Source organism: Xiphophorus hellerii, chromosome 9 (genome assembly GCF_003331165.1).
Source record: "Xiphophorus hellerii strain 12219 chromosome 9, Xiphophorus_hellerii-4.1, whole genome shotgun sequence".
NCBI classification, from domain to species: Eukaryota; Metazoa; Chordata; class Actinopteri; order Cyprinodontiformes; family Poeciliidae; genus Xiphophorus; species Xiphophorus hellerii.
This window is the reverse complement of record NC_045680.1, coordinates 21,183,101-21,625,910: the sequence shown is the minus strand read 5'-3', so window position 1 is coordinate 21,625,910 and position 442,810 is coordinate 21,183,101. Positions and strand designations below refer to the sequence as shown.

The window sequence follows — 442,810 nt, the reverse complement described above, 5'->3', positions numbered from 1 at the left end:
AGACAAAATAGACATAGATTTCTGCCCCTATAAAAACAAAACTGAAAAATTAAAAGAGCATCCTAATTGTTTTTAATTGACTGCACACAAAACTGTCTAAGCCGAATCACAAACTTCCATCTGCATGTTGATCCCATCCGCTTCCCCACAAACCCAGGCTGACACCCCCCCCCCCCCCACACACACACACACCCACACACACACACACACACACCCACCCACCCACGCACACACACACACAGGGACATGAAGCTGGCCGTTGAGGCATCAGGATATGGCCTCTCCAGGTTCCAAAGCCCCGCTTTGTTTTTCTTGGCATTGGATGACGCAACACAGCAAAGTTCTGCTGGGGGAATACGCTGCAGCTGAGTGGCTAAACAGAACCGATCCATATTTGTGTCTAAAACGTGGGCACTGTACATTATGTGCAGGCTGAATATGGAGAGGAAGGACGGTGTGCAGTGACAGCACAAGGCCACTCAGGCCGTCTGGCCTGGATGCCCCTGTCAGTTCGCAGTGGTGAATTCCTGTCCGGAGTCCAGCTGGGTCTGGTATGTGACTGCTTGATGGTAGGAAACATATGGGCAGTTGACAATAGACAACTGCAAAATACAGAAAAACACACACACACACACACAAAAAAAAACTCAGTTTCAAAAAGAATCCCAACATTCCTCCCATTTTACATTTTATATCCCTCTCACATTCCTCTTATTGCCAGTCTCTTGTCACATCTTTGCCAATTTTTCTATGTTGTTGCTTTAAAGCTAGGAAATATACTTCATGGTTTCCTTATTTGATCAGCACACAGAACCGTGCAGTCCCAGACAATGCTTAGGGGGTATTTTCTGTACTTATGCATTATCTTGTGGAAGCATTGAAAGCCATTTAACCCTTCCTACTTCAGAACCCAGACTCAACATCACTCCTAAAGCATCACCCTTGAAACACGGTGGTGGTTGATGGACGGTACTAAATATCTGAATACTATTGGTTAATGAGCTGATATTGGTCCGCAACATCAATGCATCCATACATTCAAATCTTGCATAAGGTGATTTCCACATTTTACGTTAGTGGGAAATCCAAATTGACATCCATTTTATAGCATCCGCCATGAGTATTCCTTCACTTATTTTGTTTCCATGTAATGTCTGTTTCAATCAGAAGATATCATCACTTCATAGAACAAGGTTTAAATCACAGACATAATTGAAAACTGTGTTTCTGTCTATCCACACTGAACATTGACTCAGACATGTCCATCCTGAGGAAGACTTTGAAGTAGGAACTGGAGAAGAGCATAATCCAACAGAGAACAAAACAAATGTGGGATTTATCCTCCACGGGTGCTGATGTCATTTCTTCACAATGCTTTGTCCTTGAGAGAGCAAACTTCTGTTGAACAGATATGATTTTTTATCTAAGCCATGCCATTCTAGTTTTGGCTGCATGCAATGCGGTCATTGCGCAGCCTGAAAGCTAGCGCTAGCTCCCTCTGTAAAAAGATTGCCACTTCAAGTCTTTTGTTTGTAGGCCTGAAGGTTTAGTTTTGGTCCCGTCTGACCAGGACACCTTCTTTAACAATAACTTCATGCTAATCAGTCTTGAACAAAAGTGGAATTTCCGGACTATACTTAATATACAGTATATCATGTTAGCATGAGCAGCTCCCCATTGCTATGTTTCATTTATTTAGTTTCTTTTTACCATGAACTGTTCCAAATTCAAACGTATGCATTTTCTTTTTTCATGTGACTCACATAATGTGAATAATTTTGCAGACCACATGTGAGTTTTACGACTTTCGCATTCGATTTTCAAATGTGAAATCGTTGTATTTTTCTGTAATGGTACAACGTGTAGAGGGGTGAAAAACGAGTCATAAGTAAATGAAAACATAAAAATAGGCACCACAACCATATTTATTGTTTTTCTATCCGTGCTTGCTGTAATAACTTCTTTTCAGCTGCACTCTGTTCAGTGACTGTGACATTTGGCTGCATGAGATATTTTAGGGGTATTGAAATACAAATTTGTGTCATTCTTTTCAGATTCTTGTTGCAAGAAAATTTGGAAAACTCTTACAACTCTTCGACATATGATTTATCACACAAAATCCTTGTAAAATACACTGAAGTTTGTGGTTGCAAAATGACAAAATGCCCCTTTATATTCACACCCCTATAAACGTTATAGGGGTACGAATACATTTTCAAGGTACTTTTGTGGCGTTAAAGTAGTCTAAATTAAAGTAAACAGCTTTTTCTCTTCATGTTTTTAAATGAGTGGATATACGCTGAGGTGTAGTGCTGATTTTAATAACCTACAGGCCTGTGCAACTCGTGGCCAGTATGAAAAAAATGTTTATTTTGATGGATAAGCCAAGAGCGAGCAGCTGGTTTGAGTTGGGAAACAATACTTGAGATTTAGCCAGCATCTGGTTTTGATTTGGCTTACTCTCTTCCTCCGAATCTCAGTCCCTTTTCTCCTTCTCCATCATCTGCCTTTACTATCCCCACAGTTCGCTTTCAGCTGTTCTCATTTCCTGGGGATCCTGCTGTCCCCCTCTTACCTCTCACCTTGCGATGACCATCTTACTTCTTTTAATTATCAAACCCCAGAGAGCTTCAGCTGATAAAATAGCATAGATTCTTTGGAGAACTTTTTTCTGTTTTATTGTTTCAGGTTACTGGAAAAGAAAAAGACGGGTAATTCCAGAGTTATTGGTCCCCTTGCTGGTTGGTGGACTCTGAGGGAGAGCAGTTATAATCATTGGCCCCAGGAGCTTCGAAGACCTCCGTACCTTTATGGGAGCTAATAAGAAGAAGAAAAGTACATGCAACAGTAACGATTTTGCATTTTATTTAGCGTAGCAGAAAAAGCTGCCTCAGCACAGGCCGCGCAAATAAAATGTCAAATGTCATCCAGGCGGGGTAAGTATGTAAACCTTTTTAGGTAAAAACAAAAAATAAATAAAGAGTGCTTCAACAACAACAACAACAACAAAAAACACCAAGCACATTAAACAAAAGCAGATTTAAAAATATACATTTATTGCTGGCGTTTAAAGGAAGCCACCATGCCGGCTGATCTCAGTGTAAGAGGAAAGGAGTTTAAGAGTCCTGGAGTTACAGAAGAAAATAATCTGCTTTAGTTTTGTATTGGAGCATTTTGTGCAGACTGCAACCAGTCTAGGGAAGTTCTGGTTGGATACATGTATCCAACCAGAACTTCACCGGCAAAAAAAACTTATTCCATTCGCAGAATATTTAACTTATAACAAGACAATTTTCCAAAGTTATAAGTGAAATAATCTGCCAATGGAACAAGCACTTTGTCATGAATATTACGCAATTATCAACTTAAAACTAGCTCACGTATCTTATTGAAACGTTACTTCTGAGTTCGTTTTGCCTCATTTCAAATGTACTAAGATATTTGCACTAGAAACAAAAGTAAAAGTACTTAAGATTTTGTGTTTTTGCAGTGTATCTGCATTACCCTTCATCACAAATATTTGACATTTGAAACTCAAGCAATAGATGTTTCAGTGAAATTTCCTAACCCCTGTCTGAAAGTGGTCCAGAATACTGTATTAATTAAGAGCAGTTCACTGCTTGACCCAAACATTCTCTAAAATCTTGGCCAGAATATTGAGGTTTGAAATGTAACTGCGGAAGGATCCAAGTAAACATTTTCTAAATGCAGGCAGATCACTGCAATCTTGAAATTAACCGGTACTTGACCAGAAGCTAGTGAAGCATTAGCTCTGGTAAGTACAGTATGATCAATACACCGAAAAATGCTCTTAAACAGTCACTTACTGGTGAAATGTCTGGAGAAAAGGAAAATGCCTTCACTGCTGCAGTGTCTTTGCATGTACACACTGACAATACGAGTATGCATAAGCCACATTATTATTGTTCTCTTCTGGTCTTTTCCCACGATGGCTTCTGAATGCATGAGCAGCTGAAGTTATTGAATAACTCCCTGCACTCTGTGGTCAAACTCCTCTAACACGACTCGCTTAGGATTTGCTAATGTTTTATTTTTCCTCCATTTTCTGTTCTCAGCTCCACATACACACACTGCCAAAGAGAAGACAGACAGGCATGCACATCACAGATGTGAGGTGAGGAAATTTGGTTCTGGTGCAAAACACATTCTGGTTGCAAAAGAGCTCATTAGTCAATGTATTTATGTAGAGCAAATGTCACTGGAGTCAGGAGTTCTCATTGGTTGGTGGTTGGGATTTTCAGTTTGATCATTTTCATATCTGGAGTCATGCAGTTATTTAAGGATTTGGTGTAAGGCTGCAGACCGTAAGAATCCAAATAACTAGAAATCCTGACATCTCTATTAGACTGTGAGGAGGACGGTTACATCTGTTGGTAGTTGATTTGTTGCAACAGAAAACTGGCAGCTGACTCTGACAACTTCAGATTAAAGTAACTTAAATCCTCATCTAGGCCGACATTTGGTTGCAATGTATCTTTCAGTACATGAATCAATAAATCTATTCTCCCACAGCTGTGCAAACCTTTGTTTGGGAAATAAAAAAAAAGAAGAAGCTATTGCATGTGAACACTCTGAGCTGGATTGGTGAAATTAATCAATGTCACACAACCAGGGTTCCCCACTCCATGTTGGCAAGCTGAAAAGAAACATGAACACAGCACACAGTAGTTAGGATGTGATATAAGTCTAGTCATAAACTTTAGTGATGAACTTTTCTACTGTATCAACGCCAGTTTACACAAACACTGCTGTGGGTATTGCTAAGATTTTCACAAACAGATTCATGCAAATTTGGAACAGACACTCTTGCTCCAGTGAATTATATATGTTTCTGTCCTACGTAATGTAGCTGGGTACGTTTGGGGTGTTTGAGATCAGAGTAATCTTCAATGATCTATCCACCTTTTTCCTAGGTCCCATGAGGCTTCGCGTGAATTATGGGTGCAACTTTCACCGTGAAACAGAACGGCCATTTGTTTACATGTTAGTAACTCCCTAACCGGCTTTCGTCAGAGGTTTTAGGCTGTAAAATATGTAGGAACACCAGCTATCACAGCTTAAATGGGGCAAGGGGATGATAACTTGAAGCGGTCCAAAATAACCTGCACTAGCATATTTAGCTACTTCACTGGCTCAGTTGCTTTGAATAACGGGTTTTCTTCCGTCGGCCTTTTTGTCCACACAATGAAACGAGCACACATAAAGCATTTTTGGGTTCTCTCTCCAAGTTTAGATTTTCTTAGGAGAATTCTTTTTGTTTCCTCATCTGTCGGAAGGTGATGAAAACTACCGACAGAGTGTCAACACAGGAACACGCCCTTTTTGTTTTTGGAGCCCTTTCAAAACACACTTTTTGCAGCCAGAAAATTAGTTTGGTCGGATTATTAGAGTACAGCCACGAACCGCGCAACACTTACCGGAGCTCCGCAAGGGCATCTTTTCTACTGGCAAGTCGCTCTCCAACAGGTTAATGTGCGGTTCGGTTTTTTGAGCGTCTCCATATTACGGTCTGGAGACTCAGCAACGGACAACCTTGAGGTTCTGATGGACTCAAATAAACCCAGTTATTCCATGCAAAGCAACAGTTGAGGCACAACTTAAGCCACCCAATTTAATCTATCAATAGTTTTTAAGGTAACTCTACAAGCTATGTTCAACGCAAATGAAAGAATGTAAAAAATAATAATGGTAAAATTAAAAAGAAAAAGACACTGATGAAATAAAAGGGGCTTAGAAAGACCGTGGTGGTTGATATGCTAAACTGGAAAGGCCTCATTCAACCTCAGACCAGGTCTGATTGAACGTCAACAACTTAATCAACTAACACGCATACTGTGTCTTTCTTGAATCTAAAATTGTTATATAAATTATTCACCATTGTATCATTGAATTACATCAAGATGAGTCTGACATTTTAAGAAGTGTGTGTACGTTTTCCAGGACCACAGTGTACTTGTCATTGTGCAACAATTAGAAATTAAAGCCGCAAGCTACCTCATTCATAACATGAATGTGTCCACAGTGCTGTTTGCAGTAGCTTTAATCAGACCTAACTTGTATTTTACTTTCTTTCCAAAGAACCAGAGTTTCACGCAGAGCGAGACTGCAAATGCAATAAAAAGAACCAGAACACAGGCCAAGGTTGCTTTTCACCCCTTCAGTCCTTGAACCAGAGTTGTGCAATAGTGCTTGACATCAAAGATTGTGCTGCTCATTGATTTATTGTGACAGATTAATGCTGAACATGAACATCGCTGTCAACTCTGGACTACAGTTCACTCCTCACATACGTGCCGCACGTGTTTGTGTTTGTCTGTTCGAAAGCGGCTTAAGGTGCGCCTCAACCGTAGCATCACCTTAGGGAGTGGAGAGTTAGTTTTAATTGGACCCATATTTGTGTCCCGAAATGATTGCTTGATTGTTTTGAATCGAATTAGGTTTTGGGTCAAAGTCTTGATAAAGTCAAATCGGTGAAACAGCCGCTGGGTCCTCATCCTGCACGCGCACACAGTGAAAATACAGGGTAAGAAAACAAGAGCCTGTCATGTTGCTCAATCTGTGTTGAATTACCAAACATTATTCACCAAATCCAGCGTCCAACTGAGGGAGGGACTCTGAAGGGGGCTGTGAGGGAGAAAGAAGAGAGATGTGTGTGTGTGTGTGTGGTGAGTGCACCTCTGGTCTGTTTCGTGAGAACTCAATATTTGATAGCAAAACCCAATTTCAGCCTCTCCAATATTTATTTATGTTCTTGGCAACGTCTTCGCTGAGTCAACATGAGAAACCTGCTTCAAAAAGATGATGGCCCCCTTACACATGAATTACACACATGTTCATGCAAATCGTTCTGTTTTCCTCTGGCATGTGTTTCTTTCTATTAATAAGTGGCCAGATGGAGGTTTAATTTTGCCGTGCAAGCAAACGGTAATTTGATTCTAATTAAATCCAGATCCCACAAGGGTTTCATTTCTTTGACAAATTTGTTTCAATTATGTTTTGCAATCTGTGGCTTTTACAGCTATTCTGCGCAAGATATCAAAGTGCAGTCAAGTACATGTATAGGTTTCTGCATGAGCTCATGTGCTGCTCTGATGTAGGGAGTGACACAGCAGAATACGCCTATTTTCTCTAGCAATATGTTAATTTAACCCTGAGTGCGTTAATGCGGTCATGCCATTAATTTCAATATTCCGTCATTTATTTTTCCATTCAGTCCAGGAAGTGGCTTGAGACAACTGCACAATGAAATATTTGTCAGTAATGTTGATGTTTTTAAGGTGAGCCACGTTGAGCCATTTCACCTGTAAACTTATTATACATAATGATGTCTCTCATTTTGACATTTCAGTCAAGACACAAAGTTACCAGTTCTTTTATTCTTTTGTTCCTTAATTTGAGGATTTTGTTAATATTTTTGTATTGTTCATAATTTGGCATATGCTTTGTAGCGTTTTGCTAAGCAACTCACGAATATTGCAACTTTTTCCCAGCTTTGACACATTGAAAACTACAAACTTGTAGATATTTAATTGGTAGTTTTCACAAAGCAGCACAAAATGATGAAGAGGAAGGAGAAAGATGCACATATATTTTTAGATTCTTACAAAATCAAAGTCAAAAGATAAAGAGATTTTAGTTCCACTCCCTTTACTCTGATGCCTTTAAATAAAACCTAATGCAAGTGAAGATTGGTGGAATGAAACTCAGGAAAATTTTGGAAGAAAGCTTGAGAAGTGTTTTATTTTTGTTGTATCCAGTTTATTGTACAGTAACAAAATAACTTTATATGAGGGACTAATCAAGTAATTGCCTAACTATAATACTTTTATTTAGTGAAGCTATATTGCAAAAAAGAAATAGGCAAAAATCTAAGACTTCCTGATATAAATTCAGCAAAATGTGATTCTAAAAAGTATCTTTTTGAAAAATGTAATTATAATTGCATAATCCTTCCCTTTTCACTTCACAGTTACAGAGTGTTGCTCTGCATCAGATAAAGTCCCAGTAAAACACACGTATGTTTGTGAAAAGTTGAATATGTTTGTAAGTCGCTGAATAAGTCCAGAGAACTTTGATATTCACATTCTTTGATATTTATGAAAATCTTCTCTGGGTTTTGCCTTAGAATAAGGTCAAAGGGGTTTGTGGAAAATACTGTCGAGTCCCATTTCACTCATGTCTTGTGGTTTTCCTGGAAACCACCGTTAAGTAATAAGACTCTCGCAGTGAAAGAATGTGTGCAGGTGAGCTTGGTTCTGACCCGATCAACAGATTCACTTGTTTTGAAACGATGGACGTTCCGTCTATTATAATCTCAATAAAGGCAAAATAAGAAATGCTTCAACAATGAAGTCAGCAGGGAATAATAAATAAAGACCTTATTTTGCCCCTAAAGTAAGAAACTCGAGAACAGGGTATGAACTCATAATCTGCTGAGTTTAGTAAATATTTAGGATAAATCAAGTTCAGTGAATTTGCTGGGTTCTGGGAGAAGGAGTGGTTGTTTTATGTTATGAGAAAGCGTAATTTGGAGTGCTTTCTTTTCGCATGGAAGCTCAAAACAGAAACATATTGCAGTTAGCATTTGTTTGGGAAAGATCTTCTTTTCTTTTGTCACGTCAGATCATTCTGATCAGAGGTCAAGAATGGAAACAAAATGGTTTTGGATACGAAGTCTACCAAAAAACACAACAGACATTATAATAGAATAACAGACCAGAGGCACTATCCACTCAAGCATCGTCTACAGGGCAGGCTACTTCCCAGCACCGGAGAAACGCCATCAAGCACTGCTAACGTGAGTCACCCCGTATCAGGTTTTTGTTAGCACTTTTACATTTTGTTCTTGTTGTCGTTCTTCTCCAGCATGCATTACGTCAAGAGTTTGTGAAGCTCCGAGCTGGGTGGTTGTGCTTTGATCAAAAGCCTCTCCTCAGCAGTCAAGCTGGAAACAATCCCGCATTTAGTCTCCCATGAATGATAAAAACTGTTTTTAGGGAAGAATGATCACTTGTGTAAATATCCGAACACAAATGATGGAAAGAAAGGGGGACATTTTAAACCTTACTAAGAGTGTTCCCTTATGGTAGATTTTAAACTTTCTTTTGTTGGTTCGGAAAGAAAGAATGCGTCCACACACTTGGACGCATTCACAACTTATTTGTCCAAATACCTCCAAAACCTGCCATCATTTTGTAAAACGACACATTCGGTCACCGATGGAAACGTGCCTCACGTGCATTGGGCGCTCTCGAGATTCTTACTTCCCAGCTGTGGGATCCACGTTTCACCTCTTTGGCCTGGTGAAATTAGATCAAGCTCCGAACAGGAAAAGGGCTCCACGCAGAATTGCTTTTATCACCCTTCTGTTTTCGATTTGACTAAACCACTCGCGCTTCTCAAGTGACGTGTTCTCAAACCCTTTTAAAAATAATGACCTTTAAAAGTCACTGATGCAGGAGTTTTAAAGAGCAGCACATTACATCGAGTAGAGCATGCTTTTACTAACAATGGCTCCATGAGTAATAAAATAATGCACAGTTTTGAAGATAAAAAGGTGCAAAATTATCGATGTGATGGGAAATTCAAATGTCTAACTCTCTGTGGAGGGCGGAGGATGTTTTTCTCAGTAGGGACGAGGAAGTTAGTCAGCTGATGGGAACATTGGCGAAATAAATAAATGCAGAACAGGAATGAAAACCTGTTAGAGGCTGCCAAAGACTTAAAACTTGGGTGGAAGTTCTCCTTGCTGCAGAAACCTAATGACCCAGTTCATACAGCCAGAACTACAAATGAATGTTTTGGACCAAAGCATATTGATTTGTCCACTTAAAACTCCAAACCTAAATCTGAGAATCTGTGGCGAGACTTGAAAATTGGTCAAATTGGTCACATATGCTCTACAACTAATGCGACCGAGTTGAGGTATTCTGCAAAGAAAATGGGCAAAATAAATAAATAAATAAATTCAATCTCCCGATCTGGAATGCAGCACAAATCCAACAGACTTACAGCTGTAGCTGCAGCAAAAAGCTGGATCTCTCCAAAGCCTTGACTCAAGGCTGCCAAGTACACTTTTCTGAGATTTATTGGTGAAGGCCAGGTGGAAACTTTAATGTTTATTACACTGAAGTTTGTTCCACGGACTGGGCATGGATTTTTTTTTTTTTACAAGGCATTGTATCTGTTACAGACACAGATACAGGGCCTCATACAATAAAGGGCCTCCTTTTAGTTCAGCTAACAGCAACAGATTGTGCCGTACTTCATACTATTTGTAGTAAGAACGAGTTGCATTCACATATTACCGTTTTTAGAAGCAGTACAAATATGTGCAAAATGTGAATTTTGCATAATGCTAGGCTTGAGCCCTAAATTCACTTGCTTGTCTTTGGCCTGCTGTAATCAACCACAGTTGTGATACTAAGCTGACAGCAACATAAAACTTTCCCAGGTAACTGTTTTGCTTTGCGAACTGAATCCCTCACACAAGAAACAGATTCACCTCAGGCTCAATTAAGCCGTCAGATCCCTGTTGGTCTGCGGCAGCTGTGGGAGCCGGGGAGCGAAGCATGTGCTGATCCATGTCTCTGTGTGTGTGTATCTCTGTGCGTTTCAGTTTGTGTTACAACGAGACAGAGGGACGGGGAACGAGAGAGACAGGGGGTGAGTTATGGTTAAGGTGGCTGACAAACACAAATTTTCCGCCCCGATAGCCAGGGCAGTGGGAACTTCCTGCTGGAAGCACACTCATGGAGCAGCTAAAGCCCTCGGAGCACCAGGAGTCACAAAAGGGCACGCGGCTATTTCATGCCAGTGAAGCCACAACAGTTGGCTCTTCCATTACCAACTTGTGCTCACGTGACTTGTACTTTCCACTGGAACATTAAAAGTTGTAAAATCAAGTCAATAAGAAGTGGCTCTAAATATGCAGCCCACCACAACATGACCACTTCAGTAGCACTTAAGTGTTCAGATGAACTGGAAGGAACTGCTCAATGTCTTTGCACTGCAAAAAATCTTGAGCGCTTCTCTAAGTTGCATATTTTTCCCCCCACTTTTGTTTCCGTGCCAAACTTCAGATCTATTAATATTGAAGCGACTGGCGTGCTGTGGTGGCGTAGGTGATAGTTTGACCCACATTTGGAGGCCTTGAGTCCTCGATGCGGCCGTCGCGGGTTCGATTCCAGGACCCGGCGACATTTGCCGCATGTCTTCCCTCCTCTCCTTCCCCCTTTCCTGTCAGCCTACTTTCATATAAGGGACACTAGAGCCCACAAAAAGACCCCTGGAGGGGAGAAAATAAATTAATAAATATTGAAGCGACCATGGATGTCTGTGCGAACCCATACTATCTGCATGGTGGACGTAAACATGTTTTCACAATTGAAGGAAAACTGTTATTGATGAGAAATATGGCATCATTTTGAGACACATCATTAAATAATACATCCAAGTTGTTCAGACTTTAGCCTTAAAAATGGGCTTAGCTACATTAGAGTTCTTCAGCTACTTTGGTTTATGATAAACAGCCTTATCCTGTCTGTACCCATCCAGCTGCTGACCACAATCGGGTTCACAGGAGGCATTTCAAAACGAGCTGCAGTTTTAGGGATAGGAGGATCCTGTCAGCCAGGTTTATCGACATGACATAAAGTACAGTTAAACAGAGCAGTATTACAGCAGGTCTGCAGCAGGAGCTTTTCTCCTAATGTAAATAAAACTGTTGAAATTCCCCTAACCAACAGTTTGGCAAGGTAGCTGCTTTATCTCAAAGGCTGGATCTTCGTGCCTCACTAGAAAGCTGTGACCTCCTTTTTGCATTGTTTTTGCTAGTGTAATAACAGTTTCAGGATGTTCTTCCTAACAATTGATGTCTGTTTGATGGGTTGTAATGTGAATAACCAAACGAGAAACATCAGAAATGACTCTGCCTCACCCTTCCCCCAACATTCTTCTGCATTCAGCGTGAGTTACGCATAATACGAACAGATGAGAGTTTGATCTGGGGTACAGAACACAGCTATTTGTTGGGTTTGTGTTGTTAGAAGGCGGAATACCATTTATTACATTTCCAAAACCCAAACGGAGTCTGGAATAATGCAGGAAATGGATCAAGGCCTGCAGCCGACCTCATGTCCAGTTGAATGAAACTGCAATCGAAGGCGACTACCACATGTTCGTTGGCAGTAAACATCCCATTTTTGGTCAAAACGACACTCGTTGATAGTCAAATCAGAGATCAATTAGTGAAGGTAGTTATGCCTGATTTAATGTGAGTTAATTCCAGTGGCAGCTCTATGGCAGCATGAAAACGTGCTGCAGTAACTGCGGTACTTACATTTAAGCACATTTTAATGCTAATGTGTATCTTAAAGCATTTTTCTGAAGGCAGATTTTCACAAGCTGGTATTGTTTAAGTCATTATTCACCCATGTTGTACGTGCAAAATGCGTCCGACACAACTTTCACACTCACATTGTTCCTCTCATTCTTCCTCTGGCTGCGAAAGACTTGGACTTGATTTCTCCATTGCTTCCTGCAAATATCCTTACAGACCTGATGAAGGGCTGGTAAGAAAATTTTCTTGCCTGTTGTCTTAGCCTCAGTGTTCGCTTATGAGGCAAAATTACTCAAAAAATGTCTTGGGTACTGCAATTAATTCCACTACATCTGCCATTAAAACAGTGTTTGTTGGAGGTTTGACATGACATTTCATGTGAATTTAACACTGTTTGTCATGCAAATATAAAATTAGCTTAGATCCATACAAACGCACTTTTTGGTGCATCAACATTTGTTCAAATATCATTTTCTCTAAGCATATGCCGTGGGTTTGGTGGGAGATCCACATCAGCATTAGTACATGAGACTTTGGTTTTTGTTGATGTCTTGCTTCACTTTGTACATACATTTGAGGCTTTCTTACATACATTTACAGATTTTTGTTGTATTCGTGTTGGTAAGTCTTTTGAGTTTTCAAACAAAAGTTTTTGAAAAATTCTGTCTGGGAGGTGAAAATGCAGACAAAAACATGTGGTGAATGTTTTTTTTTTTTAAAACTTTAACTTCTTTTTTTTTTCTTTTCTCAAGGACATTGAGAGTTTCCTAGGTTCAAAAAGAATGGCTATGGAAATACTGAATCACCCAAGTCTAACATCAGCTATTCATCAGCAATTTTGGATTAAACTCTTAATACAAGCCAACTGAGAGGGAGCATTGTTACCAAATCACATGCAGTTTTCTTTATGCCCAACTATCTGATTCACTGTGGGCAGCTTTTAGTTAGCTTGGTTCAAAATGTATATGTCACCCTCACTCATCAGTGAGTAAAAAGTCAGATGTACATTTGCTTAATTTTGTAGACCCTTCAGCTACAGCTGGAAGTCTTTTCTGTACCACCTTTACGGCATTGCGAAATAGCTGAAACTCAGATTGGATGGAAAGCATCAAGTTGTTGGAGTTTTGGCAAAAAGTCTCAATTGAATGTGGAATTTTGTTACAAAATCTGAAAATAGAATAAAACTGGAGTTTCGTTTTGTTAACAAGTACAATATTTTCTTCAGTAGTTTTTTGTGGCTCGAGGCAAGTTTTATTTTGGAAAAAGTTGCTGACCCCTGCTCTATGTGATGTAATGTAAAAGCACTTGTTGCTGAAGTATGCTACGCATATCAACTAGCCCTGCCTTATGTGACATCAAGCAAAACACAGGTATGTATTATGGTCCTTAATAACGGCCCAACTATTCCTGACTCCAAACTTTACATCACTGGCTCGCTCCTCCAAAAGTCTCCACTCCTCCAGACCCTCAGTTGTCTCAGGGGAAACTCAGAGCCTCATATTTTATACCTGCCTATAAAGCACTGCGCCGGGAGTCATGTTCCCTGCCAAAATGCACTCAGATGCTCTTCTGTCAAACTCGGTTCTGGGCTGCTTATTTTGCACCGTTGGGACAAAAGTCTGTGTGTTTATTCATGTCTGTATGTAGCTGTTGAGTTTCATTGTCATTTAGGTCATATTCTTTCAACCATCTTATGTGCACAGTCACAGATCCACACACGGCTGTGTGTGGATCTGCACGCACGCAGACACTCCCCCTTTCTTCATGCAGAGACCCATAAAGCAAGAAAAACGTATGAGATGAAAAATGAGGGAGAAACTCAAGGGGACATGGTAAATCTATCACGGGTGTTTTAAAAACATCCACGTATGTGCGTTTCTCGATGTGACCTGCTGTCTTCAGTCCAAACACACACGCATTTAGTTTCAAGCTGAAAGCCCAAAATGGGAAATTACTTTTTGCTGTGGAAAGAGTTCCAAGTATTTTCCTCTCCGGCTCCGTCTGCTGGATGGCCTCACAGAAAACACTGTGACCTACAAAGAAATAACTCCTGGCAGCAGGTCACCACTTTGTCTACGCAATGCGACTACATGGAGTTTCAGATGACTTACGAAGGGACTCAGAAACTTTTTTTTACGTTTTATCCAATTACAAACACAAACTTTGATACGTTTAACTGGGATTTTCGTGATATACCAACACAAAGCAGCACATGCTGGTGCACTATGAATAAAAACGATTCATGGTTAAAAAAGAAAACAAAAGAAAAAAACTGAAATGTGTGTTCAGCATTTGTATTTGACCCCATGAACTCTGAGAGCCGTCCTCATCATTCTGAAAACACCTTCCCCACCGTGACGCACGGTGTTGGCAGCATCATTCTGTGGGGAGCTGCTTCCTTTAGGAAGGAGCAGGGATGTTGGTGAGAGTTGAAGGGGAAAGGACCAAACCCTGAAACAACAACATACTGAAACATGAACATAAAGACGAACATTTCCTATCAAACATGTGTGAAAATCAGATATGAATGCACTTTTTTATCCATGACAAAAAAATACCACTTTAGACATGACCGAGGTACATATACCTCAAAATTTATATAAATATATATAAGAGAGAGTACCAGTTTATATATTAACTTTGTCATTTAGGTTAAAATCTCTCTCTCTCTATATATATGTATGTATATATGTATATATATATATATATATATATATATATATGTATATATACATACATATACATATGTATGTATATATGTATATATATACATACATATATATATAGATAGATAGATAGATAGATTTTGTCTGTTTTAGATGCAAACATATGAAGAATCATTTAACTACCAAAGCATCAAATTGCTGCTTTGCTGTTTTCCCTTTCATGGGAAATGATACCCAAACTTTTATTGCCTAAAGTTGACTTTTTTACAACTTAAAAGGTTGAGTTGTGATTTTTAGTTCAGTTTCATGTTACTTTATCTGCAGGTTCTAACATCTCCTGTAAATTCTGTTTGTTTTTTTTTGTTTCTTTTTCTTTTCTGGAGCGGTAACCTCATTTTTAACTAACAATGGGTTTCACAACAACCAGCCCCACTGAAGACCAGTGTATCGCTGTGTTCTGGTCTGGATTGCTTCACTTATTTGGCCACATTTATTCCCTTCTCCTCATTTTACACTGGCTAGCTTTTTTTTGGGTCACAAATTTCATTAAAAAAAACAAAAAAACAAAATAGACCTCCCTCCTACCTTGCTGTTTCTCAATGCCTCTCTCTGGACTCCCTCAGATTTGCCCACACCGATCACTGGCCTCCTCGCTGGTGAGCCCTGAGGATATTTTGCTCTCTCAGTCTGTGGATTGAATGAAAACATGGCATCTTCTCTTCCTTTTACCAGTTTGTGTCCTCAATTGCTTTCCTGTTCTCCAGGCTGAAGCGTGAACATATTTGGAAGCACTGTCAGGACAAATGTAAACAGTGCTATTGGCCTAGATTTATGCTCTCTGCATGTCTGAGGTCTGAGCCACGGCCATCCTCTGACCACTACATACTGGAGCTGTGTTAATTCGCCAAGTTCATTGCCTTAATATCCCACAGTACATGTTTAATTAGACCAATGAGACTCGGGATTAAGTCTGTAATAAGTCAACGCAACGTACGCATTAACGCCATCAAAGATAACTTGGGAAATTGGGAGAGAATTACCCGACTAGTCGTTCTGCTGTCACTCCAGGCAGTTTAAATAAGAATATCTGTTCTGTTATATGAGCAACTTAGTAAATGCCCTGTGGTGGGGAAGAGAAAACTCTGTAAAATCATAACTCGTGACCACCTCGGTCACAGAGTCACAGTGGAGCAGTTATATCCCCTCGTAGACATACCTCAGGAAATGTGATTTAGGGTTATTAGTTAATGCGTATCATGGGACAAAGTTCACCGCAAATGTGCTAGGCAGTGTGTCAAACGTGGGCTATAAGAAGAAAAATCACACGAAGGAAGGCGTCATGTTTTCTTTTAAAAAGGGATTCAAGGCCGACTCATCCTTTAGTCTCGTATTTCTGTAAGGCGGCGAGAGTCTGTCAACGCCTGGACTCCAGGCGGTGGACACGTTGGGCTAGCTGGCCGACGAGTGACCGAAACTATGCTAGCAACAGAGAAGACATTTCTGAATGATAAATGATAAATTATAGTCACCAGCCGATCAGAGTTATTGTAATGAGATAAGTGATTCTAATCGATTCACAGATTATGTGCATCCTTTAGTGGGATATCGACATAAATGAAAGAGAACAAAAGCAGTTACTCAGACCAGAAACTCTTTACATGTTTTATATTTACATTTTTCGCACAGGATTTGTCTCAGTTTTTCTTGTATCTATCATCTTCTCTAAGTAAATAACCAGCCATAATTTAAAGGTCCATAAAACAGTAGCTGCTTTTCCGTTACAAATCCAGGCAAAACTTAGCTGCTATTCCGCTAGTGTCGAAAAACACAACTTTGCAATTAAATCAGAAACGCAATTAAAATCATATGTGAATAAGTTTGTTTACGTTCTAAGTTATTGCAACACATGCCACTTCCTGTCGTCTTCTTTGTCTTTTCCACCAGTAGTAAAAGACACTGGTGGTTGAGCACGTGACTCGTGTGATGCAGAAAAAGAGTTGAGTTTGCATTGCAGTTTTGCGAAATAAACTCATTTCAACCCAGCCGATAAACCATCTCATCGTCTATCAAACACTTTTTTTTTATTATCTACAAATGATAGTTTTTACGAAATTGCTGCATTTCCATTAAGCAAATTTCTTTTCATAATTCCAGTTTGCACAATTTTATGCTTAATGGAAACACAGTTAGTGGTTTCATAAACTGGTCTCTTTCCTCTTGTCCAGTGGGTCTTGGCCCTCCCTGGACTGGTCCGTTGCTTCATTTAAAGGAAATATTTCTGGGGTTTTCACTTCTCAGACACTTACTCCCTTTCTGAAGAATTACAAGAAAGTTAGAGAGAAAAAAAAAAGGAGCGTGTTTTTCCCTTATTCCAGTCATAGTGTCAGAGATTTGGTTGGTCAGCTGAGTGTTTGAGTGTGTGTGAGAGAGTGAAAGTGAAAGAATTAATGGGGTCATGCTCCTCCAGAGTTTATGGGAAACCACTTAAACTATTGTCTTCAAAGCTTCAGTCCCACAATCTTATCTGGTCCTTCCCTTCTGACTCATTAGGCACAGTCAAATGTGAACTTGTTAGTCTGCTCATATCAAACACATGCGCACGCACCCCCGCACGCACGCACACACACACACACACACACATGGATTTCAGGTCCTAATGGGAAAGACAATCTCCATATCCAAAAGAGTAGGAAAACAGACTCTTCTTTCTGGTGTCGAGTTGCACGACAGGACTCAAAAACTTGAAATCTGTGGGACGTCCAGTCCTCTCCAGAAAATTAATTTTACAAGATGTTATAAAATCATCTTTTCAAAAATAACGTGACGTTTAGAGTCTATTTCCTCTTGTGCTCTGCCGTTCTGTCCTCAGTCCCCTCACAAAGCCCTTTGTTGCATCTCCCTTTTTAGGGATTTGTTTCAGCATCGCTGTTGGTTCGAGTCCCGTCTCGCCCCTCCACACAGCCACAACAATACTCACATTATTGAGCCATTAAACCACTGACCTTTGGCTTCATGGACAGCCCAGAACCTCTGATATGCCGCAGGAGAGCTTACAGGGTGAGAGTGGGAAGATAGCACAGTAGACGCTTTGTGAGATAAAACAAAAGCTGCGTTCAGTTTAAGAATTTTCTCTGGTGTCTCTCTCCATGGCCCACTTGAGGTTTGACAGACTGGTGTCATCCTGGGCTAACAGGAAACAGTCTGGTAGGTTTTCAGGGGTAGTTTTTTTTTCTCTCTTTGACTAAATCTAAAACACAATAATCATGCATTTCTTTTAAAATTATTATTTAAGCAACCTTGGTGAGTCACGCACACTGATGATTGATGTGAATTTTATAGTCCATGCTACTGAAATGTCCTTTGTTTTGATTACGGCAGACTTTCTGAAGCTCCGATAGGTGAAAGAGCATCCAGGTCAGAGGTGAAAGGTGGAGAGGTCACAGCCTATGCTTTGGGAACCACTTCTATGTTACTATGGGAACTTCAGAAACCCAGAGGCAGAAGGATACTTCCTGTTTGCTCGTAGGCTGAGAAAACAAGATGGATATTAATATCTTTATTTCTTATTTTGAAATCGTCTCCTTTTCCTCTGTCAAATCTTCATCCTTTATCAGCAGTGGTGCGTTTTAACAAAGGCCATAAATATTTCCAAACGTGAATTAAAATTTCTCTTACGTTCTCCACAACTGAATTAGAAAATGGCCAAATTTCTGCTAAGTCCTTCGCCGTGAATAGAGTTCTGATTCTGCTGAACTCCTTGAACTTTTCCAGTTGGAGTTTTTGCAACTTTTTTTCCCCCCCGAGTTCATAAGATGCTCGTTAGCATTTGTCTTCTGTGAACTGCAGTCATCTGAATCAGGTGTGCTAAAGAATGCAAACATCTAAGACGTGCAGGGCAGGGTTGGGGAAACATTAACGTAGACCACAGCTAGCTGTTAGGCCTGGGGCCATGCTAACGATAGACACAATAACAACTTGTCATCACTTACAAACTGAACATACAGTAAAGCAAGCGTTTGAGCTCCAGTGCTTTGGTTTGATTACTACAGTCTGTGTTTTCCTGTTAGGACACTTAAGAGGGGATATTTGTTTTTTTCTAGAGTGAGTCACTTGGAAAACTGGTAACCAGACGCGAAACCTCAGAGCGGAAGTGTTATAAAGCGAAGGAGACATTCCAGCGTAGCCTATTTAATTGAATATTCTCAAATTGCCTCACTGGTGTTTCCAAACGTTCTGAGATCTTGGATTTTGCAACAGCAGTAATGGATTTTCCTCGAGAAGCAGCTGGCGTTGCTTGGATAACTTTTATCGACAGTGTTTAGAGAAGGGAGTCATTGCGAAGCCGGGAGAGATGCCTGTCACAGTTTTGCCACTCAACGCTCAACACAAACATTTGGTGGGAAAAGACTGAGCCGAGAGCTGAGGAAACCTTATGAGAAGATCCCGTCTTAATGTTCATGCCGGCCCACTGGTTCTTTCTAATACAAATTTGCACATTTCTGCTAGCAGTTTTAGACTGACAGAACAACACTGATGCAAAGCTACATTCAGTAGTTGGACTGACTGTTGAAAGTACGAGACTGAAGAGGAATAATGTGTTTACATAATCATTTATTGCTTTTGATGTTTCACGTGACGTTCTCCGCAGTCCCTTGTTTTATTTTATTAATTCCAGCCCAATTCGTTTCTGTTTAAGCCTATGATGTCTGTAGGTAGAGCTGCAACTAGCGATTATTTTAGTTATCGATTATTCTGAAGATTAATCAATTTATCAGATAAAAAATTGGCACTCTGCAGATTTTTTACTTGAGCCTTTTATATGCAATGTTAGAAATACATTAAGAGGCACAAATAAATAATTTCTTCTTTTTTTGTGGAATAAGAAAACGAACATTTTATTGCCTAAAATGCAACAACATAGCATTCCTTTTATGAGCGACTAACATCTACATGTGAACAGCTCAGTCTCTTCTGCATTGACTTAGCATCAATACATTGTAGGTGCAATCTGTTGACTAATTGATTAATAATTGGATAGCAAAAAGTACTTACTACGAGATGTTTTTTTTTTTTTTTTCAGAATTCAAATTAGGTGAAATGAAAACTAGGTCACATATTTCTGTTTGGTCTGCTCTTAGTTATTTTTGTTAGATTGTGTTTATTATCTAATTATTGTGATTAGTTTATGTCTCTAGATATGATTTTTCCAGTTCCCCTATTTTTTTTACTCCTCTTCACTCCCGGGCGGTGTTCTCTCTCTCTCTCTTTTTCTCACTTTTTCTCACTTCTCCGTTCATCTTATATCTTCTGCTCTTCCCTTTCACACCTGCAGCCTGTTAACTAATCAGCCCCAGTCTATTGTTCTAGCGTTCCCTCTCCCAGTATTTAAACGCCCCTCCTCCCCTCCACTGACTTCTTCCATCGTACCCCATTAGACTTTGTTTGCTTCATGTTAAGCCATCTCTGTTGTTTCCTGGCTCTCTGTGTGTTCCTCCCAGTTTTCGTTACCATCATTACTTCTGGATCCCACTAGCGTTTTTTTCCAATTGCTTCCAAACCCGACATGGCGGTCAGTGCAGTCATTTCCTGCACCGACTGTTGCTGCTCACAGAAAAGGGTTTGAGGTCATGGGTGGGAGGTCATGGTTTGCACACACTTCTAAGGTCGACCTAGGAACACCAATTGCCTAATATTGATGTTTTTGGACTGTGCGAGGAAACTGGAGACGCCAGAAAAACATTCATCAATGAGGACAACGACTCGGCTTCACACGGGATTGAGAAAGGAAAGCAGAGATACAGATTTTAGATTTCTCCTCCAAACTCTGGATGTACATAAGGAAGGCCAGTCTTTCTCTTTATGTAGCCCAAAAAAGTACAATAAACACCAGACTGTTTAGCTCATTCATCTCATCCAAAATTAGCCTCAACAACCACACTGAAAGTTCAGCGTGGGCCAACTCATTTAATCAGCCCCAACCAGCTTCAACCACATGCCGACATCAACACTTAAAGGGGTGGTCTTATGTAAAATTGACTTTTCTGAGCTTTACATCAGGTTATAATGTTATTATGTTACATCCTTAATGAATCATTAATGAATGATTCTTTCATTAATGTTTAAGGAATCCTTTATTCCCCCATGCAGATCCCCCACTCGGGTCCTTCAGACTAGCAATTAGCAAAAAACGCGGAGGAACTGCGTAAATACTGAGCTCATATGAGCCGCTTCTCAGCACAACACTGGATAAAACGTTGACTGTTGAACAGTTAATAGAGAAACGATGTGATGACTTCTTGAAGGTGGACTGTTGGAAAGACTTTCTTAAAGAGACAGAAGCCCAATTTCAATTACAAAGTGAATATATACAGCATTTTTATAACAACTGAATGTAAGTAACATAGTTACTGGACTGCACTGTAAAATGGCATTATGTGGCTGGAAAACATAATACTGCCCCTCTAATATTGTCACTTCTCAATGGTAGACAGACAATTGGTCCAGCAGATACATGGATAGATGACAGACAGATGGGTGGATTGATTCATGGTTCCATCTTTTAGATAATAACATAGGACAAGTCTTGGAATTCAAATAAATGACTTATATTTTTCACTCTCCTACTCCAGACTTGGGAAATGCTAAAGTCAAACTCCATAGTCTTCCAGACTGCATAGAGACCCTGAATTGTTACTTTTTTTCCTCCTAAATTACCAATTCAGTCTTTCAGTAATAACAGCTCCTTGCATAGCGGCGACTGGACAACGTTCCCTAAGCTAGTTTCAGTCTGACCACTAGATGTTGCTGCTACAGGCAAGCAAGCGAAACACAATTTGTGCATGTCAAGTGACCCATTGGACTCGCATTCATCAGAAGCCGCTTTCACTCTCTCACCAGCAAGCTCTTCCCTTTGGGTCTTCTGTGGTCACTGACGAGTTCAAACACATGCGCGCTCTCGTGCTGCGTCCAACCAGGCGAGCTAAGCTCGGCTGTTGCACGCAGCAGTGGCATGTTAGTCAGCACCAAAGTCTGCATGCGAAGAGATTCAAGAAGAATAACTCATTAATAACCACTATTCCTCCATCACTTCGAAGAATCTAGGGACCTTGCGTGCGTAATAAAGAGCGTGAGACACACCCTCGTCTGCTTCCCGTGTGTGTCATGGTAATGGCAACAATTTGTGGCAATGGAAGACTTCCAGAAGAGCAAACGCACGTTTGACCCCTCTCCCCAAAGGTTACAGAATTTTACTTGCATAACCAAACCTTGCTGAGGATATTGCAAGCATCTGCTCCAAAACAACATAAAAACAGTCTTTTCTTTATTTCACAGATTACAAAACCAATGTAGCGAATGTAGCGTCCACTGACTTTCACCCAGAGAGCAGTAAGCAGCGAGAGCGCGGTCCAGTGATGGGGCCCGGATTTATGTGCGGCAGGAATGCACACCGTCTCCTCTTACTGCAGGGCCACGGTCCAGCAATGCAGGCAATGCTTTGATGCACAAACACCGTGGCTATAAATGACGGTGAGAACGACTCCTCCAAATTCTGCCAGGGACAAAAAGCAGATACTACACCGTATCGCCGCAGACGCTCAATGAGTGAAAAAGGATGCACGCTGTGGTGTCGCTAACCACTGACGCACCAAAGTTGGTGGGGTTTATTTTTACAGAGGGAGAGGCTGGAAATATGGAGAAGGAAACTTGATCAGTGATACTGGCAATCGATGTAATACTGCTAACGTACAGCAGAGATGCTTTCAGCCATCTGTCAGTAGCAGAAACACAACATCTGATGGAATTGGGACCAGCTGTGGCAAAGTATCTCCTTGGTATCCAGAAAAAAGTAATTTTATTAATAATATATCTGAATCAAAGTCAAGACTTGAAAGATGTTACTGGTATCGAAGCATATGGCATAAGTTGCAGCAGAGGTGTTTACGCGACTACGTCAAATTTAAAGCCTGCAAGCCGAAGTCCTCGTCAAGTCTTAAGTATCTAATGATTAAAATTTAAATGTCTTAATCAAATAAAAGCCATAAAATATATCAAACAGCATGGGCTGGGAATTTAAACCCCTCATTTAACATGAAAATTCAATAGCTATCTTTAACCCTTATCAAGAATTATGTTTTAATTTATTTTTTTTCTCCGAAGAGTTTTTGCGGCGCTAGTGGCTCGTATTTTTTCCACAGTAGGCAGACAGGAAGGAGGGTGAGGAGAGGGGGGAAGACATGCGGCAAAGGTTATCGGGACCGGGAGTCGAACCCGTGACGTCCGCGTCGAGGACTAAGGCCTCCAAACGTGGGGCGTGCTAACCCCCTGCGCCACCACAGCACGCCCCATGTTTTAATTTTTTAACGTTTAATACAGCGTGCAAAAACCAGATTGAGATGCTTCAAGTTATTCTAAAATTGCATATTGAGAAATGACAAATATGCATTTTCTTTATATGGAAGCAACTGATAAAGTGACGCCTACTGATGCTGAATTTCTTAATAAATCAAAGTGTTTATTCTTGCTGTGTATAAAAATTACATCATCCATGTTTATATATTGCCCACCTCTTCTCCATATGCTGCACTACATAAGGTTTGGATGCTCGTCTCATTTTCTCCATGAGTTTTAGGATTATTATTATTATTATTATTGGGAAACCATGTTCTACATCTACATATAACAGTTTGTCAAGTCTAAACACTAAAAATAGTTCACTGTATAGTATGAACTTCTAATGAGTGAGGTACAGTACACAGGATGAGAAGTCATAAAAGAACAGGAAGTGCTTTTATTTTGAAGAACTGAAGCGTATGCAAGTCACTGCCCGTTTTTTGTATTAATGTGGCTAGCGTAACAGGCAGATGTAAGCTAGGTTTAATTTGTTTGGAGTCATTTGTTACAGCATGTAACAGTAACATCCTCATACAGTAAGTATGAGGATGGATTCACATAAGTCATCGTCTCCATGTTATGCATCTGCTCGAAGACCATCGGTCCATTTATCCATCTGCTAAGTAAACATTGCCCTGATCATATTTGGGTTGATTTGGGAGACCTGGAACCAATCCCAGACGGGTTAAACATGTTCTGCATAAAGTTATGTCTGACACAGGATGAATGAATGGAAACCCTCTATGTACATCACTGCTCTGTTCCTTTATGTGTGGACTTGGCATGTCCTCCACCTCGGCGCTCCGCTTTCCCTCTCCTTGTGGATTTCAGGAACAAGAAGATCATCTTGAACTCGTCCTTTTGTGCTTGAATCCCACCCAGTGAATGTTAGACAAACCAGGTCAAGATATTTTCTGGGAATTAATGAATGAATTAAATAAAAAAAAAAAGCATTGGTGGCAAACGTTTTTCACCCACGCAGCCTTGGTCCGTGAATGACTGCGATTCCGGTAAGTATTTCGAAACCACCTGCTGCTGCCAGATATCTTACTTCCAACAACAGCTGCCTGAAAGTGTGTGCACATCTCTGCGCATTTGTGTCTGTGGGTGTGCAAGTGTCGCTGTGCATGTGAGCCTCTCACACATTCCTCTCAGATGGAGTAAGTTCACTGGAGGAGACCCTGCTGACTGGCCCATTGAGTGAGTCAGGATCAGGAGGGGAAACAAGAGAGGGGAAAGTGATCGAGGCTGGCTTTCAGTGCCGCAGTTGGTAAAACGCCACAACACACACAAACAACTCTTTTGCACTCAATAAGTTAACCTTCCTGGATCCACAGGGCAGCTCTCTCGTTGGGTTCACTCAGAAATCCCTTTATAAACTGAGAGACAGCTGTTGTTTGCCTCTGCCTCCTGTGCACAGGGTCACCCCCACCGAAGACCCCCAACACAGAACCCCGGAGGACGAATCTTGGAAGCTCCTGTTGGTCTTCCTCCCATCCAGCGCATCTCTGTGTGGGAGCTCTGATTACACAAGGGCTCAGAGGTGCATTAAGAGGCTGGATCCCAGCTAATGCTCAGCGTTCATGCTGCAGGCCACGAAGCAGTGGCCTAAATTTCCCAAGGATTGAAGCGTTTTCAATGTATGCATTTGCTGTCATTAGTTTAAAAATGACAAATTATATTCATGCAGGGTGATGTATTGTAGGTTTGTAAGAGTCAATGGAAAATTTAAAGGGATAGCTCAGGAGGGTTGGTGTGACGGACGATGGTGGCAATCGTAGTAGGAGTGGTAGTCTCGCTACCTGTTGCCGGTTTGATCCTCGCTCTGTCTGTCGCTGTCATGGTGTCCTTGGGCAAGACACTTCACCCACTTTTTCTGGAAGTCGTGGCTACTATCCGGTAGCTTACCACCATCAGCCTGTGAATGTGTGCGTGAATGGGTGAATGACTGAATGTAGTGTGAATCGCTTTGGAGTCCTCTGGACTTTATAAAATGTTATACAAGTAGAGTCCATTTACTATTTACCATTTCTTAGAAGTATAAAAGCAGATACTACCTTACCTGAAGAAGTTGACTCTATTAGTTCTCAAGGAAAGTTGGTCTTCAACGGTGAAGCCAACAACTACTCTGAGACGTACCAAGACCAAAAGGCAGCTTCTGCCAACAGCTCCAATCTTTAAAACATTTGAGCTTTATTAACATTTACTCTCATGGGTCGTGGGTCAGTTGGTTGTAGTTTGTCTGAATGTTTCAGTTTAAATGTCACAATATGTGGGGAAAAAAGTTTTGAAATGAATCTTTTTCTACATCAGAAAGACGTTTGAACAGCTCTGTCTCTCATGCACATGCACACACACACACATAAGCGCATACACCGGTTTCCTACCTGGCGGTTGGCTTTCCAACATCAAACCGAACAGCCAAACCTCGGAGCAGCTGCAGATCCGCCTCACAGGGTCGTTGGGCTTTGATCTGCAGGTTGTCGCCAATCTCAGGGAACAGACGGAATCCAGAACAGATTTTGCAGCCCTGCGAGAGACACGACGCTTTCAACGCGCCTTCACATCTTTGCCTTTTCATAAGTTACTCTTTTTTTTAAAAATTTTATTCATGAAATCAAAATGAATACGTCTCAAAAAAAGTGTTTTACAGTCTTATTGTACAGTGTCTCGTAAAATTATTCACATCCCATAAACTTGATCACTTTTTTGTTTGTGCTGCAGCCACAAACAATCTTCGTCTTGCATTAAAAACAAAGCACAAACATGTCAGTCTCCAGACGAATAAAGCAAAGACATGCTACAGTAGCTGCTGAATACAAATGCATCTGACACTTTTTGAAAACTAGCAGTTTTTCTTACATAAAATCATTGACAGCTTTATGTTTCCTCGTCTAAAATATACTCTCCCACATAAATACATACACAGTATGTTCTCATAAAAACACGTTCTTTTATTTCGGTTTCATTGCATAACGTGGAAACACAAATTTTCATTTATTATTCATGTATGTTATACATGCCTTCTACCTTGCAGAGCAGAGGAGCTGTATGACCTTTGTCCATAAAGCAGAGCTAAATGAAGGGAAATGACTGGCCTCACATGACATATTCTGAATAGTTTAAGTGCAGCCTAATGGCTGAGGGCTAAAAAGTCTGATGCTGTGCATCACATCACCTAATTAACTTGGCCTGCGCTGTGTGGTTGCTGGTGTGACAGCTTCATAGCTGTTTTCGTGCGAGCCGTCCAAGCTACGGTGGGTGTGCCGGGTATACGGGCTCCAGCTACAGCCCCTCGCTGCTATTTCATGTACTGTCATAAAACCCTGTTACAGTGGTAATGTAGTTATTCGAATTGCGGGACTGCCCAAGTGCGGACTGCACCGAACGACGTGAAATAAAACGTCGAAGCGCCCTAAACCCAGTAAGGGGGAGAGATCGTGACATTCACGGTTTGCAGTCGATGATTTATGCTGCAAAGAGCTCATCATAAGGTTACAGTTGAATTGAAAATAACTTCTACATGGATGGAAACCAGACTCCTGCTTCTTGGAAATCAATTATCCTGCACTCTCTTATTCACATTTGCCCTTATGTGTACCCATAACATGCTCTTTACGCCATCAACCAGCCTTTTTCCTTCTTTCTTTTTTTTTCAGATCTGCACTCCGTACTCCCTGATGTCTCAACAATCCCATGTTTAGTGAAGATTGCCACCATATGTTTCAGTGATGGATCCTGCAACATGCTTAGATCCAGAGCCTCTGGCTGTGATGCATGAAGGGCCTCTTTGGGCTCTGCAGTTGATGGGGGGGCTTTTCGCCTCAACGTGGCAGTGGGCCCACATTGCCTGGAGATCTCGGTTTTCCTTCTCCTGACCTCACCCGTCCACTTCACTCTGTTCCTCTCCACTGGTAAACCTGCGCTGATCCAACACTTCCGTTCTAGTCAATCGTTCCCACTACTCAAAAATAGCAAATGCAACCTTTTGCAGGTGTTGATCTGCCATCAGATTTATAGTAAATTCATGTTTGATGGAGCAAAATTTAAATTTTATTTCAACAAAGCTCTAACTTTCATAAAAAAAAATTACATATTAAAATTGTCAATTTGTTATGACAGTATAGTATGAGGCAGATAATCTGAAGAAAAAATAAATAAATTAGCTCCTTTGTTTTCTCCTGGTTCTCCCAAACACATTACTCAGTCAGGAACCACCAATCAGAGCCAGGAGAAGGGTCTTACCGCTGTCAATCAGGCTTGTGTACGCGCTGCTCTGACCCACTACAGCTTCTTCCTCATAACAGAGCATGCCATGAATGCCCAGGATAGGCAGGATGTCCAACAATAATGGCGGATAAACAGTTTCCTGTAAGTTTTTTCTCCGCCATTGGCGCATTGAGTATCACCTACACAAGCATGATTAACAAAAAGCAGTGGATTTCTGTTTCTGCAGATGACAATTATAGCACTGGAAGGAGGTGAAGGTGTTTAATTTTCTTTCACAGATTATGTCTCATATTACACTGTCACAAAAACTCTGTCAAGTCCCATGTCCGTTAAAATGACTAGATGCACATAAAGAATATTTACCAAATAACCATAAGATTCATCAGTGGCCAAAAGAACAAGTAACTAAAAAAAATCTTTAACAGAAAAACAACATTTATGATAATGGTTGATTTTATAAGTTTGTTTCACACCTGGCGGCGAAAAATATGACTTCTTTTGAGTCAAGTAGTCATTCTGAATTCATAGAGATAATGTTTGTGTCAAGTTGCATAAAAACAAATGTTCAGCGTTTTCCATCTTGTTAGCGGATTGATTTCTCCATCTGTTGATGTCCGTTTCTGCTTGTGTTCACTCTTTAGTGAGTTAGTAATAGAAGGCTTTACTCTCTCCAGACGGCTGCCCGAAGGGGAAAAAAAAAACCCCTCTTCACTGGTGGTTGTGGCGTTTCTTGCTCTCACTCGTCATCGTTCACCTCAACACACTATGTCAGATTTGTAGGATCAGCACTTTCTCGATATTCCATGATCTCAGTTTGAGGATTACTTTTTAACAAATCAGGTTGGGCAGCTGCTCCTGTACAAGTCTATCTGGTTTAAGACCACATTTGTCTCAAATGGATGATTTCATATTTTTTTCACAACTAGCTTTTTATTTTTGCTTACTTGTAGTCTAACTGGCATTTCAGGTGATTCCGCATGTTAGGCTTCTCTGGCCAAACTTACACAATGACACCAGTGGTAACGACTGAAGTACAAACTCCGATATACATGCCGTATTCACAACAGGAGTGTTTTCATTACAAATGTTAGTCTATATTCTGCTAATGTCAGAAAATCGCAATTTCACGTTTGTGGTGTTTCCATTAAATAAGTAATGAAGTTAAAATCAAACGCGTGATAAATCATTAAAAATCACAGCAGCAACAGATGTAAGCAGTTACATGATATCATATTCATAATTCAGTCGTGACTGTAGCTCTCGTCGTCATCAACCATTGAAGGAGACGTTGACGTCTTTTTCAGGCGTTGGCGCGACGAACGCCTTTGTACTTGAGCGGCCGCATATGCGGCGTTTTGGGGAGATTGCGGTTGCTGATTTTACAGAAGAGTTATGGATTCAACAAGTTTGAGTGACACACAACTTTTTATGAACTGTGTGATGCTGTGAGACCCGGCCGCACACAAAAAAAACGTCTTTTTTTCTTCTACCACTTCCTGTCGTCTTCTTCGTGGCTTGCGGCAGCGGCAACATCTGACTGTTGATCACGTGACTCTTGTGATGAGAAAAAAAGTCTGTCCATTAAATTACATCCATTTTGATACAGCTGAATAACAACCTCTCCTTACCACAAAAACGTTTTATTGAAAAACGTGGGGTTTCATTCAAAATTGGTGTTTCCATTAAGCAAATTCATGTTTGTAATTTCAATTTGTGCAATTTCATTGGTTAATGTAAACAGTGCTAGTGACACGTTTTAGATGAACTTGATTGAAGTTGATATTACACAAAATCCCATTTATTTATCCCCACTTGCGTCTCATTTTTCTGTGTAGTTTAGCCCACGTGGCACGATAGTAAAGAGTGTGACGGCAGCTCAAGGATAATAACAAAAACTGTAAAAGGTAATGTTCGGTATCAAAAACATATTCTGCTTTTTACAATTTGTTTTCAATCACAGGATCTGAATTTTCACCTCTACCTTAAGAATTTGATTGAATCGTTGCAAAAGGGCCCTTTTGTTTGTATCAATCCGTCATCAATCATGTCTTCTGCATCGTCCAGAAGACGTTTCACAAGACAGGACGCCAAGGAGACATTTCACACTCACTTCAAGGACTTCCTAGAAGCTGCTAATAGTCTTATTTGATTGTGTCACTCCATCAAATAGTATCTACCAGCAGGATGTGGCTAATCACTTTTGGTTTTATCGGGTGTCAGGATCTCTGTCACAAGGCTACAAAGAGTCATGCTCAATGAAAAAAATGGTTGTTAGAAAAATCTTACTAAATACTTTAAGATGTCTCAAATTTGGCCATAACACATAACAAATACAGATACGCCGTTTGTAAAGAACATAGGTAAAAGCGAAACAGGAATTTTCTTTACGGATGGATTTTGGAAGTAAGAGGGGATGAATTGGTAATCTGGGTGAAAAATCAGGACATGGCTTTGTCCAGGGGCAGATTGATGCTACGTTGTAGCATTTTGATGTAGCAGATCTTTCTGGCGCGAATGCTCCCTCATGCATTAAACATCAACAGGCAGCAGCTATGTAAAAAATGAGCTGTAAACCCCTCATGATGACTCAGCGGAGCAATTAAGAGACTTTGGGCTGCTCACCACTTTATGAGTCGCGCACTAACTTGGCTAGATGATGCGTCGAGAAGCTATCTACAAGATCCCATGCAAGTTAGTCTTCCAGGCTCCTGTGAGCATAAAGCTTCTGGTTTGAATTAATGACTTCCTGACACATCTGAAGCAACGTACGGCTCCGAGGCAAAAGGCTGCAGCACATTCCTGCTCTTGATTTCTGCAAAAACACAAACAAGCATGCACTCACGGACACGGCGCGCTGGTTTTATTCTCGACAGATGATTGTAGTTACCTTGTTGTTCTCATGCCCAAAAAGAACAAAGAGAGCAAATGAACCAGAGGATCTTTTCCCCTTCGACATGTCGTGTACGATGAAGCTGATCTTTTCCTTTTTCGCATTTCACTTTTACAGTGACTCTAGTGGAGAGTGAAATGCTACTTTTTGTAGAAATGATGATACAACTTCATAAAAGAGCCATAGACATAGATTTTTAGCCCCACCTGGAGTCGTAGTTCCAGACTACCTTTTGTTTTAATGCCATTCTGCTTTGTTTCAAAGGAGAAGACATGTAGCATAAATACCTGACTTCCTGTGAGTATCCAGGAACTAAACTAAACAAAACTAATGACGTCAGCAGATGGTCTGTGAAACCCTTGCTTAGATGGCTGAAGGGGTGAAACGTAGTGACAGTACAATCATGCTCTTCAGCTAAGCTGTAAATAAACAATAACATTTTGCTACCTAGCATTAGCATTACCTTTAGCTCTCTCTTTGTGATGATTTGGTCTGCCATGTGCGTTAAACACCCCCATGCTTATTGTGTTGGAAAGAAAAAAGATGTTAAATTACATGACTTGCTGTCTTCCTCACTGAAGTCAAAACGCCGTTAAGACAATCAGTTTGTGAAAGAGGAAAGTGCTAGCTTAAAATTGACTGGTCAGATTAACATCTGAAACCTTCACAGTACAGCTGAATACATACTCGGATCAAATAACTAATTAGTTGACTTCTGAAGATGCACCACACTGCTAGGATTTTTATTTGTAAAAACAAAAACTTTACCCTCTACTCCATATCTACGCACCGCTCAAACTCAAGTGAAACATGTTGAAGTTTGTGGCTGCAATGTGCCAAAACACATGGAAAAGTTCAGTGCTACTTTTGCAAAGGACTTTAGTAGTGTTTTTTTTTTTTTGCTGTTGTTTTTGACAACAGATTCAAAACGGCTGTAACAAATAATTGGTCTAAAACTATGCAGAATTGTTGTTGACTTCTCACTTGTCCCCGTTCTTTTACTAACCGTCATTCGTATGATGGCTTTAGTTCTCAGAAAACATCACAAACCACAAAAACACCAGACAAAAAAAAAAAAAAAACTTCAGAAGCTATGGCCAGAACAGCTCTACCAAAAAAAAAAAACAACAAAAAAACCCCCCACACACAATCCTTTCTGCATACTATATAAAAAAAATTTAAAATAATTTAAAAAAAAAATACACAATCTAAGCCTCTTATTTATTTTAATCCTTGGCAGATATGTAATTATCTGAACAAAATAGTAACACAGGCAGGAAGCAGAGGAGTTTGATTATTATTTTTTTCTCAGATTATCTGTCTCATGTTATGCTTTCAGGACACGGGGACAGTTTGAATAAATATGTTTAAAAATGACATACTGCAGCTTTAAGGCGATTCTGAAAGCAAAAACACGGGCCGAGCTGAAACCCTGCAAGGTGAAGCTGAAAAGGAACCGATTAGTGTAACGTTAAACAGAGAGAACTAAATGTACAATGCTGTAAGTCACCGTTTTACTTGCGAGGCTTTGGCTGATTCTCATGGCTCTTTCATCCATAAAAAAATCAATTCTCAAGGCTGCTGAGTCACAGCAACGTTACATAAGGAACCGTTGGTGCGGCTTTTATTCATCGCTCCAGATGCATGTTACACAAGAGGGTTTTAATTCACCTCACATATGGAAAACTGTTCAATGAAGGCGAACGTATCCAGAACAAAAAAAAAAAAAGCATGCAAAGAGTTTCAAGGTGTGAACAAATGATTGAACTACCACACTTGTGAATAATCGTCAAGGTTTACAGGGCGGACTCGAGAAGACGTCGGTAGAGTTGCTGTCTGTAACGGATTCATCTGTCTGTGTTTGTTGCTGTGGGAAACATCTCCAAACTCTTCTGAGATGGAGTCCTGCTTAGAGAAAGCGTGCTTATCAGCTGCCATTATGTCAAACCATAAATCAGCAACATCTACTGTATTCTCTACATTCAGTTTTTTTTATTTAACACCCCTTCACACACAAACTCCTTCGCTCCATTCCCAACCGTCCCATTCGCACGCCTGCCATCGGGTCTGAACAATCCATTTGTTCTCTGCGTTATCCTTTTCCAGAATGTTACCCCTCCGAAAACGTGAGAGATTAGACTGGTGGTTATGACAGCCAGCTGTCATCACTTGTGTTTATGTTTTTTATCTCCATCCTCCGCTCAGAGGGCCTCTGTGTCCCTCGGTCGCCTCCCTTCTTCTCTCCCAGGGCTTCATCTTTGACTCCTTTAGGTGAGGTCTGCTCTTTGGCAAGGACTTTGCTGATCCCTGCAAAGAAGATGCACAAATAAGAATAAGAAAAAACTAACGGGGATGAACAAAAACACTCACAGATAACCAACAGACATATGCCGGAGCATGGAGTGACTTCCAAATGTTTCAGGATGTTTTGGCTGACCAAATGAGAGTTTGTTTATGCTTTGGGACGACGGTCAGCAGCTTTGAGAGAGTTGAGCCGGGCAAAAACAGATAAACAGGAACGAAACCGAAGTAGGCTCTGATTATTTTGCACGTTTTCACAATTTGATCTATCCTCGTTAGCAATCGCTTACAAAAGCCGTGCTCTCGTTGGAGATTCTGATTTGGTTGTAACAGATACCGCCTTCTCAGGTGCCCCTCCGAACGGTCGAGGCTCCCCGAACACTGGGGGCCTCCCCGATCCAGATGAGTGGCGAAAACAACCAGCCAGCATCTGCACTGGGAATGTCCCACAGCACTGACAGTAAAGGACGAACCGCAGAGATTTACAACAAGCAGCGAGAGAGACGGGTGAGGGCAAGCAATTTGTGGCAGCAGAGGAACCATCCGGAACAATAGCAAAGTCAACAACGTGAAGCTAAGTACATAATGCACTTCCGTAGGATATGCAGACACACCCACACACAGGCATTTGCATGAATATTGTATGTCGACGTGCAGGCGCAGTGCTATAAATGAGCTGTATGTCAGCTGGCGTGCGCTCTGAACTTTGCGAGTCTGCACAGCTGGAGCCAAAGAGGCTCTGAGGTTTATTCCCAGCAGGGTTAAGTTCCTGGTAGTGAATGAGGGGACATACCGCACACCCACAAAGTGACCACCCAGCTCAGTGTCCGACAACGGGATTCTGCATGTTTGCAAGCTTTTGATAAGATATGTCTTACATATTTCCCGGCACTCGCTGGACTCAACACCGTTGCCCGATGCCACAAAATAATATGAGTACAACATGTGACAAGGCTGCCATCCCGGTGGCTCACTTCTCTGCCGGGAGGCCGTTCGTTCTGTCTGCCTGACGGAAACCGACACCGATCAGTCTCTGGACACCGGCAGACACCTGATTCTGTGATGACAGTTTCTCTTTTCTTTTTTCAAGCATCTATTTTTAGCATCAATATCATATTTTTACGGCCTTTGGAGTCGCGGCCGCCATTTTGACATCGTTTAATTATGATGTTGGGAAAATAAAAATGATTATGCTAGTGGGTTCCCGTTACAAATGTGCACAAAACTTTGTCGATATTCTGATAATGTCGAGCAAACACAATTTAGCAATTGATGTCTCCGTAACATGAGAAGCAGGTTACAGATTACATGTGAATAAGTGTGTTCACAGGATATTATTATTAAAAAACACGCCACTCCATCATCCCCCATATCACTTCCTGTTGTTTTCTTCGTTTTTTCTGCCAGTAGTAACATCCAGTCGTTGATCACTTGACTGTGTGATGAGTGAAAATTGTTTTCAGTGTCTTCAATACACCAATTTCAGTAAAGCCGAAAAAACGCTTAATCCTAGCACCAAAATGTTTTATCAAAAAACATGAGTTTTCCTTTTCTCTTCAACATTGGTGCATTTCCATTGTGTAAATTCATTTTCATCGTTGCAATTTATGAATTTATATGGCCAATAGAAACACAGCTAGGGTTATACTTAATGTTTTGACCTTAAAAAAGTCAGTGTTAGTTGTAGTAACAAACAGTGATCTCAACAAGGTGAAATAGCTGCACAAAACATTGCAAACTTATCATTATTGAAATGTCCCCGTTCGCCATGTTACGAAGAACCGTCTACTATAATAAAGGCTAGTTAATTTTTATAGGTATCATGCATTCATGCTCTCTGTGGCCGTTTACATATAGATAATAGCATTAAAAGTTTTGAAAAACAACTTCCACTTCCTAATTCGCTCCAAAAGGTCAAAGTGTTGTCCCGTTCAAAAAGATGTCCCAGATGATGACTGTGGTTATTTTTGGTTTTTGTGCTGCAGCTTTGAGTTTCATAGAGTACTATGAACAGCTTTATATTTTTACAATTCTATTTAAGGTGAGGCAATATTTTTATTGCATTACAACCACAAATAAACATCCTCAAATAAGGGATTTTCAGAATTTATTACAAGCAAAAATGAGGAAATCTCCCTTATTATTTATTATTCTGAAGCCCCTAAATCAGGGGTGTCCAAAATTGTGACACTGGAAATACTCACAACAGTTTAATTTGTAAATATAAACTGAAAAACCTATTTCATTGTGATTTTTTTCCAGCAATAATTAACCATGGAATAGATAAGGAATTCAATATTTAAGCACAGAAGTAAAGCAGTCTAGTTTTTGTAGAAAAAAAACAAACTAATGCACGCTAAATCCAAATAGAGACGATTAAACCAGGTTCTGGCTACGAAACACTATCTCAAGTCAATACAGGGAAATCCTGGAGGAAACTAGTGAAATCCTGCAAAAGATTTTCCCCTTTAGAGAAGGTACACCCTCCAACATGACAACAACACGATACATATAGTAGAATGGCTTAGATTAAAGCATATTCATGCATTAGAATGACCTAGTCAAAGTCCAGAATCCGTAGAAAATCTTGAAAACTACAGGTTAAACAGTTGCATTTTCAAGCTTGAGCTATTTTGCTGTTTTAAAATCTAAGCTTTATATATATATATATGTATTCTGACCATGACTACATCTTTAAATCGGGAAGCTTGGAAAATTCTCACACACAGCTGTGGACATGCAGTAGGACAAAAGCCATATCCCAGAAACAATGCGATTTATGTGGTAGCCACAGATGTAGGAAAAAGGACTATTCGAGCGTGACTCAGAGAACTGCTTGTCCGGAAAAACTTTAGGAGACACAAGGAGGAAGCTGTCGGCGATCAAGGAAACAAGAGGAGAAAGAGGATGTACCCCCGCCAGTCATCTGGCACGGCCATCAGACCACAGTACTAGGAACTATGTGCAACGGTCATTTTAGGACCTCTATAAATATCCCTCCCCTCTATGAGTCCATTGTTCCTGGAAGATTCCTCACATGAACACCTCCCGAACGGCATCGACATTACAGGGGAAGATTACACTTTCCCCTCATTGAGTAGTCGTATAGGAATGTCCGAGTAAACCTCTTAATGAGGAGGATTTAGGCGGCTGGAGGACAGGATGCTTCCAGCGGGGTCAGGTGGATGATATTACAGCGCGCTGTTTACAGCTCAAATGAATCCCATCATGGCATCGCACTCCAACCGGAACCTCTGCAGACTCTTACACAAACACTCCTCTTCCCTAGTTCCCCAGCGCTCCCTCTCTCCTCTTTTGCAACTCTCATATCTTTATAAGCTGTGTGCTGTTCTCCAACTGAGAATGCTGAGTTTGCAGCCTTTTTGTTTTCCCCATTAGTCCTAATGACGGCCTTGGATGTTCTAGACCCCCTAGAACATTGTAATGGCTGTCCGCTTAACGTTATCGAACACTCCACTTTCCACGTGAACTAACTGGCTTCCTCTCCATGCCAGAGGCCCTCTTTGAGTTTTTATCCAATTGCAATTAAATCAACGCCCACTAGGTGGGGTGTTGTGGCCTTGTCAGGTTACATGAATCGGCGTTTCAGTGGTAGACTTGACGACTAATTAAGTCAAGCACAAGCAGGAGACGTCAGCAGATGATGACATGACAGCAGACATGAGAAATCTGTCCCTTTCTGACTCTCCCAGCACAGACACTGGCAGTCTTTGGGTGCTGTTGAAAAAAAAAGTAATTCTCTCTGAAGCTGGAAATGTTTTTGTGGCGCTTTTGACAACATTATGAGGAATCTGAATTACTACCACATCCATCATAATCTCCTTATCCCACCCCTCCCCTCAGTGCCTCGCTGTCTCCATGTGAACCTCAGAGAACTGCAGCTGAACCCTGTCCTGTTTGAGCCAACTCCGGTTTCCTCAGATCCGCTGGTGTTGTTGTTTGTGTTCTGTAAGCGGACGGGAGGGCTGGTCACACCAGACGCAGCCTTCTCAGAGGTTCTTCAGCGCCGTTCGGAGCTCCAGCCTGTCTCCTGTGGACTGCGGTATGCAGATGGAGGCGAGGATGAGGCTGCTTGTGGGAAGAAGAGCCCTGCCAACATCTATAAGATCCTCCATTGTTGAGGAATGCAGTGTTTGTGTTTGGCCAGGTTCTCCACGCGTACACACACACATATGTGTGGTAGCATGTCCGATGCCTGCGAATATACATGTGGGTCACATTGTGGTAAGAGGATGTAATTTTAAGTCTTCGACGTTTGCGCTCACGGTTTAAAGCTATTTCTTGGTTCTGGGACTTTTGGTTCATATCATTAAGTTCTCTTTTTCCAAATCAATTAGCGGTTTTCTCCCTGACGGTGCGAACACAAGCCTATTAATCAATCTAATTGATAACCATAACTTTAGTACTCTGGACTGAACTACTTTTCTCTATATCCAGGCCACAAAAAGCTTTGCTCCCCTCTAACAAGGGGACCTCAGTTTGGGATCATAAACCATAAATTGAAGTCAAACAAAGTAGCTCAAGTGACACATATGATGTTCTTTAAATAATATGCCGGACATGGGGAAAAATTAGCTGTTTTGTGTCTTTCAGACAAGTTTGGATGTGGGTTATCTACCAGCCATTTCTTTGCAGGACCCTTAGAAATGAACACCATTAGCAAACAATCCCAACAGCTTAAGTAAAAGGTTTCACCTCTCATCCAAAAGACTTCTGCAAATTATTGGAAGTAGCAGGCTTATGGGATGTAGTGAGAACAATATACCTCACCTTTACATCAAGAACCGCTTTCACACTTAGGAGTGCTGTTGTTAGCTAAATCTGGCACTCGGTGCAAATGTTCACTGACCAGTTTACAGATTTGGATTTTTACGTTTCTGCCTGGTCGGTCAGCAGACTGGGCATCATGGTACGTCGGTGCAACAATACCAATTATTTTACTGCTGTTTGCTGCTAATGAATGGGGCTCAGTTACTGTCACTGGCGCTTTGCATTAAAGCCTTTTCAAAAGCTTTCCTGGTAAAACTGTTAAAAACTGACAGCTGGATTGACGTGATCTGGTTTCCTGCAAATAGGTTTAATATTAGCGGCATCTCTGGAGGAAAAAACAACATACTGATACCAGTAACAGTTTCAAATTACCGCAAACAGAACAGCTTGCTTTCAGAATATATTTAGCCGCTGGCTAGCATTGTGGCTTCACAGCTAGGAGGTTGAGTGTAAAATGTTAGCCAGTGCCTTTGTGTGTGAAGCTAACTTTTCTATGTATGTGGGGGAAACCTGAAAAAGGTACTGAATAGTAATGCACCGAAAAACCAACTGGTGCCTGGAATGAGCTGACCCATGACGAGTCGGTCAGAATCTCAAAAATCCAGTCTTTACCTAATCTCTGCAAGAACTTCAACAGGTGCTGGTCATTTCATACTTTAGTAGTTTTAGTAGAAAAGGAGCATTATAGCAGCAGAAGCACGCCTTGAGGATGCTACCTATGCTAGTAATGCTAACCACTATACAAGGTCCAATGTCATGCTAAATCACCGGCACAAACCTCTGGTACAGACACTGTTCTCTCTCAAACTCAGTGTGACTTTTAATGCAAATATTTCATTCTAATATTTAATATACCAATATTTATTTCTAAGAGGAAAAACTAGGACGAAACGTTGGGAATGCTCCCAATTCTACTTTTTAAAGAGAAAGCGGGAAAGGCTGAAATCTCTTTTCGGACAATCTGACATCGGAATCGACTTCCAAACCTCTGATTGGTTCATCTTCAATGTAAAGGTGGCACTTTTACATTTGCAGTGAGACGTGTCGATGCAGACTTGTTTCCAAACCAAAACACTCGGCAATGGAAATTCCAGACTTGCTTGGCAACAAGTTGCTAAAGGTTTCCTGTATTTATGCCTGCATACAGAATCAGCAAGTGAAATTCAAGACTGGACAGAGAGACTACGTGAGAGTTTAGCATTTGTAAATATTACAATTGCATGGCACAATTCAGAGTCAATGGGAAGCAATGAGGGCTGCAGTGTGTGGTCGAAATGACTGTATGAGAGGCATTTATTCATGGATGAATTGTGTCTGTGGGGCTATTAGACTGGAGCTGGATCAGCAAAATCCTGGGCTGCATTTAGAAAAAAGAAATATAAACCATATTCACTCTGTTGCGCTAATAGACTTTCATTGATGGATATATATATACGTATATATAAATATATAAGAAACGTGTGCTCAATTTCCTCGAACACACACTGTAAAAAAAGTCAGTAAATTTACGGTAAAAAACTGTAAAAAACCAACAGTTTTTGACCGTCGTATCCAAAAACATTGCATTACCGTAGAAATTACATGGAACTACCGTAAGTCGAAACTGCAAAGAAAGTCAGTAAATTTACGGTAAAAAACTGTAAAAAACCAACAGTTTTTGACCGTCGTATCCAAAAACATTGCATTACCGTAGAAATTACATGGAACTACCGTAAGTCGAAACTGCAAAGAAAGTCAGTAAATTTACGGTAAAAAATTGTAAAATGCCAGCAGTTACTGACCAGAATATTCACAGCATTATACTGCCGTAGAAAATACATGGCATTATCATAACTGAATAAACATATATCCTAAATAATTGTGACAGTCACGAATGTAGAAAATACAGAAATATAGTGTAAAAATATAAGTAATTGTAAAGTTCTTAAAAAATTGTAATATTGCCAGCAGTTAATTACCCTAAACTTAACAGTAGCAATCAGCCAAAATTACAAATTTTGCTGATGTTTAGATCTACAATGTAAAAGCGTAAACAAGACTGCAAAATAATTTTTTACAAAGAACAGAATGCTGGTGTGATATTTTGGTTTCTTTTTTAATAATGCCTTTAATACACCAAACTGAAATCTCAGCAGTAGACCAGGCATCGATCTGGCGATCCACCGATTGCAAAGCAAACTCCTACAGCCAACGCCACCATCATTTATGAGAGCATTTGATCATTAACATTAAGAGAACTGTATGTTAGCCCCTCTTGCTTGAATGAAGCTGAAGTTGGTTTCCAATTGCTGCTTCCAATTTGGGAAATGGCTAAAGGGCAATTCCACCTAATTTTTCACTGCAATCAGCATCTTTAATTTACTCTAGCTAAAAAACTACAACACCTAGACTCTTCAAATCTGGACTAGATTATTCTCAACTCATATCAGAATATTTAGAACCAAGTGTGGGATTTGTAAAACCTTTATCTGATTTGTGAAACTTCAATAAAGAACAATTCTAGTGTTATCCAAAATCATACAAGTTGTAAAGTCACCCATCATTGAAGTTTCACAAATCCCACACTTGGTTTTAAATATTGTGCTATTAGTAGAGAATAGTCTAGAGCAGGGGTCCCCAAACTTTTTCCTGCGAGGGCCACATAGCTGTTCCTTTCTCTGCTCGGGGGCCGGTCTTAGTTTTTGGAGAAAGATACCTTAGAAACTTATTGTCGGCGGGGGGGGGGGGGGGGGCTGTTCTGTCTTTGAAACTGTCGACGGGGGGGGGGGGGGGGGGGGGGGGGGTTGCTGACTACGACACATTCGCGGTCGCTTTTAGATAGATTTTTACCCAGAATGGAAATGGAAAAAACCGTGAGTGAAACGGTGACTGGGACTGACTAGTATATATTTGAGGGAAAGTTAGTTTAACATCTGCTCAAGAGCCCCCTGGTGGTTGAAGAGAAATCCACAAACCAGAAAATACAATATATGAAAAAATACACTGAATGCTCTCTGGTATGAGGAGGCGGGCCAGATCCGGCATTGCCAGACCAAATGACGCAGGCCGTAGTTTGGGGACCCCTGGTCTAGAGAGTTTTTCATTTTGTTATTGTGATAAATAGTAGGGTTTACAGTAAATGGAGACTGTTATTTGTCATGTAAACAAATAATTATCTAGTTTGCATTGCTGCTTGATCCTTCAGCATCAGCAGCAAGATTCTTTTAACTCTGTTCCTGTAGTGGTGTCCTGAACTCAACACAGTAAAGTCACTGTGCTAACTAAGGTTGCTAACTAGGGTGCTGAGAGCCCAGTAGGCCTGGTCCTTGTCAAGATGCTGCTACTGTCTTTGAAATCAAATTTCTGCTATTTTTGCACGTTCAGGAGGAGAAGGGCAACACATCACAGGTGAGTCCCTTTCACGGTTTCAACTGAAGTTAGCTAACTTTAACCAACTGACAAAGAAATGTGTAGTTTCTGAGCCATGCTGTTTATGTACATGCACTGCAGCTAGATATTTTTACTATATGGAACATTTAATCTTCACAGATGCAACACTTCCATTAATGTTTCTGTAGGAACGGCTGCATAGATTATATTTCTGGTCTACTTCAGACTACATGTGCTTAAAGTTATTGTTAATGGCAGAAGCAACTTTTTCCAAGTTTGGTTCAATAATTAATTTGAATTACTTTGAGTGTGAAATGTTCATGCATGCAAGTTAAATCTCTGAAGAACATGTTAGCTTTTGTTTCAATATTTTGGTAATACTTAGAAGTATAAAGCTTGGCATCAGAGATATTATTTAATATTTTCCTTTGACCTCTTGACTCTCACACCCAAAATACTTGCACTAAAGTCACTGGGTCCATGACAGTTGAAGGATTTGAAGATAAGAGAATTTAAATATTAATATTTTACAGCTTTTCTCAGTTTGGGTGCATCTCTCAGAACAGAATTGAAATTCTTAAAACTACCTGTTCAATCTTCAAATTACTGTGTCACTTCTGCACATCAAAACAATTAGTTTTGCAAGTTTTGCTTTTGTACATCATGTAGCTGGTTATGTACACTTCTATGCTTTTATAATTGTAATTTGCTTTTATCGTCTTGATCAAAATATGTTAACCCTCCTGTTGTCCTCGGGTCAAAATGACCCGCCACTGTGTTAAACCCCCCCCCCCCCCAAAAAATCCCCTAAATGTAATTTTTTTAACTTGAGATTTTAAGACTTTTCCTAGATTGGCCCAGACAATAGAAAAAGTTCAGTGTTGCTTTTATTCTCATTTCCATGTAAGCTGTACAAAAAAAGGTACAAAGATGGTCTTCAGGTCAAAATGACCCGTGAGGCAAATGGAGTTGAAATCAAGGTCACAGAGTTATTTACAAACCATAAAATGTTACAAAGTTTTAGTTGTGTCTCAGATCAATCAGTAGCAGAAGTGAGCAGAGAGTGGAAGGCCAATTTTCCGAGCCACAATGCCAGTCAAACTCTTTCACACCTACTCAAGACTGATGCGATTTGATGACCGTGAATCAAGACCAGCAAGACGTATGACAGACAAACTTGCAGCCATAAGAGAGGTATGGGACAAGTGGGTGGAGCGGTTGCCCTACCTCTACAATCCAGAGCCTGATGTAACAGTGGATGAGCAACTGGTTCCATTTAGAGGTAATCTGTTTTCATATTTGTAATAAAAGTGATTTTCACTATTGATTTCTTTGACTGTTTTCTGTGACACTGATACTAATCACTGATGCTAATGTCTTTTGTCCAAAGGTTGTTGTCCTTTCCGGCAGTATATGCCCAGCAAGCCAGCAAAATATGGGATCAAGTCATGGGTGGCTTCTGAATCAAGCTATGCTTGGAAAATGCAAGTCTATACTGGGAAGTCAACCAGTGGATGCCCAGAGAAGAACCAGGGGTTGCGAGTTGTGCTTGATGTGACAGAGGGACTGAGGGGTCACAATGTGACATGTGACAATTTCTTCAACTCTTATGAACTCGGACAGCAGCTCCTGAAGAGGAAGATCACCATGGTTGGTACAGTTCAAAAGAACAAGCCTGAGCTCCCACCTGCACTGCTTGGGTCAAAGGAGAGAGAGGTCTTCTCCTCAAAGTTTGCCTTCACACCCACCACCACTCTAGTTTCCTACCTCCCAAAGAAAAACAAGAATGTAGTTCTTCTGAGCACACTGCACAAAGACGGCGACATTAGTGACCGTGAGGACAGGAAGCCAATCATCATCCTGGAATAAAACCGAAACAAAGGAGGTGTGGACAACCTAGATAAGGTGATTGGAGCATATAGCTGCAGAAGAATGACTGCCCGCTGGCCCCTGGTCATCTTCCACAACATCATTGATGTGTCCTCCTACAATGCCTTTGTGATTTGGATAGAGATCAACCCAACCTGGATGTCTCATAAGCACAACAAGAAGAGGGTGTTCCTGGAGCAGCTAGGAAAGGCACTTGTAACTCCACTCATTGAAAGAAGGAAGCATGTCCCCCACACAGAAGCCTCAGCAGCAGTTGTGAAAGCTATTCAGAGTGCAGCAGCTCCTGATCAACCTGAGGATCCATCTACCACAGCCACTTCCTCAGCTAAGCCAAGTAAGAGGAAGAGATGTCAGTTCTGCCCTCAGACTGTAAAACACATACTGTGTGCTGCAGGTGTAAGAAATATATCTGCAAAGGCTGTGCACTTGCATACTGCCCTACATGTGCCAATTAGTTGAATGGGTTATGTTATTTTTCATATTTTTGTATTGTACATCCTCTTGTTCACTGGAGAAAAGTAAAAGAAAATTAGTCACTGTGATGAATAAAAATGCATTCGAAACTCATTTTGCACATTTTTTTTCTTAAGCTATAGAAATTCAAGTGGAGAGGGAAAAGTCAAGTATTCACACATTTTGTGGTGAGTGACAATATACAAGATAGAATTTGGTGTTTAAAATTCAATTAAGCTGCTTATATTGGGGGTTTATTGAAGACGGGTCATTTTGACCCGGAGGATAAAGGGTGTATACAGAAAATGAGGACAACAGGACAACAACGTGTCTGTGTTGAATTCTCAACTTCCAAAATAGCATCAGTTCATTGTGTAAGTCTTAACATGCATAAGTCTTAAAGTTGTCATAATGTGAATCATATATTAATTAATTTATATTCTATTATTTTCTAAATCTGTCCTGAATTGGTAAATTGCTCCCAAGTGAGTCCTGAGTTTCTCTAACAGGTCAGTGTATGAACCATTAGCTCAACCAACGATCAACCAGTTTTCTGAAACAGATTGGAGGTGCATCTTGTGAACCATCAGTTGGCAACATTATGCTCTATATAGTCAGAACACAACACAATGTTACATGTCTGAGAACTGATGAACAAGTATCTGGGCAGAGTGAACAGCCAGAGAGAAGAAGAGGAGTGAGGCTGAGGAGGAAATAGTTGGGAGGAAAGCAGAAGAAGAGTCAGAAGAGGCTGAGGACATCTGCCAGTTTCCATCAGTCCAACATCAGGACATGGCTGAGACCCACAACATGATGCTGATGGAGGTCCTCCCACCCTACTGTTCATTCCTTAACCCCACTGAGGAAAAAAGATTCCTCAGTGGAGTTAAGGAACAAAGTGACTATGGAAATTAAAATGTAATGTAATTTCTACAGCACTGTACAGTTTTCCTTGAGGAGATTGTCCTGTGGCTCCTTTTCTACTTTTTTTGTTCTCTGCATTTCTGTCTTTTTCTTTCTGAATCACCATGGCATGGTCCATGAATAAATTATAGCAAAAGCGTAAATCAGTGTTTCTCAATCCTGGTCTTCAGCGTCACCCTGTCCTGCAGGTTTAGGTATTTCCCTTCTGCCACACACCTGAATTGTATCTCTGGATGATTAACAAGCTTCTGCAGTACTTGATTGTCATCCAATCATTTGAATCAGCTGTTCTGGAGTAGAGGCACATCTAAAACATGCAGAGCAGGGGGGCGTTGAGGACCAGGGTTGAGAAACACTGGCGTAAATGATCCTTTTGTAGTCTCTTCTCATGACTAATCGATTTGACTGTCTTATCTGTACATAGAGAGACTATAACTTATTATTTTGAGTCACTGATATGTTAACAGACAGGATTTTAAGAGCTGAACTAAGGATTTTGAAAGCAAACAAATGCTATTTTTCCTGTTTCTACAAATTGTTTTGAGAAATGCGCTTACTGTTTTGTAAATGCCAACAATGACTCGAGAAATGCACCAAAAGTGACTGAGAAAAACTAACCTAGCATAAATTGTCTCAGCTGTATCAATTTGTTTGCCTGTATGAAAAGTGTTCACATTTACAGCTTTGTTTCTGCTAGCTTGCAGGAAATGTAACTTACATAAATGGTTGAAGACAACCTATTGGCCTTCATGAGACTCAGATAAATGGTGAGTATCTATTTCATAAATTGCCTAAAACAGTTATATTTGTTTTTAGTTTGTGTATTTTGTCTGGTTGCAGACCAGAGGATCACACCTGTTGACAACAAACAAAGGTTTAACTACTGAATTTTCAGTCAGAAATGATCACACCACCTGGTTGAAGTACCTGTGTCCATATGCAAGTCAACAAAGGTGAAACAAACATTTAAGCGAATAAGATGTTCATGTAGTGCATCTTTCTAACTTTTTCTTTTTGTTTTCCAGCAGAGAGGAAACACCCGATTGACAACATGCGAGTCTCAATTTCAACCTGTGACTGGGAAGACTACAACCATCCTGAGCAACGTCTGATCTCAGCGACTTGTGACTCTCAACCCAGAACAAGAATCCTTTTATCACCATTTTGTCTTCTACAATATGTTATCTCTTATGTGGACACATACTGTTTGTTTTGTTTTTGTTTTCCAGATCTCAGTAATACCGTGAGGAAACTGGACATAAAATAGAATCAGTTCTTTTTTTAACTTGACTTTTTAAATAGAAATTGTTTCTTTAAGTGGATTACTCGTAATCTGTATTTTTGTTTAATTAGAAATTATTTTCTTTATAACTTTCTGTATAGAAATGCTTGACAAGTTACACTTCCTTGGTTGTTGTACTATAATTTGTATGGTAAAATTCTGGTAGGAACAGAGACCAGTAATTTACCATAAGTTTTTTTTGGGGGGGAGGGTTTACAATAAAATGTCAATATATCATACAGTCTGGATGTGTTTTTCACTCATGTAGATATTATGCCTCAGTCAGCATGACCGTATTTACTACGGCAAAACCACATTTTATTTTTTTTAAAATATTTTAGGAAGTACGGTATTTTACCGTATTTTAAAAATACGGTAGAATCCTGCATTTACAACATACGGTAAAAAACTGGCAGCTGTGGTTGCCAGAATTTTACCGTATATTAAAAATACGGTAAAATCCTGCATTTACAACATACGGTGAAAAACTGGCAGCTGTGGTTGCCAGAATTTTACCGTATTTCAAAAATACGGTGAAATCCTGCATTTAGCAAATACGGTAAAAAACTGGCAGCTGTGGTTGCCAGAATTTTACCGTATTTTAGAAATACGGTAAAAAACTGGCAGCTTTGGTTGCCAGAATTTTACCGTATTTTAGAAATACGGTAAAAAAATGGCAGTTTTGGTTGCCAGACTTTTACCGTATAAAGACGGTAAACTTCTGGCAACTCAGCTGCCAGTTTTTTACCGTAAAATGAGGCCGTTTTTTTTTACAGTGCAGGAAACAGGAAGTTCCAGGCCGGAAGAGAGCACGGCGGCCTGAATTTGGCTTTTAGCACCAGAGCCAAAGAAATCTGAAGTGTTTACATGTTGGGAACAGACAGGGTTTATTTACAGGTTTCATTCCCCCCTTCCCCCGTTTCAAAACCTGTTCCAGTCTACCAGTTCCCTAATCCAGTTATTCAGTAAAATGTCTTTTCTTTTCTTTTTTTTTTCAGGGATTGGATTTTTAAACCGATTGAGGGGAAACAGGAAATGTACATGCACTTCTCTTCCCCTCAAAACGGGATTATCACTGGTTTGCTACAGTTGATTAACAAACACGCACGCACGCGATGCTGAACTCCTCGGGAGTGTTTCCGTGGTCTCTTCCATGTGTTGGTATGTATGAAAGTCTTACGCAGCACCTAGCAAACTAATTCATCAAGCTTGAACTTTCCCATTGTGACATTCTGACAAGAAACATGTTTTTTTGGATTCCATGTGTAGGCAGAGATAAGGTTTTGCATAATCCTGGAATGGAAGGTGAAATTATGTGATTCAGATTTATTTTTTTAAAATTATAAATAAAAGTGTGACCACAATATCTTGTTAAGCAATGCAGAAAATTCCAGTTGTAGGAAATTATTATTATTATTATTATTATTATTACTTTTAATGAGCTTTGGAAAAATTCTGCCCATTCATAATTGCAAAATTAGCTACAGTTCAGTCAGATTATATGGACAACTTGTTTCTACATACCAACACAAACAGGAAAGAGTGCTATGAACACGTTTTTCAAAGGGACTGGGAAACAAAATGTAATGAAATAATCATTTTTTGGCTCTTTCTCCGTGTCTCGCCCGTCGTGACATAACCTAACGCTCCTGAACTGTAGAGTTTTATACGTTTTGTTGATGCAGGGGACTCACCCCGCCTCCCTCTCCCTCTCTTCCTGTGGAAATGGGATCATTTAGTAAGGGGCTAGATAAGCTGAGTGGACGAGGTGAGTGAAGGCTTTTTTCTGTACGCTCTGACGCACGCGGCGCTCCTTTTCCTGACGGCGCCCCTGCGTTCACAGAGCCTTACAGGGGAGGAGGGAGGTGTCAAAGGTCGGAGGGGAGCTCTTGCTCGTTTTTGCCCGTATCTTTGTGTTTTTGCCTCGACTCCGACAGACAGTATCTGCGATATGACAGGTTTTAGCGGCAGCTGGCAGACAGATAGCAGACTTGCTAACACTCCCTGTAATGCCCTCTTGATCTCTGCTGCTCTGTGTCCAGGGAGGATGGTGTTACCACAACATATTTATCTGCCCTCTTCACTTTCTTAGGCTTATCTCTTGGGTAAAGCCTCCCCATCATTCATGTCACACTCCTCTACTTTTGTTTGGGGTTTTTTCATCGTGACTCTTTATTTTCTGGAAACCCTCCCCCTCGTTTCCCCCAGGTCACTATGGCCATTCTGAGCAAAGAGTAGTTTGTTCATAAGTATGAAAGACTGGTTGGGAATTTTCCATTTTACAACTTATGATAAAAACAAGGCAAAGAGGCTGAACTTTGACGTCCTTGCACACTGAATAATTGCTAGATAATTAAAACCAAACATAATTCTGGAGAGTGCTGACAGCTTAATTGGATTTCATAAATTTGGGAAATTTTGAGAGGTTATAGCGGCTTGACACCAGTATCGGTATTTCAGTGTGGGTTTTTTCTTTTTCTTTTTTTTATTTATTTTTTTTTAGTAAATTTGCCAGAAACAGTGACACAAAAAGATTTGAGTCACTAAGAGCTCTTTTTCCTGCAATAGTGTATGTGCTAATCCTACCCACTCCAACTTCCAAAGTGTCTGGTTACTTCCTTTAAATAAATAAATAAATAAGAGTATACATTTTGACAAAGAGGGGCCAATATATGTGAAGCTTTGCTTTTAAGTACATTTCTTTGCAGTCTCGCAAATTACCTTGGAAAACGTTTTGACAATTTCTCCGCTCAAAGCAACATCAGTATGGCTGCAGTGCACAACAGGAAGTTGTGGGGGCAGCGTCGAGCAAGCTAAATGCTAACTCCGCAACGCTTTTCTCCACTGGCACACCCGGCACTAGATAAACTACAACGACGATGCTTTCTTGTGTTTCGATGCTCTTTTCCCAAATGAAGCATTTCCAATGCGAGCAAAAATATTTGTCACTTATTTATCCTGAGAACTTCCTTTTAAAGGGTTTTTGCGTGCAAAGTTTTGGCATATTAGCAATTCTTAAAAATTTTTATATCATAAATCAATTTATTATCAATTCAACAGGATCATGCTATTAAACCATTTGCTTGGATCATTTGCAGGGAGAAATCTAAAACATGCAGGACACCAGTTCTTTGGGACTGGGCTAAGGTGGCGCTGTTGTAGAACTTTTTGAATCAAGAGTGTCACCCTGCAGTGTACCAAAGAACTTCATGCAGCATGGATGAGTCCCAAACAAATACAGCTTTGCTTTAAGCATGGCTGTATTTGCACATGTATTTGCGTTTGCACATAAACGCACGCAGAACATTTATGTGCAAATTGCCACATTTTGCTGAATAGCCTGGAAACGCACCATCAGAACAAGGACTCATTAAAGTTTGCTATTTGGGAACATGAGATTTTCTCAAGAAAGATGGACTGAGCCGATGTCATATCAGCAATTTCCAACAGCGACAGAGTACGTACCTGGCTCTACGTTGAACTTCATTGCTCACCTGTAGCTACGTCAATCTAAATGTTAACATCTTCGGTTTGGTGGGAAAAATATCAGCTAAACTCCAAATCCAAATTACATATTCCATTGTGATTTAAATATCTTTACATCAAATATCGGCATATTGGGCCAATATGAAAAGATAAAAACAGCTCAGTTTTTGTTTTTTTTTTGCTTTAGTGCTATATCAAAATGTTGATTATTTTGACAATTCTCTTTGCTCTTTTTTTTTTTTTTTTTAAGACAATTATCTCCCGCAACCTCTGAAGTCGTTTACGCCACATGTACGGCCATAATGACGTTGCAGAGTTGACGTCCCGTTACGCAGCTAAATGTTTCACCTAAACCAAATGTCAAGTCCCCCCGGGGCGTAGGGGCAGGTAGGGCAAACATGAGTCAGGCTGGAATGAAACATAAGTCCAGATACATTGTAGAGGCCACAAGTTGACGATAACTGTGGCAGAGCGTTATTGCTTGGCTCTAGTTTTCCTTAAAACTCAAAGCCCAAGGCTGACACTTTTTTTTTTTCTCTGCATTTAAATAGTTAGGCTGTATTTATTTATTCTTTAGGGTATCAATGAAGAAAAGGTTGAGAAGCTTTCGCACCATTATGTATCAGTGATGTCATTCATGAAGGGGAGGGAAACGTCCAGTTCCTAAACCTCATTTCCCTAAAGAGGTGGGCCCCCGGGGGAACCGAGCCAACCTAAATATACATGCCCACACAGAGTTCACAAACTATACTGGAGGAACACCCACAGCAGTGCATGTCCAGCTCTAAATAAGGACTGAACATTGCACTTACATGCAGCATCGGACTGATGAATCATCTCTTCTGTTTATCGGTGTCATCTTGAGCTTAATTGGTTTCTTTCGGTTGCGTTTTGCGCTGCGTGCCAGCCTCTTTCTTCCCTTTTTGTTTTCTCTCTTTCTTTCTTTTCCACGGTTGATGCCCACCCATGTGTGTCGAATCTCTCTCTCTCCCCTCGTCTTCATCTTTGCTTCTTTTTTCCGTACTCCCTCCCTCCCTTCATCCACACAGGAATGCGTGATATGCGGCCGAGCAGACGGCCTGTGTGTTACTCCTGCTGAGCGCTGGAGAAAAGGGCAGACGAGGTGGTGAAAAACAACCCTGCTGCCACCTCCACTCACGCATCCTTCATCACCTCTCGCTCTCGCTTTTCTCTCCCATCTAGTGATCGTCCCACGCCTAGCCCTACTTTTGTGACCTTTTGCCTTAGCATCAATCATTGTGTCGTACAAATGTACAGTGTATTTAGAAAAAAAAAAAAAGGGTCACCCCGTCTTAAATTGTGTTTATCTCTCCTGACAGGGATCTTGTAGCGTCTCAATCTGGTTAATAAAGTTAATTACAGTTTCTCCAACACATATTTTTGGCCATAGAACGCTGCAACAACACAATTTAACTTGGTTCACAAAGTTGCCAGAACATTAATTCGATACATTCTTAGCTTTATTGTTTTTGTTTTCCAAAGACAAGACACCGAGCTATAGTCTTTAATAAACTCACGTCTTGTTCTCGCTGATTTTGTTTCCTTGTGAAGCAGTTTGACGAAGTGCCGGCACGTTTACTCTTTATTTTGATACCACTTGTTGATAAATCGGCTAATGGCATATCTCAGTGCAGTTGTATTTAGTTGTGTGTCAACAAAACATACAAAAAAATTGTTGTTTGAGGAGCTTGGTGTTGTTGAAATTTGTTAAAATGTAAAAATGCTTGTAAGTATTGTAAAAAAAAAAAAAAGTTCTTACTCTGATAACTAAGTACTTTGCTTTGAACGTTGTGAAATTTAACGACTGATGTTTCAGCAGCTCTCTCTCCTCTGAGAGCTATTAGCCACTGAGGGCACAGCAGGTCACATGATAGATCGCTACAGCAGCCAATAGGGTCCCTGTTTTTCACTGTGAATGTCAAGAATGAAAAATAACAACACAATTTCGCAGTCAGAAATACCTTGTAAAAATTGCTGCCTGGCTGAGCGGAGTTGCAACCGACATAATCACAAACAGTCGACTTAAAGCTTTGATTTGAAATTTGTCAGGATTTAAGATGCAATTATTGTGCCTCCAAAGCGATCCTCGGGGTTGAGACAAATTCAACTTAAACTCTACATTTCTAGAGTTTATGTTAGATTCCTAGAGGTTGCGCTATCTTTTGGGAATGCACCCTACCCAGACGTTTCCCCAAATTTCTCATAAGGCAAAAGAGGACGTGTTTTGGTGTAGTTGAAGACAGCTCTGGACAGAAAGCAAGATTTCCACATGGAGGAGTAAAAAGCCAAGTAGGAGCACATGAGAATTGGATTGTCGTCCACTAATCAGGAAAGACCAGTTTCTAACTTTTTTAAAAAGAACTTGCACATTTTCACAGTCTAGCAAGTGCGATCTTTTCCCATGCAGACCTCGATGTCCCAAACTAAGAGTGGAGGATTCCCCCTGACTCTGGCAGCAGTGTAAACGAAGATGCAAGAGGGCAGAGAGCAGTGAAAGAATATATGAGGCACAAGAGCAGGGGACGGAGCGTGCAAAGCTCGCCATGTGTTTCTCATATATTACCACTCACCTCCAAAACACACCTCGCATATTTTAGCCGTACATGGACAGGAGTTGGGAGGGGGGGGGGACGCTGTTTTGACTGCGAGCGTGTTTGCGTGTTCGCAAACAAGCAACGGCAGTTGTAGGTTGACTTCAGGCTCGTGTCTTTGTGTTACCGCTCTCGCGTCCACACCATATCCGTCTTGTAAATGCCGACTGATTGCCGCGATCCGAACGCGCACGAGACAGAAAGGAGGCTGAATTCTTATTTAATTTGTGTTTAGAGATCTAACTGGACCTTTTGACTCACAGCAGTTGAAAGGTCACGCAGATGTATGGGGTAACCATCAGACAGGGCAGCTCCGCCTAATAGATGGCCAACCTAACAAAACAAACCCTGGCAGTCGGTCAGTTATGGTGTCTCAGAGGAACAGCTCCCCTTCGCTTATCTTCAGTCATAAACAACCAAAATGACTCAGACGTAATAACTCATCTGTATCGATTGCTGCGCTGAGATTTATGCTCTATTTATAACCGTACTCACTCTACAAGAAACAACAGAACAGGATTAAAACCTGTAAATTTAGAATTTCTGATTGAATCAAACTTTTTTTTTTTTTGGTCTTCATAGTAGCAAAGTAAAACCTGTTCACCCCCCCGTCTTTAATATTCCACTAAATAAGGCTCGAAGAGCCTCCTTTTCTAAACCAACACCAACAAGATGTTAAAATTGAAGTCGTAAATTACAACAAAAGAAATCACACAAATTGCAGCAAGTGAATAAATGACTAAAGCTTCTGAGTGGACAGAACAGGAAGTGCTTTGATTTTGTTGTTTTCAGTCAGAACTGTGCTTCTAACGTTGAAGCTAGCTTAAAAGTGAGAGAACGACATTAATTTTGATTCCTAAATGATCCAAAGTTATTTCATATAATAAGTTTTTTAGAGACATCCATGTGGTTCATTTTAACCCCTTAACCTGCAACGGAACGCCCATTTTCTGTTTTTCCATTGTATTTTCTGGGGGTGACGGTTAAGGGGTTTTAATAAAGCTCCAGGTAACATGAACAAATATGAACCATAATCCTCTGATGTTGCTGGCAGAAAATCAAGTGCATTCTTTCACAGAAAAAGGAAAAAGCACAGTGGTTATGGTGTGCGCCTCTCTATTGGCTTCCTTTCGCTTTTAAATTCCCAAGATAAAAACTAAGACTTGAGTCTCAGTCCAGGAGTGCAAGTCAAGTCTCAAGTCTTTAAAGAACAAATAAACAAATCTAAATCAATTCTGAAGTCTTTTATTTTTGCATTCGAAGTGCAACAAGTCCCAAACTCGAGTCTCCATCTCTTGTTTTACAGACATTCAGATTAGCATCTGGTGTTTACAACCAGATTCACCAATAATTTACCTTTACAACCAAATCCATTTTTTAATCTAGGTCTCTGCTTGTAAAGGTCAGGGGTCAGTGTCGTGTTTTTTTTTCAGATTTTTTTCAGATTTGGTCTCTGAGTTGGGAGTTGTTTAGCTGCTTCTCCTTATTGTACCAGGTGCAGGTTTAGTGTTTTGAGGAGTGAACAGTTGTAAGACCAGAGCCTTGCCGCCAAACATATATTTTCCACACACCGCAACTGTAATCACCCGATGAAGCTGTAATGTTGCCAGTGGTAGACCTAAGTACAACATTCCAGATGAATATGCCAAAAGTGTTCAACAATGAAAATACCAAACTGCGTGTCTGCGTCCATTCTGGCATCCGGTTTGGAAGATCCGATGACAGAGAGGCTTGTTTTCAATCAAGCCATTTTGGTATCGAGTAATCTGCCAACACAAAGTTCTCTTACAATTTGGAGAAAAGAGTCTTTGGTAATCCGAAGCAAACCTGCGGGACACTCGGTGTCTGCAAAACATGCATCCCAAAGTTACGCAATGATGAAGTCCTCTGTCGGCTGCTCTCCTCCTGGTGTCTGCTCAACATCCCAGGAAATGCTGAGAACCTCTGCTGCAGGATGGAGGGACATTTACCTCAGCATGATGGTGCTTCCAGGCAAACTGACTCACTGTGTTACAACCAGCATGTTAAAAATGATGAAGCGTGTGTATGAATCTCTTCAGATCGAAAAGGTTTCTCAACGCCAAATAGGTGTGGCAACTTGTTGAGGTAAGAGCTTTTTGTGAGACTTGATTTCTGTTAGGACAGGGAGGAACAGAAACTGCGCAAAGATTTAGTGTCATGGAATCTCATCTCTGTTGTTTGGGCTTCCGAGACACAGTGCAGGAGTCTTCTAAAAGAAAAAAAACAGAAAGAGATTGAATCCTGAGTTAGAAACGGATCACAGAGCTTGTTGCTAAGGACACATGCCAGAGGAAGTGTGTATTTTAATTTGGACGTTAAACTGGAGTCAGTATGTAGAGACACAACCATCTCTGAATGCTTTAATTGTTAACTATTCAACTTGTTGCGTCATTAAGTTCGATTTCTTGTACTGCTAAACAAATATATTTATTTTACTATTTTGTGAACCTCACGTTGCTAAAATTTCAAGTTTATCTTCCAGTTTGCAGTTGCTTGTCTTGGCCCCATGAGATCCTGGTATTTTGTACTTTTGGTCATTTTTGTGCCCATTTCTTGACGTCTAAGAAAGTTTTGTTTGTCACAGAAGTTTTTATGCGTTAGCTTACAGCCACAGAATTGGTTCCACATTTGAGAACCAAATCTGAACTGTGATTCTATAACTCCAGAGAAACACTTCAATCAGCAAGAGGTCACTCTGACTTATTGTGACCTGTGGGGTCACAGGTCACAATCTCTCATATTTCCTGACTCAGATATCAGAATCACTATCAGTGGAAATGTGGATTAATGTAAAATCTTCAGAAACTAACATGAAATTACATTAAAGTATGAATGAGACAAATAAAATTATATGTGCGGTGTAAAAGAATGGTTTATATGGTTTCATCATTTTATGCCTCTGTAAGCATAATTGCCCCCCACTTTTTCAGCTAGAAAATGGAGCATTCTGCTGCTGGATGTTTGAAGTATGTGTGTCCATATGCTTTGTACCCACTTTGACAACCATGGAAATAGTAATAATAATCTGCTCATAGTTAACTGAAAGAAAATGCGGATTTGTGACTCCAATCAATAAGATATTCCTGATTGAAATCTTAAGACCAGGGAAGAACTAAAGTATTTGGATTTCCTGCTGGTGACTCATAACTACGGTCTAAATAAAGCTTCAACATGCAAAAAGGAGAAACAAAACATTTTATGGTTTTAGGTTTTAGGTTAAGTACTGACAGGCCCATCATGGCAGAGGCAAAGATGGCTTCCTGTCAAGCAGGATCATTCAGTTGGACAAGCGAGGTCTCTCATATGCAACATTGACCCGGAGAGGATTAGCAGCAGCAGAGCTAAAACACCTTCAATACCAACGGATGTCCATGAAAACAAAGGCGGATCTTTGAGCCAAATCAAGGCCCTTGGTAACGCTAACTGCAGCCCAATAACCACAAGACAACCAATCTTTTACCCGGCATAATCCCAATCGAGACGTATGCAACAGCATCGCGCAAACTGCAGACGCTGTAGCAGAAATCCCCCCACACTGACAGAAAGACTTCTTCCAGGAGAGAATGATGTCTTTCTTTTGGGCCGTTCTGCATGTTCCCCCGATTTAAACCGCACTGAAAGCTTTTTGTGGTAGATGGCAAAGGAGGTTGACAAAGACAGACTTAGATTCCCGACCACAGATGCCTCCTTAATAAGCCGTATCTTCACCGCATGGAGCAATTTTCCCACCAGCCATTACGGGGTGTCTATTTTTAAACGTTTCTTAACAATATAATAGTAATTAACCTCCAGATTTTAGAGAGTTATTTTGTTCCAAACGTGTCATCTTTCATGAGTCGAACAAAAGCAGGTTGTAAATGTGAAATATTTAGGTAAAAATATGCATTACAATGAAGTTTAAATGTACAGTTGTAGCCGGATATTTACATACACCAACTGAAAAGACCCGTGCACATTTTTGTTTTCTCTCCGTCTGAAGTTAAATCGGATCAAACTTCTCCTGTTTTAGGTTACGTAGAAATATTTAAATCAGTCATTTGTACAATTAAAAATATACAGTGACCCCTGATACTGAAAAACGTCTGAATTTTGAAGAAAGTCACAAAAAAAAAGTCTCTAAATACAAATGTTCTCGCTAATCTTTCTGGCGTTTAGCAAATAGAAATAATTGTGATAATTCTAACTAATCTAAAAAAGGAGAAGTTTGATCTTATTTAACTTCAGACAGTGAGAAACAAAAGTGGATGTCTTTAATTCATGCATGTACACTTCTGGTTTCAACTAGACACTGAGCTCCATAAATAATCAAAAACATCCAAGAAATATACGGTTATAAGACGTTTAGGCTCACAGTTATGAAAGGGTTGGTGTACAGATGTGAAGTCAGTGTATGTTTTGACACTCTTGAAAACTTGATCCAGACCCTGAAACTTTGGTTTTCCGTTGTATTTCTGTCGACGTTTAAACAACGAGGACTGGCTGGCATCTGCATGGCTTCATGTTTGCATATGTTGGATCGTGACCAAAAACTCCAGCCTGCCTCGACAGCCTCAGACCCCCACCAGCTCTCAGAGGAGCCCATCTTCTCTTCTTTAATAATACAAACAGGCACGTCTCCAAAACCAGAGAGCTTCATTTTATTCTGTTTTTTTTTTTTCTTCTTCCTCCTTCTACCATCTCATGTATTCTTTCTCCACTTCACTTTAAGTGTGGTAGATGGTCCCTGCGTTCGGTTTCGGGGTTGGAAAAGCATGTCCATGCCAGTGCTAATTTCACACTAAATGAGCCTGGTTCTTCTTTTTTTTCTTTTTTTTTTAAGAAAGGACTTGGCGTGGAAAGATTTAGAACATTTCTCATAACTCTAAAAGACATCCAGCCTGCAAAGCCAGCGAACATGAGTGTGGTTTCCCCATGCTGCAAGTCTTAGGAGGAACAGTGCTCTGGTCTCCATCATGCACACAGGCATGCACACAGTCTGCAGAAACACACGTGCACAGATTTGATCTGTCAAACTCTAAAATTCCTCTCTTGGTACATTACGCTCTGCAGAAGGTTATAGTGCAGAAAGTCTCCCTGGATGGACTAAGTTTGGTCCAATGAAGCATACGTCTAACTCAGGTGCTGTTTGTCTTGTAAAACCCGGTCGTCCTGAGTAAAAGACTCGTGTTTCAGTGGAAGCCGTCCAACATCTCTTAACCCATCCATTTGCAAGAGCGAGCTGTTGTCGCATGTGGAAAGTTACCAATGATTTCAGCGCACGGCCAAAAGAAGGACTCAGACATTTTATAAAGAACGCGCTCTGACAGCCATAATAAGACCGTAAACAGAGGGATTGCCAGAGCCAATTAAGACCAAACCGCAATCTCTGTGTCCGCACATTCTCCGGCTGCTCTGCGGCAACCTGTGATTCACATGGGAAACATTTAATGCGCAAACACATTTGGCCAAGTGGTTTCTCCTGTCGCTGATGTTGAACACAAATGAGAAGTTTGTGTTCAACACTCCATCTCAGACGGGAAAATGGAAATTAATGTGCATTCTACTGTACTGCTCAGCCACCCTAAACAACTGACTGCCTGCCTATGTTTTGCTTCTAATGTTGCAGGAGATTTTTGTACAGTTGCAAAGCCATGCATGTTTAAGAAATCCACGGATTCCTTAAGCTGTGTTTATGACGTCCATACAGTTAACAAGCGATCCGAGGTAGATGTTAGCCAAAGCGCTTGGCGTACCTCAGCAAAGTGAGCAGGTGATTTATATGTGATTTTATCAAACTTCTTTAAGAGGACTGAATAAGGGAAGATAGAGTTGCATAGCACTCTATGGCAGAACAAAAGTAAAATAACATAATTTAAAAAGGACCAGAGCAACATTTCTGTAATAGCCAATAATGGGCAGTAGCCCAGGGTCCCAATTTGTTTTGGAGGGGCGAAGAGGGTTGGTACAGCCTTTTTTTGTTCTTTTTTTTTTTTAATGAATGTATGTTTTGCAAACATTATGCTTTGTATAAGAGTCACAAGTTCATATCAGGTGAGTTGTAATAATAGTTTGGGATTTTTTATATATATAAACAATACTCTGATGAATTTACAGTGTCTGTCTGTCTACCTATCTATAGCAAACAGTTTGCTTTGTTCAGTTCTTGACCCAGTTCAATCATTATGTGGAGGGTCAGTGATGTAAAGCACATTAGCAAGACCCCCCAAAAAATACAAAAACCAATCGAGATGATGTGACATGACCTTAAGCAGGTTCTTTACACTCTGGTCATTTTGTTTGCTAGTTAAAACTAACTTCTTACCTGGATTTCAAATTTCTGCTCGTTTACCTTTACAGCTCAGACGACATTCTTGACTTCCTGAACAGAGCGCCCATTTTCCCGTGGAGTTTGCCTCCTCCTGCGATGCGGGGGGATGCATTTGGATGAGGACAGGAACAGGGTGGCATGTATCCCCCCCCCCGGCTCCGAGGTTTTATCCTCACAGCTCAGAGTGTGTGTCAGGTTAGGGCTCCTGTCCAGCTGGGAAGTGTCCTGTTTCTGTTCCCTGTTTGCAGCAGCAGCTGTGGTCGCCGAGCCAAAATCCTTCGCTCACACACAGACACATTTCTATATTAGTTTTTTTCCCCCTGTGCGGCACAGGTAGAGACAGAGGCCTCAGACCGGACGCTGATACCCTGAACGCAGGCAGAGCGTTCTCCCGCTGTGGACGCAGCTTGTGTTTGAACGTTTTTACACTTTTGACGTTCACAGAGGCTCCTTTTAGACAGCAGGGCTGCAGATGTGAAATATATGAATGAGATCTACAGTAAGCCTGCTGAGTTTAGTGGTTTACAGTGATTTATACCCGTCTCAGTGTTGCTGCTGTTCTGTTTTTTACCATTTTTAAAATTTTATTTTACAGCTGCTGTAAAGGTTCACAACAGGTAGTCGGAGTAAAACTGGACAAGAATCGCTGAAGTTGTGCAACTGCGTGACTTGTTCTTTTAATTTATCTGTGATTGTGTTTACGTAGCTGTCTTGTGTACGGGGCCACATCAGGGCAAAGAATGTCGTTACCTCATTGTTGCTTCATTTTGATGCAAACATGGAATCCAACGAATCCAATATGTTGTCCTTCCTTTATTTTCCCAACAAACATAAAATTATTTAAGTTTTTTTTTGTTGTTGTTGTTTTTAGTGATTACACAACCAAATAAAATCTACATATACAGTATACATACTGTATATGGAATTCATTCATTTAAAATGCAGTATACGTTTTTCTTTTTTTAAACAAACAACAACAAAAAAAACCTAATAATTTAAGTGTTGCACTGATACTTAATGGATTTGACACCCCAGGCCTGACTTTGATTAAGTGGTAACACTTTATTTTAAGGGGTGTGAATAAGACTGACATGACACGGCCATAAACGTGAAGGAGTCTTTATGAATGTTTACAACTGTTGTCATGAAGTGGCATTCGGTAAAAAGTCCATTAGAAAGGTCAAATTTGCATTATTAGGTCGACAATGACCCTTTTAATGCAAAGTTCTATAAAAATTTGCAAAGAAATTCCATTAAAAGTTCAAGTGCCAGTTTTGCATTAAAAGTGTCATTATTTACCCAATGACACTTCATGACAACAGTCACAAACACTTCTTCATGTTCATAACAGGTGTTATTATGTCCTGTTTATGTCAGTATTATATCAGTCTTATGCACATCCCCTCAAATAAAGATTTACCGATTAAGTTTGGTTGAGGCAAATGAAACTGAACTCAGCATTCCAGTTGAGGGTTCATTTTGTTTGTTCAGAGATAGGTTGGATTGGATGACCTTTTTTATTTTCTATAATGAAATAAGTAATTGTGTTGAAACTGCATTTTTAATTCATCCTGGTTGTCTTTTTCATGACTTGAAAATGTTTAATGATCGAAGATATTTAGCTATCAGGATAGTCAAGATTTAACAGCGTATTTGTGACAGGCAGTGAATTATTCATTGGGGTGACTCCTCGGTCTGCGCATGCAAGCACTGCAACGTTCTGGGTTTCGTTGCTGCTGTTGCAATTCCTTGGAAAAGTCCATCATGACTGCAGTCAAAGTTTAAGCATTCCTGAGAGGGGAATGAAGAAAAAGCACTTTCTTCGGAACAAGCAGTCGTCTTCGGGAACGATCTGAGCGGCTCGTCTAACATCTGGTGAGTCAGAGCATTCCAAGACAAACACAGCTAACAATGGAAGATCAGCTTCCGACATGAAACATCTGCTTCGACTCATTTTGAAAATGCTTTTTTAAAATTAGTATTATTTAAATCCTTTCTATGTTACAGATGTTTTTTTTGTTGTTGTTTTTTTTTTAGCATAAAGCCGTAAACATAGAGGATCAATCTGTCTGTCCCATAAAACACATGAGATTCAGACGATCTGAATCGGTTTGGATCATGTTTACACATTGTTGGCGTCCATTTGTATCCGTTTGTAACAGCTTATTCCACAAGATTTACGACTACAAGTCTTTTGGAGTGCGTTTTCTTTCCGCTTCTGCATCTAGAGACAAAAAACTGTTTCCATTCTCTCTGTTCTCATGGAGAGCTCCAGTGAGGATCAGTTTTCAATTCATGCCAAAGATTCACATTTAGATTTAGATCCGTATTTGTTATTGTAGCACATTTTTTTCTTGGTTTGTCCTGTATTTATCTCTCTACAAAACAAAATCACAGCTGCATGATACTGCCACTACCTGGTTTAATCATTCTGTGCTTCACACACACTCGTTGAGAGGCCTCAGCGTCTGTTCAGTGTGTTTTTCCTTCCTAAAACCAAAAAAGTGAAAATTTTTATTTTAGTAAGATCCACTGCCAGCTGGATTCAACCAGACTGAAACACTGAGTGGTGAACAGAAACTGGTTTTATTGTGAAATAACTCTGGAGTTTGGGAATTTGAAGTGTTTCTTTCCATTAAATGCAAGTTTAATGGTACTGATAAAAACACACACATTTAATTTAATAAAATAATAAATCACTTTAATAAAAATTGTTTACATAAAACAATTAGAATGTATTGACTTCTGTGTTTTTGTATCGCATGTCTATCTATTATTTTATGTAGTTGCTAGGTTTTTAAAAATAATTCAAATTCAAAAGCACTTTATTGATCCCAAAGGGAAAATAAATGTTGAAAGCGTCGCGGTTTTTTTATTTTATTTTGCACCACCACTCTGCATTGGCCTAGCGCTGGTGCATTAGCCAATAATTAGCCGTAAAATGGTGAAAAAAGTGTTAATCTCAACTCTCCTGGGTTGCCGGTTTAGGAACCCGATCACGTCCTGCTGAGTTTGCAGTCATGCAAATCCACTTTCCATGTCCAGATGACTGAATGAACAAAAGCTCTGTGAAATATTCAAATGCTGCGACATTGTTTTGGAACTCAGCGCTGCTTTCGAAACTTACCAACGTCTTCCTCCTCGACCTCTTCGCTGTGTTTCTTCATTTCCAAGATGGCGTTCGATTTCCTCTAACCAACCACCGAATCCTCAAGAGGACAGCCGGACTTATCCTGGGATTCGAAGGAAACTTTGCTCTGAAATTAACATACAAACATCAGAGTAAAGGAAACTAAACGCAAATGCACGCCACACATTTCAGACTCCATGTCAGTTTTCCTTCACCTCACGGTTATGGTCATGGAGATTGTGTGGGAGATCGTGAGAAGTCAATCTGAACTATTCTTTACTTCTTTTTTTTTTTCTCCTGAGGTACTAGAAGCGCAGAAAAGTTTGAGATCCAGACAGCCGCCGAGTCGGACAGCAGATGATAGACAGACACTCGGCATACAGATGGACCTGCCTGTGCCCTCTGCAGCAGCAGTAGCCATAAAACAAACCGCTTTACCTTTCATCCCCATTTCTCTGCGCTACCTGTTAACCTGTGACCCCGGCAACCACAATCTCCTGCATCCTGACCTTTGGCCTTTCTCTCCCCGTCCTCCCACCTCCCGCACAATCCTGTAATTCATCAAACAAACTCTGTTACTTCGGCGTTTTCTTTAAGTGAAACAGTGAGCATTTCCCAACAACAGGCTGGCTACACCACCGAAGCGAGAGCTGCGGACCGCCGGGAAGCGATCAACAAATCGTGACGAGAAGACGGGGCCGAGCGGGACGGCCGATGTGCTGCTTGCCTGTGTTCGTAATCTCGGCAGAGATTGAAACCAGATGTCACGATGAGGAGAGCCGGGAGGCCGAAGGAGGAGGACTCAGAGGAGAGATGGTAGATGAAGGGCAGGGGAGAAGAATAACAGCGTGTAACCCCTGACTGGCTCGGGTTTAAATCCCAAAATGCCAGCCGCGGAATGGCAGAAAGAAAACGAGAACCAGTGAGAGCGCTCTGCCAGACTTCATAAATCTGCTGATTTTCCTGGTTTTCATAAACTTGACAGGACTTGGCGTAAAGTTTTGAAGGGTTGTCACCAGACCTTCCTTCCTTTATGTTACTAAAGGAATATTTCCTTTTTCATTTTACGTCTTTTCCTCTATATCAGCGATACACAAATGGCGACAATATGACTCCCAAAAAGCCAATTTGCTTAATCTGCGACTTGTGATGACTTCAGTTTGGGAGTTTTTTTGACCTGCTTTGTTAAAGGAGCAAAAAACATAAAAATCTCAGTTTTCAAGATGAGTTCACTGACCAGAAAGTGAACAACCCCACAGTACTTTGTAATCAGTTGCAGCAATGTTCGCCCCCTGCTACAGAAAAACAGCAAGGTCGCAGTAAATGTCACAAAGTGGTGAAAGAGTGTGTTATTTGAATATGACAATAAAAGAAGAGAAAAAAAATAAAAACGCTGGTTTTAAAAAACAAGAAGACAAGTAATCAGTTGGACAGAAAAGTTGCTTACCACTACTTTTCTGTTTGAAAAGGAGGAGGAAGAAGTTAACACTTATGTAATCCCACTCCTTATCTCGGTTTAATAAAATATATTACCTACCAACCCACTAATTATCGACAATTTGTAATTAAAATCATGTTATAATATCCATGTGCCTGTTCAATATACCGGGCCAGCAAATAAATTATATTACATAGACAAACTAACTCATAACAGACAAGAAAGTCTGCGGATTGTGATAATAGAAATAATGACAACTGTAGATATGAACAGCATCAGAATAATTACCAACTCCTTGCCAATGAATCCTTCTTAATCTGTGTTATATAACAATAAATACAATTTAGAGGAACAGAGAGAAAAAAAAAAGTGATAGGAAGATAACACTGAAACCAATAATGGTAACAGTAACACAGAATAAAGGAAGGGGAAAAAAATCATAAAACTGGCTGATGCTTGGACATTGTTTTAGTTCCATATTCAGTTTGTTCTGTTGTTTGACCCCAGATATGGTGAAACAAAATCAAAAAATTGGAATTAAATGTGGCTTTACTTGACCGGCTGCTGATCTTGCTGTGAGAGTTTTAAGACATTTCTTCCTGCTCTGATTGGTCGCTTGTGACCGGCGGGAGCAGTGTATGTTTTGCAAGAAGCAGAAAAGCTCCATGGTTTCTTACAAACCATTGAGCTTTTCATAGTGACAGTTTTAGCAAATATGTAAAAACAACAACAACAAAAAAAACTTAAAGAAAAGTAACCTACTGCAACGTCAAGGAATCCCTGACGTATAAAACTGAAGCAGACGCTCGTTTAATTTCGTACTCACAGAAAAACAGATGTTTAATGAAGCAAAGCGTCTCGCTGTGTTCTTGAGCTAAACCATGAAGAGGAGGAAGGAGAAACATAACATCAACACCACTTCACCAGTAGTTTATCTTCTGCTGTTTTTTTTTTTATTTTTCACACAGCCATAACTTTCCTCAGCAGAACCTTTCTTTGTCTGCTTCTGGCATTTCCTGCATTTGAACCGCACGCACATATTCTGATGGTCTGGTTGTTTACAGAAATCATTCGCATCAGTCAACTTGAAAGCCACGATGCCACCGCAAGCAGCATTAGTGATGCGCCAAACAATCTGACAAACATTTTTTTAAAAAGGAATAGGTCTGGAAAAACAGCTTCCTGTCAGGAGGACAATCTTTCTCATTTGAGCATCAACGATAAAGACACCCGACCTATTGTCTCTCTGAGAAACCATAAAACATCCGCCGACACCTATTGTTTGGACTCCCAGAGGAGTCGTTACCATGTTCAAGTGCAGGCCTTAAAAAAAGACAACAACCAATCATCTGTTGAATTCCTCTTTACAACTCTGTGACTCGTCAGATTTTTCGAAACCGTGTCTCCCGCACTGGGAGTGGATTACAAGCGAAAGTAGCCTCTTGTTATTCCCTTTTCACCATGTGTTGCAAATGTTTACACCAAGGGAGGCTATTGAGGAGCAAGAGATTAAAAATGTGGTTGAGTTACTTCCCCTTTTTCTCATATGTGTGGCTTGTGGTGAGTAATTTTGTCAATGACGGTTAACGTAAAAAAAAAAAAAAAAAAGAGCAATCTCAAGAGTGGGATCAGTCTGTCTCTCAATTCATAAGTGAATATGAGTTTTACTTTGTGTTTTTTTTTGTCACATGACTGTATTGATGCTAAAGTTGTGTCCTGGCTCATTGAAAATCTTTGATACCCTGATGAAGACTTGATGATGTTCAATGAGATGCAAGTGACTGAAGAATCCAATCCAGTAGCAGGAAATCGGTTCCCAATCAAAGATCAATGAGCTCTCTGGCGTTCTAATCTAATCTAATGCTGCTCATCAATAGTTTTTTCCAGACAATTGTGTCAATCACAAGGGCGGAAACACTCAAGAAATGAACAAACTTTCAATACTGTTCAATCTGAAATGATTCAACGTGGTTCAATAAAGTTTTTCAGATTCTCCTGAGGTACATATCGGGTTTTTTAAAGCCACAAAATAGAACTTCTGGCACTGATTTGTTTCTTTCCAACAATGACTAAAGGAGAATATCAGTTTATAATCACAAAGTGGAGGATAATGTATATCCTATTCCCAATGTATGATGTCAGGAAAGCCACAACAACATGTACTTATACTGTAAATCCTTGCTTAAAAAACTAAACATCTGTAGTGCTTTCCTTTAACCTCATGAGCATTTAAAAACATTAAAAATAAATGTAAAAAAAACTGTTTATTAACCTCTGTTGTTGGGTTTGTGGTGTTTCGCTTGACTTGGTTTCTTAGTCATGCTGACTATTCAAAGCATGTCACGCTAGAGCCACATTCACCCACTAGAACCCACACATTTAGGTTTAGACGAATGCCTCCCCACAGGGACACATTCGCATGAAGCCTGCGAGGAAGCTGGAATCAAACCCGCAAGAACACAAAACCTTACAAAGTATTTTTGGTCTAGTTTCTAGAGCGAATATCTCAGCACATTTGAAATAAGACACGCGACTTTTCAGTGCGATGTAGGAGCTAGTGTTGTCTTGTTGCAAGTGCACTAAGATATTTTCACTAGAAACTAGACCAAAACTGCTTGGTAAGATTTAGTGTTTTTGTGTGGGTAATATTCTGCCAAAATAATGTGCAGGACTTTTAACTGCATGCTTAAAATAAGATGGGTGGAACAGATGCCATTATTGGCAAAAGTTTGTCCTAATTTGTAAAGAATCGTCTTTAATTAAGCACTGAATTGAGTAATTTGAGTAAAGATGAAACAATGGAGCTTAATTAAACGCATAAAAATGGCTCAAAATCTTGAGTAGCTTAGAAGATTCAACGTTTCATCCCACCACCAGTTTGGTTTTGTTTTTTCCCCTCCAGGCAAAATCTACTGATACATCAATTGAATCACAAGCTTTACCGTCCCTCGCTTCTTCGCAGTAAATTGTCAAATTACAGTCTTCAAGCCAGAAAAGCACGCATTGTCCAGTAAATTCCTGGAAGCTAGCATCACGGCTTTACGAGCACGATAGACGTGCCGAGGATCTGGACGCGGTGCTCGGCTCGTTGTCAGCGAGAAAGACGGACGGTCCCCGTGAGCTGACCTCACGACTTGGCACCCTGCAGAATGACTCAACAGATATGAAAATGTTGCACAGACACAAGGATGGCTACTAAATCATCCACATCTGGATAAGAGCTAGAGGAAAGGAGCTGAGTTCTGACTCGCTATAACTCATAACCCGGCAGAGTATCAGGTTCGGCTCTGAGCAGGTGACGGGTTGACGTGATTTTGGCGGGACGAGTGAGTCCTCTGGCAAAGCTGGGAGAAAAGTGGGCACAGAAACAAGAAGGATTCTCGCTTAACCCCATATTTTAAGATGTAAGGGATCACAGAGGCCTGTGCTCCAGTCTTCTAAATCAATTTTCTTTGAAACTCTCGGTGTTTGTCTTCCTTTCCTTCTCTACGTCCTTCCGTCTCGTCTAAAGACACATTGTGCTAGTCCTTAGCAATAAACTGCTAACTGATGCTAATTCCTGCTCCAGATAAGCGTCACCTGTCTGCATCACATGACTTTTTGTTGCGGTCAAGATATAAATAATAGCTTCTCAGTCTAAAGTTTATGCACTAACAAGCTGTTTTCTGCAGCGATGAGATGTACCACAGAATGAAAAAATATAACTCTTAATAAAACTTAGCGTCTGTCAGAAACTTTGTCTTGTAAAAAAAAGAACAAAAGTTTAGAGCAACTAAAAATCCTGCTTCTCCATTTCCGACCCGTCCAAGTTCTCCAGATAGGCCTAAAGTGGACTGATGTTCTTTTCCTGGAAACAGTTTAAGGGAGGTAAAATAATAGGATTTAGCCTTGCCCACCAGGAATGAGGTTTGGTGAAGAAAAGTGGGGAAAGTGAATTTTAGGAGACACGTTGGATAAATCTTTTAACGAGAAACAACCTGGGCGAGAGAGATGAGGTGGACACTGAGAGCATTTATGTGAAGATGACATAATCACCTGCTGGCCCCCATGTAGAGCCAACATCTGCAAAGTTTATTACCTTCCTATCCTGCTGTCTCTTCACACACTATTTCCATCCATCTGCGCAGACACTAGGTCACGCAAAGGCTGTGCTGTTAAGTGTGGAGTGGGTAATTGTGTTTCGTAATCATGTACAATTTACATTCATGTTTTGCCCTCTTCTCTGTAGGTTCGTACAGCCGTACGACAGAGGAGTTCACACAGTGGCCAGGCGTCGGCGCTCTGCTCACGTCCCTCTAGAGGGAGAGTGAGAGTCGGCATCCTTACACTCAAATATGTACAACTTACAAAAATTTAAAAAGTGAAATGTATGGTGTAGCAGGGATAACAAATACTAGCTAAAAATGCTAGCTAAATGCGAGCATTTTTAGCTACTGCTAGCTAAAAATGCAGCAGCATCAATCCAATCCCAGCCCTGTAGTTGTGTGGGTTTTGGGTAAGATACTCAAAAAAGTTTGTTATTCAGGAGAGATTTTAGTTGTTCTTCTTTATTTTTTTATTAAGAGTAATGAAACATGATCAAAAACACATATTGTCACCCTCCTAAAATGATGGCCTGTTTTTTCGCCAAAAGTGATTTTTGACAAAAAACAACAACAATAAAAACACAACATTATTTTAGGAAGGTGGAAATATATTTTTTTTATTTAGTTTGAGATTATATTTGTTAACTATGAAATATTATTTTCAGATGCATTTTGAGACAATATGTGCTATTTGAATTTTGTTTCTCTTTTGAAGCTTTTACAAGATAATGTTAATCAATAGGTGTTTGCATGTCATGTGACGCGAGGAAAAGATGGTATTTAAAGCTGAAAAGTCTTTGTTTTTGCATGATGTTAACCTTAAAAACAGCTGTGTGACTAGAAACTCACTTTTAATAAATTCTATCTATTTGATGTGCAGATCTGTCTTTTTGCAATATTATTATTTTTATATGAGATTTTTTTTCACCCTGAGTCTGAATTTCACTTCTACATTGAACTGTTTCTTTTTCTCTTTCTTTTTTTTTAGCAGATAAGGTTCTGAGTTCCTCCAATCGAATTTGGAAATGAAATATTTTTTAGGAATGGCCTCATTTGCTGGAGTGGGAAGTGATAGTTCAGTGGTAGTTTTATAGTCAAAAGGCTCTTTTTAAATTCTACAACGCTTTAATAAATGCTCTAAATTTGATTTAGAGCATTATATTGAACATTTTTGATCTTCTGCCTCTAGTGTTAAAGGTGATAATGGGCAAAGCTTACTTGCTTTGAGAAAGACCCTGGAAAATATTAATGCAAAATCAAACGGCATAAACTGTAATCAATGTTTTCCCCTGCATTTTAAAACGACAGAATAGTTTTCCTTCACAGCAACTACTGATATTCTCCTGGTGGAAAAACAAAATCTTTCAAGTGGAGCAGAGGAAATAGGTTAATCTTTTCCTTCCCTTTCAGTCACAATAATCAGACTATCATGTCTGACAGCATTTTACACCGGATTGAGGCTTCATTCAAGTATCGAAGCGTGTCGCAACATCCGAGACAAAGAGTAGGTGTTAATCTCACGCAGTAATCCTCGCGCTGTTTAGGGATGTGCTTATATTAAGCATCATCCCGTCATTCCACTAGCCTTCTTATAATCACAGATAGCCATGAAACAATGTGGATTTAAGAAAACTGGGTCAGTGCTTAGACAAATGAATCCTCTTGCTGTTTATATATATATATATATCATGTTTAGTTTGCTATTGTACACTTTTGCATGTGGAAGTGTCCAAGTTATAGGAAACTTGACAATAAAAGGAGCCCCAGTACCAGAACACATTTTTTATTTTTTATTTTTTGCGAATCTCAAGAGTTACTCTAAACTTTATAAGATCCAGGGTGTGGGTTTTTTTTTTTTCAACCCAGAAAACAAGATGTAATACACCCAACATGCCAAAAATGTTACCAGCATCATGACTATGTATTTCTCACGCAAACAGGAAGTCTGACTTGATGTTTTAGGAAACACAGAACGCTAGCATGGAGATGGCAGTGAGGGATGAGTAATAGAAATGGAGGGAGTGGATTGTACGGCATGTCATGGCCCCGGGCCGCACACCCATAACTGCAGGAGAGGAGCACAGCAGTATGTAATACCTTGGCTCTGTCTGTGGCGGCCCTCTGCCAGCTTCGCTCTGCTCTCTTGCAGCCAAACAAGACCACAACATGGGCCTCTCCGCCTCGGCAGCAGCTCGTCTACTATTACAGCCACGCATGGCTGACCCCAGACCTGCCAGCTGTTCGCCGGCACCATAAATCTATGCTAAGGCTGACCTCAGATCAGCTGGTCCAAATGACCAAAAGCTCAGGGGAAGTTTAATTATTAGTTCATGTCTTAAATAGATTCTTTGGCACTTATCTTTCTTTAGATTTGTCTGTTTTTGTGTACATTAGATGGACTTTTTGCCACCTATTCTTCTGAAAAGCAGTTTTTGGTTTGGACATAAGATTAAAGTTCTGTTTTAAAACCTTTTGCACTAAACAGCCGCATAAAAATTCTGTGCATATTTTTGTTCTCTGGCGTCTTGTTACCATCAGATTGTTAAAAAATAAATTATCTAACAGAAGAGGCTTAAATGTTCAGCAGACAGTTTTTTAAATTGATGGCACTGCTATTTTTCATAAGAAAAAGAAAGAAAAGTTATTCTCTCTTGGTTGAAACTAACCCTTTAATTCAACCAACATGTCTTTTCTGACGTGTGATATTAATGCTATTGAGGGGCCCAGCCAAAGTCCTGGATTAAATTAGATCTTTGGAGGAAGCTGAAGATTAGGGTGATGGCACAGCGGTCCTCCTACCTCAAAGGCTTGGAGCTCATCGGCCAAAATTAACCCTTTAGATACCAGTGGGAACACGCAGTTACACCAAGGACATCAAGTCAAGCAAAACACCTTTACTGCCTGAAGCCAAAATATGTGTGCATAATGAGCTTTTTATTTAAAAGCACATATATCGGAGCTAAATACATTTAGCAGAAAAAACAAAAACAGCATAACTACATTTTGTTTGTACAATAAAAAAAACGAGACGATACAAAAATACTAATATCGAGTTTCAATACAATCGAGGGTGTATTTTGTTTTAATGCACATTACAAATGTAACTATTACAATCTACAATAGTTTATCTAAATACAAAAGAATCTTGTCAATCGATGCTTTTTAAGCAGCATTTTGTAAAGAACACAGGTCTGTAATTATAGTGGATATATCTAAAATATGTTAAACAATATTTTACAGAGTTCATATTAGTGATCTATACATTATTTATATATTTATAATTAAAAAAAACAAAAGAGTGAGAACGGCTTGGTGAAATTGATAGGACGGACTATACAGTGGAAGAAAAAAAAAGAAAAGATGTGCAACATAGTGGTGTGTTGTTGGATGAGGAAGTCTGGGTGGGCTGTAAATAATAATAAAAAAAGCACCTCTGTGTCCGGTAAGTGTTAGTGATTACACAGGGCTACCTCTACACATGCAAGGCTAAAGATGCTCCTCAGATAAAATATTAGATCCACAGTTTTTAGAACATTCATCTCGCTCCGCGACACTCAGTGGCACACGCCAACGCACACTCAGCACAGCCGACGGCGTGCTTGTGTGTGTTTTCAACTGTCACACACACCACAGTTTTATCAAGACGGAGTTCCTTTTCACAGGGCACAGCGCTGCTACACACACATGACGTAACATACAACAACAAACACACACACACACGCACACACACGCAAACACGCGCACTGAGAGACGAGCATCCATTGCCGATGACGGATTGGGTGGGTGAAAGCTCCTCCCTGCCAGCAGAAGGAGCCTAAATCATCCCTAAAACGATGTGCCAGCTTTAGTTGGAGCTCATTATGCATTCTCCATGGCAACGGGCCCCTCTCGCTTCCTCCACCTGTCTGGAATCCCAGGCAGGTGGCCCCAGAGCCCGGCAGAGGCACGGCACAGCCACGCCTGCCACACGGCTGTCGGGAAGCTGCTGGGAGGAAAACCTGCCTTCTTCCACAGACAATGCTCCGACCTCTTTCCCCCTGTTACTACGTCTACCTTCGAGAACTGCAACATCCCGGGTTTGGGCTGCACTGAGAGTCGACCGCAAAAAACCAAACAAAAAAACCTTGACTGGCTAATGCTGAGACAGAGACAATGTAAGGCTGTTCGGGCTTCACTTTCCAAAAAGAGCTCTGCGAAAGGCCTCTGAGTTTTGCGTAGATCAAGACGTAACCCGGTCTCAGGGCTCAACGCTGTCGAGTTTTTTTTTGTTTTTTTCTTTATCGGCCAAACAACTCAGGCAGCAAGTGGTGATAATGGACAATGAAGTTCAAACAGTGCTTTCAGTTACATATTTCTATCTCACTTATATTCTCTGCTGCTAACTATTGAAGTTAAGATCCTTCCCTCGGTTGAGGAAGTTGTTGTCCAAGGCCTCACAGGGTTGGGAGAGGACGCGTCCTCTCTCCGCTGCTCAGGGGTTTTACAGTCCACCGGTTTCATTCGTGTGGCTACGCTTCAGTCAAACCTCTGCAACTGCAGCTCCTGCCGTCAGCTCATCAGTTTCCATCGTTTTAAGTTTTTCCTTTCCTCGTTCATCTCTCAGGTACTTCTTTGCTTGTGCTCCGACAGACAAAAAGATGGGCTCAAATGTTGATTAGTAGTTACCAGTATATTAGGGAGACAACAAGTCTGGGTAGTGAGAGTGGACTCTGCTGTGCAAATCTGACACCCTAGTCCACAAAGAGCGCCCCACTGGGCACTGGGAGGATGGGAAGGAGGAAGCAGCTACAGTCTCTTGTCGCTACATTCTACTGTCCGATGAGGGGCTGGGGGTGGGAGTGGGGGTAGAGTGAGGGGAGTGATGAGCAGCGCTGTGATCGGCTCCTCGGTCAGGGCGAAGGAAGTGGGGCCTCCCTCACACCATGTTGTGGTGATTGTTCCTGTCGATGTCGGACGAAGGGAGCAGCTCCTTCTTGATCGGGGAGGGCGGGGGCGTGGCCAGCTTCAGGCCGGGCTTGAACAGGTTGGACACGTAGAATACCTGGAGGAAACGGATGGAGGCAAAAGTTAGGAGGTGTGAAGGAAAGGAAGAATGGAGGGATTTTCTTCATTAGGTTTCAGTGGATTGTGATTCTGCAATCATAGCTGAATGAAATATGATAAATAACACAAATCATCACGACTGAGAAAACTACCACCTAGTCAAGTTTTCTAATTTATTGCAAAGCGAAATATAAATAAATAGAGATGTGCCAAGAAATTGACAGATGAATGACATTGTACATTGAGTTTTTGACCATCCCGTAGAAAACTCAAAGATCCTATCGTTTTCCACTCACTAAACTCACCACAACTTAGCACTAACTGGCTTTGCTAGCATCAACACTCTTCAACATGGATGCTGCTACTGTGTGCTAGCCTAGTTTTTCAAAGGAAGCTATATCTGGTACAACCAAGATGTTCATTCAAACTAGCAGATGTTGAGATCGCAGACAACAGGAAGGCTGAACATCTTGCGGCAAAGTTAATCTGTTTTATGTTTTCGAGGTTTTAGCCTAAGTCTGATGTGGAATATGCTGGATTTGAAAATGTTGGCGGCTTCTTCTGCTCTGAATAGTGCATCTCTATTTGGATCAAGGGTGTGGAATTCATTGTTGTACCGTTTCAAGACACATCACCTCTTCCATGACATCAACATCTCTTTTTATTTATTTAATAATTTGTCATGTTGACTGAGGCTCTAATAGTGTCCCCCCAGTAGTCTGTTAAACACAAGCAGAATTAATCAGAAAGCAGGTCAAGCTGTCAGTTTCACTTTCAGTTTCAAGCATCTTGCACGCCCAATGAGTGAGTACCACAACACAGTGAAATACTATGTCCAGTCTTTCAAAACACAGAGTAATGAGGATATGTTTAAAATACATTTTTTAAGAAACTTGTAGGATATGAATAATTCAGAGCAATCCAAAAGAGGTGCACACTAAATACACAACTCCTCTTTCTTTTTTCATGATGCATTATTATTATTATGATATGATTAAAAGGAACACCCCATCCTGCTGGTTTCCTCAATTTTTCCATCCCATTTTGTGCAGTTCGAGTCTGAGTAATACGACAGTGAGTCAAGTGTGACTCACTCTAAAATATCAGATTTTGGCAATCATGACATGTCACTAAAGGTAACTTTTACATCAGCGCATGAGTTCAAGTCTCCTTGGCATTGATGAACAAACAAAGAGAAATATGGGAGGGCTAAAATCCAAAATGAAATCTCTTTCTGGAATCTCAGTGACGTCATATGTCAAATACGAACACAGCGAGGCATGGATAGGAAGCGTGAAAGCATTTTCACAGTGAACTCCTACATCCACGCCCTCTACCCCGGGGTCACCCATGACAAACGGCGGTTTGGCCAGGCACAAAGAACTGGCCGGCGGAGCTGCTTTTCCTTCAAACAAGCTGAAGAAGTTGAGGGTAGAGCCTGGCATTTACCCTCACACTCTGCCAGGACAGCCAGCTTTGTGATGCCAGCGGATAAATCCAACAGGGATTTTACATGCCGTTCCTACATTGGGGAATACCCCGAGGAACCAATTTGACTTCCATCATTGTTTTCTGGAAAACTGCTCAACATGTGGTCACTGATGTATTTATACACTCTGACTACAAGCATCTCATTTTGAAGGCTATGATCAGCACAAAGGGCGCCTTTTCTGCGAGAGCTTGACATTTCCTGACCACGCAGTGACCATCGCTGGAGAACAGTAAGCGATAGATAAGCTGTAGATACACACAGCTGCTGTCACACTTCCCTAAACGGGCTCTTTCACTATGCGGCTGTTGGTGTGTGTGTGTGTGTGTGTGTCCCATGTAGAATATTATGATATGATTAGGAGAGCGGAAAGGATGTGAGTTCATATCTCCCAGAGTCACGCGAGCCTGCATGGGAAACCCTCCGCGCTCGTTTCCCATCGGCGTCCAATGGCAGCCGGGCGCAGTTGCTGCGTCACCAAAACACCAACCTATCGCCCCCCAGCTGCCAGGCTGGAGGGGGGTTATCGTGACCACACCACATCCTGCCACTGACACAGGCATGCACAGCCCTGTTGCCCCATTGTTGTCTGGCAAAGCAACTCAGCTCTTTCTTGCCTCACACCTGGAGCACAAGAGATGAATCTCTAAAGGCATGAGTGAGAAAGGCTCTGCTTAGGTGTTTAAAAATGACCCCAAACACATGAAGAGGCTTGAGTCACAAAGGATGTGACTGCACTAACTTTAGGGACTGTACAATAATAACAATGATAAAAAAAAAAAACTAAATAACTAATCAGGTCATTCGTGTGTCTGAGAATAAAACTGTGAACTTGTTTTCACATAACCCACATAAAACCTGGCCCAGTTGTTGCTCTCAGTCGGCTACCGCACTGTTTCCTCGCCTGACAGACAAATATAAATGACAAAAACACAGCTGGTGTGGGAACTATACAAGTCTATGTATCGAGTCTATGTATCAAACTAAAATAACAAGATTATGTAAAAGCGATATTGTTATGGGTAACGTATTAAGTTATTTGATCAGAAGACAGAATAATTGCTGCTTTTCAAATAAAAAAAAGAATAAAACCATCTGGGTTTCTTATTCGTCATGTGTCGTGTTTTCAGTCAAGGTTATCATTCAATGAGAATCCAAGGTCTAAATCTAAAGTGCATGCCAGCTGTGTCTCACTGTTGATCCTTAAATGTGGCGAAAATACAAAAACATATTACCAAATTATTTATTCCTCATCTGGAAACATGAAACTAATAGTTTCTGCATTAGAAGTGCCATGTGGGAGACATAAGGAGCCTCTAATGTTATACCTCACAACACTGCAATGAACTTCCTCTCTCAAACCAAGCTGTTATTTGTTTGTAAAAGTATTGCTCAAAAAGCTAGAGGATTGAACTTGCTCAATAATCTTTGACACAACATTTTAGGTTTCAAAAGTGACAAAGTATCTATTTCAGTTGTAAAGTTATTTTTATGGGATGTCCAAGAAGCAGTTTTAGTGGCTTGATTTTTCACATCATGGAAGGACTGTGTTTGCTGCACGCTGCCAATCAGATGGCTAAAAAAAGGCTTGTACACTTCCCCTTTTGCTTACAAGGAAGGCAACATTTGAAACTAACACATATTTCCAGTTGTTACAAACTACCACCGCCATGGGAGGAAAACTGAACATATCCCAGCTGTTACTCTTACTGAGTCAATATAATATTAAAAAAACTACAGTTGACATGACTGTATCCATCAGCTTGTTATACTTGTGTTCTTATGAAAAGAGTAATATAAAAATTGTGCTTTAATCTGAACGAAAGGCACTTAAAAACCATCAAATCCAGTGGCAACAGGTCCTTGCCACCCAGACAATTGCACGCCCGGGGTGGAGGGTGGGATCGTGACGCATCCAGTTGAAGAAAGCAACTCAGCACTTTCTTGCCTCACACCTGAAGCACAAACAATGAGTCTTTACCTATAGACCTCTAACCATCAGTAAAATGAACCCAGTCACTGAGAAAGCTTGAGTCACAAAGGACGTGACTGCACTACATTTAGGGACTGTGAAGCCCAACAGTGACATGCATGTAAATACCTATGAGTGTATTTCTTCTCTACCACAAACTCGGCAAGAAATACCTTCACACTGGTCTAAGGCTTGGTTACCTTAGACCAGTGTGTATAGAAGAATACCAAGGTTTAAAAAATTTCCCATCATATGGTTCCAGTGAAAGTTTTTTTTGATATGGAGCAACTTCACAACTTCTCTTTCTGCTTGCTGATTGGACAGGCGGAACGCTAACAGAAGAAATTGAGCTCAATGGGAGAAATCCCAGATGGAGCACTGAAAGAGGATGAGAATCGAGTGGAAATGTGAAGGAAAGCAGCTTAAAACTGTGCTAATCCTGGTACCGACATTCAACTGGGAAAATCCCAGGGAAACCACAAAGTGAGCAAATCAAGCTGTTCTAACAATGTAACGTTTATATGTAACCGTCAAAGCTGCTGTTTTTAAAAATTTGTGATAGTGACAATTTGCATAATGAGATGTTTTGTTTTTTTATCCAGGTCACAACTGCATCTAAAAAAAAATCTCCCCCCAAAATGTATTACTTTTACAGAACATCTTACACTAAATGCACATGAAGTTAGTAAAAGAGAAGACGTTAAGAGAAAAAAAAAAATCAGTTTCTGGGTTCTGCAGCATCTCGAGGTGTGAACTCACGCTTTAGTTCTTCATTTCTCACTTTAACAGACTCGGGGTGAAACATGTGAAACACCTGAAGATCTAAAGATGTTCACACCTTGATTTAGGACTTCAGGGCGGGAGCTTCTAAGCGGCCGAGCGCTTGCACCTCCTCTGTCAGGCCTCCACTCATCTCCTGTCAGGCCCTTTCTGCTCCGCTGCTCGCCAAGAGGCTAACGCAGCCGCGCTAAAGTGCTCACAGATGTGTGTTTCTCCAAAGACCGGGGCCAATCTGAGAGAGGGGGGGACGGCGGGGGTGTCAGGGATTGTAAAGCTAACCTCTCCGCCTTGATCAACCTCAGCTTTCACAGCGTGCCTGTACATGTGTGCGGATGTGAATAATGCAGTGAGACAGCATTAAGCTGTCTCACTGCGAGGCGGGGAGGCCTGTGGATTCAGAAGAAACCCACACACTCATCCCGAGCCAAGATGAAGACAAGGCTCCTCTCTCCTGTCACCTCCCTCCCTTCAGTCCTCCTGCCAGGCCTGCCTCTTCGGAGGTCGGGCTCACACACACTCAGCGCCCTCTCTCCGAAAAACGTCATTTTCTCACTCGTCAAGGCCGACGCCGTTAACCCGAGCTGCGCCCAGCTGGCCGATCGCCGGCTTTTTTTTCCCCGGAGTTTGAGCCTTTTTTTTTTTTTTTGCGCTCAGGTTTCTGATCACAAATCCTTTAACGCCCCCGCCCCTGGCATCACCGGAACGCCGTCGCACCGCGTGCAATCCCAACATCTGCCCAGGCGCCACTGCTGAGCTCTCCCTCGATTTTACGAAATCTAATTCTTTCCACATTCTCCATCCCTTGTCCGGGCGCAAAGGTGAGAGCGGCCGGGGCTGCGTTCGTGCGCCTTCCCGTCTTTTGCCAGAGGCAGCGTAGTTGTAGCCAGAGCCTGCTATGTTGATACAACCAGAGCCACCAAATTTTTAAAAAATGCCCCCCCCCCCTTCCCCCCAAAAATAATTACCAGCCTCGTTCTGGTTTCTAAACCTAATCCTTTCTTTCTTACTCACCCTCTCTCTCTTTTAACACCCTGCTCGTCATTCTCTTGACCCATTTTCAAATTTTCCTTGGCTCTGTGTGAGCTTAGAGTAATGATGAGGGTTAGAAACATCATCTGGAAACCACTTCGATGATATGTAGCTTTAGCAGGGAGGAAGGTTGGAGTGTCTGCGTCCCTGAGCAAAGACCAATGTGTTAGTCATTACGGGCCTCTCTTCTCTTCACTACCTGCTAAAGTATATATGTATATAAGTAAAATTTTTCACATTTTGTTACAACCACATACTTAGTGCAGAATTGTGTAGATAAAGGAAAAGATGCATTGTTTTAGAACTGGACGATACGGCTGAAAATGCACCAGTATATCAGTGTTTCACATCATTCGATAACGATAATTATTGATTTGTATTTTCTTTTTTGTTTTAAATATCTGAAATACTGCCAAGTAGCAGCGTGACCTTTCCTGTGTTATCCGCAGTTTTCACTGCACTGCGTCGCTTTTTATTTTTAAGAAGTTAGAAGTCATGGTGGCGAAACTTGAAACGGCTGAAAGTCAACTTGTTAACAGATTGTTGCTAGGTAACCAAAGAGCGAGTGATTTAGTCGGTGCCACCAACCTCGATTTGCTAGCTGTGAGGGGCCGAGCGGCTAAAACCTTTCCTCTGCTTACATCCCCCAGAATGCTGTGCGGTTCTGGATAGGAGTTCAGTAAAATTATTGAACGCTATTGGACATAATGTCTATTGATATCGATCACTTGTTTATTGCGATACATATTGTTGTTGATTTATTATCCAGCTCTATGTTGTTTTCAAAAATCTGAACAAAAAAAAAAAAGTGAAAATTATGTTTTTGGGACCTTTAAAAAGGTTTTCTTCCGGGTTTGTCCTGAGTCTAGTTCCATCCACAAACCTTTCTGCCTCTGCTGAAAAAAGACATTTCTCTCAACAATGACTTCCTCGCTCTATTTCGTGTCTCATAAAATCCCAACTTTCTTTTAAGTTTGCCTTACATTCCTATTCAGCAGAAGGTTTTTTTTTAGCGTGCATTGTGTCGGGTGTAGACTCACTATGCAGTAGGCCACCAGGGCTCCCTGCACAAATCCCGCCAGCACATCAGTCGGGTGGTGCTTGTGGTCAGAGATGCGTGACAATCCGGTGTAGAAGGCCATCATCACCAAGGTGAACTGGAGCAACGGGCGGAGGAGGCGAGCGCCGCGCCAAGTGAACCTGGACTGGATGTAGAACTGGAGACAGAGAGAGGAAGAAAATCAGTGTCATTTTATTCAAGTCCTTCTTCATCCATGCACCTGCAGCAGGCGTGTGTGTGCGTGTGTGTGTGTTATTACAGTCTGAGAGGTCTAGACTGAATCAAAGTGGGCAGGGGAGACACATCCACAACACAAGCTCATGCCTGACTGGTTGAGGTCCGGACATGACTGATTAATGGTTACACATCGCAGCTGTAAAAACAGCACAACCACAGGGAACCAGTGGATTACACACACTCACACACCCCCACACACACATTGATGTAAATCTAAAAGAGGATGTTTCAGCAGCGCTTTTACTTGTGATGAACTCTCTGCCTTTTTTTTTTTTTTTTTGGGTGTGAACTGCATATGAAATGGAAGCGTCCCCCTCCGTCTGACCCCGCTCCCAGCCACAGACTCCTCTCTGGGTCAAAATAAAAGCTGAAGGGAACCAAAACAGGAACAAGTCAATTCAAGGCCACTTTCAGTCACTTGCTTGAGTGCAAAACATACACATTCCTTGCTCCTTTTTTTTTGTTGTTCTTCATTCACTTAAAATGTAGAGGTTTGAGGTCGACCCAGGTTCTGTGGACATCCTGTGTTTCTGCACACAGACATGCCCTCAGCTTCCTGTCTCTCACACCTAATAGACAGAGTTCCTGCGAAAGTCGGCCTAAGCCAATTTCAAGTACTCAACCCACTCCTCATTACTTCAGTCATGTAATCCACTTAGCTTACAATACGTGCAGGGAAATACTTCAGGGTTTTCTGGCAGACGTCTTGATTCCAGACCCAAACCATCACACTACCACCTCCCTGTACAGGTGTGATTCTTTTCTAAAAAGCCGTTTTAGTTTCATATCAATAGGTATATTTAAGTGATTTCTTGATCCCAAGGGTTTGACAGTAATCAGGCCGTGGTGTGGGTAGTGACACAGAGCTCAGCTTTCAAAAATAGATGTGGTCAAACACAATTAATTCTCAAAGTGGTTGGTTTAGTTAGATTTCTTTTTATTTTATAAAATAAAATTCAAACATTTGAAAACTCCATTTTAGGGCTGCAACTAATTATTTTAACATTCAATTACTCGAGCGACTATTCTTGTAATTAATTGATTAATTGCATGAAAAATAACAGCAAATTCTGCTGATTTTTCATTTAAGCCATCCTGTACAATGTTAGAAACACATTAAAAGATGCAAATAAACAAATGACTTGATTCACATTTTAATGAGAAAATAAATATTTTAATGACTGAAACTCTTTCTTTAATCTGCACACTTGATCTTTTTTATGAACTGATTAACTAATTGGATAGAAAAAGGTGCTAAATAGCTTTGTTTTGTTTTTTTCAACAGAATGTATTTTATCTTAAATGCTTAATTACTGCCCTGAATATGTTGTTCCTTCAACAAATGGTCATTCTTTAAAATCTGGATAGTCCAGATAACAATTAATCGTTTACTAAATTCGTCGGCGATGATTTCAATAACCGATTAATCGCGGTTAATCCGATTAATCATTTCAACCCTACTCCATTCTTCAGGGTTTTGTTGTCTGATCTTCAAATGTGTTTTGGTGACATGAAACCTTAAGTTGTAAAGGAAACAAAGAAGAACTCTGTCAGGGGGGCAAATACTTTTCTCAGCACTGAAGGTGTGGCCGTAAATCTTACACATATTTCCGCTCCGGTACAAAATTATTGTTCTGCTCCCAGACACGGAGGAAGCGATCCCTCCCATGCCTTCTTGTCTCAGTCTCCTCCTCCCTGGGATGTTTAGATTGCAGGCTTCCTTTACTGCGGTTGTCAGGTAGAGGGGCCTGGGCTGTCGATAAGGACTTGAGTCACAGAGCTTCCCGCCACCCGCAGCTAATGAAGTCAAGAAAGCTTCGTCGGAGATTAAAGGTGAAAGAAATAATGCCTTTGTCAGAACAAAGACTTGCACTGACCTGCCAGACAACATCACCTTATCTAAAGTGAGTAGACCCAGACAGCCTAGCTAAAAGCCTGATTCAGCAGAAGCTGAAAGAAAGTCCCGATGAGCCACCGAGAGAGTCGACGACCGTCTGAACCAAAACGTTTCCCTTTTAAAACTCTAAATCTTCCTCCTATAATTTGTCTCCAATAATAAGATCCGAGGAACGCGACAGTAAAACGCAACAAAAGGAGCCCCGGCAGATTCCCATGACACCGGGGACCCGGGAGCGGCAAAGAGTCTAGCGGTTTCCGAAAGAATCCAGCTCGGCCTCCGCCGAGACCCGCTCCCAGAGGGGCCTCTCCCGCTCGGACTCAAAGTCAAAGTGTTAGGCGCGCTGAGAAGCACAAACAAACACAACAAAGCGAGAAGGAATGAGGACGCGGACTCGTTTCACATGCCCCTCTCTTCGCTTTGAGACGAAAGGAACATAACAGAGCCGCTCGCATGTCAAACGCAAATATTGTTTCCTGTTTGACAAACGATGGGCCCCGTTTGCTACCGGATGGCATGCACTTATGCTAATGTTGCGTGCAGATGAGAGAAAACGCAAGCCAGCCGAATACACGCACATGCCTGCTAGCTGCGGCTGTGGTGTTGCTGCGCGCCGTGCCGTGCGGTCTGTGCCAGTTATCTGTGTGTCATTTCAGAATGAGCCGAGCAGGGCCCGGCTCCGACCATGGCGGCCTGACAGGAAGCGAAAAGCTTCAGAATCACAGACAGGCGCTGTGGAAATGACTGATGCTTTCTGAGCAAAAACAGGGGAAGAACCCATTTTTTCTTTTTTTTTGTGCTGGTAGGAAGAGGGGAGTTTTTGTTGAGCACAAAACAAAACTGATTGTGTGCTTTGCCAGAGCCAATTCACAGAAGGGACACTTCATCATAATGAAAATAGCATAAATGCAAGTGGGTATAAAGATGTTTTATTTGCCAATAAGTAGTCGGCAAGGAGAAATATTGCAACTAGTGACTCTGGCTTGTAAAAAAAAATGCAGAAAAAGAGCAGGTTCATGGCATATTCCAAAACATTTAATATGTAATGACTTGAACACGGTTTCTTGGTTAAACCTCTGCTTGTTGGTAACTACTCTTATTCCTTTCTTTCTCTTTTTACCAAAAACTGAACGATAAAAGTCGTCAGTCTGGTGCTTTGGTCTCACCTTGTCCCTTTTTTTTTTGAAAGATAATTTTGTTTACAGGGACTTCATAATTAATTTTATTTGTTGTTTCTGTCGTTTTCCTTATTTATCTTGGATATTTCAAATGTCTTCCAGTTCCAGAGTTTAAATGTTTATTAGAATTTAAACATGTTCTTGCCGTTATTACCATTACATTACTTGGTCTCAAAACAACAATATTATCGTTTATCACAATAAGCTCTGGGACAATTTATCGTCTAGCAAAATTTGTTATGGCGACAGGCCTAACTACTTTAAGCAGCATGTTGCTTATAAAATTGTCAGTTGTCACTTTTCTACTTGAATTGTCACAAATTGAACAAACTTCAATACAGTTATATATTTTCTAGCTGTAGGGGAGACTTAAAAAGACAAGCTTAATTAGGGAATAAAGTGGATGTTGTAGTTATTGATCATGTCAAATATTTAAAATAATTAAAAAGATCAAATAGATAGTGCTCAAAATATAACGGTACAGTACGTGATCCAACAGCGTGTAGAGCTGTCTTTAGCAGCAATAAACCAAAGTAATCATTTTCTGTACAACTTTCTCAGCTCTTCACATTGTTGTGATCTGTTCTGTTCTTTCAGATGCATTTTTGGAAACTAAACCCTGCTGCCTTATTGAAGAATTGGGGTTTTCTTGTTCAACTCTTTAAGTGTGCTCTAATCCTCTTTAATATTTCACATGCAAACTGAGGACCATAGAGTCTGAATTGTGGCTCTTGGGTCTTTATTTATCATTTCTTTGAACTCTGCAGGATCTGAAATTGGGACGAACTTGCTGGCACATCCACTCCTGGGAAGATTAGCTGCTGTGGTGAATGTTTTGTTGTTGGGAATACTTTTTTCTATTATGTACTTTAGCTTGTTTGGAAGTAAACTCCATCCGAGACAGACACTGTTTACTATTTTCCCTCTTAAATCCTTTGGAAACCGTCAGGGTGGGCTTTGTTTTTACATATGACTGCATATTGAATTAAAGCTGCACTATGAAAACCCAAAGAAAGCTGTTCTAAGCTGACTTCACGAGAGAGGGTGCCGGGTCTAAAGTCACATGACTGGTTTTCAGCTGGCACAAACAAAAAAGAATCCAGCCAGTTCCTGTTTGCACAAAGGATGCCTTCGCTCTTGGCTCTTTTTTTTTTTCTGGTTGGGTTATGTACACTGAAATGTTCTCTAGAAACTGTCAGGCTCTCCTTTGCACCCATCAGCTGCTCTCCATCCCCTTGTTTAGACCAACCTCCTCTGACCAGAGTCCTGGGGTTTGCCACATCTGGAGCATCGGTCTGACTAGTGTGTTAAGCTGCGGCCTGGATGCAGCACATCTCCAATCCCTCCCTGCTCTTTTTTTCCCCACTCCTGACATTTTATTTAGCTCTACTCCTCTCTCTGCCCAGAGTGTGGTTGTAGGTTCACCCAGAGGCCGGGAAATGCCCACAACAAGCCGCCTCTCCATGGCGATACGCGACAATAAACCAAAACTCCAAATGTCAATCCAGTGTGAGAACCGGGGGCTGGCCTGTCACCATGGCACGCCAAGCTGTAACATTTTGTCATGTATGCATTGGCTGCACCAATTACTGCAAAAAAAAAAGAAAAAAAAAAGGCATCCCTGTTGATCAGCTCCGTTCCCATTTTGGTGCTTTCCGCAAACCAGTCAAGACTTTGCTGGCGTTGCATAATCAGCCGAATGACAACGGTATCAAGTGGCACACACTTGCCTTTTTTGCTTTGGAGTTTAATCAGCAAGCAACTGAATTTCATCCCCCAAATTCTCTGTTTCTGTAGTTTCACCGATGTGCAATAAAGGCGATCCAGCTAAAATTTCACTGCGTATTGGCAAAATGACCGCTTCCTTGACTTTATGTCTTTACTTCGTAGGCACATAAAGCGAGTTTAAAACAATCGCTGTATAAACGTAGGAACAAAAGAGACGGGAGGCATCAAGCTCTTGTTTTAGTGTGAGCAGTCCCTGCAGCAAAAAATGCTCAAGCCTCTCTTGCCACAGATCGTAAATTGAATTTAAGTCTGAACGTTCACTGGGCTAGTTAAAGTTCAGACTTTGATCTAACTGTAGCCCAGACTGTATGTTTAAGGTTGTCCCAACCCTGGAAAAAGTTTTGCAGTTTTCAGGTGACAAGAGAAGAAAAAATAAATAAATAAATCAAGCTGCATAACTTTTTCGGCAAAGGACTGTAATTAAAACCATTAGAGGCATGATTCACCCCGAAGCTCTAAGTCTCACCTGACACCCACAAGGTTAAAGGGACAGAAGAGGAAATGAACATGCAGCTGCCCCAAAGAAAACAGGTGGAGAACACTCATTCGTCTCCTCGGGGTTCAAAGGGAGCATAAAAAAAGAGGGAGGAGACGAAGTGATGAAAGAATCAAAACAATATTCCCCCACACCCCGTTTTTAAAAGGAGGAATCCCCTAATCAGAGCCCAGCCTTCTTTCTTCCCATGACTGCTTTTAACAATGCAACGCTTTGTTGCTGTTATTGTCTGCCAATGAGGCCGCAAGCGCGTGAGAGAAAATAATGATTACTTACAGCCAAGTAGAGCATACTAAACAGGGAAAAGGAGGCATGTCCTGAGAAGAAGGATTTCCTGCAGAGGGAGAAAGAGATTATTTTAGGCCCATTGTTTTCTGTTTGGCTGTTCGAGAAGTGCCTTCATGTGAACGCACGGCCGCATCTTTACACACCTGGCTTCCTGCACTTCACTCTCGTCCCCGGTGCAAGTGTAGTTGGTGATGTATCCGAGGGAACAGTTGATGGTGGAGAAGTCCGGTTTGCAGACATCCAGGAAGTGGGGTCTCATCCGACCCACCGACACCTTGGCGATGTCCGTGAATGACTGGCTGATGGCACAGCCGAACAGAAACACGCCTATCTGCAAGATGACGCGCCGTGAGGGTCAGATACATGCGGAACGCACCATGGTAGAGCAAAACACAAAAATTAAAACACAGTAGAAGCACTGAGAAGCATAAGACGGGGGAATCAATTCAAATTTTTTAATCGAGTCAATTGCAAGGTCTGTACTTATTTGCATTTTAGTTGGAACATTGCAACATTTTCAATTCACAAAATTATTGCTAAATTATTTAATAGATAGACCCACGAAATCAACAACAAACATATTTTTTGTTTTAAATCTGTTATTTGGGTTTTTCAGCAATCGGATTCGGTGTAAAGTGCAGTTACACCCACTCAGTTTTCAAGCGATTCATGAATCCTGGATCGTTCATGCAGCTTCTTTCAAGAATCACTTCCGTAGAAATGTGGAATATGCCCGCGTTGGTGACGTCTGTGATTGTTGCTGTTTGTTTGTTGCTGATGTTTTCATTAAGATGGTATTTTAGGCTTGGTTAGCCTCCGTGAGAGGCTAACAACTATGTGCACACAACAATAGCATTATCCAGCGTCCCATCAGATCATTTCAGGAAGCAAGAATTAACTTCCAGTTGCTTAAGAGAAGCGTTTTTGTCGCCCATTGATGTATGGCCGTACCTGATGACACGTGTAGACAAAGGTTTCACTCTGAACTTGCGTATGTAAAAAAAGCAACTAATTGTGTTAACATTTTTAGCACGTTAAATTCTATGCAACTAAATAACCCAAATTAATTTGTTAAAAGTCCTGGCCCTCCTAAGAAACCAATTTAAAAGAGAGAGTTTATAAATTCTTAGCGTGTTGAAGGCAGAAGCAGGTTTCTCATTTCCAGTATCTAGACTTTCTGCTGGCAGGGGATTAATGTGCTGCTAGGAACTTTATCACTTTATCGATAAATGGTTCATTGCCGTCCTCAGGCAACCTATTTGTTTACATGCAAATGTTTCTTAGAGTCTTTTGAAAATACCCAAAATAACAAGGTTAAGATTTTAATCAAAGCAGCAATCACGCTGACAAACGTGAAAATGCATTGTTCTTGTAATTTCACTTCCTCTGGCACCGCCACCGCTGCAGCTTGCTCTGACTCAGTGGCACAATTACCATCCGACCTCTGATCTGCAGCTGAGAAGATGCCGTGTGTGACGGGAGTTCAGTGAATGGCATTTGAGCAAAACCCGAGCTGACCTGTTTGTAGAGCGCCGCCACGTAAGAATTCCCAACAAACGACTTGGTTCCCACGTGCAGCTGGTGAATCCTGAAGCATTCTCCGATCACAATCTAAAAGAAACAATTTGGTCATGACGGTAAGACGAGTGCTTGTGAAGCCCACAGTTAGAGAATGGATTTACATGCAAGGCGCTATGAGACACTACAACATGTTAATGTTTTAGTACGATTCATGCAAAAATAAAAAATTCAAACTCATTTCCAGGATGGGGAGTGAGATTTAGCAGACGGTATGTAAAGAACAAACAGCAGGAGATGCACACAGAAAAAAACACATATATTAAGCATGGCCTGCCTTTCCATTAGGCAGTTTGGGTAGATGGAGAATGAAAGGGCTTTGCATAATGATAAACACAATAACAAAAGCTCAGATGTGGAAGGGGGAAAAAATGATCAAAGTTCAACAAATCACTATGACTGGGAGGGTATATGAATCAGTCTGACTAGTCTTTGATATAAAAAGGGTTTACGATATGTCATCTGCTACATAGTTCAAGTCCAGCAGGCCATACCGTGATTTCTGTGGTATTCTAGCCAGGTGGTTTTAAGTAGCGTTGGGCCTCATGGAAAGAACCTTAGCTGCTCTAAGGGGACTCAAGACGAGCCAAAGCTCAAAGCACAGAGACATCAATCAAATCCTTACCAACCAGAGGAACCTACGGACTGGCTACTCTTTCCTTCCAAACAGGTCTTCATCTTATGAAAATGTTTACCTGCCCACCTGTATCCCAACAGACAGCTGCTGCTCTGGCACTTTGACTCTCCCTTCGCAGCCAATCGCACTATGAGCAGTTTGTATCGTAGTGTTTTCGTGAGTCATCACCCACTGAAAATGTCACAGACGATTATGCGTTCACAAATACCGTTTGTTTAAACCATCGTGTTTTTGAGATTAGAAGTGTTTAAAACAGAAGGTGTGGGTTTCGTCTTGGCAATTGGCCATTAGATTCAGCCTCTCTTTGGAGCAAATCTGGATTTGTACAACATGAAGATACAATAAGAGTTACTTACAGGAGGTAAAATGTCATGACCCTTGTAAACGCCCCTGAACTAAACTGCCCCTTTAAGTGCCCAGTTTCTCTTTTCTGTGTCCTTCTGATCCACAAACTAAATGATAATTCTCGCTAGTTAGACATCAAAAGGTGTCCATTGTCATCTGTTCTCTCTTCCATGACTTTAGAGAGTTTATACAATTGTGTTCCTATGAAATTCTTTTTAAGTTGAATATGAGACAAGCTAGGTTAATGGAATATGAACCCTGCTGTTGAGTGTTATGTTGTTAAGTTTTTAGTGTCGATGTCCCAGCCTTTCCTCAGCGTCGTGTGGGCAGATAAGTGACTCAGAACCAGCAGACACAAACAGGAAGGTGGACTTTGTGTGCCGCTGAATTGCTCTGATCAGAGTGGAAGATTAGAAGAGTGCACACTAGTTTATTTGGATTCTCAGCATTTACATTCAGAGCTCTCCTCTTCTTCTAGTCCCACTACTCCTGGTTTATCCCCTCGGTTTCTGGCTGTGTAGGAGCAGACACATCCTACGGTTCCAGCCGAAGTGGAATCTGCTCTTCTAAACCAAGTGCATTGGTGTACATGCGCGCATCTACATGTGCGCACAAGCTTGTTAGCAGGAACAGTGCTGGCATGGCAGTAGACGCCTCTAATGGAAGACAGCTGTGTGAGACACGCCAGCTTTGCCCACATGTGAACATGTGAGGGGGGCTAACTAGCCCACACTTATGCTCCTGCTTTCAATAAGCAGAAGAGCTGAGCTGGTACTGTGGTACAGTGTATATAAATGTGTGTGTGCCCACTAAGGAGATCACAACGAGACGCCGGTGAGGCGACGGCTGAGCCTGGGAACCCCTAAGTCTGGGGACTGTAAACTTCACCTACACTAACCATGTGGCACTAATTGATTAGAGTATATTTCCATTACGCCTGGCCCCATCATAATTTGCTCACACGGCACTGGAGTTATTCCGCTTTACTCAAGTATGAACGCAGCAACACCAGCAAGAGCTTCATGCTGTGAGACACTCCGGGCTATCATTAGCTGTGTTTCCATTAGAAATGCGGCAAAACTTTGTCAATATTCCGCTAACGCTGAACCCCCTCCACAATTTGGCAATTGCTGTGTTTCCACAAAATAAAAAACGCAATTAAAATCACATGTGAGTAAGTTTGTTCATGTGATAAGTCATTAATAAAAATCCTCCAAATACTTCTTGTCGTCTACTTTGTGGTTTGCACCAGTATTAACAGCCAGTCGTTGATCACATGACTCATGTGATGCAAAAAAAAGGGTTTCCACTGTCAAATAAACTCGTTTCTATATGACCAAAAATCCATCTCATCCCAGCTCCAAAATGTTTTATAAAAAAACAAGACTTTTTTTTTTTTCCGAAATTGGAGTGTTTACACTAAGTGAATTTCTATTCGAAATGTCAAATGGTTAATGGAAACACAACTAGTGAGGCTCCGACGTCATGGGAGAGAACAACATCGCATTTAACCAAAGTACAGCAGGGAGCACCAAGGGAACCAGCAACATCTCTTTGGTCCGTGTCATCTAAGTTACTTTCTACATACCCAAACACCCAACTCTTTAATCTCACTACCTCGGACTTACTTAACCAGTCATGATACTAAGGTAGTATTGAAAAAAACAACAACAACAAAAAAAATGACTCAAAGCAGCAGTTGAAGAATAAAGGGTGAAAAAACAAACTAGAGATGGAGGTGGGATACATGTATGACCCATTTACAGTGTCCTGTAGAGGTTTGTCACATTTATGTGTTTTATTGGGATTTTATGTGACAGAGCAAAACACAAAGTAGTGCATAAATCAGAAGAGAATTAAAATCATAATAGAGTGGCATACATTTTTATGGCACTCTAAGTCCTAGTCTGACTTTGACTAGGAAATTCATTTCGTTGTAGTTCTGGCTGTTAAGGATTGTTGTCCAGCTGGATGCTGAACTTCCACAGTCTCACTTTTTTTGTACAAGTATTAGGGCCATAATAATAATAATAATAAAATAGAATCAAATTAAATTATGAGAATAAAGTAATACAATTACAAAGGGTTAAATAACACAAGAATAGAGTTGTGATAATATCAGAATAAAATCAACATTTTGAGAATAAAGTCATATTACTACATGAATAAGTCATAGTAATATGACTTTATTCCCAGGTTTGTTTGTTTTTTAGTTTTGCACCTTCTGACTTGTTTTCTTTCAAGTTCGCCATTTGTGGCTTTATTTCTTTGCTCTGAATTTTATTCTGGATTTTATTTGGAGTATCAGTGTAAAGAGGGTCTGAATGAAAACACATATCCCAATTTTCTGACTTTCAAAAAAGTTTTGAAAACCGTCTAATACTTTGTTTCCTCTCCACAATTATGAGCTACTTTGTGTTAGTCCACAACATATAATCCCAAATATGTTGAAATTTGTAGACTTAAAAAAATATTAGGGGTAATCTGCAAGGCACTGCATGGGGGTGTTTTTCTTTTTAATTTTATATAACAAATAGCTAAGACGCTTGATGACATGTCCATGAGAGGAATCTAGGAGTCTGAGAAGAAGGAAGCAGCAATCAAAGGGAGATGTTATAGGGTCGACTTACAGAGACGGTGCCAATAAGAATGCCAACGCCACAAAGCACGGCATCACTAATGGTCTCTCCCTCTTTTCGGGGGAAGCGGATGGACTCGTCCGAACAGTAAAACCCGCGCTGGTATGGCTTTATGGTGCTAGTCTCAATGATCAGGAAAGGCAGGCTAGCTACAAAAAAGACACAAAGAAAGAGAGAGAGAGGGCAAGAAGGAGAGAGAGAGAGAGAGAGAAGGACAGGAAGAGAGGGAGAGAAGAAAGAAAGGCATAAACGCCCCAGGTCAGTGACACAGACATAAACAGGACAGAACAGGAGCAGCACAGGGAGCATGCTGGCACCAGGGGGATCATGGGTCGTCAGAAAAAGGGTGGGGCTTGAGGAGGCCATGGGTTGACACCTCGGCTTAAAGAAGTGACAGTTTTCCAAGTATGCGGAAATAACACAAGATCTGACTCCAGTGTCAGATCTGGAGTTTATGACGAGCATCTGATAAAACTTTTGCACCGTCACTCCTCCGCAGCTACATCATGAGCCTCGAGCCCTCCCTGTTTCTGTTTCGATTGCTCTCCACGGCCGGTCGGTCTTTGTGGCATCAGGCAGAAAAAAAAGCCCACAGGTCGGTGCCGTGTCGGGGCGGGGCACAAGTGGGGGGACTTACGGACACCATGGGCAGTGTCAGACCAACAGAAACCAGCACTGAAGAGGGCACGGTGCTCCTCTTGTAGGGGTATTTCAGGCTGGAGTCACTGCAGTAGAACCCCCTCTGGTATGGACGAACAGATGAACGATGCAGAACCAGGCTCGGCAGCATAGCTACACACACACGCACACACACACACATATGGATAGAGGTATGAACTCACACATACACACACGCTTTTGTGCAAGTCTGGCACTGGACACACCTAAAAGGGAATTTATTCAGTGTCAAATCCACTTACCTGTAAGCTGTTGGGAAAAGGATACTGTTAAAACACACATTAACACATAAAACCTTCACACGTGTGTTTGAGCTTCACTTTAAAAAGCTGTTGACTCAGCAGACTTTCCGCTGCTGCAATTGTTGACAAGCCATTTAAGTGCTGAAGTTGATCCTGTAGGATCACTCCCCTCTGACTGAACAAACAGACCCACGGGCCCACCTATTAGGACAACAGAAGCTCGTCGACGCGCGAGTTGAGCCACGACTTAATGGTTTAATTCGATGGAGGTGATCTGAAGCGAGCGCTGCAGTTCACTAGGACTTTTAGAGAGAAATCAAGGTATCTCTGGTGAGGATGTGCAAAACGCCTTCAGATGTCTTTTGTCTGTTTCAAAAACATTGTGATACTCTGGTTAATAACCCACAACTTTCTGTTTCCCTTAAGTATAAATGAGACGTGACACAGTGTCATTTCTTCTGGCCGCTGCCCACTAAGCCTGGATGAGAACCCACATTTATCCAGCCATCACGTACAGTGGTCAGATAAGACTAAGACTGAGCTTTTTGACAACAAACACTCCAGGTGGAGTTGATGTGAAACAAAGGATGGCTATTTGGAAAAGCACCTTGTGTCCACTGTGAACACTGTGTTTTGTTCTATTCCAAAGGCCCTGGGGACCCTGTAGGGCACAGAGTGTCACGATTAGTTTGAATTACCAGGAAATTTTAAATACAAAGCTGCTAGCCTTTGGCAGAACAATAAAAACAGATAATCACTGGGCTTTTCAACTTGAAAGCAATCCAAACATGTGGCGCAATCAACAGAAATGGTTCACCAGACACAAAAATCAACTTTCTCTGATGCCGGTTAAATAAATTTTATTTTTCTGCGAAAAGACCCGAGGAGAAAAGATAGGATTCTGGATATGCTATAGTCTAAAGAAATGAGACATTATTCTCTTAAACTTTGTGCAGTGCTACAGAAGAATCAGTCCTATTGGCCAAAAGGGGTTGTAAAAAGAATATAATGATAATGGTGCCACTTCTGATTAAAAACAGATATTTCTTTTATTATCCAATGAAATAATGTACAATGATTAAAGGCTGTAGTTTTAAAAAAATCCCAAGGGGAAATACAGACTTGAGAGGAATTTATTTTCAAACTTTTTAAGTATTTACTAAGAATGCTAACAAATCTGTCCGCTGGTTTGGTATTGGTTTTTCTCCAACCAATAGCTCAGAGACTAATTTGGAGAGTTATCTTGTCTTATTTTCATCTAAAACCTCTTTCAAACAAATTTCAAGAAAGAAAAGGTATGCACCAACACCAACACCACGCGCACAAATGGACGCACTAAGCCAAAATCCCATCCAATTGGCAGAAAATAAAAAAACATGTCTCCAATAAAAGCAAAAAGCGTACAGTCGAACAAACTTTGGCCTGGACCTCAGAAGATTTCCATGAGGGATTTAAAAAGTGTGAAACCTAAGAAAAACAAAAGCAAGCCCACCCGAGTCTGGAACATTTTTTGCATGAGAACATGTTTTGGCGTGGATGCGTGTGACCGTAGTTACTCATAAAAACAGAGGGAGCAGAAGACACGAAGGCATCCTGACGAGCCACACGCAGACACACCAGTATATACATTCGATGTCTGCCCAGAGAGTGTCTGCCCGCAGCTATGGGGTTAGTTCAAATCACACACAGGGGCTTTCGAAACATTAGAATTAAAGTCAGAGATCTGATCATGAAAGTACCTAATTTGGCCAAGAACCGCATGTGTCGTCTACACCAGCGATCGGACTGGAAGATTATGTTACTGGTTTGTTCTGTAAAAACACAACACGTACCAGAAACCACTCAGATGAACTTCACATTGCTTAAGCATGCCGGTGAGTTGTGCACTCTCAGCTCCCAGACTCACATCTTGCTACCGACGGAGAGAAGGGGAGATGTTGTCTCAGGTGTGTACCACATCAATGAGCGGACCCTTAGACTCTGTCAATAGTATTGTGGCTAAAGCCCAAAGGAAAATAAAGCGAAACCTGATGTTATGGGCAAATCTAATCCAGTGATAATGAGTTCTCGGGTGTGGATGTGGAACGGGAGATGGAACGGACCACTGACCACAAAGGGGTAAAACACAGAGAAACACAACCATGCACCCAACTCATAATTCTAGGCCGATTTTGGCTTACATAATACTGGGTACTCTCTCTGGGAGTACCCAGAAAGAACCAACTCATGCACAGGATTCAACATACAGACTCTTAGCTACGAGGCAAATTTGCATATGTTGATGTCAAGGAGATCTAAAGTGGTAGTTTTTGGGTAACTTCTTTAAAAAGGATAAACTACTTGGTATATTTCCTAAAGTAAATGAATCTTTCCCTTCATCTCTGAATCTAAATGTTTCCAAAGACAAGGTCTCGTAATAGAACAAAATATTTCTATAAGAAGAAAGAAAGAAAGAAATTCAGCCAGTCGACAAACACACCTAACAATGATTTCGGGAATGCCAGGATGCTTTGACTTCCCTTGACACTAAGCTAGACATTCATCTTCTTCTCCCTGATGACTTTGTAAAAAAGGAGCAGAAATACCTGGACGTCTAAGTGTAAGTTAAAATATCTCTGTCCGTAATGTTTCTCTCTGCGGTGGTTACCAAAGGGCAAATGGACGGGATGGCCACTCAGCCAGACACCTGCATAAACAGTATGCAGCAGAGGGTTTCAGTAAGCTTGCTGGTGGGCCCACACAGGGCTGGGCCAGGCTTTGGTCGTGTCTGAGAACCAAGCTGTCCACACACCATGCAGGGTTAGCTTTCGGTGAGCACAGAACTGTGGAAGTTCAGGCAGACCAAAGCAGGGCAGGACGGTCAACAGAACTTAAGACCGGCTGATTGTACAGCAGATATGGGTTGTATCTTCATGTGTGTCTTGTGGCTCAGGGTCACGTAGCCACAAATAATACCGTAAACAAAGCATCTACTATGCATATGCAGGTATTTTGATTAAAAGAAGTTTAGAAATGGGACTGCGCTTTCTCACATGGGAATCTCGAAGGACTTTCTTCCTCTTTCTTCCTCTCGCCATCTTTTCTGTCCCTCGGCTACTTCTGGAGGGGGGATTCAAATGCAAATAAGCAGAAGTGAAGAAAAGGTCACAAACACGCGAGCACATACACGGCAACCAAGTAAAGGCTTCGCCGATTGGAGAACACCATGGGAACCTTTGACGAGCTGAACAACTGAAAGAGTGAAGTGAGATCGAGCGGCCGACCATCACGGCACTCGCTATTGATAATTAGTGAAAGGCTCTCTGTCTGCACGCTACCCAGCCCCGAGATGCCAGGCTGTTTTATTCCCCCCACCCTGAGAATAAAACAGCCTGCTATGTGGACATTCTCCTCATTCCACAGTCCATCCATGAAGCTCTTCCTGCTGAATATTGTTGACTCTGTCACATCTGACAGGGGAACATGCGTGTTTCTGACGCAAGGATCTGTTAACAGGCTACACACAGGTAAAGCCTGCAATATTTAACGCTCTTGACGTTTCCATGTAGTTTAGGTCCAGATTAGTTGGTCCGAAACTATGAAGCGAATAGTTAACGTGACCAAACTGGACCTAAACTATAGTGAAACAACTACAGTCTCAAAATCGTCAAAGCAGTTTCTGCTAATTTTTTATTTTTATTCACCTTTAAGCTGCTGTAAAATGGGAATATCATGGTTATTTCCAAAGAAGATTGTTATTTACACACAAATTGGAGATAGGTGGCGGCGCACCACTGATGGTCTTCCTGCTAGAAACATGTACTAACAAAAAAGTAAAGCAGTATAAAAATAAATAAAACAGTTTTGACCAGAAATCCTTCACATATTCTCTTCTAGGTATACGTTTTCCACAGGAAGAACCTCCTACATTCATTTTCTGTGTGAATAATTATGCAATTCTCTTCAAATAATCATCCAATTGAAAATGAGATGATCATTTAAAGGTAGGATAGTTTGGCGGTTGGTCTTGATTCCACTCAAATCACCTATTGGCTTCACCCCTCCTGGGGAGCCAACTAATCTGAATTTATACTACATCAAGACACCAAAAGTGTTACCTACAACAAGTAAGACAGCTTATAATGCTTAAACAGAACCTCACAGATCCTGAATCATCTGTTCAAGTTTGTAGTGGTGTGATGAAATATGACCCCTTTTTCGGCAGAAGAATAAAGGACAAGTGACCTTCAGAGGGTCCTGAAAGATCGAGAGATGGGGAAGTGTCGGAGGAAAAGAGAAAGAAACAAGAGAAAGAAGTGGGCAGGCCTGTTGGCAAAGGCTTGTGGTCCATCACTAAATTAAGAAGGCATTCACTTTACTACCCCCGTCACGTAATCAGGGACATTTAGGAATGATTCACATTTTTGGAATCCCCAAAGAAAGGGTGAAGTCCAGTTTTGGTTCCACTGCGCCCAAAGAGGAAACCGTTTTCTCAACCCATTTACTTGTGTTGTTCTGTTTCACTTTGTCGGGAGATCTTGTACATGAGGTGCTTGTTGGGGCAAATGAGCCTTACAAGTTATCAAGCCACTGAGGTGCTTTCAAACGCCAAAAACAGGCGCCTGAGAATAATTCGAGCCTACAAAAATCTGCAGAGGTCCTAGAGGTAGAAAGGGGAGAAGGCCAGAAAGTGACTATCCAAAGTGGGTGGCTTGTTGGGTTTGGGAAAAGTTCTATTTGTCTTATCAGATTCCGATATGCATTTCTCTCTTTCATCCCATGAGGAGAACCACTGCAGACCGCTAAACACTACATACCGCAGGTCAGAGGGAGGCTTTTCTCTTTGGCTGCTTGAATTAGTGTTTTTATTGCCGAGGTCACGGCAGGGCCTTCATGCGTGCACAAGGGTGGGCGTGTGTGTGTGAGTGTGAAACCGCCGCATTTATTTTCCATCTGCAAATCCGCTCACATGTTCATACTAGGCTTTCTATAGTATTGCGTGTGCATGTGTATGCACACTGTGGGCATGTGTATGCTACTAGCGGTGCTTGTGTGTGTGTGTGTGTGCATGCATATGTTTATGCGACAGGATTACCCAGCAGGGCCTCCTTTTTGATTGGCTTTTGGGGTTAAATTTAGTAGAGTAGGTTAGAGGTTCTATTGCTGGAACCAGCAGAGAGTAAGAGCATGTGCCTAACTCGATGCTTTTGATTTAAAAACATCTTCATTACTTTTTATGCCCTTTTTTGTGTGAAGAAAGATCAGGAGGTCTCTATTATTTAGAGATTTATTATATAAGAGGAAACAATAGCCATTCTAATGCCAACTACCCCTCTGTGCCCCTTTCAAAGGTTAATTCTTCCTGACACAGAACTAATGCCCCAGTAGAAACAACACCTGACTGTCCACACTGCTGACCTCTCTCGACTCGCGCATCACTCTCTATTGACATTTTAATGTGCTTCCATGGCTTCTGAGGGCTGAAGTGGAATGATATTGTGATTATGGCGTCCGAGCCCTATAGTCATCAGTGAGTGAGAGGTGAATGGGAGGCGGGGCAGGTCGGAGGAAGAGGTATTGTAGACCAGGCTAATGGAGGATTTCCTCAGCCTGTCTCTCCAGCACACCCATGTGACCTTTCCTGTCAAGGAGTGGGGGAATGTGGAGGAAGGTTACAGAGGGCGGAGGCCACAGTGGACTTGACTTCATAGATTTACTCAATAAATCAGTGAAACTTTGCCGTGCTTTCTCTTTTTGTTTCTTTCGCTGCTTGTCTAGCTGATTGAAATGAAGCTGGGCTGTCAGTGGTCGAGCTTTGAGCACCTCAAATTGTTCTAGTGAAGAATGGCAACCTCCTCAGAGCTGCTAGTGCTTGGATATAGACATTTTCCTGACATGAATTAGCTGGATTTATGATAAATGATCCAATGCCATCCAAATCAGACTCTTAAAAGCAATTACCCTCCTTAGCCACAGATGTTTCCCCTTTATTCTTGTTATTGCTGTTTTGTGTGTTTTGTTTGACACGACCGCAGGTCATTTAGCCCATTTGCCAAATCATAACCCAATTTTATACCTTCATGTTGCCTAATGTCCTTGAAATGGTGAGGGTGAAACGACTAAATCTAAAACTGAATAAAATTGCGACGGTCCCCGCATGTCACCACTCCACCACCTCAGTGCCCTTATGACCCTTGTGACCTGCCCACTCTGTTGCTCAAATCTGATTAAGTTTAATAAAGTCAACTAAAGGACGGAAATCTCCTTTCTCCCCTCTAAGTGACCTGAAAACAGGCTAATTAAACAATGTCATTTTGCACCTTTTGCCATTTTGCACGTTTACAGTTTCATTGTTTCATACCCAAATTTATACATTGTACTTCTTTTTACATCATCTACCACCAGAGTTCATAAAAAAACCCAATGAAATTAAACTTGCACGCCATCTACAAAAGGGTTAGTTTATGGGAGCAGAATGGAAGTAGGAAGTGATGAAATGATGATGTGAATGTAATGTGAAGTGAAGAGGGGTGGAACTACCACGGACCGCAACCAAATTCAATATGTTGTTGCTTTGACTGTACAAGTAGTACCCCAAATACTACCAGACATATGACTTTGACCGTTGCTCACTTTGGCTAGGCAAGTCAAGACCTTAATACACCCCTGATATATAGATCTGCTACATTCTCTTATTTATCTTTGTTCCAAGTCTCTTGCAGAAAACTACTGTCATAGTTTTAACACTCAGTCGTGGATCGACTTGTGCACTCTGTAACCTAATCTGCACTGGATATTAAAGTGTACTGTATTGCTAAGCAGCAGAATGGGTGGAGATTATTCTGTAGCTATAAGATATGTTGGTGACAGAGACACGAGAGGGAAAAAAAACTGTAAGGTTCTCTTGGGCTTGAATGCCTCTACAAGTTGCAAATCAGGGTGCAGCTGCAATGTGGATGCCAACTCAAGCATGTTTGTTTTGGTGTGATAAGCACTGTGTGCAAACAGTGGGAGTGAGAGTTTCTGATGAGAATTAGATAACTAGCGGTGAGCTGCCAAGTGCATCTGTTGGTGGATGTTGCTAAAGTGAAGGCAGGTGAGCAGGGAGGGAGCCCAGCAGCATCAATACCTGGGCATCAAGGTGCCAAATGCCCACATAGCTTTTATCTTCAGGTCAGTCACAGGTTTGAGAATAAAAGCCGTTTAGGAATGGAGTGCTTAGTTTAATTGAGGCTCATGACAAACCACTCACAAAAACTAGAGCTACAGGTCAGCAGAGAGGGCTGCAGAGTTGCTGTGACACCATACTGTAGCATGCGAGGGCCAGAAATGCCACAGTAACACTGCCTATTATCTGTGGGAGTGTGTCGCTGGGTGTGTGGCTGTTAAAGTGAATTACTGTGGTTCCACCGGGGCAACATTACCAAAGCCTCTCTCTCTCTCTTTCTGTCTCTCTCAGTTTTAACTTGTCGACCACAAAGGACTTTAACAACGTCCTTGCAATCCAAATAAACAATCTGGGCTCCATAAAAACCACCCAAGCTCCATGCATTTACATAATCACTGTTTAGGAAAAGCTACTCTCATAAACATGAGCTCGAGCATGCGCGATGAAACGCCGATACAGATGTTTGGCTCAGGATGCCGCTTTATTGTTCCCACTGGCTGCTGATGTGTATCAGCCATGCACACACACACACGCACGCAAGCGTGCACACATACGGCGACACACAGGAGTGGCTGAGGTCAGCAGAGTTGTCCACACACTGAATCCCCCTGTCAGAGTGAATGCCATGGCAAAAGGGAGGCCACCGGCTGAAACATGTGCTTACTCAGAAAGATTTTATTCATAGGAATAAATGCCTTTAACACACAGGCATGTGTTGGGACACTCTCGAGGGGGACTCCTACCAGCAGGCACCTGTTCAGGCAGCCTCTGCTGAATGCTGCTTCCAGGCCCGTCTGTCGCTGTTAGTTTGGGGGCTTGTATGAGGAGCTGCTCCGCTGTTTCTGGGGGGGGGAACCTTCTCTCGTCCATATTTCCCTGAATGTGTGGGAAGAGGATATTAACGCATTTAAGGAAGCTCGGTTACAGCTCCGACTGTTTAAAGTGCAGCACGAACGCGCAGCTGCTCCAGTGAGGCGAAACCCGAGCAGGGCCCAGGGGCCTAGAGGGGCCGATGGGCGGGCAGGGAGATCCTCCGGTGTTGCCATAATGCTATTATTACCTCCTCACACAAAAGCCTGGCTGTGGAGAAGACGGATCTGAACCCCTTGAAATCGGACTCCTTTTATCTAAAACGCACAGATGGAAAATTTAGAGTGTGACAGTTTTAGAAATATGCAGAGTGAAAGTGTTCATACAGCTGGGATGCTTTGATTCACAACCACAAATTTCAGCATAATTGTATTGGGATTTATTTCAAGTGCTAGAGCAACTGAAATTAGTGTGTAATTGGAAAGTGGAAGGGAAATGAGACGTGGCTTGCAAATATTTTTACAACTAAAAGTCAAAAAGTGTCATGCACTTATGCTCACTCTCTTTAGTAACTCTGATACCCCTAAATAAAATTCAGGAGGCGCCTGTGTCTGTGTGTAATTGAATCTCACTATAGATCCAGCTGCTCTGTGAAGGCCTCACAGGTTTGCAAGAAAACATTAGTAGACGAAGTGAATCCTGGAGCAAAACGAAACGCAGCGGAGAATAAAACTGTGGAGAAGTTTAAAGCAAGGTTAGTTTAAAAACAATATTCTCACTTCCCACTTAGCACTTTTTAATCTTATTGTATCATAATGGAAGAAAGGCACAACTTCAAAACCCCTGTAGACATTTTCTTAGGAGAAGTGAGTCCTGCATGACCCTTTGGAAGATATAGACATTTTTTACTGATTTTATAGCTGGTGGCCCTCATTCACTAGTAGAGTGACATACGAGAATAAAGTATTAATTTTACTACTTCATTCTCATAATATTCTGATTTTATTCTCGTACTTTTATGACTTTATTCTTGTCATTTTCTTTAATTTCTTATCTTAGTATAGTCACTCCTGTTAAATTTTAGACCTGCTGTGAAGAAAAACTATTACTGCAGTGACACATGGTGGTGGCAGCATCATGCAGTGAGGATTTCTTGAACATGGCCATGGTAGGTTTGAGTGGAAAATGGATGATACTGAATACATGGCAACCTGGAAACCTGATAGAGAGTGCCACACACTCCACCACATTCCAGCAAGACAGCAACCCTAAACATACAGCCACACTGACAACGCAAAAATCTACACAACCCTTTTAAATCCATGTGTCATATTCCTTCCCCGTCACAATTATGTTGAACTTTGTGTTGTGCAGAATCCCAATAAAAATCCCTTCCGGTTTTTTGGCTGTAGAATAATCAAATGTGGTGAATAGGTCTTTATCTGAAAGAGAATGAGTGTAAAAATCTCCGCCAGCGTGTGAAAGCATCTCAGAGTTCCTCTAAGGTGGCGGCGGTTCTCGTCACTGTATGCAAACAGGATAAGGCTCACTGGTTGCAGCTCAGATAAGGTCAGCGCCAATAAAGATGCTGACCTGATTCACGCGAGATAAGCGGCACTGCTCGACAATACGGCAGGCCTAAGCTGCCGCCACGTAGAGCGGCCTGGCCTGGAGTTCTCAGTGAGAAGATCCTTATGCTCTCTCATCCTTATCCCATTCACCATCACCCGTGCCCCACTCCTCTCCCTCCATTTCATCCTCCGTCTGTCTGCCACCGGCCAACTGGTCCTTGTTAATGAAACAAAGGGCGCTGAGATGCATCAAAAGGGGCATTGTTCCCTGTGAAACAGTGAAATCTCCCTGCCCCCCTTCACTCACAACCCCTTCCTTCAATCTCTGGATGAACGCAGTATGAAAAAACAAAATACAGAGGATTGTAATGCTATAAGAGAAAGTGACAGACAGGGGGGCCTGTGTAGCAGCAGGGAGGCCCCCGAGGAAGAACACAGAGAGAAGCAATGAAACCTACAGCTTCACATCGTCCACTGCCTAAAGCTCTGACGGACGATGAATGCTTCGGGAGCTCGGTTCATGAAGCCAACAAGCCGAAGGATGCAGAGGAGAAGAAGCAAGAAAGCAAACAGAAACCCTGATGGCACTTTTTTTTTTGTATTTTTGCAGTTGCGAACCTCGTGATTTACCTCAACGCCCACACAGAAAATCTTCGTCAAACACACATTTAGAATACTTTATGGAAACTTCAACGCGAGTTCAAACACATGCACGGACCAGTGCTGACAGAGGTTTACATCAGGGTCCTGCCCAGTAATCCAAAACGCTCTAAATAAGCGGTCTGAAGGTGTTTATACAGGAGGGACATAATCACAGACAACCTCGTGGACGGAGGGTTTACTGCCCCGTTGTCGGAAAAGTGCAAACGACAAGCCATTGTCTTAGTTTTATTGTGGAAACGGATTGTTTGGCAGTTAAAGGAGATGAATGTGTCTGATCCGTGCAAAGAATCGAGGAGCATCAGTCAGCCTGTCGCCTCCGGCTTGCTAACGGGAATCCCAAGGAACGCGGGATAAACGTGAGACACACGTGATTCTCATATTCAGACGCGTCGGCTTGGAGGCCTCCGCTGTCTGTTTAATGACAGCTCTTAGCCTCTAAATCTACATCATGAAACCCCCAAAATACACACACTCACACCCACATGCCTCTAATCACAGCCCTGTGCAGAGTCAGACTCTTCCCCCAGGGGTCTGTCTTTAAAACTCGTGCATGGACCGGCCACATGTCCCCAGCGACGGGCCGAATATGTTAAAGAAACATTATTACCCCGTCTGCTCTCCGTCACACCGCGCACAAACACACACATTCAGGCACAGTATGCACACTCTGCATGCCAGCCATTCTTGGGGAGGCAGTAGCCACTGTTGCCACAAACATCTGCTGATCTTTATCTTGTTACATAATGCGAGGATTCTCTCCTGACAGAGGACGCTTGTCACCTTCTTAACTTGTCCTTACCTCTCCTTGGCCTGCAGCCATGGGGCAGACGCTAAATCCTTTAATAGTACACACTGCTATGTAATCACACCAGGAGGAGTAACTCTTGAACTTTTTCCACATGCAGTCATCTTACCATTAGATGAGATGGCAGATCCGATCCGATATCAATGTCTGTACCGATCCCAATGTTGAGAAAAATTCAAGACGGTGACAATATGTCGGGTCTATTCAGCCTAATTCTATGTTGTGTGCTCTGAGCGACATCAGGCTTTACTTTTTGGTTAGCATTATCGTTAGAAATCCTAATTGCTCTTTATGAACCATTTAAAGGAAGGTTTGTTGTTTTTCTTTTAAGTCTGACCAAGATAGTCATCATTGTTTGTCAGTTTCTTTATTATTTAAATAGCATTGATTGTTTTACTCCTAACTGCACTGAATGAACAAATTCAAGTTGTGTTGTTTTTACATGTTTGACCAAGCTTGTGAAGCTATTGGTGCATATAAGTGTGCTGTTCTGGTGCAGAGTTATCAAATAAACATCTAATTCAGTACATTGATGTCTGTGTTTTAAAGAAAAAAAAACCAAAACGTTTTAGGTCAGTTCAGCACTTTTTCTGTAGCAGGTCGACCAATGCTAAACCTTAGATATCGGTATTGGTATCAGAAGTGGAAAAAGTGAATTGGTGCATCCCTACTTACTACCCCAAATTTTAATAGACTTTGTTGGGATTTCATGTATAAAGCCAACACACAGCAGAGCAGACTTGTGAAGCAGAGGAAAAGAAATCTTTTGTTATCAAATGGTTTTCTAAATACAAATCGGAAAAGTATGGAATGCACTTGTAGTTAGTCCCATTTTTTCTAATTCAACAATTTTAAAACCAGCCTAATTCATTAGTGTATAAATTCAGCTGTTCTGTGAAGGCCTCTGGGATTTTTTTTGGAACAAACTGCATGAAGATCAAGGAACAAACAAATCAGAGGGATGGTTTCGGAGAAGTTTAAAACCGCGACGTGTTGTGAAGAATTTCTGAAGCTTAGAAATGCCACACAGCTCTTGAATTCGTCATTCTCAAATGCACAGAAATTGGTATTAGCATTAACAAAAAATCACAGGAGACACGATAAATGCTGAAAAAGGCGCTCCGAGTTAAGACGAGTATAACCGTCAGGCCTAAAATGGGACGAAATAGGACAACAATGAACTGAGAACTTTCCAGAATTTGATTTGTAAGCATCAAATACATAAGGTTGCGTTATTTTTGTGTACTTCACTCTTTTGCACTTCTCTGTGTTTGTCAATCACATAAAATCACAATAAAATACTGTTTTATGAAGTTTTTGGCTGGAATGATAAGAGTGGGTGTACCAAAACCATTTATCTCGTCTAAATCAATCTTCTGTGTTACCTTTGAGCTTGGCAGAGAGCGACACAGAAGACATGAGAGAGTTCAGTGGCCTCTCCATAGTATGAATAAATAAGTAGCTATTTGTCAAAAATGATCAGTTCTGACGACTATCGTCCCTTTTCTGGGCCAAAACGGTTTCTGTGAATTGACTATATAAGCAAGAAAACTTCTTTTTGGTCCCTGCAGGCTCATGCAGCTCTAAACATATTTGCCCTTAGATTAAGGTCAGCAGTTTTGGATAGGAGCCTATATTTGGGTTTGTGTGCACGGACCTCCCACTTTCTGTTTGATTACAGTTTGCTTGTAGACACTTGGCAAATAGTAGTTATCTCCTGCTCTCTGAAAGCTGGGTTTCTAGGAAGTGCCACACAATCCTCTAATTCAAATGTGACTTATTTTCTAGAGCTTGTGAAATAAAAATGGAAAGCATAAACATGCATTTACCTAAATTGTTCTTCTGCTTGTGCTCCCCCCCACTCCCTCCCTTTCTTATTTATGACTTAAGGCTCTCTCTTGGCAATTAAGATGAGGATGGAGTGCCAGAGGGAAGGGAGGTGAGGCTGGAAACAGATTGTGAGAGGAGAAAAAAAAAAAGACAGGATCTCATTTCACAACCACACCTTCCTTCGACCTACACTACCTTTCCGTTTCCCACCCTTTCCTGAGCTCCAAGACACACACACACACATCCTGTGCCCCCTGGTTCACTCACTCCCCCAGATACCTCAGCAAGAGTCTCTGGGCAAAAGAGGAATTTGGGAAATTCGGGAAAACATTTGCCCAGAATTTCTCAATAAAGTGGAAATAGGCCTGCTGTGGGGGGGGGGTTTACAGGTTAAATCTCCAGCTTTAATGACGGGACTCGGTGACTAACTGCTGTTAAAAGTAGAGATATAAGGTTAGTGCTTCAGGGGCCAGTGTTGAAATGGATTCCCCTTAATGCTTTATAGATCACAGAACTTTGGATAATGGATTCGAAATGCTTGTGGCATTTTTAAGACACAGAAAGAGCCTTAAATGCGAGCCACAAGACCGAGCAGCAATCCGAAATGGTCGTACATGACCTGGAACTCGGAACCACGTCTGCACACATGCGAACGCGCAGCCACACAATGCTGTATTTCCCTTTGCATTGTGTAAAACTTAATCAGAGTTTAAGTGCAGCCTACACTTAGAGAGCACGGTTTCCTGAGGGCTCGGGTGGCCGCCGCTTTCGCCGAGCGTTTTCACAATAAACATGTTGCGAAACTGCCCGCCGGAGGCTCCAGCGGACAGCGCGTCGCCAAACGCGAGAGAGCAAAACTCGACAGTCTGCGTATTTATAGTGCAAGCGCGTGGTGCTTGCTCTGTAAGGGGCTGGAAGTGGAGCAAGGGTGAAATCAGCACATACAGCTCAGGCTCAGCTGCCAGGGATCATAAGCGGTGACTCTGGTTTTCAGCAGCTGGGTGTTGAGGAGAATTTGGCTTCATGTTTTCCCACTCCATACGTAATCTCAGCCTCTATTACAGTGCTTGGAAGAAGTATTGTCTCCCTAACAGATTCTCTCTGTTTTTAAAAAAAAATTTTGTCAAAGTTATATGTTTAATATCCATCCATATATCCATTGTTGATAAAAAGCAACAAAACTAACAATAGACCTTACCAGAGGGGGCGCTTTTCATTGGCTGATGCCCATTCTACGTGGTCACGTGCGTGGCCGTCTCACAAACACACCGTTAGCTTCCCGTTAGCTAAGTACAGCATAATGGCAGAACTGATACAACTTCTACACCTTGAAGCCTGTCTGCTACACAGTCTTACGTTAGCTAAACACATCAATATGCACTGTGTCTGTATCTGACATACACTAAAGATTTTATTTTAGCAGAAAAGGCTTTGGACTAAACTGTTACTCGTGTTAGCCACGCTAGCACCAAGTACAGCTAGTCAATCAACCGTCGCTGTGTTCAGGGAAGCTCTGATTAATAATCGAGAAATAAATATCAAGCCTGGAAACTTGATATCGTAACGGACTGAATGTTATGTTTTTAAGGTAATCTTTGCTCGTCTTGCAGGCGGTTGCCACGGTAACAGGTGTGATTAAACTACAAAGAGAGAGAGAGTAAAAAGGTAGGAGTGGTTTTGAGTTGATCACCTGTTCGGGTTATTTTACCTTTGTTTACCTTTGCTGTGGCGCGTTACAGCCGCTGTAGTTTCTAAACGTTGGACTAATTACCTCGTTCGTTTGTGAGTTTACGTCATTCACAACAAACATCAAATAGAACAAATATATTTCATAAAATTTTAACAAACAAATGGCTTCTACCGCGGTAATTATGTAAAATTAAATGAATTATATCCCAACTTCAGAAGATTTGCCTTTACCTTTACAGAGCTCTTTGGTTCCTCCTATCAGTCTGTAGCTTCTCATATTGACGTCATCAAACCAAATTTCAGATCTACCATAACTGACTGACACCTGCTGGCCTCAGGTTTGCAACCAGTTTGTGACTGAGAAACCAGTAACCTCCTCCCAGATGATGACATGAACTTGTTAGTTCCTCTGTCCATTGTAGAAGCTGATATATTGTGAAAATCCGGTAGAAATGATGCACTAATCAGTCATGTTTACTAGAAACAACGAGCTGCGAGGCTTTGCTTGTGAGACTTGCGGTCAGGTGGGTCGGTTGTGGGCGGAGCTTGGTACGGTCCATTGCGTCATTGTGAATGCACTTTTTTTTCTTGTAATAAGACAAAGATAAGCTGAGTAAATATAAAATGCAACTTTCAAATGATTAATCACGAGAAAAAGCCACCTAAACCAGTAAATGCCAACTGTACTGGATAGATGGTTGTGTCATCATGCATTTATTATAAATGGCAAAGAGTTTTTCTACACAACTGTGGGGACTCTTTCACCGAATTGTTTAAATTCAGCCACACTGGGAGGTTTTCCAACACCTCCCATCTGTTTAAGGCCAGTCCATGTTAATTCGATCAAGTGTAAGCTTTGGCTTTGACTTGGCTAGTCCAGGTTTTTGGCAGAGAGCACGATCCGTTGTTGCTTTAATTACATACAGTCGTCTAGGGTTGAAGTAGCATCGCAGTCCCAGACCATCACACCACCACCACTACGTTTTATTGTCAATGTACTGTTCTTTTTCTGAAAACGCCATGCTAGTTTATGATAAGATGCAACAAAATCCAAAACGTTAAAAAGTTTCGGTGACCTCTGGCATCAGTCGCCAGAGCTGTGTTGAGCAGTTTTGGTACGACGGTCACTTCAAGGATGGTTCTTCACCGGTCGACGTCTTCTGCGGTTGTGGATAAGGAGTCTCGCTGTGGTTCTCTGGAGCCCAAAAGCCCTAAAAAAAACTCTAACATTTTCCTAGACTAATAAATGTCAGTGGATTTGCTTCCCATCTGTCGTACATGCTTTTAGATTGGGGCGCCTTAGCCTCCTTAATGTTGTCAGGCAGGTTCTGTTTAAACGACTACTTTATGCAGGCCTGGCGGTGATTAAGGCTGGGATGTGGCAACCAAAGCTGACCTCAGCTGGAAAAAAAAAAAGTTAATCTCCCCTAATTAACAATTTAACAAGGGCGACAAGGTGGTTTGATGTGGATAGCCTCTGCCCATCAGAATTGAAAGTCGTTATTGCATTTACTCACATTATCTTAGTTTGATATTAAAAGTTGTTTGATGGTCTGAATTAAGTGTAACCAAAAAGTAAAAAAAAAAACAAAAACACAGCAATAGAAACCTGTGGTATTTTTTTTCACAGCACCGTAAGTGAAGTTGTCTTGATCAAAATTTCCCTTGTGTATTACGGACGACCAGACTTATTATATATGCGAAACAGACGCATTAGCGGAGCCTGAGGTTATGTGATGGTCGGGTTGGCTGAAAGATGACACTACCCACACTTTGAATGTGTGGACCGCAGCTGGCTTGGTATTGACTAATTAAAGCTAATGGTACAATAATGCACATGAGAAGAACGCAACCTTTTTCTGATACGCAGCGGACAAAAGCTGCTCAACAACACCAGGCCTGCATCTGAGCCCCCTGCACACCCGCATTCCTCACTCCTCATTCAGAGCGCCTGATAACCCCCACCCTCCCTTCTGTTCTCTTTTACCCCCTCCCCTCCGGCCCCTACACCCACCCACCTACCCCCTAAACCGCTAAAGTGGGCCAACCAATAATCACCCGAGAGCCAGACTTGTGTTTAGCATGACAAAGGAGAATTTGTGCGCCCACTTGCAATTGTGTGTTTACATGAGCGTGTGTTTACAGGCATACATTTGTATGAGGGCGTGCCTGCGGGCGTGCGTGTGTGTGTGTGTGTTTGACTTTAGATGGACCAGTAAAGGAAGTTGGTTTGTGCAGGAAATTCGCTCCACATGTGCTCGAAGCTCTTCCACATTTATACGAGCGCAGATGAAACGCCGTATCTCTGTCTGGGGGTTCTTTAACAGGCAAGCCGATGTACATGGAAAACTCTGCATCTGTTTGGCAGATTTGTTGTCACTCTGGAGCGTTTTAGAGGGGAACATGGAGTTAATATGCACCATTTGTTGCAGCCCGGGTAGTAAAAAATAACATAAAAATTTGCTTCTGTGCATCAAAGTCAAATTTTCAGATCTGGTGGCGCGGTCGTCGGGACTCCCACCTGCTTCCTCTGAAGCCCAATCAGTTGTACAGCAGGTCGGAGAGGCATTCCTCAGCCCCAGCACCTGCTCAAGAAATTATTCCCCTGGACAGAGAGGGAGAAGGAAAGTGATTCAGGGGGGCAGCTGGCCAGAGATTTGCAAGGTTTCTGGGAGAGAATGTGGAGAAGTTAAGCTCAACTCCCATAATCCCCTCCAAAAGAAAAAAAAGGGGAGAAAAGAAACGAGGGGAGACGAAGGGGACTGAAAACTGAATGGACCGGGCAACAGTGACAGCAGCCAAAAACAAAGCAGCTATCAAAGAAAGACACACACATACACACACACACACACCAAGCGAGTCCAGAATCTGGACGGGACACCCACTGAATACCAAGTGCACAAACTGGACGTCACACAAACAAGCTCACATCACCGGCCTCGCCTCTCATTTTGGGACAGTTCGTCAGCTGTAAATCGATACCGATAGCGGTCAGACTTTTTCCATCGACATCCCTCATTTCTGAGTTAGGACGTCTCTAGCTGGGAGGCACCCCTGTGGGTTAAAGTTCACACGAACAGGGTAACTGGGGCAAGCCGTGGAAGATGGACTGGGATGGGTGGAAACAGGGGCAGTGGGGTGGACTGGCTATTTTTGAGGGCAGTAAATGAGGGCAGGTTAGAAGAGACTGCAAAACATTTGTATTGGAGTTTCACCGATCCGGCTTTTCCTGACCGGTACTGATTCCTGTTTGTTTGTTTTTTTAACTTTACTGGATTTGACCGAATGTGTTTTAAGTCTAAGGGCTGCAACACCTAAAAGAGAAACAAATGGGCCTTGGTTCAAAGTTATCGAACGACAAGTGAATAACAAGATTATCCTCAATTTTGCATCAAAGCAAGTCATCTTCACTGAACTCAATACCAAGTTTGGAAGCAGATTTTACACTATTCGACCAATCAGAACCGATCAGGGGGCAAATGGCTGGTGCATCTCTGATCTTTGCCCCCCACTGCAGTCCCCGGGGCATGCTGGCAGGCTTCTGAGGGAGTACAGCCCGAATGCTTTGAAATGATCACTATATTAGGCGATGACAGGGCATTTCATCTGCAGCTGTGTTAGCTGAGAACCTCTCCCCCCCCCCAAAAAAACTCTCCACCTGCCAGTAACACAAAGTGACAGTTTTTTTTCCCTTTCAGACTGGATGAGCTCAATGTTTTCAACATGCGTTACTGCAGTTTTCTGGATATATATATAAAAAATAATGTGTGTTTGTCCTTTAGAGAGAAAAAAGGTGTCCGTGGACTGTTTAGTGATCGCTTGCCATGCCATGTTGGAGCTGGATGATAAGGGGATGCTGGCGATTAATAACTTGTCTAGCGCTCGCAGATGGCTGGCATCAAAAACAACAACTTTGGAAACGATAACGCCTTCAGAAAGCGCGGGGTTGTGCTTTGCTTATCCACTTTTGGAGGTGTTTCATCTTTTTTTTTTTTTTTTTTGCATGAGAGCCGCTGTCAATGCAAACTCTTACCAGAGATAGGGAAAGTTCATGTGAACTTACCAAGCAGGAGGCAGAAGATGTCGAGCGCTATGAGCAGCTTCTTCTTGCTGTTGTCCACGCCGTTGTTGTTGTTTAACGTAGAGCTTCCGCCGTTCCTCGTCTCTTGGGCCATTGCTTTCTCATACACGTACTGTTGCATTGAAGAACTCGCAGTTTTCGGCTCGGAATCCCGCAGCGCGCTGCAGGTCTTGGAGGAGGAAGAGGAGGAGGAGGAGGAGGGAAAAAAGTGTCAGGATCTGGAAGCGTCCTTTTAAATTCTAAACTTTCTCACTCGGAGATACCGCGGAGTCTCTTGGTTAAGACGGCTTGTCGTGGATTATAGAAGTAACAGAATAAGAAGGAAAACGTAAAAGACAACAAAAAAAAACAGGAAAAAAAAGTAGGTGAGCGTAAATAAAAGTTGAACGGATCCGCGCAAGAAAAAGTTGTCTGCAGCGGCCGAAATGAATGGAAAGCCCGCTCCCCGTCTATCGGTCTCAACTCAAACTCTTGGAGTGAGAGAAAATTGCGCTGCCCATCGAAAGCCGCTCTGGTTATATCAATCCTTCCTCTCCTCCTCCTCCTCCTCCTCCTCCTGCTCTCTTCAAGTTCCCCCGGCAGCTTCAAGGCTCGGCCCTCCTCCTCTTCCCTTCACTAGCGGTGGGCCGTCATCCCCTGCATGGATATCTTTCTGAGTGAGCTCTGATCGGAGAAGGGAAGCAGCGGCCCCCGTGGCCCCTGTCCAGGCGCACCGCGCTCAGGATCAGCTCGGCCCAGAGTGTGGATAAATAGCGACTCTACAGGTGATGGAGTTGCTAAAACAATAAAATAAGTTACTTCTATAAACTTTATCTTTCACAATACATAAGAAAATGCGGGATTTAAGTTTAAATAGCACATACAGTATATACATATGTACAAGATACGGGCTGATGCACAGCCCTTATATATATATATATATATATATATATATATATATATATATATATATATATATATATGTGTGTGTGTGGGGGGGATGCGTGTGTGTGTGTGTGTGTGTATAGCGCAATAGATGTTATATACTGTATATAACCCTCCTGTCCCAATCCTGGTTTAAGCTCCCCCAGCAGCAGGTTGATACATTGATCAAACACTGACATCTAGTGGTAAAATTCAAGTAGTTCACATTCACTGGTGAATTGTTTTTACAGTTTTTTTTATTTTTATTAAATGTCAGAATCAGTTTTACTGGCCAACTTTGTGGGCCCAAATAACAATTATGATCACGGTACGACGTTGCCTTCAGTGTACAAACATTTAAATATATATATGTTTGTAAGAAATATGTGAATGTACAGTACGGTTAGCTTATATATACTAAAATAAAATATCACCTACAATTTATGAAACCCCACACTTAATTGGCAAAACAACAGACTCCTCAGTACAAATGACGTAGGAAAATCTAAAATTAAAATAGGCTACTATTAATAAAAACATTACAAACATAATCATGCATGCACACATTTCTTTGATTAAATGTATCACCTAACTAAGGACTTCAGCACCTGTGATGGACACATTTAGTGATCCAGACCCACAGTTAGGAATTTTTGTAGTCTTACCTTTAGGGCCTCATAGTATTTATTATTTTTTATGTAGATTGCATGCTGAAAAAAGTAAAGAAAATGCAAATGACATTTGCCATTACATAAAAAACCACTTAGACCCAATGGAGTCTGGACCTTTAATCACTGGACTGCAGGAGAGCCATCGAGTTAATAGCCTCTTAACAAATTTACATTTTTACAAAGAAAAAAAAACTACATTACTGGTCCAGCTGCCAAAAACAGACGACAAAGCAATCTTTCCGAAAGAGTTTTATACTTTTTAGACTTTGTGCTGTAATACATTCAGTCAGTATAAAGTCTAAGAGAGACAACTAAAAACATATTTTCTTATAACTTTATCAAGTTGACGAGTCATTTAGTCCAGACTTTGAAAATAAGACTTTGTCAGCACGTGTGCTCTGACTAAATTGGTTCCTCCTCTTTTGATTGTTGCAGTTTTTTTGCATTCCCACCAACTATGAACATCTTCCATGTCCCTGTTGAACAAAAACATCCCCATAGCATAGCATAATGCTGCCGCCACCATGTTCCAATAAGGACGTGTTCGCTTTGATTCTAAAGTTTTCACGGAACAGCTGTACTGAGACGGTTTCTATCTGATAATGAGACGACCTTCTGGAGGGAATGGATTGCACTATTTTTGCTTGGGGATGGATGCTTGTTTCTAGCATTTCCATTCATCTCAGCAGCAGCGGGTTCAAGTCGTCGGTGATTCCTCGAGGTGAGAGGAGTCAGAATTGTCCCCGCCCCTCCGTGCTGCCCCACAGACAGCAGACAAGAAGCACACCCACCGCAGCGCAGCGCATCGCGCGAGCCCAGCTGTCGGTAACGGAGAAGATGGCAGAGCGGCAGCAACAGAAACACGAAGGCAGGGTAAAGATCGGCCATTACATCCTCGGCGACACGCTCGGAGTGGGGACGTTCGGGAAAGTAAAGAGTTAAGTCATGTTTTCGTGTCACGTCAAACATAAATGTGTGCATTTGCGGCTGTCAGTCGGAGTAGTTAATGTCAGTGGCCCTGCCTCCTGTCGTAGCGTACCGCGTTGAACTTGACAGTACGCAGTCAGCGTAACTCTACGTCTTTAGAGGCGGACTGCGACTGGATTTTTGCGTAGAGGTCGCCTGCGAATTCGACCGCTTCAAAGTCAAATTCTTTCACCGAAGAACCTCTCTGTAGGTCCAGTTATCAGCGGTGGCAGGTGTAATAACGCGAAGGGGAGCAGAGATTCAAAACCCAAATGTTCACACCTTTACATTGTTGTGTTTTAAAAAAAAGAGGAGCCTTTGTGTTGCGGTGGGGATTTTTAATCAGGACTATGAAAGACGCATGAACCGTGAAGTTTGGTCGTAAGCCTAAAAATGTAGTTAACGGATTTTAAGGTAGCCGTGCACCGGGTTGTAGTTCAGTATGTTTACACCGGGTTAGCTTTTATTGTCAAGGCAAGAAAGCCATTCACTGAGTTGTGCTTCAAAAGCACATTGCTGGGTATTTATCTTCTCTTGGCTAGTTTTGGTGCTCTCACAATGACCTTGTGAGCTCTTTCACCCTGCCTGTTTGCTGAGAGTGTAGCTTAAGTTATGTTTTAAGCTAACTCACCTTCAGCTGCTATTTATACCTTTTATATAACAGCAAGCAAATCATAAAAAAGGATTTGTAAATAGATATTTTAATGCCGAATTAGAACAATTGTTCAAAAAAAATAAGTTAATTGCATTTAATGTTTTATAAATGTATTATCTGTTTCATCTCTATAGGTAAGCGTCGACAGCTAAAAATAAATAAATACAACATAAAAATAAAAGGTTGACAGTTGCAATAATATGATCAATTCACCGTTTCTGACAGAAAAGTCCGACACCCCTCAACAAAGGCAGGAAAAATAAGAGCCAAAACGTATTAAAAAAAAAATCACTGAAGCCTTCCTGTAGTCATTGCATTGATTCAAATTTTAATTTACTTTTAGTTGTCTGAATAAAACATAGTATGGTTTTATTCACAATTTAATTGTCTTGTAATTTTAGTTTTAGTCTGCTAAATGTATATTATCTTTACTCAACTGAATTATGAAGTCATAGAAGAATGGATTTCTTGAGCTTTCTACATCTTGGGAAAAACAAAAACATTTGCCTCAACTTAGGTGAATTATTTACCCTTTTATTTGAAACAACTTTAAGTCCCATTGGCTATTTAAAAAAATAAATAAAACTGCCTTTCCACGCAGGTAAAATGAGGTCTGATTGGATTTAATCTGTCGCTGATATCTCCATAATCTTTTTTTTCTCCAGTCAGCATTCAGGTCTTTATTATCTTCAATTATTCAAAAGCAGGTTAAACTAGTTTTTTGTATACTGATATTTAATCTTGTATAAGTATTCATTATGCAAAAAAGGAGAAAAAAGTACATTCTGTTTTAAAGAAATAGAATGCAGGTTTCAACCCATTTCATATCTTTTTGTTTGTGCCACTCCTGACTTGATGCCGCCCTGGGTGGTGAGCCTATTTCCCACATCAACAGTGCCATTGAGCTCAAAAGGTTTACACAGTTGCAGTTTCAAAAATGATCTCATGTTGTGAAGCCCACAACACTCTGTGCTTAATTCTCCACATATTTATGAAACCGACGCCCTGCTTGTGTTTTTTGCTGTTGCAGTCGGACAACATCAATTAACGGGCCACAAAGTCGCCGTGAAGATCCTCAACAGACAGAAGATCCGCAGTCTCGATGTGGTGGGGAAAATCAAGCGGGAGATCCAGAACCTCAAACTGTTCAGACACCCGCACATCATCAAGCTGTAAGTTTAGAGTGACAACACACTCCTCTGGTGAGTGTGAGAGCCTCTCTGCTGACAAGCAGCTGGCTTCAAACTTATCGGCACTCTATAACCGGCTGCGCTTAATGCGGGTATTGTGCTATGTTGTGTTGCCTGTTTATGGTGGCAGGGCTCTCTTGTTCCTGCGTGTTTACTATCGCGGTTCTGTATGGGTCATGCCTACAGGGTTCCCACGAGTCAGAACACACAATGATAATAACATTACCTCTTTCTTAAACACACACAAGCCCCCATGCGTGGGCCTATGTGAAGTAATCTACTCCCCTTTTCCACTTCAAATCTCTGCTTAAGGTGGTAGAGGTTTCTTGAAATCCTCACTTACAAACCATTCGGGTTTTTTCTTCCATCACCCAACAATTTCTGTGTTATTTTAAGGTGAGAGTCGGGTTTAGTCCACACTTCCACGCTGTTTGGTGGTGACAGATATGTGAGTGCTCAGGTCTTTTCCGGGAAAGCTGTGTGACTTAGACAGAGGCGTATATTTCCAGCATCTTCTACACAACAACAAGCAGACCAAAGCAAGGTGGACGACCCAACACATTCCAGATGTTGGGATCACAGTGATTTTATTAACGTGACTTCATTAAAGCTTTGCATGTTTACATAGAGGGGAAAGGAATGAGATTTAGTTTGGATTTCTTCCCCCCACGGTACTGGGTCTGTAGCGCTCCACTAACAGGAGTGAAGTAGATTGTGATGAAGTGCAGAATCTCCCCACAGCAGCAATTTATGAGATTGATCTTGCGGTGTAATAAACCCGACCTTTATGAAAGGATTACCTGCACCAGTCGGGCTTTGCTGTTATCTTGTGTTCTCAGTCAAGTTGGGCACAAATTCTCTACTTATAAACAGAGTTGAGAGGCAAAGATGTGATTCAAATTGGAGTGAGCTCATTTTAACACACCGTGTTCTTGTTCCAGCTACCAGGTAATAAGTACACCAACAGATTTCTTCATGGTCATGGAGTATGTGTCTGGAGGCGAGCTGTTTGACTACATCTGCAAAAACGGAAGGGTAAAACATTATTTTCTGTCAACTGCTCTAACGTATAGATTAATATTCATAATTACTAGGTTAAATTACGCAGGAGATTTCTGAAGTGGGTTAAATAGTTTACTTTACAACAGTTCTGTTAAATTGATCTAAAAATACATATGAAGAATAAGTCAGTGACTCAGGCAAAACCAGATTTTCGTGAACTGGACTCCAGTTTTTGTAATAAGTCTGCATCTTCAAACTCAGCTCATATAGATGCAACATAATTCCTGTCATATATTTATAAATTTCAGGAAACTATGTTCTATCTAATTATATTCCATTAGCATTTTATCTAGCTCTTTGTTACTCTTACCTGATTTCTTTTTTTTTTTTACTTTTTAAAACTGGACAAATATTTTACCATAGAAATCCAAAAATGTATTCTTTGAAAATATTGACTATATGGAGAGAGGAGCTGATTAGCCTTTTCTATCGGTTTATGTTGCACAGTTGCTTTTAATACCTCTTCTGTGACTCATATCTGACAAAAACAACAACTTAAATGCAACAGTTATAATTGCTACAGAGCAATTAGGTCCAGGATAAACTACTACTCTTCAGATTGATATCCATTCTAAAATATGGTTTTTGTATGTACTTGTAAACTGAAGTGTGTTTTGACTGTGTTTCACTTCACTACATAATTCTGTTAGGAATTTTCCTAAAAGTAGATTGTTGAGTATTTGAGCGTAACTAGAGTTGATGAGGGGAAAACAGACTGATTTTGATCAATGGCCAATTTTCTTGTTGATTTCTAACAAAAAGGCAATTTTTCACATTTCTCAGAATAGTAAGGTGATGTCATGTTGATGTTTATCACATCTAATGCACTGCCCCCCACCCCCAGGGCCAGCAAGCAACTAATGCAGCTTTAACTATTTGCATGGCAACACTTTCAGTCTGTTTACGAATAAGTCTTGGAATACAGCCACAAGATCAGACAAGAATTTGTGGAGTTATTCTCTCAGTTCTCACGTCTAACACGAAACCTTAGATGAAAAGAAAAACAGAAAATCAAGCCGAATTGCCTCACGTCGTCTGATGCATTTTAATTCCCGCCGTGTCCCTTAGGTGGAGGATTCAGAAGCTTGCCGTCTTTTCCAGCAGATCATCTCAGCTGTGGACTACTGTCACAGGCACATGGTGGTCCACAGAGACCTCAAACCCGAGAACGTCCTGCTCGACGCCAACAAAAACGCCAAGATTGCCGACTTTGGTAAGATCCCATAGAAATACATCATAAAGCAGGGGCATCCAAAGTTCGCCCTGGTGTTTGATGTACGTAGAAATGTTCTATTTTTAGTTAGGGCAAAGTTGTCACAGACAAAGTAAAAAGTTTACGATAGAAAAAGTTAGCGAGAGCACCAATTATTTGTCTTTAAATAACCACATTTTTTGCATTTGCTTGTAAGAACCAAATCTTATCTACCGACTTTTACTCAAAACTTGACTTTGCTGCCCTCAAATGTTCTTTTAATTAATTTATTAAACTTTGCTAAAGCAAGCATTCACAAAGAGTGACCTAAATCTTGATGTTACAGCTCAGAAAGGACTACATTTTGTTCTAGTTTTTTAATACTCTAAATCTAGAAAATGTGCAAATTTCTTTTAATAAGATATATTATTACCCTGCATACCAATGAAAAAAATCATAACTTATTTATAATAATTTACACTTCTCTTTCCAACAACAAATCTGACTATTTTGTTTGTGTAATTAAAGTGTTGCATAGTTAGTTTATTGTTGAGTAGATACATTTTTTTGACCATCAAAAAAATTAACCTAAGTAACCAAAAGTATGGACACCCCTCTTCCATAATGGTTTAGGAAGAATATATGTCGGAGATACTAAGTAAAAGTTTAATTAAGCTTGAATTACATTACTGTAGTTTTGCACTGAGTCATTCAAATAAGAATAAGGACGTCGTCAGAGTCCTGTCGGAGAATTCATTTTTCCGGTTGAAGACACAATGGCTGATGCAATATGACCAAGAAAGAAGGCAAATATTTTCTGAAACAGGCGAGGGTCCTCATGCGCAGCCAGACGTCCCTTAGCAACGGTCAGGTCTCATATCAAGTCTGGCAGGAAGCCTTGAGGCCCAGTGTCATCTGATAGGGAAGGAATCGGCGGGGGGTTTGAGGGTTACAGCGGGAGAAGTGTTTTGGCTTCGAGCTAAGAGACTCTGGTGAGCAGAGAGAGAGGGAGTGCTCAGGGACAGATAAAGTGAAGGTCAGCAAATCGCACCGTGTCTGATGTTTGGTGTTTGGCACAGGCTGTGTTAGTCAGAGAGAGGCTCATCCAATTAGAAGAGCTTTGTGTTTAGAGCTTAGGCTCTTGGTGGGTGAAGGAGGATAAAGATCTCACAGTGTCCACAGTGTGTAACTCTGCCCTCGCTGCATGGCAATATTCAATTTAGCCTGTCCGTATCGAAGGATTAAAGGCAATAATTTGATCACGGGGGGCTCTTTGGGTCTTGCCTGTTACTGTCAGAGCGACAAAAGACGGTTGTTAATGTGTGCTTGCCTTCTGATTGGCTTACAGGACTTTCAAACATGATGTCAGACGGAGAGTTCTTACGAACGAGCTGTGGGTCGCCCAACTATGCAGCTCCAGAGGTCATCTCAGGAAGGTGTGTGCTTAGATTTGTAATCACATGAATAATTCAGATGGATGTTATTAGGTATTAGGCTTTCAGGAAACACCTTAGTCACCCATCCTGTCTTTATACACTGCCTGAGAAATAGACGTAATGAAATAAGCAGAAGCAGTGATTTATATAAATCTACAAACCTCTACTATTCTTGCCTGCTAAAGGAGAAGCCAATAGTTTTGCTTTTGGTGTTGGCTGTCTTTTGTCCCATTCTGGATCACAATAAAAATAATGATCTTTTATCTAGGTTCATTTTGGATTTTTAGTCAAGTTATTCTTATACTGAATTGTCAGAGAGTATTTGATCATTGTCAAGCCTAATATTAGGCCCTTACCAATAAAAAAAGTCAATTTCCTACTTTTATTCTTATCACAAGGTGCCTTGTTGTCCAAGGAAAAAGTGTTGGATTGTTTTGAAGAACCAGAAATGGGAAAAAAAATAGCTCTCATTGTTGTGAGAAAAATACAAATTGAAAAATATTTCAACGCTGTTAAGATTTGGTTCTTTGAGACCTCTTTGAAACAATGTCATGTTTTTGTCAAACTGAAAGATAAACAAATGAGGAGTGGCCCAGTACTTTCCCAGACTGTCGTAAAGAGACCAGTGAATAATGGGGCTGTCCAACCTTACAGAGTGACTTGTTTCATAGCAAGATATTAAGTTTTTATATCTAATCTCAAGCCATTTTTAGCTTAATTTCGCAGTTTACATCCATATTGTCACATTATAGGCTAAGTTTAGTTTACTGGGATTTTATCTGACTGTCAAATTCAAAGTCATCCATCGTTGTGAAGAGGAAGGAAATTGCTATTGTTATTTTATTTTTATATTTTCACAGCAAAAAATCTGGAGAAGTGTGGTGTGCATTTGCTCTCCCCTGTTAATGGAGTTCCCCTCTCTGTAATTTAATATCAGCGTAAATAATTTTTCCACATTCGATGTTGGGAACACAGACACACATTAAAGAAGATTCTCTAGTTGGATGAGACTAAAACCGAAATCTGTCAGTCTGCTAGAAGCTTCGGACAACAACACAACTTTGTGTTTATGTGGACGTGTCAACGTGTGCATACAGTTAGGGCCAGAAATATTTGGACAGTGACACAAGTTTTGTTATTTTAGCTGTTTACAAAAACATGTTCAGAAATACAATTATATATATAATATGGGCTGAAAGTGCACACTCCCAGCTGCAATATGAGAGTTTCCACATCCAAATCGGAGAAAGGGTTTAGGAATCATAGCTCTGTAATGCATAGCCTCCTCTTTTTCAAGGGACCAAAAGTAATTGGACAATGGACTCTAAGGGCTGCAATTAACTCAGAAGGCGTCTCCCTCGTTAACCTGTAATCAATTAAGTAGTTAAAAGGTCTGGGGTTGATTCCAGGTGTGTGGTTTTGCATTTGGAAGCTGTTGCTGTGACCAGACAACATGCGGTCAAAGGAACTCTCAATTGAGGTGAAGCAGAACATCCTGAGGCTGAAAAAAAAGAAAAAATCCATCAGAGAGATAGCAGACATGCTTGGAGTAGCAAAATCAACAGTCGGGTACATTCTGAGAAAAAAGGAATTCACTGGTGAGCTTGGGAACTCAAAAAGGCCTGGGCGTCCACGGAAGACAACGGTGGTGGATGATCGCCGCATACTTTCTTTGGTGAAGAAGATTCCGTTCACAACATCAACTGAAGTCCAGAACACTCTCAGGGAAGTAGGTGTATCTGTCTCTAAGTCAACAGTAAAGAGAAGACTCCATGAAAGTAAATACAAAGGGTTCACATCTAGATGCAAACCATTCATCAATTCCAAAAATAGACAGGCCAGAGTTACATTTGCCGAAAAACACCTCAAGAAGCCAGCCCAGTTCTGGAAAAGTATTCTATGGACAGATGAGACAAAGATCAACCTGTACCAGAATGATGGGAAGAAAAAAGTTTGGAGAAGAAAGGGAACGGCACATGATCCAAAGCACACCACATCCTCTGTAAAACATGGTGGAGGCAACGTGATGGCATGGGCATGCATGGCTTTCAATGGCACTGGGTCACTTGTGTTTATTGATGACATAACAGCAGACAAGAGTAGCCGGATGAATTCTGAAGTGTACCAGGATATACTTTCAGCCCAGATTCAGCCAAATGCTGCAAAGTTGATCGGACGGCGCTTCACAGTACAGATGGACAATGACCCCAAGCATACAGCCAAAGCTACCCAGGAGTTCATGAGTGCAAAAAAGTGGAACATTCTGCAATGGCCAAGTCAATCACCAGATCTTAACCCAATTGAGCATGCATTTCACTTGCTCAAATCCAGACTTCGGACGGAAAGACCCACAAACAAGCAAGACCTGAAGGCTGCGGCTGTAAAGGCCTGGCAAAGCATTAAGGAGGAGGAAACCCAGCGTTTGGTGATGTCCATGGGTTCCAAACTTAAGGCAGTGATTGCCTCCAAAGGATTCGCAACAAAATATTGAAAAAAAACTATTTTGTTTGGGTTATGTTTATTTGTCCAATTACTTTTGAGCTCCTAAAATGTGGAGTGTTTGTAAAGAAATGTGTACAATTCCTACATTTTCTATCAGATATTTTTGTTCAACCCTTTAAATTAAACGTTACAATCTGCACTTGAATTCTGTTGTAGAGGTTTCATTTCAAATTCAATGCGGTGGCATGCAGAGCCCAACTCGCGAAAATTGTGTTACTGTCCAAATATTTCTGGCCCTAACTGTATGTTGTGTTTCAGCAGAACATCTATATGTTTTTGTTAGAAGTGAGAAATGTGGCAGATGATCGCAGCTTTTACTAAACGTCTTGCAGACGAACACAGTGAAAAGCGTTTTCATTCATGTTCCTATCTCTTTCAGGCTGTACGCAGGCCCAGAGGTGGACATCTGGAGCTGCGGAGTGATCCTGTACGCCCTGCTGTGTGGCACTCTGCCCTTTGACGACGAGCACGTCCCCACGCTGTTCAAGAAGATCAGAGGAGGCGTCTTCTACATCCCCGAGCACCTGAACCGCTCCGTGGCGTCGCTGCTCATGCTCATGCTGCAGGTGGATCCACTTAAGAGAGCCACCATCAAAGACATCAGGTAACGAGTCGCGCTGTGTTCCGAGTCCAATTTAATCAGCTGTTTAGCCGCTTTGAGTCCCAAGGATTTGCTGCAAAGCCTGTGTGGTCCCAGTAGGGAACCAAACAGGCTCGGTGTACGTTGAAAACAACACGTCAACCTCTTTAAACCTGTCGCGCATAATGTTGCCCCTCCCCTTGTGGTGGCAAAACTGAATACCCAAACAAAAAACACTTTTGACACATTGTAATGACATGCCTTTAGGTAAACTTATGCAAACACTATAGAAATACACACCTCTCTAAGAGAGGCAATCAAGCATTCACGTCTGCCTGGTACTTTCTCCTTTGGGGATAAAAACTCTTACCACCTTTAATCACTTTGTCTGGAGATTTTAATCTTTCCTCTCTTCTCATCTTTTCTTTCTAATCTGAAGAAACCAAAACTTTTTTTTGGCACAGATTAGGTTTTCTGCTGTAGATTAATCTGGCCTCTGTGTTACACATGCTCTCTTTTTAGCGCTGGTAAAATAGTCTTTGGTAGTTAAATGCGCTATTATTAGTGTGTCCTCTCTTTTGCACGCTGCTCTTCAGTTTATCCCACAGGTTTACCAAAAGCTGTAGGTCGGAAGATATTTTAGCTCATGCCTCTCTTCGATCTCTAAAAACATCTCCAAATGACTGTTGAGAATCTTGTCACCTGAAAATTCCTTCACCAAACACATTTTTTTTGCAGCTCTTGTACATTAATTATTACTTTTGCACGTGGCCTTTCTTTGTTCCGTCAGGGAACACGAGTGGTTTAAGAAGGACCTGCCGGGCTACCTGTTCCCAGAGGACCCATCGTACGATGCCACCGTGCTGGACGAAGAGGCGGTCAGGGAAGTGTGCGAGAAGTTTGAATGCACCGAGTCTGAAGTGGTCTCCAGTCTCTACAGCGGCGATCCACAGGTACCCAGAACCATGTCAGAAAATACGCAACAACTTCTTCTTCATGGGTCGAAACAGCAAATCATCTGACCATCATTTAGTCCTATCCTCTGCATCCTCTTCCCTCACACCAGAAAATATTTAACGTGTGCAATATATTATTTAGAAACTTTCAGGATTCTATAAATTGAAATGATTTTGACTGATTTTTTGATTTGAACTGATTTTCAAAAAAAGCTAAACATTTCATTTCCAATTCTACCTCTGTGTTTGTAGGATCAGTTAGCAGTAGCTTATCACCTCATCATAGACAACCGACGCATCATGACCCAGGCCAGCGAGTTCTACCTGGCCTCCAGTCCTCCGCAGGGCTCCTTCATAGAAGAAGGCATGCTGCTGCCCCCCGGCGTCAAACCCCACCCAGAGAGGATGCCCCCGCTTCTGGCCGACAGCCCCAAATCCCGTTGTCCTCTGGATGCCCTGAACACAACCCGGCCCAAACCGCTCGCTGTGAAGAAAGCCAAATGGCACCTGGGGATCAGGAGTCAGAGCAGACCGTATGACATCATGGCTGAGGTGTACAGAGCCATGAAACAACTCAACTTTGACTGGAAGGTAACAGTGTTTTGTTTTTTTTTTCTTTTTTTGTAAGGTAAAGAATCGTAACTTAAAAGTGCAGGTCTACATTTGGTTACTGGTTGGCAGGTGGTGAACCCGTATCATCTTCGTGTCCGCCGGAAGAATCCAGTAACGGGAAATCTGGTGAAAATGAGCCTGCAGCTCTACCAAGTTGACAACAGATCCTACCTCCTCGACTTCAAGAGCATCGATGGTAAGTGGTGAACATATTTCTGCTCAAAATGCAAAATTTACAGACAGCATCAATTTTTAAAAAACTTTTGAACAACTGATTGTCAAATAGATAGCATCTATAGTTGTTACTGAGACTTGATGACCCAAATATATTGCTCTGTGTTGGAGTTCTCTAACTGAGCTTGGGGAATTTTTCGTTTTGCCCCTCTTACCACTCTGCTCTGGGTGTGGAAGTTAGATAAAAAAATGGATCACATTCAGTTTTATTTGCAGCTGGTTTTTTTTTTGGTTCATCACAAGAGAGTATCATGCTTTGACTTGTCCTTATTAAACCAACTATCAGGTTTTTTGTAATATTTTATCAGAAGAGGCAGTTTATACATAAATGAGCCCTTTTTTAAAAAAACATCTGTACTGTATATATTAGATGAAGTGTAGTCAGAAATACCCATTCAAGGTGCTTTCTCTTTTAGCTCACACACTTTGAGGCTTGTTTCATAGAAATTCAATGATCTGTTACCTAATGCTACTGCATTGTCGATCTGCCGTGACGTCACCCACAGACGACATCATGGAGGCGGTCGGCTTTAAATCTGGGTCGTCCACCCCTCAGCGGTCGGGCTCCACCGCCGGCCTCCACAGACCCCGACTGAGCATCGACTCGGCCAGCCCCGCCATCGACCTGCCCCAGCTCAGCTCCTCCCTGCCGGGCTCGCTGTCCGGCAGCTCCCCACTGCTCGCCGCGCGTCAGGGCTCTCACACCATGGACTTCTTCGAAATGTGCGCCAGTCTCATCACCACGCTGGCTCGCTGAGAACCTGCTAAATCCCAAACTGCCTTGTTAACCCGGAAGTCGGTGGGGGTGTTTTAGAGCTAATAGCTGCAAAGTCCGAGATGTATCAAAGAACTTATGGAAGCCAGAGAAAAAAAATCTAAATAAGGGAGAGGTCAGAATCACATCAGAGTCGGCAAAGGTCTAGTTTACCGTCACAAATCCCCTCAGTCCTTTATCAGCTGCGTCAACATGTAACGACCGGACATCCTGCTGAGTTGGCCTCAGACGCTGATCCGAGGTCAGTTCTGCCGCTTGTCTTACCGATCGCTATTACAGCTGTGTCTGGAGGAACATTACTTCATAGATTTCAAGTTTTATAATGCAAGAAGCGTTTTGTTATTAATGTATATTTATATTTTATTGTAGATCGAAGTATATACCAAAAAGAATATTATTTAGATATCAAATTCATATTTATTTTTAGATTTTCTTTTTTTAAACACTAGTTTTATTCGAAACATCTCCACTGAACGAATTGTTGAATAATTTAACAAAGCACGGCAGACAGTTGGATGCTACATTGATTTTTCTGCTTGAAACTGCCCCGCGCCGCACATACTCGTACACACACACGCCCACGCCATCTGACCGCGTCACACACCCGTGTCATTTCACCCGACGCTCGGCACACTCAAAGGCTCTGATAAAGCAAGCTGCCGCTCTGCTTGTCGGCGGCGCTTGAACAGAATTTCATTTTAGAAAAACACGGAGGCCTGCGACACCAGGAAGTTGGCGCTGAGCTGAATAACAACAGATGTGGCTCTGGAACGGTTCAGGGTTACAAACATCTTTGCGCTAACTTTTCAAGCCGTGACTAAAACACTTGAATCGGAGTGAGGCGGTCAATCTGGAGATCAGCAACTCTGTGTGTGTGTGTGTGTGTGTGTGTGTGTGTGTGTCATGTGAGATGGTGTCTTACTGCCGCAGGAGAACAGAAGCCACAGAAAACTGCCCACAGATGCCTTAAAAGAATGCAACGCAATGTTTATGTGAAAGTCTGATGTGTGCCGAAGGCCAGAGGGAGAGTTCGTCATGTGTTTTACATTTAAAGCCTGGAAGGTCAGAGATGCTGGAGTCAAAACAATTCAACCTTGATGTTGTTGTGTACTGTTGCCATCTGAGCTGCTGTCTGCCCCGTTTGGTTCATCTTTGCTGTCCCGTCTGCACTTTCACTCTTGTCACTGGGCTCAGCAGTTCACTGCTCCACTCTCCAGGAGCGCTCACAGATGTTACTGAATGGATTCTTTCAGATTTGCGATTCTCAGTACCGTCGGAGTGGTGGAGCTGTAATTAGTTTGAAAGGTGCTTCTTTAAATGAAGCTTTAACCACCTTTTTAATCACCTGAGGCTGTTTTAAATTTCAGTGCGATGATCTCAGACTTCAAAACATTGTGCATCCCAGGAGAAACACTACACCTTAAAAAGAAAATATTGGCACACAACGGTGAATCTTTACAGTCTAATGTAACTAAGCAGAATTATTTGATCAGTCTACAGTAAGCCTATTTTAACCTTTTAACTGGAAAAACATCCAAACCAGTAAGGGTTTCCCCTATCTCAATCATAAGCTATGAGATTCCAACTCCATCATCATTAGCTACATGCACAAACGCTGGAGAAAAATCATCCAGGCTGCAACTCATTGGCCATTTTTTCCCCCTTTCTTGTGCGTCCACACCACACTCCTAGCCTGCCACCCTGGGTGGCGAGCAACGTCCCCTGTCGCTAAATCTACCAGTGCTGGAACAACTGTGACATGTTACCTCAAAACACTCGTCTACATGATGTTGAAGGGTTTGAGTCTGGACCGCAGGACTGGGTCTAAAGTCCGTCCAGTTTGAAAGGGAACGAAGACTTTCTGCAGCATTTTCTTTGAAACAGTGCGAGCTGTACTTTTTAATCCACTCCTGAAACCCTTTATTACTTGCACACCTGCTACATACATGCAGCTGTATAACCCAGACTCTCCTCATAACACAGATTCTGTCTATAAATATGCATTGGCCCGCGGCACTGCTGCCCGAAAAAAAAAACATGGTGCACAAAATCTATGGAAGACGCTGAGGGTTCTACAGAAGAGATAGGTCGGATGTATACAAACTGTTCTCATATAACCAGTATTTACCAACAGGTGTAGCTCTCTACCTTTTACAGCTGCAGTGGCATGTTACCCATGAATCCTCAGCAGCGTGCCAGCAGGCCTCATGAAATACAGATTTTACCAAAGGGAGAGTTTTCCACTGCAAAGCTATTCTCTCTGTTTAGCTGTAGTTAAATGGTGACCTTAAACAACCCCGTCTATGTTGTGAGTGTTTGATGTGTGTGTGTGTGGGTACACATTACTTACTGTTATCTTGTACAAAGGTGTTTTCCTCTGTCTGTCGGCGTGTGTGTGTGTGTGTGTGTGCTTGTCTTTCTCCATCTTTGTGTCTAAGATTGGGGTTCGGACCTTGTTATGCACTGCATGATATTACTGTTATGACTTGCACTTTAAGGAGTATTTATTAAAATAAACATGCAAAAACAGCAATGTCGTCATCGAGTGTCTTTCCACTGCCGAGCTTTTACACACACATTTACGTTTTTACATCGGCTTGTGAGGACGCATCATGGACACCTGCAGAGCCGTTAAATTATAGAAAAGAAAGCTGGATGTTGACGTTTTTAATCCAAAAGTTTGACCTGTAGAAACGCTAACGCCATTCTGAAGTTACACATTTAACATCGCAGTCCTTAGATCTTATGTAATGCAAGGCAGTAAACCTAGCAGTCTGGAATTTTTGAAGTGAGGTTTCTGTGACGTTATCAGCAATTTCTCCTTCGCCTTTGTTGGAAAGATGCCATTTTGCAGTGAGTTGTAGAAAAGTGAATAAGTCCATAGAAATGTGGACGCTAGTAGCTAGCCCAGGTTTAGCAAATTTTTGCAATCTAAAACGGGCAACCTTCAAGCGCTACATTCATCTTTCTACTACGGGTGTTACTGATAACGTCATTGAATCTCTCTTCAAAAAACCATCCTTTTCAGTGATCATTTAAATATCACAACAACAATAGATACATACTCTTAAACAAGCTAAAGTGGTTATCTGAAATTTTAAATTTGAATTTTTAAGAAAAAGATCCATGTAAAGTTAAAAAAAAACAAACAGTGATTCAAACACTTGGAAATTAAACTGACCAGTTCCGGATAATTCTGTGGAAACTGTTAAATTGTTGGAGGAAACAAAAGGTGGTTATTTATGTCTTAGCTCATTTCAAATATTCAGTCCCTTGCAGCAAACCCTGAGACTTTTGTAGATAATAATGATCCTACTCTTCTTGACGCTTCATGCAGACAAGAACAAAGATTCAGGCTCTTGGGTTATTTGAGCTGTGATCCAACTTTGGATCGACGGTTAATCTGAAGAAAAGTTGATTGCAAGACTTCCCTTAGTTTGCATAGGAAAGTAGAAAAACTGCAGTTTAATTAATCCTTTACTTCCACCACAAGTTGTACTTTTCTGGTATTGCCCAGTCTGTGTCGGTCCGTAAAGTTGTTATTGTTGCTTTTATGCTCTCTCTTGAGAAAAGAAGACTTCATCTAGGTCCAACGTAAAGAATCCTCCTACCAACATCTTCAAGGAACAGCAGTAACATATCCATTTGCCTAGACGCTGGTTCACTCCTCAGTGTATTGATCCATGGTTGCGGTTCTCAGATAAATATTGAAGTCGGGAAGATGTCGTTTCTTGGCAAAGGATCACATGGCTGCGGCTTGCCACGGCAGGAAGATCCTGGTCAACGTGGGAGATTTTTGACTGGCTGGTAGAAGCAGAAAGAAACATTGTTTCAACATATCAGGAAGGCAGGCAGACGTTGGGAGAGTCTGTATGATTTATCCTCACCTCGCTGTACAGCGATGAATCCAGCATGGAGTCTGCGTACATGTCAGGAGGAGGTAAAATGACGGCTGAAGGGTCAAACTCTGTCTCTGGAGTTGAACTTTCCTGTGGCCTGTTTAAAAAAATTATATATTTATCACGACTGAATACATATTGCACTTACCCATGTATAACCATCCCATCACAATTAGGTATAGGCCAGTAGAAATACTACAGTACCATGTTCTTCATGCAAATATTGAAATCGAAGACGTATAACATCATTTAATTGTTCCCATTACAGAAAATCAGCAATTATTCCTACTGATACTAAAGTTACTGTATACTTATTTATAATTATAAATCTGAGCAAACAAAGATTACATGTAGAGTTCCTCAGGGCTTTATTGTTAGACTGATTTTATTCAAAATATACATGGTCCCAATTTGCTGAGATTTTAGAGTGCTGATGACATATATGTTAACGTTTCTCTTTAACATATATGTCACCATAGCCTCCCACAGTCACTGTGTCCAAAGTGTCCATCAGTGGATCTGTCAGAATACACACTTCTCTCTATTAGGTTTTGGTAAAACCGATCAAAAATGAATTAGGGCGGCTGCAGCTCTTCTAAAATTCTTGAGTCTTGATCAACACCACAAAATGAAACAACAGTCCTGAAATGACTGCACTGACTCTCTTTGTCTTGGATTGAGCTTAAAACTTTTTGCTGGTCTGTAAGCCACTGAATGACCTTTAATCTCTGCAGCACATTTCAGAGTTTCTGATCAGGTATGAACCATGTAGGCCCCCTCAAGTCACCTGACACGTTCACTTACTGTTCTGAGAACTTGACCTAAGCAGAAGAAAGCAGCATTTAATTGCTCTGATCCTTAGCTCTGGACACAGCTGCCTGAAAACCTGAGATGTGCAGAAACTGTTCTTTATACCAGGACTGAAAACGTGTCTGTTTATGACCACTCATCCGTAAAGTCCAAAGACTGGTTTATCATTTCATTAGTCTAAATTTGCATTACAATGTTTGTTTTCATACGATGTGTTTTTCATTTATATTCCATGTTTTTCATGTATGTCTTATTTCTATTCCTTGTAGCCTGGAATTACCCTGTGAAGGAATTGGGCTATAAAAAATAAACCTGCCTCGCCTATCATCAGCTTTATAATAGTGATGGGTGTTGCTCCATTTGAACCTGAGTAATACTGTTATTTTGCTGTGTATACTTACAAACCAAAAAACACTTCTAACTTGGGTCTTAATAGGAGGAAATGAGCTGCAGCCTGTGGATTATCAAATCCTGTCTTACCATCTATGAAATATGTGTATTACTCACTACACACAACCCTGTTTTATGTAGTGTGTGTCTATTAAGAGGTTAAAATGTGACGTTCTGCCACATCAGGGTGGGGTATGTTGCTTTTACGCTGACATCACCGGCTTGTTTTCTTCAGTTTTTCATCTGTAGTCCACTTATTGAAAGTCCAATGCCCTAGACGCAGTCCATGAGCGACGCCGTGTGTGCAAATAATTATTACCTGAATGAATCACTGCTAATTTCTGAATTAATCCAAATTAAAAACCAAGGCCGTATGATGGAAAATTTCGAACCTAACCTGAAGCCAAAAGCTTTTCTTAAAAAGGCGGACCTTAAACCGTGTAACTAGGCCATGCCTAGTCACAGTGTTTTGATCACAATGTGTCTGCATATGAACAGGACCCGGCTTGTTTGGAGGATCGGACTGATTTTCCAGTCCACCTGATTTTCTCTTAGACACCTAAACTAACACGTTCACATCTTTTCCTGCTTAGCAGCTCATTCTGAACAAAAAAAAGAAGGGAACCTGTCTGTCTACTGGTTGAGCAACATGTCTGGGATTTTTTTGGGCGAGTGTGTGTGTGGGTGTGTGTGTGTGTGTTAGTTTTGGGCTACTTACGCACTAGCAGCTTCTTCCTGCACAGGTGTAGGACCTACAGAGAAACCAGGATGAAGATTAAGAAATTATTAAGAAGAAAAAAAAAACAAAAGTAATAAAGCTAACAATTTGAAAATAAGATGGATTGGGCTGAGCTTACTCCTCCTTTCTTGTTCGGGCTCACTTGGAAAAACAAAACAAAACAAAAACGAAAAATGAGTAATCAGCAAAGTTTAAAATGTGCACAGAATCAGGATGTTTATAAAACACCTACTTTGGAGTCGGATGCGCAGATTTCGGTGTGCTGAAGAATGTCACCAACTTGTAAAGTGCTTCTTGCCTCGCTCTGGTACAAAGATAGGCACACACCATACAGTATTTTCAAATTTTTTTTTTTTGGCTCAAAATGTTCAGAAGACGAACTCACTGGATCTGAGGGTTTTCGCTCATGTCACTGTGACTGTGCTGGTGGTTTATGTCGAGGTCCTGGTTTCCTTTAAGGAGAAAATGAAACAGAACCATTTATTGTTAACAAGTCGCGATAAAACAAAAACAAATCTTCTTTCAGACGACAAAGTCATTAACAGTTTCCGGTTACACAACCGACATGTTTGTCCTTCAAGTCACAAAGCAGTGATTCAGTTCGAGAGGCATGCAGAGCGACAGGATTTTAAAATCCAAAAACTTTGTGACTCTAGGGGTCACAAAGGAAAACAAATACTTGCCAACCTGTAATAAGTTGTGTGTGCTAAAAATAAACTGGTTTTAAGACTACCTTTTACCTCAATTAAGCTATTATTATATGTTCACTAGTGCAGCTGAATACTACTGAATTCATCTGTTGACAAAGATGCTTGGATTCGTTGCTGTTGCTACACATCAACACACCTGTTACATCACTTGAATGCCATTTCTTGGAAAATCACACAAATTTTGTTTTCACAGGAAATGTTTACTTCTTTTCTTTTAAAGCAACAGCACCGTGGTGCTGCAAGATTTGTCACTTTTTGTTGGATCTGTGACTACAGACTCATCTCAAACGCACTGATGCGTTTAATTTTCCAGACAGAGGACTGAGGGGTCACTCTCAGTCATTTCCATAACATTCAAGACGTTTAAAGTTTCCCACATTTGGTCGTCTTACGACAGACCTCGTAGTATTTCATTGAGAGTTTATGCGAAAAACCAACACAAAGTGAGAGTGTGTTTGAAAGATCCAGTCAAAGTCCAAACCGAAATCTAAAGATATGAGATATTTCATAAATGTAATTCTGTACAGTACTGACTGAGGGAGGCTGAACTCAACCTTTCTGGTATTTATTTCTATTTTTTTTTTTTTTTAAACGTAATTTCTCCTCCACTAAACAGTTTTGTTCTACTTTGTATTGTTTTTTGTTTTTTTTACAGGAATTTCCAAAAAAACACACTCTACAAGTTTTGTACTTGTCACATGACACGGAGTAGAAAAGTTCAAGGGGTATAAATACTTTTGGAAGGTTCTGTAAACTATTTTATTTGTGAGCTAATTATAAAAGTAGGTCAAGTATACAATTGTCAGATGACACTAAAAATGTAGCTGTGTGGTTTACTAATTAAAAGGTGTGTAAAACTCATAAAGCAATTCGACCTCAGTGTTCTGCATATTAAAGGACATTTATAGCCTCAGCTTGAAAAATCTCTGCACCTTTACCTTGAAAACAAAAATTCAAAATGCTGCTTAAGTAATTACCGCCCTTTAGAAATGAAAGTCCATTTTAAGATACAAAATATATTAATAAAAAGTTTCAAAATGATCTTCTTTTATTCTAGAAACTACGATTTGTGTCGCGTTACCTAACGAGGTGCAGTTCACGATTTACCACCAATTGACTCTGATGTACAAAATATTATCAGAATGATTGTAGAGCTTCAGGAAATGAGCTGTGAGACATTTTCATTGCCTTGATCAGTATTAACATCTGCCTTCGAGGTAGTGTTTCAAGTGAGCCTGTCTAGAAAGCAACAAATATGGAGCATAATCTATGATGTCTATCTTACCCATCTCTGGCATGGAGATAGTCCGTGTGTGAACCCTGAGGCAGGAAGAGAAGGTAAAAAAAAAAAAAAAAAAAAAGAAACGTGATTAAGAACTAATCAATCAATCAATCACTGTGTCAAAAACAATTTGGTAATCAGGCTGCACTGCAAAAACAAAATCTTGCTAAGTATTTGTCTCGTTTCGTCTTGTTGGTACACTTGAAACAAGACAAAACTCACTAAAAGTTACTTTTCAGCACGATATGTACGCTTGATTTAAGAAAAATAATTATTGAATATAGATTAAAAGTAGTACAAGTCCTACATCCAGATACTTTCATTTATAGGAAGATATTTTTCCAGTTATATGTATTTACTTAAAATATGCCTATATATCTTGCTGAAAAGTTACTTTTAAGTTAGTTTTGTCTTATTTCAAGTGCATAGGATGTTTGCTCTATAAACGAGATGAAAATACTTGGTAGGATTTTGTGTTTTTACAGTGAGGATGTCAGGTTACCCCGGCAACTGGTCAGAAGCTTCAGGGTTGGGTGAGAGCGTCTCGTCGTCACCGGTCCACTCCTCACTGTCGTCCGAGACTGAACACATCAAGGACAGCATGAAGAAGCGGTCTGCGTCAAACAGCTGCTGACCGATTTAACGCGCGCTCCAATCAGGAGCGCCACTCGCAAACACTTACAGCTTCCCGGCGAACGACTGAAGTGATTCAGCACCCTGCGAAAGAAACAGAAAGCAGACGCTCGTCATCAGGACAGCGTCGGCTTCTCCTCTACCTGCTGACGGACTCGGTGTTGAGGTGGGGACACGTACATGCCGTCCGTGGCGGCTTCGGCCTCGATGATGGCGCTGTTGCGGGGAGTCTTCTTTCCCAGCTCCAAAATCTCCTTGAAGTCCATCTCCACGTGATCCACGGAAATGTACCCATCTAGAGTGAACAAACACAGATTTTTGTAGGCGAGTCGCTTCGTCGCCTTCTCTTTCCCAGACACGAACACTCTGCTGTCGGCTCACAGGTGTTGCTGCTGTCCCTGGCCAGCCACTTCCCCTTGGGGCACTCGGTGGTTCGGATGATGCTGATGACGTCGCCGCTCTTGACGGGCAGATCGTGCTTACGGCCCTTTGCGGTGACCTTTACCTTTGCCTGGTACATGGCTTCCTCCTGCCCTGTGACCTGAAACACACAAACGGAGATGTTACACAGTGGCCCTGCTTTAACCCGGCCAAGTAGTCACGCTAATCGAATCTAACCTAGTGGGATCATTTAACACTAATTCAAGGAAAAAGAAAGTGAGTACACAACTCACCATTGTGCTCACTGAGGAATACTGCAATAACAAGGACTTGATGGTATGGAACTACTATAAAGACCCTAAATGACCCTAAATGCACAGAAAGTGACTGAGTTGAAATAGGGGGTTGGGGGGGTGAAGGGTCAATGTCTGAGCTAACAACAAGTGAGATGGGTCGTGGATGAAGCGTCTCAGATTGACGCTTTGTTTCAGACACTTAGGCAAAAACATATTTTGAAGCAGAGAAAATGTTTTCAGATGTTTCTTAACGTTAATTTGTCATTTAGCTTCATACAGACTATGAAACATTTTGCAGCCACCCCTCCCACATCAGGACCAGCCATCATCTTACAGCTGCAGTAAAGTGATGAGTCATGGAAAAAAAAAAAAAAAAAAACTCATCAGAAACCCATTTGATGGGATTCAGGGGAGTGAAGCCCAAACCAGTTTGACGTGGAACCATCGACTTTTTAAAAAACTTTGCTCATTTTTTTTTTCCATCTATTGTTTTGTCCATTTCTGTCTTAACACATTAAGAAAAGTTTTTGTCTCTGTTTCAGGGCTGTTCCTCGGAACGACTTGAAACCTGTGCTTTCCCACTGGGAGCTACAAAGAAACAAGCGACGCCACAAATATGACGGTAAAGCATATTTATGCTTACAATGTTGAGGAAATAAAAAAAAGAACGGTAATTCGATAAAGGAAAACAAAACACACACGTCCGTGAGCCACTGAGGAAAAAAGAAACGAGAACACGGCACTTGAAACCAGTTTGCAAAAAAATGATTCATTTCTTTGTGTCTGGCCCGTCGTCTGAGGCAATGCTATTCAGGACCGGTGATTAAACACTTGATTAAAATACTGAAAGGTCTTTTATCATCTGGTCTCCGTAGAAACTAAAGTCTTGTTCCAACATTTCTGCTACATAAACAGAGGTCTGAGTTAAAATCTCTAATGTGAGGAAGGTGTTGCCAGCGGTGAAACGTGTGTTTAGTCATGTTGCTCAGCTCTTCCACAGCGAGGAATGAATCCTGACAGGTTTGAGAGGCCAGACGTTTACTCCACCCTCCTCCTCTGCCACTCAGTCACCTTCCTCCACCTCCTCCTCCTCTTTCTGTTCTCTGTCAAAAATAACAGGACTCACATTGAATTTTTTCTTCATCTCATTCTCCTTCTTTTCCCTCTCCTTCTGCTCCTTCTTCTCCCGCTCCTGTTTCTCCTTCAGCTCCTTCTTCTCCTTCTCCAGCCGCTGCTTCTCCTTCTTTTTCAGCTCCTTCTCATCCGGCTTTTCTGAGGCGTGCTTCTTCTCGCTCCTGCGGGGAAGAGGAGACGCACACGTCATTGTCCTTTACGAAAGTTGGTTTTGCCTCGCGGCATGTCTGAACAGCAGGGGGGAGGTTGCAAGGGAGGGAAACACGACTCTCCTCAGAAACTCTCGGGAGAGCAGGAGGAATGAAAACTGGAGAAGTGGGTCCAAAAAAAAACCCCAACAACAAGGTCCTACCTGCCGAACCTGCTCGTCTTGGTTTTCTCCCGAAACTGCAAATATTCACAGAGATAAGAATTAATTTGCTTTAGATGAAAACAAAAAGACACTACGCCTCTGATTTTGAAGGCGAACGCCCTTTGAGAGCATCAAAAACGCCTTAAACATTTTCACGTTTTGCCACATTACAGCCACAGGATACATACATTCAGAATATACATTTTCTGAATTTGCCAGAAAATTTAGAAAATGTGGAGGTGGAGTTTAGAGAACAAACTCCACCTGCGACCGGGAAAGATGAAACGGAGTCCGGTGTGGGACGCAGATTTGAAATATAAACACTCGACAAGCTCCTTAAGTTTCACTTGAATAGATCTGAGAAGCATAACAGAGAAGCGTCAGCTCCTTAATTAAACGTTACTGAGGATGTGGTGACACAGAAAGTGGAGGGGATAGCACAGAAAAATTGTAACATGGTAGAAAAAAATACGATGCAAGGTTGCTTTCGAGGAACATCGTGATTTAATGCACTTCATGGAGCGAAGTACAAGAGCTAAGAGTTAAGTGTCGCGCATGTTTTATTCTTTTCATCTTTTTACTGTTCAGCAACCTAAAAATATGTTTAATGGTGTGAGAAAACCACAATTTTCTATTTATTCAGTCAGTATTTAATCCAGCTGACACAAATAATGTTAAAATTTCAGAATGTTTTTTTTTTTTTTTTATTATTCGATATTTTATGGAAAAATCCGCATGTTACGGAAAAACGGTCGACCCTCTTAATACAAGAGAAAACGCGTTTTTAAGAAAATGTCCTCTTAAAAATGAATCGCCGGTCGATCGATAAGATTAATCAACTCTAGATTAACTCATTAATCTATAACTTGCGCCTGTAAATCCATCTTTTATGGTCAGAATGTCAAGAGGAAATTAAATGTTTAAAAGAAATCCACAAGACGTTTTGGATGCAGTTTGCCACAGCCTGTGAATCAGAGACAACAAAGAAGCAAAACGAATGTGTGGCGGAAAACTAACAGTGATCACCACTGTAATGATGCAGCCAGAGCAACAACAGAATGACTTAGATCATATTCACGGGAGTGAAATGGCTCAGTCAAAGTCAGGACCAAAATCCAAATGAAAATCTGAGGGAAATCTTTAAAAAAATGATTAGGTGATCACTCTCCATTCAATCTGACTGCGGTATTTAGAAAAGTACAAGAAAAAATATCTGTTTCTATATATGTGACTCTAGTCGAGATATAACCCAAAATCTGGAGCTGCAGTTGCAACATGGCAAAAGTGAAAATACAAAAGCTCTAACGAAACGTTCAACTCCTCGGTGCCTACCGTTTCCTGTCCCGTCTCGACATATGGATCTGTGAGTTAAAGCAAACAACAGGTCACGTTAGAGCGTGCAGAAATCTGAAACAGCATCTTCTTCAAAAACATTGATTAATCAACTAACGTTTGAAAAGCAACACGTGGAACGTTCAAATTCAGAAAATCGGGTTATTTTGTTTGGAAAATAGTAGTTAATGCTTGTTAAAAAGCAAAATGTGAACATGTATGGGTGAAGGAGCCTCAGCACAGCTATTCTGCCGAACAATCTCTAGAAGCCGAAGCTTTCTACTTGTGCTTGTAAAATGCAAAAAGACAACAACAAAAAAAACAACAACTTGGGTTTATGTCCAGTATATTTTTTTTTCTCCATAATGCAACTTTTCCAATCAATTCTCCAAAATTTTATATCGATTTCTAGCATAAGAATGTATTAAATAAGAAGAATGTGTGAGACTCACTTTGTGGGGCCCCTTTGCGTTTCTTGCCATTGCTGCTCTTCGCCTTCTTTTTGCTGGAGCTGACGTTGATGAATTCGTACACGTCGTCGTTGCTTTCGTACATAATGTTTTGGAGTAGTGCTTGAGGGCTACAAAGAACAAAATATTGATTAACACAGTTTCTTGGGATACAACTCGCCACTTTAAACTGAATAGATATACAGCTGAACTTCCTGATCTTACTCCTCAGTGGGTTTTAGGGATTGTTCCTGCAGAGGACTGTCCAGCTTAATTTCTCCATATGCTGTCTTAGTTTGGACCTCTGTTTCTGGATGAGTTATCCCGTTGCCATAAAACTCTGACTGGGTTGGTTTGTCTGGAACGTCGGTACCCGTGTGCTCCTCAGTCCCACATCGGGACACCGGCAGCTCTGGGCTGTAAGCATCCTCCAAATCGTTAAATCCTGGTACGTCTGTGGCTTCGGCCTCTAAACTCTCAAGTGGAACCGGAATCTCTGCGTGACAGAAATGGAGAAATCCATCTCCGAGTGAATGGAAAGGATTTCCAAGTGCAATGTTGGTGGATGTGAAACTACCTTCAAGTATAATAGGAGGAGGGGGGATGAATTGGCTCAAGTTGACAGACTGAGGTCTTTTAGGTTTCTCTGGCGCCGGAGCCAAAGTCTCTTGGTCTGGTAGGACCCCTCTGGGTGGAGGAGCCGCAACCGCAACCGCAACTAGGGGAGGGTTGGACCCCTCCTCTGTGAGGCTTTGCAATGCCGGAGAAGCTGCCCCTGTGAGGAATCACATCACAATAGTTTACATTTGCTCAGCTGATTTACACCTTAAAGTCTCACATTAAAGGGATAGCTTGAATTTGCTGAAGTGAGGTTTTGTAATTGTTGTCTTACCTCTAAGATGTCACATCACCATGACTATGTGGAAAAGTGAAGAAATCTTCATAGCAGAGGAAGGCTAACAGCTGGTCACAAAGACTGATACTTCATCCAGCGTTTTCTCAGCCTAGATAAATGTGTTTCTACACAAGGTCATACTATACACTTCTCAGAAAGTTTGCTCCACTCTTGGCTAGCTTAGTAGCTAATAACATTCTCTTTTGAAAATGTAAACAATACCTCCTTCGTAGTTACTTTACATGCTAGCATGTATGCTAACAGTCAGACAGGGACCCCCGCTTAAGCTGATATTTGGAAATTTAACTCAAACTGAAGAGGTCAGTCATTCCACCAGGAATGTGAAAACAACTTCAACGCCTTGAAATCCATGTTTATATGTAAAAAAATATGCCAATATGATGAATTATATTATCTGTACAGTTAGCATGTAGTTGGCTTGGTTTTACTCAGAGCCACTGACTACAGCCAGCAGGCTAAATTAAGAAATCTACAAAGAAAAAGTTAACGCTTTTGTTAAAGTGCTGATTGTTAATACAGTGTTTTATTTAAACTGATAGGCCTACTACGAACATTTTCTAATCGAGTTGCTTTAAATTTCTAAAATCAGTTGATCAGCTGTCAGCTTTCCTCTGCTTTGATGATTTCTTCATTTTTTTTCTCCAAACTCACACACAGTGATATGAAATCTTCTAGATAACAAAACCATAAATTTAATTAATAAAAATGCTGGAACCTGAGTTCTTATAAAACCCATATAGTCAGAGCTGATTGTCCTATGTATAATGTTACCTGGAACATAAATAATTGTAGTTTGTAGTCTAGTTTTCCTTGATTTAGAATTACTATGAACTCCTTTTTTTATTTTCATAATGTAAAGCTCTTTGAATTATCTTGTTTGCTGAAATGTTCTAATAAATTAAATTGCCATGGCCTTGCTTATTTTCATAGGACCTCACTTTATGCCAGTCTAACACATCCCTTTAAAACTCTACAGCCTGCAGTATGAAACAAGGAAGAGAGGAAGAAAAAACAAGTGCAACAGAAAATTGATTTCACATGGAAACCCAACTTGTCAAACAATGTTGAAGTTGCTGTCTTTAGTCATACATTTGTCAACAAACAGAGTCTTCCTTGTATTTTTGTCTGGTCTACTTTCAAGTTTTCTAACTTAGTTTCCTGCTCTAGAAAAGTTAAAAGTATAGAAAAGGTATAAAATACAAAGTAAATCCGCAACTCTAAGATGTAAGCACTCTCTCAAACAGTTTTTTATGTTTCATTTAGAAGAATGTGATTTCGAAAAAAAAAAGTTAAAAATTAGTTCATGACCTGGATATAAAATCTCCACGAGAGTCTAGGTTAAATTTGAGTCCTGCTTGTCAGACTTTAGAGAAACTTAGCAGCTCTATCATAGCTGACATACCTTCACAGCTCAGCTCAGTTGTTCCTGGCACTGGAGAAGAATGTTAGGTCTATTGTTTGTGTGGGAAGCTACACAGATTTATTCTAACACCACCACGCTTTTGGTTCAATTTAAACCTTCAAATTCTGCAGCATTCCAGCACATACCTGAGGTCCTGATAACTGGGAAGTTTGTTCTGCTCGTCATGTTGAGGTGAAATCAATTCAGACTAAATTCCAAGACAGTGGGAAAAGACACAAAGCTGAGCTGAAACTCACTGTGGTCAGGGAAGTTAGCTTCTGCTTTAATCGACGGGAGTTTCTTTCCCTCATCCTCGAAGGGCGGAAACTCTGCATCGCTGAGGGCGGGATCCAGGTGAGAAGGAAAGACTTTGGGTGGAGGAGTGGGGCTAGACATGGGGCTGGAAGCAGATAAAGCATACTTGTAAGTGATCATTTGCATACTAAACTTGGCTAAATGAACCAAGCTCCTGGAAGGGAGTTCTACCTGGCGGCCTTCTTGCGCGCCTTCTCCAGAGCGCTTAAGATCCTCGGGTCACTCGGAGGGGTTCTCTTCCCAGTACTCATGTCCTCCGCCCTCCCCAGGGCGGACAGGGCAGAGATGGGACGTTCTAGTTTGGAAGGAGTAGAGTCCATCGCTTCTACAGCAGCTGGAAGAGCCACCTCCACGTCAGAACCAGCTACTGCCTGAAGCTCGGTGGAGGGAGCAGAGAACTCGGGAAAAGGATCGGAGTTGGCAAAACTCGGTGGAGGAGAGAAAATAGCTCTGGGTGAGGCATCTGTAGCGCTGGGTGGAGGGGAAGGAGGAGCAGTGGATGGAGGAGAAGGATCCACGGTATCTGAAGGGGAGGGAGTCACAACGGTTGGAGGGGAAGGAGTTGCAACGGTAAGAGAGAGCGCATTAGCAAGTGGAGGAGAGGGAGCAGGAATGATTGGGTGAGGAGGAGCATCAGTGGAAGGAATGGGAACAATTTTGTTTTGGCTGGGCAGGTCAGAAACTGACAAAGCAGGACTTTCAATCTGAGGTAGGGTTTCACTCTGTGGGGGTGGGATTTTGAAAGCTGGGGTAGCTGGGATCATGGCAGGTGGAGGAGAGAAGTCGGGAGGGTTGGGAATTGGAGAGAGGGTTGTCAGGTCCACCGCAGCGTTGGATTCAGGGATGGTGATCTTTCGTGGGATCTGCCTAGGTACCAAGTATATAGACTCCTCCTCGTCAGCATCAGAAGCCAATGGGATCAGCGGTGTGGGTCCAGGAAGGTTCACGTTCGTAGAGTCTAGGATTGAGTCAGCTGAGGTCGCTGCTGGATCCTTCTTGGAAGATTTTATGAAACCAAGAATATTCTTCTTCCTCTGTGTTTTGGACTTCGGAGGAGGCAAGGCTGGCACCAGCTCGGCTGTGCTCTCCTTCTGTGTCCCAAAGAACGGAAGCTTCTTTCCGTTCTTCTCCTTGTGATCCGATGAGTTTTCATTCAGCTTCTCCTTGCTCTCCTTCGTCTTGCCATCAGATTTGTCTTTGGGTTTTGAGTTACCATGGATAAAAATCTTCTTGTTGTCCTTGTTCTCATCCTTGAATATCACTCTGGGGGAATTAACCGACTTTGATTCCAAGGCCTGGTTGATGGAGGAGAGCAGGGAGGGGCGTGCTCCTGGCGGAAGGTGCTGAGTGGGGCTAAGGGGAGGAGGGATGACCTTTGGTTTCTCAGCAACAACAGGTTTGGGCTTTGGTGGCCCCAGCAGGAATTCTTTGTCCTGGAACTTGGCCCTCAGCGCCTGGAAGTCTAACGGACCCTCTTGCTAAAAGTGTCAGACAAAAAGTGAAACAGCTATTTGTTCTGGTTTACAAAGTCTACGCACAACATTTACTGAGCCAACATATTTGCTTTTATTTCTGACACTACGTCATAGAAACATGCAGACATAAATTTTTGCCCTTAGGAAGAATTGTGCAGAATGTGGGTGGGGTAACCACCTCCCCCCCCACACACACCCTGATTTTTATTTTGTTTCATAAACACATTTTTGTACATTTGACATTTATCCCAATCTGGGTTTTAACGTGATTCTGCTCCTTTCTCATATTAAAGGTGTTGGAAATATTTTTGCAGTAGATGCCGCCGAATGGTATATTGTTTGAATGGTTCGAAAAAAAAATTCCCACTAATTTTTGGTTTATAAATGCCTCAGCCAACAACATGCACCTTAGTGCACGTGTATTTCTGTTACACAAAAATAAGAAAGGCTAGTGGCATGAGCCTCCATGCAATATTTGGCATAGTCTTATAATTCTTTCGTTTCCTATTGGATTAAACTCTATTACTTCTATCGCCTGTAAAGGTTTGTTTTGAAGACTGACTGTAAATTGAAAACATATATATATATATATATATATATATATATATATATATATATATATATATATATGAACAACTGATAGGCCTGATTAAAAATGACCTGTTTGAGCGAGATTTAGGACCAATACGTGTCCAAGTTGTTTACATATCAATGCAGCTCTGTTGAAATATTTAAACAGGTGGCATTAACATACACGTGTTTCACTACCTAAACAATATTTATTGTAAGACGTAACGTGGCTAATTTAAGCCAACTTACCTCGTCCATCGCGAGGTTTTAAATCCTCCCCCCACCCCAAAAAAAAAGCGAAAGAGAGAGAAAAAATCTCCAGAATGAACCAAATAATTGTCTTCTTCAGCCTCGCATTCTGGCGGCGATTGTAGTAAAAGTTTATTATTTAAAAAAAAGAAAATCGAGATGTTAGGCTACTTTCTGTATTCAGGCCCACAATGCGTCCCTTTGTGCGTCCAGGACGCGCGCAGAATATGGTTTCTGGGTTGGAACAAGGTTGGAGTTGAAAAACTCACTCGTCATGTGGAAGAAAACAGTCTAGCTCGACAAACGGGTCTGGCTCAGATTAACGTAACTCGGTGACTCTCGGATAGTTTTTCTTCTTCTTCTGCAAGACTGAACACAGGTGGAATGCCGCCAGGCTGGAGCTGCATGCCCGCAGTGACTCACCAACATGAGTCTTCTTTATGGACTAGTTTCCCTTCACCTCGTCTGTCATAGACATTTAGACAACTAAATAAAAATTAAAAAAAAACTCAACAGTATAACATCTTTATTTTTTAGTGCAAGTCAAATCTGTGCGCAAAGTGCGAATCTTCCAGATTAAAGGAGGGCTGCGAAAAATGAGGCAATAGAGGTCAGGCAACATTCCAGCTCTGTTGCAGAATGCAGAAGTACTTAAAGAAGTATTTCTAATATGCATAAGTAAATACACCACCTGCCACAGATACGTCTGTATTGCAGCTTTGAAAGCTATGGAGACATTCTAACAAATTGAGCTGAAAGTGACAGGTGTCAGGGAGCATCTGAGGCCTCCAACCCTGAACCACTGAAGTCCAGTTCTATTTATTCAGCCAACAGATCCACTTGTCTGATATCTGAAATGTTTAAATCCACCCGATTCCCTGTTTTTGCTTGGATATTTCCCAAATGTTACTGCATTCCTCAAAGAAATATACCGACGACAAACATGTCGTATCGTGCCACTTCTGGATTTGCATTAACTGACTGAATTAAATAAATCTCCTCCTTAACAACAACTTGATTATCCATTCGTCACAAAACTGCTTCTGGGTGGTGGATACAGATGACTGTGTTGAAACAAAAAGGGCTTGGCTAATCTGAAACCACCAGGTGCCACAATGGCTGTGAAGTGAGACTATTTCTATAAACTGTCACAGGAAATGGAAAAGGGCGTGCCAAAGCCGCTATGATGTCAGTGACAAACCATCTTGCCGACACATTCATACCACCTCACCAAGGGTTGGTATGTTAGTAGGATTCTGAAACTTGAGACATCCAAGCTTATATGTTTTGGATATTTAATGTCAATCCTATAAATGTCAAGAGTTTTTAATTTTCTACAAAATGTAATAAAATTACATTTTCTGCTGAGCAAATTAGGAGTTACCCCAAATTTAATATCACCTTACATGACCCTTGTCCTCTGAAGGCGGTTGGCTCTGTTTAAATCTCTTGACATTTGGTTCGGCTTGCGCCTGACCTTTGAAGTGAGGGTGAACACCATGGAACGACTGAACGGTCCTGACGGTTGGACTGCACTGAAAAGAGACAAAAGACAATCTACAGAAGTCTGGCTGTCCAAGACGTTTTAAGGAAGTCTCTACAAAATCCAAAAGTTAAGTTAACCTAACTTAACTTTTACGGGAGGTAAGCAAGCATCAGACCTATCTTTTCTAAGAAAAATTCAAAGAGTTGCATTTGACACGGAGCGTAGACAAAGACCAGAATAATATTCTTTGGCGCGATGAACTTAAAGACTGAAATGTTTGGACAGAAGAACAGACGGACATGCTTGGCAAAAAAAAAACCCAAACAACATTCCAAGAAAATGACCTCACACCAACTGGGAAGCATGGAGGTGGAAGTTTGGGGATGCTTTCCTGAACCAGCTAACCATCATAAAATCTACCATATGTGTGTTTTTAGAAAAATGTGAAACAATCTTTATTTTTTTTAAAAGAGGCCCTAGCAAGTGTGTCAAACTCCAGTCCTCAAGGACCGGTGTCCTGCAGTTTTTAGATGTGCCACAGGTACAAAACACTCCTTCTTGTGTCGATCAGTTCTCCAGAGCCTTGCTAATGACTTAATTATTCTATTCAGGTGTGGTGCAGCAGAGGCACATCTAAAAGTTGCTGGGCAGGACTGGAGTTTGATACCTGTGCCCTACAGCATAACAATACTAAAAAGCGTATTAGGACTGGTCGAGAGTAAAGAAAATCAAAGTCCTGAGCAGAATCAATGCCTAGATGTTTTCTCTGTTAAGTTGTAGGAGTGAATTGAACCAGCCTGAATAAAAATTTTAAAAAAATTCAGCATGAAAGTTTGCAGTGCATCCTAAGCCAGACGGAAAGGGGAAGTTTGCTCAGGTCCTTGCATGGTAATAAAACTCATGACAGCTTGGATCAGGGGTTGCCTGTGCAGCAGCTTGTGACAGGTCATTAAAACAGTGTTAAATTACAACATGAATGCTGTGGCACTCGCTTAATAGTAACTAAAGACATGCTGGGGGGGGGGCACCCCTGGCAGCTACACCCCATTAGGTTCACTCTCTCTTACTCAAACACACCAAAAGTCAGAGGCAATAAAAAGACGCGTGAATCATTTGGGGAGTGTTTATTTGTAACAGGTAATAATACAGGGTGGAATACGTAAATCAAGATAGAACCCCCAGAAAAAAAGAAAAAAAATAATAATCTAAAAACCCACTGTAGAATGTCATATTCAGTAAAGATAAAAATAATGCTTCAATTTACATTAAGAAAGTGTTAGCTGAGGTAAAGTTAAAATAGGTCTAGAAATGTTATGTACTCAAACAGCAACGGTTCCCTTTGTTTTTAATTCAGCTTCTTTCCTCACCTTCTAGTAGTGTCAGAGTTTGTCTAGTTTGTTATCCCAAGTCCAAAAAGAGCTTTCGAGTGGTGTGGGGACACTGGCCATAAAATAGGGATATATTGGCATCACAGTTAACGAAGCTGTAGCGGGAGGGGAGGGGGGGATGCGGCACCTGACCAAAAGGGGGCAATGGACGATGGAGGCCCGCAGACATGGCTGCAGTCAGTCGGTGCTGCCTGCAACACAATAATGAATGTTTTGTGGTTGAAAAAGCGCAGGCCTGTGCCACGGAGAGGAGGGTGTTGGGCGCAAACACAAACTGTAGAAGCTAATAAGCTTTGGACATAAACGTAATCTGCAGTGACGGGACCTCAGAAGACAAAGCGGGGCGGTGACGCGCGACTGCAGAGCTGGAAATCACCGAGTGACTCTCATTTAAAACCCTGCACAAAAAAAAACGACGCAGCGCGGAGCTGAAGCTGCAAAACAAAACAAAGCAAACTGGGAGAGAAAGAAAGAAAAAAAACAAAAAAAACATGCAGTGCTTTGCAAAAATATTCACAACACAGGATGTTTTGACATTTTGTCACATTGCAACCTCAAACCTCAAAACATATTGGGGAAGAGGGGAGCAGAGGAGGGGATATGTTTTGCGATACGTCAACACGGAATAATGCATGAATGTGGAAGGAAAAGGTAAACGTGGTTTTCAGCTTTTGTGCTTGCTATTAAAAACCTAATCTGCTCAGCGTGGAATAACAACGCTGAACCATTTTACTAATTAGGTGACATCTAAGGGATGAACAGCATTGGGAGCTGAACACAAATACTTTCAATTAAACGGACTAGATTTTATTCAGGCAAATGAGTGAAGGGGACTGAATACTTTGTGGCACCGCCTCTGCCAGGACTCTATTCCCTAATCAGGTGACTTCTAAAGGCAAACAGTCTTAATTTGGGTTGTGAGAGTAAGAGCTGAGTGCAAATTCAGTAGAAACCACCTTTTACATGAATTTGTTTTCATTTGAGTGAACTTTTGAAAGCAACTGGTAGCGCTAGATTTTATACTGGGGGAACCCGGTAGATGGGAGGTAAGACACAAACGCACAACCTTTCAGGTTTAAATTGGTGGCGAAACTTAAAAATAATGTCATCTTTTCCTTCTACTTCACAAATATGCATTACTTCGTGTTGTTCTGTCTCATAGAATCGCAACAAGATACGATAAAGTTTGCGGTTGTGAGGAGACAAAGTGTTAAAAAGAAAAAAAAAACCAAACAAAAGTCAGGTGTATGAATACCTCTGCAAGGCACTGTGTGTTGGTATTGCTTGGATTAACATCAAGAGTCTTGCATAACCGAAGCCTTCCCATTTTATGGCACAGATGTCCAGCGGACAGGATGGTCGTCCTTCTCATTATTTACAAAAATGAGTTTTGGCAAATCAACGCTCAGATGCCTTAAAGCCATGTTGACTCTATATTACCCGGTAGAGCTGACACCAGCGGCTTGATTGACTTTATAAAATAAAAATTCAATTTTCCCAGGTTGATCTCTCTTTTTTACTTTTTAAATCATTATTGTACAAAAGCTATAGAGAATGAAGAGTTCAATCACAGAATCCGTTTCAACTTGTCCCTCCCGGGGTCCATTCCTCCACCAGCGGTCTGGTTCACCAGTCTGGCTGTGCGTCGCAGAGACGTTTGGCAAATTACTGCGCGTACGCATGTTACACAAGGTGTGGCATGGCTCTGTGTGTGTGCATGTGTGTGTGGGTGTGTGTGTCTTTGCATGTAGGCTCACTGCTGTGTGCAAAGGATGTGTGTTGGTGTGTGAGTAGCTCCCAGAGAGTCTGATTCTGCATAGTGATCCAGCAGACACTCACAAGCAAGGGGCAGAAGATACCCAAAAATCAATCAACCAACCAATCAGAAGCAGTGATCCCCCCCTCCCCCCCTGGTAACGGGCCATCCCTAAGAGTCTGGGCACCTCCCCGAGGGATCGCCTCGCTAGACGGATGCAGGTTCTGTCCGTTACACACGACGAGTGCGGGGTGTGTGCGCGTGCGTGCGTGTCACAAACAGGGAGGCACTGCTCGACTCAGTCTCTTCCAGGCAGCAGAGTCTCTGGTCAGACGCGATAGGCAGAGGAAAGGGTGTGAAAGTGACGGAGGGAAGGAAAGAAAGAAGGGAGAGGAGTGGCTCATGTCCGTAAGGCTGGGTGTGAGTCGCCGAAGGGGAGAGGAGAGAGGAGCGGAGAAGACAGCGCGGCGGAGGGAGAGCTGGACCTGTCTGGGTGATGGATGTGCCTCCTGCCTGTGGAGAATGACTGAGAGGGCTCGCTCCTCTGAGGAGGAGGAGCAACTGCAGAGAGGAGGAGGAGGAGGAGGCGTGTGGGAGTGTTGAAGCTCCTCCTGGGAGGTTGTTAGCAGGAAAAGAAGATGAAGGGCCTGGTCAGGCCGGGATGTGCCAGACATGCACGCACACGCAAACACACACACGCGCACGCACGCTCAGAGGTAAAGGGTTCTCCTCCTGTTCACTCAGTGCTGGTCAGGTCTGTCCTTCCTGGGTATTTCTTTATTTCTTCCCCTTGTTGATCTGGGCGTAGAGAGGGTCCTTCCCCTTCTGCTGATGAGATAGAGAGAAAACAGAAAATCAGACGCGTTTTGCTTTGCATAGCCGCAAACATCATAAACCCACAAGCCGTGACAGGTGCAACCCAGAGCTGCGTCGGTCGCATCTCACTCCTCCACCAGGTGTCAGTAGCGCACTGCCCTAAAGCCCAGACTTCAGTCAGTTCTTCCTTCGCCCACTTTTTAAAAAAAATATACATTCGTTATTGTTTCTCTGTGTCGCCGTGCGCTGACATGTGTGTTTGCTCCCACCTCGGGCTCACCTCCAGGACCAGCATGAATCAGACGTATAAGCCAGAGACTTTGAAAGACCGGCTATAAGTCGTCCCGTCTTAGTCTCCCTACGACTGAGCCAGAAGACGACGGTGCAGGGTGGCAGACCCCGCAGCCGGAGCACCGAGCCCCGCTGCATAACGCTCACATCTGGGCGGTTATTACAGACCGCCATAATTCAGTCCGCCACACTGGCAGCTTGGTCTGGAGCCGGCCTACTATATCGAATCTCTTCCTCTCATAGAGAAGCAAAAGATTTAGAGGTTGAAGTCGAGCCTCTGAGGAGGCAGTAGCTGCTCATACTGAATGGTAGCAACTATTTTCTGCTTGGTCATGTTAGAAATTCAACATTAGTGTACTGTTTCAGATAAAACTCTCAAAACAAACTGTGAGGTAGAAGGAACTGATACAAATTGGGATACTTATGTTCAACACCCAGGGTTGTGCAACCTTTACCTTCCAAGTAGACATATTTGCTCTCAGTCCAGCTGAATAAAACACTTTTAGAGCCACAAAAGTTACTTGATCTTTTCATGAAAAAAACCCTGCTGTGAAATATATCATTTCTAATACACATGTACTGCAGAACAATTGGCTATTTTTAAACCACCACCATTTCATTTCCTATATGTAGGTTATAAAACAGTTTGCAGATAATAGATGGATGGATGTTCTTCTGTAGCAAGTTTGTCAAACCCACTTTTATTTTGGGTCACATTCAGATCATGAATGTCTTCAAAGGGCTGGTTGTGGCAGAGACTGTACTAATAAATCTACTAATTAAAGTATTTTAGCTGTTTCTGCATTCAATGACTCCTTCTTAAAATACTATTTCAAATCTTTTCAAATTGATGTAATTTGGCAGTACGCACATAAAAACTGAGTTGACTTAACTGTAATCTAGAAGGTTATATTTCTTTGGTCCTCTGAGGCTTAGAGGGCCACAGAAATAACTGCGGTGGACCGGATTTGGCCTGCAGACCCCGAGTTTGACAAGTTTTCTATGCTTGTCGATGTTTATGGAAATATTATGTTTAAAAAAAAAAATCATTTCAACCAAATGACCATTAAGACAGGCACTTTTAGTCTCATTCTGTGAACATGCAAGACAATAATTCTATGAAAAACACTTCTTAAACCCACATTTCTATAATTGATAACACGAGTTGGTTCTCTATCATTTTTAGCCAAAGTTATGAAGAGCCATTGCGTAAGGTCCAAAGGGCCACTTGCGGCTCCAGAGCCACGGGTTGCAGAACCGATACGTTCTAGAATCACCTTTCTCTGCATTTTAATGTGCCACAGATTCTCAACGATCTGGACTTTAAAGGTATCACGTATGAATGCATATTGATAATAGAAAATTGCACATCAAAAGTATGAGGATGAAAGTTTAGAAAACTGTAAGAAAACCCTAAAAAAAACGTCTCATGACTCTCTCACAGCAGCTGGGTCTGAGGCTGGGCCAGCAACCTCGGCTGTGGGCTGTAAATGTGGCAGTGGGTAAGGCCAAGCAGTCAGCAGAAAGTAGCTGCCTGCAGGCCTGAGAGAAGTGACAGAGGGGCTGAGATGAGCAGTGACAGCAAGCACACACTTCACGATCAGCCAACGCAGCACCGCCACCGCCCTGCAGCATCGCCTCGCGTCCGCCCGGCGCTGCCAGGCGGGGCCACTTCATCCCGGGCCAAGACGGAGCGGGGATGAAAGGAGGGGAGGGATGATGGAGGCTCGGCAGAGGTATGAGTGATGTGCTGACGTGGCCCGACCTGGAGGCCCAGGAGTTTGATCTACCTTTGTGTGTGTGTGTATGTGTGATTTTATCAGCGAACCATGGAAACTGGTCATTTCACGGTAGACACCAGAGAGCGTTCGCTGGACATGATGAGATGACCCGAGAAAAAAACCCAAAAAAAAAAAAAACCCACTTAACTCCCCCACCAGCCTGGGAGGGGCTCGGCTTTTGGCTCCGATTCGAGCGCAGGTGGCGAAAGCATCGATCACAGGTGTGTTCGTCCGGGGAACGGGCCGAGGCTATTGGACAGGCTATTGGACAGGTGTGTTTGGGAAGATGTCTGAAGTCGACGTGATTGAGCAAGTAAACACCAGATGGGAGCGGCGGCGCTGGACCGGAGCGGGTCCGCCTCCCGCAGAAGGAGGAGGCTTCAAGTTTCAGCCAGATTCAAAGCTCAGGACCCCACATCCACCTGCTGCCCTGCAGAACCAGGGTCCAAAAGGAAAAAGAAAAAAAAAGAGAAAGAAAACGAAAAGGGAAGGAGGAGACTTGCTGCTCAGCCAGCCATCCACCTCCTCCTCTTCTGGAATCAGAAGGCACTTCAGGGCTTCTTCTGCTTTAATTAATGCCAATTATATGGGGCTAGTCATTAATCTTGGCACCCAAGTATTAGCTGATGAAAACAAAACCATTCGATTTTTTTTTTCCCAGTGTGAGTGCCAGCAGCTATCATTAAGGAGCCGCTGTTGAGAACCGTGTGGGTGAGGACGCCGGGCGGGGAGGCAGGGGATCAAAATGGCTCTCCTCTTTGGAGTGTGTGTGGGTCTCTCTCTCTGTGGCTTATTAAATAAGCATACTGCACCTCCACATGTTCCTGGCTGAAATTTCCGGCCGATGGAGGATTATTTTAGCTTGTCTATACGAGTTTCGTCACTTTTAGCGGCGGAGAGCGTATGACCTGTTAGATTACATATATAATTCATAGCATGTCAGCATAGATCACGGTTTCACTGAGCAAAGAATCCAAGATTAACATATTGTGCTGAAATCCCAGCAGATGAGATGCTCATCCAAGTGCACAGTTTCTGATTAGCTGTCACGCCGTCTGTCCCTCGGAGATGTGTGCTATTTACGGATCCGGGTGTGAATGCAGGACACAGTCGGAGCACAATGGCAAAAGTGTTGACGCACAAAAGGTCTTTGCAGTTTGCGTCAAATGTCACATATGGAGCGCCTCTGAGCATCTATTAACCTCGAACTTCATCACGTTTGATCTCAGTACAACCAGTTCAATGTATTTTATGCAACAGACCAACACAAAGTGCAACAATGTTTTGTCGTAGAATGAAAATGATAATTATTTACACTGACTGCTGCGGGGACCACAGATGCCGCAAATAGCTACCATTTGCGAATATTTGAAACCTCTTCTAAAAATGCCTTTTGTAGTAGTTCAACCACCAAATATACTTTAATATTCATTAGTATTCGGAGTGGAAATCATCTTGTTGTACTGCCACACGTAGTGTTGGATAAGGCTGTTTTATTGGAGTAACAAAGCTCAGCGATACACTGCAACGCCACAAAATCTAGTTTTATGGTGAGATGGTCTAGTTTTTAGTGCAAATATCTTAGCACACTTGAAAAAAACTAACTAAGTTTTCGGCAAAATGTTCAAGCTTAGTTTAAGTAAATTATTTCTTTAAAAAAGTACTAGTTCCACTGGACGATTATTTTACTGATAACATGGGGAAAAATGTCTTGTCATAAATTACTAGGACTTTTAAAAAAATAAATATTAAGGAATTGTTGAAAACAAGCTACTATATCTTGCTGAAAAGCTACTTGTAAGTTAGTTCAAATGTGCTAAGATATGTGCACTAGAAACTAAACAAAAACACTTGCTAAGATTTTGTGTTTTTGCAGTGTTTTACCCTCCAGCCAAATGGTGGCGCTGCAGATTGGGATTGTCTTTGATTCCACAGAAGACCAGGCTAATTTCTTTCACGTTAGAAGGTCTACAAAAAGTGACTCTTCCATGTGACATGTTCAATTTTCCAAGATTTGCTGTAATTCCTATAAATAAATGAGAAATTTTCCCACTGTACAGGCGCTCTGATGATTTCTTCCACAAAGCTGCTAACGTGAGATTAGCAGTCTGGTTTTGGGACCACAGATTATGGACTCCGTATGGTCTAGGAGCAGCTTCTTTGCTATTTTTAATGTTGCGCCACACAAGTTAATATCCACAGTCTCCCTTATCTTATCTTATCTTATCAACTTTAGGGGAATAGCCAATCGGCACCAAGGAAAACGAATGCTTCTCCTGGATTGGCTGCTTTGCAAGCGTCAGTAGGATTAGGATTGTGTCTTGGTATTCCAGCTTTCCAGACTTAAATTATTTTCAAATGTTTTAGAAAACCTCTGTGAAAGAGTCTGTGAATGTGCTGGACTTTATTTAGGTGTATTAGAGTAAAGGAGATGAACACAAATGTAGATAAAAAAATTTCTTTGCATCCTTTTCCTTCAGAATCCTCCACTATTCTAGGTTGGTCACAAAGGAAAAAAACACAATTATACTTTGCAGATATGCCAAAATGTAAAATAGTTCAATGAGTATGAAAGACACTGCAAAACCCACACTGAATTAGGATGTGTCATAAAAAGAACAATCGCACAACAACTGAGGCAACAAAGTAAAAGAAAAAAAAGACCAAGAAATACAACACAGGAGTAAAAAGATGACAGGCAAAAAGAAGAACAGATACGTGCAGAGAAATGACGGGGGAGGAGTGAAAGCGAAGGCTGAAGAGGGGGGAGTCATACCTACCCTGCCCTGCTGCCATCTAGCTCCCAGCCTCTGGACTGGCCTGTTCTGGGCTGGGCTCTGCTGTCTCACTGGGGCAGGGTGACCCAGAACCACACGCCTAAAGACGGGAGAAAAGGGGAGGAAGGAGGGAAAGGGAGGTGAAATTGACAGAGGGGGGAAAAAAAAGAGAGAAGGAAAGAGAAGATCGAGAAGAATAAATCTGAGAGACTGAAGGATCGGTAAAGACTAACAGAGCAGAAAGCAAGCAAAGATAAAGGTTTTAGCAACCTGAAGGAGAGGGGGGAAAAAAAAACCCCATCCAGTTTGTCCCTTTTCTCAGAAACATCATTTCAAGCGCGCACAAACACAACACTCGTGCACGCGCTCGTTTACAGTGGTCAATTATAAAAGCCTCCGTGGAGTTAGCTCCATCGATCCGGCGCTAAAACACTTCTGCTTTTTACACCTCTCCCCGCAGAGAGCGGGACGCCGTTTCTCTGCGTTCACGCCATCCTTCCTGTCCTCTTCTCTCCCTCCGTAACCTTTACACTGCACTCACTCGGTGCCGCCACCAGTTCTGCAATTTTTTTTCTCCCCCTTCCCTTCCCTTTTTTTTTTTTTTTAAGGGGTCAGGGTTGTGAAAAGGCATATGCGTGTTATTTAGGCCTACTGACATTTTCAACAGCGTGAAAGTCCTCTTTTTTTTTCCAATAATAGCTGGACTGGAGGCATAAAAGTAGTGTTTCACGCCGGGGGAGTGGAGAGCAGGAAAGAGAGAGAGAGAGGGAGGAAAGATGCAAAGAAATAGAAAAGAGAGGAAAAATCAAAGAGTAAAGCCTTGTTTCTTAGAAGGTCAGACATTCTACTACTCTTCTTCTTTAGCTTTTCTCCCACTGCTTATTGTCGGTTAGGGTGGGAAAAAAAAACAACTATTAATTGCCCCAGGAAGAGGAAGCGGGGCACTCTGCCTCCTCCAGCCGTCCCGGCAGAGATGAACCTGTCTGTTTAGAAGTGGTGATGTATGGACGCTACCTGGCTGATATTAATAACAGCTTAATGATGTCTCTGACAATTCCACCAGCTAATTTAACGCTGTGTTGACCATGCACACACGCACGCACACCCACACACACTCCACCGCGCGCTGCTATTCATGCAGTAAACCACGTCTGATGTGCATTTTTACGTGTGTCGGCACGAATGCGCGTTCATCAAGCGACACTGGCAACGTCGGCCCGCTAATCAGCCAGAGTGATTACCTGGCCCGCCAACACGGCAGCAAAGGCTATTTATCAGCGCACATTAACGCACCGTGTAGGTTACAGAGGCATCACGAAAAAGGGAGGTTTTAAAGGCATACACACACTTACAGCGTCCTCCTCCCCACTACGACTGGGGCTGCCCTCCGCTTCCCCGAACGAGTCGTCCGTGGGCGGGTCTGTGGCGTCCGTGGGCGGGTCGCTGACGTGAGAAGCCGAGGACTTGGATGGGGAGCCCTTCCTGGGGACCGGCGTAGGAGCTGCAGAGGAGAACAGACGGGTTTGGGTTTTTTTCACGGTGACGGGCACTGTGATGCACGAGGTGCTGGAAGGTCGTCGGCGTCGGCGGCGCGCTCACGGGAGTTGGTGGACGGCGTCGTGGAAGTGACCGGCGTCAGGTTCATTTGGGAAATGTCGAAGTCGTCACAGTCGTCCGTGTCCTGGGCGGTGCCCACGCGGCTGAAGTAAGAGCTGAACGCCTCTGAGGTTCCCGTTAGACTGGGCTGTTCGCCCTTCTTGGACGGCATGGCTGGAGGCTTCGCCAGCTGGAAATCCTGAGAGCACAAGGTGACGTCTGGTCAGAGAAGCGCACATTAGAGTAACTTTAGAGGTTTCTTTTTTTAATATAATGAACAAACTGTTCAGATGTAGCTCAGCTGATTGCAGCTTTAATACAGTTAATAGTGGATTATGTGTGACCTGAGCTTTCAGGTTTGAGTCTACAAACTAGATTGGGTTTAGCACGGGTCAAAGACTCTTCTATTAAAGCCAATCAAAAACTTTGTGCGGTGAATCTGCTTGAACTTTGGTTGATATGATGTGTTAAGTCAAAGTTTATTATTTTCCACTTTTCATTCCACTTTGGATTTAAACCCATAAAAAAAATATATTAAAAACAATCTCAAAGTGAGGGAAAAAGGAGAAGAGAACCAGATGTGGTAAATTCTTCAAAACAGTTTCTATGCTTCTCTAGGAGCTCTGACTCCTGTTTGCAGCTTTGCATGCGACTAAAACCCAATTATGTGACGCAGCGCAACACAAACAAGACGACCAAACAAAAAGACAGTCGAACTAAATACATTTCTGATCCGAAGTTTAAATACGACTCATCCTGGACATTAACGTTCAATTCATTTTGGGGCTTTAATTATACCTTTGGGCCTTTCTATTTGAGGTTTTAACAATTTGATGAAGCTAAAGGGGAAATGGACACACACGCAGGACCAGTTTGCTTTCATCTGATGGCAATTTGAGTCAGATGATTGACACTTAGGTCAGACAAGGTGTTTCAACAGGTTTAGAATACAAAACATAAGCTGGCATTAAGCATCTGAACAGCCTGGACCTCAAACCCGTCACACGTCGTATCAAAGCTGAACAAATAAATATAGAACATGGCTGAAGTCCAACTTGCCAATGGGACGTTCATCCAGTATTAGAGCAGGTGTGTGAGCATGTATGCACAATTCTGATCCCATGTAGCTTAGACAAAATAAAAAAAATATTTTGCACCTTATTTATGTTATTAAATATGTTCATATCTCAAAACATCTTCTCAGAACAGCTTTAGATGTATAATTAATGTTATGTTTTATGTTTATCGTGTCTTTTGATGCCCACTGCTGTGATTTCAGTAGGTTTTTTCTTTTATCCTTTTCTTTGATGCACTCAAGTGTTCTGCTTGTAATTTCGGATCCCCGTAAAGTGCCTGAGTTTTAAAAAAAAAAAGCTAAATACATTTTTATGAAAACTATATGCTGTATAATCATTACACCTTCAAATTTGCATTTGGTTCAACTCAAGCCCTGAACCGAAGCCGCTGCTCTCCCACCTTGAACATCTCCTTGCCCATCTTCTTCGGCCCCTCTCCGTGCTGCGGACTCGACGAAGCCGACGGGGACGGAGCGGAGGCGCCGGCCCCGGCGCCCGACTGGCTCTCGCTGGCCGGAGTCACGGTGGTGACCGGGGCGAGCGTCTGGAACATCGCAGCCGGCAGAGCCCCCACGGGTTGGGCTGGGAGGTAGGCTGTCGGGGAGAAGGCTCCAGCCGTCATGGCGGCCCACTGCTGCTGGGTTGCGGGGAAGATGTTGGCCTGGCCCCAGATCAGAGGCTGCCCACCCGGTATCACCTGGGCTACGGGGCCCAGAGGAGACTGGACCCCAAAGGCTAGCGGCGTCTGGGCAGCAAACGCCTGCTGGGACCAATGGCCAGAAGGTACTGCTCCCATCGTCACATAACCTGGAAGCACAGATTGGGCAACATTAGAAAGAGTCATTCCATTTCCCCCTCATTCGTTTCATAAAGTCTAAGAGAGGACACTCTTATGATTAGAAAACCCACATTTGGTGCTTCTCCTCTGTGCACAAACCCACAAAGATAATAAGACATGCATCACCAGAGAGCGCTGCCCTACTTCTGCCTGCAGCTAATGCGGAGCCGCTTAATGGTCATGGTGAACTATAATAATTACCTCCAGAATGAGGCAGGATCATTATGGGAAGGCAGAGCACAACGCAGTCTCATTAAAATCACTCAAACTCATCAGCAAAAGGTACTTCTTATTACACAGTCTCTAGTTCGCAGCTTCTGCTCTCTGGTAGTTAACTACAGGAGAGGAGGTTGACATTTACCCTCAGCCGCTCTGACACAGACACACAGAGCGACGACCAAAGGCCAGGAGGGGAGCAAATAAATTCATCCTGAAAAGGTAGGAAGTGAAACAGCTTGCCAAAGAATTCGTAACCCCTTTCACTTTTCCATTGTTTCTCACATAAAAAGTGTTTCATTTTGGCTTTTAATCTAATGGGCACAAATAACTCAGAGTGGAGAGTAACTGTGAAGTGGAAGCAAAATTATGCATGGCTTTCGTTTTTTTTTTTTTTTCCAGGGTTTCTGTTTCACCAACTCAAATTTAAGGACATTTGTAACACCATAATGAATGGAAATTTAAGACAAAAATGCACAAAAGAAAATTGCACATTTTATATTGTAGAAGTTCAGTTTTTTTCACAGAATGCCCATAATATCATTCGGATTAGCAACAGAAGTCAGACGGTCATCCAGATAGTGAAAGATTTACACTTACCCATGACAGATGCAAAAAAGCTAGCTAGCAACTCTATTAGCAGCTAGTTAGCGGTAGCCTCAACCACCTCAAATCACAGAACGAAACGAAGATGTCTGTGTGTGACTCGAACAGAAAAGTCCCGCAAGAAAAATAAACTACATAGAATATTGAAGATTAAATAGTCCTTCCACAACAAAATTTAACACCTGCAACTAATGCACTTAGGAACAACTTACTTCTTTATTTGAATCAATTTAAGACATTTTAAGGCTTTAATGTTAGATAAATGATTCAAGACTTTTTAAGGATGTGCGGACACCCTGCTTTCACAAATACAAATGAAAACATAGCAGCGCATTTGTATTTAACCTCCACGAATCGACTCTTATTAGAAACACCATTCTCTGCAGTTAAAGCTTCAAGTCTTTTGAGACGTGTCTCTACCAGCCTGTCACAACACCACACTGGCAGATTTCATCGATTATTCTTCTCAGATAGCGCAATCAGAATGGATGGAGAGTACCTGTGTGCATACGTTTTCAAGTCGCAGTTGGATACAGGTCTGGACTTTGACTGGGCCATTTTAACACAAAAAGTGACCCAGTCTCTCTTTCAGATTTGTCTTGTGTTTAGCATCCTCCCAGCATGATACTGTCACTACCCTGTGGAGAATCATCAGTTCTCCATGCTGAGGTTTTGATGTATGATGCTGAAGAAGAGTCGGTGATTTGAGTTCATGAATTCCATTTATTTATAACCACATTCCAGCAGGTCCGTTCTGACATGCTACCTTTAAGGGCTAACATGCAACAATTGATAACTTCTTTTATTAACCTCTGTCTAAGCTACGCCCCAAAGAGGGCGTTCCCTAGTGTGTCATTTCTTCTAAGCAGAGCTCTACTTTGAATGTCATTTCCTGTAGGTTTAGCTTAGCAACTAGCTAAAAGGGATAGAAGGAAAGCACATAATTCATCTATTCTCAACACCTGCTTCACAGTGAGGACGGTCTGTTAAGGATGATGCTTCATGACACTTGACTTTATTTAAGAATGTGAAAGTAAAGAGGCTTCATTGCTTTGTGTGCAACATTGGCTCGTTGGCACAAGAAGCCGGAGCTCGTAGTTCCACAGTGACCAACATGAACTTCAGTCTTCTCATCTTTTGCCACTGCTTTTCCTTCGACTGCCACTGCCGCCTCAGCTTCATGTAAGTCAGCAGTAGCATCCGAGGCGGCAAGCTAATAAAGCGTTTCATATTCAGCACACAACCGACTCCACCTTTCCTCCAGTCTCCAGTCATCTGCATTTCAATTCTGCTCTGTCTCTGTTTATTCCAACAGAACCTCCCCTCCCTTCTCCCTCTGTCCTCTGCATCCTAATCCTTTGACTTCACAGCTTCTCCTTATCGCCCAACGCGTTTGTTTGCCCGGTGCCTGTAGCGGCGGAGGCGACGGCGAATAAGCGAGGCCTCACCTGAGGGCACGGACGCAGGATTGAAGGGAGCGAACAGTTCCGTAGGCGGCTGCAGGCCCTGCGAGGGGTCGAGGGTGTTGGCGGGGGACGCCGGGGTCTGTGGGAATCGAATGTCAGGTGAGCAAGCAACAATACAAATAATTTAAAAAAAAAATGCAGTTTGATTAAAAGGGAAACACATTATGTCAGCATAGCTGCTACTCACGGACGGGGAGGTTATGTCAGGCGGCGTGGACATGTCTCCGAAAATCTCTAACTGGCTGATGTTCTGAGAAATAGAGAGGGGAGGGGGAAAAAAAAGAAAAAGGAAACAAACACAGTCGGTCAGGGAGCGATGGCTGCTATGCTCGTCTGGGAGACGAATCGTGAAGTGGTCAGCATTCCGGTGCAACATGCATCGCACACCGCATGCAACGCGGGAGCAGCTACATGTGGGTAAAACGCCACCTACCTGAACGCCGCTGCAGCAACACAGAGGAGGGGGAACAAGAGAGGTGAGCAGAGATGGGAGAATGAGATGAAATGATCAGGATGACAATACCCACCATGACTTATTACACTTGTCATCTGCCTCTGATAGCCACGCTCTCTGCTAGCTGAGGAATACACCGCCTCACATCTTTACTGTACCAGAGTCTCCTTCTGAGCCTGAGTCGTTATTGTTTTCCTCTCGTGGAGGACGTGTGTTGTGTCTCAGAGGGAATAACTACAGATCTTTTTGATCTGAACTTGTTCTGTATCATTTCCTTCCCATGGTTCTCTTTAATAACTCTCTCCTTTTTTCTTTTTTGTTGCGCATTACTAATATCTTTTGGCCAGTGGCAACCGAGGGAAACTATTTTTAGTCGATAAAAAGAATTTAAGCCTTGAATATATGGTCAGAGATTTGCATAAATCATGGATGCGGATAATTTCTTGCAGAGATAATGAATGTTCCTAGAATATCTCCTCTCCTCCTCCATTCACTCATGGGTCATGCGGACCGGAAAGTTCTTTTGTGCATCTATCAGAAAATGGATCTGTGATCACGACGTTGAGTCATGAAGAGTTTACTTTCACAAAGCCTGGGAGAAGATCTGAGGCCGTGGCATGTATATTTCATTGCAGCAGAAGCTGCTCTTGTAGAGAGATTAAGTAGTTAAGATACAGATGCGACAAGAATCAATGACAAAATTTCAATGGGATTAATTTTTACACATAAGTGCCAAAATTAGCAGTTTTTTTCAAGAAATGTTCAGGGGAAGAAAAAACACATTTAGCTCAGGGAGACATTTTTAAACTTCCTGTTCAGAGCTGCATCACTGACTTGGAATTTTTGGAGTATGAAGAAATTCTTTATTTGCTTTTAAAAAGAATTACAATTAGTGATGCACATAAAAACAGAGATTTTCAGCTCAAATAAACTACATAGATGAAAGGCCAGTAATAAATTCAAATAGCCAATCTTTAATGATCAGTGGATGCACTTTGAAGCAATATAATAATGACAACTCTCTTGAGTGTAGATGTCGTTACGGAGTAAATAAGGCTTAAAACGAGTCATTTTAAGACTAGCAAGAACATAAATATCAAAATCGCCTGAATTCTTAATTCAACCAGGGTACTGGCTGATGCAGATTCCACAAACATCAAGGACCAGTAAAGCTTTTTACTACTGTTGTGAATTTACAGTATTATTTAAAATACTGATGATGGACCAAAAAGGGTTGTACAGAAACTTAATTTGAAACCAATTTCAAAGTTCTCTTTACCAAAACAGGCTTAACTAACTGCAAATGAGTTCTGGGAATAAGAGATTGAAGTTAATTAATCAATCATGCAAAAATGATTTAAAAGGCAATCATATGTCTGATGGCATGTTGAGACATGTTCGCCATTCATTTAGGCAACAAAGCTAGAGAGAGCAACACTTTAATTTAAAATGAAAGCTAAAAGTTGCTTCATTTTCTCCACTTGATTTTTTTTACTATATTGCCTTGAAGTCTTCCTTTGTCTACCTGTGTGTTTTATTACCTTCCCAATGTATTTGCATTGGCTCCAGATTTTGGACCCAGCAGACAGGGAGCAACCGGCAACTTTTGTTACAACCCGTGTTGGTTTACCTTCTGGAAAGACGCTTCGAATGCTTTTCATTGTTGGCGCTGACAGCTGTCTTGTTGGGGCTGTGTAACCTGTCTATCAGCAGCAACTGATTAAGATACGAGAGTCTCTTAACTGGATGCTCAACTGCATGATTAGAGTGGTGAAAACATTTGTTTTAGATATGCAAATTAGATGGATGCCTGTTCGTTGTTTTTTTAACACTGAAAGATCTCGTTATTTGTTTTTTTGTTGTTGAAAGATTAGCAACCAGTTCTTAAAATGTCATCCGTTTAAAAAAGTTAAGGAAACTGAATCATAGAAAAGAATTTCTGGGATTTAATTCTTTTCTCTACAAACAGTTTAAAAAAAATAACTGACTGAATTCACTCCCAGAGAAGTGATCCCGTGTTTTGCTCGAGTTTGAACTTTGTCTGCGAGATATTTTCTCTCCTGAAAGACCTCCCGGCGGCGCTAATGGACGGGGGGCTTCGTCTCTGCTGCTCCTATTTTTCAGTTTTAGACAAACACACAGGTGTGAACGTGGGAGCGCAGCAGCGCAGCATCCTAATGTCCTCCTGGCCAAACTTGGCTGCTATGGCAACAGGAAAGGCGCATGTTTTATTCAGTAATGACAGAGGTCTGCGGTTGGGGTCACTTCAGACGAAAGAAGAACAAGAGGTGCAGAACCGATCAGGATGTGGCGACAAAAGCTCATCTGAGGAAGTGACTAGCGAAGCAGCTAACGAGGGCTGAGAGCTAACCTTTACGGCTCCCCGCTTCAAAACAGAGGAAGGCGTCCTAGTATGTATGTACAGCGCCTTACCTGAGTCACCATGTCCAGGTTTAAGTCTATTAGATCTGCAACTTCCTGCTGCTTCGGCTGCTGTTGAACTTCGACAGGTTTCTCGCGCTTATGTTGATGTTGATGATGATGATGATGATGATGGCGGGATTTTTTTTTATGTCCGTTCTGTAATCCAAACCCCAGTGTTAGATGACAGGTGGGATGAAAATGTTCTCACACACAAACATGTTAGTTATTTTCAATTCACACAAACACACAAACAGAAGAAGTGAAGTTTGATCTCTTGAATACGCCGTGTTAGCTCGTCTGCTAATCATGACACAAATGCAGGGCTTTGCAAGAGCCTGAACTTGTCCATATTTTGACACCTAAATCTATTTTACCGGGATTTTTATGTGCCAAAAACACAAAGTTGCTCACAATTATTCTGTGGAATGAAAAATGATACATGATTTCCCCGGACAAGGAGCAGAGATCCGTAGCTGGGGCGGGAGAATCTGTTGACAGGACGGCTAATAAGTGGAGCATTTCACAAATTTGGTGGAACGTCAGAAAATGCTCACTAAGAAGTCTTGTTTGAAAGTTTGTCAAGAGGTAAGAAGAAAGTGGGAGACAGTGCTCTCTTCTGGTTAAAAACTGAACTACCTGGTAATATTGATAATATTGATTTCTGGATAATCATCATGCTGTGGGAATTCTTTTCTTGTGGGAGCAGGTAAGACGGGAAAATGGATGGATGGAAACTTCAATGTCCTTAAAATACATGTAGAGCTACTAATGAATGGTTTAAATCAAAGCTTATTCAAGTGTTCAACTTCAACGTTTAATTGTCATGTGCACAGTACAAACACATTTCCCTATGTAATAAAAAACTTACTTTGCTGTCTGCAAGAACGCCACTTAAAAAAAAGGTTGGAAAAAGTACAAAATGTGAAATAACCTTCTAAATGTAGCAAAATATTACCTACAAGTACCAATAACAGGATAAAAGTAATCTCTCGATACACAAACTTTATACTATATAAATTAAATACAAGGAAATGTGAATATAGCATAGGAGAAGATTATTGGCAGCAGTGCAAATGTCAATAGACTGATCAAAGTTTAGATCTACTGTAAATTCAACTGAGAATCTGCAGCAAAACTTGAAAATTGATGTTGAAAATGTTCCATCTCTACATGCGGTGAACTGGTTTGGCACATCAGTTTGAGATTTTATTAGTGAAATATTTTTTGAAAACCACGTATCAACTCTTTCTACATTACAGCTTTTCACTGCTCTTTGTTGGTCCATCACGCGAAATACCAATAAAGTACAATAAAGTTTGTGTTTCACAAAAATGTGAAAGGCTCAGAGTGTCAGAATAATTTCACAAGGTATTGTATGTCTATTGCAAAATCTTTCCACTAAATACCACCCTCCTCTGTCTGCAGAAAAAACAGTGTGACGAAGGCCTCCTCCGTTCCCGTTTCCAGCTCTGGCCCAAACATGAGGTTCAGACTGGTCTAACTAAGCCAAGCCAGTACCGTATTTGTTGCATGACAATATTATTGAGTGTGCTGCTTTCATTGGATGAAAGCATGAGATATGGCCATCATTAGCTGATGTTGAAAAACAGTAACACATTGCCCAGTCGTAATCAGGTGTAAAAGCACAGCTCATTTTTCTACTGAGCTTTTTTTCCCTCAAAAAATCTGAACTCATAATCGCTCATTTCAATCTAGCTGATGAAACACATTTGTCTGAATTTGTGGCGTGGGTGTGTGTTGGTGTGTATCATCTATTGAATCATACAGTATCTGCCATCTTTGCTGAAAGTTGCAGTCTGCTGCTGGCTTTCCCTCAGTTTGTCCTTCTGTCCTCACTCTCTCGCTTCCTGTCCTGCCAATTATCCCTTTGTGCCCATTAGACTCTCTCTCCATCCGTTCGCCCAGCCCGTATAGTCCTCATCATCGCAGCCGCAAACCTATCAATTAGCCATCTCCAGGGAAACAGTAATTACCTGTGCACATGTGTTCGGCATACAATTAATGCATCCCCTTTAATTAACACCACCTTGTTGATTCCCTGCCGAGTGACTGATTGCGCTGGCAAGCGGCGCAAGCACCGCTGACCTTGTGCAAACAATGCACACAAGTCAGAAAAATAAAATCATACATGCTATGAATGAATCTTCTTTCATTTACCATCTGAAACTCAGTGCATCTCCTAAACCTCGGAGGATCCATGAATAGTTACAGTGCCTTAAAAAAGTATCCATATTTCCTAAAAAAATTTTCAGATTTTGTCATATCCCAACCTCAAACTTTACCTTAGGTTTTTATGTAACCATCCAACAAAAATATAATACAATTCTGAATTGGAAGGAAAGTCATCACATATCTTCAAAGTTTCCTACAAATAGAGATCTTAGACATGTGGGATGCCTTCATATTCAGCAACCCAGAGTAAGTACTTTGCTACGATTTTCATCGACTTTCTAACTTCAGAAAGCAAATGATTTCCTAATGTGTTCAGATTATATAATCTGATATCCTAGCATCCCCAAAGCGTGTTTTATTTGGCACCAATGGGAAAGCTGGTTGGAGCTAATGACATGATTAATGGAGTGGAATGGTCCAGTCAAAGTCCAGACCTAAATCCATTTGAGAATTTAAAGAGAGTCATGACAAATGATTAAAAAAAACAAAAGCCGGTAGAGAGAAAACTCAAAAGACGTACTGTTTTTTTTTTTAACTAGAGGTAGTTCTACAAAGTATTGTATCAGAGGAGCTGCATACAAATGCATGTCACACTTTTCAGTAGTTATTTGAAAAAAGTTGTTGAAAACCATGCTTTGTTTTCTTTTTCGTTTCACAATTTGCACTGATCTGCGTTGGTCTATCACATGAAACGGATGATCCGGAGCTGCAGAAACACAAACAGGATGGCTGACTCTACTCTTCACGTTTTAGGCGTGTGTGTCTGCGTGGCATAACCTTTGTATAAACTCCAAAGCTAAAACAACCCAGAGTGTAATTCACAGTCGTGATCCTATCATACCACGTTATCGGTAATCCAGTGTTTGAGTGGAGCTGTTGCGTCTGTCCGCTGGAAATGTGATATGCTGACCTCTACATGCGGACTCTGAGGCTTGTGTTGATTCAACGCACTATTACAGGTCTGACCAGATCAAGAGCTCTGTAGATTGGGATGGCTTTTTGGGTGTGTGTGTGTGTGTGTCTGTGTGTGTTTTATTGATTTGCCATCGTTTAAGAAGGTGACAGAGTAAACACCAGAAGGGACCGCCGCAGACAGGAGGTCACGTCTGTACTGATGGGATCATTTTGTCTGAGGTATGGTGTGCACACATGCGCACACGTCACGTCCAGCATCCGCCCGGCTGAGAGCGCTGCGGATTTATATCAGCAGTGAAAGCCGTGGCAGGGCCGGCCATAGGTTACATTTGGGCTCTGAGCAGAATTTACATTTGGGAGCCACCTTGCTTAACAGTTTTCAAAATGTGCTTTTTAGTTTGTATCTTACAGGTATATAAATGCATTTAAAAAAAAATTGACAATAGGAGAATTGCATCAATCAGTTTGCAATATTTAATCAATAACCATCAGCTAGACTAAAGTGTTTCAAATCTTAAAAGCTTTTAGTTATGGCAATTGTGTTATTTTACTGACTTAAATTTAAATTTGTAATTAGATTTGATTAGAAGCACATACAAAAAACTGCCAATTAACTGCCTGTGGACCAGCGGGTAGAGAAGTCTTCCTGCAATCAGAAAGTTACGGGTTTGATTCCAGCTTCTTCCTGACAGGTCAGTGTGTTTCTGGGCAATACACCCTACTCCAAATTGTAACATCTAAAAGTTGCCTCATACTTCACCTTGAATACAAACAAACAAAACAAAAAAAACAAGTTATGTGAGAAGTTAAAGACTACGAGCCTGTGGTTGCTTCTGGTCAGACTGGACCAAGAGAAAAATACATCCTGCTGACTTTATTCAAGAGATATTTCCACTTTCCAACAGTTTACATGCTGCCGTGCCAAAGCTTTGTCAGCGTGTACCCATCATGCTCTCTGAATGATGTCTCTGACTTCCGGAGCATCGGGAATGGGTTCCTGTTGGAAAACACAATATGCTCCTCGCGTAGTGGCTTTAGAGAATGCTGCGTCTCACGCTCAGAAGATTGAAGAGCATTAGAGCGGCAGCGTGCCAACCTCTGAAGCTGGATTTATCTTCAAATCAAATTAAAGTGTCTTCAGAGTGCTGCAACGTCCAATTTGTTCCACGACAACAGAAACGTGTTGGATTCGGTCCCATCCAGACACCTACTGGCACAAAGGCAATCCAAAAAGCAGCATGTGCTGTAAGCCGGTGCGGGGAGAACAAAAAAAGTACTACATTGCCTGTAAGCTTCTTACCAAATGTGGAGATAATAAGCATCCAGAAAACTGTGAGACTGATGCTACCTAAATTTATGGTATTAGGAATGTGACTGCCAGCAGAGTACAAGGATAGCAATTTAAAGGGGGGTTGAGAGGGTAGAGAAAAAAAAAAGACCTACTGCTGAGGGATGCAGACAAACATGGTGGGATCTGCATTGTAATGAGGGCGCATGTGAATGTGGAATACAATAAGCTCGACGGGAGGAGGTGTCACATATAACCAGACATCCACTCCCACATATCCACAGGACAGCAGCCTGATTATTGCGAGTGTTTGGATTATAGAAGATTGAATCGGGCGGCAATAAAACGATCATCTTTATAGTCAGATAGAGAGCAGATGAGATATAAGGCGGCCTGACACAAGTGAAGGTCATCTTTCATTATTGGCACAGTAACAAGCATTTACAGATATACAGACATGAACACATGATGGATTTTTTTTTCTCTCGACGCAGTAGCATAATCTAGCTCTAATAAATAGAAATATCCAACTATTAATGTGAATACATTTGGGAAGAAAATGCTTTTTAGAAACAACATTTTCAACAAATTAATCGGAATTCCGATACGCCAATCAATTGGCCAGACGTTGGAATCAGTAATAAAAAAAAAAAAAAAAAGGAACAGATCTACAGACCTTTAATTAAACCCCAAGTTCGCTATCAGCCACTACAAGTCCATTCAGTGCAATAGTGTACAGTTATTGGCACCCCTGGATCCCTCTCCCTTTCACCAATAGGACAATACTTAGTCTTCCTATATACCAGGTTGTGAGACCCAAGGGTGGTTGATTTTGTGTCAGATGTACTATTTCTGTAGGAATTTGGTTATACATTTATGATCATTTTCCTGCTAAAACTGCACCGCATTCTAACCAGGTTTCTATGGACAGAGTAACAGACCCAAAAACATCACAAATCCCTCAAAACCCACTACAGTGAGTAAGAGCTCCTGTTCCACATATTCCTTTGTTTTATGTCAAACCGACCTGGAGTGTTTGCTGCTGAAAAGTTCAACCTTAAGCTGCTGTCACTCTGTTTCTTGTCTTGCCACGTAGACTCACAGTTTGAAAAACTCGACTGTGTGGAACTCATTGTGTTCTGATTGGGTGCATTGCTTTACTACAGCAACAACTAATGTTTTTCCCATTATGAAAAGGATAAATTGACGTGAAATAGAAACACTCAAAGAGTTTAGTTAATAAAGAGCTAAATTACCTAGACATTGAGTGGTCAAAGTTTTGATTTCAAGCATCCAGCATCCCGAGGCGAGATAGTATATGTCACAGTGTTGTGTCAGATCAAGCAGAGTTCTTGTTACATTTGAATTGTTATTGATGCATTAAAGGGGAAGTGTTATGTATTTTCTAGGCACATAATACCATTTTATAGCACAATTGAGTAACTTTGTTTCCTTCAGTTGTTATAAAATGCTCTGTCAAATATGGCTTAAAAGAAATTTGGCCCTGTAATTTAACACCTTGAAATTGGACCTCTGTCTCTTTAAAAACTCCTGCTCTTTCTGACACTCTGCCTTCAGAAAGTCATCATGACATTCTCCTCTATTAACCTTTAATCAACTGAGAAGTAGCTCCTGTAATGAGCTCAGCAGATACGCAGTTCCACCAGGTGATTGCTAATTGCTACTGGCTAGTCTGAAGGAGCCGAGTTTGGGAATTGCTCTGTGAAGTGGAACCTTGGAGACTGAAGCTCTGAGGAGGAGCTGCGCCTCGAAGACTGAATAGTTGCCACGGGAGATTAAACATGCATGAAAGGATCAAGGCAATACTCCAGGTATGTTTTGGTAAGGGGATAAGGTTGTAATATAAAATAGAGCTAAAAAAAATAATTTTACATAATACTGTGTCATTAATAAATATATATCTCATATGAGACTTGCAGTTCTAATGTGGTTGAGCTTTTCAACATGTCCAAAAACCTCCTGGCAGGCTGGGACAGCTGGTGATTAAATAGTGTATGCTACAGTGCCAAATGCGTTGGAAGATGAAAACAGTGTTATTTTCATATGGTGTAATGTTTTCCAGTACCACTGAAGTGAAAGCAAACAAAAAGGAAGGGAGATGAAGTTTTAAGTCAAATGTGACCAAATCACATGGCTCATGTGGAATTCATCAAACTCCATGCTTACGCTGGTGATGGCAGAACAGAAAAGACTGTTTTCTGGGATGCTGATCAAGCCACTGGTTGGCATGTTGTAGTGTTTAATGGGTGTAATGAACACATGGTCTCCCTAAGATGCTACTCTTTGCTACAGATATCTAAAAGTGAGCATTGGCTATGTTTTTTCAGCTCTCAATCTGCTTACTCATGGCTAATTTAACACCAGGGCTTGATCAGAATATTACCAGTGGGTAAAATAAACGGGCCTATGTGTTATGTGCACTTGATATAATAGGTTAGTTTCTTAGAAATTCATCAAAAAAGGAATTTATTTTACAATTTTTACAAATCTTTAAAAGCGGTGCCATTAAATTTCACCACATCTGTAATCCACACATTCACTTGTATGCATGAACAAGATAAAGATATGCTCCACCACTCCAAATACAAAATACATTTTCAAAGTAATGCCATGCACAATAGGACTCAAAAGATAACACAGACACAGCATGAGTTCAATGCAATCTGACACAGGGCCATGCAGGTTTTCACAGGACTCAACTGTCTAACCATCGCCAGGCATGCTTCGCCGAGCGGACTCACATGCCATACACACATTCCCAGAAAACCATCGGAAGCAGGCACCGTGGAGCAACAAGGGGCAGGACACGAGCCACCACTGGTCACGGCACAAGCAGTAACACCGGAACAGCACACCGCACAGGGCACTGAATCCCAGCAAACCTCTCAGGGCAAGTGATCAGATAATCCTGATCAGTGTGAGGGACGGCTGTTAATCTGAAGGAGAATCAAAGGTTAAAGCTGTAATCTAGGAGGTGTTTTCATTCCAATTGAGTGATGGTGAATCAGCTGAGAGGTTTGTCTGGGAATGGGGAGGCAGGCTGAGGTAGATAACCAGGAACACGGGCGACAACACTCGGTCACTCACGGGGTGTCGCTTTGGGACGTCATAGACCCCTTCCTTCTGCTGACTGGTGGGCACCTACACAATTGACCAATGGATTCAGAGAACAGCCAAGAGAGCCCGTTACCTCCGGATCAATAGGCAATCTGACATTACACGTCACTGTTCCAAGCACAGCGACATACAGGTAGCCAACAAGAATCCCTGCGACTGGCTTCTTTGTGAATCACATCAGTCACCAGTGACTGATGTGACTTGTGTGGTGCTGGGAAATCATCGGGATTAAAATCGGTGGATTGAAAGCTCATCGACTAGGTTAATAAAGGCCTTATCCAGGCTGCCGATCACACCTTCAGACATGTAATAACTCACATTGTCACACATGGGAGACATGTAATATCTCAGTGTCAGACCGACTGCTTTGTATGAGCGTGATCTCAAAATGTGATAGTAGAATGCACGTATGAATCAAGTCGCTTCTTTTGTTTGCTTTCTCCGTCGATTGCACAGAGTTTAGAAATGCACACGTGCAGCTACAGCGTCTTGCGAAAGTATTCACACCCTCTGAACTTTTCACATTTTCCAACCATGGCCATTAGTGTATGTTGTTAGGATTTCAGATGACAAACCAACATAAATCAGGGTTGGGATACATGGTTGGTTTTTAAAGATTTTTTTTTACGTAGAAATTGTGCAACGAGTTATTCTATTCAGTTTCTACCAATATTTTGTAGAATCAGCTTTTGCGCAAGTCTTTTGGGGGATATTTCTACCCGTTTTGAACATCAAAGGACTGCTATTCTTTGCATAATAACTCAAAATCAGTCAGACTTGAAGGAGCTCTGTTAGGTCATGCCACTGATTTTGGGCATTCAAAGATATAAATATGCTTTGATATACTCTATTCTCATACTGATTAAGTTTAGGATTCCAGATTAAACTCCAATAAGTCTTTTGCATGTTTTCACCCCAGAATTGCCCTTTATCTCAGCTCTGACCAGCTTTCCTTGTGTCTGTTTAGAAGCAAGTATTTGCACAGCATAATACTGCCACCACCTTGTCCGCCACCTGTTTGTTGTGTCCCTTGCATGGGTTGTGGTAAACTTTAAATGGAACTTCTTAACACTCAATTTCAGCTAGATCTGTATATAGAGATTACATTATTTCACTAATTAGGGGACATTCGAAGGCAGCTGTTTGCACTCTAGAGTAAAGGTAGCTGAATTTAACTATCAAATACAAATACGTTTAGGGTTTTGTACCTGTAAAAGAATTAAAAAGCCATGCACCGCATTCTTGTGACATAATATCCCAAATAAATACGTTGACGTTTGCGGTTCAGAGGATATTAATACTTTTGAAGGGCACTGTTGCTGTGTTCTAATTAGATTGAGTTGTGAATGAAAAACAATACTGCTAAAATAATAAATAAATAATCTGGACGTAAATCTGGCACAGCTTCCTTCATCCCGTCGCCTCCTTTCAGCGCCTTGTTTACGTCTTACACAGGCCTATTTCCGGAAGCGGCCATCTTCATTCATCCAGCAGCTGCAGGCTGGCTCAGCCTGCTGGTTTCCTACGCCTGATGTATGCGCAGGGATTTGCTAGCATGTGTGTTTGTTTTTGTACGATTGTGCATGTGCCAGCACAATCCATACACCCCCCTGCCCACCACCCCAACCCTTTCAATCCATTTTATTTAAAGATCAAACGAGGGGCTGGTGATTAATCTTTCTTCCCCCCCTTCCACTTTCTTTCATCTGCTTGGAAAAGAGGGGAACGGAGGTGTGGTACACAGGGACGGTGGGTCTGCCTTCCACGGTGACGCCTGAAATAACCACAGCGTCTCGTCTCTCTGCATCCCCCCCACCCCACTTCATCATCCCTCAGAGGTCTGCCCCCGTCTCTAAGGAGCAGAGAAAACGACTCATCTCCCTAGACTTACGGGCTTTTACATGACAGGTCCTCCGAGAAACTCTTTGGCTGCTACATTTCCGCCCATATTTACAGCCTTTTACTTCCCCAACAGCACATTCTGTGCTTTAAAAACAGGAGCAATTAATTTTATCCCATTAAAGAGCAATGCAGCCCATAAAGATCGTCCGGTAAATGGAGGAGATCAAATCTGTGGAACTTTACACGCTTTCAGCGTCTCGTCAACAGTTTACTCACAGCTTAAAAGCTAAGCAAGACACAAGCGGAGGACGTGAGCTTGCGAGTACCTGATAAATGCTTTCCTCTGATTGGTCACGGATGGGTTCGTGTCCGGCCTCAAACACAATGTACTACAACGTCAGCAGCAGCGGAGGGTTGGGGGGGGAAAGGAGATGGAGGGGGGGAAATAAAAAAGAAGGAAAAATTGGGTGATTTTGAGAAATTGAGAGAAAAGTGGGGAAACTGCAGAGGTGATTAGTAAAGAGCATCGTCATTAAAAAGCAGTTGAAGAACAGATCTCAGACATATATGGAGACTTTAAGCAGCAAGAAAGAAAAAAACCCAGAAACAACTCATTAGCACACACTTCAGCTCCACATGCACTCATTTTCTTGGCTGCACCAACGCGCACACACACACGCCCACACACACAATGATGTCTCTAATATATGATTCTGGAAACCTTCCACCTTTTATTTATCCAGCTACTCCCATACTGTCCCCCATACCGGAGCTGTCTCCCCACAGTGCACACAGAGAGGAACAAGCTAGAAAGTGCAGTGAGGCGATGTGATTGGTCAGGGAGTTACCTGGTAGACCGGGTCTTCCAGGTCCTCCTCCAGTATCGTCTGAAGCGGGCGCGCCAGCGGGAGCGAGGGAAGGAGAGAGAAATAAAACAGAAGAGAAGAAGAGCAAAGGACAGAAGAGAGGTGGAGAGTTAAGCCAGTGGAGCGGAAGCGGTAGGCGGAAAGCGCAGAGAGACTTCCCAGCATTCAGACAATCATCAAAGAGAAAATTACAGCAAGATAAAAAGAAATTAAGCAGGAAATGCGAAGAGGGGGAGGAATAAGCACAATGTGCAGATGGTGCCATTAACGGAACCGAAAAGTGTCTACCCGGCATTCTTTTTGTCTATATTCAGAACTCGCCTGTCAAAAGGCTCTCGTTTTAAGGCAGGGAATGCTTGACAGGTGTATTACACAAGACAAAAATAAAATAAATAAATAAAAATGCTTCACAAGTACCTGGTAGACGGCCTGCTCACACTGCTTGTCTTTCTGGGCCTTCTTCTCCATCTCCTCTCTCTGCTTTATGTCATAAATGAGCTGGAACAAGTCCCGCAGGTCCAGAATCACAGGCTCGGCCTAGAACCACGAGAGAACGTGTTAACCAGCGGCGTTAATCTAAAACTCACATTCTGTCGCTCTGAAAGACTGTTTTAATAATGATTGACTAACCTGAGGTGACTGAAACCTGATTGTCCTTCACCTGGAGGCTGATTACATTCTGTTCAGGCACAGTCCAATGACATTCGCATTTTGCCGCGATATAAAACACCAAATTCAATGTGTTTTATAGGGATTTTATGCGATAGATCTACAAATAAAGTGCGTGCTTGTGAATTACACACAGCCTGGGCGTGTGTATTTAATCTCAGTGTGAATCCAGATGTTTTGTAGAAAACATCTGGAGCACAAACAGCTTATGGAAATTTAGAAATAAGCCAATTAACCATCCATTTAGCAAAATTCTACCTTGTGCTGTCTACGAAAAATCTTCCCTTGAAACCTCTTAGTTTGTTTCTTCAAGTTCTGACTAGAGAGGATTACCAGCCTTAAAAATAAATAAATAAACAAATAAAAATCAAGCAATCTGATTTCCAAACGGAACAGGAACAAGATGGATCATTTCCATCTGAAAACAAACACAGCACTTTGCGCGAGTCGACCGAATGCATTAGCATCAGGGAAAAACAAACAATGCAATCAGCGAGTTTAAAATCTTTCATTACAGGTAACGCAGCTCTTGAACTGATTGCTTTCAGAGGAAAATGGGACTTCCCGATTGAGTTTAATACATTCTTGCTGTTGGGACACCCGAATTGAAAACCGGGTTAAAGCCCCCCCCATCTTACCTCGTGCAGCCTCTGGAAACAAACCCAAGCGTGCGACCATCGCGGCGGCACGACCGCAAGAAAATCTAATAGTGCAGCCGTGTTTGAGACCTAATCAATTATTGACTGAAGATAAGAGATCAGAGTGCACTGAGAGTTCATAGACTGAACAGTGCTTTGCATAAAGTGGTTCTCCTTTAATGTTGTCTCTCTGCGAGATATTCTCAGCCATCCCACTTCTGGTGACAAGACAGACACGCTGCGGTAATCTTTCTACACCCCCCCTCCCCTCCAACTGAGCCAACGGTGAAAGATACTGTCACTCTTTCAAATTCAAATCCGCTTTACATTTCACAATGCACGCCACGTCAGTAGCAGAAGAATAAAAATGCAGACCTGCCAACCCTGACGAAGTACCAGCTTAGGCAGACAGCATTTTAGATCCATGAGCAGATGAAACCGACGCAGTCTTTTCTGGACCTCAGGAGGAGGTTTTTTTTTTTTTTTTTCTTTACCCCTCCAGGGGGTGTTTTTTGTGGGCTCTAGTGTCCCTTATACGACAGCAGGCTGACAGGAAACTGGGAAGGAGAGGGGGGAAGACATGCGGCAAATATCGTCGGGTCTGGGAGTCGAACCCGCGACGGCCGCGTCGAGGACTCAAGGCCTCCAAATATGGATCGCGCTAACCACTATGCCACCACGGCACGCCCAGGAGGAAGTTTTGATAGCGTTCGCGTTCATTTATTTTGGCAGGAGTCCTAACTCACACTCCCCAAAACATAAATAAAATTAATAAACGGATCCATTTTGGGAGTTTATGACAAACCCGTTTATTTGCTAAAGTTGTGTCTTATTTATTACTACTTTAACGGCAACACGATTTATGGAGACTTAACTGAGTGCTTAGAAGACACACGCACACACAAAAAAAAATCCCTTTGTGCTTGTGTGACAAATTAGCCTAGTTAATGACAGCTGCTTCTATAGGACAGTTCAATCTGTAGAGATTTCAAGATGGAGCTGGAAGGTGTGAGACATGCTCCTCCTAAATTAATCTGAGGTTCAGTAAAAAGATTCACGGCAGCCCACAGTTTGATTTGCATAATGTCTAAACGCTAGAAGCGGGAGTAAAAGCTTTTGTTTGAGTATTTTCTATAGTGACTTGAACTTTCCTGAACAAATAGAGTCCATAGCGGAACTGTGTGTTACGGATTTCCCTGTCATTTACTCACAGAGATGCCACTGAGGTGTTTTTTGTGTTTGTTTTTTGAATGAATGAATGAATGAATGTTCACAGCACTGAAATTATACTTTTTGCTCTAAGGAAAAAAAGCATGAAATGTTTACTTGTTTTAATAAATACGATTATTAAAAGTCCGACAGGACGCAACAACAGTTTAAAATGAAATAAACATTCAAATCTTATCAGCTTTCACTCTTTTTAAGAAGTATTACGATTCTACAAAAAATTCAGAGTCTAACAGAAAGTAAAGTAACAACAGAGCAGATGATGCAGCAGAAGAGAAGCAGTAATGACAGAAAACTACAATAAAGAACGCTGGAAAAACAAGAAGCAAAGTTTGGAGGGTCCTAAAAAAAATTTGAGCTCGTAATTCACACTAACGCGAGGATACAATGTTTGTATCTCAGAATTTGCTTGTGTGAATATGAGAGTCAGATATTTCCATAAGTTGTCGCCTTTCTCAGGTTGAGCTGAGGAATCTCCTGAATTTCTCCACAGTGGAACAATGAAAGATATTTCTATTTCATTTGCCACACCCAGATCTGATTACTGCCATAACCCGTAGAATCATTTTTGATGATTACATGCGACAAAATGTAATGTTCATTGCTTCATAATTGGTTACTGTATTATATTTTTATGGTGTAAAGCACTTTGAAAAAGAGTAAACACATCACAACCTGAAATACAAGAACAGGTAAAAAAAAAAAAAAAAAAATCAAAGGCATTGACATCAATCAGTCTTGGAAGGGTTAGAAAGCTTTTTTCCAAGGCTTTGGGACTCTGGTAAACCACAGCTAACATTATGTCCAAAAAAAGATAACTTAATAAGCACTGCAGGTCTTACTTGCTTCAGCTATGGTCATGATTGATGATTCAACAATAAGAAAGAGACAGGGCAAAAAAAATGGCTTCCTTGGGAGAGTTTCGAGATGGGAAACACAAGGGCCCGCCTCATCTTTGCTCAAAAAAACATCCAAAGGAATCTGGGGGAAAATATTCTGTAGACTGCAAAGCAAAAAGTGGAACTTTTTGGTGGTGGTCATCAAAGCATTTCAGAAAAATATTATTATACCTTCTGAAATATGTGACAAAAAAAGAGCAAAAACAGAAGAAATATTCACAGCACCGTCCTTTTGTTTTTTTTCTTTGGTTTGTATTTTCTATGGTGGGACTATTTTTTTTCACACATTTAAACAATGACGAGAATTTTGACGTGTAGTTCTCCCATAACCCTGAAAAGCTGATTTTTATTCATAATATTAACTCTGGTAAGTTTTGCATAAAGTTACAACAAAGACTGAACTCTGAGGCAATCCTTTCTGACACAATTAGGGCTCCTCCATCTGCACAACGAGCTGACCAAATAAGACACGTCTTTCTTGTTCTGGGACTTTGAGCAGTAAGCCAATTACTTTTGAATGTAACCCTAAATTGGCCTTTTCTGAACAACTTTAAGTCTTAGACTTCATGACGACAGAGACACTTTGTTAATTCACATCAAAGTGGTTACTTTCCAATTACAGCCACAGCAATAAGCTCTGTGCTTTCATCCCTCTCATTGTTTCCACCACGACTAACAGCCCGAGCGCCGGCGATGGCGGGTTCAAGTCCGAGAGAGAGAGAGAGAGAGTAAAATATAATTATGACCTTTCCTCAGGCACACACCAGGTAAATGGCAGCTTAGCTGAGTGAGGAAAACACCACTCTGTGATACACTGCTAGGCAGGGCAACATTGGAAAAGCAACCGCTTTTCAATCACAGGGTGCACTGGTGAATACAGATGGAAGGCGTGTGTTGGCGTGTGTGTGTGTGCGTGTGGGAATCAGTCTAAGTCAGAGAGCCACGGTTCATGGCCCTGGGAGGATGGATATGCCATTAGAGCTGGTGACACACACTCAAACCCTCATTGACTCACTATGGGAAATCAATATGGCTACAGAGCAAGGCAGCTGGATCCAGATAAAACAAGCCAGGCACACAGATGCAACAGCAGCAACAACAATCATATCAGAGCCCAGAGAGGTACTCAATATCATGTAGAGTGTGCCGCTGGTGCTGCTGCAGGACTGACCTGGACCTTCTGCCTTATGCTGTGCCCTCATGCACAGTAAACGGTGTGTCTGATGCACAACACACACCTGCATGAGCGAAATGTCAAGAGGTTTGCACCAGCGAGAAATGAGCTGAATGAATCACTTTAACCTGCACACATGTATCACGTAGCAGTTCTTACAGTAACATTGTGAACATTACATACATTCATCGTCTACAGTATGTCGTGTTAATTTGGACCTTCAACAATGTTTGTCTCCAGAAGACATTTGCCTGAGCTTGAGGATGTGCTGGCATGTTTCAGGTTATGATGAGCTTTTACTATGAAGGTATTTCTGGGTTGTGCTCGAACATCCAAGAGTGACGATCCGGTTCAGAGGGTTGGGAACTGGTTGGGTTTTATCAGCATATCTAATGTGTGGGATATACTCAGAAGCCAGATTCGCACCAGGGAAAACTGTTTATGTAAATGAGTGCTACCACTTTTTGAGAAGAGTAGGCAAATATCAAGTAATTTTTATGCCAAAAGCTTGTCGGTAAAAAAAAAGAAAAGAAGGTGACGTGTTGTTTCTCTGCCACCTCTGAAGGTATATATATAAATGAGGGAATATGTAAATATTTGAATGTATGTTGAGAAAATCTACAAATTCAAACTTCCGCATCAAATTCTTGCTTTTGACATTCATTGTTGTTGCTTTATTATAAAACCATTTTTACAATATCTCCATTTCCTGTTTGAAAACAAATAGTGCAAATATATTGCTGAAGGCCTAAGGTGAGTCAAAAAGATCTCACCTTCCAGGATGAGTGTGTGCAAACGCTTCACCAACATTAAAAATTGACGCGCAAAGTCAAACACTGACCGACTGTGCAGTTTTGATGGCCACAAATCTGTGATTTCCCTCCTTCCCGCAGACATAACCGAAGGCTCTGTGGTCCGTGATGTCCTTGGCAATGTAGGAGATTTCATGGACTGCATGGTGGTGTTGGAGGATCTGTGAAAGAAAACAATGAAGTATGAGCTTTTGCTGTGCAGACAAAAGTCAAATAGTTCTGTGTCTTCACGCTCCACAAAAGCATGATGTCAGCAAAATACATAAAGTTGTACCGAATTTCACTGCAATTGCAGCTACAAGTCTCTTGGGGTATCTCTTTATCCGGTTTGGATATCTAGAAATGAAAGTCTTTGTCTGTTCTTTGAAAAAAAATAGCATAAGCTCCTTCTCATCAAACAAGGAGAATCTACAGAGGACATTACTTCTCAAAAAGTAATGTCCTACAGATTTTTATTTGGATTTAGATTTAGACTTTGACTGAGCCATTCCAGCACATGAATACGCTTTAAACTAAATTATTTGTTTGGCAAGTTGCCTTTTGGAAATGTGAACCTTTTAAGTTTTCTTCCAGTATTACTGGAAATTTATATCCACACACATTCTCATGAACTCTGCCTGATTATATCTATATGCAGCAAATTATCAAACTAAGTCTGTAGAAAAACTCATTACAGAAAATAAACAATCATAATCACAATATTTAGCAGATGAAAAACATCAATATATATATTTTTTTAATTTAAAGATTGAAAACTGTTTTAACTCCGCACAATAATTGTCCCACACTAGTCCTGGACAATCACTCAATAACAATATATATCACGATTGACACGTGATCAGTATCAATAGATATCAATAGATAATACAGCCAGTAGAATATTCAATAATTCCACGAAACTCTGATCCAGAACCGCACAGCATTCTGGGCAATGTAGGCAGAGGAAAAGGTTCTTGCTGCTCAACCTCTCACGGTGGCATCAACTAACTCGTTCTTTGGTTGCCTAGCAACAACCTGTTGAGTAACTGGCGCAGCAGCAGTTTCAGGTTTCTGTGCCTCATGACCGCATAAAAAAAAAAGTCATGCCACCAATCTGGCAGGACTTCAGCAATTTAAAACCAAAAACTAATCAATAATCATCGATATCGACTGATATGAAATGTGGAAATGCTCACCGTGTATGGATATTTTTACAAGGTGCTGTAAGTTCACACCCGACACAAACTTTTGCAACCCTCCCTGAGAGTACACTCTGAACACTCGGTTAGAGACCTTGTATCCTTCACTGAATTATTTGCAGCTCTTCTGCCCTCTACGGTTTAGTTTGGGTTGGATCTGCCAAGCTGGCATTGCCTGTGGCAGATGGCACTGTTTGTCCTGAGGACAGAGGGGGGGGGGGATCAGTGACAATCACAGCTCGGCAAGCTGTCGGACTTGATCACTTCATCTGCGCCCTCGCTCCCCGCACACACTCACGCACACGCATGCACAGAATTCACAGCTTAATCTGCAAAGGCCCTCTGTTAAGTCACACTAAATGTCTGCTTTGTTATTGTTGTCTGTGCCAGCTGCCCGCTGCGAGGAGAGGCGCGCAGTCAACATAATGATCCTGCGGCCCTTCAGTTCATCAGAGGGGCCGGGGCCCTGTACAATCACACAACAAACACACACATCTGCTCCCTCTGTAGTGAATCCAGAGGTGAGACGTGGCGGGGAGGAGTGACAGCAGTTTAAACACGGGGGGCCGCGAACAATCACACACACTGTAAACCCCAGCAGAGGCACATAATCGCTGTATGAGTCATGTCTTCTAAATTTAATAATTGCAGTAATGATTATTATTATCACCTTTGATTGACCTGAAAATGACAGCTAAGGCAGTGTGTGAAAAACACACAACGCACACGCACACACACAGCTCATTTACAGAGGTTATTGAATTATCTCTGGGTGGGCGGCGAGGTGACAAAGAGAGACTCTGATTCAAAAAGAGCGCACAATGAAATGACTGGATAAATTCAAAACGCTCCTCTTCATCTTGGCAGCAAGTAAAGCTTCAACAGCAGAAGCACTTCGTATGCACAGTCACCAGGTTGGATCACCAGCGTTTAAAAATGAAGCTGGGATTGTTTTACTTGGACTTTGACATCTTTTGAGCCAGTTTCTCAGCACAAAGGTCGCGTTATTAAAACATCAATCCTGCAACATTCTCCGGCAGGCAGAAAGTTGCTGGTTTTACAAGGTAGATCTGTTCCATGGCGGATTATCATTAAGCAACAGATGTTGACCATACATCTCATAAAAAGAGGAATACAGTCTGGGATGAAGACCAGTGCATGATGCATAACACACTAATTAAGAAAAACTAACCCAAAATGGCACATTTAGCACATTTAACTCCACTGTTACTGTTCCCAAAGATATTTTCAAGACGCAACGGTTCATTGCTGAAAAAAACTCTAAAAATAATTATTACGAGCACCTCGAAAAGTTTCTGGCTGTTTGTATTAAATACCGGGTCAGAAAGACATCAGCAATCACCCTCAAATGTTTCGAAGATGCTGACCTGATTCTGATCATACTACACTCTCAGCATACCTGTACATTAACTGCTGCAAAAACAACAAATGCTCACAAAGCAGGCGCTTATGGCTATCCAAATAAAAGCTGAAAATGAAAGAAGTTTGTGTGGGCCGATTTAGATCATGCATGCGTAGGTTTCGGACAATTTTTGCTTCAGTCATAATAACCTAGAGGGAAAAAAAATGGTAGGAAAAGGATAGAAATAAAAATAAATCAGACAATTTCGTGGAGCTCCTCAGCAGCCCCCACAAATATTCTTATTTTTATAAATTGGTGAAAACTGGTTGTATCCTGCCACATTTTATCCACCGACAGGCTCTGCTGCTAACATTCTATGTACTGGCTCAACGTTTTGAGCTTTGCATCATGTTACAGTGTTGTCTTGATTCTTTCATGCATGTTTAAGGAATAATTGAATCTCCTACTCAGCTCCTACAGACTAGCGCTAGCAGCTATTAGAAAACATCAGGCGGAACTGCGCATCTGCTGAGCCCATCATGGGAACCACTTCTCAGTGAAACGCTGCTAAAAACGATTTTAAAGGCTTAACGGAGAAACGTTATGATGACGTGCTGAAGGGGGAGTGACGGTTTCTGACTCCCTAAAAAGACAGAAATTTCAAGGCGTTAAATTGCAAATCAAATTTCTTTTAAATCATGTTTGATATATCCAGCAGTTTTATAACAATTGAAGGTAAGATAGTTACTTGATTATGCTACAAAATGGCATTCCAGGGTAGTTGATTGCTTGCAAAGGCATGTAAAAATTCAATAATGACTTTATGCTCTCTCTCTGTCCGTCCAGATATGCTGATATGGACAACAGTCCCACACGGCATCGGTGTCTCTCAGGGGATTGTGGGCAGCGTGTCCTTGAAGAGCTGCTGGCCACTGACCCAAGATTTTCTGCTCTGATGCCGGGATTGAGGAGGGAGGAAAGGAAGCAGCGGGATACTGTCGGTCTAACCTCCCCTAACCTTCACATCCCTCTCCTGGAAAGCAGCCCACTGAGGCTGCCCAGTCTCCAACCAGCAGGCCCGGACCGTCAAAGCACTTAGCTTTGAGGTGTAATTAGTCGCTTGAATGAAAAAATCTCTGTGGAGCTTGGCTAAAATGAAGGCAAAAGAATAAAACGCACAAGACTCTGTGTAGTCAGATAACAGAAGCTGAACATTAAGATTGTCTTGACATGCTGGGAGTGATAAACTGATCACATATAACCTTGTTACAGTAAGGTTGTATTACTGTAACAAGGTTTTCTAATGACATATTTGAACCGTTCTTTACAAGCGGGAGTTTTTGCAAAACAAGAATAGGAAGCACAAGTTCAAAATTATACATACAGACTCAAATGTAAACACACAGCTCATTAATATTTCATCAAATGCCCTTTAGTAAGTTGTACACTGTACCAGCTGTCAAGCATGGTTTCATTCTCAGTAGTAATGTTGCATCAGTATCGCTGGGTACACCAGCGGTGAAATACTGAAGATGTAGCACTGACTACAAATTCTTTAACTTCACCTTAAATCAGAAGCTAGTCGGGTGAAACAGAGATGTTCCAAACATGCACTGAAACTGGCTTTGGGATGGATAAAGCAGGCTAACATTAGGGAACTATGCAGAATCTGTTTCTGCATAGTTCTATGCAGAAACAGAACTATGCAGTTCTGTCTAAAAACGGCCAGAAAACCAAAACCAACTTTTTCTGAAAAGACGAGACGTCACTTATCCAGATAAATGATGCTAGCAGCTTGTTGATAGCTAGACATTCTTCACAACATCACAAGGGATATTTTAACCAAATATTAGTGGATGTGTGTGCATGCTTTTGAGATCGTATGAATGAATTTGACCTTGTGTTGAAAAAAGAGAATCCACAATAAATTCAAACTTGGACACCCAATTTTTTTATTTGTCTTTATTCTTTTGGATAAGCAGAACTGCCAATATTAACTTACTACACATACGATTAGTCTATAAAGTTTAATGCATAGATGTCACATAATACAGATTAATCGGATTACCTAAGTCTCTCTCCTGCGTAATGCAACCTGGTTCAGAGCAGTGTGACACACGGGGGAACGACAATCGACAGCGAAAGGCAAATGTTTTCCTTGACTCAGGGTGAACCCAACACACGGAACGCAACGACGGAAGCATAAAAGCTGCAAGAAGCTTTTTAAAAATGAAAAAGTTTCTATACAGCATGTCTGTGGTTAATTCTGGCCAAGAAAGAGATGAAGACTTTTAGAAGTTGCTCTGTTTAATGCTTTGTACCTCTTAGCCTCTGCCCATCATGGAACTTGGTGGATTTGGAACCATAAAGGTAAGGACTGACATTCTCTAAGGAACGACTCTTAGTTGCTTTAAAGTACAATGCTAAAGACTGTTTAAAATATCAACTCAGCAATGACTTTGGATTTATTTTGAAATAATAGAAATGGTCTGACTACTACTGTCACATATCCATCCGTCCATCATTTATACCCACTCGTCCTTGCAGGGTCCAAAGGGAGGGGCTGGGTCTTATAGCCAGAGGTCATTGAGGGAGAGGTGGGGTACACCCTGGACAGGTCGCCAGTCCATCACAACACTCTCACACAGCACCAGATAAAAATAACTAACGACCGCTCACTGCCGAAAGGCAGGAAAGAATTACCTGAAGAGCCATCCTGGTCTTTTTAAAGAGCTATTGGAACGAGCTAAATCAGAATCTGCACATCAAAGTTGTTTTTCTTAAGATCAGAAATCAACCTCACAAATGATGGGTACTTCTTTAGTATCTGCATTTTTGTTTTTAAATGATGTGATTGAAATCATTGCATTTTGTGGAATGAACCGGATGTATCTCATCGTTGTGACTCACAAGGTTCAACCCTCGACTCCTGACATAAAGGTTTCTGCGCTTGGCGCCAGACGCTGATGAGGCCAGCGCCTGTACGTGCGTCGGGGTGCGTGGGCGTGTGTGTGTGAGTGTGTTTATCGAGATAGAGGCTGACCCGAAAGAGAGACGTGCCGACCTGCTCTCTCTGAGATTAATGTCTCCACCTCTTCTTCTTCTGCATCTCGAACAACACTCCCCTCCATCCTGCATGTGACCTTCTCTCCTTCGATGGCGGGGGGGCCATTCATCTATTCCTTCACCTGTACATCCATCCGTCCTCCCATCTGGGTGACGGATGGATGCTGAGGGTGTGGCGGGGGGTTTGAGATCGTCGAGATCCATGAACCTAAGCAGAGTCATTCTCTCCGTCTTGCTCTCTTCCCTTGGCATAAGGAGCGGTTGAAGGACTGATAGTGACGACTGCATATCTTTATAGTTAATATTAATGCGAGGAGACAGAGGACAAGGTCTCCCTGAAGAGAGCTTTACTCTGACATATGCTCCCTGATTCCCTACCTATCTCTCTAACTCTGTTTCAGTCCATCTCTGTCCCTCCATCACAGCCCCACCCTCCTCTATCAATCTTTTCTACATCCTCGTTTCCTCTTATCGTTTCACTCAACCCTTTCCCCGCTTCTTTTACTCTCTCCCCCTCTTCACTCCCTCGGCTTTTTACCTGTTTTTTTTTTTTTTAGTATCTATTGTTTTATTTTCTTTATCACTCTGTCTTTCATCATAGAAATGTTTACGCGTCAAGGAGGGGTGAGGGACACGACTTTATGAGGGCTGTAAAACGAGGTTTGAAGGTGAACGACGGGCAAACACACACACATACACACGCACGCGCACGACGTGCAGAGTGAACGACATCCGACTCACGCTGGGGTGTAAATCTCGCAGCTGAACACCAGGTGTTGAGCTGCGGGCTTCATTCACGGCTCAGACCGACCAGACAGCACGCCACGCACATTTATACGACACAGATGTTGAATTATGGTATAGAAATAAGGTTGTTTTCCTCCAGCTGCCACAAAACCCCCCAAAAAACAAACAAAAAACCCCCCATAAAAACAAGCAAACACTGAAAATCTTAACAGGCTTCCAGAGTAAACCGTGCCAAGCATCTTAAAATTAATTTCTCTCTCATGTACCTGGCTCTTAATGCAGGAATGACTCTCAATCACCAGCACTAAAAGAAAGAAAACTGGCTTGTTTAGTGACAGGAAAGCTGTTAAGCTTGGGGATCGGGGGGTGGGGGGAGGCGCATTATATTTCTTGCTCAAGGATACATTACCAGGTATAGCCGGGTAGGGTATTGAGCCTCAATAAAAGCTGTCAGCAGATCCTTGGGTAGGAAAATTTAAAAAGAAATCACCCGGCACTTCTGCCCACTTTCCTCGAAGCTACAAGCACACTCAATCTGCAACAGCATTTAATAACTGACTTCTGAGCTCTCTCCACGGACTGCCCTCTATTTATGACTGCCACTGTTGGTGTAAATCTCCAAGTTGTCAAGATGTCTGACAGAAGCCAAGAAAATCTCCCTTTTATTGTGGTTTTGCTGGGTTTTAAGGTATTTTTAGCCTTCATTAGGCAGAGGGAAAACGGTGACTGACGGCAAACTGTGAGGTAAATAAGATAACTTTGTAAATGGAAGGCGATGGCAGAGTGGGGGGAATACAAATGGTTTCAAAAAGTTGCATCCATTCATTCTTCCATTGTCCCCTCATTTACCTGAGTCTTACGGGTGTAACAGATTCAAGAGGGGACTAAGAAGTGATATATCAGCAGGATACCAGTGGCACATGCCTGGAAAGCCTTTAAAGGGAGTCATCCAGGAAGCCATCTTGGCAGAGACCAATTCCCCTTTAACTGACTTGTTACCCTATCTCTACGGTTTGAGTCCAGCCAAATATGGAGAATGAGTATTTCAATGACTTGTACATTCGTTGCAACATTTTTTGTCTTAGCTCTTTGTTCGGAATGACAGAGCAGAGCAGAACCACCGTTGCTGCAGAATACAACCCAATCTGTCAATCTTTTTCCCGCTCCACCCTACAATCACTCATCAGCAAGACATCAAGATACTTGCAGTCCTCAGCTAGAGGCGGAGCCTGAGCCCTGACCTGAAGTGGGGTTGCAAAAAAGTAAAACCGCAACAGTTTTTCTACTTTGTGAAGCATAGAGTAACTCTCACTGCCAGTCCGTTGATTGAAATTCAGCTCCTACGACAGGAAGTTTCCCTTATTAACATGACAGATAAAATGTGGATGTTTGGAAATAATGGAATAGATTCCCAAATTGTTCTTTATAACTGTGAAGAAGTGTTCCCCAATTCGTCTCGCCTAACAATGTTTCACACTAAAGTTCACAAGCTATGAGCAGCATGTCTGTTAGTTTGCAAACAGACCAACTAAATAACCAGCTAACAGCTCATTGAACTTCAAGTGTTACTTTATAAAGAGCAGGATGGCAAAAACACATAATATTCTCTAAAATAAGCCCTTTAGAAATAGACACAGTGGGTGATCATCCTCCCCCTCCGTTCTAACACCATTCAGCAAAAACCATACCAAAAACCGGCACTGGGCTCCATGCCTCATTATTGGAAGAGCTGAAATAAAACATATGATGAAGTCAGGACAGATCCCATTGGTCAGCCAGGAAAACAGCCAAGTAAGATGGAATACGCATAATCCTGGAGCACAATATGAAACCAGTGTTGTCGCTGTTTGCAAAAAGGCATACAATGGGATAGCCATGTTCTCTCATCTACTACAGCCTTGTTCTCAGGGTTTCAATTAGGGCCTCCTGATTTCCCCAGGGGCCACTCCCTTTCATGGAGAGGCCTCATTAACAGAAGAAACAGAAATACATGCACACACAGCAGGGCTGCGCGCGGTGGTGCTCACGCATATAAACAGACCCACGTCTCCTTCAGAGCTTACCCCCGTCTTCTCATCAAAGATCTTGATCCCTCCAAAGGAAACGGTTAGAAACACCTTCTGCTTGTGTTCTCCTTTAGACCGCGCTGCAGCCGCTATACCCTGCGGATGAGACACACACACACACACGATGCAAAACAATCGCATTAGGAACAGAAATGAAATACATGAAGAGTGGAAAGGGAATGCACATTAAGCAGAGTCTCTGAGTAAAAGATTGTTCTCTTGGTGGATTACCCCTCAGTATTGGTAACAAGCCACACACTGTGGTATCAGTTTAGGATGAGACCATTTACAGCCACAAACAGACATTTTACCAACACGTTTAGCAGAAGATTATGCTGCTAAACATCAAGTCCTGTCACATCTATTTGGTATAGATGTGACAGGTATTGGGTTGTATAATTTATTCTGTTTGAATAAATTAGAATGTTATAGAATATATTTTTTAGTTAACCATTATTTTATCATAAAGCCCCTTGAGATAAAGTCTCTTTTCGAGGGAGACTTGGCCAAGAAGCACAACAGTGTACAGAATGTACAGTTTGCTACTGTGCTGAACCAAATAAGTTACTTTTGCCATGATGTCATATTCCCCATGTCTCTTTTCTTAATGATGATCTAGAGAAGAAAGATTATATAAGTTTATATATAGTCTACAACTGCCCCCAAGTGGTGAAATAATAATGAACAAAATGAATCAGAAAGTAATAGCTGGCCTTCCCTGCTGGTGGATGTATTTCAAACATTTGGCAAGGTGAGGTGAGTGATTCAGAGTGTAGTCTTGTCTGACCTAAGATAAGTTTTTCGGTCAGTACTGCAACTTTTGAGCAGCAGTAGCGCATCTTTGGTGCCTCCAAGTGATCATCCAAAGAAAATTTTTTGAAATGTCCCAAAACGTCTGCTATGTATACTCACTCTCTATTTGAAGATATTACAAATACACTTGTCATAAAAAATGTTTTAAACATAGTTTTAAGCAAAGCTTAAAATGGTTTCTTGCGTGTTTGATTTATTCAGCAAAGAAAAACAAATATTCCTCATTTGTATCATCTTGGAATTGTTTAATTCAAACGCCACCCACCCCCCTTCACTGAATGCAACATCTAATTTTAAGTCATGCACACATGTTGAATTACTGAGGAAAATATGCGTATATTTCTATAACCTGCTAAGGACGTCTTGCGTTGTCTTGTTTAGGTCCGCTGACATATTCCTAAGCTTGAATGCGAACAATAACTTAGCACAAATTTAAATGTGTCAGTATTAGCGGTGTGACGGTACAGGTCTTTCAGTTCAGCACACATCTGTACTAAATGTATAGAGCCATATTAAATATACAAGTATGCACAACGTCTGTGCATGAGCTCTTCGTTCCACTAAGCAGTTTTAAAAGTGGCACCAAAACAAAGTAGAGAAGTCACAATTTTCACAATGCACCTTAATATGAACTCGAACTGTTGTTTTCTACATGACCTTTGTGATTTTATTTAATATTTGAATAATTCTCTCCTGACATAGAAAATAGATTTTTCTAATGAGATTTATCCTGTTTAAATAAAGGCCAAGTAAAAAAAATAAAAATTGAAAAAGAAAGGCAGACCAAACCAAAGTTAGCATTTCACAACAGCAATAAGACAAATGATACTTAATTACTCACTTAAAATAATGTTAAACCAAAAGTAAAACACTGGTGCACAGAGAAATAGGCTGAAGTCCAAATCGATTCAACCAGCCCTAAATACCATGGAGGTTTCTACAGAGGGATTTTCTCCAACAGCTACGCTTCTAAGGTGCATTCAGTTACAACTCCTACAATGGATCGCCTCTAGATAAACACTTTCAAATAAGTCGATTTTATTGATTAATCAAATGTTTGATTTGTTATTTCTTCATTTTTCATTTAAATTTTGCAATGCCCGCCCTGGGTGTCTATATTTCAGAGTGATGTCAATGATATCGAAAGCCCACTATGTTGTTCGTCGAGCATCTTATGACGTCCTTTAGGTGAAGTTGCATCTTTATTCTGCTGATTATTTGTTTGTTTGGTGCTAACATTTCCCAGTTGCCGTATTGAAGGTCAACTCTGGATGCAGCATTTTTTGCAGACCTACTATTTTTGTACATTGAAGGTCTGATTTCCTGAGAGTCTTGGTCCAGAACAGTTTGTGACATCTGACTACATAGATTAATGAGTGGTTTGCGCCCTATGAACCTCTGGACTGGATATGATTCACTGGTGTCTATGTAGATGCCAGAAATTAAGTCAAAACAACTCTTCTGGAAGACTTTCAGTTGTTTATGTCAAAAATAATACTTACTGTTCATACATATGGTTGATATGTATGTTAAAAATCCTACAGTCTTTCTCGTTTTAGTTTAACAAGGTTTTGAAGAGTTCAACAGCCTTTATCGTTCTTCGGATTTCAATTACCAAAGTGGCTCAAAAGATTATTTTTTTAAATACTGGAAGCCTTATTGTGCACATGATACACATCTTTTAGAGCAGTCAAACAATATCAAGATGGAAAACGTTCTATCACGACGCAAGTTCTGAAAAACGGAAGAAAGTCAGGGCCCAGTATTAGAACGGGCACCACTTTCATGTTGATTTGCATTGTTTAATCACAAAAAGTGGAGAAGAAAAGGGTGGAACAAGAACAGAGAACCAGAGCAGTTGAACGAGGCACAGGAGGAGCCACGTGAAATAAGAGGTGGAGAGACGAGAGTAAAAGAGTTGATGGATTTCCTGTCGGAATAAATGAGAAGGAGGGATCCCGTTTGATCAATGAGCTGTCTGTCCGCTTCTCACCCTTATAGGTCTCCACTGGGTGGAGTTTTCACTCCACACAAAACAAAACACAAATGTAATTTTCTCTATTTAATTTCCACTGGCAGCATGACTTAGGGATAATTAATAATGAACGAGCTGCTCCTCGCCTTATATCTTTGACAAAAATCCGCAGGAAGTAAAAAAAAAAGCAAGGATTTGGTGAAAAAATGTGGCTGTTTTTAACACGAGTTTCTTCATGTTGCAAAAGTCAATCAATTATTTTTTTTTTTATAAACGGCGCTCCTTTTTTTCCATGAATGATAATAAAATGGCCAATCTGCTGTCATCTTCACTCACCTGTCTCCTACCCATCATCTAAATGATCCCTCTTCCTGTATGACTTCTCTTCTTTGTTAACTGCCCCATCTGTCTAACTCCCCCTCTAATTGTTCCTGTCCTGCCAAATGAGACATTCACCGCAATCCCCTTCTCATCCATATGGCTAACCTCCTCACTTCCTCCTGCACCCATCATCATCATGCCTATAAATTAAAGCATGCACATTTTTTTCCCTCCTATCTTTGTACTTGAACTTTTCTACCCTGGAAATTTGCATATGGGGGGGGGGGGGGGGGCAGACAAACCCTGCATGCATGGCTATATAGGAAAGCGCACTTACGCTGTGATGTATTAAACATGCATATTTAAATGTTCAACACTAGAATATGCATGAAGATGAACTCTTTATAGACCAAAAAAAATGAACAGCCACTGATGTTTGTAGGTTTTGAGAGAGCAGGAACTTCATCCGGCCTGAGGCGATGCATGCCGCGTTGTTTCTCCACGTTCTTCTTTTTTTTTTTGCTGTTATTTTAAATTATCATGCAAATTTAAAGTTTCCAGATTGTGTCCACGTAAATCTCTGTTTGTTTGCAACAGCAAAAAAATAAAAGGAGAGGGGAGGGTGTTCTTACCTTGAGTTTCATCATTGAGTCCTGGCAGAGCTTGTCTCCGCGGGCGGCGGTGACCTCGTCCAGGCCGATGAGTTTGGCCTTGTAGCGGACGCCATCGCCCTTAAAACGCCTGATGAGAGCTGCCTCGCTGCGATCCTGCCCTGCAGACACAAACCACACACACACCTCAGTCAACAGTGTGGCTTCCAGTCAAGGACCTCAATCTACCTCGGACCAGCACTATTACCTCAGGGACATCAATCAAGTGGCCAACAAAAAGGCTTGAAACTGTAATTCTTTGGGATAGAAAACCCCCCCAAACAAAACAAAAACAAAAGTAAAAGTCAAAGCTAAAGATTTAACAACATCTTGTTTCAGGACTAACTCAGAAGTGATGGCGTTGAAATTGGTCAAAATACTAAGCGGATATGCCTGTATCATTCAGAAGGAATAATGTTGAAACTCAAAATAATGGTGACATTTTGCTCTTATCTCCCTCGTCTGCTGCAGTCCTTCCTCTCTCCTCTTCTTCTATTGTGCTCCCGATTGCCGACACGGTGCGAATGCATTAGTGCGTGTCAGCCGTGGCGTGAATGTGTTGACCTTGCTCTTGTACAGGAAGTCTCTGTGTTATCTCCTGTGTTCCCTCTCGCACACACAATACAAGACGCGGGCAGAGCAGCTTCTCATAAGGCTAAACTCTCGCTCCCTTTGTGTCACGGTGTCACCATTCTTCTTCAGACCGTTTTTCAGCCTCCAAGATGCCGCGGGTGAGCAGTTCATCAATGCTTTTCCCATCCGGAGGAGCACCAGCGAGTCTCCCGGTCGACTCCTCGTCGCGTGTCGTGTGCATGCGGCGCGGGGAAAAGGAGTGTGAGGGCAAGAGCGAGAGGTGTAATGATAATGCAGCAAATTCAGATAATATATAGAGGCATTAGTTCTGTACTCTGTATCAGCGTGACTCTTTGGAAGGTCAGACTCGGAGTGATGGAGAGGTTCCACTCCTCCTTTTCTCACTCTTTTACACTCCCTCCACTCACACAAAGTCCCCGAAAACCCGCAGTGTAAGAAGAATGAAGCTTTGACCCGGGGTGAGGGGGAGGGACAGGGATGTCACGTTTCACAGCGCTACTTAATCATAGTTGCCCACCGCTAATCTACTTTATGTCTGCGTTTAGGCCTGTCACGATAGCAAATTTTGCTGAGCGATTAATTGTCTCAAAAATTATTGCGATAAACGATAATATTGTTTGAAGACCTTTTTACACTGATTTAATGGAAATGACATAATAATCCATGCGATTTCTTGCAAAAGATAGGTACACTTTATTTTCAAAAGAACAGTTAACACTGGAACTGATAAACAAAATAAACAAAACAACCAAAAACAAAAATAAAATGGTCTCCATTAACAAAAAACGCACTTGAAAAAAAAAACTAAACAACATAAAGTAAAAGTGGAAATAAATACTGCATTCAACCAAAAGAGTGCAGATTATGAAGTCTGTATATTATGTTGCCCTTCAGTAATAATTAGATTTAAATAGAGAAGATGGGCACATCGACTACATGATGCAATAATTCACACTACATGATTTTTTGCTCCTATTTTCCACCTTACAACAATCTTAAAACGTTGGTCTTTCTAAGATTGTGTGGTGTGTTACGGTAGATCGTCGTTGCCGCTCCGATCTAAATCAGGGGTTTTCACCGACTGGGAGCTTAGCGCAGCTTGTTGAATGTGACAGGTAGCCAATCAGAAAGCGTGGATTCTCCTCAGCACTTTCTGAGGGGAAATTACGTCGGGGAATCCCAAACAGCTGATACAGCGCAACCCGAAGTCCAGCGGACATTGGAGATGATATGTGGAAACAACATTAATGTTTATTCAACATGCAAAGAATATAGAAATGACAAGAGGAGGAGTAGGAGCGAAATCGCTACCGCAGTTGATAAACCCGGTAACTTTTCAGCTGTTCTTCGTTAACGTGACGTAAATAGGTTATAATGATTTTCATTCAGTCAGGACTTTATGCTGACACTAGTTACATGCATTGCAGGTAGATTGTAGTAAAGCATTGATTAATGCCTGGTTTTAAAATTAGTTAACTGAACTTGTAGCCATTATTTTGTGCCCATTGTTGGACACCACACGGCAGGAATGAACCCGATCGAACCGTTATAACTAGGATTTCTGTCGGCTAATGTGTGGTCGGTCAGGTTTTGAAAATGGGCCTACAATCGGCCGACAGCTCTAAGATCGTGTAGTGTGCGCTGGGCTTTACACTAAGGCACATGTGTCAAACTCAAGGCCCGCGGACCACATGTGGCCCGCTACGTCATTTTATGTGGCCCTCTCCCCCCCACCACCGTTTTACATCCCCATTGATTGACTTCAAATAAGTTTTGAGCACGAATAGACTACAAACTACATCTCCCATAATGCCTTCCGATTCTTACCAGCCAACATTACGGCTTCTCGCCACTAGAGTGCAGCAGAGTCACCTCAAGCTGATTATTAATTTTCCCAGCGAATAAAACTGAAACGTCGACAAGCTAACAAGCTAAAGAGCGAAGTTCCGTGATGTTTCAATCCAGGACTTTTACCGTCTACTGCCCCCTGATTTGATGCCACAGCTGTTTTGTCCATGTTTGGAAGCACCTATCTGTGCGAACAGATGTTTTCAAAAATGAATTTAAACAAGACCAAGACCAGATCGCGCATTACTGATGAAAACCTACACGCCGTTTTGCGGATTTCCTCAGCACAAGAACTAAAACCAGACATCGACGAACTGACCAGGGGAAAACATTGGTAAGCACGAACAAACTAAATTTAAATAGAATGAATGTAAAACCAAAACTCAGTATACTGGAATATGCATATAGTTTATTGATTTTGCTTGTTTTGTGTTTATTTACAGAACACAACACAATGAGGATGTGTGTGAGTTGGTGACGGGGTGAAGAGGGATCAGCTTTGTGTTCAATTACAGGCAACATCACCTCATTGTTTTGTTCTCATGTGAAATACATGTTCGTTGTGTAAGAAATAGCGAAAAAGTTTTGTGAATGAAGTTGAGAGTTAATATCAAAACTTGTTTTTATTCTTTGTCTGCTTATCTTTAAAGCAGACAAAGATTAATTTTCCCAGCGAATAAAACTGAAACATCGACAAGCTAACAAGCTAAAGAGCGAAGTTTAGCTGAGCAGTTTAAAAATACTGAGCATATTTTTAAACTGCTCAGTTTAAAAATATTGTAATTTTTAAACTGAGCAGTAATTTTACATCCATGCAAACTCAAATGTAATATTTAAAACTTGAATACATAAAATCAGTTATTTAACAATATGAGGTGTTTAATTTATTTTTAACATTGTATTTTCATACATTTATGCTAGTGTTGCCCAAGTCTAGTTTTCCAGACCTATCACTCTGCAAATTTAGATGCGTTCCTTCTCTAACACGCCTGGATCATTGACTCATTCATAGGCCTCTACAGAACTGAGTTGCTGCTAATGAGGGAAGTCAACTTTTTGTCTGGGGTATGTTTTAGCAGGGACGCATCTAAAAGTTGCAGTCTGGAGGACTGCACTTGGGCATTCCTGATTTATACCGTCAATGTGGCCCGTTGAGGGTGGCCAATATGCTGAAGTGGCCCTCGGTGAAATTGAGTTTGACACCCCTGCACTAAGGAAATGAGGAAGGGAGGAGTCAGTGGAGAGCACCGGAGTTGAGCCTTTTTTTCATTCAGTGTCATTAACAGAAAGAGAAAAAGGCCGGAAGAGACGATAATGCCGATAATTAAAATGACGTTGATAGTTTTAATTTATCGTACGATTAATCGATTTATCGTTTATCGCGACAGGCCTACCTGCGTTACTTGCTTACTTATGCAACTTTAAATCTGCATCATCATCACATGATGTGAATCATATTTACAGCAATTTGTGTGTGTGAACAATGGGTGGGCATTTATCTCATCGTTTGTCATTTATCGTGATAAATTTCATATCAGGATAAGAATTTTGACTCATTGTTATCACGATAAATTCCAATTAACGATGTTAACCACCCAAATCTCTCCACATTGGATTACTAGTTTCACTATTTTCTCCACTGTTTACTCAATAAAAGCATCAATAAATATCAATAAATTTAGAAAATATTCAGCTTAGTGATACAAATCACACTTCTTAAAGAAGAGTTTTAGTGTTTGTGTTTGTGGGGATTATGACTGTGTCATGCAGTCAAAGCCATACAGTTATCTGTAAAGTATTTTTTAAAATCGTTTTTTAAGTCCGTATTGCCCAAATCCACTGTGATCCAATATTCAGAAATCCAGTCTTTACACCGCTACCAAGAAGAAGAACCAACAATTCACACTACCAAAAACACTCTTCAGTGTGGGAGTTGTTCCTGAACAAAAATGACTCAAAAATAGCTATTTTTGTTTGCTGGTGAACTGTCTAAATAGAAGTGATTTAAGTCAGAATCTGTTTAAAAGGAAACTGTATTTTATACTGAATAATGTCAGCTCTTAACTGGGGATGGTTCATTGGCCTAAATCCAACTATACTAGATACAATGAAGACTGAATTCACTACAGCAAATTTGTTTGTGTTTTATCCTTCTGAGCTTTTAACCTCCTTATCTTAATTGAACATGTTGGTGCATTTTGAAATATTTGCATTGTTTAGGAAATCTCAAAAGCAAGGATAAACGCTCTGCAAATGCTTCTGCTTTAGTCATGCTAACTGTGCTAATCACTAAAATGAAATCAACTTTTACTGTGACATTTTTCGAGTTATGTGGTTTCGGGAACTGACGGTCTGACGGGACAACTTTCAACCCCTTTTCCCCAACTGCCCGAATGCACTAAGACCTCTGAAGGGGTTAAAGAGAAATCTGAATCGCCCAAGGTCAATCCTCTCTAAAAGATTAGAGACTGGAAGTTAAATACAAAATTCTGATCGGTGCATCTCTATTTAAAATCTTTTGTCTCATATAATACTTGTAAAGGAAACAGTTTTCCCCATTGATAAAAAAGAAAATCCTACACACAGACACTGTGTATGAACTCGCAGTGCTGACTCACTAAAGAGACAGACTCAGCCACAGCCATACTTTGAGTAATTCATCACTGCCTCAAAACCCTAAGAGACAAAACAGCTAAAGAATTTCTGCCCTTGTTTTGTAGAGAACGACTCGTTCAGATGTGTCGCCTCAGTGGGGATTCAGATGAATGGAGGCATTTTAATCACGAGGCTGGTCTGCTTTCATTTCATTAAAAAATGCCCCGCAAACTGACAAGTTTGGGAAATGTACTCAACAACCCTGTTGAATGTTAACACAACGATGCTACGACAGCTCCTCCGAACTCGTCCTTTCTTCTCGTGGACTCAACAACATGAAATGTGTTCCTGCTACAAAAGTCTTAAGATGCCAATTCATAATTCTTTTACATTAAAACGTGACACATTTCTGAGTAACTGGGTGCTCTTAATCCATGTGCTTGAAAACTGATTTGGAAAGATTTATCAAACATATGTGGAAATGTAATGCTTCATGTTGAATATTAAGGTTTCATTACCTCCAAAACAGCAAATACGACACATTTTTTAAAACAGATTTTGCTTATATTGCATTACCACAACTGTGTTTTGTTGAGGTTATAGTGAGTTTTAACTTATGTTGCCACTAAAACACTGTACTCCAGGAAAACTTTCATAAAAACATCAAAGACATCTGTCAAGGCAACATCATCAGCATTAATAATTAGCGTTGCAGTGTGTTGGTATATCACAACACACTGCGAAATCTAGTTTTGTATTTCAGTTGTTTTTGAGCATTACATAAAACAAATTTCTCCCTATGTCATGGTTACAATATGTTCACAAAATTGAAACGTCTCAAGTAAGACACAGACCTGCTTCTGAAATTATGCTATTGAGCAAATAATGTCTTTCTGTGGATTGCTAAACCTCAAATGAAGTATTTTGCTTATATTGAGGAAGAAAATCTACTTAAATTATTGAGCTTTGTAGATCTAAATTGTACAAAATTGCATTGTATTACTATAAATTTGCAAAAAAGTACCATCTGCTGAAAACTGATGGAGGAAATGGAAAAAGGTGACTGGCTGGACCTCTGACTTGCAAATAATGTTGAAAAAAATGATGGTTAGAGTACCAGCGATATGTTATGGGGTTGGGTTGAGGAAGTAGCAAGTGTACAGCAAACAGAACACCAAACACCACAACACAGATCAAAGATCTACACTGAGTGAAAATATCCAGACGTATTAAAGCTCAACTGAGCAGCAGAAGAAAACCAAACTGAAAAATAGGGGGAAAGTAACGGATGCACAGATCTATTGCAACAGCTGCAATAAATGGAGAAAATGGTTTTGCTTTGTAAATCCCCCCCTGGGTCTTTAATTTAAATGACTAAATTTATTGTTTTACAAAGTAAGCATAAAAACCGCATCCATTAATATTTACAGTTAAATTTGAACAAAAGACACATTTCTCCCTGTTTCTAGAATCCCACCGTGTGCAGGGAGCAGAGTTTATCTGTCACTTCAGGGGCATGGATCTGTGTGAGTGTTAAATAACACTAGATGTGTCCAGCTGCTTTTGTCTCAATGGAGCAGCAGTTTTCATTTGAGTCTGACATTTAAGACCTGCTTGCTCCATCTGCATCCATCACCATTACCGTAGCTATACTTAGAGTCAAAGCGAGGCAGCGAGGTTGGAAAAGGCCAAGAGAGGAAGGGGAGAAAGGCGGGGAGAGTTCGGGGTTATTTCTCCTGCTGAGTGGTTTATATTATTACCTTTTGGAAGCATCTTCCATGAAAGACCTCCCCATGTGTCTGTGTGTGTCTGCGTCAGCGGGTGTGTGAATGTGTGTTTCAGGCAGGGGGAGCCATTCGGTCTGCTGTAATTAAATGTCTGGTATTGCTGTGACCCCACTGAGCTTCAAACACAACTAATGAAAGAATCTTTCGTTTCATCTGTCATGCTGTTCCACACACACCCACACGCAGAGGAACACGAGCAGCATAGTGTCACTTACTACCATGCTCACCCAGACATGTGTGGCAGCATGTTTGCAGCGATCATAACTAGTTTGCCATAGAGATGAAAGAATCTTGTGCAGCATCAATCTCAGTAACTTCACAGGTGAACACACATGCTAATACACAGAGAGACTACTAACATCAGAGTCGGAGTAAAGCATGGGCCGCTATGAGATTCTCCCAATATGGTAAGCTTGAGTAAAATTTACATGGAAATCAAATAAAATGTAAAATGAGCTACTTGGTTAATTTAACACAGAGTAGCAACAAATAATCCTACTGCTGCAAAAATAATAAATCATACTGCAAAGTGGAGGTCAAACACTTCAAAACAGTGTTATCTTCATATTTCAGTGGTGTACTTTGATGGCTATGGGCTTACCCCAATGACAAACATCCAAAATTCAGATTTTCTGATGATTTTAAAATTACATGAACCAACTGAATGTGATTTTAACACATAAATCTTATCTTACAACCTAATCAAGCAGAGGGAAGATTCATGACTTGAGGTTTTTGCAACAGATAGTCAGGCATCTATTAAGTCTAAAAGTCAGTCCAGAGATATGCCAAGACATTCATGATTCCCTCCATGAAGAGATTTGGTACGTGCACACACTGCCAAAAGAACCACTACCTGTTTTAATGACTGTATCGCTATGCTTGGGTGGCCAGCACACATGCCTGACCTAAACACCAAAGATAAAAGGAGGATTGCTAAGAAGATGATGAACCAGGTTGATATTTCTGTATTAGAAATCCTTTTTTTGTTACTTTGTTGTTAAAACACTTGAAATATATCATTCTGTGAGGATCTATAAGGCAATTGAGTTTTAACACTATAATCTGAAATACTGAAATACATTTTTGATATGCTGAGATGCACTCAAGCTTCCAAATAACTCTATTGGTGTTTCTTGTAAGCAAAGGAAAAGTGTGGCCTGTTGTTTCCCTGGTGCAGCAACAGGTGAAAAGTGTTGGCACTATATTAATCCATGCGTCATCCAACATGGAGAAAACAGATGTAAGAACATTTAAACTTTTTTTTTTAATTGCTCTGCTTTGATACCAGTGGGTAGAATAAGTGGCATGTAGCTATTTAAGCTAAATTCCCTCATCAGTGTGTGCAGGGCCGTGCAGAGACCTTTGGAGGGGCAGGAGCTCAAAGTTGAAAAAGGGCACATAGAGCAAGATCTTAAAACACCAAACAACAACATAGCAACAACCCATATTAATTATCACTTTGATTGGATCCTAATTGTAACACAGACCATAAATCTAAACCTGTAGCATTCATTTATAGAGAATGACAATGTTATTAAATTTTACTTAATGCATTCAGCTGAGACAAATAAAGTACATTTAGGATTTAATAAGGAAGTTTGCTTTGTAAAAGTTTCAAGAATCATCTTGATAGTTTGATTGTTGTGTTACCATGGCTACAATATGGTGTAATCTTTGTGTTTGAGTTGGGCTTGTTCACAAATACATCACAGCAAATAACCAATAATCAGTGATTGATTTTAAACTCGGCCAATAAACCTGGTCTCCCTCTCACAGATTCACCTTATCGATATTTAAACATGTTAGCGATGCTGAGGTTCTTAGTAGGAAAAGTTTCGGGGGCCGGGTGGTTCTGTCTAAGGCCCCATATTACCTTGGTCTGGCCCTACATGAAGAGCTGCTAAGATGTGCATCTCTGGAATCTACCTGGAATCTACCTGGAATCCCCCGGTGGCCCCTATGTCAGTCCCCCGATGCTTTGGAGACATTTTGGTTCATTTCATTGTGGCATGTTTGGCTTTTTGCTGCGGTTCTAATTATTGCTACAGTTTTTTCTCTGATGTTTATTTTGTGACTCTAAATGGGCCGAATCTTCCTTTAACACTTGAGGTTCTGCAATAACTTCTATCCCAGCCGCGAACCTCCAGCCCAGATCCCGTCAGCAGCGGCTTTAACCCGCCTGGTAGAAACGTTAAGGAGAATCAGAGCAAACAGTCAGCAGGTGGTACCGGGTGGTACCGGGTGGTACCAGGTGGTACCGGGGCTTTGAGCTGTGTCGCGATTCGCGGTGACAATCGCAGTACCGTGTCTTATATCAGGATGTCTGATATAAAGACAGATATTCTTTATATCTGTTGGTGGACCGACTCAAGCTGCCTGTAGCGAACCGGGCCTTTAGCAGAATGATCAAGTTAAAGTCAGAAGTTTCTCTGCAGCCGAAGCATTTCTGAGTTTAGGGGCGAGGCAGGTTTTGTCTCGCTATTGCAAGGACAATTATAAAAATATAAATAGAAACAGTTTTTCTAACGTCAACATCAGACCTACGTTTTTATTCACAAATCGTTGTCAAAAAATATATTATTGCTCATAATTTGAGAGTTAGAGGACACAGATCTGCTCCCCTCCTCCTCACCATGGAACCGGTGTGTTCCATGGTGAGATAGCACTTGGTATGCAGAGTTATTTCATAACTGTCTGTCTGTTGCAACAAGCAGAGAGGGAGGGACGGACATAAAGCCTAGAGCAAGGATGGAGAAGGGGGGATAGAACGTGATGGATGGATGAATGAGCCAAGCCCCCATTGGATAAATGTCAGTCAGGATTAAAGCGTTATGACAGGCAGAACTCGACCAGCTCGCTTTAGCGTGCGCACGCAAACACACAGGTGATAGATGGCAGGTGACTGCTGGTACCGCGCACCGAGCCCTTAAGGAAAGCCCCCAGCATCGCCCCTGGCAACTGTAGCCTTCTGCCTCCTGCGTGCCCCTCCATCACTCTCTCCCAACTGATTCTCCTTTTTCACCGCCATCTACTACACTAAAAAAGGGTTACATTTCAATTACGCATTCTGGGTATTTACATCTCTCTATCAGCAGGTTTTGCAGACCATATCTACCATTTCTTTTCATTATTGCAGTTTGGGAAGGGCGAGATAAGAGCAGTCAGAGAGCTGGATCTAAAGAAGAGAAAAAACTTCTTATGATCTCTTGTAACACAATCTAAAGCATTTTGTAAAGTTTTTGTGTGATTTATTCAAAGGTATTTTTAGTAAAGCTGATTTCAAAAGTAAAGAAAATTCTACCATTTAACTTATTCAAGCGCCAAAAAACACAGTAAGAGAGAAGTTTTCTTCATGTCAGAAAGTTTGAAGGTTTTAAAGAAGCGTTTATTCCATAAATTACTTTATATATATCTGATGCTAAACTCGTGTGCACAATGTTGACTTTCCAGTTTGTGTCAGGGAAGTTGCTGGGAAGATGTTTGCTTTCCCTCAGAAATAACGTCAGATATTTTGCACGTACCACCGACGGTGCATCTCGGTTTGTTTCCAACAGGCCTAACTTGTTTGTGGTGGCTGTTTGTTTCACTGCGTTCCAGATGAAAAAGCTCCCAGAGGCTCCTTAACTACAGCTGGGAAGGTTCCCAACAAACACTCAACAGCACATGAGGGAACCCGGCAGTTACTCTCCAATTAATCCTGCCTCTAAACCCTACTGCTGTGTGTGGGTGCGTATCTTTCTTTACCTATCAGAAGCTTGTTCAAAGGAAGCACACTCTGGTACTATCCCTCACACAGACACATTTGTACCCACAAAACAGCATGTGTTAAGAAAACATGTTGCTGCTTCTTCTTGATTCTCTCTGCAGTGACTGGATGCATGCGCTGCAGAAGCATAACCACAGTTGTCAAAGTGAAACATGGCTTGTCTTTGCATCAAAGTAAAGCTAACCTTACTAGAGTTTTTTTTTTTTTTACTACTTATTTTATTTTTCCAATGACCAATTTATTACTTAAATTGGTCATTTAAGTAACCAATTACTTAAATTGGTTACTTAAATATTAAGTAACCAATTACTTAATTGGTTAAGTAATTAAGTAATTACTTAACCAATTAAGTTAAGACATAAATATTCAATTAACCCTAAAACTATTACAATTAGAATGATGGTTTTGAATTTTTACATCCATGTTTTAATGTATATCCAATATATAACCAACTAACATTCTAGAGAGAAGCCCAGTTCTCTCTATTATAATAAATATATATTTTATAGCTTCAAGTTGCTGAAGCTGCATATGCAAAGTAGGGAGAATTGCTAGTAAGGGATATCCAAAGCATTTTTAAATCATCAATATCCCTCACTTTTTTAATTATTATTTTTATTATTATTTTTGCTGGAAGTTTAAAAAAAAAATCATACATTTTCATGTGCACAGTTTGCAAATCTGTATTATAAATTATTTTGTCAATCTGGCTGTTGCATAACAATCTTAATGTTTTTCACCTTTTGCAATAAAGCTAATGTTGACATAAAAACCATATTGACAGCTGCACTGTTTTTCCACAGTTGTTTTGCTCGTTGTGCTTACACATCCCCACTGTCAAGAAGAGAGCAGCTGAAACGTCATTTGATAAATTTTACGACATTCAAAGCAAAGCGCTGAGTTACAAAAGTAAAAGAATGACATTTTCCACAACCGAAACTCCACTGACGATCAAATCATCAATGACTCAGATCAAAACACAGGAATCATGCTAATGTTAACTCAGCACTTCATCAACATCAGACATATGTGAGGAAATAAATGATAAAGCTATGCTCCTTTCAGCTGTAGTGGCCTTCCCAGTCTCACTAAATACACATTTTGAATATTGAAATGTTAAATGCAGATCCATACAATTCTTAAAGAACAAAAAAATGATAATATATGAAGAATGCCAGCTTTGTTATTCTCAATACTTCTTGTGTACATTTATTAAAAGGTTTGCCATACACTGTTCATCGACTAATAAAGCTTTAAAGGTACACAGTGGAGAGTCAGGAAACAGGAAACTCTATGCACGTGTTAAAATATATATGCATAATTTTTACATTAATAAGCCAAAAATCTTCAAATATTTGTATGATAATTGCAAATAATCTGCCTGTCGTCTGCAAAGAAAGGAACAGTAATGTTTCTTTTTAGATGCTTCTTTTACTAAAACGTTTTGATTAACACATGCTTTGGTTTCATTTGTTTTGTATGTCTTCATTTTTACAAACCTGGACGGAAATGTTTACAGCTCAATACCATTAATATTAATGGTCTCACCAAAACTAAGGCAGGCAGAAAGCACAGATGTTTCCACAGAGTGCATCTTAGTTCAGTTTAAGTCTTTGTCTCTCACTCTACTGACCTGCCCTGGAGCAGCTGAGCTTCCAGGTAGGAAGTGAAATATCTGTGTGCAGAGCAGGAGGAATTAAACCACTTTGCAGAGCCACAAATCTGCACTCCAAGCTCCAAGTGGAATAAAATTATAGCACTATGGCTAATCTGAATAAATAATGGCTTTGCCTTTGTGTCTTTTAAAACATAAATACATAAGCACTGTTTTCTAAATTGCAAAAACACCAGAATCCACATTTAATTCAGACGCTAAAAGCGGATCTACAGGATGTATTAATGTGTCTGAAGGCGTGTGGGGGTGTAGGGGTGTGTGTGCCTATTGTGCTTTAACGTGACCTTAAATTATGAAAAGCATATGAAAACGTTTAATAATCTTCCTTTTACATCAAAGATTTGTCTTCGTCTCACACATTTACCTCCTCGCTTGCAGTTTTGACTGGGATAAAGAGGCCAGAGAAGTGAACCTGAGTTACATTACAGTCAATCTGTGTTATGAGGCCATTTTCTCTTTCTGAACACACAGGACAAATTTGAGCTGGAAAAAAAATAAAATAAAATAAAGATCAGACGTACAGCGCTGCACATTGCCATCCCACCCACTCTGAAACACCCACACTCTGAGTGAAGGTCACTTTAAAAAGCAGACAGAGAAAAACCCTCGACTTGATTGTACAGTCAGAGTTGGGAACACAGACAAGCCACTTCTGAGCCGCTTACTTGTACAGCAGATGAAACTTTTCATCTTTCATCTTATTTCAAAGACTTTCCAGTTATGGCAATTCTAAGACTTTACGGTGAACTGCTTTTATGTAACAAAAAAAAAATCTGTTTTGTGTTTGGAGATCATTAGTGATATTCCTCTGTGGAGCTTGATGTATGTCTCTTATCTGTCTTCTAGTTTCTTCTTTAATTCCTCTTTGCTTAATTATATGATATTTTTTGAGTTTGGAAGTTCCAAGAAAGTTTTGTTATTTTTTATAATTTTTTTTAAATGTCACCCACATATTGTTATTTTTTCCATAACTTGTTAATCATTCACAATGCATCCATCCTTACATACATCCATCTGTACATCCATCCATATCCAGCCCAGGCTTGTGGGAGGTTCTGAGCAGATTTTAAATCAACTTAAATGAGACTGAAAATTAAACATTTCAATAATAATGACAAGCCTGTCATTATTATTAAAGATTTAAGAAAACAAGTGTGGAGGTGCAAAATTGTTGTTGCTGTTTTTTTCAAGAAATTGCAGGACAAAAGCCTGTTACACTTCCTATACAGTCTCATAACAATTGATGTGTGTGAGATGTAACGTCGACCCAGACGCATGAAACAGAAAGTAGAAAGTTAGCATTATAACAGGGTTGATTGAATATAACTTTTGAATTATGAAGGTATTAATATAACTGGTGTGTCCAGAAACATGGCATTGACAGTGTCTTGGTTAGGACACTGTCATATTCACATCTAATGCCCTCAACCCTTTTTTCTACATCACACCAAAATTATATCAGACACATCTCGATTCTACCATCAGTCGTACTTAAGAAAAAGTGGAAGCGCTTAATAGGACTGAACATTAATACCAGCTTTTCTAAATTCAGACATCTCACAGCTATCTCATAACTCTGAGCTGTTACAGATTCAGGAAACACTTTGCACCACAGGCACAGGCGAGCGTCAACGAACTGATTTCTTTCTAATCGCAAGCCTTGAGATTTTGATGCGATTTCTGCCAGTACTTCTGGCAGAAATCTTTACGGAAAGCCAGTGATGCTGAAATTTCCTAATGCTGTGTTGGATTCTGAGCCCAATGCACAAATCCCTAGGATACAGAATGCAAAGTAATTAGTCTATTATGTTGAAAATGAAAGTGATTTCCAGTGGTAAGCATGTCTTGGAAGAGTTTGGTTGGGAGCGTGGTGGGGGATTGGAACGAGTTGTTTTACTTTCCATTATCTTCAGTAGGGAAACATGTCTCCAAATGCACATTTTCAAGATACAAACAGGCTGGTTTCACTCCAAACCTTTTCAGCTGAGATCAGAGGTCCATACTCACCTAAAGGAGGTTTACCTTTTTTCCAGTTAACAACTGTGGTTTCATGCTCAGAGGAGCGAACTCTCGCCCTGATCGCTTCATATCTATGAATTAATTCTCATCTAGTGAGCAAGGAAGCAGGATCTGATCAACACATAAAGCTTTAAACGTCTGATGCGGAAACACCTCTCCTGGCTGCGAGAATACCGACTGTATTGTCATCAAACCAGATCTGAGAGGAAGAGGTTTCCTCTCAGATCTGCATAATGCGAATAAAAACACTAAGAATATGTTGAGGGAAAAAAAATGAAACGATGCGTTACAAGTTCACATCCTGATTAGGAGTAAAGTCTAAATGAAGCGAAAAGCAGGAGGCATCCAAGTGCTGCTCTTATCTGGAGAAATGCAAGTCATTCAACACACACATATTTTCTATAGGGAGACAAGGTGATTTAATCATCTCTTCTCCCTTTCATCTCATTTGAGCCTTTTCTATCTCCTCTTCATTTTAATATGAAACCAACAAAAGCTACGTTAGCCTCAACCCTCTTGACTCTTTTTCATATCTTTTAGCCACTATCGCAGCGTCCCTCTGTCTTCCAAGGGCTCTTGGAGGTAAATCTCCCGTCTCACTGTTGCATTAGGTAATTGGACTCAGTAATGAAGGCGAACGTGCTGAGAAGATGTTTAGGTATTTGAAGAAAACCACGCCTTTTGATTCTGTGAACAGAAAAATGGCGACTGTGGTGTGTCTATGTGAGGATATGAAAACATTTATAGAAAAAGATGAAGGATATTTTTTTTAAAAAGTGCATATGCACCTGGTTTAACACACCTGGTGTGCACATTCAATCACCCAATTAATTGAGTACATTTTGATAGATTACTAAAATATTCAATATCTAAAGCCGTACTCAGCTGAGTCTAAAAGGTTAAGTTTTTTCCAGATTAAGTCTGACTATGCCCATCTTGCAAATTCGTATTTAAATATTCAGATGAAAAGATGAAGCGGCACCCATAGGGACCGCAACAGTGTATGCCGCACACACACACCTAATCCCAGGGCTTTCTTTGTCTAGCTGTTCATTTACAGCAGCAAAAGAGGAACCTGTAGCTCTCCAAAGGCCCAACCATCATCAAAAGAAGAAGAAAAAGCCTCTCCTGCTCCGTCCCTCTCATCTTTCCCTTAATCTCCCAGCCCTGAGCAAAAAAACACATTTTTTAGTCTAAAAGATATGTCTAACTAAAAACCTAAAGTGTCAGGCCTATTTGCTTCTTTAATCCACCTGTCTGGGTGAATGTGTGTGTTTGTGTGTCTGACTGTCAAACACTGCGACTTTCAAAGCATCAGCAAACACAGCTAACTCCTCAGCAGTCCTGCTTTCATGCCAGGCTGAGTACGTCAGAACAAAGTATTCTCTCATGTCTATCATCCCAGCCAAAACACAGAACTGGAAGTAACCGGAAGTAACTGGAAGTTGTCGTCTTTCCCTTCTCGGTCTCTTTGCGTTTCATCTTGAGTAATGCTCCTTCTCCCTTCATCTACTCAACAAGGTTCCTGGGAGAGTGATGGAGCAAAGGAGGGACTGCTGAACATCATACAGCACAAAAACAAAGACAAAGCTCTGCCATCTGCCACAGGGTCTAACTCTTAGTCTTTTAGCAGGTACACCCCGACACACACACGCCCACACACACTACTTTCTTAAACTTATCTAAAATTGCTCCACTTTATGTTTAAGACAGCTTTGGCTTAGCATTTAGTGTTCCTACTTATGTTTGAAAACATGACATGAAAACATGAAGAAAACAGATACATTTATTTTTTCATCTTTTTTGCATTGCATCTTTTCTGAGCTTTAGCTAAAGAAAGAGGAAGAATAAAGTCAAGCATGAACAACAGCTAACTAAACAGAAAGGAAAACAAACTCAAATGGTGCCTTCAGGAACACGTAACACGTAACACTGAACTCTTTCAAACAGATGACTGCAGAGATTGATTACAAATGCAGAAAAACAAAACACTCACAGCCATTTGTTCAAAAAATATGTAACAATGGTTGCAAGAAAACAACAAAAAAGGACACAGATAGCAAAACTTTTTAATAATCAGGCATAAAATCATGACAACCTGCCTAGTAGTGTCTTGGTTTTACCTGTTCTGCCTTTGAGTCATGGACCCCAGCAGAAACCTGAAGTCATAGTGTGTTATCTGGCACCAATATAATGTTATTATTAGTCTTATAAGTCGTGAGGTGGCGTCTCTACACCATAGACCTGCTTCTGATCTGAGAAATTTCGAGGCAAATCCATAGAGAGCAAACTTTTCTACTCACGCTCTTCACTCGAATTACTCATTCACACACTGATACGCAAATCAGCAGGCAACCTGCACAGCAACACATCAATATGGTGGACGAAGCTGAAATCAAACTCACAACCCTTCCACCAATAACTTCTTCAGTAATCTGAGCTGTAGTAGCTTGTCTGCTGGATCCTACAACACAAGCCAAGACTTCAATCCCCACAATTATTGACGAGCTGGTTCTTTCCACAGAGACACCGACCAAAACAGAACAGGAACACAAGAGCTGCAGTTTAGGAGATTCTCTGACCAAGACGTCTGGCCGTCACAACTTGGCTCTTGTTCTTAACCTTTCCGCAACAATTTATAGGACAAAACTTCACTTTCTGCCTTATAAAGGCAATCCATTGCATTTTTTTGTTCCTTTGCCACATGTAAACTATATTTTTTAGCATTGTTGAGCTAAATTATGTTGTGAATTATTTGCTAGGGACATACAGTTATTGCCTTTTCCCTATTAGCTGAAGCTGTTCATTCACACATTTGTCAGAACAAGACAGTCAATGTATTATAATCTATAGAAAACCTTGATCCGCTATGAACGCTGTAGTATAGCTACTGAATAGTGTATTAAAGTTGTCCTCTACCTGATCTTTTTTTAACATAACTATATTATAGCAGAACTATCGGCTGTAGAGCAGTGGGCGTAACGTAAAAAAAACTGCTGTAGTGGATTTGAGAAAATCCACATTCACAGCTGCAGTCAACTAAATCGACCAGACATCCTTTCTTATTCCACCTCCACCTCACAATATGTTTCTAATGTCTTAGAAAAGCAATTCATGTTTTTATATTGCAGGAGAACTGAGGTAAAAACCAGAAACATGCCTGCCTCAAACAAATAATAAATGCCCTTTCAGTACGCAGTCCTTCATCCAGCACAGCAGGGTCAAAGCCCCGGCCTCTAATAGAGGGGGTGTGTATGTGTGACATTGGGACATTTTCCTTTTGTGTAAATTATGAGCACGGAGGAAAAGTGTTGCTATGGAGACTGTAGTTAGTGATGCGGTGGGCAAAGCCACATCAACTAGTGTGCAGGGAGGACGGAGCTGAACATATTCTGTTTGACAGAGTACAGCCACACACACGGACCAAGATTGTAGCAAAGGAGCTGAAAAAGCATTTGCTGATATGTATTCCTGTGATCGGTTGCTTTATTACCAGCTTTCCGGATTTCGAAATGAAACATAGTCAGTCTGTTAATCTAAATACAATCATTTGTTGGCCACTTTCAAGTTACCAGAGAGCATCTCAGAAATGTTGGGATCGCAAAGTTTATCTTGTTACTGAAAGTTTAGGAGTGGCCTCGCCTAATTCCTGAACTAAATGTCAGGAAGGGTCAGCTGAAGAGGGCTCTTCTCACAATTTGACTGATTAGGAGAAGTTTTGCAAGGTACAGGCATAAATGTCATAGAGTGGATTGCTGATGGACTCCTAAGAAAGAAGACTGAATGTCAATAATGAAGCAAAAACTGTGTTTTTAGTTTATGTAGGGTCACATATTTCGATTTTTGAAAATTATTGAAAATTTTTATTACTACAGTCATAAAAAAAACACAAACAAAAAACCTTCTTCTGTCGTCCCACCACAAAAAAAACAGTGATGTAAAAAAAGAAAACTTTGATTGGGCTGGTAAATAACAAGACAGCAGATTGGATATATGGATAAGTAGATGAGAAAGACAGAGGAGAAAACATTCGGCAGAAGGAGCAGTAATCTCTAAAAATAGATTTTGAACTTGGAGATACACCTCTGGAAAGCAAGTGTCGCAATCTGCTTGAGAGTTTATGGTTCGTCTTCTGTCGCCGACTATCCACTGCTGGCCTCCACAACAATAGTAACAACACACAACCAATTCAATTCAATCTCTGTCTGATTGGAGGGAGCGGATTTGATTGCCTCTCATGGCAAGCACACATCACACGCACACAAGCACCCCCCCCCCCCCCAACACACACACACGCACGCACGCACACGAGCTCACACTCACAAAATGCAGTTGTTTGCGATCTAAGATTCCCTGGGGAAAGATATGGGAGTAAATGACTGCAGTGATTGTGCCAGATAGACTAGTTGTGTGCATAATATCCACACAAAGCAGATAATGTGTTTGCTAATCGCACACCAGAGACAAGCAAAGAGATGCTCGCACACAAACACAAAGGCTAACAGCTGCACAGCTATAACCTTTAACCACTCTTTTCACGCCGCTGACTGCCAGCTACTCTCCGGATCCACCCTCCCACACACACGCACACGCACGCCAACACACGCACCCTTGGCTCGATCCCACTGTGGGAGAGTGGCGATGTTTTTTCCCAGAGTTGTGATGACAGTCGGCTGCATGTGCTGACAGCAGTGGAAGTTATTAGAACTTGTAATCACATTCGTTGTCACATCATGGAAGACAGACAGGCATCACTGAATGTTATATTTACACATTTACCGCTATTATAAATACACAGCGAGGTGAAAATTTCTCAGCTGATGAACATTTTTCTGTGATAAATCCCAAACGCTTGCGCGGCATTCAAATGATTCAAATTAAATGTTGATTAGCTGCCAGAGTCGCTGCTTTGGATAGACTTGTCTAGCAATTAAAATTACACATTTTCCAACACTTGGTTCATGCGAATTGCAATGTTGGGCAGTGATTAAGTTACTGGGTGTGTTCTAAAAGTAGTGCTGATATTTTTCTGAACGCCACCTTTTATAGCAGCATAATTCATTCCAGCGGTGCCTGATTGTGTTAAAACTAATATTTGTTTTTTGCGTGAAAAGGTTACCTTCAGTACAACTTTTCCTTTGCTGGTACTCCTGCTGTTTAGTGTTTCATTTTATCAATTGGCCCAATTAGGTGTACTTGACTGCTTTGGAGCATAACCAGGATTAAACTGAAATTTAAGGGGCAGAATTTGAATGTGTCTACATGAATGGAAAGGTTTGATTGTATATTTCTGCACATGAATGAACCTGCCTTTTAAAGCATTGTGAGATTAACTTTTTTGTGAATTGGGGCTCTATAGACGAACTTCAATAGAGTTCAACTGTTTAATTTTCTTAGAGACATGCTCACTGTTCATGATGGAACTAAAGAGTAATATACACTGCTCAAAAAAATAAAGGGAACACTCAAATAACACATCCTAGATCTGAATGAAAGAAATATTCTCATTGAATACTTTGTTCTGTACAAAGTTGAATGTGCTGACAACAAAATCACACAAAAATCATCAATGGAAATCAAATTTATTAACCAATGGAGGCCTGGATTTGGAGCCACACACAAAATTAAAGTGAAATAACACTACACGCTGATCCAACTTTAATGTAATGTCCTTAAAACAAGTCAAAATGAGGCTCAGTATTGTGTGTGGCCTCCACGTGCCTGTATGACCTCCCTACAACGCCTGGGCATGCTCCTGATGAGGTGGCGGATGGTCTCCTGAGGGATCTCCTCCCAGACCTGGACTAAAGCATCCGCCAACTCCTGGACAGTCTGTGGTGCAACGTGACGTTGGTGGGTGGAGTGAGACATGATGTCCCAGATGTGCTCAATCGGATTCAGGTCTGGGGAACGGGCTGGCCAGTCCATAGCTTCAATGCCTTCATCTTGCAGGAACTGCTGACACACTCCAGCCACATGAGGTCTAGCATTGTCCTGCATTAGGAGGAACCCAGGGCCAACCGCACCAGCATATGGTCTCACAAGGGGTCTGAGGATCTCATCTCGGTACCTAATGGCAGTCGGGCTACCTCTGGTGAGCACATGGAGGGCTGTGCGGCCCTCCAAAGAAATGCCACCCCACACCATTACTGACCCACTGCCAAACCGGTCATGCTGAAGGATGTTGCAGGCAGCAGACCACTCTCCACGGCGTCTCCAGACTCTGTCACGTCTGTCACATGTGCTCAGTGTGAACCTGCTTTCATCTGTAAAGAGCACAAGGTGCCAGTGGCGAATTTGCCAATCCTGGTGTTCTCTGGCAAATGCCAAGCGTCCTGCACGGTGTTGGGCTGTGAGCACAAACCCCATCTGTGGACGTCGGGCCCTCATACCATCCTCATGGAGTCGGTTTCTAACCGTTTGTGCAGACACATGCACATTTGTGGCCTGCTGGAGGTCATTTTGCAGGGCTCTGGCAGTGCTCCTCCTGTTCCTTCTTGCACAAAGGCGGAGGTAGTGGTCCTGCTGCTGGGTTGTTGCCCTCCTACGGCCTCCTCCACGTCTCCTGGTGTACTGGCCTGTCTCCTGGTAGCGCCTCCAGCCTCTGGACACTACGCTGACAGACACAGCAAACCTTCTTGCCACAGCTCGCATTGATGTGCCATCCTGGATGAGCTGCACTACCTGAGCCACTTGTGTGGGTTGTGGAGTCCGTCTCATGCTACCACGAGTGTGAAAGCACCACCAACATTCAAAACTGACCAAAACATCAGCCAGACAGCATAGGTACTGAGAAGTGGTCTGTGGTCCCAACTGCAGAACCACTCCTTTATTTAGTGTGTCTTGCTAATTGCCAATAATTTCCACCTGTTGTCTATTCCATTTGCACAACAGCAGGTGAAATTGATTGTCAATCAGTGTTGCTTCCTAAATGGACAGTTTGATTTCACAGAAGTTTGATTTACTTGGAGTTATATTGTGTTGTTTAAGTGTTCCCTTTATTTTTTTGAGCAGTGTATTTCAAAGTGTAAACTATGAGGGGCCGTTTAGGACAAAATTTACGTTTTGTCTCTCACACACTACCAAAAAGTCTCGCATACTCCAAAAAAATAGCCTCGCACACTCCAAAAAATTACGTTTTGTCTCTCACACACTACCAAAAACTCTCGCATACTCCAAAAAAATAGCCTCGCACACTCCAAAAAATTACGTTTTGTCCCTCACACACTACCAAAAACTCACGCATGCTCCAAAAAAATAGCCTCGCATACTCAAAAAAATTACGTTTTGTCTCTCACACACTACCAAAAACTCTCGCATACTCCAAAAAAATAGCCTCGCACACTCCAAAAAATTACGTTTTGTCCCTCACACACTACCAAAAACTCACGCATGCTCCAAAAAAATAGCCTCGCATACTCAAAAAAATTACGTTTTGTCCCTCACACACTACCAAAAACTCACGCATGCTCCAAAAAAATAGCCTCGCATACTCAAAAAAATTACGTTTTGTCCCTCACACACTACCAAAAACTCTCGCATACTCAAAAAAATAGCCTCGCACACTCCAAAATTACTCACGCACATTCAAAAAATACTCAAATTGCGTATACACACACTACTAAAATGTCACACACACACACACAAACGTTAACTTTCTCGCTCACATACACTACTATCAGCTCGCTCACATACACTGTACTAACAGCTCGCACATTCACAAACGTTAACTTTCTCGCTCACATACACTGCTAACAGCTCGCGCACATACACACAAACGTTAACTTTCTCGCTCACATACACTACTACCAGCTCGCGCACATACACACAAACGTTAACTTTCTCGCTCACATACATATTTCTCTAATAGCAAAATAATTGCTGTAGTACAATCTGTCCACTGGGTGCCAGTATTACAGGAATTATTAACCGGCGCCAACTAGTGCCGAAGAAGAAAGAGTTTGCTATACCGAACATGGCTAACTCTAATTCGAAACGAGAGAGAATTGGTCAGGCAGCTGCCATTTTAAACACCATTCTATCTTCTCCGGAGGCAACCAGCACTTTGACAGGCGCATTAAACGATTCAACGACTGCCCGCAGTGCTACAATCTGGCACCCAGTGGACAGATTGTACTACAGCAATTTTGCTATTTTTAATCAATCAATCAGATTCATTTATTTCTATAGCACATTTAATCTACAAGAAAGTTAAACGTTCTATATATATTTAAAAGCACAAATATACTAAGTAATAGAACATACAGTGAGTCAACAATCAAAACTTATAGTTTAGGATCTACGCATGCGCAGTTTGATCCAAAAATTATGCCCCGCCTCTTCCGTGACAACTCTCACACATTCAAAAAGAGTGTCGCTCTCACACATTCAAAAAGAGTGTCGCTCTCACACATTCAAAAAGAGTCTCGCTCTCACACATTCATAAAAAGTCTCGCTCTCACACATACATAAAACGAGTCTTAGTACTGTGTGTGTGTTCAACTTTAGTCTTGTGTATGTGAGAGATAAACGTCTGTGTGTGTGCGAGCTGTTAGCAGTGTATGTGAGCGAGAAAGTTAACGTTTGTGAATGTGCGAGCTGTTAGTACAGTGTATGTGAGCGAGCTGATAGTAGTGTATGTGAGCGAGAAAGTTAACGTTTGTGTGTGTGTGTGTGACATTTTAGTAGTGTGTGTATACGCAATTTGAGTATTTTTTGAATGTGCGTGAGTAATTTTTGAGTGTGCGTGGCTATTTTTTTGAGTATGCGTGAGTTTTTGGTAGTGTGTGAGAGACAAAATGTAATTTTTTTGAGTATGCGAGAGTTTTTGGTAGTGTGTGAGGGACAAAACGTAATTTTTTTGAGTATGCGAGGCTATTTTTTTGGAGTATGCGAGAGTTTTTGGTAGTGTGTGAGAGACAAAACGTAATTTTTTGGAGTGTGCGTGGCTACTTTTTTGGAGTATGCGAGACTTTTTGGTAGTGTGTGAGAGACAAAACGTAAATTTTGTCCTAAACGGCCCCTCATAGTAAACAGCAACTGTGTGATGTTGATGGATTACTGTAGACATGTTGAAAACTTCCATGTAATGACTGTCTCGACCTAAAGGTGCCATGTCTAAAGCACATATGTCACTGCTGAATAATTATTTCATGCTTCAAAATAAGTATGGACGCAGTTATTAACACGTCTTAATCGCATACTACATTATGCAGACATACTGTCTGCATTTGTGAAGATTGACTTCTCAGCATCCTGAAAATTTCAGGAGTTTCCAATCATCTGTCAAATTTTAGGATTATAGAGCAAATCGTTTTTTTTAAACCACTTAGATCGATTGTGTACCAAGTATTAAACATTTATTCACAGATCAAGTCTTAACGGTTGCTAAGAAAATAAAGTAACTTGCTTCCTGACATGGTAGTTTTACACCCTAAATCCTGATAAATTAACACTATACACATCAGGGGTGCATTAAAGGCCACAAAAATACTTCAATGACGTGGCAGAACTTGATATTTCTCAAAATGCACTTTATTTCTTCATATATGAATCAATGTAAAACATCTTTTAACTACACCAACATAAAAAAAAAATGTTAAAGCAGAATATCCTTTTTCAATAACCTGTTAATGATTAACACTACCTTAAGGTAAAGAGTTTGCTACTGTTTCTCTAAGTCTTGATACCTGTCCATTCAAGAGTGAAGAGAACAAAGCAGAGAAAAAATAGAAACCTTGAAAAGACTCTGAAATAAGCGGTGAAGGTAGCTGAACACACAACGGGAAAACAAGCAGAAGCAGAGCTGACCGGATGTTGTGGGAGCTAAAATATGCCATCTCCTACTTTTGGCAAACCTTTGAAACAGCTGTAACGTTTGAAACTTAAATTGAGACTTAAGAATATGAAAAAAGAGAAAATTTCAAAGCCTTGCCATGTCTCCACATTAATAAGAGCCTATTGCCAAAGGAAAAAATCAACTCTTTTCAGTGGCAGTCGGGAGCTCTAACCTGCATCAACTCTAAATAAATAGTGTTGACATTTATTCTTCAGCTGTTACAGAACTGCACTGAATTAGAACAGTGTGGATAAACGCTGCTGACTCCCTGCCAGCTTGTTAGCAAACCAATCTCACCGCCCTGTTTTGACAGTCAACTTCAGCTCCTCTGGAAGGAGAAGAGGAGAAGAAATAAGTTCATCGACCGTCTAGTAACGGTTTGTGTGAATTATGCAACTCCACTAATTAAACCATATTTGACAGAGTGGAGCATTGCTGAAATACTGCACTGTAATGTCAGGACAATTTTCGCGCATGGTGAAAAGGGGATATATGACTGAAAGAAGCCTCTACGGTTCATCATAATTCATCAACAAGGTGGGCGCAGCGATGTAAAGGTTCTGAGCACGGAGAAAAAAGCTGTGCAGCCTGCAGCTGCTGGGCTCTTCATAAATGTCAGACTTGTTTTCTTGTTCTAGTTTGACATTCACATAAAAGTGTCTGCTCTGGCAGGCTATCAACTCCTTGTTTTATTAATAATAAACAACCTAAAATGTGCTGCTTTTTAAGAAACTAACAGCTGCATTAATTAAGCAGCATCGTCTCACTGAAGCTGTGTCATCCTTTAACTTTTAGGTCGCATCGCAAGAGAGGGAAGGAAACAGAGGAGGTCCAGGGGGGGCAGGAGAGGTGCAGCGCCTTGGAAAAGTATTTGTCAGGGTTTTATATAGCAGACAGAAACATAATAGCAGATATTTACTTGCATTAAAAACACAAAACCTTTTCCTCCTTCTCTGACAAAGACTCATAAATTTCCAAAACATTATCTCTCTTACTATTCTGGTAGCTAGTAAATAAACGTATTTTTTGGAAACTTGAAATAAATCAGAGATTTTTTTTTTGTCTGAATACAAATTAAAATCTTAATGTAAACTTTTGGCTTCAACTGTAAAATAGCCCTTCTGTGTCATTTTTAAGGATTTTGCTGTCTTTATCTTCCCATCAACTCTGCCCAGCTTCCTTATCCCTGCTGAAGAAGTATCCCCACAGCATGATGCTGCCACCGCTGTGTCTCACATTGGGTGTGGGGATCAGGATAACGTGCAACGTTAGCTTTGTTTAAACACATAGACGTGGATGTATGCCAAAACTACCCCTTTGGTCTCATCTGACCAGACTGCCTACTTTGTTGGGATTGGAGTAAACGGCAAGCAGAACTACTTAAAGCTTTCTGTCAATAGCTGCTTCCTTCATGACATTCTTCCAGATTTGTAGATTGTTAATGTTTTCTCGCACTTGAGCTGTTTTTAGCTGTTTAGCTATTTTTTCTTCTATGATTAGTGCTCTCTTTTTCCAGCTTGTCAATTTAGGTCAACCAGCCAGATCTTGGTAGGTTTACAGTAGCACCATGTATGTTTCACTTTTAGATTATGAGTGGACAGAGCTCTGTGAGATATTCAGACCTTGTGATTTTGTTTTATCACCTCAGCCTGCTTTAAACATTACCAACTCTCGCCCTGATCTGTCTGGTGTGTTCCTTGCTCTTTGTGATGCTAATTGTTTACTAATGTTCTCTCAAAAACCTCTGAGGCCTTCACAGAACGATGATAATGTTGCAACCAGGTGGACACCGTTGTGACTTGTGACTCATTCGTAAATTGAATATGAAAACCAAAAATAATTTTCTATTCTCTTTCACTTTATGTTTCTTTATCATAATATATCTTGGAAAAAAAACGTTTGTGGTTGTAATGTGATTTTTTTTTTTTAAAGTTCAAGTGACGTATGATTTTGCAGGGAACTGAAATAGAGACTGAAGTAGAGATAAGCAATGCCTCGGGCTTAGCAGACTGTAAAAATACAAAATATTACCAAGTCATGTTGGTCTAGTTCCTAGTGCAAATATCTTAGTACACTTGAAATAAGACAAAACTACCTCAAAAGTATCTTTTCAATAAGATATAAGAGCCATGTCAATCATTTCTCAATATTGATAAAAAAGTACTTGTTCCATTGGTAGATTATTTCACTTATTGCAAGACATTTTTCCCATATTACAAGGAAAATATTCTGCCAATGGAACTAGAACTAAACTAAGAAATTGACTTAAAACAAGCTTCTATATCTCGCTGAAAAGTTACTTATAAGTTAGTTTTACCTTATTTTAAGTCTACCAAGACATTTGCACTAGAAACCAGACCAAAATAGGCTTTGTGTTTTTGCAGTGCATGAACATGGTTAAAGGTTAAATATGAAAATCTGACCAGCGTGGCAGACTGATTTTGTAGCAACTGAAGCTGAGGTTCTTCAGGTGACGGTTGAGTAAATGGCAGAGTTCAAAGATTACAACTTTCTGCTGGCTGTTCAACCTCCCTAGATAGCAGTTCTCATACAACCCATAAGTTTGCCCTCAGTTGAGTCATAATTACATGTAAAATCAACACACAGGCACGCAAGAAGAGCGATGCATCGGCCAAGCGCACGGCGTCGCTGTGATTAATGTGTGACACGTAGCAGTCCGATAGTTTTTTCCCATCACATTCGTCTCCACAGGGCTGTGAAACAAAGGGCTGAGATTAAAAAGCTCTCATTCAGACCGACTCATTAGTCTTTTCTCACTCTCTCCCTTTCTTCATGATCCTTCTCTGCTCCGAGTTTCACACATCCAGGACAAGGTCATGTCGGAGTCTGAGGAGTGGGAGGAGAGGGGAGAGGGAGGATGTCTGAAGACCGACGGGCGGGGGGACGAGGGGAGTGTCCTGCAGGGATTTTCACATCAGTAAAGCAAGCGTTTATATCCTAATGAAGATCAGCGATTCAGCAGGGCTATTTTCCTTTAAATTCAGCTTCTCTGGCGAGACAGAAACTAGACAGCTGGCTAGAAACGAGTGCGAGCACAGCAAGAAGAAGAAGAAAGGAAGAAAAAAAAATAGGCTACAGGTCCCACAAGCAACGCACGCCAACGAAGTTCCTCATTCCCACAGACAAGCACGTTCGAAGTGCGTGTGTGGTACGTGATTGCGTTTGGCTTTCATCACCCATCTCCAAGTGATTGCATGTACTTGAGTGCATCTTCTGGGAAGACTGACCCAGATCAGAGGAAAGATGAATACATCCTGTGTGAGCAAAGCTTTGTAGCTGAGCAAATCCTTCATTCCACTTGTACAAAAAAGAGATACAAATAAAGACAAGGTGATTTGTGTGTGAAAAGGGGTGTGCAGGGGTGTGTGTGTGTGCGTGTGTGTGCAGATGAAAAGAGAAAGACAGCGAGAACAAACCCTCAAGTCTCAAAGCGGAAAGCAAACCATTCATCTTCCCTCTCATATGCTCTTCTGGGCTTCTATCCCAGCAACGATGTGTGTGTGTGTGTGTGTGTCTTCCAAATACGGAGAGCAGACTGAATGATGAACATGATCTCCATTGCAGTAGAACAATGCTTGTTCTAAGTAGGACATGAGAGGCATTCAGCCTTCCCTCACTCTCTGTGCTTGGGACGACCAGCGCTTGTCTGCGGGAGCTGAAGCACGCCGGGCTCAATGAGGCGTCTGTTCCAGGTGATAGTGAGTGTGTGGGACCCCGCGCGCTCGCGCGAATCCATTAAGTGTCATCCCCGACAGCGTCCGGAGTTTTTGCAACATCAATCAGAGGCTTATTTGGAGGAGGCCCCGGCGTCGCTCTAACAGACGGGCAGGTGGCGCCATGCAGCAAGACGCCGTCACCTCTGCCCTGAGGCCAGCCAGGCCCGCTGCTTTACACCTGCTAGCTGCTCGCCTCTGGAGGTTTTCACATCTGGAATCTTCACTGAACACAGCAACCCCACACCTGACTGTTCTTCCATCGGCCTCTCAGCCTATTTTACCAGCCAGTAAGAAAGAAGCTAACAAAACAAACGCAGCTTAAGAAAGTGCATGGTGGCATATGACAGAGTCTATTTACAACCCTTGAACTTTTCAGATTTGTCACATAATAGCTAAAAATTTCTGCATGTCATTTTCAAGTTGTTTTTTTTTTTATTAACCAGCATTCCAGAACAGCATTCCTGAGTGTTACAAAGGAATATAAAGTCCTGCTGAGTCAACACTTTTGCTGCAGCTAGCACACTTTAAACTCAGACAAACTGAGCGAAGAACATCTACGAAGAACAGTTTTCAAGTCTTGCCACTTAATCTCAGTAAGAATAAGTCTGGACTTTGACTGGGCCATAAAACTTTGATCTAAACTATTCTAGCACAGCCCATGGTGTAAAGTTTAGGATCAGTGAACCTGACCTTCAGTCTCAAGTCTTTTTCAGCCTCTAAGTTTCCTTCAGAATTGCTCTGTTTTCTAAAAGGTCCACCTTCCTTTAAAAATCCAGACCAGCTGCCTTGTTCCTGCTGAACAAGCATTCCCACAGCATAATGCTGCCACCATGTTCTACTCAGGTGAATGTGTTCTCATAGTAATGTTAGTTTTCAACCACTCAGCACTTACATGCCAGCCAAAATGTTCAGTTTTGGTCTGATCTGACCAGAGCACCTCCTTTGATATATTTCATGTCTTTTATATGACTTGTTACAAACTTTAAATGTGGATTCCTTTCAACAATCATTTTTGAAAATGCTACTTTAAGCTTATCAACTTTATCCCTGACCTAATATTAATTTTTCACTAATGTTCTCCAACAAACATCTGAGGCCTTCACAGACCAGAAGGCCTCAGATGTGACCTTACTACAAAGGTCACATCTGGAACCAACTGGTTGCACAGATTTTTATTTAGGTGTATCAGAGTAAAAGGGATTGAATACAAAGGGGATTGCTACATTTTACTTTGAATAACTTTTAAAAACTAAAAAAAAAAATCCTTCCACATTACAATAATGCAATTTGTTTTGTTGATCTATCAAATAAAATCCCAACAAAGTTTATGAATGTAATTTAACCAAATATAAAAAAAAGGGGGTATGAATTGTTCTGCAAGTCAATCTAAGAACAGAAGAATTTGATAAAACATTGAATTCTGGTAGGTTACTAAAAACAAGTAAAAAATAAAATCAGAATTTATTACAGTCAAGATCCTAATAAAAAAAATAGATTACTGTGTTTGGAATAATTCGTATCTTGAGCAAACGTCGGCCATTTGCTTACCTTTCCTCCTGGAGTCCCGTCTAACGCTGCTGGGCCTGACCGCTGGCTGTAGCTCTGTCTCTGTTGACATCCTCAGGCTCCAAGTGGGCTAGACTCGGCTCCGCTTGGCTCGGCTGGGCTCCGCCGGGCTCCGAGGGTCCAGTTCACAGCGTCGGTGCCGGCTGTGGGTGCGTGGGCGCCGAGTGCGTGCGTCGAGGCGCCGTGTGTGTGTGTGTGGGCACACAGGCTCATGGGAGAGGGATGGGTTTCAGCCCTGACACAACATCCCACACACACCCACGGAGATCTGGAGCGAGAGAGACAGACAGGAACAAACAGGTTTGCTTTTGTTAGGTCATGCTTACCCAGAGCGGGAGAAACCAAGCAAGGGTTATCAGCAGGCATGAGAATGAGCTCGTTTCTGATCTGCCCTGAGTAGAAGTTGCCCATGGTAACAGAGTAGAGAGACCTGCTCTCCACTTTGTGCTTTCTGTCAATAACGCGGCTCAGCAAGGACATTTACTGAAGAACAATCCACCTCTCCAGCACACACTTCATTCTTTAATTACAAAGCTAATTTTTAAGAGTCTGGAAGTGCGACTAATTAACATTTAGACAGAAGTTTTATGCCTGGTGCCAAGTGAGATTTTATTAACCAACACCTCTAAATCAATTAGTCTACTTAGTCCCTCCACATCGCACCATGTTCTGCAGGGCGCTGCTGATGACTTGGTAAGTTGGCTGAAGCAGGAATAAGTCAAGAACAGGCAAATCACCAGCAGTGTTTTGGGTAAGGGAGTGGGGGCAACAAATTATTTACATTACAGCCTTTAGCATCGTAATAAAATCTAATTAGGATCTGGCTAAAAATTCCCCATACCTAATGATGGCGTGTTAGCTGCTACAGCTCTGTATGTCTTTTAGCTCAGCTCGGTTCTTAAAAAGCAGCTGAAACACTCTACAAAAATTTCTTATCAAACAGCTTTTTCTGTAAGGTTTGTTCCCATAATTACTTTGAATCACGTCAAAGACAATCTGTATGTGGTCGGTTGAACAAAATGTTTGAAAAAAAATATCAAACTGCGCCTGTTTTGTACATTATAGATTTTTTTTAACCTAGTTAATCTCATGTTGGAGCATCATACCAAGGTCCATCTGTAGAAACTTTGCTTGGGACACAAAATATGCTGCTGTTAAGGGTAAATTGTGAGTATGGGTGAGTAATATTGGGATGGGTTAGTCCCTGCCAGAGCCAAATTCCAGCACTTTGCTTTTGCTCACACACATCAGTTTTATTTCCTGTTTTCTTCATAAATTAACCTTGTTTTGTAGGTTTTGACTGGTTGCCATGCTAGTAACATATGTTTGTCAAGGATTATGTTTGTTTACACACCAGGATGACAGCAAAATATAATCAAAAATATGAAGTCAAATATCAAATATCACCATTTCTAAAAAGGAAAAAAATCCACAAGTTCTAATCTCAATAAATACAGTATATTAAAAATGAAAACAGAAATATTTAATGGTGAAGGAAGATTACAAAAATACTCATTTTTACCTTGCTCATTTCTTAAAACTCTGGCCGCACATTGTAATTGCCCATATAATCTTTGCTAAAGACCCTGAGCAGAAATCATGCCAGAAGGCAGAATTACGCGCCTCTTTCTTCAACACCGACACCGGTTGAACTCTCTGAGCCTGGTGAGCCCTGGAGCCCCATCACTCTGCCCCTTTGGGAGCCCATCTGCCTCTACTCTAATCTGAAGTGTTGACTGGCAGTGACTGCATAACCCGGCAGCCAAAAGCACTCAAACTCACAGTTTGTTCTCCTTTTCACAAACATGCACGTTTACGAGCACACTTGAAGAAAAGCTCCTTTCTTTGGCGAGAGATACCGAGGAACAAAAACAGCAAGGCACAGCTGCAAGGTGACAAGCCACATAATGAAGTTGACTACTCTCCGAGATGTTCGTCCCCACTTCTTAAGACTACCGGTCTCGACCTCTCTCTCTCTCCTTCTCTCTCATTCTCCGGCAAACGGCGACCGAGTGCAGAGCAGAACAAAACCAAATGGCTGGTGTTTCTTGGGGAAGAGGGAAATCTCTCTCATACTGTGCCGCCCCCTCTCCACGGCGTTTCAGCCTGAATAGGAGGCCCCTGTAAGCCTCGGGCGAGAACAGATGAATTGAGAGGCTTTTAATTTGCTGCAGACAGAACAGAACAGAGTCCATTTAATTCTGCCAGCAGAGGCCATGTCGGCAAAATGCTGACAATATTCTTTATCTGGTCCAAACACACTGGAAAAGTGTGAGTCACTCCAATTACAGGCATTATCAGCAGCACTGTTCCACCAAATGGATGGCGAGAGAGCGAGTATGAAGAGAGAGGGGTTAGTGGGAAGAGAAATGAACAGAGTGGAAAGAAAATGAGGAGTGAGGGAACATAGAGTGGGTGAGTAAGATAATGAGCAAAAGGGGTAAAAGGGGAGAGAGAGAGAAAAAAAAGCAAGAAGAAGTAAATTCAGAATAGACAGGATGGAGTTTGAGGAGCCTCAGCTTTCATCATGAGCAAGTCCCCATCTGATCTTGCCTTTCCAGACTCTGCCTTACTGGGGTTTTTTTATCTTCTAGGTGTCAAGTCTTTAAGACACCATGCGGAGTTAAAGAAAAGCAGCTCGTTAGTCCAAAATCCAGACATCTCAACCTCATCGGAAGAGCAAAAACTAAGCAGTTTATTAGAATTAAAAAAGAACCGGAGTAATTTACCAGTCAACTGGCTTTGTTGTTTACCTCTGTTGTTAATTCACTGGATCAGTTCTGACCTGGGAATAGTTGATGAAGTACTGAGCAATCTGAATTTGATATATTTTATTAATTCTTCCTAACATAAAATGCAAACTCCCCTGGATGCTGTTTTATGCACATTGTTTCCAATGTTGCAAAAATGAAAGAATCAGATGTTTTGATGCATAAAATGAAATATCTTGTAATCTGTTATTTGAAAACATCTAGGAAGCAGACTGGAGCACATATTTTCTTTTACAGTCAATGTTTGCAACATTTTATCGTCAAAATAAAGCAAAGTTTAACAGGTTTTTGGATTTGTTTTTGGACGCGTTTCAGGTGCTGAACATTTAGAATATGAAAATTTCATGATATCGATGACATTATAAATTCTTCAAATGAAACAATTTTAACAAATTGGATCCAATTGATTTTGAAAATAAAATAAAAAACTCTTCTGCTTCAATCAGAAATTCAGAATTGACAGGAATTTATCGCATTTTATTATTTTTCTAACCCAAAAGCACATTAAGGCTGCACAATAAATCCCGGTCATATTTGTGTGCTAAATCTAGCAATCTCAAAGGACTATTTGGACACAATAGAACATTATCTCTTACTAATAGTTTTAGTGTCGGACATTGTTTTCTAATATATATTTATAATTTATTAGTCCAGTCGGACAGACTTTTAACTAACCTTAATGCCTAAACATGATCCATAGTTTTGGTGTGATGCTAAAGGTCACAGGTTTGAATTCCTAACCTAAAGCTGAACAGTCTTATCTAATGGCATCAATATGATAAAAAGGTTTCAGTCATGACCAACTCCAGACCTGACTTCAATTTAAGACAGAAAACCTGAGACTAAACTTGAGGGGGAAGAAGAAGTGAAAACCTCTGAAAACTCGTGCCAAAACACACGTTAGTTACTATGAACAGCGTGGTGGTGGTTTGACCTGGAATCGGCTCATGAGCTAAATGTGGCAGCGGAGCAGGAAGTGAACACGGCTTAGCGGGTCTGGATTTAGACGGCAATCTGATGCCGAACCAGCGGAGCCGCAGAGGGGAGAAGAGGAGGGGCGAGCGCTAAATTGGACGGCCGTAACTGCCAGCAGGCGCCGGGCGGGAGGGTGATGTGAAGATCTGCATATGCGCGTGTGTGAACCACCCCCCATCCCTTGTGCGCTACTGTATGTGTGTGTGTGTGTGTGTGACTCCACAAATTAAATGCTGCCAACAGGAGCTTAGAGCCCAGAAATCATCTGTAGCTATAGGAAAGCCTGCCAGACAAGTCAAAAGAAAAAAGAAAGAGGGGCACTGGCTCTGTACGCTGTTCCCCTTTCTTCCACCTTCTACTCTCAGAGTAATTGCATTCTGTCCATCAGACTCAGTTAAATTAGTGGCTCCACTCATTCAGCTCTCCTGCCATCTCAATAATGAATTATCAAATCATAGAGACCACCTATATGCCAGTTTTCTCTGTACATGTGCGCCGTCTGTCTCTTCGAAGCCATCGAACCTTTGTACCCTGACACCACCGCATCAAGTCCTTATCTCATTCCACCTTTGAGCTCAGCTCGCTGATGAGCAACCATGATAGCCATTTTTAAAGGTTAGCATGTGTTCTGTTCTGAAACACATCAGATGCTTAACTATTTAACAGTAATGCAGTCTTAATCAAAACTCAAGTGGTTAAAAGCCCAGTTAAATATCAACAAGCCGACCACACACACACACCCATGCACACAACTCAAGAAGAGGAATAATGTCAATTAATGTTTGCTTTACCCAAAAACAGGACAAGAAACCAGGGATATAAAACCTACCCGCTTATGGGCAGCAGAAGATAAAATACGTCCAGCTCAGGAGACACACAGAAGAGGGGAATGAAACAGACCGTAAAAGAAGAAAAGTGAGGAATAGGGGCAAAAGATCAACTAATGGAGGTTGGAAGACATGACGTGTTATGGGTGGGTGAGATGTAAAAATCACCAGGACAAATGGAGATATATATATATAAAGACACGTGCAGAGTGGATCAAAGTTCAGTGTCACACCCAGAGACATCTGTGGCTTATCACCGTACTTTGTCTCTTTCCATGTCCTTCATCCAAACCAAACATCTATCTGACGATGGGAGCAGAAATTACGTCTTTGAGGACTTGATAGCTAAAGTCTGCCATCTTCTTTCGAACAATTTAAGCCTTAACATATTAAAAAACTTAACCAATGTTTTTGGTCTTCATTAGCTCACTAAGGCAAAGGTCATTTGTAATTCACAAGCTGACTGTGTGAACTGCAGCCTCAGTTTCCTGTTCCTGTTCTTAGATAGCAGAGGTCGTCTGCTGCTGTAGATGGGATTCTTTGGTTACAACAGATGATTTATTGAACTACTCATTCCTTTCTATTATCTCAAACCAGCCTGTCCAGAATCCTTTTACGTCAGCACAGAATCTTCTTCCAGACAGCTGCTGTTAACTCAGTATAGTTTCTGAGACACGGTTTTGCATATAAACCATAGAACTGATCAGATCAGTCCCGTCTGGCATCAAAAAAACATGCCACACTGAAAGTCAAGCTCTTTTTTTATTATTATTTAAATGTCTTTTAATAAACTAAATTTGTTTCATGATGTTAGAAAATCCTGTAATAGAGATATTATTTACAATATCTGGTGTGATAAATCCACATTTTTGTCCCTCTTCTCCCAGCCATCTATGGTCCCAACTCTTTGTAATCTTCAATATAACAGTAATGCAGACTTAATCAAAACTCAAGTGGTTAAAAGCCCAGTTAAATATCAACAAACACACAGACCACACGCACACAAATGCAGCGCAATCTGTGTCAGCTGTGGGCATTTACTGCAGGGTGACACTAAAAGTGTGAACTCATGACCCTTGTAATATATTAGCCAGAAGCTAAAGCGTTCCAAACAGGCCTTTGCAACATTAACTGATGACAATATTTTGCCAATATATTGTTCAGTCCTGTTGCCCATTGATCATTTTACACTATGCTGTTTTGGAACAACTGTTTGCAACAGAGAGAGAATTAGCAAGTATGCTAACAGTCTACATAATAATGAGCCACCAGAGCAGCTAATGAGGTTAACTTAGATCGCTGACATAAACTCTATTTGGAAAAATTAGGACACTAGTTTCAAAGAGAAACATTCAACCTTTTGCAAATGAGGATTTCCAAAGCTATTTTCAACAAGGCTGTGGATAATAATAACTTCACAGAATCTCACTCGCAAAAATTTAAACTATTCTTTTACAGCCAGCGTCAGACATGCCACCTGACACTGATTTTACAGTAGTGTAAGTAAATACAACCCCTAAGACTAAAGCTATAATAATTATGGCATATTGATAGACTAAGAAACATTTTCTTTCCCTCCACTGCAATAGTAGTTACAAAAAGAAGTAATAAATCTACTCAAACTGTTACATTTTTGCCCAAGGTTTGCAGATCTAGTTGTCTTAAAGTTAAAAAACTTCACTCTGATGACATGTTAGCACGTACAGTATCTTGTTGTGACGTTTAAGTCTGTGTCACTGCACGCATGACCCGAAGCGTCCAGCAGCTCATGCGGGTGAAATCTGACCAGCACAGAGTGCGATAGATTCAGGGCTGGCCGGCCGTCACCTGTCATGGCCGATGGAGCTGAAAACCTGACGAACCTGGTCGGGGGGCTCAGCGACTCGTGCAGCTCTTGCCTAAGAAAGAGGTTGTTAACCTCTGGATGCTGAGCAAAGACGCAGCAACGTGGGTCAGTGCAGCCGTCACCAGCTGAGAGGCAGCTGTCCAAATGCAGACATTCAAAGTTCTACAAACCGAAGTCCAACTAGCTCCATGTACTGGCGCTGCAGAATTTTTGACACGTATATAAATAGTCGAATTCACTACTACATCACATTAGCATATCTGGATTTGAAATGATTCCTCTATAGGAGGAGGCAACATTTATAAATGTGCCTCATACCAATAACGCCCTAAAGCACCACAGAGGAAGTCATATACGGTACCTTGAAAAAGTAGCCCTAATTCCCAAAACTTTTACACTTGTGTTCGCATTCCAGCCACACACTCCAATACATTTTATGTGGATTTCATGGGACTCAAATTAGTGCATTTGTATTGAGTCTATACTTTGCAGAGAAACCATTTGCTGTAATTCCTGCCTTGTACATGTTGAGAGTGAAAATGTTCCCCTCTTTGCATAAAAGAGGGGAATTCTGTAAACAGAATTATCCTTCAAAAAAAGGACTAGTTGTGACCAAAGCACTAGACTAAAAACCTTTGTCATCCAGCTTTTGGCAGATAGAGAGCAAAAAGAGAAAAACGATAAATCATGCAAATGTAAATCATTGAGCTCGTTTTAATTTACTATGCAATTAATCGAGTAATTGCTTATTGCGACGGGCCAAGGTATGAATACTTTGTGCATGTATGAATCCTGCACTCAACCGTTTTTGAGTGCATGGTTGTGGTCTTATGTGTCTCTGGGTTGCCCTTTAAAGGTCTGACATAGACACTAGTCACAACAAACACTTCTTTTCAATGCACTTTTTGCTGCTTTCCGCTGGATAAATACACCAACGCCACGATCACGAGTGTTCAGCATGCAATTAAAACTGGTCACCAGTCGGGACAACAGCAAGCTGCAACGGAAACGTAGAAACATGAGGCGCTGAGCCGCTACGAGAGCCCTACATGACTCCCTGCCTGCATGAATGACAAGAGGGAGCAGTCAGCAGAGGCCTCAGAAGGAAAAGGTAAACATACGTTCACGCTCACATGTACTGTACTTCCCCACCCACAATGACATGCCAGGAATAGGATGACAGACACATGTGCCGAACCCAATCTAACAAAATACACACACACACACACACCATCATCATCTTCACCTAACCTATTTACAGACACCAAGCTGTAGATATCAAAGAGCTGCACTGTCTATGGGGAATTCCTCCTTTTTCATGTTTTCAGGGGAAATAGATGAAAACGAATCTCGTTTTCCCTGCACCTCCCCAGTGTACGAGAGGGGGTGCGTGTGTGTGTCTCCTCTGCCTTGTTAATGTGCTAAAATGTAAATCCATTCCTATTCAGAAGTCTGTGAAGCAGTCTCTTTTATGCAAAGAGGAAGCAGCAGTTTTGCTGACAGATTGTGGTTATGCCTTTATTAATAAACCCACACTCTGATTCCACCTCTCTGACTGCACCTCTACGTTTCGTCCTTCAGATCTACGCCACTCACCCCAGTGATTAACGCAAGCAAAACACACTTGCTGGGGTTTAAGACTCAATTCGGGGTCTAACTGGTAACATAAGCAGTGAGGTTTTATTCAGATGGGGTCTTTTCTTTCTTCTCGTTTCTTAAAGTTATCAATTCAGATGTCCCTTCATTCTGCCACAGACGCCTGCGTGTTACTCATCTTCCTCGACATAAAGCATCTTGTGGAGCCAGAGGTTTGCCTCCACCCCCACTGGGAATTATTCAGTGATTTGTGGCTGCTTGTAGTAAGCAGAAACGGGCCACGTAAGCAATATGGAAATTGATTTTCATGACCGCCAGAGCACATTATAAACACATACCAGGAGCTGCACCCATGACCAACACTTCCTCATGCCTTCAGATACACATTAGTACAATTTTATATATTTTGATGGGGGTTCTAAAGGGTTTAATTTTATGGTTGAGCAGAGGATGAACGCATGAATGATAGCGGCTGAGTAATGTGGAGTTAAAATGCCATCACTGCCATTCTGTGGTATTTATTATAATGTTTGAAGTGACAATAAAACAGAAGAAAAATAATTTTCTTTGGCTACAAATCTATCACTCCATAGAGTGATAGTCAGTGCCTCAAACATAAAGACTGCTCTATAAATCTAACCTACCATCATCATAAAAGCTGCATCACAAGTCAGTAGTGCAAACTCACCATTAACCAACGCACAATAATTGCTATTCATCATATTTTTAAATGCAGAAAAGTGAACAAATCTGCTCACCATTAGGCACATCTGTTCAACTGCTTGTTAACACCAATAGCTCACCAACCAATCACATGGCAGCAACTCTTGGTGACAACGACTTGCTGAAGTTCAAATCTCGCATCCCAGTTGGGAAGAAAGAGGATTTAAGGGACTTTGATCATGGCATGCTTGTTGCTACCAGACATGACGGTTTTAGTAGTTCAGAAACTGCTGATCCACTGAGATTTTCATGAACAAATGCCTCCCAGATACACACAGAATGGTCTGTAAAGAAAAAAAAATACCCAAAGAGCAGCAGATCTGTGAGCAAAAATGACTTGTTGATGTCAGAGAAGAATGGGTAATCTGATATGAGATGTTGTAAAGGCGAATGTAATTCAAATAACTCCTTATTACAATCAAGGTATGCAGAACACAATCGCTGATGCTACAATTTGCACAGGTTTAATAAGACTGGATAGGAGAAGATCAGAAAAAAGTTTCCTAATCTTGATTTCAACATTCAGTTTAATTTATTAAATAAACACTCCACAGATGGGTGGACCCAGTGGTTATGAGTGTGCATCTTCATGAACTGATTTTCAACAACCTCAGATGGAAACTCGAGCTCAGCTTCAACAATGCCAAAACTGAGCTGGCTCACTTCAGCATTTCCATCTCAGGGGGAAATCATTCCTCTAGTGGCTTAAGGGACTTGATTTAAAAAGAATATATATAAATCTCAAAGCAAAAACTTGATGCTTAATTTTTTCACCCAAAACTGCATACTAGCTAGAGGATCATGCATTTCATGTGTGCATGTATTGCAACAGACAACATGCTTCAGTTTGAAAAGAGATGGAAAAAGAACAACAATCCCAGGAAAACAACTGCAATTCTGATTGTAGGAATGGGCATTTTTTGTTTAGTGAAAATGTTCCAATTGTGATAAGAAATTAGATTTATCATGACAACAATAACTTTTAAGTAATGTTTGAAAATCCCCAATAACTGACTGCATAGTCAGAATTACTTATACTATTTTCCCCACCGTTGGCGCCATGACAGGATCAATACATTTGAAAATATGATTAAATACATTTTGTGTGTGTAATTTTGTAATAAAAAAAATCCCGATACTTTTACCTGCTATCTGCAACTGGGGACCTGATGAAAGCCATTATAAAAATGATTATGCTTTTTGTAAAATCAACATTTGTGCACATGGATTTTTGACCGCAGTGACATGCAGTTAAAGTCATAAAGCTTCCAATAAAGGAAAACTGCAAAGGCATTGTAAGCGTCTTTTATCATCACTGTCATTGTTATAACACCAAATATTGAGATAAAACTTTACTGGTGGGCAATATTGACCTATTTCAAAGTGATTCACCTGGAGACCTTTAAAATCTTTTCTATTACAGCAACAACAAGGCATTATCCTGAACCGTAGAGAAAAAAAAAGTGTCGAAAGAGGAGTGAAAATAATTTTAATGATGAAGCAGGCCATATTTCTAAGCTCTTATTTTATGCACATATTTTCACAAACGTCCAAATAAAAAATTGGGTTCACGCTTTAATTATCCAGACAACATCCCGATACAAGAAAAAAAATTATGAATTGGTGGACTTTTTCATCTTATAACAGCTACAAGGAGCTGCCATGGCTTCAGATTAACTGAAGACAAAGAAATACTGTCAAAACACAAACATGTTCTGTATTATAAACGGGCCCACTAGTGTAATCAAAGGTATTCAGTCGACTTTTTACATAAACATCTTTTTTTTTTTCATTCTGAGATGAAAACACTGCATTGACTATAGATGGTTGGCAGGAATGTGTGTGTGTGTGTGTGTGTGCGTGCACATTTGTCATGGAGGAAAGAAGGAGGCACAGCTGTTGCTGTTGACTTGAGAAGGAGGCCTCAAAAAAGAAAATCCTGAGAACGTGTGGTGAGTTGCAAGTCTTTCCGATTACTCAATAATCAAGTTATTATTCGATAAAATACGTGTTTGCTGAAATATTCAGCAGCTTTTGCTCTAACAGAGACGGACTGAAAGCTTCCCAGGAAATGACAAAAGGAAAAACAAACAGACTTTTCTGAGGTTACCTGCTGCATTCATCCTGAGCCGTCAGTAAAAGCGTTCTGCTCGTCAGGAGAAGCAGTCGTTCCAAATTTTGCGCACTGTGATAGTTGCCAGGTAAAAATATCCACTCAACATGATTTAGATCCCTCACGGCCCCTCTAAAGCCCCCTCACTGAGCCCTAAATGAGTGATGAATTCGCCCCATCTGTGGAGAGGAGGAGAAAATACGAGGACTCTGATGCATAAAAACAGAGCCAGAGTCTACCCGAGCACAAGACTGAGACTTAATGAGGGATGCAATCATCAATTATTCAAAACACTTAATCATGACCGCTGCACAGCATTGTTGCACGAAAACACACATGCACACACAAAACAAACACACACCACGTCTTATAAAAGCATGTAGAAAGCAAAGATCATGGATTTTGAGCTATAATTGGAAAAAAAAAACTTTCTTTACCTCTTAAACACTGATTTTGTCGCCCAATTCAAATAAACACAACCAGACTTTTAAAAACACAAACATAATGCTCCTCTGTCACTTCAGTTTGTATACATGTTATTAATCAAAGGTAAAACACATCAATCAGGCATAAAATGATGACCACTTGACTTTCAGAGATGGTGTTTTGTTTTTCTTTTTTTTACTCGTTTGCTGTCACAATAGGCCGAACCCATTGAGATATTGAGTCCACTAGACTACTGGAGGTCTGCTTTGGCATCTGCAACCACCGGCTTCACCTTCTGCTCTATGTGCTCACCAGGTAACAGCCACATGATGCAAACAAAAACATGATTCATCAGAACAGAGCACCATCTCCCATTGCTCCAAGGCAGGCCAGCTCACAGCTTGGCCTGGGCAAAGAAAACGTTAAACTTACATTATACGGCGCACAGCTTTCTGTAACTAGTAGAAAATTAATGAATATTTACAATTCAAAGACATGATTAATCTTCTCCCTTGCTCTTCTCTTCCAATACTCCCCACCCCTCTGATCTGCTCCATACTTTGGTTTTTAAATGTTCTGCCACAGATCGGGTACTAAATTACCTCTTCCTGCCATTGACACTTAACTGTGATTTATGTGACAATTTGAATACAATTGGAAAAAAAAAAATCTAACATTATTTTTAGTCTATTTCAAAATTCCTCATTTATTATTCGATATGTTATTAAATTGGCGAATCTCATTAAAATCTGAATCATGCATAAAAATGTCATTATTACAATTACTTGTTGGTTTCTATGCTAAAGCATTTAATAAAATAACTTAAAATGCAGCTATGTCTCACTGAAGAAAAACCCAGGTAATACTGTAGATCGATTGATCGATCGATCGATCTACAGTATTCCAGAACAGTCAGAGCTATGCTCTGATACAGCATGATACTATGATCTGATACTACTGCTTCAATACCTGCTAACTAACATGTTGTAATAACAGAATAAAGGTAATCCCATACAGTAATAAGAGCAGATATAATCCCACACTACCCACACCATGAAATTTCATGAGCAGCAGGATTCTGTCAGACACCTGGTTTCAACATAAATACATGTTAACGGTGTCAGAACATGACTGATTGATAAAGTTCAAGCGGCAGCACCTGCAGACATCTGTTCAAGCTAAACAGATGTTTTCAGCAGCTGGCTTTACATCAGCTACAGTAGAAGACAGCGAGTACTCAACCCTCAACATAAAGTAATGCACTCAATGAGAGAAATAAACACAGAGAGAAGAAATATATGAGATTTAATAAATTACAGATAAAAACTCTTACTCATGTGACAAAGAAAAATGTAAACTAGTCTGATGTGTCCACAAATGAAATGTGATCTAATCCGTCTCCTTTTATAATGCAACAACTTAAAGTGTTGTACTCTATACATTTGATTGGACTGCCAACACGGTTACTATGTCAAACTGACATAATCCTACAAACTCAGTAAGCTCCATAGCTCAGCTTATAAACTCGGCTTCAGTTTTCTCAAAATCCAAATCAGCAGGTTGTTAGAAATCACATTTGTAGCATACTATTATCAGAAATCAGGGTTTTCCTCAGTGTATTATAAGCCTGGCGGGCCACCAGGCTTTACCTGTGCCCCCACCAGGCCTAGTGCTGTTGATTTATTAGGTTATTATTTATTAGGTTTCTTTTAATGACTGTCTTTTTTAAGACTTTATAGTTGGCCTGGGCAAAGGTATTAATATTACAGTCTTTGGAAAAATGCATAACTATCAGATGATATTTTAAAATTTCCTGTCAACTTTAAACATTTTTTAACTCAAAAACATGGCGGCCGGCTGGATGACTGCTGTGGGGCCCTGAGCACCGGACTTAACAAGTTTTCTGGGGGAGACCCTGGAAATGATAAATTAAAAACTGCTTCATAAAGTAAAGTCAACAAATGAAGCCTTTCCATATGGACCTTACCAGAGGGGCCGCTTTTCATTGGCTGATGCCCATTCTACGTGGTCACGTGCGTGGCCGTCTCACAAACACACTTAGCTTCCCGTTAGCTAAGTACAGCATAATGGCAGAACTGATACAACTTCTACACCTTGAAGCCTGTCTGCTACACAGTCTTACGTTAGCTAAACACATCAATATGCAATGTGTCTGTATCTGACATACACTAAACATTTTTATTTTAGCAGAAAAGGCTTTGGACTAAACTGTTACTCATGTTAGCCACGTTAGCACCAAGTACAGCTAGTCAATCAACCGTCGCTGTGTTCAGGGAAGCGCTGATTAATAATCGAGAAATAAATATCAAGCCTGGAAACTTGATATCGTAACGGACTGAATGTTATGTTTTTAAGGTAATCTTTGCTCGTCTTGCAGGCGGTTGCCACGGTAACAGGTGTGCTTAAGCTACAAAGAGAGAGAGAGAGTAAAAAGGTAGGAGTGGTTTTGAGTTGATCACCTGTTCAGGTTATTTTACTTTTGTTTCCCTTTGCTGTGGCGCATTACAGCCGCTGTAGTTTCTAAACGTTGGACTAATTACCTCGTTCGTTTGAGTTTACGTCATTCACAATAAACATCAATTAGAACAAATATATTTCATAAAATTTTAACAAACAAATGGCTTCTACCGCGGTAATTATGTAAAATTAAATGAATTATATCCCAACTTCAGAAGATTTGCCTTTACCTTTACAGAGCTCTTTGGTTCCTCCTATCAGTCTGTAGCTTCTGTCATCAAACCAAAGTTCAGATCTACCATAACTGACTGACACCTGCTGGCCTCAGGTTTGCAACCAGTTTGTGACTGAGAAACCAGTAACCTCCTCCCAGATGATGACATGAACTTGTTAGTTCCTCTGTCCATTGTAGTAGCTGATATATTGTGAAAATCCGGTAGAAATGATGCGCTAATCGAGTCATGTTTACTAGAAACAACGCGCTGCGAGGCTTTGTGAGACTTGTGGTCACGTGGGTCGGTTGTGGGCGGAGCTTGGTACGGTCCATTGTTGGAAGTTGTGAAAAAAAAAAAATCAAACCCGATGTTAACATCCTGTTTGAAGAACCCCATGACATTTTCCCAAAACCTGACAGATTCAGTTTTTTTGTGGCTTACTAAGACTACAGTAGATATTTGAATACTAATTCAGTGGCCATACAACCATCTCGTTACCATTCTGCCTGTCCTCTTCACTACCCTGCCAACGATTTATTATTTCTCACTCATATTTCTCTAATCTGAAGAATCCTTCACTCTATAGTTCCTGTTTTTTGTGAGGTTTATTTTTTCCTATATTGTTCTCCCTTCAAATGATTCACCACTCACACAGCTACGCATTGACGAAAAAATGGGGAGAGATTTCCAACTCCTTCATTTCCTTTGGCACATTTTATGTTACATTGTAAGTGTTTACATTTAACTGCTGAATTAAGACAAGGTTTACAAAAATGTGTTTGTATGTGTTGTTAAAAAACATGGAAAATTCAACACAAAAATTTCAACCCCTAAGAAAAACAAAACATCTTGTTTTGTTCAACAGATCATTCTAGATTTTCTTCTGCTTGAGATTGTTGAGCGACTTAAGGTTTCTTTTGGCTCAAATTGACTATTAGAAAAACCCTTAAGCTTTTCTAATAGTATGTATCACAGGATGCGCTACTAAATAACAGCTTTTAAAATCTTGTAGCTTTTCTGCCTCTGGGTGTTAGAGCTGTTTCAATCAAACTGCTTATTCACCCAAATGAAAGGATTCAGGAATTGTATGCAGTGCCTATTTGAAAGATGTTACTTCTCAAAACATTGTAGGACAGATTGTTTTGTTGTTGTTTCTGCACAGGCTTTTAGTGGCAAATAGTAAGGCAGTTATCAAGAAGGGGAAGGATTTGATGGCAGCAGAGACGAGACTGAAGTGACTAAGAGAAGCTAAAGTTGCTTTAGGGCTAAATCTTGCACAGGGACAGACTAAAACCTCTTGGCTTGCAAGCCGCCAGCGATCCCCAACTGCACACCCCACTGACAGCAAGTCGAACTGAGACACAATAAGGTAGAAACTCTGTCCAACTGCGCTGCAGGGGAAGGGGCTACGTTCAAACCAGCACCTGGGGGAGACTCCCACAGGGGGTACAAGAGCATCATCTACCCAGCTTTTCCCCTTAATGTCTTCTGCCACAAGTACCCATCAGTCAGTCACAGCTCCTGCTCCTTGCCAGTGTGCCTAACCACCCACACACGCCGTCACACAGTCGCTCGCTGTTCCAGTTAAAACGCAGACAGCCAAACAAAATCAATCTTTACTCAGTCTCTAGCTTTAATAAAGCCTGTTGTTTCTTATTGACTCTGACATGATCAGCTGCCACACAATTTCACATAGAGCTAACCCCGGCTTCAGGTCCATCTCTGTGCCTATCGCTAACACACACCCCGACAGCATCGGTAAGCAGCGAGCGCAAACGTCTGACTGAATCATCATGGGACTGTCAGACACACAATTTGCATGCCTTAAATTTTTTTTATTTTTCATTTGAAGCTCTTTGAACTTTCCACACACACATGCAGTACACACAACATGGTAATGTGCAGAAATCTTGTGCCGCATGAAGAGTCTGAAAAACTTCCCGGAGGTGAGACTTTCTGCCAGTTCTTGAAATAAACCCTTTTAACACCCCGCGGTCTGTTGGGCTGCTGGTCTGTCAGAACTCTCACACAGAGTGGCGGGGCTCTTGGCATTCACTTCCCTGTGGGGATCTGAGTCAATACAAACCTCTTAAAACTCCAAATGCTGTGTGTGTTTCTTCGTATGAGCCCGCTTGTGTGTGTTCCAGATGGAAAAAATAAGGGGAGGGTGGCTGCCGCAATTCAATAGCAATTTTATCCATCTCTGGGTAGTTATCTACATGATATTGTGTTATTCTGAGAAGCATTAGTTAGAAATCCGTACACAGGTAGGAGCATAGCATTAGAGTGAAACAGCCTCACAGGTGCATGCAGGTGGGCGTGTGTGTGTGTGTGTGTGTGTGTGTGCTGAAGGTAATCATGGTGTGCTTAGGCAGAGTCCCACCCCATCAGGGCCCAGCCTCTCAGCGCCATCCATCATACTGTGGCTGCTAATGATACCAATACATACAGCAGCACACAGTGACTGGAAACCAGGGGAGAGGTGTGTGGAAAGGGAAGAAAAAATGAGGAGCACAGAGGATGAGGGGGAGAAAAAAAAGAGTTTAGAGAAAGGTACAGCAGATAACTGAAAACAGGAGCTGAGAAAAATAAACTCCAGTATGTAAGGTTTAACATGTTTAAATTTTTAGAACGATTACTTGCCATGTAATACAACTAGAAATGCACCAAAAAAAACCAAAAAAAAATCGGCTGGTAACCCAAATCAATTATTTTAAGCGTGACCAGCCTTTGTCTGTAATTGGCTAGTCAGAACTATGAAATGGGTGAACGCACCATGACAAGCACTTTCAGGTTTTGCTGAAACTCTCTTCTGTGTTGAAGTGCTTACTGAATGAGGAAGACTTAGGAAGCCATCCCCAGTTTCAGGGCTTTAAAGTCAGACAAAGAATTACATGCGTCCATCGTGTTCTGAAAAAATGTTTGGAGGGATTCAATTTGAGATATCAGGAAGCTAACGTTAGTTAGCCAGTTTCATCTCTTTTTCAATTCGGTCTGTCATGGAGCATGCTGAATTAGGAAATGTGAGGCATTTGGAAATAACAGAGTTAAGGTAAGGGTCTTCTTAATTCATAGGGAAGAGATATTTAGAACTGCTAACCATGTCATACAAGCTTATGCTAAGAAATAAGCCACCAAAGAACTTAAAATGTCAACTCCTGCTTGTTTTGAAACACTAGTCAGATCCTGTTAGGTGCAGAGCTGTGTAACACTGACTGCTCACTCTCTCTTTTGCTGTTAAGAAAAAAATAATGAACATTTATAACAGTTTAAGACTTTTGATGTCACAATAAAATCGCAAAATCAATCAATCGGTATCAGCAACAAAATTTCTGATCACTGCATCTCTAACGCCAACATCAATTTGCATTTGGAGAGAAAGAGAGAGAGAGGGGAGGAACCCTGGGAGAGGTGTGCAAGGGCTGAAAGACCGAACGCAACCAGCATGAAGAGGGAAGGAAATGTACCGTCACAAGCTGAGTGGAAATGTGACGCTGTGACTGGAGTGGGCAATCTGATTTCCTGGTTCTTTACTCCAAGCACACAGCGAATCGCAAGCTCACAAAAACGCACATTGCAAACTAATGAATAAATGCACTAAAAACTAAGAGTACTCTGAGGGAACTATTTTTGCAGTCCTGGAGCAAAGAGCCTGCTGCCACGACCGGTGACTTTAAACACAATTTCCACACATCAAAAATGATGAGGCACAATTGTGCAACATTTGAACATTGAAGTCCCTTTCTTTTCATGACTGCCACACTAATTCTGAAAGTCTTCAGTCAGCAAGCTGAAGAGAGAATAACATTAAGCAAGAACAGTAGAGAGAGGAGTTAATATTTGTAAAACAGCAGCTCTAAAACAAACTTTTTATCTGCTTGAATGTGGTTAAAAATAAAACATGCCTAATTCATATTCAACTCTTGCAAGAGCAGTTACAGGACAGGAAATAAATGTGTCAGTATGGGAGTAACTTACAGAAAGAAATATCTGGGCTGAGGAATTACTTTGAATGTGTTTTTTTTTTTTTTAAAAAAAAAGCATCTGAAACATGAAATATTAACACTCTTAAATAGGGATTTTGTTACATCATGTTTTAATAATACAACACATGGAATGTAGTAGCATATTTTTCAATGATAAAATCCACCCTGACAGAAACATGTTGATCTGAGATAGCAGGCAACTTTACTGTCAGTGCAAAGCCTTTCAACGCGCCAGAGCAAATTATTTAAATTAGTTACATTTTCAAACTGTGGATAAAACAGTTTGGAAGTATTTCAAATATTTAAAACAAAAGAAAAATCAATAATTACCGTTTCTCAGCCATGTTGTTCAGTCCTAGTCTGCAACAAGCAATCGTTTCTCAATAAGTTGAGAATCTACTCTCAATAGTTCTCAATGCCTTTGTAAGAGGCAAAGCATACAGAACAAGAGGCAAACTAGCCTTAAAAAGTCATAAAAATCTGTCAAAATCTTGTTTTAGCTGCACTGTGTAGGCTGCAGCATCAGATGAACGCTGAAGCGCAACACTATCTTGCACCCTCTTTATTACACACTGTTTACTGCTGGTAAGCCAATGACTACAATCACATGTGCAAAAAAGAGAAGTATTATTTTTTTAGTCTCATTAAGAAAACATCTTGATCAACCCAGACCTCCAGCATGAGAGGAAAAACCTGGAGAGGATCTTCACATTATACGCCACAATTTTATATTCGAATTCCTCGAGCAAGATGAGGGCCAGTTGAGTGCTTAAATTAGCCTATCAGATGCCTCCAACAGCCAAGGGAAAATTCTGAATTATATGCTAATAGACATCAGATTATGATTTATAGCTTGGGGCACCTAACCAGCTTCACTCACTCCCACACACTGAAGCCTTTTATTCAATGATTACAGAGGACAAAATGATGATGGTAGATCTCAAGAGCAGAGAGGGCTTTGGAGAACCTCACCATGTCTTGATGAGACAAGCATTGGGGGGAAATTACTTCTTATGTGTAAAGCTGAATTTGACAGTGAGATTAAATAAAAATGATGTGGATATGTCTGAAGTTGTACAATGAGGGAGTAGTATCTTCTCAAGGGAGAAGGTTGCGGGCGAGGAAGTCCTCTTTTTTCCTCTGCCCTACTTCTTTCTCAGCAGCTCTGCCATCGTCGCGGAATAACGCAAACAGGTGCAGCACCTCTGACCTCAAACTCCCCACCTCAATCTCTTCCTTCGCGATCTCCTCGAACGTCTCCATGAAAAATGACATTCCGCCCGCTTCCTTTGTCTCCCTTCCCCTCCCCACTTCTGTGTTGCTTCCTCTGATTGCTCATCTTTCTTCATTGCTCTGCCTTGCCTCTCTCCCAGGGCTTCCCATCTGTACCGTAACAGGTGTGCTATGTGTATGACTGATGTGTTTGTTACCTGTAGCGCTGCCTGCAGCCACAGTCTGCATTGAGTGTAGCTACTTCTGCCTATCTGGCTCCCGACTTACTCGCTACTGCTCCAGTCTCCTTGTCTTCCTTCCCTGTTGACTGTTTCAGATGCCAACAAGAGAGAAGAAGAGTAGCGGTGGAGTGTTTTAGGGAAGCAGCAAGCAAGCTGTTATGCATTTGCACTGCGTCTGAATGAGCCTTTACCAGCCGTGCTGGGGCGGTGTTTTCAGTTTGGCTAATTAGTTCCACCAGCCTACGAGTGTGCATACACACATTAGGCCATATGGGTGCGTGTATGCGTGTGTGTGGCCCGATGGCCCATCTTATTAGTCTCACAGGTGAGTGATTAAATGCTCTGCAACACCTGGAAGTGTTCCTCCTTCCATTTCTGAGGATTGTAAATATTCACAGCTATACACACCTCAGTACTTTTCCGGATCAATCCCCACATGCAAACACCGAGGCTGCATGTCGGGAAACTTTTTGATAGGAAATTACTACTGGCTCCACTACTGTGTATATGTCATTATCAGGGAGAATATGTTTCAGAAAGTTAAGACCCAAAACGTGACAGAATAATCACAGCACCGTTTCCCCACATCATGATGACCCCTCTGCTCACAAACAATGAGGGGGGGAAAGTGACCGGCGTGAGATATAGCAGGTCATTTTACCCCTTTGCCATGTCAGTCTTTTGCAGTTCCCAAGCAGATGAATCCTGTTTATATCTGCATTTTTGTCCATACCATGGGATGCTGGACGCCAACCATGAGTTAATTTATACCCAGCAGTGACATACTTAATTTCTTCTCTCACAGACAATTAAATGAAGTAAATTTTTATAATCTACTAAAAATCTACAGTCTGCAATCTTTACAAACCAAAAAAAAAAAAAACAGTTTTCCCTTCAGCCCACCTCAATAAAACTAATTTAGAATCACAAATATTACATGACTTTTGGAGAAGAAACCACTATTTTATTTCTATTTTTAGGTTTTCAAAAAAAAAGAAGAATACATTTTCTTTAAATGTTGATGTTTTTGGAAAATAATTAAGTATTATTTAATTATTTTAAATAACACTTAAATATTATTTAATATATTAGATAATATATTAAATAATGGTGACAGATCTAAATGTCAGGATCTGTGTTTTTCTGTGTTTATTTAGAGTTTTCTGTGTCTTTGAGTCTCCGTGTTTTCCTGTCTCCCCCTTGATTGTTCCCAGGTGTGTCTCGTTCTGTGATTACCCTCTGTGTATTTAATGCCACCTGTGTGTCTGCGTCTTTGTCGGGTCCTTGTCTAATGTGCGCTCAGTCTTTCGTGTTCCAGTCTTGTTAACGGTTGCTACCGGCGTCGAGCCCTGGCTTCCGCTCAGCCGTGCTGCCCGTTGCTTGCACTGTGTGTTGCACTATTAAAATCACTATTCATCTTACCTGGGTCTACAGCGTCTGCCTCACCACCCCTCAACACCCGCAAACCGTGACACTAAATATTACTGGTACATTTAGTGTCATTCTGTTGGGAAATTTCAACACAGTTATTCCATGGGGGGAAAAACAGCAAAAACCAGCATTTGTTATTGTATTTGTATTAAAAAATATTATATGGTACTTTATCATATCAAGATTAGCTGGCAAAGTGGGAAGTAATCTGTGGCCCTGTGTCAGCCTTATATTAAGGCAGAGCATTAACTAGGGATGCACAGATCAGTCTGCCCCAATTTCCTTAATTTTGGGTGATCGTGATTGGCCGACGCTTAATGTGAAACCAGCCTTATCCACTGATCTCATCAGTCACTGTCCCTTTTTGCTCTGCTGTGAGGGAGAGCAAACCAACAGAAAACAAGTCTGTATTGTTCTATGTTTTTTAGTAAAATAAGAGTGGCACAATGAAAGTGTATTGTGACATTATAATTCATGACAGTGTCAGTTACATATATATATATATATATATATTTATAAAAGATTGGTGTCAGGGTTTTTAAAGTTCAGTGATCAACCAGAAAACTGCAATCGGTGCACCCCTAGCCTCTACATCAGATATCGTATATCCATCCAATGCTTCATCCTTTAGATAAACAAGCAGGTAAGAAAACAGAAAAACACTACAGAGCATTCCACTGCAGTCGGTGAATGATTTAGCAATGCTGTTGAAAACATAAGCAGTGGTGCAGCACCACCTGCACTCATTCTGTACATTTTCAGTGCAGACATTTCAGAGAAAATATGGAGTCTTTGCAAGAAAAGGAATGCTGATGTGCAGAGCTAAAACGTAAAACTAAGTGTAAATTTGAAAAAGCAGCAAATGAAAACCAAACGGTACGGATAGCGCAAAGTAACTCAGCTGCCAGTAGCACCAAAGAGCCTCCGACTAACAATTCAGGCCAGGTCAAAGCCACAAAAATGTCTTTAGAAAGACAGTAGTTGCTATAACTTTTCTCATTATCAGGTCAAAAGGTCATTTTCATAAAAAACAACAAAACAAAACAAAAAAACAAAAAATAATGACAAGATACACAAAATACTTAAAGATATGTGAACCCAAAAGTGACACAAAACTTGTTGGGATTGTTACTTCTGCAGTTTTAACATTTTTCATTTACTCTTGGTTCCATAACTGCATCAATAAATGTAAACACATATAAAATTTGGATAAAATGCAGCTGCTGTGTTCTGTTTAGTGCTACAACTGCTCTACATATAGAACTGATGGGCTAATGGAGAAACTTTGTCTTTAGAGAAATATTTGTGCTTGTGAAAGACCCAGGTCCAGTTTCTTCTCATCAGCATTTTAACCAGCAAACATCACCACAAAACAATGAGCAAGTACAACTACAATTCTCCATTCACTTGGTCTACATGAAGATATTACAACTCGACAAGACAGAGGATGTTTGAAATATAAATTCTTGGTTTCATAAGTTATTACTGACTCTAATAGTGCCAATAAATATAATGTGGGTGTGTCAGCTGCGGCTTGGAAAAATGGCTAACAAGCAAACACTTTAACCGTTAACCTCAGTTGTGCATAGATGTCAGAGTCCTTGCACTAAACAGTGACTTCTGGCTACTCCCATTAGTCAAAATAGCATGTTAGCACATTTTTATCTCTCTCTATGTGTGTGTGTGTGTTTGTGTGTTAGGAAGATAAATGAGGGCCAGATGGTTTGTTTAATGTAAAGTCTATAATGACTGTGAGGAAAGTTTCGAGACATAACGATAAAGTAATAATCTCAGGCGACCAAGAATAAGTGGTGGCACCTGCAGCTTCAGAAACACACCTGGGAGTGTTTTCATTTTCCTAACTCAATGCTCATTCATGTACCTCAGACTCAGTTTGCAATAGAAGCTTTAATTAATACTCGCTGTGCACAACTAGGTATGCTCGCTAGTTCTCACGAGACGGTTCTCTAATAAATGTTCTCATCAGTACTCGTCATTTCATAATTTATTAGCTTCCTGTTTTAAATGGTGCTAAGCAGACTCTGATCTCATTTGCTCACAAGTTGAATATAAATGGCTTGGGCTGTCTGCGCAGGAAGCAAGCCGCATGGAAGAAGATTTTCAAAATAAATTTAAAGAAATAAGTGCGGTTTTCATAGGATTATTTTATAATTTTGAAAACACAAAATGCAAAGAATCTCTTTAAAACTCAATAAAGCAACCAACCAGCAATTGTACAAAGTACAAAAGTTATAAGATATGACAAAAGGGTTTAAAACAAAGACAAAATGATTACAGATTTCACGTCTCTATGGTTTTCCCATTTTGTCTTAGCATCTTATCACAGCGATTAGCATGATTAGCACGTGATAGGATTAGCATCTGATGGGATGCAAAATGGCACTACATTTGGAAGATTGGGAAACTTACTGCAACATTAAATACAAGGATTTATTTTAATGGGGAAAACGTGTGACTGTGAGAAAAGGAAAGAGAAAGTCCTTTGGGAGACTGCTGGGGTTATAGGGTTGGAGGAATGGCATTATTGCCCGTGTTACTCTCAAACATAAAGCTAGAGGTACCCAAGCATGTAATCAATTTAACACCTAAAGTCACAGTATGAGACTGCATGTTGTGCAGAAAACCCATGGAGGAAAAACAGGATCACCTTCTCTCTTATTTAATAAACCATGTAGGCAGCAGCAGGGCAGTCGTATGGTCAGGAGCATGTTTCTGCAGGGATTTTTTTTACAGCGTTTGTGTTCCCGAGGGCTGACGTTTGATGAAAATCACCAGCGTTGGTAATAAATTGCAGAGGTCGATCAACTCTCACGAGGAAGTTTGGAAGCAGGGTTGCTCACCTGACAGATAACATGAGCTTCAAATTCTCTTTTTAGTCTAAATTCCCATTCATCCCTCAGACCTCTGTTTATCAGAGAGGTGATTCCTAAATTGTTCTCCCATGAGAGCTGTGGTTCAAGGCGGCGTGAATGAGCTGCAGTAAGAAGTCACTCGAGGCGGCAATTCGCAGCAAATGCCAAAGTACGAGCCTGTTTTCTCTGGGCGACCGGAGGCTCTCTAGAGACAGCAGCCGGAGAAAGGTGAGACAAAAGTCTCATCAGCGGCTAAAGAACCAATTCAGCGCTCGCACAAACAGCGCACAAAGGAGGCTGCAGGTGAAGACTGGGCTGGGTGAGCAGAGCAGATCACATGAGCTAATAACACAGCCGGACTGAGTGAGGCTCACCAGGCAATCACAATCATTTCTCACCTCACCTCTCTCCATCTCTCACTTCCTGCTGCTCCTTCATTTCTCCCTCTAAACTACATTGAGATAGAACATTTTTTTTATTTTCATGTGACATCTCGCTCTTTTATTGGTGCTTTTACGTTCTACCCACGGGTCACTTGCATTCATAAGAGATGTTTTATGAAATGAAACAACAGTTTAAAGAAGCTAAGCTTGAAAAAGGCTTGAGGGATGAAATGACTATTCAGTACAGGAATAATATGGCGTGTGTGACCCTTCATTGAGTGTTTGGATCTCTCGCTGTGCTGTATGTTTTTTTATATAAAACTAGAGAAACTAGAAACTGTATTTTTTTTTATAGAAATATAAATGTTTAATATTCCATATTTATTGATCGCCTGATATCTTGTTGCAATTAGACAAAAAAAAGTGAATTAGGCGTGTTTCCATCTTCTGGTTTGAAGGGAACCAACCAGGCTTCTCAAAGCATAATTTTGTCAGATGTTGATGATGAGCATGGCTGTAATAATCAGGAAGTAGAGTTTCCAAACTAGAATGGAACACACATCTCAGAGAATCAAAGGTTTTCAGGAATTTGTTGCTACTTATCAGGCAAGTTGTAATTGTTTTGTGATCTCAACTAGTATTAGCATTGTTACATGCTGTCTGGAGCCATAGAGAGAGGACAAGAAAGAAATACATGATCAGTCATGTGAGGTAAATGTTCTATACGTCAGAACTTATTTTACCAAATGAGTTTCCACCTTTCCTTTAGCACATCAACACTTTTTCAGATAATTTTCTTCAATGTTCAATAGGTGGCAGACTTCTACATTGAATCTCTGGTGAATCTCATCCTCATAATCTTCAATTTAAAAAAAAAAAAAAAGGAAAAGAATAACAAACACTGGGTAAATTAATGAAGAATATTCATTTTCTACAACTGATAAAAAAGCACAACCATTTATGGAGAATGAACTGTTCGACTCAAACACTGACTTTTAATGGCTGATGCCAACCCAGAAAGAGTAAATGTTCCTCTGTAATTCCTCAGATTTTCAGATATTAACTAAAAAAAAACGGTGGCAGAGACTTCCTGAGGTTTATAAACATGGCCCGGAGACTTCGTTTTAAAATAACATTGCTTTGATGTTGAAACCAGAAAAATTATCAATGAAATTATCATTTTAAAAACAAACTTAATTCAACTTCTGAATTAGATGTGTTTGCAAAATTGGGATTCTGACTCATTGCTAAAAATAACTTAAAAAAAAAAATCAGTACTCAAGTTAATAGCAAACTTGAGTGTTTATTGAGAGAAACTGGTGGCTATAATCATTAGACATAAAGTTTAGTAAATGGTTAGAGATGGACCAAGAAACGGACTAGTGAGGGAAATCTGGTCGATTTTTAAATTTTAGCTCAACTGATCCTGACAAGTGCCTGTTGAACTTTTAAAAAACAAAAACAAAAAACAACCACAAATATTTTAGTAAATACTCGAGTCCTGGACCCCACAACTTTTTCGGATGTCAACATTCTTCGGTGAGGAAGATGCTACTGCATGAAGAAAGTACGCCAGAAGAAGCAGAAAGACGTAAGCAGCTATTTTAAAGAAGTAGTCGTCAGCCATAAAACCCTGATAGATGCATCTCTTCTCATCATTGGGTGTTTTGGCTCTGGTAGTTTTTGCACTTGGTTCACCAAGACTTCAGTCAAAGACAGCTTTACTCAATTCTGTCCAAATTCTTACTTAGAACCACTAAAATAAACATACCAGGCACCTCCAACTTTGCTACACAAGAGAATCTCCTCTACTTCATTTGCTGCAACAGCCAAATTAAGTTCAACTTTTTTAAATTTGCTGGCTTACAAAAACAGTCAGTCCTGAGGCCAAAAGGCCTTTGCACCAAACATCCTCTCTCATTCCCATTTGTAGTCAGAATAACTTAATGTAGTTTTAAGCTGCTTTTGCTTTACATGAATAAATAGCTGAGGCAAATTTTCATTTCCTGTAAATGCCGCTCAACTAAATACATACTTAAAGTTTAAATCTCTAAAGCCAAATCTAGCACACAAAGCCACATTAAGTGGCTCTGGGATGATCTGAGCTGGAAATTCGGAGCAGTTCAGAGAGGACTTCTCCATTTGATCTCTATTTCTAATGTGTATTTATGCATCTGCTGGCCAAATCCTCTTACACGCCTGCCTGTAAACAACATTAACAAGTGGAAGGAAGACTCTGGGGAGGTGCTGTAGAAGAACATCATTGTATATTACAGCATTAACAAGCTTTCGTTATAAAATCCTTTTTATTGTCCTAAGCAGAGCTTTAGACAAGGTGTGTGAAAGCTTCAGGGCATTATTTGACAGCGGAGACATCTCTCCAGGCCAAAACCCTGGCAATAAATTAACTTTTAACATTTAATTCAAGACTGTAAAGCTGGTAGAAAATGATCGTCTACTGCAAAAGAAGAAATGGAGTCTTTGATAGTGTGGTGGTAAGAATCTGCATCTGGGCTCTTACTTTATTTAAATTTGCTTGAGGCCAGAGATTAAAGCAGAACTGTATTCTAAATAAGGTTTCTTTTTTTTGGTACGTTATAGTGAAAGTCTGCACCTTCAACTGCATCATCTTTACCCTCTCCACCGGGCCGTGTGCCCCTGGCTGTGCTCTCCACATCTCTCTGTGACACATGCATTTTCTACGGTTGCAACGCTAACTGCATGGGGTGTGTTGGCGTGTGTGTGGGCGTGAGCACGTCTGTGTGTGCTAGCTCCTGTTGTAGCTGCTCTGCTGTCTATGACTGTTGTCCCAAAGCCGTCATATTCCTGAGTGACGGTCACACGTCTGTCATGAGGCGCTGCAGGCAGTAGTTGGGGACATCTAGAGCACTTTGGATCAAACTGCAGCAGCAGTCAAAGCCCAAACTATATCTTTACCCAACCTGAGCTTCAAGACAACCCGAGCAGACAATTCAAACGGGACTGGATCAAGATGATGACTGTTTATCTGATGCAAGGGAATGCTCAACAACTTTGAGAAAAAAAAAAAAAAAAGACAGAGCACTTTGAATTTACACTGAAACTGTTTAAAGATTTTTTTTTGAGAAGCACATAATATGTACGTATAATGAGCAAAGCACAGTCTGGGGGGTGACAAGAGACATATCTCACCAAAATATTACAATCTTCTTAATTATGAGCCTCTGCTTTCAGACTGCAATAAGAGCGCAATCTGTTCATTACACGCCCAGTGAAGTTTGAGCCTCTTTCCAATTTAAATATGTTGTAACCAGTCAACACACCGAGAAAAAAACTGTAGGGAAATTAAATATGGCAATCGATTTAAGGACTTAAGACAGACATTTCTACTTTCTGAATTATTTTGAGGATCGAGTCCATCACCTGACATTTTGAGTTGTTAAATATAATATAAATTAAGCATTTGTCATAAAGTGTTTCAGGTTGAACTTGTTTTAAAGGCCATTAGTTAAATTAAAACTCAAACAATGGTAAATCCAATTTGAAAAATACTTTATTAACCCGAAAGTGAGAATTAGTAGAAAATTTGTCTGAAATTTGTCTGCGGCCAATTATCAGTCTGATAAAGTTTTAAAGCTAGAGTCGGCAAACTAAAAGCAGCATGTGTGTAAAGTAGCAAACTACAGGCTGGATAACGGAGCAGATGGCAGGAAGCTGCTGTCAGGTTGCTATGGTATTGATATTTTTGAGAGAGACATGGCAAGAAGGTGGAAGATTTTTCACACCACCTGAAAACTGGTGCTATGTTTAGCGTCTATGTATGAAACTTAAAAATCACAAAAAAGTTTCAAACATGTTAGAACTAAACTAGTCAATATATTACAAGGTTTCCCCCAGATAACTTGCTAAGTCCAGTGGTTGGGCTCCCAGCAGTCATTCATCCAGCGGCCCGCTGTGTTTTGGAGTTAAAAAATATTTTAAATTGACGGGAAATTTGAAAATATGACTTGAATTTGAATATCACAATGTGTTATTGGAAGATTAATATCTGAACACTAACTATAAAGTCTTAAAAAATGCTAACATTTAATAAAAACTTAAATAAATAAGCATTGCTAAGCCTGGTGGGGGCACAAATAAAGCCTGGTGGCCCACCAGGCTTACAATACCTTGGGGGGAACCCTGAATTACATAATAACTTCCTTTCTGCTCTACAATGAAGCAATGAGATAATGTTATACATTCCTGAAATTTTCGCATACACTATGACCCCTGCCAATTCACATCATAAAGATAAATAATGACAAGCTATGTATGGAAAGTGACAGCTTTCCATACATAGCAGGTCTTTATTTAGTCCCACCTCTTTTTAAATGAATTCCAGCAGCTCGTTGATTATCTTAAGCCCACCTGAAACCACATACACACACACACACACACACACAGGAACACCTCCACCCTCTCTCTCTCTTTGCCTCTGGTGGCTGCTGCAGCCAAAGCTATTCAGTTCTGCACAGCAGGTCCAGGAAATGGCTTCAGAGACGCTGACTGAAAATATGAAGGCCTGCTTTCAAATCTGCTCCTGTGACCTCTCTGGATGCGTGGTGATGTGTGCGTGGCCTTATGCATGAACCAACCAGGGCATAATGTGAAAAGAAATCCAGCGTCCATTTTTTCCCCACCCCGACTCACAGGTGTTCATGTATGTGTGCGAGCGTGTTCTTAAACGTGACGAGTCAGCATGGAGGACAAACGACTCGGGCTGAGCAGCGAAATGGCCACTCAGAGCTCTGCCACCCTGAGAGGCTTCAGTTATTACTCACCTCAGCTGAGCTGCATCTTCTTTGCATGAAAATAAAATAATTTAAAAAAAGATTCCTGCTTTTATCATTGTTATGTTTCCACCTTAATTGAACTTCAACTTGCTTTAGGGGCCGAGCGGATTTCATGACCCGTGAAACCGCGTAACCTTCTTTCTGTGATCTCGAAAGTGGTTTCTGCGACACCGAGGCACCGTGGCGCTCTGAGCACAAACGTTTGAGAATGCGTAGGAGCATCTCTGCGGAGACGCACAGCATGTGTCTCATGGGTGAAGTGCGTGTTTGAGGGTCTGACCTTTCCAGACCGCTTTTGAACATCCAGCCGCTCCTGTGAGCTAGATAAGAAAAACTCTAAATAAAAAAAATAAAACAAAAGTCATGGGTCAGGTGCTCAAAAGAAGGCAGCGTTTGTCACGGTTCAACTCAAGCATTCGTGTCCTCAGTCCTGGACAAACACGCAACCCCTTCAAGGTCACCAAACCCAGTTAGATGGACTTGCAAGAGAACTTTCATCAATTTTAAACATTTATTTTACAGCAATTTTATGACAAACCAACACAAGCTCACACGTATGACTCCACTTTTTTTTTTTCCACAAATAAAAACATGAGATGTGTGCCACGACAATTTTTTTTTCATATCCCTAACAATTTCCCGACCAAATCTGACCCCAAAGCATGATGCTGCCACCCCTGTGCGTGGGTATGCTTAGGGAGATGAGCCCCTTTGATTCCTTTCCTAAACTCTCAGGCTTGACTTTGGTGCGTTCGGTTGCTCATACTGAAAGTAACAAAGAGAGACGGATGGAAAAAAGGAAAGAATCGTAGAACGTTAAGAAGACATTAGAAAGCAACAAAGAAGCACAGGCTGAGAAAATTCCTGAGGGAGAATAAGTTTGGGAAAAATAAAAGACGACAAAATCCTCTGAGGAAAACATCTATCCGTTCCCGTCTTCATCCGTTTCTTTCTCTTACTTTGTTGGCGTCTCACAGTGAGGGTGGAAATCAGGCGAGCTGCTCCACAGGGAGGAGCGGCTTACAACCACCAAAAGAAGAAGAAGACAAAAAATATTTAAAAAAGACTCGGCCCAATCCCATTCTGCCTCCGACTTATATACATATCCAATATCTATTGTGTTTGACAAAAGAATACTGTGTGAAAGGAGACAGCTCTGCTTCTTTGATCATCACCACGCAAAAGACAAAGAAAACATATTAAAATGTCATTTGTAAAGCTTTGTTTGTCATTCTCTCTAAGGCATCGAAAATGTCACAAGGAGCGTGTAATACTGCTGAGATGTGCTGAAGAACGACACAGGACGCTGAGCAGTGTGGGGGTGTATGGGTGTGTGTGTGTGTGTGTGTGTGTGTGGCTCGAAGGAGGAGGGTGGTCTGACTTCTTGACTTCTGGGGAAATTAGAATGTGAATCGCTGAATTAATTGAAGTGTTAATGTGCTGCGATTGCTTCTGCATGTGCATACATCTCTACCTCCTGAAAATGCCTCGACTAGAGTGCTTTTGTTTACTGTGAAAGCTCATTAACGGTGTGAAGACCTCGGTGATTTCGCCCCAAAGTGGCACTCGCTGGAAGACGCACGGGTTGCTGGGTAGGTGGATGCTGGGATTATATGGGATTACGTGTGATTATGGCGATGTGGCGTAATGTAAACCTGGAGATGTAACAGCGACCATGGTGGAGGGTAGAGGGAAGAGGGTGGAGAATCAAAACTTGCAGCTGCATAGCCAACATGCGGAGAGAGTTGAAGGGTTGGTGGGTGATTAAAGTAAGTTCAGTCCAATCAAGAAGACAAAAAAATGGGAATAAATTTATAATAAAACACAGAAATCATGAAGATGATGTACAGGAAAGCAAGGGGCTCTAAAAAAATGAGAATATGAATCCAATTCTGGAACATAATAATGTATCTTGCCAGATGATCTAACATTTAAGATCTGTATCCTTTTGCATGTTCTACACCTGGCTCTACATGCACCATTATAATTTTAGTAAGCATATTAATGTTTCCGCACTGGAGAGCCAAATATCTGCTAAACTGTTTGATGTTTAGGTCTTTTTGAGTGGAATTTGAAGAAACGGTAAAAGGTTTTCAAAAATGTTTTACCAATGGAAATGTGAGAAGTGTGTCAGTAATGTGAATTCATTTCTCTTAAGCTAACGCTCTGAAGAACCAGCTGCACTTATGGCCACATCAGGTCAGGTGGACTTAAACAAAAATGCATGCCACACTTTTGGATGGTAGAAAGTCTGAAAACTATGCACAGTTTTGATTCTTGGTTTATCACTTAAATTACAAAGGACATAAACAGATTTTATTTTGTTTTTACGAGTTTTGGTTTTATGCAAAAACTCAAAGTTTTTGTACATAGATTTTTTTTTGTTTTAAGTTTGCAAACGTTCAGTCAAACGTGCCTTTGCACACCATTAATGTCAACAGATCCTAATCCGAGTCTGAACAGATTAGGTTTTCTAAAAAAGATGCACACTCTAAAGAGATATTAGCTCCTTTATGAATGTTCAACAGACATTCCAGGTAATCATCAACAGGTAATCATGACTGCTACCTTCAAAGGGCAAATACATCATAGCTAAAGGTTTAAAAAATGCATCCATGTTTAGTCAAGTAATTATTTATTTCAAGAGACGCTTAATTTCCTTCACAGTAAATAATAAGGTATTCGATATACACCGACATAGTCCCAACAGTCTGTGAAGATATTCCTGATGCCAATTATATCTACATTTTCCTGTATCTAGGAAAATGTCAGCCATAAGCACAGACACACAAACTTGCAGAGGAAGTGGATCAATGGAAAGGGCAGCCAGCCAAGAGCCACTCAATTCTTCTATTTCCCTCTGTGTTTAACAGAGGAATTTCTGAAAAATACCGATACTTTTCTTGTTACAGCAAGTCTAGAATACAGCAAACAGCAAAGCAAAAGTGCACCATGTTGTTCTGCTGTCTGCTAGTGTCTCATAAGTGTAAAAATTAAACATTTCAGCAAAGATGCACATTGAAGGAGAACATGAAACTGGTTGTATGAAATTGTCTTCCATACAGAGGTGAATTCAGCGCTGCTCAGTCGAGGGTCAGAGCATCACTGGGACACCTGCTATGCACTGGACCGAACTCTGAGGCCACGAATGGACAGGCAGGCATTTTCACACATGTACTTCTGCAAATACGGAGGATAGTTTTGCACAAAAGTGAAGCAGAGAAAGTCAAAGATGAATTTACAGCTACTTTAAACCTAAAAATACTCACTTTTAGATTCAGAATGTTTCTTGAACTGGGGCCAAAACAACTTTACATACAGTAAAGACCAAAAGTTTGGACACACCTTCTAATTCAATGGGTTTTCTTTATTTTCATGACTATTTATAAGGCAATAAATCCCACTTATTAACCTGACAGGGCACACCTATGAAGTGAAAACCATTTCAGGTGACTACCTGTTGAAGCTCATCAAGAAAATGCAGAGTGTGTGCAAAGCAGTAATCACAGCAAAAGGTTGCTACTTTGAAGAAACTAGAATATAAGGGGTATTTTCAGTTGTTTTACACTTTTTTGTTTAGTGCATATTTCCACACGTGTTATTCATAGTTTTGATGCCTTCAGTGTGAATCTACAATGTCAATAGTCATGAAAATAAAGGAAACTCATTGAATTAAAAGGTGTGTCCAAACTTTTGGTCTGTACTGTATATATGCTTTAACTTAATTTGACGTCACTGACAGAATAAAAGAAAAATTACAACTTTGTTTCTCCACCTCCAGATCACAACATTTGTAATCGTTAGCTTAACTTCCAAATTTTAATTTGACTGCAGCTGCCTGCTCATTGTTTTCACCACAGTGTTTTTGAAGAACGCCGCTGAGACACAGCCGCCGTCTCATTGAGCAGGTGACTTGAATAGGCTGTCAATTTATTTTAGTGTTGAATTGTATCCATAGCAACAAGTGTCACTAGGGTGCCAGAGCCAAAAAAAAAAAAACGGCAGCCGGGCTACAATTATGAGACTGCAGTCAAACTTGTGTTTTGTTATGAGAAGAATTGCACCACTCTGCTCTTTATCATCTTCCGTTTGTGCTACAACAAAATAAAATCAGTGGGTGTTGTCTAGTTAAAAATTCATTCAACGTGTATTGTCCTGCATATTTCCTTGGTCTGTTTTCTACAAACTAAAGAATCAGAGCCAATTAAACTGAACTAGAAAGAAAGCAGCCATGCACGCCCACAGGATGGTCAGGATTTAAGTGAATGAAGCTCGTTAAAAGGCCTGAACACTCAAAGACGGTCAGAGAAGTTTCTGTGCGGTCTGTGATAGCAAAGGTGCACAATATAAAATAAAATTTCAAGATAAATATGTTTCAGCAATTAAATTGCCCAACATTATAGTCAAGCACAGTGATGCCGATATGTTTATGGGGCTTGTACTACAAATCAATGAGTCAACTTACTCGTAGCTTACACTTTAATTAGCTTAGCAACAGTGCTAGCTTGAATATTTGACATCTGATATCCAATAATGTTATATTTACAAAGTGAAAATGTGATACTGAAATAATATAGCAGATATTTACTCCAGTTCAAGTAGTTCTTGATAAAGATTTGGCAGACTGATACTGTGATGGTGTCACACTTTCTGTGGATCTAACTCTAGTGGTGACTGCCTGGGAAAAGATTTACATGCCAGGTTGATAAAGATGAGTTTAATAATTAGCTGAAATGTAACTTATTTAGTAAACTAACCTTTGGTTGTCAAACTTACATAATTTCTACTCTGAAATAGCAAATAAAATGTGTACAATTTGCTACACAAAACGCCGATGGCTAAATTGCAACAGTTTGTTTTGTAAGAGTAGGCCGATCTGAAAACTTCAACTGGCCTGAAAATGAAAAAGGACCGGCCGTGAATGGAGCAAAACCAAGAGGAGAACTGAAGGAGGAAGAGAAAGAGGGCCTGCACCAGTGTTTTCTTTTTGAGTTTCCTCACAATACTCTGTGGGTTTCTATGACAACTTGGTGTCGCCAGCTGGGCCCATACAGGCAGAAGTAAGAGGTTTGTTTGGAAGAACTGGAATAAGTAATCTGCTCTTCTCCTTCATTCCACAGTGGCACCACTGCAATAGAAAAATACTTAAAAATCTTTCCAGGTTTTAATTAGCTAGTGTAGAATGCAACAATTATATACATAGCAGACTTACTAAAATGTTTCTGAGCAACAGATTGACTTTTTTCACATTTTCTACTAAAAAAACCCATCCCTGAAAGTGTATTTCACAGTAAAACATTAATGAGGTATTCACAATTACCTTGATTAGCCATATGTTAGGATTATATTCAGCTGAGTGTGTACATTGTAAGGAACACTAAAGGGGGTGCTGTGAAATTCTGTTTGCTTTGAATCAGTTTTTACTGCCATGGAGAAGCTGACAAAATGTTTCTCATGAACTCAGTTGATAGTTACCACTGGCACTGGACTGGGGTTGTCACACACGAACGGTAGAGTGTAACACACATTTATGTAATGTGGACTCTGGTCTGGTGGCTTAAACAAAAGCTTCTATATAAAATGCTCCGAATGTCTTAATTTTACTTCACCATAGTTGTATCCATTTCTAAACTCTGATGACTATTGGAAAAAATAAGGAGAATAAATGGCTTTTTTTTTTTTTTACTGAAAATTTGCTGAAACAATAGGGCAACAAACCCTGATATGTAGCTGGTAATAAAAAACGTCAGCGCACTGACGGCAGTAAATGAAATCATTTTTATTGCAAAAATGAAAACAATACCAATTATTAGTCTACTCTAATTAGGTTTTGATTTATGAGGGAATGGTCACTGAAGGCTATCTCATAAAAGAACAATTCCTGCAAGTAAGTGATTCAACCATGGCTACCCTAACTATGATCAATAGTGTATAATCAGAGATGGGGATTTGAGTCTTCATGTCACAATGAGGTCACAAAACCAATTTTAGCTTGAAAGACTTTAGTGTCATAAAGAAAGTTGGTTTTTATGTTATCTAGTTAATATAGAACCGCTGAGTAAACGATTCATGTCCCCTGATTTATCACAGTGTACACAAATAACTGGTTGTCATGGAAACGGTACACACAACGAGAGTCGCACTGCAAAAACACAAAATCTTACCAAGTAATTTTGGTCTAGTTTCTAGTGCAAATACCTTATTGCACTTGAAATATGACAAATTAACTTAAAAATAACTTTTCAGTAAAATAGAGGCTTGTTTTAAGTAAATAATTCCTTAATATTGATGAAAAAGTACTAGTTCTATTGGCAGACAAATTAACTTATAATGTGGGAAAAATGTCTTGTTATAAGTTAAAAAATCTGCCAATGAAACTAGTACTTATTCATCAATATTAAGGAATTATTTACTTAAAATATGCTTCTCTATCTTGCTAAAAAATTACATATAAGTTAGTTTAGTCTTAATAACCACAGGACGTCTCTCAAACTGAGCTCTGTATTATCACTTCATGTCATTTCAGAACTAAATACACCTAACTTCACTCCAATTGTTTTTATTCACATACAATGTTAAGCTAACGTCATTACAAACACTTCCGGTCTTTCAAAGTAAAAGCTCTTCCTTTATTTTAGTTAGACACTTCACACAATTTGATCCTAAATAACCTTTTTGAACACAAATGTAGACACTAAGGCCTATCAACAGCATTAATTGAATGTTTTCGCAAACAGAAAATTATGATAAACGTTCACGTGTTTTAAACTACATGCGTCCAATTATTGAGTTGATTTGGATGAATCTAAAATTGATCATTGGTAGGGGCAGCAGCAGTAGCAACAATTTAACGTTCTGAAAAATAAAACTATTTCAACACACACACACAAAAGAAAGTGGTTCTCTAAGAGGAATTCACAATAAAGACTTTAAAAGGGGATTCTGTGTTCAGCCGTGTGCAGACAGCAGGTACATGCTGCATCTGCAGCTGATGCGGGTCGTGTGCCTTGCAGGCAGAAGCAGAGAGGAGAGTGAGGGTCTGCAGAGCGCCACAGCCTCATGATTAATGCGGCTTTTAGCTGCAGCGGAGCCTGCATGGGCCCCCCTTAAAGCAAACTGGTCGGGGCTGCGCTCATTCATCCCCGACCTTTCTTTACTCCATCAACCAAGACCCGGTGGCTGAGAGGCAGCTGCGGCCCACAGCCCATTGACTACATTTCTGCACTAAAACTTCATCAACGTAACCTCCGCGTTTCGGTCAATTTCACCTTGCTCCCATTGTGCGCCGGGCAGGAACCGAACCAGTGGGCGCCTAAAGGAAGTTTTTCCCACTTCAAGTTGTAGGCGCATTATGGCCACATAATGCAACAACCAGGATTAAGGGTGAACCCGTGTAGAAAATATAATAAAGAAAGGCCACGAGGTTTAATAGGTTACTGTAAAGTCGCACACATCCTGCCCTGGCCCCCGAAGACTCCCCCCCCACCACCTCCCGTCCCCTACTGGAGACAGTGGCAGCATCCAGTGAAGCACATTGAAGAGCCTGGTAATCAGTAACGCTGAGTCTCTGAGAGAGGGGGGGGTTACAAAGTTAAGATTATCTCGCCTGATTATAAATTATTACGCAGGAAGTGCGGCTGGATCTGCAGGAGAAGGGGAGGGGGCGTCCCGTAACCACACACGCCAAAATGCAGCTTTTCTCCCGCCGAAAGACACAAACGACTCTGACCACTGTGCCAGTGGGAGGGAGTAGGGGGGGTCACTCTTCTTTAACCGCCAAACACACACTCTGACCCCCCCCCCCACACACACACGAGCGCAGTAGAATCCCGATGCACCAGCAGCAGTAGTAGTGGATAATTCATTGCAGATAGAGAGGAGCCCCGCACACTGAATCCACAGGCGTCTAAAGTGCGCACACTTTCTGCACAGCAGTCTTTAGGCGGCTCCGCTTCACTCCCGGCCGTTTGCGCACTTACCTTTGCACTACAGCGAAACTGGGCACAGTTAGTTCCCATTTCGAGAAAAAGGCTGCAAGAATCCAGTCATCCCCGCGTTATCTCCTGCTGCGTTCCTCAGACATCCACAGTGTGTTTCAGCAGGGCCAGTAATCCCGTCTTCCATCCCGGTGAGAGCGCTCCCAAGCTCCCTTACATCTTTTTCCACATTTTCTTACAAAACTATGTCAGGCTTCTTTCAGCGCTTCTTTTTTTTTTTTCCTCTCTTGCTCTAACTCCCCGGTCCTCTGCCCCCTCTTCTCTCCTCTCCCTCTCTGAGGTTGCCTGGTTACCTCTCTCTGTAGGCTGGATCAGACCGCCGGCCGGCAGCCAATCACAAAGCTGGGTTCATCTTAACCCCTCCGCTGCTGAACTGTCCTGATTTCCATCTTTCAAGGGTGGAAGAGGGAAGTGAGGAGGAGGAGGGAACCAAGGGTTTAGAAAACATATGAGACATATAATGAGGAAGAATTAAGAAGGAGGTGCAGATGAAGAGATGAGAACTATCAGATCTTTGAGTCTGGACTGTACTTTATTAGATGAGTGTGCTGTCCAGACTTCACCGTCATCACACGCCCACTCCTTCACTACACATTCATAGTACTGCACGCTGACAGAGACACCAAATAACCAGTCGTGATGCAGCCTTCATCCACTCATTCAGCTAACACTATTGATTGGATCACCACCCACAGTGCAATCATGCAGTCTCCATCAGAGGTGAGTCATGCGTTTGAGAAAAATCACTTCTGACCTTTGTACCAGCACAAAGATCCTAAACTACGAAAAAGTCAGAGCAACAAAGGGGAAACACAAAGACTAATGCTTTCACAATGTAATTTATTCATAGTTTGAGAGTGGCGGGTGGGGAGAGATCCCACATTATCCATTCCCTTGAACCTCATACAGCTGCAAATGTCAATGGATTTTTCTGGAACTTTTAACACAAAGTGGCAAGTAATCGTAAAGTGAAAGTAATACATTTTGTTCCTACAAATAAAATTAAACATTTGCTGTACATCTTAAGTAGAACAATCTTTTACTGCAATTACAGCATATTTTTTTCTTTATCTGTTTATTTTAAATATAACTGCTTTGCATATCTAGAAACTGAAATATATGAAATGATAGGTGAACTGCAATGTACAACTTTATTACTGGTTCTCAACCTGATTCAGGTCTGGACTGACTGGGTCACTGAACAACATGAATATGCTTTGATCTAAAACCATTCCTCTGTTCCTCTGACTGAATGTTTCAGGTAATTGTCTGATTGAAAAATTCACTTCCACCTAAGTCTCAAGTCTTTTCCAGCTTCTAAGTTTTCTTACAGGACCGTCCCGTAGTCAGCTGCATCCATGTTTCCACCAACTTTTCTTCCAGCTTTCCTCATTTCCCTGTTTAAGAAAAACCTAACCTGCACGATCCTGCTTACACCATGTATCACCATGGTGATGGGGTGGCCGCAGCGATGTGTTGTGTTTCTCTTTTGCCACACGGTTCCGGTTTCAGTCTGGTCTCATTTGTCCAGAGCACATTTTTCTAGAATGTTTACCCTTTCGCTTTTACAGCTTGTGACAAACTGCACAGAACGTCTTATGGAAGTTTTTTTTAAAAGGTTTGGATTCTTGAAACTCTTTCATGAAGACCAGATTTGTGGAGACGAATTGCAAGACTAATTGCCGTCTGATCCACTGATCAACGCACGTAAGCTGTGGATCTTTGCAGCTCAACATGGGCCTCTTGGCATCTTCTCTTAATAATGCTCTGCTTTCCCCGACAGCCAAGTGGATTGCCATGTCTTGGTATTTGCAGTTGTGCAATGCACCTAAAATTGTGGTTGTATGGTGACAGATTGGGAAAATGTTAGCGGGGCTCTGTGTTGCCACTAAAATATATATCCATTTGTGCTTGGTCTGACTACATGGTACCTCTAGATCAGTCTTTCTACCCCAAGGTACTGCATGTAAAAAACCACTTATTTGCCGTGATGTGAGCTCAAAGTGCGATGCTACAGTTAGCTTACCAAAATATTGTGTTTAAAAATAATAATGGATAAGCGGCTTAAAACGCGGTCACTAAAGAATAAACCAAAAACCTGAAGATACCTGTGGAACGTTTCTTAGGGTGAGTTGCAGGAACGTTTGTCTTTGAACACTATTACGATGCAGAGAATGCAGATCCAGGTCTGTGGCTAGACCTAGATCTGTCACAAGACGGTGACAGAGCTGCGCCCCACGCTGACTAACTGCATCTTAACACCCAAAATAAAATTATTTATGCTGGGCTATCTACAGGCTGAAAGGAAATGTTTGTTTTTGCCAATGCAACTCAAGTATATTTTTCTTTTATTATACTTCTAAATTATAAATAGCTCTCATAAATAGTACACACAACAACCGTAGTAAATAACGTTTTTGATTTCAATGTATTTTTTGTCATTGGAAAGCTTAGAATCCATGCTGTAAATAACTCAAAACACCCCGAGTAGACTCGTTTGTGGTCTTATTGTGGTCACAATCACAAAGCCACCCTTCATATTAGGAGGTACAAAGACAACGAGTACAGAGGATAATATTTTCATATCTAATATATGTAGTACATAGTAAGATGTGATATTGCGTGGCAATTTCAAGTTAGGTGGTCCGTGAGTGTTTGTTTGGGGTAAGTGGTCCTCGGCCTGAAAAAGCTTGAGAAACACTGCTCTAGATGGATTTTGCAGGTAGATGTAAGAATTACTACTTGAACAATGCAACCAGCCTCACTGAAAATATTTTCAGTGCTCTTGTGACTGTTAGTAAATGGCAAGAAGCCAGGAGATTTTTTTTTTTTTTTACATTACCTGGGGCATTTATACATATTTACCCTTTGGCTGTGTTGCAGGCACAAAACAGCCAAAGGGTTTTGTTGCTGCATTTAAGGCATAGTGCAATTCAGGATAATTGCGGTAGCTTTAAGGAAATCCAAAAAAACACAGAGCTTTTTCTTACTCTGAGCCAGAGACCGCAATGTGCATAGTCACACCGTTCTTCCAGTCTGACAAGGTTAGATAACGGTCTTCTTTGTGTTATGGCTCATTATCCGGCCACAGTGGGAATTTTCCTCCACAAAGTGTGTCGGATGAATGGAAAGCTACTTCTTCCGAATTGAGGAGACTGCTTACAGCAAACCTTGCTCAGACCTGAGTAGTTGCAGTCTGTCAGTGCAAAAACTATCAGTAGAGAGAACTTATTCCCTGATCTCCAATGTGAAATTACAAAATGCCACTTACGAAAGACAAGTTATTTTTATCAGAACATTTGCTTCTTGAGGTCAGTAGATTTGTTTTTGTCTCTTGTTGACATCAGTATGACTTTTCACTTTTAGGTAGCGTAAACATGCTGTCGTACATATATCAGTGTGAAATATGTAGAAATGAGTAGGTCATATAACCTATTTTAATAATGGGTTATTATTATTATTTTAAGGCTTTCTTTCATCTTACCAGGGGAGCAAATAATTAAATTTTTCCAACATTATATTTGAAGGCATGCGGCAGCTTTACATCCTTCCTGCACAGATCTACTACTACAATTGCAAAACCTATTTAAAACATTTATTATTAACCCACCCACTGTTCCTCTGATTTGTTCAAAACCTTCATTTTTGAAATCAGACAACCTCATGCAGTTTTCCAGCTTTCTCTGTCCTTAAGTCATCTTGTCCCTCACAGCTCTGGCTGTAGTTTACCTTCTCTATCTGTGTAAAGCCCTCCTCTCTGGCTCCCTCCCACACTCCAGTATCTTTGCCTTTTCTGCCGTATCTCCCTCCGTGCATATCTGCCTCCCTCGCTTACCTTCTTCTGCTCTCAGTCTCTGTCGCTCTGTCTCAGCTTGGCTGAGCAGATAAAGCCGATATGTTCATGAAGGCAAGCCAGCAGCTTGCTTTCTCCATTTTCTCTCTTTCCTGTCATACGAACACGCCCACACACACACACACACACACACCTGGGATGATGCAATCACATATGCAAAGACACACTAACACAAATGCACACAGAAATCTGCCAGCGAATGTCCAGATGGGTAAAGACTCTGCGTTGTACAGGATGAAAGTTCGTCTAAGTTCCACACATTTGCAAAAGTCATGGAAAAAGTGAGAAGGAGGAAGAGAAAGACAGGAGCAGAGAGAAGGATATAAAATGAGAGGGGAAGGAAATGTATGCATCTAATCAGCAAAACGGGTCAAACTCGTTGAAACCAACAAAGGAAGAACTCTAATTGCCTGAACGTAGCTCGGCAAAACGTTGCAGTGCAGTGGAACCTCGGGTTTACACCAGTTAGATTATCTGAGTCTGAAATAAATCTTAAACTGTTTAACATGTTGACCGGAAGTCATGCAGAATGCACAGCCATCAGATTTAATGTAAAACGTGTTTAAATATAGATGAGGACATCAAAGCGGCGAAATCAGACATCAAACAAGTGGTTCAACAAATTAATGATGAGAAGATCTGTACAGCATGTTGCAGTGAAAAGCACTGGCAGCATTTCTAATAAGTTTAGCAGCCCAAGATATTAGATAGAAAATTCATTTGACCAGTGCCATAACCAAACAGTCATTCAGCTTAAATTAAGTTTAAGTCATGTTGTAATGTAAATCTAAATCTATTCCAGTTTAACTTCCCGAGGAAGTCTTCAGTGTAAATGTAAGTACATTCTGCCCTATGCAAAATAAATAATCAAATATAGCATTTTAGGTCCTAGAGTAGAAAAGACCTGATGACAATTAATCATTTAAACACTGTTTAATTTATTTTCTTTTTAGTTTAAACATGCCTATTTTAAAACATTGAAAAATAAGTTGATTTTAATGGAAATTCAAAGTGGTGGATGTAATATATATATACAGTACATATATATATATATATTTTTTTTTTCTTATTTCACATTGATAGGGGTGTAATTGTTGTTTACAAAAAACAAAACTAAAATATTGATGGATTATTCCTGAACTGGTGATGTCAAAGTTAGACAAATTATCATCCGGCTGGACTAAAGCAACAGCCACAGGACAACACCCATAGGACACTGTATGGGACATTAGCTGCTACACCTTATTAAAGCTCTAATCGAGGCTCCAGTTCTTAGCCAGCCTTGTTATATTCAGAAACGGCCTGCAGCGGCTAGATGACATTGCAATCAAACAACTGCAATCAGTTGATGGCTGTGAACGAGACAGTCACCTCTTCAAAGATGTCAATACGTCTGGAGGTGAATTTGGGAAACATTGTTGACAAGATTAAGATTCACTTTGACCCAACAACACAACGACCTATCTATTGTCTTTACAATGAAATTAAACTTGCAAAAGTATTCTTACCCCAAGACGTTCTTCACATTTTGTCACATTACAATAACACATTTTATGAAGATTTTATGTAATAGACCAACACAAAGTTGTGCAGTGAAGTGGAAGAATAAAACAACGTGTTCTGTGTTCTAAGCATGTTAAAGCATGTTTTTAATCCTTTATCCATAAATGTAAACAACTAATAATCTACTAAGATATGGCCGAACACCTGATGGGCAGGAGCATGCATCAGAAATGAAGCTGAGAGATCCATGAAAGAGGCTAAAAATACACTTTTGGTTTTGCACTTTGCAAATCTAGAGTTTATCAAACAGTAGTGAGAAGAAAGTCATGAAAAGACCTGAGTGCCTCATAGCAGACGTGGAAACAGGATGAGTAGTTTAAGTGTTTCTGGCGATAGTCATCTTTATTTACTGTAATCCGACAGGAAACAAGCAGAGAGAGAAGAGTGGATGACATGTTGGAAGAGTCTCAAGGTTGGGAATTGGACCCCAGATGGCCGTTTACAGCACTAATAGCCTGTGTATACGGGGGCGCTGCTCTACAGCTATGCCACATGGCACCTCTAAAATTAAGCTTTTTAGCCTACATGTAAAACACTATGTGTGGTGGAAAACCAACACTGCAAGTCACCCTTAACACACCATGTACGATTTGGAACACAGTCGCAGCAGCATCATGCCCGGGGGGAATCCTTATTTGAGAAAGCACAAGAAAGCTGATCAGAGTTGATGGGAAGACAAAAAGAGCTAAGAGCCAAGTCAAGGAAAACTTGCTAAAAAGGAGGACATTTCCAAAAGTTGTTTACACTTCACAAATACATGCTACTTTTTGCTAGTCTATGATCCTGACAAAAAATTTTGAAATTTGTGGTTCTAAAGAAGAAAATGTTCAAATTGTATGAATATTTTTTGCAAAGCACTACATAGACCATTTATTTACGGTGAGGGCTTGGAGGTGTGTGTCGGTGTGTGTGTGTGTGTGCGTGTGTGGGCGTCCGGGGGTGTGTATGTGTCACACTTGAAGAATATAGGAGGAAAAAAGGTAGCGCAAGAAGCAGACGGAACAGAAGACAAGACATCAGAGCACACCCACAGCTATCAAAGCATGACACTACTGATGTGTGCGAGAGCAACTCAGATACATCGGCATATCAAGAGGGTGACACATGTGAAGAGAAAAAAGAAGCATGTGAAGTAGAGGAGAGAAGGTTCACGAGAGGGAAGCGTGGCAGATTGAAAAACGATGGATGTGCACGCATGTAGAGCAGCTTCAGACATCATGACAGGTTGTTCAAGCTGAACTCTTTATATGTAAATACAGTTAGAAATGGAAAACAGTAGCAGGGAAGTAGCTAGGAACAAATAAAAAAAATCAGAGGTGACAGGTTGACTTGTGTGATGCTGATCAACGTACAGGAGAGGGAGTTGGTGTGCATGCGTGAGCCTGAACTCGCAGAGGGCAAGATATGAAGATGTGCTCTGCTGAAAGTTCTCAAATGTTTATGATTTTATCAGCGTGTGTATCTTTGAGGGCTTCTGCCTTTTGGGAGAATCCATCACTCCTAATCATGTTTCATTAATGGGGATGTCTTGTGAAAAAGAAATCCCTTTATTATTACTATTTTTTTGCTTCATATCATTCGGTATCTGCAGTCAATAACAACTCATGATACCAACAGGAAAAAAAAGATCAGTGCTATGACTTTGTTCAGGTCTGCCTTGGTTCGAAAGTGTGCCGTTCAGTGAGAGCATGTGAAAAATAAGAGTCTTTACAAAGTCAGAGCTGAATTATTCTGCCTGCACGTCTTCGTCTCCACCCGCTGCTCGAGGTCGACCCTTTGAGGTCCGCCCTGAATATTCTCTTTCATTCTATGTAATAGAACAACCAAGCATGCTTCACTTGGGGAAATGTTCTGTTGTTGGTTGTATTTATTAGCATGAATTCTTACATCAACCCACAGCTTCCCAAGATATGAGCCCTAAGGATTGACTTTTTTTTAACAGGAAGTGTGAAAAAGGCAATTTTTTTCCCAGTGTTTCAAAGTTTAGTGTTGGATTTACGGAAAAATTTAAATTTGAGGAACATACCGCCTGGTATTATTCTAATTACTTCTGACTTCTTTGCTGCCTTGTGTCGATATCACTACGGGCTGATGTGATGAAGTTTATGCAGACAGGCTTCTTGTTCCCGACTCCGGTTACTATTAATTTATGGCCGTCTATCTGCCAGGCTCCATACTCAATAGACATCATGATAGAGTGAACCCACTACTCCTTGCTTCGGCTCAAATATGCACCAATATCTTCTTCATACACTGCCACCTTAAACTCAGAACCACTATGAAGTCTTCTAGCACTATGAACTAACTGAGCCAGAGTTGTGAACTTGATTCATGTGCCTCAAATTTAATGACTAGATGAAATCATAAAAAACTTTGTTGGTTTTAACAAGTTTAATCCATTATACTGATTAGATGCATACATTTTCTTTCTCCTCTCCTCTCCCTTTGTATCCTTCTCTGTGCTCCTTTGGGCTCAAACTTTCACAACTTTTGTGATTTCCCTTCAACTCAATTCCTTTAACAGCTAAGGGCAGACTTGATATCGTACACAAAAGTATGATAAAAAGAAAAAGTGCTAGGCGTACAACAATGGAACCACGCCAGCTGGGCGCTCCAGCCCACTTCACGCACCCTGCCATTTTACAATTTCTCTTCTCTTGTTGCTACAACAAGCACGCTGCATCTATTGTAATGTTCACCTGCTGTTCTCAAGTATCCTACAATGACAGCAAAGAAGTCCTTTCATCAGCACACATGTGCAAAGTTGGCAAAAGAAAAAATAGCTTCACATAGCATTATTAAAACAACAGGTAGGCTATTATGCACCATAATGTTCAGCTCCTTTCAATAAGATATTAGATCCAGAAAAAAAGCAAGTTTTTCAGGCTGATTCTTAATTGCCACAACCTGGAGATAGTGATGTTTCAACATTAGTATGGGATGCCAAAGCTGCCACAGCTCTTTGGGCATTGTGTTGGCAACGCAAAAGTCTTGCTTCATCAAAATATGATGAAGCAACTGTGAAGCAACTTAAATTTGTAGAGGTGATTTTTCTTGAAGAAACAACAACAAAAAACTGTTTCTACAAGCCCACCAACACTTTTCTCCAAAATCCACATAAGAAAAGTGAGTGACATTTGTTAAAAGTAGATGAACAATAAAAGTCACATTTCTCATCCTAAACTAAAAATGGTCTTCCTGTTCAAAAAAATGTTTGCCTCAGAATTATGACAATTTACTTCTTGACTTAGCTGAGAGCGCAGGATAGTTTAGACCGTGGCAATGTAAGATGTGGCTGGCATAATCAGCAACCAGTGGGATTCTTTGTGACAATGAGGTTCCTCGGGTGAAAGAAATGTTGTTTTAGCGTTTTTACTGTTTATGTGTCCTCTGTCAGGAACATACTAAATAATCAATAACCCGTCTGTCCAAACTGTCCTCGTGAATGTTTGCTGATGATAATTATCTGCAGACAAAGACTCATTTTTATGCATTGTCTGAGCCAAATTGCTGATAGATTGTACAGCTGCATTTTATCAGCCATTCCCATCACTACGCATTTAGCATAACACTGAGGTGACTTTATCGGGGCAAACGACATGTTATTGTGGGAAAACTGTGGATAGATTATTCAGTTTGAGTAATGTGATTGAAGATGTCCTTGGAATAATATTTGTTACATTACTGAAGTGCTGTAAAACCTTTACATGTAGACTTTCTGCTGCTTCCATTCAATGCAAATGTGTTTTACGCAGTTAGTGCAGGAACCCCTAGTATAAAATATTGCGATGATGCGGTATTGCCTTTAAAGGATTGTAGTTTATTTACAATTTCTGTTGTAAGTGGTCATTCATTAATGTGGCGAATCACAAGCAGATCAGCTTACCAGAAAGAGCTTTTAAAACTCTGAGCAGGGTGCCAGTTTTGTAAGATTTCAAGGTACTGCTCTCACTCTGAACAAGCTGCAAAACAATTATTGTTGGATATTTTGTCATCACTTAAATATTTGGTGGCTATTTTGTTACACCTTGATGTCTCAGTTGGTGTCTTTTTTTCTTTTACAAAGTTTATTATGCTAATATTTCAATTTTGAACACTTGTGAGCACTTTGAATGTTTGGGGGTTTTTTAAGTTAAAAAATGCACTTTTATACATTTGTCATTTGAAAATCAATACAGGTTCTTTGAGCCACAAGCCTGAATCCAATTGAAAAAGAAAATTTAAACTATTATTTTACATAGTGCTGTCGCATGTTTGTCATTTTCTCAAAAACCATATTTAACATCTACATAACTTTAGTCGTTATGGTCTAGAATCCAGACCTCGGTGGGTTGTGAATGTCTTAGACAAAAGAGGATTGTGAACATATTTTTTTTATTCCAATAGGCATAAAAAACAATAATGATGTACCAAAGTAATGAATGTACACATGCAATAAAACAGAAGCATAATTAAGGCCTGAGAAGTAATTAGAAAAGGTTAGTGGCAGAGAAAGATAGCGGGCTTCACACAAAGTTGAATGAAGCAACGTTTTCACCTCAGCAGCCGATGTGTGTATTTTGAGTAAATGCTGATTTTGTTGTCCAAGAAATAAAGCCGTTAATGAGGCTTTGTTTTTCAAAGCTTTCGTTTTTTCCTGGGAAACGTTTTCACTTTACAACTGTAGACACTACATAATGCAAAAAAAATAATTAATGGTTTTGTTTTAGTTGCGTAACTATTAGAAAAACTAATAGATTTGCTACGTTTTGGACTGTTTGATCAGCAGACATGCTGCAAATCAATGCAATTGGGAACAATATAATTAGCACTGACCATTGTTTTAATAGACCCCACCAACAAAGGCAACGTCCAAATTTTTTTGAAAGGTGCATTATTCAAGACCAAAGAATGAGCCAGATGTTTTCTTTTTTAATTTGTTAATGAGCACAAAACAGGTCCTCAGATGAAGCATAATCTGGCCAACAGCAAAGTTAATGAATCATTTTAACTTTCAAGTCTTTCACATCAATTCAGAGTCAAGACTCAAGTCTCCCACAACTTGAATTAAACATGATAAACAAATCCAAAACATCCAGCACACCTCTAACCCTGCATTAAGTTAACACCTGCTTATCCCCGTCTTCGTATTGACCACTCCTTTGTCATACACTGACAAAGGAGTGGTCAATACACTAAATAAGGTCTGGAGGACTTTCTTCTGAAGCTGGAGAATTTTTGATAGTATTGGGAAAGCATTTTCTAAATCCACATTTAAACCCCACTGTCAATATTTTCAGCTAGAGGTGTCTGTAATGTGGCAGCTAGTTTAACAGAGAGACAATGTAGGAAATAAGTTTTGTTTTCTTAGGATGGACATATACACATTGTGATTTTTGTTCCATTTTCAGACAAGTTTCCAGTCATCCAACAATTTCTGCGATTGTGTGTTGTGCATTATGTAGTAATACAGGGCCTGGCGAGAAATGAGTAACACCTCACAACAGTGGCTGTTTCTGATATGGGCGACATGGGCACTCCCCAGAGAGACCATAGCTTCTTGGTTAATTTATTGAATAATTACTCACCCCATTTAACTATGAGGGAAGCCATGTCAGGGTTACACTTGTACACTACGGTTTCCTATTTTTGGATAATGGATTTAACAGAGGTCAATTAGATGTCCAAAGCTTGGGAAATTGTTTTATCAATTCCTCCACAGCTGTCTGCTGCATTCCTGATGCTGCTTGTTCACTAATGTTCTATATGAACCAGAACAGCTGGATTTAAACTCATATCAATTTAGACAGGTGGATTTTATGCAGGGGGATTAAAGCAAGATGGATTGAAGTCGTATATATGCCACAATTTTCTAATTTCATTTGTTTTTAGTAGAAATAACTTTCACGAGGCACTGTAGCAAATTAATGCCTGTCCAAATTTATAGAGAACCTGCTGTTACTGAACATCATGCAGAGAAAATACATATTGTCAAGGGAATTAAATAACGTGTGTACATGTATGTGTGTGTTGCTTGGAGGAAAGAGGCTTCAAGAAGAGGGAAGGAGTCGAGTGGAGGTGGAAGAAGTCAAAGAGACGCAGTTTTCTTGTATTCCCAACATTTTAAATAATGCAGAATGAGCTATGTCCCAGGGACGTTGTCGTCATTCATTTTTAACAGGTTCACTTACACAGCAGTAGTCCAGATTTCTTTCTGTCCCTCTGCGTTGGAAATGTGTGTTTGAGCTTATGGGCCGATGTCGATGTGTGTATTTTACGTGACAAAACACACCTTTTAGTTGAGGTCACAAAGAACAGGCAGGTTAATGGCTTGCTGCTAATTGCTTTTTGATTGCTGGAGTTAATTAAAGTTTTAAGACCGACACTAAAAAGAAGGAATTCAAAACGAGAAATCCTTTGGTTAACAAATATAAACATTTACACCATTTGTTTTGACAGAAGCTTAGTGCAAGAAAAAAAGTCACTCATGAAGCCATCACAGTTTTTAATCAATGGTGCTGGAGGATGAGTCCCAGGAAGAATCTTCACTAACTAAACTTAAGAGTTTCCAACAAGGTTTAGTAGTTGGTCCATCATTATAACCACATCACCACTGCATTTGCCCACAACAATCAGTTTCATTTACACTGGCTCCACGTAGCTCCGACAAATATGCACTAAAATACTTCTGTTAGTTTATAAACCACTGAAAGGCTTAGCACTAAAATAGACCTGCTGTCATATCAACCCTCCAAACCTCTCAGGTCTTTTGGTTCTAGGCTACTCTGCACCCCCAGAACCAGAACCCAACATGGAGAAGCAGCATTTGTTTTTTCTGCTCCACTAATCTGGAACAAACTTTCAGAAAACTGCAAAACTGAAAAATTCAAAGCTAATAACCCACCTGTTTATATTAGACAATAAATTAATAATAAGTGACATAAACTAATAATAAACATAAACTAATTTTAGTTTTGATTGACACTTTTCAGTATTTCTCGTTAGTTTCCCACTGCTACATAATGCTTTTTGTTTGTCTCTTATGTTTCTTTTTAATCATGCCTTGTTGGTGAAATGTGCTACACAAATAAACTTGACAAACTTAATTTCTTTCTTTCAAGCTTTACCAGCCGCTGCGTAAACCAGCTTAGTGCCTGACTCTACAGCAGTTTTCTTATTTTAAATACTAACAAGACAGAGATCCCGAGCACAGCTGCTGCCGAACTACGCTCTAAAAGTCAAGTAGGTTGTTGTTTCTGTTTAATCAGCCGATATGTTCAGTGTGCAAAACCTAAAAGCGAGATTTGATTCAGCTTTAGGCTTTGACCGACAGAATTCCACTTCTTGTTCTTGTTTCTTTTACTTAAGAAATATCTCTAAACTATGTGATCTGGTTTGCCCTTTAGAACAACATGAATTTGTGGCATCATGCTTAAATTACTGTAACAGCAAATTTATCGGTCTGGATAGATCAATGCTCTCACAGCTCCAAGCCACTCAGAATGCACCAATGGATCTCCTTACTAAATCTAGTAAAAAAAATAAAGAAAAAAGAAAAAACTCACATTGCACTAATCATGTACTCTTTACACTGGTTCCCAGCAAAATTTAGAAATAGTTTTAAATTATTTGCACTCACCTTCAGAGCTCTAAATGGTCAAGATCCCGATTATTCATGTCAGCTTTTATCAAACACACTGCTGCTCGTTGCCCTCCACCACAGACTGAATCTGTTAGCTGTTCTTCATACAAGGCTACAAACTAAAGTAAGGCCAGGCATTTAAGTATGCACCTCATTAGATGTGGATCAGAAATCGCTGACTCTGTAGATGCCTTAAAAGAAACAGCTGAAAACCTTGTTTTACAATGATTTTATGTGATCCTTTTTTTCTGACAAACTTTAAGTCACTTGCACAAAAAGGTTTGTGATTTTTGTTTAATCTGTGTTATACAGTGCTTTGAGATTCTGTGGATATTAAAAACAAACTTCTTGCTTAACTTTATAACATTTTCCTGTTTACAAAGCCGCCCATGTCTGCCAAATGATGAAACAAAGTGCTCTTAAATTTTCACAATTGCTTTCCCCTTTGACGCCGTGCAGCACGAGGCTGCAAGCAAGGACACAGCAGGAACTCCAGTCCTCAGTGTGCTTTCTGGTGCTTCACGCAGCTGCTAACTGCATTAAGTAAGAACACACGGTCAGACACCCAGTTGATGAAACCCTCTAACCTCCACCTCAGCCTGAACTCGCCACATATGTATACTTGTGCTGCAGGGAGAAAGTGTGTTTCTGTGCCAGCATGAGCCTGTGTGCACTTAGGTGGGTGAGTGAGGGGAGCCTGAGGCTCATTGTTCATCTCAGTGGGTATAAATAGAAAAATAGAAAGCCAGGAATGTACAGGCATCATCATGTCTGAGAGAAAGAGAGAAAGCTAAAAAACCATCAGATCTGAGAGCAGGTGGATTCAAGGCTATGAAAATGCTTTCATGTTATGTTTTTTAATGCAGCGTCTGTCAAGGTGCTCTAGACTCAGCATGACAGGCTGCAGCGATTCTGAAGGAAGCAACATGCAACTCTAGTTCTTTAGTGGTATTTTGGTCACTTAGACAAAAAGGTTGCCTTTATGGCTACAATATCTGCCTAATACACTTTTTAAGTTTTAAGTAAACTCTTGTAAAATAGATTTTTATCTGATATTTGACACATTTATTGTAACGCTGGTGATTTGAGCACTCAGATAGAATGGAGGCACTGAAAAACGTCTCACTAGTTATACTTAACGAAAGCTACGTGTTATAAAAAACAAAACATGAATCAGAAGTCAGAAGTAAAAACCAAAAACTCAAACAACATTAGGAGAGGATCTGACAGCAAACATGGAGAAACCAGGAGTATTTGATGGGCGCGTACGGAAACAGAATGAATGGAAAATATGGCAATTACTTATAATTAAGAGGGATGGGCAGCTGTAAATTGCAACAATTGGAAGAAACTGGTGGAAGTCAAATACAAAATGCAAAATAACTACTCAACAAAATTAAACTAATCAGTGGCGGTATATTTGCAAAATCTACTTTTTAAAAATCTTTATATCATGTTATAATTTTATTCCCTCTTCAAAAACATACAGAGTGTTGCTTTGGGGTTTTTTTACTGCATGTTTAAGAAAATATGGTACATCCTAATGCAACTCTAATTACAGTGTTTGGCCATGTCAGTGTTAATTTTTAGCTGTTTTCAGTGTAACGTTTTGCAATAATCATTCCCTCTGTGCCCTGCACAGACAGTGTTTGTCTTTATGCTTCACCTGAGAGACACTGTTCATGAGGACAGAAACAACAGGTATACACCATGTATGAGAGCTACATGAGTCTGTGTGCTTCAAGACAGATGCTGGGCACTATACCCATTATTGATCTGCAGGAAAAAAAACACTACAACACAGCAATTTCTTATTAAATGTTTGACCTCTAGATAAATGGATGAATTATTTACAGCTGCAAGTTTACAAGCAGAATGTGCACCGACAAATACATTCATCAACCAAGACATGCTGGCAGTGTTGGCGTTTAAAATATTTCTGCTCAGATGACAAAGCAGTAGATCTGCTGCAGAACCTTAGTAGTGATCCTGTGGTGAAAACCTGAGCCAAACCTGAGCTTTGATCAGTGAAAATGCTACCTCTGGTACTGAACTGGGCTGGTAGATAGGCATTGCTGACTGAGGAGTCGCAATGAGTCGCAATGCTGCATCATCAGGAAATGTGACAGTTGCTGCCCCACTTCTAAAAACTGATCTCCTAATAACTAAAGTAAGACATTACTTAATGATTCAACAAACAGGTCACCAATTTGTTTCACTTTGCAAACATTAAAAGACAACTAAATTACTAAGTTTAATATTTGGGGTAACCGTACTTTAAATAGACAAAAGCCTAACATTACCCATTAAGATATTAAATCCATTCTAGGGATTTTGTTTCATAAATAGTTGAGAAAACCAGATGCTTGTGTGAGGCTGATAGAACTATTCTGCTCTGAACATAGGGCAGCAAAACAACATCTTACAGTGTGGGAGGAATAAAAACATGGATTTGGTGGGAGAACAGTCTGTCTCAATTTGTGTAATGCTGAAAACGAAAAGAGACATGACATTGACCTATCAGAAGCGAATGCCTACCTGGTCTTCACCACACCTGGTGTCCATGTTGTTGTTCCTCAAAGAAGGACAAAGCCCCTAAAACAGAGAAACAGAGAGAGAGTGGGGTAGGGAGGGAGAGAGGGAGGTATAACATTAAGAAAAAGCACTTGTCAGGTCGCCCATTAGAGGACCATTACAATACCAATCTCTGTTCCCCATCTTTCCTTTTCACAGTGTGCGTGTAATTCTCTTGGTGTGCCTCTAGTCACCAGCGGGGAGATGAGATCATTACCTGCGACTGCGAGGCTAATGTCAAGCGCGGCCTAAAAACACACTTGCACACATACACACATAAGCGTACGCGCAGGCGGACTAAAGAGAATAACGTGGCTCTGCCTCAGTAACAAAACTATGGTGACCGCAGGGCTCGTCTCCATTTGGGTAAGGCGGCCTGTTTTACAACCCGCTTCCAACAGCATCAGATGAGAGAAACAGGAGGATACAGAGAGGAGGAATATGACAGACGGATGAGTAGAAGAGTATCTAATTGGAGACATGGTGGGAACAAATAGACAGGGTGCAGGGGGGGGGGAGTCCTCATCCAGTACACAAGGAAAAAGTCCTGCAAAGAGGATGTTGCTCAGAATGTGGCTATTAGCAGTCATAGGAGCTGGTATGAAAGAGGAGTGGGTATGCAAAGGCAGGAAAGGTGGAAGTGGGTCAGGAGGTGACTGACCTGGGCTCTAATTAACTTCACCATCAGCCCCACAGCTCTCATTTCATCTTGCATGCTGAAGCCTAGCAGATGTTACTGCTACATCAAAGTGCAAAACAGAAAGGCACATCAAGGCTTCCCTTTATACACTGATCTCACATTCATACAAGGTGGATCTTTTTTCTAAATAGATTTAACTTGAGATTTAAAATATTTCAGCTGTAGTTTTTTTTTGCGTCTTGGTAAATACAAATCCATCTATTACCTGCTCTGTGTCTGCCCTCTGCTTCAGTGTTGTAGGTGCATACACCACCATATGACTATATTATATTGAAAATTTAACATGAATTTTAAATTTCATTTATATTAAATGTACAAAATAAAAATAGATTTTAAATTATATTTAACATAACTGATACATTTATTATTCTAATAATTAAATATAATTAAAATGATCAATTATAATAATGGAGCAAATGTGTCACTGCTGCAACATTTTCTCAACTGATAATCAGATATTATAAAAACAACCAAATAATACATACATATGGACAATAATACATGTGTATTATTATATGGATTTGTTGTGTGTGTGGGTGTGCGTGCGTGTGTGTGTGTGTGTGTTAGTATGTCAGTACTGATGATGAGTCTCTCACCTCGGCATGTAGGACGTTTGAAATTGAGAGTGAAGTTGATGGCTTAACCTACTTTTTTATTTTGGCTAATAAATATGTATTTGTTTTGGACAAATCACAGAAGACTGAAATTTAATTCCCACACTGTGATGATGACGACATCACTGCAAAGTATCACAGAGGTCCTGATATCCAATATTCGTGAACACTGAATGCCACGCTCTTGATCCCAATACGGTTGTACTGTTCGTTAATAGAGTACATGACAAGACATGATGTTAAAGATGCTCCCATCATTATCTCATATTTATATTAGCAGCAGTAGCTACTCCATACTGCCATTCTACTTTAATCATGCGGTTTATTTGCTCTATAGGGGATTGTTTACTGCATTGAATCTCACACACACTGATATACAAGCTGTTTCAGTGGAAATGTTGCCAATTTATCAGAAGTACAAAATGCACTTCTCTTAAGTGAGGCAACATTTAGCATGCTTATTTATTGTTTTTCTGCTTGTTCTGTGCTTTTTGGCCCAGTTGTGTCCATTTCAGCCATATTTTCTAATTTTGTCTCGTTTTTCTTCTATAGTAACTTGGTGGAAGTTATGACCAACCAATTTAATTCATGTTATGCCCATAGTGTAGTGGACTATAATTAAGTGGTGACGCAGAAATATAAAGTTGAATGTCGTCATCACAAATATAGAACATGCTGTAGTTCTTCCTAACACAAGCTTGAGGATCATATAGGTTGAATAAAAGCAGCCCTAGAATGAAGCTCTTTGTTGGTCTAGATTTATAATTATAAAATGACACAATGAACTCAGAATCTGAGAAACAAGATGGCAACCAAGGTTAGCCCAGTCTCAGACAGACCTGTCCACTGTTCCAACACACCTCTCAGAACAAGACAAGAAAAAAAATCATATTTGCAAACAGATTCAACACAAACATGAGTGAAGCTTGTCCTGTAATGTGCAACGACGTAAAATATGCGATGTTTGCCGCAGTTCAGCACTTCATCAGCTTGTGGCTGTTGTACATGGATTCAGAAACGTTTAATTGTACAAATGTTCACAGAAAAGCAGAATGGCATTTATAGTAGTCGTTTGAGAAGAAATATAAGAAATGACCATTGACTCTTATTGCTCTTGCTAATCCTGTATTATGTAAAAGTATTGTGTTTAGGATATCCGTCATTATTTCTACTTTCTTCTGTTCAACTTTATTTCATGCTAAAAGTCATAAACATAATGCAGCATATTTATTACTGCACCTGTAAAGTAACTAAATAAATAACTGTTCATTACACATCATGAAATAAACAGAGGTTCATTCTGTTTATTCATGTGCTGTTATACTGCTATACTTTTCTGCTATATGCAGAAAACTGTCAGGAATACTTTCATTCCCCACATTAATCTGCATGTAGGATGCACTAACGGTACAGCCCTCTTCTATCCCAGTCATCAGTAGGTTAGTCGTTGTCTCATTCTATTTCTTGATCTTCATTCCCATTTCTTAAACACCACATTAAAGTTAATTGTAAGTGCAAAAAAGAAAAATCTGGCAATTTAGAAAATACAGAACTTCCAAGACGTGTCCAAACGTGCACAATCACAACACGTTTCTCACATAATTATCTTAGAGTTGTGTAAAAAAAAACAAAAAAAAAGCACAAAAATATTAAATATTAATCCCACATGTATTATGGAGAAAGCAGAATATGAAATGAATTAATCATGGCATACTTGGCTGTCCAGATTTTTATCCTTCCTTCTTTATCTGCCTTTGTGTGATGTGAGGATGCTTGGCAGGAAATTAACAGTGGTCTATGAAAGACCATTACAGTTATATGTGACTGCGTGTGTGTGTGTGTGTGCAAGTATATCTTTGTGTAATGATCATCCCATTTAAGGTCTATATGTCTGCTGCTTATCTTATGTGTCGTCTATGTGCAGTTAAGACCAACCATGTTTTATCCATTAGTCCATTCTGGTCGGGGAGCTGATCTCATGCAAACAGTTGTCTGATGTGGCTTGTGCGATGAAAACAAGCTATGAATGAAAATACTACTTTGATGATGCTACAACGAACTTAGAATAGATTGGGGCTGGAGGCACAAACAGCACTGAACTATGGATAACCCAAGTGACGGTTCTCATGATTTTACAGCGGTGACGCATGGGGCGGAGCGTCCGACTCATGAACGGAGGCCTCAGTCCTCGTCACAGCCGTCACGAGTTCGAGTCCCAGCTTGTTGACCTTTGCCGTACGTCTTCCCAAGCTCTTGCAACCCACTTTCCTGTCAATCTACTGTGAAATAAAGGCCACTAGTACCAAAATAGTCCTTTAAAAAAAAAAAAGATATTGCATGCATTCTTCTTTAATTTCAAACTTTTTTGCACACAGATGCATGAAGACAGCATCATTTGACCTGGTTCTATAAACGAATTTAATCCATGCTCCTGTTGACAATTTGGTGATATTATCAAAGTGCGGTGAAAGATTAGGAGAATAATGGTACATATGATAATAATGGCCAGAAACGTGCATTTTAATGCAAAGTGGCCTAAAAAATAAAACTGAACTGTTGAAAGTGTGCATAGGCAGAAAGATGCTTTCTCGAAATCAGAGATGAGGTTTAGATTGTTCCAAGAAAAATGTCAATTGTGCAGCAAACGTTGTCAAATACTAGCAGACTACTGACAAAATGTTGCCAAGGCAGAGGAGGAGTACAGGTTGTAAAAAACAAAGTAAAAATAAAAACCATGGGTCATGAGTTTGAGACTGGCTCCAGTCACTGTTTTGTGGCATGATATTCAGTCTCTTCTAAAACAAGTCCACATTAAGACTTAATAAATGTGTGAGTCTGGATGTCTAAAAAAATCAAAGGCTCTGCTATAGGAAGGACTTCAGGACCAGCAATTGCTTACTTGAGGAACTATCCTCTCTCTCTCTCTCTCTCTCTCTCTCTCTTTCCCATACTTGATGGCCCCCCTGCATGTTCCTAATAACCTGTGATGAGTCCTCCACACTTGAGCACCCTCCCATCTGATGACTGCTGAGACCCAAACACACAAGCACACACCCACACACACCTCCTGTGTTGGACATAGAACAGTGTGGATGATGACAGCCATCAGCAGGGCAATTAATGGGCCTGTCCCCTGGTTACAATACAAACTGAGAGGAAGCAGAAAAACAACATTAGCCAATACAGCTGAATCCTAATGGCATAATTAGACCTCCACTTGCACCAAAGAGGCCCAGCCAGCAGTGAGGCTGGAACAAAGTCGAGAGATCTGTTCATTTGTAATGGAGAAAAAAATGAAATTTGCATTATTCCAAGCTAGAACAATGAATAAATAAATAGAGAAATATGATCATCCTCTTTGTCGTATAGCAAGAAGTTCCAAACTGACTCTGTTTCACACTATTGAAGGAAGCAATCAAGGACAGAAGGAGTAGCAGAGCCAAGTGAGCATGGAGGAAGCGATCGAGGCAAGACAGCGAACTGAAGGGGAGGCACAAAGAAGAGATGGTCCAAAGGAGGGAGAGGAGAGCGGTGCAGACACAGGACTGTGCCTGTAGCATACTGATGCAGCTATAAAGCATGCATGCAATCTGAGTGGCCTTGGCTAGACAGCCCCACGCGTGCTGCACAGGGTTGGGCTGCCTCCCGGTACAGTAACTGCACCTTCATCGTTTGGTACATGGTGAGCACAAAACAGGGAGGAGGACATTAGAGGAGGCATGTTGCATATTAATGCGTCAGGTTTGATTGTTATATGGTCATACAGGTGCGTGTAAACAGTGGTGTGCTCCAGCGATGGGGGGTTGTTCATTATGCTGCATGTGTCTCTTCCTACAAAGCCTCTGTTATCACAACAAGGAGCCCATGCAGCTCCTGTGCAGCTTTCTTTCTATAGCGTAGTCTCAGGGGAACTCCCATTACATATTCAGCCCTCCAAGACGAGCACACAGGATCACCTACAGATCACCAATCTGATGAACAAAAACACAGCTTTTTTTTTTCCTGAGTGTTGCATTAGATTCATTTATACAATGTATATGAGATATTTAAAAAACAAGAAATGACTAAATATGATATACATTGGTGACGATATTGGTAAAAGATTTTCTGACTCCTCCCTTTGTCATTATGATGCCTTCTATGCTCTCTTTAACCTTTTGCATATAGTCATAGACATAATCTATGACTATCTACTGCAGGGAGACTCTATCCAACAGGCTGACCATGTGTATTACTGGTATGAAAAGAGGGAACTATGGGCATTTGGATTTGAACAGCACACATTCATTGCATTTCAACTTTTCCAGCTTATTTATTGTTCGCACCAAAAAAAGTTTCTGATCCAAACTATAAAAGCTAATTAAAAACATGTTTTTTATTTCATTGCAAACTGTGAGTCTCTTTGAAACAGCCGTATATATTTTCTCCTCTGTTTCATTCAGCTTTTCAATATAGTGCAAAGCAGTTATTCTGTTTTGGACCTAAAGCTAAAAAAGAAAAGGTAGAATGGCAGCAATGCAGTGTAAGAAATGTGGTTGAATCCAGTTCAGAAAAGTAATTTCAACAGATTATGATCATAATTTGGTACTAAAGTAGAATTAGCTCAGGCCTTTGAGGAGAAAATAATGGGCAAACAATTTCCAGTTTGAAAACAAAAGCATGAGAAAATTATTGGACTCAAGAGAAACAGTCTGTCCTAAAGACTAGAGGAGCTTCAGAGATCCACAGTTCACTTGGGAAAATGGGTGGATTGTATTCATAAAATTTAATATATATATTTTATGAAAAAGTGTCAAGAAAAACAAACAAAGGAGTCATTGTTGAAAGAAAGCTATAATAAGACCTATTTTCTGTTTGTCACAAGCCATGAAGGGCAAAGGAGATGCTCTGGTCAGATGATTTTCACCTTTCCTGACATAAGCATCTCTCAAAGCATTCAGTTTAATAAAGATGCAGGATCATGGTTATGACGACCATGTAGATATTTATTGTTAGAAGCCTCTGTCCTGATTTGGATCTCACCTGTTGGTTCATTTGCCTTTCTTAGATGAGGTTTATCTTCCAAGTTTGTGTGGACACGATGGTGGAGATCATAAATAACCAATGACTATGTCTTACTGGAAAGCCTGGCACGAGTTGTAATTTCCTGTGTCATGCATCAGACATGGACATTGCTGAAACTGATTGAAACAGCTTTCAATGCAGCATGGAAGCATGTAAAGGTGAGTGTGATGAGTAAATGTTGAAAAGATTAAGACAAGATCTGGAAAACAAAGGTCAGTTTTCTAAATAGGTAGGATCTTAGATCATTTGAAAATTTTAAGGATTCAAAAAAAACCTGAAAAATAGGAACCGTGATGTACCATTCACTGATACAAATCTCCGTACATTTTCATATTAAAATGCATACTACTGAAGGTAGATGATAGAAAGACTTGTTCCTTTCATGACAATAGCAAAAAAAACAACATAAATAAATAAACCTGTCCCCATGAGGGAGTTTGTAAATGTGACAACACTCTTTAAAATCTGCAGCCTCGGTTTCAAATAATAATATGGTTACATGCGTTGTGCCTGTAAAAAACCATATACTGCTGCACATCTGTTTGCAAGCAGAAAAAGTAGAGTAAATCACTCAACAATGAGAAAGTGGTAATAACTGTCAGAACAGCACAGGGCTTCTTTGAGGAGCTTGTAGTTCCCACTAAGACATGGATAGCAATTTGCTGTCTAAAACCCCCAAAATATGCCTAAATGTTGCCATTTGAAAATCGTGGAGCCCGATTTTTCTATAAAACCAGTCAGGCTAACAGAATTTATAGCGTACCTATAATCCACAATGAAGTTTTGTTTTGCTGTCAAGCCAGTTCCACTGTTCCACACACATTAAAGCATGAAAATGTAAATTTGAGGGGATAAAACAGTTTAAAGTACATAAGTAATTTAAGCTTGAAAACAAGAAATGAATATAAAATCTTCCCTCATCAATGCTTCTCTGTTAAACAAAGGAAAACAAAGGTCAGTTTTTTAAATAGGTAGGATCTTAGATCATTTGAAAATGATCAGGGTTATTTTGCATTTGTATTTTACCTGTTATTTTTCCTCTTTAACGAGTTTTAATCAAATCTCGTTTAATCAAATTCCTGTACATAGTTGAAGCAAAACAATAAAGAGCCACATGTGAGATCACTGAATAGATTTCAGAAAAATCTGACAGCAAAAAACACAGAGAAGAGGTTTATGAAGCAGACCAAGGCAGATTGGAATAGCCAGATTTCATTATCTCAGATCTTCGGTGATCTTGTCAGGCGGTGTTATAAAAAAACACACGGTCTGGTCAGTGTGCTCCTCGGAAATGATTTTCAGGTCTCATTGATGTTTTCTCCAGAACTGCTGCCTCAGCCTGTCCTTCCAGTGAAAATTATCACCAGGCAGACTGATATCGAGCCCTGCACTAGCAGTAAGCATCACCATGCATGTGCTTTCAGTACAGCGTAGACCACCGTCATCAATCCAGTCAACACCAGAGGAAAGTAGCAAGAAAAAACATAATTTCACCAAGCTTAAGTAGAATGAGTTCAGACTGCTAGAGATGCATCTGTATTGGGAAGTTGTATCTTGTAAAAGGGATACAAGAAGAATAATAAAACATAAAAAGCTTGTGATCATTGTTTTTGTTACAGAATGACAGAATCCATCATGGCTTCAGAGTCAAACTCAAAAGATTGAGCATGTAGCAATTGAAATGCTTCAGAATCTGTAATAATCTAATTAAAGTAACTTGTGTCATGTTATTTACTAATAGCTCAATTTGTCATCAATCTAAATAAAACAAGAATTTTTTGGTTTCTTTCCAATTCAATATTTAATAAATGTTTATGTTTAGGGTTGTGAAAGAAGACAAAGATATGAGGAGATGGAAGTAAAGTGTTTGTGACACCCATTACAAAATTTGAACAATTCTTTTGAAATTGTCAGTAAAACAATGGGAACAGTTAGATATTACAGGGACTGCCTCAATTTTAAATTATTAGCCATCAGGTCTTTTTCAATTGCCAGTATTCGACTCTGTTCAGTAGACAGCAGGAGGTTCGCTGTTTCTTTGTTTCGCCCTCGATCCCTCATCTCTACTGGTCTCATAGAGGGATCCAAAAAAACGGATTTGATTCATTAGCAGAGATGAGAGCAGAATGCAGGGGGTAAAAAGCGGTGCCATTTTTCAATTTTACTCAAAGTGTGCTATATTGAGAAAAAAACTAACTAGAAATGCTAAAAAAAAAGAAAAAAAAAGAAAGCTTTCTTTCTGTCTTTAATGACAGATCAGAGCTGTTTCTGTCCGTCTCCAACCGCTTCACCACAAACCTAATCAAGTTGTGGTGAAGCGGTGGGAGACTCTGATGATGATGGCACCACTTCCTGACCACTAATTGAAATAATTTTCTGTGTAATCACTTTAAAAGACTGGCAGGAGACAAGCAAGCAATGAGAAGTAGTTAAGAAAGGCAACAGCATTTTAATTGAATCTTCCGAGATGCGACTGATTCCATCAAACAAGTGCAAAGGCACCAGGAGACAGACAGAGACGAGGCAGCAGAGCTGTTCAATTGAGAGATGAATTGTGGAGTAATAGGTTTAGAGGCTGTGAAAGGGAGCAGGGTTTAGCTGGATGTGCTTCAGCCATTCTTTCGTACTTGCGCTCTTTATCCCACATAATCTGTTAGAAATCTGTGCTGTAGCGCTGGGTACGAAGGTTGACTTGATCCTTTATGTGGCTTTTCTTATGAATGGCCCAAATGTGGTTTTCACTTCATTATTGCTAATTGTCTCAGAGCCATGTCAGGGCCTTAAGCAACGGAAGCTGTCGGCTTTGTTGCTCTCACCTTAAGAGTTTTGTTTGGATGTAATCTTAAAGGGGCAGTATTGTGTATTTCCCAGCCACATCAAGTAACCGTGTTACATTCAGTTGTTTTAGAAATTCTATTTATATCAAATATGACCTAAAAGAAATCTGACTTTCTTATTTAACGTCTTGAAATTGTGCCTCTGTCTTTTTAAGAAAGTCCTTCTCTTTTTGAAACTCCACCTTCAGGAAGTCGTCACAACATCACTCCTCCATAAACCCTTTAACATTTTTATCAGCTCCTACAATGAGCTCAGCAGATATGCAGCTCCACTAGATGTTTGCTAATTACTGCTGGCTAGTCTGAAGGAGCTGATTGGGGGAAGGCTGCTCTGTGAGGCGGAAGCTTGTAAACTGCAGCTCTGAGGAGGAGCTTCGTCTTCAAAAGGCGGAGCTAGGTCCACCCAGACGTTTTGCACAGCTGAATGGTTTCCACGGGAGATTAAAAGATTTATCAAACATTCATGTATCATTCAAGAATCAATGTAACACTCCCCGTATGTTTTTGATTAGGGAATAACACTATAACATGATGCAAAGCCCAAAAAGGTCAACTTTGCACGATACCGCCCCTTTAGGATGTTAAGATTTGCATACTGCCTTTACGGTTCTGCAGGGCTGTGAAACCATGGGGCAACTCTGTGCATTGCTCAAGTCCCACAAGACACAGGGACCCAGGCTGGGGATAGCCTGTCCACAGCCATTTCCCCACTCTTTAATCTCAGCGGCCGACTGGAGAGAGCAGCGCTGCACATTCCATTAATGTAAAGTGGGGCTTGAAGGCCTGTAATTTATTGGCTCTGCAGACTCGCCTCCCCTCATCTCACTCATACTGGCTACCAGCCACCAAATACTCCCCCTGACACCAGCCGACATGCAGCACCCTGCACACAGCAGTTTATGCTGTGCTGCTTCCTGTCGCCCTTTACCGCCGCCTTTCTATAGTCATTTTTTTTCTCTTTACATAATTATTCCTACTCTCCTCTTCTTATACATCTTTTCTCTATTGCAGCTCTGCCTTTACCTGTCGCCTGCCTACAGTGCAGATTCCATCTGCAGAGGCTGTCCTGAGACAGATTTATTACATTTCATGCTACAGACGCTTCTGCTGTAAAATGGAGCCAGGGATAAAACAGGAGCCTGGGTCCTTTATCTGCTTCACTTGTTTAACCAGTTCGTTTAATTACCAAACAAACTCAGGAGAACCACAGGAGAAAGAAGAACCACCTGCTGTGGTAGACTAAATGTAAGGGAAATAAACATGAGTATGAAAACAATAAATGGATAAAATATTCAGATTAATTCTGATTTGTCTCTCTGTCCTTTCCTTTGGGAGTCTTGATGAACTGTTGAACCTTGCACCTTTATTCTCCCTTTTTGCTGCACATACAAGAATATATACAGTATTTTCCAATTTTAATAAGGTTAACTGGATTTTGATGCTGTTCCATCATAAGCTCAAGTAATTTGAGGTAAAAATTAACAATACATCCAGCTTATGAGGCAATAAAAAAGGGAAAATGGTAACAATAATATTGTAGGGAAAACTACAAATCCCCAAGTTTTCTTTTAACAGACTGAAAGTTTCACAAATCACAAACTGATTGTAAAAACAACTGCAGCACGTGTAGAAAACAAATTCACCCCAGGCTGAAAAACCAATATTATGAATGTGAATTATGAACAAAATGCGATAATACGGCAATAAAATATGATCGATGGCATATTATGATATTCTATCAGAATCATCATTAATTTCTTCACCTTTTGACATACAGTAACTCCTCCACTGGATTGGCTCGCACGAACTGATCCTCCTGTACCAATGAGCCCTGTTGTCTTTTTCTCTTCTTGAACCACTTTTGACAGATCCTGGCTGCAGACTCGGTTCAGTCCACAAAAACTGCAGTTTTAAATATGCCGAGATCCAAACATTTAGCCATCACAATCTGGCCCAAATTAGATTAGTCAAATCCTTACTCCTGTCTCTCTGTCCTGCTTCCCTCAGATCCATTCAGGACAAAATCTCCACTTGCCACCTATTACAACCCACCTATTCACAAGTGCCACGATGAAGAGAGGGTGGTATATTCACATGTCAGTGTTACGCCTTATGATGTGATTATTACGCTTGCCTGAAGCTAAGGTGGTCTAGATGTCAGAACAACATTGCAAATGCTCCTTTTTTTGTGTTTTCACAAAGATTTCATGACTCAAATGGTTCTTTGAAGAATCCATGTTCTATATATTGTTGCTAGAGACAATCAAATGCAGTTAAAACAACTTTATAGCACTGAAAAAGAACTACAGCCCAGTCTGTAGATCTAGGGCACCAAACCCAAATCTTGCCTGTGGCACCAAATTATACAGAGCTATTGTGGCACTGGTTGCCTCAAGCTGTTGACTTAAAAGGTAATATTTTTCTTTTCTTTTTATCATTTATTGATTTGTTTGTGGGGTTTTTCCACTTTTGAAGTATTTGGCAACTTACCTGCAATACACAAAAGTTTTAGAGAACTCACTTTGGAGAAACTGAGAAATTCACATTGATTTGACTGGGAGCACATGCAGAGGCTTTCAGTGTAAAATTGCAAGAGCTGATGCTACTACAGGTTGGAACAGCTTGTTTTCACAGCTCAAACTTAGTTTGCCATTGCCTCTTTTTACATCAGAGAAGGTACTGACAGCTATGTCACAGTTTCCATCAACCCACCCAAATGGAGAGCTTCACCACAACAAACCAGTACATCCCTCACATTAAAACGCCGCTCCAATCCGCCTATCAATCTCCACAATTAAACTCCTTCACTTACGGAGACCATGGTCTCATGTCTGGAGGTGCTGACTGTTATCCTGGACATTTTATACTCGGCTGTGAACTGTGCAGTGAAAGTTAGAGATAAAAGATCACAGAGTCCATCTTGAAAAGTCAGCGCTCAACTCCAGACCTGAAGAGCTGTGGTCTTTGATCAGGAATCTTTCAGTTTATTAGGCCATGTTTAAGCTCTGACTATTTCGTAGTTTAGCCTTACTTGGATCAGCAGGAACAACTCTGCTGGTACCAGTTTGCTGCACAATTGTTCACTGGGTAGTCAGCGTCTAGTAAGATGCTATGTAGCCAAATGAACCGATACAAGCCTCATGACTGTTTGTGAGAGGCTGAGCTTTATCCAGCACTTCAAAAATGTGAGTGTTAAATACTCATATTTACCAAGCATGGTCTCCTTTTAATAATTTAACAGAGAAACATAACACAATAGATGCAGACTGTTTTTAATTGTTGTCATTAAACATAATTTGTCATACAGTCAATTTCTACTTCACAGTAATTCCTCTTTTTTAATCTTTCTTCATTCATATAAGTTATATATTCTGTGAACATTTTAAATAAAAGTGCAGATTAATTCCAGTCCCAAATAATTCTGGATGTACAAATCAGGGTCCATACACCCCTTACACCTCTCACCTGCCAAGATGTGTACAATTTTGTAGCTTAGTTGAACTGCAGTTACACTAGATATACAGTTCTCACTACGGCCTCTCGGGGTGCAATAATAATATGCTGGTTTACCAACTGTGCTCAGAAAAGAATTAAAAAAAAAAAAAAAGGTTCACAGAGATTTTATCACCAGAATATCAGAGCTGATCTGTATCACTGTTGTCCTTGAGGGATAAATGATTTACTCTTGGAAAATGCAGATATTTCTCCACTGTACGTCTTTGCAACAAGCTTTATTGTTGTTTTTCTATTATATGCTTGGCGCCTCTCTCTGATTCGGACTATTATTGTCTCTGTCAGGAAGTACAGCCAACATGGTCACTAAAATCTGGGCTACAACGTAAACGCAACAGAAACCTTGTGACCCAAGAGGCCTGAGGTGAGAAAATTTACAAGCCTTATGATTTGACTGTTTGACTAAATAATCAAAACGAGTCTAGAGAGGCATACTTCAGCTTATTGCTATTTGATTACAACAACAGCGATATAAGCACGTGTTTACTCCAGTTAATAATGATAAAAAGGCTTGAGGAAAAAATATCCCATGCCTCTGATCATCACAATTTGTAGACCCAGTAAGTGGTAGTTAATGACAACAAAATGAATACAGAATTAGTGAGACTATGGAGCAGGCAACTAATGCAACATTTATGAGTTGATTAAACTGTGTACGTAGTCTAAGAGGAGCTATGAGAGGGATGCAATTGGCCAATGGGCCGACATTTATTTATTCATGCCCGAGGCCATACATCTCTCTCAGTAAATAATTTAGACCTTTTCATTGTGTGACTGTGCATGTCTGAGAGTGTGGTGTGAGTGTATTACTGAGGTTATGTGTACAGAGCCAAGGCAAAGATGGTTTTAGAGGGGTCACTGGCCACAGAACAACATTATGATATTGCCACTTTGTGCTCAATGTTTGTGTGTGGGGGTGTGTGTGTGTGTGCGTATAAATCCATCAGCGTAGAGTTTTCCATTTAGTAAAAAGGGTCCTTAGGGGATTTTGTGGACAAAAAGGCTAAACTGACCCAGAGACGGAAAAAAAATCTGATGTCGAGATTGAAGGAGGAAGCAAATGAAAAAAAAGAAAAAAATTACACTTAAGAACACAACAAAGTAGGGAACATATTGTTTATTTTCTTCCATTTATTATTAGCACTCACATCCCCTCCTTCCTCTGTGAGGTAAGAGTGTCTGGTGGAAATGCATGTCATTTCATTAGGTGTGTTTTGTAAAGTCTCACTGTGTGAGTCCCGAGAGGTTAACATGTGAAACAGCCATGCTAATCGCTATGTTAAATTGTGTTTCTGAACACAGGTTGGCCATTTCCCAGAACAAAGCCTTGGCCCGCGAGCTGCTAAAGCCCCGGGCCTCTGAAAGACGAGCTTAGAAGGCAGTTTAGAAAGTGAAGAAGTGAAACATGATAGGATGAGGGAGAGGATGGTAAGAAGGGATGGATAAAAGGCATGACAGCATTCTTCATATTAACTCCCATCTGTCTGGCCACATTCAATCCCCGGACAGTGTTTATCTGACATGAAAAAGACAGCTCTAACTCAAAATACACACACTGCATGGTGCACACCTTGAATCATTTTGTCAGCTGTCAGCCGGAGAACCTCTTTCTCCTCTATAATAGATTTTTATGTTATTGTTCTTGTGGCAGTGAAACATGATGATCAGTTTTAATAGAGTTTGTGAACAAAGCTAACTTCCCCGCTAATAATTTTCTTTAACCTCACAGCGATATTGAGTCAAAACACAGCCTTCGCCATTTGTTTCAGTGAGTCTTGGGATTTTGTGAGGAAAAGCAATTAAAAAGCTCCTAACAGGAAAAAAAGAAATAATCAAAAATAAAAGCTTTACTAAAACTTAAAAAAAAAGGAATGTTATTAGAATGATGTGGGGATTTTTTGCGGGGAAGTATTTTAAGATCAAAGTTGTGGTACAGCAAAGTGGGACAGATTTTAATGCTCTGGTATGACTGTAAAAGTTTAGTGATGTGCTAAAAAAGCAAAACAAAAAAGTTGCAAGACAGCAGTGGACTGGAGTTAAAGACCTCTTCTCTAGATTTTCTTGGGAATAGACACAGTAACTTACATTTACATGCACTAACCATGCTAATTGCAAATATAATGGCAATTGAACAACATTGCTATAGACAGGTTAAGCTTTAGAAAAACCAAAGATCAGAAGTAGACCACATATCTCTAATCAGTGGGTCTCTAAGAACTAGAAGCAATATTTTTTGATTCTAGGGATTTATGCGAGGGTCTAATCTACACATTTTACTTCTTATGGCTGATTAAAATGAATAAAGAAAGAACTGTTGAAGGAAATGCAACACAAACTTAATTCAACCACCTTTCAACAGACAATCATCTCCTCTCTTTATATATGACAATATTTATGAATAGTACCTGCACCTCTTGCTTGTCAGGTCTATTTTACACATCTGCTCTTGGATTTGAAACACTCCCCACACCAGAAAAAAGGCCCCATCTCAACGAGGAACATGCATGGAGACCCCTGAAAGAATATCTTCCACCCTCTTCACCCTCTCCTGCTTTCCTTATCCAATATTTCATTTTTCTCCCTTCACCTTCCCTGACATCTGTGCCTGGATCAGCAACCTTCCTTGTGCTCTCCCTGTTTTTTCTTATTTCCTGTTTCCTCTCTGCATTCTGGAGATAGGCTGATATGAAAGATTGCACACACGGTGCAACACCTGACAGAACCATAGCTCTGCCTATATGTGCTGCCATCATGTTGATAGAGCAGTCTGAAGTTCTTCCTTGCACAAACCAGATTCCTCCAGAGTTGAAAAAGGGCTTAAAATATTACAAAAAAAAAAAAGGAAACGATTTGCCTCACTGAGTTAGAGCTGATATTTATTTATGCCGAAGCACTGCCAAAGGGATTCAGGGAAAGCTGTGTCACTGCACTTACAAAGTGATAACAAACACACAAATGTTAATGAAAAGGGGCAAAGTGGCTTCTTTTGGCTACTGTTTAGCCTAGCATTTAGCCCAGTGCAGAGGTAAAAGCTGCTGCTGTGGGAATGCTAATGAAGGTAAAGAAAACAAAGCCTGGTTAATGAGAGTCTTGAGATAAGAGAGCAGAGGCCAGGACGCCCATGTACACACATACACGAACAGCTCATACTCCTCTCCGTCGACACTAATTAGACAGGGAGGACTTTATGTGGAGGAAGAGCCAGCAAACCGTCCACATCAATACCGCAGTGTGCAGCCCCGTCTCGGCCACTGGCCTTGAAAACACAAAGGCAGCGCGGGATTGAGAGGGCAGGGAAAGAAAAGCAAATTAGAGCTAGGTTAAGACAAAGAGGGCAGACAGGAATAAATCTGCAGAAATGGAAATTAATTTAAGCTAATTGTGATGCAATCCTTACTATAGCAATGTGAGCCCTGACCCTATTGACCCAAGGGTCAGCTTGCACATATCTGATCTCCAGCACCTACACATGATGGAGGTACACATGTGACTCGTGCTGGGCATCTATTTCATATTTCTGATATGAAAATGACTAGCCAAAAAAAGATTAGGGTGATGGGAAGGAGACTTTCCAACCTCAAAAGACTCATCACCACAACTAAATAGTCAAACATTAGCTGAAGCATACAAAAAGCTGGTCAGCAATTATAGGAAGGGTTTGATTAGGGACCAACAAAGACTTTTCCTCTGATTAATAAGTATTCATTCTATATATCACATGTTTAATAAGATGTAAAAAAAAAAAAAAAAGAAAGATTCTCTTCAAAGCTGATCCTTTTATATTGTTTTGTTAACTTAAGAGATGCGTGTCTCAATTTATATCTGAAACAAACTAATAAAAACTACAATTTTTTTTCAATCTAACTTTGGATTTATCGGAAACTAACAACAATTGCTTTAATATTACAGAACTGATGATGAAGAATCAAAATGTTTGTTGCTTTACTTGGACCATAATATGCACTCAAAAGATCTACCAGTTTAAATGAGTCAGTCTTATTTTGCAACACAAACACATCCCTTCAGCATACTTTACACATCAGCCATCAGCCATCAGAGCTGCAATATGTAGCTCACATGTAGGCTGCATACATGTGGACTACATGTTTGTAAAAAACTCAATATCAATTTTGAGCTGATGTAATCAGCTCAAAATTGTTCGTGAAACTCGAGACTGAGACGATAAGTCTTTGGACACACTCCAGGAACACAAATAGGTATAAAAGAAACAAATTAACTTTGCTTTTCCATTACTTGCATTTTTTTTATTTTAGGTGAGTCATTCCATGTCTCTCAGACATATCCTCTGTGCTGCCACCAGCCCCACTTCTCTTCCAGCTCCCTCAGGTCCGTCTGCTTTTGACAGTCTCCCCACCAGACTCACCTCCTCCCTGGGTCTGAACTGATATTGCTGCCACTCCTCTTCTACGAGCCTGAGGCGATGCCTGAACTTAAGCTCTGTTGCAATGGAAAGGGAAAAGTGTCCACCAACATCAGCCTCTGCGTGTAGAGCAGTGTAAACCTAATAAGCATCAAGGAATAGATTTAAGAAGTGACTACATCTCCATCTTACTCTTCCACACTTGGTATCCATCTATCAAAAGCTCCATCTCTGATTTTCTCTCTCTCTTCCAGTTCCTCCCCTTCCTTTCCAATTGACGTTGTGGTGTTTTTTTTTTTTTTTTTTGTCCTTTCATTCCTCTCTTTATATTTCTCAGAATTGTGCACTCTTACTCATTCTCCATTTTTCATCCTCTCTTGTACAATCAATCAGTTCTGAATTACTCATTTATTCCTTCTTTCAGTGCTGTATTTTCTCTGCCACCGAGGACTCTGGTAATTTTCTCTCCTCCCTCACACTCCCTCTCACTATACACTGCCTGATAGGATCAGATGCTATTTGTCTATCAGGGGCCACAGGGATATTTAATAAAGGGACTGTAATACCTCTGTGTGTGAGGGTGTGTGTGTGTGTGTGTGTGTGCATCCATGCGTGTGTCAGGGTGCACCCTTTTGACCAGGCAGAGGAATATCCCCCCATTTTCCACCTTGATGAGGAAATTAATAGGTCCGATATGGAGGCTGATGAAAAGTCATCTCGACAACGACATTTAATGTTGCAGTTAATTTTCTATTTAGCGACAGTAACCCTAACCAACTCTAATTGATTAGGTGATCAAAAGTAATTGGAATTAGGCCGCAGCTATGGATTCATTTGTCTTTTATGAATACTAATTGACCCGCGATTGCCCCTATACCGATGCCTTCCCCGCTCTCCTCTGAAACTCTCACCGGACATTTGAGGCATCGAGCATTCTTCACATACACGCTCAATCTTCTGAATGTATGTGGGTGGCTGTGCATTGTGTCTGTGCCTTTGCCTGTGCTCGGGTGCGAGTGATTAAGTATTCACGTCTCAGCTGCCATGCGCCCCAGGTCTTGGTGAGGAAGCCAAACAATTCTTCTTGACATCCATTATGTGCGACTTTCTATGAGCAAACATGTACGGGGTGTGCATGCTGAGCAGTGGGAGCGCGCACATTTGTGAATCGAACTGCAGAGAAGAGCAGAAGTACTAACGGAATAAATATGGGACAGATTTGAATAATCTAAACACTCATTTCCTCAATTTATGGGTGCCATTTATAGCACTGAGTAAAACACAGAATTAAAGGAAAATCTTCCTTTCTGATCCTCCTACTGTGTCTTCAAGACCCGACCGTATAAAGTTCAATGTCTTTCAAGCACACGCAAATGTAGGAGCAAAAGCAAAACACAAATGGTCCCACACAGATGAAAAATTGGATGCGAACAAGAAACGTCTACTTTTGGCAAGGAAATGCATAAATAAAAGAGGGGCAACGCCTCTGTGTTGCTTACTCACTTGTTACCGTTTTTGCTCCAAGTCACAGCATTGGAGGACCAGCAGGATTCTAAACTGGTACCAGGTTGTCCATTTTGGTTGTGTTAATCCATCCTTCCTACTTTGTGAATTCCTAGTATTAAACTGTTTCCCACTCTTCGTTTCTTTGCGTCCTACAAATCCGAATCTGGAACATAAAGGGAATTAGCATTGGGAATGCCTGCAATTTTTTTTTTTTTTATCAGAGCTCAAATATTCCTTTTTTAACGAAGCATATAATAAAAAAAATAATGTGACAAAGAGATAATGGTGGCCATTCTTTTATTTATTTATTTATTTTTTAGCATTTTTTTCTTTTACAAAACTAAGCCTGACATGTATAATTTAAATTGATACGCCTGCAAAATTCTCCAAAGAATATTTTCTGCCACAGCCCAAATAGAAACAGGCTCTACAGGATTAAAAGAAAACAACCACCACCATTTGACCTCATTACCCAATTCCTTTCTCTGGCAATGTGTTCATAGCAGAAACATAAAAGTACCTAAAGCAAACAAGCACTCTAGGAGCTAAGGATGTCATGGCAACAACACTGCAAAAAGGTGTGATTGGGTCAAGAAAATGGCATGCATGAAGATGTTTGCAGAGAAGATGTGTAAATATGTAGCACACAGTGTGAACCTGCAGCTGACAAGAGCACTGTAGGGCCACACACACACACACACACCCACCCACACCCACATGCACACCCCCACACACACCCACACACCCACACACACCCACACACACCGGTGCGCAAGCGCACCCCCACACGCACACACCCACACACACACACAGAGAGTTTAAGGTCTCAAAATCTTTGCATCATAAATGACAAGTAGACAAACATATACCGACAGAGCAAAGCAAACATTAATTAGTTACTGCTGTAATGACAAGCAGGTTTAGATGGTTGTGAAAAATGCACAGATATTTAATTAAAAATATGCAAATATGTAGACAGTTTGGAGGTTATCAAACTCAGCTTAACATTACAAAAATCATTTCCGACTATATTTCAATCCTTGCATTTTTTTTTTCCTGCTAGCTTCACTGAGTCAGAGGAGAGAGGGGTCTGAAATTAGACATCCAGTATCCAGTTGGTCTTTGACTAAATTGCTGTAGCTTAATTCACACAAAACACCCTCAGCCTAATGAGAAAATGATCATTTGGATAAATGCTCAACGTAAAGGCATTTGTGTCCCGCAGGTTATTTCAAATAAATGAAACCAATCTGCAGTAAATAACCTTGGGTGTATGGGCGCAGAGAGAATGCACTGGATGGCTTGAGGCCAGAGTGACATGACAATCTGATCATATCGCAGGCCTTTCTGTCTCTGCAGTTCCCCAGAGTCCAATTAGAGAAGAAAGAAAATCAAAGTGGTCAGTGCGGGGAGAAATATTGATCAAAATGACCCTGTGTGTGTAACATATATATGTAACATGTCAGGTTATGTGCCAGGCCAACACATTAAGTAACACATTTGTTGACCCAGAAATCGCTGACAATCCCACAGTGACTTGAACGTTGAAGCTGTAAGCTGGTTTGCTGGATGGGGGGGGAGGCGAACCGTCAATGACACAAGCACAAACCAGAATATTTTAGATTGATTAATTTGTCTGTTTTCATTTTTTTGGGGAGGGGAATTTACTCAGAAAGGACACATATGGTTTCCATAGCTCAAGAGTAATGAGGTTAAAATCCATGCAAATTAGTTTCAGTTATTATAAATTCAGATGAAAGAAATTTTGTGTTTCAAATGCCCCAGTATAACCCTAATTAATCATTTATGATTCACATCTGCATATTCAAATTAGCTGAGATCCACAGGAAATATGGAAGGAGATGGAAGATCTAAAGGGGTGGAGGGGGGAAGCTGCAAGAAGGAAAACAGAGGAATCAGAGTAAAAAAAGAAAAATGGAGACAAGGCAGCTATTAGCGTAATTTCTAAAAACAATGTTTTCTTTCCTTTGTGTTGTCCTGATCCCCTCACTGCATGCAAACAGTATTGCTGCTAGCAGTTAGCCTGTGACCGCACAGTGCCAACTGCATTAGCACTTTGGTCTCATGGTTACTTGGGGAAGAAAAAAAAAAAAAAAGGCTTTGTGTTGTCAGAGCCGAAGCACCAAAGTCTTTATGGGCACAACTGACAGATTCCAACCTCTGCCCTATTAGTGAACAGGGAAGCTCTGGGCTTTCTTCTCTCTGTCTCTGTGTGTGCCTCATGTGAGCGCCTTGATTAGGACTTCAGGGAACCAGAAGACAGTGAGCGTGGCAACAGGCGGAGACAAAATAAAAATGCCAGGGGAGAAAAGAAAGGAGATAGGGACAAGAAAGAGGAAATACCAGAAGGAGGAAGACAGAGACAATAAACTAAGCAAATGTTAAAAGTTTAAGTTTTATATTTTAATATGACGTTTTAATTTATGGCATCAACAGACTGATTCAAAGAAGAGGCATAGATAGTGAACGATCAGACCATAAGCAGGAGTGCAGACGTTACAAAGACAGAAACGTGTCACTGAAACAAACTCATTTTATTAATCTTCATTTATTTGAAGGACATTAAATATTGTTTAATCAAAATCAGTGATTTACACCTCATGTTGATTCTCTTCCACTTTAGAGTCCACATACATGAAAGTGTGTGGACTTCAGACTAAAGCCGTCTACACAGATTCTTTTCAGCACAATTATGAAGTGTGAATAGCTACAGCAATAGATATCTTTATAATCATCATAAAGTTAGTAGAAAAAAATCAAGGGAAAATTATACACAGTGTTCAAAATGCTTTTCAGATAAAGGTGGGTTTATGTGTGGATTTATCTGCCATTTATGTGTGTTCAGCCCCCCTTATTATGATGCCCCCAATTAAATTCAGAATAACTAAAATAGAATCCAGCACAAAACCAGCTGTTCTCTGAAGGCTTCAGGCCTTGGTGGATAAAGCTGATTCTGATTTTACCAAGAAATGCATCAAAGCCGGTATAGACATGCTCCAAAAGACTTTCAGCTTTAATACTGCTGATCACAAATGTCACACTGTTAAGAAAAAAATAAGGAGACCCATGTATTCCTTCCACTTCTCCATTACATACTACTTGGTTTTCATACAAAAAACACAATATTTTTAAAAAGTACAAAAGGCATAGATACTTTTCTTATTTTTTATTTTTTACATTGCACACAAATTAACCCTAAAAAAGGACATGTTAAAGCTCAGAAAAGATTGTATAGAAACAAGCAAAAGGATGAAAAGCAGAAGTTATCTGAACCAGCAGTGGTGATAGGAGCGTAAGGACGAGCTGGGTCGGCCGGCTGATGAACAGAAAAGGCTGGGTGTCAGTGCGAGCCTGTTATTGAGGGTGAGTGCGAGCTTTCCCCATGGACTCCCCATGTTCTCTGACAGCTATAATACAGCACAGGCTGTACACGCAGACCTACAGTATGCGGTCCTGGACATCTGACCATGAGCTGGTTTACAGGGTGTGTTGAATTTGAGCCGAAAACGATTGGACCAAAGGAACAAAGAAATGATGTATAATTCAGGACTGATCTAATACATGACGAGAAGCACATCTACACTAATTATGTTATTATAGGATATTTCAAATCTGTATTTCCTTAGAGTGAAATATACAAAAAAAATCATCCACTATTTATTTTGATCCATAGCAGAGTTGTGTGTGGGTAACACGTGGCTTCCCTGGGAGTCTGGGCCTGTGATCCTGCAGTGTTGCTGGATAAAAAGGGGCTCACATCTGCTGGTGCATCAAATCAACCACAACCACATCAATAAAGCAAACCTAAGAGAATTTAGGTTTAACGTTTTTGCAGTACATAAGATATCAAATGCCCCAACTTCTATCTTCCTTTCGATCATGTTTACATGACTTACAAAAACTGAAGGGACGAAATCTCAATTTTTTTGCTTTTTTGTCCCTCATGTTTTGACTACTATAGAAATTAAGGTATGAGATTTATGTTTGGTGTATTTTATTTAGTGTAAGTAGGTAAATAACAGATTTTTTGGCTGATAAGGATAAAATAACCAACATGTACATTTGCACAAACACAACGCTACTAAACAGTTTACAGTACATACACTCACAAAGGACATGGAGGTTGTTAGTTTTGTGCCTTAGTGGATCCATTTGAGCTGTTCATTTTTCAGGATGGAGTGATTGTGAAACAATTTGTAAAAGTCAAAACACCAGAGAAATGGGTGCACATGTTTGCATTTTTGTGAATTTCTTGGGCCAATTTAAAGGCCGAGATACAACTAGGCAAAATCTACAAATTTTCCACAGAGGTTTTAGGAAAGACCATTGGTTGAAGCCTAATTTGTCCATAGCCTATAAGTTTTGATGTGTTTTAAGATTCATTTGTCCTGTTTACGCTCTTAACTGAATCCAAGTCTCAACTATCTGAGCCAAATATGAAAAGAGGAAAAGAAATTGGCTAGGATGTCTAAGACCCACCTAGGGTAAAGTTTACCACAACCTGAAAGGAACACTAATGTCACTCTCCACAGTAAGACTTGGTTTGGACTTAGAAAGCGCTGACCAATGAAAAAGACACCCAAAACCGATACCTTCACTTTCAATTTAAGTTTGCAAGTGCCGCATTGTCAAGCTAAATGTCTTCTGATGAGAAGCTTCATAGTCAGAGAAGCTTACAAGTTACAAGAAAAATGTCTGGAGGGGCCAAAATGATGCTTTCATACTCAAAACAGCTAGAAAATGCATGTTGATGTCAGCTTCATGGTGTGGTGCTGTGGAAAAGTGGTTGGTGCAAATAAGAAGGAAGCCTTACTTCAAATTCTTCAACGTCAAATCAAACGTTGAAGAATTGACGCATGCACACAACTAAGTGTCCCAACAGTTGCTTCATCTGTTCAGAAACACAAATCAAACCCGGTTTTGAAATGAATGGAGCAGATTAACATTGGGTTTAACTCAATTAAAATATTCAAGAACTATGTTTAAAAAGTTGGGTAAGGGCCAATAAACACTCAGTTTTAAATTAATTTTACTTATGTTGTTGAACAGCCTGGCCATATTCTCGATCATAATTACGCCTGAACCATGCTGATGTGGTGTCTGATGTGATTTTTCTTCAACTGGCTGACAAACGTGAGTATTATTTTGAGTCAGTCAGGAATGAAGAACCAAAATTTACATTTCCACAAACTACTCTTATTTTAGAAATTAATTGAAGACTAATTGTTTCACCCTGGAAAAGACAGTTCAAGAAGATATTTCTAACAAACATAAAAATTAATAAGATGGCATCACTGCATGTACAACCTTTCGATGACACGATAGCCGAATTGGCCATTGATGTTATTCACTGGGAGAGCTCAGAGCAAATCCTCTGCAGGGTAGATCACACAAGCCTCAAAGACCTCTCACAATTGACACAGTTGCCCACAAATGTGACCTGCCAGTAATTCACTGTACTGCTGCCAAGGAGGCTTTCAGTGGGAGGAGCAGAGAGGTCAGCTGTGGACATAACCAGAGACGTGCTCCACTGGTCCAAATAGATGAGCTGCTGTCGCTCTAATTGGTAGCAGAGCAGGAATGAAAGCTCAATACGCCGTACTCATATTATCTCCAGCTTTAAGGACAATAGGAGCTGGAGGACCACAGCAGAAAAGCAGACAAGAATTAATGATGGCCATTATGGCTGCCAGAAATCACAAACTGTTAATTTTTGCACCAGGTTTTTACAAGAAGGGCAATTATGGGCCAATTTCACCAAGCTGCATCTTCTGGCATGTAGTATTTCTGCTCTCAGTGTAACATCTGACACCAAATTTCAATTTTAGATGTAAGCCCCCACCTCTAATCTGCTTTGACTCTAGCTTTAGGCTATTTGGCAAAAGCATTTAGCCTCGTTTGGTTTAGCGCCTTAAATTAGCTCACATCGTGCCGCTCTCAGCCTGACCTGCTTAATGTATCTTGACACAAGCAATTCTCTAACAAGAGTCGGAGTGTGTGCAGACATGGGCTGTTTGATTCCTCTGCGCTTCCCTACTCCAACAGGAGAGTTCAAAGACTTATATTTTGTTGAGGTTGTAGAAAGGAGTGGGAGAACCCAGATAAGGAAGATAGAAAAAAGAACAAAGTGACTTCTTTATGCTGAGGGTGAAGGCATTTAAAGTATATTCGGTAAAGAGGTGATGTTAATTGCCACCGATTCCTCGTCCTCTCCCTCACTCAGAGATTTTTTTTCTTGCTGTACGGCGTCTGGCAAACCAATTTGCACAGACAGCATGATCAAATTTCCGTATGCAATCACATAATATGCAGCAGAGCAGGAAAGACTGAGCTCTGAGGGAAGATAGCAGCTAGGAATAAGCAAAATCTCATCACATGCTTTCTTCTCTTCACCTGGAAGCAAATCCGATTCAAGAGCTACGAGATGAGCAATGAAGAAATCCGTATCTATTCACATATGTGGACATATTTTTAGATAATATGTAAAAGAACAGCGCATAGGGAGAGGTTCCTTATCCTCATGGTAGAAAGGACAATGATTTTTCACAAGTGCACGCACGATATTCACCCACTCTGACAGCCTAGTTGGTGAGAATGACGTTTCAGAGAAGAGGAATGAATAAACTCCATCTGACATGGTGATAAGGCCTGACCTTTCAGTATGAGAGGAGGAAAATGTAGATGCGGGACTCGCTGTTGTAGGAGTGGCTGGGTGACACATGCACAGGGAAAATACGGATGACCTTATATGCATCCATTTCTGTCCGTGTGTTATTGTGTTTTTAAGCACAATTGTGTTTGTCCCCATGCACTGAGGTATGATGCATCTGTGCTTGTCAAATAAGGCCTACAGTATGAGACGTATGCAACGTATGGTGTGGAATAATGGGACCAAGACAGAGACTGACGGGTTTGGCTGCCACGGCCAGACAATGTCTACTGCTGTTCCTGGTACTTCCAAACAGTAAATGGTGAGATGTGTAGCATGAAACATCAAAAGCAGGGAAGTGTTGTGCAAAAACACATTTAAATGACTACACTGATACATTGCATTAGGAAATGCAATTATAGTGTTGTTTTCTTATGTGAAAAGATGATCAAGATAAGAATTTTGACTCTGATTCATGTCGTCATATTGGCTAATGTTAAGGTCAGCTTGGTGGTGTGGACTCCTGTCGGTCAGCAGGTGAATGAGAAAGCTCATTATTTGGCTATTTAGGGTCTGGGGTGGGGAGAGGTTTAGTTCTCCTCTTTTCCTGTGTATTTTCTCTTTATTTGCTAATTTTACCTCATTTTAACTGTATAATTGCTTTGTTTTTTTATATTATAACATGCAACATGTGCGATTGGAGTTGCTGTAGAAGGTGATGGCTGGCCACCCACTGTAATACCACAGTAGTCAGTATCACAGTGGAAACCTCGGATTGAAAACAGGCCTAAGTGGAAGATAAAACATTTGAGGTGTGACAGAAAAGCTGCGGGTCAACGGTGGATCTGTTTTTGACTGTGGGGAGTAAAAGGACGGTGAGAATCCGGTTCCAAAATGAACCTATTGAAAAACGTGATGGGCTCACTGGCTAGTCTTCCCTTTTATCTGAGCCTCCTCCTGCTCTCTGACCACACATCTTCAGCTGGAATGCTCTTCTTTTTTACTATTATTTGTATAGTTTTCAAAATAAATTCCACACAAAAAAAATGCAGAAATTTTAAGTCTCTATGACCCATCCTTGGGTTGCATTAATGTATTTGGCTGGCCGTGACAAAACCGGGAACAAGTCTCCCTGGGGGCGTCTTGAGTTATTTAAAGATTCAGAAAGTGTGGATTCTCAGCATTCTTAGAAACAACTGGAGTGAGTTATGCCTGCCATTGCAGTGCAGGGCACAGCATGAGAAAATACTGTAAGTAACTAATGCTGCAGCATCACCACTTTACATACTCTAGCATAAACAATTTGATCTCCATTTAAGGGCTGAGTTATAATCACACTTCTGGAAGGTTCCATTCAGTGCGTGCAGGTCCAATTTGAGTGAAAGGTGGCGTGTGCGATCTGTGCCAAATTACAAAACTTCAGACTTGAATGTGCAGGGAAGGGGACAGCGCTGTTCGCATGTGCGCCCTAGCGCCAGGTTCAGTGCTTCAACTATAAACCTAGCTTCAGGCAAATTGCCTCTGATTCCTTAAAGATGTATTAAAAAAAAATCTGTGGTATGATCATCACAATTTAGTGATGCTGCCTAGACAGCACATGTGGGCTTGGGCAATGAAACTGAAGAATTCAAGCTATGCATTTCGGATGTCACAGCAATGATCTGGAAATAATCCATCCTAAATCAAATCAGGATTATGATAAAGCAGAGCTTCAACCTGGCAGTGTGTTAAAATTCATCCATGTTAATAAGGTAAATGTGTGAGCATAAAGAATGAGAAAGAATGTAGATGTATAACAGCCAGCAAGACCAAGCCTGCAAGTATAACCTGTTAGTTTGAGTTTGATGAAATCTACCGATATTTAATAGCCCATTTCTAGAGCATGAAGTACTTCATACTGGAAACGTGTTTGTAGTTCAAAATGAGTAAAGGCTGTGGTAAAAGTATAAAAAGTAGTGATAAAAACCACCAGAACCACGTCAGTTTGAATCTATATGAACTTAACCTTGCACACTACTAAAGCGTGACTTTCCAAAACATTGATTTTGAGTATTACTGAACGGAGAAAAGAGCAGATACTTACACAACTATTGAAACCCAATATTTACCAAAAAGTAGCATTTCCAGCCTGTTCAGCCCTTCTCTCCTTCCTTCTCCATTTCTCACCCTGTCATTTCCCTTCTTCTCCTCTCTCTGCTCATCGGTCCCTCCGGCTGGAAGAGACGTAACAACTAGTGACAGAAGTTAAGTGATTCCCAAAACCGCCATTCGCACAAAAACCCATCAGCGAAATGCTGTCTCACATATGGATGCTCATATCCACACACACATGGACACACAAATCAGGATTAGGAGACTCCCAGGCACTTTATAATGTTCGATCTACCAGCGCACATGGTGCTTCTGCCTGTAGAAGTATGAATATATTCATACTGTTTGAACATCTCTCAGTTACACTTTGAGACAATTTCTTCAGAAAATGATACAGTGAATATTCAGTGTTTTGTTTCGCGTCACCTTTCTAACTCTGATGGGGTTTCCCTGCCTGCTGCTCCAAAGTACCTGTCCCACTTGGGAGGGAACGTCTCTACGGCTCAACTCTGGCCCATAATTATCATGGATGCCAAATCAATGTGGGGATCTTGATGATGAAAGTGTTTTGTCAGGGTTCGGTATAATTCGACTAATGAATTTTAATAACTCGTACTTTTACCTTTTTGTCATCTCTAACCAATCTGCCCCGTTTTCTCTCACTTCTGACATCAATAAGGTTTTTGCATTTACACAGTTCATGCGCACTAAGGTTTTAATACATTTATTTATTTTATCACCCCACAAGGGGTCTTTTTGTGGGCTCTAGTGTCCCTTTTTTTTCAAAGTAGGCTGACAGGAAAGGGGGGAAGAGAGGGGGAATGGGGGAAGACGTCGGTAAACGTCGTCGGGTCTGGGAGTCGAACCCGCGACAGCCGCGTCGAGGCCACATTGCCTCTGAATGTGGGTCGCGCTAACCCCTCCGCCTTACATTTATTTTTTGAAATATCATCAAGAAGTTCTCAATCTGTCTGCATAAATTTGTGATGTATAATTACTGCATGAATTTTCGGGCATTTTAGGGCTTTCTAATAGATTTTTTAAGTTTATATTTTATATTTAAAATATAAGAAGCAATTGTCATGGAACAAAGTGACAGTTTGTTCCATGACAAATCTCAGTCATGGAACAAATCTCAGTGCTTTGTCTGTTGGGTGCTCAAAAACAAAGCACCCAATGCTACGAGTTACTGTACCACCACATCACTTATAAAGGCATTTTTGATACCAAGATATTTTGCTTCTTCTTATTTATCCTGCTCCTGCCACTGTATTAATGTTTTTATTGCTGCCTCAGTTGGTTGTTTAGCTTCTGCTTCTTCCCAATTCTTCCCTCATAATCACAGCTAAATTTCAATAGCTTTAAATGCAAGAAAGGGCGTCATAATTTTTATAAAATCTCTCAAAAAAAAAACTAAAAAGACAATAAAAAAGCTAACCACATCCTCATATTGGAGCAAACTGTTGGGTTATGGCAGACATATAGGCCTGTTATGAACATATGGTATCTCAATGTACTATAATATCTACTGACCACCAACCATACACACACACACACAATTTTACATGCATAAAAAATATTAATTTTTATCAAACTGTTGAAATGCCATTTTCTGAGAAACAGATACCTTTTTGTCCGTGCACTGCTAACCTGCCAGGAAACACAACATAGAGCTGTTCTCTCTGCAGTTCAACCCCAGTAACTAAAGTTAACAGCAACTTGAAGGTTTGTCCATTAATTATTTAACCTTACCTAGGAGAAATCTATGTGCAAGGACTGTGCAACACATGTAACTCATGCATAACAAGAACACACCCAACATGATTCTTCTTCTACAGAGACCCCAGGAGGTATTGATCAACAGCACAACAAAGAGATTCAGGGGGAAAAAAGAGAAACTTCTGCTCATTTTTTTCAGTTTCCCAGTGAAAAGTCATAAGATGGAAGTAAGTTCCAGAGCTGCAAATATTAATGGAAGATGCAGGATTTCTCTTGAGTAATCAAACTACTGTAAGATATTACCTCACATGGTACTTCCTTGACTTTATGAAGAGATGCAATCAAGAGTTGTCAATAAGCCGTCAGACACACCAAAAAAAGTCTACAGATAGAAGTAGTAATATTAAACCCCTTTTAGATCATCTTTTTTGTTCAATAATCTATACATTTTTGTGCTTAACACTTCACGATCAATTCAAAAGCAAAAATGATGCCCCTAACTCAGGGACAATATTACTGACAAACAGGCCTTCTGTCTGTGCCCTCTTCAACATCTACACACGTTAGTTTGTGAAGGGGACGTTTAGCCGTTGAAGGCCTTTTTCGCTCTTTAAAACCTTCCTTCACAGACGCCATCTTTTGGTCACCGTTAGTAAGGTCTTCAATTTAGGTCAAGGATCTGTCCGTGTCTTCATTGACACCCCACTGAATCTTCCAACTCAGGGCAGGCGACTTTTTCACAGAGTCTAGTACTTAACTTTTTAGTCCCACGTGTCTCAAGGTCCTTTAAGAAATGATTGTTAGACTACTTCAAACCTCAGCAAGTGATGACACATTGCACAAGGCCTTTCTTGTTCTGTTTGACTTTATCTGTCAGAACAGCAGAAAAAGGGCAGATTTACGTTAACAATGATTATCCGCTGCAAGATCTCAATTTTTGTTCCTATGCTGCACACCCTCTGTGCTCACAAGGAACAAGTGGGAGAGCTGGGAGCTATTAATCAGACATAAGGCTAATCCAAGCATGCAAAGGTTATTCATCAATTAAAAGGGCATACTGAGTAATTGCAGTTTAAGAGCTTTGGTAAATTTTTTTTTTCTTTGCAAAACCCCTGACCTTCTTGAACCAACAAAACTTGATGTAAGAATTCTTCCTAAGAAAAAAAAAACTTGAAATTCTGAACTCCTTTGGCAAGCCAGTGATATTTAATGGTGATGTTGAGCAGCATTTTTAGAAAGTCATTTAGAAATTTAAATTTGACGTATTGGACTAAATCTAAAAGTACTCTTATGCTATGCAATTTTAAAGCATGTAACCGAAAAACCCCAAGCCTCAAAGTACGCCGTTTTATGAATCTGTTTATATCTAAGCAGGAGAAACACATAAAGAATATTGAGATGAGAAGAAAACATGCTCCCCATTAGAGGTTTATTTCACTAAAGGCTTTAAAGTTTTTGTGAAAGGTTGCAGAATTTTAAGTGAGTCTCAACTGAGATGGAAGTACTGAGCTAGTTGTGTGAATAGAGGAATAAATGTGGAGCTACAAAATTACAAAATAATGCCAAAAAAGGTGAGTAAATATGGATAAAACGTAACACGTGACAGTTTTTTAGCCCAGTGTGCATCGGCAGTAAACTGTTCTCCATCTATCTGCATTTTTTCTATCCGATGCGTCAGACTGCAGACACACAGTCGTGCTAGTGTGTGTCAATCTCATGTCAGACCCCTGCTGTGATCTCTGTGTCTGACTGACAGCTTTCTCTCTTAAATGAGGTGCACACATCCCAACACACTTACATAGACATTTATACACACATGCACTAACCTGTGGTGTTTACTTCAGGGTTGAAAACCGAGCAGACTTAGTTCACTTCAAAATATAGCTTCAAGAATGTGCAACACTTTTTTTTTTTTCTCGCTCTCTTTCAGAGATTTTCGGCATTAATGTGTCTAATTTGCACTCCAGCACTGGAAGCCGTGTTAAATATAATATCACATAAAGAGAAGAATACAATGAGAGTTGCTGCAAAACACAACAAAATTCATTCATGCTTTTAACGTATTGTTTTGCGGCTTTCTAAAAAAAAAAAAAAAAACATTATAAGGAAGAAACTTAAACTATGGAGGTTGAATACTACTCCATGGGAAAGCGTCTACTTTAAAGTGGGTCATAGAATTTAATAAAATTGAATGAACTTTTTGATGGTTGTTATGCTTCACTTCTGAGACTTCAACTCAGCAAGATAAGACAGACAAAAATACAAACGCAAAGATGTTAGCAATTACAGAGAGGCATATCTGTCACTGGATAAGAGTGAGAACAAGATTGAAAAGTGGAGGAAACACATTGGACCCTGAGCTCAATTACTTGCACAAGAACCTGTGTGTGTATTTACATCACACTCTTCATTAAAATTTTCTAACATTAACAACATTTATACATTTCTATTTTACAAAAACAATTAATTTCACAAACATTTTAAGTTGGGTTTCAACAAGCAAGATACTCTGCAAGAGTAAACCAGCGTTGAAACTTTAAAAAAAAAAAAAGGCTGATGTATGCATTTTCTAGGCAAAGACATGAACTAATGTATGCTTTTCTCCCACTATGTTTTTTTTTTTTTTTTACAAATTTTACTGAACCCATTAACATATAATCTCACACAGAGAAAGAAATAACAGTTGCATATATGGCAAGCAGCAAACATTTGGCCTCTCGAATTCATGAATGGCGGTAATTGTGTATCGAAGCTAAGAGACTGATGAGGGTTTGAGTGGGAGAAACGAGCGCGGTGGAAAGGTCGTTTAGCTCGTTATGACGAGCAGGTTAACGCCACTTTGGATGTGGCTGCCATGATTGGACCATTGAGCTGGAGGCTTCTTGATTCCCCTATTGTTTCTGATGTAAAGCTGCAGTAAGCTGAGGGGTTTTGACTCTTTTGTACAACACATCAAATGAGGGCGTGCGTGCAGGGGTGCGTGTGTGTGGGTGTGTGTGGGTGCACTTTGACAAGTGCCGGATGTTGTGAGTCAGTGTTTCAGAAGACTCATTCCTGTTTGACGCCTACATCTCCGGCCAAACAGGTTTGCTTCTCAAATGTCAGACGATGGTGGGAGAGCGAGGTAGCCCACTGACGAGAGTGTGATTGTTTTTCTAGAAAAATGGAATGAAAGGAGAGAAAGGGAGCGTGTAAGGAAAGATGAAGACTGCTTTCCATTATTAAACTGGCTCATTCTCCTGACAGAGGAAATAGTGAGGCTCCCTCACGATGCTGATCGATTCCTCTTCTCTGGGAAGACGGCCAGCACAATAAGCTCTCTGTCTCTCCATCCATCTCCTCCTTTCTCTCTGTCTTCTGCTCTTTTTTTTTTATCTGTCTGTTTGTCATTTGATTTCTACCACCGAACGTATTCTTAGATAATTGATTTTCACTGCACAAGTCCTGTGCAATGAACAAATTATCATGAAAGTTCTTATATTTACAATCCTAGCCAAATTGAATCCAGAGTTCTGTTCAAAGCGAGTGATAAAAGGAAAATACGATGTGGAGTTTTGTCATTTGAATGGGGTGTGTCTGTGTGTGTGTGTGTTTGGGTAACTCTGGGTCATTTTTATGGCAGTGGCTGCCCAGAGCCCAAAGGGAGAGGCTGAATATACATCCGCTAAGGTCACAGCAATAAAACCAGAGAAAGCACTTGTAAAATATGATTTGAGTCAAACATGTTTATTACTCTCCTCGCAGTAACTTACTGTGAGCTCTGCGGTTTAATTGAAATTGCTAAGCATGTCTGTTTCAACAACATTACACCTCCCTCTGTTTAATGTGCTTCAGCACAAAAGATGTGCCGATGAATAAAACTAGATTATATTGTAAATTAGAAGCAATCCATTATTCCTCACTGATAAATAAAAAAAAAAAAATGTTCTGCTGACGTTAAGCTACGCAAATCATTAGAAAGCCCTTTTGTGTTTTTTGTTCCATTTTATCATTACTGAAGCTCTTCACAGTAATTAGCTACATGTTTGCCAGCAGACAAAAAAGAGGCTATTGACAAAAGGCACCTCAAAGGAGACAACTAATACACTGCTTAAGTGACAGGCCGGCAGCAGATCATAATGTGTCACAGAAAACACGAGGTGAGGTAAGAAAGCAAAGCTGTTCTTTATTAAGCAGTGATCAAAATCCTTTTGATCACTTAAAAATTGAATTGAACACCTTTTCCCACAGAACAGTGAGGCATGTTGGGAAGATCAGCGTTCCCTTAAAAACAGCCCAAGTCATTCTAGAGATCATAGGAGGGAATAAAAAAAAAAAAACATTCAGGATTTATGCTTGACAGATACAAGCATAAATCATGTAACCTGGTCACAGATTTTGACTTTCTGTCTAAGATGAACTTTGTGTAGAGAAAACTTGGTGGTGTTTTTATACAAATCTCAAACTTGGCTTCCCGAGTGCTTAAGAACATCTCCATGCAAGTATCTTGATGCTGCGGCGAAGTTTGTTCAGTGACAATGGCTTTCAAAGAGACTGCTGAGCTCATCAAGTTATTGATCTTATTGACATGCTGGTTCTCTCATGCAGTAGAGCCTGAGGGCTTGAAGGTCACATGCATCTACTATAGGTTCCAGACCTTTGTATTTTTTTTTTACACATGAAGATTTCCCCAGAGTCAATGAATTTATTTCTTCAATTTATGCTGAACCGTCTCTGCTGATTAATGACTTTTGAATAGAGTTTAATATAAATGGAGAACCCTCATCAATCATCTGTCTAAAATTTAGATACTTCCTTTACACCCAATCATTGGCAGCCTCACCTCTTTCACTTTTACCTTTTAATTAATACTTTTTAAGACAAGTTATAATCAAAAATATTAAGTTTATTCATTATGATGTATTTAATCCCCTCCTTCTCTAAGAAGGTGCACCAAAATGTACAAATATACAGATTAGAGTTGCATGATATTTGGAAAAGACGACTTTACATTATTACTTTTCAACAAATAAGCCACATTTTCCCTACATTTCTCTCTTTTCCATCATCAAAATGTTTCCACCATTGTCTTTGAACTTCCTTATGTTAGTTGTGAAGATCTACTGTATGTCGGTTGTGGGCATGAAGACCAAAGAAAGTCAATTCATGTCGCCAAAGTAAATTAAAATTGGCTACAATCCATGACTGCAAATCAAAGCTGTAAAAAAAAAAAAAAATCGGTGACCAGAATTAAGCAACAACATTTTTGAGCAGTGCAGCTCTTTGTTATGAATAAATAAATCCAAAGGCATGTAATCATACAAACTCAGTAACAAAGCTGAATGTTTCCTACAAGGATGTTCTAAAAAGAGTCTTGCGGTATGAATAGAGGAGAGAGTGTGTAAGACGAGTATACTTTCAGTTAGATGAAAAAAGAAAGAACAGAGAGTTGGTTACAATCCTTTGATTTGATCAGTGGAGATGCGCAGTGTGACATAAACTTACTGATCATGTGCTGCTGTGTTTGTATCTAATAGGCCATTCTGTCTGCTGTAAAGAATTCATGAGACAAAGCTCAGAGCAGACGGGCCATCGCTCAATGTCAGACATTCAGACACTGTGTGTGTCAACACTCGAACACGCAGAGCTTCTCCAAACTCCACACTGCAGGCTGACAAAGCCAAATCGCAGTCACGCAGCAAGTGGAAACAGCATCAAGGCCCAGGAGACTCCTCAGTATAAAACAAATACCGTCTTAGGCATACAAGTGGCTTTCCGTAAGAACTGGTGTGCGAGGCCAGCCTTCCCAAGTGGTCAGCGCAAAAAAGAAAAGCAGTACTCTCGCCAACTGAGCTCCCTGTGATATGGAGGTGTTGACAGGTAGCGCTCCGGTGGGACACGTGCAAACCACAGCGCACGCGTGTGGTTTGCACATACGCACGCTCTCGGAGATGTACAGGACATGACGTGACAGACTACGAATCCTGGCGACAATGTGGGATCCTGAGCACATCAATAATGCAGCACCTCTGACAACCAGAGGAATAAAACTCCCAACATTGTCTTACTCCATCATACTTTTCTCACATTTTGTTCACCACATGTTGCAAGCCTTTAGCTCAATAACCTGCCCTCCCATCCATCTCAACTCACTTTGTTCTCTCAGATGTAACAGTATATATTGTGTGGATCTAAGAGTGGGCAAAAAAGAAAGCATAGAACATGATGTTACAACATGAGCCCTCTTTATAGGGACACAAAGATTCATGTGTGACCATACGTTTTCTGAAACTGCTGGTTTGGAGTCATTCAGTTAGAATGGAAAACAAACAGCCACACACAGGCACACACACTGAGAAATGTCATAACCAAAGAGCAACGGCTCATGGTGGCACAGCCGTTATCTGTTTGGTTGACAGATGAGAGCAGCTGGAGACACTGGAGTCTGTACATGCAGGCGCAGAGCACAGAGCCGGAGGCTTTCTAGGTTTGGATGTCAGCGCAGTGGCTGTCACCAAGTGCCACACCATTATACTGACACACACATCTGTATTGTCTAATTAACTCTGTGTGTGTTTCTATGCTTTTCTGCTGCTTTGAATGTTCCACTGTCCCTTTGTGGTGCGGTTCTGTTTGTATGAATTAAAGTAAAAAAAATCTTGTTTAATAATACACCAGCTCTGGGTTGAACTCTGATATAGACTTTTTTGTTTCTTGCTAAAATGAAGCACAGAGTGGGGCTACATTGTTCATTCCATATAGGTTTATATGAAGGTTGGTTTGACAGAAAACATTGGAAAGACGAAACATGAGGGTTTGGTGAACAAACACTCAGAATTAAGACTTTAATAAAATCTGACATACATTCAGAGGTAAGTATTTCAGTTTCAGCTGATCAATCACCAATATAAACAATGTTTTAACTCACTCTAAACTAAACAGCAGCCACGGGACTTCAATATGATTTTTAGGCTTTGTGTAAGAAAGAGGTGCCTTTGTGACAACATGGAGGTGACTGAGTGGACTCAAGAAAAGTGTAAAAAGCTGAGCAAATTTAAAAAACTAGCTGTCAATGTTAAGCGTGGATAGATCAGAAAGCAGGTGGTTATTTCGTGACAAAGAAAAAAAAAGAAAAACCTGTTACCTTTACAAAGAACAGGACAGGAATTTCAGAAAAGGTAATTTGAAGTAGAAGCATAAGAATATTCAGGCATCATTTCCCAACATATATCAAAGAAATTATTTTAATTTATAAAGTGAAATTTTATAAGCAATTTTTTGAGTTTAGTATAATGTTAAGTAATAATAGAATAGATTTTTGTTGCTATACCTAGAAGTTAAGCTCTTATTCGTATCTCTCAGTCAGTAAAATACAAAATAAAAACACATACAGATGCACAAATAAGCACTACATAAACTGAATGAAATAAAAGCAAGACTATTGAGCATATTTATAAGATGGTGTGAAGCAGATTAATTTTCCAGTATCTGAGTGGGTTGTGAAGTGAAATATTTTCCCTCTTTAAGGTCCTGTGCCACTAGCCTAACAGTGGCTGGGAACAAAACTGTTCTAGAAATGAATCCTGCGAGTGCTAATGCTCACAGGTCTGTGGAGTCTCAGGTTGTAGCCTGTGTTCACACACTGGATGGTGGATATTTACCGTATGCAGATGACCCTCTCAGCAGCTGTGATGAGCCGCTGCAGCCAGGGCGGTGTTATCAAATCACGCTGTAATGCTGCTGGTAAAGGGTGTTTTGTAAGCTCAGGTGATCTTCTACTATGATATATTTAAGTTTCTATCAAATGCATCATTCCAAGTTCTTTAGTTTATTAAATGTTTGTTTCCCTCTTTTTCGACAATTCTGAATTTGCTGTGCTAGCACCTCAAGACAACTACAACCAGATGGAGAAAAAAATAGTTGCAAGTTGTTAACCTCTGCTAAACTTGATGTTGGTTTTTACATCATCTCTGCATTCAGGATTAACCGAAAACTGCTGATATACCTACACATGCAGGGCTAGATCAAGCGTATACAAAGCCTTAAGCAAAATTTGATTTAAGGCCTCTTTTCTTGTTTAAAACATTGCCACCACTAACTGCAATACACATCTGGTAGAATTTGGGATAGGGCGCCAAGTTTAATTGGCTGAGCTTAAAAGTAATCATGAGGGTTATTATTTACTGAGATGTATTTGTGAACAAATCAAGCCTAAACACAAAGAAAAGATTAAACTCAGCATCAGACTGTAGCTATGTCAACACACCAATCAAACAATGAAGATTATTCTTTGCACTTTTACAAAAGTAAGCTTTCCAGTTCCTCTAAATCTTTAGTGTAAAAGATTATACATGCAATACTAAATCTGATAGCATTCTCATTGTCAATGGAGAAAAATGACAAAAATGGTGTGGGTAAGGAGTGCGTCACAAACAACAGCTTATTAAAAATTGTGGCGGCAGCAAAGATAACGACAACAGGTAGGTTTAAATTTGCACGACTAACCTTATACACTTGAGCGATGGACATGCTGTGAAAGTGGAGGTCCGGTAGCGCTCCGGCTTCACCTGCTTCAGGTTCAGATACGTCTTGAGTGACGAGCTGCAAAAGCAAAATGCAGGAGATTCCAACTTCTTTGCAGGCTTTACTCATTCAGAGACAGTTAACAGATATCATTGCCTTGTAAACTGTAAAGATATCGAGCATTACTATCTTACTTAGGGATATTTTATAAGTGGTTCTGGTGTTAATTTATAACAGCATTAAATGTTTAATGACAGAAGATGTTTTATTGTTCACAATATAGAAAAAGCACTTTGCTTCTCAGTTACTGAATCAGTGTTAATCACATTTGTAGCCTTGAAGGGTTTTTTTTTCTCCAATGGTGCACTTAGATTTTATTTAAGTGCATCATATATGGACAGCATCTGCTTGTGAGAGGTAGCTGCTTTATTAATTAATTAATTGAGTTTACTTTATGGCAAAAGTATGTTATCTTTTTTGCCTCACGTTGTTACATTGAATTACATAGCATTGCACTTTAAAAAACATAAATGAGCTCTTTTGCAATGTAATGTATAATATGACCACAGATAACTATCAAAAATAGATTAAGTTCACTGAAAAGTACGCTCATATAACCAAATCAAAGCAACACATTAATACGAACCAATTATGTATTTGGATATTTCATTACAAAAAAATGGATTTTAATTTGGCTTTGCTGATGAGGCAAAACCTAATGTGAATGAGCGCCACCATTTACAGATAAATCACTGTTGCTTCACTTTCCAGCAGTAGATTTTGATGAATTAACCAGGGCAAAACCTGAACACTTGCCATTTTAAGGCCATTTGTTGTAGGCTGGAGGGTTTTTTTTTTTACTTCCCATTGCTGGGTATTAAAAAAATAATAAATATGCAAGTGTTCAAATGGGAGAACATCACCTGCAGTAAGCAGCCAACTGGCAGGCTTATCCCAGCAGTCGGCATCCGATTAGTCAGACAGTGATAACAGCACAAACAACAACAATCACGGTATCTGGATTAGCAAGAAAGGCTGAGGGCATAATGTGTAACAGAGGCCAAAAAATGCTAATAATTTGATCTAGATAAGTAAATAAATGAAAAATTCTACTTTTTTCAGGTTTTGAGAGATGTGCCCAGGAAACCAGACAAAGCCTGTCACAGTTACTTCCACAGAATGGCTCACCTGCAGACTCTAGCTGGTGGATCTCATAAATACAACAATGCTAGCTTGACTGCAAATGAATATTTTGTGCCACAGCCTCCAAGTCCACATTAAGTTGCGCTTCTGGCTTCATTGTTAGAAATCCACAGCATATAAATTTAGCAGACACTCCGAATGTGCACAATACTCCATTTCCTGACATACCGAACTGCAAAAATAAGTGCTAAGTGCAATACTCTGGAATGTTACTTTAATGTGAAGGTTAACCATGAGACTGCGTAACTGCCACAAAGGCAAATTTTGTGCATGCGTTAGATTTGGCGACACTTTCACAAAGGATAACACAAAGGGACTGTTATATTTCACAGTCCCTTTGGAACGGCTCAGAAACATCAACCATGTGACTGGTCACAAACTGTAATGATGCATGTCTAACGAAATACTGTCCCCCTTTCTCCGAACAGTTCATTCCAACCACTATACCTGCTATCTAAATGGATCTGACAAGCGTGCACAGACACACACATCTACCCTCCTCCAACACACACACACACACGCACACCCCAGACATCAACTCATCCATATAATGCTGACAGCCAGTATTGCTCTGCAGAAAGATATTACTTAGCTGTATTGCACTGCTTGCATTTGCAGCAAAGGAAAGCATATTACTCACAAATGCCATTTAGGTGTGAGACTGTGGCTGGCTGTTGCTTGCATGCAGTATGGAAATAGTTTTCCTCTCAGCCATATTCCCGTGACTGACTGCCTCAGTGCACCACATGGAGCTCATACAGCTTGACGCAGCACCGTTTCGGCACTTCAATCACGGTGTGACAAACTCTTTTTCAAGGTTTCATTTTGTAAAATCACTGTTTTGGAGCTGGGGAACCCTAATTGGTGCTACTAAAAAAAAAAGTACACAGGCTTAAGCAGCTGGAATCTCAGTCTTGCTTTGAGGGTTATGGCATATGCTTCTCTTAAAAATCTAAGGTGGGTTGTTGGTTAGAAGGCCTTTACATTTAAAAACATGCACATAATCCCTGCCATTTGGGGGGGGGGAAGCATCACGCATGGCGCTGCATCATCCTTATAAAATGGAAAACTAGAAAAGATGATTGAGGCATAAATTCAGAAAGAATACACCCAATCAGCCCCACACACAGTAAAGTATGACTCCCCTCAATATTGGCGGATTCAATCTGTCGTTCATCTTCCAGTCCTTCATCCTGTCTATGAAGCCCTGATGTCGCAATTTATTTTTCCACGTTTTTATTTTTCTCTTCTCAATTTTCTCTTGTTGGTGCTCTGTTAGCCTTCCATTAGCGAGTCCAATGCCAGGCCTTTCTGGCTGCCTCTTGCATGGCTCCCTGCTCTGCACTTTCCTGGCACTATGACAATATTTTCCTCAAGCCCTATTAGCGGCTCCTCACACCACTAACAGCCATGCAGCACACAGACGCATGAGAGGGGGAGGAAAGGAAGAAGAGGAGGATTACAGGGGAGGCTGGGCTGGGCGGAGGTGCCGGATGGGACAGGGTCTGGGCAGAGACATTGGCCAGGAGAGGAAAAAGGTTGGAAAAGGATTAATGGAGACTGAAGAGCAGACACTGAAGCCTTGGTGATATGCTGGCGAGAGAAAGAGGATGCAGAGAGTTTGGGCTGGGAAGCGAGTTAAGAGGTGGGTGGGATGTGAGGGGGCTGGGAATTACGGACGCTTCCAATGTGGCTGTTTAGCAAACACAATTTGCATAGCACCAATGCGGATGAAGTTCTGTGACACAGTTATTTGCATACATTTGCATAAAATTAATCCCCCTCGCAATATCTGCAGCGATTGTTTCTGATGCAGAAAATAAGTCAACAAAATAAACCGACGCTTCCAAACAGAGCAAACATATTGACACAGACGCAGCGTGGAGGAGTGTGCGGGAGCAGTTTACAGATGGGTGTGTGAGAATATTTGTGGCGAAGCATCTTGCGTGAAGCCATCACTTAAAGGTCGTTTAGAGAATCTTAAACAAAACTGTTCTCCTCCTCATTTCTCCAGCTTACTCAAACCACCCACTTAAATTTGCATGCATGGTTTTTCCAGATCTGTCTTTTGTGATGGATATGCATATGGATTCAGTTTTGCATATAAACATCCTTCACAATTTTATTATAGAGTCTTGGGGCATTTTTCAAAGAGAACCTCTAGTAGACAGAACAAATCTTAAGCAGCTGATGCTTACACATTGCAATCAAATCCTTTCACATTGTGACAGGCTTTTGCCAAAGTTTTGTTTTTTATCATTAATGCTGTGCTTTCCAATATCCAGACTAAAAAGGTATTTTCAGATTTCGTCAACACGCCATAATGTGTATGTGTAAAATAGACTGCATCAGGGATATGCATGACCCAACCCGATCCCTGAAATTGCATTTTAGAATTGTTGGGAACTTTGACCATTTTCCAATTTCTCCATAAAGACCATGCACACTATGTTGATTACCTTCATATCTTTTTTTCCCCCTCAACAAGGTGTTTCCCCCACACCTCTCAGAGTCGGACACAAAGGCAGCTGAAACTCAACCCATTAAAATTTGACGTTCAGACCAAATGGCAAAGTTAATGAATTTTTTTTTTTTTCTCTCCGTGTTGTCTGCACACAATTAACCAGAACCGCTCTGGTATACTTTAGGTGTCTGATTATGAAGTCATATCTGAACAGAAAAGAAAATAAGCAAAGTGTTCAAATAGCATTTAAGCAAACTGTTCTATACTGCGAGTAGGAGCAAGGCATTTTATTGACTATGCATGTTAAGAAAATCTATTTTAGACCTGCAGAAACCCCTGTGGGACAAAATGTGACTGTCAAAAAAAACTTCAGCACCCAGAACATCATTTGTATGTGGGTTAAGTGCAACACAATCATAAAACCAAGCAAATACTTCAAATGCACAAGAACAGTAGCGAAAAATGTGAGTAAAAACAGTGAAGATGTAACAAAATGCAAAGTGAAGACCGTAAAAATATCAATTAACAGGAAATGTACAAATAAAATGTTACACATGCATCGACATCAAGTACAAATTGTGCTTAGATATATTTAAGGCAAACAAAAAAAAGTATGTTCACAAATATAACGATCTGTGCAAAGGATACTGACACAAATGCAAACAGATTTTTATCTGGTGTATAGTGCATTAGCTGAAATAAATATATTTATAATTACATTCAAAGTAGAGTCAAAATCTCTGAAGCATTTCCCTTGAACAATCTTAGCTTGTCAGACCAGATGGTTCTACCATTTTGTGTTCCCAAAAAAAAGACTGCGGACATTTCTAGCCGATGGTGTGAACACAGATAATGAAAAGATTGTGCGAAATTGAACAGAAAATAGAAGATACAGGACTGAGATCAAAAGAACAACCAACAGAATCTATACAGTGATAGAATGAAGCACAGTTGTGTATTGTCAAAAGTGCAAAATAGAGTATTTCTGACAACAAATAACAGTCTTGCTTGATAGGACGTTAAGCAGTGAGGACACCGTTCAAATTGCTTCTATATCCAATACTTTACATACACAATGTGGGGAAAAAAGGACCAACCTATTTGGTCTAAAAAATTATTTTATTGATTCTCTTCCAAAGTCATTTTTCTGCCATGTATGGTTTATGTCAGAAACTCAACAGGGTTAGGCTGAGAATGAAGTGGAGCATTTAGCAGTAAAAGAACCAGACATTTCCCCGTGGAGTTGATTGACAACGAAGCTTAAACAGAGCAAATACAAGGCTTACTCTCACCAGGTGGCTTAAACAAGACTCTAAATGACTCTAAATGGCTTCAAATGTTGCAGCAACACACAGGACGAGTTTAGAGATTCATGGTTTATGTAACCCAGAAACGGCTTTTAGCAACATTCCTTTGCTCCCCTCGCAGAGTAAGAATACCGCTAAGATTACTGCTTCCAAATGTAAAAAAAAAATCATAGGGATTTTGTGTGATTAGTCAACACAATCCAGTGCATAATTTGTATACTAATAAAAATCGAATATGTGTGACATGCATTTGTATTCCTTCTCATTTCCACAAATGCTTTTAAATTAAAACCAGTGTAAGTATTTCCTTCTATAATCACCTAATTAGTAAACACAGTCCATTTGTGTGTGACTTTGTATCAGTATAAAAACAGCTGTTCTGTGAAGACCTCAGGAAGCACCTCACAGCAGGAAGAACCAAAGCACACTCTACATCAAAGCCTATTAAAAGGCCAGAAAGCTCCTGTCAGTCCAGACTTAAATCCAATTGTGAAGCTGTGGTAAGACTAGAAAATTGCTGCTCAGACACTGTGGTGAGCAGCAAACAAGATAAGGCAAAAATTCACTCTCTAGATGTATACAGCTGGTTTAACAAAGCCCTAACTCTGGGTCTTCTGGATATTAAAATAAATCCATCTTTTTGAATTTCACACACATATTTCACAATTTACATATTTACCATTTACACAAACATATTTCACAGTTTACGTTTTCTTTGTGTTGGTCTATAAGTTAAAAATGTTATTGTTGTAAGACTTATCAAAGACTCTTGACTTTTCTGTCATTATTCTAAACACGCCAGTACAGAAAACATAACCTCTTTGTAAAATCTTTTTTTTTTTTTGCTCTATTTTTCCAAATGTAATCAATGAGTCTGGTTAATATGTACTGGGTTGCATATTTAAAGATCAAAACTCGTCTCGCAGATACTCGCATGCAAGGACCAGAGCGTCTCCTCGCTAATGAATTCAAGCAGGTTCGATACGAGGAAAAAGGAAAATAACGACATGAAAGATTCCTTCACTAATCATTTTATTCTGTGATCAATTTAAGCTACAGAGCATGAAATAATGCAGATCCCGCTTTCAGGCTGACTGAGCTTCGATCCAACACATTTGGATTGTTTTTCAAGGGGAGTTTCGCACATGTTCGCGTACGTGACAGAAGAATAAAGAAAGAAAAAGGCTGAAGTAGGTTTGGGGTTATGTCTTATGTGTTCACCAATCAGAGGCACCAGTGCTGGTTTTCAGGGGAGGAGAGGCACCAATTGATCAGAAAAGGCTGCGATTGGAATGTAAATAGGACCTGCAGCATTGATCCTGTCTCAGTTCTCAGCCTCTAGCTTCTGTAAATGTGAGTTTGCTGAAGGCCAGTCAGTCCACAATTACTAACCCTCCTTTATTTTTTGCAGAAAGCTTTCTGCATCAATAATCACTGAAGTTTAACTTTCACATTTAAACTGTAAGTTACTTGGATGATTGACTAAACACAATGTGATTTTTATAATCTGCTGCCTGCGAGTTCCCTTTTCACTGCACCACCCACTCAATGCAATGTAGTGATTTTACAAAATACCAGAGAATGGTAGCAAATGGAAAATGTTCTGAAGACAAACAATAGAACAAATCAAGGCGGCAAAAAGAAAGGGGGAGGAAAAAAAGCACTGCAGTCACAGGAGCCTAGTTTACAGGTGGAAGAATGGCTGCTTAAGAGCAAACACACTCACACAATCTCCACCAGCGAGATAAGGGCTAAATTATGGAATCAACAAGTCCCCTGGTGGGAGCAGCGTTATGTAGGCAGAATGCAGCAAGTAACAAACAGTCTGTTATAGTGAGGTGTTGTGAAAGCTGCACTGGGAGTATTTCCCCATATTTACATATGTGCATCATGTGCAGACAATAACAGATTGAGAGAGTGACCTGTGAAAAAAAAAAGGCGCATGGGTGTAAAGATGCTGCTGCTTGGTTCCCATGTGAAGGGATTTCCATATGGTGTGCTAATCCATCTGACAGAAGTCTCTCTCACTGCAGTCACATCAAAATATTCAACTCTTCTGCTAAGGGAAAGACTCTTGATTTAGAGAAATGTATTCACATACAGCATGAATGGTTTTATTAGGACAATTTTATATTGAGATTTTGGCAGAATGCACATGGCAGAACAATTTGCGCCATAATTTACACGTTTTGTGCTTTATTTCTGCACTGGTGTACACAAGCTACTAGAACTAAATGCATCCATATACATAAAGTCCACACTATGTGAGTATCTGCACCTGTTTTTAAATCACGTCAGTGTAGAAAATTAAGCAACAAACACAAGATAAAAATTTAGCATTAAAGTTTTGAGTCTTTTTGTTCGTTTCTTTTTCTACCCAGAAAGTGCTCATTCTAACAAGATTGAGGCACTACTCACCTTTTAATGATCACATTTTGATATTTGCACTAAATAAATTCAAAAGTGAGCTATAGTTTCAATCAGAGCGGATACAGTGTGCTTCCTCAGTAATGTATGTAGCAACCACCACAGCTCCTCTTGCTTTGTACTTTGTACATCCATCCATCTATTGATGAACAAACGGGCAGCAGAAGAAACTTTGATGGTTTCCATCTACAGACTGAAAGATAGATAGATACAGACATACCCCACAGTGGATTAATTAAAGAATGGCTCCTGCTTTTTTCATATAAATTTATACATTTGGGGAAACCTTTTCAGGGAAGATATGAAAAATGTAAGACCTCTCCCAAACAGCAGGGATTTCAAAAGGACAACTGACTAATATGTGCAGTATCAAACATAATTAAAAGAAGAACAAACAGAAAAGAAGGACTAACAAGTGCAGGCCTCAGCATACGTATGTGTGCGAGTGCCTATCTCACAGCCTCAGCAGGAGAACTGCTTAAGCCTTAATGAGGCTGTTAATTAGTGTGTTTTAGAATATACATCAAGTGAGTGTGCATTTTACCGCAGAGAGCCTTGTGTGCAAACACAAATACAGTCACCAAACGACAAAAAAAAAGGCAGATGGACAGCAGGGTAGGGACACATCTGATGGACATCCCTGCGGAGAGGAAAAAGTATGCGAATAGTAAAGGGATGTTTGTGTGCAGCGTACTGTACTGTATATATCTGTTGCATCCAACCGAGTTGAAGAACACAGACCAGCAGGAAAGATGTTGCTGGAGGCATTTCTCAGTGTGATGCAAGCTGAGATTCATGTACATAAAGAGAGACGAGCAGGAAGTGAAGACAGTTCTGAGCCCCGTGCCATCTCTGCTCTCCACCATCTGTTGGCACACACTAATCACACCTGCTGCTGTCAGACTCTTGTCAGGCTGAAATGTGTGTTTTTGTAAAGTGCTGAGTAACATCCAGCTGGATTTCTCGACTGATATCTGGGCCCTTTGAAACTGCACAACAGGTCTGTAATGGGTCCCTGTGGGTCTTCTGGTCAGGAAAAAAAAAAAAAAACACAGCAAAGCACAATTCAATTCCAGTCAGAAACAATAAAACATCAGCACTGAAGTTTTTGTCTGACTTCAGCCCCATGCAGCGATGCTACATCTGCTGTGGTCTTGTAGAAAGAGCCAAGTCCATCAGCCTTCCACAGACGGTGCTGCATCAGCTCACGTTGGATTTCTACCAAACACACCAGCTTGGATCCATAACACCATCTTTAGGTGTTCATACATGACGACTACCAAACCGTCCAATAGTCATGTCTGAAGTCGATGTGAAGCAGTTGTCAAACAAAACAATCGACTGCAACTTGATGTCATAAAACAGAGATGCTACAACCAAACAACAAAAGGAATAAGTTTGTCAGTAAAAACAAAGTAAAATTTATTAAACTGCCTTGAAAAGCCACTGAAAGCCACGTAAACTGTTACAGCCATTTTTGCCCCGAGCCCGGCTAAATGAAAAGTAATTTCGACAAACAAATGTTACATGATAGATAACTTATGTTTGATAAATGTCAATGAAAAACTGCTAAAACCCATGTTTGCCATTTTACCTTTATTTAAAAATAATGGTTGGCTCTTTATTATTTTAGCAAAACTTATAAAGAGCCATTTTGGAAGTTGTTGTTTCAATAAAACAAATGTACTCTATCAAACCTCTGACCTCTCTGATAACAGCTATATACATGTTGGGCTTAAATCACACTTACATGAACTTCCAACCATCCATCTATTGTCTATACCAACTTGTCATTGCAGCACAAAGTGGGTTTGGTGCCCAAACACCCTGGACTGATCACTAGTCCATTATAGTGCAACACAGAGACACACAAGAGAAACAACCACACACACATACCTTCATATCTAAGGGCTTTTTAAAGTAACCATTTAACCTGGCAGTCATGTTTTTTAGCTGGTTTGAAGCAGGAGTAACTGCAGACTGTGCACATGCAATAACAATAATTTGGCATCAATAAAAGCCTATGAAGGTGGCATGTCAAAATAAAATGGTGACATAAATGTATTAACCTGCAAGAACAGCTCCAAGAGGTTCTGATGCAAGTTATACATACAGCTGCAGCTTTACATAAATTGTAAAAAATCTGAAATCAAATTTTTGTTTTACAATTTTTTGTGATGGTTTACAATGTGAAAAGGTGTAAACCATCACATTAAAACCCAGAATGTAAATGTTTATCATGATATTGAAAAGCAGCAACATTCAGCCAATGAATCAAATGCTGGCTCATTTATTATTTAGGAATCATCATCCTGTTAAATGCGTAAATGCAAGCAAGTCAAGCAATAAAGCTTATACAAGCAAATTAGTGAGGTCACTCTTGTCTGATAAAAGAGTCTCCAAAAAGTGGATGACTGCCAGAACTGCAACAGAGGTGCATTATTCTCTGCATCACCATCTAAATCACACACACACTGTTTTGTTTTTTTGTGTGTTTTTTTTACATTTATGCACACACACTCACACTGGAGGTCTGCTGCACTCTTCCACTTTGCTGAAACTGAAGTAAAGTGGTGTGCCCTCTGTATGGCACACTGCCAGCCACTCAGCGCATTACCAGTGTGCGACCCCTACCCACAGAAAAAAAGGAAGCATTTAACCTCCTGGCCTGTCCCACTGATGCTCCCTCATGCATTCTCATTCCATTTTGAATATGGACTGCAGGATTCTGTTGGTGTGGTGAATGGGGAAAGGACTGGTGCAGCGTGTCACTGAAAAGAAATCACTCGGTTTCAGACTTTTTTTTTTTTACCCTATATGCATCGTCTTCATCTTTTTTTTTTCCCCACATGTGGCTTTTTGGGAGCTGCAGTGGGATTCATTCCTGCTGTGATGTTGAATCAGAGAGAACATCAATCTACAGGCCTGACATTTAATCAGAAGTCTGTGGAGAAAAAGAGATGGACACAAATGGACATGGTTTGAAAACACTCCTCCTCCTCCTTCCATCACTTCCACAGCCACATTGGAAATTCATATCCCAAAAAACATTTCCACATTTTGTCACAGCCACAAACCTCAAAGATTGTTCTTGTATAGATTGACACAAAGTTGTCGAATAGGATTATCACAAACAAAAATGTGAAAAGTTGGGTATGCATTTGTATACAGCCTCCATTACTCGTTTACCCCTAAAATAACATCCATAAGGGTAGTTTAATATTGGTATGGATACAGCTTTTATGTAAGGGGAGTTATAGGTGTGTTAGATAAAATCAGTGAACATTTCAATGAGCAGAAAAAAATCTACAACTCAAGTGGAAAAATATGCCACTATTAGTCATGAATCCCATTCATTTCTCCATAAATTACAAAAATATTATTGTGCATTATCTTAAGTACACCATCCCCACCAAAACATGATGGAGGGAGCATCATGATCTGTGGATCTATTGTCCTTAATACAGAAAGGGAAGCTGGAGAGAGATGAATGGAAGGCCGGCTGAGATAAATGTGAGAATAAATCCTGTTAATCTGCACAAAAGCTGATGCTAGCTGTCGAGGTTCAATTACAACTGAATTAGAATGGCCCAGTCAAAGTCCAGACTTAAATTTGATTGGAAATCTGTGAGAACACTTGAACATTTTTAGTAACTGTTTCTCCTCAACCAATCTGACTGAGCTTGAGCTTTTGTGCAAGAATTAATAAAACTTCCAGTCCTTAAATGTGCATTGCTGGTGGAGACAAACCTAACAATATTAGCAGGAATAATTACCGTTAAAATGATCTTCAGGGCTTGAATACAAATGCACACTGCACAGTTCAGATTTCTTTATCCTAAAAAATCACATTTTACATTGAGGTTGTAAAGTGACACAATGCGGTGTAGAGGAATGTAATTATATTAGTGGAAAATAATTATATAGTGGAAAAATATTTTAACAATACGTAAACTCACATAGAGCTGCAAACGGCCCAGTATCTGCCTCTGAACTCTGTGTGGACACTGCAGGCTGAGGACTACGGAGTGTGTGACATCTGAGAGACAAAGAAAAATAATGCCATAAAAATAACCAAGGGAATGGCTTCGAGGGAAAATGTTTACCACCATCTTCTCTGACAGGGTGTTTGAGAGATACAGGTGGTCAAGAAGAACGAGGTGTTGATGTATTGATGCCTTTGTTCTCTTCTCTATTGCTGAGAACCCACTAGACATTTTACAGCTTTGGCTTAGCAGTCACACCCACCTCTACTGTGTGCTCAGATCATTTTCACCTTTTCTCTCATTACTTTCTGTTTTTTTTAGCCCCACATCCATTTTTCATCTCCTCCATCTTGGTATCTAATGCTCATTCCGAAAGTCTTTGCAGTGTCCTCATTAACAGCAGTGTCATTTTCTGCAAAAGTACTTAGCTTTTCCCTCTAACGATGATGACTTCGTCTAATAAGGTCATGCTGGGAAGTCCTAGCGTCTGTGTGTATCTGTGATTACATGTGTGCTTTTGCAGGGTTTGTATGAGAATAAGAGCACACTAAATTGTAACAAATGGCAATAGTCTTGCAACCATTAGCAGATACTTCAACATCTTGTCACAAAAGAGAAAAATAGGAGTAAGGATGAGAGTGTGGAAAAAGCTGTTAAAAAAAACTGAATAAAAAAATCAAGTGCACAGAGACAGTAGAGCTATTACTGAAGGGCACAAAACCAGCAATCCTCTGAAATCAATTTTAATTAGTAGTGTAAGTCACCTGGAGTCATATTTTAAAAAGAGCCGGCACAGGGTCTGTCAGAGAGCAAGGCCTTTGTTGTTGTGCGTTGGCAACCTTCTGACTACATCAGTCACAGAGGTACATTGATGGCACTCCAGTCCCCGTCCTTATGCAGTCTTGGAGATGTGGAGGTCAAATTCATTAAAAGATGCTAACGCTGGTCCTGCCAGGAAGATTTTATATTGACAAGTGTTGCAACAAGATGCTGTTTGGATCCACCTTTTTACCTGAGTTGTTCTTAGTGGACTGCTGGAGCGTGGCCTACATCTACAACAATGCATCAGTGATGCAACTTTAATACATATTTAACACCAAACTTGGTTTTATGGTGATTGCATCGGTGATTGCAATGTGGATCGGTAGACAGAAACTCATCTGTCTGATCATGTTTTGATCTTTTAATTATTTCAATTCAATTAAATGTAGTTTGCAAAGCACCAATTCACATCAAATCAAGCCCTACTGAGTTGTGCTCTTCAGAAAGGAAGATGACTTAAATGAAGATGTTTCAGCGTCCCTTTTTGAAAAGCATCTACAGGGTGGGCCATGAGTTTCCATACATAGGAGAATGTGAAATGCATATTCCTTTTATATTTCAGATCTTCATGAAAGAGTAAAGAATTGAAATTGTACTGATGGCTGGATCGGGTAGCAGTCGCATGGTTGCACAAAACTTTAACAGAAAACATGGAACGAGCATCACACACGACACTGTGGCAAAACTTATTTACAAGTTTCAGAAAACTGGAAATGTTGCAGATCAACCACGAAGTGGTCCAAGACGTGCAGCAATTACAGAGAGTCCCACAAAAATAATAACGGTTGTCCAATATAAAAATAAAAAAAATTCTATGTATGGAAACTTATGTCCCACCCTGTAGAGTAGAAAGTGTATTTTTTATTAAGATATGTTGCCTGTTAAGTTCAGTTTGTAGATTTTAGGTTTGTCATTCTGCTGCAATATACAGTAAAAGACCATTGCTTTGTTGTGATTTACGCTTTCCCATATTAATGATTACCCGACTGTGTGATGATGGAAGTTAAGTGCTTCATACAGATTCTGTGTGCCTTCAAATGGTCTTATCCACATGATGAACTGAGTTGAACTTCACCAGCGTAGACAGAACAACTGCATAATTTAGAAACAATTTTAAGTAAAATAATAATTCTGTTTTTGCTGCCACACTAAAGTTTCATTTGACGGAACTCATACTACAGACTTTGACATTTACAAAATAATATATAACAGCCACGCTTTGCTGGACATCAAACTGAGTATGATGCTGCGTCAGAAGCACACAGGCTATGCTGAAATTCAATTAACTTCAAGCCTCAAATCATCATATGCTCTTGAAATGCCAGCCTGATACACAATAGCATGCTGGAAGAATGAAAATTACATTCTTGGTCTTAAATGTGAATATATTAATAACCGCTTCATATGGTTGAAATGATAATCCTGAAGAAATTCCTTTCCGGGTCACTCAGAATGCAGATTCATTGAAAAATGTCAGAAAATTAAATGAACGTCAATCTCAGATCTAGTTTGCATTGACTGACATTAATAATATAAACTAAAAATGGCCAGATAGTCTGACGACGGACCAATGGGCAGCTTTGCATCAGGCTTCAGCTCATCTCCTTATCTTTGTATGTTGCGACAGGAGTACAAGGTTTTTGTTTTGTAAACCCTTCAACTCTTGAAATATGAATCCTTCAGCCAAGTATAGACTCCCAGACATGAATGTTTAAACCTGTGTTGTGTCCACAGAAAATATATTGAACTGGATCTTTTGTCTCCAGTAGCTCTTCTTGGTATTACTTAAATACATTACTAGAAAAACATACTTAACATTTCTACTAAAGCGGAGACAGAATAGGAACTTTTAACCAAAACATAAAATATAACGGCATATTGTAAGAAATTTGAAAAATGAAGTAAATGTAAGCATATGTATGTAAGTGAAGCAGTTATTTTTCAGATTTTCAACTCAAGACCAGATGTCACTCATTTAAAAAACGACTGCTAGTAACAAAATTCATAGAAGTACAAGCACGCCTTTACTTAAATGCACAAGTTCAGATAGGTTTAATGCTTGAGTGATTTATGTCAGTAATAAGAGGCTTAGCAGACAAAAAAAATCATTCTTGCAAAATGTTTAGTTGCAGATTTGAGTGAAAAATGACAAGGCAATGGATGTTGAAAGGGAAACCATGAGATTCTAAAGTGACGATGAAACAAGCAACATCACAGGGTTCTAGTAATATAATAAATGCACACTTCCATTGCAGTATGCTAAACCTCTACCCAAACACAGAGGTGTGATGTCTTGATGATAAGAGTGACAGCAAGCAGAGTGTGGATTTTGTCTCGCTCTGCAGAGTGACACATTACATAATTAGACAGCAGCTACCACAGGTACACACACCAACTCATGCACACATTGGAACAGAGACAGAGGGAAGATTCTGGATTAATTCTCCAGCTGAGCTACAATATATAAAGTAATAAAAGGAAGCCTGCTTGCAGCTGCACTCAAACACCACCAACTCCCCCTAAACACACACAATATTAAGTCATTATTAATAAAGACTCAAAACCCGAGACACACAAACCTAGCACAAAACTCCATAACAGCTAACATTTCATTAAAGGGCATGTGTGTGGGTCAGTGTATGTATGTGTGTGAGAGAGAAAGAGAAAGATTTTAGCCCTCAGGCTTTTCCTCTGATTAACAGTTGCATAAAACATTTTTATCCACCTGAACACATAACAATGGAAGAAATCTTTAGAAACACATTTGCAGAGGCAATACACACTCAACACTTACCCAGTTAGGAATGGTTCAAACACACAGGGAGAAACTCAAATTTAAAGCTTGATGATATGTCAGGTCTAAAGACCACTCTGGTGGGAATGATCATGCAAAACAGACAGTAATAGTATTTATGAGAGAAAACAATAGTCACAACATAATCTGAAACATACTCACGTAGTGCCAATGACAAAACTATCACAGAGGAGACCTTGATAGTATTCATGAATCACCTCTTTAGTAGCCATGTTTATGTATGAAGGGGTGGCAGTGAGACTTTGGGACGGGGAGCCACTGAGGGGGACATTAAGTGTCTTTATAGAGACTGTCACAGAGGCCCAATCCTCCACATTACTGACAAAATTGTATTTTTTATTGTATGTGATTCATTTCACATATCTATAGATGGAGCTCAACCTTACATGAATCAATGTCATCTTTAATCTTTGCTGCATCTTTAGGGTGAAAAATAGACCGCAGGAGCACTTTTGTCTATAAAAATTCAACACATTCTCTCTTAATGATGCCCTCTCTCTCTTGTTTTCTCACATTTTTTTGATAATGAGTGTCGCACAAGGCTCCTTTCCCTAAGGGTTGCTGAGCGCTCGCCCTGTGCTGTTCACACATTTCTAAAGACGGGGTGCAAATTGAAGTGGCGTCGCCATTTCCTCTGAAAGTCTGGCACTTTTCCGTGTAGAAAAACAGCAACAAAACAGCCGACACATTAGTAATTATTAGTCTGTGTGAGAGACAAAACACAGTTGGCCATGGAGTCAGCACAATAGGAACAACAACCTGAAAGAATTTCACCAAGCCAACTGGTGCAGGAGTTGTTTAGCATTTTATTAAATAGTAGATTTTATTCAAATATATATATATATATTTAAAAACACCTGGTAAAAGATGGTAAGTGTACGTAATTTCCTGTTAATTTAAATATATAGTTAACTAAATTAAAATAAATATTAACATTACTTCTACTTCATGCTATTAAGATGAAACAAATCAAATTATTTAAGCTTTTATGAATATGTATTTTAATTTAGAATTTTAGAAAGGTCTAACTTGAATTAATGGTAACTAATGAGGAGAACACAATTTAAAAGAATAATTGAAATAATCATTTAAAAGAATAATTGAAAAACAACAAAGTAATGTGGAAAATTGCAATGTCTAAAGTAAAAGCTTTTCAAAAAGACATTTTTGAGCTTAGAGATGTCTCTTTCAGTCTAAGGAATTCAGCTTTAGTGAAAGTAATCGGATCCATTTCCAGTATCGGCTGTTCAGTGTGGCACAGATCTCAAATTTAAGAGTATATCCTTTCATATCCAACCCACTTTTGATATGCAGTGTGGAAGTACTGCGATATCAAAAAACCTGACCCGTCTCAGTCGGACCTTCCAGGCAAAGCAGCAGCTGTTTGTGCCTGGATTTCCCCGTCATCCAGGTTGATAGACAGATTTGTGGGTGCAGAGCTAAAAGCCGACAGATCAAAAATGGTGCCAAGACTTTCAATTCATCAGGCCTTTTTATTTTTCTTTGCCACCTCAATGCTTGAATCGAGATTAGGACATAACTAATTTCCTTTGGTTCCTGAAAAACCAATAAAATCTTGGTAAAGGTCAGGTCTTTAACCAATTTAATTAAAATCTTGAACAATCACCTTCTAGTCCTCAAGCTTACCCCTTATAGTGCTTAATAAAGTAGAATAGATGTGCCATTGTTTATTAGATGGTTGCTTGCTTGTGTGTGTTTTTAAACTTAGTTTATCATTAGGAAACTAAAATGAATTCTTAGTTTTATTGATTAGCGTTTAATTCTTTGCAGAGTCTTTCTTGAGTTGTAATTATTTTGACCCTGAGAAATACACAGTTATTTCGTCATGCTTTTTTATATGATGGAGGTCATTTAATGGAAAGTAACAGAATTGATTTGGACAAATGTATTTTTGATTGTTACACTAATTGGTTTACAAACCTCAGCGATATTTAAGAAAATTTTATGCATGATACACTCGATAAAGTTGGACAGACTCAAATCCTTGCTACAACACAGAAATATTTGAGCCAAAAGTCTCACGAGAGCTTTTAACTAATATTATGCTCACATATTTAAACTAATATACAGCTAATATAAACATAGTAGACCAAAAATGTTGTTGTAAGCTGTTTTAGTTTCTTATATTTTGAATTTAATCAAAACTGAGCATTTACAAACTAAAATGCTTGATTAAAATTTCGATCATTTTAATAAATATTATTTAATAGGATCTGATCTCCAATTTTCAAGTATAACATTCAATTCGCTCTCTCACAGGAAACAGTAGAAAAGAAGTTGGAGTCAGAACATGACAAGGAAAAATGCACACAGCAGATGGCTCCAAGTAAATTAACACAGAGTCAAGGAAGAGTGTCTGCAGAGTTTCCTCCTTCAGGCACAAACACACGAGGCATTTCCATACCCCCAGTCCTCTGGGCTTCTGTTTTATTATGCATCTCTGGAACCGTTCTTTTATTCCAAAGTGGTCCATGCCGCAATACAATTAGGCCATCAGCTTTTAAAACAACTGAGCACTGCTGATCACTTTGTGTGTCTAGTTTAATTTTAATACACTTGATATTAAATTATTCTCTTTACTTCCATTTCCACTATTCGGTTTGACCTTCAGATGTATCTGCACAGATCAGAGCGCCCAAAGCCAGACAACATTAATACATAGTTTTTAAAGCAATTTGCAGGGAAATTACATGCACTGCAATATTAGAGAGAGAAAATTAGTTATATAATGAATCAGCAGGCCAAAGTAGAACAAATTTGCCCTGGCTTAGTCTTTAATTTCAGTCCTCTCAATTTGCTGCTACAATGGGAAACAAATTGGACTTGAAGTTATTTTGGCACCAAAACACAGATCCTTTGTCCTAATTTATTTAGCGAGTTCTGTTAGTAATCAACCATATAAAAAAAAATGTCCTCACAATGTTTTAGAGGTTCAAGTGTCCTCCTCTAAAGTTAGTTTGTAAAACTGAAATGTAGATGTGATATAAAGGCCTTGTAGGTCACACATTTCAGGCCACTATTCATGCTTCCCCCAGCCTTCAATCTCCAGTTCACAACCAATTACTCAACCTTTACCCCTTCAGTCGACCTCAATAAATCCCTGCTTTGTCTGATCTTGAACCAGTTCTTCCTAAAAACAAGTCAACCTCATACCAGAACCACAATCAGTAAGCTGACCCGTAACACAGCGTTTAGATGAGAAATTTCTGGGGGAGGTCTGGGAAGTTGCTGGAGTCGATGCAGAAAAAACCACCTACCCCCCACCTCACCCCTGTACTGAAAATCTATTGGCAATGCACTATAAATACTGAAATTGAAGAAATGTTTATAGAAGAAAATATATTGGCACAGTCTGCATCCTTAAGATTTGTTGTTTTTTTTTTTAACAGTCACATGGCACTGAAACACTCTTACATATGCTACATATTAATAGAAATGAGGGTTCAGCATCGTTTCCACAGAGCTGGTTTTCAGTGAAACCAAAACATTTTGTTGTGATCCTGATGCTTTTTGACATGTTTCCAGTGATCAGAGTTTATGACACCGGCACTTTTGGAAACATGGCCCACAGAGGTATGACGTATACTTCACAGGTGTGAAAGCAACAGATAACTGCAAGGTTTGTTCAGTGCAAGCACAGGCAGATATGAAAAACAGAGAGCATTGTGCAGCATTGTGATACTTTGCCTGATCAGTTTGACACAACGTCTGATGAGGAATATAAATGTGTCATAGGAAACCTTGGTCCATTGGAGATGAGTTACTGGTATCCAAATGAAGTGGAAGTTAGAGAGGTGGAAGTAGAGGGTCAGAAGTGCATGTGCATTTCAACAACATGTTAAAATTACAGCGCCATATAGTGGCTTGGCATGACAACTACAGCAGATTTAAGGTGTCTTGGACTTCCATCAAACTGTGGAACATTAAACATCCAAAAACACCAGCAGTTTCCAGACAGCGGTATTGTGTAATCATAGCCTTACCTGAAACCTCCCCATTCACTTATGCATTGATCATCATTCTAAAATGATCCGTTTTGAAGTTCCTGACTAAACCCAGCGGTTGATTCCTGTTTTTAGCACTTAGTTGAACTTAGTCACACTTCGTACTGTTATTTTAATTTTTCAATCGTCTTTTTGTGGCTATGGCTGAAAAACTGTCCCATTAAGTAGGTACTGCAAGGTATTTTGCTGATTTGAGTCTGGGTTATCCCAAGCAATCTAACTTTTTTTTTTACCCTATAAAATGGCATTTCTAGTGAAAGTGGGGCAGTTGGATGTCTCCTGCTGTTGCTTTATACATTTTGGGAATAGCTAAGCTGAAACAAGAGGCATTCAATTTTCTGATGCTTTTGAAAACAATTTTTAATACAAGTTAGCCCTGTGTGGAGCTGGATTTTAAGGCTGCAGATCATTTCTTTGAAAGAAAATATCTGAGGCTGTCATAAATTGCCAACAGAACAACTTAGAGAACTATAACCAAGAAGATCAACAAGAAAGGTTACTAAAGATATCTAGAGTGCTGCTTTAAGACGCAAGACAAGTTGCAAACATAATAAATTAAAATCCAAGTTATTTTTATAGATGAAATAACCCAGAGCACAATAAAGAATCATGTTTTTGTTGTATGCAATAATGAGCATTGTTCAAAGACTTTGCAAGTGGATCTGAAAAACACACACACTTTTCTGTGAAAATATTTTCTTGGCTTTTGTAGTCTAAAGGGATTTCTTTGTTTGTTTCTGTCTTAAGTTCATTAATGAACAGAGTTTTACCACAGACAGAAAAAAACAACATTTATGGGATTTCATATAAACAATGTTCAACCTTGTAAAGAAATGTTAGAATAAGTAAACTTTTGGTAGAAGAGTGTTTGCATTTAGTTATAGTAGATTTCACTTTTCTTATGTACCGTTGTACACTTAAATGTATTTAATCGGCATTTTATGTGGAAGACCAACATAAAGTAAAAGCCAAACTTTGAAAGTGGAAACAAATACATAACTTCACAATTTTATAAAATGAAAGTCTGAAAAGATTGTCACTGTAATTACAGGTGAAAAAAAATACGGAACAGCTCAGAGAGCATAAATATTTCTGCAAGGCGATGAGCTTATCTGGATGATCTTGAATATAAAATAAAGTTAAAAAACTGACACTTTTATCTGACATAAACCTCTGTTTTAGCTTGGGGAATATCTTCATCAAAATTATTACATCACCAGCAACTTCCTCGTTCTCAGACACACCCCCCGAGGCACTAAGACATAGACTGCAGCGATTGATGACTTGGTTCAGGAGAAGCGAAACTGGCCAGGAGAGGATAATCCTGATGCTTCACGTTTTCCCATGGGAATCACACAGCATAATGTAACCCCACAGAGCGCTCATATGTTGAGCTATTAAACACACAAACACACAGACAAAGATGCACTTAAGTGCCGAAAGTAAGATGTAGTGTGGTTTATTCCCAAGAGGGGGCATAAAGTACTGAATCAATACATTCTGAGATTTGTCTGTCTGATCCTCTTCAAATAGGCTTTAAATTCAACACAACATACAGGCACACGTAAATAAACACTAATACAAGCACAACACACACCCAGTCTGTCTGTTTCACCAGCCTTCTCTTTCTCCAAGGACATGCAACTCAATCCACCCACTCTGAGGTTTGGGTGTTATAAAACAAGCTGTAGCCTTGAAGCTCAGCTCGGCATTCTTGGAAGCAGCTAATCCAATCGCATCAGGCAACAAACAGAACAGGTTTCAGCTCAAAGCTTCAGACTCTCAGTCGTTTTTAATACCTGGGAAAAGAGGCTAAATTCCTCTGCAATGTCAAATATATTCTTCTTTCTCACACGGTAACTGATAATGAGTACATTCTGACATGGATAATCATCAACGTTCAGGCTTAGAAGAGTTAAGAACTGGATCATTCGACCCAAAAATGGTTGAGGCAGTTACCAGTTGCTTGGATCTGCGTAAGCTAGCATTATGTTTTCATCTGTATCACTGCAGTGCTACATAAGGTAATGCTTTTCAAGTAATGAAACAATGTTTGTGAGCAAAGACTCCCCCATTCTTCCCCCAAAAAACAAAACAGACACAGATATGGAAAAAAGAACAACAAAAAAAGTTTCTTGTGACCTCCTCCCTGCTCATTCTACCCTCTCTTGATTTTCCCATCTCCCATCATTGACAGAAATCCTGGACTGAACTACTCTATCGACCGGTAGGTTGATGAGGCACTACTGGCTGCAGTCAGTGTCTTTGAAAGACACCCTACAAAATACCACCCATTGTTCCGAGGAACCGGGTCTGATAAGCTTTTTGGGGGGGTGGATGAAAGGGTTGCAAAAACGCGCAAGAAAGCTCCACAGTCATCCATTAGGATGTAAGGGCAATTAAATACCTGTCAGTGCCACTGGTAACTCTCTAAAAGCACAATGCATGGCGTAAGTGATGAGATAAGATCAGTCTATAAACTGAGCAGGGTAAAAAGAGAGGGGCTAATGTACGAGAATACAAAAACTACACTTGATATGTATAAAAGGGTGTTGGAGAAAGAAAAAGAAACTCTCTCCTTCTCCATCAATCCGAAAGGTACATTTGTGTCCTACACATAGCCTTCACATTCCCACTCAAAAGACACTATTGACCTTTGGGGTTTCTATAGCAACACAAAACACAGGGCACCCGTGTGATTTAAAGCACCACACAAAAAAAATGCTTTCAAAAAACAGATGTGAGTAAACAGCATTGTCCCCTCACTAATTAAGGCTTAGCTCGTTCTGATTTTGGTATAGCAGTCTGTTCAGCTGACCTGTTGGGCTGATGCCCTGAAATCAAATCCGTATCTGCTGAGGTCCAGATGTGCGGAAGTAAAGGCGCGTTCACTAACAGCTGGGATTTGTCAGGTGGGACAAAAGCGAGGCTTGGTTTGAGTGACACTGATAGAAAAAAAACCTGGTCTTTGTAGAGACTCTCACATGTGAAACAAACTACAAGTAGAGATGAGTGACAGTCTGATTGATAACCAGTGATAGAGTGTGAATAAACTATTGATCGTTGCTACTCTGAATGTGATATGTGAATTTGGAGATAATCAAGTGTACATCAAGTGTACATTCGAGAACTAAAGCACTGCAGGATACCGGCCCTCGTGGGCTGACTTTGAACACATCTGCATGCATCATTGGGTCTGACTTAAGTCAAGGTAATTCCAAGGATTGTTATATCTGGCTAATATCATTTTGGCTTGTCTTTAGCAATGAATCAAGTTTAAACCAGCTGTTTATTAGTCAGTATTGGCATCAAGTTAATATGATGCTTTTTAAACAGCTGGGCTGGAGTTGTTTCCCTTACATTAATGAGGTGCAATAAAGAAAAGCAGAGCATGATACTCACTATCAACTGAAGATGAGAAAAAAACTCCACTACAATTGATTCATTAGAATTGGCTGATAATGACTGATGCCGGTTTTACATGACCGGCATGTGGTGTGTTGCATGTGTAACAGATTATGATTGTTTTTCACAAAGGATGGTGTTTTATATGAAAATAAACCCTTGTGAAGGATAATCTTGATGGAACTTCACCTTGAGCTTAATCTTTTACTGCGTTTATAGTGAATAGAAAATGTTACAAGAAAATATATTGATCTGTTTTTACATTGAATGTATTTTTTGCACATTTTAAGTTTAGGTTGGTTATTTTATATTAAAATCATAACCAAACAGTAACCAAACGGCAGTTTATTGCCATGCACACAGCCGCCAGCAAGCCACTGTGTAAACACAGTGCAAACACGCTGCACTGTCAAGTAATAATGAAAAAAGCTCAGCATTAACTTGACTTCGCACATTCTGACATTATGTACTGTACATCTGCCAGCTCTTAACCTGCAATTATCTGTGATCCTTTTGAGATTAAAAGCAGTAAGAGTCTTTGCAGGATCTGGAATGAATATGCATTTGATTTTCTTTAAAAATGCGAGAAAATTACAAGACATTTCAAAAGACAGTCCCTGCTGCAAGGCAAGGTTTCATTTGTATCAAAGTGGAGAAAAGAAAAGATGTTCAGCTGTTCCCTCTCAAACACGCTGTAGGGAATATTGTCAACATCCTCCTGTGAATTAATTCAATTTGAAAGACAGCGTTAACATTGATGAAACTGGGTTAGCATCGACGTTAGCATTCAGCGGAGAACAAATGTCATGATTACCAAAGCACATGCTGCAATCGCTAACCCTACTTAGACATACAGCGGTAGTGCTAACCCTATCGAGAACCATTATGGCAGATAATCCTTTTTAAAGTGAAGCTTGCATCTCTTCAAAACCCCTCTGCATCTTTGCAGAGTTACTTTTTGCACTTTTGCAGTGGCTTGTTGTAACAAAACCTTTTTATTTAGACTTGATTCTAAGCGAGAGGTATTTTTGCATTTGAAAAAAAAAGCTACAAAACAGTTTCCTGCATCTGTGACTCAGAATAACAACTGAAATCAATCATTTAATAATTTGGTCACATTACTTAGATCATTTCCAACTTCTTCACTTTTCCTTATTTTGATTTTCTCATTTCTGCACCAGATTCCAGATATTAGTCCCAGAATTTTTACATTGAACTTGATATGCTATCCTACCAAAATGACAGCTTGACTGATTTAAGTCGACCACCCTCTCTGCTTGTTTTAATGAGAGTCTCCAAACATATTCTTATTACAGCACATTAATATCAACTGTTTTATAAAAGCTGTGAATAAACAACAATGAAGCTCTTACAAAACTATAGCCACAATTTATACTTTTGAATCCAGGCAAGAATTTATTTTTTTTTTTAAGAAAGGAAATAAAATAATATATCCTAATATAATCTAAGATGAGTCTTGGATTACCATCATTGCTTCTCTTGTAAGGCTTTTTACTCATACTTAGCAAAGTTATTTCTAAGTAAAGTTCACAGTTCAGTTTTCCCACCTTGAAATAAGAAGGATTACATGGCTGACGTTCTTGTTCAAACTACGAAAGTTATGGTTATGCATTTGCTCAACATACGCTTACATTTAATCAAAACAAACTAATGAAAAACTGCATTTTGTATACCCGACTAGTCCTTTGTAGTTCATAAATGAATTACACTGAAAGACGGCATTAAAACTTCAGCATGACTAATTTGCCGAGAAAATAAAATGGTACATTTGAATAGTCGTACAGCTGAACTGTGACAGTGCACATAAGACACCATCGTTCTGCAAAGTGAACATTGAGATGCAAGAAATGTAAAGGTGTGAATTAGATAAGTACCAAGAAATTGGTCAAATCGGTCAGATCAAGCCCTTTAGTCAGGGTTTCACCAGCCCTGACTAAAGGCCAGTTGTTCAAAACTAAAACATTTGACCATATATGTATATATATACAGTAAATTACCAATGATGCATTCAAAAATAAAAATTAAGGAAATGCAGAGACTAAAGACCCTAAATTTTTTGTACAGCAGTTAAACAGGCTGTGAGAGAGCAGCATGTGTTACAGAAAGTGTTCACTTGCTAAATTTAGACAACACAATGTCAAAAGCAGCTTTTAAATCAAGAGCATAGTTACTTGGTTATGGGGAGTGCATTGTTTTCATAGTGTAGTACATGACCTTACAGTTTCATATGTACAATTCATAATGTATATATTATTGTCTTAACTCCAAAATTTACATTTAATTTGACATTGGCTGTTTCTCTCATAATGTAATGATTAGAGACAAGTGACTGGTGTCTGACTCAATCAGCTCTCCTCAATGTCCTTCTTGTGCATAAAAACAAACAATTCGTCATGTTTGAACTGCAAAACCTCAACAAGATTAATGCCAGTTAGAGAAAAATAAAAAGCTATTTAGAAAAAGAGTTGACAAGCACATCTTTCACCGTTTCCTCTCGCTCTGTTGGTGTTTTCCTCTCCTTTGACTGACTGTTCTTGGCAAATCTCGCTCATTCTGCTTGACAGGGAGGAGAGTGGCAGCATTTTGTATTTCTGTGGAGAGGCGAGCTTACTTATAGAGAGTTGGTTTATCTGTGGCATGTGTTTCTGTATGCATCCATTCAAATGCGAACCTATTAGCAAACACTTCATTCAAGCACTGAATCGGCCCCTTGGGTCAAGTCAATAAGCGTTCTGCAGCTTTAACACGGGCTACACAAAGAAAGAGGCAGATGCACTAGGAGCTCCCATCAGTCAACTTGTGATCATTTGCTTTGCGTGTGGGTGTCTGCGTAAATGTTGGTGTGCAACCTAGCCTAATGCCCTGTGAATTCATGACTGGAATAAGTTTTGTGCGTCATCAAGATCAACAGAAGGTTTTCCCATCGATGTTTAGGACTGCGGGGAGCGGCTGGAGAGCACACAGACAGTGAGATGCAGACACAAGGAGCTGAGTCACAGTACACCCACTGTCTGCCTGCTCCACTTGCTGATTATCAAGTCTGATCACAGGTTCGATACATGCATCTTCAAATGTCACTTGGTGGCTTAGAGATTTCTTATAATGTGCTGATTTTCTTTTACTTCAAAGACCAAAAGCCAAGCAATTTAAACGCCTTAAAACTTGGTATTACATTTCACATAGTGTATAGCATAAAGTCTGATTTTACTCTGCTCTGAAACAGAGGCTATTAGTTGTGCTTTTTATTAGATTCCTTTAAATCTTGTGACAATACTGCCAGTTTTCATTGCTGAATAACTTTAAAATCGTTCCATGGACAGTGGCGTCCATTACTACGTCTGTAAACCGTGCTCTGCTGTGTGACAACGTTCACAGCGTTCTTCTTCTGTAAAAGTGGGTCACTTTGGGGTCATAAAGCGTTCACACAGAAGTCTGATTGCTGTTGCCTTGAATCAGTAGTAAGAACGACCATGCAGGAAAGAAGAAACAAAATTGAACTTCAGGAGAAAAAAAAAAGAATTAAGACATGCTGTGTGAACTTAACCTAGTAATGTTCTGGATTTACTGTTTTCTCTCATTTCTGCACATTATTTGTTCCTTCTTTCTGCTCTGTTCCAGTGTCTCATGTTCACCAAGTACAGCTTCTCATCAAGTACAGCCGGCCAGGTGAATTCTTTGCCCACTTCACTATCTAAACATTTCCTTCTGCTACAAACAAACAAACAAACGAGAGGGGACAGCCCCCCTTCAAAATGATTGATTACAGCATGTTCCAGAAATCAATGGACAAAGTACCAAGAGGCTACTCAAAACTGCAAGAAAAGAAATCGAGGTTCACCTTCAGTTTGATGTTTCTAACCCAAACAAGATGTCTAAGTTTTTCATGTCTGGAAACAGATTGTAAAAGAAGGTGGAAAGGATGGCAATTCTCCCTCTTTTTCTTTTACCTTATTCCTTGTTATTTTAACTTGATACAGTACAAAATACTTCCAGTGTTTAACAGATAGGAATTTAACCCCAGTTAAATGGTTATGTTTAGTTGTTACTCACTAGCTTCTTGGCTCAGGATCAAGAGCTGAGGTACATGGAGGTTTATACACATTTACAAACAAAGTAAACACGAAGCCTTCTCATCCAGTCCTTCAAGAAGTTAAAGTTGGCAAGCCGACAAAAGAAACAATAGAGTCATTTGTAACACAGAGGGTGGGTGTCAACGTATGAATAATTAAGAGTCACATACCATGTTTGTCTGAGTCTTAACTTGGTTATCTGACTTACAAACAGAAACACAAATACTTGGGCTCATACCAAGATGAAGATGGCAGCATTAAAATTATGCAAATGCACATCTAAATTCATATCCTGTTGTCTCTCCAAAAACAAGAATAAAGTACATCACGAAACTTAAGTTGCTTACTTGCATTGAGTCAATATTTTCTTGGAAGAAGAGCTGGCTTGACCTCCGACCTCAAGGCTACTGAGGTAACCAGCTTTTCCCCACAGAAAGGGAATCAAGACTTTCACCCTTGTTGATTGGTAGTAGAGTTTAGAGGCCAAATAGAACTAAATAAAAAAATCCAGGCATTAATTGAACAATATCTGCCTTAGTCAATATTTAGAAAATGTGTCCACAGTCATTAAATTATAGAAGCAAGAGGAACGTGGGGGCAAAATGTCAAAAATGGCTTTGAATACATTTACTATGAAACACAAAGAGATTCGAGTTTGTTTGAAAGAGTCCATGGAAAACAAGCTATTTGTTCAGTTTTCTTCTTGGAAATCCTGACATCCTCTCTGATGGTTTTGATTTTGCTTAATCAGAAACCAGATCAAAAGTAAAAATGTCTACCTTAACTCAATCTAAAAGTAAAAAGAAAGAAAAAATAATAATATTTGAAGGATGATGACGCAGCAAGCAGAGGATCTCATCACATAATTTAAAACATAAATGAGATGGTGGAAAGGTCATTGTCATATCTACAACTTTTGTTCTTTCTTGTTCTGATTAACTTGAAAGACATTATGAAGCTGTCGATCTGACTCCAGCAGCCAGACAGAAAATAGTATTGCTGTATAACTAAGTTACATTTAAAATGGTCCAGACTCTCTAAAGATGACTTATTAGCATATCATATCAAAACTGATCTTCTTTTGAGTAAAATAAGTCTTCCTCTTCAGTCTATTGTGTGCTCAGATGTTAATTGCAGTAATATTTCTCACTGTATAGACCTTCATACTATGCATGATGGCATTGTGGATGCTTTGTATGAGAGTACAAGACCATACCTTACATGCAGAAAGGCTAATAACATCAGGCCAGGTTGGAATAAACATGTGTCAGGACACCATGCAGAAGCTAAACAGGCATATAAGATGTGGGTACAAGCAGGTAGACCAAGAGATGGGACTCTCCTAGATTATAAAAAATTAACCAGTGCAAAGTTAAAATATGCCATTAGATACATTTCCAAATGTGAGCAGAACATGAGAGCAGACTCCAAGGTTGAAAGATTGATTTGTAATAATGCCATTGGCTTTTGGAGTGATGTCAGAGCCTTAAACAGGCCTGCTGCATTACTCCCTAGTACATATCTGGCACTCATAATATAGCAGATCTATGGAGACAGCACTATTCTGCCTTATTTAACTGTGTAAAAAGTGAACCCTATGGATTGGGAAACATTGCTAAGAGTGACGGGGTTATAATAACCCCTAGTGAAGTCCAGCAGGCTTTGGTGTACTTGTGTGAGAATAAGGCAATAGGTTCTGATAGCATTACAGCAGAACATCTGAAATATGCTAGCCAAAAAGTGGCTGTGCTGCTTGCAATGTGTTTCTCTGGGTTTATGATCCATGGGCAGTTGCCTGATTCCTTATTATCTGTTACCCTTGTGCCGGTAATTAAGGACAAAACTAGTAAGGTTGGTGGCCTTAATAACTACAGACCAATAGCTTTAGCTAATGTGATACCTAAAGTATTAGAAAAAATCTTGCTTGGTTGGCTCAGTCAGTTTATTAGTACAACAGATAATCAATTTGGTTTCAAAGCCAAGTTGGGAACTGATTTCTGTATTTATGGCCTGAAAGAGGCAGCAAGAGCATACAAGAAAAATTCATCTGTGTTAATTGGGTTTATTGATGCCTCAAAGGCCTTTGATCGTGTCAATCACTACAAGTTATTTGACAAATTAAAACAGAGAGGTGTTCCAGATATTCTTAGACAAATTTTAGTTTACTGGTATTCTAACCAGAAAATGCATATAAAATGGGGCAATAACATCTCTGCTTCCTATGGCGTGAGTAATGGTGTGCGTCAGGGTGGGCTTCCTTCACCTGCCATGTACATGGATGACCTGTCAACAGAAATGAACCTCTGTAAAACTGGATGTATGATTGGTGATACTTTGGTCAATCACTTTATGTAAGCTGATGACCTGGCTGTCCTCTCACCCAGCAGTGCTGGTCTTCAGTAGTTACTGAATATCTGCTCTGATTATGGGTTGAGATTTGATGTGCAGTATAATGCTAAGAAAACTGTTGTACTAGTATGTAGGACTAAAGCAGACAAACAACTTTGTTTCCCTGATTTTTTTCTGTCAGGGCAAAAGTTAAATGTTTGTTCCAAAACTAAATATCTGGGTCACTATATCACAAACCAGCTCTGTGATGATGATGACATTTATCGGCAGTGTCACATGTTGTACGCCCAGGCAAACATTCTGGGGGAGGAAATTTCATATGTGCACTGGTGAGGTAAAAATAAGCCTGTTTAAAGTTTACTGTGCATCCTTGTATACAGCTCCTTTGTGGTGTAAATTTAAAAAAGCTAGCATGCAGAAGCTTAAGGTTGCTTATAATGACTCCCTGAGAATTCTGCTTAAGAAACCCAGGTACAGCAGTTTTGTAACGCACATGTCAGAATAGTCCAGGCACTTGTGAGAAATCTGATATACAAGTTTATGTGTGGTTTGGGCAGCTCATTGAACAGTCTTATTGTAATGTTTTCACATCCCTCTCTCAGTGCACTAAGATACCAGTCGGCTCTGTGGAAACATTGGTATGCAAGTCTTTTACAAGATTTTATTTTATTTTTTCTTGTTTTTTATATGTCGTGTTGTTGTGTATCATCTCTTTGTGGACCACGAGTCTGTTGAATAAAGCAATCATAAGAAGAAGGCTAAAAGAAATCTTCGAATCAAAATCTTAACAAAATACACTGAAGTTTGTGGCTGTCATGTGCCAAAAGCTACAGAGGTATGAATAGTTTTTCAAGGCACTGAAGTAGCAGCCATTGTGCAACTTAATTGCAGTGAATCTTAAAAGCAAAGCATAGCACCTCTCAAAGATATGCAAATGATAATTTAATCCTGCAAAGCATTGAATGGATTTTAAAACTAAATTTAGCATTAAAATAACATGTAAGATGTTCTAGGCAATAAAAAAAAAACACCCACATTTTCACAATAAGAGCAAGCAGAATTTTTTCTTACCAGGCTTAAACCTAATTGCCTGACTTTGCTCTTAGGTTTATGCAAGTTTCTTTAAAAAAAAGAGAGAGGGAGAACACAAATTCAAACTTATTCATGCAGAAATAAGTAAACTACTGACAAAAACATGTAAAAAAAATAAAAAATAATAAAAAAGCCCAGAGACTGCAATTAATAAGACACGGGCTGGATCCCAACAGCCTTGAGCAGATCTGTTTTAGTATCACGACGGCACCAGGAGAAAGGTACATTTTGATTAGGTATATACACAAGCGTATACAGAAGGAGGGTGGAAGCCCCTCTGAGTGACAGGTTCCATTGTGGGTGGGCTGCGGTGAATTTGCATGTACTGTCACGGTGATTTCACACAACTTAACCTGTATTCCTCCCTCTGTGATGGTGCTGAGCTGGAAGAGAGGAAAGAGGGGGAAGAGTGGGGGCCTGATGAGCTGGAACAGTTGTAAATGTCTCCTGTTTGAGAAGCAACAATCTCTGGGGAATCCTCTTTCTTCCATTACTTCGCTGCATGTGTGTGTGTGCCTCAGCACCAAGAAACTAAATGCTCGGAGGAGTACTTTCATCTTTTCTGTTTTGAGAGGAAAGGTGGCACTTATCATTTTAAATGGGGTGACAACATTTCGCAATTACTTGAGGTGTGTGATCTGAAATAAATGGCAGGCTTAAAAGCAGTAGAAACGCTGATGGGCTTGTGTTGTCAGATAGGCATGAAAACTGGTGATATGTGGGAGGAATGAATGGAAGGGAAAGGTAAAAAAACCAAAGAGCCTAGAACATAAAAGTTTTGTTGTGATGTATTGCTGTTAATGGGATTAAAATGTAAAACACAAATAGAAGCGCAGATTGTTGGTAGAGAGAGTTAAATCTTTTTTTTTTCACCAACTTTAGCTTGTTATTCAGAATACAGTCTCATCAGGTGAAGAGTTAGATGTGTGTCAAAAGTCACGTGCTTTTCCTTAAGGAGACACGTTCAGAAATAGCACAGCCTGGTTTGACTCAAGCTGCAAAAATTTATTTCACAATTCATCAGCTACAGAGATCCTACACAACTCCACATGTTCTTTAAAAAAACTGATTTTGTGATTTTAGACTGATAAACGCAGATTACTAAAATTACTTTCTGTTGCTACATTTCAACAATGCACATTAAATCTTGCAGAACAAGCAGCATGTGAGGTCCTCTCCTTCTGAAAAGCAGGAGTGCCGTAAACCTACCAAACAAACTCTCACTCCTTTGCCCTTAACTATCAGCTGACTCAAACACTCAGCATGATCAGCCCTGCTTTTATCCTTCCTATAACAACATGCATAAACAAATTAAAAGTGAACTCCAGCTCTTCTCAGGGTGCTGTCCACCATATGCCCTTAGAAAAAGTTTAACATTCAAGATACGTCCCAGGACCTCTATTAGTATTCATGAATATGGAAATCCAACTGTCTCAGTTGCCATAACAATGCCGGCTCCCACTGGGACGTGTCAGTGTTGTCAGGGGAGAAATAGAGCCAACGCCCTTCCGGTGGGTAGGACAGTCTTGTGTGTGTCTGGGTGTAAAACTCAAACAGATGCTCCTGTATATTTATGACTCGTCTGACTGCTGTCTCAGAAGTGCTGGGAATAGGAGTCCTGTCATAACACCATTCCTACTCAACCGTACAAGTTTTTGGTTACTTTCTAAGACTCGTGGAGGGACTTTCATTTGCCTGTGCATAATAAGGAACCCAAAAGGAGGGGCGGCTCTGGAAACGGGCATGTTCAGAAGATGTATTCCCAAACAACAGTGTCCTGCAAAAGTATAGTCAGTCACGATCTATGACTTTTGTCGCATTCTGTCATGTTATAACCACAAACCTCTGTGTATTTTAATGTGATTTTATGTGAGAGGCAAAAACTAAGTAACACATCATTAAAAATAAATCTGAAAATTGCGGTGTGCATTTGTATTAAACTCTGAAAAAGAGTTAATGCAAGGAATAGACCTTAAGATGTAATCTAGTAAGTATCACATTCAGGTGCACCTGAATTAGAGAACATTTTGACCATCGTACAAACCAGCAGACACATCAGGGAGTTATAATACCCCAAACTCTGAACACCCCACAAGCACTGTTCAGGCAATCTGAACATGAAAGCTATTAACAAGCTAACACTTGGAACATTATGAGATAAACGGGTATATTTAAATGCTGAAATGAGAACAAATAGTCAGAAGAGCAAAACATAAAAACCTTGCAATCCAAAGCCAAGAATTGTGATACTTCAGGATATTGAAAATCTCAACTGAAGCCCTACAAAAATGAATCTCCCTCATAGTTCTGAGAAGTAATTAATGAAATGAAAGAAGAGAAAGAAGAATTATAGTATAAAAAGACTGAGGTACAATATTCACAAGCAGGCTTTGGGAAGGGAATAGGGCTGCAAACCTGTGACAGGCAAACACTCATAGATATCCACACAGTCAATCCATATGCAAAGTTTCCCTGTTAAAAGTAGCTGTGTCAGCAGCTCTGGTAGCCTGCTGCAAAATGAAGGGTAATCTCTAGGTAGAGAGTGCTTAGAGCATAAAAAAGTCACACACACACACACTCTTTTGAAAATGTCTAGAGAGAAAGAGAGCAGCTGCCCTAATATCTCAGCAAAGTAAAAAGGGATTCACAGTGGACTCAAACTTCGACAGACATACTTGCACAGTCAATGCACCAAAGAACCTATTCATGGCCGCACTATTGCTGAAAGCGAGAGGCAGTCATCCACAATACAGAGCAGAAATGAAGCAGTCATCTCAACTAGGCATGGCAAAGGTCTGATATCAGTTAATAATTATGCATGCGAGTTAAAACTCAGTTATTAGTTAGCTAATAAATTAAAGACTAAAATTTTCAGCCTCTTCAGTTGAAAGATGGTCAGATAGTGACACTGAGGGTCTCTGAGGCGGATAATGTCGGTATATGACATAGTTTTGGAAAGGTACACCTTAACTAGGTTATTGCTCCAGTGGTGGCTATGTGGAGACGGATGGCGATGGCATCCGTAACTTTATTTGGAGCTGTGGAGGTGGGTTTTCATAGACGACTCCCTGCACTGCAGAGTGACTGTAGGGAAACATCAATCCAAATATATACCAATGACTACAACACAAACTGTTATCACACAGTAAAAATGTCATGAAATACATGGTTAAACTTTATTTAGGTTCCCAGATGGGGGAGATTATAGTCCCAATATGCCAGCACCTCAGTCTATCATTGCATCACATTGGACAATAGCTGTGACAAAGACAGAAGGGATCAATGGGAAATATATGACAATAAACTTAAAGTTCCTTGCAAATGTATTCATAACCCTTAAACTTTTCTCCATTTTCTCAAAGTACAACCACCATCTTGAATATATTTTAAATGACCCACATAAACTAGTGTGAAACTAAAGTGGAAGGAAAAGTTAACATCCATCCATCTATTGTCTAAGCCTACCTGCAGGATGGTGAGAGAGATGAGACCTATCTAGTGTTCAATGGATGAGAGGTGGGACAGAGAATATCTGTCTGTGTTGTTCAGAGTGTCTCCATATGATAGAATTCAACTCTATCATATGGAGACACAGGACACACAACCATGCACAGATGCAGTCATACCCAGAGGCAATTAACCAACCCAAAGGTTTTGATGGTAGGAGGAAGCCAGACTATCTGTGGAGAACATGCAAGGCTCCTGCTGGGATAAACCTAAGATCTGTGAGGTGACACTACTAACAATTGGACCCATCATGCAGCCAGAAGAGTTTAAATCAAACTATTTTACAAATAAAATCTTTAAAGTGTAGGTCACTTCAGTGCACATCTTTAATGAGCTTCTGGATAAAGGGAGAGCTACACTAGCTAGAGACCAAAAACTACTTTAATTCCATTTAAAATAAAAAAAATAAATATATTATAGATCTCCTGCTGTTTGAAGTCTATTATTTCACAAAGGCTTATTTGCCTTCTTTTGTATTGCTTAGTTGTATAGAAATGTTATGCTTATTAGTGACTGGCCTGCTTAGCTGGCGTGCATTGATTGAAGTATAAAGAGAAAAGAGTAATGCTTTCCACTGAGGAGCTCTGATTGAATACAGTGCATGGTTATTGACTATGGAGGAACTGCACACACTCATGCACACACACATACATTTATATACCTATAAAACAGGTACTCCACTACTTATAGAATCACCTGAAACTGTCATACATCATTACTAACTAACAGACCGATCAATACTCAATTAACATGCTCCAAATGTGGCCCATGGAGCAGATACATCACACTCACAACAACACATCCACCTTTGACAGCCCATTCCATCTGAACTAGGAGGACTGGCCCACTGTAACTCAACAACTGAAAGACTGTGTGGAGGTCTAGCATTCCTCAGTGGAGAGCACAAGCAAAATAACACATCTCCGCTTTGTGAGAGCTTGACGGGTGTTACGGGCTAATTATTCCCCCAGCTCCTTCCTGTAGTGTCACGGCTATAGCTTCCCCCTCTCAAACAGCTGCTCTGCTAATTACCTCTGGTGGTGCGTACCCTGGTCTCTCCCGCTCGCTCTGTCTGTCTCAATTATGGGCTCTCTTTCTCCTGCTCTCCCCCTCCGTACTGCCACAGCTAAGTCAGGGACGCTCCCAGCTGATACAAAAGACAATCTATTTTTTTCCACCCCAAAGAGAAGTTGTATTTTCCCATCAGAATCCAGCAGGAAAAGCAAAGGATGGGTCCAGCTGGACAGTGCGAAATAGAGGCATCAATCAAATGCATTGGACAGATATATACAGTACGCAAGGGTGTCCAAAATCGGTCCTCGAGGGCCGGCATCCTGCATGTTTTAGTTTTCTCCCTGGGTTAACGTACCTGGATCAAATGATGGCTCGTTAGAAGGCCTAAGAAGAACATTGACCTGCTGAAAAGGTTGTTGGTACCACCAGGGAGAGAACTAAAACGTGCAGGATGCCGGCCCTCGAGGACCAACTTTGGACACCCCTGCGAGTAGCGGAACAATTCTAAACTTTTTTTAATAAAATTTATTTTAAGAGCATCTTCAAATGTTCAGTGTCTTGCAAAAAGTATTTAAAACTCCTTGAACTTTTCTGTCACATTACTACCAGAAACGTCAATCTATTTAATTTGCCTTTTATGTGTTAATTTTCAGATGCTCTGCGGACAATCTGAACCAAAAGATAATATACAAAGAAGAATTGGGGTTGGCCATCTGTTGCTGTGGAAATTTGTTGGAGACTTGCTGTTGTAATTGCAGCAAATGGTGGTTCTCCAAATTAGCAGGGGTTCCGATTACATTTGCATACAGCACTTAAAGGATTTTTATTTGTTTATAAAATCAAACCATGGCTCATTTTCCTTAAACTACACTTTGCATTACTTTGTTTTGGAATAATTTTAGACTGAAATAAACACTGCATTTAGATTTTATTTGGGGGGGTGGGAGGGTTGCATTATGTGTTTGCCATCAAACAATGTACAGGATTGTATTGCACATCAGACGTGCTCACTAAGACACATCAACTTTCTACATACACAAGAGAGTGAGCAGAAATGTGTGCATGTTAATCAACTCCTCTTTCAGCTCTGAAGCATTTTGATGGAGTCAGCACATTTAGAGGTGGAAGAAGAACAGAGGTTACAAAAGGATGCATTTCTCGGTTTTTCTCGGAGATGGGTGGAGGCTGAGAGATTATTACACGGGACGAGGCCTGTAATGCTGCAACGCAAAAATGATAATGAAATGTACAGGGGAGAGGATTACACTATCCATACCCTCCCATTGGTCTAATCCGGGCTCCATATTTACATAACACACCTGAGCACTGGAGGAATCCCACCAGAGCAGCCCTGATATGGATACAATGAGCACTAGGTGCAGACTGTTTACACTAACAAAAGAAGGGGAATTGAGAATTACTGGTAGGGGATTTGCAGCAGCTCCTTTATAGCTAAAATAATGCTGAATCAGAGCACGCAGTTTGTGCTGCGATGTCGCAGAGCTTCTGAGTTAGGAGCACTAAAATAGTTTTAAGGCCTGCATAATAACCATGAATTCTTTCTGAAGCACCTACTGGCTATAAGAAGATTATGTTGTTTGGAATAAGAGAGGTATCTACAACACAGGAGAAAGTCATAAGGGATCTTCGCAACACATTCCTCATCTACATTATTGGAATTGTTACCACAAAGAAGAGAACAGGGTGTTTTAAATCTGCAATAAAAAGGGGCCTAAACAGCCATGGGGAGTCACTGAGCATCACAAGATTAGTAATGCACAATGTCATATTCTTTCTATGTATTGATAATGCTCTAATGTGAAGAAAAATACTGATCCATCCAAACCAAGACCTGTTTGGTGAATTGGGAGCTACATAATGTTTACTATACAATGAAATGCACCGTTTAGACAAGCAGAAAGAAAGTTGTGCGTCTCTGATTAAAAGACTGATAAAAATAGATTGAATAAAGGCATCTCAGTGTCTCTGAGATACCAGAAACTTACGTTCACCAACTCACAAGTATGTTGAGACCTTAAGACGGGCCTTTGGGTTTGTGGTGGTTGTATACCCGGAGACCAACCTCAAGCATTCTAGCTCTCAATGCTGCAGGACAGACAGGGTAAAACTCCATCACAGCTGACAGTGATCCAGCAACAGCATCCACACAATTCACCTCTCCCCATTACCTTCATTCCATCCCCCATCTATCCATTTATCTATCTATCCATCCATCCATCTTTACCTCATCTCCGGCCTGTCAAAGCAGCAGAGTCGTATGTCAGCCCAGTACGTGTGTGCATCCCTGCTCCTGAGTGTGCATTAGTCTATGTGCATGTGTGCCAGGGGAGTGGTTGTATGTCATGGACATCTTCTGCCCACAGAATCATGTTATTGATTGGATGCATGTTGCACTGCACTGTAGGCATCAGAGACTGATCGTATGCTGCACAGCATCTGTTCTAGGGCTGAAAAGGTGATAAGAAGTAGAAGAAAGGGGAGGAGGGAAAAGGTGCATGTACGATTGGAAGCCCTTTCAGACCTTTTCTGAGAGGGTAGAGAAGGTCAGTGCACCCAAACCTCTTAATCCTAAGAAATCTTCACTTTTCTTTTCTCTTTACTATACTTTGCAAAAGTAGTCATATCCATTGAACTTCATTACATTTTATCCTCTGCAACCACAAACTTTTAATTTACTTTCATTTTAAGCTACATTCCAACAGACTAGTGTATAATAGAAAAGTAAAAAACCAGTTTTAAAAAGCAAAAAATCTTTTCAGATTTTTTGCTTTTTTCTGCAAGGCACTGTTGATATAGTTATTAACCAGGCGATTATTTTTTAACATAGCCTTAGTGGACAGTGAACGAAAACCGTTTTTAAGATCAGTCATTGCTTATAATGTTTTTAAACAAAAACTACAGGTGACTAATTACATCAGATGCTATTGTCAGTGTTTCAATCCATGAACCTAAAACCATCGTTTAAGCTCAGTTTCCTTCCTCTTAGTTGAAAAAATATGCAAGTATTTTTCTTGGAGAAATCCGAAGTCTAACAAAAAGGAATAGTTAGATGTTAAGTGGTAATGAAAAGTGTTAGCGTGAGAGTAAAAATGGAAGAGGCATGGTGCACTCAGACGAAGGCTGATAGGCTTGAAGGTGAACCAATCAATTATTCTCCACAGTCAATAATTCAGAGTAGACCAGGGGCCTTCTGTGTATGTGGACCAATGCAGTAATGCACACATGCACACCCCCACATGCACACCCCCACACCAAGCAGCCAGCCCAGTGCCCTGATTTGATTTAAGATGACCAGTCAATGTGGATTCAAGGCTTCAGAGGCCCAAGACTTTAAATTATTGCTCAGCTTAAAGACTGGGGACGAGCTGTATTTTCTCCCTTCATGGCAAAACCCTCTGTTCTTTCTGTCTTACCTTACTTCTTTCATCTTGCTCTTTGTTTCTTCTCTCCTAAATCTCAGGCTAGCAGAGAAGGAATATGGGCCCCTGTTGTCTCACACATTCACGTTTTAACAACATGTTTTCTGAAGAGCTGGGATATTTTTGTCTTCCAGGTTTGCTCTGCGATGGTTTGCCTTTTCTGCTCCCTCCGTATACGTCGTATACACACACCACATACAGAACGATACATGCACACTCACATGGACACCAGCACACTATCCATTTCTCTGTAATTGAAAAGATGCCCTGGCTGTTTGCCACACTGCTAAAGTGGATCAGATGGCAGAATATCCCTGAGGTAGTACATCTCCAACAGGGAGAATTAAAGAGAAAAACCTCTCCCTCTCTCACTCTGCCCCTCTGCCTTTGCCTCTTACAGTGCTTGTATTTCACTGTCTCCCCCTCATACACACCCATACTGACACAGAGTCAAACGCAGTGAATAAGGCTGACTGCGCCATTCGTAATGTCCCAGCTCCCTCCTTTCTTTGTTCCAGTCCTCTATTACAATATGAATGGGCCTGTTCAAGTAGAATTGGACCATTTGTCTTGTGTGAATTTCTTCCTTCGCGACACAAGGACTAGAAAATGATTCCTCAGCTCTTCCATACAGTCTGAGGTCCCAGAGATGAAAGCAGACAGCAGAAAAGACTCAGAAAACCTATAGCGCATCCGTTTTCTGCGTACACTTGGCAAACAGCAAATATTCAATGATGAGTCAACACAGAAGCAATCAAACTCTTTCATCAACATTTTCTCACTCCTTGTATATCTAGTTGGCGAGTACTTTTTTCTTGTTTGGTAAAAAAAAAAAAACACTGCGACTGGACACTGACCCAAGAAACACGGCAAAGGTAAGAGATTGGTAGGTAGCGAGAACCACAATGTGCAGAACCACATCTGAGAGAAAAGCATCTTATCATGTGAAGAGATAAATCCTAGGATTAATACGGTGAGTTTGAAGGTAAATGTGACAAATGCTCATGATTACTGTAATAAAAGAGGACGAGGAATGAAGGCAGATTATTGCTCCAATATCTGCTTCCACATCAAACAATGGACCTGATCACCATAACCATCACTGAGAAGCCATTTACATCAGTCAAGAAAACAGTCTTTATGACTTCACCTAATGCAGTATTTACTAGTTTATGGAAAAAAATGCTTAGCCTAGAGTTCTGGCAGGGGATTGCTTGTATTGTGTATATATATTTATATGTAGAATAATTAATGTCAAAACAATGAGATGGCCACAATATATCTTGATGACCATCTGTAGTGTGCATGGGTCACTTGATGCAACAAGCATTTTCAATAAAGTTTGACTCATTTCACTCAAGATAGTCTGTAAGTCACATTTTTCTCTACTAAAATGTGACTCTCCTGAAACATTCATGAATCAGAAACATGAAGTCATGAACAGTACCATCACTGCTGGAAATCCACTTCATCTTTCCTTTTGAAGGGACAGTGTGAATAACCCAGACGGTACTTTATGAGTTGGCGTGTGTGCGTGTGAGCGTGGATGAAAACACAGCTCCGTGTGGCAGGAGTGCAGCCGTCTAACCTGCCCTTCCCTCCAGTCCTGTCCTCCCAGCTGCCACAGTGGAGCTGCCTGCCTTTTAATTACCAGCTGCACGATAAAGAGAGCGAGCGGGTCATGCGTGACACTTCACTGTGCCTCATAAACTTTGAACTGATATTGTCACTGAATGCAAACCAAGGCAAGGTGTGATTTCGGGGGAGGCGGGGATGGGGCAGAGGACTGAGGCTGTATATGTGTGTGCGGTAAATCAGAGAAAAGCGTGGCTCCCTGTGTGCAGCAGATTGCCTCAGCTCACACCACTGCCTCTGCAAATTAATACCATTGATTTTCCTTTGCCCAGTGTCCAACAGACACACACGCATTCATACACACAATTACGAGCAAACACACACAGGAACACACCCCAGTTGGTCAGAAGGTAGGCTGAGGATAATGGATCTTTGGATCGCTGTACTGCAGGACACCTTCCTTCTCTTTTAACACACACACACACACACACACTAAGCAAACAGATAAAAGCATACGAATGAAATGGATGAAAAAGAACATATCAGTTCTGACACCTCCCTGAACAAGGGCTGCCAAAGATTGTGAATCACACGCTCACATCTTCAAAAATGCATTTTAAATAGTTGAGGTTCGCAAGTTGAATCAAGCTCGACACAAATGGATTGTCAAAATGATTTGAATGCAATTAAATCTCCAAAGGGACTACAAACAGTTTGCATTTTTATATGAAGAGAAAACGCTAAAAGGAGAAGCAAAGAGGATCTGACACTGAATGACATTCAAACAGGTTAGAGAGATCCCGTATAATGAGATGGAGGATGAGAGAAGAGAAGCTGGCAGGGAGCTTTTAACTAAAACCAAAAGCTGACTGTAGGTAGGCAGTAGGACATTATCATTAATAATCAACACACATCAGCTAATTGTATGCCTCCAAATTACATCTCTGTAGCCAACATTCCTCTTTTAGAGAAAACTATACAACTTCATTCTGAAACAAATGAGAACCATCTGCATATCAACGTGTGAATGTTTATGTTTATGAGTGCAGATCTGTGAATGTGATGAAGTGCTTCAAGTAGCTGGTTTGACAAGAAGGCACTATTAAGTTCAGGCCATTTACCATTTATTTGACCACAGTATGCTATAATTAAAATTGGTTATGAAGGTAACAAATTTGGACAGTTTTTGTGCCTTAGAGATAACTGAGGGCAAGGAATAAGTAGCCAGCATGAAAATATATTGAGGTTCACTGAATTTATGTGTCTGATTTCCCATCAAACTCCTTCTGAGGTTTCAACAAATGATGCTCCTTCACCTCCAACTTTTGCTGTGCACTCCTACAATTTCCATCTTGCTTAGAAGAAGGACTATATTGGCTGCTTTTTAATATTTCCTGCAGCATTAAGCACTTGAAGTGGGAACTACAGGAGTGGCACCTATATTTTTTAAAATGGTTAAACTCTTAAAGCTACACTTGCCATACCATAAAGATGCAGACAGTCTGACTATTCAAACAACCAATACCAGCTTGCTATACTCCTAGCATTACTTAGAATCAAGCAGAATACCAAAAAAACACATTCTACCCAATGACTATAGAGAAATCACAGACAAAATATGTCATTAATACATGATTGTATTGAAGTCTGTGATGCACAAGGTAAAATAATTTGGACAAAATCTGAAATTGAGTTCTAAAAGAAACTTCAGTTGAATAATGATGAGCTTGAAGAATTTTGACAGCATTAAACTTCATAATTCAGTCACATTTTTAAAGACAGCATTTTGAAATAAAGCCCAAGTTTATCTCATTCTGGGCTTAAAGGAAGCGTCAGTGAGAGTCAGCTTCTGTCTCCTGTGATGTCAGATGATAAAAATGGCTGCTCTGCAAAGGCCACATGGCTATGCACAAAGCACAAAAAAAGGCACAAAAAAAAACAAGCCCGCTAGCGATCCATGAGCTATTTTATGGAGGTGGAGTAAACTCTCAGCAGAGTTTATCAACCAGTTTCCCATCACTGGTGCAAGGTCAACCATTCCCAGTGACAGTCCAGGCCATGAGGGGATGTGTATCTGTGTATGTGTGCAAGAGTTTAAAGCTGTGCAGGCCTCAAAAACCTTGGAAAGCAGAACAGAGCATCAGAGCTGCAACAACAAGGCAGCCTGTTGAACACGGAAAGCTACAGTTGCTGCGTGTGGTGCAAGTGCACACATAAATTCAAATACCGGCAAACACACTACAGCATAAATACCCACATCTGCCATCTCTAATGATGATTTATGCCTGGCCCTGAAGGCAGGCATGCACAACTGTAGCAGTCACAAACACACACAGATCCACTTACAGATGCACTCTCAGGTAAATACGCCAGGATAGTTCTGTCTTTCCTTCTCCGTCTCTCTCGCTTTCATGCACCTCCTAAAGAAGAAAAAAATTACAAGATGGATTTGTTGTAGCAGCAGCTCGCGCTTGGTGATGTGCAGTGGAAAAAACTGCATATTAAAAATGGAATGAGGGAGAAAAAGAAAACCTAAAGCAGCGAAGGAAGAGAGATAGTCATCTCCCCGTTGACTACCACGGTCTGTGCTCATTTACCATGTGCTATCTCCAATAGTCGTGTAGCTGTCCAATCTCTTTCTAGATATTTCCTTGGAGAAAAACTGCTCATTTTGCTCTCCTCTTAACGCACACTGCGCTAAGTCACGGTCTTATTGAAAACACATTTCTCACCGTACAGTAGATGCTCTCTGCAATCTGTGAATGTGTTTGTTTTTGTCTGTAGTGAGTACAGATGCCCACAGAAATGCTGCTCTGCAAATGAAAATGAATGGGGAAAACATCAAGTTTGAATCAAAAAGAAAATGGTCATGCATGTGTACATTTTAGAGTAAAACATAGGATCACTGCAGAAGCTCTTAAAACGAGAGTAGCTTTCAGGCATCTCAATTATGTTGGCTGGCTCACAAAATCAAAAAGGCAGGAACTCATTGCCAAAATGTCAGGAGACATTTGTCATATTCATCTTTAGAAACCTGCAAGGTATGAAAAGCTTTGTAAATATAAGCACCGAGTAGAAAACCAATTTGTTACAATAAACAAAGCTATGGAGTGTGATGTTTTTATAAAAGATTTTCTAAGGATTTTCCAAAGCACCTCATTTTTGTGGTAACAATATTTGCATTCAGCGTTTAAAAGAAACAAGAATATTTCCTTTTTTAACAACTCATTTAAATCTCAACAGTGGTATTTAAAAAAGGAGTAGAGAGACAACTCCACCCTTTCTTCCATGAAACATGCATCCTTTAAGATGCGCTTCCAGACTAAAACATGAATCCTTGAAAACAGCTTACACTACGCAGTCATGCAATCACAGCACCACACATCAAACCAGTCTTTATTTGGCATAAATTTGGACGAAATCTTTTAGTATCATTTTTGGTACCAAATGGTTTCCCCATTTGTAATTCCACTATTGTATTTAGACAATGAGAGTCTGATTGTGAGACACAGAGTAACCTGGCTCATGTTAGTCAATGCAGCACTGCAAACACTCAAATAATAATATAGCAAGCCAGTCGGGTCAGGTTGGAAGACCTCTCCAATGATTTTAAATCTCTCATATTTCATCTATTTTTCATTCTTTTCTTCATTAGTATTTCTTTTAAATTTTTGATGAGTAATGTTTTAAAAAAGAATCCTCTTCCTTCAGTATTGTGGTTTAAAGTATGTCATCGGGACTTAAAACTTAGTTCACCTCACCATTCAAAAAAAAATGTAAAACTACATTTACCAGTAACAACTTGAAGTCGTAATTTTCTTTATGAACTGATCAGTCTCTCGCATCACTTTGCAGTAATTTTGTGCCACTCTTCACAATGTTTGACCACAATGAGGTATTAGCCAAATAATAGATAAAAGGGAGAAAAAATGAAGTTAGTGCAGTAGATTTTCATGAAACATTTTTATTTTAGATCACCGGTGTCAAACTCCGGTCCTGGAGGGCCACTGCCCTGCAACCTTTAGATGTGCCTCTGCTGCACCACACCTGAATAGAATAATTAGGTCATTAAGGCTCTGGAGAACTGATCTACACAAGAAGGAGGTAATTAAGCCATTTCATTCCAGTGTTTTGTACCTGTGGCACATCTAAAAACTGCAGGACAGCGGCCCATGAGGACTGGAGTTTGACACCCCTGTTTTAGATGGAACAATCTGTTTCCATCTGTAAGAGAACTACGGCTATGGAGGATATTTGTTTTCCAGCAAGATGACGAGCCGAAGCATCGAGCTAAAGCTACGCAGAAATGGTTTGAAGACAAGGTGGTGTTCTGAAGTGGTCCAATCAAAGCCCAGATCTCAATCCAATAGATAATTTGTAGCTGGGCTTGAAAAGGGCTGATCACAGATGATCCCCACATAACCTGTCAGAGCTGGAACAGTTTTACAAGGAAAAATTAACATTTTCTAAATCAAGCCTGATTTAGAGCTATTCACATAGACTCCATGTTGGGGTTGCAACCAAAGGTATCTAGTAAATACTGACTTGAACAGGGTGAATATCTATGGAGTCGCTTATGTTGTTTTATATTTTTGTCATTTTGTAGAAATCAGTTTTCACTTAATTTTGATTATGACTGATTTTTAAAGTATTAAAATAGGTTAAACTTTAAAGGACGTTAAATGTTGTCCTTTTGAGAATAATCTAACTGTACAAAACTCTTTGTGACTATTATTACTGATGTCTGTACCCTCGTCAAATTGTATTAACACACAGTTGTTAAAACCCCTGCTTCTGTGCTGATGATCACAGCTACAGATCACTTCATCAAATGTATTATTTGTACCATCTTAAATCTTAAACAGCAGATTTTCCACCATGAATGAATCAGACATTATTAACATTTACCGTATTAAAACTACTGCTGTATCTTCTTAATTGTTTAAGATTATTTGAAGCCCTTCTGTAGACATTCTTAGAGTAGACTAAATGACAAAATACTTAAGGTTGAATAGGAAATGAGATTCATTTATGGTGGCTTGGTGCCAGTGTAAGATTTCAAAATTATATCTTACTCATTATGGGGCATAAAGATACAGATGTTAAACTCTGAATATGTTCTTTCTTTCAGAGACTACCGTGTCAGTAGGGAAATGAGAAAAACTCACTGAAACTGCACCATCTGTAGCCTTAGACTTGGTGTCAAGAGGGTTATTAAATGTAGGCAATTAAGCCCATTTCAAACTATGTGAATGCATTTACAAATTAGGTGTTGTTGCCATTTAAATGTCACCCCTTTCACCAGCACTGTGAGCAAATGTACAATTCAGTTTGCAGCTACTCACTACATGTGAAAAAAAGTGAGCTCCTTATTCAAATTCATAGCAGGTGTCCTCTGAATAACAATATAGTCAACAGGCAGCTTTGGGTTCATTTTAGAGTAAAACCAACTAGAAATAAAATCGTTAAATGAACCTTTTCCTCAGAATGAGCCATTTCTAGCTTCTGACAGCATGAATCCTTTCTTCATTAAGTCTATGTTTTACCTCGCCTGTTTCTACAGAGACCCATTGTGAAAAAAAAACAATCACTGGTTATTTCTTACTTTTTTCCAGCCAGTCATTGTGCTTAAAATGAGATATCTGGCTTGCCATCATGTGTCACATAATCCTAGATAACAGTCCTTTTAAATTTAACATCATCAAGAATTTGTGGTGGATTGTGTGTTTATACAAAGAACTTACAGTGTTGTTTTAGGCCTTATGAATTGTGCATTGGGTGATAACTGAGTGTATCAATGAGGAAATATAACCTTGTTTTCTGCCTGACCATGTTGTGACACCAAAGCACATAAAACAAAACACAATCCCATCACCTGAACACATTTCTCAGTTAATGGAAACACTGACATGAATACTGTCCATGAGAAACAACTGGTGGTCTAAGCCACCGTTAAGCACTGAGAAAGTACAAATCCCAAATATTCATATTGAACAATGGCGAAATTTTACACAGGCATTCTGTATCTTCAATGCATGACGTTTCTAAGTGAGTTCCCAACTACCTGATACAACAAGCTAACTAAGCTCAAGAAAAATTAGTTTGAAATTTTAACATGGTCAAGGGTTCGATTCCTAAATTACATAGTGACTAACTTATTTTGTTTTATTAATAACATGAATAAGTTTGCCTATTGCAATGAACATTATCAAGGACCAAATCAATAAACTCAAATAAATTGGCAAATTGTTTTTATATAGTAAGAAAAAACTTACTTTTATAAGTAAGAAAAAACTAAGTTAAAACTAAGTTGGTATTAGGAAGCTTCACATCAGTTTCTGGAGTTTAATTCAAGTTTTGTAGTTTTCGAACCATTTTTCAACCCATTGTCAATCTATTCATCCAGCCATTTTCCCTTTTTCCGTTCACCCACCAATTTTTCCATTCATTCTGCCATTTGCTCATCATCTTGAACAACGTTATTAAATGTAATGTGAACGAACGTCTTGAAAAGTTGTGCATTCTCACTGCAGTCAGAATTCACATAAATAAACCAAGCACTGACCAACATTCCTCAGCAGTTATTGATCTAAAACAGCAAAACCACAGATGCAGAGCCGAAGTGCTCAACAGACAAGATGCAATTTTAGTTCTTAAAGTAGCTTCACTTGAATCTGGGGATACGGGAATAAAGGCTCGGTTAACAACAAGTAAGCTAACCTTTTGCAATACGACTATTGCTCCTTTAAATAATTCATTCAATTTCTATTTTAACTTTGTCCCATTTACAGTCACAGGGGAGCTATCCCAACAATCAACAAGTAAGAGACGGGGAAAAGCCCATGCAGCTTAACAGTCCACTTCAGGGCAAACATAAACACATTCAAGACGAGCAGTGATGGATATGTCCGTTTGGTTTATGTCTTTTCTTTCAGACGGTGCTATACCTTACTACAACTCCAAACATGGTGTATCCATAAAACTGCAGTTTTACCACAGCAAAGGATAGTCTCTGTATTTACGTCTCTCTGCATTTTTAATGATTCTATGCAGGAATGTGATATTCATTTTGAGAGTTGTGGCTCTTTGGATCTTCCTCAATGGTTCTTACGAACAAACTAATGCTTTTAAATATAGATGTAACCAACAGAATGACACCAAAAGTACCATCAGTATCAGTAATTGGGGATGTACTCTTTTTTTCCTTTTACACATTTTTTTTTCCACAATCAAAAGTTAGCTTTTAATTTAAAAGCTACAAATTTAAAACAGAATGGTAGTTCTGTTTAAAAATTATTATAATTTGTCCTTTTTCAAAAGGTCATGTAACATTTGCAGCACTAAGTTTTATTTAGCTCTACTAAAGGCACAAATGGCTCTTTAGATCATACAGATATATGTCCCTGTGTCCCCTATGTTAAACTTTTGTAAAGCTGCAAGCTGTGCAGGTTATGTTTTATTTGGCATTCAGCAGAAGCACTGATGTTTTAATGACATCAGTCACAAAACATGCCTATTTTTCATGTTTCACCTTATGAAACTTCTCCCCTCAAGAGCCATTTGTTTCAATTCATAATATCTGACAGGGATTCTTGAAACAGATAATACATGACCTCTGAGTTACTGCCAGATGTTTACATCCATCCTACCATTGTTTACTTACACTTATCATTGTGATTTTAAATGTCACATTCAATTTTGAGCTTTTAATTGTGCATTAAATTTTTTTCCAGGATGCAGTGATTGTGCAACATACAATTATACATATAAAAAAACAATTGTGTACACAAGTTTAAATTAATTGTGAATTTTCTGAAATTGCTGGAAAACCTAGTTATGTTCACGTTCCAGCTACCAAGCTGTTGATTTGAGAACAAGTTGAGAAATTTGGAGCAATCTTCTGTCTCTATGATTCTGTCCACTTTATTCAATGTACCAGTACCACTGGCTGCCCCACAGCATAGTGCTGCCGCTACTTTGTTTGACAGGGGCTACAATTATCTGAGGTTTGAATGAATCTCTTCAACCCTTCTAAAGCATTCATATCATCATCGTGGCCAAATAGCTCAATCATTGAGAAGTCAAGTCTCAAGTAAATGCATCCAAATCCAAGTCCTGAAGTTTAGATTTGAACAAGCAATTATTTAATTAGTCTTAAGCAAGTAATTTTAACAAATCTGTGATGTATTCAGAGCAAAAAGATTAATTAGTTTCCCAAAACAACCAACAAGCAGAACTAAACTTCAAAAATGTTAGAAAAGCAGAGCTCATGTTGCTTGTAAAGTAATTGAGAAGAATTAGAATAAAAATCAGTTTTTGAAATATTTCATGATTTGCGTTATATAATTACAAAATATTTAGAAACTTGTATAAAAGAAAACTTTCGGATCACGTTGATTTTATGACATAATTTTGGGGACGCTGTCTGCCAGCATGGAAGCACTGATGCATGCAACATAGTCGAAGGAATAATGAAAATACCGATAATCTTACTATGTAACTTTACATTTGAAAACACTAAAGTGCTAACCATATGATTTAATAGTTAATCTACCATCTTTGAGTAAGAAAATGCAACTTCTTTTGTGTGTGTGGGGGGGCGGGGGGGTGTGTTTGTCATCTATAAAGGAAGATACGCTTCAACAAAAGAGGCCATTATGCCACAAGACATTTCAAATAACCAGAGTTATTTGAGACATAAAAGTACAAATAAAAAATAACTGTCAATATAACCTTTCAGTATAGCAATGCTCTTTTACGGTAAAATCAAACAGTATGGTGAATAAATGTGTTTTTTGTCCCTGTTTTCACTTTTTAGAACAATCTAGATTACAATCTTTTTTTTACAGAGACACCACAGTGTCAGCAGATCCTTTCCCACCCTGTTCAGTTCACTCTGTGTCCTTCCTACTCATTTCCATCTGTTCTCCTCTCCTTTCATTATCTCTCCTCTGCTGTCCTCTTGTCTCCTCTCTTGGTCTCCTCTGAGCTGAGCAGTTGTCCTTGCAGCCCCCTCAATCAACCACACACAGCTAGAGTTGGAGGCGGTCCAAGCCCATTCCCTTGAGCCCTAGATGGGTGACTTCCAACAGTGCTCCCCAGGCTTTCCTCCAGGCCTGTGGGTCTGCGAGCTGGCAGCTCTGGGAGGCTATTGTCAGAGAAAGATTAACCACACATGACAGCTATTCTACAACACACACTCGCACATATCCTGACACATGCAGAAGCACATATTCCCTCAACATAACAGCTTTTGTTTAACAGCAATGAAGATGTGAAATGGCAGACTACAGTCTAACACTATTCTTGTAGATTCTCCTACTAATATTGTACAAAGTGGGCAAATATCAAGAGTGTGTATGCAAGCAGGGGTGCTCACTTGGGCTGTGTGCTGGGTAAGTAATCCTGCTGAGGATATTGATTTTCTATGGAGGGGAGTACACAAGCAGATCTTTATCGGGCTCAGATGTAAGCACACTGTAAGGAAATGGAGTCGTCTGGATGTTATTCCCTAATCTGCTGTATGGGAGCTGCAGATTATATCCATGTCCAAGATCCGGCCGATGCTAATCTGCTGCATGTACTGTGTGTGTTTTTGTCCGTCTCTCACATTCAGATACATACTTTTGTAAAACACAATGATCTCATCACGCAAATGTGCACAAAAGAAAAAGATTCCTCTAGCAGCACTCTTTAGTGTGGAAGTTATTGCTGCTCAATGGAGTTAAAGTTGGAACTTTGTGGTGGCCAGTCAACGTGTGAAAATGACGGCTCATGCTCTCTAAAACACACTTTCACAATTTGAGCCAGATAAACTTCATCCTATCTGCAAATATTGATGCTGAAGTTGGACCTGACCAGATCCAGATCATAGCGCTCCACCACAGGCTTAACAGGAGACACTAGGCATGATGGGTGCAACAGTTCACCTTCTGCTCTTCTGAACCCGATCCACTCGGGAAGAGGGGGAGTCTGGACTCATCAAAACAACATGACCATCTTCAATTGCTTCTGAGTACAATCCTTATGCTGCCTTGCAAATTGAAGCCTTTTTCTCTGGTTAGCCACATTGATTAGTGGCTTTATTTGGGCTACACAGATAATCACTTTCAGTTCCTGGGGTTCCTTTTTGCATTTTGTGTGTGGACATGCTCTTACATTCACTAACTATCGTAGTCAGGAGTTCCAGTGCTTCTACCTATTTAATTGCACAGAACATTTCTGTAGAACAATTTTTGCAATTTCCTTAGATTTTTTCTCTGCCTGATGCATGCCGATTATTTATCCGTTCTTAAACAGACCAACATCTCGTGACAGGGTATTTGAAGTAAAGAGAAGCTTCTTATTTCATCAGTCGGAGGTAAATAACTTGTGATCAGCTGAAAGACAATTACCCATGCAGCAATTAACTAATAGGAAGCTCATACCCGTTTGCTAAGTGAAATCCAGGTGGTGTCATTTTTGGTGGGCCAGGCAGTGAAGATGCTTTAACTTCTAAGGAGGAGCGATTACTGACATGGTTCACAGGTGAGTTAATTAAGAAAATACTCAACTACTGCGAGGGGAGGAGGACTATGACGAGGGAAACAGAATACAAAATGAACACGGAGATCTAGGGAATTCACAAAAACCAGAAAAATAACACAATCCAACAAAAGGCTCAATCACAAAGGAAGCCTGGAGTAAAGGCATGATGAAAAACAGAAACAAAACAGGTCTGGACGAACAGTCCTTTGCAATTAAGAATTGTCATTTATCTAATTTGCAATTCAACAAAAGCAAACATAAAAATGCCAACTTGAAGGAAGACATCTTCAAAATAAAACAGAAACTACCATCTACAAATCTAAATGTAAGAAATTCCTAAAGAGCAGAACACAGCCCAATGATATAAAACTGAGGAATAAACTAAATTTAGTATGTTATATTTGGAAAATAATCAACATATAAAATCAAAGTACTAATGGTCACAACAGTGTTTCGCTTTGGAAGGACTCCTTTTTCACACACACACACACACACACACACACACACAGTGTGACATCACCTCTGCTTTTATTATAAACAAAATAATAACTTAAGGCAGGAAGGCAGCAGCAAATACATATAAACACATACAATGGTAATCTCAAAAAAATAAACCCAGCAGTCCGGCATGTCGGCAGGAGAGAGACCAATGCAAACTGCTGTGTCCCACATACATTCTCGACACACTGCCTGCCTTCTTCAACGCTCATATAGCCATCCCCTCCCCACTGCACTCCCTCTTCTCTGCCGTCTCCACACCCCACTTCACCCGTCTACCTCCCACCACCCCACAACAGAATCCCAGCAGCAGCTCACAGGAGAGGTGGCACACTTTGAGGATAAATTTAGAAATGAGGAGCAATCCCAAGGCCGGCACAGAAAGGAGAAAAGTGGAGACAACACACATTTATGTCTGAACACACACCGATATCTCAACATGCTGTCAGCGCATGCGGAGCTGTGTTATGTGCAATATAAACATTCACGGGAGTCCAGGTTTTACTGAGAACACAGGTTAGATGTTGAGAAGTTAAGGGGAAGGCGAGGAGGAGAGCAATATATAGCATTGTCATCCTCGGCTGTGATGTGAATCGCAATGCCAGAGCTGGATGGACCCCTGAAGAGGTGGAGACACAAAGTGACTTTGAGGCTTCAGAAGGACACTTTGTTCCTTAAGTTCTTGGGTAAAAACTCATCTCGGGGAGATTCGTTCTTACAAACACACACAGAGTCACACGCTCCAACAAATCTGCTTCAGTGTGCAATAGCCTCTCTGCTTCACTGCTCAACCCTGAACAACCGCTTTCCTCCCTTATAACACCCCTGCTGCCCTCCATCTCTCTCCTCCCCTTTCTTATCCAATTTTATTATTACTATCTCACCTCTCTTTTCAACCGTTGCCCCCTTCCACCATTGAGCTACCCTCCAGTCCTGAGGGATCTAATCGACTATCCAACCATTTATCACCACTGCATACATTTTACTAAAGGTACTCAGAGGGAAATAAAAACTCTTGGCTTTGGTAAATTTAAAGTTCTTGGCTAAGTAATTGGGAGCTGCCCAAAAAGAAGTTAGTACAGTTTAATGATTATTTATAACTTTTCAGTAAGGTGAATAAAACCACACACACACACACACACCCCCACACGCCCACCCACACGCACACACACACACACACTCACTAAAAGAAGCAGAATACAGTCTTATATCAGACATAAACAAACCATCTGCTGTGATGTCTCTAAAGATTAGATGTCTTTAACTTGATGCATTTGGATGCATGGGGTGAAATCTAATTAATGTTGCTGCCGGGCTCTGAAAATAGTTTGCTTTAGGACGTGTATATGATGAGTTTTGCTTTTTTTCTTCTGCAGTTTTTCCTTGTTATTGAAATAATTTATCATTATCGTCTTATTTTTTTGTTAAGCTAGGAACGCCTGCTCCCTCCACCAGACTGATGGTGAATCACAGTCGCTGCTGAATGAGGATGTTTCCCTCACAGTGGGATGTAAATGTAAAATATCTTCTTGTTTTTTTCTTGTCTGTTTTAGGAAAAAAGTTAAAAGGTTTATTTGTAGTTTAAGATTTATTTAAAAGCGTTTTCAATCACTATGACACCAACAACAAATTATTACATGTTAGGATTTCTCAGCCATGCTTTCAATTTTAAAAGAGGCATGTCATTTTATTTTCTATTATTTGGCTGATGTTCTCATGCCTCAAACAACTGCAGTGAGATCGTGAAGCCAGAAAAACGGAAACAGTCAAATTTGAAAATATGTCTTTACCTCCAGACTTTAGAAGTCTACCTCTACTCTATATGAGAGCGAAATACGCGTCTGCAGTGCTACTTCACCATCCTGTGGTCTTCAGAATCATGCACACTTAAGAGCTGATCAAATCACAGAGGGAAAAGTGGGCCATGGTTATACAGCATCAATGATTATGTTATGTTTCCACCATCCATGCTTAAACGCCAACACAAAACTCCAGAGATTCAAAGTCATGTTATGCTATTGTGTTTAAAAGTTACATTTAGGTGTAGAGTTGGTTTGTGTAATGTTAGCATAAGAAAGATGAGTTTTTTAATTTTATTTTTTGTTAGTCTTGCAAAGAAATATGTTTTTTAATGGAAACCATACCGGGCTGCACAGTGGCGCAGTTGGTAGCACTGTTGCCTTGCAGCAAGATGGTCCTGGGTTCGATTCCTGGCCGGGGTCTTTGCATGTTCTCCCTGTGCATGGTGGGTTCTCTCCGGGTTCTCCGGCTTCCTCCCACAGTCCAAAAACATGACTGTCAGGTTAATTGGTCTCTCTAAATTCTCCCTAGGTGTGTGTGTGTGAATGGTTGTTTGTCCTGTATGTCTTTGTGTTGCCCTGCGACAGACTGGCGACCTGTCCAGGGTGTACCCCGCCTCTCGACTGGAACGTAGCTGGAGATAGGCACCAGCAACCCTCCCGACCCCGTTAGGGACAAAGGGTGAACAGTAAATGGATGGATGGATGGAAACCATACCATTGTTGTTGCATGTCTTTTACAGTTGCCGACTTGTTTCCTAAGGGTGGCCCTGGTGTGAGCTCATTTCAGCGTTCTCATCAATCTGACTAGTTTTCTTGTCCAGAGCCTGAAGTTGCCACCTCTGTGTTTCACTGTAAGGATGATGAATTTAGGTTTAGGGTTGGGGTGGTTGTCTACCTCCAAACATATGGTGGACAACCTAATCTTTGTAGATGGAGATGTACGATACATTTTCAAATGGTAGACTCAGTTCTCTCTAAGACATTCAAAACTGAAGTATAGTTTTATAATGTAATCCTGCTGCTTTAAACTTTATAAATTACTTTATGCCTGACATATTATTGGTTTTCTGTTTGTTCACAAGTGTCTCTGAGGCCTTCACAAAACATTTGTACTTACACAAAGGTGGACTCTATTTACAACTTAAGGGAAATGTCAAAAATATATATTTAAGCTTTTGGGTCTGACCAAGTAAATCAAAGTTTAAAGAATTATATATATATAAGCAGTGTAGATAAAAAAAATTAAACAAGTGTAAAAAAATTGTGTGCAAGAAGGAGAGTGCTGCAAAAAAGGAGAGCAAGGGAAGAAGGATTAGTTACTCTTGCCTTTTGACAGATTTGCTGTAGGAATAAACACAACTGGGAATAGTAGAGATCAATAATCTCACTGCCACAAACACAAACACACACACACACACACACGCTCAAAGAGGCTGGTGTGGATCAATACACCTGGTGGAACAGCATTCCGGTGAACAACATTAATGAACACACATCTGTATACAGCAAATATCTCATGGAACAAATCACTATATGCCACATAACCTCACACATCCAGCAGACATGTTATGAGCATCCCAGCAGTTCCACTAACATGGAAGTAAAATGATGAGTAGATTTCAGACTTTTGTTACCTAAAAAACTTGAAAAGTGTCATACTCTTAACTTTAAAGTCCCTAAAGGCAATTCAATACGACTAATTACCGTAAAGTAGGTAACATTTACAAAAAAAGTTTTTTTTACATATTTGTTCAGTCACAATTTTGTGATCAGTGATATCAGTAACACATTACTTAGTAACGTTTTGCTTTAATCCGAACCCTTTTTTCAGTAATGAGTAATATAATGCTTTATTATTTCTAGTGCTGCATGGAAGGCAGTTTTCTGGCCGGTCACCGATTATCGATCTTTTAAAAACCTTAACCTGTCAAATCTGATTTTGGTCGATTTTTTTTGTCTGATATGTTGCTCAATATAGCAAGAAGTTGTTGAGTTGGCAACAGTGGGGTAACTACTGTTAAATGTAAACGTGCAGACATGACTTGGTGGGCCGGACTGTCAGTCAAACCTTTCTTACCAAAGAACAAAAGAGGATAGTGGTTGATTCTTAGACCTTTGCCAAGCTAGATAAGATCGGCGGATAAGATCAACTTGATATGTAAAAATCGGCCGATCAATGATCTCCCAGAATTAAGAAAATTGGCACAGATAAATCGACCGGCCAATAAATCGGTCCACCCCTAATTATTTCCAATCGTGTACTCAGATAAAGTAATCAAAGTTAGTGCCTTACCATTTTCTCATTTTACTTAGTAAAAATATATATTGTTGCTGCCCTTCTCTGCCTCCTCCCTGTGGTCCTCCTGCCATATGCAGAAATGCACCACTGGGTCAGAAAAGACGAATTGAGGCTTGCATTTCTGAGCAACATGCAAGGAAGGGGCAATATGACAGGAAGTTCTGGAGAGTGGGAGGCTGAGTAAATATCAGCTCCTTTCAAACAGCATCTACAAAATTACATTTTACTGCACAGATGGGGGAAGGACAACCTGACCCACTCTACATATCTGTGTCACTCCACAATCAAGAATGAGGCATGTAAGGGCCAACTTGGAAAGCAGTGAAGAAAGTAAAATCAATATGGGAGCTAAATTAGAAAAAGAAATATGTCCCTTTTCCAAACAAGAGAAAAAAAGAGAAAAAAGTCAGACTCTAAAAGCACCTAAATGTTAATTGTGTAAGGTGATGTACCTTACCCAAAAAGGATTTATATTAACACAGAAACTCTGAAGAGAAATCTGATTAATCTCTTGATCTTCACTTTCAATTAAAATTCCATTTCACCACATGTAAGCCTATTTTCTACCTTTCGTAATCTAAAGACACACACACAGAGTGATATGTGGCTGTACCTTAGGAAAGTATTAATCTTAATCTTGTAAATAGAGCTGCATCTCTTCTACCTGTCTGTGCTGTGGGTTCTCTGACCTGGTCTTATCTGCAAAGTTTTCACTAAAAAGGAATCTAATTTTGGATCCTCTAATTTCACTAAGAGTGGGATGTGAATAATAATAGGTGTATTACCTGGCAAGCAGACAGAAGAGGCTAATGCATTCGACTAATGATACACAGTTTGCTGCTTTCACACAGCAGCTCAGTGTGGAGCATCAGAGAATCCAATTTTTGCTGGCATGAGTTAAAATTAAAATCGACTCAACACGTGTGTACTTGCTCTGTTTTAACAGCACATACTGACGAGAACCTACGTTTCAGTAAATATCAAGTAACAAAAGTCAGAAGTTTGAGAGAAGCTGATGTGATGAAGCATTTCTCCATTTTCCAGACTGTTATTTATGAGAAGGAGAAAATATGACACACTTTTTGGAGCTTAAAGTCCAAAAACAACAATTAGTGGCAAATTGTTAAAGCGTCTTTGGAATGATGCAACTAAAACAATTAAATCCACTGAATATATTAAAGTATTATGGCTAAATAATAGATAAATGTGTTAGGTTTCAAAAGAAAAACTCATCCAATACTTACTACATAATATCCGTTACTCTATTAGATTAATTAATTTAAAAGTAGCATAAAGCTGCAGCACATTATCGATTACATGGTTTTACACTTCAGACGCAACTGATTAAGAATCAACTTACTACAGTTTTTGCCATTAGAGTGTAATTGCAACCTTGTCTTTGGCCTCAATCAAAACTGTCAATTCAAACAAAGATCATACATACTCATGAAATTGTTTATATTTATTTGTGCAATAGAAATGTGGCAGAAAAAAAAAGATCAACAGTATTTTCATGTTGAAGATGCAGCAATATTTATTTTAAATCACTCAACTGTTGAACTAAAGTAAAATAAACTGAACAGAAAGTCTTCGCTGTGTAAAGACAAAAGAAAAACTTTTGTTATTGGAGAGACTGTGTGTTTCTGCAAAGCCTGTATCTACTTCCATCTTCACTATCTTTTATTATTTTCTTTGTCCATTTCTCTCTCTCACACAAGCCAACTCCTTGAATTAAATGTGGAGCTATTAATCAAAACCTGAGCTGAATCATTGTCTGTCCTGCACACTTGGATTGGGACGAACAAAAAAAAGAAAGAAAGAGGGAAGACAGAAAGAGAGCAAGTGGGACCAGCTCACAATGAAAATACTATGTTAAAGATTTGGATACACGTTCTAGTAATAATTTAATTTGGATGTAAATAAAAGATTAAACGCCTCAGCCATTATTCAAATTGTATAAAACAAAGCAGTGTGAAAGTACATCGTCAGCATATATCAAGAGCTGCCAAATGTTAAATATTATGGCAAGAAAACAATAAATCATCAGTTTGTGCAAAATAAACTGATGAAGTAGAAAGCATACTAATCCATGCTTCTATGTGAAAAAAAAAAAAAACACAACAGCACTGCACCATTCACAGTGTCAGCTACTGTCTGGCGTTTGATCTCATGGTTGATCCATCAATCTTCCAGTTGTAAACCACATATCCATGATGGGTCTGTGGAGCAGCAGGATAAAGCAGGAAAGCAAGCCATCCTTTGATCCGGTAAGACTCTCTATCTCATTCTGGGGGATACCAAGTTGTTCCCGGATCCCATCATGAACAGCACAGAAATGATCAGTGGCAGACTTGCTGGATCTGCAAACAAGCTTTTCCTTTTGCTGAAAATGCAGAGAAGACCATTCTAAATCACATGTGATCTGGGCAAGCAAATTCCAGTGACCCATTGAGCAAGTTCACAAAAGAGACCTGCTCCAATATTCCAGTATGAAAGCCTCAGTGATTGAGCTCAAGGTTCTTAAGTTAGTCATGGCCCTCTTTCCAACACCCCGGAGTAAAATTTTCACAGCAAAACTAAGAAACAAGATCCCTCTATATTTGGAAACTGCCATAGTAGTAGTAGCAGGTGATGGTGAAGGTTTCCACACCTTCATCATTAGTTTCAGCCTTGCTGTGGAGGAGCAAGGTTTTGAAACGAGGCACCAAGACCCTCATGGTTAAACTTGTAGTTTCCCTAAAACTATTATAGAATAATATTTTGAGCCACTTAATGTGCTGCTTTTGGCATTTTTCTTCTTGACATCTGTTTAATAGCATGACAAATACATCTCGCAATCAAACTACAGATTGAAAAAATGCAACTATTTTTTGATCAACCAGCCCACGTGCAAATTGGAGATATGCACATTCCTCCAAAGCTGGCATGTTTATTGCACTGAGCTCTTGCACAAACCAATTTCTATGTCCAGAGGTGCTTGATCGTGGTGCTATGTTTCTTGGCAGGGACTTTCTGGATTGCTTGTGTCGCCCACTTGATGATAGCAGGTGACAGTGCAGACAGCAGTGGCTATACCCTGCAACAAGCTTCAGCCTCTTCTGGTCTGAAAGCCACATTATATTAAGCTACATGGAGCACTGCTACTTGGGTGTTGAACTGATTAGGTGGCAGCCTTGGCATGATGGCGCTACTGCCTCAAATTATCTGATGACTGATTCATCACATGTAATGAACAAATGACTACGGCTGCTATCAGGTTCCTCTACGCTGCACTAAAGAACCAGCTATGCTGGAACAATGACAATGAGCCAACGCGAGCTCCCCACAGACATTTTGTGCATGCTGAAAACAGTCAAGGATTTCTCACACTCCATGAGGCGTAATGTAATGAGTGCTGCTTTCTTAATGCACCCCAGAAAAGCTCCTTGAGATTCTAAGGTTATGAGTCGAGCTCTGGTGGTTTTTTAATGTAATAGTTTGGTCTCAGCCCATCTAAGACTGCAAAGGCCTACTGCTTTATTTTTTAATCAAAATCATAGTAATTCTAAGCAATTTGGCGTACTTTCAGGAATTTCACTGCCGCACTCTAAAACCCTGCCCTCAAGCTAAGCAAGTTCTTGCCAAAAACCTGCCAATGTTCTTTGCTCCATTTCCAAACAGTTTGTTCAAGTGTACACTCAAGCTGCTTGGATAAACTTCATGTTCTTCCCTCTGAGTCCTTGTTCTCCACAGATTTATGGGACACTTATGATATTTTGGAAGTTGGACTTGGTACTTGCACTTGATGGTTTGAAACTCCCCCAGCTAAATATCAGATATCAGATAAGATGTTAACTGTGATCACTTGCATGTTTGAACACTTGCTTGCTTGTTCAATCTGCATCCTCACCAGACAGAGATCTAGTGAGCATCTGAATCTGCTCCCCACTATGTGTCAACATTTGGGTTTTTGTTTGTTTTATAATCAACCCTTGTCGAAACAGTAACACCTACAGCTTTCACATGGTTATACTGTTGTGTAATCCATCTATCCAATAATTGACTGTTTGCTAATGCTACTTTATTCAATGAAGAAAAAAATCCTGCCAAATCAGTACTATTGAATCCACTCCTATCAGACTCTAAAAGCACCTAAATGTTAATTGTGTAAGGTGATGTACCTTACCCAAAAAGGATTTATATTAACACAGAAACTCTGAAGAGAAATCTGATTAATCTCTTGATCTTCACTTTCAATTAAAATTCCATTTCACCACATGTAAGCCTATTTTCTACCTTTCGTAATCTAAAGACACACACAGAGTGATATGTGGCTGTACCTTAGGAAAGTATTAATCTTCATCTGAAGTTGTGGTACTTTATTGAAGGTAACAGAGCTTTAGATATGCTTGAAATCGCAGCAGATTTAATTCTACCTTTTATCGCTATTAAACTTAATCACTTAACATTCCAGGAATTAGCTGCATTATAGTTACTATACTTTCCTAACGGGGTTAAAGTAAATAAAACTTAAATCTTTAGAAATGTGCAGCTTTTGTCCCATTTTTAGACTTTTGGTGTCGCGGTTAATGAAGAAACGTCAAACTTTACACACACAGTCACACCGACCACAGCGTGTCAGTGGGAGCTGAGTCCTACAAGCAGCAAGTATTTAATAAGAAAAGCAGACGGTGAAATGAGGGGATCTCCCGCCTGCCCTTTTCATGCCAGATCTCATATTAAAACAGGCAGCTGGTTAAAGCCACCAGCTTCTCCTTACTGCTACACACATCAAGTCCAAATCTGTTGCACATCATGCTACGTGAGAACAGATATAATAAAACCCACTGGCAAAACAAAGAGTGTTGCTTTGTTTTAATCACAAATGCTCAAGGGTAAACATATATGGAATTTAGAAAAGCACAGCTAATTTTTATTAGAGGAGTTTCCCATATTTAAGAGCAGCAATTTGTAACACTTGTCTGATTTAAAAATCAGACTGAAGCAGATTGAACAAGCACATCTCATATGTGAACTACTAAGGAGTGATGCAAATATTGTCACACAAGTTTACTTACTTTACCAGAGAACAAGAGGCAAGAACAAAGTGCATACAAATACAAAACTTTTCATACCCACAAAACTTAAGATAATTTTGTAAAATAATAAACTCCAATGCATTTAATAATTTTTTATGTCATAGACCAACACAAACATAAATTTTTTTCCAAATGTTTTTACGATTTAAAATATGAATAATGAAAATCTATTGAAACCTATTGTCTTCTGATGCAACACATTAATAAATAAAATCCATTTGTGTGAAATTTAATCTCAGCATTCATCCAGCCATTCTGTGAAGGCATCAGAGGTTTATAAGCAAACACCAACACAGCAGACACATCAGGGATAAAGTTGCAGAACGGAGATTTAGGTAATAAACTTCTAACCTAAGCATTTGAACATCTCAAAGTACTGATTAATCAAACATCTTTAAAAGGAACAAGTACTCCATAGCTGCAAGACTACCGAGACACGGCTGTTGATTTCAGCTTACAGGCTTGGAAAGGAGAGCAATAATAAGAGAAGCAGCCTAAAGGTTATGATGTTTTGGAAGAGCTGTAAAGATTCTGAGGTGAGAGTCTTGCACAAATTATTAGTCATACACTCCACAAATCTGACCTCTAGAGAAGAATAGAAGAAAGAGAACCATTGGTAAAAGAAGCAGTCAGCCATGTAGAGGCTACAGCGAACATAGGAGAAGATGCGTTGGTTGGTTTAGACAAACGTTAAACTTTCTAACCTCCTTAAAAATAAAATAGCATTCTGCGTGGCAGAAAACTAATGTCGTTCATGGCCTTGAAAATACTTTTGGTGGCAGCAACATACTGTGGGAATGCTTTTCTTGGGCAGGGACAAGGAAGCTTAGTTGATGGATAGTGCTTGATACTTACTGAAAGAGACGCCTTTCAGTAAAACATCTGACCTACAAATACAGCCAGAGCCACAATTGAATGTGTTGGACTTTAGAACAAAGAGCGCTCATGTGTTAGAATGCCACAGACAAATGCCAGACCTGAATAAAATTCAGAATCTGTAGCAAGACTTAAAAATTGATGTTCACAGACACTCTTCATCCTGTCTGAGTTTAACCTGAGAAGAGGCAACAGTCTTTTGATGTGCAAAGCTGGTGGAGACGTAACCCGAAAGACTTACAGATGTAACTGCAATGAAAGATGCTTCTACAAGTGTTAACTCAGATCAAATATGCATCATATTTTTGAAATTTTTGAAATGTTTGTCATCATTGCATCCGTTTCCATTATTGCATAATCATCTCCTCCTTTGTGTTAGCCAGAACAATGCAATAAAGTTTGCTGTTGTAAAGTGACAAAAATAGGAAAAAGTTCAAGGAGGGTTAATACTTTTACAAGGCACTATAAGTAATACGCAGGGAAAATGTAAAATCTGGAGTGCTAAAGGGTGAATGGAGTGTCATAGGAAGAGGTAGAGGATGACGGGATGGTGAGATAACTAGAGGGAAGGATGCAAATGAGCTTTACTATTCCACTGGGTCTCATTAATTCTGCCTATTCAGGTGGTATATTGCTGAGAAAACACTTGTGTGATATCTTACATGAAATGTAGGCATATTTTTTTAGAGTTACCCGCAATGTAACAGCGGTAAGTTTGCAGCTTTGTAGGAAAGGCTGCAGTAGGATATCTGGGTTCAATTATCACCAAGAGGATTTCCTACAGTGATACAAAGTGAGTCACAGTGACTCTGTGTTTTTGGTTTTTTTTTGTTTCTTTTGCTTTTGGATGGAACAGCCTGCATGACTCACTAAACACACTCCTCTCGCTGTCTGGGTAATCTGTCTGAGGTCAGGATTGGATGGGATGTTTTCAGAGGCAAAACCATCTGAATATGAAACAGAAAAATGTCAAAGAAAACTTTGCCACAGGTCCAGATAGCTGGAGAGACAAAAGGCCTCCAACTCAGTTTAGCCAACACAGCTTATTCTCTCTTTCACTGTTTTCCCTCCACGTCTCATTTTATCATCTGTGGGTTTCCTGAGGTGCCTTGCTAAGCCAAAGAGGAGGAGGGAGCGATGAAAAAGAGCCTTTTCACCTTCTTCTTCCTTTCTGTTAAACAAGACAACTCTGTAAAAGCGCATATTCATACATATGTGTTTAGTGTAACCATCTCCTCACACAAATCGTTCTTTGTTCCTACATGGCTGGACTTTTTCATGTCAGTGTGTCTGGCCTTATTTGTTGGGACTCAAACCGCTGCTGAGGCCGACCTGGACTGCACCTAACTAGTCTGGAGTAGGGGGAAGGGAGGAGGAATTTCTCATGAATGTTGAGAGATGAATGGTGATAGCAATTTGTGGAAAAGGAAAAGATTCTGTAGGTGGTGAAACTTGGGGTTAATGAGCTGGAGCGGCGAGAGGAACAAGGGATGGAGCTGGGGGAGGTGGAGCAGATTCTGCACCAGACAGATTCAATGAACACACAAGGGAATGACCCTTTAATTCTAAGGCAACATTTAACATGAGGCGCACACACACACATACACACACCCACCCCGGGGCAGACAGAGTATGTGCAAACCCCAATTGAAATTCTGCATCTGCCTGAAAATTTCTGATAAGACAGAGTAACACAAAAAAAGATGCAAATGAAAAACAAAAAAACATATATAGTATGTTGAAAATCAATAATAATAGGCATCAAGGCATGCTCTGAAGGAATCAGACACATTACAAAAAGATTAAATTAAAAAATGTGTCCAACAAAAACACACCCTCGCAGTTTGAGGCCTGGGAGGGTATGAAATGGTGGAACGATGACCCAATTATTAATGACAAGCACACACACGCACGCACACACGTATGTTTAGCAAGCATGTAAGTGCTCTGAGCAGACCCTATTAATTCAGCTCATTTAGCCCCAGTCCAGCCATTAAAGTTAAGCCTGCCCTAAAGCTCGCAGTGCAACAACACGGCTCTACCCCCAGAGCCCCGTCTCATTTTTTTCCTTCCCTCCTCCAACACATGCAGTGTTTGTTTCTGCATCTCTCAAAAGCAAATGCTCTTTTATAACCGAGTGCAATTTATGTTAAGGATAAAACAATGACAAAGAGACTGTGTTTTGTAAACGTATGCATGCCTTTTGAAATTTTCAGGATTTTTCTGGTCAGAAAAACAAAGATACTTTTTTCCGATGGACACAACGTGTGTAATTATGAGGTGGAAGGAAATTGGTTTAACATTTTGTTTTCCCCAAGTAAATATCTGAAAAGTGTAGCCTGCATATGAATTTAGCTCCACGGTGCCAATAACTAAAAAATGTTAGATTTTGTGTTTCACTTTAAAGCAACTCTGCAGAGTTATCATCAAATTCTTGGCTATTTTTCGTACCAGATTTGCAAATGCCAAGCAGTTAGCAGTTCATTAATGTTCTTTAGCAAACATCTTAGACTTTTACCTCACAGATGTAGAGGAAAGTAAACTATTTACTAATTAAGTGAACACTGCAGTCAATTGTCACTACTGGGTTTTATTGATGGCATCAGAGTAATGGAGACAATAAAAATGCAAACCACACTTTTTATATATTTTTTTGTATCAAATTTAAATGTCATGAAGTGACACTTCATGTTATATCGTTTTTCTCTGTCACAAATAATCCCTGGAAAACACACGGACTTTTGGGATTTTAATGTGACAGAAAAAAAAAAAAAATCATAAAAAAAGCTCAAGGTTTTTGAATACATTTTCAAAGTACTGGATCTGTTTCGGGGTTCCCTCTAGAAAGAAATGTGAGCATTTCAGCTAAACGCTCCCTAATAAGGCAACCACAGTACCAGGGCACACAGCCAGAATTGCAGCTTACACAACTCGTTCGGTAAAATATGTGCAAAAATCATTAATATTCCCAAGCCACTCCTCAGCTTGCAAGGAAAATGAAGGTTTTCAGAGAGAAATGTTGCGTCCATGAATTTGAGTGCTGCCCAATTAAAAGGGGAAATGAGAGATTTAAGCGGGCTGGAAGGGCTGGAGCCGCTGGGCAACAGAGGCAGACAAAAATTAGGATTAGAGTAACGTTCATCCCACTTTTACGCCGTTTCATTAACACACCTCTGAGGTGTTTTTAAGGGCTGTTGGAAATAAGCCGATTTCCCTGCTTAGGAGAGCTCACCCGCCGCACACCAAAAGGGCTGTGTGTCGCATTTAAGAACGCACACTCCCAGAACCACTTCACTTACGCCGTCAATCACGGTAAGCTGACAAATCAGAATGCAGAGCCGGTGGATAAATAAAAAAATGAAAAATAACTTGAAATAAGCCAAATGTCACAAGAGGTTGAGTGTAGTGTTGAGGCAGAACAAATGATGCCAATTCAATTAGAGGGAACCAATACAAGAGCATGTTAGTCTTATCTTTGGCCTTTAGTCTGTTTGTGGGCTGAGCTCAGATAGAGCTGGTGAACAGGGAGTTAATGGATTAATATGTGGAGGAGGGACAGAGAGTGAGTAGCTATACGAAGCCTAGATAGTCATGGAGATAAACTAATAACTTAGATAAGAAACACATACAATAAGACTTTAGCTTGTAAACTTCAAAGGCAACTATTGACAAGTTGCAGTGAAGGCCTCATATTCAGAGAAGAGAATATCGTGTATATGGGGGAGGAGGGAGTCGAATGCCCCAATTTTGTCATTAAATCTTAGTCAAAGAGGACAATAATGAAATCTTTCCTTGCAGACATAGCGTCCAAAGGAAAGAGAGAGTAGATGAGTTTGAAACACCACAGTGTGAAATGTGTGGGAGAAGGAATCAGTACAAAGCAGAGGGAGAGCGGCAAACGGTCCACATTCACTGGGAACGGGAGGGAAGAACACACACCGAGGTGCTCGTGATAGAGCGCCTCAGCAGGATTGAGCTGTGAAAACTAAAGCTGTCTCTGGTCTGAACTCAAATAGACCGTCTGACCTGAAGTTTGCCAGGAGGAGGACACGCCAGGAGGGGGAGGTTCAAAAGCGCTCTGAAAATACACCACTCAAGAAAATCTTACAGGCTGCAGGTCACACCGCAGCGGCATCAGGACATCTGTGAGTATTTATTCATCCTTATAAAATAACCCACTGCTACGCTGTTCAATGAATCAGTCTGAAGCAGAAGCAACACAAGCTTTGGGATTCAGCACCATGGACAGCTCCACTCTCGCAGATAAACCATTAGTGTTACCTCGGCATTTGAGACGAAGGTTTAAATGGATTAAATGAAAGGAAAAATGGCTGTGAGGCACAAAACAAGAAACTGAGAGGAAAGGATGTTTAATGTGCTATGTATGTTGTTATGAACTAGTTTGTGTTCAAAAGGTAAAAAAGTTTTGATCATATGGAAGTGTTGCATATGAAGAATAGCACACCTTTCTCGACATCCTTGAGAAATGTGTAAAGATTTTCAAATTAGATTCATCTTTCAAAGCTGCCTCAAATTAAAGGTTAATCTTAGAAGAATCCACTCTTTAAATTGAGTGAATTCAGTAGGGGAAAAAAATCCCACCCCCAATTTAAAAAAAAAAAGAATCGGTATTACTGAAATCACAGTTAGTGCAATTATGAATAGCCTCTACATGATCTTAAAAAAATTAAACTGAGGAATTTCTTTAAAGATAATTTTTTTCCAGCCAATTAAAATCCCTGAGGCATACTTATGAAATATAGACAATCACTGATATTAGTGTCTTCTTTGAGTTACAAAGTACAAACTATTCCTGTGAAGCAGGAAGTTAATTGATGCATAATTTCTTTTGAACTTTTGGGATTGGTAAAATTGTGTCATTTTCTCCAGATTTAATCTGATTTGGTGCTGGACTTTATATTGATGCACAGACTAACCTACAAATTTCCAGAATTTTTTCTGCAAAGAACTTATAAAATTAATTGCAAGTCCCAGTAGAGAGGAGTTCAGATGCCGTATAGACAAAGACTACACCCAAGTACTTCCTCCATTTGATTTGTGTTTTTATTTCAAAGATTGTCTCCATTTTTATTTCTCAATGTAGAGAAGCAAATTTGTTTGCATTTGAATATCACAGAAAAAAAGGCAGATATATAAACCACTAGGAACAAGACAATAACTTGTGAATCTGCTGGTTTAAAAAAAGAGAGAAAAATAAAGAAGAAACAAACTATCTGTTCTGCAGCAAACAGGCAAAGCACACACACACACACACACACACCCACACACACACACACAAGTTCTGGCAGCCAGTTGTAGCAGATGGAGAAGAGAAAGCTGCGCAGTAAGATCACTGCTAACAGTAACTGACATGTGACAACCAGAGTATTGCAGAAGCATGAATGTGCATATTTGAGAAAAAAATTGAAGTAAGCCGTGACAGTGCCAACTGTCTCAAATGCAAGGAACACAGACAAATGAGAACAGCCAAAGGTTTTGGCCGTCATCAGGCTCAGTAGAGTTGGACAGGAGGCCTTGGCTCAACTTCAGACTTCATCACACAATAAAATGGGGATCAAACAGTTAATAGCCAGCAAATCCTCTTTCCAAAAATAGATACAAATACAGAAGATGAAACAAACAAGACAAAGTTAAGGAGGGATTTTAACTAGAAAGTTGTGATCAGAGAATAATGAACAAACAGAATGTATTTATTCCACATGCTTATGTTTGTGATGATGACAGGAAATATTTTTTCCTACAATCTCTCCCAAAACAACTGGTTGACATGATGATAAAGTCGAAAGAGTTTGTTTACCCTCTTATCAGATAATATAGGTCCTTTTCCATTCAATCATCTATGGCGGCGTTCACCTAAATGTGCTTAACAAAAGTAGAAATTCAGATATTGCTAAGAATACCTATACTCAAAATTGACACGTTTGCTTAAAACAATTGTTTAATGTGGCACTTTTCCCCTCTGAAAAAGATCTAATCAAATTAAAGGTTCTATGTGAGATCAATGCTCCTGCAATAAAAGTATTTATGTTAAGACTTTTTACCATCTTGCTCTGGAAAGCCAATAATGTGGCTAGCGCTGCATATCTTATCTTAGCCGTGGCATAACCAATTATAAGCCAGTATAAGTGTAATCGTCAGCCAAGAAGATGTCTTGGGAACTTCATCGGGCAATAAAAAGAAAGTTAAATTTATTGATTTTTTAAAATAGATTTTTACTACATCAGTTTGTCAGTAATTTATATATGTAATTTGCCTTCATTGATTTCTTTTAGATGTTCATTTCAGCCTCAATCTTTGTGTTCTTCTATTATCTTTAAAAAATATATATATATATATATAAAGCCTTTTCAAATTAGACCATTTAACATTGTGAAGGGAAAAGAGAAAATGATTTCAATCAACCACAGATAAAACTTTATATATACTGAATTCAAAAACTATTGTCCATTTGAGAACACGTGGGTATTTCTGCAAGCTTTCATGGCGAGTTATGTTATTTTCTTATTTCCCTGTTTTAGTGTTCTCAAAAACACCAATAACCACATCAGTTAGCAGTTATGGACACACTAATCATTTATGAATAATCACAAAACGTTGAAAAATGTCACTTTTCTTGGGATTTAAAACATTTGAATCTGAAATGTATACCATCTTAACCCTCCTGTTTATGTTTGTTTCTGAGGTACAGCAATAATGTTCGTGGGTCAATTTGACCCAGGGAGTGTTTAATCATGCAATAGTGTCAGAAATCAAAAAATTCCTCCAAAACATTTTTGTATCTGATTATTAACTCCAATACTAACCATTTCAATCAATATTTGTCCAATAATGATTTTTTATTTCTCAGAAATTAAAGATTAATAACAACAACCTGCTCATTTACTCATTTGGACATAAAAAATTGAATTTACATTTTTAATGTCCACTGAAAAAAACCTAGACACAAAAAACAATAACTTCCTTGAAATTGATCTTTGGTAAAAATTTTTATATTACACTTTTTTTTTTCCAATGGTTGATCTTTATAATTGAACTTGAGACACACATACTGTTCAGGGTCAAATTGACCCGCTGATTAAAATCAAGATAAATGAGTCATGCAGAGAATATTTATGTTTTCCTCCACTTCTGCTGAGTGGGTGGAGTTTGTCCACGGGAACAGAAAAGGTTCCCGTCAAAAGTTGTATGAACACCTGCTTTCTCACAGTTTCCTAGTGAAGTAAAGAGAATAGAAAGTGGGCTTGTGTGTGTCGGGGTGTGCATGTATGTGGGTGGTGTGTTGTGTTTGTGTGTGTGTGGTGAAATATGGTTCATAGCTGCAAGGAAACATATAGAATTGGACATTTTTTATCTTTTTTTGCACTTCAACTGGACTGCCGGGTCAAATTGACCCGAATATCTATGTAAAAAGTAGACGCGGGGGGGGGGGGGGGCTACACATGTGTAAAAATGAATACATTTTTAATTTATATATAGAGTGCACCTATTAAGACAAATAGAAAAAGTTTCATGCAAAAAAAATACTTCCAGCTATATTAAAAAAAATGTTAAACTTTAAAACGGGTCAAATTGACCTGCAACATAACAGGAGGGTTAAGAGAAAAGGAAACAAACGTGGGTATTTGGATTGAAAATGTGCGTACGTCAGGATGTAAAACTCCAAAAGCAGCTCCAAATTACGGCAGTCTGAATGATCCTATCATGTGTTTCACCAACAATATTTTTTTTTTGCACTCATGAATTGTGTTGGCATAGGAAAGAAACAAATGTACTTTACTCTACGGATGTTGCACTTCAGGCCGTAAGTGTTGATGTCCTGGATGTTTTAGAAGAGTCCCTGCTCCAACACAGGTGGATAATAAACTTCTTCAAAGACTTCGTAATGAACACTCATTTATTTCTCCCTGCGTTGAGGGAGGGAAAAACTGTAGACATGCAGGACACTGGAAGTCGAGTACTACGTCCTGATGCAGTCATGCACCCTAACATTTACACCCTTCATCATTATGTGCATTACACGAAACAGGAAAATGGACACACCCAGGTCAAAGACATTAGATGAGTTATTTTCCAATTAAGAGACCTTGATTTCTTAACTTTTGCCCCTATGTGAAACATCTTTGTAGATACCAAAGCAAATGGCAAGATAATAGAAAGTGAGGCACAGATAGAACAGCTGTAGAACTAAAATAGTTTGTGGTAATAACAATGTTCAAGAGTCAATAGGTGGGATTTGTCTATATAACTAAGACACCAAGACCAAACCTGGCTCAAAACAGGAACTACAAACCCTAGAGTCAGCTGCAAAGAAAAAAATAATGCAGTGATTCCGTAATGACTTCTCACTAAATAAAAAGACACTTCATCAGATTTTTTGTTTCTAACAAAAGTTCACAATATCTTATAAAAGCCTCAGAAAGGTGACTAACTTTAGACACTATCCTGTTCTTAGTCCATCTCAACTCCCATTTCCTCTGTTTCACTGATTCAGCCCTTCTTCCTCCTTCGTCTCGACATACATCCAGTCTGTGAGTCAACCAGTCAGTCACTTAAAAGTGAAACACTAAAGCACATGCTCAAATGTCATCAGCATCAATCCAGAATCTCAGTCATTTCAAACATGATGAAACTGGTGGGGGGGTTAAAGACGGAGGTATGAGGTTGGAGAGCTGAGATAAAACTGACAGCAGACTTCATTGGAGGAGGAAGAGGAGGGGTGCGGTGAATTAGATTACATTTTCTCCATGTCATTTCATTTCATTTCCCCCCAACCCCCAAGCCTTCGCCTCCCTGGAAAGCTATTGTAGATATTAACTAAAAAGCGCCTGAGTGTCTCGCCTGGAGCACAGCCTAGTGACATTTTGACAGAGTGGTCCTGGGCTTGTTTTGCTAAGGTTTGCTGCTGCTGCGCCGTGACTACACAGATGGGATCTATAATTGTGGTGAGTTAGCCAGTTAGCTCACGCATGAGCCTGTCAGAAAGCACGAAAGACACTTCTGAAGACGAGTGTCTGCTCAAAGAGCCATTGTCTGGTATTATAGCTGGAGGTGACAGGGCCATTAAAATGCACAGAGTCTGAACACCCCGTGTATAGGGGCGTGTGTGTGGGTGTGCGTGGGTGTGTGTGTGTGTGTGTTGCAGTGATGGGTGGAGAGAGGTGTCTTTGCTATAATCCACTCCATGACACAAACCTGAGCGCTTTCTCTACCTCCATGCCTGCCCTCTAGCTTTTTTCTTTCTCTCTCCATCATGCAGCCCTTCCTCCTTCTGTCTCTCCAGGATAAATCTTTAATGGAGGTTTTATTGTCCCTGATCAGCATTCAGCTCCGTGCACGATTATGCAGACTCATCTCAAACACACACAGACATCTACCCTGTCCCTCCTCCTGCCTTGATTCTTTCAATTTCACACCTTTACTCTGTACATCTTTTTTATCCACTCTTTTCCTCCTCTTATCATATTCACACACTCATTTATCTCACAAAATAAAAGGCTCAAGTCTCTATTTCATCATCTAGTTTTACTGTAATTTGTAGAGCGAAACACCACTGAAGGTTCCATTCTTGGACGTAAGTGTGTGTTCCTCTTCGTCTTTCCGGGGAGTGAGTGTGTAAAGGAGCAAAAAGGTGCTTGCAGTGAATGTAAATCCTGATTGAGGTCTTTGGTCGGTGAGCCTGGAGAGGTACGTAGGAGTAAGTGGCAGCAAACACACCTGACATGTAAGCTTTGAGGAGTGATTGATGCCCATCCGGCTGAGCCGTGTATGCATGTGTATTGAGTTTGAAAACGGAGTCAAAGCTGAAATGGTTGCAATAATCTTCTGCTCACAGTGGGACAGAGAAAAATCACAGGATCTCTGTTTTGCCGTTTCCTCCTTAATGGTGCAATTCAAGAGGTGACTCAAAACATGTCAAGGGTAGAATTCCACATTGTATATGATTTTTAAAACAAATGAATAATAAGATGCATCTTTATTTATACATCTAGAAAGTATTGACCACAATTTACTGACTTTCAGCTCGACCACCCCTCACGATGACCTGTCAATCATATCTTCCTCCAAACAGTGAATGCTATCAGATCACAAAAATGACCATTTTGGATGTGAGGAAGAAGACATTATCACGGCCACTGAGGTATTTCCAATGAAAGTGAGACGAGTCACAGAGAAAGATGCCATTTAAGAATGAAACCAACATATCAAGATGTTGATGTTTAGTGTATCTAGAAATTATTCGGTAAATCTGCACCTCCCGATGCACAGTGTAATGTTGCCTGCAATTGCTGACTAGTCGTGAGATGCCGCTCTTAAGGATTGTTTTGGTTAGTAACATAATGATTACTTGAAATAATTATTTATCGACTTTGTAAAAAAAAAATGCAGCCTTAGAAAGTAGCCTTGAGAAATAAAATTTTACCAGATAACTTTTTTGTTTTGGATTTTAAGACCATCCACCTATCAACCTACGGTAGGTCAAAGTAAAAAACTTATTTAAAATTCTTTGCATGCAATCACTATTAACAATCCAAATAACAGAAGGCAGAAGTGAGGCTGCCTGTCAGTCAGGCCCCAATATCCGTTTATATTATATTTCCTAAAAATAAGTCACTTGTCTAAAACGGGCATCAAAGCTTTATCAATACTGGAACTCAGAAATGAGCTACAAAGATCTCATCTGTGCATCACTAGTACACACTGCAGGGCACTAGGATCTGCTTAGCGAAAGGTCTTACAGTTTTCATGTGCACAGCCTTCTACATTTATTTATGCATGTCCGTATGTGTGCAGGGAATGCACTATGAATGATATATTTTGTCCTACATAGGTCAGCAAACCTATTCTGCACCGTTACTCAGCAGATTTATCCAAAGTCAAAGATGCAAACACTCAAACACAAGCAAAAGTGCACTCTCCATAACATATGTATTTATACACTGAAGTTAAAATGGCCTCACTAGAGACCAGCCTTCAAGAAACTGATTTATGTTGCGTGTGTTTTTCTGTCCCTGTATGCGTGTTTGTGTGTCAGTGTGTGAGGAACACTGGCACACCGCCACTCTGGACATTACAGTTCCAAAGTGTATGCTATAATTTTATATCAGGAAATCAATTTGGATTTTTTGAAAATAAGCAACTATTACGTTAGTTTTTAAATTGATATTCATAAAAGTAGACACACAGGACTGTCCTCAGAGGTCAAAGAAAACCCTCTGGATGTTTGGCGGATTCAGACCGAGAACCACTGATGGATGGAGTAGAGGAGTGACCTTGCTGCAGGAAAAACCTTTCCAAAAAGACCCTTTGTAAGGTCTCTGTCCACCTCACATCAGGACCTCAGGGCTGAGCGCTAACAACCACAACAGCAATTTATACAAGGGCAATGTTTCACTCTAATTTTCATCACTTTTGTTCTACTTGTTTTCTTTCTCCTCAGCTCCCCAGTAATGAAATCGTTGCTTTATTTATCTTGTTACCTCACTGCTGGAGAAAAATAAAATCAGCTAAAAAGCTTTAATTTACAGCTGAATAAATTCAGTCGTTTCTACCGATTGTTTAATAAAAATACGCATGGTTTGAAAGATCTGAGTGTGAATTTAATTAAGTAGCAATATTTGTAGGATAAATCTTGCATCTGTCCATAATAAGTCTCGTTTATAGTCATTTGCCAATTTTTCTTTCTGGGGCTTCCCCAGTCTGATCCCAGGTTTCTGCCTGGGTTCTCAAGTGCCTTTTGAGTTTGATTTTTTTAATGATGGCTGCTCTTCTAGTGTCGGCGCCTCCTTTCTTGCTCTGAGGCTCCTCAAAGACTTTAATGTACAGATAAATTATTTTGAATTACATTTGCTACTTGATTGCCTATACGTGCAGTAGATAGATTTAGTTCATTGTATTATGTTCCCCCCCCTTTTCCATTATTTTTTTTTCTATTTTCATTATTTTATATTTTGTTCTATGTTGACTTTACATGGACTTAAGTCTGTTAATAAAGCATGTATAATTAGTTGATGTCGTCGTTTTAGACTGATGCTTTCTTCTTTGGAATGGTTGGTTAAAAACTCACTGCCACATTCAGTGTACGCCAAATATCTTCAAATTCATTAAGTGGCCTGCTCAAGAATGTGGGATGAAAATCGAGACTGGCAGAAAATCTGAGATCCTTTCTTTCTCATCAGCTTTTACTATTTGAAGTAATGAGACAGCAAACTAAATTTTATGTCATTGCCTGATAGCAAAACAGCATCAAGCATGCGGATGTTAGGGCCTGCAAAGGAAATACTATTGGTTTTTGAAAAACAGCTCTTTTAACACACATTGTGTTAAATGACATATCTTTAGATTGTCATTATCTCACTGATGTAAGTCCTAAGTAAGTACAGCCTGTGGAGTGCAACAATAACTCTGTTTGATATTTAACCAATCTGTTTAAATAAATATGTTTTTCCATTCAGCCTCTACAAAATGTGCAACATACGGCGTGACTATTACATATCATTTCAGAAACACGGTAATATAGATCTAATTTTCAAATAAACCTGGTGTTCAAACTGCTTTTTAAAGGCAAATCAATATAAGCAGTTTCCCCGATATGGACAAAATAATCCACTCCTGCAGGGGTATCATGTCAGCTTCTTTGTGAAACATTCAGGAGAAGACACAACCTCAAGTAGGCAGAAGTACACACTTTGACACATACACACTACCATGTAGGCACAATACCCATTCTCACCCTAACTGGGTCAATCCACCATACATTCTGGCGGGGGAAGGAGGAGTTGCAAGTTTTTGCTGAAATGGTGATAAAGAAAAAAAAAAAAAGCAGGCTCATTGGGAACGATTCTGCTGCTCGCTAATCTAGGCCAGATGTTTGAAGCGAGCGAGGATAAAAGGAAACCAAACAACAGCCGTGAAAATCCAACAGGATACCGAGTGAATGGATGCAGGCACATGGAGAGCAAATGATGAGAAGGTAGAGGGCAGAATGAAGGAAGACAGGGAAGAAAGCGGCTGTGGAGAGGACAGTGGTTTCATTAGTGAGATTGATTAGATGAATGGAGAAGCTAACAGCCTCTCTGCTCTTTAGTTAAATGCCATCTCTGGGCCTATCAGCACCAGCTCCAACAACAACACATAAATTACAGAGAGAGAGGAGGAGTGAGAGAGGCACACACACATGTAGAGAAACAAACGGAAAGAGAGCATAATCATCAACATGAAACACACAAGGCAAAATATGCCTGCAGAGGTCTGGGATCACCAGCAACAGCAAACGGCTGATCACCTCATTTTGTCACAGGAATGTAAGCAACAGCATGGTAATGTATTCTGCTTGTAATATGTGCGTGCGTGTGTGTGTTTGGGTCTCTGTCCAAGACAATGTAGTAAAAGGTCTGTGGGCGAGTCTTCGTCTCTTCACTTACTAAATTAATCTCTGCTCTATCTAACACGGCAACACACACTTCCACACAATTACTAATGACATTCACCCATCCTGAGGGCTTCTTACTAAAATGTTGGCTTTTACAAGGAAACTTAACAAGTGTGAAATTAGAAAGGTTACCGAATACACACACAGAGAATCACAGAGCATGTGGCAGAGACTGGAGCTCAGACAGAGAATAAGCTCTAATTGAAAAAGCCTCTTCCTCACAGGCGTTTGCCGTTGAGGAGACGACGCAGTAAGGTAATTATAACGGAGCTGCACGATGCGTCAGGGTTCATCTCAGCATTGTCACACACTGACTTATATGAAATTACACAAACAAATATCTTCTGCCCTATCAAACATATCACCCCCCAAAAAAGCATGTCTGCTCAGTACAGTGTATGAACTTGAATGAAACTACTCTGCTAAAGAGGTCGATTTATTTTGACCATAAGTACATACTTCAGAGTCAGTGCTGACTGGCATGGATTTAATCAAAGCAGCAAGATGTGAAAATTATCATCATTTATCATCATTTTGCGCCTGTGGTTTTGTTTCCTTAAGTGTTATTACATTTACCAGGATTCATGAATACATTTTGATCAAAGTTTGATGAGTAAAATCTTGTATACTTCTCACTCTAGATATTCTCCAGATGGCAGCAATAAGCGAAATGGCTGACTAAATAAGAAGAAACTCTGTGTGTGTGGATTTACTGTAAACATTCCCAAGCTAATACAGTTCTGGTTTTTAGTCCACATTCATCCCTCATAGGGGAATGCTAATTTAATTTCAGGCTTGATTATGTCTTTCAAAACCTTATTTGAGTGTAGATTATCACAGAAAATACTCATTCACATAGTTGTAAGAATAAGAGCTGGGTGCACAAGTTAGAAATATAATGCACACAAAATTCAACATATAGGGGATCAAAAAAACACATTCACTCTCATTTCTGTTTGAATAAATGTCCAAAGTAAATTGTTAAAGACAACACACAGCTAGAAATAACAGAATGATAGCTTGCCAATGGTTAAAAAGGACATTGTTTCTAATCAGTTTGCAAAAGGAATATTTAACAATATTGTAATGACATTCCTACTAGCAACAACAGATGAGCGTGAAGTATGTTTCATTTTTAGAGTAATGTTAATAAAGTCAATAGAAAACCAACAAGCTGTAAATGCCAAACAAAACTTGCTACTTCAATCTCTGAGTGCAAAACCTTGTTTGATTTACCAGAACATTTCCTTGTTACAATTGATGCACTGCAAGAAAAATTAGACACAGACAGTGACTGAATGTAAACAACACTTAGCTCCGAATCAAGCAGGGTTAAAAGGCAACATTAATTTGTAATGTTACTAACCACCTGAGCTCTGCATGGCTTGAAAGTTTCAGATTTAAAATGATCTTATTTACACATCTTTGTTAAAAATCAGTTTGCCACAGTTTTTTGAACTTGGCTCTACAAAATATGGCAAAATGTTTTTTTAAACAGTATAGCCTCTCGCCATTCAGAGAATGCAATCATATTTTATTTTAGGTAAGTAATTTAATAGGCACTCTCATTTTCCTACGCTATTATCAGATTTTATGGATAGGAAGAAACTATTGAGTGGAGACACACCATTAACTGGGAAAACAACGTTTAGTCGTACTATTACGTGCTATTCCTTACAATTAAACGGCAACATTTATCCTGGGAAATTTTGATAAACATGATTTTCATTAGGGCTGAACGATTCACTGCACAATTTATAATATTAGAGAATGTTGTGATATGTCTTGCACGTATTAGTGCATTCATTCTGATTAATCAATTTCAAAGTTTTTGATGCGCTACAAATTTTTAAATTCAGCGGTTTCTGATATAACCGTAAATCTGCGGTATATTAGATTTGCGGGTATAAACGCTGTGGTTTGCGAAACCACAGCGGGTTTGGTGTGGCCGCTTCTCTTGGTCCAATGGGGGTTAATGTTTTGCTTCAAAACATTATCTGATGGGACGTTGGAAATGTCTTTTGTGTGTACAAAAAGTTTCTGAAACACTTGAGTTTGGAATGGACGTAGTTTACTACTTTCCATTAGTCTGATGGTTGAGAAACCTAAGATTTAAAAACAAAAAATATATTTGTTGTAGAATTCACATGTCTATTTATTCAATTTAGCAGCAAAAACGGTTTTAAATTGAGAATGTTTATTTGTTGAAGTAGTTTGATTAACTGTGATTAATTACAAGCCTTGCAATCAACGCAATGAAAATTTTTTAAACGAATTCCACCACTAATTTAAATTAAAAATGGTTGATGATTACACCTTTCTTCTTTATTTGTATTGCAGCATTTTAGCCATTCTTATAATTACATAATTGCTCAACAGTTTCTAGTTTGTCTGTTGGTATTTTAATGATTTTTGCTTGGTGATTAACTCCAAGGGTTGGAAAGGCTCCTTGCCATCACCCTAATCTTTAGCTCCTTCCACATCAGCTTCAAATTAGGACTCTGACTGGGCCTTTCTAAAATTTTGACACTTCTTCCAGTCAGAACAAAAACTAGGCAAAATTGAATTATTTGAAACCTAAATCTGCCAGATGTAAAAATAATTTGATCCTTAACTGTGTCTTATGCATATCCTAAAACGCAATATTTTAAGTCATGTTTAGCCGTATGGTACTGATTAGAGCACATTAAAAGGTAAAACTAACCACTGACCAGTTCGACTCTGTTTTATATAAACTGGTTCATTCTGGGGCCACATTAGCTGGGTATGGGACAGGAGAGTCACAGTAACAGCTGCTCGGAGGTGCACCTCTGTCACCAGTCTACCGCCTCTCCTCGGTTCCTTTCACCTTTCCTCTCCTCCCTCCTCATCATTTCCACTCCAGATTGAGCACAGTTTGCTCTATTTAATCTGTCATGAGATGCAAATAAGATGCAAATCCCTCCCAGAGGAGTGGACTGCTGGAGGGAGGCTATCTGATGTCAGTGTTCAAGAAAGAAGCACAGCCACAGGAAGAAATGGAGAGACGGGTTGTGTATGTGAGGCTTGAGAGAGTGGGTGTGTATGGAGGTCTATGTGTAGGATAGAGGGGCAGACGCAGGGAGTGTAAGGGGGGGTGACTTTGAGTGCAGCTGTAGAAAAAATGTTTTTAAATTTATCTTGGAAACAGGAGCAGAGAGGGACTTCCAGTATCACAGCATGGAAGGAAAAACTCGGAGGAAAAAAAAATAATACCCTCAATCTGTCCTGTACAGCTTCACGTAGGAGACAAGAAACGAGAAAGGGAGAAGATAGGAAGCAGAGAGAAATGTAAGGAATAAGATGGAGTTTGGGAGGGGGAGTTTCTCTTGGCTGTTGACAAGAGAAAAATACACCTTTCACTGGAAAATAAAGCTTCACCTCCCTCACTGCTGCATTCCCGGTAACACAGCAACTCATCTGGCCTTACCTTCCTCTCACTGCAGAGAGAGAAGAGGAGAGAGAGGACAGAGATGGCAAGGAAGGAAGTGCAGAAACCGCTTTTCTCACACTAGTAGCAAAACTACAGTATCTCTTTTTTTATTTCTCTCTCACATGCACAGTCCTTGTTCTCTGAACAAATACGATCTCTGACTGCATATAGAGCTCCAGCATCCATGTCCATCGTAGATACAAAACCTGAGCCAGGCTTCTGGCAACCCTCCTGATTCTGTGCTCTCTCTCACCCCCTCCATGTCTGAATGTCCACCATTTTCCCCTCTGTCCTCGCTTAAGCTTAGCTGCGGCTTTGAGATAAATGCATAAAGCTGGAGTTGGACGCTTCGTACACTTCCCTTTTCTCTCACTCGTGCCGATTTTCTGCAAACACAAGGCCATCAATAAACCTTTGCTATTTCTAACTGAAAAACACAAATACGACAGGTTCAAACATGCTGGCTTCATTTAACCATTTTATAAGCATTTTGTACTTTCATATTTCAGAAGACACAGTTGTTAGCGCTCACTCAGCATCCACCTGTAAGTCAACCAAAGAAATCTGAGGTCCTGAGAACAATAAAGAAATAAACTTAGATTTGTTTTAATCAAACTGTTGCCGCGACAATAAACTAAATTACATATGGCTTCCTACTTGGCCATATTGATATGATATAACAATACTGTAGAGCAGTTCCTGTACGACTCTAAGTGGCGCATGTTTATTAGCCGTAACAATGCGATGCGGCATTTAAAAAAAAATTTCAGCTGGTCTTTGACCCGTTTTAATTTCACAAATTTCTAATCAGATGTTAGAAAATGTACCTGTACCTCATTAAAAATCTTTAGAAAGTTTGAGTAAAGTTGCAGGGGAAAAACTCGAGAAATAAAGCAGAAAAGTATGCCGGTCAAAGTAGAACAAAAGTGGAAAAGCAAAAGCCTAGTGAAAAAACCCAGACACCAAAATTAGGTGAAGTAAGAGGCTTTGTTCTACAAACGTAGAGACAAATATAAATCAAGCCGTTCCTCCTGAGAAAACAGTTTTCTGAATAACGCAGGATTTCCTCTAGCAAAAAATCATGCACATAATAGTTGGTGACCCTCTTTTTTCCTGTTTCAAATATTTATTTGAAACAGTGAACCGGGCGTGCCGTGGTGGCGTAGGGGTTAGCGCGACCCACATTTGGAGGCCTCAAGTCCTCGACGCGGCGGTCGCGGGTTCGACTCCCGGACCCGGCGACATTTACCGCATGTCTTCCCCCCTCTCCCTCCCCCTTTCCTGTCAGCCTACTTCATAAAAAGGGACACTAGAGCCCACAAAAAGACCCCCTGGAGGGGTTACAAAAAAAAAAAAAAAAAAAAGAAACAGTGAACCAAACTGCTTGTTTTGCTGCTGTAGGAGGTGAGCGCAAAGCAGAAACCACTTTAAATGTGCAAAGTTTGCACTTTTTAGGATCATGAGACTGTCACAGTAGTTCATTCAGAGTTCAACTTCAGATAATGTTACAAAGATGGTATGTAATGTGGTGATTATTATGTTTTTCAGCAGCTGTGCATCTTAACTATGCTTCATATCACGTTACTTCAATTAATACATCAGATTTTAGCCTTTCTTACATTAATTACTCAGTGCCCTCAACTGAAAATTGTTGTCTGGTGAAGGATGACTTCTTGCTTACGAGTATCTAAAATGTAGTTAAATATTTCACCATCTTTAAAACAGTGGCTGAACCACACTTGGACTGAACCTAGAATGAAATTAGAAAAATATGTGCCAGTCGAACATATTGCAGATATAAGTTTCCTTCTCATTTGATGTTAGATCAAGGGTTATTTCTACAATTCACTGCAAAGAATCCCTCATGTGTTGATGATTATCTGCATTTATGGTTGAAGGAAAATTAGACATCTCTGGCTCACCTTTCTGTCAAGGACCAGAGGATCTTCTCTTACACTAAATACATTCTGACTCATTTTATGAGTGTAAGGTTAGGCACAGGGGAAAAATTGTGCAATAGTTTATTTTTGCCTATTGAGAGAAGGTTTAATTCACAATCATTGTGGTTTTATCATTGAGGTCAGACCCACATCTGAGAGCAGGGCCATGCACCACCCAGTAAATCCACAGGGTCCTGCCCTATGTCTATCCCATATAAGCTTTTTATTCTCGCCAAGCTCTTCCAATGCAGAACAAAAGTCATCGAGTTCAATTTCCAGAGGCTCATTATCATTCTAGCAAGACTTCCCTCTGCCACAAAACACTAAATAACAAATAGAGCACACCAGTGCTACTGTAGGAAGGACAAAATCATTTGTAAAAGTTCTGTCTTCAAAGTCTATCCAGCTATCTGATCTTCGAATAGTAATTAGCATTTACCAGAGAACTAATACCGTAATGCTCAGGGCATTATGTTTGGTACAGTACTTTAAATCATCTACTTTTAAAAGTCTACAATAAAAAAAGTCTATTCAAACACCAATTAGTTGAGTCACCAGCAGAACCCGAGTGATTTTAGTACAAAAAGGTAAACTGGAGATGTTAGAGGAGTCTCACAATAGAGTCTGATGCATCACATAAATGCCATGCAGAAAAAATATTTATGGATGAAAATTAGACTTTGTTAAACTTCTAAGCTTTTTATTTGACTGAGCAACTAATTGCTAGTAATAAAACATGTAGTTCACACATTTCTATTCAAATGATGCAATCAAAGGCACAGTAGACGTCAATAAATGTAGTAAATAAATGTTTCACTGTAGATCAAGTAGGTAAATCCAGTTTCACGTCCAGCAGTCTAACATATCTGATAAATCTTAAGGTGTACATTCATGCTTGGACTTTATAATCTTACTTGAGCTTTGTTCTGAACACTGATTTGTCCTTTAGGTTGCGTGCTTCATCAAATTAGCTCCAAGACTATCTAAATGAGGGGGTACACAGGTCCTGTTCCAGCAAAAGATGGTCATGGTCAGAGAGTGGATTATATGAGAGAAAGAAATGGCATCCCTGCAAGTTGTTTAAATCCATCACTTAAGTCCAGTTTACTACTATTGTGGCAATTTCACAATATGGTTGGACTAGCTGTCTATTGGGTAGTTTTTAATAATCAGCTCAGCCTACAAAATCCCTAGATCTTCAAATTAATATAAAATGTTTTTCCATCACAAGGTGGATGGCAGGGATAGGAAGAATGCTTTGGAAGCTAGGGGAAGTTCAAGAAGGGAGTTTAATTGTTTAGGGAAAGTAAAAAACCTCTCAGAAACAAACAATTGTGGGAATTTTGCTAAATATTTAGATTTTTTTTTGTTTGTTTGATACATACTAGATTTTTTTATAAAGCGACATACGAGTAAGTTTCTGATAAAGGGTGTCGGTAGTAAAAATGTGCACAGATGAAGCATTGCTGTGAATAGCTGTAGTAATGTAGACTCAGGGGGGCACAGATCCAAAATGCAGCTGCAGCAGGAGTAAACACAACTGTTTGAAAGAGGACAAATGTTAAATAAGACACTGTTTTGAAAATACATGGCTTGTATTGGTATTTTTTGCTAAATTGTTATGAAAGTTGATTACTTGAGAGGCTGAGCTGTGTAATTGTTGTAATTATGGTTACGATGCTGATTGTGATAAGAGTAGCATCAGTAGAGAAAATGAAAAAACTTACACCCTTTGTTATTATGACAAGTAGCTTAGTATTTTCAGTTTTCTCTCCACTGCAGCTGATTTCATAAAACGTGAACGAGATCACCTAACATTATTGATTTAAACTATGTTCTTTAATTCAACTTTATCTCACAAAAGCGTTATCTGATGTCCAGTGCCATGCAAAAATTGTTCACACCCTTTGAACTTCTCCATATTTTGTCACAGTTCAACAAGCCGAGGTCTTTTTGGGAGGATTTTTTGAGACATCAGCACAACAGAAAGTAGTAAATAAGTAAAATTCTACTTGTATAACACCTTTCAGGACAGATTAAGTGCTGTACAGAAGACAAACATCAGTACATAAAACGGCTGCTCGTTTTAATCATAAAGATACGTTTTTATTTTCTTTATAAAAAAAGTCCATCGACCTTAAGCTTAAGTGAAGAGCGTTCCATGCACCTCTTTGTGTTTGCATGTCTACTGAATTAAATTGATTCAATGGACTTTATTTGAGATTCTTTGTGTTTTTAACCTAACGAAGATTGAAAGTTCAAGGAATATGAGGGCAATTCACGGTAAATCAAAGAAGATAACCTTTTCTATTAAAATTAGTAGAGTTTCCTCAAAATGGTAATTTGTCTAGGTTGGCACAACACATTGTGCATTAAAGTCCAAGCACAACTGAGCGTTAATGACATTACAAAGCCACTGCTCATTCTATTTTTAACAAGCCTGTCAAGTCTTTTCACACTTATTGTCAAGTCTAATAGCCTCATTTCAACGTATAAAATCCATAGTACAATCTACTGCACTACACAGAGCCAGGATGGTCCTGTCAGACACGGCACTGTTAAAAGAAACTATGCCAAATACAAAGTCCAGAGTGTCAGTACACATGCAGTAGTTCAACATGTCCACCCATACATGTGTAATGCTAAAGCACCGTATATGATGAGGTCCTGCAAACCTTGCAACTTAGGGACTTTTTTTGCACACAGGATTTATATTTAGTGTGTTACTGTATTGACAAGAAGATGTGGTATAACTGAATGAATGAATCATGAATTAAATAATATATGGGAAATTAGACCTGATCACATATTCCTAAATAGGTTGCTGCTTTTCAAACAATTAGAAAATGCAGCACAGCTGTTTAAAAAAAAAGAAAACATTCAGGTTCACTTGAAATCAAAAATGTTACATTTAGCCGTTTCACTTTAAATATGGATTGCAGGCTCCTTTTATTCAGGCAGAGAAAGAAGCTTCACTGCCATCCCTGGCTCTACGGTCGAGTGAGTTGGACTTTGACACATGCTCCTCATTAACCACAACAAGAAAAGGTGGCCACTTCAATCAGGATATTAAAAAAGGAAATGAAATGAACAAAAAAGGCGCATTGGGAAAATGAATCCTGACAGAGGAGAAGAGGAAAGAAAAGAGAAGAGAAGAAGAGAAAGGGGGGAGGATTGATGTTTATTCTTTGGCTTTGTTCCCAGATCCAGTGTTCTGTCCCTCAGCCTTGTTTGGCTGCAAATCTTTGTTTCAGAGTGTGAGAGTTTGCCCTGTACACCTGGCATCTCTTAACAGTAATAATGCATTTCCCCCAATTAATATGTTATGGATTGGAGAGTACATTATCGATCCACAGCCTCGTATTGTTATCCTGGTACACCCTGTTCACCTTCTGCTTCCCCAACAGCTGAACCACAGATGCCTCAACCATCCTCAATAACGACTCATGTCAGTCTCATTCTTTACTTTCTCTTGCATTGTTTTTGTATGGATTTGGAACATATTTTATAAATTCCTCATGGTCCTACGTCTTCACTTTCCTGACAAAATCGCACAAGAGATGAAATCATTTGCAGCTTTAATGATAATAAAAAATTTCCAACAATTGATGTTACAGATTTAAAATTACATCATCATTAAAACTATTCAATGACCAGGCTCAATATCTCTGGGTTTTTTTATTGTTCAACACTGCCGCATCTCAGATGCTTCCCTGGAGACACAAGCAGAAGGAAGGCCATATAAGTTGAGTACAACATCCACAAACTACAGTCTTACAGTTTAAAGTTACCTTTGCCAACCATGGCTTGTAAAAACACTGCAAAGTATCTTAATGTGGGATGCACTACCAGTGATGCTTGATAGGAATTTGTTAATTAATCTTAAATCTACATATTCAGAGCATCTGCAAGAAGAATTGCTTTGTCACCCAACTTTTTAAAAGTAGTATACTATATGAAGTAACATCACAATTCAAGGGAGTGGAGATAAACACAGACAATTGTTTGCCTTTGTGACCTTCTTTAGCTCAAAAGGTTTTGGTCAGAGGGATTGTTTCTATAAACCAGGCGAATATTAGGCCCTCATGCCGACTTCCTTCTAGGGGTGAGAAACGCTACAACCCCAGCAAAGTTTCTTAAAAACAGATGCTCAGATGTTTGAAAGGGATTTTAAAAGGTCAGTAAAGCCTCAGCATTTGCAACGAGGTAGTAGTAAACATGCCAGACAGTATAAATTAACATTTGCATAAATATTACCAACTTGAACTCCACATTGATCAAAGGCTCCATGCTACCATGGATACAAAGTCGTGCAAGGGAAACATCCACACAGCTCCATCGGGTAAGAAACTGTAAAGCAGCAAAGTGACAAGCGCACACTCCATTTTTCTTCTGTTCAGAATAAAAAGGTATCGGCAGCAAAGGTGACTAATAATAAAACCGGTTGACATTAAAAACCCAGACTGAAGCTAACAATCAGAAAGGTTGTCAGTATAACAGCTAAACCTGCTGATTTTAGTTGATTACCAAAGAAAATGATGCAAAGCTCCTAGAAACAAACAAAACATTGTTTATAGTGTAAAACAAATATCTTGTGTGGTCCAAATCCTTGTTTACATGTAAAAAGTATATTTTTTCAAATATATTACATCCCTGAATCCAAGGTACATACTTTCATAAAGAATATAAATAGTCAGTCTTTTTGCTATACATGAAAGCAACACGTTAGCAGGTTGAATAGTCAGTTACTGTCACACTAACATGACATTTTAGTCGTGTTCGTGGAACAATTTTTTGGTTGTTCCACAAACACGGTTAAAAACTAACGGGGACAGGGCTCTTCAGTCGGTGGCCCCAAGGCTGTGGAACAGCTTGCCCTTGCAGCTCCGTTTTGCTGACTCTGTGGAGGTTTTTAAAAAGCAACTAAAATCATTTTTATTTTCCCAGGCTTTTATCTCTTGATTTTATTGTGTTTCTTATGTTGGTTTTATGTTTTGTATGGTTTTAAGTTTGATTTCTATTGTACAGCGCTTTGTGATTTTATGTCTCTTAAAAGCTCTTTATAAATAAACTTTACTTACTTACATTTATTTCTGATCTTTATTGTGCTTTCACACATGTTTGCTGCATATAAAGCTGTATGAAGCATTTTTATGAAGCAGGTTGTAATCCTTATTGCCATTACAACTTTAAATGAAATTAATAGATCCACATAAACTCCGTTACACTTTTATAGAGGATGGTAACACAGTTTCACAAAAACTGTGTTACTAAAGGGTTAACTTTGTAGAACTGAACACTTTTATATAAATATAAATAGCATCAACTTTCTTCTGAATGTATATAAATTTCCTTTAGAAGTGGAGAGACTTTACTGTTGCAGAAAGACACTTTTCACTTGGCAGTACAATTTGAGGAGTAAATTCCTTATCAGAGATTTTTGAATTGGACCAACATGCAAATGCTGGTTTACTCTTGTCAACTTCTAAGAACATGCAGTCCTTTTATTTCACCCAGTGACCCCTACCATTCACCTGCATTACTTATTTGTTTTGGGTTTTTTTTATATAAAGCACTATGTGTTGCCCTGGCTCTTTATGATCAGCACTTTAAGAACAACAATTATATTCTTAGCGATTCCTTACATGCAGTTAATGACTGCTAAGTGGTTAAAATAAAACAGTGTAGGCTAAACTAAAGGTACTGGAGTTTTGATCCACTGGCGTTGCAGATCTGTCTGGGTCTCTGATCAATATTTTTTGATGTAAAGCAGATCACAGAAGTTTCTACTGTTACAGTGGTGTGAAAAAGCGTTTCTGATTTCCTTTTTCCTTTTGACATGTTTGTCACACTTTCAGTGTCTTCAGGATATCAAACCAATTTAATTAATTTTCCAGGATACATCTCTAAGAAATACATGATCTCTAAGACCTTTAGCGAAACATTCAGCCAAACCAGTTAATAGGTTTAGGAAGAATCACTTTTTCACACAAGTTTGGATGATTTTTTTCTCCCCACCCTTAACAATAAACACCAATTTAAAACTGCATTCTGTATTTACTTGCATTGAAAATAATTGAATTTGGTTAGATGTTCTGAAACACTGAAGTGTGACAAGCAAAAACTACATTTAATCAAAGAGGCAATGTTTTAATAAACACTTTTTCACACCACAGTACATCGTTTTATCTCCTCATTGAAGTTAAATCATTCTGCCTGGAAACTTATCTTGAAAAAACTAATAAATACATTTTATATTCTCTCATTGTGGAATTTAGCAAACAGAAATAAATATCTGGTGTCAACTGCATGTGGCATTATATTCGCAAAACTTTGTGCATTTTCGTTTATTCTTTTCTTGAGCCTTAATCTTAATTGTCGTCACAAAATTTGATCAAGGATGGTGAAATTTTGCCCAATAAAAAAAAAAAAAAAGTGTAGATGAGGAGATTGTATTTTCTGACACTGCTAGCACTGGCTCACTCCATCACTGTAATTGATGTTCAAGTTTCTGCTGCATTGCATTTCACCTACAACAGCTCCTTGAATCAACCTGGACAAAAACTGTGACTGTGCACTTTGTTGATGTACTTTCATTATTTTCAACTTCTCTAAGAGTGATGCCAAGAGTTTCTGTTGCAGCTGTGACTTTCTACAAGTACTGCAATAAAAAGCTTTCTTTTGCCTATACAGGCACACAGCCTGGTGTTTTCACTTTGATAAATTTGAGCTACTGCATTCAGAGATTGTTCTGCTCAAATGGTTGTTCTAAAGTAAGTTGTTAGTGTGGAGAAAATTATTCATCTTACAGATTTACTTAGCTTTTTCTTATTGTCACACTTAGCTGTTTCAGATGAAGCAAATGTTAGTATCAGTGAAAGATAAAATTTAAAACGGTGACATTTTTAAAAGGATTTAAGCAGAAAAAAACATTCAATTGACCCCAGGCGTAAGTAATTGGCCCCTAAACCTAATAACTGGTTGAGCAATGCTGATACCAACAACTAACATCAAGGACAACTGGCAAGGAGGTCATAGACGTCACAACAATTATATGTGTAGGGAACATGTCTTCCTCACATTTGAAAAATATTTATTTGGACCCCTCGACATTTACAGCACTCTCAGTTCTGTTTCTATTGCTTTGTGAAAGAATCTATTCCACTTGACAGAATACATACTGCTAAGACTCCAGTCTATGTTTGAGTTTTCCTGATTACCTGCAACAACTCACGACACTACACACTCCAAAGAGGATAACTGGGAAGAGGGGAACAGAGGTGGAAGTTCAAAATAAAACTTTTCTAAATAAAATCGTCCACCAGCTGCTGTTAAAATGAGAACCTTGGCAGATGAGTCAAGTTGCCGTAAGCTGGACAGGAGAGAGAATCGCAAGCAGCTTGTGAGCCACTGAAACTAATATGTCCCCCTTCACATTACAAATACTTCCCTGAATGAGGGTTTTACTCTACATGTATTCAATCTGATGCAAATCTGGTCTTTGACTAAAACTTGAAAACCTATATTTTGCTTTTCAGTTTCCTAATGTCTTTGGATCATCATTTGTTTTTGTTTTTTTTGGTAAATCTGAAATGGGTTTTCCTCTTGGTCAGTACATGTTTTGACCTTCGAACTCTCTATGCAAAAATATCTTCCATGAGAGTTTCTTTTTATTGTTGAACCATGAACTGACTTTAACTGACCCAAGAAACATCTCCAATGTTTTGAATGTTGTTCTGAGTTTGTTTCTAGCCTCCTGAACTGGAGGCACTCTTTAAATCAGGGGTCTCAAACTCCAGTCCTCGAGGGCCGCTGTCCTGCAGATTTTAGATGTGCCACAGGTACAAAACACTGGAATGAAATGGCTTAATTACCTCCTCCTTGTGCAGATCAGTTCTCCAGAGTCTTGCTAAGGACCTAATTATTCTATTCAGGTATGGTGCAGCAGAGGCACATCTAAAAGTTGCAGGACTGCGGCCCTCGAGGACTGGAGTTTGAGACCCCTGCTTTAAATACTTGCCTCTATAAATAATTTTTGTAGGATCCCCAATCCAGGGAAGTTTCACCACCGTTTCATTCATTTTTGTAACTTTCCTTTTACTCGGGCTATTGCTCCTTGTTAGTAAAGTTTGTTGGAGGATAAAACATTTATGTGCAACAACAAAAAAAAAAAACAGAAGTGCAAGGATTCAAACACTTTTCACAGAAGAATAAATAACATTCTGACTCTGACAAAAAGTCAACATAGTACTTTAATAGTAAAAATTGTTGCTATTCAGTTTTAAATACATTAAATAATGGCATTTTATTTTTTTAGCTTTAAATGTTTGTGTTATTACAGTGATACCATAAAAATATAGCATTTCATCTCAAGGTTATCATATTCTTAAAATCTCAGCCTACTAAGCTTACTTGCAACGCAACTATAGACATTACAGAAATCTCACAAGCAATCTTCTGTCTGCTAAGCTGCAAGACAGCATTACACACACACACACACACCCCAGCACACCGATAAGTCATAAATGCCACAGCTTGTGACATTTATAGGAGGAAATGAAAAATAGCAATGTCTTGTCATAGGCACATGCATTCAAGACCGTAATTGCGTTGAGTCAATGCGATTACCTGGGAGTCTCCCTCTGGATGCAAACACTGCTGAGTTATCATAGCACTATTATTCCCAAACCAATATCATGGCCTGCCAATCACTTCCAATGGATTACCTAACAACATGCTGTGGCAGCACACAAACTGGAGAAGAGGGATATACATCTGAATCCAAGTACTAAACACATCCACACATATCTATGCTGGTGTGTACACACAAGAAGTAATAAAACCAGATGTCCAGAGAAACACGCACCTTCGACTAAACAAGCTGTGAGCTAGCACACTATATTATGCACACATACACACTGGCTTCTTCAAAGGGCCCCAGGGTGAAGAGAATCATCCTTTTCATCTGAAGTAGGGAGGAAGCCCATTGGCCAAATTAGATTGTGCCATTTCCAGACAGAGTTAAGCATCAATCTGCAGCGCGGTGCCATGAATCTCTGTGACCTTGGCTGATCATAGCACGGCGTTTGGGAACGCTCAGAGAGGCTCTTCATCAGACCTGGAGGATATGGGACCAGTGATGATATTAGTCAGCCATTATCTTTCTGCTCACATCCATGTTTCTGTGCGTCTGCCTCGAAATCCACCTCGTCCTCTGCTCGTCATTCCTTAGTTGCTCCAGTGGGACAAGGAGAACCCATGAGCTCAAAAGGATTCTTACTTAATCTAAGCTCTTTATGTAATCTGTGTTTACTGATCCAGTTTATTTCCAGCAGTGTGCCCTCATAATGATAACCAAATAAACACTGCACAGCCCTTTTTGTATCAAATGAGATCCACTTTCAAAGAGTGTTGTCAACTAGGCATAAGCTGGTGTGAGATTTGGACAGCATTATAACCAGAGCAGAAATATTATGGTTTTGTGGTATTAACACAATATTACAACAAAAACAATCAACTGCTGTTACTTAAAAACAGAAAAAAAGAGGTTCCCTCTGCTGAAGCATAGAACTAGTTATATAGTTATTGCAAATTATGTTACCCATAACATTAATTTATTGTTGCATGAACTTGTATTACTAGCCTTAAGCAAAAATATAGATAAACACCTGCTAAAAATAGTTGTACTATTCAAGTGCTTTCTGCAGTTTATACCTATTGTCTTCTTTTCCTGCAGATTACAAACACTGCATAGATAAGAAAGGGACAGCCAAATGCAGAAAGTAAGAGACAATTACAAAAACTCAGTTTACTCTCTTTACACACTTTCTTGTAGACTTTATACTTTGACTGCATATATCTGTGATTTTGAAGCTTACTTTTAAAAACCTCTGCATGCCTGGTACTGACCTGTGCCCACTGTCAACATGTCAGTCACTGAATCCCCAAATGCATTCGAGCATCTACCTTTAAAACAGGCACAGGCGTGACTGGTCCCTAAAAAAGGCCCACTCATCCTCATTCCAGAAGCACAGCAGTCACATTGTGAAAGATGAGATTGTGCTGAGATTGAGATAAATGAGCCTTCATTATAGCCATAATAGCACAAAGGAGGACCAGTAAGAGGAAAGTGAGGAAGAAGATGCAATCTCCCTTCCTCTCCTTCCATCCCAAATTTGCCTTGTCTAACAGATCCTAAAAGCATAAAGGACACAAAAAGGACAAAGTACAGAGTGGAAATTTTATTAAAAAAATGTTAGAGCACCTATATGTACACAAATATGTGCATTTATATTGCTCATTCATAAACACTCACACTCTTCTGCAAGCTTCAAAAACAGACTCCAGCAGCACTTATATAGGGAATGAAATTTTCTGTCAGAATCTATCATGGAAAATATCTCCCCCTTCTTCCCTCCACACACAGATAACACGTTTATCCTGAGCTGAAAACACACACACAGAAACACTTTTTTTCCACAAAACTTTACCCCCCCCCACAGCCATGCTAGAGGCTAAATGAATACAGTAAAAGCATAACGTTTTGCGTACATTTAGCCCATTTGATGATTGAGAGAGATTTGTTAAATGAAAGATATTATAAACCTGGCTCATGGTTGGCAGACAGCGCAAAGAGAAAGCAATTTAATATCCCCCACCCCCTGGTCTAAAAGCTCTAGAGAAGGTAGAAATTTATGAGTGCTGCAGAGCACAGTTACAGGCATTAAGACACACATGAACACAGAAAATCTAGTTAAGCAAACAATGCAATATTACACAAGCCAGTATTATGGAGTAGACCTCTATTCTTTTCAGACAGAGTAATCTTCCAGCTCATATCCACTACATCAGGGCACATATTCACAGTCAATATTCTGTGGTATACCAATACGGAGGCGAGGACAGAATCCTAACAACCTCAACAGCAGCACAAGGCGGGGTGTGTGTGCGGGCGTGTGTGTGTGTGTGTGTGTGTTAGTTCAGAAAGTGCTGCTGAGTCACAGATCACAAAATGGATTGGCCAGAGTAAAACCTAATTCCATGCTAGTCAGTGTGCCGTTGTTAACTGGAGACAACCCAATATGATAACATGAAAAAAATACTAACTCAACTATAGGACCATAATACATTTTAATTCGGTGAGTAAAATGTAATATCAACCATATGAGCACGCTGCTATGACGCCACAATGACAATCTTGAGTGCACATAATTTGTGTCTACAGTTCAATATGGGTGGCAGTTTTTTTAGACACCATTGAAAGTCAATAGAGAAACCACAACAGTAACATTCCCTACTATTCCAAATGGGAATGTTACAGTGAACCAAACTGCATCAACACTGGAGCACATTGGCAGGGCAGTAGAACAAGATGAAAAAGATAAATCCGTTTTTTGGGTTTAATCCTATCCATCAGTTTTCAAGTCTGGGTTGATTAAATGCAATTAAGTTAATGAGACGCTCTAGACCAGGTGTCTTCAGGTCCAGTGTCCTACAACCTTTATATGCATCTCTGCTTCAACACGCCCAAGTCAAACAATGAAGTGATCAGCAGGACTCCGGAGAACTTGACTGCTTACTGAGGAGGGAATTCAGCCATTTGATTCAGATATGTTGAAGTATAGACATGCAACAGGTACAGCTAAAGAGGAAGAGCATGGGTAAGTCACAAACAAGAACCAGTTGAAGACGTTGGAGGTGATAATTAAACAAACACTAGCACATTATTAATTTGCATAATCAACCTTCAAACACAGTTGTGAGAGAAACTTCCTGACAATGTGGAGGGTACAAAATGTGGAAGGTAGCAGCTGTTGTGACAGGGAGAACCAAGACCATAAACCCTAAAATTTTAATTTATGGTCTCTTTTTGACATGACTGTATTTTATACTTTATACTCAGGATGAATGGAACTTAAAGCTGTCTGTTTTTGAAGAATTTGTTAAATTAATATTTATTACTCTACCTGTGGTTGTATTTCACCCTCTATTGCTTTTCTTTTCTGATCCGTTTTTAGACTTTTGCATACAGTTATAAAAACTACAGATTTTTGTTAAATATCTGGAAAGAATATGGAGGCCATTTCGCCACACCTAACCAAGATGGGTAAAGAAAACTTTTGCAGGCTTCGAACATTGTGTTTCTCTGCTTTAATATCTGGTAATGATGGTTATGCAGAGAAATGTGCACAAAGGTGTAGAGATGCAGGAAATGATCTAAGAAAATAATGACCACACAAACACTTTGTCACCAGCCAGAGAGTGCTGTTCACATTTTAACGTACCTATTTTTTCTTTTTGTAAAAATAAATTGTGCTGTTCCAGGTGTAAGAACAGCAATTCTTACACCTGAAAAAAAACACTGCATGTCAACAATCAACACAGACATGGTTTTCAGACTGTAGAGACCCGACTGAACATAAAAAGTTACACACAGATCATCCGCTTTGTTAAAAGACGTCAATTTCTTTTGGCAAAATGGTTCTAAACTGACAAGGCATGGACACAGAGTAACTTATAGGGTTTTAGTGTGTGTAGCTCACTGGGTCAAGCGAGTTGCAGACTGAAGCTTTTGAAGACTGACCTTTTTTCCTGTGTGTCACTGACATCTAATCAGATTGTAATCCAGGAAGTTTAGAAGATACACCAGTACATTGTCCTTTCATCATGTTCTTTAGCCAGCTAGGTGGCTAGAGGGAGAACTGCACTGTCCTGCAGAAAACAGCTATCATCGGGGTTAACAGTTCTCATGAAAGTTTATCACTTGTTTTCGGTATCAATGTTTAGGGAACATGACTAAACAGTGGCATGACCTTCCATGACCCAAGGTTGGAACTATTGCAAGATGGTCAATGTTATTTCCTTCATCTGTCCACATGGCTGATTGCTGCAGTAAAATTGCACAATGCAACAAATCAATAAATAAAAAAGGTACACAGACAGTCCAAGTAATCTGTAGGAGCACTTCTGCAACCTTGAGGCAGCACCCAGCTCATGATGATTGATACTCAAAACAGACATTTTTCTCACCAGTCAGGTCCAGGCCGGCAAAACAAAACACAAGAAAACATGTCTGTCATCATCACTGAGCTGTAGCTGGCAGAAAGTACATCTGCCCAGTCTCCTGCTCCATCCATCTGCAGCATTATCCATTTATATTTCCCTTGCTCTCAATATCCATCTGATGTTAGAATGCATTTATCAACACGTAGTTGCGTCTCTATTTTGCCTACTTTCTTGAAACTTTCCTTTCGCTATTGTCCTCATTAGACTGGCATGCTTCAACAGAGTAGTATAGAGGAAAAAACAAAAACACTTCAAAGCATTTCAGCACAAATCAATTACTATTCAATACAGAGCATTTATTTCACTGCAACATGCACTGCCTCTGAACGTACTGGCACTTCAAACCCACAGTAGTTTCTCTTACTCATCCCTTTAAGTGGTGACACACACCTGATGGATCCCGCACGTTACCGATTCTCCTCTTCTTACCACAACACCGAAGGTCACTCCCGGCCCGCTGTGTCCTCTCCTTCTACAATCTGTCTCTTTTTCTCAGCCTACTTAAGTCAAAATGAGAGGGAATCCTCCAAGGGGCAGGAAATCCTCAGTCACAGAAAGAGATACTTAAAAGATTGTGGAGCCCAGCAGCTGCTGTTGAAACACAGCGGCGCAGCCAGCTGCCTGAGTGGTGGAAGCGGTGGTGGGAGGCTATCAAGGCAAGGCAAGTCTGCATCACAGCAAGCACGACAGACACATGCACGGCTTAGCGAGTCTCTCGCTCAAAGCTCCACGCTGCAGAGCTTCGAGTCAGCAGCCGAGCTCCCCTCCCTGCTCGGCTCGGTTTTGCTCTCATTTTGCTTTCACTCCCTCCTCTCCTTTTCCTCATAGTTTCCACAATCCCAGGATTACGAGACAGATTTCCGTCTCCATCCTTTCCTCTGTTAACATCTCAACAGAGATGAGGGATTCATCTTCTGTTAGGTAATTACAGTGCAAACAGTCATGGTGACCTGTGTGTTGAAATGATAGCGAGTAGATCCTTCAAAACTGCAACGTAAAGAACAAATGTCAAACTACAAATAGCAGATCAGAAAATCCTCTTACATATTTTTACATTTTGTTATGAGGCTGCCTTATTTTAAAATTGATCACAAAATTTGTTTCTCCTCAAAACTTTTCCTTTATTAAGGTTCCCTTACAAAGTAAGGTTGGAGCTCTTGCACAGTTATCTGGTTCTCAGTCATCAACTTGATACACAGTCGCTCCGTTTAGATGACCAGCCTGGAGGTTCCAAACTTCTTCCATTTATGAATGAAAGTCACTCATTAGGATCTTCAAACCAGCAGAAATGTCTCTGTACCTTCCCCAGATTTGTTCCTTGAGACAACTCTGTCTTGGATGTCCTCCAGACCAGCCCTTTGACTGGTTTGTGCTCTTACATGCACTGGAACTTATATGGACAGGTGTGTACCTTTTTCAAATCCTGTCTAAATAATTTGAGTTTAAATACATATGCATATGTAATTTTTATATATTCCGAACAAGTGTGTCTTGTTTTGGGAAGTGCCCAATGACAACACTGACTTTATTTGGCACTTTCTTGGTTTTGTTAACATTAAATGTTAAAGTTGCATCTCTATTTTTGTTTGTGGAACAATTGTACTGTTTTACAATTGCAATAATATGAATTTCATGGTTCAGTGAAGCACCAATGTTTTTAAAAGAAACACCTCAAGAAACATGTTGGTAAAGCTACTCTCCACTTGTTTTGGCTCTACAAGTGCTGACCTTGATCTTGCAGCCTGAGCGGATTTAAAAAAAAAAAAAAACACCTGAGCTTAGACATAAGTAGAAGAGCACTGCAACCTTTTCTGATTTTGCACAAAACTACATCTGTGGGTATAAGCAGGCAGAAAAAAAATATGAAACTAAGTACATCTCAAAGCTCCTCTAGCTTGTAGAACAAACAGCTCAAAGGATATGACAGAAAGCCTGAGCGCAGTCTTATCTGAAATTTCTTACAGCCCTTACCACTCTCCCCTCTCTCCCTCTGCATCGCTGTGGCCGGGTGTGCTTCCAACCGTCTCTCTCGTTTGAACAAGGATGTTCAGAACGTCATCACTAGAAAAAATGTCATCTCCATCACCAGTCTTGGTTGTTGCCATGGCCACAGCAATAAACCTGACTGATTCTGAGCAAAATGAAAGGCTCTATAGGATATCCTTATGTCCTTCCATGCTGACTACATCAAATATTATAAAACTCACATGTTGACATTTACCACAGATCTTCGCAGCAAAAATTACAGCGATATTTGGCAATCATTTCATTTGGGAAATTGGTTTTCATCTTCTTGCTGCAAATTAACATCTATAAAGAACCACTTGAGCAGTCTATTGACAGCTGTCGAGTGGGGCTAACAGGGCAAAGTGATGAGCAAGGATGTTAAGTGTCATTTGACAAAGTGTGGATAGATTACATTTAATGATTGGCTGAAGAGTATTTAGAAGCGAACTCCTGTTTTCTTCCTTACTAATGTCACATGCTCATTAAACCATCAGAGTTCAACATACATCCTCCTGTTCACTCAGGCATTTCACTGAATAGATTTAATTATATAAGGTTCTGAATCTCTGAATGACGACAAGTGCACATCGCCTTCAAGTTCAAAACAAATCACTTGTTGGTACATCTCTCATTAGTGCAGATCAGAGCAAAAAACATTTGTACTAACCTGAGCTTGCACAGTTGGTGTGCGTTAAAGTGTTTGGCTTCATGCATCTATATGTATGCGAGTGTATTCATTTGCCGCTCATTATATTTCCAGGCAGTGCTAAGAAGAGAAGGCCTGGTCCTTGTGAATATTCCATTTGGCTTATCAGACGTGTCCAACCCCGAGGAAGATCAGATCGAACCATAAAAGCTCATTAATTACAAATGGTTGCTGTGCGACAGGAAAAAAAAGGGGGGGGAAGTAGACCAGTGGAGGTGAGGGAGGGGGACAGATGGGTGAGAAAATGGATAAAGTGAAATACTGCAATGCTAATGATTAAGAAATATTCCATAGAAGACTGTTTTATGGTGCTACATTTCTTTGGAGAGGCTTCCACAGTAGGGCTGAAGCGATACACTGATCTCATGATACAATACGACATGAGATATTCTGCTCATAATATATATATATCACGATGTTCAGCAAACGATATGATTCGATGCATTCAGATTTTCTGAAAGATTTTATAGTGAGTGATTTTGGTGACAATTTGTGACATTGATTGAATTAATTGAGCTGATGGTGTAATAAATGTTTTTGTTATACAATTGCTTTATTTAAATGTTAATTGTGTGGCTTTGTGTATTTGGTTATGTAGAAAAGGAACCTTTTTTGACTTATTCACTTATTTTAGATAATGTAATTTATCCATTTAATTAGTTTAATTAATTGTAACTGGTTCTTTCACTACATGTCATTTTTGATGTACATTTGCAAATGGGTAAAAAATGTCATGTGTGATAGTTGTAATTTAATTCATGTGGATTTGACATAAAACTCAAAGTAGGATTTAATGTATCGATACTGGCGGATAAAAAATCGATACTTTCAAAGAAAAAAATCTTGATAAATATCGTAAAATCGCCAAAATGACACAGCCCTATTCCACAGCAACAAATACGAAAAAATTACAGTAAAAGTACAACATAGAAACATATACAAACATGTCTAAGTGGGAAAATATATAAGAAAAATTTACTTAATTATATGTTTGTTTTTGTAATGTCAACAAAACAAGTCCTGTTTGTGAAACCTGCCCAATGAAGGAATAATCAGATGTGTGAAGTACATTCTTAATCAAAGGAATATTTAAACTCAGGCATTTTAACTAAATAAGAGAAATGAGCAGCTTACTGGTTAAGGACTTGAGTTGAAATTCACTAACACCTTTGCCTGCCTATCGTCACTGCATGTGTGTTTTTGCTTTTTTACTCGTCATAGGCTTATTGACGGGTGTCTTTACTTATAATTCCGAAGTAGAGGTAGGTGAAGAAATCAGCTGCTGACCAGAACCAGGAAACTTTTAACTTGATCAGCCCAGAGTGACAACAGACCAGTCTGCACAGCGCATAAAATTTAAATGCATAAAACTCTGCACACTCATGTGACTGCACACCTTTCCTTCATTCATCCACAATATATGTGAACTAGAGCGCAGCTGCCCCGGATGGCGTCCACAAAATGTCCAAAGAACCATGGCAATGGTCTCTTCTTTCCAATAGTAGGCTGGTAAAAGCAATGCATTTTTTAAAAGGAGAACACCTTACAAAAAAATGACAGCAAAAGAATTAAAATAGAAAACATTTTATAGAATGGATCCCCAAATCCAATCCTTGAGGGTTGATGTCCTACAGGTTTAAGATGCGTCTCTGCATCAACACACCTAAATCAAATAATGAGGTAATTAGCAGGACTTTAAAGAACTTGACTGCATACTGAGGAGGTAACTCAGTGATTTGATTCAGGTGTGTTGGGCCAGGAACACACATAAAAGTTGAAGGACACGGGCCTTCGAGGCCTTAAAGAACCGCTTTTATAGAGTAGAATGATCAAAGTGAAAATGATTGTTTGAACAGGTGAGTCTGTTTTCAACTGGGATTTAAAAACAGAGACAGTATACCAGGTAGTCCTTTGTAGTTAGAGGGGAGATCAACATGCTGTTGAGCCGTACTATGAAGGAATCGCGTGTTGAACCAGGCCAGCGTGTTGCTACATTTGTTAGGCACTTTTGGACCTTGCATACAAGTTGCACAGTTACATAATGGAAATGCTATCTATGCACAAAGGCACATTCATAAACAGACGGTGCCCTTATACAAGTGCAGTGGACAGATCCAATCACATTACGAAATCGGCTCATTGTTACCAATAGCAATTTAATGTCTGCAGACATGAATGCCGGTTCAGCCACAGCGTTGGGGAAACTTGTGTACCTACGAAACAACCGGATGGGGCCGACCCATTGGGCTGCCATGGCTCAGCTGAGGGGTGACTGTCAGATTCTCCACCTGTCAGCTATTTCTCGCTAAAATGCGAGAACCTGAGCCAGCAGCAGTAGCACACGGCTCTTTCTGGTGTCCCTCAGTAATGCTGGGGCAATTTCCTGCTCCAGGATCGCTCCGGGCAATCTGAAGGCTAATCAGTGATTCTTCATCATGTGCCCGTCTGATCAATCTGATCTCTAAACACATGCTCCCTTTGAATCCTTCCATTGGCGATGTCCTCCAGCAGTGCCAAAACTGCAATTGTTCCACAATTACGCACACGTTTGAATTGCTATTTATGGACATGTGACTGTCTACACTTTATCTGCTTTGTCAAACATGTTCAGTTTATCTGATGATCCGACTCCAGCTTTGATTTCAGTGAGAATTGAAGTGCAGCTCAAATTACATGCATTTCATGCGCTTCTCCATACAGTCCAATGCGCATTTACCTCTACAGACAAAAATGGGGGAAGTTTACCATTTTCCCTAATACTTATTAAATTAATGTTTTCCCATTAATTTACAAACATGTTACGTTATTAGAATAAATGTGATTCAGTTTCACTATTTAGTGTTGTGATGAAAAATTACAATAAGGTCACATCTGCTAGTCATGTTATATGAATGATTGTGAACTCTCACCAAAAGAACTATTTGGGTTACATGTAGAAGGTTGGAAGTTGTTTTCTACAGCTGCATCAGAACCAGGCTGTCTCGCCCTTTGTTCTTAATTCTTTATCCTTGGTATAAAACTCATGTGTTGTCTCTGCCTGGCAGAGCTTTGCATTCAGACCTGCTTCATTATGGATTGTACTACAAGCTCTCTGTATTGTGCACAATATATGATTAAACCTGATTGAGTGATTTTACCCGAACAGTGCTTGGAAATAATATTTTTTCCAAAGTGTTAAACAATAAAATATTAAAATTATGAAAAAGCATTGAGGTCTTTGCCCCTGGGGTGAAATAACACCAGATGGAGTCATAGTTCAGTTTTTTTACGTGCTCTTCGGTGCTTTATAGTTTGTTATTGCTGACTGGAAAAGTTTGGATTCCTGCCGCACATTTTCATGGCAGGTAAAAAGTTTGTGTAGATTTACCCAAACTTTCACGAAACGTTCATTTTTATACATGCGGACTTGTGCGTAAAACAATGCTTTTGTGAACAAGAAAAGCTTATGAAGCCCCTTATAATGTTCAGATCTCAAACATTACATATCTAAGTGCCAATACATCAAAGAATGGCAACAACAGTCTTTGGTGTGGATGTTGTAGAACAAAGATCCAAAACTTCACTGGTATTTTCAGCATCAGCGAGGTGTTTGAATACCTTCTTGCATCTCTGCGTTTCCTCCGATTTTAATTTCAAGCAAAAAATATTCTCTACAACATTTTGAGGCATGTCTGCAGTTCTTCAAGCAGCCACAGAGTGAGATTTAACAGATAACAGGAAGGCTAAATGGAGTACAGAAAAGATGTTTCTCATTATCCTTTTAAGCTTTCAGCTTCTGACAGGCAATGCTGGAATTGGTTTCACTTGCAGCTTTCGGAAATCCCATCTATATCCACCATCTTAGAAGGCTTTCAGACTAGAAAGTTGTCCATTTTCTTTCTCGAGACAAAGCAAAGCTGTAGTTTGATCATCTTCACCTGTTTGACCAAAGGCAAGGAAAAGGATCTTCACTGCACATTTCACCACAGGGTTGTAGTGGAAGAATGTCTTTTGATTCAGTTCAACTTTAGTGCAGAGGTTAATTATTGTGTAATCATTTCACCACTCTGACCTAAGCTTTCTCCTTTCTCAACATCAGCTAACTCTGCAAAAACTGCTCAACAGCTCAAAGAACAAAGATGTGTTAACATGACCTCCAAACTTCCCTGATACAAATCTTACCTTCTAATTCTAATCTGTGGGAGTCACAGTAAATCTACAGAGACCCCACTCACTTATTCAATGGCTAAGAGGTTTTGTCACCAACACATTACCAGGTCACTTACAACACTTCAATGCCTTGCCAGATCAGAGCTCTTTTGGTGGCAAAAGAGGAGCTCGTCAATATTAGGCAAGTAAAAACCTCACTCTTTGATCAAACCTCATCAAAAAGCAAATTAAACCCCGGCTGCTGACTGTGCTTGCACAGGATAAAGTGACCGCAGTGGCATTGAAAGTGGGACAGATTTGTTGCAAGGTCTATGCTAATCAGATTACTGTTTTATAATGCTGCAGAAAGGTAACAGGCATCAATTCATCATGTATATTTAAAAAGTAGCAAATTTTATTTTTAAGGAGTCAACTGAAATACAAACAGCATAGTCTAAAAAATTAGGCTTTGACCAATTGATAGGTCTCTCAAAGTATAATGATTTTTTTTTTTTTTACTTGTAAAAGTAAAAATAAAAATCCCTAAAGGTTAGACCTGAAGTGCAACTTAAGAAATCAAGAGTTCATTATGTTGTTTGTACACACAAATATGTCCAAAACCCTGAGCGGAACGTTTTGTAGCTTATAGTTTGTACTTGGTAGTGTCATCATGCAAATAGTTTTTTATGAAAAATAGTCATGAGGCGGTACCCGACGTCTAGGAATACCAAGGTCTGAAAAGTTTTACGGTTTAAAACTGCTAAAATGTCTAACATCTTTGTGTTAAACTCCTATTTTCGGAGGCCAGCGAAAGTGCGACAGTGACTTATTCTGTCTGGATGCAGCATAAAGTAATGGCACTGCCCCTCCCTCACATGTTGCTGAAAACTGCTAGTTCCAGTACTTACGAACAAGAGAAAGCTGCCTATAAAGAAAGTTATGTTGTGGAAACCTAAGGAGTGTCACCCATCCACTGAACAGTAATGCTGTTTTGAAACTACAACTCGAGAGGTGGGAGTGACATGCCTGCTAAGCAGCTCATTAGTCTCTGTCTTTTTCTGTAAAAGAGCAGCTAAAGGGATACAATTCTGCAAAATTTGTATGTTTAGTAAAAAAAAACATGTTTATTCCGTAAGTTATATTTTCTTTTACCACTCTGTACATCTATTAAAAGAAACAATGATACATTTTTAAAGCAATCTACTGGCTTTTATAGTTGTAGCTGAAACTAAGTTTAGTTTCATTATGACCTTCCAAAAAAATCTTTCACTGAAGTTTGATACAGAAAAATCACAGATTTTAAACAGAGCAAATCAAATGTTGCTTCTCTTTTTCCTATCAAAGCTGTTACATCATAGTATGTAATCTTTATGTTAACACTGTGAAGTCATGGTTTTACTCCAGGTTATCTTGCTGAGAGAATCTCATATCAGCACATGCCTAATGCACTGAATTCCTTGTGCAGAATCAACTCAGGTTTTGCAGATAAAGGAAGGTTTACAGCAGAACTTGCATAGAATAGAAAGAAACAAGTATTCAAAGAAAATCTGCTCTTATTTTTGAGAAACAAGCATTTACAACGGCGGCCATTTGTTTACTTCAATTCTACCAAGGCGTCATAACACATTTCTCTGTGATTTATTGATATTTTAAAATGCTATGTGCAGCAGATTTAAGTACCTCTCAGCAATAACTCCCCAAAAGAGCATCTCTGTTTCCCTCTATTTAATCTCCTCCTTCCTCCCACTCTTCTCAGTGCCTTCTGCAATGTCTGGGTGTCATTAATCTGACGATAGTGGAGTGGTACCCATTACAGTCGCACACCCTAAATCAATGACTGTTACATGAGGAGGGTGTATGTGCGCAGTTGAATATTCCAGTGATGAATTTGTTATGTTCTTTTTCCTCCGCTTTACGCCGTCTTTTGATTCCTCGACTTGTGCTGCTGATGATCTAACGCACCAGGAGGGCCTAATGAGTGGATGTGTCTCTGTGAACAGAGAGAGGGGACGCGCAAACACATATGTGCATGCACAAAACACACAAATTACAAACACCGTTTGTTTTAAAGACAGAACAGTGTGATAAATCACAACTGTTAGCTGGAAATAAATATTTGCATGTGCTAATTGGACTCATTAATGACAGAGATATGAGGGAGGATGGGGAGAGGAAAGAGGTGAGTGACTACTTAAACATACACCACTGATCAGCTATATAATTGGAGCTTTGTGATGCGCATGCACACTCGTCCGCACTGTTTGTGTATTTGTGTTGGGCTGTGGGAGAGGGATGATTAATACCTTTCTTGGACACACAGATGGATATTCATGCATGCACACGCACCCATACACACACAAAGACTCTTCACTGAACTCCCAACTCCAAAGAGGCTTTCAAGTAAATTGAGTTTGGGTTTAGGGTCCTGTTTGTATTAATGAGCCCACTGCCGCTCGAGTTAGGCCCAGTGCTCTGTGTTATTACCTGCTTGATAATGAATGCCAGCTTGACTAGCAGCAGTCAATGGAGGCGGCCTCACACAGCAGATAGCGCTGCAACTTGCCACCAGCTTAAAAGAATAGATAAGCTGCAATCTGTCACGGCGAGAAAATGATACCAAATGGCAAAGGCAGATAGAAACTGTGGACCATGAAAGACTCGCCCAATTACTGTACGCTATACCTGGATGGAGCAGCTTTTGCAAATAATGGAACACATTTATTTAAACCTCTCTAGAACGGCAGATTGTTGGCATTTATCACAGGGGACAACACGGCAAGTCCTTCGAGGTTCAAACTGTTGGAATAAATTTGGATAATATTTTGGTGATTAATTTATTGCAGTGTGACTAATACCATCGCAGGTATGAATCAATCTTTTATTAGAAACTACCCAAAAGAATCAGGTGTTCTCGCTCGTGCAAGGATGAATTTGAATAACCTTATGTCAGGATTATTCTTTCCTATCTTTCTGCCTACATGCATTTTTTTAAAAGTTTTTTTCATATGTCCAATCAGGTCCAATGAAATCAGACCTTGAAATAAGGATTTAATTATAGAAATATACTGATATTGCTGTTAACACAAAGAAGTTCCCACATTAAAGCAGGTTCTATTTAAGCTTTGCGAAATCAAAAGTCAAAAATTAAAAAGGATGATCTGCCATATGACAAAACTTCAGCTTTCATAAGAATTATGTTGCTCCAATATTCCCTTTCTGCACATTCAACACTGTAGGCTAAAGGTATATCTCAAAAATGATATCATGATTAGGTTAAGTATTTGTCACTTATTTCAAAAAGAGCAAGTCATATAGGTGCATTAAACACTTAAATATTTCAAGCTTTTGATGTATTTTCATGATTATGGCTTACAGTTAATAACTAAATATTAGGATTTTTTTTAAATCTACCTTTACTCTGTCTGATCACCATTATGTTCAAATATTTGGGACATGTAAAAAATAAAACTAAAAATCAACCAAATTAGCTCTGCGCCACCATTTCTTCTTGTCTAAATAATTTCAGCCGTTTTGGATTAACTCGAGGGTGGCCTCAGAAAATTTTTCACAATGTATTTCTGTTAATTCATTACCTATAAAGACAGTTTTTGTGAACTTGCAGTAGTTTTCCAATAGGTAGTAATGCATGCTGTGAAACCCGCATACACACTTAAAACTATTCATTTTACTGCTCTCTATGTATGAAAGGGCTAATTTATGAATCTCAGAATGGGTAAATGCTTCCACTCTGCAATGCAGCAGTGGGCAGTAAGCAGGCGAGGAGTGGATGTATAGTGCCAAGTGTTTGAGAAGACCTCTTTATTATCTAAATGGATATGAAGATGGCACTTAAAGGAATCAGCTGATCATCAGCTCATTTAGGAGGCACAAATGACTCTGTTCCTGCAGAAGACCAACACTGTTGGCTCCGTTTAAGGTAGTTAATTAAACCACAAGGCACAATAATTGTAGCTTTATTTCTCTCTGTTCTCACCATTTCTCAAGTGGATAACTGTACTGAAACACTGAAAGCAAATGCTCAGTCCACCCACAAGCTTATAGTGCAAAAGGTCCTATTCTCTTAATGTTGTGGTAGAAAAAAATAAGAAATGAGTGTGACGAGAAAGCAAATGTATGAAAACACATTAACATTAGCAACGATGTGTCTAGTCTCAAACATAACTGACAGTGCCATAAAGAAGAGATGCAGATATATAATCATCTGTACTGGCCAAGACTCTGCACAAATAAGGAATTTGACTTCATGCTGCGTAAACAGACATTTAGTATAAATATATAAACTTTAGAGGAAATAAAGGATAAAAGGAAAATGGGTACATATATGGTTAGGTACCATATATATATACTGTATATATACAGTATATAGTATATACGTATATACAGTATATACAAAGAAAGAAAAAAGCAAGCTGTAGTAGTGCACATATTAAATTATTTTATTTCACAGCAGAGTAGCTGACTGCCTCTGTATGTAAGGTGTTCACTGTGTTCAGAGAGAAACTGGGGAAAGAAACTGTATTTGGTGGCAGGTTTTCACAAATAGTGCTCTGTAGCAGCAAAAGGTAACAGATTGAACAGTGTGTCATGGATGTGTGGGGTCTGCACAATGTCTTTTTCCAGACTCTACACCTGTACAACTGCTGGATGGAGTGAAAGTGAGCCCCAGTGATCTCTCTGCAGACCTGACTGTTCATTGTATCTTGGACCTGTAATCGTTTAAGTCCTTGACGTGAACGTCACAGGTTCAAGTCCCGACTCGATGACACTTGTCACATGCCTTGCCCTCTCTCACAACCCACTTTCCTGTCTGACAAAACATTTAAAAATTACAAAAATTTTAAGAAAATATCCTGCCTGAGACAGTTGACTAATTCGGTGACAGCAGCTCAAACGTTTTCATGGACACTGTAGATGAATGTGGAACATTTAGGAATCTTAAAATTATACTAAAGTATGAGCCAGACTTCTGGGGGTTCACAATATTCTTTATAACTTGGCCATTTTTTCCGCCATGTTGCAACACTAGGAAGCAGTGTCTTTGAGCCACTGTCCTAAAAGACATTTACAGGTGGGATTCAAATATATTCCAATCTTTTAAATCAACTCATTCAGAAATGTAAAAGCCATGACATCATCCAGGTTTTACCAAATTGTTAAAGGCACAGTAATCATTGTGTGTAAACTGAGGAGTTTAATCAAAGTAATAGAAGGTCTCCAATTATGGTGGCCTTTAGCCAACATTATGCTAATTCCTAGCTGATCTAACACAGCATATGCAAACATCTGATTTAAATATATAACTACTAATGGACTATGTTACAAGACTATGTCTGCATTTGTTTAATCCCAATTATAATCTTAATAGCTTAGAATAACATAAATACAACATGTATAACAGTAATTTATAAACTTATTTGCTACTGAAGTAGGCCTCAGATTACTGGTTGTTCCTACTAACTGATATACAAGTGACGAAAAAATAAATAAATCAGCATTAGTGTGGTGTAACCAGAGTAGCCTGCAGATAGTTGCTTGGAAGATTGCTGCATTCCATCAGCATTCACCAACACCGGAATCCACCAGCTGTACTCAGCATGAGCAGTCGAAATTCTTCATGTGTAGTGATTGTGAGAAAAGGGACGCTGTGGGCATAGCACTGTACTGGCCTCAGCATGCGTCTCGGAGCAGTGGTGTCTCAGTGGTCTGCTGGTTCACCGTGAGTGAAGCTTCAGCAGGCATTAATAATTCACCAGCCTCTCTTCGCTCCCGGACAAACTTAGTTTTCACCAACAGGGGATTTGAGTAGCAGCTACAGCAGCAGCTTTGATTTAACTCAAAGTTCAATCTCTCTCTCTCTTACACGCACTCTAATACACACACATCCACACAAAAACGCATGTTAGCCTGTAATACAGCTTCCTGATATGCTTCGATAAGAGCTCCCCTTCAACAGTCACCACAGTACTTCTGAGAAAAAAAAATTTACAAATCTGCTTCTTTTTTTTTTTATGATGCCAAATCCATTACAACCCAGCAGACCATAGCTGTTCTAGTTAACGTCTGTGACTACATTTTAATTATCACTGGAAATACTGTTGACATGACCCTTGAACTCTAAAGTAGGTCTGACAAAAGCAGTGCAGAAATGCCTTACAAAAGTAAAGTTTTATAAACTGATGTGGTGATGCTATTAAGCATATTACAGCTGCTGAATTTTAATTCCAGCAATTGCTAAGCTAACTTAGTGCTATGACTATTAAAATCATGACATGTATTAATTTTCAACAGCTAACAGTATAGAAAAGCATTATAATTCTCATAGATGACTTGCAAACTTTGGGCATATTTCATATCCTTCATGTTATTGCACCACATTGAACTGCACTGCGCTAAATAAAATGCATCTTTCTACTAGGTTTGGATTGAACTGTAATGTGTTTCATTGTTGTTTGCTGCTTATGTACTGGATTATAGTGTGTATTTTTTCAAATATGAGCATCGTTCCATCTATACAGCAGAAATGTACAAGCAGCTATGATTATGCAAGATAAATATAATTCTTCATGCTGACAGTTTCTCAAAAAAAATTTCTAGTTAGGCGTTTAAATAGCAGACAATATGTTGTAAATGTGGGCATTGGAGGTTGGATGCACCTCTCAAAAAGTTAAACTTCAGTTTCTAAAGTCTTACCTTGAGCGAAACCAATTGTTGAGAACAGCTTCCTCACATGGCCCTCCAAGATCAGAAAATGCAGCTGTCTGGAAGAAGGCAGAGAGGCTACATTTATTATTTAAGAACTTCAAATATTAATCAATATTGATTCATATCTCCTCTCTCCCCCCCCAAAAAATACAAATCATCAATGATCGTAAAAACCTATGACTGTATTAGGTATTACTAAATGTGGGAGTATGAGTAACAGGTAGGTTTGTGTCAATGTACAAAAAATTTACGTCAGTGTCAACATTTCTTGACATTGTTATTTCAGTAGACATCAGCTTTTAGAGCTTAAATATTCCAATCTCACTGTGGGGTGCATTGCTGCAGGATCTGTTGTAAACATCTATCTTACATTCAGGCCAGGTAGCAGAGTAAGGAGGTGTGCTGTCATGCCACTCAACACAGACGCTGAAATATATGAAGAAAAAACAGTAAATGTTCAGACCTTTAAATAAAACAGGTATAAAGTTGATATAGGTCTTATATAAATGCAGTGTTACAGCTGTGTAGAACTAAAACAATTTGTTGGATTAATCTTGATGAATCAATAATTGAAATGATCAGCTAATTTAGTAATTAATTAATCGTTAACTGGAGCATGCAGACTCAATAAAAGTCGTTTTTTTAAAGATCTCCACAAAATAAATATCTATACATTTTGCATTTAAGTTAAAACTTCTTTGTCTGTAAAAATGTTTCACCCAAAACTCCTCAGGTGGCATTGTCTTAGCTTCATCTAGTTCAAATTCAGTGAAGGAATGCTATATTATTGCATTTCAGGCAGTAAAATGTTTATCTTCTCATTTAAAAGAGGTATTTAATTATTTGCATATTTTAATGCATCGCTGATGTTGCATATAAAAACCTAAGGTTAAATGAAAAAATATGCATAATGTACCATTTTTTAAATCTGGTTAATTGTCAGAACAAACAGAATAATTGATTACTAAGCTGATTGTTAGTTGCAGCCCTAAAGTTGTGTATGAATAGGTTAAAAACATTCATGAAGTTCAAATTTGAGACCCTTGGACTGAACAGACAGAACGTTTTGCTAACTGACTTTCAGCGAATGCAGCTCAATCCGACGTCCCTCAGGTTGAGCCGATGTCAACTAAACTCCATATTTTGAAGGTCAGCTGGTTGCTGACATGTGGGTCAGGCAATTTAGCATCATCAGTATGCTAAATTGTGAATTACCTTTTAATTTGTATTTCAGATAATATAGAACAAATGATCAAAACTCGTTCATGTTGTAGCTGTGAGCTTAGCTTAGATGGTGAATCGTGAACATAAATCATCTCATTTTAACCTAGCTGAACTGAATTTAGAAATGGCTCTCGTTAAGGATGAACCGGCGCAACAACATCTGCAAGCTTGTTTCAGGTACGTCAGCAATTTAAAGTGTACAACACAATTAATTGCAGTTCACATACTGGCTCTGAATCAAGTTAAATCACACTTCAAACATCTATCAGCTCTACAGGATAAAACCCCCAAACATACACAAACTCAGACAGGAATGACAGTGATCAGTATTGAAAGGGCTACATTGTAAACCCGTGTCTAATTTCACAGATGCTGAACAAATTGTCCTGTAACCTAAAGAATGTGTTTGTGTGGGCTGCATAATTTGTGCGACTCCGAGCGTGCATCGGTGCGTTTGTGTCAAAGTTGAGTGTGAATTCATCTCGCATTCCGACAATGAGAGAATGTCAGAGAGGCGTGACGAGAGCACAAGATGCAGAGAGAATGTCTATGTGGTCGTATTTGTACATCTTGACACAACGATCGGGGGTGTGCGGCTGTACCCACAAGTGTGTGTGGAGGTGTGGGATGAAGCCGATTCAGTTCATGAGTAAAATCTGCACATTAGGCTGCAGTGCAGGAACTTGACTGTCACTCACACACCCACGCACACACACTTTAAGATTCACTGGCCATCACATATCTGTTTCATCCAAGTTGACAGCATCACTTCTGAACCAATTTCCAGTGAAAGGACACTCACGAACCCACATTCACTGCCACAGAGGCCATGAATAGTCAACATGTATTTTTTTTCCCCTCCTTCACCAATTACTCCTAAAGTTCACTGGATGTATGCACATATAAATAATCATGATCGTTCATGTATACTGTAGACCTAGAAGGATTTAATAAATGTTAGCCTCTGAAACCCAATTTACTTCCCAAAAATTGTGCTCAGCAGTTCACTTATGAAGACATTTATATTTATGGCATTCATGAATAGTTTAATACAGCTGCATTTTCCACTCCAGAGAAAATTAAGAAAGGTCTGTGGAGTGATCGTAAACTACTGGAGTTCAAGCAAGAGTTCATCATGGTGCGTGGGACTGCTTAAGTGACTGAATTAATATTTTCCTATTTCCGGTACAAATTTTCTAACTATTTTCCAAGTCATAATTTCTTATTTTTCCTGTTTCTGATGTCAATTTCAGAACCAATGCTGAAATTGACTTGGTAGACACAAGTGTTTGTGTTTACCATTGTGTTTACTTTGTCATGGTAAACACAAATGGTTACCATAAATTATAGATACTTTCAGAGCAGTGAGGCTTTAAAAACTGAACCTGCAAAAATAGCATATGGATTGATTAGTAGACGGATAGACAGACTGACATATTAATGGATGGAGAGGTTAACAAACAGGCAGTTGCACTTTTATTGACAGATGGAATAACAAATGGATGCATAGATTGATGAACGGATGGACTGAGATGTAGTTCTGTATGGATGGGTGGGCATATTAAATGGATGGATGGATGTAGTGACAGATTTATATGCTGACAATTTATTGATAGCTCAGACACATGAATGGAGATACTGACGCAGTGTTTGCAAAAAGACAGGCAGTCGGACATTACCAATGTTATTTAATTTGTTCGACAAACTTAAAATGGTCAGACATTTTAACCGATGATACAAATCTGTAGCACGCAAAGTACATTGTCCTACGAGTTTCAAAAGTGTTCTGCTCTCCCATGTCTGCCAGCGTGGCAAAAGTAGCCCAAAAGTTTTTGTGAACCCTGCTGACATATGGACAAATGTACATCAGACTCAGGGGAGCTGAAATACCAGGATGTAATGCTACTTGATGTGCCACTGGCTGGTGATTTCAAAGCAGCCAACCGCAGAGTAACATTTACTTTCCTTGGCAGGATCTGATTGGCAGCATCCTCAAGAGAGGAAATAATACCATGAGGAGTCTAACTGCAGCCCTCAAGAGCTGCCGTCCTGAAACTTTTAGATGCACCCCTCCTCTAGCACAGATTAATCAAATGATTGAATTACCTCTTCAACATACAATCAAGTTTGGCAAAGGACGGGCAACGAGCCTTTTATTTGATTCAGATGTGTTGGAGGAAGGATGCATCTAAAACCAGCATGATGGTAGCTCTCAAGGACTGGAGTTGGAGACCCTTGCTCCAGATGTCAACTTCGGTGGTAGTATCAAGCTTGTGCATATTGAGGTTATACTTTGTGTTTGAACTATTAAAATGGGCATCTAAAAGCATTCCCAAGTATTTGTAGATTTTAACTATTAGTGTGGCAACCAACCCTCAGGAATACCAGGATCTCACTGCACAGAGATATGGAGTTAGGAAGACAATTGTACAGATTTACAGTCAGTAGATGCTGTCGAAACACCAATCATAGTTTCAAATATCTTTCTTGATACAACATAGCTCTTTGTGAGAACAATTTTGAGCATTCGGCTGCTTTTCACATAGCCCTGCTCTTAAATCCATTGTTGTGTTTGTGTTGCTCTACGGCACAGTGAGGCTGTGCAGCGCCTCATCATGCTTGATGCTGCCCTGCCCTTGGGCGCGGCTCTCTGACATGATCTAGGCAGCTCAAATCAGAGACAACCTGGCATTTGTCCAGAAAGCCAAGACAAAAAATAAACTGGTAATGTCTCAATATTTGAAGCCTTTGACACCAGAAAAAAAGAAACTGTGACCCAACCAAAAGTTGTGATATGAAAGTACCTAGCAATTTGGGAGCAAATTGCAATTTTGCATAGCATTGGAGACAAGATAAGAATGTTTACAATCCAAAAACTGTCCATTAATACAATCATATTTCTCAATCAATTTACTCTGGCATCGGTGAGTACCATGTGACAGTAAATGACGATGGTTTTGTCCACAATTGATGCCCTCATTAACACATTTGTGCCCAGCTCAGCGTTTTTCTCTTGCTTTTGGCTCTAGACCTGCAGTGAGCTCAGCGTCTGCTGCCTCAAATCTGAAAGAAGCCTTATTCTGAAGTTAAAATACAAGAAAACCAACAGAATTGTTTCAAGAAAGAGCAGAAAACAAAAAGAAATAGAAAAGATCAATGCAGTAAACAGACAGAGGGTTGGATCTGATTACACCACCAGGTCTTATGGTATTTGTAATGATTCCCTCTTTCCTTTTTTACATAAGAGAGTCTGACACTTTAATGTCAAAAAATATCTGCATCAACAACCTTATGTCAATTATTATTAATTGTGTGTGGTAAATTTAATTTAAAAAAATTGTCCTTGAATTAATTTGTTCATGTGTTCAGCTCACTTTTCTCCTCAGTGCAAGATGACAACACATTGTGACAGGCTGATATTTCCCAGCCTCTTCCTATACCACCCACACAAACCATCTGTAAAGAGCACAGAGGCTTTTCCTGAATGCTACAGACAGATGACATTTATAGGTTGACAGGGCACTTTTAACACTTTTTCAACTGCATGTGTCTGTGTGCAAGTACATGTGTTTATCTGAGCATGTAGGGGTGTGCATGTGCTGTGTTTCTCTCTGGTTAAATGTGACATTTCCTTGGCTGAGAGCTTGTGAGGCCAAAGCTTCATTAAAGGTTATCTGTTAATTACAAGGACAACTTGTGGTCATATTGAGGTTACGTCTCCTGTTCCTTTCACCTATCCTCAGTCACATGTAGGAGTTTTCTTAATGGTCTATGTTGACACTGAATATAAAAGTAATAAAAAAACATAAGCATAGCCATACTGCAATAGTTTTAGGGGGTCCTGGGTGATATGCTAAGTAGGCCTGTCACGACAACAAATTTTGCTAGACAATAAATTGTCCCAGAATGTATTTCAGTAAACGATAACATTGTTGTTTTGAGACCATTTTCAAGTAATATAATAGTAGTAATGGCACAATAATGCAAGAACACATTCTCAAGGATCAATAACCTTTAACAGGATGACTTTAATAACATTGAAAGACTAGAACTGGAAGACATTTTAAATATCCAAAATAAATAAAGAAAACAGAAACAACAAATAAAATTAGCTATGACGTCTCTGTAAGCAAAATTATCTTTCAAAAAAAGGGATAACTGAGACCAAAGCGCCAGACTAAATACTTTTATCATTCAGTTTTTGGTAAAAAGGGAAGGAAAAGAGAAAAACAATAAATCAAGCCATTGAAAATAAATGTGTTTTCTTTTAATTTATCATGTAATTAATGGATTTATTATTTATTGTGACAGGCCTAATGCTAAGTATTTAATAGTGCACTAATTTTTAGACACAAAAAAAGATTCCAGAAAACCCTACTGTACAATTTTGAAATAATTATCATTTTATTGCAGGAAATAAGTATTTGATCACCTACTAACAAATATTTTGGCCCAAGAGCACAAGACTGAGCTGCGTTACAGGACAACAAGCAGTCAAGGTTGGTGAGAAGGAAACAACTGTTGGTGTAGTTATTAGAAAAGGAAAAACTCAAGTTGACTGTCTCCTTCGGATTGGGGTTCCATGCAAGATCTCACAAGATCGAGAAACAATGATTATGAGAAACATAAAGGATCAGCCCAGAAATACACAGGAGGACGTGAACTGAACACAGCTGGGACCACAGTCTCAAAGGTTACCATAGTAACACATTCGTCATGCCTTAAAATCCTGTAGTACGTCCCAGGTCTCCGTGCTTAAGTCATCACATGTCCGGGCCCGTCTAAGTTTGCCATTGACCATCTGGAAGATCCAGAGGAAGCATGGAAGATGGGTGTTTGGTCAGATGATGGAATTGTACAATCCCAAGAACAAGAACCCAACTATAAAGTATCTTGTTTTGAAGGTGTTTTTCTGCAAAGGGAACGGGATGACTGCACCTTGTCGAGTAGAGGATGGATGGGACCATGCATCGCAAGATTATGGCCAACAACCTCCTTCCCAAAACAAGAGCATTGAGTATGGGTTGTGGCTGGGCATTCCAATAGCAAATGACCTGCATTTGTATAGCAATGTATCTAGTCCAGAAGGCCCCAAAGCACTTCGCACTATGTTCAGTAACTCTCGCACACATTCACAAGATAATTGTGGTAAGCTACTGGACTGTAGACGGTCTGACAACAGACAGACAGAGCAGGGATTCAAACTGGCAAGCCACCAATTACAGGAAAAACACCTACCACTGTCTCTATTGTTGCAAGAAATTGCAAAAAATATTGTCTGGAAAGTTATATTCATGAAATAAAATCAAACCTAAGAATATTCTCAGCGACTTATTCAAATTATTAATCTGTAGCCCAGCTAAAAACATGTAAAATGATATAAACTGATGACGTAAACTCATTTTACTCAAACCATTTATAAACAATTTGAAAACAAAACATGACAGCTGAATGAAACTGCAGTGCAAACATTGCATCAATGTTTTCCTTTAGTGGCTTCCTATTATAGTGTCCTGGAGTGATTGTATAATATCCTAGGAGGAAAGCATCAGAGTGAATCTGCTGTGGTATTGAGTTTAGATTGTATTTTGACAGCCTCCAACATGAGGAAAATACAAAAGTTCAAAAAAGACTGTTTGAAATAAAAACAAAGTACTTAAGAGATTTGCTGAAACAGTCGAAACGGATAGAAAGTCACAGAAATAGATCCAGACAAACTGAAGATGTTGACATCCAATCCCACGTTTGTTATTCAACGTGCTCAACAATCATATTCTCCTTTAGAGGAAACAACAAAACTCTACATGAGAGTGCACTTATAGAAAGATTTCATCACCGGTTTTTGCACACCACATCAAGAATAACTCAAGCTGCAGAGCAAGGCAAAGAAGTGCATAGCCTTGCTTCATTTGCAGCTTTTCAGGTAATTTCTGTGAGATTCTGTCGTCTTTACCCAAATACACTGCACCTCATTATAACCCTGAAACAGCACACTATTCCTACATAACCCCATGGTGAAGAAAATCTCGCTCCCTCACTGCCCAAATAAAATGCTATTAGAAAGTACATCTTAAAAAAGTTATGATGGCTGAAATAAAAATTGGGGTTACAGTAAAGCATTAATTGTTTTGGTAAATTTAGGCATTCATAAAGTGGCATGTTTGAATTTTGCCTTCTCTGAGCACCAAGCTCAGTTCCCTTGTGTAAACGTAATCATGTTACCACACAGGAAAGCTATTGTCATGTACTTATGCCAAAAAGTAATGGAAATGCTAGTGGGGTCTATATAAGCAAAAGGCAGCACAGCGTCTTGTGCGAGAGCAGAGCAGAGTGAAAAGCCTATGTGCGGGACCTAATTTCATGCAATCAACAAAGCCACTTTGTGTCAAAACTCTCCTCTGTTTAAATCCTTCTTTAAAGAAGCTGCAGGCCTTTGAATCAAGACTTGGACATGCCTCACAGAAGCTCACAATTTTATTTCACACTGAATAGCGTAAGCCAGTGGACCAACCAAACAAAGTGGTTTTAAAGATTTTAGTTCCACAACAAAACACTTGGTATATCACTGCTGTGAAGGGAGTATAGGGGGTAGTAAAAAGAGAGTAAAAACATTTCATGCATTCTGTGCAAGTGCAGCGCATCAGTCAGATTTGTGTGAAAGAAACCGATTTATGAAAAGGTCATGACTAAACACCAGCTTTTACCTTTTTAAATTAGCCTGAAATGCCCCACTGCAGGAACCACTTCTTATATCTGACAGGGTCCATTTCATCTGAAGCTGAGGATTAGTTCTCCCCAACAGAGAGCTGAACAGCAGACCTTAGAGCTCCACTAAAAAGGTTAGTGTAGCAACATGGAAATTAATTTTATTTTGAAGTTTTAAAGATTGAACGATTTAATGGTTAAACCGTGTTTTAGGGTGGAATGATCATCCAATAGACAATTCTATTGAGGTGTAGAAAACAAAAATTGAGTGCACATGGTTTAATTTATTATAAATTTCTTCTGGTGAACATTTTAAATAAAGTTCAAATGTGTACACATGCACTAATAGATACATGTCCCTCACCAAGACTCCATAGTTGGTGTCTAAATATAGTCAATATCTTCCAAATATACATCACTACCAAGTCACATTTTCAAATTTCCTGTGAACTTATAACATTTTTTAAAACAAAAATAAGATGGCCTTCTTACCGCACCTAGCTAGTTTTCTGGGGCAGGTTCAAGGTTAATTTCTCCTGTTTGGTATTAACCACAGACTCATTTTCAAACTTTACTTCTTGTTGGCATTGTCAAAATAGTTCATATTTGTAGAGCTGGCGCTAAACGTTTTTTCTTTTTTGAATGGTTTCAGTAATCACCACAACACAGTGTCAACTTAAAAGACTAAGATTTTAACTGTTTCAAGAAATACTAAGAGTTAATTGGAATAGTCAATGAAACATTAATAACTAAAAAGGTTTACTTTTCAAAGATTGCTCATTTGAACCACAAATTAATTTAAGAACTATAGGACTTTGCGGCTTTAAAAAGTCACACTTTCCTAACCAGCAATATATTTATTTACTGTACTTTTCAAAGTGCAAATGTGTTTGAGAACAACCAGAAAATAATGCAAATAAATTCACACTACCGTGAATTTTTTTGCCTTTTGAAAAAAGTAGTAATTGTTTTGTGCACAAATATCTGGATCTGGTGTATACCAAAAGCTGACATTTTAAAATGTATTTATTATCTCCCTGGGTTGGTGCAGAATTTCTCAAACCACAGCAGCAGACTAACTCAAGCACTTAGCACCTTCCTGCTCTCACTGATAAACATATCTGAAAATCAAAAACTGTGTTACATCGGTCAGAGTTTTAGCATCAAGTTGTGTTTCCTAAACAACTTTACACTGCATGAAGGGTACTAACTGATGCAGGGAACCAACTAGCAGCAGATGCTACTTTGAGTATGAAATAGTGAGACAGCAAAATGAGTTGTGCACTTTAGGTTTTTAAAAACTATTTCAAAATAGAGCACTAATCCTGAACTCTCTCTTTCATTTTCCCTCAACCTAACAAGGGACTGCAGTGATCAAATCCTTCCATAAAACAATACTTAGGAGGCGTGCCATAGTATCATCCAGGCCTCATTTATTGTTGGGTTTTATTCTTTATTGCTTTATTTTCAAGACTGTGAGCTCCATGAAAGTCAAAGCAACGATTTGACTCAAAACTTGAGCAGCTACTGTTTGTTGATGTGGCTTTAAAAAAAACTATGCAAAATGCAAACCACGACAACATAAGGGAAAAACGGGGGGTGATCATCTGTGTTTGCTGCTGGGTGGTTCTAGTGGGCTCAATGTTGCAGCCCTGATGCTCTGCCGGGCCATTCCTCTCTCTTTGCTCCATTTCTATTCACTGTCCCCGTTTCAGTCACAATACTAGTAAAGTTCTTCCACATCTCCTGCTTTCTTTCTGCTTATGCGCTGTCAGTGTGTGATCCATTTCTACTATATATGCAGACTTGCTGAGGCAGCAGAATAAAATATTTACATGTAATTGAGTTGGGGTTCAGTCCTCTTCTAACATATTCACAGTAAATCCCTGCCACAGTAGCTGCAGCAAACAATTTTAATCTGAACTGTTTGTTCACATCTTTGTGTTTTTTGCAAATATGTGATCACACAACAAAGTCTCAAATTATGTTTACAGACTAAGACTTAAAACAGGTTTTGGCCATCTACTTTAAGCTTGAAATTAATAGTTCTGACTTAATTTGGGCTGTTTAGATTATCAAAGTAGGATTTTGTGCAGGTCTTGTCCATCTTGGGTTTGCCTTACACAATAAATACAGATGCAAAATCATTCTCCATCAATTTCAAGAGTTCTACATAAAGCAGCAAATGTTTTCCTAAAAGAATGAAGTAACAATTTATATATTGTATATTCATTTGCAAATGTGGAGCTTTTAATTTTTGAATAGAAACCATGTTTCCGTAAAAAATAAAATAAAAATTTTAAGGGACCTGAGTGAACTATAAATGCAACAATGGGGATCCCATCTCTAGTTTCCAATTTTGAAAAGCTTTCAGGTGCCAATTTAAGAACGGTACTGATTTTTCTCTAGTCTTCCTGAAGTGAGTGGTCGTCAATAATTTAAATTAAATAAACTAATTTACCCCCTCATCCAGGGACTTTGTACTATGTTAGTGTACGAGAGCAGCTGCAGTAAAACAGGGTTTTATCATTTAAAACAAAAAACTGATTACAAAATTTTCATTTTAGAACCATCTTTAGCATTTAGATTAGTGAGCAGCAATGTTGGTGCATCAAGTGTTACTCAACCAGCAGAGAATATGGTAAAATGCTGGCTACATTTCCAAATCCAGCAAGTTCCACAAGATAAACCAGATCATTGTACAACATTCATCCCATCTCCTGAAAGCCTCATTCTCTCACAGTCTAAATGAATGAGACACTAAAATGACTTCTCACATCTTTTGAGCTTACTCTTTCCCTTCATTTTCAAACACCACACTGAAAACAGCTCCACTTTAGTCTTCCTCTCTCAGTAACTGTGTTCACACTAAAGAGTGTTTAGTGTGAATTTTGAATCCCAGACCAACAACTCTACATTCTGGTCAGAAAAATGGGATTCAGGCGACTCCACTCCCCAGTCAATGTCTCACTGCTCCTCTAAAGGAAAATGGTCATAATTATTTTCATATCTTGTCAGCCTAAAAGGAAAAAAAAGTTTTAGTTGGTCATCTTGTTTGTGCTGCTTTAATGCATAGTATGAAAATTAAAGCAGTTTAAGAACCATGTTCCAGACTGCATTTGTGTGAATTCAACTTGCAAAATTTGCTTTTCCTCAGCTCAGTTCAAAGAATGAATCAATTGAATCTGAGCACTATTCTTGCCAAAGCCAGCACTACAAGCTTCCTCCAGGCTGTACTGTAAGCCCCTGGCAGACAAACTGAAATCCCACTGCTCCTCTCTACCCTTTCTGCTTTTTTTCTCTCTCTCGACTTGTTGATACATATGGGATGACTCATCAAGTCCAGTGGGAATTAAGCTAAAACTACAGTGATTTTCCTGGAATGCACACACACACACACGCACACGCACACACACACACACACACTGCACTGCTGTAAGCAAACAGATGAAGCTGCCAAAGAGAGGTGTTGTACCTCCGAACTTTGTCGGACCAACAAGGTCAACGGTAAAAACACCAGCAGTGTGTGCGAGAGAGATCGACTGTGAGAAAGAGGGTGCATTTATAGTTACATGTGGGCATAAATGTTTAGTAGCACTGTCATGGAGTCCACTAACAGGAAGGACCTTGACATCTGCTCCCAACTCCAACCATCCAGCCGGGTTTAATCAGCCTGCTGCTAAGCCAGCGTCTTGCCAGGACTTTGTCAGTCACACTGACCCTGCCCAAACTCTATTCTTGTCTCCTTTTCCCCTCTCTAGCATTACTTTCATTTAGCACTTGTTGATCTGGTCAGAAATCTGGCTGATGTCATGGTAACAGTGACGAACAAGGAAGCAACTAAAGGAAAAGCATTTGCAGTGAATTAGTGCAGCTTTTGTGACCCATTTAATACTTTAAACTTGCATTTAGCCAGACTGAAATGTAGACACAAACTTAAACCAGTTAAAGCAAGCCTTGACTATTATCAGCCATCTATTATGTCCATTTTGTCTTAAAATGTAATCTTAACATAGCATGTAAAGGTTTTCACTCAATTTGAACATTTTGAAATTTTTTATTTCATTACAACTATACACACTTGGATTTTATTTGGCTTTTATTTAATAGTGCTGCACAGCGGTGCATAATTTCAAAGTAGAAATCTGGGAAGTGTGAAAGGGCAAGTCTTCAACCCCCTTTTCTCTGATGTACCAAAATAAAAACCCAGTGCTGCTTATTGCCTTTGTAAATTACCTAGTTGGTAAAGATTTCAAATAGTGTATAATTAAATGACGGGTTAAATGCAGCTGCAAGCAGTATTGTGAAGACCAAGGGACAGAGCAGACAGGTCAGCAATAACGTTGGACACATTTGAAGCAGAGTTGGGTTGTAAGATAATACCCAGAACGGTACAACTCTCAAAGTTCTGTTTTATATCTGCAAAAATCAAAGACTAATAATAACAAACCAATCAAGACATGATCATTCATCTGAACTGACAGAAAAGGCCAATAGAGTATTAATTAGAGAAGCAACATAGAGGATGCTGGTAACTTTTGAGGCGCTGCAGCTTAAGGACAATGAATAGGAAATCAGACCCTTACAGAAGAGTAGCAGGAAGAAAGTCATTGTTGAAAGACAGAAATAAGAAATTGCCACAAGTCATGCAGGAAAACATCAAATAAGTGAAAGATCAGCAAGGACAGGGAAACTAGTCAGAGTTGATAGATCAATGGAACTAAATACAGTTTTGCAGTAAAACTTGTTAGAGCTGAAAAAGACCTGAGAAGGAGCAGAAATACACCTTCCAGCAAGACAACAACCCGAAATATGGAGTCAGAGCCTCGTTATCAGATCAGAATTAGCAGATCTAATCTGATTTGATTTGACTGGGCCATTCTAACTTCATGGCCCAGTCAAATCAAATCAAATTACGACTCTGCAGCAAGACTTTAAAACTGCTGTTTTCAGGCAGTCTCATTTCAAAGCCCCAAAAGATTTTCCATCGACTCAGAGGCTCTGAAGACAAATGCACACATTATCTTTGTATTTTTATCTATATTTTTTAAACAATGTGTCACTCTTTTTCCCTTTATAATTGTCCTATTTTTGTTGGGATATAGCAATAAGTCTTATTTACATACAATAAAGGCTGTGTTCAAGGGTTGTGAATACTTTTGCCATGCAGCACTACTACCTATCGCCATCATACCCTTAATTTGGTACCTTTAACATCTTTCTGCATGTGTCATGAGCAGCAACCCAAAAATCAGTCACAAAGGGTGATGGTCATAATCTGAGTAATTTCTTTATCTTGAAAAATATTTCTAAATCATCAGTAAATTCAGCAGACATCCTGGTATCAAATGGCAGTGACCCAACACCTTCCATGTTCAACATTTTAAATTTAATTTGATGCCCACAAATGCTTGAAACTAATACAATAATGCTATGTCTAAATCCAGAAATGCAAGAGATTAAATATGGCAGCGAGCTGCATTTCTGCTGCAGCCCTCAGGAATAGTTTGGTCATGTCTATGAAATGGGCTCAGTCTACACTGAGTGCATGAGTTCCCTGTCTGCTGAGACACCGTCTCCGTCTTTTATACGTCTGTCGGTCCTTCTGCTAAAGAGTTCTCACTCATTTTCATGAGTATATGAGAATATAGTGCCTCAAGTAAAAGTTGAGCCAACTCCAAGCCAGACATTAATAATTTAGGAGGGCACGAGGCGAGAGAATAGCTTCTGCAATATTCATATGTCATATTGACTTGACTGCCAGCCACTCGCCCATGCACCCAGTACTTATGAAGTCTCACAGATGACTGAGGATGCAATGCTGTGTCCTCCCCCAGCGTCCTCTTCCTCAATCTCCCTTTCCTCATCTGCCATCCTTATGCCACCTCCTCTTTCTCAGCTCGCTCTCCCCCTCTCAGCCACGTCTCCTCTTGTTCCCTTCTCTTTCCCGCTGTCTCTTCTTTTCTTCCCCTTCTAATCTGCTGCCATCTCTCTGAAGAGCATGGCATGCCCACGGGCCAAATTCAATTATAGGCCAAATTAAAGAGATGCTTCACAACTCCCTTAACAGACAAAGGGAACACACGCATGCACCAGAAACACCAGGGCTGACATCAAACGGACAAACGCAAAGACCCCTACACCCACCCAGTCCAACAGCCACACACGCGCGTCTACACCCCTACACACTCTCAACATCTGCTATGTGCCGAGAATTTAACACAAACAAGCAGCAAGTAATTGCACAAACTGTAATTTCAGATTGCGTCCTCAGGTTAGCCCACATGCCCAAGTGTTACATCACTTAATGGAGCTTTCCTACCGTTGTTCACTGGAAACTGCCCTCTGTGCTTCTTCATCTCCGAGAGCCCCAGATGCAGCCATTAATGAGCCATATTATTGGTAAGATAGCTGTGAATAAGTAACCAGCTGCCTGACGGTCCTAAAACTAGGAGGACAATTTGATGAATTAAGACCAGCGGCCCATGTTCCAGCATTAGCTGCAAGACATAAAATCCTCAAGAGCTGAAGTGTCTCAGAGGTCAACCAATTATCGGCCACTGCGAGCTTCACTAGCCGCTTTTCAATGCAATTATATCAGACCACACAGTCTATTTTACTTGTTCTTATAGAGACGAAATTATATAGTCTATATATATATATACACACAAACACACCGGTATATATATATATATATATATATATATATATATATATTTTTTTTTTTTTTTTTTTTACAGCTGCAGTAAGAAGATTATATTATTGCCACAAATGTCAAATTTGAGTTTAATAATGATGCGTTTGGGATGTTATCTTAGAATAGAGTAATGATTCAACTGCCAATACAAGATTGAAAGGTTTTGGGAAAACCTCTCAAGAGGATTCATGTAGTCCTTCCAAAACTAGTTTGGATGCGTTTTTGTGATCATTATCCAGCTAGAAGAGGAAATGTGTCAAAGTATCACTGCTTTAGGCCAAACTATCACCTTCAGGCTGAAAGAAAATTGTTCAAGATGTTCAACAACTCAAAGACCGAAGCCTTTACAAACACTGAGACATGCTAGAATATCATTTCACTGTCCACAGCGGAGCCAAAAAGAAAAAGCCCCCGCTGAAAAAAATCACCCTTAAGTTTAAACAAAACAAACAGCATCTAAAATGGACAAATAACGTTTTCTGTGGTGAGATGTGACAAACATGTCCACAGTGACAAAAGGGTCAAGCTGAGGCTTTTTGACTTCAGAACATTGTACCGTATTTTTAGTACTAAAAGCCGCTCTTTTTTCCCACGCTTTGAACCATGCGGCTTGTAGCCCGGTGAGGCTTTTCTGTAAGAAGTGAATCATTGGAAGTCAAAGTTCATATGATGCAGCTTTTAAGTTGAGGGCTATCAATCTGGCAGAAGAGGAGGGAAATAGAGCCGCTGCACATAAGACACATAAAAATGAAGGTAATTTATCTCTAGAATGAATTTTGGATAAATATTGGATGACCCAAAACACACATCAAAAAGGGTTTTGAAATGGACCACTTCAGGTAAACTTCTGAAATTATGTCAACTTTATTTAAATTTCATGGACTTTGGGGTTTGTGTCAGAAAACTAAACATGTTAAAGAACCCCAACCAGTGCTTTCATTAAGAGTTAAATAAAATAAAATTATGGAATGACACCAGAAGCTTGTTGATGGCTGCAGAAAATTATCACTTCCAAATCAGTAGCTCTAAATGCATAAACTGTAAACCTGATTAAAAATCAAGAGAAGATTTTTTTTTAACTAAATGTTAAAAGGGAGACAAATGTTGCATGAAACTGTTCTGTCATTATCAAGCAGAAAATAATGACACACCTGCTTTCCGAGTTTCTATTTTATGGATTGAAGATGAAAGATTTTGTCAAGTTGACCAGTGTTGTTGTTTTTTTTGTTTTTTATTGCATGCTCTGTGGAACGTGGCAGGATGTGGAGGTGGGTATTGTTGTGTGTCACCCTTGCCCTCCCTGGAAATAAAGTAATAACAATTCACTGCCAAGCTGAATAGATACAGCCTGAAGGCTCAGACAAAACATGGAAACAATTCATGCACATACCAACTTGAAACAGTCACAAACCAGCAGCCGCCTACACTGTCTTTACTGAGCCAGCCTTGTAACATTACTCTGCAGCAACGCATGCACACACACGCGCACTCGCCCGCACACACGCATGTGATATCAATTTAAGAAGCACAAACACAACACCGTAATAAATATGCAAATAACCCAGGCCGTGCGTGTTTTACAGGAAACAAACAGCACCTATAAAGACAGCAGTTGGGGGCTTTTATAACATCCAGTGTTGAGGTGGCATACGAAACAATGCTTAAGTTCAAACCCAGCACACACACACGTCCAAAAAGCACACAGTCCCAATGACCTATTCGTTATGGCAGCAGTGTACAGATGGATCAACAAATACAAATTGATCAATTGGATGGCACTGCATCCCCTCTCCCACCCAGCCTCAAGCACAAACACACACTATCCATGACTGCAACACTGGGATGGGCGTGGGGGTGTCTGTCATTGTCCTGTAAGGGGATATCTGAGATGATGTTGGCGACTTATCCGCACTCTTCATAATCCATTGTGTGTGTGTATTTTTGTCCACACCGGCGTGTGTATGTGTGTAACCGACCGGGCCTGGTGTTGTTGATAAGGGCTGAGGGCTTAGTCCTCACTCGCAGGGACACACTCAGAGCATTAATGAGCCCACAGCACAGAGGAGAGCCTCTGCCAAAAAGGTCTTTATCAGCCTCTAGGAGCCTGGGTTGCCTGTGTGTGCGACAGTCAGGCTGAAAGGGGCAGAGTCCCTCAGCCTTCATGTGTTTTAAAACACTGTGCTGTATTTTTTCCTAAAAATATTGATTTTTAAACCTCTCCCTGTGAAAACAAAAGACAAAAAAAAAAAAAAAACAGTACGTTGCAGTGGTAGGGAATACAGTGCAGCCTGAAGGTGAGGGTGCAGGTTGAGATGCAACACACAGCAGTTCTGTCTGAGAGGGCACATCCATCACACAGACAGCTTAAACCCAGCATGTGTGCCCGTCTGTGATATAATAAGTTAGTTAGTCGGGTAAAAGGGTGTTTTTTTGTGAGAGCTACCTAAGCCAAGATACAAGCTGAGTGACTGACAGAGTATTATATTGGCTGGCAACATAAAGCTGCGGATAAACGTCAGAGAAAAAAATGGAGACAAGGGAAGACTGACAATAAGTAGACGCGGGGTGACATAGGTTGCCAGGAGAAAAACTCTGCAGTACATAATATTTCTAGCCAACTGTTTTATTCACAGAGAGCATGGCAGCAAGTGCACACTTCAAAGCAAACACTAAATAAGCGGAAACCTCCTTGCAAGGTGATATTTATCTCCAGGTTTTTGATGACTAGGGTTTCTTATCCTTTTATCTGACTTGTTCATAACTAGGAGGTATCACTTTCATCTACAAATAAGTTACAAAGTATAAGACAAAATGATCCTAACGCCACATAATTAAAGATATAGTTCCTTGCAAATGTTTTCAGACATTTTCTCTCATTACAACCACAAAGTGAAATAGTTTTATGGGATAAGCCGAAACAAAGTAGAGGAAAAAATTTTATAAAAAATATATATTGCAAATAAAAATCTGAAATGAGTGGCATCCATTTGTATTCATCTTGCACACACATTAAAATTACACGCAAGTGGCGTTTTAGCTCACTGTATAATTTATGAAGGCATAAGTAGCCTTCAGAGGAAAAATGCAAACCACACATTTCAGAGTTTGTGAAAGAATAAAATTATTTTTATTCCACTTAATAGTGCACCACAGTCTGGTGATAAAATGCGTTGTAGTTTTTGGTTATAATGTGACGAAATATAAAAAAAAGTTCCAGGGATATGAACACTTTTGCGAGCCAAACTACAAGTCTGATCAGCGACAGAAAATTATACTTAAGTTAAATTAAGTAAATAAGCCAATAAAATTAAATATGCACCCTTAGAGTCAGCTGTCTAAGAGGAGGCAGATGAAAGAGAGCGGGGAGAGAGAAACTTGAAACTGGCTTTCAAGCATTTCAGGTTTACATGTTTGCATGAAACATTTATGAGATTTAAGTGTTGCTAGTTCAACATAGCAGAAAGGAGTTTACTCAGCTGTGTGGTGACACTGGCACTTGGCAAGCAGAGAAAAGGGGGAATTAAGGCTGTCATAGTAATCGTATTTATGTAAAGATTAATAATCATACAAATAATTGTGATTACTAATTTAATTGGCATTTTCTCTATTTCATTGGCAGGACTATGGTTTGTACTGGCTCTTAAATTAATAATTCACTTAATGATGATAAAAACAGTCATTTATCTGGAATCAAATTAACCGTTTATGCTTTACAAACAAAACCTCCACATTTCAGATTGTCTCCAAAGCGAGGGTAAGGCTGGAGGGAAGGATGACTCATAACGTATAAACATGTTCACAGTAATCTTAGAAAAACATTTTGATTGTGCAACTGGTCACACTGCCAGTCCTAAATATGCTAGAATGTATTTGTCATTTGATGAGGATTTGTTTCCCCCAAATATAAAGAAGAGAAGAAATGGATGAGTAAAATAAATCCATCCATTATGCCTTTCTGCTGGTTAACTGCTGACGGATGGATGGATAAGAGCACACAAATAATATAATTATCTAAAAATAAAAGAAAGAAATAGTGGTCATCTTTGATTTAGCAGGTTATTTAAACTGCTTACCTCCTTCTTCATTTGTTTATATGCCGACTTGAAACTAAGAATCAAATTTCCAAAAATAGAATCACAAAGAAAGACGTGTTTACAAAATACTAATAATAAACAACTTAACTTTGCTTCATCAATCATTTTCTGAATGATTTATCACCAGAACATTCCAAAAAACAGACTGTACAATGGACCACGTAGCACACAGAAAACAAAAAATAGCAACCGTTTGAGGGACGAGTAAAACAGAATGACAAGGTCCTCTGAAGGACACGTCTCTATTTGGTTGATACTGAATTGGATAACATAACATGCCATGCTTAATTCTGCATACATGACACACAAACACATGGTCACATTATACATCTGGTTCCTTAACCAGCGTGTTTGCTTTTCAGGCCTTCAAGTAATGGCAGTCATTACTGCTCCTGTGCATCGTCCGGCAGCTTATTACACTGGCAGTGCAGCTTATTACTCTGCCTCAGCGCCACTCAATTATTCTGCCTGGGTCCACAGGGACAGAACAAGCAGCTCGGTGTGCTACTTAAAATATGCCTAAGTAGGCCAAAGAGACTGTCTAAAGTATGACATGCAGATGCATCACAGCACAGCAATATGCATCATAAGAGGTCCAAGAACAGGTAACATTTTCTAGGAGCTGCTTTGGTAGTTTAGTCTGGCTTTGTGAGTCTAAACAAAATCTCCGCATGGCTTGTTTCTCTCTTTACAGTTGATGATAACCACCTTTCCTCATTCAAGTTAAAAAGGTAATTTCTCCATTAAAATGCCTGGAGTACCCTACAAAATATACGTTTTCCACATATGCAAAGGGGAAAGGTCAACACAATCTTCCTTCCCAATAAGTTTGTAGAATACTTTTACGATGCAGTGAAGAAATACAAAGACACGAAGCAGGAAAGCTGAGCGGACATGAAAAGGGGGGACAGATCTATTTTAGAGTGAGATTAAGCTGAGCTGTGTTGAAATAGAAGCCCTAACCGACCAAGCCATGATCTGGGGACTTATTAAAGACTCTTATTAAAAGTTAAGGAAGGCCCTAAGAACCTTAAAATAAGATTGGAGGGGGGGAGTGAGTGAATCACACAAGCAGAGGGTGATGTGTGTGGCGGTGAAGGGATTCAGCTTAAGCTCTCCTTCCTGGGCTCTCTATTCTTTTCCTCTTTTCCAGCTCACTAAATGGCCATATTTCTCCTCACTCAACTGCAGGGACTCGTTCTCCCTCTGCAATCAGGTCAGCTAAATAAAGTGCATGGTTTAGCCTGATTTTGACAGCAGCAAGTCTTCACATAAATGTAGCAACAAGCAACCATTACACACACACACACACACACCCACAAGTCATCAAGTGCAAGTGCAGATCTTAGATTTTCACAAATTCCTTTACAAGCTTTGCTGGGCCAGTGTGCAGCAGAGTCACGGCAATATGCAGGCTGACTGAAGTTTGGTGCAGTCCTGTCAAGCTGCAGCATATACCACAGAGAATAGGAGGAGCATTGCACCACCTGCTTATTGATCAGTTAAAGTTAAGGCCGGCTAGAGCTTAGCAACTAAGTTTAAGAGAAATGTTTGAGTGTGGTTGCCTTTCTTCCTTCCACAGAACCATGGGGACATGGTTCGAAGGTCTCAGCACATGTGTGTGATGCAATTACACAGCCACATGCCAAAACATTAACACCCGTTAAATTTTTTTCCATCTTTATTAAACATTATAGCCAAAATCTTCTATGGGAGAGAGGCTAATATGAAGTAGCACAGGATTGAGAAGTGTAAGGAAATCAATAAAGGCTTTCCAGCTGCTCTGTGAAGGCCACGGGTTTGTTGGAGAACGTTAGTGTTACTCTTTGTGAGCGACTGACAAAAGGACACAGCAAATATGTGGTAATAGATGCTCCAATGAGAAAGTCAAATGAGAACACTGAAGCTACAAATTGCCCTGAACACAAAATCCCCCTCAATGACGACAGCATCATGCTGAGGGGACATGAAAGCAGCTCAGATTTAAAGGGAATCCTGGTAGAAAACCAATTGGCTGAAAGTGATTTGGGATTAGTGTGGAGGTTCACCTTCCAGCTGGACAATGAGCCTAAAGATACAACCAGTTCTACAATGGAAAGGTCTAGAGAAAACACTGTGTTTTAACGGCCCAGTCAAAGTCCAGACCTGTTTCTAACTGAAAACCTATGACAAGACATGAATGATGTTCAAAGATGCTCTCTTTGCAATCTGACTGATCTTGAGATATATAGAAAATAATACATATATTTTTAAACCAATTTCTAGATTTACCAGTTTGGTAGAGATTCAGCCCTAAATATTTGCAGCTGTAATTCATGTAAAATGTGTTTGTGCAAACGTAAGGGCTGAGGACAAATGCAGACCACACTTCTTTTTTTTTTTTTTATTTGTGATGAAAAGGAAAAACATGTCCTTTTCCCTCCACTTCATTATAATGCCAGACTTTTTGTTGATTGGTCTACCATATAAAATCCTAAAAATATGGGGAAGTTCAAACGGTATGAATATTTTGGAAAGGCGCTGTACACAAACATCCTCCAACACAATTTTTACTCACTATTTCTCTAAATACAGCCCCTCATCAGTGCTTTGTCCTTCAAAGCAGAGCAGGCAGGAGGCATAATGGAAACCATGGCAACGTGACAGCAAATAGACAGCAGTGCTCGAGTGAGGACTGATGGATCTACAGTTAGATGGGGTTTTCTCAAAGGACGTGTGAAGGGGAACTGAACTGAGATAATATGTGGGAGAAAACATGATTTCCAACACAAGATCCTGACATCCTCTCCCTTATATGCATGTCTGACTACTAGCACATCGAGACATAAGCGTCGAAGCGGCAACCAGAACTTCATTTTCTTGGCATATCTGCAGGACTTTGAGGAATAATGCGAGTCAGTGTTTTGGCTTAATAAGGGCTCTGTGGGGTTTTCTTCATAATTTCTGAGTCTTAGCTATCCAAGTTACTCATTAGACGTATAGAGGCCAGAGGATTGGAATCACACCAGAAAAAAAGTATTGAGTTATTCCCAGTCACTAAGAATTTGGCACAAAGTCTATTTTATGAGTCTTAGCTCACAGCATGCAGTGGCTTATGGTTTCCTAAGATGCTATGCTGGTTTTCTCCAGGAGTTACCTGGAATTATAATGTCAAATTTAAAATAAACTACACAAGAATAAACACTCAAGGATTTGAGTGTGAATTTATTCTAATTTATTCCAGGCCTAATCCCTCATTATAGCTCTCATAAGTAGCTGTAAGCAGGCAGATGCACATAGACCCACAAAGACATTAAAGCCTGTAGTTATCTCGCAAGTTCCACCCCGACAAGTCAGGTTTTACTTCACTGTTCTGACTTTGGGAAAAGGTGTTGGTTTAATAAAGCACAAATGAACTCAAGGGGAATTTTTTTTCAAATAATGTAAACAAGGTTGACATCAACTACATATGTTTCAGTTTCCACGTGCGAGTTACTGGAATCAGTGCAGCATGTTTAGCAGCACATTTGTACTGCTTCAACAATTTAACTGGATGTGTAGACGGGTATGTTTTTATTTTAAAGCAACATTCAGTGGCATGCTGATAGATCACTAGTAAAAAAAAACAACAACAACAATGTGCCTAATTATATATCCTTATGTCAGGCTGTTTTAACATAATTAGCTTCTTTAGCCCTTTTTACACCATTCAGACCAACACAAAAAGAGACAATTAAAACTGTCAGATGATCATATTACCCCCATGATAACTCAGAAATAGTTCAAATAGTTTGGGTCTATTTTTTTTATTTCTTTCCTTCATATGAAAAGTTTCCGTTTATATCACAGGTTTGTGGTGCATTTCTATCCCAAAGATGTAAAACTTCAGATATTTCACAACAAGATATTAACATGCATGGAAAAACTTCACGAAAGCCTTATATTCTAGCAGAAAGTACAATGGGCACCGTAAGAAAAGCTTACTTTATTTAATTATGCCGCATTAACTAATCAGTACATTATTGGGAGAGAATGCAAAAGTTTTGCAAGGTAACGCTAAAGAAAAAAAAAAAATCCACATGTCCCTTAAAAGTCTCCGTACAACTGAAGGCTATAAAACCACTAGTCTGCGTCACGTTTGTTTTGGGTTTAATCACAGCATGATTTCATTTATCTGACCAAACCAAGTTCAGAGAAGCATAATTCTTCCAAGTTTGATGATTAAAAAAAAAAAAAATCATAATCCACCAAGAGCTACACATAATCTCGTTGTAATTTGACAATCTACTATTTTGGACATACCTGTTTGTGTGTTTGGCTCAATTGGCTCAAGAACAAACGTAAATATAATCATATAACTAAAATAAACCATCATAATCACAAGCCAATAATAGAAACAAACCTTGCATGTTAATGTTGAAAGTTCGTTCGCTGGTTGTCATCTTATTAGATTCTTTCTGTGCTCCTACTAACTTTGTGAATCTTCCAGCCATTACGACACACATCTGTCGCCATTTTTATTATTGACCCCACCCTCAACGCCGCCTCTTTCCAAGCTCCCAACATAAAGTTGGCAACTGAACATTTTATCATGGTGACCTTTTTAACAGGAAAAAACAATGTTAACAACCGACAATGTCGTTTTTACCCGTGTAAACAAATCTCCCCCAAAGTTTTGTTTTGTAAAGCAGGACCTACCGCTTGTGCTGTTTTCGGCGTGACGTCATCCAAAACAGGAGGGAAAGTAGTTTTTACTCACTGCTGCTCCCCTGTGTTCAAACTAAAAAATATATATTTTCAAAGCGTTAATAAATTAAACAGCTCCCTTCACTATTTCGCAATGACATTATTAGCCTTGCTTAAAAAGGATTGCGCCAGCTCCGCTATAGCGTTTTTTAAACATACCTTATTAATTTATCAACCACCTCTCTGCCTCTTCCGTTGCACTTTTGTTCCTTTTTTGTAATAACATCTACTACTTTTTGTTCAACGTACACAATATTAGTCACCGAAAGGCCTTTATAAACTGCTTTACACTGGTTGTGAAAAGAAAGGTCTCTTACAATGAAATGTCTTAATTACTGTAATTTAAGGCAGCTGTGCAAGATACACAAAGCTGTGAAACTAGGGTTTTAAAAAAAATAATAATTCAATAACGCAACAGAAAACAATGATTTTTCCATTTCAAACACAAAAAAGTAAAATAACCCATTATTATTTTATTTATGCGAGTTTTCTTGTTGTTATGTTGTTTGAGACTGATAATGCTTTTATTGTGTAATAAGAGTATGTTATATTTTTTGTTACATTATTATATTTTACATGATTTAATTTACTGTTGTTTTACGCAGTTTATTTTGACCATTTTATTTTGTGTCCTTTTGTTGCCAGATTGTACTTGTTTATATTTTTTTGTCTTGTATTACTGAAAAAGAAAAACACTACATATTTTTTTGAAGACAAACATTCTAAGACATTAATAAGTTGCGTGGTCTGACCGCTTTATGGGAAGAAGGTCTTCCACTGAACATAAAGCTGCATGACTAAACACGGCAAAGTAACAGTGGTGGAGCATTCATGAGCCAGTGAAGCAAGCCGTAACTGAGCATGTAAGAGCTGGCCATACAGCGTGCTGATGAATGAAATCAGAAGATAACAGCATCTGTGTTGAATATGTGCTGCCAAAGCCATCAAAACACACCTGCTGTGCTTACTAGCTGCACTTTATTTTAGGTGTACATGCACAACGGGGTCCGTCACAGTTTGCTGGATTTGGCTGACATTGACTGACAGTGTTTTGGTCTGAGTTTTGCTCTGCCATGTTATTCTTGTGGATTTACGGGGATCACAGAGAAGCAGAGAGGAAAAGCACAATGCACTGCTGCCCTGGCAGACTTAGAATTGGAGATTGGTGCTGCTGCTTGTGTTTATTTTTCCTCCTTTTCTTCTTTTGCGACGACAGAGAATGAGCCCGAGCAAAACAAGCATGTCTCATTGTCATTAAATTAAGGACTGGAAAAAAATGACGTGGTATTGTAAGGGTACAGTGATGTAAAAAGCATTTGGGCCTTAGATTAGATTATACAGCAATAGCAAAATTGCTCATCAAACAGATGAGCAGACAACGATAACTTGAGTAAATACAAAAGCAGTTTTCGAATGGCAATTTCTTAAAGGCAAAGAAAAAAGCAGCTTGGTTTTGGGTAATTGTTAAATCATGAATTTACTGACTGTTCAGATTTTTGGGGTTCATTTTCACTAGCCATTCCTAGGCCCTATAAATCCCTGATCAGCAAAATGAAGGGCCTGTTTGACAGCACGAAGTAGACAAAATCATGTAAAAAAAAAAAGCAACACATCAAGCCCCAACCTAACAAAATTCAAAAACAGACAAGAAGCAATGTCACTGGCATCCAACAAAGTTTGTAAAGTCATTTGCTTTGTGGACAAAAAGGGAAAGATGCATCCTCCTAAAAATTTAGCAAAAGAAAAAAAACAATACATTTTGATGATCCACAACACTAATTGACTGACAACACAGAAGTGAAACTTAAAGAGTGTATGCTCCGTTAAACTAACTCAGTATTTAGTTTAACACCACCACCATGTTCACTGTCTGCAAACATGGTGGTGGTGATTATCTAGGTCATCGGTTTGCAACCCTGAACTTAAGCAGACTTGTGTTATGAAGCAGAATAATGATCCAAAGCACAGCAGCAAGTCCAGACAAAAAATTACTAAAGGAGGATTTAAGATCTAGTGAGAGTCCAAACGGAAAGCTTGTTGAGATTTGGAGACAATGCCTGAATGTCCTCTAATGTGGCTGAATTCAAATAAGTTTGCAAATAAGAGTGGGTTCAAATTCTTCCACTGCAATATTAAAACATATTGCTATTGCGGACGCTCGGTACCAGTCACAGACACCTAATTAGGTTAGGTTTAAGGGCCAGGTTGGATTGGATATCTTTTCTCCATTTTCTATTAAAACCTGCTGTTTGTGTTTACTCTGGCTGTCTGTGTCTGATTAAAATATTTGATGATCGGAAACATTTAAGAGCAGAAAGCAAAAACCCAAAACTCTAACTATAAAACTACAGGCAGTTGAGTATATTTGGTATTTATTATGCAGCTTCATGTTGTGAAATCTGATACAGATCATGTAGAATCCCGTCTCAATGCTTTTAGTTTGAGTTTTTATACCTAATATATTCGCCTCATCACTAAAACCAGGAAGATCAATTATAGCAGATTCATCTCATCTCCACATCCTCCAGTCCCCCATCAGCGTCTGCAATCTTCCGTTCCATCATCCTCTGGTTAAATTGGCTCCTCCCAGCGTTGAAAGACCAGGAAGAGGGCTGGTTATTTAAATCTAAATCAACTCTGACGGGGAAGCAGATGTAGAACAGAGAGCGAGGGGTAAAGCTTGTACCTGACGTTGTTAGTATTAATGCGATTCCACTGCGAGCGTTGGGATCGATGCAGTCAGATGAAGGACTGTGTTAACATCCTAATCTCTAATAGCATCAGAGCAGCCAGACTATAAAAACTCCACCAGTTCAGTCATGAACACACACCCAACGCACAGATTAGAAGATAAGAAGGAAGGGGGTGAAGGCACGACAGGCCATCAGAGCAGGAGCTGAACTGCAGGGTGGAGGAGAAAATATAGATAGACCTCAGATTTGTTCAAGTCTGGAAGAAAAAAAAAAAAGACAGATTTATTATCATGTAAAAGTGCCAGAAGTATTTTTCAATGTGTGTCCAGCAACAAGGTAGTAAGAAAACAAGCTCACAATTGGTCATGGCAGCTCCACTTCAACTAATAGCGGTGAGTATTCAAATGAAATTACGAAACAATGCAATAGCAGTTATGCGATCATTAATGCGAAAAGATAAAAAAAGCTCTTAAACGAAGCCCAGCTGATTTTATGGAGTCAGTGACTTTGCACCAATCTCTCCCCCCTGGGCCAATCCTGTAGCGACAAGATGGAGGATTGCTGTGTCTTAATAGATAGAGACCTCCAGCAGAACCAGACTTGGTGTTCTGCCGCAATAGGCTAAAAGCACAGAAACCAGAGCAAGAAAAAGCAAAGCTGAAGCACTGGTTCATGTGTGTTTTCAATGGGAAATAAATATTGACAGTAGCAATAACTCCATCAGTCCCTTTGACAAAGAAAGAGATACTGCTAAACACAGAGGTTGTTGACCAGGAGTCTGTAAACAAAGCTTACAGAGCTGGGCTCTGCAATAAATATTCAGAAGGTGCTTCACTTAGGAGAGGAACACAGCTAAACAAAGAAGCACTGAGGTGATTTTTCCAGAGAAGAAAAGCAAAGAAAATACACGGCCAAACCTTAGACATACCTTCTGTCAAAACAAAACAGAGAAAGAGAAGATAAGATAAGATAATTGCAGGAATAGGTTAGTGGCTTTGTCCAAGAAGGGAACACAGTTAAACACAGAAGCACTAAGCCAGTATAGATTTCTATGGGCAAGAAAATTATGCATCAATCAATCAAGTTTATTTATATAGACATCTCAGCAACATGCCAGTTTTTAAGTGCTTTACGTCATAAAAACACAAAAATATAAAGTCGTAAAAGGCACCGTGCAGTCAACAAATGAGAACACCGGTGACAAACATTACATTTTGACGGGTGCCATCATCAGTACACATTAAATATGTTGGTCAACGTTTCATTTATTATGGTTCAAAAGCAACTCTAAGCAGGCGGGGTTTTAGTCTTGATTTAAAGGAGTTCAGCGTTTCAGCTGTTTTGCAGTTTTCTGGGAGTTTGTTCCAGATTTGTGGTGCGTAGGAGTTGTACAAAAGCATACAGCCAGACACAAATGCACTCCCTCCTAGAAGAAAACAAAGTAGTAACGTAAAATAAATTAGAACAACAGCTACAACACAGCTGACTGAACCTAAAAAAACAGGCCCGGGTGCTCCTTCTACGGAAAGAGAGAGGACACTTCAAATTAATAGTATCGCACTAACCGCAGGTAGATGAAGATGAAGAAGTAGCAGAGGTGCAGCCAGTGTTATCGCCGTCGCACTAGCAGGCTGCTTCATTCAACATGCCATGCTTGGCAGTCTTCAAAGAATGGCTTTTGATTTGTTTTCAATTACTGGCACAGAGCTGGTCTGAGTACAGAGAGCTGCTTTGTGGAAAGTGTTGAAGCTGCTTCGGACAAGCATTTTTATGAAGTTGAAAAGCGGCTCTGCGCTGTCAACCTACTTAAATGAAACTAGACAGCACCTGAAAGAAAAACCAGGCTGCCTGAGCCCCACGGTTTTGCCCTGATTGCTATAAATAGTATTTTTTGGCTCCAGCAGCAAAAGAATGGACACGGTGAGACAGTATTTATGATTATAATGTGTACAGTAGTGGCAGATGAATCTGGTCATAACAATTTTCCCCTGCTGCCACTGAACACTGTAAACACAGATGGATTTACAATCAGTCAAGAGGATAATTGTGACTGAACACGCAAAATTTAGGTTTAGACATTTAACTACAGATAGATTTTTTTTTTTTTTCCATTTCCTGTTTTGCATCCAGCCAATTTGAAAAGCATTTTGCTGAACAGAGACGAGAGACAACAAGAATGAATGTGGAGCAGCGTCTACTTTTTCTCAGGCTCCATTGCCTCAAAACAGTCCAAATTTAATTTGGACTCATTAGTAAGCCTCCTGAGTACTTCTGTCTCATATCGCAGACACAGCCTCTGAGAGTTGCGTGAGCGCGTTTGTGAGACAGCTCCTTTAATTACCCAGGTAATACAGCCAGATGCTCCATCACTCTGGCAATGGCAGTGATTAAAAGCAGTAAAATATTCATATCAATCAGACACCCACATGCCACGTCTATAATTAATGCACAAGCGGAAGGACGTGGCAACTTTTACCACAACCAGACGTTGCCTCTCCGTCACCATATTCCCTGCGCGCGCGACGCGGACGGGCAGCTGCGTGCGTGTCGGTGTGTGTTTCCACGAAATGGAGCCGAGAAGGAGCCACTCTAAACAACTCTCAGCGGGGAGGTCAGAGGCCAGGCAGCTCGCACTCTGGGACGTCATTCAGCCACCTACACAGCAGATGTGCCGGGCTGCACTTTCACTGGCCTGACTCTCTGGGAGTGTTGTTGTTTGGGGGTGAGGAGGAACAGCATCTTGAGTTTGCCCACTACCAGGCGTCCTGCTTTTTCTGGTGGGTGTGCTGCCTTCATCCTGCGCCGTCTTCGGCTTTTCTTCGCTCGTCTGTACCTGAAAATACCCGCAAGCCCTTTGTCTAGGGTCTCAGAAGCTTGTCTGGCGTCTCCAGTGGGTGGGAGGAAATACAAACAAAACAAACTGAGACTTGAGGTGAATTTATAGGCATAAAACAGAGATAAGATTTTCACTTTTTATTTTTTTTGCCTAAGGCAGTGTGTGTTTGCAGAAACACTTCAGAGACGAGGCTTTTTGCATACAGCCTTCATATGATGGCATGTTAAAAATCAAACATCTTGATTTAAATGAAAACATTATGTCACTCACTATACTTGAAATAAAACATTTCTTTTCTCCTGTCAGAGCACCAAGGTTTCATTTCAACTACTTCTCTATTTCTGCGCTCTCAGTCTTTCTGCTGTTGTCTCTTGGTTTTCCTTGATGAAGTCTTCTGTCGCAGTCCAAGAGTGAGCTACAATTACTCACTCTGCTGTGTGTGCGGGGGTGTGTGTGTGTATTGTATCATGCTCATTACAATTACCTCTGGGTGTAAGTGTGTCATCTGCTGCCTGCTCATGTTCCAATTTCTCCAAGAGTGGCGAGGGAAACGCCCGCCTCACTGTGCAACGCAACAATGTGACCAGGAGAGGGGAAGGAAATCTGTATTACAAGCTGTGATTCGTGCTTTCCTCTCAATTTTATTTAACAGCAGCACGTATCCAACAGGCGCATATACTCCACAGCTGTTTTAGTACACCGAGTGCTTTGCAAAACTATTTATACCCCACAGATTTTTTCAGCCAAAAAAAAAAAAAAAGCAAATAGAATGCCAACACTGCAAACATACTAAGACAGAATCAGAGAAGCAGCCAAGAGGCCCGTGGCAGCTCTGGAAGAGCTGAGGGAGCCACAGCTCAGGTGGGAGGATCTATCTGCGGAGCAGCTATTAGTCGTGTACTCCACAAATCTGGCCTTAATGGAAGACTGGCAAGAAAGAAGCCATTAGAGGTTTCATTTGCAGTTTGCCAAAAGCCATGAAGGGGACACAGAAAACTGAAATTGAACTTTTTTTTGATGTCTGTGAAAGACGATAATAATTAACACCAAACAGTATAAACATACAATCTCAATTGTGAAACACAGTGGTGGCAGGATTATGTTGATGGGATAAATTCTCTTCAGCACGGGAAATAATCAGTTGCTTTTTTTGTTGTTGAGATTTTTAGTCACAGCTACCATGCAATGTAGGAGAGGATAGGCAGAGATACGGAGGTAAACGCAGGAAAATGCTAAAAGAAAACCTGCTACTGGTTGATGAAGACTTGAGAGTGGGGTTGAGGTTTGCCTTCTTGCTGGATGGCTCAACATAAACCATCTATCAGAGCTACAATGCAACAGTTCATGTGTTATAATGGTCTAGTAAAAAGTTTAGATCTAAAATCAATTGAAAATTTATGGCAAAACTTTAAAACCAATGTTGAAGGTGAGCAATTTTGCAAAGAACTGGGGAAAAAAATGTCAAGGTCTGCATGTTGCAACCCAGCAGCTGTACTTGAAGCAAGAAGTGGTTCTAGAAAAGATTGACTCGAGGACGATGAATACAAATCCATGCCGAAACATTTCAGGTTTCTATTTCTAAAAACTCTTTAAAAAAAAGAACACACCACTTCCACTTCTCCTCATTTCATGTTGGCTTATCACATCAACTCCAAATCAGATCCTGTTACACTTGTATAAAAATGAGATACGGTTACAAAATGTGAAAAAGTCCAATACGTATGAGTACAAGGCAGTGGCAG

General features: G+C 40.2%; 4 protein-coding genes across 18 annotated transcripts; 1 reads left to right on the top strand and 3 right to left on the bottom strand.

Annotated features, from left to right (window-relative positions):
- Positions 1 to 69,540: 69,540 nt before the first annotated feature.
- On the bottom strand, positions 69,541 to 109,174 carry plpp3 (phospholipid phosphatase 3). 2 transcript variants are annotated; one of them, XM_032573220.1, is made up of 7 exons: positions 108,582 to 109,174; positions 89,075 to 89,232; positions 85,403 to 85,495; positions 84,028 to 84,215; positions 83,873 to 83,930; positions 77,981 to 78,157; positions 69,541 to 71,668 (listed from the first exon to the last, which is right to left on the bottom strand). In XM_032573220.1, the coding sequence occupies exons 1-7, from the start codon at positions 108,718 to 108,720 to the stop codon at positions 71,543 to 71,545; spliced, it is 939 nt and encodes a 312-aa protein (XP_032429111.1). In that variant the 5' UTR covers positions 108,721 to 109,174; the 3' UTR covers positions 69,541 to 71,542. The 2 variants fall into 2 exon arrangements, with proteins under 2 accessions (XP_032429111.1, XP_032429113.1); XM_032573222.1 differs by lacking the exon at positions 89,075 to 89,232 and adding an exon at positions 89,721 to 89,875 and having other exon boundaries at positions 71,501 to 71,668.
- A 1,747-nt stretch (positions 109,175 to 110,921) lies between these two features.
- prkaa2 (protein kinase, AMP-activated, alpha 2 catalytic subunit) lies at positions 110,922 to 124,342 on the top strand. Of its 2 annotated transcripts, none has more exons than XM_032571632.1 (10): positions 110,922 to 111,110; positions 112,825 to 112,966; positions 113,926 to 114,019; positions 115,115 to 115,259; positions 116,587 to 116,674; positions 119,556 to 119,780; positions 120,547 to 120,709; positions 120,965 to 121,303; positions 121,394 to 121,520; positions 122,065 to 124,342. In XM_032571632.1, the coding sequence occupies exons 1-10, from the start codon at positions 111,011 to 111,013 to the stop codon at positions 122,313 to 122,315; spliced, it is 1,674 nt and encodes a 557-aa protein (XP_032427523.1). In that variant the 5' UTR covers positions 110,922 to 111,010; the 3' UTR covers positions 122,316 to 124,342. The 2 variants fall into 2 exon arrangements, with proteins under 2 accessions (XP_032427523.1, XP_032427524.1); XM_032571633.1 differs by lacking the exon at positions 110,922 to 111,110 and adding an exon at positions 111,124 to 112,707 and having other exon boundaries at positions 122,065 to 122,315.
- A 477-nt stretch (positions 124,343 to 124,819) lies between these two features.
- Positions 124,820 to 140,011, bottom strand: LOC116725525 (titin). Its single transcript, XM_032571631.1, has 20 exons — positions 139,668 to 140,011; positions 137,545 to 138,851; positions 137,316 to 137,458; positions 135,318 to 135,515; positions 134,966 to 135,236; positions 134,744 to 134,871; positions 134,292 to 134,320; positions 132,960 to 132,994; positions 132,600 to 132,768; positions 131,178 to 131,337; positions 130,977 to 131,091; positions 130,846 to 130,880; positions 130,666 to 130,744; positions 130,167 to 130,201; positions 128,557 to 128,623; positions 128,404 to 128,475; positions 128,290 to 128,312; positions 128,151 to 128,184; positions 126,221 to 126,329; positions 124,820 to 126,137 (listed from the first exon to the last, which is right to left on the bottom strand). Exons 1-20 carry the CDS (start codon positions 139,674 to 139,676, stop codon positions 126,114 to 126,116), a joined length of 3,042 nt encoding a protein of 1,013 aa, XP_032427522.1. The 5' UTR covers positions 139,677 to 140,011; the 3' UTR covers positions 124,820 to 126,113.
- Positions 140,012 to 142,262: 2,251 nt separating this feature from the next.
- dab1a (DAB adaptor protein 1a) lies at positions 142,263 to 399,252 on the bottom strand. 13 transcript variants are annotated; one of them, XM_032572408.1, is made up of 19 exons: positions 398,921 to 399,252; positions 347,891 to 347,964; positions 306,005 to 306,100; positions 268,390 to 268,446; positions 215,889 to 216,174; positions 186,461 to 186,600; positions 182,717 to 182,815; positions 174,329 to 174,460; positions 169,298 to 169,417; positions 168,863 to 168,901; positions 168,341 to 168,403; positions 166,143 to 166,196; positions 155,948 to 156,010; positions 155,743 to 155,839; positions 153,035 to 153,441; positions 151,562 to 151,757; positions 151,309 to 151,463; positions 149,966 to 150,062; positions 142,263 to 145,122 (listed from the first exon to the last, which is right to left on the bottom strand). In XM_032572408.1, exons 5-18 carry the CDS (start codon positions 215,956 to 215,958, stop codon positions 149,982 to 149,984), a joined length of 1,716 nt encoding a protein of 571 aa, XP_032428299.1. In that variant the 5' UTR covers positions 215,959 to 216,174; positions 268,390 to 268,446; positions 306,005 to 306,100; positions 347,891 to 347,964; positions 398,921 to 399,252; the 3' UTR covers positions 142,263 to 145,122; positions 149,966 to 149,981. The 13 variants fall into 13 exon arrangements, with proteins under 13 accessions (XP_032428299.1, XP_032428300.1, XP_032428301.1 ...); XM_032572409.1 differs by lacking the exon at positions 306,005 to 306,100; XM_032572410.1 differs by lacking the exon at positions 347,891 to 347,964.
- Positions 399,253 to 442,810: the final 43,558 nt, after the last annotated feature.

Excerpts from the sequence above, each read along its gene's own strand:
- plpp3 (XM_032573220.1), bottom strand. The coding sequence starts at position 108,720 with ATGCAACAGTACGTGTATGAGAAAGCAATGGCCCAAGAGACGAGGAAC. Across the intron at positions 89,233-108,581 it reads CATCTTCTGCCTCCTGCTTG|CTAGCCTGCCTTTCCTGATC; the intron begins GTAAGTTCACAT and ends TCTTTTTTGTAG. Across the intron at positions 85,496-89,074 it reads TTCTTATTGGCACCGTCTCT|ATTGTGATCGGAGAATGCTT; the intron begins GTAAGTCGACCC and ends TGTTTCTTTTAG.
- prkaa2 (XM_032571632.1), top strand. The coding sequence starts at position 111,011 with ATGGCAGAGCGGCAGCAACAGAAACACGAAGGCAGGGTAAAGATCGGC. Across the intron at positions 111,111-112,824 it reads GACGTTCGGGAAAGTAAAGA|TCGGACAACATCAATTAACG; the intron begins GTTAAGTCATGT and ends TTGCTGTTGCAG. Across the intron at positions 119,781-120,546 it reads GCCACCATCAAAGACATCAG|GGAACACGAGTGGTTTAAGA; the intron begins GTAACGAGTCGC and ends TTGTTCCGTCAG.
- LOC116725525 (XM_032571631.1), bottom strand. Across the intron at positions 130,881-130,976 it reads GAAGCCGCCACGGACGGCAT|GGTGCTGAATCACTTCAGTC; the intron begins GTACGTGTCCCC and ends TTTCTTTCGCAG. Across the intron at positions 128,313-128,403 it reads TCTGCGCATCCGACTCCAAA|TGAGCCCGAACAAGAAAGGA; the intron begins GTAGGTGTTTTA and ends TGTTTTTCCAAG.
- dab1a (XM_032572408.1), bottom strand. The coding sequence starts at position 215,958 with ATGTCAACAGAGACAGAGCTACAGCCAGCGGTCAGGCCCAGCAGCGTT. Across the intron at positions 168,902-169,297 it reads GTGAGCAGGCCGTCTACCAG|ACGATACTGGAGGAGGACCT; the intron begins GTACTTGTGAAG and ends CGCCCGCTTCAG. Across the intron at positions 153,442-155,742 it reads TCCTGCGTCCGTGCCCTCAG|GTTATGTGACGATGGGAGCA; the intron begins GTGAGGCCTCGC and ends CTGTGCTTCCAG.